The sequence below is a fragment of the Dromaius novaehollandiae genome, chromosome 6 (genome assembly GCF_036370855.1).
Source record: "Dromaius novaehollandiae isolate bDroNov1 chromosome 6, bDroNov1.hap1, whole genome shotgun sequence".
NCBI lineage: Eukaryota > Metazoa > Chordata > Aves > Casuariiformes > Dromaiidae > Dromaius > Dromaius novaehollandiae.
Genome location: NC_088103.1, coordinates 16,357,642 through 16,934,357, shown reverse-complemented (window position 1 = coordinate 16,934,357; position 576,716 = coordinate 16,357,642). Strand labels below are relative to the sequence as shown.

At 40.7% G+C, this 576,716-nt stretch overlaps 16 protein-coding genes, 2 long non-coding RNA genes and 1 other non-coding gene across 61 annotated transcripts; 11 read left to right on the top strand and 8 right to left on the bottom strand.

Moving 5' to 3' along the window:
- The first annotated feature begins 9,768 nt into the window (after positions 1–9,768).
- Positions 9,769–63,751, top strand: CDHR1 (cadherin related family member 1). 4 transcript variants are annotated; one of them, XM_026116866.2, is made up of 18 exons: positions 9,769–9,906; positions 14,812–14,971; positions 17,057–17,152; positions 25,370–25,515; positions 26,361–26,411; positions 27,727–27,816; positions 28,342–28,428; positions 30,159–30,275; positions 31,958–32,101; positions 35,835–35,913; positions 38,770–38,870; positions 39,815–40,018; positions 42,928–43,080; positions 46,790–46,954; positions 49,009–49,076; positions 52,097–52,325; positions 53,272–53,526; positions 60,048–63,751. In XM_026116866.2, exons 3-18 carry the CDS (start codon positions 17,116–17,118, stop codon positions 60,588–60,590), a joined length of 2,469 nt encoding a protein of 822 aa, XP_025972651.2. In that variant the 5' UTR covers positions 9,769–9,906; positions 14,812–14,971; positions 17,057–17,115; the 3' UTR covers positions 60,591–63,751. The 4 variants fall into 4 exon arrangements, with proteins under 4 accessions (XP_025972651.2, XP_064369842.1, XP_025972648.2 ...); XM_064513772.1 differs by lacking the exons at positions 9,769–9,906; positions 14,812–14,971 and having other exon boundaries at positions 16,363–17,152; positions 59,118–60,149; XM_026116863.2 differs by lacking the exons at positions 9,769–9,906; positions 14,812–14,971 and having other exon boundaries at positions 16,364–17,152.
- Positions 63,752–65,689: 1,938 nt separating this feature from the next.
- On the bottom strand, positions 65,690–69,369 carry LRIT2 (leucine rich repeat, Ig-like and transmembrane domains 2). Its single transcript, XM_064514475.1, has 3 exons — positions 69,031–69,369; positions 67,897–68,678; positions 65,690–66,771 (listed from the first exon to the last, which is right to left on the bottom strand). The coding sequence occupies exons 1-3, from the start codon at positions 69,273–69,275 to the stop codon at positions 65,942–65,944; spliced, it is 1,857 nt and encodes a 618-aa protein (XP_064370545.1). The 5' UTR covers positions 69,276–69,369; the 3' UTR covers positions 65,690–65,941.
- Positions 69,370–76,583: 7,214 nt separating this feature from the next.
- On the bottom strand, positions 76,584–88,347 carry LRIT1 (leucine rich repeat, Ig-like and transmembrane domains 1). The gene is made up of 4 exons (XM_026116721.2): positions 88,134–88,347; positions 85,108–85,574; positions 80,731–81,036; positions 76,584–78,245 (listed from the first exon to the last, which is right to left on the bottom strand). Exons 1-4 carry the CDS (start codon positions 88,253–88,255, stop codon positions 77,260–77,262), a joined length of 1,881 nt encoding a protein of 626 aa, XP_025972506.2. The 5' UTR covers positions 88,256–88,347; the 3' UTR covers positions 76,584–77,259.
- A 15,159-nt stretch (positions 88,348–103,506) lies between these two features.
- RGR (retinal G protein coupled receptor) lies at positions 103,507–124,655 on the top strand. Of its 2 annotated transcripts, XM_026116722.2 has the most exons (7): positions 103,508–103,743; positions 107,578–107,734; positions 109,804–109,925; positions 120,230–120,383; positions 121,138–121,255; positions 122,822–122,935; positions 123,857–124,372. In XM_026116722.2, the coding sequence occupies exons 1-7, from the start codon at positions 103,665–103,667 to the stop codon at positions 123,998–124,000; spliced, it is 888 nt and encodes a 295-aa protein (XP_025972507.1). In that variant the 5' UTR covers positions 103,508–103,664; the 3' UTR covers positions 124,001–124,372. The 2 variants fall into 2 exon arrangements, with proteins under 2 accessions (XP_025972508.1, XP_025972507.1); XM_026116723.2 differs by lacking the exon at positions 122,822–122,935 and having other exon boundaries at positions 103,507–103,743; positions 123,857–124,655.
- Positions 124,656–161,785: 37,130 nt separating this feature from the next.
- Positions 161,786–163,978, top strand: SLC18A3 (solute carrier family 18 member A3). The gene has a single exon (XM_026116737.2). The coding sequence runs from the start codon at positions 161,786–161,788 to the stop codon at positions 163,337–163,339; it is 1,554 nt and encodes a 517-aa protein (XP_025972522.2). The 3' UTR covers positions 163,340–163,978.
- A 1,656-nt stretch (positions 163,979–165,634) lies between these two features.
- On the top strand, positions 165,635–199,072 carry CHAT (choline O-acetyltransferase). The gene is made up of 15 exons (XM_064513770.1): positions 165,635–165,725; positions 168,782–168,926; positions 170,092–170,283; positions 172,517–172,635; positions 174,083–174,136; positions 176,762–176,942; positions 177,940–178,117; positions 183,959–184,128; positions 186,234–186,334; positions 186,543–186,671; positions 187,804–187,926; positions 189,416–189,557; positions 192,671–192,733; positions 196,828–196,965; positions 198,685–199,072. Exons 2-15 carry the CDS (start codon positions 168,864–168,866, stop codon positions 198,952–198,954), a joined length of 1,923 nt encoding a protein of 640 aa, XP_064369840.1. The 5' UTR covers positions 165,635–165,725; positions 168,782–168,863; the 3' UTR covers positions 198,955–199,072.
- Positions 199,073–202,890: 3,818 nt separating this feature from the next.
- C6H10orf53 (chromosome 6 C10orf53 homolog) lies at positions 202,891–206,578 on the top strand. The gene is made up of 3 exons (XM_026116738.2): positions 202,891–203,024; positions 205,120–205,239; positions 206,230–206,578. Exons 1-3 carry the CDS (start codon positions 202,928–202,930, stop codon positions 206,292–206,294), a joined length of 282 nt encoding a protein of 93 aa, XP_025972523.1. The 5' UTR covers positions 202,891–202,927; the 3' UTR covers positions 206,295–206,578.
- An 11,448-nt stretch (positions 206,579–218,026) lies between these two features.
- OGDHL (oxoglutarate dehydrogenase L) lies at positions 218,027–280,154 on the bottom strand. Of its 8 annotated transcripts, none has more exons than XM_026116796.2 (24): positions 279,717–279,943; positions 277,887–277,912; positions 275,267–275,501; positions 267,866–268,045; positions 260,181–260,283; positions 255,615–255,730; positions 253,996–254,150; positions 250,981–251,127; positions 250,282–250,372; positions 249,557–249,736; positions 249,081–249,209; positions 248,485–248,664; positions 248,093–248,245; positions 247,294–247,396; positions 246,561–246,689; positions 243,865–244,015; positions 240,289–240,416; positions 230,431–230,609; positions 227,225–227,296; positions 225,606–225,731; positions 224,855–224,927; positions 222,399–222,562; positions 221,590–221,744; positions 218,027–220,862 (listed from the first exon to the last, which is right to left on the bottom strand). In XM_026116796.2, the coding sequence occupies exons 3-24, from the start codon at positions 275,471–275,473 to the stop codon at positions 220,739–220,741; spliced, it is 3,045 nt and encodes a 1,014-aa protein (XP_025972581.1). In that variant the 5' UTR covers positions 275,474–275,501; positions 277,887–277,912; positions 279,717–279,943; the 3' UTR covers positions 218,027–220,738. The 8 variants fall into 8 exon arrangements, with proteins under 8 accessions (XP_025972581.1, XP_025972575.1, XP_025972579.1 ...); XM_026116790.2 differs by having other exon boundaries at positions 277,887–278,040; positions 279,717–279,942; XM_026116794.2 differs by having other exon boundaries at positions 277,887–278,036; positions 279,717–279,942.
- A 13,837-nt stretch (positions 280,155–293,991) lies between these two features.
- PARG (poly(ADP-ribose) glycohydrolase) lies at positions 293,992–377,437 on the bottom strand. Of its 5 annotated transcripts, XM_064513761.1 has the most exons (19): positions 376,873–377,181; positions 373,794–373,860; positions 370,216–371,214; positions 366,586–366,772; positions 365,174–365,296; positions 363,873–363,956; positions 361,451–361,525; positions 338,454–338,546; positions 336,104–336,261; positions 322,687–322,766; positions 320,077–320,137; positions 319,340–319,415; positions 316,592–316,739; positions 310,491–310,569; positions 309,589–309,697; positions 305,717–305,822; positions 300,559–300,687; positions 299,589–299,754; positions 293,992–294,290 (listed from the first exon to the last, which is right to left on the bottom strand). In XM_064513761.1, exons 1-18 carry the CDS (start codon positions 377,045–377,047, stop codon positions 299,594–299,596), a joined length of 2,910 nt encoding a protein of 969 aa, XP_064369831.1. In that variant the 5' UTR covers positions 377,048–377,181; the 3' UTR covers positions 293,992–294,290; positions 299,589–299,593. The 5 variants fall into 5 exon arrangements, with proteins under 5 accessions (XP_064369831.1, XP_064369833.1, XP_025972513.2 ...); XM_064513763.1 differs by lacking the exons at positions 293,992–294,290; positions 376,873–377,181 and adding an exon at positions 377,316–377,437 and having other exon boundaries at positions 296,406–299,754; XM_026116728.2 differs by lacking the exon at positions 293,992–294,290 and having other exon boundaries at positions 296,406–299,754.
- LOC112993312 (mitochondrial import inner membrane translocase subunit Tim23) lies at positions 377,272–400,713 on the top strand. Of its 2 annotated transcripts, XR_010389670.1 has the most exons (8): positions 377,272–377,584; positions 378,106–378,164; positions 381,518–381,611; positions 381,842–381,926; positions 384,367–384,425; positions 386,586–386,696; positions 396,017–396,626; positions 397,518–400,713. XR_010389670.1 is itself a non-coding variant. In XM_064513768.1 (7 exons), exons 1-7 carry the CDS (start codon positions 377,287–377,289, stop codon positions 396,130–396,132), a joined length of 822 nt encoding a protein of 273 aa, XP_064369838.1. In that variant the 5' UTR covers positions 377,272–377,286; the 3' UTR covers positions 396,133–400,713. The 2 variants fall into 2 exon arrangements, 1 of the variants encoding a protein (XP_064369838.1); XM_064513768.1 differs by having other exon boundaries at positions 396,017–400,713.
- On the top strand, positions 383,505–383,707 carry LOC112993338 (small nucleolar RNA SNORA74). Its single transcript, XR_003261705.1, has one exon. It is a non-coding gene; the product is annotated as a small nucleolar RNA SNORA74 (small nucleolar RNA).
- A 267-nt stretch (positions 400,714–400,980) lies between the features above and the next one.
- NCOA4 (nuclear receptor coactivator 4) lies at positions 400,981–414,075 on the bottom strand. 6 transcript variants are annotated; one of them, XM_064513765.1, is made up of 10 exons: positions 413,915–414,075; positions 407,977–408,130; positions 407,434–407,574; positions 407,238–407,326; positions 406,617–406,725; positions 405,929–406,000; positions 405,102–405,248; positions 403,865–404,872; positions 403,394–403,483; positions 400,981–402,814 (listed from the first exon to the last, which is right to left on the bottom strand). In XM_064513765.1, exons 1-10 carry the CDS (start codon positions 414,058–414,060, stop codon positions 402,809–402,811), a joined length of 1,962 nt encoding a protein of 653 aa, XP_064369835.1. In that variant the 5' UTR covers positions 414,061–414,075; the 3' UTR covers positions 400,981–402,808. The 6 variants fall into 6 exon arrangements, with proteins under 6 accessions (XP_064369835.1, XP_064369837.1, XP_064369834.1 ...); XM_064513767.1 differs by lacking the exon at positions 413,915–414,075 and adding an exon at positions 413,410–413,511; XM_064513764.1 differs by lacking the exon at positions 413,915–414,075 and adding an exon at positions 412,938–412,984.
- LOC135328695 (uncharacterized) lies at positions 410,502–412,127 on the top strand. Its single transcript, XR_010389671.1, has 2 exons — positions 410,502–410,670; positions 410,876–412,127. It is a non-coding gene; the product is annotated as an uncharacterized LOC135328695 (long non-coding RNA).
- A 7,764-nt stretch (positions 414,076–421,839) lies between the features above and the next one.
- Positions 421,840–461,200, bottom strand: GPRIN2 (G protein regulated inducer of neurite outgrowth 2). Of its 8 annotated transcripts, XM_064513759.1 has the most exons (7): positions 460,177–461,066; positions 459,854–460,037; positions 447,276–447,463; positions 441,711–441,837; positions 434,710–434,801; positions 424,749–424,970; positions 421,840–424,531 (listed from the first exon to the last, which is right to left on the bottom strand). In XM_064513759.1, the coding sequence occupies exon 7, from the start codon at positions 424,513–424,515 to the stop codon at positions 422,695–422,697; it is 1,821 nt and encodes a 606-aa protein (XP_064369829.1). In that variant the 5' UTR covers positions 424,516–424,531; positions 424,749–424,970; positions 434,710–434,801; positions 441,711–441,837; positions 447,276–447,463; positions 459,854–460,037; positions 460,177–461,066; the 3' UTR covers positions 421,840–422,694. The 8 variants fall into 8 exon arrangements, with proteins under 8 accessions (XP_064369829.1, XP_025972494.2, XP_064369827.1 ...); XM_026116709.2 differs by lacking the exons at positions 424,749–424,970; positions 460,177–461,066 and adding an exon at positions 461,137–461,200; XM_064513757.1 differs by lacking the exon at positions 424,749–424,970.
- LOC112993265 (synaptotagmin-15) lies at positions 456,763–477,279 on the top strand. 3 transcript variants are annotated; one of them, XR_003261687.2, is made up of 10 exons: positions 456,763–456,943; positions 461,063–461,261; positions 461,967–462,109; positions 462,607–462,902; positions 463,717–463,887; positions 464,777–464,897; positions 467,566–467,745; positions 468,537–469,534; positions 470,816–470,930; positions 471,450–477,279. XR_003261687.2 is itself a non-coding variant. In XM_026116719.2 (8 exons), exons 1-8 carry the CDS (start codon positions 456,937–456,939, stop codon positions 468,671–468,673), a joined length of 1,254 nt encoding a protein of 417 aa, XP_025972504.1. In that variant the 5' UTR covers positions 456,763–456,936; the 3' UTR covers positions 468,674–470,527. The 3 variants fall into 3 exon arrangements, 1 of the variants encoding a protein (XP_025972504.1); XR_010389668.1 differs by having other exon boundaries at positions 471,447–477,279; XM_026116719.2 differs by lacking the exons at positions 470,816–470,930; positions 471,450–477,279 and having other exon boundaries at positions 468,537–470,527.
- On the bottom strand, positions 474,166–522,157 carry SHLD2 (shieldin complex subunit 2). 13 transcript variants are annotated; one of them, XM_064513756.1, is made up of 15 exons: positions 521,936–522,134; positions 519,398–519,467; positions 511,644–511,763; positions 509,604–509,946; positions 507,550–507,679; positions 496,967–497,127; positions 495,575–495,717; positions 493,135–493,488; positions 490,734–490,841; positions 489,686–489,880; positions 488,055–488,189; positions 482,790–482,996; positions 480,967–481,201; positions 475,259–475,374; positions 474,166–474,598 (listed from the first exon to the last, which is right to left on the bottom strand). In XM_064513756.1, exons 7-15 carry the CDS (start codon positions 495,588–495,590, stop codon positions 474,393–474,395), a joined length of 1,572 nt encoding a protein of 523 aa, XP_064369826.1. In that variant the 5' UTR covers positions 495,591–495,717; positions 496,967–497,127; positions 507,550–507,679; positions 509,604–509,946; positions 511,644–511,763; positions 519,398–519,467; positions 521,936–522,134; the 3' UTR covers positions 474,166–474,392. The 13 variants fall into 13 exon arrangements, with proteins under 13 accessions (XP_064369826.1, XP_064369820.1, XP_025972488.2 ...); XM_064513750.1 differs by having other exon boundaries at positions 493,135–495,717; positions 508,132–509,946; positions 521,936–522,146; XM_026116703.2 differs by having other exon boundaries at positions 493,135–495,717; positions 521,936–522,146.
- A 105-nt stretch (positions 522,158–522,262) lies between these two features.
- Positions 522,263–553,440, top strand: GLUD1 (glutamate dehydrogenase 1). The gene is made up of 13 exons (XM_026116718.2): positions 522,263–522,792; positions 534,591–534,671; positions 535,520–535,575; positions 536,476–536,539; positions 538,209–538,303; positions 542,824–543,003; positions 544,720–544,857; positions 545,896–546,033; positions 546,162–546,242; positions 547,122–547,245; positions 548,456–548,547; positions 551,007–551,069; positions 551,732–553,440. The coding sequence occupies exons 1-13, from the start codon at positions 522,366–522,368 to the stop codon at positions 551,849–551,851; spliced, it is 1,659 nt and encodes a 552-aa protein (XP_025972503.1). The 5' UTR covers positions 522,263–522,365; the 3' UTR covers positions 551,852–553,440.
- Positions 522,801–532,681, top strand: LOC135328694 (uncharacterized). The gene is made up of 2 exons (XR_010389669.1): positions 522,801–523,285; positions 526,097–532,681. It is a non-coding gene; the product is annotated as an uncharacterized LOC135328694 (long non-coding RNA).
- Positions 553,441–565,020: 11,580 nt separating the features above from the next.
- LOC112993313 (adipogenesis regulatory factor) lies at positions 565,021–569,041 on the bottom strand. The gene is made up of 3 exons (XM_026116821.2): positions 568,891–569,041; positions 567,049–567,111; positions 565,021–565,678 (listed from the first exon to the last, which is right to left on the bottom strand). Exons 1-3 carry the CDS (start codon positions 568,949–568,951, stop codon positions 565,572–565,574), a joined length of 231 nt encoding a protein of 76 aa, XP_025972606.2. The 5' UTR covers positions 568,952–569,041; the 3' UTR covers positions 565,021–565,571.
- Positions 569,042–576,716: the final 7,675 nt, after the last annotated feature.

The window sequence follows — 576,716 nt, the reverse complement described above, 5'->3', positions numbered from 1 at the left end:
TGACTCCTACTGAGACAGACCTAGTAACAAGCCTGATAGAGCAACTGCCAAAAGCAAAACACAGCAGTGTTCTGTTTCATATTTGGTTCTGGATTGGAACTGAACGATGTAGGCTTGCATTTTGTATTATTATTTGGATTCTGGGTGATGTTTATTTCCATGTTGCTTTCTTTTCTAGGAGAACGAGTGTTACTTGCTTCCTACACTCAGGCAAGCACAGTGACTCTTTTTAAGTGTTACTCTGCTCTGTTCTTCTTGCTGGACCTATGCAAAAGTGGTTGCAAAGCTGCGTAAAGGTTAACTCAGTGCAGCTTGAAGAGGGGGATAATCAAACCATACTGGCTACTACTTTGGAAGCAAAAACACTTGTTTCCTGAAACTTTATTCTTCCTTCAGAGCAAAAACAATTGCCGCCGCAGAAAGCAAATGTTTGGTACAAATGTCAGCAGCCTGTGGTGCCTTTCCAGGAAAGCTGATGAGTGTGCTGATATGAAGCAGATGATGTCATGTCGTGTAATACAATTAGCTGTGTAAAGTCTTGACTGTAAGACTTGAACTTTGGAGAGTGTAGTTCTGCCACTTTGTCTGCGAAGACCTTCCCCTGTCTGTGGACACTGCCAACAGCAGCAGCAAGTATCGTGGTACCTTCAGTGATTGTGCACACTCTGCACAGGAAGAAAAGCTGCTGGGAATGGGTCATCTCCAGCAATCTAATGGGGAAAAGATTGCCTCATATCCCTTTTGTTTTCAGCTCGCCAGTCACCTGAGCCTGCCCATCCAAACAATGGACAGCTCCATGTTTTGAAGTTTTGTGCCTTTCTAAGCGCTCCTGATTAAATGTCTTTGTTTTCTCTCCTTTCCCTCCTTGTTTTACAGGTATGAATCCCAAAATGACTCTGATGGAAATAAGAAAATATTGCAAGCCTTGTCCTCAGGCAGCCCCTCCAGTGATTCCTGGACCGCTTCCGCAGTTGAAATGAGCAGACTCAGAGCAGGGTGAAGGGCATCTGCTTGCCAATGTGTTTCACAGTGCTTTGCTTGGTTGAGGGTTCTCCTTTCACAGACTGGGCATGTGTATATTATTTTTGTTTGGGGGAAAAGCTTTGGTTGGTGTAATGCTTATTCTTTCCCTCAGGCTACTCCATCTCGTTGATGTTAGCCCTGGCAGCTAAAGGGTCAGGCAAAGCTGCCACTGTCTGGCTGCCACTGGACCTCGTGTTAGTTGCATATCATTCGTCTGCACCAGTCGGGTGTTTTGCTCCTCAGACAAGAGGGAGAGAAGAGGTAGCTGAAGAGCTTTCCTCAGAATCATTGTTCTGCATTTGTGGATTGCCTGAAGGATGGAAAGGGCTGATGTTACTGTTTCTGGTTATCAATATATACAGTATATATGTATATCTAACCTTTTTAATGTGTATTTAACCTTTTTAATGATTTTATATTGACAAAAGGATTTTGGTTGTAGCTAGGTGTGTGATGAACTCGTTCCTGAATCCTTTGCTCTCAGCGCTTGGAATCCACCTGGAAATGGATTTCTAGGAAGAGAGAAAGAGCTCATGCTTTAGAGAGATGGAAAATTGGATTAGCAAGTAGTTTTAACATAGTGGTGGAGGGCCAGATCCAAGTGTGGTGGTAAATTTTTTTCAGTATCTGCCCTGGGGTTTAAATCAAGCCCTAAAAGCAAAGGTCCTTAATTTCTGAGAAGAATGTTATCAGGTGGTTATTAAACAGCCTTCTGAGAAGGTGTTAAAGTTTATTAGATTAAATCTTTTCTCCTCCTGAAGCTAAAGGGCAGCTGTTCTTCTAAGGCACCTGAATTGTGATATCACCTCAGAATAAACAAAACTGAAGCTGGAGCATGAAATAAAACAAATACTAAGACTGATACCAAAGGTCTGAGTAAGAGCAACCAAAGCTCCTTCTGCTAACATCATAAGCAGTCGCTGGGATCTTCATTCATGTCTCCTATCCTTTCCCCTGTATGATCTTCTTCTTCTGTGCCTGTGGTGAGTTCCTGAACCAGAATTATTTGGATGCTAATAAACCTGGCTTTCCTTGTAGTTAATATGAGGCGTCAGTACTCAGAGTGCTGCCGTTTCCCTAAGATTTCCCTAAGATAATTTCCTGTGTGATAGCAATGGTCTCAATGCCCTTCAGTAATTTGAGGGAGTTAAATGGGGAAAGTCAGGTGCCTGTTATAACCCCCACAGGCAAACGCAATTCCCAAGACTAAAGTTAATGGGCATTTATGTGTGGCTATGCTTTCTTATTGACAGTGTTTCTATTTTAGTGAGCAATTGCACTGATTTCTGGCTGTGCTATTCCTTTGTTACTTCTGTTGCTTTTGAGATTAGATCTGACCATTGGTTTCCTAATTTTGAAGAGCTGTCCCTGCATAGCATTTTTATATCAAAGAAAAAGGAGCTGCAAGTCCTTGTAAGATTTCTTGGTGAAAGAGCTGTTTGAATATTCTGCTGCTGATCCTTGGGCAAGGCAAGCACATTTATTTCTGTTTCATCTTTAGTAGTTCACAGAAGGAATCTGTAGAATACAAATGACAAGTAAATGTAGAATATGTATTTTGTTTAGTAAATGGATTTGGAGCAGGGTTTTACTGTATAAGATATGGCCATGTGTGTTTACAGATCTGTATAAAGAATTGCTAACAGGTATGAGGATTCTCTTCTCTAAAGTGAACTTAAACACATTTGTTTTAGATCTGAAAAATGCTGTATGATTTTCTCCCTGCCCCACAAACATCAGTTTCTTCAGGCAAAATGTTCTCTGTGGCTTATGCTGTTGCTATCGGAGAACATCAGCAGTACTACAGAAATATTCAGGGCCTTTGGGGGGTTCAGGGACATCATCTGATGCACTTGTGAGTATTTTTACTCACCTAGTTACCCAGACTGGCCCCAGTATAAGGTAAAAGGGATATTTGAATGAAAAATATTACTTGTTTGAGGCCCTAGTCTTGACTGAACAAACTAAAGCAGGAATTATCAAGCTGTTTCAGCATGGATGTGACTGCTGCTGAAGCAGGCTGTTTGCCTGGCCTGGAGGAACCTGGGTTCATGTGTCAGCACCTGAAGGTGATTCCTCAGCAAAAGTTTGACTGTCATTTCCTCAGGCATTTTTTGCCATCTGGTAGAACAGAGCTACAGTTTAATCATGGTTTCACTTACAACATGCCTGTTCTTCCTTTTGCTTTCCTTTCACTTCTATGTATGTCTGGCACTACCCAAGGAGAAAATATATTTACTGAGTGGCTTTTCAAAGTATAAAGCTGTATGTTTATATAAAGAAGTAAATCAAGCTTATCCAAGCTGACAGATGTATTTGTCTGTATCTTGTGTTCTTGTGTGCATTCAGCTGTCAAGCATGAGAATTGCACAGCTTTCAACTTCCAATAAAGTTATTTTTGAAGCATCTCTGTGCCTACCAGCATAGATGATGGATCCTGATCTGCCCTTTTCAACTGAGTGAGCCATGTGACCCTCATTCCACCAGCTGGCACCAAATTAGTCTGTTTGATATGGCCCCATGACTGGGAATTGTCAGGAGCACAGGAAGAATGGTTGCTGCTGACAGGGAGTATGGGGCACAGGTAGTTTTGAGGTTTTTTAGCCCATCAAAGTGGGTATTAGAAGTAATTGCCCATTCTTTTGTACAAAATGAGCCCAATTATAATGGGGCTCTTATCTGTTCAACCCTCTAGACTGTATGACCCAGAAAAGATGTCAAGGTCTGTCTCTAGCTGAAGAATGCAAGATTTTCTCTGGAGAATTTCTGCCAAGCCCAAGTGTGGGCCACGATGGCAACTTCTTGTGATTACATTTGCTAAGGAAAAACAAAATCCAATCTCAAATAATAGACTTGTTCATATGAAACATAAAAGCAGAGGGCTAAAACCTTTCTGTTGTAGTTTTGTCTCATGAAAGTACTCTTTTAGGATAACTGTTGCTCTCCAAACTCCTCGAGACTTAAGTGGTCGTTCGATCAAGCTTGGAGATCTCTTGTCTGATACCATCCCATCTGTCATAGCTAACTGCCACTTCACAGCAAAGCATTGCCAGATGGTGAATGCAGATTGGATTTCCTATCCACTTTTGACTGAAGTTTATTCTAAAAAGAATTTGTCCAAAGCTTAGCAATGACTTTCTTTCCTCACTTGAAGGTGAGGGGAAGACCCTCTTATGGGTCACTCTTTTGCCTGTTCTTCCCATTAGATCTGAGCAGTTGTCTCCATCACAACCAGTTCATCTGCAGTTCTCAACTATTTTAAGTACTAGTGGGAAGCAAAGAGAGCTCCATGCTGCTGCAAGTTAAGTGACATAAGGAAGAGTGTTAATTCTAACCCGCTTGTGTCACTGGTTCTCGGTAGCCCTTCGGCATTATAGGAGGGCAGGCATTGCTTGGTTGACCAGCTACGCTGATTTTGAAAACACCAGAATTGTCTCATCATACTTTGGCCTATGATCCTGGAACCAGGCTACGGGCACAGAAGGAGTGACTTCTGTGTTTTCAGTGCATTAGTAGTGGGAGTGTCTCTGCTGAAAGAGCAGTTGTTTGGAAAGGGATTTGGCCAATTCATCGTTCATCCCTTATGCCAGTATGTATCTGTGTTTCAGAGACGTTGCCTGTGAGTATCTTCAGGTGTGGGGGATTAATTCCACATTTTCAGTCTGATGATTCTTCCATGAGGAAACAGATAAGGACAGGGATTTGCTGTAGGATAAGCACCTTACTGTCATAATGCCATCTGGCCTGTCTCTGAAAGCATAATCAGAGAAATCAGGTCACTATGTGTTTGAGAGATGCTAAACTGAACATGGTTTGGCCATCTTCTGCAGCCTAACACACTCAAAAATCTCTGTGATTACAAGGAATTGTCAAACCAAGCCCAGTTTCTGTCAGATACTCAAACCGTGTTCCTGGCATGTTAGTTCAAGAGCTGGTTAGCATCAGCTGGCAGTACAGCACAGGTGCTCACAGGAGAAGACTTCAAGCTTGCATGGAAGACATCCAAACCCAAACATTCAGAAGGTCAGTGCACATAAAAATGCCTGCTCAGGGGCCGGTTGTGATCAGCTGCGCACTAGGCACAGGTACAGTCTGCGAGCAACACCACTGTGCATATTCATTTGTGATAAGTGTAGTGCAGTCAAAGTAACTAAGATTTCCTGGGGTAATAGGACCTCCAAGTCCAGAAGTTAAACAGTGGCAGGACTTCCCTGACCTGACAGACAAGGTGACACTTGGAGGTCCTTCAGTGAAGTGCTGCTGGATTCAGTGATGTCATTTGATCATCAGTGGTGATCCCAAACTGTAGCAGGGGAAAGACATATTCTTGAGGTGCTATTTGGTTAGTCTTCAGCCAACACAGCTTGCCCTGATCTCTGAAAATCAAATCTCTATAACGTGTTTTCAGAATCAGCTCCCAAGACTGGAGCATACTGGAAAATACCGTGTTTGCTACACGTGATCCTGAGCCAAAAGTTCTCATTTGCATTGTTGCAGAGCCCTGTGTCACGATCAGTGGAGACTCTGTGGCGCAGGTGTGCCCTGTGCACTGAGAGGTGCTAAAACCTATTCGCATCTTGGAAGTTTCCACAGGAAATAAATATATATGCCTGGGAAGGAAGGTGCTTTCATACAAAAAAGCATGAAGAACTCCATCAGCTTACAAATGCTCTCAGAAAGCAGTGAGATGGTTTGAAACAAAACAAAGCTCTGAATGAGATGAAAGATAATGCGCTAGTGTCTGCAAGTCCCTCTATAAAATGCTTTTAACTTATTAACCCTTCAGTTAACTTTTCATTACTTGGAGACAGCAAATGATGGCAATGTCACTAGGCTCTTATCTTGAAATTCTTCGAATTTACCAAGGTTAACAATTAAGCCCTATCCTTTGACTTAGTTAAACATGTACCAATTCCTCTTATTTCTTCCATAAAAATCTCCAGATGACTGGAGAATGAAAAGAGATTAAAAAAATCTGAGATGAAGTTATGTCTAGCAAAGCAATATGTGTACGGTTGACCTTAACCTTGTAAACTCAGTCTTCGATGATCTTGGAAAGGAACTCCCGTAGACTTCCGCAGAGGTAAGTCAGGACTGACTAGTTTTGAGAACAGATCCTGAAGTCCGAGAAATGAAATCAACTGGTTCATTGTAAATTTATTTTAAAATGCATTTTGCATTTTTTTCTGTCTATTGCACAAAACAGCTTTCTCTCTGCTCCCTTCCCCAGCTTTCTTTCCATGCTTTTTTCTGTTTCTTGACATGTTTTTACAGTTTCTGGTTCAAGGTCTTCCTCATTGTTTTTTCTCACCAACTGGAAAAGTTGTGTTATGTTTCTTGGCTTCACTGTCCCCCACTTCTTGCTTATCTATGTAGGATCTCATCTCAGAGCATCTTTTTTGTGCTAAGGACAGTTTCAGTTGCAGGATGCGAGCATCTCCATTTAAAAGCACCATATAATCATCTCAAAGTCATAGTATGAACAGGGATTTTTATGTCATTTAGTTTGGATTTTAGCCATCACTGTGATAACTTCTGGATCTGCTAAATCATGTAATCACAATCGAAATCCTGTAATTACCACACGTGGAAGGCTGTTCCTTGATATTTTATCCATTCCTTAGATTGACGCATATTGTTGGGATTCTTCCTATATAACTCTATTGATTTATTTTATTAACGGGTTGTTGTTAAAAGTTATAACAGTACCTTGAGAGAAGTACTTGAATGGGCTGGGAGGAGGAGGTAATGGCACACTGCTCATAGGCAGAGCCATGAAGTTGGCTTTGGGCTCTAGCCAGGTTAAACTACTTGTTTTGACAGTTCTGAGAACTGGTATACTTACAAACTACTGATCGTATAAAAATCTGTCCAATCAAAGGCTAGAAAGTTGCTGGAAACTGTATGTGGTGATAGTCTTACGCGTTTTTGAGGATTACTTCAAAATTGAATATTTAGTCCTCTTGTTATAAATTACAATTTGTTGAAACGTACTTTGTTTCCTAGGTTAAGGATGAGCACTACTTTGGTATAAGAGGCTCTCCAGTTGCTCGGATTGCCTCTTGCTACCGAGTTCCCAAGCGAAGGTGGAGGGCTAGCTCAGCTGGACCTCCCAGTCCTCGCAAGGTACACGCCTTGGTGCGTTCCCCGGGGCCCGGCCCGAGAGCTGCTGAGCGGTGGGACTCCCCAGTGAGAGCGGTGGAGGCACGTGCCTTAGTTCCTAGCAAGAGGGGCCAGCAGGCAGGCTCCTCTGCAACCCTGATGCCATACATTTACCTGCATAAAATCCAGGGTCTGCGCACCCTTCCCTCCAGCACTGAGACTGAAGTGATGCTGCTGTCTAGAGCTGGTCCTCTGGCCAGGGCTGTAGTTTGCCTATTATCTTTGCATTTGTGCCGTTCCTGTCCTGAACTGCTGACTTTGGTTATGTGTGGCAATGAAAGGAGCATATTTAATTTCTCTCATTCAGCAAATGATACTACTGCCTTGTAAGCAGAGCGTCTGTACAGTGATGTCCATGGCAGGTGTACTAGCCAGAAGACTTAGAGAGACAACATAAGCATTTTTTTGCTCTGCCTTGACAAGTCCTGTTACTTTTCTCAGCTACACTGACTAAAATATAAAATCTTGATTCATTCATTATTCATACCCCAACTGCACAGACTATGATATATATGTGTTATTTCTACAGGCAAAACAATGAGTAAAAGTAGTTCTTGCATAAATAACTTGGACTGTCTGTCTGCTGTTAAATGGCCTCTTTCAAACAGGTCTGTATCGTGCTCCATGGCACCACATCTATCAGGGGTCATGCTGCTAAAGTGAATACGGGGTGTATAAATATACCAGGATAGTCTAGGTACTGTTTTCTGTTTATTATCCCTGAAAAAACGAAATAAGTAGAGTCTTTGTCAATGATATGTAGCTTCCAAAGGGCCAAGATTACTGAATTGTAAATGGATTTTTGCTGTGGCCTTCAATATTCTCTAAGCTAGTAACATGGCTTAGCAGGAGCTTTCATTACTGAGCTGCTGTGGCAAATGTTCTCCCTTGCCCCATTGCCCACAGGGCCTTTTCTGCAAACTCTTTGCAACTCTCTGGCAAGCTGCAACCAGGAGGCGGCAGATCTGAGATGAGGCACTGGGAGAGTTCCTTCTCCTTCCCAGGAATTCCCCCAAACCTTCTTTGTGGCGACCCACAGTGAAGGATTGTATAATTCACAATAAATCATGCAGGCAAGTGATCTGAGATCTTTGTTTTGCAGATTAGCATTTTTCCTATGGAAAGAATGCAGTATCTCTTTTTGCCCGAATTCACCTACTTGGAAAAAACCCCGGTCTGTTGGGAAACACTTTGACATCTGTATCTGTTTGAAAGTCGCTAGGGTAACACTAAGATTGCTAGGTGTTTGCTGTCTGCTCTCCCTTTGCTTTTTTCCTGTTGATGTTTCTTAGTTTCTTTGAAGACAGGGACATGACGTCTGTGCTTCCCTAATGACCTCCAGCAGCTCTGTCTAAAACTGTAGCATGGCATGTAGTGCAATTTGTGAAAGAGCAGAGCTATCTGACTGTGCAGAATAGCGATATTGTGTTTTCAAGGTGACTGACAGTTTGCCCTAAGGAGCCTTGGGTACCTCCTGTTCCTAGACTATTACCTTGGCATGTTTGCTCTGCTGCCTGGGTAACTTTTGTTAGTTCCTGATGCAGTACAATGAGTCATTTCTCTCAGTTTGCGCCAAGCAGAAATGCTATCAAAAGTCCAGTAAATTGGGGCCCACAGAGAAAGAAAATGGGTTTTGCGTTTAGGTGTGGAGTTTGGCCTTTGAAATATTCCCCCAGCAGGGGAAGATCCTGCTCTGACTCAGCTACATCAGGCGATTTGAGGAGCTAGGGACAGGAAAAACTAGCTTTATTTTGTGCCTTCTGAAACACTGACCTTACAAACCTCCACAACCTGGCCTTGGTCTGTGCGTGTTTAAACAACAAAGCGAGTATTTCCTCCATCAAGCTCTGGCTTGTAACCTCATGAGAGCAGTTCACTGGCTGCTGTTGGAATGAGACTTCTGGCTTCCTTTACCTTCGCACAGCAGGGCAGCCAACACAGGTGAATGTTTTCACTGCAGGTAGACTTCCAGTTTTGGTTCTTTTTTTGTTTGCTTTTTAAACCTGTTACCCCAGAATTCGTCATGAATATAAAGAACGTTTTCACTGGGAGTGAGAGGAGCTCTATAGCTGTGTACCTTGCTGTTCTCTTAGAAAGCCTCACTGTACATTTGGAAAATATTAGAAGTTTCATGGTATACTTTTTGCTATATCTCTCAAGTTTATATGGGATACGTAAAAATAACCCGAAAGAAATTTAAAACCTAACACAGGAACTTTACGTATCTCTAGAGCTGTGCATGAGTATCCCACGTTTAACAGTGGGACTACTCTGAAACAGCTGGGGGCAGAGGAATTGTGGTTATTCAGGGATGTGTTTTCTTTTATTATTTTATTCCAGCAGTCCTTCATAAATGCCTGCCAATGTGAAGCTTTCTTGGCGTATGGAGAGCTGGGCACAGCACTGCTGGGTCTGGGAAAGGCATGCGTGCCCTTGCACGTCCGTGGTGCGAGACCTCCCCGGGGCCTCGTGAGCTGCTCCCCTGCTGCGAGAGATTTCCGCGTAATTGTGCTTGACCAGGTGTGTCCAGGCTGTAACCGTGCATGATTGGAGGGGTAAGAGAGGAGGTGCTTGCTAGGGGAAAAAAAGGTGAATCCCAAAGGATGGGAGAGACTAACTTTGCTCTGGATCGAATATGAGATCAGCACCGTGAGGCTGGAGGGTGTGTGTAAAGCGAAACTTGTGCGCAGCGAACAGCAGACGGTGCAGAGCTGGGAGGAGGTTTGCAATTTTGATCTTTCTGGCTTTCCTGTTTGTTCCCACCGGAGATGTCCCTTTCTCTCTTCCCCCTCTGCTCGCATTGCATCAGGGCTGGAAGAGAGCCGCACGAAGAGCGTGCCTGCTCCTTACAAATGGCTGGAGCAGGGGCAGGGGTCTCATTTTTTAGAGCCAGTGGAGCAGGATGAAAAACAGAATTTTTCTCCCTAGGGAGGGTTGGAGGGGATCCATGTTTGCATTTCCTCTGAAATCTTCAGTTTCTCTATGCAATAATATTCAGCAAAGTATTTATGTAAAATACCAAAATATTTCAAATCACGGTACAGTTTCAATACAATATGAACATTTTCCAAAGAAAGAAGACAAAAGTGTTTAAGGTCAAAAAGTGATTTCCATATTAGAAAAAGAAGCAAATGATGACTGGAAATTTTTGACTGGTCATAATAGTTAAGATGCTTTGCCAAAGCCCAAGACAAAAGTGTTAATGGGCCAGTCTTTTTAATTTGTAAGCTCTCTGGATTATTAATAGACAGAATGGATCAAAAGTAGACCACCATCTAAAATGGTATGCAATTTTTAAAAACAAAGAAGAAGACAAAAAAAATGACTTCTGACACCAAGGATTAAGCAACTTCCAGAAAACCTGGCTTTTGAGAGGAAATTAAGCCTTCTCATGCTGCGGCTTTTGTTGCCATGATTTTCTGTATCAAGGAGGAAGGTAACAGGCTACATCCTTCAGAGAAATTGCAATTCATAAGGGAGTTTATTTATTTGTTTGCGCAAAGTTTGCCCAAGAATTTGTAAAGCAGGCAGCTGTGCTCCCATTTTTGCTATCTGATCTGGGACACTTCAAGGGGGTTCAAGTAGCAATAACACAGACACTTGTAGTCACCTTTCAAAATCTTGTGTTTTCTTCCCAAGAACGAGTAATGTTTTTCTTCTTCTGCACAGATGTTAATGTTTTTCTTCTTCTGCCCCCTTTCTCTGGGGGGGTGGGGGTAGGCAGAGGAGGGAATGTCTTCCTGAATAAGTTGTTACCATTTTGCTTCAGGATATGTGTTTTATCCAGGCTTTTTCCTTTCTCCTGTATGCTACTGAGGCTTAGCATAGTTGCCCAGTGGAACCGTAATACAAAAAAGGTGTTTAAACAGCTGAGTTATGACTCCTGTTGTTCTGCTCTTCAAACCAAACTGTACAGTATTGTTTTCTGTGGATTGCTCTGTTCTGAATTTTTCTTTCCTTTCAGTTTTTATGACTGAGCTGAGAGAGGTTTATAAATTTGGCCAAGATCATTAATGACAGATAGTCACTGTCTTCTGATGTCTTTAATGTGAATTTAATGATCTTGGGCTGATTATTTGTAGATTGTCGGTGGTAGAGATGAAAACTGAACTTAGATCCCATGAATCAAAACGAACTATGAGATCATTTTACCTTTCAGATGTAAAAGTGTTAAACTCATTCAGTTAGTACCAAGAGAATAACATAGTGAGAGAGAGAAAGAGGTCTTCATTGGCTTACATTTGAATCTTACAGGGCTATCAGCAATTTCAGGTCATTTTAACAATTCGGCATATTCATGTCAACCATACTCATCACAACCTCACAACAGCTCTCACAGAAAGTACCGCAGTGGACAACAGCATGCTTAACGATTACGTATTCTGCTGATCGTGTCAATGGATCAGGCCCTTTATCTGCTGTATACGCAAATCATAAAACTTGCTCTGTTCTTCCTGCTGTAAAGAGCAGGCATTGCTCATGTTATTTAGAGTGTAAACTAAATACAGGCAGTGCACACAGGTCCTCCACCAAGGGCCTCCCAAACAAAACAAAAAGAGCTGTAGCCTATTTCTAAATGGCTTGCATGCCAGCTAAAACCTAATTTAATTTAGGAGATAATAATCCTCTTAAAAGGTCTGTATAGATCAGTTTGTTCTCAGTGGAAGAGCTAACAGATACCACAAAAGGGACAGGGGCAGACTGTGGAGAGATACATATAATTTTGTATAGGAGGTGGCATTTTCGTTCTGGCAGCAGGAAGGATTCAGAGCTTGGTGATCATGGCCAAGGTCTCAAACTGCCAGGCATGTGTCCATGATTAGATTTAACCACTAGAAACATGGGACTATTTCTCTTTTGCTATTGCTACTGTGAAATGGTATTGTGAGTCTGCCTCCCTCCTAGAGGTGGTAATTCAAAACATAGAGATAGTGGCAGAAGGTGAAGAGTTGAAGCTGCTAAGTAAGTTCTTACTTATTATGTTCTAAGTTCTTACTATATTCTGTTACTTATTATGGTCTAAATTCTTACATAGGTAAGAACTCCCCTATCATATTTGAAGGAGAAGGGTCTTAAAAATGACTCCAACTCCACTTCTCTCCTTTGTGGCTATTGCATCTAGCAATTCTGAGTAAATTGCTCTGTGCCGAATGCCTCCAGGTATCACTGATCGCTCCTACTGCTCCTTTTGGTCAGAGTGTAATTTAGAGAGGGAAAACCACAGTGTGATTTGGACTCTTTCTGCACATGCTGATTCCTATGAAGTGTAGAGCACTTTTTATGTTGACTTTATTTACACACATATATGCACACAAAGAATGCTGAATATTCTTTTCCAGGATAAGTCTTTATGTCATATGTGCCCAGCAGAGGAGGAGGAGCATAGGAAGGAGAATGGCTTGAGTTGTTACTACATGAATATAAACTTAGTTACTTATCAAAACTGTCCAGAGTCTGAAACGGGTTTTTAACTCCAATGGAGACAGGCATAAGATCTGAAGAGCTCACCTAGTTAATACAAAGCAGAGCAGGAGAGTGGAAGATGATTTAATCTCTCTGTTGTTATTCCTTTAATTTTATTTTGCTCTCTATTTTTAAATTGTGTGTGTATGTAAGCTTAAGAAAACTGATTGAAATGCAACACAGTCAAAATCTTACATTTGTATGCCAGGCAGGCGCTCCCCGGGTAGGCAGCTCTAATATGATTGCTCTGAGGTGGAAGGGCCACCCACAATGTGGAGAGCATAATTTATCGCCATGCCTGCTCTGTCTACCCTGTCTGCTCAGACCGCCAGCCTGGGTGGAAGTTAGTGCCAGCTGGGATGCTGGTGACTGGATAAGGGCATTTGCAAATTGCCAGCTGTGAACAGGCCTCCTCCGACTCTCCCCGCAGAGGCACCACTGAGCTCAGTATGGATACTGCTGTCCTAGAGGTAGATGCTCTTGGGAGCGTGCCTGCCCCTTCCTCATACCCGTTGCATAGCATGAGGGGCTGTGGTCATACGGTATTTTTTGTTCCAGGCTAAGACGATCAGAAGCAGCTGTTCCCAGTGTCATGTGCCACCGTGTCCCCTTCCCAGGTCTTGCACCTCAGCACCCAACCCTGGGGTCTGGTGCCGTACCGATGACTGTTTTAATGTTGGCGTTTTATTCAAGCTTGGTTGCCTGAGCGAGGGCCGGTGTAGATAACAGCTCAAGGCCACGTGTTTAGTTCTGGTGTTGACATCTGTTGCCAGTTCTGGTTTGGCACTGATTTTAGGTTGGGCTTTAGGATTGAGCTTGAGAAGCCTTGGAGGAGCCTAGGATTCCCATATTCCTTCAGGGAGGCAGAGGCAGGCAAAGGGCAGCTGTCAGTACTGGTGGAAGCCCATTTTTTGCCATATCAAGTTATACTTGATTAGTGGGGACTAGTTCTAGGCTTAAGTCTGGGTTTTGCATTAGGAAAAGTAAACATGTTTGGGCCCAGGTTCCTCCAAGATTCTTGAAGGTGCAGGGAGGAGAGGAGGGAGAAGATCAGAAAAATCAGTTGGGTTTCATCAACCCTGTTAGCTTTGATGAAGGGGTATTTTCTGTGAGAAAAAAAAAATCTGTCAGAATATTGATGCCCGGCTGTACTAGGTGTATAACTAAGTGCATAAAGGGATGCTAGCTGGATTTTCATACTCTAGGGGGATTAAGAGCTCAAACTCATTGAAATTCAGGAGGAGTCAGATATTCTGCTTCCTTGGAGATACTGCCTCTAGAGATTTAGATCCCTTGAGACTGCAGGGAGGGGAACAGGCAGGTATTGACTTTTCACTATTGACTTTAGCTCCCCACCACTTCTAGAAAATACCCAGTAGAAAAGTGTATTACCAGTTCTGGCTTGGGGAGGCACGTGGGAGGAGGTTTGGGTACTGCTTATGGGTTTTTCGAAGGATAGGTGTTGCACAGCCTCATGCTTCCCACGTGACTGATGTTTGCACTGCCTCCCCTGGCTGATAGTAAAGCAGTGTGGCTTCTTGGGCACTGTGCAGGTGTATTTCTGTGCTTTTACCAGGTGTACAATGTTACTCTTAACGGTGGTGGCAGGGTTAAATCTGTATCACAGTTTATGTTTATATCCTTTTTCTGTTTGTGAATCCCTCCCCACCCAGTTTTCAGCTCTGGATCCTTGTATCGTGAATTTAAAGGCATTAACAATAGGTTTGGTTTTGCTAGTTGCCTGCTGCAGATTCCCCTGAGGTTCATAGGGCACCGTGCTGGTTTGACATGGAGTCTTCGCAAATGCTACAGTATAAAAATAGTCAGTCACACCAAAGGCCTGGTCTTGTAGGAGATGCTTGGAAAAAGAGAAAGAGGGTGAAGACAGAGTGATCCTTCCCCTGGTATAACTTCCCAGCTTTCGACAGGTAATAATTTAGTGCCTTACTGAGCCCAGGTTTGCATCAGTATCATCATGTTCCACAGTCACTCATGGACGTAGTCTTCATGAATTTGTCTAATCCCTTTTGAAGCCTTTTTAAGCTTTTGCTGTCTATGCCATCCTCTGGCAAGTTCCACTGTGGATGGTGAGTTTTTTAATATTTTGCACAAAACTTTTGCATTTTCCTCTCCTGGGGGCCTAACAGTGAACTTGTTCTGCAGGCAGACGTATCCACGCAGGAGCGCTGTAGGTCCTAGGGGCTTACGGAGATGCGGGAAATGCGCAGGAGCATCGCAGCAGAGTGTCTGCTGCAAAGACTTCTCTCCCCGTGGTCTCCTCCGTCATTCGTTCATGCTGCGGTTTCGGTGACCGGTGGATGAGGTATGCTACAAATACGTGCCGGGTTCTGACTGCTGAGGCCTTCTGTACTGTGTAGCCTGGGTGCGGGGACAGGGCTGCCAGGCAATTGCACCCATCTCGCCTGCACCCTCTGTGTGTGCATTCAGCACCACTGCAAATAGATTATATCTGCCAGGAAGAAAGTGTAACTTCTGCCACATTTAAAAGCATTGCAATAGAGAACTCTTGGATTGATTTCTTGAATGTTTCTTCCATGCACTGTTAATTAAAACCAGCAATGAAAACTCCATTAGCACAGCCTTAAAGGCTACTTTAAGTAGCCTGTGCTACTTGGCCTCAGATCAAGTTTAAACAGCTAAAACAGTATGTATACATCTCCCTTACAGAGTCTAGTTATTACCACTGATCAAGTTCCTTTTCAGCAGCCAAAGGCTTTGTATGTGAATGTTTTCCCGGAGTGGCTATTTTTTAGTCTTATAATTTACTGGTTTATATATATATGTGTGTGTGTGTGTGTGTGTGTGTATGCATGTATATTTTTTTATTAATGCAGACACCTTTTATGTGCAGAAAACTAAAACAAAGCAAAGAAAAAAAGCTACTTTCTTAATTTTTTCCATGAAAAACTTTGTATGTTGGTTAAAATCATGGGCTGATGTAAAAGATGCTTTGGAGGCCTATGAGAAATCCACTTATTTTAAAAATTAAATGATCAGGCCAGCTCATGAAAAGAATATTTTGATTTCTGCATTTTTATTATGCAATTTTGTGTATTTTCTGCTATCATCGATGCAATGGTTTCCTTTAAAACACTAATAGTGATGCTTACTGTTACTTGTGTTAGATTTTTCTTCCTTTGTAATTTCTCAAGATTACTAAATCTAAAATAAAAGACCTCTTTTAGCTCTAAAAAAAACAGAGGACTGAGTTAGAGAATTAAAGGTAGGGTTCAGAAAGAAAACAGCTTTCAGCTTTGCCTTCTCTCTGACTAGCGCATTTAGGCAACACAAATACAGTACTAACAACAGAACCTCTGAGAGTTACGCTGATTCCTCCAAATCTCGTCTCAGAAATGAGTCCCACAGCTCCCTGCAAAGTAATTGGTCTAATTAGGTGGTAGGAAGGAGCTTCTTTAAATTCCTCAGAAATTAAGACGTGTCATCCGCTTAACATCTTAACATCTGTTACTGCCTCTTGCACATTTCTCCACTACATCAGTCTGAAGGACACTTTCCTAGTCCCTTCAGAGAAAATAAAATAAAATAAAACCCTTGAAACAGAAGACTTTGGCCCCGTCTTCAGTGGGATGAAGCATATCAGGCATTTCGCCCCCTCCTTATTTCTCAGTTTGGTGCACGTTTGCCTGGGTGAGTACAATAATCACTTTGTTAATTAAAAATATAGGAGGATACAAGCATAACCTTAAATCCTGTAGTAATCCTTACTGGTGTGGTAATGTGGTCCTGAAATATTTTCCTCAGAGACTGATTCCTGTGCAAATGTTACCCGCTGTGCTTATGTATTTGCAGTTTTGTTTCAAATGGGCTATTTTGAATCTCTAACAGTCAGTCAGTAGAATGACAACTAATTTGTTGTTTTTTGTTTTTTTTTAACTTTGTTTGCTGTTGTCTGGCAGCAAGTAAGTAACGATTTAATTATGACTAATTGCTCATGCAGTAGGCATAATGTTAAGACAGAATATGCTTAGAACATCGGGTCAGGCTGGCACTGGGAAAGTTTCAGGCTCACATGCATAGAGCCGGGGAGAAGCGTGCAGTCATTACAAGCTGAAAAGGTTAATTTTGCAGTGAAGCTGTCTGGAGCTGAGTGGGATTTCTTAGAGACATCCTGCTGGATGATGACTCTTTGTGTTTTACTACACTCTCTATTTGCTGCTGTGTGTATACTGGTACAGTGGCACGTACAAGTAATTTAATACAAATATCTGTACATATATAATTTTGAAAGTCCCTTAGAGCAACTGATGTGTTACGCAGTTACACCCTTCCCAAACCAGCTTAAATTTACTGAGAGTTAGGGTAACAAAGCCAATAAGTGCCGTCTATGAAATGCTTTTCTTTGGCTTCTGTTTTGTTTTAATTGCAGTTCCGGCAAATTATGCCCCCTATTTCTTTGATAATGGAGACAGAAGCACAAACGGGAACATGGCACTTCTCAGCCTTTCGGAGGACACACCCGTTGGTCAGTATTAAAATTAGTGTGTTTAACGGAACAGAGAAACTGAAGCTGCTTGCTCTTTTGATTAGCAAAGTATATTTTGTTGCAGGTGTTATTACATGCTGTGCTCTTGCAGGTTTTTTTTCCTCAAGCTCTTAATTGTCCTCAATTTAAAATGACATGTTTAAATTGTAGCTGTAATTTAAAACGTGTATTTTAGCTTTCCTGTTCTTGGTCCCCTAATTTTTTCACAGTACCAGAGCACAGACCTTTGGGATCAAAAATAAATTCATGTTGGTAAGGGATTTTTTACCAATTCTGCAAATGTTTATGCAAAGAAAGCAGAGTTCTTAATAATTTTATCAGACTTTGTATCCCCCAAAGCAAGCTGTACATTGAAAAATAACAGAGGCACGTTTTTCTTCAGAAAGTTATTATATTTTTCATGTTTGCAGTACAAATGGTAGAAAATGTTTCTACCTGGAGTGAAAATAGCTTTCTCTAAATATCTGACTTTAAAAAAAAAAAAAAAAAAGTTTGGCTGTGTTACTGAAAATTCAAGAATGGATACATTTTTCAATTTTCAAACATCGAAAACATAGCTTTGGAGGGGGTTATTTATTTAATTTAGTTGCACAAAGAAATGCTTACGTGAAATCAAAAAGGTGGTTTGTAATCAATATTTTCCACAGGGCAGGTGGTGGAAACTATAACTATAGTTTGCAAATTTTCATGTAAAATATATTACAGTGATAAGCACCTCCTTCTCTGCACACAGATGCAGCCCTGAGGTTTTGTTTTAGGATTTGCTCCCGTTTGTTTGTGGCTATGAGAGGCTAAATCAGAAATCCCGGTTTGGGGCCTGGGGATGTATCCGCCGCCCAGGGTCCACGCTGAACTGGCGGGGGGCGCGGAGAGGACGCTTTGGAAGCGGGGACGCAACAGAAACAACTTCCCAAGCAGCGAGGCGGGGGGGAGGCAGCAGTGCCTCGGGGAGCAGCGCGTAGCCCAGAGGTGGGACGTCGACGGAGCAGCGTGAGGAGAGCTCGCCTACGATGCAGCAGGGCTTCGCCACCGGCTCGGTGGAGCTCAAGTGGCAGCTCAGCTGAAGGCCAACGGCAGCGCAGTGGCGCAAGCAAAAGCCAGGGGCAGATGGGGAAGCTGTGATTTGCACAGCTATGCTGATTGCTGGAATAAGATAAGCCGGTGGAGTCACTTGTCCGCTAGCGTGGATGAGGCTTGTAGTGCCGGGCAGCCCCTGACCCGGAGCGGGACCCTTGCGGCGGTTCGCCTGAGGGGATGCTCGCCAGCTCCAGCCCTGAGACCTCAGGCAGTGCAGCTCGCTTGCCGTCAGACTCCCGTTCCCCGGTGCGGCGCCGGCTCCCAGGCACTTGCAGAGCGTCGGCCTCTGCCCGCCTCAGCGGGCAGCCTGCGCGGCGAGCCTGCGGCCACCTGCGTGGCCACGGGGAGCTGAAGATGCTGCGGTCAGAAGTGGCCTTCCTAGCGGGAGCAGAGCTCCACCGGGTCTCTCCGGCGACAACGCTTAGAGCAGCAGCGAAGCGCAGCGGGCGATTTCGTAGTGCCAGGACCCAGCACGTCTGGTCTGGGGCTGCGGGCAGGCAAAAAATGAGAGCGTGCATCGCTGCAGAGCAAAGCGGTGGTGTGGTGGAGCATAGCCTGTATTAGCATGCCTGTAAGCAGTCTGAGTAAGGATAGCGATAAATATGGGATAGCATGGGCTTTTGTGACATTAGCAACCAGACTAAGCACATAGAGGTCCCTGAAGAGTTTATGCTTTGGTTGCTATCGTGATAGAGCTCAAGCTGCTCAGTCTTTAGTGCTGTTGTTTCTCAGGTGTGCTGGCTTCAACCAGAAGGTGTGTTTACATTGGCTGGTCTGTACTCCCAGTTTGCTGTATAAATGTGCTTCAAAAGACAAGAAGGAAGCAACTTCTGCCCTAGATCTCCGAAGGTGCTGCCAGAAAGGTTTCTCTGAGGTGAAACCTTAGGTGGTGAGTTTAGGCTGGAACTTCACAAAGGAGCTAGAGAAACCCTTGGAAAGGGAGATAAGAGCTTGCTTTTGAGAAATCTCAATGCGGTGGCCTTGCTGCACAACTGCCAATGCTGCTTTGCTCTGTAATTCCTGGGCCAACCGGACTAAAATCTGGGAGTACTGCAAAGTCCTCTCATCTGAAAGCACTTTGGGAAGTGCTTCCAGCTCCAGCTTCTGCTCATGGCAGAATGAGAAATAACTCAGTATCACAGACTGCAGCCTGAGTCAGCACAGCAAGCCCGGGATGCTTTGGAGGAAGGATCCAGAGGAAGGCACACAGGACACAGCAGCTTCAGTGTTACTGTGCCTGGCTGATGAAACAGGGAAACTAAAACTTCCATATGTTTGATTCTGGATGGCCTCGCTCAGCACTGCTGTACGCACTGCAAGAAATAAGGTTGTACCATTAGGTCTTCTCTGTGCTTAGATAAAAGTTGGAGTCATAGTCAGATACTTTTCTTGGCTGTGCTGCAGCAGCCAGTGTCTGATCTGAGCAATGCCATGAACAGCAGCTTTAATAAACCTCTAGGAATTTTACAGCCTTCGGCCCCGCTGAGATTATAAGCAGTTGGCAGTGTTGTGTGATGGGTTCCCAGTCATCTGTAGGCAGGGAACATTCAACATTTTGGAGCACTGGGAGAGGAGAAGACGGTCTATCTATGTGATTGTAGAAAGAGCAGTTGCAGTGCTGCAGCTGCGAGAATGCATCAGATTCAGGAAAAACCTCTTTTCACTTGTAGTACGCTGCCCATCTAAGGCAGTGGTGACCTGTCACGTTACATACCTAGTGACGTAAGTTATGAAGACAGCAAATGCCATTTCTATGTGGAAGTTTGAAATTGTCTGCACATTTCCAGATCCTGTTTAGAGTCCCAGAGCATGAGACCCCTTGAGATAAGAAGGGCCAGCAGAGCAGCAGCCCCTCCCAGTGCCAGATTTAAGAAGAAAGGGAAAAGTTGTGGACTGAAACACCAGTTGCAGTTTCTGTGGCTGTTGGGCAGGGCAGATTGAGATATTTGGTGATTAGCTCTTTGCTGAGAGTTGCCTGTGTAGATGCAAAACATACATGTGCTCCTAATCAAGGTCTTAGGGCATGTGCAGGATGCTATTTCAGGTTGTTTGTTTCATCCTACCTCATTAATCCCTGTAAGCCGTCGTAGCGGGGCACTGAGAACAACTGCAAAGCAACGGATTGAAGCACACTTGTAAGGCTGAAGTTCATTACTTTTTCAAAGTCCAAGCATCATCTGAGCTCTGGAGATCTTTGCATGCCTCTCATCCTTGCATTTTTCCTTTCCATTTTGTTCCATACCAGCAAGTATGCACTCCCTCCCCAATTCTTCTCTGCGGTCAAAGCAACAACTTCCAGCTACCTACCAGGTGGATTATTTACCACTTGAGATCCCTCCACCCTTCAAGCTTCCCTTATTGTTCATACATGCTCCTGGTCTGGTTCCTTCCCACTGTCTTCTCTGGCTGTGGAGACCTGCCTCGTGCTCTTTGGTATCCATCACTCCTCCTCTGTTCCTGTTACCCTGACCCAACTGGTGGTCCCCAAACTGGTAAGAGTCTCTGCTGTCATGTTTCCTGGTCCTTCCTTCAGTGCTCAGAAGTCCCACCCTGGCACTCTGCTGTCCCTCCACATGTATTTCTATATCTCTTCCATCATGGGCATAGCTGAACCTGCAAGGATTTTTTTCTGCATGCAATTTATTTCCAGCCCTCCTCATCACAAAAAATGTTTTTGAGTGAAAGAATTAACATGCTTCTCTTCTCAATTACAATTTCTTGCTGACTAGACACACCAAACATGGACATTTTAGCCCAAACTTTGCCTTGAAATCTGGAGACCCACCAAGACCTCACATTCAGATGACTCTAAAAAGGCTAAATTGTTTTAAGGCTAGTGGCGCAAAAATATTCGCCTTCTTGAAGAAGCAGAAATCTGTCCCCTAGAAAAGTTAGGAGCTACCAAAACTGAACTGCTAAACACAACCTGTCTTCTGCATCATTATAGCTGAGCTCACACTAGGCAAAATGGAGCCCCCCCAACAGAATAGTGTCTGACAGAGATACGCTGAAAACTCGCAGGTCATATGGCCTTTTGCTTTGTTTTTATGCTTTTAACAGAAACCGCAGCTACATCAGGAGATCACCCTCAGACGGCTTCTCCCTGGAGTTGGTAACCACAGGTCGCACAGGGCCACCGTCACGGGGCGGTGTTTTGGGCCCACTGCCGAGCACTTGCCGCTGTTTCCCCCTCTCCCAGCCGCGCAGGGTTCAGCCGCAGTGACGAGATTCAGCTCGTGCTGTCGCCACTCCTGGCTTTCGCTCTGCTGCGCTGCGGCCGTCTCTCTGCTCCATCAGTCAACGCAGTGCAGCGGCAGTGATGCAGGGAGGGAGCTGAAGCGGCCTGGGCATGCTGGGGAAGCAGGGTTAACTGGTAGTGAATAGGAAGGGAGTAGTTTTTGAGGTAGTCTTAGTGCATGATCCACGTTCTCCAGAAGCTTCAGGTCCCCTTTACTCAGGGTGAACTTGCAGCGTGAAGCAGCCATCTGTAGGCATTGCGTTAGCAGCTGTTCATTGCCTTTCATGTGGGAAAATGAGCAGGCGAATAACCCCCAGCTAGCTGGTATTTGCTGTGACATCAGGAACAGAGATGTTTGCACTGGAAGCATGCTGATGGAAGTCCCTCTCAGCATCTTGTTGACAGATGTCAGCTGTGGTGGCAGAGGAGGACCGGGAGAGCTGAACGCGAGTCCAAAACGCCTGTTTAACTTGGCAGCGAGGGGATGATTCCCAAGTGTCGAGCAGCAGCGAGGGAGAGCGTGTCTTCAGCAAGACGGCAGTACTGGCTTAGAGCACATGGAGAGAAGCTGGCCGTGAATAAATCTAGGCTGGAGATGAAGTAAGATGGGGCAGTGCTATCATGGGACAGCCATTCAACCTAAGTGGTTGGGCAAAGAACAAATGACTTTTAAGATGGAATGAAAAAATGCAGCGAAAGTCTAGCGTGGCTCCTGGGAACAAGCAGTAGCAGGGAGCAACATGCAGCTCCCCAGGAGTTTACCCAGTCCCATCCTGCTGTGCCGTCGCAGAGGTACTCAGGGAACCTACAGCTTCAGATCTGGGCCTGTGCACAACATTTCCCATATCCCTGGTAAAGACTGCTTTATTTCCTTGTCTTTCTGACAGGAGGAGGCTGTTTGCTTGGTACTCTCTGATAAGATTTTGGCTGGGTTTTCATTTACTTTCTTTTCAGCAAGTGGAGGCAGCATACTGAGAGGAGATTTTTAATTGGCATTAACACTGTGCTGAGAAGTGTTCCCATGGTGTTAACGATATGAGGAGTATTGTGCACTGAAATTACAATTCCGTCAAAATTGGGAACTCTGATAGAGCTCGAAGAGAAATTTTGATCAACAATCCAATTTAATAGGCACACAAATGTCGTGCATTACAAAAACTGGAGCAGTATCAGCTTTATCTGGAAAGCCAAGATTACAGTGTAAAGATCAATGATGCCCTCCATTACTTGCTCAGAAACCTCAGTAAACTCAGTATGTGCCAAAGATAAAATTGTAATAATAAGATTAGAATAAGCCCAGGTTCAAATGTATTCGCCTAAACTTTTGTAATGCATTCTGCTCTAGCACATGCCCTGTGATTTCTGAGGACTGTTTCATAGTTTTTGGAATACCAGAATTGGTTAGTTTTGGGATAGCCCCAGTCACAGGACTGGAACGTGTGACTGGTCGTCACTGGCATGCTGGGAGAACTTCAGATCCAGGACCATAGCACCCATCCCCTGTTACCCCACTGGACAGACAGCACTGCTCCAGCAGCTGCACATGCTAGAAACACACAGCCGGGCATCTCGGAGAGACCAGGAGATCAACGGGAAGAAAGGGTAGGGGTTCCACACTTGTAGAAGCAGACAGGACAGCCAGTGGTATAAAAAGTGGAAGGGATAGGAAAAGTGATGAAAAAAAGGGCAGAGAAGCATGAAGAAGTAAAAAGTCCTGGTGGCAGAAAAAGAATGAGAAGACGCGCTGTACTGACAGCAGCATCAATGAAGTTACGATAGCTGACACCTGAGTTCTCCATTTGGTCCTATCTAGGCTAGATATTAAGACCAAAGTTTTTGAGGAACAAGAATAAATGCAGTCAGTGCTGGTTCTGCAGAACCTTCAACAGCCTTGAAATTTCAGTCTCATATATATATGTGTGTGTATATATATATATGTGTATGACAGCTATATCTGGAAGTGTACATCTCCTTAGGACACTCCGTCTTGGAACAATCCCTGTTTATTCCTCTCCTTGCTTTTCTTTGTGTTTACACAGTTCCGTTGTTACGGTTGGAGAAATGTCTCATCGTTCTGCTCGTTGTCTTTCCTTAATATTTTTTGGAGTCTCGATTTTAGATTTATTGTTATTTTCTACTTTGCTTTGTGGGAAAAGTCTAAGAAAAATGTGAAAATTGTTTTGCAATTTTGTAAGACTGTTCTGCAAATTTTGAATGTTCTTTGGCTGGCTAAGCCAGCTCGTAATAGGGTCTGGTTTTTGTGCTCCTTTGGACCCATTGGTCCGTTTTGCAGTGTGAATTTTTTTTCTCTACAAGGTTGTGCTATTTCTGGCAATTATCACAAGGGAACTCGCTCATAAGTGAGCATAGATCCAGCATGGCTTGACAGAAGCTCTCACTATGCATGTTTTCTAAGTAGCCGTGTTTTCTTTGTATCCCCTCTGATGTCTGGATGTTGCATGTCCATTAAGCCTGCTGATCTGTTGCTTCACGTTTTGTATGTCAAGGAGTAAGCAAATGAGGTGCTGAAGATTGTATTACAAAACTGACAAAACATTAGAGAAGCTTACCTGATACCTTAGCATTACTGACAGGACCTCTAGCCAAAGCATTAAACAGAAACTTACGGTCTAGTAAGCGAAAAACTCCATTGTCACTGCAGAGATTATATGAGAAAAAGACTATGACTTCTGGTCATAGAGTTAAAATTGCTCAAACTCAGTGTGTCAGAATAGTTTAAAACTGGAGTCTTCTGGGTTCCCTTTGACAATGTTATGCCATAATCTTTGTTAACTTTCTTAGAAAGGGTTCTGCCATGATATCTTTGTGTCCTATGTAAAGCAAAACTCAGTACTAACTAGTCAGTAGCTTAGCTGCAGTGGTGTGCCTTGGGTAAGTTACCTGAGATACCTGGAACTTGGATATCTCAGGTGACTTCCTCAAGGCACACCAGATTACTATGATGTAAAAGAAAACAAGAGCACTGTTTTATTTTTCAGACCCAGTTAACTGATTCATGTAAAGTGCTTGAGGTTAGCTGGATGAAGATACTAATGCACAGTAAAATGACAGACATGTGAGTCAAAAAAAAAAAAAAAAAAAAAAACCCTCACCACGTTCTCCCCCAGGACATATCACTTCTGACAAACAGAGTTGTTTTACTGCAGAAACTGGCACCAACTTCTCAAATGTTTAAAAATAGAAATAACAATCTCTCTTTTCTGCCAGCTTGTGAAAGAAATACATTGATGAGTTTAGAGAATTTATTCATTGGTATGTGCATGAGTGGGTGTGTTAAGTAGGGAATTTAATGAGGGGGAGCTAACTATGAAGGAAGATTCTTGCATCTGTTTAGTTCTGCAAGTGGAAAAGTCTGCAAATGTCCTTGCGTCTTCTGGGCTCCAGAGCTGGGGCTCAGTCCTGTGGGAGTGCTCTCTTCAGCCTCCGCGATCCTCCACCTGCTCGTTTGCAACTTCGTTGTTCCCGTAGAACAAAGCTGTGTGAGGGTGTTTTGGTGCTGCTGCGATTAGCACCGTGTTGTTAAACAGCATAGCTTCGGACTCACCTGGGTCGAGAGCTAGTCAAGAACTCACCTGTGTAAACGCTATGATGGGAGCTGTATTGATCTTTGTGCAGTTCTACAGTAAAGAGCCCAAAGTGATAGAAACCAGCACAGATCAACTCGATTTAACCAATACACTAAAAAGTGACCATCAGAACTATTGAGCTGTCTACTTATCCGTATTCCCCAGAAAGCGGGTTTGATTCACAGAAGCTTGGCCTGCCGCACAGAGGCTAAATTCCTAAGGAACCGATCACTGACAAAATTCACCGATTGAAGCAAGCCCAAGGAAATGTTGTTGAATGGTCCAATTTTTCAGGTACCCACGTGTACACTCTGAACGGAACTGACCCAGAAGGAGATCCCGTGACATACGGCCTGACCTATGAAGCTGGATCAAGACGCTACTTTTCTGTTGACAAACGCTTTGGAAACGTTACGTTGATTGAGGAGCTTGACAGAGAGGTAGAGTGCAATGAAATGGAATATCCTTGAGTCTTTACTTTGATCAATGATTTTGAGGAACAGAGTCAACTTTTTTGCCCCTGAAACATATAATTTAATTTGCAGTTGGAGACATTGTATTTCACCCATCACATTCTTTTTGAGTTCAGTTGCACCACTGACATTACTACTGAATTTTGGGCAGCTGTCCATTCAGCATTTGCCAAAATAGAAATTTACTGTTTATTTCTATCTTTCCTCCCTCGTACCCTACCTCCCTCAATCAAGAGCTTGGGGGCAATCACAGTCCTTTAATCTTCAGAGAAAATCTCAATTTCTTTAGGATTCTCCTATCATTAGGAGGAAGTAGAGATTTCTGTAAGCAGTGTTCCAGTTCACTTTTCCAGTTACATCACAGCCCTTTATGTTGGTTAAGCAGTGGCCTAAAGGCAACCTTATTCCAGGAATGCAGGCATCGAACCGATCCTGTCTGCTTTTCAGGGAAGAGTATGCAATACTCAGTAAACCCTGCAAATTATGGTATACTAAGACAGAAGAATTTTGTACCAATAATACCTTTTCAGGAAGTGCTCCTTGAAAGAGACAACTGATTTTCACTAGCACTTTACAGGGAAACAGGGATTCCCAGAGGAACCATCTCTTGCCAATGGGCACAGGACACCCAAGAAGTCCTGTAAGAGCCAGGTGTGGAGCCTGTGAGGGGGCTTCCTCGCCACTGCTGTGATGGCTTTGTAGTATTAGCTGTTACTTTGCTGTATCCGCTGAGACCTTTTTAAATCTGCAGGCCTTGTTTGAATCAGCGCAAATAACCAACTCTCTAACAAAGGAATTTTCTTGGTTTGCAGAAAGAAGATGAGATTGAAGTTATAGTCAGTATTTCAGATGGCCTGAGTACAGTAAGTATTTACTTACGCCATAGCTTGTCAAGCTGTCACCCCCTGCACCCCCATTAAACTACCTTTCAGGGAATATCTCATTTTATCGGAAAGCATAATCTCATTAGCGTCTTATGCTCTGTTTCAAGAGCCAGTGAACTCCCAGTAACGCAGGTCTCATTCCAGCTCCTTGCTCAGCTATTTGAGGATAATTACAACTGTAGGGTGAGCTGAAAGCCTGACTCAAAGTGGCCTACAAAATAATAACAGCTGTCTGCTCAGTAGGGTTCACACCTAAGAAAGAGCTGGAGGCTTGCTGAAGGCATTATGGGAGCTAGTGTTGGACACCCAAGAGCTGACTTCCTCCCCTGACTCCCCCGCAATGTTTCTCTAGCACGGCATTAAGATTTGCTTATGCTAAGGTTGTGGGATTTTTCTTGTCTGCTGCTGAATAAAGCTTTGATCACTTCTAATCATTCAGGGCTTATCTGGGACACTGCACCAGTGTCTGATCCTAGTTCCACAATTTTCCTTGGTATTTTCCATTTACAAACAGATGCTTTCACAGTCAGGATGTTAGTCTGCCAAGAGGACCTGGGCTTCATCACTAGAGGTGCCACAAAAGTGGGACCCTTTTACTAGCCACAAGGCTGGATTAGCTACACAGCACTTCCTCACGTCAAACAAATGTAGTGAGATTACTGCATTAAATGTTTGGGAAGCAGCCAGGTCTTACAGTCCCAACTGCCCTAGCAATCTCTGTAAATAAAGGAAATAATGGGATTACATCCACATCTCCACACTTGCAAACAATGGTGAGGTTTTGTTGGTCAAAGATGTTTTCTTCTGTATTTTTAGAAGGAGAACAAAGGCTACATTATGTTATTGTTAAATATTAATAGCGTGCATTTGTACATCCAAATTATGCACACTATTAACATTGTGATGTCAAATGAGGCATTAATGAATGCTTTTGGCTGTCAGGTAACAACTTCTACACAGTCATTTATGTATTCCCATAAAATATATCATAGTATCTTGAATGCCATAAAGAAAAGGAGAGCTGCTTTTGAAAATCAGCCCCATAATCTGTAATTTATGAAGTACTCTGAGATTCCTTATTTCATTTAGAGATATCTGTGTTTTCTCCTTGAAACCAGTTCTTGTGGATGATGTGATTTTCTGCATTTTCTTTCTCATACTCAGTTTTGGTAGTGCAAGGACATTCTATTAGAACAATTTTTCTTTGCATTTGAATACACCTTAGTAGGCAAATGAACATTTATATGTTGTAAATCAGCTTGATTCATAATATGTTCTTCATTTTCCGCTCCAGGTTTCTGAAAAAGTCAGGATCCTTGTAACAGATGCTAATGATGAGAGCCCAGAGTTCATCAATACACCTTACATAGTCCAAGTCCCAGAGGTTGGTTAAATTTCTTTGCATGCTGCAAGTATATTTCAGTAGAGTGTAAAGAGGAACTAGTATGTTTTCAGTAAAACAGCAAGATTTGCAGGATTAACTTGCACTCTTTTGTTTCAGGGTTTCGGGTAGGTATTTAATATTCAGTGCACACTTAGGGACCAAGTCTGGTAGGGACCAGCTGTTTCCTTGAGGTGTGCTATTTTGTGGGTAAGCTCCAAGACGTGAGTCAGTGGAGTTTTTTGAACTGACTTTGGTGGGAATAGGATGCACTTTGTTTCAGAAGAGATTTCCTGTCATTTTCATTCCAAGAAATTTTTTTCTATCTTCTTGTTCTTCTCCAGTTTCCTCCATTTTTAATCTCTTTCTCTTCTCCATTTTCCCTCTGTTTTTTTGTTCCCTCATTCATTTATATTCTTTTTACCCTCACTCCCTTTTTCTTCCTCCTTACATGCTCATTTTTCATTTCTTTTATCTCACATTGCTTTGCCGGTTCTTTCTGACTCTGGTAATTCTTTCTGGTCGCAGAACACCCCCTCAGGCAGCAGTATATTTAAGATCGAGGCAGTAGACAGAGACACGGGTTCTGGAGGAAGTATCACCTACTTCTTGCAGGTAAGGTGTTATCTGTGCCTTCAGGAGTAATCTCAGTAAACGAGATCTCAGAAACCAGGATAGAAATAGGTTTTGAGGATTAAGCCTGCTAGTAGTGTCTGTGGGACCAATTTTGCCTGGTGCATGAGAGAACAGGCTCTGCCTTCGCTGACATTGCCTGCCTGCAAGCAGCTGAGCGCAGGCCAGAAGGTAGAGGGAGGGGCTGGAATTGCCACCCGCGCTTCTGCGGTCGCCAGCAGGACTTCTCGCAGCAGGGCTCCTATCGGCCCCTTTTCTGGCATGACAGCTCTTAGAGACAGGGAGAGCAAGTGCATCAAAGTCTAGCTTGTAATCTTATATGTGTATGGGATTTTTAAAGCATGGAATAGCTTTTCTTGGAAAACAAAGTGCTTTGGAAACCCAAATCTGCACTTGGTTGTAGCTGGCTGGTGTGTAATTGAGATCTGGATCACGGTGTACTGTATGGAGTACTAAGTCTTCTCACCTCAAGACAAAGCTGTGCCTGCTCGGAACCAGCCTTTCAGGTGTAGCCCACTGGTGAAGAACAGGAGAGGGCTTCATCTTTAAAGCTGAATTTCATCTTTATTACAGACCTTCTGTATGCCAAAAATGCAGTGTTTTGCATAATGCCTTTCAAATTCCTCCTCCTTACGACCAGCTTCTCCAGACTTGCTGCAGTGTCCCTTGTACAAGAGGGGACAGAAGAAAAATCCAAAACCAATTTGTTGCAATATTTACTTTGGTACAAATACAGAAACAAGATGGAAAATATTTATATAGCACTAAAGCTAATCCTGTTACGAGCTTAGGCATACTCTGAGGAACACCTTGAGTGCCTTGTTGAAATTTACTTTGGATTTGACCAATTATCCTTTCAAAATACAATATGTGCAGGATTCAGTTTTGCGCAGAGTTTTTTCCAGTAAGCTGACAGAATATGAAGCTAAGGAACAGTTATTTCCAACATCTGTGTCTAGCTAATAGTTTTTGTAGCCAGAAGGTTACTTAATATGTGCACTTGTTGAAGAAATGTTGCCACATCTTTTGGCACAATCTCTGAGAATTCTTAAGGTGCACAGAAAAGAAAGTCTTGTGTGGGCAGATAGTGATATCTACCAAAAAGACCAAGATTATCTGACAAACTATTGCATATGCTTACCCAAACTGAGATGAGTTTACAGATATCTCCAGTCAGGAAGAATGGAGAGAGATATTTTTAGGTCTCTTTTTGGAAATAAGATATCTTTTTGGTCCTTCATCTTGGACACACAAAAAAAATCACTAAAACATCACTGTAAAAATCTTTGACAATAATGTATGCGTGCAATGTTGCTGTTTTTCTGAAACCACTAGATCTTGGAAGAGCTAAGGGGTAATACCTTTTCTCTGCTTCCTTTTTTCTCCCCTTATCTTTTTTGTGTTAAGCCTTACTATTTAATTCCATGCAGTGACCTGTGCTAACCAAATTTTAAGATTTCACAATGAAATACTAAAAGATTAAAATAATCTGCATTGAAGTTACTGATTTATTTGAATAATGAGACACTCGTGATTGGTTCATGAATTGTTCATAAACACACGGGGGTGAAATTCATCGAACACATTATTCACCCAAACCATATCATTATTCTAGTCTTTCACCTTAGCAGATGAAATAAAAGATGAGTCCCAACAGCAATCTTATTTCCGTGCCTATAATCTTTCACTGTTTCTCCTCTCTTTTATTCTAGAACATCCATGCTAATAAGTTTACAATAGACCGTCACAGTGGTGTTCTGCGCATCAAAACAGGCGTCGCCCTGGACTACGAAAAGTCAAGAACCCATTTCGTCGTCGTAGTGGCCAAGGTATCAAGCTTCTCTTCTGAAAGGGGAGGAGAGGAAGGGTTGTATTTCAGTAGGACAGCACAGGTCAAATAGAAGAAGGGTGACCCAAAGGCTTACTGAAATGAAGCCTAGCACTGGAACAGGAGCAGCCTCTGTCACGTATGGAAATATGGCAGATAACATGGAAAAATGAGTGAGGAAAGGCAACCCGTGTCTAGCAGCAGGAAAAGTGCTGCTGCTGTGCGACATCTGGAGGCATTTGGGAGGGGGGTTTCTGCATTTAGCCCAGGCCCTGGTGCCGGGACGTTGAGGCCCTCTGCAGAAAATCAGCTGTGCACATGGCGAGTCGCTTAGAAGGGAAGGGTTGGTGTATGCAGCCTCACCTTTGGGAAGTGTCATCAAAATGCGAATATGGGCGCCCAGGGCTCCCCACGCTGTTGCGGGATGGCCTGGCCCAGTCGGGGCAAACCGCTAGCAGCAGCCTGTGTGGATGGCAGTGGTTAGCTGCAGTCGGACGGCCCGGGGTGGCACACATTTTCTGGATCTGTCCGTGGTTGTGTCTTTCTTTCACTTCTCCACTGCCCTGCGTCAGGAACTTACTCAAATCATTCAAATATTGCTGAACCTCGTTCCTTGCCTCTGTCACCCTCAGCAGTGCTGAGGATTCGTAACAGGCTTTAAAAGTTTATGGATTCTGAAAAAAAGTCTCTCAGGATCCTTTGGGGACCTGTCACACAGACAGACACACATGGGTGGAAAGAGAATGATTTTGCTGCTACTTATGCTGCCTTTCTGGGTTTCCTGTGTTTTAGGAAAAGTGTGTGGATCATTTTATTTATTTATTTAGCCAGGCTTCATCTGAGGAGAAGCAGCAAAATGTGGATTAGTGCTGTGTTTGCTGCAGTAAGGATGAAAAACCTGAGCATATCTCTTCAAAAAGATGGGATTTTTAGAATTGGTACAGTGGACATGGTAAACTGTTCATGTTCTCTTATACCAGCGTAACTGTTGACCTTCAGCTGGTGCTCTGAGACTGAAGGTGTTAAAAGCTTCTGAAATTGTGAATCATCGAATCATCTCTCTAATTGGCTCTGCTGTATCAGTAGCACGAACAGAGTTGATTGTAGTAAAGTCCCCAGAGACTGTTTATACACTGTGGCTGCCTAACAGCTTCTGGCCTTGTGGTCCTCCATGCTTTCACTTACATCACGTAAGAGGCCCTAGGAGACTTTGATCACGTGCATTGTGTAATTTTCCCCTAGAAATGCATTGCCTTGCTGCTGCGTATCACCTTGTTGTTTTTATGGCAAGACTGTATGGGGGATGGAAATCTGTAAGCCTTTGTGGCTAACTATTTGCATCTGCTTCTAGCATTCTTCTTTCCTGCAGAAAGCTTGAATCCCCTGTCCCGTGTGTCATTGATACAAAATTATATATGGCTGCATATATTGGCACAACCACTTTTAATGTAAGAAATGACTCTTGAGCTATTGAGGGCTGTCTGCTTCATCAGGGAGGGATGAATGGAAATGGAAGGGCGAATGGAAAAGAGAAGGAATAGGACAGCAGAGATGAATCTGTGTTGAGAGAGATAAGGAATTCCTGGGACTGCACCTGTGAAGGCTTATGAGATGCGTGCAAGGCCATTAACTTATTTGCAGACGTGTTTCAGCAAGGGTATCTGATGATGACTTCTCTTCTAGGATGGCGGTGGGAAGCTCAGGGGAGACAACAAAGTGTTTTCAGCCACAACAACAGTTACTGTCAATGTAGAGGATGTTCAGGACACTCCTCCCATGTTCATCGGGACTCCCTACTATGGATATGTTTATGAAGATACCCTCGCAGTAAGTACTGTTTTTCACCTGTGGGAGTACAAGTGCAGTCTTTCATATGTTGGTGAAGTCGGCACCATGGTTTATGGCACAGGCTTTATTAGTAACAGAAACTGGGACCTAAACTCTGGCTTGACTGCTAGGAGAAATGAGCTGAGCAAATCTCACACTCGTTCTTATTTACATCCTTTGCAAATTCACCATGGAAGTCTTGCTGCTGCTATCATTAAAGACAAAAAAGATTTTGCCCCTTCGTGTTTATCTAGACCCAGACAGTGACTAAGAGCTCTTCAGTTGCTGACACCTGTAGAGGCACTTGCCTGGGAGTTTAAACAGATTACCAGTTATCTCACCTGAATCTGAACAGATCTTGTTGTAAGGCTTTGTGTATGTCTGTAGCATGTGGTCTCATGGTGCTTTTATTTCCTAGCTGTTGAGTTGTGGACAGCATGGGTGAAAGAAGAGCTCAGGATTACTGTCCTGCTGCTCAAATGCTGTAGGCTCTGTGTCGTCCCCTTGGAATCACCTGGGGAGTTGTAATCCTGCCATGCCCGTAACGAAGGATGCTTTCTGCTCTGTGATGGCTAGATAGACAGAAGGGGCCAAGAAGTCCTCCCAGGCCTAAAACCCAACAGAGTGTCAAGCATTAGGAGAACCATTTATTAGTGCAGACAGTGAATCTGTCTGCATGTGTCTGCTGCTGAAGATAGATCACTTCATTTCTCTGTTGCAGACGAAGAATCCAAACAGGACACTGAGGTCCTGGCTGTGCCATCCCCCAGAAACTCCTAATGGCAGATTTGCCCCAAAGAGCACATACAGCTTAGCAAATTAATTTATCATATCTGTGTTGTGGCAGCAACACAGAATTTGTGATGCTGCAAAGGAAAGAATTTTCCCTATGTCTAACCAGCTTTCACCTGAATAAATAAGATTTAATTAAAATTTTCTTCATACGTAAGATAAGAAATGGTACCTACTCATAAAATTACCCAGCCTTGAACTATTGATCTCTCTGGCAGTGCAACTGCATGCTGGTCACCTGAACTTCTCTTGAGTTTCAGGAAAGGTTGTGGCTTTACTTTCTGTCCAGAACTCCAGTGTATCCTGCAGCCCTTGCATAACACTATATTGCGGTTCAGGGCATAGACCGTTATGTTTCAGCAGGGCGGAAAAGTAATGCTTGCGTACTTGGCAGATGTTTGGAGTGAACGTTATCATGCGTACTGATTTAGTCTGCATGGTTATGTATAGATCTTGAATTAACTATCAGGTGCACACAGGAGTTAGTGCTTACCAAGGAAATCAGAAGTCAGTAAATATTAATTGCATCCAGCCTGAGCTCGTAACTTGTATCATTACGATATTATAATGATGGAAGCACAAACCAGTCCTTCCCGGTGTGGGCTTAGCTGTTAGAATGAAGTCCACAGAGAGGTGCTGAGGGAGGCTGATTTTAGTGTTATTTACAGATTCAGCATTAATCTCATAAACTTGCTTCTTTTCTCCTTGACGGAGTTGTTCTCTAAATGAACATTTTTCACCAAGGTCAGTATTTACAAGTACTCTGTCACCTTTGGAGGGACAGTACTGGGTTTTGTCAGGTAGGCACATTTTAATGCAGTTTCCAGTATAAATGATAATAAATACAACTCTGTATTTCCACTTGCGCTGACAGAATGTTCCTGCTGTGTGGAAAATTCACTTGGGCATTTTCATGAAAGTGCTACTTGTTGCCGTTTGTGGTCAACTGACACTTACTTCCAAGGTCCCTGTTGTCTGTGGCCCAAACCAGTAAGGTGTTAGTTCAAAGAGGCCTTAACCGTGCAGCTCGTTGTCACTTTGGTGAGCTCTCTCACCCTGCCCGTCGTCCCTCTGAGTCGATGGGAATAGTCACGCGAGCAAGTGATCTCCAGCCTGCAAGGTCTGTGCATGTGGCCCACAGCCTTGTTGCTTGCACAGAAAAACACAGGGAAGATTTTAAGGACAGTTAAGTCATCGTAATTGTCATCATAATTTTTTGCCCGAAGTGTTGTGGGGGGTAAATTGCTGTGTGATCCCTGGCTTACTTTCGCTGTCTGTCTCAGCTTAATGGGGTAGGACAAAAGTGACCTGATGCTGCTCTCGGCAGCTCCCGGTTCCCTTGCGCGTTGCGTAGCTGCCGGGCGCGCTGCGAGTCCAGAGCCCGCCGAGCCCTTCCCAGCCTGCGTCTGCGCGGTGTCACAACAGACATTTCCAAGAGGAAATTCAGGGCCTGGTTCAGAGGCTTCGCTTCCAGTGGGAAGAGAGAGGAGGCCTTGCAAGATGAGCCTGAAGCAAAGGGGATTGTTTCTTTCTTTGCTAAGGAAAGGGGGACCCCACTGTTAAGTGAATGAAACACCTGTCTGAAGATAGGAGAAATAGTAGTGACATTTCTAGTTAAAACAGAGAGGTCCCTGACCCAGACTGCTGGGCTTTTGGGTGGAAATCTCTGTTCACCTCTGTGTTTTGTAAAGGCTTCTGTCTTGGCAGTGAACTGAGCTAAACCTCGGGTCACGGATTAGTTTCTCACAATCCTCTCCCCAAATCCGTGGCTTGCGCCAGGTTCCTGTGGCCGCTGCTGCCTCGCGCCCTGTGGCTGGCGGCCCCTGGGCGCAGAGGGTGCCCCGGCAGCAGGTCCGGGGGCTGCTTTTTGCGGCGGCAGCTGGGGAGTCTGTGGGGCAGCATTATCTGCTAGCGGCTTGCAGAAGCTGCCTGGGAAAAAAGGGCAAGAGCAGCTGGGAGCCGGGCAAACCGCAAACCAGCACAGCCTGCTAGCAGGCAGAGGTGGTGCCGCGAGCCCGTGGCTCATCTGGGGGCAGCTGAGCCCGGCACGTCGGAGCAGGTTGCTCCTGCCTGCTGCACGGACGGCAGCGTCGGGCTGACGGCGGCTCGTGAGCCTGGGCTGCACGGCGGCTCCTCGGGGAGCGCGCGGCAGCAGCGATGTTCTCACTTTGTAAGGAGTTGCAGCACGTGGGCTGCAGCGTCACTGAAAGCAACTAAAATTAGCAACGTAGGGACGACACAGCATTGACCCAAGGAGTAGCTGCAAGTGATTTCACAAGCACACCCCGCTACGTACCAGTTAATGGTTAGGACGCATTCTTGTGTTAGTCAGTTCAGGGGCTGACTTGGCTTTGGTGGGCTACTGTGCAAAGCCAGGAAAAATTCATTGAAGAATCTCAGAGAAAATGCCAGCAACCCCAAGAGAGCCCATCCCTGTCTCCCAAGCCGGACAACAGGGACTTGTCTGATTTAATTGCCAGGTAACCAGCCTGTTTCCCTGGCAGGAATTGTCTAATCATCAATTCTGCCTTCCAGCGAGGCATAACGGAGCATACAGGCACATGCAGCATCCTTATACAAAATATGGTGCCATTAACCTGGGCCTCCTGCCACAGCTGGAGAAGCTCGCTCAGCACCAGAACATAAGTCTGACGGGGAGAAAGAGAAAAGCGGAGGCCAGAAGGCACCAGACCCTCCTTGTTTGGAGCGTATCCAGCTCCAGCAGCCAAACCGCCTGCCTCACAAAGCCAAGTGCTGATTTTTCTGGCTCAGAGTCAAGGGCCCTTGCTGCGTTCCCCCTGCAGCCGGAGTAGAAGTACCCGTTCTTCCCCCCACACCTCACTGAGGAAAGACTTTCTGAAGTTAAATTTATTAATACGCGCTGGCAATTTCATTGCTCTTTGATCTTCCTCACAGACTGTAATTCCCCATTTCTCCCCAGGGCTCCGAGGTACTTACTGTTGTTGCTCTTGATGGAGACAGAGGAAAGCCTAACAGTATTCATTACTGCATCGTGAACGGTGAGTAGACTTGGCTTGCCTGAAATCTGAAGGGGAGTCAAAACTAGATGTGACGTTAAATTAGGATGGAATGTACTAGAGTTTAATAAAGCTGAGGCAAACTCTCATGAAATAGCGTCAGGTGCCTGAAACAACTCCAGGGCCCTGTCTACCGGAAAACAGCCAAGATACGATTCACTGCGTTTTAGTGTCTGCTTCATGGAGGTATGCTATTCATCTTGGAGTTGTTAATGTTGCTTATTTGTTAAGCACCAGTAGCTTGCTTGTCATTTTAGAAAATGTAAAGGGAGATGCATTCGTTGTCACTGAGCGTCTCTATTATTTAATTTTAAAACAAGAGACTGCATTGAGAGATCCAGACATGGTATTTAGAGGGACATTTTTATTAATATTGTGATTCAAGTGGCTAAATGGTCAAACCTCTAGTTTATTGGAAGTAGTGATATTTATCAGCGAAGAGAGACTGGCTGTCCACTGCACTGGGAGAAAATAGATGTTATCAGAAGATTAATGTTTTCCATCAGCCATTTTGAGGTTGTCTTTAGCACATCTTTTAATAGCATAAATGTGAGGCTTAGTTGAATTGATGACTCACTAACTGGTGAAGTCAACAACTTAGCTCAAGCTACAGCTTTGAGTTTGGTAGTTTTGTTTGGTTCTCTCTTTCTCCAAGGCTTCAGTGGCAACTGGGCACCCCAACTCCCAGGTACAGGAGAGCCTAAAATTCAGGAAGAGAAATTTGAGGTGTAGTTGCAGAGTTTTGCAGGAAGTTCTTCACTGTCACCTCATCTAAACAGCAAGGTCTAGAGAGGATGGAGAAGGTTGTCATTCAGATTTTACCTTTACTTGGGATGGGATGCCTGCCAAGGTTCCTTCTCCCCTGATGCAGGGGAAGAAGAGGGTAAAAGGAAGGCAGAAACATTGAGAAAAAAGGTTGCAGAAGAGTAGATGGAAAATGAGAAAAGGTGGAAAGAAAGATGGATAATGAGAAGTAGAAATAAAAAAGTGGGAGTAGAGGATGCTAGACAAGGAAGGAAATTGAGGAAGAGAATGAACGGAGGCAAATGAAACAGGGAAAATGTCAAAGGGAAATAGGACTAATGAGAAGAGATAGTAGATTTCCAAAGAAAATGGAGGTGGAACAGAAAGGGGCTGTGAGGAAAAATGGGCTAAAAGAGGGAAGGGGTTTGGAAAGAGTGAAAGATGGAAGGCAGTGATATGAATGGCATAAAATGTGACTTGTTTTCCTTGTGCCCATTAACACAGGATTTTGTTAGCAGGAAATGAAAGTGGAAAGGAGAGAAAGTGAATATGCTTTAGTACACAGAGTGTTGAAGAAATAGGTAGGGAAGAATCAGATATGGAAGAGACCATTGTAGCAGATTTCTGCCCCTGCTCTGCAGACCCTGGCCTTAGTCGTGACAAGCTGTTATTTCAATACCTGCAGGCTGGGCTGCAAAGGGCAAGAAAATACTAATAACAAATATGGAAGTATTTATTCTTTATAAGCATTTTTGATGCTGGGGAGTAAGGGATTGTTTTAGAAAATACTCTAATCCTCTGAATGTTCTGTCCTAGGCAAGGCACATAATGCTACATACTCTGAGTTACCAATTTCCATGTGATAATTAGACAATAACATGAAGTATTGTAGCTTGAAACCACTATTGACTTCAGCTTTTTCTCAGTCAGGATGTACTTTCCAGGCCAATGTATCTTAATAATTGACTACCACATGAGTCAATATCTATTCAACATTGTGTCTAGTGTACTTTAATGAAGTTGCAGTTATTGCAGGTATTAGCAAAGGGGGACAATACCGAATGATTCAATAATTAGTGCTGAAGTTGAGATAGAGAAAAAGAAAAATGGCTGGGCTTTCATGCCATCATCCTTTGTTTCTGAAGGACTGATCTCCTTCGTTTTAAGGGTTTCCCTTTCCTTTTTTTCGCTTTCGACGACGGGCTGTGCCGCGCACGCGGGCTGTGGGCAGCCTCTGAGCGGAGGCGGTGTGCCTGCGCAGAGCAGGGCAGCCCCCCGAGCCCCCAAGGCACCGTCTGCTGCTGGCAGCCGAGGGGAGGTGGGTGCCGGCATCATGCGGAGACGCTCTGGCCTCTCTGAAAGCTGCTGCAGCCCTGTAACCGATTTTCTGCACAAATTTTCGGAAGTTGGGCGGGGGGACCAGCGCCAGCAGACAGCCCTGCCCTGCCTGCCGAGCAGACTCGGCCTCGGTGCGTAAAGCTTGTGTTTCACCCCAGATCCTCCAAAAGCCCTTTTTGTTCAGGACAGCCTAGCAGGAGGCTGAGAGCTTATTGACAGGGGAACTTCTGAGGCCTCCAGAGACGCTGCCTGCAGAAAGAGTGACTGTGTTTCTTTCAAATAGGTTGTCAGACTTCTCACCTTAGCTGATATTAGTGAGAGAAATGTTCTTGTTTTCTCGGAGACTTAATTAGGCGCTTGCTAATTAAAATGAGGAGTGTCTATTTTTATCCGAACCAGTGCATAAAGAAGACAGCATAATGGAAGTGAATACAAAATTTGCACACCCAGCTTCGGAGGTATAAGGGAACATGGCTGGGCTGGGGGAGAGGAAAGCGAGGGCAGCTGCCTGTAAGGCCAGGGCTCCCCCAAACTATTACTTGTGGAGAAAATCCCAGTTTTTCTTCCTTTGCACTTTCAGCATACCTCGACCAAGCATAGAAATGCCTCATTTTTGAAAAACGGCTGCAGATCTACTAGTAGATGTAGACACATATATAGACATAGATATGCCTAATGAAGTGTATGTTTGATTGCTCATGCCTTTTCAGGACACAGGGGAAGGCATGTAATCAGAGCATCTCGGTTTTATTGCAGGAAGTGAAGGTTCATTTGAAATCAGCAACACAACTGGAGCCATTTCTGTTATAAAAAGCCCAAATCAGCTTAAGAAAGAAGTGTATGAACTAAAAGTCCAGGTATGTTTTGTGGCCACTTGAAAGCTGATGGTCTTAAATACCGTGAGTAGTCGTGATTATCTACAATGACTCAATTTATATCATGCTTTTTTTAAGAGCTACTTCCTATATTTGAGCAGACTGCCAACTAGTATAAGTCAGAACAAGCTGCTTTTGTTTTCTGGGATATTTAGGATGTCTCCAATTTCTTCTTTCACATGAAGTTGTCTTGTCATAATTTCATCCCTGAGTCTTAGAGAGTCATTATCCTGTACATCTGTAAATAAATGTGCTCTGTGTTTTAAAATTTTGTTGCTGGACTGGGAATCGATGACTTCTAGCGTCTAAGTGCTGAGATAGGTGACTGTTAAATCTATGAGTAGCAACAGGATTGGGGTGGATCATGGTATCATATTAATATCCACTCTGGAAGCATAGATGAACCACATAAAAAGACGTGCTTACACCTTGATCAGTTAATAATGCTACATTATTTTAAGCAGTTTCTAAAGGCCAAGAGTTTAAAAATGCAGAGTTAAATAGTGAAAATGGTATTAGTTTTCCTCAGGCAAATGCACATTACAACCATGCAAGTTTGCCCCGGTAAGGACTGAGTAGCCTGAAGACAGCTTTGTGGCCTGGTTCACTGCTAGAGCCAGTGTAGCATCCCCAGGGCACTTGCTCACTGGTGGGCTCAAGTAGGTTGCTGTACTGGGAGATCATAAGGTTCCTGTGGTCTGACTTAAACTCAGGTGCTGTTTCTTTCCCTGATCTCTCTGGTTTCCCAGCCTACTAGTGCTTCACAGACACAGGAGTAGTCAGGCTCTGCTGACCTCTGAGTACAGCTGTCGCAACTCGGAGCTCAGTGCAGGCTACCAAACCTCCCCGAGCAACCAAATGGAAGAGCAAGTAAGAAGGGAAAATTCTCTCATCGTTTTTCTCCCTCTCTCTTCTTCCTTCTGTAGGCATCAGAAGTCAGTCAAGAAGGTGACATCTCAGTGTATGCATTGGCCACAGTGACTATACGGGTGGTCGATCTCAACAACCATCCACCAACCTTCTATGGAGAAAATGGTCCCCAGAACCGATTTGAGCTGACCATGTATGAGCATCCCCCAGAGGGTGAAATCTTGAGGGGACTGAAGATTACAGTCAATGATTCAGATCAGGTAAGTGGGAACTACGGGGACTTTCAGTTTCCTGCCCTATTTTCTCCAAAGACAGGAAGCAGCTGTCAGATTGGCAAATGTCACTTTAGGAACCCAGCTGTTTCACCTGCACTCCCAAACAGCCGACAGAGTAGGTAGTTGTGAGGTCCATTACCACGGATAGTATGGCCTCAGAGGCATATTTAGTCTGGCATGTGCTGTTGTTTATGCTGTCATGATAGCCCGTGAGAAGAGTGGTCCTAAACCTGCAGTGCAGCTCTTGTGGCCAGCAAAGTTCAATAGTCCTTATCTACCTCCCCTTTCTTTTGACTATATTCAGTAATTGTCGGTGTAATGTCTGAGAACTTACTATCTTTGAGCATTTATTTAGGTCTTCCAAACACTTTAGTAACTTCAAGTGCAATTGCTGTCTGTATCTCCTTGGGCTCCTCTGGAAAAAATATAGTCTGTACCCTTACACTGTCTTTAAGATACTATCCTTCTGGCCCTTATTTTACAGCCAGAGTCTGCCGTCCATGCTTTGATAAATAATTCCCACTGGAGTGATATTTTTAAGTAATCTTAAAATTATGCCGGAGGAGAACTAACTCTAACCAGATAAAAGAATAGAGGACTCCATTCATCTCAGCCTGCTACCTAACTGACCTGTGATGCCCGTAGATGCTATGGTGATGGTTGCTATAGGGATCCCTAGGCTAAATACTGTATGAATGGCATCCATCTGAGTTAGCCTGAGGTTGGGGAGTGACAAGAGAAAGCTTAATGCATCTGAGAACTGTATTACTATTGGAAAGAGTGCTCTTATATAACTGTACTCAGTATTGTGCTGTTTTGAGTGTATTGTTGCATTCTATCAAACCCACCAGCTTCTTCCTCCTCCCTCCTGCTGCGCTGCAGCAAGCAGATAAATGACTGCTTTCAAAGCAGTGCTAAGTCTATCCCACTGTTGTCACAGAGGCTGTTGCTGCAGAAGGAAGGAAACAAAACCCATCTCTGCTGGCTTGTCTTCCATTTAGAGAGAAAATGTATATGTATTAGATACAGGTTGACAAAATATTCAGGCTGCAAGTTAGGCAGTAAAAAAGCAGAAAACACTGCTGAATATTCTGCGTAGATTTCTAAAGAACCTTCCTAATACAGTGACACACATCACTGTAGGGGAATCAGGTTGGTTTTATTTTAAGGTATAGAAAGCTATATGGTTGACTATATAGGGAAGGAAATTAATCATATATCTGTTTTCATCAGAGTCTTTAGTGCTTCTTCCTTTGGACAAACAGATGGTGCTGGTAGGGAGGAAGCTGTGGGAACAGCCTGTCTTAGGGCCTGCAGTCAGGTGGAAATACAATCTTTACTTGCAAGAGTATCACACAAAAACTTCTCCAACCCTCCTCATCTGACAGACCACTGCTTAGGGCTCAGTGCCACTGTCCCCTTCCATCGTCCCTGTGTCCTGTGATTGTCCACTTGCAGTCATGCAACATGGCTTCCTCTGAGCAGATCTGGGTTCGGTCGACATCCCTGTCCGCTTTGGGCTGGTGGGTCTCTCCACCCCAGTGCCACTGTCCCCGCAGTCATGTGCAGTGCAGAGGATTTACTGTGGTCGGAGGGTCAACCTTCCCCATCAGCACTGTTCACAGTCCAGCAGCACTGGCTTTACTTGTGTGTTTGGCTTTATTGCCTTGCAAAAGGGAGCCTCTTGTCTCCTGTTTAGCTGTGGGGGTTTGTATTCCCAAGTAACCCAAACTGCTGAACTTGAATCCAGGATCAGTCTGGTTCTCTTGGGGGACTGCAGCTGAATGCTTTTCCTCTTGACATAGGCTAGGGTAGAAGCAAGAACTGCTCATAACAAGGCCTCCAGGGATCCAGCTGAAAGTGAAATTTATCCTGTCTGAAATTTTAGAAATTCTTCATCTAAAGATTCCTCCTAGGGGAGAACATGGCATCGACCAGTCAGTGAATGGGCCTGGTTGTCATAGCGTAACTGCGACATGGGGAAATTGGTGAACTGAGAGAGCTGATCAAGTGGGGTCAGCTCATGTTCCCTCCTCCCCTGTAAGACAGGGGTAAGAGAATCCCCTTTTTGCCGTTTCCCTTCCATACTCCAGTATAGTTTTAAAAAATTGCCTGGCCTTCTGGCTCTAGCTCACTGTTCCCAGATCACATGCAGACAGTGTTAATTTTCTAGGTACAGCTGTTTTCCTGCTCCTCTCTGGCTAGAAGGTTTATCCGTCTGATGGGATTTGGTTTCTCACTTCACCTGGAGCTCTCTGATGTGTGCGCCTCATTATAGCTTGCATAGGTGGAGCTCTGCTCTCCTCCCGGGTTCATGAACTTCCATAGGTTTCAGTGGCTGTAACTCTGGGCCAATTAATCCAGTCAGTGCAAACTGTTGAGTATCGTCTGTGTTGAAACTGCACATCTTGGTGGCTCTGAGTCCTTCTAGGCTGTGGGCAGTTAGGCCACAGGCTGGGTTTTTGAGAAGTCCACTGTCTTGGCCTTGGCGTTCAGTTGCCTTTCCTTGGCGGAAATCAGGAGGAGGCAGGTATGACACGTCTGCCGATGTGCACGTGGTGGTTCTGTTTTTCAGCTGCTGCTAGCCTGCAGCGTGAGGCATGAAGCCCAAGACTCCTTGCCACAACAGTCAGTCGCTTGGTCAGTCCTGCTGCAGGGTTTTTCCAGTAGGATTGAAAGAATAACCAAGCTTGTCAATCTATTTTAAGAAAAGCCATGTCTCTCTTGTGACCAGAGCTGGGGAGATTATATAACTAAGCTTCTTAGCACTCTCTTACCTGGGGAGTGGAGAATGGAGGGCTTTAAGCAGTAAGACTCACATTTTATACAGCCTGAAGAAACAGAGCCTATGTAATGGTCACTTTAAACAATGCAATATCTGCTTTTCCTCACAGGGAGCCAATGCTAAATTCAACCTCCGTCTTGTTGGACCTGGTGGCATCTTCCGAGTTGTTCCCCAAACTGTCCTGAACGAAGCTCAGGTTACAATAATAGTGGAAAATTCTGCTGCTATAGACTATGAAAAATTCAAGGTGTTAACCTTCAAGGTACTTCTGCTTTCCATCTCCTTTCTGGCCGTATATATGATATGTGTATGATGGCTTATATATATGGTGGTATTTAGCTTTGCAATACACCTGAAGCTGTCTGTCTGGTGTATCGTTAGTGACATTATATTCCATGTAAGTGAAACTCATCTCTCCTCCTGCTTCATCAGCTTCCAAAAGGTTTAGCGGATGCATCTGTGGGCTAACTTAGTCCAGGCAGTGCAAACTGTTGAGTGTTATCTCTGTGTGGAAATTGCATATCTTGGTGGCTCTGAATCATTCTAGACTGAACCCTAAGGGTGTTATGATGATAAGGCTCTTATGATGATAAATTCACAGGATGAAATCCTAACTTGTCTGGAGCCAAGAATTTACCCGCTTAGTCCTAAGTAATTTGGTCCATGATCATGCTTTTGAATTTTAGTTGGCTGAAGACGCCAGCTGACAGGAAGATAATTTCCCAGAATTGCTTACTGTGTTTGTCAGGTGTATCTATGTGACCCTTTTCAGACTGATCAGACTGAGGCCACTTTACCCATGTTCCAAGCCAACTATACAAGAACCAGCTTTTGTCCAAAATCTGGGAACTTGCATTAGCTGCTTCCCTGATGGATTCATTGGCTCATCAATAAGATAACATAATTACATAGTTTCTGGTTTGTGTCAGCTGCCTGTGAATATGAGTATAGAAAGCTCAGTTCTGTCTGCAAAGAATGGTATAGACAATCCCTGTGGTCATAGAAAAGACTCTCGAGCTATATAGCTAAGCAGTAACATATGCTAATTTTGATTTTGTACAGAAAGTGGATTTTTCTGTATAATCCAGAACCCAGACTTCCTGGATTTTGTTGTCACCCTTGCCACATGGTTTGCTTTGTGTCCTTAGCAAGTCATTTCACCGCAATATGCCTGATGTCTCTTCTTGTAATGTTTATCAGTCACTTTGAGCTTCCTAGGTTATAGATGCTACAAAAATATGACGCATCATTATTGTATTAAAATGGAAGATTCAGAAAGGGCTATAAAGTGCTACCAAAACTAATTATAATAAGTAAGTGCACATTTATTCAGCTTAAACTATCAAAAGACCACTAAAGAAGTTACATGTGGCCTCCTCATGAATACTAATAGAAATCAAGGTCGTTAATGTGGTTGCCAGGAACACTGAAAGAATTAATTACCAGGAAAAAGAATATATATATATTTTTTAACTTAAGCAGTTACTCACTTTTTTTTTAAATGAAGTTATTTCTACAGAAGAAAGACTGTAAAGGCTTTGCTAAAAATGCAGAGCCTTCGTCTAGATTCCAAATGAAGGTGCAGTTGGGTGATCTGATAGTGATATATGGCAGCAAATGCTTTATAAAGACCTCATTGCCTTCTCCATTTCCCTGATAAGTTCACATCACTTACTGCCCCATTTTAGTTGCCAAAGTAGTCCTTCTAGTTGGAATTTTGGATGAAATACGTTCTTACTTCTATTTAACACATATCCCACAGCAGCTTTGAAGAGCTATTCTTTCTGTAAGCAGTGGTCCTTCCTTGCTGGTTTGTTATTGACCAGTAACAACGCCAGAGAGGAATTAAAGCTAATTTGACTGGAATGTGCACTGAAGAATGGGTCGAGGCAATGGCTACTTGAGAAAATCTGCCCTGCAGCCACGGCGTGCCCTTAAATGCAGCTGGTAGCCAGGCCCTCCTGCCTTCTCAGCTGGCCAGGAGCTAGAGCTGGTGTCTCTGGGTATGGCGGCTGTGACCATCTGCGCCTCTGGCCCCTCCGGTCCGGCCTCTTAGAGAGAAAGCAGGGTTCAGGCTCTGCCGTGGGGCCAGACGTTGCTGTGCTGGGGGCCAGACCTCGCGTCTCCTTGCATGGTCCCTCCTCAGCTGTAGCCAGGGCCTGGCCCTCGTCTTCTGCAGGCGCTGGCAGCTCCTACAGAGGAGGCTGGGGTTGTCCTCAGTAGCCAGGTCAGAACCTGTCTTAAAAATTCATCATCTGCCACTTTGAAGATGGTATCTCAGTGCGTTTGTTGTTCAGGCATTTGTTTTACCTGCTGCTGTGTAGTCTTGTGAAGCAACAGCTCTGTGCTGTTTTCCCCCTCCCGCTGTGTAATGAACAATATAGCGCTGCATAGCGCGTCGCAGGCAGGGGACTGACAAAGACCCTGCCCCGAAGGAAGGTGTCGTTAACCTGTCGACATAGCCGGACTATGGCTGCTAAAAGGAGAGGAAATAGATAAATAAATAAAAATGAATGTAGGCAACAAAGTCAAAATACTAACCCCTGCTAGGATAGTCTTAAGACAGAGGCTCATTCCATCAGCAAAGATTATTTCACTGCAGCCACTGTAATTTAGTTTTCAGACCACATACATGTTAAGCAATGAGGATTTTATCAGTGTGCTGCTTTAGGAGCTGAGATTGCTCGTGAGGAGGCTTTTTTGGTGATGGTTGTTTGACTGTGCCTTTAAAAATTTCTTTTGCTGAAACAAACACCCTTATAGAGTCCCAAGCACAGTAGTTATCAAAGAGGTGTAATAGCCAAATTCCCCTTTTAGAACAGATTTACCCTATATAATTCCAGGCAATCCTTACAACTGAATTTCTCCAAGATCCTTTCACTGTTTTTAAATGTTTACACCATGGGAACAGCTCCAGCAGATGATATTTGAGACCGATAGCTAGCTAGCCTTAGCCCTGCCTGCTTACACTGAGCCTGCCCTGCCCCCCAAAGCCGGTCGCCTCTAGGTGCTACGGATGTCTCTGGATCAGGCAGTGCAGGGACCCGAAGGCTGTGTGTGCCCCAGCACCCGGTAAGTGGCGTCACGCTGGTGTGCGTCACACCTTCCTGCCCGGGGCGGGGGCTTACCGTGGAGTGTCTGCGGCGGGAGAGAGACCACCCACCCAGCGAAGGGGAAGAGGGGCTTCACCAGCCCCTTAGCGCAGGCGGGTGCGGTGGGGGTGTAGCAGGACGTGCAGAGGGGAGCGGGGCACGTGCAAGAGCCCTGCTGTGCCGCCTGAAGCTCAGCGTTCACTCAGTCATTCGTCGTGTGTGGGGAAAGCTACTGTGACTTCTCTCTGCTGGGCATTAAAACTCATCCAGCTAGATTTTCAGTTGAGCCTCCTGTATCTCAGTTAAGTGCCCTGCCTCTTTCTTGCCCACTCGCACCACACGAGTGATAGGGTTGCTGCCCTACCACCTCAGCTTTCTGCTGATGTTCCCCTAATCTGCTGAGGAGTAAACAGAGGCACAGCAGACACTCGACTAGTATTTGCTGTTAGACGGAGAATAAGAGAGAAAACAGACGGTGCTAAGTGGCCCGAATCCAGTTGAAAAATGCTAATCCAAGAGTTTGGTTCTCAGTTGCCTGCTGAGACCCCTTCCTCGCCAGAGCTGCCCCGGATGGGTCTTTGCAGGTATTTGTTATGTCCTCTCTGAGCCACGTTGCTTAGTTGTGAGTGGTCACATCTGTCGTGTAAAGTCTAATATGTATACACAGGTTTGAAACCTTCTTTACACAGCTGGACTGCCCATTGCAAGCACGCACAAATGGTCGTATGTTGCTCACTCATGTAGCTCCTATTCTCCCTGTTTCTGGCTTGTCTGATCCAGCCAGGCTAAAACGCGCTTATGTGGGTAGTGGAAGGAAGCTTCTTTAAGAGGTAATAATAGCTACTTTGTAGTAATAAATTCTGTATGTCCTCTTCTTAGCTTCTTGCAATAGAGGTGAACACACCTGAGAAATTCAGCTCAACAGCTGATGTAGCAATACGTTTACTGGATACCAATGACAACGTCCCGAAGTTTTCCTCCGACTACTACATTGCCAGGATCCCCGAGAACTCCCCGGGGGGCTCAAACGTAGTTGCTGTAACAGTAAGTTTTATTCAACTCTGAAGAAATTCATCTGTCTTGACCAGCTATTTGTCTAGGCAGTCAAAATCAGTCTACTAGCAAGTACCTTAAAAATAGTTGGCAATGGCAACTGGCAAATCTTACTCACTGATCAACTTCTGGACTAAGCTCCAGCTTTCCAGAATGAACAACAAAAAAAAAAACGGTTTTATTCAAATATTTTTCAGAACAATTTTACTTCAGTTTTTAATTAAAGGCGACCTGCTTTTGAGACAAATCACATGGTCAGTGAGTACTAAGAAAGCCCCAGTCTAGCAGGAGGATCAGTTGTGACTAAGTGGAATTGGATTTACTGGATTTGCTTGCTTAAGTACGGGTAAAAAGAAAACAAAATGGCTGCTTAGTAGCGTATCAGCCTCCTCCTTCTGCGAGGAACTTGGCTGCTAAATGCATAATTAGACAGTTAGCGGAGGCAAGAATATAACACTAAAAATCCTTGTGTAAGGATCTTCTCACACTGGGGAGAATATATTTTCTAGTATCTCCCATTCTCCTAGGAAGAAAATCAGGGTATTACATGGTCTGTAGAAGTGCTGGAGAAGCATTTCCAGTCGTTATACCCAAACTGTGTCTATTTAATACAGCAGCTGGGACTGGAGGACTGGGGATTGCAGATCTCATGTCACAGAGCCAAGACGGCTCCTAGCCATGTGGGAATAAGGGGGTGACACAAGTCACCTCGCAGAGGCCTCGGAGGTGAGGGTGACGGAGGCATGTTGCCAGGGATCCCCAGCGTAGGCTGGCCACAATTCACCAAGAGAATGAAATGACCAGAACTAAGGGCAGATTTTTAAGGACAGAAGAATGAAAGAGGAAATGAAACAAAAACAATACAAAAAAAAAAAAAAGGAATATTGGAGGAAACTAAAAGGAAAGCTGTAGAAATTTTTTAAAAATTGCCAAAGCGGCATAACTAGCCCTTCTGAGCCAAGGCGAAGAGGGGAGCACAGCTGAAGAGTCCATGTGGAAGTTACTGGCGTGTGGTACCAACTCGCTGCTTGGCCCATATTCACCAAGGGGTTACTCCAAGTACTCAGGGTGACTATTCTGGCAGGAGTGCCAGCTGTGCAAGATGTTTTAGGCAAAGTTAGGCCTTTCTAGAAAAACAGGCTGCGGTCAAAATTAGGGGGTGAGGGAAGCTGCCCAGCTCACGTTGAAGAACTAGAAGCACATGTCGGCAAGGCTGCAGGTGTGTTACAGCAGCCGTGCAGGAGTCAAAGACGTTGCCCTGGGTTTCCGAAGAAGCACCAGATGCTTAAACAGGAAGGTGAATGGGCTCTCCACCGCCACTGTGAATTTTGGTGGCCGAGTGCCACGCAGTAACATAACGCTTCCTCAGACGTATCAAAGAAGGAGGGGCTTATAGAAATGGCTGTCACCACACCAGTGGCTTTCCTAATCCCGAGCTGAGAGAGGAAGCCAACGAGAGTTCAGAACAAAGATAGCAGCCGATATAGTACCTGCATTACTAAAAGTCCCACAGGCACAAGAGTGATTAAAACATAAGCACAGCTAAAATATTATGTATCAATTAATGCATAGCAATTATTTCAATTAAATCAATTAAACACGCAGAGACTTAGAAAAAAATCCTCTATTTAAAGGAAATAATAATGGCCAGGGAGTATACATTAATATTTAACTGATAATGAGGGAGACTTGAGAATGGCCAGTTTGTCTGAGACTGGCTTTGTTTCTGTCAAAGGAAGGATCTGTTAAATGTCAATGTATGGAGCCATCTCGTGGCTTTCTCCCAGCTACAGCCTGCTGGCAGCAGCCTGGCAGAGGGACAGGCATCTCAGCAGCTTTCCTGGGACACCCAGTGACATTTGCTTGTGTTAGATTTTGCAGTTGTATACGTGCACGTACGTTTGTGTGATTGCCCCCTAAAAATGCTCTGGCAAAAAGGAGGGAAAAGCATTTGGATTTTGAAGTAGCCAGTTGTTGAGAGAAACATGAATATCCTTCTTTTTGCAATTTAGTGAAGGGTGACCCTATTATTTTCTTTTCTTAAGGCTACAGATCCAGATTCAGGACTTTGGGGAGAAGTCAAGTACTCTATCTATGGAACAGGAGCAGATTTGTAAGTAGAAAAAAAAACCCACAAAAAAACAACTAACTATATTTGAATGGAGTTTTAAAAGAATTTAAAAAAGAACAGGCAGGCAAAAAACAACAGCTGATGTCTTGACCTGCTCATTTCCAAGGACATTTATGCCATGTTCTTTATGAGTTCTGTGAAAACAACAACAGAAAAACTAGTGCAATCATTAAGCATCTGCTTCATGAATCCACAGAGTTTTACTCACAGAATATTCACCCCCCCCCAAAGAGACATAAGACAGCTGAAGTACCACTGCACAGGATCTGTTCAAATCACCATTTGAAAAATGCTTGTAATAGGAAGAGGAGTTTTTGGTCTGGTTGTTGTGAAAAGGCAATTCTGGGAAAAAGAAAATCCTTTGCTCTTTCCCCCTCCCTTTCCATATAGCTGTACAAATAGTTCAATTTAGCTCTTGTCAAAATAAATCAAAGATGACAAGACTTTCAAGGATATAACCTTTAGCTTTGGAGGCCAGCTGCATTGGGTGTTTAAAGCATTTCTTGTATTTAAACCTAATAGCTCTAGGTCAGAAAAGAGGGGAATCTCAGGCTTATTTGATTTCACAATGATGCTTAGCTCCCCTCCCTGTCTTTGAACAAAGCGTGGGGGAAAAAAGTACATGATGCATCGGTTTCTCCCACGGTGCTTTCATCCCAGCAGTTGCCCTGGCCAGGTGGTTGGGGCTCCTCTAGCTTCGCCGGCCACCATAGATATTGCACCTGAAATCTGCAGCTCCTAGACGTGAGGCTGCAGGGAAGGACTTACAAGTGTACGAGCTGCTCAGGCACTCATCCCCAGAATCTGTTTTTCTCTGTACATTATCCATCTGGACTGAAAGCTGAACTCCTCTTGTTAAGGTGACACTATATAGGAGTCACAATCAAAGTCCAAAATCCAAGATGTTAAGGGCGAACGTCTTCTGTAGCCAGAAGGATATACATATGGGAGCATTTCCAGGGTGGATTATTTTGAGCTTCTCACTAAGTCCTTAAGCTAGCTGCTAACTGGGTAGAGGCAAGCAGGCAAAGGTCATGTCGTACAGTCAGACCTCTCAGGTTTAAAATGTAACAGCTGGTGCAAAGAAGCTTGTGAAGGTTGTTGACAAAGGATTTAGAAAAAAATGTGAATGCAAGTTTATTCTGATTGGTGCTGTAGGGATGTTCTGACTCACTGTTCTCATGCCGTTAGATGAGTAAATTAAGCTGTGTGGATATTTTTTCCCTTCTTAAGTATGATTCCCCCTCACACCTTTGCTCGTGCCAGGCTGGCATGGCTCTCCAAAGCTGGATTGATTTCCTGGCTCTCGGATCTCCAGATCTGCTAACAGACAATTCATATGCAGATTTAAGAGTTTCAGTTAGGAGCATGATTTTTGTGTCTCAGGGGCTACATCAGTGCACTGGCAAAAAGATGAGTTGTACTGGAATAAGAGGAATAGTGCTAGCTTTTGAAGATATAGCCATTACATCAGTAATCCTATATCCAAGCTGCCAGCAGGAATGGAGTACATTGCTGTAATCTCTTTACATCTCAGTACCTCTGTCCATCATCTCTAAAATGAGGCTGAAGAGAGTCCCCTCTGCATGGTTAGGCTGAACGGGGCTGTAAGGAGGCACTCGGCCTGGCACTGTCTTTACCCTGAGCTGGACAGCGCTTTCCACCTCAGCAGCTTGGCTTTCATCAGGACTCGTATTTGTATTTAACAGGGTAATGCAAACAACTGATGATTCTGGATTATTAGGGGCCTCTTTATAATCATTCTCAGTTGAGCTCTCAGTCAGAACACAGAAAATATTTTATCCTTTGTTTGTTAAAAAACCCACTGTTTGAAGCCTATGCTGACAGTCCATGTAAAAAAGACACTGTGTTACTATCTTTTCTATAAATGCAAGCTTTTGCCTGTCACTCCTGACAGTGTCTCATTAGTTACAAATGTGTAGAACTGAACTTGCTGCAGATAAATCTGAACATCCACTCCACCCCATCGCCAGTCTGTGGAAAAGTGATTATTCTGGGGGGAGATATTTTGCCCTGCACTTTCTGGGATTTGAGAGCAGCCATTTTTCTTATCCATTCTGAGAAGCTGAGAGCTTAAATATGACATGCAGCACACTTCCCTCAGCCATTGAGGGGATATCAGTCAATCTTAATTTATTAGGACATGATCTAATACATTGTCCTTATAAACTGAACAAATAGGCAGTTCTTTAATGCCTTAACACAAAGAAATCACTGTGGGAGAAGGCCATCACACTGAACATTTCATGAGGACAGAGGCTTCAACAAAAAGCTCAGTTAAAATGGCTAATGCACAATGAATAGAAAAGCTTCATTGATCATTCTCTAGTTTTCAAGCCTAAAGGAACGAGCCAAAAATAGATAGAATGATTTGTGAACTGGCAACTTTTTAGGTCTGTTTTCACCACGATGCATGAAGATCTCAGCTACTTCCCAGCCCAGATCTTCAGAACAGCTCATCTACATTGCACCATCTGGGCTCAGTTCAGCTCTCAGCACAGCCCAGGTGGTAGTGGAAGAAAGGCATCTCCACGTACTTTTCCTTTACCCCAGCTTTGCCTTGATGAGGCCATTTGTAACTGTAGGGGAGAGACCAAAGATCTAGTGAGCTGCATCCTTCCAGTCCTGGAGGTGCACCTGCTCCTCTGCGCCCTCCCCGTTTACATGCCACTTCGTTACGCTGGGAAAGCTGGGCACAGAAAGAGCAAAGCCAGCAAAAGCTGCCTCAGGCCTGAGGACTTCCAGCTTGCACAGGCTTTTTTTTTGGGGGGGGGGGGGGGGGGGGCAGCGTATGGCTATTTTGGCTTGCAGTGAAAGCCACAGAACACCACTAAGCGTACAGTCCATCAGCCAGCTGCGAGTTAGGTGCAGGGTACCAACTGGGGGGCAAATTCAAGATTTAGAACCCACTTACACTCCAGGTTATAAACGCAGATTAAGTGACCAACAATTCCAAAGGTCTTTGCATGCTTCTCTTCCAGGTTCTTAATCCACCCATCAACAGGTATAATTTACACCCAGCCCTGGGCTACATTAGATGCTGAAGTGAACTCCAAGTACAATTTCTACGTGAAGGCAGAGGACACAGATGGGAAGTACAGCTTGGCTGAAGTGTTTATCACTGTGCTGGATGTCAATGACCACTCTCCAGAGTTCAACGAGAACATCCAAGAAAAGACGATGATCATTGGGTCACCAGTGAAGATAGAGGTGAGGCACAACACCGTGTGTCACAAAGCAGAGTGCTTTGGAGAACCCCTGTCTCTGCCATTTATTGCCCTGGGATCATGATGAATGCCTGAAAGTTGGCCTTTTCTGGATCTTTATTTTGCACATATGTAACAAATGGGTTAAAACATGGAATGATAGTATTGACAAACTGCTGAGAGGAGAAATATAGTCCTATAGGCAAAAGAAAGTTCAGTTACAGTATCTGAACGATCTGCTGCAGGATGCTGGATTATAGTCTTTGATCAGAAGAAGCCCAAATAAGATGGCCAAATAAAAGTACGGAGTTTTGAATACTTGACATGCCTGCCATGCCACTGTGCTCAGCCTCACAAGTTCCTTTCCCTTCCCTTTGCAGAAGGGTTTGTAGTGATCCACTACAGTGATCTGTGGAACAGGACTTTAAAAAAAAAAAAAAAAAAAAAAAAGTGCAATTCACAGGCAAAGGCGCAAACCGCCCTACATTACGCATATTTGAATGCATATAATCAAACCTGATTACACAAACACCTAAAGCTGGATAAAATAACTACCACAGCATAAAGATTAAGGTAGCTATACTTTGAAGAGAGTGGAGCTGATCATTGTTCTCTGTTTACTTAATATTTGTCCCTATTCTGTATAGGAAACTCCCCAGTAAAGGGCCATTTGCATTCTACAAATAGGTTATGATTCAGTTTTTCCACTGCTTTAATCTCAAATAGAAATCATTTATACAAAAAGAGCTCTAGTCCTGCTGTTTTTTGCTAGAAAATGTAGCACAGCTGATACTGGGAAAGGCAAAATTGTTTCCAAGACCACACAATAACAGCCCAGTAATCTCAAAGCAGGGATATTATCTGAAGTGAATGCTCAGAAACCTTTCGAGTTTTGTCTTCAGGCAAGATACAAAAAATAACATCTTTGTTGTGCACCCTTCCTCTATCAGGCTATAGATCAAGATGCAGAAGAACCCAACAACATTGTGGATTATTCCATCATGCAAGCAGATCCAGCCAATGTGTTTGATATAGACCAAAGCACTGGGGAAATCAAGCTGAAATCCTACATCCGTTCTCTGGACATCGTCCACAACATCACAAAGAACAAGGACTGCATATGGTCCCTGGTGGTGCAGGCCAAAGACCGAGGCTCCCCTTCCTTCAGTACCACGGCAGTGCTGAAGATTGATATCACAGAGGAGGTAAGCAAGTCTCTCAGAAAAATCCTCGTGAGGGGTCATCCTTGAGCAGCACCAAAGAGAAGTCACTTTTTGCTCCATTTCTGAGAGCGCTTTAAAAATGCTTCAGGAATTGAAGCATAGTGTAGTTTGGAGGTGACTTCCTTGCATCTGTTTGTTAGAGCTAGATGCAAAGTGGGGCCTGCAGACTCCTGAGTGTAAAGGTAAATCCCAACTGCTGAATTTGATTCCCTCCCCTCCTCTGGGGAGTGGTGGGGGCAGTCAGTCTTTTCACCCTACAAGAAGGGAGTGGAAAGCAGCTGTGGACAGCATGAAGTACACCAGGCCAGTTTTGCAAGTCAGTCTAGGTGAAATGGGATAAGTGAGCCAACTTTATAGAAATGCCTTAAAGCGCATAGAAATTTGGATGCAAATTTAGTAACTGCAGTATTCTCAGTAGGCAACACAAGATGACTTTAAAAGATTGTGCACGTGGGTTGAGAGTTTCCTGTTATTTGGTTTTTACATCCACCAAAGAATAAGTAGCAATTTATGGTGAGCAGTACATGCTTGCATGATTTTTTATTTATTGTAGCTGCCTTGCCATGCCTGTAAGTGGGTACCAGCAGGAAGAAATGGCCTTTAATGTGAGGGAGAAACACATCACTAGCCTGACAGTCTCTGGACCATACACACAGTGGGCAAAGATACAAATCTCTTCCTACAGGCAGCAGCTGGCCTTCTCTTTGGTTGGCCAAAATGAGCCCAATGCTTCTTTATATATTACGATCTCTCCATTTTCTGTCTCCTCATATCCCACGGCCTTTCCTTATCAGGGGTGTTTACATAACACTCAACTTCAACACTTGATTAAAAAAAAAAGGTGTCTCCTGCAGAGTGCCCCCCCACCTCCTTCCTCCCTCTCCAGGGATGCAAGTTTGGCGCGAGCTGTGGGAGGCCCCCTCGCCCCTGCAGGGTGTCAAAGGGAAGCAGGCCGGGCCCCAGAGACATGGGTTCCTCTCGGGTGCAGCTATTCCCGGCTTCCCATTCTCTTCTCTGTGCCAAGTCCCACCACATAAGCTGAGGTAGCAACAGCATCTTCCTTCTCCACTTGAGTAGGTCCTTCAGCAGGACCTGCTGTGCTGAGCCAATACTACGTCCTCCGTTAGTTTCTGTACTGTTCTCCTCTACTTCTGTCATTGCTTGTAGGTATTTGCTTTTTTAATCCAAGAGCATCACAGCAAAAACACTCTCAAACTCCAGCTTCAGTGCAAGTGAGGTGCAGTGTTTGTGTACAAAATCTTGTTCACTTGCTATCTCCCAGAGACAGCACAAACATTGCTAACGCTTTATGAAGGAAACAGTCTTTTGGTTTGAGGACATGCGCACACAGGCACTCACAGGGTGTTACAAATACACCTCCCATCCCTCTGTGCTCTGGCTGTCTGCAGCTTCTTTAAGTTAGCAGCTTGGTGGGCATTTTTGTATTACTGATTTTGGATAAGGAGGATTATTTTGAAGGCATTCTCCAGAGGTTTCCTGCGGTGTTAATCACACTGAGTAATTAAACAGGCATATTTTCTGATTAACATTTACCATTGCAATTAGCACAAGGCTGCACCCTTCAAGATAGATGCCTTGCAGCTCAGTTCAGCAGTATTGCACATCAAAAGGACCTTTTGCTCTTGGAATAATACAGCAATAAAACGTTCCAGGGGCTGTTTAATTTAACTGAGTCTGTTTTTATGGAAATTGGTATTGAGTGGTGCTCAATGTGTCCGTTAATCTCCTATCCTTTCTCAACAGAATAAGAAGCTTGTGCTTGAAAAGACACTCTTTCATTGCCTCACTCAAAAAAAAAAAAAATCTATTCCTGCTACCCCAGATTTTTCAGTGATACCTGATCCCCGCCCTTGATCCTGAAGTTTGGTCTGACCGAGGGGGAGCCCTGTGTCTTCACGGCTCCACTGAGGTTCTGCAAGGATGTGGGGGCACTTATTTACAGCTCTCCACTGAGGTTTAAGTCCACGTTTAGACAGCATAATCTGTGATATCTTTGGTTCTTAATAGCTTTGGCCACTCCTTTGGACTTCTAAATATAACTGGTGAGTCTTAGTTTTAAATTCCTGCAACTGTAAAGTACAAACAGTATCTTCTGAGGGTTGATTTGGGTATTTCCTCCTCTCCCTTACCAGCTCCGCAGCCACGGGAATTGTGGCATGCTGGTGGCACTAGACATCCTTTGCCACGTTTTCAGGGCAGTTAGCCTGCTTTTCACGGTTACATGGACCTTAGAAAGAGCTGGGCAGGGCAGTTTATGTGATTGAAGAAGTCCTGCCCGTGCTCATTTTCATGTTGTGAAGAGATGTAAATGCAGCCTTTGCACACACTGCGCTTTGGGATGGGCGCCGGAGCGGGCGGCTCGCGTTTCACTGCAGATGGGGAGCACCTGTCTGCCGCGCGTCCTGTCACCCCGCGCTCGTGTCAATGCGGCCTGTGTCGTCTAACCAGCGCCAGCGCGGCGCCTCAGCCGCTTCGCCCACTCACCTGGACGTCCAAACATGGCTGGGGAGCCTTAGCCGAGGCGCTCGTGGTTGAGCGGCTCCACCACGCGCATCTGCCAGGTCCCAGCTGGGGATGTGCCACCCACTCCATCTGCCCAGGGAAACCCACGCGCCTGAGAGGCTCTTGGAGAGCTGCCAGGAGGGGCGGAGAGGGAAGAGCCCCAGCAACTGGTCAGCGTTTCAGGAGCAAGAGCGGCCCCGGGAAGCCTCTTTGGTAAACGCGGGGTCTGAGGGGGCAGCGGCTGTGGGGGAAGCAGGGCGAGGATAAGCCCCCTGTGTTGCAGAGGGGCGGTCTGCCTGGCCTGCCCTTCACGTACGCAGCCTGGAAGTGTCCTGACAGCCCCCAGACTGCAGCACCGAGACCAGCCTCGAGGACGCGTGTCGGTGTCGGGCGGCCCCTCGCAGGCTGCCGAGCCCCGGTGGCAGCCGGGCACCTCCGTGCCCATCGGCGTGCAGGTTTAGGAGCTTTGCCGTAAGGGACGGGGCAGCCGCGAGGGTGATCCCAGACCCAGCAGCATGTTAAGTAAAAAGCAACTAATGACATCTTTTAATCCAAAAAGTTGATTTAATTTTTTTAATTGTATTCTCATTCCCACCTTGGACTACTACTTTCTCAAAGTTGATACAAACAGCTTGGCTATATCCCAACTACTGGCAGTTTTTTAAGCCCTCTAATTGTTCCCAACTCTTCTCTGGGCCCATTTTCATTATAACTGAAATCACAGCAAAAAGCCATCAGAGTATTATCTTTTGTGAGCAGTGGTATTTTAACTCCTCTGACAGCTACTAAAACAGAATTTTTCTTCCAGTTTCTGTCCCTCAGAGAGATGATAGCACTTCACATACCAGCTTTCATTTCACTGTGTATCTGCCCTTGTTTAATGTTTACAAAAGAAAATCTGCACTCTTCAAAATGCAGTATGCCTCTTTGTAATTTATTTAGCTGTTATTTTTTTCTAAGTGGTGCTATTTGGTGACCCAGTTCTGATGTGCTGTCACTAATCAATACAAAGACTCACAGGTATACTGAGGGTGCAGGGCTCAGAGCCAAAATGCTTAAGTTTAGATGTCCAAATGCCCCAGACTTTCACTGTAGCAGGGTGCTCAGACCACTCTCAAACCCAGGCCACATGTTACTCAGCCAGGCCACAGCAATGACACAGACAAGCTTTTTGGTGACAAATGCACTTACCGTAAGCCTCCCTGCAGGCTGGCTAAGATGATGCCGCTCCAGGGTGGTTCTGCAAGTCTCCGCTCCTGGTTGTCCTGCAAATGTCACGCCTGGGGCAAATGGCAGGTTTTCCACAGTATGCTTGCCAAATGCCTAGTGTTTTTACACAAACACCACAAGAGACTTATCATCTAAGGATGAATCTATACCATCCTTTATATAGTGCAGACCCAGTAAGTAGAGTATAGGCTGAACCATCTATTAATGGTTTTTAGCTTTGATGTTAATCACCTGTTTGTAACTAGAAACTCCGAACAGGTGCTGAGCTCAGTGAGACCGGGGTGCCGAATGAAGCTGAGCTCTGAAACTCCCCATGTGATTCTCCATCAAAACATCCCTGGAACTGTTTTACTCTGACAACATAGACAAGTAGTTATATCTAATCCCATTTATTCATGATTTTCAAATAGCTAGTCAAATAATTGCTACTGATACATAGCATCTTCTTAAGTATATGTCATCTCTCTCCTTGTGTTGGTCCTATGCTATTTAGCCTTCAGTGCCATGCTGCAGACTAGATCTTGACAACAGTTATAATAAATGGACTCATCTCAGGTCATGTACTACTTAGCAGGGTTTATCTGACACTTAATTCATCAGGCTTTCACACAGAGTTAAGTGAGCGAGGGTAGAATTTCTGTCATCTGATGGGATTGAAGTGCACAAAATCCATCTAATGCAGAACAGCAAAGCTGATCTGAATCCAATCTCCCCCAAAGTTGTGGGCTGCTCAGCTTTGGGCTTCTAGCTCAGGTCCATTGCTAATTAAATAATGGAAAAACTCTTTGCACAGCAAAATAATGAAGATTGGTCTGTGTCAGTAAGGTAAGGTCATCCATGAATTTCAATAACATCTCTTTGCCCATTTTTCTTTGGTGATAGGAAACATTCAGAATATGGGAGCAGTGGTCTTGAAAAAGGTGTTATAGGTAGGTTGTGAAAATAAGTGAAGACAACGGGGGGGGGGGGGGGAATGTATTAATGAGTTTAGTTGCCTGACTTCAGGGATCTGACTTCAAATAAGTAGCTAGTCCTCCTGTGTGAAAAATGAGGAGAGGTGCTCTGAAGCATCCTGTGGGGTAGTCATCTCCCTCCAGAGATGAGGGAGGCTGAGGAGATGAGTCTCCTAGTTTAAAGTCATGCAGTGAAAGCCATCTCTTCTCACTTCAAACATCTAAAAGCCAGATGTTCAAGTACAAGCTAGTCTGAACGCCCCTGTTTAGTCACTGTCTTTGACACCTATTTAGTCAAAGACAGACCAGTGACAGCTTGTGTGCTGGAGGTGCCCATTTCTCCTCATTGACCGAATGCTGGGAGCCTAGACCACTAAACAAGATGTAGACAACCTGTTGTTAGACATGCAGAGTTTAGGCGATGATTCCCTCCTGGAGGGTGCCATTTTCTGAAGGATCTTCTGGCCTTTCCCAACTCTACTGTCCATCCAGATAACATTGCAGGAGTGTGTATTTGTTGTGATCTCTTCTGGAAACATATTCTATGCAAGTCTCTGTGCATTAGGGATGCTCTGTATGTCTCGCTGCTTTCCCTCAGTCTCTGATCAGCCAGGTGTTTGTAAGTTTTTCCTATCTTCTTTTTTTTTTCTTTCTTTCTTTTAGTATTTCTGGATTTAGTTCCACGTCATTACAACTGTCTCATCTCCCGTGGCTAATTTAAACACTTAGCCCCCCCCCTATTTTACATACCATCTATTCCATACATGTTCTACTTTAGTTCCCTGGTTGTACTTATAACAAATACCAACCTCTTTCAAATATAATCATGCCTGGGTTGACCATTTCTCTTATTTTTGACATTTCCAGATCAAGTCCAGGGTAAAATCCTATATTTTAGGCCTCAAGAAGCGTCCATGGACAATATTTGGAATTTGCATGAGTGGCGTCCTTTCCGCCATTTCTGTAACCATGGTGATCTCTACCATCATGTACTGGAAAAGTGTGAAAAGATCCAGGCTCCACCCGCAGGGCAAAATCCGCAAAATTATACGGGGACCTCCAAGACGCACAGTGTGCTCAGCTGCAAAGTGAACTGGTCATTCATTTGTCCTTAATATGCCATATGTAGCTTATGTTAGTGCTTACTTCTTTTATTATAAAAACAAAGCTCTTCAGCTCTACTCACGTCCCCCATCTCGAAGAGTTTTGTTACGTCTGTAAAAGAGTACTTGAAAACAGAATTCAGCGCAGACCTGCTAACTACTTGTTTGTACAGTGTAATTTAAAAAGCAAAGTTTCCTGAAAATCTTTTCAATGCTATATTCAGTAGCAGTCCTATAAACTGCATCTCTCTCTCCTGCAGCTCGTTTTGAAAGATCATTTTCTATTCATAAAATTCTATTTCAACACAATGGTTCAGTGCTATTGTTCTTTGGAAATTAATTCTGAAATGTATTATAACAATGCAGCTGGAGATCCTAGAGCCAATTATTTTCTTGCTCAGGCAAGTTAAACAAATACTATGGTGATATGCAGCAATCTGTCCTAATTTGGCAATAAGATGCCTGTAAGCTTTCCTGTTTGACAGTCATCTGACAATAGTGTAATGTTTGCCCAGGCTGCTGCTGTATTGGAATTATCCAAACCCAAATCAGTGATTTGACTCTCACTTTTTTTTTTTCAGAGACAACTCCTATTAGCCAACCCTGCTTGTTACATATTTTGGACAAATGAAATTTCTGGGTCACTGTCTGTCCCATAGCATAAGTCACGTGGTTTTTTTGTACTCTTTTACAGACTCCTCACAAAGGGCCTATGGCCGCCTTTTTGATGCAAACTAAAGATAACCCCATGAAAGCCTTAGGGGTGCTAGCTGGCGTCATGGGCATCATGGTGATGATAACGGTCATGATCTCCACCGCCATGTTCTGGCGCAATAAGCGGTCCAACAAAATCATGCCAGTGAGAAGGATCATAAAAAAGAGGCAGGCGCACCCGCCCAGGACGGTCCGGATGGAGTGGCTGAAGCTCAGGAGGCCCAGCAGCGCCGCCGAGAAGTTCATCGTCGAGGAGGACACCAGGAACGAGAACGGCAACAACAACGCCCAGGCCGGGGCCGCGCCGCCGCCCGCCCCCAGCCCGCCACCGCCACCCGCCCTCGCCTCCGTGGCAGCCACCCCGGCCTGGCACGTGCCCACTGTCTCCGGCTCCCTCACCCCCACGTTCATCAACAAGCAGCTGAAGAGGAGAGGCCCAGGCGGTGCGCACACCGCCCTGGTGTCCGAGCTCAAAATGAAGTTTGAGAAGAGGAACACGGCTCTCGGGGACCTGCACATCTAGGAGACGCAGCCGGTGGCGGCTGTGCCTGGGTGTATTTGTGTGCTCTGGTCTTCCCCGTGTCGTCCAACACCCAGCGAGCTGCAAGTGGCTCCTTGCCGTGATGATCGCCCTTCACCTTGTGCAAGTACTGCGCGCTGCAGACCTGTCCCACCATGGCCAACGCCGCTGCTGGCGCCCCGTTGCGACTGCAGTTCCTGCAGGTTGTGTGTCCTCCCCACGGCTGTCTCACCGGGGCGCTAACTACAGGGGTTTCACCCAGAGCGTCCCAAAGTGACCGGTGGTTTGGGTTGCCTCTGTTTTGGAGTCCTGGTTTCTGGACAGCGGTGCCCTGCAGCCAGGGCGCTTCCTGGTGCCACATCTCACCTGGTCCAGCAGATGGGCTTGAGGTGCCTAAAAACCGCTCACTTGCAGTGACCGACCTGCTGGCCTGACTGTGGCGAGCGCATTGCGTCCGTGCGGGGGTGCCCGTCGGAGCGGGTGCGCTGTTTTTTGTGCGTAGGTAGCTCGTCAGTGGGTTGCTCGTATCGGTTGTCCTAGGTGCACTGCGTCCTTCACAGCAGCCAGCAGTGCAGTGTGCACGTGGCTGAAGCCCCCTCGATCCTGGAGGTGAGCCAGCGCTGAGGTGTTTCTCATTCCCTGCAGCTTTTGCTGGATTTTTCCGGCGTGCGTTGACGTGCTGCTCTCTGCTTCAGCGCTAGACACGCCTGCTAATAAGGGAGCGGGAAGGCCGCCCCGGTCTTTTATAGCCCAGCTGGGGCAGGATGCAAGCATGGAAATTTGGTAACAGCGCTCGCGCGATGCTGCCTCCTTCCCACACCGCAGCCCCTAACGAGGGGGAGGCCAGCGGGAGAGAGGCATGATTAAAGCAGCAGGAAAGGCAAGGTAAAACTGTGAGGAAAAAGTGGTAAATGAAAAATACAGACAACTGCGGGAGACTCGCATATGTTGGTCGGAAAGTGTCTGGGAAGATTATTTGCTTTTGTACGCTTCTGGCAGGAGGTGTTGGGGAAGGTATTTCATCACCGCTCCTGGCTTGCCCCAGGGACTGGCAAGTACAAAATGAGATTCCCTTAAAATATTCTGGTTTGTCTTCTCAGCATTTTTGGCTGAATTATGCAACAGTTAAGCAGGGGGAGGGCACCTGGTTTTTACAGACCATCTTTTCCCTGTTACATGACAGTAAAAAGGCACCAGAGGCGGAGCATCTTTTTCGCTGGATCTGCTCCGCAGCTGTGCTCACGTTCATTTCTGGGGACATCTTTTCCTCAGACTGGGAGGGACATCTAGACATGCTGGCTCGCCAGGGAGGAGAGGGGGAGTAAAATGTCAGCCTGGTGTTTGGCTGAAAAGTGGAAGTAAGTGGGAGCTTGACTCAGCGGTTGGGTCCGGCTGTTGCCATCACCTGGCGGAGGTGGCGAGCGGCGGCTGGCTGGGGAGCGCCCACAGCCCGGCCCCGCGCACGGCGGTGGTGCTGGCCTGCCAGGGGGTTTTCTGGGAGCTGTGTTAATTCAAGGATGTCATCAAGACTCTTCTTAAACTGCTTTCTATTGTCATTTCAGCCAGACCAGCAGCTCCCTCCAGGGCTCCTCTCTCCTTAACCCATTACCTGGCCTTTTGGCCCAGCCACGGGGACCCTGTGCCCTCCCTCGGCCCTGGCTGGGCAGCAGCTTCTTCCCGGCTTCTCCTGCACCGCTCACCTGAAGCCATTGCGGTGGCGCCGGGAGCCGTCGCACCCTCCCGGGGCTTCACAGTTGCCTCCTGGCAGATACAGGAGCTAGGAACAAGCCGTGGCCCTCCAGCTGGCTTCATCCTTTCCCCTTAAGGCATATATATACATATATGTGTGTGTGTGTGTGTGTGTGTGTGTGTGTGTGTGTGTGTGTGTATATATATATATATTTTTATATATATATATATATATATATATACACACACACACACACATATATATGTATGTCAGGCCTGGCTTCCCTTCATTTTCACCATGACTTCATCAGCTTAGGCGACAGCTGGTTGAAAGAGAAATTAGCCAACTTAACAGGAAAAATTATATATTTTTTTACTTTAATTCAAAGTTACTGTTGGTTTCCTACAAGGCAGAGGGTGACCGTGGTTGGCACCTCACTGTAGGTTGAGATGCGCGGTGTTTCCGAGCGGTGCAGGCGGGTGCGGGCCGCGGCAGACTCGGGCCCCGACCGCACCTGCCAAAGACAGGGCTTCCGGCTCGCCGTTGCATGGCGCTTTCTCTCGGCACCGCGTGTCCGACCTGCGGGACCCGGCTCTTCCCAAACGCGCCGTTTCTGGGCACGTGGGGCGGCGGGACTGGGCTCGCTGCGTGTGGATCAGGAGCAGGGCTGCAGAGCGCTGAGGAGCAACGAGCCGGGTATTTTTTTGGGGGGGGGGGGGGGGGAAGCACTCCGTGCATGAGCTTCCTGCCATTTAGGACTGCGCAGGGGACGTCTTTGAGTGAGGAAACAGGCAGCTAAAAAATTCGTCTTTAAAGACAGTTTAAACAGAGTATGATGCCCTGAACGGGGCTGACAGGCAGCATTTCCCTGGCAGGGCGGTGGGCTGCGTGGCGCGAGCGGGGCTGCTCCTGGCAGCGCCGGGCACTGACAGCAAATTGGCAACTTCCTACTTGTGCCATTTTCCATCGCGCCCATGCTGGTGATTTGCTCCTGTGCCACCAACACTTTTCCTGCTGTTTCTTTCCTTTCCTCCGCTGGGTTTTGCCGCCTGCCCCCCCCCGGCAGCGTGGTGGGTATTGCCGCTTTTGGGGCCCACCAGCCTGCAGAGCGCTGGCACCCGCGTCGCCGCCGCTGCCGGCCCTTTGCCCGAGCACCCTCCCGGCGCTGGTCATGTCCAAGTCGGTTTCTACCAAGTTTCACGAGGAACCAAAAGCTTGTTAATCGCTGTGCTACTGTTTTCCTGATGCTGTATCAAAGCCAGTATTTAATGTTCATTCTCAAATGAGGAAAGCCTATAAGGACCATTCAAGTAAGTGAGATTTAACAGGAATTATGGGCTTATAGTCTTAGAGATGTATTTAAGAGGGAATAAAGATGTTTTATTACTATATCGTGAAACTTTTTTCCAGTTACTCTGTGTTTCAACTTCGGGGTTTTTTTAATAAATAAAAAAAAAAAAATCTGTAAAAGTTGCTTACGCTCGTGGTGTGTTTCTGCTGACAGCGATGTCTTTCTGCCTGCTTTAAGCGGACGGGACACCTGCATGTCCCCAGTGGCAGGAGAGGAGGGAGCAAAAAACTTCTCTTGAGAGGGCATGTTACATTTACAAATTACATTTACAATGGTAAGTGTGAGACAGATCTATGTTTTGCACTGCGAATACTCTCTGGGTCTGTTATCATCTACTGACTTTCTGTGCACGATCATCAGATGTTTTGCCTTTCACTGGTGTGTCGTTGCGGGGCTGCGGCAGCTGAGACGGGACGAGGTCAGGGGTTGCAGGCCCTGGGTTGGGGCTCGCTCTGCGCTGTGCGCAGCCCCCTCTGTGGGTCCCTGACCCGTCGCCCCAACAGACCCAGCTCAGCTCTGCCTTGCACAGCGAGAGATGCCTTGCAAAGCCTAACTGCTTGCCCGGCCTGTAAGGGGGCTTGATTTAACCTGCAGCCTCTGAAATCAGGGTGTGTAATGGCGGGAGATAATCAGCCCACTGACTTTTTGACATTTCGTCTCTAAGTTGTCCTTTTTCAGCTGGAGAGGCCAGTGGAGGGGCTTCAAGTGAGCTTGTTTTTCTAAGAAGGTTTCATTCAATTGACTTTTTTATTCTCATTTACACAGCAAATGCAAGCTTATAAAGTGTCAGGTTTCCAGTTTCTTTTTTGAAAACAAACTTGTATTTGTGCATGCAGAGGCAAGAAAATATTACATGACAGCTTTTTGACTGCGTAACGCAGGCGGCCGCACAGAGATGCCCAGTGCTGGCTCCTCAGCAGCCGCTGGGGGTCGGCATCGACGACGGTGCAGCTTGGGCGCCTCGGGGCCAGCCACGGTGTGCCCATCCGCGCTGTGCACTGAGCGCCGTGCGGCGCGACGCCACACCAGGGACGCCCACGCTGAGCCCTGCCAGGCCGGCACGGACATGAGCCCGCGGTGAGGCTCCCATGCAATTTTTAACTACAGAAGAATAGAAATAAAGGAACAACTGCATATTCTGAAAAATTGGCTTATTGCTTTAACACTAAGAATAACAAGACTGCAAACTCCCTTGAAGTGTAACGGTGAAAGTCAGCACTGACAAAACATGCAGCTGGTTAAAGAGCTGTGCACGGAGGTCGGGGCGCAGGGAGCACTGGAGGAGGAAACGTAGGCCCTAAGAGAGGTACACGAGAATAAATAGGGAAGCCTATCTTGTGTTGCCAAAATACACCTAGCAAGCCAAACTGCCACAAAGCAAAACCTCATGTTAGGCTTTACCTCTGCTTAAAGCTGAGCTTCTACTCTGGTTATTTGCTGCTGGCTACAGCAGCACATGGTGCCCAGGCTGCAGGGGCCCTTGGCCATGTGCTCTGGTTGTGCTGCAAAGCTCTGGGAGCAGGGGCCGGGTGCTTTTCTCCCCCCTTTTTTTAATTCCTTTTTTTAAATTTTTTTTTATTTTTTTTATTTTTTTGGCCTCTAGAGAGAGGCATCACTTCTACTCAGTGACTGTGACTTAAAAAAAAAAAAAAAAAAAAAAATACACGCATACATACACACATGCATGCACATGTGCATACACACACGCGCGTGTGGAGCAGTCACTGTGGGGGAAAAAAAAAAAACAAAACCTCACACACATGGTCAAATGTTCTTAACTAACTTACTTATATATTGAAAAACATTTTTAATTATCTGTTTGAGCTTGAGAAACATATTAGAGCCCTTAATGTTAACTGGCTGCTTAAATCTGACACAAAAAAAACTAACACCACCCCCCCCCCCAAGCTGTATTCCTTTACTTGGTGACTCTGAGGTGGGGGGGCATGCGGGGCGGGGGGTGGGGGGGGCGCGCGTGTGTGTGTGTATATATGTGAGTGTGTATGTGTGTGTGTGTGTGTGTGTGTGTATGTATGTATGTATGTATGTATATATACACACACACACACACACACACACACACACACACACACACACACACACACGCGCATATATACATGTATGTGTGCGCTCGTGCATGTGCTGGCCCCACAGTTGGGACCCTGCTGGCGGCTCCCCGGCCCCACGCCACGGCCCTGCATGGGGCAGCACCGTGACACCCCTCTGCACGCAGGTGCTGTCTGAGGGAGTCCGTCTAGAACCAGAACCCTCACATTGGCAAGAAAGCAAGGCGCGATCTCTTGGCCATGGGGGCTAGTAGAGGTCGGCGCTGTTCCTGTGGCCGGGCCGGGCCTTGCCGGGGCGCTCGGGCTCCTCGCACGCCCGGGGCAGCCGCTTGCCGTTGCTGGCGGCGGTGCCGGGGCGGCAGAGCCCGTCCTCGCTGCCGCCGGGCAGGCTGTCGAGGCTGCTGTCGTGGCCGCCCCGCGGCGCCCGGTCCCCGCGGCGGCCCCGGCGGCAGGGCGCCAGCCCGCGGACCAGGCAGCCGGGCCGGGCCTCGGCGGTGCAGGCGTACATGCCGGCGGGCACCGCCAGCACCATGGCGCACACGATGACCACGATGTGGATGAGCTTCTCCCGCTGCTCCAGCTGGCTGATGTCGCTGCCGGTGACGAAGACGACGCACTGGCCCTTGCGGGGGGCCTGGTCGCGCACGGCCACACACACCTCGTACTTGGTGGCGGGCAGCAGGTCGCCCACGGAGTAGGTGTGCACGCCGGGGCCCACGGAGACCGTGTCCTTGCGGGCGGCGTCGTAGCGGCCCAGGTGCAGCGTGTACCAGGTGTCGCCGGGCTCAGCGGCCGCCGCGCGCCACTCCAGCGTGATGCCGTACACCGTCTGCTTGGCGATGCGCACCTCCACGTGGGCGCCGCCCTCAGCACTGCCAGCCCCCAGGGGCCCTGCCGTGGCGGTGGTGGCGGCAGCGGGGGCGGCCAGTGGCGTCCCGACCCGCAGGGCGATGGCGACGGAGGCGTTGCCCAGGAAGTTGGCGGCGGCGCAGGTGTAGCTGCCGGCGTCAGCTGGCCGGGCGGCTGGGATGTGCAGCTCCGAGCGCACCGTCTCCTCGCCCACCGGCTGCATGGACACTGCGGGGGAGAGGGGGTCAGTGCCAGTGCCCCTGCACAGCCCCCACCTGAGCGTGGCATGCGCAAGGGCTGCTAAAATGCAAAAGTAAAGCCCATGTGCGTCCAAGCTGGCTGGCTAAAGCTGTCGTGTTTATGTAGCAGCTTGCTGGGCACACACAGAGCGTGGGCGCGCGCTGCACGCATTAGGCATGGTGCCTTTACGGAAACTGCAGCTTGCCCTCTCCCTAGCGGAGGCTCCTGGTGAAAACAAGCATGAGGAAGGGCAGGTGAGAGCCTGGAGGAGGGGAGGGAGGGAAAAGGACTGATATTATGAGGCCTTCAGCGAAATAAATAGATAAATTCATGGGTTTTATGGAGAACGGCAGTATCTATCGGTGGCTGTAGAACAGGTGAGCGGATGCAGTCAGGCCCCAGGACTTTTGGGCATCTGTGCTTTGGGTTTTTCTTGAGAAAACATAGGGGAATAGTACAGAGGCACACATGCGCTGGGGTGTGCATGCTTACACTCACACGGTACATTCATAAAGGTAGCGACAGATATGTACCTATATGGTACAGTTTTATTTTTATATATGTATATATATATAAAAATATATACATATATCTATATAAAAAAATACACACGCACACACGCACACACACACGCGCACACACACACACACACACACACACACACACACACACAGAGATATGCTGAGCCGCACATAAATAATTATTTGTATATAATACATAACTACACATACTACACGTTTACACACATACCCATGTACATATATATGTATAGATAACTACATATTTATTATAACACATATATATGATTGATGTATTATCAATAGTTCTTACATCATGTATCATGCTGAAAGAGCTACTAATAAAAACTCACACATAACCACAAAAATGAGACCCTGCTCCTTTCGTCTTTGCCCAAGCTCCTTGTTGAAGCAGCTCTTCCCAGGCCAGCTGGAGCTGCCCAGACAGGCAGGACGGTAAAGGTTGTTTGGGTTAATGCAACGCTCAAAACCATGATGCTGCACGCAGGCTGGGCGCGCAGGTGGTGACTAGCTGGCCTGAAGGCCTGCATACTTTGAGTAGCAAACCATAAATAAAAAAAATGACTGTGCTTACCATTAAACGCCCTTAAAAGTTTGAGTGCGTAGGTCCACCAGACGGCTGGGGAAGGGCTGGCTTGCACGTAGCAGGTCAGGGTGACGTTCAGCCCCACCGGGACCGTCAGGTTGGTGTCAAGGGCTGAGGTGAGCGGTTTCATGCAGCTGTTGAGCTCCACTTCATGGAAAAACTTCCCGGCCCTGAATTTTGGGCTTGAACAAGTTAAATAAGAATTCATCAGAATAATAGGTGGGCCAACGGATTTGATAAACTGGACAAATCCTCTCAGGCGACAGTCACAAAGCCACGGGTTGCCGTGAAGGGCCAGGACGGCGTTGGCAGCATGGTCCATTTTCCCTTCTGCCCGCTGGCTTCGTTGGTAGACGGGCCAGCTGGAGAAGACCTCCCTGGAAATGACAGTAAGCTGATTTGAGGAGAGATCTAAATAGGTCAGGTTGGGCAGATACCTGAGCGCGTGTTCAGGAAGGACATCCAGCCGGTTGTGCTTCAGATCCAGGATTTTCAGAGCTGGGGTGTCTTGAAATGCTGTCCATGGCACTGAGCTTAATTTGTTCCCCTGCAACCGCAGCTCCTTCAAGGCCTGCAGGTCTTCGAGGCTCTTCAGGTGCATAACCGTGATGTTGTTAAAATTGAGCCAAAGGTACTCCAAGGCACTGACATTTGAAAATGAACCACGAGGCAATTCTGTTAGGTGAGAGTTTTCTATCCTAATTTTTCTGATGTCTTGAGGGATGTTTTCAGGGATCTTTGTCAGCAGCGCAGACATGCAGAGCAAACTCCTGAAGAGGAAACCAGAAAATTCACCACGTCACACACTGTGTTCATGGCTAACAAACCAGTTCTCTGTACAGTTCAGTGGGCTTTTGAAGAATTAAAAGGTACTACATACAGGGCTTTCATAAGCAATAATACATCCTTCATTTTGGTTTTACACCCATTTTCCCACAAAGAATGCAGTTAATGCCTAAAAATTAGTACATATGCAACTACATAGCTGTGAAAAATCTTATTATATGCTCAAGCTAATAATATACAAGTATTAGAGGCAGCATACCATGCAGCCATCTGCTTGGTTTTAGTTCTCACAACACCGATGAATTGATGCTAGGACTAGGTATCTAGCTTTCTTACCTTCCAAAACCGTCTTTAGAACAAGAGCATCCCGTGACACAAGACGATAGAGATGGATTTATCTTGTGAAAGGCCAGAAGAAGAAGAAAAATGTGAAAAATAGGGTCCATATTCTTCTTTAAGAAAGCACTGTGCAGGGTTTGCACCAAACATGCCCACAGCCTCCAAGGAGCAAATCCTATTAGCTGTAATCTTCCTTGACGCAGAAATAAATCCTGCCAGGGACCAGACCCTAAAGAAGACATGTAATATGGTTCATAGCCTGTGCCAAAGTGCTAAAAATCACCTCTGGGACCACTCTTTGCATTTATTCTTTAGCCATGGAGGTTTTGACCAAAGTGTTCATTTGGATGATAATACAAAAAGGAAATCTCAACAGGTACCTGGAGCCAAAAGTGCGGCTGTTCCCAAGTGCACACAAGTAGTTCGCACATCTACATGCTTTTTTTTTTTTTTTAAAGAGGTCTCACTCAATCTCCAATATTTTAATGGCATTCATAAAAGTAGAAAAACCACAGTAAAGGCCAGACTTCACAGCTGTAATTTGGCTTTTCACAATGCCTTATTTCATCATCAGTCCCCAAAACATGACCACAGCCATTTGCAGGGTATACTATTACACATGGTGAGCAAGAAACCTACTCCTAAAACGTAGTCAATGCAGTTGAGAAGACCTTTTCCTAAAAAAAAAAAAAAAAAAAAAAAAAGAAAAAAAAAAAAAAAAGAAATCCTTTCTCACTATCCCCACTGTCACATGCTGGTACAAAAACATCAACAGAGTTGTTGTAGCCAGTTCTGTGTTTGGCCTTCTCTAGGAATAGGATATTTTTTTTGAAGTTCACATCTATGGTTTAAATATAAAATATTAGTGCTATTATTTCATTAAGTTCTCTGGCTTCCTCTGTAAGATGTGTGCCTAATGCCCTTTAGCCACTTCGAACAACCGAGTTTAAATCTCTAATTTCATGAGAAGGGATTTGGAGTACCCAGATTTATTGATTTATTTTTTTCCTTCCCAGAAATAGCAGTTTTCACTTACAATTCCGGGTGACAGGGTGTTCTCCTGAGGCCATCTAGTGTGCATGGGCTTTATTACAGCTTGCCGAAGGCATCATGCCATCGGAAAAAGGGCTTAACCTCACTGCCAATAGGTGTGAAGCTGGGTCACAAATCAAGATTAGCCTGAACCTACTTAACCTCTAACCTACAGGACCAGGATAGAAAAACATTTATAGCATCCCCCTGACGGCTTAGCGCTATATCTGGCTTCCAGGCACGGGGCAATAACGTGGCCAGTGTAATTACCAAAGACGTAGGATGGCGGCTGGGGCTTTTAAATCAGTTGGTGCTTTTATTTCAGCCACGGCAGGGTCATCAACAAAACCAGGGACATTTTTTGATTGCCTCCAGGACGCAAGCAATGGGCTGGGATTTGTGGGCCCGGTCACCTGCCATTCATGGCACTCCTACAAGGCCTGGAGTGAGGGTCCGAAAGTACTTTGTAGTTAATTGACGTGTTCAAAAAGTCTTTCTTGAAAAAGATCAGAATATCATTATGCATTAATGGATTTATAGACAGAGTATAAGCTATTGGCGTTTGGGTTTTTTTTTCCCCATGTGCATTTTTGGCCACAGTACGGGGTATCATAATGCCTGATGTCTTGAAATGCAGCAAGTAAACTTTTAATCACACTTTTCTGATAGAAAGAAATACATGAAACTGAGTAAGTGGGTTGATTAGCAGAAAAGAGGATTGCAGTTGTTTTGGTCTCATGTCTCCCACATGAGCTCTACTCCCAGTCCCACCCATCTTCCACAAGGCTGGAAAAGGACCTTAAACCAAGTGGTATCAGTTAGTATCATGGGCCGATGCCACTGCTGTTTTCAGGCTAATATTTATTTGCTCTTTGCAGGCCATTTCTCAAAATACTCCCAAACCCCATGCGTACTCCTAAGCTTCAGTGTTAACCTGAAAAGTTAATGGTGAATTACATATCAAAATCAGATGAATTAGTGGGTAGGGAGTCTGAAAAGAAAAAGAAAAAAGAAAAAAAAAAAACCCTGAAACAGCCTTAGCTATAGCCTTGCTGGTTACACTCCACACCTGCAGGCCTGGGGTTTTATTGTCCCTTAAATTCAGCCCAGTTTACACCTGCTTGTAAATTTAATGGTCACTTTTGTGACAGCAGATGTCCACTCAGTTCAGCTGTTCTTTAATGTCATGTGGCACCCTGGTTGAAGCCAAAATGCAGAACAAGCTGTCTAAAACCCAAGCTGTCAAAATAAATTTCCATAGAGATATTGTCCACTAATCTCTGGGAAGTGGAATTTAAAAGATCGCACTTATTGCCAAAGCAAGCGCCGAAAGGCAGCAGCACGCTGTGCTCTGAGCAATGGCGAGAGAGTCAAACTCCAGCTTGAACCGACGAGCACACACAGGCCTGTAGGAAACCGGGTCCAGGCTGCTGATTGAGACTTACAGCCCATACGCCAGCGCTATCACCATCCTAAATCCTTGCTACAGAGGCTACGTGAGGTGAAGGCTGGAGTGAAGCCTGATAGTTCAGATACGATGCATGTTACACCAAACAGTACAGGACTGAAAAAGCAGCTTTGATAAAGGACAGGGTGAAGTGACAAGGAAAGGAAAATTAGCTGCGGAGGCCGTGACTTAGCCAGGAAACGCTGCTCAGGATGACGGTGGGTGATGCACCAGGATGTCATGCATGACGTGCTTAAAAGTCGCCCACAAAGCCAACATCCTGAAAAGCACGAGGTGAAGGAAACATAACCTTTCCCAGCAAAGTGACACACCAGCTACACAAATGTCTTCAGCAGTCCTCAAATCTGCTGGTTGCTGGCACCGAATGGCCTTGGGTGTTCGCCCAGCTTCGAGCGACCCCTCGTCAGGAAGAGGCTGTTAGCGGCTCTCCATGTGGCATTTTTCTAAGTGCCACTGTCAAGGGAGGTGCCGACACATCAGACTTACTGACGCGCAGCCCCGGCTTGATCCGCAGGTTGTGCAAATATGCACAGCCTCAGGGCCAAAAACAGGCCCAGTCGCTGACGTTGCTGTGGAGGCTGCCGCTCCCGGCCTCTCCGACAGGTTAGAGCAAGGCCTGCAAGACTTTCCTTTCACAACAGCAGCTGTAAAGCCTGCAGCTCTCGTCCCCTCGCCGCAGCCGGGTGCCTCCAGGTCCTGCAGCTCCAGCCTGGCGTGTGTTCGGCCATGGCGAGGCCAGGAGGACATCAGCAAATAACGTATAAAACTCAGTACAGGCACAACACCTTCCTCCCCCGGCCACTGCTGAGGGGAAAAGTGTCGGTACTCACTCCAGGCGGTCTCCCGCACCCTGGGACGTGCACACTTATTTCTCAACAGTTTGACTTTTGCTGGCAATTTTAAAATTCTTTTTTCATTTTGACTCATAGGAAAGTAAATTGGGGACAATTCTTTTGCTCTGTCCTGGGCAACGATCTGTGTTTTCTTCTCCCGGACTTTGAAGCTGGTGCTGCTCCCACTGAGCCACATCATTGCTTTAGCACTGAATGATGCTTAAAGACATCCTGAAGCTTGCTAGATATTCCCAGAGCACTCCTGGTATTGAGGCATTTTGGTGTCAGGTTTCCAGGGGCTTTTTAACCTTTTGGTTTTATTTTACCATCTGAATACTTTCAAAATCATTCTTTAATGTCAATTCATTTTTGAAAATATATTGAAAAATGTTTTACTCTCCCTTCTTGACATTTTTGAGTTCCTGTTTTCTTTTCACAAGTTTTTATATACATGCATGTGAACACTTTTATGATGTCCTGCATTTTCCAGTCATTTAAAGGCCTTTTAGACCAGTCTCTCTGGGCAGACAGAAATAAATGTGAGAGTGACCACGTTTAACAACATTACAGCCCCTCCACCATGCTTAAATCACATTTTGGAATTAAATCATTTATCAGCCTGAACAATATTTTGCATCTATGGAATTTGTTTTATACATTCATATATACTCAGTTAAAGATATTTGGAAAAACTTTACAATTTAGAGTCGGTATTAGCCTATGTTTGAATCTATTCGCCAGATAATCTGGATACTTTTTTAGGATGTTTGGAAAAACAGTTTTCAAAGCCTTAATTTTTTTTTTTTTTTTTTTAACATTCCTTCTTGCACTTCAGCTACTTGCAATACATATTTTCAATCGCTTTGGGCACATTATTTCATTTTTATTCTGCCCTCTTTCCCCATTTTGATAGCTGCTTTTCTCCAGAGCCTTTTAAACACATAACTCTAAAAGAAAAACAAAATCAGCACAGTTCAGAGAGCTATTTGGATGCATTTTTAAAACACTACTACCTTCTTTTTTTGACAACTTATCCTTAATTTTTCAATTTTATACTAATCTGAGTTTCCCAGTATGAAAAGATACTGTAGAAGGAGGTGTTTGCCTTTGCCGTACCCCTTCACATCAGCAGCCCATCGAGGCGCCCCTGGTTCTGCTCGCTGATGCGCTCGGCCAGGCCCCGCTGGCCGTGGCAGGCAGCCAGCACAACCTCCTGCCTAATGCAGGCTGACAGCACCTATATTCCAGAGTATAATTAAAGTGGGTCAAACCTAACATGAGAAGAAATTGAAAAATGGTTTTAAAGCGAGAAAGCAGGGAATATTGTACCCCAAGAGCTTCCAAAATATTTTCCTGTTCTTAAGTAGTGCCAACACATTTGAAGTAAACCTGAAAAGGCAACAAATTGATCAAAACCTTACATAAAGGGCTTATTAACAGAAGAAATATTATATAAGCAGAAAGAAAACCAAAGAAAACCAAATGTCAAACGACAGAGAAAAAATAAAAACAAAAGGCTACTAATGTAGTAATTCCAAAAGATGTTCAAGATTTTAAAAATATGTTTAGGAGCGATTTCGGTTCTTACAGCACGTGTGTTGGAGGATTGACTTTAACTGAGTAAGAAACTTTTCCAGGAGTGAACGTTCTCCTTGCCTGAACTCTGAGCCTGCTCCATTCGAATGCCTTACGAGCAGAGAGCAAAGCTTGCCAGAGCTGACCTTGCTGAAGCAGGTGCCTAACTCCTCTTAGGTTAAAAAAAAAAAGAAAGAAGAAAGGAGAAAAAAGAAAAAAGAAATAAAGTAAAAGAAAAAAGAGTAAAGAAAAAGAAGAGAAAAGAAAAGAGAACACAGAAGAAGGAAGAAAAGAAAGAAGAAAGAAGAAAAGAAAGAAAAAGAAAAAAGGAAAAACAAAAGAAGAAAAAGGAAAAGAGAAAATGGAGAAAGGAAAGAAGACAGAAAAAAGGAAAGAAGAGAAGGAAGAAAGAAAGAAAAAGAAGAAGAAAAAAGAAAAAGAGAAGAAAAGATAAAAGAAAAAAGAAAAGAAAGAAAAAAAGAAGAAAAGAAGAAAATAAGTATCTATCTGCCTTTTTATATTCCTCATACCACTGAAAATCTGACCCAAAGCCTCAAATTTCACATTCCATCAATTCAGCAAAAAATCAGTTTACTTGATGGCTTAAAATTTCACTCACAGTTTAGCAAGGATGGGGTTTCTCTTCTGACTGATACCAGACACCACAGAGCTCATGCAAGTTTTTACCTATTGCCTGTTGTGTGAATCACCAGTCCAGCAGAGAGAGAGAGGTTGTTTTCAAGCAGCAATAGCAGTTCAGATGCTAAAACCTTATGGCCTTTCCTATGAGTGAGTGAGAATCACCATAGGAAACTGAAAAGAAAAATCACATTTGTTCTATTTCGGATCACTATTTATTCAAAGTGCAAGAGGTATTCAATAAAGTTCATAAAACTTAACACATTCACAAACATGACAGGAAGATGCGTTCCTCTCCCCTCCCGGCAAGTGCGGAGCAGCGTTGGCGTTGGCCCGGCTGGCGACTTTGTCCCTCGCCGAGTTATGGGCAGTCTGTTGGGGTGCCGCGGGCTCAGAGGGAAGGGACGCCTGACAAGGACACACTCAGTCGCCCAGCTCATGACTCCAGGCAGCTGAAAAGTAAATACCTCTCGCTCCCGGTCAGGTCCCGCAGACCTCATTTATGTGACAGCCCTTGGTTCTGTTCGCTAATTTAACTCCATTCACCCCTGGAGAGCTTATAGCATAGACTTGATTCTTCTGGGTTAAATTACACATCCAGTACCATGTCAGCCTGGACTCCTGCTGCTGATTTCAGTACAGCCCAGAGTGGCACTGCTGCAAATGAGCGCAGAATCAGGCCCAGTAAAACAGCAACCCTTGTAACCCATTCCAAAGCATGCTACAGGAAAGATATTTTTGTTCTACCTTGAAGACAGACTCTAAAAATCACCACAGGAAATGCAATTGTATAAATAAACAATAGATCTATTACATGCTATATATTTCATCAGATAATCTATTGTGTTAAAATACAGCATATCGCAAAATGTTATTTGTAAACCTAGCAATCTATGCAGTTCCATGAGGGAAGTAGCATTAATTATTATATACAGGAATTAACAAATTATTCCAGTACAGGAGAATTCCCTTATCATTACTGTAAGGAATACAGAGACTGCAGACAGAAACTATTTTAATGTAGCTAGTAGTTAGGCTGAGATCGAATGACTCATTCTTTCCATCAGGCCCAGTAACCTGACATAACTGAAATCCTTCTGGATGAACAGGACTTCCAAAATCTGTACAGGGATCCATTCCAGTCGGCGGATTTTGTTAACCCATATTGTACGTACACATCCCGAATATGCATGTAGATTCTTCCAAATACATTTACAAATACACATTTCAAAACAGTTCAAAAAGACTGAGGCTTCATCTGTTATCATTTCAACTTGGCTGGATTCCTCACCTTTAACATTTGGCAGAACATATATATTTCCTCATGAAGATATTTATTATAAAGAGAAAAACATTATATTCAGTATTCCTACATAGGCAACTGGAGTGGAAAATTATACAACTGGGAAGTGCTTCATGATAAGCACTCACATCCAAATTCCAGTAGATTCGCAGGACTTTAAACTGATCAGTTTATCCTCATTATGAAAGTACATTTGGATGAATATAGGATGTCTTTTTAGGGTTCTTGAACTTGCAAAATGCTTGAAACCTGTCCACCAGCACTGAGAGTATGCCACCACTGGTGCCCTGGTGGACGTACACTGAAGTCTAACCAGGTAGAGGCCTTACTGCTGCACCACATGTGCCAGCTCTGCCCAGAGCAGAGGTATTTTGATGCCCAGGCACAAGCAGCCGGCTAGGCTCCTTTGTCTTCACTACTAGTTTCATCAGGAGAGCTGGCAGCTCTGGGAATCTTTTGCAAAACAGTCTAATGCAACTTCGTCAAACATGGTTAGAAACCATTATAACACCCACACACAACTTGCAGAGTAGGCTACTGTACGGTTTTAACTAGCACAGCTGATACAAAACATATCCTAATTACAACACTGCAGCAAATGACAGCTAGGCCTGATACTGAAAGACCTGTGTGATACTGTTGTTCAACTAAACCAAAAAAAAAAAAAAAAAAAAAAAAAAAAAAACCAAAACAAAACAAAAAAAAACATGGTCAGGGCCAAAATGTCACCACAAAGCACTCCCTATTATGTATTCTTAGGAGTGGATTGTTTTTTGTCTCTTGATTTGTATCTTTGCACATTTCTCTGAACTCAGAGCATAAAGCTGTTATTATGTTGGACATAATATAAAGGTTGCTGTATGTCTGCATTTAGTGATCTCTTAGGCATCAAGCTGCATATGTCATGTAAAGGTGGTGGCTGTAACAGATAAGACTATCAATCTTCACATTTGTAGATACACTTACAAGAAAATTATTGAATGCTCTCCAGGCTGTCAACCTAAAGAACTTCAAAAAAATCTGAGAATAAAATACTCAGCATACTGCAGAGCAGGTACTAAACAACACTGAACACCATTTGCTCAAAAATGTTGCTTAATGTTCTCACACTCAGTGTGCACCCCTCATTTTGCAAAATTAAGAGTCATCCAGGAGAATATGACTGTTATCACAGAAGTTTTTGATTGGTCACAAAACAGCAAACCCCAAGTGGGGAGAGTAATATGTTCCTGTAAAGCTTGGGCACCATTAACCTCTTGCACCCTCCTCCAGAGCATGTCAGGAGACATTAGCATTGACACAGCAACCTGCGACGTTAAGTCTGTAGAACAGAGTTATATATACAGCCGTGTGTGCTTTCACAGCACAAGTTACAATCAGCAAAAGTATTCATTAGGTTGCCCCTCTATCTTTGGTATTGCTTCCGAGTCCACACTGGAGCGGGCAGACAGCAACCTGTTAGACTCATCTGGTGTATGTCTAGTCAAGTATTCTCCTTCGACCCCTTTCGCCTTGGCCCCGGGAGACAGGCTTTCAAAGGTGACATAGGAGTCCTGAATTTCCTTGGGTTTCCGCACTAAGCACTTTTTGCAGCGCCTTTTCAGTGCTCCGCAGCAGACCACCAGAGTCAGAGGAACAGCAATGACACAGGCCACGCTGATCACAACCACATTGATGAGCTTCTGGGTTCCCCCTGCGCTGGCAACTTCATCTGTGGAAAATATGATGCACTGCTCCTTCCTGGGAATCAGCCCTTTCACGCAGACACACATGATGTATTTGGTCTTCGGCAGCAGCCCATAAATGGTGACCTTGGTCTTCCCTGGCTCCACGTTGATCCGCCGCATATCTCTCTCTCCAAAAATGGCATAGAGGACACTGAATACTGTCGTGTTCTTTGCCAGAGGCGCCTTCCAGGCCAGGGTGACGCTTTGGTCGGTGTCCCCTATCACCCTGACTGACCTCACGATTCGCTCTGGCTCCTGCTGACTGGTAGGTGGACTCGCCAGGAGGTTTCGTGAGTTGCCGTTCTGTGCCGCATTTTGGAGGACGAGGTTCTCTTCGGAGCCTGTTTTGGCTCCCAGGGTAGGTACAGTCGAGGTGGTGATAACGTACCTCGCCACTAGCTTGTCATTGTAGGCAGCCGCCTCCATCCCGCTTGCCTTTCCACTCCAAACACCTTTAGCGTTAGAGCTGGGGTCATCTGTGCTTTCTGAATCAGTGATGATGAGGGATATGAACGCCTCTGTTGCTCCCAGGAAATTCTTTGCTTTACAGATGTACTCTCCAGAATCAAGATAAGAGACCACAGGCAAGCCCAGAATAGACCAGCTCATCCCATCACTAGAAATTTCTTGGTGCACTGCAAGTAAGGAGAAGTGCAAAATAAATAGATGATCAACAATAAAATTAATAGCATTTTTTGTAAAATATTAAGATTCAATCAGCCAAATGTCTGCTTGATACAGCAGAATCACTATTTCTTTTTGCCAGCAGGCAGGTTACAAAATCAAAGTAAACCCAAGGAAAGGACATTAACACTGAAATTAGGGTACGTTGCAATTTACACTGCTTCAAAGCAAATGGTTGTGAAGTACTTCATGCTTTTTTCCTCCAAACAGATATACAGCTTGAAAACAACACAGAAAAGGTTGTTCCATTTTCAAGAAAAAGAAGTTCAACAGTTCTTATGTAGGTACACTACTTAAAACAGTGGAGAGAGTGGGATGTAACACAATCTATCTGAACAGTAAATGCACTTTTCTCTATCACAGAAGAAACACAGTGGAGATTTTTCTTTAAGAATCACATGTGAAACATGAGGAGAAAAGTGGCTGAAAAATAATATCCTTTCTACTCTGAAATTAGGCTTTATATCAAGCCAAACACATGAAAGTGTGATCTCTTACCAAATTAGACAGCTCCATTGAGCAATATACACACAGTTCAAAGTTGATTTTCTCTCCTGGTTTACCAGAAGGCTAAGACAAGGTTTTCTTGCCTTTTTCTATTTGGGGGGGGGGAGGAGGGGGAAGGGGAGGGAGGGCCTGGGATTATGCAGAAGGGAATACCTTCTCCTTCATTTAACCAGTCTCCTTTGGATGAGCACATACCACCACCTCTGCCCTTTCCAATTGAAAGGTAAACCAGGGAGAAGTCTGAAAGGCAAAGGTAAGACAGGATGCAAATTTCCCCAGGGCCTGAGTGAGCTCAAGTTTAAGCCTTATGAATCAGGACTCTTTCTGATAGAAGTGAAATACAAGAGCAGCAGATGTTATCTTTTGAGTACGATTATTATCTGAACAGGAATATTAAAAAAAATATAAAGCTTCAAATCTTCCCAGGGCACTTCCCCTTTACATGTAGACTGTGGGCTGCTTTGCACTTCCTTCTATTCAGAATACCACCATTCCAAACAGCTGCATTACAGCACTGGCACAGATGCTGCTGTTGCTGAGAAATTGTGTATATTTTCAGGCAACTTTTTATTGAAAAGTACTGAAGTCAGATTTAATGAGGCACAAAATACATCAGTCTCAATTGTAGCTTAAAGTACACTCAACCTATGCTTTCAGGAAAGCATTCTCTATCTTATTTTTTGTGGCTCTCTTTCAAGTCTAGAAGGTATCTTTGCAGCAAAATGGGGGACATTATCACCACAAGGAGCTGCTCCGCTACATCCTGCACATTGTGCACAAAAGACCAACAACTTACGAAGATCCCCCCAAAAGATGTTTATTACTAGTGGTTATCACAAGTGGTTTCACTGCTGTGAAAGAAAAATGCTCTCTCCCCTGGTTTTGCTGCAGCGAGGAACTCAGTAGCCCTTTGAAGACCCAACATTTGGTGATCTGTCAGCTGGGTTTAGACCCTCTGTGAAAGTCATGGCTGGACCCATGAGCCTGTAGCATTTGGGGGGGTGAGACTTCAGGTCTTGATCTAAGACCTCTAGGGCAAAAAATCAATGATGACTGACTTGAATGCAGCAAAGATTTCTTCCCTAAACTCTTCATGCACTGAAGGACTAACTCACCCTGCAATTTTGTGCCCAGCCATTCCTGTGAATGGAAATGAAAATATGGTTGGTCACAAAGACAGCAGTATTCAAAGGCTTCTCCCACAAGAGGGGAAAGCACAAAAGGGGGAGCTGCTCAGCACTTTTTCCTCCAGAGAGGAAAGAATTTCCCAAGAGGGCTTGTCAATCCATCAAAAATGAACCATTTCATGGACTCATGGCATTTTTTACTGAAGTGTTGTATCCTTTGGAAGTTCAGTGGCTTTATTCTCTTTTAATTTGTCTGTGCCTTAACGCTGCATGTTTGCAACACTTCCTTTTTTGCTACTGCAGATTTGAATCCCAATTGAATTCACATCAGACAACTCTCTGCCAAAGATATTCACTAACTGATTAATAGCAGCTCTCACAAACCCATAAAATGGTTAAGTGGGAGCCTTTTCAGGGACTAAACAACTAACTTTAGACTTTCTACAGCTGGACATATTTCCTTTTTCCAGCTCAAACAGATTTGCTGAAAACCACCTGAGTTATCTCACCACCATGTAATTGTTGTGAAACAAAACTAAAAAAACCTCTTCCACATGATAGTTCAACTATATTTATTTGGTGACATTTACATCAACATGTGAGTAATTTTATAGTCTGGAAAAAATCACAATACTATAGTGAATTATAATCTTAATTTTGCATCACTTTTTTGGTCTTTTTTCAGTGGGAAGGATCTGCTGTCATTTTATCTCTTTGGAAGCTCCCATGTGCTGCACAGTCAACAGGAATTACAGGTGCAGGCCTCACTCAATCGACATGAAAAAAATTAAACAAAACCCACCTGTGCCATTCAGTTGAGCACCGTCAGCCCTTCTCCAGCTGAGCTCGGGAATGGGCACCCCTGTTGTTCCACATCGCAGTAAGACGGTGCTGCCCAGGATGGTCTTTACTTTAGCTACAGATGTATGTACAACTGGGCTTTGACACTTCCTTAGCTCAACCTGGCTGAAGAAGACTCCTGCAAGACTCCGGGGGGTGAAGCATTTCAGCCTGGGCTCTATAAATGCTATGTTAGGCGACTGGAAATTTAGGAAATGGACCATTTCATATAGACTGCAGTCACACACCCAAGGATTGTCTTGCAAACCTGTCAAAAGAAACCAGAGCATTAAGTCACTCCAACAGCACAGGATGGCAAAATCAACTAGCTGTGAGGGAGGGTTGGGTTGGGTTGTCGTTTTTTTTCTTTTGTTTTGTTTTGTTTTTGTTTTTTTTTTTTTGCTATACCATCCAGTATGGCAAAGAACTAGAATCTCTTCCTTAGATAGGCTAGGAAATTCCTGTCACTGGAGATTTTTAAAATATTAGCCAGATTGTCAGGCCAATTGTCGGGCCTGCGATAGGTGTAGGTGATCCTACTTGACTGTATGAAGCCTCTTCCAGTCCTGTTACTCTGTTTCTTTCATTATTTTAGGATTCAGCTGTTTTTCCTGAAATGTTAGTTTACATTATATAAGATAAAAGAACTGTTTTAGGTAATAAATTAAAGAATATACATGCTATGCTATATTAAAACCCATAAACAGACAAAAATTATGTTAGGAATATACACATATAAGATAGTATATTGAAGAACACACTTCTTTTCAGAGTTCCACAGTGTTTCTCGTTTTTCCTGCTGTCTCAGTGCATACCTACAGAACTCACATTCCACAAAAAATAGGATATTATTAAAAACAGACCTATGAAGATGGTAGTGAAAAAGCAAAATCAGAACTAGAGCATTGCACATCCATGAACAGAGGTTGCTGCATTCTGATAAAATTTGTATGCTATCATACTTAAAAATATTCACATTCACCTACGATATGGACAATTGAAGGTTTCTAATGATTTGGCAGCATTAGCACAGGGGATATTTGCATCATCCAAATCCAGACACCTGTTTGAAGCCTAAGCATGGAGCACAGCTATTCTCAGCATCCATCCTGCCAAGGGAGCGAGCTGTGCTCCTTCACAGCGGGCTTAAGCAGTATAAATACTCCCCCTTAATTACCATTAGGAAAACAGAAAGGTTGCCCACACTCATGTGCCCACTTTTGTTTCCACCTGATGCGCTGCAGCAGTAGTTATGCCAGCAGTGGGTTTCCACACAAGAAGCAAGTTTTGACACAAGTATGGGGATACACCACAAGGCTCCCTGAACATCAAGGGGCTGCTGGAATTTGCTAGAGTCAACAGAAATGCAGAGTAGATCAAAAGCCACTGATGCCTCTAATAAACTTGCCTAAAGACTCTGCTAGAAAAACCCTCTTGCTTATATCCTTCCATACTATCCTCCCTGGGCTTGCAAGGGGGGTTGAAAGTGGCAGGCCTTGGTGGGAGGGCCCTTCTTATAAATGAATATATTAACAATAATGAGACTAAATAAAGACTGAATGTTCAGAGCTTGGCTTTGTTGTTTTATGGCATTTTTGCTTGCTGCATATTTCTGACTTCACACACCAGATAACACTGTAATTTATTCTAGATGTGCTGGTGAAATAATTGCTTTAACTTTCTTTGCTGATGCTTTAGCCACTGTGCTGAAATCACCATGGATTAAATAACCAGTAGGGCCATTCTTCGTGACACTTTACATCATTACCTCCGAGAGCCACTCGGCTTTTTCTCTCCCCTTTGCAGTTTGAACGAGGATCTCAGGCGGGGTGGGGGAAACCCTCTGACTGTCCTGCCAGTGCCCTGACACATCTTCTTTTGCTACCCTTGTCTGAAAAAAGAAAAGCTAATTTCTGCCTCTCCTGTACCCCTCGTCCTGCCATTCCCCCCTTTCCCATGCTGGTAAGCTTTGTCCTCTCTGGCTGCCTCTTTGTTTAAGAGAATAAAATGTGCTTTTAGCCAGCCGCGACTGGAAGCACCGGGGTGGAGGGGGGCTGGGGCTGTGCTGGGCACACGCTTGCTCTCACCCTGTCCCCATTCCCTCTGCCCTGGCAGCCCGGAGGCTGCAGCTTCATTGCTGGGGAGCCCCTGCTCTGCCCCGCGTGCCCAGGGGGGAACCCCGATGCACACCTGTGCACAGCGGCCTGCTGGTGCACGAGGGGCAGAAATCGCTCCTCTGCTCACCCCCGCGCTGGGCACACCTCTTAGAGCTGAGAAACCTCTTACAGAGCAAACTCTGCAGGGCACTGAGAAGCCTTTCACGCAGCTGGAAACAGCAACCTAAATCAGCAGCGAACAGAAATCTGAGCACCTGCCTCTTCCCGAACTCTAATTCAGCCCTTTCTCTGGTCTCCCAGCGCAATCTCCTGAGGGTTAACCCAAACTACCCCAAACGACAGCCCATTCTCTCTGGCAGCTCACGTGGGCAATCCTCCCGCACACACAGCCTTGCAGCCTTGGCACACTAGCAGCTGCCAAGCTATTGCTGAAACTTTTTCTTGTAGTAAACTATAAACGAGGGCTCTGAAGAGGATTCATAATGATGCGCTTTAGACAACTGAAGGCACTGGGCTGACTCTTTATTATTCATGAATTTTTTTATGGCTCCATGAGAAACAGCCATGAGCCAAAAGATACCAAAATGCGCAGCTGTGTTCTCCAGTTCCGCTCCTCCAAGGGATGTGCGTTTCATACACTTGGGTGCCTGGGGGTGTCAGCAGGACAGGACTTAGGAGCAGGAGTGTCTATACCTTGTAATGTGAATCTTAGCATTATACTTATTTCCCTGCATGATTTTTTTTAAGATCCTGGCGCAAGCAACCTATGTGCTGCCGGTTATGCAAACAGTCAGGTTGGCCAGAGCATGAAGACATGATCTGTTCTTCCTGACAAAATACTCTCATAATCCATATTGAATGTAATAAATTTTTTACGTGTAACTTGGCTCTGCAAAATAAATAAAAAGTATGACCTAGGCAGTGTCTTGTCATGCCACAACTGAAATGGGCAATCTTTAATCTTTGGCTTAAAGAACCTGATATTGCACCTGGCACCTGCTCCTCTTCTAATGTTAATCAAACCTTAAAAACATCTGCTAAGGACACTAAAAGCTTTGTAGACAGCAGTTTGTTTCTTTTTAAAGTACTGGATCTTTCTCCTCCGCAACCTGGTTTTAAAAACTTCGCCTGTCCTAAGTTTATCCAGAGAACAAGAGCAGCAGCAGCAGCAGCAGCAGCAGGTATTTCTCTGAGCTACCAACAGTGCTTCTGGAGTAAGAAAAAACTTGTGACATCTTTGCTGAGATAACCAGCAAGTGCATGAATTCACATCCAACCTGCGGTGGCTGAGGATGTGATACACACAGACACACACACCCCATGGGTAAAACGGAATTAACAGAGCTGGGTCACTTTACATCAAATGAAGACAGCAGATGGCAAGTACTCTGGGCCATCAGCGACCTGACATGGATTTGATCCAGTGTACTGTGGCTAAAAGGCTCAGTAGTAATCCCCTGAACTACTAAATGTGCTCAAAACTTCATTTGGGGATCCTGCAACTCAGAGGATTCAAGACAGCCATCTGTACCATACTCTTTGACACAAAAATTGACAATTCCTCCACAGTCATACTTCTGAAGAGCCCAGAATTGCCACCATGAAGTGGATTTGTATAACTTTATACCTCCCCTTGGAGGCACTACTATCTTGGTGGCTTTGGGGAGACTACTGTTTAATTCTTTGTGAATAGATAAATAAGATGGTGGAAAGATGCATACTTTAGGGCAAACTGGTTCTCCTGGCCCAGGTTTTATGCTCAGCGGCAGTTTTCGTCTGCCTGAATTTGGACATAATAAGTGTCCATCTTTTTATTTAATGCCGCTTAAAAGTGATCAACTCTATAGTAGTTATTGTTAGAAAACAACATATTAATGATTTGTGTTTCTGTCAAAAATGGCAGTGTCATTAAATAAACAAGGGCTTGAGGAAGTGTCACTAGTTTTTTGTTACAAAGATTTAAGCAAGTGACCAAGTTTTTGGTATAATAAGCTGGGTGTGGGGTGCCTGAGGTGAGATTGTTAAGATGTAAATGAATTTCCACTAAAAAGACCCTTTATTCTGAGTGAGAAGGAGTTCTGAGGCACTGCTAATGCACACTTTATATGGGATATTAAATTAGCCCTGCACATAGTACAGTAACCACTGTAGATAAAAATGCTACGGTAAGATTTGGATCTCTTGCCATTTCTGCCCCAGGCAAAATCAATTATTTCTCTTACCTAAGATGATTTTGGAATTATCATTGGGAAAGTAAGGAACTGCCTGGAGGTTGGCCCAGGTGGAAATAAGAGCTTGAGGAAGAGTCATCAGTTTATTGCTAGACAGGTCCAGGTAGGTGATATTCTTGATGTAACGAGCAGCATCTGGGGGGACTGAGGTGAGTTCGTTATTGTGTAAATCCAGAAGCCTTAGCTGGGGCATGTCAGCAAGGGCTTCCCAGGGGAATGATATTAAGTCATTTCCATCCAGCCTCAGCTCCTGTAAGCGACGGAGGCCCTTGAAGGTGATCACGCTGAGGCTGGCCAAGGAATTATAGGGCATCCAGAGGTACTCCAGGTTGTGGAGTGAATGCAAGGCTTCCCCCGGCACCCTCCTGATGGCTGTCTTTTCTATCCGAAGCTTAGATGTATCTACAGGAATATTCACAGGCGTGAGAGTCATCTCAGGGTCATTACACAGCACAGTCCTGGTGGGGAAATGCAAACACAGACATGACTTCCTTATATTTTGAAACACTTTTACTTTAATACAAGATTTTGATCTGCCTGTCTTTTTTCATGAGCCTTATTCTGTTCATATCTTACTTGCTGCCAATTTATATATCACCACTACAATTACATTAACTTGCAGTAATTTGCACATACATGGACCTTTGGGAAGTGACTGCAGTGTTCTGCCTCTGTTGGAGTGGCATGAGTCTGAGTCCGGTACAGTGCTCTTTCTTTCTTTCTTTCTTTCTTTCAAATTTTTTTAGGGTATTTATGACAGACAGCAATGACAATATTCATACACAACAGAGGATGCTAGTTCATGTTAAAACAAAATGATCCATAAACTGGGCAATAAAAGACATATTAAAAGAAGCCTCACTGAAGTGTGGGATGGGAGGAAATAACGCAGATTAAATACAGCACAAGATCTCTGGTTCATGAAACAAGGACAAGAAAGTCAACTAACGACTCACTGGAAATACACTACGGCAAGCACTGCTTCACTATGAAATAGTCTGGAAGTTGTGCAGAGACGGGGCAGTTCATTTCACTGCAGGCATGTACAACTAAAAAGAGTGAAAGCACAGAAAATTAACTCGTTGGAAAATGCTATGCTAAAAGCAGGGGAGATTTGTGTGACTGAATTGTTCCTTCCAATTTCTGATCTCTAGATGTCAAATCCTGAAAATCCCATGCTGTATTTTTTTGCAGCCTTCATATGCAAAAATATGACTTTGACTTTGTCAAGATGTGGAATTGCAGATAACCATGGGGAATGAAGGGAGACAAAATAGGCCTCTCAGACTGCACTTTAATTTGACTATCAGCAAAGAGAGAAAGGCAAATTTTTAACAAAATACAAAGCTATTTTGCAAAAGGTAACAGGGTCAGATAGGCATGTTCCACTCCACATGCTAAGCAAGGTACCGCAAGGTATGTAAAGTGATCAGTCAAGTACCATTTTCTTATCATCCTGCTTCGCTGATAAATAAGAATATTGCAAAGCTGCCAAAACTAGATTGGTTTTGGCTGAAAGCAATTATTCCTCTACTATCAGCAAAAATAAATAACATCACTGAACTGCTCATGCAAGTTTCCTGGAGTTAAATGCTTTTTGAGCCTTCAGTTAAAATTGTTAATTTATAATCAAAACACAGTACATCACTTTCATCCAGCACTTTTATGGTGGCTTTAAATCCTGCCCAACCTCAGCTGAAGGCTGAGATATTGAGGAAGAACAAAAGGTATAAAATAAGAAAAACCCGGAAATCTTCTTTCAATATAACATTTTCTATGTAGGCATGACAGAAATTTCAATAGAGACACTATTACAGTGAAGCAATGTGCTCTAATGCTTCTCATTATGTCCCTAAACTATGTCAGTGAGCACTAAACAATTAATCTATGAGATAACCTCCCTCTGCTAGTGAGAAATATGAATCATAATGCAGAAAAAATAGTGACATTATGTTCCTTAGGGGACCTATGGGCATTAGCTTTTTTACCTATCTTCTAAAACACACTACAGCTATTTCCAGTCACTGAAAGGAAATTTCACCGGGAACTATGACATTTATGGAGTAATAATAGGCTGTCTTGCTATTGCACTCCTTTTTAACAATTATAAACTACCTGTGTCTCTACCATGCTTCTGCCTGGGAAAGCTTTTGGTATTAAATCTATAGCACCACAGAAGAGATAAGAAAGCAGATCCATTTCATGAGGATCGAAAACAGAGAGGACAGCCTTTCATTCCTGTACTGTGATCTTCTCTGGAAAAAATATTTCTTCCAAAGGAGTTTGCAAATACTCTCTGTCACAAAACCTGTTCTACTGTGAATTGCACATTATAAAAATGTAGCCTATATTTCATTAAATTCACAGCATTACTTTGCAATTATGCTTCAAAAAGACTTTTTGATTAAAGTCTCCCACAGCACTGTCTGTCTGTCTGTCTAATGGCGCTGCATTCCAAAACTGCTGCCCTTCTGGTCTTGTCTTTTTCACCTGAAAGTTTGCAGTCTGTGAATTGTGTTATCTTCTTCTTCTTATCATCTGTCTTTTTGCTTCATTCTCATCTAGGATCTATTTCTAACTGTAAAAACTCCAACTGAAGAATTTTTTAAATAAACAGAATGGATTGCAGTTTTTGATACCGTAATACAAGTCAAACCTAGTTACACTTAGAAACAAACCAGCAGAGCAGAATAAAGTCTTAACCAGCATTTTCAGTATGAACATAGAAAAAGAAAATTTTGTTTAAATTGTATTCCTTTTTGCCATTGCACCACTGGTAATTATGGTGGCTCTGTTCTTGCAGAGGAGATGCCCAAATGCTTTCTCTGAAATCAGCTTACTGTGTTTTCAGAAGCTAATCCTCTGCAAATAAAGCTAGAGTACAAAGTGACTGGAAAAATAACAGACATGATGTCTGGCCACAACATTTTCTCCTCCAAGCATCCTCACAGAGGAGAACAAATAAAAACCCAGCAAGAAAAGAAAAAACAACCCCCCTCTGGAGAATATCAGCATACCTGGCTTTTGTTCCTTCGCTGAGACTATGGAAGGTGCAGCTACACTGAGACGGACAAGAGCTGCCAGCCCAACGCAGCCCTCCAAAGATTAAGCAGCAGACCAAACCCACCGTGATCCACATCGTTGTTGCCTGTGCATGAGAAGGACACCTAGATACTAGACAAAGTAAACGGTTTTGCCTTTTGTTTTATCCATTGACCGGTCACATCTTGTTAACTCCCTTTCGTTTTCAGCCGCGCAGTGATCCTCCAGCCCTCGCTGAGTCCATCAGATAAAAAAGGATAGGCAGGGATTAAGGATGGGGACTTGAGTTATTTTCATGAAGGTGCTTATTGCTTCCTGGAATCATACTGACAGCATTTCTTCCCTTAGGAGCCATATCAAACCAGGCTCCTCAGGAAATCTGTGGCTCTTGCATGGGAAAAAAACATTTTTGGGGAACCTGCATCAGAGGCAAGATACATGTTATCTGACCAGGACCTAGAAATAATTTACTTTCTTACAGTGACATTGGGAATACTTAAAAAGGGTTTCTTGCGTTACAGGAATATTGAAAATATATAGCAATATTACCCAAAGATTTTCTTTTCTTTTCTTTCAAAACTCCTGGTTTAGTCAAGTAATTATTTAACTGCTGGCAACATGCCTATATTAATACATGATGAATAATCCAGAAAATACACATATATTCCAGTTTATATCAGAGCTTGCACATGCCTGAAGGACTGACCACTGTGCTCTCATTTGCTGATATAGCAAAGCCTGGATGAGGGACCACTTTCCAGGACCACCACCTCATCTAAGATACAGGAAAGCTTCAGAAATGCTGAGCAAAACTCAGTTCTGCCTTTATGACAATTCAATTCTGGGTGTCAAACTATTTTTATCCACACCTCTTTGAGATAATACTTTCCTATTTATTGGCAAAGACAGCCGTAACATAAAAACTGACTCAGAAGACATGTTTTCAACAGTCTTCAGCTAACTCCAGAGAACACAATACATGTCAGAGAAGTAGAGCCCAAATATGCACAAATATAAAACATGAGAGGTTGCTATTTTAGATGGGAGCAGAATCAAATTCATACTAGCAAGGCTATCTCATGCTTATAAAAGCCATTATTTTCTGTTGAGGGGGAAAGTATATAAACCACTCTCACAGCAGTTGTGCAACACTCCTCTAAAAGTCAAAACCTTTGGAGAAGCTAATAGCTGATTACTTTCAACCTGATCAGACTGCTTCTCCCCCACTTTGCAGCTATACTGCATTATAGCTTTGGCAGAAAAAATGACCCCTATATTGGACATGAAACAGAAAAGGCAAAAGGTAATGGAAATGAGGAGTGATTCAACGGACTTGAACAGCAGGCAATAAAAAACTAACCAGAAACTACTCCTTCAGAGATATTTTAGGAAAATGTTTCTCTTCTAGTTCTGTAACACTAGAAAACCTCAGTGCCCAGCAGTTAGAGGGGTGAGCCCAAGATGCCTTACTGTGTTTTAAAACAGGAGCAATTGTAGTAAACTCCTGGACCTTGTTTACTCAATAGGAACTTTGCCATCAACTTCACCCAGAGGTGTGGGGTAAAAAGTAGCTGATTGCAGAAATCACCTGGCATTCCTGTGCTGAGCTCCCATTTGCCTTTCAGCACCAGTCACTTCCATCTCACTTTCCACCTTCTCTCTTCTTTGTCTAAGGTCAGAGGAGAAGGGGGAAAAACACAAAGTAGAACCACAACCACAAAGATTTTCTCTAAAAATCAGGTTTTCTTGGATCTTAATTATAGTCACATTGGTCAGAAAAAGTACCCTCACAGTTTCTTCCAACAAAGTTTTGAAGAAGCCAGTGCTCTTCTTATCACCTCTTGTGGGTAATCATCCAAATTCATATTTTCCTGGGAAATCTTCCACTGGGAGAGAACTACAACTCCGTACCTTTTTGGATGCCTGGTTGTACCTACAGCTACCCCATCTGCACAGATGCTAATCATAAGAACCACTATAAAGTCAAGGAAGAAACAGGAACAATTTAGGCCAGAAAGCCTTTGGAGTTTAGGAAAAAAAATACAGACATTTCAACATGCAAAGCTTCCACCTGAGAACGGTATGAAAGACAGATGTGTTTTGAAGAGCTCCTATGGATATTACTCCTTAAAACTCAAATCTTCTCCATGCTTCCCTGCACATGGAGAAAGCATGAAAGGCCAGTGCCAGCCATGCAGATGCCTGGATCTCTGTATAGCTTTAAGGTTTCTTCTAGTCCTCAAATCTTTGCAGGTCCTATGGAGACAAAGTAGGGCATTCATGCCATCCCACCGTACACAGCCAACTCAAACCCCTAACAAAAGACTAGTCTCTCTAGGCTTCCTAGGTAGTTGTAGAGACAGAGATCTTCCAGAATAAGTGTAACATGGACAATCTGAGTTGCCTTTTGCTAAAGTCTGTCTCTCTTCCCATTCAGGATAGAATTTAGGGAGCCCAGTTTCCCAGCTAAGTTGGATGCAGAAGGTAAAGTGGTGTGAATACCCTCACAATTCCAGGTTTTGTCACTCTCACCTGCTCTTCTGCCAGGGCTGAGGATCAGCATGTGTGAGGAGGCTTCCCTGTGGGCTAAACTGCTAGCTGAAGTAGCTTCAACTGTGGAGTACATCTGCCACCTCTCCTTTCCTACAATGCTTCCTGTTGCAGATCTGTTGCTTTTGTTTTTCCTTTCAAACAAAAAATCAAAAGTTACAAATCAGAAGTGCATGAACAGCATAACAGTCCCATGTACAAATTACCTAAAGGTTAATTAGTATGTTACAGGAACAGTATAGGAGTTGTTTCTAATAAAGAATGCTTACCAGGATTTCTGATGTATAATCGTTTTCATACAGAATTCATCCTGTGTTCTCCAGCAGAATGAAATTTCACTCGCTGGCAATTTTTTTATAATTCTGAGTAACAAACTCTTAGAATTTCAAGGTAATTTAGATAAGGCTTGGGGCTAAGTATTAAACAGATATTTTATGGTGCCATAGTTTTGCATAAGCTTGTTTCACTAGTAACTCTGGTAATTAATTAAGGCTTGTAGAAATCACTTACTGAGCAGATGGCCCAAAGGACTATTTTTCTCCATACTATTTTCACATCCTACATTTATTGTTGTTCAAAGAGAAATTCAAGTATCTCATTATTTATTTCTGAAGAGATGAGAACATGATAAAATGCTGCTCATTAAATGCCCAGAGTCGTTTTCTCTTTGACTTCCATTAGGTCCCATTTCTAGTTTTAATGATTTCTCAGTTCCCTTAATGATCTCCAAGCTAAGACCAAGATCATTGTTTTGTTTAGTGCACTCATTGCTCAATGTGCCTTGCTGCCCAGATGCTCTGCCTCAGCTCAGTATCTGCAACATTGACTGAAACACCTCACTGCCCACTGAAGTTAAATTCTACTCAAAAAAGTGATTCAATGAAATTAACCTCCTTTCTCTATTTTCTTCAATGCATCTGACAAAGTGGTTTCCCTCAGTTAGAGCTCTGGAATAACAAACTTGTAGAAATTAGGCAGTTACTATATAGTAGGACTTGCTTTCATGAACCTCAATTTTGCCTCACTAATGAAACATCTAAGCTACAGCTAAATGCCAGAAGCAGTGGAACTAAACTTAATTTATAAAAAACAAGAGCAAGCAAAAAAGCATTCCTTAGCAGCTGTTAATCCTATGCACTCCGTCACGAAAGCTGTTGTTAGTTTGCATGACAGATTCACCCTGAACAAGAGAGAGAAAGACTTCATGGCAGGCTGATGAATTAGTAAAGCAACATAAATATAAGTGGTAACTTTTAAATGCTTTTCACTTTGGAGTATATGCTTAAGCATGTCAGGCCAAAGATCAATAGAGAGCGCGATACATGGCCATGAGAGAGGGAGTGGCCTCACCCTGCAAAAACTCCCCAAAGACCCATCAGGGGGTGAAGAGATCAGCTCCGGAGGGCTGCGGACGGGTGGAGAGGGAGCAACGCCCTTGGTGCCGGGGGTGGGCAGCCGTCACCAGCACCACAGAAAAGCAGGAAGAGAAGAAAGAGAGAACAAAAGGGAATGAAAAGAAATGCCTAAAAATGTAAGAGCAGATGCTAATACTCGTGCACCTCAGGGACTGTGCAATAGTTGCTCAGGCCACGCGCGAGGCGGCTGTGGGTGAGCAAGCTACGAGGAGTTTCTCCTCCCGGTTATATCCACGCTTCTGCCCTAATTCATTGAGATGGCAGAGGCAAAACTGAACTAAAAGTCTGGCTACTGTTTTCAGTAAGCCCTGCTGCCATGTATTCACTTTTTCCACACAGTTCTGCTTGCTCGCACAGCATTTCTTTGCAGTGCAAGAACGTTCTAGATCATCATGATATTTATAGTGGTGAAGTGTATTATTCCTTCCCAGTACTTTACCGTTATTCACATATTATGCTACATAATTTAAAATGAACACTCATTGGCTAATTCCCTTCAGGTTGCAGGTGATATTTATATGAGACTTTTTAAAATCAATGATACATTGATTAATTTAAATTTATATTCAATTTAAATGAATGTGACATTTTCCAAGTGCCAAAGGTAGCAGTGTAGAATAAAAACATTTATTTCCAGGACACCAAATTCTGCTCCAAAATGAAACTAGTGGGAGTTAGGACCTTAACTTCCATAGGCACAATTCGGGGCTCCAAATCACAAAAATTGTGCTCCTTGTTGCTGCTTAGGAAGTAGAGTGTTTCTTCTCTGTATTAAACTAAAAATAGGAGGTAGAGAAAAAAGCATAATAAGAAACAGGGAGTGTCACTCGGTAGAAGTGTGGGAATTTGTCTTGCATTCTCTGCGAATAGCCAGGTGCCCCGCTTGTATTTTTGCTGTAAGTGCATGCACAGCAAATGGGGACAAATTCTACTGTCAGTAACAAAGTCAACTGCATTCAGCACGTGGCAATCTTTCCTACAGCTTAACAGTTTTAGGCGGGTATAATTTAGAGAAAAGTTAATAAGATTAAGTTAATTCGTTGACACTACAGTTCCCACTTTTTTTTCCAGATAGACTTTTTGAACCCAGAAATGTTCTTTTATCAGGAGACTGCTCACTCACTGACTCAAAAGCAAGACCCATGATAAATTCATAGCATGTTCTACTGAGTCATTTTTTTAATATGGCAATTGGACAGGATTTATTTTTACTTCTTTTTCTCATATACTTAGAGAAAGATGGCATAGAGCAAATAAAGCACCATATTTTATCATAAATGAAAGCCATAAAATGCCTTATTATCACGATTTTGTCTGAAAGGTTTTATTAGAGGGCAACACAAGCCAGACACTAAATCAATTTCATTAGGTAAATGCATCTTCAAGAAGCTTCTGGCAGGGCACATCTCATAAAGTGGAAAATCCTTCGCACTGATGCAAGTTGAGAGCATGTCAATGCATTACGTCGCTCTAAATTAGATCTTGCACTTAATACCGATGAATAAAGCTCCTCCAGACATATAGGACTTAAGTCATTAAGTAGACCTCTAGGTGTGTTGAAGAAATAAAAGAAACTTAAATGTTTTTTGCTATGGGACATTAAAAGTCTATCAGTAGTGTTTCTGTTGGATATGTTTACTGCGGTTGTTATAGCCAGTATTGAATAGTAGAAGTCAGTGCAGACCTCTGTCCCAAGTGGGAAAGATATGCATGCAGCTCCCTTACGAAAGCAGCATCTGACCCATTTCTGTTTGGCCAGCAGCAGCAGCTTCACAACCTCACACCCCAACCTGCAGCCCTCAGCGAGGTGAAGCCGAGCAAAGCGCATGGAGGAGCACCTGGCTGCCTGCACCCACCCTCCCCAGCCTGCAGTCACTGCCCAAGGCAGGACTCTTCCTGACTGACACAGACTAAAACACTGGAGAGACATTGCTCCACGTGTCCCTGGCACCATCGGACCCCAGGAGCACCAGGCTCCTGGAGCAGGAATTTATTCTCCTTTAGCCCTTGGGTCACCAGTGAGGTGACCTTTGGCTCCAGGATTGAGGAGGTGACATGAATTCCTGTCCTACAAATCTAAGGGAGGAGAGGGGTAGCCACCACGACCATGACCGTACTACTTTTATTCCTCTTTCAAGTCCCCCTGCAGCAGCAGGTAAGCAGCTGCTGGAGGTCAGAAGTACAAGACTACAGAGCAAAGTTCTCCAGGACAAACTCTCTGTTAACTCCCCTGCATGGGGACAGCACCAGATGAACTAACCATTTCTTTCTTAGAGGTCTTCTGCAGCCTTTCTTCAGGGCTATTACTCTCGAGCAGTAATACAAAAGTGAACATGTTGTCCACTAGAGGACAGCTGGAAGATGTTTCCACCCACAGCCTATAAACACTCATAAAATGTTTATAACTCCATGTCAATAAATGCCTTAACCATCATAATATTATCCACCAAGGTAATATGAAAAAAAAATCACAAAAATGTGAAAACACTGAGTTGCACAAGGTAGAATTTTTTGAAGATATTGGTATTTCTGATTATTTTTGTTACCCACATGGAAAGATCTATAAAACTCAAAACAAGTATCACCAATACATGTGACAATCACCTATTACCTTTCTGCTACACCAACTCTCTTTACCATTACAGCTGAGAGTAAGGGGGAAAGAAAAGGAGGAAAGGAAAAGGATTGCAGTGAATTTTTACCATCATTATATCTGAATTTTAATAGGAGTTTGCATTCTGGAATGTATCATTTTTAAAGTGCTTACTATTTCATGTTTATACTGATAAAATGCTGAGAAGCTCTGGTATGGTGCAGGCACTCAAAGTTTTATGGAAGACCAACACCTATACCTCTCACAGAGTACAATCAAGAAGACATTACACACAGAAATTAGGGAAATACGGCTATAAACAAATCAAGCATGTCATTGTCTTGTTGTATGTGTGTGTATATATATACATATTAGATATAATGTATATATATATACACACAATCTAGACTTAAATCTTCTTCTAAGTTATAATAAGTAGAAAAATCAATATATATGCTCTGCCAGTCATCAGTTGTTGACTGATTTCTGATCAGAATAGTATCTAAGGTACATTTTTACAAGTCTCTGAAAGAGCGAAACCAAATAAAGTGGATAAGAGTGGAGAATTATTTAGGTGTCTGTACACATGCACACACCTATAGCATTACCAAAACATACTGCTAGAACAGTATAAATGTGATGTTTAGTGGCATCACTGTCTCTCACAGAAAGAACTGGAATTCTTCTTTGAAGTGCCACAACCACTTACCACTCCGCATTAGCCCGTTTTGACTACTGGACATACCACAATCATATCAGATATGTGTAAAAAAAAAATTAAAATAGGTAAAAAAAAAAAAAAATTAGATTTATATGCCTGGCCTCTCATCTCTTACTTGTGCCTTCATTCCCTAAAATCCACAAAGGGTCCTGCAGTTTAACAAAAACAGCTAACTTTGGGCTTACATCCTTAGCTGCTTGACAGAGGGGGTCATGCAATAATATTGCTGACTGCAACAACCTTTTCTGATTTGGACTTTAATACTATTACTCTAAGCCCTGCAGAGTCACCTCTGCTTAGGGAACAGTGCTTGTTTTATTTTGCTTCCTCAGACATGCAAGAAGAATTACACTTCCTGCACAGTTTATCTGTTTTCTGGATGCAGATGGAGCATAGTATGTTTTACCCAGCAACCCTCTACCCTCTTCCCAGCCTGATAATCATCTGCTTTCCTTTTCTGGCTTACTTGCCTACAACGTTCAGATTTCACAGGCCAAATACATGGGCTTGTGACAGTTCTAATAAATCTCTTGGAACCTGCAAACCAAGTCTTACACACAGGGACCAAGAAAAATAGAAAAAATAAAGAAGAAAACAGAAGAAGGGAAAAAGGTAGGAGAAAAAGGAAAAGGAACATTTTTGCTCTGGTGTATTTTATTTTTGAATGTTATTTTTCTCAGAACAATAAGTTCTTCTCAGTCTATTATCTTCAGTGATGCAATGTATGTATATATATATGCATGTGGTGGGGTCATAATAGAAGAATTATACTGCCTGTGTAATTACACTACTGTGATTATTCTTTGACTAATCCTTGATTATATATTTTTTTTTCAAATCTGATCATTGGACTGCTTACCACAGTTATGAGATACAAGAGAGGGGAGTCCTCCAGGGTAATACCAGAACACAGGGCATGCCTCGGGTAGCCCCTCAGCACTAGAACTGTCCTACTGAACCAGGTGAAATCCACACAGTGAGGTACAACCCCAGACTTTGGCTCTTCTGTTTCTTTTTATGGCCCATTTTTCCACCCTTACCACTCATTTGTTAAGCCCTTTAAAATATATAGCTGGCCTAATTTTGATGACTTTTCCTTAACAAAATAAGAGAGAGAAAGAAACCTGAGACGATGAGGCAAGCATATGATGGTTAAGACCTTCCTCTCAGTACTGACTTTCCTAGCCCGACACTGGCTGCAGAACGGGAAATGCAGTAAGATTATACCAGTGCAGAGCCATCTTGAGAGAAACTCCATTTACTCCGCAGGATCTTTGCTAGGGCAAAGTGGTTCTTACAGTTGCATTCAAAGCAAAAGAAGCATCAGGAAAGCTGATGTTCAAAGGACAATATTTGAAAGTAGTTCTAGTTCTGCAGCCTGCATGAAATGCATCACGAGATGAAGTTTTGGTGAGGGCTTTCTGTAAGGAATTCAGACAGGAACAAAGAGTTACATGAGGTCTTGTGCAGGTTCTGTCCACTGTGGAGGACTCAATCATCTATAATAATAGACATTACGCTGTTTTATCAATATATTGGAAATAAATATAAAGCTTCTCTTGTCTTCTTGCTGGTTTATTCCTCAGTGCCTGTATTTAAACTCAGCAACTATAGGCATTTCTACACTATTAAATAAATGCATCCATTAAAGTATTAAAATTACCATTTATATTTGCTTTAATGTCTTACGTAAAGTATTTGACAGGTTACTTAATTTTGCTAGAGGAACATAAACAAAACAATTTCATTCCTGGGCATTCTCTCTTGCTCCAACTTGTTAGATTAACTGTAAGACACCTATGTAACATATGATTCATTTTTTTTTTCAGTCTGAAAAGCAGTTTTCTAATCATGATTTGCACTTTATGGTGCGAGTCTGCCTACCTAAGACTCTGTTCAAGAGCTGATTTTTTTTCTGTAAAAGGAAAAAAAAAGTCGTCATGAATGAAGTAACTGAAAGAATAAGAGGGCCTGGAACTCCCATTCTGAGATGATACATTATGAAAGCTCCTCTCCTCCTTTATTAGCCAGCCACAAAATGAGCAATAATTCAGCAATATTCCCAGATTAGAGATGTCAGCAAAAGCTTTGCCTTCATCATAATTAATTCAGTTTTGTGAGATAACAAAACCTAGTTTTTACAAGTCTTACTTGACTCTGTTATAAAAGGCAACTCAGCTTGAAAAAAATGCTTATTACACTGACCTCAAAGAATTGGCTAACAGAAGTTAAAACAATTAGGCAATCTTTTTTTAAAAAAGTAACTTTTTAAATGGAAATGTGAGGGAAAGCCCTGGTTAATTCACAGATGGGGTTTATAAATAATTCTATTGATTCTTCCTATTGTGCATTAAAATTTGCACTTGGATAACACCAAAGGCCTTGATACATCTATTGTAAACAAATATTTGGTCAGGTTTCTATAGCTCCTGAGCCTTCAGGAGAAGAAAGAAGCCTAAAGGAGAGAGGAGCTGGCAATGACTGAAGTTAACCTCAAACTTCAAGAAGTGGAAAGCCCCAAATCTTTCATATTGTGACACAAATGATGGGATTGCTCCTTAAGTGTAGCTATTTAAAAGGCAGACATCTAATCTGAACTAGCCTCTAGGCTCTTTGAACAGCCAGCAAAGAGGAAGGGGTGTCTCCAGAGCATGATCTGTCTTGCTGTAAGACAGGTGATGCTTGGGAGCCACCCGACTCCCTCCAGTAACTGTAGAGAAAGCCTAGCTTAGACTAGATAATTTACACCTTTGGTTTTTATGGAAAAATTTAGATATGATGAATCCCTCTAATGTAAACATGAAGTCAAGAAAAGCTACACAAAATTCAGACTAAAGTAATGTTTGCAAGGGAAGTATCAGCAGAAAGTTTCGGGAAATCCTTACAGAGAGACACTGGCAGTAAGACTACTAAGACAAGTATACTGAAAAATATCATAGCGACAGGAAAAATGAGATGATATTGTCATACATGGCCTAGAAGTTCATTTACATACACTGTAAGTAGCAAAGTTTCATTAAGGAATTGTATGAATAGATCCCTCTTGCTTTTTTACAAGAGCAATAGTTAACAAAAGGAGAGCTGGTGTGCAAATCCTGTCTTAATATAACTAAAGCCTCTCTTGAAAGCAGACTTTCTTTTGAGAACTGGACACTGGTCTTTGAACTGCAGTTCCTGAAAGAATTATTATTCTTCATGCTGCTCCAAGGCCTGAACTCTGTAGGGTAAACTAAACAAACAGTATTAAGTATATCCTATATTCTATAGGACTGGTTTCTCCTCCAAAATCCTGAAATATGCCATTACTCAGCAGAGTGACAGCATATTTCATTATACTGTAAATATGTATATGACCCTAACGGTAGTATACTAAATAACAATAAAACACATTATTTACAGTCATCTAAAATGCATCTAAAGGCAACAATTATACAGATTTGATAATGATCATAGATGATGCATCCAAAGAGTAATAATTTTAGGATGTAATTATTATTTGTTAACTTCATTAATTTTCTACTCTAAGTGGATATATAGATATTTATCAAATACATAATAAATTTAATATGAATCAAGCCACCTATCTCTAGAGCGATAACTCAAATTGTAAGAATGAATGGTGACACTTCTTAACTCTACACTAAGTTGCTTCTCACTAATGCCTAAAGCATGTGTGTGTCCAGAAGCGCTGACTCCAGCAGCAGTCCCATTCTCTAGGCAGCTATAAAGTGTGCAGACCAGGCCATGGAAGACTGGCTGTGAATAAATGCCTGTATCCCTAGCAGGGTCATATTCCTCCAAAATTCTTGCAGAGCCAAGTGCAGGGTTAACACATGCCAATTTTGTGGAGAGATGAGGGAGCTGCATGCTTTTTTGAATGGATTTTCTAACAGCATCATTCTAGTCAGTGGTTTTCCCCAACCTTGAAGATGCCCCTCCTTCTTTCTTATTCCCCACCAGAATTTACAGCTTACCTACTTCAGCTCAACAAGGCTGAGCAGCTTTCCCTTGCTATCATCCCCCAAGTTATGCTCTCCATGCTTGTAGAGCAAGCCCTTTCCTTTCTGACGCAGGCAGGGTTGGATGAAGGCAGGCCAAGAGCCTCAGCAGGGGGACGGGGGGGAGATGGTGTGTTGGTGGCCGGCATGACAGGCTGTGAGGTGGCAGGGGAGCCACCACCTCTCTGCTACAGACAGACTATACTTCCCTCTCCCAGACCCTCACTCCCTGTCTGCAGGGCCTGGTGTGAAAGCACAAAACCCCAGCTCTCAAACTTCTTGTGCCTTGCCAGTAAGGCCTTTGCAGGGGCCAGCCAAGCCGAACCCCTTCAGGACCACCAGGAAGACATGGTGAGGCTGCTTGTAAGGCTGCACTCACCCAACAGGGCACCTACAGCTGTTTCTGCCAAGCATCCTTTGCCATCCTGAAACCTTCACCGCTACTTCATTCTCCAAACAGTGTTGGAGACAACCTCAGAGGAAATTAGACTAGACAGGTGTATTATACTGTCTGCTTATTTTGAGCAGAATGATTACCAAGTGGCTGCAAATATGTCCAGAAGGTTGACACAGTTAACCTTCCTGCACTCTGCACTGCAGGACCATCTCCTACATCTTTCCTCACACAGCCAAAACCACAAACCTATTCATTGTCTGAAACATATTCCCAATCACTGCTACCAAATCAAAACAAATTTAAGCACTTAAACTAGCAGGTCTCCAGACAATGTGCTTTCTTGTTTCTTTCCCTTCATGAGAAGGATTTCCAGTGAGATCCAAGGCTACCACTCACCTACGTGACATTGAAGTGAAGTCCCGTGTGTCTGTATTCCCAGACTGCTTCTGCTGAAATGCTGCCGTTTGTCATTTAAAAGCATTTTTCAATATAAAAAGTCAAAAACAATTTGGCTAAACCTGCATCAGAAGAAAGGATTAGGAAGACAGAGGAATAATAAAACCTCAATTTAGTAAAGTTCTTGCTCTGAATATAAAAATGTATGTCAGCAATCTGCATTGATTGCTTGAAGAAAATTCAGAAATGCATGAGTGTTCTGTTATCTCTGCACTGCACCTTTTTTGCTGTGCTTGTACCAATGCATACTTTACAAAGATTAATCTGCTTCCACCAAATCCATTCTCTTATGAAATCCATGGGGGGATCTAGCAACAACATATCAGATCTGTTTCCTGCATGTTCCTTGCAAACAGATTAGTAACCAGGGAAGCATCCTTAAGTGAGAGGGTAAATTGAAATGGATGTTTTATTGATGCAGTGAGGAGATCACTGGGAGTGCAAAATACAAGGTTGTAAGGTAACATTAGATTAAGTGAAGTATCTTTTCCCCTGAATTTTGAAACAACAAATAGCTGTTGAAAAGATTGCATAAAGTAAAAACCATCACTAAAAGACTTCATAAATTAAAGAGTTAATAAATACCTTTGGTAAACCTGTTATCCTTTGCATGGTTTCACTGACTTCACATGAATACATAACGTGAGGTTGTCTTGCATAAGCAGGGAAAGCATAGTAATACAGCTTTGTTTTACCAAGTGGAAAAAGAAATGAATATCATTATTAGATTCTGTCAAACTCATTAATTTATTCCGCATTTACACATCCTCTTTGCTGGAGAAAACCCTTCATAACTAACTGGATATAGCAGCTGTGTTGGAACATACATCAACACATACTACACCAATGAACTATAACAAAGTCAACTTAACACATCACCAGAAGTGGATATTGGGAGCCTGATGCTTAACTATTCTATTGATATCAATCGCACTTGGATCAGAGACTGAATAAGCAAAGGAAAGGTTGCCTGTGACTGACTTGCATTATTTTACTCAGCACTGATAATGTAAATAAGGTTTAGACATGGAAATTATCTAAGACTCTTAAAGAAAAACAGCCAAAAAGTTCACAATATTCTTTCTAAATCAGGCCTACTAAATCCAAAGGGGTTGGATTTGCAGCCTTCTTTCTGGAAGAAATCATTTTGGAATGAGCCAAGTGTGCAGTGAGCTTTAACATGCCCTACAGAAAGTACCAGCAGTGTAACGCACTGGGGATGTTTGCTTGGGAGGGATGGTGAGTAAGAGTGGCAGGCGACCGAAAGCGCCTGACAGCCCTCATGAAGGCAGTTCACGCAATATCTGTGTCCTTTATCTCTGATCTAGAAGAACTTTCTATTATATAGAAGAACTCTAGCTTTATATTGACAAGCATTACAATGAGCAATATAGTCTCAAAAGCAGTACACTAAAAAGATTTACAGCACATTCACAAGATCTAGTACTAATTTCTTGCAAGAACACACAGTGGATCACTATTAAAAACACAGGCTTAGATGAGTCATTTGGCTGGCTAGAAGTCAGGGCTATCACTTTCTTCTTGATCAAGACATGTAGGTGAGTGAGACACAAAGATAAGGACAGATTTATATGGTGCAATGTAATTTTGCTTTGCTTAAACCAAACACCTGCCTAACAAATACCATGCCCTCCTGAAGTCCAAGAGCATATCCATCACAGCAATTACCTACACTGAAACAGCTGTAAGTTGAATACAAGCGATCACACAGTGATTTTACTGACACAAAGACAGTAAGATGGCTTCACAAGAGCTTGAAGCCCCTATCAGTCCTCCTGGGCATCACAGCCTAAAAACATGAATTTCAGGAAAACTAAAAAAAATCCCTATACACCTGGCTTCAACTAGGGACCCTGACTGAGAATGCACCTCTGCTGCACAGTCAGGAAAGCGACGAGCTGGCACTGGCCACATCTGGAGCAATTTCACTCTGCCTGACCTCTGAATCAACCAAGAGCCACGGTAGCATGGCGCAGAGCTGGAGTGAGTACACTTTGGCTGAGAGAAGCCAACGTGCCTTATGCTTCAACTCCCTTTTTGTTCCCATTGCACAGGATTATGAGGACAAAGAAAGTTGTGTGTCAAAATAGCAACTATCCTGCTAGCAGTATCTTCTTATCAGTTAGGACAACGGGAAGGTCCACAGAACAGTAGCAGTTAATCTACGATAAAGAATGAGAAGGGAAGAAAATGAATGCACTAAAAATAGTGAAACACCATTAAAAAAAAAAGCCATATCCAGTTGGTATTCTAGTTATTGCTACTCTAAATGTAGGCTAAAAATTGAGAAGTATGGCTGAGTTGCTCTCTTTTCATGGAAAAGCATTAGAAATGACATGAAAAATAGTTTCATCGCTAAAAAGTACCATTTGTTTCACCTGGACTCTGGAAGCTGCTGGCTTCTACTCTGCAGGATTCAAGTGTTCAAATTCCCAAAGCTTTAACCAGTCAATAGTACCAGAAAGGAAGAGAAAGTCAGTGACGTTGCCAGGGCACGACAAAGGTGTGCGGTGACCACGTGCCACGTATTGGATGGACCACATGGGTTTGCTCGTGGAGGCGGAAGCGGGCTGGCATGTGTGGATCTGCAGGCTGAGAAGCCTGCACGTCACACACACTCCAGAGACGCACTGCACCAGGACCCCAGTCCTGAAAAGGACAGTAAGGTATTCCTTTGAGCACTCACCACCAGGCAACTCACACACGTCCCTGTATGTCTGGGGTCCAAAATCAGTAACTAGCATGGGCTTGTCTGTGCAAATGTGCATCTTAAATTAAGCCCGAGTTATCAAAGTGATGCTATTATACAGAATAGTTATTGCCACAAAAATACACTGCCCAGTTTCTAAAAAATGAGTGAGGGGAAAACCTATATGCTGCAGAAATTCTTAGTTCATACTTTTCCCCTAATTACCAATTCAATGAGGGCCCCTTTGTTTTTTGGGTCACTCCCCAATTACATATTACATGTGTTTCCTTCATTCCAAAAGCTTTAATTCTTTTTCAGTGTTGCAGAATTAACTGGACAGAGTTCTTAATCTTGTCTCTACAAAGAACTTGTTGTAATTGCAATGAATGCTTTCATTTTGCTGGTGTCTGAAATACGATTTGCAGGGGAAGGGGGGGTGCGGGTTGATGCTAGTCCCATCATTAATGACATTCTTGCAAGGATTGTAGTGGTGGGAGTAAAAACCCCAAAGCTTTTATATAATAGTGAGCATGTGTCTGCACGTGAGCTGGTCCTTTAAGAAGGAAGCTGCCTTGGGCTGGTGGAAGAAGGGGGATCCAGGGAAAAGGCAGCCCCACGGCTATACAGGGTGCAGAGGTTAAATTTATTGGCATTTTGATCGCAAGTATGGTCATTTCACACCCTCTCCCTGAAGGCTTCACTGAATTAGAGGTGTTTGCCATCGGCACTGCCTTGCTGGTAGAAGGTAAGCTTGGTGTGGGACTTCAGCAGAAATAGGATTCTTTTCCCCTTATTATTCAGGGGGTGGAGTTGGGGGGCAGAGAAGGAAAATCGGAGAAAATAGCAGTGTCTGTGATACACTGACCCAGACCTGCTGTGGTTACTATGGCTACATCAGCAGTACTTCTGGTGAGTAAATTTGGGTGGGCTGCAAGTTGCTTGCAGTGAAGATCTGCTCTGTATACGGAGCTGCGCTGTGCAGGGGAAATACTTGCTACTTAGGTTTCTTAGCAAGAATTTGGGATGTAAGATTTTGTTGTTGACTTCTAAATGTAATTTTATTTTCTTCAGAGGAAGGATGCTGAACTGACTGATGATCCCTTAATAATATTTGACTGCTTATTTTGTTGGCTGTGATGGCCATTTTATAATCAAAGATGATAGGTCCAAAATAGCCTGTTAGCTGTTACATACATCCAGATTGCTTTGATAGAGTTGCAATTAATGGCTGCTTGGTAACAGTAAGGAACACAAATGTACTTACATGAGATTTGAAAGCTTTCACAGTGTTAAGAAGTGAAATTAGAAGTAGGAGATAGAATTCATTTAATTTAACCAGTATGGACTTTTCAATCCATGTGCCACTTTATCGAGACACTGTAACAAAATTGTGCATTTGTATCTACCTGGCAGCTAGCAAAGGATATGCTCGTAGCCATGAATACGTCGGTGTCAGTCACTGGCCTCTGTTCTGGTCCCTTTCTTGGACTGGGACCCCATCTCTGCGCAACACCACTCAGTTGGGGATGTTGGTATTGTAGGGCTTGACAGCAGAAGAGGAGAAGCTGTTACGTGCTGTCTGAATGGAAACAGTGCTCATTAGCTCACCCCATCAGCGCTGAGCAAGGGGAGAAAGGAGCCCTCTCCTTGCAGCTGAGCATCTCTACTCACTGAAACAGTCCAGCACAAATGAGGGACAGGAGAGCTCTGCTGGGAAGCCACACCACATCTGCCTGCAGAGCACAGCTGGAGATCTGTGTCAGAAACCCTTCCTTGGAAGAAGGAAAGAAGAAAAAGCTTTTACGGATGGAAAAAAGCAGAAGAAAAAGCTTTTATGGCTGGAAGAAAGTGGCCTAGGAGCCAGTTGCTACATTGTGGCCTAAAGAGATTGAAAGAGTTCAGGGCTAAAACTGGCCAAAAGCCATCCAGCCATCTGTAAGGCTTGCTGGGTCACTTTGTGACTTTGCCCCTCGTAACGGGAAAGGTAAGAAGTGGCAGGCAGACAGACACTGGCAGGGATGGTGTCAGCGGAGGGTGACAGCCGAATTTCTGCATGGGGAGCAGCTTGTCTCCAGGCAGCTCACACTGTACCTGACCCCCGCCCGGCCCAGCCCCGAGTGCTGTGCGCCCACCAGGGGACTGGTGTCTGCCGGTGACTTGTCAGCTGGAAATGAGCACAAAGCCCAGCTGCTTTTTTCTGTCTGGGAAATAATAACCCTTACTTTTTAATCACACTTCAGTGGCTAGTCACAGGGTATATCTACCTTCTAGCTACTGCTTAACAAAACACACGTTCCTTACTTTAATCTTTTCAGCGTGTTTTTTCAGCCTAGCCTAGCTTAATACCTGCTTAGAGATGACAAGGATGCATAAAATACACTTAATAAACTTTTCAGCTGAACTTTCCAAATCTCAAAGCTGTTTTTGGCATCAATTTTTTATGGAGACTCAAGTTGGCTTGGATTATTTCAACTTGGTTTTCCCTCTTTACTGCATAGATACCTAATATCCTTACACTACTGCTAAATTTGCCAGGTGGACAGGCGTCCAGTGTATGTTTAGAGATACCTTAATCCTGAAGTTAAATCTATACTTTTTTTGATGACTTAGACGCAGATTTGTCACTCTTGGCCCTGCTTAAAATGGTGGCTTTACCACAGTAGATCCCGAAGCAACATCAGAGTTCTTTACTGCAAAAGTGTTAAGGCAAATTCTCATAAGCCAGCCTACAGGGCACATTTACAGAAATACATAAGAAGCATGTGCACACAGATACACATAGTACGTTGTGCCACGAGCTGTCAGAAGACCAAAGGATTCTGTTATTGACGTCCAAGAAAATTACCTGTTGTTAACAGACCTGCACCTAAAACTATGTAAGGTCTAACCTATTTATGTTCTATCAAACAAAGCTAACAGTACGATTGTCCAGTATTGTCTGTAGGGTTTTAGACAGAATGTGCTTGGCAGTTTGGCAGTAATACATTATCTTTGTCATCTGATTAGAAAGAAGATCAAACCAAATAATTAAAGATTAATTCACCTTCTCAGAGACTCCGAGACAAAGGCAATGAACACTTTCTTTTTGCTGCAGTTTGTAAGTGAAGCTTGCAAAAAAGCACAGGGAAGGAAGAAAACCTTACAGCATTCACTTCACTAAGTGGACACATTTGCTGTGTTAGAAATGGAAATGCGAAGCTTTTTTTTAAATATAATAATTTGTCTGTATGCACACTCATGCTGGCCTTGAAGACAGAAGTATGCAGGGAAGCCTGGAACCTTCCAAAAATAGGGAAAAGCCAGAAAAAAAGTTGATGTAGTAATAACACTTCAGCTCTGCTCTAAATATGGTCACTCTCCCAAAAGGCTTGACTGGGTTTGGGAGAGTTGGCAGCAGCTTTATCCTGCAGGTGGGAAGTAAGCTGGCATGGAAGAAATAAGAACAGCATGTCTCAAATGGCTCAAATATTTCTCCTGAAAACATTTTGTTATCTGTTGTGTAATGAAAGAAGCACATCAGCTATTACCATGGTTATGCCATCAGCCATTAATGCAATTAAAGTGGGCACAGGATTTCTTACTATATGAAATCATCCATCTTATGTAACTGCAGAATTAAAACAATACGCATAAGTAACTATGCTATTTTACAGAATCAGGGAACATGGATTTTCTTCTCTGCTACATAATTTCTATTTCCATGAAGAACACAAAGAAAAAGATGCACTGCCTCTCATCTAAGTTAGATTTGGAGATGTGATGTTGAGTCAGAGCCCCATCACAGCTAAAACAATTCAGATCATCTTGAAAAGGACATTAAAGGACAAAGCTCAAGTTTAAACCTGTGAAGGATAGGGTTCAGGGTAGCACAGCTCCATGCTGGATAAATAAGTGCAGTTATTTGAATGCTCCTCTCTGAGGACTAAGATTAACTTACTTTATAAAATCTATCAGTGACTGCTTTTTATAATTAGATTATTCCTTTCCATGTATAGTCTATTGACGAAGGGCAGTAATAAGATTGAGCTGCTGTGATTCAAGCGCTGTCTAGGTTAACCTTAGGCAGAAGCTGTAAGGGAGGTGGGCAGACTGAAACACGGATGAAGAATTTCTCTGCTTAAACACAAAAAGCATGTTACAATTGATATTAAACATGACCCATTTCTTTACCAAAGACAAACCACAAGAGGTGTGTGCTGGCAGTGCGTGCTGGTTGCTGGCCCCTCTGAAACTGCCTCCTATGCATCCACCTTGCTCCAGCTCACGAGTCCTTCGACAGAACCGGGCAAATAGGTTTCTCTGTTAAGTAAAATACAAAATTACAAATAAAATTAAGCCATTTCTCCTCCACATGAGTGGCCACGTGCCTGATGCCTTGGTTCAGTTTGAAGCTTTGGCTTCAGCTGCCACCTATGACTTTTCCCCTGAAAGTCTATTTACTTGGGTGCAGACAGTAATCACTACAAGGTAACTATAAGTTTCCATAGTAATTATTGCTATTTCATTAAAGAAAATAGCAGAACCATTGTAGATATTTCCCATTTCCAGTTGAATCATGCCAAACAATTCTGTTTTTCAGCCCTGCTTGGGTTCTGTCTGAATGGCTTGACAATTATTTCTTTCCGAAAAATCAAAGAACTCCGAACACCCAGTAATCTGCTGGTTCTCAGCATTGCACTGGCTGACTGTGGGATCTGCATCAATGCGTTCATTGCTGCCTTTTCCAGCTTCCTAAGGTATATATTTTTTTTCTTAAAGGATGCTTAAAAGAACCACATAAAATGAACAACTAAAGCCTTCAAAGGTCAAAATTAATTAAATGACTCTCTAGCATACCTGCTAACCAACCTTCTCATTGTTTCAATCTTAAAGTGCAAAATAAAACTCTAAATATACATTTTTACCAGGAAAATAAAAAAGTAGACTTTATTATCACTGCCTAGAAGATTAATTATAGGAAATATTTAACCACCGTTTTACCAGCAATTACAGTAAAGCTAGTTGAGTAATATAATATGCATACATTTTCATTCAGCTAAACTGCCAGATTGACCCCAAAGTTATTTGCAAGCCTTTCTGCTCTTTGTGAACTTTTCCATTAAAGCATTTATTTCAGAAATTTGTGGAGAACGAAAATGCAGACCTGTTTTCAGGAGGCTCACATCAGTTACGACACATTTGATTTTCCACATTTTCACAGATGTCAGTCATTTAATTAGAGAACAGAAACAATATGAAGCATTTAAGTGAATAATTACAACAAACAACTCAAAAGCAAACCGTATTCAAAAAAAAACACACTCTGTAAGACAGCTGATGAATAATTCCACCTAAGTAGCATATTTTTAAACCTTGAAAATACCTTTACCAAACGAGAAAAACATTTCAAGTTGGAAAGCGACAATTTGCCTCTCTCTTAATGGATACGAAAGTATTTTTGCAAATTAACAAGTCAATAGTCAGCTACAATGAGGCCCTATTCAAGAACCGCTTTACCACAGGTATAGGTCATTCCTGTTTTAGATACTCATTTCTCACTGAAGTCAATAAAGATGCCTTTTCTGAACTGGAGCTAAGCAGCTAAGGTCAATACATCAAAAATGAGCTTAGTTCTAATCCTTCAAAAATTACAGTTTAGCTTCACAGTATATCAGTACCATAATTGCAAAGGGAATAGGAAGTGCAGTAATAATTGGTGGGAACCTAGAACTACCTTTTCCTGTTTTGTATCCTCTTATGCTGCAGTAAGACCCCAGTTCATGGCTGGGAGCCCCAGGGACAGTAGCAATACAGAAGGTCAATGAAACCATGACAAGACTTCATGTTATCTATCCAAAATCTGGTGGCCCTCTTTCCAGCCACCAGCTGCTAACATAAATAGCTGCAGATTGTTTGGTATCTGTAATATTGTGGCCATTCACGGGATTGATTTGGTTTGGGCTCCAAAGGTACTGCAATAGAAATGGACTCTGTAAGACGAGGAGTCCTTGCAGGCCCTTTTCTTTTAACTGGGAGGAGAAGTTACACAGCCTCCCAGGCTGTCAGCTATCTCCTGTTCAAAGAGACTTCCAGAGACAGTCTCGTAATGAATTACACTGGTGTAGTACAAACACATAAAAAAAGGAGATTGCTGAAGATTTCTACTTCACAGGCAGTCAGCAGCAGTTTACAAGCAGAAGAGTCATGTTAGATAAAGGCAAAGAGAAAAAAAAGGCCAAGGCTCTTTGCCATGGGCGACCATGATATTGAAGATGCACGTCAGCAGATACCTGCTGTGTAAGATCTTCTCATGTTTCTTTTCATTCTAAATCTGCAAATACATTTGGAGGCACCAGTCTTGCCATTTAGAGTAATTTTCATTTGTTGTGAGCTTTTGTACTGTGCTACATGGTGTGCAAAGAACTGTGTTCCACTGACTTTGCAAAAGTTTATTCACATTTGCTACTTTCACATGTTGACAAATTGGCTACTCCCAGTGGGTGAAAATTTTGAAGGTACAGGTACCTGGAAGAAATGTAGATTTCAATTTAAAAAGCCAGCCTTCCCCCAACAGATAAATAGAGGGTTGTTTTCTTCTCTCAGCTAAAATATAGCTGTTATACTCTATCAGATAGACACCTTAGCAAGTTAAGTACTGGCAAATACCTGAAGGTGAACACAGTAACATCTTTCACAGTGGAAACGTTTCTCAGACTGGCAAAGCGCATGCACGGGCTATCATTTTTTCCCCCTGCGTTAACACAATTTCCAAACAGATCTTCACCTACTTTAACCCTTTCTTAATCCATTCCTTGTTCATTGACAGGTACTGGCCTTATGGCTCTGACGGCTGTCAAATTCACGGATTCCAGGGCTTCCTGACAGCACTAGCCAGCATCAGCTCCAGCGCTGCAGTTGCCTGGGACCGCTATCATCACTACTGTACAAGTAAGTGCTATCGTTTACCTAGCAGCCTTACCCAGATCCTGCTAAAAGGCAGCATGCTTAGATTTCAAAGAATCCCAGCAGACACATACCTATTATCTGTACATTTTATACGTATGTCTACATTTGTTCTCTCTCTAGTTTGAGAGATTGATATGCTATCTCTTCAAGGGACCCCTTCCCGTACAGAAAACACTAACCAACCCCCCTCAGGACATGTTTCCTCTTCCAGAGCACCTCCACATCCTGATCCTCTTGCCATGCTTCTGCCTTCTCCATAAGTAATCACCAGGGTCCCAGACAACATCCGACACCTCATATTAAAGAAAAATCTATGCTCCCTGGGCTTCCATCCAACACCCTGCTTTGTACCAAACAGATCTTCATTCCCATGCAGAGTTTATTGGCTCCAGATAAGTTCTACATGGGTGCAGAGTCTGCCTCTACAGACTGTGCAGCTGGATCAAGGCCGAGAGCGCAGCACACCTGCAGCGGTGCTAGAGGGCAGGGAGAAGGCAACAGCCCTGTTAGGCAGTACGCAGGCACGCTGCAGCACAACCGCCATTTCTGGGGGCTGAGTTACATCCCAGGCCCCCTTTGGAGGCTGGAGTTTGGAAAAAACTGTACTAAAGCAAGGAACAACTTATCTGGAAGCCTCAATAAAAGTGACAGAGCTTTCTTCAAGCACTGATAGAGGAAGAATATGTTAGTTTTCTTCTCTTAGTGAAGGCTGGGTTTTGTTTTTCTTGCAATTTATTTTTTAACTAGTTCTGACACCTTAGCTGAACTTAGTGAAAATGTAATGTTTGAAAGGGAGATACCTGGGAAAATAAATTCCCCTTTTTTACGGCCTTGCGAAAACAGATTTTTGAATTAGGTGAAAAATAAGGATTCATATGAATGCTAAACTATATGGATTTGTAGAGACAGATATGTACTATCTTTTGTCACAGAGCTATGTCCCAAACGTGGTGGTACTGGATTTGTACATGTACGTAATGTGAGTAGAGATTTCTACCAACCTAGACTTCCAAGTCAGATTTGGTGTTTGTAGAGACACAGTTTTCCTGAGGCTGTTAGAATTTGTGCTGGGACCCAAACTGCACACCATCCAGTGCTGTGGCTGGAGAGAACAGGAGAATAACCGTAGCCCACTAAAGTGCAAGTCAGGAAGTGTAAAAAGATATTATTTGTTGTAAAACAAACTAGCAATCTTGTGAGCACTGGAACTGGAAAAACTTGCCTTCCTATGAATTTGGTGCACAGGGATGATGTTTTCTTGTGTCTAATTAGAGAGGCTCATGCTGACTGCTATAAGAGTGCATTCATGGTGTCTCACCTCTCCCCAAACACCTTTTTTACAGTAAATGCAGCTATTTCATATCTATAAGCCCCCACTTCCCTTTCAAGTTTAGTTTAAAATGGCCAATATTTTCAGAAGTTATTAGGAAAGCACCGAGTGACAAATACATCATCTGTAATCTCATGGCCCTCATTAGGAATAGGGGAGGAGACAAAACATGAAACACAAACTTATTTTGCTGGACTTCCTAGCAGGAAATCTCAGGCAGTAAACGGACATACCATAATCTGAACTATTTCACCATTTTCGGCAGTCACGTTGGAGCTGTCCCAGCTGGAAGCTGGCAGAGTCCAGGTTCCCACAAAGATCTGCATCTTTGATGTTTCCTGCTAAAGCCAAGCCCTTTCCAGGGAACCTTGTCTGACAGCACCACTCCCAAAAAACATTTTTGCTCCTTGCTAGATGTTAACAGGTGAATGCAGCCCTCCTTTTCTTGTGCTAAAGCACAAAATGCTCAAACTTCTTCACAGAATATTTTCTAAGAAAAAGCATAAAAATGGGCTGGGGAAGAAATTGTTGAGCTGCAATGTTTCGATCCCATCCTCCCTTAGCATTCAGACACACAGCCATTTAGACTTGGCTTCCATATGATTAAAGTAGCAAGTGGTAGAACAGATGCAGAGCCCACAGAGTACATGCTCAGTCTGATGATCCCGTCGAGCACAGAAAGTTTACCAACATTTTGTTCTGAAACTTTGGTCGAGAATTCAGCTCAGGCAAGGAAACGCTTTTTTTGTGCCCAAAGGCCCCAAATAATGCAGTCTGTAAGCTACATCCACACCAACACCCTTTGGACACCAAGGTACATTTATAGCTAGAAAAGCAGCATCCATATTCTACAAGACAGCCTGAAAATAAGCATGTCTTTGGAAAGACATTTTGCTCTCTGCAACATTGACTTTAATATTTTTGTATCATGCACTCCTCCAGTCAGGAATGTATTACAGTAAAAGCATGGGCAGATGGGCCCTAAGGGCACAAACTTCTTTATTTTGCTCAAATTACTACTTAGTGATAACCAAACAGTACTGCTATTACCAAGCATTTCAAACAAAAAGCAAAGCAAGAACAGAAGGTTTTAAAAGCTCAAGCTCTGTGGCTATTCCAGTAAGACCAGGGAGTTCCTCATTTCATCCTTCACATACTGATTGCAAGGAAGATTAAGTCATATTTCACAGATCTGATATACCAAGCCTGCAGGCTATAGTGTGTTCTCAATCCATACATCAAACTCTTGTTGCCACAAGTGTGAGCTGCATGCCTATACAAGAAGGTATGAAACTCCCTCCCCTACAAACAGTGGTATCTACCTTTTTTCTTCATCCTGGGAACCTGTACTCTTCCCAGACTCGATTGCATCATCCTCTATAATATTTTCATTATGTTCTAATAGCTTCTGGGAAAGCTTTTGTTGTGGTATTCCTTAACTCACATTTGACTATCAAGTATTTATATTTTTGAAGAAGAAAGAGTTGATGAGAATGTGAGGAATTATTATGATTAGGAAAAAAATGGGACTTCTCAACCATTCCAGATGCTAATAACACAAATACATTCAGCAACATCCTGAAAATTGACCAAATTCTTGAATTTGGAAGTCAACTCAACCCTCAGTGAAGAAGCACTAGCCTAAGGTATATTGATAACAAGATAAGCCACTCATCAGAAAACAGGCTGCTATTGACTGACACATTGGAAAAAAGCCAATATGACTGTCACACATGACAGAAGCTACAGTTTTAAGACATTTTACTCTCTTCCCTCTACCTTTCTTCCTCCCAGTCAACAATGCAGGGCAACTCTTTTCATCCCCTAAGTGTGGCTTTGGTTTAAAATATATATTATGCTAAAATATTACATAGACAGACAGACAGGCATAACATTATGAACCCTTACTTCAATATGCCACCAATAAAGAGAGAATGGCTAAAAATCTGAAGTAATCCCATGTTGGTAATCTCACACTGAAATATGTTCAGAATCAGAACAGCTGCATCGACATTGAATGAGAAATCCTGAACATAAGACTGTCCTACTGGTCAGGCTAATTATTTTCTTCCAAAAGCCTACAAGATCCTGATTTTATAGCAAGGAGGAGAGGACTACAAAAACCTGAGGAGATTTACTAGAAGCATGCAGTAGGAGGAGAAAAGGCAGGGGAATCTGAGGGGGTTGAATAACTATTTCAATCATCAACAACACACAAAAACAGATGTTTTTATTTCAAAATTTGATCATCGGGGAAAAAAAAGAAAACAGAAGCAGTTTTACATTAGTGTCTGACAGCCAAGGAAATAAAGGCAAACTCTGAGGGAGCTGCCTATCAATAGCCAAGCATTTAAGGCAAAAGATGACATTTTACATCAAGGTACAGACACTGCTGGCTCTCCCTCCCTGGTTATTCACATGGGGAGCAGGGGAAGCCCTGAATTATGCTCTTAACCTAACAGGAAAGGAAGGAACCAGCAGTTATAGGAGACCTGGCTGGAGCTTGGGCTTAGGCAGCAAGCAGTCAGCAGGAAGAGTGGTGCGGCTGGCTGCCTAGAAGCAGGTACGAAGGAGATGTCTTTGCTGAAGTCGCTTGGATCTAACGAGTGGCCCGTTTTGGCTGAGAGGGGCACACCGGAGTGAGCAGGCTGGGGGCAGGGGAAGGAGCCAGGTCAGCTGTTTCCTTTCATAACCAAAGCATATGGTTGCAGTTTTAAAAGGAAAGAAAAATTTAGGAGATTTTATGCCTGCATTTAAGGATTAGGGGGAAATGGCAAATCTGAAGTGATTTATGTCAGTACCTTCCTCAATATTAGGAAAGGAAAGATGAACAAAATCAGCAGGGATTTCATATGAGCATTCAATTACAAGAAGTAGAACTGCAGTGAGTTTTATGTAATCCTTACTATTCAGAGAAATCTAGGTTGTTTTATCAATATTCACCAACAGAAAACTACCATTTGCTCCAGTTGTAGCTGTCAGCTCTGTCAAATTAGGAATAAGTCCATACGTCCTGTCACACTGAGTGCAGCCGCCTTGTCACGCCTTGCACCCGCATCTGTGCCTCCCTGCAGAAATGCCAATGTTTATTCAGACCTTTTTGCATTTTCACTGAAGCAGGAGGTAATTGCAAAGACAGCTTTATGATTGTGGAGAACCACAGCAAAGTTAATGGAGTAAAAAAATCCCTTTCTATGGGCATTGTAAAGAGCTGTTTCTAATCACATGCATAAAAGAAGCCGTTATGCAGGGCAGCTTTCTTACTCCTACAAAAAAGGAACATTTCTGAGCACCAGTGACCAGTGCCTTTAGCACTGCAGATGAAGTAGGTACCAACATCTATTTTACTTATGACTGATTTCCCCTTATAAGACTGTTTCAGATATTTCTGTCTTTGCCAAAAATTGCCAATTTTAGGTGATATTTGCCATGCATCATGTTTGGCACAAGCCAGAATGTTCTGGAAAATTTCAGCTCTTACAATTTATCTACTTGCAAGAATAAAGAAAAGGGACTTCTCCATCCTAGGAAATCCTGGTGACCTTTTGTTTGAGAAATGCCTTTGGAACATCAGTCTGAAACCTAGCTGAAAGGCAGCTACTGTGTCAGAGATGCATTTTTTGCTCTTTCTGTGAAAATCAGTTTAATGGTGGGCCAATTTGTAAATCTTTAAAAAAATCCAAATTCATAGAAGTCTTCAAAGACTACAGATAGAAAAATAGCATATAACTATGTCACTAAAAACTAGCTAGCATAATCACAAGGATTAAGGTTTTTGTTTATACAAGTGACCTCTTTCTGTTACAAAGCAGTCTTACAGAAGGTGTTTAGAATCCCCTGTATTTGACTGTACAAGAAAAAGAGAAGCTTTCCTTTTGATTTTCAAGGAGAGAAAGCCAGAGCCCAAGAGTGATTAGACTTAATAGGGCCAGACTGCCAGCAGAGGGCCCTAATTAAGAATTATATCCTTAAGCATATGCTGAACTTCATACGTACACATTTAACTGAATTAGGACCTGCATGACTACTATATTAAATTTTATCAGGCCAAAAAAGGCATTTAGAGTAAAGCAATGACCTATTGCGCACAAGAAAAACTGTTCCCAGCTTGTTCTGGCGCTGTCATGCCCTCTCAGAGCAGGACGTGCTTTGCCACATGAACTGAGCCTGAGTCTTTCACCATTCTTGTACCTAAAGTATTTTACCTGTTCTCAGTGAAACGTATTCCAGAAAACTGAAATGATATTGAGTTTGTTCCATTTAACATCCATACATTTTTAGCTCTTTTTACTATTTCTGATTTGCCAAGAAATGCTTTCTGAAGGGCCAACAGGCAGCTGATTTCACCAGCATCAAAAAAAAGTCTCAAGTCCAGCCCAGGTAACGCAGAAGGCCTGGGGCAGCAAGCACAAGCAGGGGAGTGTAAGCACTGCTGCTATGGCATGACTTGTCCCAAGAACAGGGAGAGGGTTTGTGTCAGTTCAGTGATTAACCTGTCTGCCGAGACTCTGCGCAGTGCTTTTTCTTCCAGTAAAAAACCCCCCAAACAATTTTTAGCACTAATTACTACCAAAGTATCTCAAAGTGCTTTACCAGCACTAAGCATACCACTGTGCCTTGTGGCCATCTTATTATCCCTGTCTTGCAAAAGGTGGTGTGCCCTCCCACTCCCAGGAAAATCAGTTTTGTAAGCTCTGATTCTCTGTTTTATCAGTTTCTAGTGCCCAAAATGGGATTTCTTAAATGTGAGGACGCAGAATATAGGAACCCAGCCTCAAAGGAAAGCTTTCCAAACCTTGGCTGCCAAGACTTGCCTGATGCCGCTGCAGGAGATATGGTTATTACAGTTTCTGGTCCTCAGTTTCTGGATCTTCTCGAGGCTGCGCCACATTCCTGATATGCTGTCCTTCATTCTATATGTAATAAAAAATAGAATTCCCTAACATCCATGAAAAGTAACTAAGAAACTTTTTCTTACAATTTTTATAGAAGAGGTACAAATCTTGAAGCAAAAAGCCTCCCAGAATTAGGGAAAAAAACAGAAGAAATACAACTGTTTTAGTTCAGTATTGTAGACCCACTGTCCTTCACAGACTGGCCAGGCACAGCTCTGCCACGCATAAGGACCGCCTCACCTGCATCAGAGAGGCAGTTAGGTCTGGCACATGTGGTTAGGCTGGGGAGCTAAAAGCCCCAGGATTTTTTTCGCTAGAGTTTCTTATAGACTGTACTTCCCAATTAAAAAAAAATTAAACACAGAAAACCTCATTAAAATCGCTCCTGAGAGAAAATATTTCAAAGCTGCCCTTCAAAGGCAGGCCTTGTGATTTTCTTTCTCCTTCGCTGGGCAGCGTGCTTACCCATATCCCCCTGGCCACGGGAGGTCGCAGCGGGGCAGGGCAGTCCCTGCAACCCCCACCTTCCCAGCCGGGTGACACCGCTGCTCTCCCCCTTGGTGGCCCCGATGACAGGGCAGGCTAACTAGCTGTGCCCAGCATGTGGGGACATGGACTAGGAGGAAAGACATGCCATCAAGAGAGCAAAAGCAGGATCCAATTAAATAAGTTTTCCACAGTGATGAGCCATTGGAGCTCTGCTAGTGCCGACACACATCTGCTTGGGGATTTCCAGGCCGGGTACGGCCAACTCAGGAGCCCTCCATGGCTAGAGAGTTATGCTGCTTAATAACGCACAACAATCAGGTCAGGACTTAAAACCCCAACAAGGATTTGCCCAGTTTGTTAGTCATCAGCCAGGCACGTGCATTGCAAGATTAGTTGTTGTGAAAGACTCAGGAGAGGTGGAGAGTGCTGGCAACAAGGGTCGCCCTGGCTTTTCTATAGAAGCTTGATCTCAGATAAGGCAAGATTTGAGAGGCAGCATGTTCTCAAAGTAAGCTCCCCAGCAGGAGGGAAAATCAGCCAGCGTTTAAAGGCTGTCCAAGCACCCGAACACCAACAGGTTGCCTTTTATTTCCTGCAGAGATAGCAGGGGTCACACCACAACCAGTGGGAGAAGCAAGACTGTCTGCGAGAGGGTCCCTGGCACTTGGACCCTGGTTCCCATGCTGCCACTTTCCCCAGCCACTGCCACTCGCAGGCAAACCGCATCCCCTGCCCCACACGCAGGGACATCAATCCCCTCCGCGGGTCTGAGCGTCGCCAGGAGATACCCCACACCAGCCGCTGCTCCCCCCACGCCCAGGGGGACCAGCCTCCCCCCGACTGCAGCAGAGCCCTCGGATGGCAGTGCCACCCATGTGCCAGCCAAAGGGCCCCGGGCACGCTCCCCGCCGCCCCGCGGGGCAGCCCCAGCCCCCCGCGCAGCCCGCTCTCCTCCTGACTTCTGCACACGAAGCTGGTGGCACCGGCCACTTGCCGGCTTCCTTAAACATTTCAGCAACACCACTCCAGCAGCTGAGGGCAAGTTTTGTCATGACACCGATTCTTCCCTTACATACAAAGATCCCCAAGACGACTGTGTGTGGTTCGGACCCAGTAACAACATACTCTGTAGGTCAGGGCTGATTGTGTTTTGAGACATTCATGATATTGCAAAATTCCATGAAATAAAAGGATGGAAAGAAAGTAAAGTTTTTGCCACAAGATACCACAACAGATAATTGTTATCTATTTTATGGAACCCGGCAAGCTCTCTGGCTCAAAAACAAAAAAGTAAGGCTTAGTTCATTTTTTTCAGAATATCAGGAGGGCTTACTACTTACAAAATCATATTCCCAAAGCAATAAAGCTGCTTTTGCAATGAGCTTAGTTTAAAAGAAACAATTCAGATCCAGGTTTCATTGCAGCTGCTTTTGATAATACCTTTAAAAAGTTGCTAGAATATGTAAAACACAAAACAAACCTGACAGCTTGTATAATAACCTTTTCCTGGTTGAATTTCAAGTTCCAGTCCTGTAAAGCCAAGCTACAAGAACCATTATTTAGAACACAAATGAAAAGGGAAACTTTGGATGAATAACATGAACTTTCTTGTTTGAACATATACTTAAATAGGATTCAGTTCTGAAAGCATATATACATATGCTGGGTTTCTCACTAAATAGCTTCTTTGGACTAGGAGGTGAAGAATAAACACAAGTTTCTAAAAAGTTTGATACAGAGTTCTCATCCCCTAAATCAGTTATTGCCAGTGATGTCATTCTACAGTCATATTATGTCAGTATTACAAAACATAATTTGAGCCTTTCCAACCTAAGTATATCTTCTATATAGGATTCATAAAAAGACAGATTATTAATCATTCTTCATAAATAGTAATTATGCTTTAAATCACTAAAAATCATCAGCTATTCAGTAACTACCATAATAAAACATACATTATTTAATAAAATGCATTTTGTTTACTTTTTCCTTGGTATTTAAATTGCATTAAAATACATTTTACAGTATTCTTTCCTAAAACTAATTTTTGAACACTTGCACCAAACATTTTTTCAAGATCCCCTTTGCCTTTTTTTTTTTTAATGCCATGCAAATTTTAATTTTTTTCCCTGAAGAACCTCTGGAGAATAAGGAAAAGGACAGAGGCAGATTCACCATTCCTGTAAAAGGGGCAATTTCATTAAGACACCTATTTTATTATCTCTCTTTAAAAATAAGTATAGTACCGCCAGAACAGAGCAACCACAGAGCTGTGGTCTTTCCTGGTGCTGCTATCTTACAGTGACTGCCAGCCTCCACCACATGCAGCCCCAGCACGCTATTGACCCCAAATGTAGGATTAACCAGATCAGATCAGAGGACAGGACTCATCTTCTGTCACGCACCCAGCCAACTCCAGTCCCTCACCTTTCAAGGAAAGGTCAGAATTGGCCCTAATATTCCTGGCCTCCCATTATGATACTACTGTCAAGGGCAGAGAAGAAGATTGCTTCCCAGCCTCAGAGAAAATTACATCATTATTTCTCTCTAACAGGAGATTTGATTAGAAAGAAGCAGTGGGCAAAGTCACCGTGCTCCTCGCTGGTGCAGCTGGCGTCACAGGCTATTCAGCACAAGCATAATAATGAACGTTAGCCTTGGTAACAAAATTATCCAGGCCTTTTTACACACGGTCTGCATAGCTAACACAATGTCCTGCTGCAGCCGTGAAGGCTGCCTGCCTTCTCTGTGAAGAAATACTTCCTCTGTCTTCTAAAGTTTTCAGTCTTTCATTTCACTCATTGACCTATTCCAATGGTATTTTATGGAACTGGATGAGAAGGGCACAAGTGATCATTTTTATTATAAAATTATAAAAAGTTACTGATGCTGAGATTCTCATCTCCTAAAGCAGCCTTCCGGACTAAACAGTGATCCTAAGGGCAAAATAATTTGACCAGCAGCATTTTTAGAACAGGATCTATTGCCAGGATATATATATGTGTGTGTATATATGTACAAATATATTGATGAGCAGCATTTTTAGAACAGGATACATAAAATGAGCACATACCCCACACTCCTGGAGCAAGTAGGCAGTGGCTGGGAAATGTATGCAAAGTCACACTTCAGATCAGACTCACTGTGCAGCAAGGCTCTAGCTCTTAAAATACTGTTGTTGTCCATCTCCTTCTCTGTTCTTTCCATTTTGTCTCATCTGAGTCTTTAAATGTGTTCCCAAAACACAAGAATATGTTTGTAACACCAGCTGCATCTCCAGTACAGTACAAAGCTGAGCAGTAGTATAGCATTCGTGCAACTAAAGCACATGAAAATGAAGTATAATTTGCTGCTTCCCCAGAGTCTAAAATCTTCCCTCAAATTTTATGTGAGATTGATTCATCTGAACTCAGGACAGTGTCAAGCTATAAGACACAAACTGTTTACTTCTCACCTAGGCTCAGAGGCTGGGTCACTTCGCTTTGGCAATATACAGCAGGACAACTTTGCCCCCACGCTGAACTGCAATTGTTTTCTTTCAGACATTAAGACCCCATTTTCTCTTTTTGCAGGAAGTAAGCTGCAGTGGAGCACAGCGATCTCAACAGTGGCATTTGTGTGGCTGTTTGCTGCATTTTGGTCTGTGATGCCCTTGCTGGGGTGGGGTGAATATGATTACGAGCCTCTCCGCACCTGCTGCACATTGGACTACAGCAAAGGAGACAGGTGAAGTGCACAGGGATCAGGCAGCAGCTTTCCACCAAGCAAGTGTGGAGGTGCCTGCCAGCAGCAAGTAAATCCCACAGCCCCCCTCCGCCCAAGCATGCCCAGCCAGCAGCCATCCCACCAGCTCTCGAGGGTGGGCTGCGGGGAGGACACCGTACTGACAGGACAGCCCCACTCCAGCCATGTGCACCATTGAGTATGGTAACACACTAAAACCTCTATGGAGAGCATCTGGGCTAGCCACTGTGCCACCAGCTATTGCCTGCTGCTGTGACAGATCTCCCTCCGTAGCAGTCTGGTGAAAGCACACCTTGAGATGCCCTCAACTCAGGGCAACACTATGCTCAGGGACAGCAGGGACAGCTCCAGATCAGCACCAAGGCAGCTTTCACAAGTCCATGGGAGAAGGCCGGCTTTTGGCTTTCTGCTTCTCCCTTGCTCCCTGGGTTTACTTGTCTGGTTATCTGTAAGCTGCATCTTTTATGGGTTTAGTACTCAAAGCTCTTTCCAAATATTTTTGTTTTGATGCATGTATAAGGTCTAGCATTGTTGCTGTTAACTACAATACTATGTGTTTGTCCCATACACAACAGCATGGCACAACTTAGCTGACCTTAAGAACATGCTGCATCTAAAGCATATCAACAAGACTGGTTTTAGCAAATACAAAAATATCAGTTAATATTTACATCAGATTTGTGTAGATGCACGGGACAGGAATTAACAGTCTGTTCCTTTTCCTCACCCTCTCCAGAAACTATGTGACATTCCTTTTTGCTCTGTCCATTTTCAATTTCATGATCCCGGGCTTCATCATGCTGACAGCCTATCAATCCATACATCAGAAGTTCAAGAAGAGTGGGCAGTATAAGGTAAGAAAGCTTCCCCAGTCCCTGCAACTGCCTTGCCAAAAATAGGCTTGCATCCAAGAGAAAGTCCTCAAAAATCCCCATTCCTTATCCCAGTTTCTTTTGCAGAAGCTTTCTTTCACAGACTTCTGTGCTGTCTAACTCCCAGTGTTATTTTTGGCTCAGGAGAGTAATGCAGCACTGGAAGAGCTCCCTCAGAGAGGCTGGGGAAAATCCATCCTCGGAGATTTCAAGATTCAGCTAAGACAAATCCAAAGCTGCCCTCATCAAGCAAAAGTCCCCTTCAAAAAGTAGGCTGGACTAGCCACCTCCAGGGATCCCCTCAGCCAACACTGCTATGATTCTAGTCACAAGAAAAAACAGAGTATACTAAGTATTTGTTAATAGCATATCAATATTTATCCAGAGTAACTTTGCTCGGAAAGGATCATTATTACCTGCTTTCATATGAGCTCTTAGCTTATCACTGAAAAAATCTTCCAGAAGTACAACACTGCAAAGAAACATCATAGGCACTCAGTGGGGGTCAAAGTGCAATGTGGCACGTTTACACTCTGCTGAGGAAATTCAGAGATCTTTATGATCCGGAAACAAAGGAATTGTTCTGGCGTGGCAGATTCATAGGAATGTAATTTGGTGATTATATAACTTGTTTCCTTATGTGCAGTCTATACAGGCTGTGGGTGCTGCACGTGGCTGGCTGGTACGGCCTGACCCCTTAACATTCTCCTCAAGAATTAACTGGCTTTACAAAGTTATAACAGCAAACAGATAGCCAGGCAGACTAATTTGTACCTGTCTGGAACATACACAAGTCCTCTACATACTACTTCAACAAATTTTTGTTATAAATCTACTGCTTCTTTCATTGAGTTTATGTAATAGCTTGTGGGTTTTTTTTTCTTTGCCTATTATAGGATATTCTGTAGTTATGCAGGCTAGCTATGATGCAGAAAATGTGTAAGCATAAAATATCATTTCCCTATTGATTAATATTTATAAGGGATTCAAACTACTGGCCATGAACACCATGAATAAGGCCCTAGCATGCAAGGGCACAGGAACCCAGACATGACACAACATCCCTACAATTCATTTGTTGCATTGCTGCAATACTGGCTTCACACGCTTTGTCTGGAAGACCCTAAAAAGTCAGCAACATATCATTCCTTTTCAATCTGTTTTTACACTAGCATATTGCCCTCCCCCCTCAGTGGCTATTAATGATCACAGCTGCTTTGTTTAGCAGATACACTGATTTAACCACTATAGCATAACTTGCTTTGTCACCTCGCCCCAGGAGCAACTGATACCAGCTCCCTAGGAACAGTTTCCTGCCTTACTGCATAGGCAGCCTTTGGCAAAAAGGAAAGAGGACAAACCACTGGGAAATATATTCCTACAGCTCTATTAATATCAATAGCAAGGCATGCACAATACAGCATATTCTACTGGCCAACCCCTTCCTACTAAACTAACAAGGAATACAATCTCACAGCATCTGTCCTATCTACTTACTGCAGTGCACGGTTGTGAAATAGAAAGGAATTTGTTGCTCTTGTTTTTCAGTTTAATACTGGTTTACCATTGAAGACATTGGTCATTTGCTGGGGTCCCTATTGCCTTTTATGCTTCTACGCAGCAGTTGAAAATGTGACATTCATTTCACCAAAATACCGAATGGTACGTCAACACCATCTGAGGGAATTCCAAAAATGGCATTGTTCTTCCTTTCCTCTCTTCATTCCAATACAGCACCACCAAGTTACTCACCAGGAGTTTGAAAGGAGATGCATGTAGGACAAGTAAATTGTTTCCTCAAAGCATATTATTTATCTACCATTTTAAAGGCAAAATAGCTAAGCACAGTAATACAATAGGCATTACTTAGTGCTTTTATCAAACAAGAAATTAGGAAGTTTGATTTTTCTTCAGCAGTCGATTAGGGATCTGTAGCCTGATCTGCTTCACAGTTTGCAGGAGCTTTTTGTGCCCTTCCCAAAGTCAAGTGCTGACTCAAAATTTTCTATTTTGAACAGTTTGTTTCATTCCTTTTTCTAATATTTTCCTCTCCTGAGGGAGGTTGCAATTGATAAAGTTACTCTAAGGGTTACACTGTTTCTTTTTTTCCCTGGAAGTCTTGGCTATGAGACTGCCTCTGGCACTCAGTAATATCATACTGAACCTTTCAATTTCTATTCAGTCCTCAAAAATCAGCCCCGCTTCAGGTCACTGAATGCATTACCATATTCAGTATCGCACATAAAACGTGTTAGCAGTATTAGCCCATTCACCCATCAAAAGGTGGCTATGGCACAGCATTCACACCTCCAAAGCATGCATTCAATTCGGTCTCCGCTAAAACATCTCCGTTTCAGCAGATGCTGATTGCACTTCTCTCTCTCCTGGAGACCACCCTTTCCTGGGTAAGTGCACTGACTGACCAAATAGCTTTTATGTCTCCCACCTCTTTAGGGGTAGCAAGCTACTGCCAAGAGAGAAGCATTTTGTTGAGTAAAGGGAAATTGAACCTATGCTGAACTATGCCCCAGACCATTGACTCCTCAGTAGTTTTCTGTTAACAAATATTGTGTCTCGCAACAGATTCCTGCCGTTATTGCCAAGAGCGTGCCAACAGTGGATGCCTTTGTGTATGCCCTGGGCAACGAGAACTACAGAGGAGGAATATGGCAATTCCTCACAGGACAGAAGATTGAGAAAGCAGAGGTTGATAACAAAACTAAATAACCCATTACAACATTAAGCCAAATTAATGCAGGTACATCACTGAAAGCAAAACAGTAGAGGAAACCATGTGCATTCTCTGATATGTGCATACGAAGGCGGTTCCACATTGGAAAGGCTGTGCATTGGCTACAAGCAACGAAGCATTGAAAGAAAGCCCCACAGACAACTGTTCAAACTATCATGAGCTGCTTGTCAAACAAGCTGCCTTAAGCCTGTATTGGTTGTTGTCAGTCTCATTTTATATGTTACCGCAAATAAACCATGTGCTACAAAGCGTTTTTTTTTCCTCTCTAGACTAGCCAGAAAATTAACCGAAGTAGGGTATTTGTTTATCCAGTGAGGCCTACCCATATTAATCTGTGTGTGGTTTGTCCATATGGTAATGTCTGGATTACTAAAGGATTAAAGGAGAATCCAGAGTTATACCACATGTCTGCATAAATAGCTTGTTCATCTGAGCAATGCATTTTCAATGCACCCAAAATGGTAGTTCCCAAGTTTTCCCGGATGAATCTGCCTTCTTAATTCTATCAAAACATTTCAGTAGACATAAATAAGGAATATTAGCTTGGCTTCTATTCAAATGAATTAGTGTGCAACATTCAGCTTAGTCGCACACTAAACTGTATCAGATTTTGCAGCTGCTACTCACCAGGACAATCAAAAAGCTCGTAGCGCATTATTAAAGCATTCATATTTTTAATCAAACAACAGGCAGAAACTAAAGGGAGATACGGATCAAGTTTTGTTCTAAAAAATGTTGTAAGAATAAAAGTTACCTTCACACCTGCCATTAAATTCCCTTATGCTCTATATGGGTAAAAGCAATCACTGAAGCAGCTGCAAATAAAGGGTCTGAGCAATAAAAAAGCCATTTATTTTAGTGATAGGAATTTAAACTTTCAGAAGTGTCTATTTTAAACTTTTGTATTTGATCACGTTGCTCACATTGCCTGCAGAATGCAAAATTGTCAGTTGGTCTTGCCTGTTACTACAAGAAGTGTCTCAGAATGACCCATATGCAAAAAATGCGTGCATAACACAATAACTGAGGAACCCTGAGTACAGAGAGCCAAACCTAATTGATTGTTACAGATATCATACAGTTCATTTCTAAGCATGGACAATGAAAAAGCTTTTGAAGCTAACTGAGGAAAAAGCTGATCACTATGATGCTTTTCAACCTATTAGAAGGAAAAACAGTTGTGTCTGGGTTACAAAAGGGTAAATGGTGCTAGCCTGGAAGCTAAACTATCAGTGGATAGAAGAGACATTCCTCTGGTGGTTACAGACATGAAACAAATGTCACTTTGTTGCAAGTTACCAGCAGGATCCCATACAGATGAGTTTTAGAAGCTGTGGTGTTCAGCATAGTCATAAACAATCTGACAAAATAGTGAATAATGAAGTGACAAAATTATTCAGAATAGTCATATCTGAAGCTATCAGCTAAGACCTGCATCTTAGGTTCTCACAATATTAAGTGAGAAGATGATAAACTGCACTGATAACTGCAAAGTAACATGTATGGGCACAAAATTACCTCTGAGTACCTATCTACAGTGACAGACTAAATCTGCAATTATCTCTTTCCCAGGAAATGACCTGGATAGGTCTTGAAATCATCAGTTCATTTGTCAGCAGGGTCCTACTCAGGAATCCTAGCAGAATACTAAAAGCTACTAGGAAAGGAATAGGAAACAAAAGAGAAGACAGCCTCAGACCACTGTTTAAAGCCACTTCAGACTTGTTGAATACTGTACATAGTCTGGGTGATTCCAACTCAGAGCATTTAGAAAAGCTAGAAAAGGGCCTTAGGAACGATCAACAAGGAAGAACTTCAACATGACAAGGATTAAATGAATGAGAAGTCTGGCTCAGAAGAGGCAGTTGATGAAGAGACCACTCTATCAAGCCAGGAGTGGTTCAGCAGATGCAAATAGGGAATGAGTGCTTACTACTTCCCACAGCACAAGAATGATGGAAAATGAAATGAAGAAAATATGCAGGTCTATCTATTTTAAGTACACTGTGTGAAAAAATATTCTTCACGTTTGCCTACTGAAACACATGGCTTATCTGTCAGCAGAGTAATAAATAATGGCTTATATTATTTGGTTAGAAGCCAAGTCCCCTTTGGCTTGAAGGGAACACAACTCAGGCAGGAACCCATCTTAGGCTTTGGCTCTTAGTTCATTTTCAGAGTATTTTTGAGTTCCTCTTACTGTAAATTTTTATTGTGGGAGTAGAAAGGAGAGTTAACCTAGCATTTCTTCATTCTCTTGCATGACTACAAATTTTAATAGTGCCTCTGTTTAGTTTCATACATTCCTTTTTATATTGATGACCGAAAGCTACTGATAGGTAAAGCTGAGTATTATTGCTTACTGAACATAAGACTGCTTGGTGCTACTCAAGTCATGAGAGGAATATGGCCTCTGCCCTCATCTGCTACCAAATTTATCCTCTACAGCTACACCAAAGAAATGTGAGGTAACAAAATTACTCAAATCTTGCAGATCTAGGGTGATGCAGAACTCACAGACGAAGGAAAGGGGTCCTTGAAGAACATGGCATATGTTTATGCAGCCCAGTGTAATGCTTTATATCACGATCTGTCCTCTCCCTCTCTCTTTCACAGTAGAAGCAGTGCATTAAAATGACACGAGAACAGGGCTGTTCAGTCTGAGTGGGACCTCAGACAGCTCTCCTGAATGAGACCCCTCTTCAGCAGGGTCCCCACGTCACAGTGCTGTGCTGAGTAGCCATTAGTACTTACCAGCTCTGACCTACTCCTAATTCTCATGTCTTTTCGCTTTGCACTTACATTCCCCCAAAAACATAGAGGTGTGGGTAAAACCCGAGTTATTTCTCTTATCATTCATTCCCACCCTAAATGCCTCAAATCAATACTCTTCAACCTCTCAGACATACAGCTGTCCCAGCTGAAGACCTGCTTAATACAATAAATTGCAAAGGGTTCTTGACTGAAGTGAGGCAAACAAAGCATTTGAACAAACTGACTGCACTTTGAAGTGTCCTTAGCTCTAGTTCATAACGTCTTGGCTGCCGACTTCCTACGAAAGAGTAGAATAAATGAAGTTGCTTGCAGCTCCTGGACAGGTTTGTTTATGAGGCCACAGATAATATTTTTAAGAGAAATTCAGATTACAGGAGAAAGAGACAGAGAAATGGATGTAAAAGTTTCCACGAATTGGGCACTAAGGCAAAAAGATCCTTTTCTAGCTATAAGTAGTTCTCACCATTCATTTATCTGCATTAAACAGAACCAGCGGACAAACGCTAACAAGCGCATTGTGTTTCTTTCAGAAAAGTGTCTGAAAGCAAGCTGCACTGTATTAAGAAGCCCAACAGACGCTTCAAGTTAATTAGTTACCCTTAGCATAGTCAGTCTTCCCTACCACAGTGCTGGCACAGTGCCCTCCAGCACTGCTGATTGTCCAGGTCTTGCCAATGAGGCTCTGCTGCCGTTCTAATAAAGCACGTCACACCAAGGCCCCATATTTCAAGCAGAGTGTGCTGAAGCATGCAAAATCCCATCATGCTTTCACACCCTGGAAAAATCCAGCTGGCTAGAAACAGGCTTTATAATACCCCAAAGTACAGCCTAGGGGTTATACAGGGGCTGCAAAACACTTCCACAGATTGTATCCAGCCTATCATCCAAAAAAATAAAACAAAACAAAATGCTAAAGCTGGAACAACCAACTTGAACCTTAGTGATCAATGCCAACTCTGTTGCTAAAGATAAGAGTGACTTCAAACCACCCATAAAATTCAGCGACAACTTCAGGCTACTTCAAACTAGCTATAGCAGCCCTTTGTTGGGGAGGGATCAGACAATTGGTCACAATCAAAATAAAAGAAGAAAGTGTACCTCTCCTTCAGGTTCAATTACTTCCTTCAGTATCCATCACTCTCAACACCGTGATCTACAGTATTATATCCAATATTGCCAAATCATCCTAGTATCTCTATTACAAGCAGCCTAATTCTGCTCATTATGCTCATTTGTGTCAGAGGAGTTTTGTTAATATTTTGATGTTCCGATAAAAAAATAAGCTTCTAAAGAAAAAAGAGAAAGCAATTTCTTTCTTATCACTAGATGCAAACAGCATAATCTCAGGTTTTATTTCAGCAGAAAGGCAGGCCTCACACTTTAAATAGCATCTCTTGGAGTCCTATTTTCAAGGCTATTAAACACCCACAACTCCAAATAAAATTAGTGTGTCCTCAATAACACTGAAATCAAGCTCTGGCTGACTAAGCTTTTCTGCACTGCCTATACTTACAAACACCCTGCAGTTGGATAAGAGAGACTGGAGTTTTTCTGCAGTGCATGTTCTTCATGTGCTTCATACTTTCTGATGTATTTTTCCTAACAACTCCTGTACTTCTGACCAGGACACTACTACTACTGATTTAGGAATTGGATCAGGGAAAGAATTCGCACTGTTCCCTGTCTGTCAGCGTACTGCTTTGAACTGCATTACCACAGAACAGTGAAGTGAGCTGCTTTGGCCACCACAGAGGAAAAGGATGGCCGAGGTTCCTAAATATGGGCCCGAGTGCTAGCAACTCATTTGGTTCAGCCGCTTGGGATGTAAAGGCTAATAATGTAAGATAATTATAGTATGATGAAAGAAAGTGTTGGTCACAGTTACCTACCCTATCTTCTATTAGGTCTCACTTAAATTTCTTGTGGTGTTTCACCTGTGTGGGATGTCTGGGTGGAGACTCACACCTCAGGCTCTGGTACTGAGAATTTGCACTTTGGAGTTAAATGCAAAAATATTTGCTACCATCTACACTACACATATGCACAGTTAGAGATTATTCAGAGAATTATGATGGATGTTCTATCTGATCAATCATCTATATAAGAATGAGTGGTATAATGAAGTCATAACCAGAAGGTGCCTTATTAAAAAGCAGGCATTCTTCTTTCTGCTCAGAAAGAGGGATGAACCCCCTGCATGAAGGAGGTTAAAACAACATTTTTTAAGATGGTGAACACACATATCCATATAACTGTTTTAGATGCTGTTTGGAAACTTGCTAACATAAGGTAACCTCTTTTACAATCTTCAGAAGGCAAAGAGATCCAGGGATGTCATTAACAACAACAACAAAAATTCTAAAAAAGATTTCAACAAGATGCAAGTTTGAATGATTATACACATAATTAAGACCCTTTGATTTCCCCAGACAGGATTGCTTTCCTGTGTGAGCCATGTAGTAAGCTATTAGCAGATTTTGTTCAGAATGCAACATCAGATTGTACGTAGCAATCTCATGTGTGCATTGACTGGGGCTGAGAGAGCACTCAGGCTGACCAAAGGCACTGTGCTGGGATATGGATTTTCCTCACATAGGGAAAACAAGAGACAAGCCCAGGGCTCAGCGCCCTGCACATTGATTAGAGGCAATGCACTGCTACTGCCTCATTTGATGTCAAATGGAACAAGCAAGTTGCTACCTTGAGACATTGGCCAATAAGAAATTGTCAATACAATTAAGAATTTTCACCTAAATGTTGATTTCATGTTAAGAAATATTTCAGATGCAGGTTCAATTATCTGTTCAAAAAAATCTAAGTTTAGATTAATCTAGAGCTTTAGTTAATCTAAATTTTTTAAACTCTCTTTAGAAATATGCCTCAGAGGACAATACTTAAATCTGGAGATCCTTAAGTTTAGAAAGCATGCTTGCTTGGTTTTACTAACAATTTGTTCTCAGAAATCTGAAAAATAATTGTGCAAAGCCTACTATCTCAATACAATTCTATAATAAGTCATAATTTTTAAAGTAATTTCTAACTGGTAGTACAAGAATGGAACTGCAAGACAACAAATATCTGACCTACATACAAAAAACCCCTGAAATTGTCAGAGCAATGTTTCCCTTACATATGAAAACTAGTGAAGCAATATGTTTGGAAGTGGACAGAAAACTTTCAAGCCCTTACAATAACAGTGCTAAATTTCCAATATGCTTCAGATCTTGAAAATAAAAACAAAAAGTAAAAGCAAACTATATTTTGGCAGACCAAAGTTGGAGGCACTAATTGTCAGAAACGTCACTATTTGCATTCTCATAGATAGAGTAGCAAACACTAGATGTATTTCCCCCCACCCCCATGGTGTTCAATGATCTATGTCCACTGTCACAAGGTTTGTTTTCCTGAACTATGTTGGAAAGTGCTAAGGCATTCTTGATTCCTTGCTCTAAAATTTGACCCTTTATTCAAATACAGGCTGTTTGGCAAGCAAATTATGTCATGTTAGATGAAAGATCGTTAGCTGAAAAGCAGAAGTACAAGCAGAAGCTTAAAGATGCTATAACTACAGATGAGAAAGGAGAAGTGTTGTTAAACAGAGGGGAGACAAAACCAGAAAGCAACAGCAAAATTTGTCAACAGAGGCCTTCGTTATGTCTCACTACTGAACTGGAGCCAGGCTGAACCTCAAAGCTAATTGGCGCTCTGCTGTTATGCTTCTGGCCCAGCAACATGTAACAGCATGTCCTAGATATCGCACTGAAGAGCGCCCCGATGTATGGATCAAATGCTGCATTTCCCAGAGGGCCCCAGAGCATTCCCTCCACACAGAAGGCTTCATCTCTCTTAAGTAGCTAACTAAAAAAATCTTAGTGGACACAAGACAGTTAGTAGATTTACTGAGTTATCCCCCTATGTACAAAGAAAATATGTACAAAGAAAGCACTTGGCACAAACTCAATATATCCAGCTCCTGCAGTATAGTCCCCAAGCCTGGGCATTGCACCAGAAAGTGGGATTCATGCATTACATAAGGAAGAAACCACCTAAAACAGACAATAAAACCAAAGAGTTTTCTGTCTCACATCCTGCCTGCTTGGCCTTTGGCATTGCACTTACCTACTTTCCCTGTTTAGCCTGTTTTCAAGAAAGATTCAAAACTCAGAATTGGTCAACTTGAAGTCTTTCAAGAAAGTGAGCAGGAAATCACTGTCACAGCCAGAAGAGATGCTCTTATGGGATAGTACTTACCCAGTAGTGGAGAGATTCAAATCCATTTGTCCCTAGCCTGATAGGAGTCAAACATACATTGTCCTTCCCCTCAGCGATGCCCTAACACTGTTGCAAGACTTCCATTTCTCCACTGAAACTACACCCTTGACAGAAAAGGAGTCAAGTTTTAGCAAACTAGAGGGGCAGAAAGTGAGCACAAGCACTTTGGGTTTGATTTGACTAGAAGGGAAGAAATCTGGATCATGATCCCTGCTTCCAGGACAAAATGGCAAAGATACATGTGTTGCTAATGAACACTTGGATTTCTCTAAGATACTTGTGAGGATTAGTAAAACACAACAAACTTCATCTCCTGTAGAATTGTCACAGAACATATTCTATGGATTAAAAATGAGACCACTGACAGATCTCAAGATATAGCTGGTGAGAATCCTGGGACACCAGGATGCATCCCCCCCGTGAACAGGGACATTTTTGAGCCAGAAAGACCTGTTCTTGATCCAACATTTTTTGATTCTCTATACTTGGATATAATACCATATTCAGCTGACACAAAAATTTGTGGCGTAGTTAAATAAGAGATAGATGGATTATCATTACAGGATGACCTGAACCACCTGGATAAACGGTTATAATCTGACAAAACATATTTTGGTGAGGCCAAGTGTTTGAGATTCAAGAAAGGCATTCAGTTATATTTACATGATTGAAGACTGCTTTGAAAAACAGGGACTCAGATAAGGATTTAGGGGTCATTATAGATAATCGCCTCAGTGTAAGCTCTCTGGGCAATGCTGTAGCAAAAAGGACTAATGACATTCTTGCATATGGGGGAAGGGGGGAGGAAGAGTACAAAGCAGAAATAATAAAGGATTCCAGTATCTTTGAGCAACACTGCCAAGACCTCTACTAGGTTACTGAATCATGTCCCAGTGTCTGCGTTTTAAAGAGGATTTGGAAACACTGGATAGAGTTCAAGTAAGTGTCGCAGATGAATTCCCTGCCTTTAACAAAAAAGCCCAAGCCTTCTGATGTGAGGGGTAAGGAGCTCAACATATTCAGACCATTGAAGAGAAAGCATAGACACACCTTCATCACACTATGTGGATAATTGCGCTTGGGGGAAGATGCATGCAAGGAGCTTTCCAACCAGGCTGACAAAGATCCAATGAGTAAGAGTCAAAGCTAGATAAATTCAACCTTGAAATGACAGAAATTTTCCCAGCAGTAAAAAAAGACAGGAACAGTTTATCAGGGGAACTAGTGAAACCACCATCACTTGCAGTGTTTTAGACAAAGATAGATCTGAAGAAACGCCTTTAAGTCTAGGTCCAAACTAAATTATAATGGTTGTCCTTTCTCGCTCTGGAATCTGAGAGTCTCAGTTTTCACACATACCTTTATTTCCTCAGCCCTCTGTAGAAGAGGATAGCCTGCACTGTACTCAACACGCCTGCAATGTTTCCACATGTGTAGTAAAACAACAGCTTGATAATGCTTCATGGATATCAATCAGGAAGGATGCAAATTACTGTTTTGAGGCCACATTAGTCTCACGTTCAGGGAGAAGGGGTGATGAAGGGAAAGAGTTCATTACTCTTTCCTGAAGCATGTGAGACAGTCACAGACAGGTGCCAGGGATGGGACCACACTCCTGAAAGGGCAAAAATCTTTTTCTCTACACCTTTCTCTCTTTTTAAGAGATGGGTCTATGCTGCAGTCATAGGAGCAGCTACAGGTAGTGAAAGACATTCCATAGGAATTTTAAACAAATTACTCTGGGGTTTGGGAGCCCCTGCTCATGGAGATTAGCCCAGGTTAACTACTACTGCTGCTTCTTGGCTCTTCTGAGACCTCACTGCTTCACCAAGCCAAAGTGGTCACCATATGTCCATTCCCTTCCATCTCCTCTCTCCCTGTCTTCCTTCTATCCAAGGCCATTGCATGAGACACTTGCTTTTCTTTACTGTATAAGATGTGTGCCCACACTCCTCTGGGCATTTCTCACTTAACTAAACCCAGTGCAGAGACTGCCAGCAATAGTCATAAGTTAGTGCCTTCCTGGGGCTCACAGCAGTCTAGTACCCTGAGGGACAAAATGCTTCGGTTTAGCTGGAGTCATACATTTAATAAACTGCCATACACAGGAGATCAGCCTAAATGATCTTACAGTCCCTGAAGTTCTCTCTTTTGTTATCCCAAGTACGTTTTCTCTTTCTGCTCCAGTGACTCGTGAAAAGAAGTATATGAAGGAGGAATAAAAGTTGCCCACTAGGAATGTGGGTTTAACCTGGTGTCACCTGGAAGGACATCCATCTCAGCGAATGCTTACCCCAGTGTAGCCTGGAAGGCACTGCAAGTCAAGATTGAGCCCTGTCAGCTAAGCAAAACTGCTTGTCTGTGAATACAGACATGTGAGAACTTCCCATTCTCACGCTTAGGCCTATCACTGGCAGTTGACCCTGAAAGTCAGCTAGGATTTTCATAGCAGTTGTCTGCTAGAGCATGATCCATTCCAAAGGTAGGGACCAGCAGTTGCAGCAGCAGGGCAGCCTTTAGCAGCTCTAGTTTGGCAGATGAGCAAAAAAGATTTCACAATATGGTATCTGGGACATGATTAAGAAAATACCCACAACCTCACACAGCATCAAACGTAAAGTTTGTTCCAGTATAGCAGTGGCTACCGTGCAACCTTTATGAAGGTGAGAAAGCTTCCCATTCACATGCAAGCCCAGAACTATTTGTTCTATTATTACTTTCAAACTTGCACGAAGAGGCAAAAGGTCACCTACTCTCCATGTGTATTCCTTCAGGGATGTGTCCCTTTACAGGATTGTTCAAACTAGTTGCAACTAAACATCTAAGGCAGTGCACTGGTGTACCCTCCGAGAGCAGTACTGTCAGCCCTGTTTCTAGCTAGCCACAGTGGCCTGCATTTGAATGCCACGCAGCTACACTACAGACTGTGACAGACAACCTAGCTACACAGGGTGGCACAGTATAAATACAAAGAGTGCCCTCCGTGTCTGTCAATCTGTCCTTCCTCTTCTGTCTGCTGCACAGCAGGCAGCAGCACCTTTGCCTTCCATGGTGCAGTAAAGAATATCACCTAAAGACAGCATTTTGAAATTAAATTATATAGCAGCTATACATACAAGTAACATATGAAGCAGCAACGAGTTAGAACAGAAGCGGGGGAAAAACCCAGGGTTTTTGACTCCACTGAAAACCCAGTCAGCAGCTGAAATTAGAAACATTAGTTCAGTAGCACTGCCTATAAGTAAAGGCTCCATTTACCAGCAAACAGTTACATAACTAGAGCTGGCTGAACCTCAGCAGCTCTGGAACAGGGATGAGGATGAAACTAATGAAAAAGGGAGCATCACAAGCATCAGTGGAACAAGCAGTACTATAGTCTGTTTTAGATTACACCGACCAAATAATGAAACTAGTTTTAGTGTCTTTTTGCAGTTGTTTTAAGAATTCATTACCAGCAAGGACAAGAGTATCACAAACAAAACAAAGGAATACAGGACTAGAAGCATGTCAGCATCCGATTACCTAATAACATATGCTTAAACGCTGCTTCAAGCAAGCAGCAACTTTTTCTCATAACATTTCAGAAGCCCTGAATTTGCTACAAAAGTCTGTTCATTGACTTTCCAACACAAGATAACATTATGCCCCAGAGAGGATATATAACTAATGTATTATCCAAAGAGATGGTGATCTGTCTTTGGGCATCTTTAAATGATGCATAGGGTATCTTTAAATGATGCATATAGTTTTTTCTGACTGAAAACTACTTGTAGATATGGGCAAATGACAGACTAGGAACAGGAAAGAGTCATCCCTGTGGGAAAGTACCATATGGTATACAAATCCCATTAAGAGGGTTTAATTGTTATTTTAAAGCCTACAGACAAGCAGAAATAAAAGGGAGTCCAGTTCAGATACTCTTCTGATGCCCATTTTGCTTATAATTTGGTCGCACTGAGAATACAAAACCCATCTCTCCTCCTGTAGGCAGCTGTTAAATATGACTGGAAGAAAGTGGAGTGTTACACAAGGCTACATGCTAGGGGCCCTTTTCAGTGGCATTGTCAACTTTACTCAAAGAAGCTAGTTAATCTCTAATGCAGTGATGGGATTTTCCCTGTTTAAAATTTGATTTCGTCTCTTTTTGTAAGTAACCTACCCTCCTGACAGAGCTGTCAGGCCAGGTCTGCCAATAGTATTACTACTCCCAAATCTATTCTTTTTTTTTTTTTTTCCCTCTCTCCAGCTGGTGGAAGAGAAATGAATCAGGAGGTCCTTCCAGGTGAGACAACTGCATGATGACCAAGGGGCAGTGCCTGAGCTGCAGGGCTGCAATTTGTATTTGTTCCTGGGTCCCAGGCTGGGCTCTCTTGTTGCAGTGTGTTGGAATTAAAACAAGAGGAGCAGGTTAAGTATTGCCTCCAGCAATCAAAAACTAATGGCACAGAGGTGGCTTGTCAAACTTCAAGCAGGGCTGACCTCTCAAAATGCATTCTGGTTATTCTATCAAGGACATAACAGAAGTGCCTAGTTTGGTTTTATTAAACTGGTGTATGAAAGCAGTGTCATTTAGAATCCCAGGCTTTGGTCAAAGCTCTGATTATAAGGTTTTAAAGGAGGTCTGAGGCCCAATTAAAAAAAAAAACCAAAAAAAATCAGTCTGAAAAATCTAATCAATCTTTACCTTTTTGTTTTGATGTGACTCTCTTGTTAGCTCCCTAAAATTAGATTTTTAATCTCCAGTTGGCACCCCATTCTCTGCCACTCAAGTATCACAAGCAGTGAGAAGATTATGGCCACTTATGTAGTATCTATTTTCCTATAAGCCTTTTAGCACCATAAATGTTAAATATAGCACCCAGTTTAAATTAGCTTTAACCTCAGGTTGACTTCAGTTAACTATGCAGAAACAGTCATTAAAAACAAAACAAAGCTAGCACTTAAATTATTATACTATTTGATATAATAGATAAATCAACAATGGTGAATTCTCTGCCTTTTTTGGCAAACTAGGATTTGTGAGCTGTTAGTCTGCAACACATGGGCAGATCAGTTACAGTATTCACTCTACCAAAAATAGCCTTCCAAAAGTATCACAACAAATTGAGAAAGCTCATGCAGCTATATTTGCAAGTAGTTAAAAATTGGACACCACAGTCTTTTGGTGACTTGAAGTCCCACTAGTTTTCCCAGGACAGCCCTTTTCAGGCTCCTTAAGACCTTCACAAGGGAAAATAATATATGCCTTGACTAGCACTGGACCATCACTAGATCATCAGAAGTCACTTGTGAAGAGAACCAAAATAGGCTAAAAACCTAGAACAGGGTGGACTTCAGCAAAACTGCAAGGGAACCCTGAACTGTATTTGGCAACTGCTTCAGGAAGAAATACCTTCCCAGCATCAAAACAGTAGTTTCAGGAAGTGCTGTCAAAGAACAGAGGCATTCATGCTCAGCCTGGGCTATGCTTACCTACCCCCAGGGAACCAGCACCTGCTCTCTCCAATTCCAGACAGCTTTACAGCAGGGCTACATCCCTCACTGCCAGGTGCCAGCACTCGCTCCATGGTTTTTAAATGAAAACACATTTACAAGTTACACCTTTACACAATAACTTCTACATTAACCTATGCATTCTATTTCTGCTCCTGCATCAGCACTTATCCAGATGTTCCTAGGCCAACTATGGGTTTGGATTTTTTTTTTTTTTTTTTTTTAAATCAGACACTTGGTCTGCTTGAAGAGCGTAACACCAAATGAGTCCCAATAACCAGGTCATCATTAGGTAAACAAACATCAGGAGCAACACCCTTAGATTTGTAGGTTCATCTCAAAGGCGTAGTACTGGACTTAATGATGCTGCAAGTTTCCTTGTGTTTTACTATGCTCTTCTTCATCACCATGTGGCAACAAAGAAAGTCTACCCTCAGCAAGCTTGGCATTTTCTCATCCTCCAGGGAGAGAAAGACCGCCAAACCCTATGCTGGCATAGGAAATTGCATAGAAATGCAAACGAAAATATATCTGATTGTGTCTGCCTCTCCATTTTGCTTCAGCTTTTTGGAAGCAATTAAACAGATGCTTAAAGCTGAGCAGTAAAATCAGTGCCCAGGACTCTTCCCACAGAGTTTTCCTCCTTCACTGGGAAGACTGCCACACACACAGATTGCGATATTCTCAAATATTCATTACTCGGATATACTCATCTGTTAAATACAGATTGGGAAGGGAAGGATAGATAGGGCTGGTCAAAAGCAAAATATTAAATCAGAAAGTGTTCTTGTGAACTGCCATGACCGCTACTGGGATGCTTTGAGAGCTTCTGTTTAAAAAGCTATGAAATCCCAGCAAAATAAACACACACATGAAAAAAATGGTATTAGGGTTTAATGTCTGAAGCAGAATCAAACTGGCTGTGAACAAAGAGCTCATCTTAATAAGCACAACCCCCCACGCTGCTTCCAGAATTTTTTCCGTATAGAATTATCAATAGCTTTCAGGCTATAACAGGATAATAAACAAGACATTTTCAACTACTCCTGGATACAAAAACAAGGAGCAACGAGATGGTAATCAAGACAGGAAAGATCAGGAGGAAAGAAAAGCTCCAGTTATCTGAGTGTTCTGAAGCTAAACTGAGCACTTCATAACCCTGGCAAGAAAGTCATTGCCCCAAAGAGCGCTCAGTCTCACCAGGACATGACAAAGAAAGCAAGTGCCATAGGGAGGAGAGATGAAGATTAAGGATAAGGACAGTGGTAGAATCATATGTTTAGAAGAGAAATTTATTCAGTTTTCCCTATATTTGCAAATATATTTACCTCTTGACTAAAGGAGCCTCTGGGCTCAGATCCAGTCTCCTGCAGTAGGTAGTACACAAGTAGGTTAGATACTTTAGAAGAGGAAGTCATCTGGATTTCATACACTTTATTCCAAAGGTCCTGTTTTTTCCTGTTTACTTTCATTCTACAGAATTTTTAAGTTATTTTTAAAATTTGCTAATACGTTTAAAGAGATTAGCAAGGTAAACAATTATTTATGCCCTCATTTCCTCATGAAACACAAGTTAGTTTAACCTTCTTAGACTTTACAGTGATGCTATAGGGCATAGCTATAGTTTGAGAGACCACCTCATTCTAGACAAGAGGTGCCAAAGGTTTTACTCTCCCCCCCCGCCTTTTTCTTTTTTTGAAGACAGACTTCTTCATAGTTACAGTTTTACAGTTTCTGTAATTTGCTTCAGAAACATCTAGCAGTAATTCCACTAACAGAAAAGGAAAGAAAACCCAGCCTTTGAAAATGGAGGAAAGGGATTTATGTTCTAATGTAAAAGGGGAAACCCTCTAGTACTGAAGACATCACTTAGCAGCTGCATTATTCTCCTAACCCAGAAAAATGCTGTGTGACAGCTGTAGGAATCACTTGCTGTATCTGCTCTATGAGAAATAAAGGTCAGAAGCATAAGGAGTTCCAGAAGGCAGCTGTGATGACTGAGATGCAGTAGTGATCTCCCATAAGCTACATCCATTTCTATCCAAGAGAAACCTAACCTGTGAAGGTGTAATAATGCACGCTGCTTCATATTGGCTCCATCCTGCACTCTTTAGATTGCAGACTCATGGTCATTAAGAAAAATAACTTGTTACTAGTTTATCACAGTTCAGTATCTGCTTAAACATTCCCTGGGCAATGGACATAATCAACACTAACCAGAATTTGCATGCAAGTGAAAACTTTTTTCCTTCCAACTCAAATTCTCTTTATTACATCCTGTGCTACTGTTACCAGAGAACACAGAAATGGCTCCCAGACAAGTTTTCATTTTAGGGACAAAATAGGTGCTCCTATGTCAAGTCACCAGACCCTATGCCTGCAGCCAAGAAAGCTGCACATCTGATGCATGCTTGAGATCGCTCAGTGACGCTTCCCATTCTGGGGAAGCCTTAGTGGACCCCAACGAAATCTCAGCCAACCACCTTTTCTTGGATAGTTTTTGCCCTAAAAATTCTTCCAAAGGGGGACACAATGAGAAAAATACTTCCTCTAACACTGTTCTAAAAATTTAGGCTCTCCTGTCCTTCACAGCCAATGCCCAGGCACTCCCCTATAAGATCAGTGTTCCCATTGCCCTGAACAGAGCACTGAAGGGCAATTTCCCAAGTTCAAAGGATGCCTAGAGAGAAGCTGCTCAGTGCCAACCTTTTACTATCAAAACAGTGATTATGAACCAGTTTCACAGGTTTCTCCTCACCCTTACCTCAAAAATACCTCTCAAATAAAACTGGTAGTAAATTGCTTTTATTTGTAACAAAACTACTCAACTACACCTTGAGGAGCAATGCAAGTCAGTTAATTTCTGCAGCTGGCGCCAAAGTCCCACTGGTAGCTTACAACCTCATGCCTTTTCAGACTATAGTTCCCAGAGGGCCAGGCCAGCACACAGCGATGGGCATTCCCCTCTCACCTCTCTTGGAAGAGTGCAAAGTGTTCTGGATGAATAATTTGTGGAGAATTTACAAGGACTAATCATGTTGAACCAGATCTACCACCTAAGTGTTGCTAAATGATAAATCAGTGGCAGTGGTATGTGCAGCAGAGCTCTAAGGATTAGTGGGTATTTGATCTGGTTAGTTTGATGCATACTGTGCAAGTGTTGCAGTTGGAAAAAAAAAATAATTTCCCATCTCTTGGCTTTGTTTTTCTGAAAAGTCAACACTTCTACAGTATTATTCTCTCTCTCTCACTACCCTAAGGAGATGCACAGCCCACAACTTCCTTTCATGCAGCAGATAGATGTGTTAGGAGTGCATATTCACATGTAACCTGCAGAGATGTCGGAAAGGCCTCTTTCACATCCTACAAGGAAAGGTTTGCCATACATAGCAGAAGGATTTAAGACTAGTATTCACAAAACACAGCAGAGACAGAGACACTATCTCCACAAGGACTACAGGGCATGTGATTGCCCATGCTGCTTTTTTGACCGTCATTATTTAGCACAGCCAGCTGAGCAGCATTGACCAAGTACACCAAGACGAAGGAGCCCTTCTCTCTTACCAATGTCTTTCTCAAGGGGAGAGGTATCTGCTACTCCTCTCACTGCTAGTTTTACAGACTACTCACTTCAAGAACTACATTCATGTAGGGATTTAAGCCAAAGACAGGGAGTGACACCTGTCCAGCAGTGCACGGCCCCTCACAGAGCCACCTCCAGGAGTGCTGGCTGTCTTGCCAATCCTTGCATAGAGTTGCTACAGGAAACTCCGCTCCTGGCTGGAGTTTCACCCTCTACCACCCAGTCCTGTGGAAATCTACTCCTGCAGAAGCCTCATTTCTCTCTAACCAGGGGATCTACTTCTATGTAACAGTAAGATAAAGTCAATTCCCTGTTTCTAGAGCTCCCACATTGGCAGATTTTTTTCTAGTAAGAGTAAAGTGTGGCTGAGAGGGCAGCCCCTGTAGTGCTTGCTGACAGGAAGGATCTGTTGTTCTGAGCATTCATAAGCCCATTTAAGAGAAACAGTGACCTGTCTCCATTTACCGAATTGATTTGGGATATGAATGTTTCCTCTACTGAGTGTACTTAAATTAATGGCTGCTAAAGCAGCTTATGTGACTTTTTAATCTAGCTTTTCCATATAATCATCTGTGGAATGACAGCTTGAAAGTGAAACAAACAAGAACTTGGGGCAAAACCTTCACCAGCACTAAAAATGGTATGATGTAGCCATAGCACATGAAGTTATCTGCAGTTACGCACATGGATTTGTTGCTCATTCATTACAGCTTGACTACCTTCCTCAAAATTGAGCATTTCTAATGGCCCTCTGAACAGAGACACATCCATACGCTCTGTAAGCGGATCTCAGACAAGCTCTGAACAGGCTGCACTTTACAAAATTAGTTTCATCCACTAAACCAGAAAACACAAATAGCCTTCCACGAATTCCCCTATCCAACCCTTTCCTTAGGAGGGAAAGGGGACATGCCCAATTGACAGGAGAGGCCTGGTCCTGGGCCCATTCCCTGATGTTCTAAAGTTTTGATTATGTCCAGCTACCATTAAGTGAGGCAAGAGAAGTATGGACATTGAAAGACATTTTTAAAGGCCTGCTGCAATATGCAAAGGCTGGCTCTGATCAGACATGATCTGAGTTAATGTGCAGCAGTAATATTCTCTTTCATTGTACAGTGGAAATCTCTGTGCCATTTTCCCCATACACAGATACAGGAGAAAGTGATGCTGATCTCTTATAAGGCACTGAGATGTCAAATATATTTACACCCTATTTTCCTTCTCAAGGTCTTCCATATCTTTCCATGGTAAGAAGGCAGATTGCACCAAAAATCAGAACAGTGCAAAACTATCACCCCCAACATGTCAGACAACTCTTACTGTTTCAGTGCAGAAAAAGCTAATCAAAGAACAAGCAAACAGTATTTGCAATAGAAATCATTAGTTATACTGCTTCTAATGCCTAGCACATGACCTTCTGATGATTTCTCCAGCTTGCGTGCTATAAGCTTGCTTACTCACTACGCTGTAAAACTGAAGAGAACACAGGCCCTCATCCGGGTACCATATGTAACCTGTAATTCCTCTTCTGGACATTGCTGCTGCTGTGTTTTAATATGGATAAGTTTACATAAAGTTTATTTTAAAAATAAGTATTGTTTAAGCCTTTTGTTCAGACACTACTGCATCCTTACCACCGGTTGTACAAGACAGTGCTTCAAGACACAAAAATCCAGTCTAAAAAATCTCTCCTCTGAGGAGACAGGGATGCTGCCTATGCAGCTAAACATTTCCTCCTGCTGCATGCGCTCCAGCTCAGAGCCAGGATTTGTGGCTGCTGCCACTGTCACAGCTCCACAATGCAATTTTCACTCTGTGCTGGCATTAGCCAAGCAAACAGAATTTAAGAACCCCTACTCAGAGCAGAGAGTTTGTGATCCAAAATATAATCAAAATCAGGAAGGAATACATACTACAAACAATCACGTTTCCTAGTTAATAAACTCTGTCCTCACTTTCCTGAAGAAAGACCTATTCCAGGGTGTGACTCCAAAGGTGAAGAGTCACTTCCCATTGCCTGTCACAGCAGGCAGGGGGAAATCACCTTGGGGTAATCTCACCCCAAGGATAATCGAGTTAGCTCAGCCCAGCAGCCAGCGCTGATCTGAGAAGCAGGAAGGAACAGATTCGCTATGACGTGGGCAGCCTGGCTCTTTACGAAAGCCACCTTTGCTCCTCAGGGGCTGGAGCCACCCCCAGGGCTGGGGTGGGGCAGGGGGAAATGTCTCTGCTTTTCCGGGCATCTCACCTTCTCCGCATGCTAATGCCTGTGGTTATGGGGGCACCTGACTATACACAATTTCCAAAGCTGCAAAAGAAAATGGCATGATCTACTTAAACAATTAGACCCAACGGGCAGTGGATTTTCACATGATTATTGTATACCTCAGATTGCCTCTGGACTTTAATCACCTGAGAAGCGTGATAATCTCTCTGAAATATATGCCCTGTGACAGCTTATTACAGGTAGAAAACAACATTGATACATAAACAAAGAATTGTGCCTTCCATGTGCATTTAGACAGAGATCTGGTACAGATCCTGACAGCAGCCCCCTGCCCTCTGTTGTGCCCAATACAGAAAGCAGCCCCCCTCCTTTGCTGCTGCCAGCTCACAGGTAAACCACAAGGTCATGTCAAAATATACTGCAAAGATTTGCTGACTGGCCAGTTGTATGTGCACTTGGGAAATGGAAAGGTCACTCTCCTGTGCAGTCTTTCTAAAAAACATTATCATGTGGAGAATGCAGCTGAATATAGACCATCAGTCCAAGACCAACAGCACAAACTGGCAGAAAGCCTAGCAATAGGAAGGGAAAACTGTAGGTCTGTCTGTGATAACTACTAGTTCACTTTTAGAAATTGCTCTGATGACCTTTCAAGGGAGTAGCAGCCATTTCCTTCAGACCTTGCTGAAGCTTTACAGAGGTGTGAGCCATTTTCTTCTGGATTTTGAATCAGAGAATAAGTGGACTAGACTGCCTGGAGAAATCAGTGTGTCCTCTCCCAGCACCCATCCAGGCTTTATGAAAAAGGAGATCTGATAAGTAAGAACAGTGTCAAAGGGGTGTTTAAGTTCAAAGATGACACCAGAGGGATGCCCAAACACAGGAAATATTCTCTAAAAGGGGGGCAAGATACAGAGATTTATCTCAGACTCCAATCAGAAAACAGTTGAAATCTCTAGAGCCCTAGCTGGCCCCTTCCATTCAGCTATCTAAGGAGGCCAGCCAGGGCTCAGCTTCTGATTCTAGAGTTACAGGACATAGGTGCTTATAATCAAGCTGGAGGTTCAAAGCCCTGTCTCTTCAGGCTGATGTCCATAGAGAGCACCAGAGCAGGACACCTCACTGTAACTCCTACTCTAAGCAGCCCAGGCAGAGCAGCTGCTGTTTGTTTTGTGCTCTCACATGAATATTGAGGATTTCACTGTGAAGTCTTTGGCACTGGCTTTGACAAACAGGGAGCAAATAAAGATAACTGGTGATGATATCCATGCACCTGAGTGGATTGCCCTTAACGGAAACAAACCCTGCCAGACAAAAATTTACATTTTTAAGATTCAAGTACTTGTTTGCTGTTCACCAAATCCATCATTTCAAAGTTTGTCTAATACGTGGCACATCTTCACTGACATCATGTTATTGAATTTCTGACATGACAATAGAAAAAGAGATTATATCGTCACAACCAAATGAATAGCTCTATTGCTAAGCTCGATATCTGTCATAAACATAGTATATCTGTCCTAGAAGAGAGGAACCTTTGATGATGATCTTTGAGAGTGTTTGGAGAACACACAACTAAGACTTTCTGAAGCAAAATTCCCATCGAAACCAATAGTATTTAACTTCAAGGGAATCCCTACATGAGAAAAAGTTGCTAAATAGTCTATCAAGTACTACTCAGATACCAACTTTTTTCAGAAAATGTGTTACTTTGACAAAATTGCTGTCTAACTTTTTAAACAACTTTACCACTAAATACATATCATTACTCTAGATAAGATTCAACAGAAATATTTAACATTTTGTAAACAAAGTATTTGAAAAATATATATACACACACGCAACTGCCATCATAGTCTGAGGCATGAAATCCAAATGTTGATGTTTCTGTGCAGAATTCTGTGTCAGCATAGATCAGCCTAGAACAATACTTAAAGTAGCAAATCGGTACTTACACTGATAAGTAATAGAGAAGGAATCACAATATATGGATTTATATATCATACAGCCAGTACGTAAGAGAATTAAGTATGTGAGCTCCATCAATCCATACGCAGAACTAATTTCTTCATATGCCCCAATAATTAAATTTCTTCTCACCTCAGAAAAGCAAATCTTATATGCAAAAGGTGGCATCAAATCTTTGTGCTAAGGAACGAAAAAACAGCAGCTGTTCCATAGCCCAAATGCAAAAATAAAAATATGCTTTCACACCAAAAAGATATGCAGAAATGCTTTGCTGTCAGTAACAATAAAATACTAACAAGTAAACAGAAGTAAGTTACAGTAAATAGAAGGAACCCCATTCCCTGCCAGCCTGCATCTTCTATAGCAACTGGCATTATGTGTGAAGCAAAATTAAATTCTGTCAAATAATGTTTCTCCATCCTCCTACACTTTGCATCTTCTACATTCTAATTTTCCTTTGCTGTCAAAGACTTCCCTAAACACCAGGCAGAGGATAACCAGACCGGGGCTGAGATAAAAAAGAAAGGGGCTTTTTTTCCCCTCCCAAAATACATGATCCCTTTGCACCACCTACTGGGGAAAGAGGCACGAGCAAACCGCCTGAGGAGTCTAGCCATAAAGGTCTCTTCCTATCACATACATTTAACGAGCAACAACTGACTTTCATCTTAAACAGTTTAATTTTTTTAAGATATCATGGTATTAGTTCTGTTCTAGTCAAGATCACTATTGACTTCAAACAGCTGGTGAAAAGTTTATTATTCATTAATCCCATGAGTAAAGGGAAGTACATTTAAATTTCTTACTTTATGATCATATTCTTGTAAGGTCACTCATTTCTTTGCTTCTCTTAAGGAAGGACACCTCTTACACTGAGTGGACAGGCTACTTTAATACCAAAAAACATTTAGTAGTAATGTATCATTAAATAAAATACCTGGAGGACACACATTTGCTAGTTACTGAAATGGGGTCTTTGCTACTGACATAGAGTCACCCTGGCAGATTTTCCGCAGCAAGGATGCCAAGCCCTCTTCCGTAACCTTGGCCTTTCTCCTTTAAGGTCAGCAGCAGCAGATTATGATTTTATCTCTACGATATCTGATTTTATTTTCTAGGGTTTTTTATATTCTTATCAGTATTATTTATTCATTTAAATAGTAACACATGGGGAAGTGTTCATGTTACTCAATAGAAAGTGTTAAAAGTATTCAAGAAAGTTACTAAAGAAGTTAGATAGCTGATTATTCCAGTTTATCAAGCAAAGGTAGCAATAAACTCATTTTTAAAGAGCAGCTCTGTTATATTTATAACCAGAAGGTGGCATTAAATTGCCACAAATCTGCTCCAAGTGTCCTTTACTGCACTGCCTGCCACAGCCTAGCACTGAAGAGTCCTAGGCACTTCCCACAGCTACAAATCTATCATTTAAGCTACTACTTGGGTAATCTCCTTGTGGTTAAAGCAATAAATACAGCTAATAACTCTTGCTAAATGGTAAACAAAAGTGCTCTACTTCTTCCCTCTTGTTTGTTCCCCCTGCAGGACTGGCCTCTGTCACATCCACACCGGCTTTTCCAGTAGACGGCTGAAGCTACAGGACTCTGAGGGGCCCCACACCACAATGCAGAGCTCTGCTTTCTAAGCTGCCACGTCTACTTCAAGGAGTCTCTGAAAGTTTGTATTCGGTGGACTAACTGTGAAGCTCTGTACCTCCACTGGAAGGAGGAAAATTATTGGGTCAACAAAATAAATCAAAGTGGAGTACCACTGCTGTTGACACTACCAGAGGCACAGACAGGGCTGCATGCATTTTCTGTACGCTCCAAGCTCACCAAGTATGTGAAGAGTTGCTGTGTCCCTGTTAATCTGAAACCACTAAAAAACACAGCAAAATCAGGGGATGTTGCTTCATTGGATGGCATCTCCAAAACAGACTGGCTGGAAATGCTGACCCCAAGTATAGACAGCAGCTAGCGCACTTGCAATGTCAAATAATGTATATTAAATGGTGCATATATATTAAATAGTCTAGACAACATCAAAAAAATCAGGCATCTATTTTTGAAGAATCTTTGCAGATTCTAATCTCTCCTTTCCTTAAAAATAGAATTAAATGCAGCTGACATGAGTTTGTGGCAAAACTCCCCCTGACTCCCATTGGGCATGTGTTAGTCTGTGTAACATGTGCCACGCTGTCTTCTTCAGCAGTGCAGTGGCACCTCAGAACCTCAGGGTATTTTCAGTGGAATAAGTTCCTGGGATACTCTCCACTTCCATCATATGTCCAATGAAAAAGGCAGCACTAACGGAATCAGTGGTTTGGCTAGAACACAAAGCCACCTTACCTCTCAAGCAATGCTTTTGTATAGCTTCAGGGAGGTATTTACATTGGTTGTTCAGCCAGAGTTTTCCCACATTTTACCAGGAGAGAACTTACCTCTACAAATGCTTCACAGAACTGGAGCTTTACACAAATATCATGGAAGGAGTTGCAGGTATACAGGCTGATTTATGCTAAAAACATCTCTTAGATGCTTGAAGTTTCAAGTGAAAACACGTGCACACCTGTGGACTGACACAAAAGAGTATTAGAGCCCTGAAAGCTTCCTCCATACAGTTTACACCAAAAGGCTTGATTCCCTACTGCAGTGCTCCAGATTTGCACCACTCCCCTCAGGTCCCTGGAGCTGTTATGCATTTTTGAGCAGGTAGGCTGCCCTGGGGCAACCAGGGTTTCAACTGTAGCTTCAACTGTCTGTCATGGATGTAAAGGCCCCCAGGCACAGCAGAAGAGCAGTCCCATGACATGGAAAGAAGAGAATAAAGGGATGTCGGAAATATCCTCTGGCAACCCCTTTTTATAGGGCAACACCTCTGCACCATATACAAAGGAAATGTCAGGATATAAAAGTGCAGCACTAGAGATGAAGTACAACTCACTTGGCTCCACCAACCAGCCCCTCCACAAAGCAGAAGGATTTCCAAGAGACTAAAGACTAACAGACAGCAGAGCAGGCCAAGAAGGAGAGCAAGAGCTCCTGGTGCCCACAGCCTCCTGCAGCCCCTACCCCAAGTCACAGCCACACTATCTCCTTCAAAGGAGCAAGATTTCCTGCTAAGTGATTAGCCAACACTCAAACAACTGATTAAAGGCAAATACAGGGCAGTACCTACTGTGCTGTATGGCTAAGAGCACCTGTAGAACTACTAATGTAGTTGTTTCTTTTTTTAATGCCACAAGTGGAAAGGAAATGCATGTACAGTATGTTATGCTTGAATCAGTATCTTTTGGTGTTAGTAAAGACAGCAGTCCAAAGCAAAACAGCACACTCCAGGCTCCGCGCTTGTTAGTGCACCTCACGTAAAGGAAGCAAAGCAGATTTAATTTTAGCCCACAGCCGTTGTTATACCTGTTTACAACTGCAGCTTGAGTATGACTAGTTGAAAACAGCAACACGCACAGAAAGGCAAGAGGATCAGAGCAGGATAGGCTCCTGCTCTCTAACCCAAGATCAAGAATGATATAGGCTGGAACCACAAAATGTTAGCACCAGACAGCACTGGTTACAAAATCCTGTGCTCCCACTGACTGATATGAAGCAGTCCACCCCCAGAGTAGAGTCCAGAAGCTTTCAGGTAAAAGTGTATGTAGGCACATGCATCTTGTACAGACTCCCTGACCAGCGCTCTGGCCATGAACTGTTACAATCTCAACACAGAATCTAGAGTACTGCCAAACAAAAATTTTAAACCAAAAGAGCTCTGTGTTGTGCTTTGTTTTTTAAACTAAGAAAAATAGCTTAACATGGTTACTGTTTTCCATTTTAATAAGTTGTTCATTATTCTTTTATTGTGAAGTCTTATTTTATTATTTTAACATTACCCCATCCTAGCAAGAAGTGCACATCTGGGACAAGAAATTACCATTTACCAAAAAGCACAAGAGAAAAAAGAAAATAAGGAGTCCACAACTGCAAAACAGAAGCATCAACACTCAGAATATTTCAACTCTAATGCAGAATAAGACTGGGCAATGTGAAACTTCATTTTTGCTATGATCATTCTCACACAAACACACAAGGAGACTCAAAGATAGGAAAAACCCAGAGGCTGGAATTACTCCATATTTACAAAGAATAAGCAAAAATTTAAGTTCTCAATAGGAGAAAGATAAATAAGACAAAGCTCATCAGTAACTTTGTTTGAGAAAGAGATAAAGAGAAAAATATAGTAATATTCCCATTTTTCAAATAAATAATTCAGAGAGGTTTAACTGCTTGGGGAGGGGTTTTGTTGTTGTTGGTCTTAAAAGAGGAACAAGGGGCTCCAGCAATGGACATTTAAAGAAATGATCAGCTTTGCCAACACTCACATGGTAGCCTAGACAAACTGAGCATGGGCATTCAGAGGGAAAAGAAAAATGCAATTCAGGTTAGGAATCTTGCTATTCAGGTCACCAGTCATCCACATTAGCATAGCTTCCTGAATATCCACAGATTGCATTTCCTTTCCCTGGGACTTGGTGGTGGAACAAAGAGAGGACAGACTGAGATCAGCTCTCATCGTGAAACAGGCTGGATGAGGTCAAGAGCTGTATCTGCACCCACAATATAAACACAGGGTATGTGCCCTATTACTGCTCCATGAGGCAATTTAAGAAAGGGAGAGGTTTCGAGTTAAAGGGTGATGGCAGGCTAGTGCTCATCAGAAGCATGCTGATACTCAGTTTGAAGCATGTGAAACTACTGAAAGCTCCTGAGTCCTCAGAGACTGAAGGAAATGCAAGCAGAGCCCCCTGAGGGGAACCATATTTCAGCAGGTCATGAGCAAGCCAATAATGATTTCCACTTCATTTGTATGTGTGCTAAACATGTTTGGCATTACTTCAGAGAGATTGGGGTCAAAAGTTCAATGAATATAGATCTTTCCTAAAGGCATCACACTAGCATAAGCATCTGCATCACTCTTAAGGGAAAAATCGGAAATCCTGGTTTGCCCTAACCCTTATGATTTCCCTGTCTTGCTAGGGTTTCCCAGCTGAGATCCATTACACAACAGCATGCAATAGTACTTAGTTAAGCAGTTCTCTTCTGCCAGCAAAATACACCCACATTCCATTCCTCATTAACAGAATAATTTAGTTGTTTCCTTACATGAAATTAGCACACTGAAAAGACAGCCACAAAGCTTACCTTGCATTTTACTTGACTATCAGGAAGTTTCAGTACAGTGGACAACAGGGAGCAGAGCAAATAGGAATATCATCCATATGGCCTTCTAACATGTTACTGTTACCCTGGACCAGCAAGAGCCTTCTTTTCCTCCAGAATCTCTTCAGGACTTCTTCTAAAAACGTACCTAGAATACAGGAGATTAAAAAGAAAAAAAGATGTTGCATATATGAGGGAGGGAGAAGTAAGCCATCTTCCCTACACTATCAACAGGTGAAGGTAAACAACTACAAAGGGGCCAACTTGGGCACTTAAAATAACCAGTGCCTAAAGCAGACAGTGCAAATATACCCTCTTGCAATAAACTGGAGAACATGCTCTTGTTCCCTCTATGGTGATGCTTGCACTGCAGCTGACACTCCTGCATGAGTCTTAACACAGACTGTTTTCTCACCATGCAGTTTCTCAGGCTGTAGGACACCCATTTTCCTGGTAGAGACACAACACTTGCTTTTGATGGTACCCACACTGGGCTTAAAAATAGGGTCTAACATTCTGCTCCTAAACAGATAATCAGTCCTAGAGCAAGAGAAGTGTTTTTGTTTTGTTTTGTTTTTTTTACCAGTCAGTAAGGGACAGAGTCTTGCCTAGTAGCTGTAGCAGACCTCAGAGCTCAATTTGTTCTTAGCAAATTATGAGAACTCAAGTGTGTAAGAGCATTTGCAAGTATTTGCTAGGTGAGAAAGGCATAACTTTCCCATATAGAGTAGGAATCCAGCTGTCTTCCACGTGCTTCCCCTTCTGCTTCCTTCCCCCCACCCCCTGCCATGATCTATCGCCATAAGATGGAGAACATCACCTTTCAGCTTCCGAGGCACTACATTTGCAAGCATGCTGACAAGAAGCACATTTAGAAGAAACTATGTTCTTAATTGTGCATCAAGCACAGGTACCATCTTGCATATCTTAAAGGTAGCTCTGAACCGTCCCTCTTACGCCAGAGGGATAATAGCAGATGCCTGTTCTGCAGCTGCCCATCACCTCTTCCCCCCGAGCCCTGGGGCAGCTCCTCTGCAAACCAGCATCCCTCTGGGCAGCCCCTGGCCGTCTGGAGCAGCTGCAGCAAGCAGCTCCCTCGTGACCATTGCTGCAGCATCTCTGGAAATGGACGGCAAAGCACCATTAGCTGCTTCAGTGCTTGTCTCCCCGTTACACAGCAGGAGCAGCAGTGAATGCCAGCACTGAGCTGACTTGGCTCGAACTGAGAGAGGCACTTAAAGGAAGGGTCTGCCAGCTGATCATTTAGTTTCTTGGCAATGATGATGGCCTTTAACTTCACCCTTCAGGCTTTGGTGGCCTGTCAGACTTGCAATATCTACCTCACACATTTCTTGACACATGGCAGAGTTGCCTCCTCCTGCAAAACTCCAGAGGTTTTCCTTACATTACTACCGGGGGAGTAAGACACTTTGTTGTCACTTTTTGCAGATGAGATGAAAGGTGACCCTGCAAGCAAAGGTTTCCTCTGTTTGTGGAAGATAATAGAGCTTCAGAGAAGGAAAAAGCCACAAGCATACCACACTTTCCCCTTTCCTCTCCAGGATGAGGAGCAGGAACCTCAGCTGGACAGAGACAGGACCAGAAGCCAGATTTCTTGATTGTTGCCAAGAGGGGGACACATTCAGGGGTTTGGGAAATACAACATACAAATCAGGGAACTAGGAAAGCAGAAAGGCATGGTGTCCTGAGGTGGAATCATCCTCCAAAACCTTAGACTTTCTTTTACAGAAGGGGCAGGGGGGGACATACACAACCACAACATAGGGAGCACCCATTTGCATCAGTCACTGATCTCCCGGCTTCCATGTCTTTCTTAAAAAAAAATACGCATGTGACAGACCGATAACGCACCAAGTTTCAGTGCAGATTGCCTTTCTTTACATTGAATTGGCAGGAAAGGAGACAATTCCTGCTGTACCCAGCTGTGCTACACTGCTTTCACTTGCAGACAGACGGTGCTTTCCATCTCTGTCTGGCCTCCACAGAGAGGGGAGGGGAAAAAAAAAAAATCTCCCAGGGAACAGAACACCACATCTTTCAAGAAAGCCTCAAGCAAACTCAAGGGAAATAAGGGAGGAACAGAGGCTATTATTTACTTGCATAGGACTTGATTGAACTGGATTAAGGTAATGAATACTAGCTGTAAAAGATGAAGATTCATTTTTCAAGAATGCACGTGCAATTCTCTTGAACTTAAATAGAAGCTCACAATGCATGCTCTAGGGTATAAGCCTACCAGATACACATTGTCATTTTGACTTTTTGCTAGCAAAAATATAAAAATAAAGAGGCCCCTGGTCACCATCTTTTCAGAAACTTTTCCCTTTCCATAGCTTTTTTTTTTTTCTTTTGGTAACTAAATTCAGCATAATTACCACTGCAATCTAAATCTAATATAAAGTCCGAGTTTGTTTCCACTGGTGCTCACTTGTACTGCTAGATTGGGGCAACTCACTAAAGCATATGAAGAACATCGTGCGACAGCCTTCTTGAGTCAGTGGGTAAGGAGAAAAGCTTAGCTAAACCGTGATTCCAGCTAAAAGTGATTCCACCCTATTGCTTCTGCTCCAATTCCATTGGCAGGGGAGGTACAAGCTGCCTTATTTACACACACACATGCACTAGTGAACTCATTCACACACAGCTGCTTTCCACCTTGGAGCAATAAAAATTAATAATAAAAATAATTAAACCTCATCAGCCTTCAAGCATTTGGAAGCCCTAGAGCCCCACTGTCAGATCCTCTGACAACACATCAGCCTCCTCATGAGAGAGATTTGGGTTTGGTTCCTACAGCACCTGACTGCCAGAACCAAAGTGCCTGATCGTAACACTCGAACAATGGATTATCCCACTGTAGCGACCTTCACTGCTCTGGGTTAATTCTTTTAATTGTCTCAGCACATCTTTTCCCATTAGGCTGATGTAACTTGTTTAAGCATACACAGATTGATTTATGACAGCACTAGGGATGTTAATCAGACGCCTGCTCTCCAGTTAATGCATGCTCTGTAAGAAGCGCAGGACAAGAGCCTCCTGCATGGGCGCTCTAGCCTTTTGCACTGAAATTAAAGAGAGCCTCACAGCCAGAGCAGAATTACGCTGTGCTGAGAAGGCTTCCACCAGCATTGCTGGTAAGGCAGGGTCACTGCCTCCTGCCCTCCATTCTCAAGTGCCATTTTCTTTAAATACAGCTGCAATCAAGGAAATGGAAAGTCTCATTAAAAGTTCACTGATAGGAACTTACTGGAGCCCACTGAAATCCTAAAACCTCACTGGGGGCAAAGGGATCTATGAGAACATAACCCTGTTTGTCTCTGTTTAAAGGGACACTCCTTCACAGAGTACATTCAACATCCTTTAACTCACTGCTGTGCCTTCCCTGAAGTTCGCCTTTCACTTAAATAAAGTATGCAGTATAGAAGCCTGCATAGAACAGGCTTCTTTCCCAATCATGCAATTTAGGTCATGCAATGCACAGAAGACAGTGTTCCTGTGCTGTAGATGTAGATGAAAAACAAACATTATATTACAATTCTTAGTAGTACAAATAAAAAAATTGGTAGCTATTAGGAAGAGACAGGACACTGCAGATCTAAGCTACTTCTCATTCTACCACCGAGTGTGCTCAGAATTAAATCTATTAGATATATTCAATAAGGAAAAAAAGTTCATCTGCATGTACCACCATCCCACTGAAAGTCAAAGAGAACTTGACCCCCAACTTCATGCTTCTACCAAAACAAACAAGCAGACACCCCACCACCACACAGCCCACTTTGCCAGACTGCTAAAGAAAAATAAGTTCTGATCCTGACTCTAACCTACATAATCAGACACTTTGGAATTCCAACAGACACATCACCAGTACCACCACATTTTGACAGCAAGTCCCACATATTTTCCCACCAGCATCAGGGCTTAGTGCAAGAATTCTCTCAGCTGCTTCTCCTGGGTATTTTTCCAGCTATCCAGAGCTGGTCAGTCCTGCCTTTATTTCCAAATTCTTCAGCCAGCTTTCTATATGATTTTTAAACAAGGAGTTATTGGATGTGCTGACAAATCTCAGGACTTGTTACAAACTCGTAGCACTTACAGCCTAGTCCTCACAGATTCAAGGGGTGGGAAGAACAACTGTGTAATTAAAAAAGAAGGTCACAGAAATTCTCTCAAACTATGTTCCAGCCCCATCTTTGCCCCTCTAGCTCAACAGAGGGAAAGCCAATTTGGACATAAGCAAGAAAACAGAACAGAGGATGCTGCAAGTCATGAAAGCAATGAAATCGACAGCACCAACAGAGGCAAATCCCACAGCTGAAAGCCTTCAGAAAGGAGGAACATTCAAACAGGTAAAGCAGAGGGCTGTTGGCAAGAAAACACCTCAGGCTCTCTATCTTTCAGTGGGAAGAGCCACTCTGTTACACAAACTGCTGAGAGGACCAGAAAAAAAACACAGATGAAGGCACATACACTGCCGTGTTTCATAAAGCAGGAGGCAAAGCATTAGCTCCCCCGGTAGACAGACACTGCAGAGAAGGGGGGGAAGGCATTCGATGTCTGCTGTGCACCAGAGCTTCACAAACAGCTGCAAGAGCTGCGCTGTGCCTGGCCAACAGTTCAAAGGTAGGAAGAAGAGAAGGGGGAGCAACCACCCAGGGAAGAGCCTGCACATGCATCACCACAGACAGAGAGAAAATAGTTCCTCAGGTTCCCAGTGCTACGCAAGAAGCTACAAATAGCCACTCATTTGCTAATAATGCAGGAACACACTTCCAGAATAAAATAACATCAACACACTTTCCCCTTTAATGATTTTCCTATCTTGCCTGACTTCTCCACAACCAGACCACCATCAGCAATGCCTCTGCGTCAGCTCAGCTCTGCCTGGGGCCTGCCAGCAGCAGCCTCGCCAGCAGGCCATGGGCAGCTGGCTGCCAGCTCCTCCAGCCCCGGCTCACTGGGCTAGAGGGTGGCCAAGCAGCGCACCAAGGGGATGTGTGGTCCCACCCCCTCCCTCCCCAGGACACCCAGGTGCTCACTGGGACCTGCCCTGGGCAAGGCAGCAGCACTTGTGCCCCAGCACCAGGAGGCCGGCATGCAGGTGAGCACCACCACAAAGCCCAGGCCTCACCACAGGAAGGAGCTCTGGGAGAACTGACTCAAAGAAAGCTTTCCCAAAAGCATGCATCAGAATAGAAACGCTAGTGTACAGTCACCAAAAATGGGAGTTGGGAAACCAGCACTAGAACAACACGCTTTCAACCCAGACAAACAGGCAACAGGAGGTGCATAGTCTCTGAGAGCAAATCAGCACAGTTCAGGTTTTTAACATATATATTTACAGCAAATTCTTTGAGAACAACCTCCAGAGTAACTGACAACATTTTCAAGCCAAAAAAGGTAAGATAATTGTAAAAGTGCTCTCAGATAATTCATACACAAAAACAAAAACTCCCATTTAATGTATTATTAATTATGAATTATTCATTCAGCTCTATTCAAATATATCAAAGGCTGCTTTGATAGATCTAAAAGAACCAGCATGAACTGCTGCCCTTTGTACCTCACTAGGAAGAGCTCCCCAGCCGACACGGACTGCACAGACTCACGGCCATATGCTGCTCCAAAGCAGCACTGACAGAAGAGATCTCAACAAATGCTCTGAACAACACAGGACACAGTGAAATCACTGCCTTGACTGTTCTGCCTCTGCCCTTGGTATGTCCCAGCCCTTTACTTCAACAACAGCCCCAAAGCAGCACTATTTCATCCTCCCCCAACATTTACCTAACTTGCAGCCTGATCACCATCCTCCCTCCAAGGCTCAGCCTTATGCTTTCCCAAGGAAATAGGCCCTGACACACACCTGATGCCAGTTCCTAAATTTGCATGGCTACTAATCTACACACCTGCAATTATCTACAACCTGGCTTCAATCTCCACTGATCTTATCTGCAACCTTAAAAGAAAATGTTTGTCCCCCTATCCTCAAGTGTTTTCAATACTTTGAAATATTGCAGCTGTTCAAAATGTTAACTCAGAGGGTGAAAGTTTCAGAAATGTAACTTCTTATGAATAAAAGAATGCAACAAGATTAGATGAGCAAAACCAGTGACAAATCGTGCCACAAGCTCATCTAATGGGCCTGTAACATATGCACATGAGTAAATGTCTAAGGCCTAGAATAATTATTCCAGGTTTACCTTTTCTAACTTTCATAATTCTTACGGAAAAGCAGAATCCAAAACTAAATTACTTTGTCTCTAGGACACTATTGCCTACTACTTCATTCTTTACTCAGAATTGTCTCCTTTCTGATAATTTTGTAGTAAGGCATTACAGAATTTCCAGATGCCTGAGGTTTTCTTAACAGACAGTGAAATTTCACTTAAATAGTATGAAGAGAAGCTGACTCATATTCTGTCACTAAGACACATTGCATACAACATATTCTGCAAACATTCCCCCCCCCCCCCCCCCCCGCCAAGAGATTCGCTTCCCAGTTTAAGAAGTAAAACATTCATATTAGATTCATTCTGCTTGGGACAATGTTGACCCCTTCACATATAACCAAACCAGAACATCCGACAGTTTATTCCAAACATCATTCTTCTGTAGATAGCATGATGAGAATGGCCAGCATAACAAAAACCTACATTTAAACTGTCAGCAAATCAGACTGCCAATCTGACACTTTTACAGCAACAGAAAATATCCCTGGCATTTGTGAGTGTGTGAAGATACATACCCTGCTGTCTTAGCTTTGAGAGTCTATTAAATAACGGAGAGCTAACAAGGAATTTGATTTAGGCTACAACAAAGCACAGAAGGGTGAACACAACTGACTAGTGGCGAAACAAGTTAAGAATCAAAGCCATTGAAACATTTCTCTAGCTCCTGTTCACTGCAAAACTGGATGACAAATGAGTGCGTGGATGAACTTTTCTTGAGGTTTTATTGAACAAGGATAGATTCTGTATTTTTACAACTGAAAAGCTAGGAAAATATATTTATGGTTGGCTCGAGAACTTTTTGACAGGCTTCCGTAAAGGGGTGAAGGAAGACATGATAGGACAAGAATGACGCTAAAGCTCTAAGATGAGAAGCAGTTGTTGGGAGGGGCAGGATCTTTATAGATCTTAGAGCTGCTTCTTACATCTCAAAGAAAACTGATACCAGTGCAGCACTTGTAGTTCTCATCTAGTCTATGACTGACAGAGGAAACATTTGAAGGATGCAAACACACAAGAAGAGAAAAGGATGGTTTAAGGTGACACACAAAGGAGACCTATGCATACAGGGCAAAAACAGGAGAAGAAATGTCAAGCTGAACGAATTAGGAGACTATTCAAGCAGTGAATTTTATTGCACAGAGAAGTATTCTCCAAAGACAGAAGTGGAAATGCCATTGGCTCCACCATTTAAAAGCAGAGACATCAAGAGCTTATTGTAGAGAATACACTGTACTTTCAGGGTTGGAAGATACACACTATAATTTAATAGCTCTCTTTTAACTCTAACTGCACAACTGTCTATCACAACTAACAAGAACATCAACTATTGCTAGAGCTAACATAAGCTTAGACACAAGCCCTCAAATTACTTTTTGTCTTTCTCTTCTTTCTCATCTATTTTTCTGTCTTACACTAAACATTATTTGCCAAAGACTGAAGCAGTGTGACAGCAGTTTTCAAACCATGTGAAATATGTGTACAATGTAAAAAAAAGAGATCATTTACCATTCCTAAAAAAAAGATGCTATGACAACCATTTTTAAAGAGAAGTCTTGCTTATTAAACACAGCTTTTACAGAAATGGATGGGCATGCTTTAATGTATAGTCCCCATCCCTAGTCACATCTCTATCAACTCTGAAGTTTTGACGAAGAATTACAACAGACAAGCTCTCTCCACAAAGCTGTGGCAAGTAGCCTATTACTGCTAATGGCAGAAGCGCTGTTGATTTGGTGGGGTAAAGCTCACCGCCCAGGTACTGTCGATCAGAACTGCCCAAACTGCCTTAAGGCCTGGTGGGCCAGCGGGTCCCTCGGGCCAGGCACGCCTCGCGGCCAGCAGGATCTTGAACACAGTCCCCGACTGGTGATGGAGCTGGGCTGTGCAGGGCAGCCGGAGAGGGCAACCCCGGTCGGGAGAACCTGTACCGGCACCAGTGGCCCGCCGAGCCCCCCGCACCTGCCCCCAGTGCCACCCCGGGGAGTCACGGCCACTGGGCTTTGCCAGCCACTGCCGCCACTCTCTCTTTCCTTAAGTCTCCAAAGCACGTGCATGTGCATGTCTGCGTGTGCGTCTGCATGTGTCTGTCTGTCTTGGTCTCTCAGTCATATGAAGATGTTACTGTTTGGTAGGAAAATCAGCAAGATCAGCTACCACTGACACACTAAGGCAAAATACCAGCATTTTCTCAATAATTCCACTATCAGAAATAATACATCGGTTTCTGTTCTATAGAACCCCATTTCACACACAAAAATGTGTTTAAAATGAAGTTGTTCAAAACGGACTTTATATTCTAGCCCCCTTCTTCTCCCACCGCACCTCTAAAGATTATAACAAGACATTTGTTAAACAAGGTGAGTCTCCTGTTTGACAGGATCAGATATGCAAGTCTTTTAATCAGAAATGATGTAGAAATGAAACACAGAAATAGCTCAGCACTAAGTGCTAAAACATATTGCCATATCTTTAAGAGGACAAGGTCTGTATTACAGACATTAAGTACTAGGGCTATTAAGAAAATTAATATTTTGCAGATGCGAAGAACTCTAACTCTCTGAGTCATTGCATTTGGACTCCCTGTATCAAAAAGTTCTTCTCATATGCAAGAAAGATTCCTGGGGACACTCAGTTAACTTAAGTCCATTCTTGACAGCAGTGTGCATCACAGCCGCAGTTACTTCTCTCTATCTGTAAGATCACCCTCAGACAACATTTAAAACAACCATCATTCCAAAGTACGAAGACTATCAATTCAGTACGCAGCAGGACAAGCAAGTGCAGACTGTACACGGTCATTTTTTCTGTTTAGCTACAAGCATATTTATTTTCATATTTGGATAGAAACATATCTCATTTTCAAAAATTCCTGAGCTAGTTAGGTCTTTCTTTTAATGCTAAAATGAGTGTCAGAAGAAGAACAGGTAGTACTAAACTCCACTCTCCACTCGTGTTCCACTTGAATTGATATCATAAATAGGATAGGTTTACATGGTTACACGTGTGTTATACATTATCTGTTGTTTCTGAAATCCTGATCTTAAATGTGATCTCCATCCCTGAGCCTTTTTTCTGGATGCAAGACTAAATTCCTGAATAGGACAGAACCATGAGCTGTACTTTCCTTCATTTACAGCCGTCAGAACAAAGAAAGTAGTAAGTAAGGCTCAACTAGTCAATTCCGCTCTTTACACAGACCTCAAATCTCCTCTGTCTCCTTGACACTAAAAGTGGATTTCCAAAACTGAATGCTCTGCATTGAAGGACAAATGAAGTACATTACCTCCTCCGCATTCTTCCTCTCAAACCAAAATCAGTGTCCTATATTCTGGGCTTTGGGATAACAGAACAAAATTTAAAAAGTCATTTCACCTCATCTCACCCTAAAAGTCCCATCCCAAAGACAATTTTGAGTTTCTAAGCCAAACACCAGGAAGTCTTATTTTAATTTACTGTGGGTCCATCAACTCTGACCACATTTGAAGGTACATCTTCTCCCCATTAGTTCTGTCCAGTCAAAGAAGCTCACATGGTGATGACGCATCTGTTGTAGATAAGGGTATCAGCTGATTAAATTTACTAAGAAAGCTAAATTTATTATGCAACATTTTACAAGTATAATTCTGCTTTCCCTTGATGGCAATAAATTCAATATTATCTCCCCTGAGACAAGAGAACCAGTCCCTTTATTATCCAGACATGACCCCCAGAGCCAGATTCCATTTTAGAGACGGGAAATGGCCATATCTCTGATTAAAAGGGAAACTTTAATCAAATAAAGTGCCTCATCAAGCAAGAGCCAAGATTCCAATAGTCCTGACTGCAGCAGAGCAATAATCCAAAGTCATATCTCCCCCCAATCCATTACCATCTCCTCTAAACGTGATCTCCATCCCAAACAGGAAGAACATCAATCAGCAGTTTTCTTTTATCCTAAGAGCTGTTCCTCCTCCACTCACGTTTTCTCTCAGGAACACTTCTTTAACGTGCTCCCTGTGGGTCTACTCTGGGAACTCTAGGACTCTTGGGTTTGGGTTTTTTAGCCCACTAGCAACAAGATCATGCTCACAGACAACAAGTGACCTGGACCATGCAGCCAAGCACAGGAGCCATGGCCTTATCTCAGTACCTTCAAGGTTCTTCTCTTCTCTTGGATATTTTCTGTCCGCACTCTGAAACAGTCTTTCTGAGACTCTTTAGAGTTCCAGCTTGAGAGCTTTATCCCTACTGTCAGTGGTGTATTTCTTAAGTTTTACATCATGGGTAATAAATAACAACAAATAATGCTAATAATGACAATATGGATGTCCAGGGGTATTATTACTGTAAGTGTGCTTTAAGCCTCCACTTCTGTGAAAGTGCAATCAGATCTGTATGCCACTCCATGCAGAGAGCTGTCTTAAAGTCTTCCTGGTCATCCGGACAGTTTTCTTTCAACAGAGCAAGATACAGCAACTGACAGAATAAATCACCTTCCTTTTGGCCACAGAAGCCCAGCAGAGTGCTATGCAAGCAAATGAAGGAGCCCGAACTCCACATCCACTCAGCGATGGTTCAGCTCCGAGATCTAATTATTTCATACATCATTCTGCAAAGATATTCCTTGGATCAGTCCACACGTCATTTCTACTACAGGCGTAATGGTTTTTACCCTTTGTTTTATGCCATGAGTATCTTCCTAACACCAAAGCATCTGAACTGTGTGACATCTCTGCTCCATAAGGCTTACAGCTGGAGCAGCCGGCCACACAAAATGTGGCAAGATACCCGTACACTTGATTTTTTTCCTGGATATTTGTCTGAGTGTTATACACACACACACCGACGCTAACTGTATCAGTCTCTGCTTTCTACTCTATCCTAAGCCACCTCTGAAGGCCAGGCCGCTTTCCCGGGGCCGGACACGGTCACCTTCACGCCGCCTGTGCACGTGCGGGGCTCACACGCGGGTTTGTGAAGGTCCCGTTCCCGGGAAGCCCCGACCCCCGGCACGTCTCCTGCGCCCGGCTCGGACGCGGCCAGGGGTCGGAGCGCGGCCCCACGGCCAGGAGCGCCCGGGCCGCCCCGGGAGGCCGGGCTGGGCCCAGGGACGGCGGGCAGCCCCGGGGGGGGGGGGGGGGGGCTCGTCTCCCCGCGGCCCCCGGGCGGGAGTCCCGGCGAGCCGCTCTCCGCTCAGACGGCCGCAGCCCCTCGGTGCAGGCACAGTGAGCGCGGCGGCCCGGGCAGGAAGCAGCGGCTCCCCGCGGCCCGGGCGGGGGGAAGGAAGGCGGCGGGGGGGGGGGGGGGCATTTGGGGCTCGCACGACGAAGAGGCCGCCGCGCTCATCGCCTGCTACCGACCCGCGGGTAAGAAAGCCCCGCACCGCTGCCGCTGCCGGCGGCGAGCGCGGCCCCGCACCGCCCGTCCCGGGCAAGGGAGCGCTGCCCGCAGGCTGCGGCGGGCGCCCGGCGGGGCCGGCGTCGTGCCGCGCCGCTGCCCTCGCGCTCCCCGGGACCGGCGCGGAACGACGGGGCGAGGGCGACGGGGCGCTCCCCGGGCCGCCCCGGGGGCTGCGGGCGGGCGCGCCGTCGGGGGACGCGGGCTGCCGGCGGGCCCCATTGCCGCCGCCCCCCGAGGCAGGGCCCGGCAGCCCCCCGGCGGCCCGGTTCGGGCGGGCGCCGCCGCGGTACCTCGGCGCGGGGCGGGGCGGGGCGCCGGGGGGGCGCGGAGGGAGGGAGGGAGCGAGGGAGGGAGGGAGCGGGGCCGGCGCGGCGCGTGGGGGGCGGGTGGGGTTTCTCTCCGCGGCGCTTATTAGTGTCATGATGGAGGGCCGGCCCCTCGGATCCGCCTCAGAGCGGCGGCGAGGGCTGGTGGCGGCCGCCGGGAGGTGAGCGGCGGGCGCGGGCGGCTCTCGCTGCGGCGGCGGCGGGGGAGGCGCGGCGGGCCGCCCCCGCCGTGCCCCATGCGGGCGGCGGGGCGGCGGCGCTGAGGCGGCGATGGCGGGCGCGGGGGACGCGGGGCGGGCGCGGGCCGCCGTGGCGCGGCTCTCGGACGCCGTGGGCGAGCGGCGGCGGCGGCTGGGCACGGCGATGCAGGACGCGCGGCGGCAGCGGCGGCTGCTGCTGGTCATCGTGTGCGTGGCGCTGCTGCTGGACAACATGCTCTACATGGTCATCGTGCCCATCATCCCCGAGTACCTGGCGGCGATGCGCGGCGGGAGGGGCAACGAGAGCGGCGGCGGCAACCGGAGCCGGCTGGTGGCGCGGTACCCGGCGGCGGCGGGCAACGAGGACGTGCAGATCGGGGTGCTCTTCGCCTCCAAGGCCATCCTGCAGCTGCTGGTGAACCCCCTCAGCGGCACCTTCATCGACCGCGTGGGCTACGACGTGCCGCTGCTCATCGGCCTGGCCGTCATGTTCGTCTCCACGGCCACCTTCGCCTTCGCGGAGAACTACGCGACGCTGTTCGCGGCGCGCAGCCTGCAGGGGCTGGGCTCGGCCTTCGCCGACACGGCCGGCATCGCCATGATCGCCGACCGCTACGCCGAGGAGCCGGCGCGCAGCCGCGCGCTGGGCACGGCGCTGGCCTTCATCTCCTTCGGCAGCCTGGCGGCGCCGCCCTTCAGCGGCTTCCTCTACGAGTTCGCCGGCAAGCAGGTGCCCTTCCTGGTGCTGGCCTGCGTCTGCCTCCTCGACGGGCTGCTGCTGCTCGCCCTGGTGCCGCCCTGCGCCGGCGGGGCGCGGGCCAACATGCCCGTCGGCACCCCCATCCACCGCCTCATGGCCGACCCCTACATCGCCGTGGTGGCCGGCGCCCTCACCACCTGCAACATCCCCCTCGCCTTCCTGGAGCCCACCATCGCCAACTGGATGAAGGAGTCCATGGGGGCCTCGGAGTGGGAGATGGGCCTCGCCTGGCTGCCCGCCTTCTTCCCCCACGTGCTGGGCGTCTACGTCACCGTCAGGCTGGCTGCCAAGTACCCCCACCTCCAGTGGTTTTACGGGGCCCTCGGCATGGCCATCATCGGCGCCAGCTCCTGCGTGGTGCCGGCCTGCAGGAATTTCGGGCAGGTCACGGTCCCCCTCTGCGGCATCTGCTTTGGGATCGCCCTGGTGGACACGGCCCTGCTGCCCACCCTGGCCTTCCTGGTGGATGTGCGCCACGTGTCCGTCTACGGCAGCATCTACGCCATCGCGGACATCTCCTACTCCGTGGCGTACGCCCTGGGGCCCATCGTGGCCGGCCAGATCGTGCACACCATGGGTTTTGTGCAGCTTAACCTGGGAATGGGTCTTGCCAATGTGCTTTATGCCCCTGTTCTCCTCTCCCTCAAAAACGTCTGCCAAATGAAACCCTCTCACTCGGAGAGGAACATCCTCTTGGAAGAAGCACCCAAAGGACTCTATGACACCATTAAAATGGAGGAGCGCAAAGGCAAGGGCAAAAGCCTCCGTCCGGCGGGTGAAACGGAAGAGAACAACATGGACTTTTACCACAGAGACCTGACAGGGGCGTCTGAGGAGGACTGCTCAGACTATGAATACAGTTAGGTTATTCCTAGCTGCCCAGCCCCCAGTAAAAAGAAGCGGCATGTGGAAGGGAGGGAAAGGGGGATGAAAGCATTATTGCCATATGTTTATGTACCAACGTGCAATATATACATTTTAACCTTTGTCATGATGTAACGGCTTTCTTCTCCTAGACTTATTTTTAATCTGTATTTCCTTCAGCATTCGGGCAAGGCGGGTGGGGGGCGGGGATGCAGTCCCGAAGAAGATTTCTGAGTGATCATTGGCATAAATCTGTGGTGGTCTTTCCAAAAAAAAAACAAAACCCAACCTCATAGCTGGGGTCTAATTGTGCAAAGTTTTCTTGAGCTCAAACTATGTGTGACATACTGTATATCTCTGTAAAAATATAAGAAAAGCAAAAAAGTCTGTGTAATAAATTTCAAATGGCATATTCAGGGACTTAATAAATCTTGTGTACAAATACTTAGATTTTCAGTTGGTTTCATATATTTAAGAAGAGCAACAACTATCACAACGTCTTATTCTTTGGGAATAAACTGAAGCATTGTACTCTTTTTTTTTCTCTTGTGCTGCTCTCCGGTAAGTGCAATATGTTGTATTATGTTGAAGTCCAAACTACAAGAATTATATGATCTGAATAAATGGAACTGAAGGGGATCGATTGTCTTTGTTTCATTGATGTGAGTTGCTTGAGGGAGGGAGACTGTTGTGTTCAGTGTAACCCATAGGGTAAGAATTCCTCGTAACCCCGACCTCATCGTTTACCAAAATCACTCAAGAGAAAACCCAAATACGAAATGTTGTTTTTTTCATTCTTCGAAACCTATGTTAACAAATCCGAGAAAACAACATGGCACGGCAAACACACTATCAATCACCTAAAAACGGCGTCTTGATGCTAACTCGTATTTTCATACTTTTCAATCGCGCATTTAAATTTTCACATATGCCAGAAATTACATTTCTGGCAAGTAGATACGAAATACTGCAAAACGCCTTTCTGATCCTTAATGCTGCCCCAATCACAGTGTCCACCACAATATAGCTGATAGGGATTAAACAAAACAAAGAAAAGATGGGTGAGGTGCTTCATTCAAACCTTTACAAAAAGCGGAAACCTTGATCAAACCACAGATTGGAACCACAGCGCATGTTTTGCCCTGGAAATTTCCCTCGATATAAAATAAAATCGTTTATTTAAATTCCCACCTCATTAGGAAAATAATTAAATGACTTATTTTCTCAAGTGGAAAAAAGATACAAACGGCAACAGCAACTATTAAACAGTTTCCGCCAGTTCTCTAGGGAAATGAGCGCCGCGAAGGAGGAACAGGGAAATCGTTCATCAATCCCCTTTAACTGCGACGGACTGACTGACCTCGCGTCGTTACAGTCGCTTTCGAGGACACTCGAAGCGCGGCTCAGAGGGTACAAAACTAATGAAAAGGCCACTGAGAAATGGCACGGCGGGTTTAGCAAAAGAAAAGCAGTAACGAATGCGGCTAAGAGCTGAATCCCGTTTTCCTAAAACACAGCCGCTCCTTGCGACGACCCGGAGCGCGGCAGCAGCGGCTGTCCGCCGTGTCCGGGGGGCCGCCGGCACGTCCCCCGGCCGCGTTATCCGAGCGGCGGGTCTGTGCGGGGCGCCGCGCCGCCGCCACCCGCTCCGCCGCCACCCGCCCCGCTCCCAGGGCCGCCCGGCGCCGCTGCCGCCGCTGCCGCCGCTCCCCGGCCGCTGCCGCCGCGGCCGGCGGGACGGCAGGCAGCCCGCGCTCAGGGCTGTCCGCCCTTTTCGGGCGCGGCGCAGGAGCAGCTTCCCGGAGCCGCGGCTGTCCCGCTGTGACACAAATTGGCGCGGGAGGTAAATCCCTCCTGGTATTTGCCCGAACGTGGGCTCAGACGGTCACGGATAGCTCAGCACCTCGCCTTCCCGGGGGCCCCCACCCGCGGGAGACAGCGGCTATCCCCGACCTGCGGCGAAAGGGGCGCGGGGCGTGCCCGGGCTCTGCCCCGGCTCCTCCCGCCCTCCCTGGGACGCAGCCCGCACGGAGCGAGTTGGTAGCAGCGTTACTGTCAGCCACGCAGGGAACGAGGAGCGCTGCGAGCCGAGCGGCTCGGCCGGCGCCCTGCCGCCCGCGGGCGCGGGCGCGGGCGCGGAGGGAGGGCGGCAGCGCCTGTTGCACGCGCTCCCGGGGCGGGCCGGGCCGGGCCGGGCCGGGCGGCGCCGGGCGGCGGGGCGGGGAGGAGCCAGGCGGCGGCGGCGGGGGACGAGCCGCGCTCCGCACGCCCCCCGCCCCAGAGGGGACTTGGCCGGGCAGGAGGCGGCGGCCGCGGTACCTTGGACAGAGCCGCCGGGAGGCCGCCGGCGCCGCGGAGCCCCGCGCAGGAGCGCCTCGCCCAGCAGGTAAGGGCGGGCGGGCGGGCGGCTGCGCGCCCCTGCCTCCCCGCGCCCGCCAGCGCCCCGCCGCCGCTGCTCGCCCTCGGCCCCGCCGCCCGAACCCCCGGGCGCGGCAGAAAGCGCCGGCGCGGCGAGCCGCGGGCCGGGAGCCGGTCGCGCGGGGAGCGGGAGCGGCGCGGGGCGGCGGCGCTTCCCGCGGGCTCAGCCCGGCCGATCCGCGGCGCCGGCCCCTGTCCCTCCGGGCCGGCGGCAGCCCCGGGCTGCCCCGTTGCTGCCGCCCGCGAGTCCCGCTGCGGGGCTCGCCCCGGGGAGAAGGCGCTGTCCCGGCGCTGCCGGGTGGGAACGCGTCGGGGCGAGAAAGCCGGTGTCCGGCGCAGAGCGGAGCGCTCGCCGCCGAGCCGGGCCGGGCCGGGCCGCGCCTGCAGCTGGCGGGGAGTTTCCGAGAGGCGCTAAGGCGGCTCCGGCTTCCCGAGTAACGTGAAAGGCCGGAGCAGCGCGCTGTAAGCACGTCTGCCTGATAACTTTAAGCATATCTTCCTGATAACATCGAGAATGAGAATGAATAGGTGGGGCCTAAGCGTAATGCTGCAATGACACTCACTATATATCGCAAGTTGCCTCCCGAGCTCCGACCGCGCGAAGAACTCGGATAGCAGCACGGGGGCTGGCTGTCAGCCCTCCTCTGCTGCCGGCTGCCGGGGAGATCAGCCTCTTTTGTTGTGGATTTCTGCGCCGCTTTGAGCTGCGGGAGGGCACCCCGCTCCCTCGCCTGCAGCGACGCACAGCCACCCCACTAAGCTGCTCACCAGGGCCCTCCAGCTAAGCCAGCTGTAAATAAAAGCAGCTAGGATTAATTTTTTTTTGGCCTAATAACTTTGACAATGCACCTCGCAGCTATCTGAGCGAGCAACTTTGAAGTCATCTTGAATTTCTCCAGGATTTTCTCTTGTGTCAGTTTTTTCCCTGTCCAATATTAAGCAAATTTAGGATTGGGCATGGTGCTAAGCTGGCAGTGCTCAAACCAGAGAAAAAGCTTCAGTTCATCCACATGACAGAGACAAGTACAGTTTAGGCTGGCACCACCACCAAACTCTCTTAGTACTGATTTTACAGATATGCCGTGCTGTTATTAATAACGTTTCCCAGAGAAACAGAGCCAATACAGACTTCCAGTTAATGTGCTAATTATTGCAGTGTAACAAAAAATGTAAGGAAAGAAAGAAAGAAGGAAATAAGGAAATAAGAATAAGGAAATAAGGAAAAAACAAAAGCTCCAGTGAAAAGAATGCCAAGCAAGATTATTCCTTTAGGGGAAAAACGCTTTAGGGACCCTGAAGACAAAATGGCTTCTCTGTATTTGAACACAGGTCAGGAGCTGAGGCTAGCACCTGAACAACCTGGCAAGCCACGGTCTTCTAGGAGTTACAGGACATGTCCATTATTTGAAGTGTTTTGAATCTGTGTTGTTAGGAATTCACTGATATGTGATGAGATCTGTGCAGTACATGAGAGGGAGCTGAGCAATGCAGCGGGTTAATGTGGCCTTTCGGCAAGGGAAATAGTCTCTCACCTGCGCTGAAATCCTGAGCAGATGACAGATCAGCACGAGTTTGGTGTGTGGCTCATTGCAGTGCCCTGGGGACATCTCTCAACCTTATACAATCTACTTCACAACACATGGCACCACTGGCAGCCAGTTCAGGACAGGAGCAGGACAGGAACGATGCAGGATGTTCAGTGACCATGTACCTATTCACAAAGCTGTGCCAAACCCAGAAGAGTGAAATAGCCAAGGTGGTTCCTTGGGAAAGGAAAAAGACACAACCCTCCATGCCCAGCTCTAACCAGAACTGCTCAGCTCACTTTCACACACTGTACATTTTCATACAAATCGTTTTTAAAAGCATTGTGGAAATAATTCACGTGCCCTGCATTCATAGTCCCAGGGGTTTCATAAAGGAAATACAACATTCTTTTCTACTTAGTCAGCCGATGTTTACTTTTATATTTTGCATACCCACAGTGCAAAATAATTAAAAAGAAAGACCAACTGATCTGTCTGCACACAAAGTTTTGCTGCTCTAACTGTACCACCGTAATTGAAGGACAATTTCTTGGTGTGGGCACTATCATACCAGAAGAAATACGTGTGCCACTACAGCTTATTCCTGTACAAAAAAGGAATAAGGGGCATCTGCAGAGGTGAAAACAAGGATAAGCACAATACCTAGGAGACACAAGTGGAATTATTTGCTCTGTCACAGGCGACTTCTGTGACTTTTGGCAGGCTAAGTAGTCTCCCTGCGTAGGTCTCTGCCATTTGGAAAGACTGCTCTGCGGAGCAGCTGGAGCACAGTGCTACCACCTCTCCCAGTCGCCCTGCTGTCCAGTCAGCCGCAGCCAGGCAACCTGCCCGCCTGGGCCAGCTCACGGAGCCGCCGGGGCCCGGGCCCCCCGCACACCAGCACCCTCCAAGCTGCCAGCGTACATGGGGGTAGGGCATGTCTCCATTAAGCCTTTGTTCCATAGCTCCCACATCTTTAAAGGGGAGATGATAGCATTTCACTGTATCCGTGGAACTGCGCAATGATAAATACATTTAAGGACTGGTGCTCTCAGATAAAATGGAAAAGGGAGGGCATATAAGAACCTTAGGCAGATAACTGCAGCCTTACTACGACCTGTGCTGACATAAGTACATCCAAAGAAAAGTCACCTCCTTCCTCCAGCTAATGAACAGTCATAACACAAACCCATGCGCAGATCACAGCAAGATGCATTGCAAAGTAAATTAGAGTGACAAAATAAACCATGTTGAGAAGGGATCATTTATGTGCATCAGATAGTTCTGGATAAAGAAATTTATAGCGAAATAAGACACACAGAATGTCAGAGTAATCTCCACAGGGCTTAGTTCAGTAGTTTTGAAAGCAATACTTCTATTTCTCTTCAGTTTTGCATTCTGAAGCTTCTGTGTATGGTTGCATAGGGAATATTCCCCATGTACAATTTGATTATAAATAATGGGTACTGACTGGACTTTAAATCTTTTCTTTTTCCAGAACTGAGGCGTGAGGCTCCCTAAGTGCCCCCGAGTGGCTTCAATTTCTGTCCTCAACAAAAGATATCAAAAGAAATGCAGGAATGCCTGTCCTAGAAAAGCCCATGCAGAAGAAGGAGAAAGACACATGCAGTAAAAATGAGACAGTAAGTGCCTGTTTCTGGGAAAAGAAAAAAAAACAAAAATGATTGAAGATAAATGACTTTTGACAGCTGACAGTAAGACTAATGCTGTAAATTTAATGTAAATTAATTTAAAAGTTACTTGTAAAACAAGCTCTGTTCCAGAGCTAATTTCTTTATTTCAGGGAACATTAGTTATTTTGCAGCAGTTAAAATCAGGGACTTTGACCTAATGTTAGTACTTCTCATATCTGAAAACATTCACTCATCCTCCTAACATCCTGTGAAGAATTCCAGTAAGTGAAATACTATTATACAACAACAGATGCATTACTACATAGTCAGAGGTAGCATATAATTATTTCTTAATAGTGCAGAACTATCAGACTATCACACAGGATTCATTTGCAAGATCATTTAAAAGGTACTAGGTGTGTATACCTAAAGTTAGTCATCTAAATCCCTTGGGTTTAACACTTTTGTCCTTAGCAGAGCCACGAAATTAACAGTAAGCCTATCCAGAAAGATAGGGTCAAAACAAGGTATCAACAAGAAATACTTTTTGACACATCTATTTCCACTGACCAAGAAATCAATGACAGAAGAGCTAGGTACTGACTAAACATAGCCTTAAATTGCGAAGTAACCATTTTTTAATTTCTGAGATCTAAGATGCATTACAAGCTAAACTGGATTTGCATCTTCATTAATAAACAGGCACTTAATCCTACAACACTTTTTATGAGTATCTGTGATCTTCGGTGTCCAAATAGGAAAATGTAATGCAGCACTGACTTTTCCGTGGGTGTCATAAGGCAGAGCTGGAACTTGAGCTCAGGGGACCCCCATTCCTCAATTTTTGTTCAAAGCACCTCCCCCTTGCCCTTGCCCTGGGGAGTGGAAACCCGCTCTGAACCTGCCTTGATTCCTCTGATGTTTCCCTAAGTATCTATTACTGACTGCTGTCAAAGACTGCTGGGCTAGATAGACTTTGGTTTCCCCTAGGACATCCATTCTTATACACATTGGCTGTGACATGCAGCTCTCAAAATCAGTACCCCATCTGAACCAATTTATTACTGAAAAATACTGTATTCATAACTTCCCCTCTGCCTATCTAAGGAAAAAAACATAGGACATTTTGGGAATAGGTAGAAATATTTACTAATCTGTTCTTTTTTATGATTAGACAGTGCCAAAACTTCCAGTCCCACCACTGCAACAGACCTTACACATGTACCTACATTGCATGAAACATTTGGTGCCAGAGGAGCAATTCAGAAAGACCAAGGTCATTGTGGAGCAATTTGGAATTGCAGAAGGCCTAGGGGAATCCTTGCAACAAATCCTCGAGGAAAGAAGGGAAAAGACAGCAAACTGGGTAAGCAAAGGCAGATTAGAAAAATAATCACTTGTGTTGGAGGATGCTCATTTACAAGTTATTTGTGATGTTCTATATGTGATCACTGCTTTCTGCAGTGATTTTTCAATGGGTCATTGTACAGGGGTCACATCAGATTCCACCCACGGGAATGAATATTTCATACTTATTAGGCCAGACTTTGCAAACAATATCAAAATCCACATCATTATTAAGTCAGGCCAACAATTTGTTGACATAAATGAGGGAATTCATGCATCTCAGACTCAGGTATCAGCTTATCTGTAAGAAGCAACATATTACATCCTTTGGATGTAATTCCAGATTTTCCCTTAAATCATAAGATTCAGATTTTTTTTTGAAACAAAAAATACATTCTGATAGGGCTATAAAAAGTGCTCTGCATACACATCTAGACAAACCTCTGGTCCAGTAAAATTATTCTGGAATAGAATATTTTAAGGTAGGAACTATTTCTTTAAAATAAGACTATCATTTGCCATTCAGTGTCACAGTATACAATACAGTTTCCCCAAAGTAGTCTCTTTGCAGTGTGCATGTGTGTGTGTATATATATATGTACCATATGCTATGTATAAAATATGCTATATATAAAACATACATATACTATATATAAAATATATAGCATAGTCCATGCTAAGACCTCAGTCTTCAAAAAAGGCCAGATTTCTGCTTCCCAAGACAGGAAAATTAATTAACTGTAGATAAAATAGATCTGATGACTCCAGTCACAGTCCATTCTGCCTGTATTGACTATGTTAGAATATGGCAGCTGCAAGTTAGAAACACTGATTCTATTGAAGTCCTCCCAGCAAGGAAGAGACACACCGAGTGGTTTCATGGATTCACTGAAATCTTGCAGGCTTGCTACTGGCATCAGTGAAGCACAGCTCTCCCTTAACTCTCCAGTGGTGTGAAGAAACCTCAAACAATCAAATTTTTGCTATAGTCTGAAAAAAAGTCAACAGAGCTTGCGGGATAGCTTTTATTTTAAAAGCAGTGCTTATTTTATGAACTACTTACTGCTGCAGTTTGAGGGCCTACTAAATACCACCCAATCTGTTTTTTTATTCAGGTCAGGGAACTTCATGGTTTTGGTGGCTAAATTAAACATTTCTTAAATAAAATAGAGCTCCTGATTACCACTACCAAGAGAGAAATCTACATTTAACTGCTTACAGTATAAAAATCATAGAGGAAGTATGTGTAAGGGTATTCTGAAACATCTTAACTTCAAATTCTGGTCATTAAAATTAAATACCTGCTTCCTAAGATAAACTATAAATGTTATAATTTGGAATTTAACTTGTCAAGAATACAGCTCTAGCCTGTTCTCTCGAAGACTCCAGAGAATGTGGGGGAAGCATCTGTTCTAACAGCAATGAAATATCTCAGAGGAAAACTTTTTCAACAGATGCATGCATTCATAATTATTTTTGCATAATTTGGTTGTCGTTTATATTTACGATATGCAAAGCTTGCCTGCTAAACTCAGACAGACCACTTTATCTTTTTAAGAAATCCTCCATTTTCCACACAATGATTCTTCAAACTCTGCTCAGACATAAAGAAATACTTTTACCATACTTCTACGTTTTCAATAAAAATGGTTCGAAATTTAATGTGTGTCTGTCTGGGTCAAGCATCAGCAATTTACATTTGGACACAAAAGTGGATTCTCCAGAGACCCTATCCACATACCCGTATCTGCGGGACCAAGTCATTAGGCTTACAAAATTCTTTTCTCACTCTGTGTTCAGCTACACTGTGGTGGCATTTGAGGGCTAACAACAGAGCATCTCAGAGTTATCAATAAATATTTGTAGCCCCATGAGGAAAGCCACCACTAGTAAAATTCTATCCCCCTCTTGAATATATCCCAAATGCTATTCAGGAGTCAGTAGTTAGCATGTTGTACTCAAAGACTTCTTTGTTGTAGAGAGAAACAAATAAAAAAATATCAAAACCACCACATTATGGAAGTTGTTTCCTTTTTAATGGAACACAATGTAAATTGCCATTGATTGAAAAACAGGATTATGGAATTGCAGCTGATTTCAGCTCACGTCAGAAAGCCCGGACTGAAAAAGCTCAGTGGCTCCATTAATCAGAGCCCATGCCTGACACAGGATGCACCAAGCACTTCCCCCCACACAGACTGCCTTTCCGCTTGTTGTTTGTGGCTGTAAGACTTTCTCTCCCCTTCCCTTAGGTGTTTAACTACTGGCTGGATGACATGTACCTCAATAACCGGCTAGCTCTTCCAGTCAATTCTAGCCCAGCAATTATTTTCGCTCGTCAGTATTTCAAGGATGTAAATGACCAGCTGAGGTAATGTACTAAGACTTTGCAGCTTTTGCTAAATGAAAGGATATTTTAAATACATTGCTTTGGCAAAAAGACAATCAAATTTCATTAAAAAATAAGGGCTGTTACCATTAAATGATTCCCTAGTAGGCCTACTGGCTGAGGGCAGTCTTTCTGGAGTTACTCATACTGAGATTCAGAAATAAAAGTGTCATTACTGTTACATTTACTGCATTAGAAAAAATAAATGCCAACACATTTATCATTTTTTAAAGGAATATTTGCAAAGCAATTCATTGTATAATTCAAGTAAACCATTTCTTGCTGGGAAAAAGAAACACAAATTCCTGGCACATTGTTTAATGAAAAACAATCTTTAACGTGCCATCGCTATGACTCCTACCCACCCTGCAAACCATAAAGATCACGCTCGCTTTGAATTGTCCCTTTTGGGTGCCGAAAAGGGCACTAGAAACAACAGGGGGGTTAAGAATGAGAATTCAGAAATCATTCCTCCCCAATAACATGGCTTTCTTCAGGCCCCTTCTTCCCAGCCCCTGAGTTGAGTTTTTTACTTTGAACTGCTATAGGTGGTTATGATCATTTAAAAAGTGAAAAGGTAAACAAGTAGCCAAGTATATAATATACCTCTCCAGACACCTTTAAAAAAGGATTCCATTTTTCAGCCTTTGCCAAAACATTTTCTCCTTTTAAGCAGTAAACCAGATCAAATCTACCTGCACATAGTGCAATTTTCTCTTTGCGTTTAGCACTATCCAGCTGCTCATTACTGAAAGAATTAACTGCATATGAATTTATGCTATTATAAAACATCCAGAACCTTGAAGCCGATATGTGTTATTTTAACATTTTGCATAGACAGCCAATGGATCTTTTTACTTTACTTTAAACATAACTATAAATGCTTCTATTCATTACTGACTAAATTTATTGTGCACACAGCTTTCTAAAAACCTCTGCTTTGCATTTTCTAATGCACATACTATAACAAGGAAACATTTTTCTCAGAGCCTCCCATTCAGACACAGCGCAAATGGGCAGTGTCAGGAAATAATACACCTGTCCACAGCCCTGCAGAAAGAATATCTGCTTAGGACAGGAAGTACTCTAATAAACTGGACAGCTTATGAGTGTTGATACTGAAACCCATGTTAAGGATCCTATTAAATATTCAGACTCTGCTCCCATTCTCTAAATAACTGCTTTCAGGCTTCCTCCTGTGGTAGTTTTGTTTAACCATTTGCTAAGATCATTTCTAGGAGCTTGTATTTCCCTTGACATAAATTAATTTTGGTTTGGGGGGGGTGATGGGGGCTCTTCTTGCCAAATCTGAAGACTTTCTCTCCTTATGCTGTATAATCAATCATTCAGGCTCTCCTCTGTCTCTCAGAAACAGCCCAATGTTGCTGAATGACAAAAAAATGATATCACTTCTATCTTCTGCTTGCAGGTTTGCTGCCAATCTCATTTCAGGAGTGCAAGACTATAAAGCTTTACTAGACACGTAAGTAGCTTGGAAGGAGAGCTGCTGTTTGAGTTTCAGCATGGCTTCTCATTCAGAGGTGCTCTGACGTGCCCAAAGTCAGGCTGCATTGGACTGCTCCAACATTTGGAAGGGATGGGGCTCCAGCATAGCTGCTTCAGCAGTTTTTCATGTGCTTTCTGCTTTATTACTGCAATCTAGCGGATCAGAAAAGGATCGTTTTTTGATGTGTGGCAGTCATCGTTTTCAAATGGACAGTTCAGTCCTAAACACAAACACAATTTGCCTAACAAACCTATTGAGAATACACCAAGAAGCCTGTGCTCCTTGGCCCCAAACAATGTGCCATAACACAGCCTGCCAATGCCCCCAGGTAGCTGAGAACTGCCAGGATGGGGCACTCCCTCACAGGTATTGCACCCTACATTTTGAATATTAGCTTCCCACTCCTCCAGAAAAAAAGAATAATACATCCCACTAGAAGGAAGAAACCTTATCACAGGCACTCTGGTTCAGTGGCTAATAAAAAAAAAAGTTGATTATTCTCTTTCTGGGTATAAACAGGGTGGGAGGGGGCACTCCATTATTCTTTGGGGCCTGCATAACATAGTGGATAGCTAGGCACAACAGATACTGCACCATAGTGGAGGAGGGGTTGTTTTCCTATCTGGAACTACCAGAGACCTACATCATATGCTATAGCCAACACTTATTTGGATGAGGAAGGCAAAATCCATATTAAATAACATAACTCTTACCATCTATGAATTAGATAACAGAAATAGGAAGGGGCTGTTCAAATTTTCAGTTCAAAGTCTGACAGCTACTCAGAAAGTATAGAAGAGGTACTTTTCCAAGAACATGTACTTTTGTCCAAGAAATGCCACGGAACTGCATAGACCATCACTGACATGCTGTGATGTGCTATTGCGTACCGAATGTAGTTCACTGCATCTTTATATGACAGCATCCGAGATAAGAAACCACATTGCTTAACCAAAGGATAATTTAAATTCTTATTATTTTGACCTCACTTGTCTAGATCCAAAGACTCCTCTGATCAGATCTCTCTGCCGTAAATCAGTAGCCATTTAACTCCTCACTACAGTGTGCTCATATTGTTTTAACGTTTGCTCATGACCCCCTCTGTTTCCTCACCATAATTACATTTTCGATTCTTACGTCGCTGTTAAGTGTACTAACAGTTACTGCACTCACAGCTTCTCTTGGATCACTCAACATGCAGCACGCACAAAATTCCAACCCAAAACTTTAACTGTGCAGATACTCCATATAGTTGCCAGGACTAAGTACTCTAAACAAAGCCTAATTCACTCGCATAAGAGTTGTAAGAATTTAGACACACATCTACTAAATCACTGCCAATTTTTGGGGTCCCACTAGAGTTAATAACCCATTCCTTGACTGCTGTAATCACAGATTGCCTTACCTAAATCCATCCTGCTAATTCACTATTTCCGATCATCGTAGATGATCTTTACCACTCCTGTAGCAACGTCTCCCAACCATGATCAGAGACCTATGTGCTAAACAATGTGTTAAATATAAGAGAATGTCTGCATTACATAAAATGTGGGAGAAAGGAAACACTAATAGCCCTATTTTGTTGAGGAACAAAAAATTGAGTGACTGTACAATGAAGTAAGTAATACACAGTTTCACAGGGCCAACAACGGAGTAAATATCCCTGTTTTAGAACTTTTGACCGTTTAACAAGATGACCTAGCATAAAACATTCCCCTGTATCAGCTGTTTCACAGAAACCCTCCTGGCGTGCCTCTTTGCCCCTTCCCCTCTCTGGTAGGCTGGAAGCTTAGTCCTCTTTTGCTGAAGGAAAACTTCACCACAAGATCTTCTTCCATCTGTGGTCCCTGCAGCCTCTCCCAAGTGACAGCTGTATTATTTCCTGCTGCAATGTCAGCAGGATATTTTATAATCCATAATCATAACTGTGATAACACTTTCCTTTTTCCTGACTACTGAAGAGGCCTTTTGGGGGGCATTGTTTCCACCTGGCTTCCAATAAAAGGGATGAGGTTTTCAGCGCTCACTTTCCCATAGATCTAAGGAAGGATAAGCACCTAAGTGAAGCTGCTTGGAAAAAAGGAAAAAACCTTTGTATTGTCCAGGCTGTTCCCATCCATCAGGCATGATCCTCAGGTCCCAGAGAGGAGACCCTCTCACACACCACTCTAACCATCCTGGGCAGTGCAAGTCTTCTGTGATTTGTACTGATTTTCATCAGCACTTTTTCCTAAGTGCTACATCTCTTCCAGCTGTTCTGCTGATTTCCATCCTGCCAAGTTTCTGGGGTCCCTTCTAGGCAGGCTTCCCACTCACATCGCAGAGCAGTTCATGACCTGCTATTCTTTCCATTTCCACTAGATGATAATGCAATTGCTTAATGAATATGCATGAGGCTGCCAGGAATGATGTATTTAACTTTGGTATGGGAATTCATCTATTTCCCTTATAACTGTAATCTTGTTTTATTATTCAATTTGTGTTATACCTGATCTAATTGTAACAGAACAAAGGACAGATTAGATTTCTTTTCCTTTCTGTCTCTCTCCCCTCTCTCCCCTCTTTTCCTCTGGCTTTGTTTTTCTCCTTCTCTCTCTCCAGACATGCTTTACCTGTTGATTTTGCTCGTGGACAGCTATCTGGTCATCCTCTCTGTATGAAGCAATACTATGGACTCTTTTCTTCCTATCGTCTTCCAGGACATACCAAAGACACTCTTGTGGCCCAGAAAAGCAGTGTAATGCCAGAACCTGAGCATATCATTGTTGCTTGTAACAATCAGGTAAATGGGTGCTCTTTTTTTATACTTTCCTATGTTTCTTAGTTGGCTTAAATTCACTCAAGAACAGCCTAATCCAATCACTGCTCAGGAACACAATTAGTGTGCTACATATGAGCTGACTGGAGCCTTATTTGGTTCTTAGGAACGATTCACTGTCAATATTTCCAAAAGATGCTTCTGCAGCATTTTTGTCCTTAGCCCACGTTATGTTCTGAGTACACTGATGCAGAAAGGAGGAATGTGGCAGAATTCATCTGCTTTCTCACTCAAACAAAAATGTTTATTAAACAGAGAAGAAACCACAGAGGAAAAAAATTGTATTAGAGTGCATTTGCTGGAAACGCCCATCTCTTGACAGTTAAGTATTGGCATACAATGTATGGCATGTATAGCACCATCCCTGCAGGGGTGCCTAAGCTATGTCTGGACAAGTTCACATAGGTAGAGGCAGAAATGCTGAAGCATTAGAGAGGGAGTCTGCCCAGACCAATTAATGCTGCCAAGCAGCAGAGCATATTGGCTGGGCAGAGTATATGTACATGTCTCTACTACTGGCAGTACCTGAGCAGTGTCTACAGACCCCCTTTGAAGAAGAAGGGGATTCTGGTGAGTCCCTTTTCCATGAAGTCCTCTTCACCTCAATGGGAAGTTCTCTAGCTTATTTTTAAACAAATACTACTATGGAAACTATTTACATGCTTCCTGATTTTATCTCCTCAGGTGTTTTTTATCTTACTCAAATAACATATGCTTTATTTGACTCTGATACCTAATGTAAGTCCTCTGCAGCCACTGGAGTTCCATTGGTGTGGAAAAGCAGTGGGGGTGAGCCCTGAGCCAGTCCCTGTGTTTCTGCTCTCCGCTGCCCTCCGGCCTGGCTCTCCAGGCAGGACTTCAGCACCTCAGAACGTCCAGGTTAAGGCACGATGTTGCACTAGCGAGGGCTCCATTCTACCCGTTTGTGACTGTCCTTCTGACTTCTGTTGTTTCTTTGCAGTTTTTTGTTTTGGATGTTGTCATTAATTTCCGTCGTCTCAGTGAGGGAGACCTTTTTACTCAGTTACGAAAGATAGCCAAAATGGCAGAGAATGAAGAGGAAATGTTGCCTCCAATTGGCCTACTGACAACAGATGGAAGAACAGAATGGGCACAGGCCAGGATGATCCTTATGAAAGGTTAGCAGCAGTAATCCCAGCTTTCTCTTCTTCATCTTCTTCCTCCTCTTCCTTCTCACCATCATTGCCCTTTTCTGCTGGCAGTGAGCCTTACAGCAAATATATGACTGAAAGTGCAGCCTCACTGCTTAATTTTTCTAGCAGGGGGAAACTCAATACCTGTAAGTGTTCAGATGTAGCTTACCACAGAAGCAACAGATATGGTTTGACCCTTTGGCTGTATATGTTTAAGTGTTATGCCATGTAAATGCCTCTTGCTCCATTCTCTGTTTTTCATCACATAAATTACATTACATCAGATTTTGTGATTTGTCTCTTTCTTCATATCCATTATGTACCAATGGGAACGACGCATACTCTTAGCTTTTAGCAACTATCAGATATTTTTCATCTCATCTAAGGTATCTAAAAGTTAAGCATCTATTGAAGCTAGTTGTGTACTCTCTGTAGTAAATGGAGAAAGACAGAAACTGACTAATCCAATAAGCAAGTATCCAGGAAAGGTGAAACCCATCGTTATCTGGGGATAGCTACCTCTCTCTTTTGACAACAGGCAGCATTTAGCTGCCGTGGATGCTTGACTTTAAGACAGGTGACAATAATGAGTGGGATTTTTCTCCTCTATCACTTCACATCTTACATATTTCACCTTGAAGCTAAGTGATGTAAACTCCCTCTTTTATGCCATTTTAGGTGACCTAAGTATTAATTTTTCCTCTCTGAAAAATGTTTACTCACGTCTTTATCCCAAACTCAGCTATAGAAAATACTGCTGTTGTACCAATGCCCTGGAATATACGTGAGCTGTCAATAGTCTCAAAATATTTTTAGCATCCCAAGGAAGTTCTTCCCTTTTCTTATTCAAATTTATCTGTGCTTATAATGACTTTATACATACTTCATACATATCCAGTTCTGGCCATTATTACGGTTTAACAGTAGACACTGAATATAATATTACCTCTTCTACAAGGCTGCATAGTCTATAAATAGTGAGTGTGTATTTAACCTTCCACTGATTAAAGATACTGCAAGGCATAAACTGGAAGATTCTCTGGCTTTCCTAAAATCTGCATGTTTGAAGAACTGCGCAGCACACATCTGACAGCACTTTCCTCATGCTGAATCAGTTTATGCAGCAGTAACTTCAAAGGAAGTTAACTGAGGAAATATGGTTATTCCAGTAAAATGACAAGCTCCCAACTCAATGCAGTTTGCAGCAGATGACACTCCTAAACAAATTAATGTTTGCACTGACGAATTCTGGTACGTTGTGCTTTCACACAGTTAAAAGTGCTCAGAAACATTGCCTTTGTAAGAGAGTTGACTCGGAGGAACCTTGTAGCTAAGCTCTCTTAAAGCAATGTCCACTCTGTGAACAGGGAAATCAGATATTCAGGAACTGTCAGGTTTGACGTAATTCATCAGTGCTAAAATCTACTTGGGTTCAAGAATCTCATCTCCCACAGATTCTCCTGGATTGGCACTGGACGCTATTTCTCCAAAAGGCTTGGCAATGAAAGGGCTTGTCTCAGTAGAAATGTCATATTCTAATCAATAAGTATTTAACACTGAATATCTAAAGAGTTTATTTTGGGGGTGGAAAAGTAATTATCATTAAAGATCTGATCACTGTATTCTATGGAATTCACTGAATTCCATGGAAGTATCACCAGCTTCAAGGAACCTCTATTCAAGGACTTAGAAAATATCATTAAAGAGAGAATGTTTGTTCAAAATCATATTCCCCTTAGAAAAAGCATGTTTGGTTTAAATCATGAACACTTTTGCTTCATTTTCTGTTTGTTCTTTTTTGTTCTCATATCCGTTTCTCATTTGACTTTTAATTTCCACTCACAGTACATACTGCACCTGGATTAAAAGAAAATAGCACTTTCCTTTTGCATGTTTGTGGAGGATATTCTTTCACGCACCTATCATTTTATCCATTCTTATTGCTCCCCACCCACAACAAATAACTCACCCTTTGATCACAGTGTGCTTCCAATAGGACAATAAAATTACTAGCTGTTATAAACAATACCAGATTTGCAGTCGGTGAACTCAATTTTACGAATCAGTGAATTCAACAGAGCAGGTCCAATGCCAAAAAGAGTAGTGATATTTTCAGACCATCATTCTGTTAAACCATGCCACTTTCTTAGCAGTTACGTTGAGTTGGAAAGTTCTCTAACTTGATACTAATTCTATGAGTCATTCTCAATCTCGGTATGCAGAAAGCAAAACAAAATATGAGATTTAAACAATACCGTTATTTGCTTTTCATTCTCTAAGCTTGTACATGATGACACCATCTCATTTTTAGGCTTTTTTCCCCCCTTTCTTTTATTTTGTACAACAGGAGAGAAACAGATTCATACATTTTAATGAAAACTGAGATATGTACCTAATCATTTATTTTCAGGCCATGCCTTTAAGTAAAGCAGTGAATGCCTTGAGACTTGCAGCAAAATCATATTAGTAATCCTAGATCATCTTAAAGGAAAAAAAGAAAAATAGACAAAACTAGCAGAAAGAGCTCTATGATGGATGTTATCTAGATTACTTGGCATTTGTCAAAATATTCATTTCAGTGAAGAAGGAAACCAACTCTGTTGTACAGCTGAAAAAAACCAAATCCTGCACTAGCAAGTATCACAGCACAGTGATGCGAGTCTTCCATAATCTAAGTAGGGATCCCATCCTGGACCACTCAGATTAGCAAAGGTCGTCTGTATAGTATGATGCTGTTCCACATGGATACATGAATATTAACACGCCCTTTTGTTTAAAGTCTGTAGTGAAATGTTCCTGTGCCAATAACAGGGGTAAAGAAAAGGGTCTAGTGGAGCAATGTGAGGTGGAAGGAGTCAATCTACAATTGTTCCGTACTGGAGGGGAAAAGAGAAGACAATCTGGGAAGGAGGAGACCCATACAGTGCTCTGCAAATGTCATGAAGGGGATATATACATGGGCTTGCATAGATCCATAGGTAGAAGATAGGTCCTTTAAGTGAAAGGATTTCAAATGAATTGCAACAATCCCAGACGTAACTGATTTATAAGTATTTTAACTGCAGACGTAATCCATTCTTCTAAATAGAGGAACTGTGTAAGAAACTGAGAAACTGATTTTCTACTGATATAAAGGGTACCACGCCAGGCACACTATATCTGAATTTGTCCTAAGGCTTTCTTCTCATTTTTTGGTATTAAAAAAGCCAGCAACTAACCAAAAGCAGACTTGCCAACTCAATGCAGCTGTGTGCATTGGAAAGAAAGAAGAAGAAAAAAACGATCTTGCAGGACTTCAGGCTTTTTCTGGTGCTTCTCCCTCTGTTTCAACTCCTTCTAGAAATACTTGTTTCTCATCCCAAGCCATGGTTCATGAGTCCTTGCGTAGTTCATTGTCTGCTTTACATGATACTCTTGTCAGTGTTTGATCAGCTCTCTGGACACATCTTTCTTTCTTTTTTTTTTTTTCTCCTATAAGGGCATCTTTCTGCTACTTTTCTCTTTCTAGCAGAGCTTAATTTTATTCACTCTAATATGTAGACTCAAGCTACCCTGAAGCCATATGTCAGAATAAGGGCTTCATATCTGTCAAAGATGTGTGGGCAGCAGCCACAATGAAATATATATAAATCTATCCGATAACATAAAGCAGAATGCTGAGCAAACCGTAGCAGTTTGTAAATCACTATTCAACCAGTTTTTCCTTGAAGATGTCCACTCACAAGTACCAGCAGTCAATGAATATGTGGCCATTTCCATCCTTGAGGATCTCTTCAGCCTTTGTGTTGATGTACCCATAGCATCAACGAAATAAATACCACAATTACCGTCAGCCCTGCAAGTGGCCTACACTAAAAGAGTTTTATGGTCAAAGAGACAGGGACATTTCTTCTCCCTTATAAAGCTCCTGAAAGCCTTTGAATACAATTCCCAGAGACAGTGTTTCACGTGTTGTAGGGAGATACAGTTCACTTTCTAAAGCTCATCCTATCTACATGTGCCATCAATTACACACTTCAGGCTCAAGTCTTTGTGGGAACTGGCAGGAACGCCAGGTGCTTTCCTGGGGACTGGTAAGTCGCAGCCTCTGTTTCTGTGGTCAAGGGAAGATAATGCACTGCTTGCTCCAGCGGGTCCCCACTCGGCCCTACAAGCAGCCAGTCTGGCACTTCTGTCGCTTTGGCTTCCTAGCTGCCAATGCTTCCTTGGAGGAGCCACTGGACAAAAGACAGACAGTACCTTACCATAACCCTGAGAGTCCGCAGCTCCCTCCTTCTTTCTCAGCCAGCTCTAACACTTCTCTTTCCTTCTCTTGCCTTCTTTTTTGCTTCTTGTGTACTTGCACTCTTTTTTTACTGCACAGCATCTGGAGAATTAGTCTGGATGATAACAAGTATCTCGTTTTTCTAGCTTGTCATCAACCTAATTTACTGATTTCTAGGGGGTACATTTTTTTTAGCTTAAAAATACAGACAAAAATGAAAAACATCGCTTTTTCAGAGGATGGAACTGCTCTTCATAATTGCTGAAACTAAACACATGCACATTTTGAAAAGACTCCATACTTCAAATGCAAATTTGAATTAAGTATTTTTTCTGTTCCTTCAGCTAAAATTGTCTCCCAAATTCCATGCAGATTTACTGAACTTAGCAGAGACTTGAAATCAGTTTTGATCAATCTGAATACACATCTTTAGTTAATTACATTTTTCAAACACAAACATTTTCACCAAATTCTAGCAAAACCAACAGTTGAAAGCTGATCTGTGAAGAATGGAAGGAATTTTAAGATGATGTTTGAAAGCTCTTTTTTCTTTGATCTTTTTAACCACCATTTAACAGCAGTTAATGATGTTTTATGCCTTTGAATAGAAGTCTTTGTTACAGGTTCTACACTTTTCTCCTTTCAATTAAGAGCTGTATTAAATGCTCACAATGAAATATTTCTCATGCCTCAAACAGGCCCTCAAAAGCACAACAAACCTTTACCTTCTTAACATTTCTGAGTTAAAGAAACTGAGACAAAATAGCTCATAAATACCTCACAACTAAGGGGAAAAGTGCTGAGGTCAATGTAAAAATAGCCTTTGGAGTCCACCTGTAAAAGCAGGAGAGATAGAATAGGAAAAACAAGCATGGACAGAGAGCCAGAAAAAGCACCATTTATTCACAAGTGCATTAGTGTCAGAAGGGAAGTGGAACATGGCAACCCACAGTTTTGGCAAGACCATGTTCAAAAATGAAATCTCACAACCTTATCCACCGATGTTTCCTTCCTCATAAGAAACAGACAATATGCCCAGTCCAGGGGTTATTTCTCTAAAATGCAAGAAAAGATCAGTGATGGGGCAGAGTTCCTTGTCCACAAAAGGGTTTTACTGGAAGAACAGCACAAAACCAAGATGGGCTCTACTGTTTCACAGAGGAATACTGCAGCAGTGCAGCAATAGCACAAGCTCTGAAACTCTATTTTCCCCATGTCCTTTTTCTAACTGTTACATATAAATTAAGTATTTCTTGTTTTAAGAGTAACATGGATCTACTTTTTAATATAATTACTTTGGGAAATTAAAGGCAGAACAAGAAAGTGGATATTATTGAATCACATAAAAGAGACACAGATACATGGCAAAAGTTAACACACGAATTCCTTGGTGTAACATTTCCTTCCACCCAGGCTTTCTGCTCTTGACAGAGCTCTGCAAAGACAGCAGCTCATTGCAGAGTCAGGGTCTGACTTTAAAGGCTATGCAAAACATCTGGGTTCCCTGGGCAGGGCTGCAGCACAGATAACAGCATGTGACCATCTCACTGTTTTATCCCCAGACTCTACTAACCGCGACTCTCTTGACATGATTGAACGGTGCATATGCCTGGTGTGCCTGGACAGCCCAAGCGGGGTGGAACTCAACGATACAAACATGGCATTGCAACTGCTACATGGGGGAGGCTACCACAAAAATGGGGCCAATCGTTGGTATGATAAACCTATGCAGGTAAAAACCTTACACTGCTATATTACTTGCATGTGACAAAGGAATTCTGTTGCCCTTGGGGCAGGGGCCACTGAGAACCAAGTGAGACAAAGAGAGGAAGGTGGTAGCAGCATTAGTCAAGCAAGAGTTGGTGTAGAGAGCAGAGTTGTTTATTCCCTGCCAGCCAGAAGTAGTTAGGGGAAGCAGACCTACCACCTCGCTAGCAGTGGGGGGCCTTTGCCAACACAGGCACACCTCCACCTTCAATGCAGTTGACCTTTGAGCATGAGGAGGTAGCTATATAGACAGACAGACAGGTAGACAACTGATAAGTAACATCAGGCATTTAATTCTGCTCAATTAAAAGAAAAAAAAAAAGCTGGACTAGGAACCTAAAACAAAGAAGAAAAGCAGAATAGCTTTCTCTGTTTTCTCTCCTCACATAATTTCCTGGGGTCCTAGAAATACTACTGTTTACAGTTTAGCATGTGCTTAAGCTAGTATTAGGTTCTCACTTAACAGATTGTTTATTCATTTAATAACATTCTTGTCAAAGCTTTCCCAGAAGGGTTGATTTCTCAAGCTCTCTCCCAATCAGATTTTGATTGTCATATTTGAAAGTGTCACACTGTTATTTTCACATTTTGCAATACACCCAGGGTGAAACAATATATTAATCTCCAACTGTCAACACTGGTGACACCTCATAAAAAATTGAAAAAACCCTGACTGATACATTGCTTGTGCAATGCTTTTTGCTCTTGCCATATCTAAAAGCATCAACATGAGAAGAGAGACTGCTAAACTAATTTCACTTGCACCAGCTACCCCAGCGCAAATCTATTTCAGTAGTCATTCCTGACTTATGCCACTGTAAATGACATTATTAGCAGACTCAAATGTTATGTTTTTAAAGAATGAACCACTTGTCTTTAATTAGAACCCTCTGTTATTTGTAGAGCCACTAGTAGAGAGGTTTCAAACAGATGGCAATAAACAACATTTTCTTCTTATTCACTATCAAAAGGGAGCAGAAAGCAAATAAATTTGCATAGTGTATGTGAGAGCTTCACCTGGCCAGATGCATTCCGTCTAGAAGTAGACCAAAGGTAAAGAGAAATTCTTAGGGGAAAAAAAATCCTATTTTCCTCCATGCAAATGCAGGTTATATAGGAATTTCCCACAGTAAAACTTGTATTCCCACAGTAAGACTTGTTTTTTCTCTCCACATTCTTCTCCAATTTTGCAGTGAGGCATCAGAATGAAATACGTCCAGGTAAAACGTTTTGCATCACATACAACTCATCCTCTCTGAAAACCTCATGAAAACTACTGGAAACCAGGGAGGCAGGATGCGTCAGGGTGATACAAGTACACAGTGAGCTGAGTGGGAAAAGTACAGCCAAAGACATTTTAAAAGAAGTGAAAAAAATACCAGAGAAAGTACAAGAAAAATGTGAGATAAGTTGAAGTTTGGTCTGAGGTATCTACTGGTGTTTGAGATGCAAAAATAACCAACTGCATGGGGGGTATCACTGAACTAGAGTGGGTTAAGTGCAACCAGTTACACCAGTGTGTATGCAATGAAATCAGGAAGGCAGCAAGTGAGAGGGAAATGAAGAAATCACCACAACAAGGAAAAGAAGAAGCAGGATAGTGAAACAAGCCATGAGAAAGCTATTAAATAAGGATCAGCTTGATCATTTGATAGGACACTTGCAATAAAATGTGATCCTAAGGATATAAAAGCCAGATATAAAAGTCTTCCATTCCCTCCCAAATGTTGAAGGAGAAGCCCTTCCTGTCTTCCTAGTGAGGAGAATCTTCCCTACTGTAAGGGCAGATGCTAAATCCAATTTCCATATTGGGAAATGGAAATTGGTAAAGTTCGCGTCCTCCCAGGAGTGGGCCAAAATAGCAGCATAAAAAGGATGCAACACTGTGCGTCTCCCAGTGTCATTTGTATCTACACATCTGGATCTCTAAGTCAAGGAATTTCCTGATGTGAGCAATAAGAAAACCACAGGAGAATGACATCTCGTCAGGTTGGGTTGCTGCCATAGATAACTTATCCAGAACATGATCATTCACTACAATATCTTCTGCTTGTTCTTTTCCTCACTTAGTTTATAGTGGGAAGAGATGGAGTCTGTGGTACAGTGTGTGAGCATTCCCCTTTCGATGGCATCGTCCTGGTGCAGTGCACTGAACACTTGCTCAAGCACATGTAAGTCCCCTTTCGTTACAGCTACCACGCCCACTCTGAGCCCTGGGAATCCTCTACCAGCGTCAAATTCCCCCAGTGGCACAGGGCCACACTAAGCCATGTTCAACCATTAAAAATCAGTCATTGACCAATAAACTGCTAAGAAAGCACAATTTAACAAACAGATTATTACTGTGACCGTAATGCATTTTCTCTCACATACTAATAGGAAAGAAAGCTCCAAGAAATTAGTCCGCGTTGATTCAGTGAGCGAGCTTCCTGCTCCACGGAGACTAAGATGGAAATGTTGCCCTGAAATTCAGGCACACTTGGCATCATCAGCAGAAAAACTCCAAAGGTAGCACAGATTCCTCATTTTTCTGAAGGATGAATGTAAACTGGGAACCACTCAGCACAGTGTGTTCAGGAAGCGGTTTCCTCCTACAGCACTCTCCTTGCCCTCCCACTCCTCCTCCTCTTCCCAAAGCTGGAGTTACTTAGCATCTCTTTGCAGGATGGGGCCCTTAAGGAATTAATACAGAGTATTCAGGAATTGCACTAGCACTGTGTTCCTTCCTTGTAAATATTAGGAAAGCTAAAGATCACTGGAAAAACAGTTGAAAAGACCTTCCCTATTTGCACAGGATGCAAACGCTGCCTGTCTGTTTTTATGGGTACACAGTTTGACCTGATTAAAGTAGAGGCCAGGCCAACGGAAATACATATGTAGGACAAGTAGAATACAGCTGGTTTGAATAAACAATTTGAATTCAGTTATTTAATTTGTTTACATCCATGTTGCTGCTACAAAGGTTAGTTCTGACTGCCTTTCCACACTATAACAGATTTGCATGATTTTGGGGATGGGGGTCATGGCAATGAGAGATTTTCTTCCAAATGATTTCATCTCAATATTCAGGCGTTTGTTAGAACTCTGTGAAGAATTAACAGTATACACATGATCAACTCTAAATCTGTCCACTGTGATCACACTAAATGAGGCCTCAAAGTGACTAAAAGCATATATGAGTATAACAACGTTCAGGATACAGAGTAATTCTTTGCTGTTTTTAAATGAAGGTAGCATTCCTTTAAAGAGAAACACTGAATGGAGCTTATGGCCTTCACCTATTTCTTACACTTGTAAATCTCTCAGAAATTTGTCCAGAACAAAGGAGGCCCTGTCTTAGGCCTCAGAAGAGGAAGCACCAGAGGGAAAAAGGGTGTTTTACTGAAAGGAATTGAATGATCTGAGTGCCACAGCTCATATCAGGGCTGCAGATTACAAGCCCAGTCTAGAACCTGTATGAATAAAAGTCGTGGGAATAAATTATCAAATATTGGGACCATCGGCAGAATAGGAGCCCACTCACCTCAGAGTGGGTATAGCCATGAAGTGTTCTCTGGGTTTTATTTGCAAACCAAAATGCAACAGGAGAATTTTGCATTGCCCCCCACGGTAACCGCCTCCGCCTCTGCTTGTTTTCCAGGTTAGTAAAAAATCTGGACTTTATCGCCTACAAATTTGAGAACTATGGAAAAGAATTTATCAAGAAACAAAAGACTAGCCCAGATGCCTACATCCAAGTAGCACTTCAGCTAGCATTCTACAGGTAAGGTTAATTCAAATCACAGGAACAAGGTAGCACAAGAGGAGATTCTCACTTAGTTGTTTTACAAATGGTTGAGATTTTCCTCAGCACCAGACAAATACCTTCTTCATGGAAATGAATTATCTTACCTAAAGACTGCAAGTCGGCCAAGATGGAAAGTGTCCCTGGGTCTAAGGCAGAGTAGTCCTTTCACTCACCCCCTTTCTCACGCTTTGTTGTACTGACCCACTCCCTGCTCCCACACGCACCATTCCCTGCCAGCTCCCTCCCCACTGCTGTCCCTGAGCCTGGCATAGAGAAGAGGTGAGGGGACATGGCAGAGACTGTCAGACAATCCTGCCGTCAACAGCAACTGAAGCAGTGAGGGGGTCTGTGTACGTGGGGCAGAAAAGCTCCTTTGCCACAGAGGGTGTACTGTGGGGGGCACTGTGGCAATAAGCTAGAGCTCCCCACACATGCGCGCCCTGTGCTGCAGGGAACATGGATGCTACAGCAGCATATCAGATCAGAGTTCCTATACAGGATAATAACTACTGCTGCTTCTTTCTTCACAGGCACCTCAAGATTCGATAATACCCTCTGATTTCCATGGTATTATCAAAGTTAAAAGCTCCTTTTTACATTGTCAGAACAGCTAATGCTCCAGGATAGAGATCAGCTGCATGGTTTCCTGCAGAACAGCCTATTACACCAATAATTCTTAATCTTTATCATGTCAAATTAAATCCTGAAGTGGTCTTTATCTAGCCAAAACCAACAGATGCCTAACACATTTTGCATACTCCATTAACCAAGACCAACAATGACCTGTTCCAAGATTTTCATCTGGATCTCAGCCACCACACAAATCCCATTTATACAACAAAAAGCTTAGGGGACAGTTATGTTATAACTGAGATCCCTGACTGAACTGCAAGTAGCTAAGGCAAAGTAGGTTTCCTGAAACAGAGGTGGTAGCTATATATACCTGGATGCAAATTAAAACAATAGTCTACATGCTCTGTTCTATTTGCGATGTGGGTTTTCTGTCCACCTCGTAGTCTCAAATGGCACCCTTTTCCCCTTTTAATTTTCTGTTTTTCATTCACACACACACAGAGTGCCTTTTTTCTTGTTTTAAATAAAACATATTTCACTCCTGTAAGCATATGATTAATTACACAATTATTTTATGAGGCAGTACAAATAAAATATTCCTTGAGATCTTTCAGTAAATTCTAGTTTTACTAGTCTTGTTTTTACACAGCAAGTCATTTTTTACTGGTGCTGCATAACTGAAATGTATACAACCGTATGCAGCTCCTCATATTAGAAAGGAGTGAGCATCCATCTTTTTTAAGTTTCTTATAGAATTCTATTAACATTAAGATGAATACTATGCAAAAAATAAAATCAGGGCTGTAACAATGAAACATACTGAGCCTATATTTCTTTTTGTCTTTATGATTCCTTGAAAACAACCATTCTTTTTGTTATTTCATTTTCTCAGATGCCACAGGAGACTTGTCCCTACCTATGAAAGTGCTTCCATACGCCGATTTGATGAGGGCAGAGTCGACAATATTAGGTCTGCTACCTCAGAAGCATTTGCTTTTGTAAAAGCAATGATTGATGATAAGTCAGCTCTATCGGTACGTTGGTCTGGCTCCCTCTACCTTCTCTGGTAAAACCCTAAGCAAATAAATACATTCACAATGCCCAATCTCTCAGTTGTTAACTATTAACCAAGAGCATAAAGGCATAGGGCAGGATAACAGGCTTTACAGGATTTTGCTCTTTATGCAAGCCAGCCATTAAGCTAAATATTTATATATTTTTATTTTTACTTAAGCATCCAAAAGATTCACAGGTGCTTAAACATGGCATTATAAGAAAAAAAAACCCTGGGTTTAGACCTACTATCATCTTTTGTATGATCCATCATCAGAGACAAATTCCGCTCCCTGGAGAGATCTAGGCTGAACATGGAAAGTTCAGGATCATTATACTGCCACACCAGGGGAACTGCTACAACAGATAGCTGTGCTGCAGATTGCAATGTGCAAAGTGATCTAATTCACATGCTTTGATTTTGGTGGAAATGTTCTGAGTGATCTTTTTGGTTTTAAAGGTATGCTTCTGCCAAATGTAAATATTTTTCTGGGATCCCCAAGGGAGCTGAACCTTAATGATAAAAAGATATTACCTAGCTAATAAAACAGCTCTCCAAACTGTCCTGACGGCTATCTTGCAAAAATGAAAAATGTTGTTGCCTTTTTCTGAGACACCACCATCTGTTTGCCAGCAGCGTGAGTGCTCTGCGTAGTAGATGGTGATGGGAAGAGGTACAGCTGACAGACCTGAGACAGTATCTGCACAAACAGATCTGTGCCATCATCCCTCTTGCCGTCTCCGGAGCACTTCCCTTAACATGTCTCTGTGCGCCACTTCCACCCACTGCTCTTCCCTGCTGTACGGGCAATGTCCTGGTGGATGTTTAGCTGCAACACACTGCCACCATATAGATTATTTCACAAAAAAAGCCCACTATAGTGTCAACAGCCCACACAGATGTTGCTTAGCATCTAGCATAGGATTGTCAGAAGTACTGCTGGGCTGTAAATTGAGTGTAAACTAATGAAACTTGTAAAATGGGCTCTAAAATCAGAGGATGAGGAAATATTTGTCCAGAGAAGAAGTAGTCTCTGTTTGTCCACTGCTTATTCAATCCCCTTAAGGTTACCAAGTCCAGGACTTACCTCATGATGAACAAGATTTGAAGAAGTTCCGTATTAAAAACAATAGCTCAAAGGAAAGTGGAGATTGTGACCATACTACTGTATACACTAGTGACTACCATACATTAGACAAGAAGATGCCTTTGTTTTGTGCTATCGCAATGCCCTGTCCAACTGCCCATGGCACAGCTCTTAACAGTATTTCATTAGAAGCTGTAGTCATCCGCGCAAACCCTCCTCTCCTGACTCAGGCGCTTGGCATACCCCCAGTCCCAACACACGTTCCCACAGGCTTGGGGCAGTCCTAGGAAGAGCCAGCCTGCTCCTGGCACGTTGTCTGGCCATGTTGCTCTTGCTCCCTCCAACAGTCTCTTTCCACCTTCCTTGGTCCAGCACCTTCTGACCTCTCCAGCTCTCCCAAAGCTTCAATATTTCTCATTTCTTTACGACTTAGATCTGAGATGGTGCCCATCTTAACAGCATCCTGAACTGTATTGCTTCACACAAACAAGCAGAATGCCATGCCCCCACCCCAAAAATCTTAATATCACATGCCTTAGCAATACCAAATAGGGAGAATAATTTTATTCCCTCTGAAAAGGCTGCAAGCAGACTGCAAACCCCTTCACTGCTAATTTTCCTGGCTTCTTGTCCACCGAGAGATGCAAAAAGCATCTAAACAGATCGATGACTCTCTTTGAGACAAACTTTTAAAGTAGCAAAAGGTTTGTTTAGATTTGAACAGCTTTCCATCCAAAACTATATATATATATCGTGATCAGCGAATCAGTTAGAAACAGAATTCACTTAACAGAATGCTCTTCCAAGGTGATTTCTTTAGACCTACCCATTGCCTGTGGATGTGAAGGAGTTAATTTTTTTTTTCTTTTTTTTTTTTTTTTGGACAAAGAGATGCATCATTTGATTTAAGTAGCTTTGAGGTCCCAAAAATATTGTTTATTAATAGCCATTAATCCACATCAAATTAAAAAAAAATCTATCTGATGCCAATAAAAGTGATTTTCAAGACAGAGCTTGAACAGTCAGCAAAGATTGATCAAGTCAGATTGATTCTCTACCAGGAGAAATATCTCATGCATTTGACACTTGCTGTAAAAGAAGCAGCATCTGACACTGCAGAGATTGCTTGAACAGCTGTAAATTAATCAGATTTAAAGACTGCATTTGATAATTTAATCTGTATAAGGGAACTAAGGCCTGGCTCTAGCCTTGTGAAAAAGTACCAGACTCTGTACTTTGAGGGTCCCTGATGGTGGCCTTGAATTGCTTCTAAAAGGAATTCTCTGTTAAAAAGATAATTCATCGTCCACTGGGGCTGAAGGTTCCCTGCTCATCTGGAGACCTAGTCATTCTTGGCTGCTTCAGGGTCTCCCAAAGCTGAAGTGTCTGAGTTGATGCACACAAGGCAGCACTTCCTAGCATCGCTCCTTTGATGTAAAAAGCTGACATTTGACAGGACTCAAAATTTGCTAGTTTGTTGTCCGAAATGTGAAGCATCTGTGAAGGGTAGAGTAGCTGTGGAAAATTCTAGTTGCCCTTTCACACAGGGGAGTAATTTCTTGACCAGCTACTAGAACATCAGTAATGGTTTTCATTAATACCACTGTCATTGTCCAGATAAACCATTCTGGAGAAGATATACTGCCTGTTTTGAAAGGCTGAATTACACTTGGCAATTATTTTCCCTACTTCAAATGAAGTGATTCATCAATTAGTAATAATCTACACCCTTGAAGACCCATGGAAAAGAACTGCAAATCTTTCCTTGACTTCAGATAGAACATGACCAATGAGCTGTTCAACCCTCACACAACCAAGTGCTGCAGCTGATCACGACACTGAATCCCTATGGCTTTTCACTGATACACTTATTCAGAGTACTTACATCGGAGCAAAGAGAAAAGGGCATTTGAGAGTCCTTCTTATTTGGTTGCTGGTTAATTAATGGAAGATGCTATTTCTTTGAAAGATATTTCAATAATAGATATATTTCTATTCCCTAACAGGATTCTGAGAAAATGCAGAGATTTAAGGATGCAATTGCAGCTCAGACTAATTACACTATTTTGGTAAGTAAAACATTGTTTTGTCTGGCTAAGGACTAGTTAGTTTTTCCAAGGAAAGTATGAAGATACAGTCTCTGAGCATTATAAAATGTAGTCATCTCTAAACAGGAAAGTATCCACCGTGACACATTTAAGAAAATTTCTAATGACCCAAACACCCCTTAAATGGAGTTATTCAACTAATCCCAATTAAAAAAAATACTTTCCTGAAGGCAAAATGACAAAATTCTGCATAAGACATCAGTGGCAAGGCCATCGCTCTTGGGCATTACCTCTCTCACCTAGAACTGTCACGGAACATGACACTGTATGCAACGTATTCACAGGGAATGTGCATCTGTGAAACATGTATGACTTGTATCGCTGTCATTAATTAGGAGTCCCAGCCACGAATTAAGATTCCACTAAGCTTGGTGCTGTACAAATTAACAACTAAAAAATGGCTTCTGCTTTAAAGTGTTCGCAGTCAAAATATAACGAAGTTTAAAAAAAAAATATTGAAAGGTTTGCAAAGCAGAACACTAGCAAAACGCAATAACCCTTCATTCTGTGCTCTTTGTGATCATCATTAAACGTTAGCCATGCAGAGAGCCAAGAAAAGGGGAAATGGGGCATTCTAAGATAAAGTGGCAAGTTGACAACTGAGTGCCTTAACACGAAAAGAAGAAAGCAAAGCTTAAAAAGCAATTGACTTAGCTGCCTTGTAACATGCATGAGGGATATAACTCAAACTGGAAAATCTAGATTCCCAAAGTTTACAGGTATTTAGATCCATAAGCTATAATGTTACAGATAAGCTCATGAAATCTGTAACACATAGGAAACTTTTTTTTTCTCTAAAACTGATCACTGGCATATTTTCTTGTGTTCCTCTTCTCTAGAGAAGAGATGTCCTTACCTGGGAGCTGACAAGAGCAGTCATAGTTTCATTAAGTCTGTGGCAAGCAGCTGAGAATATAGCTCCTCAGACAGACAGGTATTCCATAAAGCTGATCCAGGCAGCCATAAAATAGAGGTCATTAACAATGAGGGAAGGATTGTAGAAACTCCCTTTTAAAGGCCTGAACACAGGATCTGAAATTATTTTTTCACTGAGAGGAATCCCTTCCTCTTTTTAGTGTTAAATACAACTCATTTGCTGTTGAATAAAACTGAGACAATTCAGACTGGATAACACTCTGCATCCCACTGTGTCAAGACAAAGAACAGACTTAATCTACTAACAACTTTCTCAAACCACTCATGAAATTAATAAATGTTAATAAACAGCTATGTTAAGAGAATTTGCTGCCCATGGTTCTGCCTCAGACTATTGCCTAACAAACCCACCAAAAACCGTTACATATAATCATTGCTGATTACTGTTTAAATACTCATCATACTCTAGAAATTATTCACTTCTAGCAGCTACTTCCAAGGTATGCTCAGAGCATAGGAGAGGTGAAGTGTTGTGTTTAGGCAGGATTTGTTCCTAAGTCTGTGAAACAAAAGAAGCAGGGAAGAAAGTTTTGCGTTTCAAGCACCATACTGGGATATGCATCTTAGAAGCTGAGACTGAATTTCATCCTTAAAGCGGAGGCAAGTCTTACCTCAGAGAAACTGTCTCACCTAAGCTATCTCAGGGCAATCTCCCAGTGAAGACAATGTACTGCTGGTTTACTGGGTCACAACCAGTGGAGTTTCTATATAATAGTAATATCCTTTTTTTTTTTTTTTAATTAAAACCCCCTTCCAAGTCATTTCAGTCCAAGAAAATGTTACAAAATTTAGCCTCTGCTGTAGCTCATGGGAAAAAAATAAAATCACTACGGGAAGAATGAATTTAATTGATGTGCCTTTAAACTATGGGTAAGACTTGCATGGTCTGACTAAATCATAAGTGTAACAGACTGCAATGTAATAGCCCCTAAGAAAACCAAAAAATCTACTTCATAAAACAAAAAGCAATCTAATGATTTTATTTCCCCTTGTTAGGGCTTACTAGTAGCATTGCTATCTTAAATGCGGAGCCCTAAAATTTAATTTAGCACAGTTTTTTCTTATGTGTTGACTCACGGTTTATTTCGTTAGCCCGTCTTGGCCTCTCTTCAGACATGACATTGATCTATGTTGCAAAAATGTCATTGCTAACAGCCTTATAAATCTTGTGTGATAGCAAAATATTTCCTTTGATTATCAAGTCAGTTTCCCTGTATGGGAAAAACAAGTAAATGCTGCCCTGATGCATGCTCCTTTTTGCAGCTTCCCTGCTCCATCTGGCATGATGAACAAATAGCCCCTTTACCAATGGGTGTCTATTCCTTAATATGCCAAACAAGATTATGCACTCCTCGCCCCTTGCGTCAGGCATTTATTAGTGGTTAGGACGATTCTGCTTCTAAGAAGAAAAACAAGCTTGTGCTCTTCTTTAAATCCTACCTTCTCCCTTAGATTGCTTTGTTCTCCTCGTTATGAGGGGCCTCTGCCATGCCATGGGGATATTTTCAATGTAGTCAAAAATTCCTTGTTCAGCATTCCCTTCCTCAACTCTGTCCTCCCGTAATCAATGCACTCACCACCTAGAATGAGGCTAATAAGCTTTTGTGCCATTTCTGGAGAATAAACAGAAGGCAAAAAGAAAGACTTTAAATGCATCTTTTCATCTGAGGCAATTTCTGCCCATTCAGAACAGCTCAGCCCTGTTCTTCAGCTGCTGCAATTTTGATGGGTTTCCTAAAGAAACAAAACACCTGCAATTATGCTGTCTGTCCATCTGTCTGCCTACTCCCTCTACTGACTTCTGATCCTGTCAGCCATCTTCAATCACATATGCTAGCAGGTCAAAGATCTTAAACCTAATGAAATTCCTTAAGTCAATGGAGTTAGGTAGCTGGTTAGAGCAGAGGAACCAAGCATAGCGAGCCCAGGGCAAAAAAACTTATCACGGGCTCAGCAGCAATTAGTTCTTGTGAGCTGGCTAGCTGGTCATCACCATGCCCATACCGTGAACCAGTCAGCCATGGCACAAGCTGCTGATTGCCCTCCCTGCAACCATGGGACACAGGAGGAAAACAGGGACATTCACGAGCAGGGCCTAGGGGCAAGCACGACTGGTTGTGAACTGTGATTGTTGTGAGCAGAGAAACAGAATGGAAAGTGGATTGCTCTAGGTCTCTTGCTTTCCAAACACCTTATTTTCCCTTGTAAAGCCCTGTTTAATTTGATTCTAGATTCATGGTGGTCAGCCTGGGGAATGCATCTAGCTATGTTGTCCTACACTCATTGTTTTCAGATACCTTCTTAGAAACAAGGGCTGCCTCTGAGAGAATCCAGCTCTTCAGTGAAGCCAGCACATGGGCAGGAGAGGAGGGAAATTGGGGTGTTTAGGCAGTGAATTAAATAGAGAAGGCATCTGCATCCCTAATCCCAATCTTCTCAAGTGGTGAGGGATGCTAGTAGATAGTGATAGATCGCTAGTAGATCTGTTCTGTACTTGAAATTTGTTCTAACTTTGAAGGTGGCCCTGCTCTGAGAGGTAGTTGGACCAGAAAGATGACTTCCAGAGGTCCCTTCTGACTTAAGTTATTCTGTGATCACTAGTAGATCTGTGGTAGACCTGTAATAGATCTTTGGATCTAAATTCTATGAAATCAAATGCATTTTACCTGCCAGGACTGAGACCAAGGCAGCAATGCAATAAAAGATTAATTCCAACCCAGAGGTGTTTTGGAGCCTCCTTATAATATACTCCCAGTGATGCACAAGCAATTCCAAATGTACTTAGAGAAATCTAGTGCCTCATATGCACCTTTCAGCAGCTTTGAAAGACCAACCCATGATACTGAGCTCTGAGAAATGATGAGCATCCAGAACTGCCGATAACATCAGCACATGACATATCTCCAGACCAAGCTCTTTCCTAATACAGCTTCAAAGCACCAGATGGACTTCTAGTTATTGATCAGCAGAGTACATACCTGGAGTAATATCTGAATTGAGGTAAGGCATTACACCACTCAAACCAAGTTCATCAACTCTGACCAGAAAACTAGGCAGCAACAGCCAGGAATGCACCTCCATACTCAGTTCAATGCTGACGTATATCATATTGTACACAGGCTATTACTGGAATGGCAATAGACAATCATCTGCTAGGGTTGAGAGAGGTGGCACGGGAACACTGCAAGGAACTGCCAGAGATATTTACTGATGAGACATACTTGACAAGCAATCGATTCATCCTCTCAACCAGCCAGGTGAGTTTTTTGTATTCACTGTCTTGCTATACAAAGGCTAATTCATTCTTGTTCTTTAGACCTTGCAGTTCACAGTGAGAATGACAGATTAAAAAAAAAAAAAATACTGATACATCAAGAGGTCTGCAAAATTCTCCGGATTTTTTTTTTCCAGTTTTGGTTCATTTTCCCCAAATTAGCACAGTAAATACTGACTGAAGTTATTACTTCCCTTGCAACATCTCAAAGCCTTTCCCAGAAATTCTGGAAATGCACACAAACAAATTCAGCAGAATTTTTATGAGGGTCTGGTCCTTCCTCACTTTCCGTACTACATATCCCCCTTTTTCCTGTCTTTTCCTCCTTCCCCCAGGGCAAAAGCTGTAATGGGAATTCTTTTCTCTAGTGACAGTACAGCCACAAGCCAGACAGGCTGCCATTCTGAGAGAGAAAAGCCAAGAGCTGTGAGCAAATTTTCTTCTTAAAAGTAGCTATGTCTAAAATCTTCTAGAGCTTTCAGTTATTCACTGTCAGACTGCAACCTGTGCAGGCATGCATCTGGATTTACAGACATATTAGACACTTACAGACATTCAAATTTACAGACATTTATAGATTTATAGTTATGTACAACTATACTAAGATACTCTAAGAGTCAACACTTTCTATATTCAATGTCCTCAAAAAGGAAACGTCCTTTGTAGCATAGAATTTAAAAATTAAATGTTTAATTGGATATAGTAGCAGTCCTAACGAAAGAAGGAATCTATGTAGGAATTCATTTATGGAAACGCTAACTCAACTGCATAGATCAGAACTATGCAACAAAAAAGACTTATAATATCGTGCTGAAGCATAAAACCTTAATAAGTAATTTGATCTTGTCATAATGTTTGTAGGCTTTCAGACATGAGTGAATATAACCAACATACTACTACATAAATTCTCCAAGAAACTATCCATGAGCAAAGAGTGCTCCAGAGTAGCTCTGTGGCCTTCGGCTGTTGCACAGCAAATTTATCTGACAATTCTATGGCTCTATTAGCAGGACTAATGGCTTGTTCTACACCATTAAAAAACCAAATGTCATTTCTGAAGGCCCATGTACACAAAGTCTGAAACATATAGATTTCAGCACATCTTTTATTTTCTCTAGTAGAAAGTGTTTCACTCCAGTATTATACCATAATTAAACTGAAGTGTAATAGAAATGTAATTTTGGCTGGTACCTAGATGCATTAAAATATATTTTTAGACAGCATCACAATTATAAATTATTATTAAAAAGGGACAAACTACATTCTGTAATTTATTACAGCCTTCACATTGCAAGTTTAACATAACAAGTTTAAGATAAATTAAGGAAAACATTACAGAAGTTTTATGTAACATAATTACATACAGCCTCACAAATTCCATAGCAATCAGTAAACAAAGCTCATAGCCATTAAAGATCTATATAGAGTGAGCAAAGAAATGCATTACACCTACTTCAAATGATTCCAGTTTTCCAATGCTGACAAAGAACCAAATTCTATACTGAGATCAGCTTTTACCTTCCAAATGTCAGCTCCAGGTCTGGACTTCTGAAGGAAGCCATACTCTGTAAGGGGGATTCACCACATTTCAAACACTAGTAGCATCTAGGGGGGTTGTTTGGTTGTTTGGCCTCGTTCCTAACCAGCATTTCAGATGCCTTGATTAATCAGAAATCATTCCTTACCTTCTCCCTGCAACCAGGTTCCAACTACCATGGAAATGTTCTGCTGCTATGGGCCTGTGGTGCCCAACGGATACGGAGCATGTTATAACCCTCAGCCAGAGCATATATTATTTTGCATCTCAAGCTTTAAAGACTGTAAAGAAACCTCCTCTGACATGTTTGCAAAAGCTGTGGAAGAAAGTCTCCTAGAAATCAGAGATCTGTGTAGCAAATGCAACTCCACTGTGGCAAAGCCACTCGCTAAACAGGAAGCAACCTCACAGTCACAGAGTGACCCCAAACCCTAAGAGGCTGTCAGAATTATTTTCCTGAATCCACCTTGCGAGGAAGCAATGATACAGTTGTTCAAAGGCAAGATAATACAAGTAATATATTAGTTTACAACAAAAATATCATTTGTTTGGGGTTGTTGCCAACATTTAAAACCTTATAAAACACTAAAGCTTCCATTTCTTGCTTAAGAGTCAGTAAAAAGGTTTGTTTCACTGGCTGAAATGAAGAAGGCAGTAATATGAGTATGTGTGGTATAACCATTTCTAACCATAATTGACTTAGGCCATTTTACCATCTAAAAGAAATTGAATAAGTTTGTATACAACATGAATAAAATACTAAGGCACACTGACTTAACATCTCCTGCAAGTAGTTCTAAACATTCACATCTATTCTTGCAAGGTTTGCATGTAAAGAAAAAAAAATTTCCCCCAATCAGGAATGTTGAGCATAATATTATAAGTAAAAGGCTGATGCCATTAAATCTTAAAATTTTGCATGAAGAGTATTTAATACTATATGCTATTTCCCACATCCAAGAGACATATCCTGGTATTACCCTGGTAATACCTAAAAAGCAGATCATTTTTAATAGTGGCTGCTGTATATTTCCACAAACAGCAACATATTTTAGGAAAATTACAGGAGTGTCTGCATGTTTCCCTAGCTCAAAAATGATGCAGAAACAGTTTAGCCTTTACTCTGGTTTACACTGGCCCCAAACCAAGCACCTTTGCATATATGTTCTACTTGCACTAGAGGAGGTCCATGCAGAAAGCAGCATACTGGAGATAAGACCCAAGAAAAAGAGCCGTGAACTTTATGACCATAATGAATTGACTTAATTATTTTTTTCAATAAGTGGGCAAAATTCAGCCTGACAGGCAAAGCACAAAGCGGAAGTGCAATTCAATCCCACTTAAGAGCTTTTCGTCTGCGCAGGAATGAATTTAGTCACTGTGACTAACAGGAGAACTGTATGCAACCACACGAAATCAAAGAGCAATAAGTAACTAGAATCAAGAGGCAAGCAGCAAGAGATGCTTGCAAGATAGGGAAGTCTCTAAGCTAGAACTATAGATAACAGTTTAAGAGTACTGGTACTTACTTCAACTTTGCATCATCCCACTTAGGAGGGATTTATATTTTATGGTTTTTAATGTTAGATATAGAGTATCATATTCTGCAATATAGAATAAATTAAACAGGGAAAATGATATAGCACCTGGATAATTTCCATATTCTGTTATCTTGAGGCTTCTCTCATTATCTCTTTAATTCCCAACAATCCCTTCAAGAACTGGTATGTTCAGTTACCTTCTCTCAAGCTGAAATATGTTAGCTTGCTTAGAGATTTCCAGTCCTAACTGTTAGAATTTAGTCACTGACTAAAGACACTTACTAATGAAGTGTGGTGCAGATCCTTTATAAGGCAAGCTGGAGCACACTCAGAAGTCTAGCCAGGGACTGTTTAATTCCTCCTGTAGACTGAATAATCATATGCTTAAGCACTCACAGGCCTAAAGGAAGGGGAGTATACTTATTACAATAAACTAGTCAGAGAGATGCAAGGATACTTTTCTGTCTAAGAAGGCTAGATAGTGATTCAGTACAGAATATATGTCCTTGCTTATTTTAATGCCTCTTTGGAGTCACATACATGCAGTTGTCTGCTGGATAAAGGCTAGCCACAACCCCTTATATTAAAGCACAGTGAGCCTGATAAACAGTTGGAACAAGTCAGCTATGTTGGACCAAATCAACTATGTTGATTTATAGCAACCAAAGGCTGGGCTTACACTTTTAAAGTTAATGTGTTCATTTGAAAATATGGATATTTCATTACTCTCTTAAATATCATTCAAACGATAGTAAATACAGAATCTATTTTTACATTATAGAAAAAAATATGGCATAAAAGCTGTCCTGAAGATGAAATACAAAAAAAAAAAAAATCTGTGTTAGTCAAACCAAGTGCTCACTTAACAAATATACTGTTCAAAATATGACTTTAAATTCTGTTTCTATAATGTAATTCTGAAAATGATTTTGAAATGTTCCCAGGAATTTTGCTTTGGTTTGTCCTATATCACTACAAAGGCAGTCTCACTTTTAACACAAATGTAGCACTACCATCTCAAGATTTTTTCATAGAATTATATGTTTGAAATGATGATCAAACTTTATGTGTACAAAAATACTGTGAGTAGTTATTTGATTATTAATTTACTTTTACTGAAATAGATCTCATTTTATTTTATATTCTACTTTGACAAGTATTAATATTTATTTACAAATATTACCTGTATATTTTTATTTTACCTTTTTGGTTTGAATTTTAAAAATAGCTCACACACTGTACTCAATACACAATCACTAAAAATTCAGGCTGAAACTCAGACTACGCATGAAATATTATACCAGTTGATCATTAAGTAGAAGAGCCCATTACTTGTCTACAGCTGCAATAACAGGTGTTTTAGATGTTGTGATTGGTGGTGGAAAATACTGATAACTTATTTTTTACTTGAGGAAAAAAACAGTGACCACCCATACGTCCGATTTATTTAGCTAACCATTCCATACTTAGAGACTTCTTGTTTTTAGCATTCACTCTATTTTTCAAATCGTTCTGTTGAAATGAGCAGTTTCATCGAGCTCGGTCACTCCAGAGAAAAACATTCAAGTACATGCTTAACCTTAGTCATTACTCATGGTAAAAGTAATATATACAAAGTACCTTACTTTGTTCAAGAAACTTCAGAAACAGTTCAGGTACATTGAAATGACAGAGTCTTGAATAAATTCCAGAGGGACAAAATTCACAGTGCAGAGCATTACAAACTTACCCCCAGTTTTTTGGCAGGAGCTTCATAAGGGACTATGCTTCTTCTCAGTTACCACAGTCACCTGTACCTATGTGGTATGATCCCATGCTGCAGCTGCATGTGTTAAGGATATCAAGAGATAGTTTTCTTATGTACCTATTTAAAATTAATTGTATTAGACAAATGAAGTTATCTTCTGAGGTTTTAAAATATACAATCTGTACGCACACACTTACGGATATCAAACATGAAGTTTTAAAAATGTTTCCAACCAGAAAACTGGATCCATGGATTATTCATGTTAAAAAGGCAGAAAATCTTAATTGACAGATTAAGTAAAATTATGTTAATGTAACAAGTGGCAATGATTTAAAGAGATCTCTTGGTTGGACTTGAGACAAACTCATTGCAAGAGTTTTAAGATGGTAATTATTCATGCTATACACAGGTATACATGCACATACACACAATACGGGATGCAGAATTGAAGAACATTTTTGTGAACCTCAGTATTCCCAGTGGACAAAAGCAAAAGAAACTTGACTTCAAAACAGTGCTGTGTATTAAGGGTGTAAGTACCTGACAGTACTCTTTTGAGTGTTGTCATGGACCTTATGCTATCTGTAAGTAAAATAGGACATATTATGACAATATAGCTGAACTTCTTCGGGTATATGAGTTACAGAGGACATAAAAATATTTTAGTGATACTTTTATTTTTGTAAAATAGTATAGATTTATGACAAATGTAAATGTGTACTTACAGCACACTTGGTTTTGTTTCGTGCTTTACTGAAATGTGGTATTTATCTGCCTCTATATTCATATATATATAACTTCGAGTGAAGGATACACTGGCACTATGAATTCAGCTTAAAGATGCAGGTTCAGAGCAAATAAAAACTGTCGCAAGAAAGGTCTCGTTGCCGTTTCCTGTCACGCAGGTCGCCGCCACCTCCGCGCCGCCCAGCCGGCCCCGCTCCGGGCGCAGCCGGCGCCGGCACGGGGGAGCCCCGCGGGGACCCGCTCCGCACCCACCCACGCAGCCCAGGGCTCGCCGCGAGGAAGGCGCGGCCGCGGGGGGGCGGGGCAGTGCCGCTCGCGCCGCGCCTAACGGTCACTAACGGTCGCTAACGGTCGCCGCGCGCCCCCGCGCCCCATGCCGCGGCGCGCGCAGGTGACGGTGTGGCACGGGCCGGCCCGGGGCCGCGGCGGGGCGCCGCGGCAGGGCAGCTGCCGCCTGCAGGGCCTGCGAGGTGCGGGGAGCCGCGGGCGGGCGGGCGGCGCGGCCCCTCGGCTTGCAGCGGGGCGGCCGCGCTGGGCCGGGAGGCGGGAGGTCGCCGTCCCCCCGCTCGGCGCGGGGCGCGCAGCCCGGGTGAGCGCCGGTGCCCAACGCCCCCGCGGCGTCAGCGGGCGCCGCTGCGGTGCTGCCCCGGAGCCGGGCGCAGCGGCGAGGCGCGAGCCGGGAGGAGAGCGGCGGGCGCTGCTCCGTGTGCTCTTGCAGAGGCTGGAAACGGCCTCGCTAAAGGTCAGCGGTGCTGGGGGGCGCCGCGCCGCTAATGAACGTTGTGGAAGCGCAGCGGTCAGGCTCCAAGTTACGCTGACGTCGTCCCTTCAGGGTTAAAAAACAGAGGAAAACTAAACAAGATGTACTTTAATACCCTATTTTTTCTGATTCATCACGAATCAAGACTTTCTGTAGCCTGTTTTCTGTTTATTAGGGAATGGGTATTAGTTCTCCTCTGTCTTTCCAGCTGTAAGAGGATACACAGTAAAAATTCACCAAAAGTAGCCAGATCAATTGAAATGTACGTATGGGATCTAAAGCCTTCAGATAAGTCAAATTCTGTGATTACAAATGCTTTAGATCACATGCATACAAAAAAAGGTAAGCAAACTTGGTATCAGACAAATCAGTGTTTGCTTGATAATGGAAACTAACAAATAATACAATAATGCAATAGTAACCTTAATACTATATATATATGCTACTGGCAATTCATTCAAATTATCTTACTGAGATTATTAGGTTATTCAAATATACATGTGATGTGGATTAGGAAAGACCAGGCCTGAAACTAGTGAGTGTCTTGGTGAGCCATCCCTCTTAGGGATGAGTTTACAACTAGCAGTACAGAGATTTCATCTCTTTCATCCATTTTAAAGCTGTGAATTAGCTATCAGAGGTTGGCATTAAAATTTCCTAGAAAGCAGTCAGAATTGTCTGATGAGGATTCTGCTCAACTGTCAAAAAACCACTGGAAATTCAAAGAATGCTACTGGGCTTCTTACTGAGTCATTTTCTGTAGTTTTTCAGTAAGTTAAATTAAAATACTGCAATCAGTTGTCACAGGTGGATGCAGTTAGGTTACATGTTTGACCATGCATGTTTCAGTGGGGAAAGGCCAACCCTTACATGTCATACAACTACAATGGAACCGGGATAAAGAAAGTGGTACTTCTGCCTGCTTTTCTTTTAAAGGATGGGCCAAAATAACTGATTTTGTATTGTCAGCACACTGACTCAGCCTTGACAAATAATTAATTAAAAACCTGAAAAGGTGAAAGGAATATACAGAGATCTGCTTCTGCCTTGTAAAACAAGTCTATGGAATAAGATGAACCAAAAAGAAATTTAAACCTATGGGGGCCCAAGCAGAAGCATATGGTATTTATGCGCTGCTGGAGCTGCATTATCAGCCAGTTGTTCTACTTCCCCAGTTCTGATTAATTTACAGCAACACTATACAATGTACTGTAAGAAACCCAAAACATGTCTAATGTATCTAAACAGATACGTAGATTCAGAGAGGATTCTATCCCTTTTGGTTTAATTCTTAGAAAGCTTCATAAAACCTCAAGCCTTTAACTGTACTGAGGAATTATTCTTTAAGGAGAAGTAAAATGAATTATGCATCAATGAACAATTGGGTTATCAAGGTTATTTTCTTAGTGTTCCAGCTGTTTTATAGCACCATCTTAACATTTATGGGAGATTTCTTTTGAATTTAGTTTTATTCCTTGGTACTTATAATAAATACATTGTGTGTCTTACAGCTGCTGTGCCAGTTAATAGCAAATACAAGTGCATAATGAATTTCTTGCCTTTTATGAAACTGCTAGAACTAGAAATGACAGAGGGTGGAGGCTTCATTCAAAGGAGATCCATTAATGTAATAATAGTGAAGTCAGAAATTAGAGCTGATAGAATTTGTAGGGAGTTTTGTACAGCACTTAACTATGCTAACACTGTTATTTGCTGCGTGGTCTCATAAGCTCTAAAACTGTGATGAGTTCACAGCAAACCAAGCAAGTGACAGTACTGCTCACTGCTTCTCTGCTCTTCTGCAGCTGTCTTGGAAGCAGATGGACATGAACTTACTCTAGAAGAGATACCAGACTGGAATACTGTGGAACTCATAGTAAATGGGGAGACCGTATTTCATTGCAACATCAATGACCTGGACTTTGGTAAGTACAAAGGTTTAATCAGAGCAGTCTCTCACTGAAAACACTTAGATTTTGAAATGAATGCTTCCTAAGGCATAAACAGTCTGACTTCTGTCAACATTGTCGCTTTACAGTTCTGTGATACTTTATATCTGAGGCATTTTGAAGTGCACGAGGCAGTGCTTGGAACTTGGGACACCACTACTCGGCGCCTTCCCCCATGCACCAGCATACAATCACAAGCAAGCCACTTTGTTTCAGCCCACAGAAGTATTAGGGCATTCTTCTCCATTCAACATAACAAATATCTTTCTATGCCTGGGCCTTAGCTTCTTTGTTTTATCAGCCCTCTCATTTTGGTGCTTCACTGACAGCAATTTTTTAATTGAAATTTTTGCTGCAGGAGGGACAAGGAGCTTGAGGGCTCGAGTTTTCTCATCTCCTGTGCTACTGGCAGCCAAAGGGCTGACAGCCACTGCTTCTCCCCTCCGCACTGTTCAAGAGCCTCTTTAGGCCTGGGGAAGGAGGACTTGTGGAGGGAAAGCAGAAAACTGACCGACTATAAAGGCATTTCCAGCAGCACAGCTTGATTGGTTTCACCTTCTTGCAAAGAAGCCAGGCAGGACAGCAACCGGGAGGTTCCATTTGTTCTCGCTTTGGAAATTTCTGCCAACAAAATACAAAGCTGTATTTTGTCACAGCTCAAGATGTATGCTAGACAGTGTATGCTAGCGTGCGTGTGCATGTGTGTTCTCTTTCTCTGTCTATTGAATCACCTGCAGTGCTGCATCCACTTCTTGCTCTGCTTCCAATCCAAGTGAAAGCTGAATCAATCTCAGATTATGCAGCTAAAAAGGCTAAATTGGCTAAATTGGAAAATTGGCTAAAAAGCCAGTCGGGGTCAAAGTACCATGAGGGAGAATGCAAAGGAATATGGATGCTACAATAATGAGTACTAATGCAAAATAAGATTAAATATACTTGCGTATAAGTTGTCTTTTTCTCCTTTAGGAGGTGATGGCAAGTTGGATCCACTTTGTGAAGAAGCCAGAAGAGCAGTGCTGAATGCTTACTGATTTACAGGGACACGTTCTCTTTTACCCTGGTGTTTTGTCAGGCAATTTACTTACATTACAAACATACTAGAAATGTCAGGATACAGTGGTTCTTCACATGTCTATGTCTCTTAGTAAGCCTCTGGATAATCTTATCTGTTGTATCCATGTGTCAGCTAAGTACCAATATACTACCTTTTCCAGAACCGGTCATATGTTACCAACCTGAATATTACAGATTCGTGTAGAACTGAGTCGCATGTGGTTCTAATAATTTGATTTTAATAAAAAGAATCAAACTCTTGAATATCTTGCATTCTTTCAACTTTTAGAAAGTTTCCTGCGTTAAAGACACCATTTCAAAAGTCATTCACAACTGAAAATCAACCCAAACATTTGACTATATGGAAGTGTAATAAAGAGATGCTGGATTATCTCTGACTTTTAATGCTTTCCTGAGAAAAAATTATTTTCAGAGAGATTTTATCTATCTCCAATCTAAGACTAGAAATCCCTACTCTTAGTCATACAAAAGATCGGCCAGTTCTGCTCTTCTGTTGGCCAGAAATGTCCCACAGAGTATTCTTGGGACATTAGACACAGCACAAGGGTACACAGAGAGGGAATTTGGCATACTTACAAGGACAGGGCTAAAGCTGATGGGATGTCACCATCACTGGTTCTCCACCAGGTATCTGAAAATAACACTGCTTTTTTCAGTCTGTTTTTGTTTTTGATAACTAGTGTATGAGAGTTCTTTTTTTAACTCCTGATTTATCAACATATAATCTCAACCTCTGCTTCATTTTAAAGATACTTTTGGCCCACATAAATTCAGCAGATTGCAGAAAAACATGCCAGAATGCTGGTACTCTGAACAGTTCTCAGTTTGGGCCATAGCTAAAGAGGGAGGTAGTCTTTGCATCCTAATGTAGTGCTGCGAACAAAGAAACTCAGCATTAACTGACTGGTTAAGGGAGTGTTGGGCTGCACAGCTATAGTTTCTAACGTGGCAGCAGGAGAGACAAGCTGACTCTTATAAAGCCAAAGATGAACAAATCCTGCCACTCACAATATCGCCTATCAGCTGTAACCTGCAGAGACATAGCTTCAGTTACAAACGAACCACATTTACTGCAGTATCGATATAAAACAGTGTTGTCAGTTGTTCAGTCAGAAGACTGAAACATTTTTGCTTTCTGCAACTCTGATAAAACAAGAACAGAAATTGAAAACATTCAGACTAAACCATGCTGAGAAGATGAATAAAATTAACTGCGACACAGATAAAGGACCGTTCTGCAGCAGGCACTCGCAGAGACAAAAGGTTGGGTTTAGCCGTTCGCCCCGCTCTCGCTCTGCGCTGCACGGGCAGCACCAAGTGCGCACCTCACCAGGATTCTGCCCCGAAACAGCCACTGAGCAAACCCCCATCCACCATAACCTAACTCCAGCCTCCAGCTGTAACCTGCAGCTCAGAGAGGTTCTTAAACAAACAAACAACCGCCCCAAGTACTGCATGTGCCAGCAGGGCACCTCCAGAGGGACCTCCCTCTCCAGCAGAGGCGCGTGCGGTGCCGCAGCAGCAACCACTTCACCGCTGCCGCAGGAGCTGTGCGCAGAGCCCCTCATGGCAGCAGCTTCCAGAGCTAGGGTCTGTTCCCGCCCCTAATGCCCCCAACCGGAACTGCGCAATGGATTGCTGCTCCCTCTCCCTCTGGCAGTAAATTGTTTATTGGCCTCTTAGGTAGATGCAAATTAATTAGACTGAGTTAGTTTAAATAATGTTAATTCTAGAGCAGGATTTACTCCAAAAGATAAGAGACTAAGCTCCCCAGACATCTTGAGCATTGAATGACATGAACATCAATGCAAATGCTCCAAGCAAAACAACTCACCAGTGTGATCGATTTATTAAAAAAAAAAAGTTTTAAAGTTTTATTGTGTTCAGGGTCCATGTAAGATCAACCTGAGAATATTTAAGTCAGAATGAGAGAAGCTTTTTAGGGAGGTGTTAAGTCTGGAATAAATATAAGCTTTGAGGAACAAAAGGCTTCAGTTCTGAAAGAGAAGCAGGAGACTTCAAGGCAAGTATGGGTTGAGAACAACTTCTCTGATTTTGTTCTGGAGTAATATTATGACCAAATCATCAAACATCAGAGACAAATAAAACCTTTTTAATATGACAGGCTACTTCCATCCAGTAAAGTAAAATATTAGCTCCGTCAGACATTTTGAAAAAGGCTGGCTAAAAGGCATAAGAGCTGTGAGATCCTGTTGCTGTGTTTTTGTTACAAAAAGGAAAAATAAATACAAATTTGAAGTAGCCCATTCAGTTCTGTACCCATCCCCTAAATGTTACCTGCAATTAGTTGCCATGGCACTAGCAGGCAGCCAGATATTTGAAGGCGCTGTAGTAGCCACTTGGACAAAGACATTTAATATTTTTTTATATATTAAGTAACTACACTTCTCTCGAAGTCTCCCTTATTTTTAGGGGGATTATCTGCCCCCCAGATAATCATGGCCATTGGAGAATGACTGAACTAGCCTGCAGATCCTCTCTACAGTGACTTTCATCCAGGCTATTGTGAAGAAGTCAAATCAGGAGGAAGAAAGCAGCAGCAGCAAATTATTCCAGTAGTAACTCCAGCTAAATTGCTGTGCAGCCTTTATGGTTTGACTAATTGTCTCATTAAGACACATTTCTTATCACTGAAATGGATCTCAAGTATTTTTAATCACTGAAAAAATTGTACCACTAAGAGCCTCTCTCCCTCCTATCCTCAGTGCTATTTGCAATGGAAAACATACAAAGGCCCCTGTTGATTGGAGCCCCACTGTTGCACAGTTGGCAGTCAAATGGTACTAATGGCACAATAACACAATATAACTAAAATAGTTTGCCTTTTAGGGTAACAACCTCTTATAACATGATTAAACTCTGTCATGCCCGTTTCCTCGTGTTTCGCAAATTGCTTCAAAAAATCTGACGATTTTTCAGTAATTTCTTCAAAAGGAGAGGGGACAATAAAAAACATGGAATCAGCTACCAAGAAACAAATTAACAACATTTGATACATTTAAAAAAAATAAAAAAAGATGAAAACAACTGCATCAAGCATGTGCAGCGCAGCAGCCTGATTGCACAGCACCCAGTCAGTTCCCCTTAGACAATGCAACCCCAGAGCATGAGTCTGTCCCCTCTAATTGCAGACACTTTATTGAGGTACTTACTTTAGGAGCTGGCTTGCCCTAGGCTACCTCCGTAACTGTTGAAGAGAGGCACCTCCGCAGAGCAATTTACATTTCTACTTGCTACAGTGATAGTATGACTGCTAGTCTCCTAACTTAGGCACTTAACATTGTCTGGAACCAAACAACAAAAAACAGAAATGAAGCTGCTGCTTCATCTGAGGAGCAGGTTTGAAAAGGAAGAAGCTGGCATTATTTGCCATAGTACTGACATGATGCTTACACTATTCACAAACAGGAAGATTTCACTCTTAGCCATCACTCACAGTGGCTGCACAAACTGTACATTGCAACAAAGCATTTCCCCTTACAAGAGTTACAGACATTTATCCCATATATTATCATGTTAAAGACAGCAGCCACTTAGTTTTCAAACAGCTTATTCTCAGAAGCCTAAGGCAAAAGTGGCACAGCTATTGCTAGGAGAGATGTATAATTTCAGGATGTTCAGTCTGATCAAAAACCCTGCAAACACCTAGAAACTGTTTCATGGAGATGGAAGTGACGCATAGGAAGGAATTCACTCCATACATATACTAAAGAAGAGTAGAAAAGATCCTATTTATTCTTAAGCATTTACTGCTTGTTTAAAAGTTAGAATATGATGATAATCATCAACATCCCATGGGTTCACTTGTGATCATGCACTTGGAAAAATAAAACAATATATAGCTGATGTCAGTATGGTTTTTAAAAAGAGTTTAAAGTTTATTAGCAGGACAATGTTGAATTATTTTAATAGTACTTTTTAAAATTATCAGTGAGACTTCACATAATTACATTTCCATCATCTTCTTTTTGCATGTTGGCCATTCAGCAAGGTAGTATTAAACATGGCCGAATGGCAGCACTAAGAATTCCTGTGCATCATTTTTACATATTAAGAGAGAGTCTGTTAGAGATTTGCTTTGTGGTCTGGATGAAATTGCTTCTCTCTCTTCTTCATCTGAAATGGAGATAACCGCTGTGAGTCACTCACATCTTGTGTTCCCAAAAGTATTTTCCAATTCTTCAATAAAAAGTGCTCAACAACTACTTGTATTGCGCTCCACAGATAGCGCAGGGGAATGTTTTATTCCAATACATGCATTCTTTAAACAAAAGCAAAAAACTGTCTTTTTTTAAGCTGAAAAATTATAACGAACTCAGACATCTCTGCTTTTGACAGTCCTTTTAACTGTCCAGATTGCTTTTGGTTATTTTAAGATATTTTTGTTTAAAATACTTATAATGTTCCCTATCAAAGCCCAAACATGTTGCAAGTAGAAAATAGCCTAAGATACATGCAAAATTCGCTCTTTGTTGTTGAGGCACATATTTATAAGAATCATTACTCAGTAGAGGCTCATTCAAGGGAGAGGCAAGATGCAATGCTAATTTAAGGTGAATTTGAATTTACTTGCTACAGATTTCAGTTCTGATCAATTTTGTAAGGCAGCCTTAAGAAAAGACAAGATTGTTCTGCACCCACACACTGGCACTATTCAGATACTTAAGTATTTACTCACATATACATGCAATGTAAACATACTTAAGGCAGTGTCCAGCAAGGTCATATGAAGTATAGTCAGAAACATCACAAATTAGTGGTTTTTGCATGGACTTTCAGATTAATTCTGAGGCATAGCCTATGCTAGAGAAATCTGTTTACTCTCCTTTGAGCTTTGTTAGAGAGACAGGTACTATAAAGTTAGAACATTCTGCATAAATCTATTGAGCTGCACAGTATTGTGCTCACTACAAAAAATGCAGTTTTACTGGTAAGTCTAATGAGAGGCTTGAGGGCTTTGATATAGGCCTAAGAATAATCATACTTAGTGCAGCATGACCTATTTTTTTTAAATGCATGTGAATATCAGAACGGTGATGCTGAGGAGGAAAAAAATCAGTTTTTGTTGACTGCCCATGTGAAAGCTATTTATGTGCAGTCATATACTGATGTGCAAACTCAGATACATCTTCTTGAAGCCTGTGGAGTTTTGTCTCAGCAAGAGCTCCAGAATGTAGGCGTATGCGTGTAAATATATTAAAGAATGTCTGTTTCATAATGAGCAGTGTATATCGTGGTATAAATATTGCAGAGTACATTAAATAAGCATAGTCACATCTGACCAGATAGTTTTTAAATGAACACATCACAAGAGAAGTTAATTATGTAACTGTGTAACTAGACACCATTTGGAATCACTGAAGATTACGTTGCTTTATTTCTCTTTATCTCTTCATTGGTAACTGCCTATTCAGAAGAAGAGAGAGTCCCAAAGCAACACAGAGTTCCAGCTCTTAATCAACTCTAAAATGACAGCATTTTGTCAACAATAGTTTGAAATTCGGATAATCCAATAACTCTCCTCAATGTAATTTTGTGTCTGCTGGCATGAAATAATATTTAAGATGCAAAGTTGCAAAGTATTTGCATTGTTTTTTTCTTTTAATTTCTTTAGCTGCACAGGGGACAGAAGAAGTCTTACACTGTATTTTATATATATGCATTTGTCAGCTACATTGCCACAAAAAAGAATAACCCAAAAAACCACACACACAGACTTCTTCAAAACTGATTGTTTGTGTCAGATACTAATATCCCAGGGGTAACATATAACTTTACTGTATTAATAAAACTTTTCCAGACGTGAAAAGATATTGTTTCAGCCCAGACACCTAAATATCAAGTCTGATGCAATCTGATTTTGCTTGGACCATGAAATTCGCAGAGAAAACTGTCCAGTATTCATCCTATACAACAGAATCAACATTGCAAACACTGTTTAATTAAAAATGTCTGAGCAAACTGCACTAGCACAAAGAAAACTAATGAAGAAAGATTTAATCACATAAAATTCTTAAAGAGATTGGCTAGGTTTTGCTTTCAGATTACTTAAGTACTGCTTAAAACATGTAATTAACATATAGTAATAAATATTTCATTTTTAACAAGCCTAGTGGGAGCAGTTTGTTAAACATTTATTTCTAGTCAGGGGGAATTACGTACTATCATTTTATCATGTTATGTATTAGACAGTTTTATTTCAGCCCTTTGATAGCCACAGTAGTGAAGACATTCATTTGAGGAAATAGTATACTCTGGAAACAAATGTGTTTTGGTTTTTACTAATTAAGTTTACCCTTGCAAAGTCCTGGCTACCATACAGTAGGAGCTCATATCTACTTTACTGCCTATCCTGTGGAGCTGACTTGCTACAGATTGGGGAACTTTACCGGAAAGCCCGGCCAGGTTACCCAGGGGGTCACTGCACAAGTAACCTCGCAGCCCTGGAGCACGTCTTTGGCCAGCGCCGAGACTCCACAAGTTTCGTATTTCTACATTGTGAATCAAAAGAAACATTGTCCATCTGCCCATCACCTGCCCATGTGTCCACACATGCAACTCTTCTACGGGGGAGGAAGCATCTCATGAAATATTTCATTGAAGGATAGCTCAGGGACCTTCAGGTATTTCTCAGCTGAGGATCTTCAAAACCCACCAGCTTCTCTTCAGACGTAGTCAGGAGAAAGAAGCCTTAAAATGCAGCACTACAAAACAGAGGGCAGAGACTGATGCAGCAGCAGTAACTTGGCTGCACTGCACAGACACAGCTGCTCCTCCTGGTGCAGGAAACAGGCAGAGAGCACGGGCTAGCAGCAAGGCTGGCATGGGCTGCGCCGCGCACCGCGAGCAACCCTCCGGAGAGACGGCTCTTGGCCTGCCACCAGTTTGTGTGCTGATATCCAACAGGAGATATTTACAAATGCATAGATATTGTAGAAGTTTAAAGTCTGGATTCATGTAGTCTTATCAAGTTGCCAAAAGACATGCAAATCTACACCATACGTGGCAGTGTAGTTTTTTACACTGTCTTAATTATTTGAACTGTAAAATGCAATTTTATTGGATAGAGCTTTTCCAGTCAATGTATGTTAGCATTCCCAGGCAGAAGCCACCTAAACTGAAATTGATAAAACAGTAACAAGGATAGCAGTCATATTTGTTTCCAAATTTATGTTTAATAAACAATAATGTTTTTAATAAACAATTATGCATATTGCCATACCATAAGACCTTTTTATTAACACTTTTCCAGCTCTATTTCCTCCTTCCTAATTTGAAACTACTGCTTCCTGAAGGTGAAGTCAAAGTTACCTTTTAGGAAATCTGACAGACCTACTGATTTTTTTTGATGTAGACACCCATTAAGGTAAACCAGCATCATCCTGTGACTATCCAGAACGTCCATTGTCAGGCCAAACAAAATTTGTAAGTGTTACATAAACGGTTAAGATCTTTATGAACATTTTATTCTGCCTTATGTTTGTCAGCTGAGGAAACAAAAATGTAGACAGCAGAGATCACATACGCTGATCTGTAGATCACCCAACAGCACACTGAACATAAAGGCAATCACTCCGTAAGTCAGTCTAGCTATTTCCACTTCATGAGCATGTGGATGAGGCCAGCAGCCCAGCACCAGAGGGACCTGTTCTCCCACACGTTTTCTCTACTCGGGGACTCTGCACAAGGTAGCGTCAAACTGCACAGAGGCATTTGTGAGAGCACTAAAACATTACTGTCCTTTGGCTGACAGCTTTTATTACATTGCAAGGCCAACCAAACTGTGGTCACTCGAACCACTACTCAAACAAACCCATTATACTGATAACGCTTAATGTCCATCCAAGGAAAATAACCAAGGACCAGGCTAAGCACTTCCTGGTCTTCCCTTGTGATAGTCTGGGCAGAGGCTCCGTTCCAAAAGAGGGGAGAGCATAAAGCTGGCTGGGCACGACACTGGCAGAAAGTTTATCCATACTCTTTTATGAGGATGTCAGTGCATTTATGGGCAACTGAATGGGAGGTAAAGATTTCTGCAACAGAAATTTTATTTCAATATTTCACACAGCATCTTTAGCAACGAGTACAATTGTTTTCCTCTCTAAATAAATTAGATCTCCATTTGCCATTAATGACTGCATCACTTAAACATCACGAAGGAACCGCCTGGTGCGCTTATTAATTATTGAAAACTTTGGAGAAATCTGTGAAACATTTTCCATCAAAGCTAATAAATCTCAAACATTTTTGTTTCCTGCATCATTTTTTCTCCTGTTCTTTTATTATTTTTTAGACAACAGGCCAAATTTTAAATAATGGCATTAAGAAAAATTAATGCACAATCTGAAATAACAGTTAAGAAGTATTTAAAAACAGAAATAGTTTGAACAGTAAGAAAAAGCAAGAATTACAGAAGGGGCAATGTTCCCCTGTCTCCTCCTTGCAAATATGTTGAATTTCTATTTCAGTCTATATGCGGTTTGCTAATATCTCACACTGATGATTAAGAAACTGTAACCACATAATCTCTGCCCTTGGTCTGTGTAAGCCTGAAGAAAAACTTCCAATAATCATTGCTTCATCAGTAGAGTCCGTCAAGTCAGGACTCCTGTTGCTATACAATTGGACTTTACAGAACTACTAAATGACCAGAGGAAACAAAAACCACCCAAGACTTTTTGTTTAAAGTGAATAGAAATCTTGAATGCTTTTGGCTTTGTCATTTAAAGTTCTACATTGTAAGTATTCTACTCAGCAACCTTTACTACACAAGGACAGTGACAAAAAGATATACACAAAGTTAGCCTTATCTGCAGAGATCTTTTGATGTGGTATGGTCTATTTTTTCATGAACACAGAAAGGCTCTAGGAAAGGTAGTGATCATAGCTCCAAGTGCTGCAATCCTGCCTGCAGAACATGCAGAGCAGTGTCTAGTGCCCGTGCCTCCCAGCACGCCTTGCCTGACGGGGATCATCACTAGAGCCCAGCAGAGGCAGGTTATTCTTCACCTCCACCCATGGAAGGAGAATGGGCTTTTTTTCTTTTTAAAGAAAACACGCATTTCTCTACCGTCTTTTATCTGAAGTTTTCCTCACCTTTCCCAAACAAGCCTCAGTGCACTCACACTGCAAACAGCAGTGTTTTATATACTGAGAAGCTAGTGCACTGAAGCAAGCTTCTCCAGCCTGTGCCTGCAGCAATCAGAAACCAAGAGATTAGAGCAAGATTGACTAGCTACACACCAGTGAATAGACCCCCACTGAAACAGCTTTCTTTGCAGGATTGTTACGGTCACAAGATGCTCTTACCTTTTACTTGAAGTGTCTGGTGTATTTTGGCCTCAGAAATACCAGAGGCTAAATTCAGCCATCATATTAATGCATGTTGCCTTGATAGCTTTTCCAGTGGTTTGCATCAGAAATCTGTCATTTAGTGTGGTTTTCTCTAGACCTTCAAGTCCTCGGAAGCTCTGATAATAATCCAGAGGATGACAGTTCCTCCACCCCGAGGGTGAGGGGAGAAACTCCTAACCAGTTCCCACCAGTTGGTCTCTTGCCTGCCTGCAGAAAGCACCAGTGCAGAGAGCCAGCAGGCTCCTCTGCCTCCTGCTCTGGCCGGAGAGCCTTTCCCAGCAGCCATCCTCAGTCTCTTTTGCTGCAGTTTAACTCCTTAACTCTCATCCTTTCCACAGCGGAAGTGGTGGGCAATGCCCCATGGGGTGGTGAGGGCCCATGCAGGGACCCTCTGGCCCACCATGGACATTCAGGAGCCCAGCCATGGCCCTCCGTTCTGGGGCAAAAGTAAAGAACTTAGAGACAGCCCAGCCAGGGTTAGACTGCAGCCTCTCTGGGCTTTGACCAGCTAGCAACGGCCAGGGTTTGCCTGGCCACCCCCATCAGCAGTAATTAACAGGTCACCTGTTCTGGGAACTCGTTAGCCTGGCAAGGCCCTGACAGGCCCAACACTGACCTGCAAAATTAAAACATACTGAATTTGCTGAACCAACATACTATAGCAGATTTTTCATCTTTGACCAGACCTGCTAACTTTACACCAAATTTGCACCTGCTTTTAGAGATTTTCAGGTTTTTCATGATTTTTGAGTGCCCATGTATTTCGCATTTTGTTTTAAACAACATTCCAGTCCTACGTGCCATTGGCAAAAAGCTAGATCAAGGAACAAGTCTGACACCTCTGTAAAGTTAACGGCAATCAAATGGATTAACGTGAAGAAAGGGAATGTGTGTGCATGTGTGTGTATGTGTGTGTGTACACACGCATGTGTGTGGCTAGAGCAGAGGTTCCCAAACTTTTGTTATTTTTAGCAGCAGTGGTGGTTATTCCCAGCTCCGTACCCCAGGCAACTGGTCTGCTGTTTGTGTATCATGTTATGAGCTACCAGAGCTCTTAAAAGAGCAGCCAGAGAGAGAATGAGTCTAGGCAAAGGGTTTTCTCACACACACATATGCATGCACACACAACAAAAATAAAAAAGGCACCACTTTCATTTACTCAGTTCAAATGAGCTCACATTCCTGTTCTTGTCTAGTCTCAGATGCTTTGTGGTGTTTTTTTTGTTTGTTTGTTTGTTTGTTTTTTTAAACTCCTAGAACAAGCAGAGCGGTTCCACCTCCAGAGACTTTCTCCTCTGCTATAGCAGATGCGTGATTCCAACTGTAGCAAAAACAGAGCAGAGGTTTTCATCAAACACATCCCTGCTGCTAAGGCATCTCATCGGGTAACTACTGGGAAACAAAAATAATCATGTGACAGAAGTTGTTCGAGCAATTTCTCTGCCACTGCGGTCATGCATCATGTGGTACCTTACCTGCAAATACGATGAAGCCGATTGACTCTATTCTTCCTTCCAAGTTTCAAAGCTATGGTTTGAATTTCAGTGTAGACTATTTGCAAAGGAGGCCTATATAGCATTTTAGTCCTTTTCAAATATTGCACAAAAATTAAAAGATTGCTATTTAGTATGTAAAACGTATTTATGTCAGTTCTAAGACAATATTTGTCTTCTGTGAGATCAAAGGGATATTCTTAATCTAGTTTAAAGATGCTGTTATAGAAACTTGCATTCATTGTTGATAATGCACCTATTAAATATGCACCTAATTAAAAATTATCTTTAAACTTTTTTTTTTATTCAAAAGGCCTTATTAAAAGAAAGCAGAAGAATTCTGTAAATAAGTATAATTTGTGCATTTAGCAACTTACGTTTTAATGGCTTCTGAACATTTACTGTCCATAGTGCGGGCAACAGGAAAAATAATTCAATAGAAACTTAAGTTGAGCCAACATACTTAGAGAAATAAATCTCTTAGATACCTAACTCCAATATTTTGAAAAAATCTGTTTGAAATAGAGATGTGTTCGCTTAATTACTTCAAAAAGTTTCAGGATAAAATGAAATATTCTAATATAACCCCAATTCCTTTATTATTCCTTTTAACTCAATGGCTTTGAATAATCAACTTTTTCTAGTTCAAATGCTTTGTTTTCCTTTTTGCTACTAAATTTAAATAAGCCACTACTGAGGAGACAAACAGCAAGCAGAAAAATGAGCTGCCCTAGTATTCTTACGAATGGGATATTAATGCCAACACTCAAAGGAGAAACTGTCAAAAAAACAGCCATAACAGAGAGTTTAGTTCTTATGTATTTTTAATTTTTTTTTTTTTTTTTACATTCTTCGATGGAATTTTTACACAACTGTTATGCCACATTCTATTATACACAATGAAAATGGAAACCTGCCATTTACCACTTATATTTCTATTTCTTTCGTTGTCATTTTCTACCTCCACACATGCTGTGGGATAAGTGCATTTATCATATTTCATGCAGCACTGACCTACCTTATGCAAGCGGAGAATACAATAAATGGTGCCAGCAATATCTAGCAGCACACATTCTTGCTGCAGAAACAAGCGTTCATAAAAGCATTAAAATACTTCGGGTGACAGTTACTGCCTATCAGCTTAATGTTTTGAGCTATAGAAATGGACAGGAAACAATCTTTGCTGCTGTCAACTGAAGTAATAAGTTCATTAAGTTTCAAAAGACTAAATTAATTGCAATGTTTCAATGAGAGAAAAAGCCCAAGGCAACCAGCCTAATTTAAAAGGATGCTACAGATGTTCACAAACATCAGGCTAAGTTTGGTTCTTCAGCCCATGATAAGTACCTTGCCACATCAATTTTCTGCTATGACAAAAGGATTTTTTACCATCATGCTGTCTCCAGGCCAAATGAAGGGACGGCATGAGACAGGCACCCCTTTTTGGTATCCTGCTTGTACTACTAGTGGATGATCATAGTTGAAAGGTTTTAATAAAGCTTTTTATTTTGATAAGACAAGCAGCTTTCCAGCATCACCAGACTCTCTGAATCAGGCATAAGCCATTAAACCTTCTTATAGCACAGCCAAAATAGCAATAGCAACAGGAGGGCAAAACTTATTGCCAAGAACTTAAGAACGTCCCAAGAGCACACTCAGAACAGGGAACTGGGAATGGGGGTGAAATCTCATCCTTGTGTTTTCCAGCCACTAACTATGGTGTACGAAAGCAGCAGCTCACCTGATCTATCATAGCCCTCCAGGCACCACAGCAGAACAAGGCCCTTGTGCAGGGCATTACCTTTTCCTACCTGGATAAAAGCACGGCCATTCCTCTGCTTCCTACTACACCGCTTGTCCTGTTAAATGTGCAGTTCCTTCTGACAGCCAGCAGAAAGGAAGGAAAACATCTCTTCCTACTAAATAGTCCAGAGCGTTGCAGAAACCTACAGTCACAAGGTCAACCCAGACCCAAGTGCTCCTGGGGCAGAGGGAACCGGACTTCTGACAACACTAAATCTTAGATTGAGAGGGGAAAGGAAAGCTGTGCCTACCCACCTTCTAGAACTGCAGACAGAGTGCTGTCAAAGCACTCTCAGGCCACCTCACTACACTACATCTCCAACGAAGCCAAGCAACCACTATCTCCCTAGAAGTAAAGCAACCCCCTGCTGTTCCCAGTCACAGACCCTCAGCTCATGGACCTGCCATGCATCGCCTGTTTTACACAGAGCCAGTTCTTAGAAGCAGTTCACTTTTATCTCCATACTGAAAAGTACATGGCAATTGGTATTCTAATAGACAGGTAAAAACAAAGAAAAAAAATCAATTACTACTCATACAAAAACACAGCATGTGCCTTTGGTCAATCAGCAACTGCTGCCTGCCCACTTTCCTCTTAAAATAAAAAAGGGCATTTAAACCAGGAATTGCCACTTCAGAGTTAAATTAGTATCAGCAGGGAGATCTGAGGCAGAGATTAGCAGCGGACAAAGCAGAGAGCCCACCACCTGCTGAGCAAACACAGATTTTCCATCAAGATACAATCTTTGTCCAGGTGCTACCAGGTCAAAGAGAAGCAGCTTTCTGTAGTCTGGGGAAGAAGAGTCCATCCAAAGAGGTGTCCACAGGAGGACCCCACAGTTCTCTACACACCACAGTACATCAAATCAGGCAGCCCAGAGAATGGCAACAGCTGGCACTGTCACCTTCTTCCTTTTGAAGTCATTTGTCCAGCACTTTGCTGCTGCACTCTCCTGTTGATCACGCACTGCTGCAAGCTCTGGTCTTGTGCAGACTTCTTCCTTCCTCAGCTATCTATCCCCTACAGTTCTTGGTCCCCTTCTGTTTCTTTCTCCTGCACCCTCCTCCACCTTATACCTAAGTGGTGCACACTGCTTTTATTATCACCTATGGACTACTGACTTTGTAATGTAACTCTATTTCCGATCTCTTTTCTCACATCACCAGGCTACCTTGCCACCTTTTTTCAATCCCGACAGCCAGTACATTTCTCTACTAAAGTCATCTATCAGCTTGATGATAGCACCCTTTACTTTTTGGCTTCATTACTCCTCTCCGACACATCTAGAAATAACTGTCAACCATTTTTACCTAGAACAAAAAACACATCTTGTTTCTTTAGTGGCTCCGAAACTCACCCTCTTCTTTTTCAGTGATCTGCATAACTGCATCATGCTTACTTACAGTAATTAGACAGTGCCCGCAGACATTGGATCCACGGATAGGAGACACTCTTTGTCCCAAAGAGTACTGAATCTAAATAGACAAGTGACAAAAAACAGTGGAAGATAAGTAGGATTGTTTCCTCTCCCCTTCCCCCCTTTTTTTTCTTTTTTTTAAAAACAAACTGGGGAACAAGATGCAGAGTATTGAAGGCAGCTGGTGGATCCTTTAAACTAATAAAGCAAAAACACAAACTTTTCCAGTATTTTTCCCATTCGATCTCATTTCCTCTTTCAGATGCAGCAATTTATAACACTACTAGATGGAGATGAGCTGGTGTCCTGTAGTTAGAATGTCTTTCCCTCAAAGGCCTCCAGGTTGAAAGCTGTATCCAAGAATCTTCTGAGCGACACCAGATGAGTGTTCTTGTTGCCTGTGGCGGCAGCAGCAGCAGGCTCTCGGCCAACATACCTTTGTGACAAATTGGGCAGAGAGGTGAGAAGAGAGGCAATTTTGACACTAACAAGCAGGGGAACATGCTGCTAAATGCATTCAAGTCAGCTTGGTAGAGTCAGACATTTAATCATCAACCTTTTTGAAATAAAAATAAATCAAATTGAAGTTGTGCCATCAGTTACACCTTCTGGTCAGTCTCCACCTCCTTCTCCCTCCCTTCAGTGCTGAGCTGCCTCTTCTCCCCCATCCTTCCCAGGGCTGCCAGCTACAGCGTCTCATCCCTAGATAAGCTGCTCTGGTAATGGAGACTCATTCCTCCAACATCTGCATATGCTGACTCAAGAGCCAGTTATCTAAAATAAGAGCAGAGCTATCTGACTGGACCGAGCTTTTACAACCACCATTTTCTCCAGAAACCTAAAATTTGGACTGAAATTTTTAGAAAAAGACAGAATCTTAGACAAGAAGAGATAAAAATCCAGGTGGCCAAGCACTGTATTAAGTGGCAATAAATACAGAGCTAGTTGCTACTGATTTTCTTTCAGAACTACAAGGAGGAGCAAGATATGCATTGTGTATTCAAGAAAAAGCTGCACAGACTTTTCTCTCCTTCCCCTAAGGAACCAAACTCAGAGTTCTTGATTTGTGAAGAACCTGACTTCCCCATGAATAACATTCTCAAATCAAAAACCTGGCAAAAAAATTATCCCAGGAGATAAAGCAATTGTTTGAAGTCTTATACCATATAGGTCGAGTGTGGTTCACAATAGTGCGGAAACGAGGTTTGACATAATCATAATATCCACTGTTCTTGTGTTCCTCCTGACACCAAACTAGATCAGCCCCTGGATACTTCTCAAGCTCTTCTTTCAGCAGGTCAAAGGGGAATGGTGAGATCTGGAAAGAGGTAAAAATTGGCAAAGCTTTCTCTTACATGGCGTTAATCCCTAGTAGGAAAGGTTTTTACCTGTCAGGTGTTATACACAGCCATTGTAATTAACCATTTAGTATCAAAATAATATAATTGCTATTTGTTTTTTAAGTGCCTTATATTTCTTTAATCATTTTCACGGTGTCAGAAATGACCATCAAGTTACGAAACACACATTTTATATTAACACAAGTATGAATGGAAGTGGTCATAGTCCACATCTCTGCATTTCTACAGTTTTCTGGTTAAATAGCTGGCATAATTCAAGTCCATTTGCTTGGGTAGAATTACTGAATGACAACATAATTCCAAAGGCTACTATTCATAACATTTAAACCTAGCAAACTAGAGGTACAAATTTAAGACACCATCAAATTGTAACCTTCAGTTTTTTATATTGTTCTGGGCAAGTCATCAAGCTTTCTGAGTCTCACTGTCCAGTATATCATTCATGCGTTCCTACTCCACAAGACTATGAGGTTTAGACTGTCTCCTTTAAGATCAAAGTGTTATAAAAATGCTAAGTATTATCACCATTTCCTCACCTATTTAAAAGCATAACAACCCCTTGCTGAAAGTCTCCCCAAAGATCCTGGTTTTTTGAGGATCTGGGAGCTCACCTGTTCCAATCTAGTTATAGCCACTTGTTTCTCCAAGTCTTGATTCTTTCTCTCTTTCACAAGATCGTAGTACACTTTCCCCGTGCAGAAAATCACTCGCCTGACCTCATTTGGCGCATGAGTTGCCAGCCCATTCTCAGGAATCACACGTTGGAAAGTGGTACCTAGTCAGAGCAAAAATTAGAAGAGTGCTCTCAATTGAGCTGACTCTGTATCAAAGCAGCCCCAAGAAACAGTCATGTGCTGAGCAATCAGCTGGGTGCAATGGTCACAGGGCTTTGCTGCCTCTCTACTCCTACCTTTCAGACCAGCAATTCTGCTGAAGCAAACTTCAGCAGTTTAGTTTCAAGAAGTGAAAAGATTTTCAGTAAACTACTCTTCTACGCTTAATAGGAGAAACATATTGAGAGTGAATTCTTTTTTAGTTTTACATTGTGCTTTATACCTCTAATTTTTAATTGATATGATAGCTCACCCTTGCTGACAGCTTTATTCAGAGACCCATCAGAAGTAGTTTCTTCTTTCCAAGATGATCTTGACCATGTAACATTATATATTTTTAGAAAATTTTAGAATATTTTCTATATAGAATGTATAAAACCATATAAACCATAAAAAACACATAAAACCATAGTATATGTTCTTGATAAAGGTATTACAGAGCAGTTAGCAGCAAGAACCTTAATTAACTACATCTGGTAACCGCAGAAGTATTTACACAAGCACACGCATGACTACCATACACTTATGGGCTCCAAACCTCTGCTTGAGAGCTAAAATGGAATTAGCCAAAGGAAGAATTAGCATAGTACTAAGCCACATGTACGAGTGATGGATACAGTTTCAGTTGCATATCCTGACTGCTGGATATCTTTTCCCCTATGATATCATCTCCCAGGAGAGTAACTTGCTTGGGATACACAAAACTGGAATGTATGAAAGGCAGCAATCTTGCACTGGCAGGAGCAGGGGCTTGATGGTCTAAAAAATTCTTTCTGTTGCTCCTGTCTGTGATTGATTAGAACTATTCCCACACCAACCAACTGCAAGGTAGCAGACAGCGGCATGACCTCCCAGTCTGAATCAGCACACCCACTTACCAGCAGAATAAGCTCCTGTTTGAACCATTTTTCTTGGGGGAAGAAAAGCAGTAGCACAAATGTATGAAAGAGGGACTGATTTATGTCAGAATTATCCTGTCTCACTCAACAGCAGAATTTATCATTAAAGAAGACTGAATCTGTGCGTTATTGGGTCAGCTGGAGTCAGTCTCCCCCTCCTTCTCAGCTTTCAGTTAAGAACAGAGCAAACAGAGTTAGCTGAGAGTCAGCAATACTTCACTTGCTGTCATCTTCAGCAGAAACATGAAAGTAAATCAAAATTAGATGTTAATCAAGAGTTTTGGCCACTACTGTGAGTTAGCCTAAAGTAGAGGGGCACCCAAGACTTAACCAAAAGGACATCTCGTAATCCTTACAGAATTTCTAATCTGTAATCATTCTTTTAATGCAAAGAAATTAACTGTAATCATGTAATCACACACACACATTGTAATCATGTTTTCTAACCTAATCATTCTATAAGCTTTTAAACCAGAAATCAAAACCAGCAGTATTCTTTGCCTGAGAAGAAAACTGGACTCACCTACAGAAAGGAGATACTGCAACATTTAAGGATATTTAGAAATGTTAATATACTTTAAAGAAAAAGAAAAAATCTAAGCAGATTCTTTCCTGACAGCAGTCTGGTATCAGCTAGAACTTGAATCACCACACACATATATGCACTCTTGCTCTCTCTCCCCACTTAGTGGTGAACAACTGCTATATTCACTTACTACATTTCATTGCACTTCTCCTGTGCCACTCTATACATTCCAGCCAGTGCATAGCAAGGTCAATCCATCAGGTTTTTTGGTATTACACTGGCAGTTGCTACATTATCTCTTGGTGCTGAACAGCACACCAACAGCAGCCATGGGAGGCAGCGCAAAGCAGGTTCACTGATCTTGCTTTAGACTACTAGTGCGATGTGGCAGCTCCAGAAACAAACACAATAAGAAGAAACAGGCCCATCGTTCTTCAGAATGGGCATATTGCAGTTGCAATCTGTCCCTCCTGTCTATGGGGGGACAGTGCAAAAAACAATTAAATTTTTTAGTGGAGGGAAAAAGAGAGGAGGAACCTAACAGTCTACTGAGGGGAACACCCCTGCAGAGAGGGAAATGTGGTATGGTTGTTTATGTGGTAAGTCAGTTAAAATTAAGAATTCTCACTTGAACGCAGACTCACTCTTCAGCCAAAGTCCATGTCAGATCTCTTCACAACAGCTTCACAAAAAATTAAGCCAAAGGAGGACACACGCTCTCCAGGATAGATTCTCTTTTCACATTTCCAATCCGACATGTGACCTTGCATAGCTGATTTATCTGTCCATAATACTTTAAGTCAACTTACCAGATATCATTTCATCAAAACTGGATTTAGCTTCTGGATGCCTCAGCAGTGACTTGGGTGTCAAGACAATCAGCTGTAAGATACAAATTTTTCCAACACTCAGGAGCTGCTTCATCTATATTATTACATGCAATATTTACAACACTGTTCATACAAAAAACAGACACTAAATATGCCATAGATCAATTTAACATGAATAACTTAGACACAGTAAATTAATTTTGCATGTTTCGAAAGTCTAAGAAGTTTCAAAATTATTCAAAAGATTTAGATAATCAAAACTCTAAACGTTCTCAACTACAATTGCTTATAAGAGAAGAATATCTCTGTAGAGGAGAGGGGAAGGGTCTGGCACTGGAGTGGAGCCAGCATCGGAGTCCAGACCCAAAGAGCCTGATTCAAATGCAACAGTCCCTTCCTATGCAAATACGCACACATTTATGAAGTTCTAGCAATTAGGCATATAGGTTATATATATGCAACCTATTAGCTACCCAGTATCTTGACAAGCTCACCTGGTGGTCTGCACAGCTAGAAGGAAGGAAAGCTGAAAACCAAGCTGTAGAATTCTGTTAAGTGAGAACTCAGTTTCATTTCATCGAATCAGTCACCTTTAACCTATGCTCATTTAAGGTTTTTCACCAAGGATTCATTTTTTTATTCAGTAGTATGTCATATACACACAAAGATCTCCTTTTAATGAAAGGGAAGAGTTAACCTATAATATTCAAGTCTATCACAGTAACTTTACCGGTTTTCTGAACGGCAGCAAGATCTGTCTTCTGAGGACATGAAAGTAATTGGCTGGAGTTGAACAATTCACCACAATCCAGTTGCATTCATACAGCTGGGAAACTTCAAACTGTTCAGTGAACTCCTAAGAGAAACATTAAAGGCATTAGAAAAATATCTGGGGGAGGGGGATGGATGGACACAGAAAAAAAGGCTTGAAAGCCATCCTTCTATTTCTGACTCTAAGCAACCCCCTCCCTCAAAAATTTAATTAGCAGATTTCTGCTGGGATTATATTATTAGCTAGGGAAGCATCCCTACAAATAGTTCTCCTCTGTTTCTATCTCTTCCTAAAAGTGTATGCAAATAAAGGGAAAAAAAAAGCTCCAATTAATTTCAGCAGGCTTTGATAGGTGGAAGACACAAAATGGAACTCCTCTGAAAGAATCTTAAAATTACAATTCATTTTTTGTGTGTACAGTTAACTCTACCTCCCCCTTTTTTTGTAGGTGTCCTGTTCTCTTCTACTATCTTTTATATTTTATATATGTGTGTGCATATATATATATATATATATATAAATGTGTTTTATATTTATGTATTTTATAAATTTCTTATATAAATACCTAGGTGGACATAGGCATGCATAGATACAATAATCTCAGAGACTGGTACAGCATCTAAATGATGTCCTGGTCCACTATTTGAGCTGTTAGCTACTATGATAAAACTTACATGTGCTTGTTATGTGCAACTGACAGTGTTCAAGCGCAGTCAGTCAAACAGAGCTTTATGCTGCCAGTGCACAGAAAAACCACTTTTAGATGAGAAGGAATATGGCTTTGAAACCATCCTTACCCCACTGGTAACAGACCCAAAACTGAAATATACTTTTTTTTTTCTTTTTTAATTGATGGGCTTTTCAATTTATAGATAATAGTGTTTATTAGAGCTAAATTAACACAAATGCTGCAGTGGGAAAGGGCATGTCCTGTTGCCCCACATCCTCTGGAGCTTTGTACTTTTTCTGTAGATACGATTGATCAATCTTTGAAGTTCTTAGCTGAATCAAATTTAGAAATTAGACTAAGTTTATTAGGGAATTTGGGGATGATTCTCTCATACCTTTTGTGGAAGTAGAATTTTTATACATTGTCCTCACTTTCGTGCTCTCACCAGTACAACTTAGTTCCACTGCAAAAGCCAGGTGTAGTTTCACTTGGCTTCCTTTAGAGATACCAATCTGTAATATGCATAGCAATATAACCAGGCAGAATCACTGGCCCTGAGGAACAGCCATAAAGAGATCATGCTCCCAGAGACTAATTGCATATGACCTCCACTTTGAAATGAAGCAGCACAGCTGCATACTTTGATTATTTTTACTAGAACCAAGTTAATGTCGTACCAGCTCTTGAAGCTAAATCTAAACCCACTACACTTAGCTAAAAGGCTTAAAAAAAACACCATCACACACACACCAAACTTGAATTTTTTCTTTCATGGCAAATAATTAAATGCCACTTGTGGCAATAAACTGATTTCTCAGATGATAAAGCCAACAAAACCCACGTTAAAATAAATCTCCAACAAGCAAAGAGCAGGAGAAAGGACATGGCCCTTGACAAATCTACTTACTGGATAAGCATCAGAATCATCATTGCTCATCTGTAGAAACCTCTCAGGCCTCGCCGAGGAATGCTCTGGACCCTGGTAATCATACCATTTAAAACAACATTAAAAAGCCGGAACAGCAGTTAGACACCAGTCTAGGACACTGCATAAGTACTCCCTGTCACCACCCTTGCAGCACACTCAGTCCCCCAGCCAAAACCATAAAATGTTGCAGCATGGAGAGAAGAAGATCTGCTACAAGACTGACACCGTCTTCCTTCCACAGGCTGTTTTCACAGGAGAAGATTAGTTTTCACATGGAGCTCCAAAGCATTTATCAGTTGCAAATAATTTCTGGCCTGTCTCAGTATATCTGCACAGTGAAGACCAGTGAAAGGCCAGTAGGTTCATGTGGACACAAGAATGACCTTGCTAATACAGGGCAAAAAGGAGGAGGAGGGATGTCAGGAGGGCAAATACTACGTGCTTCTCGGTGTACTGCAGTGCCCCACACTTCTCAGCAGCAGACTACATGTGCACGCTGAACAGGAGCAACCACTATTCAGTTGTTGGTTCCCTGATTAGCAACACACGCAGACTTGGGATCCCTCTCCTACCATAGCTCACTGTTCAACACAGGACAAAATGCCCTAAATGAATACTTCTGCTAAAATGGATCAAAATGCCTGTAAACATTATCTGCCAAACTAGCCCATGATTAATTACTGGCTCCTCAAGAGGGATTTTACATTCTGTCAAAGTACTGAACACTCAAGTCCTCTTTCTCACTAGCAGCTCCCAAAGAAATTTCTTCTAGCACACACAGTTAGCCCCATTTTGTACTAACAAAACACATATGCTAGGCAGAGGCAACATCAGGAATAAGGAATGTAACAGAATCTGTTATCTTCCCCCCTCTCAAATCTCTCCACAGCTCTTAAGTTAAAGATGTCTACAAAGAAGTTTTGCTTCTCTCATTATAACTTTCTGCATTGAAACCTTATGTAAGATCTCCAAATTTCTCATTACTTTGACAGATAGTAGTCTAACTTGATGCAGCAAAAGGTACTCTCTGCTTTTGACTTTCTACTCTGTGGACTAAGGGGACTCAAAGGAAAAAAAACCAGTCAGTTTCTTCACTAACAAGAAAAGAAAAACACAAACAGCCAAAAATTTTTGCCTCGTGCAAATATTCTTTTGGAGCCTATTGCCACTTTTAAGGTGGCGAATACTCTGGTCATAAGTGGGTAGGGGCTTGGAAGAAAGAGGCAAAGCTGAGCGAAACTGCGGTGCACAGTAGGAGACTCATATTGCAATAGCGCTGTTGTATGCATCTATTTGCTGTAAATCAAACCCTACACCAAGCACAATATTTACACAGAGATAAAACAAATACAGCACTCCACAAGCATACTGAATGCAATAGGCTGGAAACGGAGGTGTCACTAGCAAACAGTTACAAGGTAGAGATGCAAGGCTTCCCTAACATACCCCAGCAACAACCTCAGTCCAAGGCCTCACTGTCCACATCCATCTTTGATTTCTCTGCTGACACTGCCAGTCTGACTGCCCGGGACTGCTATGTGGGATGGCATAGGGTTTATTTCTATCGCGACCACCTATCCAGTGAGACCTATACTGAATCATCCATTAGCTACTTTCAAATGAGTCACCAAGGAGCCATAAGGCAGCAGAGTCTTTCAATCACAGCCAACCTGCCTGTGAATGCATGACCCAGAGGTGAAAAGATCCATATCCCATTACAAATCCTTCCCCAAATCATTTTGTCCCCAATGCTGCAGCTAGAGAAAAATAACTCTCCTGTAATGGAAAGCTCCTCCGGGAAGATAATGGATTTCGATAGCCATGTGGGATTCTTAAATATTCAGAAAACACCTGACACCAGTAGCAAAACAAGCGTGTTTCAAAACATCTGGGCAAATCCTAGCTGCCAAATGGCTAAGAGAAAAGATTGATTAACAGTATTACAAACAGCAGAGATCTAGCTCCCTTCATTTGAGCACTTTTCTACAGAGGGCCATGCTTCCTCCTGAGAGCACATTCAGGCTATCACTCAGGATTCATTTTGAGTCCAGCCCTGCAGTCCTTACCTAAAAAAAAAAAATTAATTTATCAAAACTTTTGTGAACAGCATCAGACCCTTTATTCTTTACACAGAAAAACGTATAGAAAGCCATTCATAAGATACAAATGCATATCAGTATATCAGAACAGGATTATAACTGAATGGAAATAAATTAAATTGTTTGGAAGAATGGTAATGACTACCGGTTTGCAGTAAAAGGGTCTTTAGCATTTATAGAGATGGAGATTGCCACTATGGCATATATTATGCTTTTCTTAAGAGAAAACTAGCGACATACATGCATCACTTCATGACCGTCAGTGAATCCGAAATAGAGAAAACGAACTTAGCATGATACAATGTTCATTTAACCTTTGAAAATAATTTAAAAGATTTGCAGAATAATTCTATTGCCAATGTGAACTTCATGAACATTGCATACGCAGCCCCTCCATGCCCTTTCTCCCTAAGACATCGTCTAGTTCCTCCTATTAGCCACCAAAGAAAAGAGGGCAACAGCTAGTGGAAAGGTGTTTCTTCCTAGAAAATGAGGAATTTCTTATTATATCAAAGTTACCTAATGTCAATTATTTTTGAAGAACTTTTCTTTTAAAGTTTCATATCAATTCATTGTAACTAAATTCAGTGGAGAGTTTACACAGACATGCTTCATGCAAAATGAAACCAAACAAGTACTGCTAGACACTGACAATTTTTTTTTTTTATTGCACACCAAGAATCCAGCTTCTTAGGGAAAGAAGGCAGTGTCTTACGTAAAGGAAAAAATAAAGAGAGGGAAAAAAAGGCCTTAAAAAAATCAGGAAAAAGATAGTGGGTTTCTTTTCATTCTCGTGCAGTTACTCAGCAACACATTAAATCTTCCATCTAATAAGGAAAAGTGGTACAGGCCACTAAGAACATAAAGCCAAGTGCTCAGAAACATTTCTCAGTTTTCTTCTGTTCTCACTGACTAATCTACACACACTCCCTTCTGTAGCACTGAAGCAGTCCAACACACTAAATTATATCCCCCCCCCCTCCTAATATCACTGTGAGATTCCCAAGATATCTTTGGATTTTAGGGATGGGGAGCAAGGTGCTACAGTTTTACACATTCGTGTTGGTGCCAGTCAGCAATGCTTACCATTCCTTCCATCCCATGTGGCAAGAGCAGAACAATCCCGTTGTGACGAACCCACTTAGCCTGGCCTGAGCTGATGAACTGGTCTATGATACACTGGGCTGTGTTGTGAAAGTCGCCAAACTGGGCCTCCCAGCACACCAGGGCGTTGGGACTTGCCATAGCAAAGCCAAGTTCAAAACCTAAACAAACAGGTAGAAGAAAAAGAAACAGACTTGCTGAGAATTCTGTTCATTTCTCATAAAAAAATAAATTAAAAAGAAAAATAACATGATTAAGAGCATGACTCAAACTTGTTTTTTAGCCCTGTTGTAAATCATGCAGTTTTCAGTAGTACCATTTTCATTAGAAAGATTAGCAAATAACCTTTTCACAATACTGACTCTAGTCCTTCAAACTCTTGCTCAAACATCTGAAAATCATAAGAGTTTCAAATGAACAGTTAAACCCCCCTTTTCAGCTCAGACTTTTGTGTGAGATTTTTGAGAGCTCACTGAGTACTGTTTCTTGTAAAAACACACTTAAAATCCAGGACCAGTTCAAAAAGCTATTTGCTCATTTTCTGACTTGCACAGCCCTGCACAACACCGTTGATCCCCCCCCGCAGACACTGAATAGCATTATTGGTGACATCAGTCTTCAGTCCATAGGCAGGACCATAGTCTTCAGACCTTTAAATAAGCTTGAACATTACAGGTGCATGAGACACACCTCTCCTTTAAATAAGCTTGAACATTACAGGTGCATGAGACATACCTCTGGAACATCTGTCTTTGGCAAACTGTCATTTCTTTGTCAGGGTTAAGGATCTCTGCCTTAGTGACAGAGAGCAGACCAGAAATGCTCTTCATGGCAAGAACATCACTACTTCAGCTAATGAAGATAAAAAGGCGTAAGCTTATCTCTCTCCAGTCCGTGTCTAACATCTCAAACCCAGTTCCAGGGAGTATATAGTAGCAAGAGATTCCCCTAAACTCATGCTGTTTGAACTGTAAGTTCAAATGATTCCTTACAAAACAGAAGGACCACGCATTTCCACTGACTCCAACACATCAGGTTAACACAGCAGGACAAATTTACAGACAGCAGGCTGGTTGACAGCAGTGCAGGTATTCTGCACAGAGCAGGCCAGGCAGCTTGTTGTCTGCTCTTAAAACTTGTCAAAGCTCCAAGCATAACTGAAGTCTCTCAACAGGCTCCCTGGATATCACTTAAGGGCAGAAAAATATTATTTCTTTCACTGAGAGATCTTTAGCAGTACAATAAAGCCCCAGCTTCACAGCAGGATTTGGAGAGACGAGTAGCAAAAAGAGAGAAACGAAAAGCAAACTGCTATATCACAACATAAGCTAGCACTGTAATTGATGCCTAGCAGCTCTACTAAGGCAAAAGAACAGAAAACTACAAGGGTGCTTGCATGTGCTGCATGGCTTTTGTTATGCACCTTTAAACAAAGCAGAATTTCATGGTAAGTTAGACCATGAAAACCTAGCTACATCTAATGCACTTGTACCAATTTAATGACTATGCTTAAATTTTAGGTATTTTTCCATACCATGTTCCACAGTGACCAGCTAAACGTGTTTGCTAAAAACATGTATGTAACCTCTGCTCATGTTCTCCCTTGTTACTTCCACACAGCTGAGTCTGGAGTGCTGATCTAGTATCTGTACTCATGTTATACAGCTATAGTTTTTAATAACCAAAAAAGTTTAAGCTCACACAGGCCACCTGCGTAGCGCTACTCTACATATAAAAGTTCTGACTGAGGGAAGACTGATTCAATACACACAGAGAATAAATATTTGATGGCTAAATATGCTTTATGTTGAGGTTTGTAAGCTCTGCACAAAATCGAAAGATCTGTTTTCAAATACAGAATTGTAACAGGGGAATACTCTCACTGAACGTTACGCCAGCAAAGTAACTGGCTTTGCTGTTCTAAAATTTTTATTTAAAAACCTAAGATAATGAGTTGTAACTCTTTCCTGAGTAACTGCAACATTCTCAGAAATGTGATAATGAGCTAACAGACCAATGAGGATTTCCTATCTTTGTAAAACAACTTTAAGATGATATTACATAATTAGGTCACAGAGAGAGAGTCCCATCCCACTAAGGCTGATCTATACTGAACTCCTCTGCTTTGCATTTATGCTATTTACAAGCCACTGTCATTTCCATTTTTGCCTGATTCCACCTTCTTTCTTTTCCTCCGTTTCCTTACTGTCACACTGTAAATGACACAAATGCTATTCTACGATACAGGCTTGATAGCAAAACCAGCTAAGGCAAAAACAAATGCACTTTCAGGTAACAATGTTTCTGTATTGCTGAATTTGCCCCACTGGCCTCTAAACCCCAAAACAGTCACAAGAGTAGTGTACACTTCATTAAGACAGAAATGGGCCAAGACAGAAATTTTGGATGCAGAGTGAAACTCCTTCATATCTGAGAGCATGGCACACTTGTCCTGATACTAGGTATTAGCTTGGGTTTTCCTCCCCCCCCCCCCCCCCCCCCCCGCTTTTTTTTTTTTTTTAAACTTGCAGACAATCTCAGGAGTACTGGACAAGAGTATCACAACGCGCTCTGTAAAACCTTATACTATGCATAATATTTCCTATACTCAAATGTGGCTATGAGTCCAAATCCAATCACAAGTCAGGTACCTAATAAGCCTTCTACATACTCTGTACTAGTAAAATCCATCAGAAACTGCTTTGTGACCAGCAGTATTTAGTAAACTAGAGTAACGTATTGGGAATCCATGAAAAAACAGTCATTGGAACTATACTTTCTGATTCTGATCAGCCCCATTACACAACTCTTCTAATCAGAAAAGTTTCAGGAACTCTGAAAAACCTCAAAACTCCTGGCAGAGAAGAGCTTAGCATCTCAATATTCTCCACACACAGTAGGCTGCTGCTTCAAACTCACCAGAGAGTGATAGCTGACATGTCTCATATACTTGTCATTTGTGATTTATACCCTGGTGACCAGAGGCTGCAGTCCCTCTAATAGAGCTTCTCTTCAGGGAATTCAGTGCATAAGGGAATTACTTCAAAGAGAACTATAAAACCAAGAAAGTCCGCAAGCAATAAGAGATTTTATTGCTACTAAACTACCTTTAAGATCACCTGACATACCAAGAATAAGACAAAATATAACAATATATTAAGAGGCTGAAGAGAGCAACGTGTACCACATACAGCACATGAGTTATTTTAAGGTTATCAGTGCCAGCTTATGGACTTACTTACAGAGGAGGATTTTAGGATCAACTCCTGTTCATACTTTTTTTGCCCTTTTCAGCTTTTGCTCAATTTTTACTTTATGTCTGCTTTCAGAGAGATGCTCAGAGCTCTGAGCTAATACTCAGGTCTTCATGTGCTGAGTGCTGCAAACACACACAAGTAGTTCCTTCCCTGAAAGTTTTACTGTCAAATTAAAAAAAAAAAAAAAAAAAAAAAAAGAGGTGAAGGGCAAGCATTTCCACCTCATAAATTTGAGAACTAACGGTCATATAATTAAGGAAAGTTTGAAGTAGCAATGTCTTAAGGAAAACCCACAGGGAAAATAGTGAGGTCTAGGCATGCGTCAGACAAGTCCCTGTGTAACACTAACTACAACAACATCCTTCCAACACATTATATGAAGTTTCTACATGGGTTGTCTACACATGACACAAATTGCTTTAGTTTGACTCACTGACCACAGCTAAATTGGGATTACAGAATCTCTTTCTTCTACCCTAGAGAAAAGTCTCTTCAGACAGCGTCAGTATACAGACTTTCCCGGAAGGTTAGTAGGTAGACAACTTCAGGACAGCTTAACTGCTTGAGAGAAACTGCAGAATGAACTCCAAGCAAAACTGTTTATTTATGGAGACAGCTGCTTTACATCCTGTTTTTCTAGTGTGTCTCCATAGTCTACTCCTTGGTAATTCCAACCTAGTTTTGTTTTGTTTTTTTACTATCTCCATTGCAAGAAATCTTTGAATCGCTTGACTTCTAGAGTGCTGAACTCTAAACAGTCCATCCATGACTCCAGCAGATGCTTATGCTCTCATCAAAAGGAGACCAATAAGTTAAGAGGCCAAGAGGAGACTGGTAAGTTAGAGAGACTGTCTTTCCCCTTTGAGTCACTATGACAGTCCATTTTTCAAAGAGGATGGCTCTTGCTGATCACTCATTTGGTCTGACTCCCTGTACGTGCTTTCTTTTAGAACACAGTTTAAATCTCTACTCTCCTTACTTTCGCGATTCTATTGCTTTTAAACACCATGCAAGCAGTGGAAAAAAAAAATCTATACAACTCCTTCAATGTATGTTCCCAAAGGTATTTGAAAAATAGATTTCCCTAGATAGGCTTGAATCCCATTCTAATTTTACACAAGCATTAAGAGACCATTTCTACTGATTAGGTGACATGGTTGAGAAAATATGCAATATGTTCAAGGCTTATTTGCACATATGCTGCTCTCTATAAGGATGGTATAATCTAGCTTTTGGAGAAGAAAGAACTGAGGTCCTGACCACTTTGAATTACCAATAATCACATAGTCCTTTTCAAAGAGTATGGAGCTTTATGTGGATTTAAAACTTGTTCAAAGCACACATGTAATTCTGTTTTGCATACCAAAAATACCCTTGAAGTTTCACACGGGAAAAAGGGCATAATTTCTCACTTCCTATCTTGTTGCTCACTTTGTGCTATTAACCACCCCAAGGTGATTCTATCCCAGGCTAAGCTGCATTAAAAAGGGTGATCTCAAGACAGGTACCTTCTGCAAGCTTTCTGACAGATATATAACTATTTGGGGAAATATATTCAAGTGCAATCTATACATTTTGATTAATATTTTTAAATTAGCACTACAAAGATTACTGTATCATGGAACACGTCTGTGGAATATCCATCTTTGTTCAATCAGTCTCCAGAACTCATTTTCTACCAGGCAAAGGACTAAGAGAGTACATAACTTTTATTTTATTTTATTTTTTAAACCACCAGCAATTACAGCAATTGCTAGGGAGTCTGCCTAGAATTACTACCCCTACCTGCATGTGGAAAAAAGTGTTTGAGAAGCTGGACCTGAAATACCAAATAAAAAATCTCATGTTATTAATGTAAAGATGTCTAAATAGATGCAAGAGGAGGCAGAGGCAGAGCTTTTCCTGAAAGGGATCTGTTCAGGCACCAGGTCAGTCAAGGTCAGGGAAGGTGATCCAAGCTGGAAAGACTCCGCAGTTCTAGAGATGACACACAAACTGCAGGGGAGCAGGATCCTTCCCAGACCCCTCATGAGGGCTTAACCTCAGACCAGGGTAAAGGGTTAAAAATCTTCAGCAGAGATCTTGCAAACTTTTATTCCTTCTGTCTCCAGAGACCAGAATTGAGCAATGTTGTTTCAGAATGCTGTGCAAAGCTTGTGAGCTTAAATGATTAACTCTTACATCGCTAGAGACTTGGAGAAAATGTTTAAGCCATGGAAAAATCTAGTGCTGAGACAACCTGGCTGCAAGATGTAGCTCTCAAAGAATGAAAGGTGAAGAATTTGCACACCAAATGGGTGGCGGAGAGCCTCCAACCAGTTCCTAAACTCCTTGCAGCCTCTAGGGGCTCAGAACATACCAGGGCCTGGGGGACCATGACCCAACACAGCAGTGCAGTAAACTTCCAAACTGAGGGAAGATAAGAAAGAAAAATAACAAGCACTTGACTAAGGTTGCAAAACTAATGTTTTAATTGTAGGAGTTCATTAAGGTCCCTAGATGACAGGCATAGTAGAAATGTTCATTTCTATTAGTCCAGTTCCTGCTGTGCTCCCTTACTGTTCTTTTGCCACTCTGGCAGAGAAGGAGGTGTTGTCAAGCAAAGTGACAGCTTACACAGCACATCATGCTGTATTTTTATCCACAGCGCTTTGCATGACTGTTGTAAGAACTATAGCTTTCACTCAACATAAGTAAGGTTACAGCTCAATTGAATATGATTTCTAAGTGACTTAAGGCACGAATGTTAAATAATGGCCATAAATGGCTCATCAGGACAGGGAGATAACGTCAGAATGAGGAAAATTAAGACAGATTTGTGCCATGTTCAATCGAAAAAAATCAAACTGCAGAGATTAACAGAGGGACATGCATCCTTTCACAAACCCAAGTACAGCCCGGGAGAGAGGGAAGTTAACATCTATTTGATGGCTGATTCTATAGAAACAGAAAGACTGATGGCTTCTAGAGCTACATGCATGTGCCATTAAGAACTTGGCCCTTACTACAGTCTGTCCCATTTCCTAATGCAATTTCAGTCAGGTAGTTTCAGCATTTCCTAACTGTAACCTACAAGAAATATATTGTTCTGAATGAGTAGTAACTTTACATATTCCATCCTAAGAGTATGTTGTGAAAAAGCTGAAATCAATACCTGTCTTTTTTCCCTTTGCCTTTCCATTTAAACATCATCTTCACCACCAAAAAGCTGTACTCTAGCTCTCTTGAGGTTCAGGACTTTGCTGAAGTATGTACTAACTCCAAGTCTGTCATGCTTGGAAGTTCCCTGGAAGTTCCCAGTATGGGATGTACAGTCCAAGACCTCTGAAAGCCAGCACTGAATCTGACAGAAAAAAAATTACTCTTCCTGGATGGAGAATCAACACTACATGGTCCTTCTGAGAGCGATACAGAAAGACAGCAGATTCTTTAAAGTATAAAAAAAAAATGCTGAAGAGGCATCACAGAGTGCCTTTAAGATAGTTCTGCTTTTCTTCTCTGTCTTGATCAGCAGGTAAACTAGGGGAAACTTTTCTGCTTACATGACTTCACACAGCAATCATTTACACTCCCAGAGACTCATTTTCAGTAAAAGGGAAGAGTTGTGCATCCACTCCTCTAGCTACAAATAAATCGCAATAGTCTGGATATAGCTAGAAATACTAGACATCGGATATCACAACTGAGACAAGAAAATTAGGGATTGTTAAGTACTCTGATCTGATGCCCCAATACACAAACCTTACTACTTCCTGTATCCAAACATAAGCAATTGCTTGAACTATAAGATAACAGGACTGCCTTTGTTCTGTCTCTAAGGGAAATCGATCTTGTCAGAGTATCATTTTAATGGAGCAGTTACAAGCCAGGTGCTCCTAACCAGCTCAACGATAAACTTGGTGCAAAGCTTACAGCTCTGAATAGGTGCCAGCTCTTGGCTTCTGCACTTTCCAAGCAAATAATCTGTGGTTTTATCATGCAGAGCTGTTCAATCCATTTTTACTTAGCTCTAATTCACAGAAACTAAAGGAATTTCCAAAATGATTCTGAGGTGTTGCATGTTTACACAGCTACAAATTAATTTAATTTTTTCCTTTATCTCCTCTCACCACCCCCCACTCCCAAGTACTTTAGAACACTAATCCAAAATGGTTTCTCTGCAACAGGCTTGTACAATAGAATTAGCATGTAGAGAAAATAAAACTTTGGGTCTTTTCCCCGTTTTCCTACGCTTGAAACATCAGCTCCTTGAACTTCAACAACCACTTTCTCGTCCACATATTAGAAAGGAGACCAGATGATGTTACCAGCCAAACAGATTAAAATTATCATAGGTTCTCTTTGACTAACATTCTTAACTAGAAGAGACATGTTCACACATTGGCTCCTTACCTCATCACTGTTTCTCTCTATGGATACAATATACAAAAAGCAAACATACCAGAGAAAGATGACAAGTAAAAAGCTAGTAAAAGACTTAATTATAAAAATAATTTCCACATAACAACGTGGCATTTTAATTAAAAACAAAAGAAAAAGAAAAAATACTCATCAACTATTTCCATCAATTTAATCTCCTTTACTGTTAGAAAATGTCTCAGACATGAGAGATCTAGAGCTCTTTCTGTATAATTAAAAATATCAATATTGTTAGTTTTGAAGAATCAAATTTGAATTCACTCGAAGGATCAGGTATTACATCGACTTTCACATTTCTACTGCTTGAGCATGTTTACACTGTAAACTTGCTCAGTATAAGAAAAGCCAAGCCAAAACTGTGAGAAATCGTACAAAAATCAGAAACAAAAAATAAGATCATTCTCTCAAATTAAATTCTTGCTCTTTATCTACAGTAAATAATTTTTCTTATGTTTATACACATCTTCTCTTTCACTCTCTCTCCTATTTAGAGATCATATATAAACATTATTTAATAGTTTAAAGAGATACAAAGGAAGTGTCTTAGTTTTGCTTATACCAATTCTTCCACAGAACTAACAAAAATATCCCAAAATCTCAGCTCTTCAGCCCATGCTCCAACTATACAGTTCTGTACCATTTAAATTTTATTATTAGCAATAGGCAATATGGATCATATATACAACTGATGACACGTTCAAATATTTCTGGAATCTTCAGGCAAGCAGTTCACAATTACCACCTTTATCTATCATGTTTCATTTTTTTCCTCCTCATACTAGCTATGAAATGGATATAACTCTTCATTATTTACCTAAAGGATCAATAACATTCTTGATAAATTCTTAGATGCATTTGTTTTGTGTTCCACATTCCGTTTGCCACCCTCAGCACGTCAGAGTGAGGTTATCCATTCACTGCTGCTGAACATAAAATGTCTGTCCAGTTCCAAAAACATAATTCACAATGATAAATGCTACAAATAACACGGATTTGTGTTCTTGAAATAGTACATTCAGACTAGCACTCAGTTCATATAAGGCTAGGATATCTTTTTATATCTCTATTCCAGAGCGTCACTGATTTTGCTGACAGTTCCTCCCCTTTTGCCAAAGCATTAGCTGTGTGTTCTGGCATTGCCAGTATCAGCTACAACAAATTCTTTCAACTGAATCTCACAGTCATAAAATGTGGAGATGCCTGTTTAAGAGATGCCAGCATCTGAACAGGACAGCTTTGATGTCAGTTTCACATATAACTGTTCCACAGCTTTCTTCTATGTTCTCTTTCTTGCTGAGCTCTGTCTCTGCTATGCCTAACTTGACCTCCAAAATTCAAGTATTATGTCATTACTATGTAATTTGCTGCTGAACACTAATAAGATCAATGCCGGCATATTCTGTAACTTTTCTACTGAAAGCTACTTAACTCTCCCAGATCACAGTTTTCAGTATAGGCAGGTTCTAAGCAGCCTAAACAAAGAGGGATGCCATTGGGAGAGTGCAAAAAAGTAAGTTTTGCCCTACAAGCACAATAAAACCTGTGCAGATTCATATGCTGGATACTATAGGCAACACATTCAAAAATTTAAGAACAATTGAAGTTTTCCACTCTCATTTTTAATTTATGCTAAAATGTTAAAAACAACATATAGGTTAAAAACAAGACCAATCATAGCACACTATAGAAAAATAGAAATTGGTTTAAAGTTTATATTACAACAATTTTTAAAAATCCTTCAAGATAAGAAAACAAAGCACAAATCTTATAATGACCGTGGTAAATCTACTGAATGTCTTGATTAGACTACTTTTTTCAGGGGTGGATCAGTTTAAGCATTTTGATTGTATTTTAAGCCACCGTTCTGCACTTCCTGGCTTCCAACTGATACAAAACTGTTATGAAAGCAATAATATCAAAATACAATACAGGCAGAGTTTGTTTATTTTTAAATGCAACTAGAAGAAAGATGCATATATTCTGGTTTGAGGCTTGGCAAACTCAAGTAACAAACCAGAACTCTGTAGGCCAGGAAGCTCAACCACATTAAAGCAAAATCTGAAAAACTTCCTCCTATCAATTCTTCTCGCCACCAATTCCTACATCTTGTTTGAGGCCTATTAAACCATAATCAAATCTCTTAGATAGTTATCCCCAGACATACCTAAGACGCCATATTCCGAAAGGGAGCTGTTGCACACAGTATAGGGGGCCTGCTGCTCCCAGAGGTGATTCATGGGAACGCATGTCCTCTTGTCAACTTCTTGATCGTGAAGCACGTGATGACGATGGCTGCAAATAGTTGTTGAAAGAAATCTATCAGCTAAGAATAACCTTGGGCTTCAACAGAGCCATTTTAAAAGATAAACCATCAAAGCTACAGTCTAGAAAGAATGAAAGCAACAAAGTTACCTCTGGTATACAAAACACTGTGGTTGGCTGAAACATACAGATACTATCATACCCTTAATACAATTGCTACACTCTAAGGACATTCACATACTATCCTGCCTTGTTCTCACACACTCACAAAACTTGAAAATACATCATTACTTGAATTCAGGTAGGGGGGATGGGGGGAGTAATGGCTATAAAATATTTTAGAACTTATAAAGTCAAATTTCAGAAGCTTAAATTGTTATTAAAACCATTTCACTGTGCCTCCCTGGCAAATTCTATTATTCTTAAGACAATGTTTGTCTTTTATGCAAAAAGATCTGTCTAAGGAGCTTCTCTCAGCACCAATACTGAAGCAGTTGCATCCCCCTTCCTGCCATTTCCATTCATACCATTTACAGCTCTCTAGCCCACCATTAATCAGCATTAGAATGGTGCACCAAGGAACACTATCAAAACAGAGATGGCTGAAGTAATTACTGTAATCCATTAACTCTCTGAGCAGACTAACTGAGTGAATCACACCAATATGTCCAGCTTTACAACTGCTAACATAAGGACAGCTATTATGCTGGTAACAACTACTGTGTGTTGTATAGCTGCCAACACTGAACTGAAGACCGAATCTTTCTGTATTTCCATTTGGTGTAATGAATGCTAGCAAAAGAGCTCTGAAATCTATTTAGAAGTCAACAATATAAGACCAGGAAAAGACAGAACCCTTGAAAAACAGCCCAGGGAGGTAGGCAGAAAGGGGAAAACATGTACATGAAGACCAGCTGTAAGGCAGAAATTATTTTTCATACTATCATTTTATTTTTGGCATTCAACCAAAGATAAAAGGCCTAAACAGATGGTAAGCTTCTCGAGCTTCAGTTATGAACCACCAACAAAAGGTGGTTATGGTGAGCATGGATGGACAGCCAGAATTATACCACCATGCAAGTCAGATTTTGCTGCTGCACAGTTGTCAGGTTTACTGACGTGAAACTAGTACAGAATCAAGTCTGTCTCCCCCTTTCCCTCCCTTCTCCAAAGTGTGGCTCCAAGATGAGAAAGGGGCAAGACCTTTTACCTGCAGCATTATCTGGCTTCCTTGTATTAATAATGTTAAGTGGGGTAATGAAATGGGAAGAAAGCAAGCCATTACATTTAATACTCTTCAGATGGGAGAAGTAGCTTATACTACAATATTCTGGATTCCACAGGATAAAGGCTCTGGAGTGAGAAGACAGAGGTTGTGTGATCTAGACAGCATCCTAGGGCTTGCTGGAGGAGACTCTTCAGGCTAGCACTATTATATCCTCACTCAACTTGCAATGAGTTAATCTCACTACATACTGAGATTATTTGAATCTTGACAGAAGGTATTGTGTTATAGCTGGCACTTCAGAAACTCCAAAATAGTGAGAGCACTCCCATAATGTTGTTTTCATTACAGCAGCACAGTATCTCCATTTCTCCCCAAATAATAGCTGATGCTGCTTCTTCAATTAGACCTAGGTATTTGAGATTTTATGTACTTCAAAGATTTCTGGGGGCTGAGAAAGCATCTTTTCAATACACAGTTTGAGAGAGGATACGATGACATATACCTCCCACGTGCTTGCAAGTGTTTTCTCCCCAGAAACAATGCACAGGCATTTGCAAGTGTCTTCAACCGTTAGGGGAGTCGCTCACATTTATTATAAATGGCAGAGAAATCCAACCACAACTAAAAAAAGAGCAGCTCTATTTAAAATTGCAGCATATCTTAGAGGTGGTTGTACCATGAGTTAACAGTTCCATCTATCCTCTGATAAAATGAGTCTGAATACGGTATTACAGTTTAAGCCTTCTTCATTTCTACAGTGTTCTCTTCTGTTTAACAGGATAGTGTAATATTCTCTGACTTACCCAGGTCTGAGACTTTTTTTTTTTTTAACCTCATCCTTTACTGCTCTACTGCCCTACCACAACCATAATTAAAATTCATATTCATATTGTAATCTAGCATTTGGTATATTCCCCTAAGTGGCAAGCAAATTCAAAACCCAACAGTAAAGCAGAAACAGGTTACTATAAATGAAACATCTACAGGACTGGCTTCAGTTCCCAATTTCACAAGCATTTTTACTCCTTTCCTAAAAGACTGAATGATAGAATCCAGATGGCGCAGGAATCCTTAGCTAATCTTTGCCAGTCTAAATAGTTTTATTTTTTTGTAGCAAAAAACCTAGTAGTAAAGGTTTTTTGTTTTCCCTCTGTTGCTGTGTACACAACAATTATTTTCCTCTTGGACATACATCAAGAAAATCTGGCCGATAGTTCTGGAAAACTCTCTTCCATGTGTTACAGAATCAGTATTCTCACAGCAAGTCTATATGAGAGTGTTGGACATGACTAAGCACTCACTTGAAATAGGTAGTTAGGTTGCTGAACAACAAACATGTGTGTTCCTCTCCCAGGAGGTGCCCACCACTTTACAAGACCCATATTCTTGAAATCAAGGAGGATGAGAAATCTGGGAGAGATCTCCTGATTCTCACTTTTGTGTTAAGCTCTTGCCTGAATCATTTTGTTAAACTGCCATTAGAATGGGAGCGAAAAGAAGAAAGCCTGAAAGATCGGATACCAAATGAAGTTCAGCACAGAAACAGAGAGCTGCACCACAGAAGGCAGGCACCAGTGCTCATCATTCTCTCTTCCGCAAGCATTCCCAATGAAGCATAGGGCAGCTGCTACTCCATCCACCCCCAGCAATGGGTTTTGCATCAAAGAGTTCAGTTAAATACATCATTAAGATTTTACTCCATTGAGAATCAGGTAGGGAAAAGCAGCAGCACCATTTATATTTTACCAAGTGATCAGATTCTGTGTTCATTCATGCTCCATGGTCATTAAGAGTCTCGGTACGAAAGATCTTGTTTCACTTAAAGAGCCTTGCCAATTGGCAATACATTTGTTTCAAAGGATACTACAGTTTGAAGCAGCTGCCACTTGAATATTATTTAAAGACTTCAGAATCTGCAGCAGTAAAACCCCTCATCTTCCTCCTCAGTAATTAGATGGCTTGCAGCTTATTTTTTACTCAAAAAGCAGAAAAAAAAATCATTTCTGCTTTTCCATAAGAGAAGGAAGAAAATATCTAAGAATATTTATTCTTCCTTAAATGTGATTCTTTGAAATGTTCTCTCTACAGATAAGCAAGAGATTGGATTCTTCTTGACCACCAGTGCCTATTACATTCATATTGATGCCAAATAGCCTCAAATTCCCGTTCCCCTCAAAAGACCATACTGTTTAAAAACATGCTAAAATGTTTAAGTATAGGCCAGCATTTAACAGTTATTTTAGTACTCACCTAAAAGTACCCCTTTCCACATCCTGTCCACTTAGTCGAACGTGGATCCCTTCTTTCAGAAAAGAGCCAAAAGCCATGTATTCTGCTAAGGCCCAATCAACAACCCTGTTCTTGGTCATTTCCAGGCGGGCTCTCAAAATCCGAGAGAGTCCTATATTGGAATAAAGATCAGAAATCAGTGAAGGACACTCCACATTCACAGCACGTTCACCTTTGTCCCCACTGGATACAACATACTAGAACAGGAAAACCCACCAAGTTTGAATTGCTACTTTTAGTTGCTGATCCACTGTCTTTATCAAAGGCAGAACAGCTGCAGCAAAGTTAAGCAAATCCTAATACATTCTACAAATTGTTTTTCTAGACCTGAACTGCAAGTAAAGTAAAATAACTTCTTTCCCAGGCAAAGGGATATTGCATATTGTTCATACCTTGTTTTAGCAAAAGAAAGTAAGATTGGCTGTGTCAGAAACTACTGAGGACAATTAAGACTCATGGTCCAATATTTCTCTCTACATATTAATTTCAAATTTCTACTCCCAAATAATATTTTGTAAAAGACTGAAAACAAGTCAGGTACTGTGTTAGGCGTTTTTTTCTTCTCTTCTTCTCTTCCCCTCTCCTTCTCACCCTCCCTCCTTCTACCTCTCTCATTTTTTCTTGACACTTGTCATATTGGACTTCTGGAGAAATCACAAAGAGAGGAACGGACAGAATTAATCAATCAATAGCATTAGGATCAAGCAATCCACAAACAGGAAGTTACAGCAACTGCCAGTGGATTTTTGGTTGACAAGCAACAGCTGTTTTTTGGTTTGCTTGTTTGTTTGTTTTACAGAGAAGATTTTGTAGCTTGATGAACCAAAACAACTTGCAACAATGTGGCTTTTAAAGGGAATAAAAAAAAATTTTCGAAGCTGCACACATTTCAAGGTGCATCCAGCTTTTGAGGCTATAAGCCCAGTGAATTCAGTGTCATTTGACATCACCTTTCCACATCTGCATGGATGCTTTTGGTAAGCTGTTCTATTTGTTATTTTCCCCTTTTCCCCTGTGTTATCTTCCCCATCTTTGCAAAAATCACCATGCTTCCATTTCACAAAAAATTATTATCTCATCAAAGTTGTTTCATTTTAAATAAGAAAATCTTGACAATTGACTTGTTTAGAATATACTACACACTTTATTTAAAAAATCAGCTTCTAATTATTTGTTGAAAGGGAGATATTAAGCTGTTTTGTTCTAGTGGAAGGACACAAAGTACTTCAGAGGTGCTCTTCCCATACTAATTCCTGCCAGTTTTTCTCATGTGGCCTTTTAAATGACATAACAGTCTAGCACACCACAGTGAGAACTACTGCCCAGGAGGAATGCTTTCCACTCAAGAAACAAAAATCTATCTTATATACTGGCAAGTGTTACTTAGTGTCAAGGGTTAATCAAATTACTAATGAGAGACTGTCTTACCTTTCTAATCAGAATGTGTAATATTAAATTTTATTGGCTGACTGTAATTTCAAACTTAATGTCACAACAAATTGCACAAATGCGTAGAAGAGTTTTAAAGTTAATCTATTCATCGTATCTGTTCAATAAGATTGCAAATGGTAATTAGGAATGCCCTTTCATCATTACTTGTAACACTGTTTAATTGACCCAAAGGAACACAGACATATATATACCAGACACATTTTATTCCTTGATTGATGACTGCAGAGAAAAAAGATTATCTAGAGATATTACCCAGGGAAAAAAACAAAACAAAACAAAAAAACCCCACACCACTCTTTCCACAGATCCTAAGTAAATTTCCTACAAGTCAGTAAAAGCACAGATATGTCTAAATAAAGTGGCTCCATCTTTCCCCATGGAACAAGTATATTATTGCTCCCTGTAAGGCTGCTAGACTCCAACCAGTAAAAGAATTAAATCAGAACTTTGACCCAATGCTAGACACTCCCTACTGAGACATGCACATTTAATTTTTTACTGCAACAGAAGCTAGATTCAGAATTGAATCTCTTTAGACCAAAAGCTAAGAATTTTTGAGAAAATGCTAGATTTGTGTTACCACCAACAGTAAATGTCTACACTGAAAGAAAAACTAGGCTCAAATTTACTCACGCAGAGCCTACTCTACTGTACTAAAATTAGGCTCACTGCATATTAGCAGGGTTGCCTGGTTTGAAAAGACTAAGCTAGATCCCCGAGTAGAAAGTTACAAGAGAAGAACAAGAAAAGTGTCTTAAATGGACCCCAAATTACCACCAGTTTCAACATTAAAAAACACCATTAGTAATAGTGCTTCATGAGATGGGTGCCTTACCTCCCAGCAAGTCCCATGAATGTGCTGCATAGGGGCAGCATATTACACAAAGACTGGAAGAATGAAAGGATGTATTAACCTAATGTTACAAAGAGACTATAACCTCCCTCAGAGAGAAAAAAAAAAAACCACCCTATTTTAACAAGGTATAGAACAGAAGTGGTATGATATTCAAAGAATATTCAACTGAGAACAAGCAGGAGGACCCTATCTGCCACATTCTCTTTGCCCATAGGATGGAAGAGGTAAAATTAAAAGAAATCACTACCACTTTCCCCTTTGGGAAATGGCCCATCAGCAACTCATGTGCAGAAATACAAAACCTGAGTAAGAAATGTAGCCACTGAAAGAAACAAGGACTCCAGCTGACCTGCATGTATTTTGAAGTCCTTGACCGGCACTGAACTAGCTACATTGCCAATGTGAGTCAGAAGATCTTCTGAAATGCCAGTTGGGGGACAAGACATGCTCTTGGGTTCTCCATCCACATTAAAGAATCCTGAAAGTAAAAGGTTTGGTGAGATGTTCTAGGACTGATTAAGAGATTTCTACACTATCTGCAATTTATTTTAAAACCCACAGCTCTTTAAGACATTCTAAGCAGCACCCTAACCTAATTCTTCACCTTTCAGAAGAGAGGCACAATTATTTCCATTGTCTGCATGACAACAGTACTTGATCTCACAGGCACACAATGATCTGTTTTGTTTCTACTTTCACTCCCTGTGAATGAAGTCAAAGTGTGTGGGCAGAGGCAGCCAGTAAAAGGCAAATGGCACCTCACTCCCTCCAAAAAATGAGTACGAGACATTTTCCTTCTTCCTGAAGGAATAAAGATAAATAACATTATAGGTAAAACACTTCTCTGCTAGACTGAAAAGTCGGCTTTTAAAAAGTCACATCTTTCTTTCAAGATTTTCTAAAAAACGCACCTCTTTCAAGATGAATTGGAAAATATTTACTGCTAACATAGGCAAACCATAGGTCACATGCTTTATTTCAAAGGAATGCTGCCTGATAAAAATAGTAGAGTCCTAGAATATGGACTCAAAATGAAAACACGGTAACTTTAACACTAGAATATATGAAAGGACACTTCTTACCAGGCCAAGGTGAATCAAGCCAGTGCTTAATATGTAGAATCTTATTATCCTTGGATCTAGTATATGCTTCTTCACATATTCTGTCATACTTTGCAATTTCTTCCTGTAGGAAAAAAACTTTCCTTTTAAAACAGATCTAACCAGTTTAATACAGGCACCAGACTCTGCACATTTCATCTTTCTGGAATATTTCAAGTGACCTCTGAACTCAGTTGAATTATTTCAAGAAAATAACATGGTTAAATGATTTTTCTTGCTTTAAATGTACACAGCAAGCTGTTGGATACAACTGCCACTTCTGGTTGATCAATAAGAAACCACAACTATATGAGCATTCACATACTCTCTTACTGCTGAATCAAGATTCTAGGGATGAAGAACAGCTACCATATTCTTCCAATATTCAGATCTCAACACTTTTTAAAAATCTCAAAACTGAAGTAAACTTTTTTCTGTGTATATTACATCTATATTCTTAATCTCAGTACTTCGCAGCACTTTCGGTCCTTTTCTTTCAACAATATGCATGTACATTCATGTGGAATTCATTCCTCATTAGGTTATAAAGCAAGGAGTAAAGTTACAAAAATTATTGAAGTAGTACCTCCAAGGAGGTGAGCTTTAAAACTTTCTATTTTACACAAAAATCAAACCTGAATTTAATCAGAAAGTGTCAAAGAGGAAAGACACAATAACAGTAATGAAAAAAGGTTGTTAAGCAGACAGCATGTAATGACACAGTTATTTCTTCCTGCAAACAGTTTCATAAGTAGCCTTTAACTCTGTTGATATATTGTACCTCAAACTCCTGTAGCGTTACGGTCCCATCTGCAATCAGTTTGTCAGCATACTTCTTCAGCACTGGCACCTGCTTATGAATCTGCTTGTACATTAGAGGCTGGGTGAACATTGGTTCATCCATTTCATTGTGCCCTCTCCTACGGTAACAAACCTACAAAGAAAAAGATTGTTTCTGTTGGTAAGGAAAGATGCCAAATGAAATCTTTCAATTTCATGATTTTACAGAGATTTAAAAGGTTTACGGTACAGAAACGTTTATGAATTCTTGTAAGGTTTTTGTTTTTTTAAATGAAGAACATATACTTCTTGACTGGGTCTTCTAAGCCACAAAAAATGAGAGAGAGAGTAGTATACAATACAGAGTGAAGAATTAGGAAACGCAAGACTTACCAAGTCAACAACGACATCTTTATTGAATGTGTTTCGCCATTCTGCAGCTACGCTGCACACATACATCACTGCTTCAGGGTCATCAGCATTCACATGAAAAATAGGAGCATTTACCACACGAGCAACATCAGTAGGGTATGGAGACGAACGAGCCATTCGGGGGTCTGTGGTGAAGCCAATCTAAAAACCCCAGAAATTACATTAAAATGATGTGGGCATCTCCCTCTACTTTGCTTTGAATGCTTGAGGTTTCCATTTAATAGTCATTTACATGGCAGTAGTCTGAGCTTTTCATTTTGGCAGCTATATGAGCTTCCTTTGTTTTGTTTTGGTTTTTTTTTAAAGCTTCCTTAAAAACAAACAAAGCAAATCAAATCCAATTAAGTGTTACCAACCGAACAAAATAAATAAATGTAAGTGATACAATATTATCCACTCAGAGTTGCTATATACTGTGACGATTTTCAGGAAAATCCTAACCATTCTAATAAACAGAGGAGACAGCATATCCAGCTAATAAAAAACACGAACAAAAAAAGAAATATACTAGCAACTATTAAGCAGGCAAACTGATTGGGAAATGCTCTACTTCTTACCTGGTTATTGACCACAACATGAATAGTGCCATTTGTGGTGTAAGATGGGAGGTCACTAAGATGAAACGTCTCATAAACCACTCCCTGCCCTGCAAAGGCAGCATCACCATGTAATAATATGGACATAACCTAAGAGGAAGGGTTATATACACATATTAGAAAGCAAAAACTGCAATTCAGGCTCCTCAGGAGGATCTCTTTGCTCTATGTTTCTGTAGTGCTTACAGAATAGAATCATACTTTTATCATAAACCATAGATTTGTCTGCATTCTGCCTGCTTTGTTCAATACTCAAATGAAAGTTATAAACCTACTTCCTGACGTTACACTAGAGGTCAAACACTTTATCTAGTTCAACAGGTGGTATATTCCTTTTGTGGAGGAGGAAAAGACAAAGATTTCTCCACAATACAAAACTCTTGGTAAACCACTTCTATTAAAAATACTATAAAACCACGTCATTAAACCATTTTTACCTTTTTTCCTGCCGTATCTCCTCGATAAAACTGTTCTGCTTTAGTCTTCCCCTGCACAACAGGATCCACTGCTTCCAAATGAGAAGGGTTAGCCATCAGGGACAGAGTGATTTTCTTATTTGTTGCTCGGTTGATCCTCTCGTGGTACATTCCCAGATGATATTTTACATCCCCAGATCCCTAACATGCAAGAAGTGGTCAAGGTTCAGGCACGTCATTCATACAAACTGCTTCCAATTCAGTATGTCTAAAATTTATCCTTCATTCTGAAAAAATCCATCTATAGCTAGTTATGCATCAGTGTGCACTGTAGGTTTGGCAGTGTAACCTCACATTTGAGCCCTGTTCCTATTTTATTATCTCAGTGTCACTATCCAATATCTGATTAATATTTACAGAATATTGACAACTCATTGCATTTATATGAAACAAAGACAGACAGCTGGGAGTATGTACTCAGTCAAATGACCTGGAACTTACAGGCCTACCATCATTTTTCAGACTTTACAAATGAGACACTTCCTGCAAGTTAGAGGTCAGGCATAGTCTTTAAACCCTCTATCAAATTTCATCAAATCATATCCCTCAAACTAGAAAACAAGATGATGCTTTTCAGCAGATGATAATGCTATTGTGATAATGACCATGACCAAAAATGACTAAAGACTAAATAACTACTTTGAACATTGACTTCTCTGTATAGATAAAATGACGAAGCATCTCACCTCATCAGCTGCTTCAAGTTTGGGATCAAACTGACAGAAGATCTGCTCCAGCTCTTTTCGGATGACATTAGCCAATACGTTCAGTCTACCTCTAAGAAAAATTCAAACACAGTTATGGCTCAAACATGGCAATCAACAGCGTTGCTAGCGTAAAACTTATAAAACTGGCAAGCCATCTATTCGAGAAATTTGCAGTTAAGAAGTTCACTTTAAACTTTTAAAATTTAAACCCTTTATTCTCCCCCGTTCTCCCTCCCACTGCAAAGTTCCTCTAATGCATTCCCACTAACACCCTATAACACCTAATTATCCAAATGTGAGCAATAAATTTTATAGCTAACTAGCAGTTGTAACATGACAACATTAATAATTAATACAGACTGCGTAAGTAAGTGTGATACTATCTCATCCTCCTTCCTCAGTTCTAGACTCCATGCAATGGGGTAAATAACATAGCTGTTGCCACATCTGCTTGCTACTTCAAAGCACATTGAAGTGAATTTCACTAGTGTTCACCTGTGAAGCCTTTAACCTCTCATTGACAAATATCTTTGTTACTGTTCTATGTTCCTGTTACTCACTATAACTGACTTTTCCCTCCCTAGCTTCTCCAATACTGACTTTGTTAATAACATTCTACAATCCAAAACCTGTCTTAAGACACTGAGTCCATTTGTTGGGGGTTTCCGCTGACATTACCTATGAGGCATCCCCATTATAACATATTCAATTCCCATTTCACTGGATTTATCAATGATGGTCTTGAGTGCAGGAATCATTACTTCACATCCCTCCAAACCAAATCGTTTTTCTGAAGACCACTTGCGAGCAAGAAAGTCTTCAAATCTTTGCAAAAAAAAAGAAAAGAAAAGAAAAGAAAAACAAAGAGAGCATTTGTATTAAGAATATATAGCAAATATTTATTACCAAACATCATCTAGCAAATCAAACGGCTTTAGTCTGTTTTCAAGCATCTGCCAACACATATTTCTAGCCTTCTGGAAATAAACCATATGCGGGCGCAGACATGAGAGGGAATTAAGGCTTCCTCCTCCACCTAAGAACTGTTCGCCAGAACTGCCCAGGTTAAACTCTGCTCCTTCTCATGTACACAAAATTTACGTTGATCACTGGGAAGGCAGAGTGACAGCAGAGAAGTCTTCTCTATGGATTGAAGACAACATAGCAGAGAACCTGTATTTTCTGGAAGTAACAATGATCAAATACTGGAAGAAAACAATAAGAGAAAGCACACCTATTTCATAGGCCCTTTTTAATGGGACAGTTCCTCAGACTATGTGATGTAACCGTTGGTACCTTGCCAAGAACAAGGACACTGGAATTTCTGCCTTAGCTACAGCAGGAGAAAGATGTCAATCCTTGACAATTCTATGTTGTTTCATTCTTTAACGCATTTGTGCCAGAGGCAATGTGAGCGGTTAAAAAGTGCCTTTAATGAACACTGAAAGGGTCATTTGTTGTTAAGCCTGGAGATATGGAATGCAAAGGAAAATAAATCTCCATGAACATAACTACTGGTTACATCATCTGTGCAACGTCTAGGCTGATAACATGGCCATAATCTATTAATACTCAGCTTACTCCTCACTTAGGATGCTGACATTTACCTTTTTAGATTGAAGTCCTAAAAGCAATGAATTGAAATGTTGCCAAAAGACAACAATGTCACCCTAGCTCACCCAACAATACCTTTACAAGTCAGGCATTTTAGCAACAAGCCAGATCCTCAACTAAAATAAGCTGCCATAATTCCTCTGAAGTCAGTGGGGCTATACCAGCCTATATAAATTGAAAGGGGGGTTCCCGTTTCAAGCAAGCCCCACAGGGCAAATCAAAGTGGCGACGGCATACACAGTTTTCTCTTTGTAGATGCAAGTTGAGCCAGTGCTGCACAAGCAGAAAGTTCAATAGTTGCGGTGAACTGCCACTAAGCACATAGAATTACAGTATTTCACCATCACATCTCGCAAGTCCATATACCACCGAGTTCACAAGGGCTGCAGGTACTCGGTGCCCAATGAGAAGCAAGTCTTATGCGAGACAGTTGCTTATGGAAGGGAGAAGCCAGAAAGGCTTGACCCTGCACGGGCATAAGAAGATGCCCACATGGATCAGACTACACAAACAGGGTCTAACATTGACATGTTTAGTAATACATACACATAGAAACGTATGGACGTACAATGAGTACTTTATGTGGGGAAGACTTAAAAATGACCTGTTCAATAACCTGTCAGTAAACACCACAAAGGAGGAGAAATTCTACTTTAAAGCTCAGTCTCAGGTACATGAAGTATGTAGTAGTTGGAATTAACATTTTCTGAAAACACAGTTCTCCTGCAAAATGATGTCTATCTGCCTTACAAAGCCACAAATCTCAACAGCACAGACAGTTTTTCCACAAAAAATAGATTTTTCTTTTGATACTTTTCAGAGGGAAAAAACACGTCAAAGGTAGCTGGATAGAAATTTCTGTAAATCCATTTTTGATAGACAGTTAATTTGGCAGAAGATGAGTGCATGGCTCCTTCATGGTACTAGAAACTCCACAACTTTCCACAGCTTAGAGAAGCAGGAGTAATAGCATAAATTTGTGTCTCAAGATAGATGGAGATGCTTCATAGTGAGGGCTTCTTAAACAGACTTACTGAAGTGCCATATTCACTCGACCATTAAGTGCCTTTTTTATTTCTCTCTAAATTAAACTTTTAACTAGACAAATGATCTTGCTATAATATTGGCAAACAAAACACCTAGCAACAATATCTTTGGTATCTCCTATGGGAACTTAATTTTCAACAGTTTTGAACAGAGAAGTTTAACCAAAAGACAGTTTCTTTAAAAATCTCTAACTCGTGTTTACTGACATGCAAAGTGTTTCAGACTGTAGGAATTGGAACAAAAGCTGTGCCTGAGTAAGGAGCCTTGTTCTAAGGGGGAGAGGGTAATTCAGACTCCGGGATCACAGTATCTCTATACAGATAGCCACCACAACTGGAGCAGTCAATAAACTGTTTCCGGACATGCTTCCGCACATGGCAGAGAAGAAAACTCTTGCTGCCAGGTCATGCAACAGTACAGCACATTTTGGCATTCCTCAAAAGGGAAAGGCAAAAACATGACTTGAAATCACATTATGCCACCCAAATCCAGTCCTGTTCTGGCACAGTGTGCCAAAAAGGCGGTTTACCTCCCAGTGGGCCGGACAAAGATCACGTCAACACTGCATCCATATAAAAGTTTTCCTCGAATTGACAATTAAGATGGCTTCTTTTGATCATGTGCTACCAGAAAGATGCAAAGTAGATAGGATATAGCAGGAGATTGGTATGCAAAGTTGTTCCGACACTTATTTTCTGACACAGGTATAAAACTTTAACACAGATTAGCATCACTAGTCTGCTGAAACAAATTTCTTCCCAATTTTCCCTCCACAAGCCAATGAAAACATTGCCAGATATGCCACTAAAGCTGTGGAAGTAATAAAGAACACAAATGTCACTAGACAAACCCTGACATACCCCACAGCACACAACTTCCTTTGATATTGCAACCAGATTAATTACACCCACCTGTAGTCCAGATTTCACTTCCACCCAGCAGAGCTTACGAGCACTCCAGCTTCCCACGCCAGCTTACACTCAGCTATCGCTGAGCAGAGCAGAGCGGTTTCCCAACACCACCCCGGCATACCTCATTGAGCGCACCAGCCTTGCCAACAAAGTCCTTTTCTCTTCATTAGTAAACTTCATAACACCCGGTGTCTCAAATTTTTGTCGGATCCACTGGCACTGCTCCACATCATTGATGAACATAAACTCCAGGCCAATGTGCTGGCAGTAGGTATTCTAGCAGGTAAAAACACCAATATAGAAGCTTTAGGAGTTAATGGACCATGAAGAAACAAAATGTATTTTTAAAATTAAACTTTCCATTACTCTTCCAAAAACTATGTTGTCTTCTTCCTCTTGCCCTACACTTTCCTCACATGAATCCTACAAGAAATTAAATTATTTTACTGAATCTTTACTTCTTCTGCCAGTAAATAGATAGTTTTCTTTATAAAAGTAAGATTTCAGAATTTTGAATCTGGAAGATTCTCATTTAGTAGTACATTTAAAGTAGGCCAAAACACCTGCCTTAAACTGACTGGCATATTTCACCTAACTCACAACTGTTCTTATGGGCATAATATAGTCTTCAATTTGGATGCATAAGCATAAGATTTCAAGTCATTTACCAAAATTTACTTAGTCTTTTTTTAAATGTCACCTGAAGTCAAGCAACAAAGACAATCAGAAGATTGTTATGAAGTCTCATGCAAATTATCTGATAGGTGGCAAGTCTCAGAAGGCTGGAAATCTGAAAAAGAACCTAAGCACCTGAGAGCAGAGAAAGGAAGGGGGAAAAAAATGCAAAGATTCTTCAGATACGTTAGCCTCGGTAAAAGTGGGTCAAATGTGCAAGTCAACACATTTCTCCTACCTGCAACAGGTCAAAGCCAAGAACTCCTATATTCTCGGTAAATTATTATTTTTTTAATTCTGGCAACTCATTTCTGTAACTCATCCTCCTCATTCCTACTCCTTTTTACTGGAATGGATTCTATTACTATGCCACCGAAATCTTTACAAGTTTTGTACTACAAAATCCTGAACAAACCACATTTGGGAATACTCAACACTTCAGCACTTTACAAATTCACTATTAGCACTACTTGCTTTTTAGAGTTCCCCTCCAATGATAGTTATTAATTGTCTACTAGCTTTGATGACTTCACATGGCATAACCATATCACCTGTCAGAGAACCAGACTCCTGGAAAGGGACTGGGGATGAAACCAAGGACCATCAGTATCTAAAAGCTACAAATGGGTTTTCACGAATTTGGTACTCAATCCTCACATTCAGGTAAAAGTCCCACTAAAGTTAGGGGGACAAGAGCAAATCCTGCGCACCTCAAGTACAGTAGGCAAAGGAAATTTATGTTTGACAGGAAAAAAACACAACAACAGTTCTAAGTTCTCTACTCCTTTTAAGCAGCACAAACTTTTTGCAAAACTACAGCCTGAATTAGTTCTACCATATTCACCCCTTTTACGTTCATCCAAATCTCCATATCTGGGACATCCAGTAGATGAAACCAGTGGTGCTGCCATCTCTGGTAACAGTGCAACAGCTATTTTTAATGCCATCTGAAGTCTTTATATGCTCTATTAATAATTAACAAACAGTAAGTTCTATGGCTAACAGCTTCTGGGAAAAGTTCACTTCTCTTTGGATGAAGTCACAAATCAAAAAGGTGACACTGACCTCCAGCCGTCTGATGATCTCTCGTAAAGAAAGACTGGTCTCACTTCCTCCTATGAAGGTGGTTGTGGGCAGTTGAAAGACTTTGTCCAAATCTGATTCATGCAAACCATAAAACCCTGCAACAGGTGCACAGTTAGTTTGAGAAGCAGGGCAGGAGACAAAAAAACAAATCAGCATTATGTTTTTTCAAAGCCCCACCAACTGAAGTTTAATAAAGCAATGTTAAGAAAGAAGGAAGAAGATTAAGGATTTAAAGTGCGAATATTTTGGAAGCATCCATTCATATAATGTACTTCAATATGGATTTAAAAAAGAAAAAAGTTTTCATTAAATAGTTATTATTTGACTAGAGGAACCAAATAATTCTTTGTAAAACACACAGATAGAAAAACTGAAATTAAGTTAATCCAACATTTTTACATTTTATGATTTTAGCATACATGCCATCAATTCAATATATATCTTATCTTACACTTCACTCTTAAGTGAAATGACTAACTGAACTGATGCAGATTTCTTCCTTGCTCTATCACAAGAAACAAACACAAAAAGAACAACTTTCCATAGACAGATACAGTTGGCTGGATATATACTAGATTAATTTATGAAAATTTAATAGCTAGACTAAGAGAAAACACAGAACAGCTCAATGTAACCCTGAGCTAACACGCTGGTAGAATTTTCAAGGCATCTCTCCTTGTCCATTTTCTCTTCTTCATGTATGTGAGAGTTGGCTACGTGGGAATTCATAGGAAAGTTGGTATGAAACAGCCACGTAACTAGCAGTACAGTAGTATTTCCCCTATTAGCTACACCTTATAAAACACACAGATTTTTTCCCTCCCCATAAAGCAAGGACTTGTTTAAGCATACCATCCCATCTTGATTTATTTAGAGATCTCTAAACTCACTCTGGCTGCAAATTTGGTGTAAGAAAATAAATTTAACTTAACTACTATGCAGTTTTGAAAGCAAAAATACATGACATAAATCAGATCGATATCAATGCACATTAAAGACTTTGCAGGACAAAGTTTAAGCTTGACCTGTTAATGGACAAAGGAAAAATAGCTTCTTTCAATGAAAAAAATCATGTGTATGTTTATTATACACAAAGTACATAAATATAATATACAGTATCTAGGATTATAGAAATTAGGAAAAAACCACGTGTGTGCGCACACGTGTGTGTGCATGTTAAAATATTTTAAAAGCTAAAAATAGCTTCTGTATTTTTAATTTTGACCTCTATCTTGATATTCTGGATATATTGCACACACGTATTTAACACTGATCTGACAGCCTGCACATAACTTAATGTGGAGGACTGCTCTGTATTCCCATTTAAATCAATTTCCTGAAAATAAAATAGAAAAAAAAACAATTCAAAGATTAAATAACTACAGAACTTAGCATATAGATACATAGAAGCTTAAAGATAGAGAGAGAGAGAGAAGCCAGGCCATAGGACTGTGTTGCAACCACTTTTACTACACAGCGCTGTCAGTAAAAATATGTTTTGTGTTTTAAATATAGTACATTTAAATAAATATAAAAAGTATATTTAAATATACTATATTTAAAATGACAAATCTGGAGTGACCAAAACAAATGTCTGTGTACCACTATTGTGTCAGTGTACACACACACACCACTGTGTACCACTATTTTCTCCTACTTTTTTCCAGGTTTTTCCAGGATCAAATTATTTCTGTTTTCTATATGCCAAAGACAGGTTTTTTGAAATGTCAGCTGAAACAAAGCAGTGCTACCACCCTATATATTTTTTCTCCTTGCTTTCTTTCAGACTTCACAGGCTCGTCATGTGCTGTCATGCAAAAAATAGGACATGTACAAGAGTGATTTGGGCACAAACAGAACATCTGTGCTTTGTACTCTAGCACTGCATATTTACTGAAGCATCATTTCATGTTTAAAGAGGAAAAGTCTTCTTGAACTCCAAGAGTTCCTGAAAGCAATTCTGGAACTCCTATTGTGCAGTAGGTACACTTACAACTAGCTGCATTTTAGAAACAACTGCCAAAAGAAACTTCCTACCAGGTTTCTAGAAGAAAACAAAAGGCCAGACAAAGAAAACGCATAGGAAAGTCAAATACCAAAATACTTTCTGTACCATCAGATGCCTTTCACACATTTCCTGCCTGGAAGACTCAAGCTATCATGGTCTGGATTTTTGAGAGCAGGCAACATTTAAGATCCTTCTCTCTTTTTGCTGTGCCAACACTGTGTTAGAAATTCTGTTTCCATCACAAATGCAAATTTTACCCCAGGTACATTTTCAGACCCATCTCCTGATTCAGTATTACAGCATCTTTTTTCTATTCTCCTGAGGGTTTCAGTATCATCTCTTCTGGCCAGTCACACCACTCTGGACTAAACTATTTTTAAAGTTTAAGGAAATGTGTACCGACATGCCAACAATAACCCATGCTCTGAACATCTAATAGAGTCTCCTTGCCTTCTCTTCTCCCAGCAGGCCCCTCCACTTTTAACACCCTAGTATGACACCATTTACTGGAGCAACAAAAAGCCTTCTTGCCTGATTCTTGCAAGTAAAGTGATGACAATACACTTGGGTTTCCAAGTAAAATTTCTGCGTAGAAGTCACCTTATGAAGAAAGCCATAGGCGAGAGAAAGCATTCTGCCTATTGGATTCAACTTAACCACATTTAACGCAAATTGATTTCAGGGCCAATAACTACACGAGCATCAGAAATAGCATTAATCACTACCTTTAAATTGAGGAATTTTTGTTTCTACATATAGAAGGGAACAGCAAGTCCCTATCTGGGGAGGGGCATTCCTGAAGCATTGTACAGTCCCCGTGAATCAAAGGCTTTTAGTTAAGGACAGTTTAACTGCAAGACTTTCTTACAAGCTTTATTAAAATTACAAACAGTGTTCATAATATTATAGACCACAAAGATACCAAAGGTACGGGGGTGTTACAAAATGCAGTTCTAAATTTCATCTGTCTCAGAATAATATATACTATTTCTACTTTGCTTAGCTCAAGGATTTATTTCATCAGCCTTACTTGCAAGGACGTCAGTATCTGAGAACAAATTACATTTACTCAGTAAATGTCCACTGTATTTTCTATTAGATATTTTCCTCTAATTAAAGCTGACAACTTCAACAGTGAACCTCTGATTTGTGTAAGCACCTCTCTATTCACAGACTTAAGTGCTCAACTGCCTTTCTATGAGGGCCAGAATTGCTTCTTTCCCTATCACCAGAAATAGAACACAAAGAAGCAAAGAGGCAGTAGATGTAATTATAGTAAAACTAAGCAGAATGTGTTTTATCTACTACTTGTACTATGTTTTATGCTTGGTCCAAAAAACTTCCCTACATATCAAAGAAAAACTGATGCAGCATCTTTATCAATTAGTATACTACCTTTCAAACAAACAAGGTAGATTGAATAGTAAGGAAAATCAATCAGACATTTCTTTATTGTAGCAGAGCAAGAGAAAAAAAAATTGATCAGTGCAACGAGAATAACCCCTGCAAAAGCAGACTACAGTGTATTATACCCTTCCAGCAATAAACTAAAGTAATCATAATTGGATTATACACAGTTCAAGAATTCTACACTTTCCATGTTTTCTTTTGATACCTCCAAACAGACTTCTTCAAGCACTACAGAAGGGATTAGTATCAGAGGCTAGTCTCCAAATTTGGTATGAAACTTATACCAAGTTCCTCTATCCAGATCTTATCTGTTGCTTGTGTTTCCTATTGATTAGCCTTCAGACATCCCCAGTCAAAAACAATTATGAAGCAAAAAGGTATAAAGTAATTTAGACCACCAGGTCTTGGCCTAATGTACTCATTAGTATTAATTCCAGTGTGGTTCAAAAAAAAATGTAAGATTCTGTATTTTTAAAAAAGTGTTTACAATCATCATTCATCAGAAGGTCGATCCACAGGAACCTTACCTGGGATTTCAGAGTAGAAATTTCATTGTCCTGAAATCTGAGCCTCCTTACAGGAGCTTAAAGAAAAAGTTACATGATACCATCAAGCTGAAAAGGAAAAAGCTTCCCTGAAAGCTTCCCTTATTCAATCACCTCAGACCAATGAAATAAAAAATAAATAAATAAATAAAAAGAGAAATGACCATTGCAAATAACCATCTTTCTAGCCAAACAGCACCTAGTTTACCAGAGCTCCCCAAGCTCAGGACATGAGTACAAGCAAGTCTCAGCTGCTTTTATCAAAAACGAACAAACAAACAATAAAATCCAAAGTATACCACTCAAACGTGGTAAGAACAAGAGAATGTTCTACTCCTATGTTATGTGGTTTTCAGCAGTTCTGTGGTCATCAGTGCTTACTCAAATCAAAACATATGAGTAAAAGGAAAGCCACCAGTTTGTCATAAAAACATTTAAGGTTAAGAATCATTTCATTAAAAACAGCAATTTTTCTCCTATAGGAATAGTATAGTGAACTGCTTTTATAATTATCTTTCTATTAACTCTGAAGACGACAGTCTTTTTTTTCCTCTGTCTTCAGACACAGTATCGTGTACTCACCAAGTTTATCAATTGTAGTGATTAAGTCAGATGGAACAAATGAATCCAAGTCTGCATCCAGAATTCCAAGGGGGTCTAACTGAGCCACATGATGGCCACGAATCTGAAAAAAGAGGAAAATGGGTGAAAAACACAATCAGGCTAATGAAAGTCAGACAAAAATTAAAAAACAAACAAACAAAAAAAAAACACACTGAAATCTCCCCACAGCACATAGATCAGCCACGAAGTCAAAAATAAGTAAACACAGTTAATGCCAAGAGGGGCAGGTTTCCCAAGTTTTTCTGTAAGAACAGAAAATAAGCATTACACCACTGGATACGTACACTCTCTCTATTAAAAACTGTTGCCTACACATGAGAACATAACTTCTATTTTGTCTAGCATGCAATTTAAAGTAGAATTACATTAAAGCCTAAATAAAGAAAAACAATAAATTTTAAGATTGTACTCTTAACTTTCCGGGTAAAATTAGGTAAGTGTGACTAATCTATAGATTCTATCATTTGCTATTTCAGTCGTCTTGTATTTTGGCCTGAATCCTCCTTTCAGCAGGTGGAGAATACCAACACACAGCACTGCTGACCTAAAACACAGGTTGGTGACAAAGAGATTTATATTGCAAGTGAAGGGATGAGTCTGCACGAGCTCTATTCCACATCAGATAGTAACCTCCATAATACAGTCAACCTAGTTTTCATTCAAGAAGGTTTGGGAATTTCATACGTATGATATGAATGAAGCTGAAGACATCAAATACATCAACGGGGAATTTAGTCAGTTGTCATTTATTAATAATACTGGTGTCAATACAAGCCGTAAACTGGTATGGACTAGTGCTTTATATTAACATGTAACATTGCTACAGAAGGAATAACTAATTGGTCCAACAGAGCCACAAATAAAAGATTTTTCTTATATATATAATGCCCCTTGTGCATGCTTCTCATATAGCAAATTAGGTCATTAAAAGTTCTTTATATAGGTGAATATATGACTGTTTTCTCCATTTTATTTTTCTTCTAAAGACTGAATTCAGATCACTTTGGTAGAATTTAATTCACACTGCTAGTATACTAACTGTCTCTGAAAAAAAAAAATTAAACTGCAGCTTCATTGCTCATAATCACTCTCAGTGTGTAAAAATGTGGCTCATCTATAAGAGGTGACTTGTTAAAAGACTATTCAGATGTTCTGTATTTGCAGGAGAGTACATACCAAAATGCATTCCACTTAGAAACTAGAAGAAATAAGGCTTCCCCCCCGGCAGAACCACCAGCACTGTAAATTCAGCCTGGCCTCTGAGATTCTTTGCATCTTATGAATCACCAGGAACAAAGCTTCGACAGGCCAAATGACGCCCAAGGCAACGTCTGTGTGACCTCCTTGTTTACAGCAGCACAAAGTGTATCTGACTGGAACTAAGCAAACAATTCTGTCTCAAGCATCATCAACAGGAAAGAACTCACCTCCCTAAGCTACGTCTGTTCTGCAGTGTTAGCAGGAAGAAGAAGAGTATTAGCAAGAACTCCAAAACCCAAAAGAGCAAGCCTGTAAAAAACTGTGCCATATTACACTCCAGGATTGGCTGTGTTTTAATTAAAATAGAGTATATCCGACACTCTCAAGTTATTAGAAAAATAACTTCACACTCTGAAAAGGGAAACTTAGCAAACAATTTCTGCAACAGATATGAGTAAACTAACACTGAGCACTGTAGCGTCATAAAAATTTACACAATAATCTAGTTTTCTGCTGTTTACTTATTCGATCTGTTTACACAATGCAAAAGCAGGTAAAGGTTCAATAGTACAGGCTGGGGAGAATCAAATCTTCTTTTCTACCCATGTATCCTTACCAGCAAGCCAGATAATAAAAAGCATGTTCTGATTTCAGAACAGTCATTATTGCCCATGATGAACAAAGCCAAAAGTGTGTGTGTGGGGGGGACTGATCTTTACAAGACAGGTTACACTCACCAGGCTGGGGTGGGGAGGGGACAACTTTAAGATTTAACAAAGAAGAAAAGGCCTAGAGTAAGAGTCTCAAAGCTCTGCAATTTTTTTATCACTAGTCCCACCGAGACTACTACCATGGAGATGTCAAAACCGATACCAAGTAACAATACTTTGAGACTGTTACCACAATGATATAGTTCTGGAAGCATTTCCCATGCCTTCCGAGGCATCTCTGCCAGGACTAGTCCATAGAAAAGAATTCCTGGGTAAAATATATTTAACACAAACTTAAAACACACCTATGAACCTACATACCCTCTGAACTGTCAGTTCCAAGAAAGCAAGAGGACGCCAGATAAGACAGCTTCTACATGCTCCATTTCCGAGGTTGGGAAACCTCCCTTCTGCTGTATCATACCATTCTTCCGCCAGGAAACACATCTCCATGCAGGACTCGCAAGACAAAAGGATTCAAACAAGTGACTCCCAGATTTTTAAAGGTAACACTAAGTGCTAAATCCTGATCCTGTTGAGATCTATCACAAGATATATTCCAATCAGGAGTTAGTCTGAACGACTCATTTTTACACCCCTTCTGACTATCCTAGTGCTTACTGTCAAGGATAGCATATCCTGCAAGTACAGTTTGTGAGACTGCGCCCTGATATACATACCCCACAGTACTACCAATTTTATGCAGTTTGCAGATTTCATCTAATTGGACTGAACAAAAACAGGCAAAACAGGCAAATGGAAATGACTGTTTGTTCACTGTCAATCTTTCTAATATATAATTAATTAAATACTATATGAGTATTATACCTAATATGCAACTAGCAAAGCATCATAAAGCTGTCTGGCTAAAAAAACACATTAATTGCTATATACAGTAAGTGTGGCCATCGAAAGTTTACCGTGTTTTGTATCACAGTTCAATTTATCATTTGGAAAGCATTTTGCAGCTCTTGGGAAAACAGTTGCATTATTTTTCTTTCTTGTTTCAGAGCAGAATATTTTAGGAATGCATGTGAATCATGTTTTATGCTGCTCCTGGTTTGCCAGATCATTTAATGTGAAGAGAAATATCACAGAATCACAGAACGGCTGAGGTTGGAAGGGACCTCTGGAGATCATCTAGTCCAACTCCTCCTGCTCAAAGCAGGGTCACCTAGAGCAGGTTGTCCAGTGCCCTGCCCAGATGGTTTTCAAGCATCTCCAAGGATGGAGACTCCACAACCTCTCTGGGCAACCTGATTTATTATACAAATATATTACTAATCTGAATAAAAATCAGTTACTAGAGATTCATGTGTAGTGAAGAACAAAAAATTAATAATGTCTTGCAAAGAAAGTTGATATTTTGCAGGCCATTGCAACAGTTTGTGCATTAACAACATTTTCTGTAAGCACTTTAATATTCTCAAGTTGAAGTCTCTTCTATTTTCCGACTAATGAAAGTCACAAAACCAATTTAGTTTTTTTTCAGTTTTACCCTTTCAGAATTGAAGGGGTTTGTCCCTTATTATTTTGATATCGACATCACTTCATAAAACACTATACCATCCTTGACACCTCAAGAGGGTTTTGCATAACATTTCACCAATCATAGTGTGAGAAGAGATGTTTAGAAGCTCAAATAAAAGGAAACAGAGTAACATAGCTATGGCTGTTTCTGTTATTTTGTTGTATCTTAAAAAGCAAACCAGAGCACTTTAGATACAAAGACAAAAATCTTGAATGACGATTTATGGTCCCTGTTTAGAGAGGCTAAAGCCCTGTCCTTCATCCTTAGGAGTGGGTCCGTGAAAGACATCCTAGCCTGCAGTTTCCAATGACAGTCTATGGGGCAAGTCATGCCAGGTCTTAAGTGAAAGTACAAATCACACCTAAGCAGGAAGCGCACAGCACTTTCACTCATGTCAAGCTGAATGTCAGTACAAAATGAATGTAGCTTATAAACCAAATAGGAGGAAATATAGAATGGAAAAGTGATGGGAGTGTGAAAAAAGGACGCTAGTTCATGTCTAATACTTTCATCAATTTTTACAAGCATGCATCATATAAAATGGCAATTACTGGTGTTATAGCAAAAATGGGTATGGCATATGTATTCACATTCCATCTCAGACAGCCTCACAACCATCCTGCAACTTTTTAATGCTAATAGTGTCCCAACACATTAAAAAAGGGGAGGAGGGGAACCACGTTTTCCCCATGCAAACTCAAATCCTTGAAACTTCAAGAGGCTGTAAACAAAACTTCTACCTAGCACCTACATACTAAAACCACAAATGCTGTACAACTCTCACTGCTGTTTCTCTTATGAAGGTTTTGTTTAAGTAACTTACTGACAGAAAGAATTTAACAGCAACCAAGAAGATGATGTTCTTGAGATCAACATTCAAAGACTAAAGCACTTTATTCAGTTTTGGAGAAGTTCTTAAAAAAATTAAGAATAGTTGAACCCCTTTCAATAATCCTCTGTTATAATGGGTTTTTTAAAATTAGTAAGTTCTACTACATATTTGAGAAAACAGTGTTTTGTTCTCCACATAAGGAAAATTACCCTGATCTACCATGTACTCAAAGTGGTGCAGAACTAATTAGTCTTATTCTATACTATTTTCTGAAAGCACATTTTAGGAATATAGCTTCTTTCAACATGATATCTTTTATTACAGATGGGGAAAAAAGAAAGATAAAGCCTTTCTAACATAACACGAAGGATATGTAACATCCAAATTGATAAAATATTTAGCAGAGGTGCTAAAATGAATTGCAACTTAATTGAGCTATTTTATTTTTTAAAAGCTAAATACTCAATGTGGAATACAAAGGAGCCAAACGCATGGTCAGAGGATGCACCAACTCTGATGGACCAAGCCCAAACCCTCGGCAATGATGACTCTACCCTCAAAAAAAAACCCAAAATAACACCCCAAATTTTTATTTTTTTATTTTTTAAGGTAGAGACAGAGTGCAAACAGGTATGCTTTTGAGCTGGCCTCTAGTTCAAGTTTTTGACAAATTTTCAAAGACTTCTCCAAAAACTGATGGGACAGAGACTTCTCCATATTGCTCCAAATATCAGGCAGAACCCATGAGAGTTTTGCATTGAATGAGAACCTAAAATTCTAATTCTGATTCTGCTGCAAGTGAAAAAATATAACCATCATCAATATATCAAAACAGCCACTCATTTCAGGGATCTCACTTGAGCATAACACATCAGAGCACAGGCAGTAGTCAGCAATACTATTCTTGATAAAGACATCATCTCTAACCCATCTTCAGTAATTTATTAACATTTTACACTACAAGTTACCATCCTAGCAACATATGCTAGTACAAATGTATATAAAATCATTTCCTAACCTTATTCTGTCAGTATGAAACAAATGGGGAGGAGGGGAAAGAAGCACCTTTACCTAGCTTAAATACTAAACCTGCTTAATCTGACCAACATTATTTGACAGAACCTGGCTAGCAGCAACTCCACTTACAGCTGTGCTTGCAGATCTGAGATGGGGTCAGTAATCTCTGAACCTTGCTTGATTACAGCCAGAACAGTATATCCAACCACCTGGAGATACACTGGTTGCATTATATTTCCTTGTCTTCTGACAACCCCCCTTCCTTTTCTTTCAATGGATACAGAAAATGGTAACAAACGCAAGAACCAGAAATCATTCTTGTGAAAACACAGGTACGGAAAAATTTCATCAATTGCCACAAATTCAGCTAACTGCAAGCACAGACTACCTAAAACTAGACTTTAAAATCATGCCTTCTGGACACAGATACAAAAAACAAAACAAAACAAAACAAAAAAAACCAACACACATGTTATAAAAGAAGAGTCAAGAAACTAACTTGGAAACAACTCAGTGTTTAAGCTTATTTTTGTTAAGCACACAAATTTTACTGGAAACCCCTCTTTCAGTGTATCCAGCTCCCTACATTAGAAACAGCAATAAATTAACTGCCTTTCCAGAAGACCAGTTCAACAGACCACAAAGCAGTTTACCACAGAAAACATAAAACACTGACAGGTTTGAGAAATGAAAATTCTGCATCCTTTTCCATTCCATTTCATTATCAGAGAAAGGAAGGTCACGAATCAATGGTATCCTTTCAATGCTGAATTTAAAGGGTACTAAATACCTTTAAAAACAGACAGTTGCCTTAGGTAAACCTCTTTCATTGTTTGTCTCTGACTCATAGGTGCCTGCCCTTTATAGAGATGTTTCTATTCCATCACTTCAGTCAGATAGTGCACACTTTCAAATACAGGAAATAAAACAGCAATCCCTGAACAATTTTCAAGTAAATAGTGTCAAAGTAGCCTAACATTCTGTGATTTTCTTTAGTTCTTCAACAAAGTTTTAGGACAAGCAAAAGCGAATGGGCTGAAGTGCTTGTTTCTTGCATAGACATTTCTAAGCAAAGTTCATGTTTTCTCTATATTCACAAACCTTTCCACTCATTAATATCTCCCCAACAGTTAAATTATAAGGGTAGATATGTGGCTCAGTAGTGACAACATAGTGTGTGCAGAAAAATAAAATAAAATAAAAAAACTTCTTCCATTCCTCTGATCATAGCAAATAGGAGCTACCATTCTTACAGCTGAGCAGAGCAGATCTGTAGAGTCAAACTGTAGCAAACTTCTTGGGAAAGTACACTTATTTAGGAAAAAGTTTAAATCATTCATTTTAAAAAATCAAACCGAAATATTTTGCTCAACCTAGATCTAAATGATTGGTTTCGTTTCACACACAGGGTTTTTTTTTTTTTTTTTTTTACCATTTTATTGAAATTAAGATATTAAACACACATTTAAATAAAAATGTTCAAATTTGTTTTACACTTAGAAAGCATCAAGACAAAAACTGTGACACTTTAAAATCTTTTTTCTCTCGGAGGAAAAAAAAGGAAATTAAAGTTTAATTTCTTAATTCAATAGAAGCGTAAAAGAGTGTAAAACAAAGTCAACTTTGATAAAAAATTTCTCTAGAAGAAATTCAAAGTTGACACAAACTCGGTACTTTTAGCCTCCCAAAATTCACCTTCCTCTCAATTCATCATTTCTTCTCTCTTCTTCTACCTATAACCCTGCCAAAACCAGGATTCTCAAGAATTCACACTAAGCATGAGAAGGCAAGCACATTTCCTCCTTTCTTCAAAAACGTAGTACATTTAGAACCATAACACAAGCTTTCCCAGATTTGGATCAGGGAAAAGTTGACTGTTGAAGACAAGGAAGAGTTCATAATTCACTCCATACATCAGAACATTCATTAGATTTCACTGCTTCAGATGATATCACTGCATATCCAGGACAACTCTCTTCATATGAAGCAAAATTATTTCCAATAACTATTATTTAAGTCTTCCATTTTGGTGACATAATTTACTGAATTAGAGACCAAAAAAAAAAAAAAATCTTAATACAGTCAAGCGAGCAGCAATGGCTAAGATGTGACATGTTAGGCTCCTGCACTCAGTCAACGGGCAAAAACCTGTAGACTCACATCCCTTTTGCATGCCACTCTAGTCTGTAAAGTGCTTCAGTGCAAGAATGTGGAGAACTTAACCCAAGGTGGTGGGCACCCCAGCGCTCCAATTGTTCAGCAGAAAAGAAGATAAACAAGGACATAAAAAGGAAAAAAATCCAGGTTGTTGGCAAAGGACATGCCCTCCCACAACTACCAAAAGTATACTTACTTGGTATGCTCGTATCAAAGACTGCACAGCAAGGTGATCTTCAACAAGTTTCTCAGCTTTACCCGGTGTCTGGGCCAGGCCATGGCTCTGAAGGAATGATGCCTTTCTTTCTAACTGATCTGGTAAGTGTGGGTCATACACTTGGGCAGCATTAGCATTTCGGAAAAACAAATCCCAGGACTAGATATGCGTATGGAGAAGGAAGGAAAAAGGAAGTTAATTATCTCAAAGAAAAGCTACAACCAAAAGCAGCAGCTACATGCAAAAGCCACAGATGGTACCTCATTACATTATGGCATTAAATTTGATGGTAGCCAGCAAGAGAAGAGCGTGGATACATCCACACCTCTGTAGCAACTCCATGTTTTCATTTACACAGAACTATTTTCTTCTGATTTCTAGTGCTGAGTTTGTTCAGGGAAAAGCTCTCCAGCATAGGTGAGCACAAAGCATCTTAGTATGTTACTCACCCAGCCCTTTTTAACTGTGATGTTTATTCAGGCAACCAGCAATGGCTATAACATTATGCTGTTGATAAAGAGCTATCTAGCCTATACAATTGAAAACCTTAATAAATAAAATGAACCCATTCCTTTAATTGTATTTAAAGAATTCATGATACTTCAAGATATGCAATGAATATGGTAACTCAGAATGAATCCTGAACAGCCTTTCTTGAAGAAATGGTTTAAAAAACAATTACAGTTTTGCTGAGTGAGGTGTTTGGTCTAAGATCCTTTCTTCACTAGCTCAGGTTATCTTACTATGAAAGAAATTGTGTTCCTGGTTTCAGTTGCAGGTTTTAACTTTAGACAAATAAGTATTTTGGAAATCGAATCACAACAAATGAAAGATCCTTTTATTTCCACCTGCACTTTTACATAAGCCACTTCCTTCACACATGCCCAAATCCATTTTTTCCTGAACAGTTTCTATTTTAATAAGGTAGCCACTGTCCCAAGCTGGAATAGCACTAAATACATTGATGCCAGTAGACAGCAGCAGCAGAATGGAACAAAACACATGAGACAATTATACTCAATGAAGAAGAAAGCCTGCATTAGCAGGGGACTAGTGCTTAGTTTACAGTTTCCATAAGAAGTCATGAAAGGTCATTAAACACTTCCCCGAGTCTATTTCATGACAAAATAATAATAATAATTAAGTAGCATTCCATATGACTGGTATGAGATTTAGAGCTGTGCAGATAACAAGCCACAATACCCTCTGAGAGAAGTTTTACAGAAAAGCAGGGTATCACCCATCACATTCAAACCAATTGCTGGAGTCAGAACCACTCCACAAGTCGTTGTCCGATTGAAAACTAAAAGAAAGTATTACTACAAAAGACAGCCAAGACTGTTTACACAGAGGAACTTTCAGACTTCTCAGAATGTATGTTAAGTGCCTTGGCATGACATTCCTTTACATTTAAACATTTCCTTCTGAAGTATATGTGGGAGTTCAAATGAGAAGTAGAAAGTCTTTTTATTAGATGTAAAGAGACATAAATGTGTGTGCAACACACTACATATATACCTGGAGAACTACTGCAACCACCGTTAAATTAGCACAGACCGATTTGACAGGGTCCTGTCCCTTCAAACAGCAGTATCTATTAAAGACCACAGTCCTCTATGGAGGTGTTACAATCAGTCTTCCCCAATTCTTTCATCTGATGTTTTGTCATACTGGTAATTGTGGAAGACACTTTCCCTCTGAGACAGGCCCACATGCAACACCTGTAGCAAACTGGTTCATCTCATTTTAAGAATATTGCAAGGAGAAGAAAAAACCTGCAATAAGAACTTGGCTTCCAGTCCCTCTATACAAATGTTTTGTTCCTGCCAAGTTCAAGCTCTCCCCTTGTCATCTACTCCAGTCAGCCACTCACAGATGTTCGCCTCTAGATGCTGACTTAGATAGAGATAGTGCTAAGTCTTCTCTGCCTATCCCTAGGAAAGTATCAGAAAGACCAAAGCTTTGTAACTATTCCTATCTAGTTCCTCTGATTCTGGAACAGAAGAACTGAGTAAGCTAAATCTCACTTTGTACAGTGTATGTTATTTACCCTTGCCATGCGCTGGAAACTAATGAATTTCAAGGAACCAGTACCAAGAAAGACAAAAAGTATTCCAAAGAATTGATTTTAAAAGAACTTTACTTAACATATTCATTATGAAATACAGCAAAGGAATCAAAATAATGTAATACCAACATGATAGAAATAAGTTTATAAAATTGTATTTTCATTAACAAAAAGAGTCTTTCTGTTGAAGCTTCTGCAAGTTTTCACTAAGAGAGGGCCAACCTATGAGGGCTAAACCTTGCCCAGATTTCCCTTAAGTTGTGGAAGTTGGAGGGGTAGGAGTCATCTTATGGCACTTGCAAGCAGGAACCTCACCATGAACATCAGGCCAATGCCAAGGAAACATTCCTCTAAGGCACCTCTCAACCTATGAATCTACAAAACCTGTTCTTAGGCAGACTTGACCTAAACTTAACCTAATTTTTATATGCTGTGGTAAATTCAGGCAGTCGGATCATGCTTGGTGGTCATTTCCTGCCATGCTGATGAAGAGTTTATTCTTTCTCCCACTTACGTCTATTTCCTATATTCTTCTTCCCTTGATAACTTACCAGCCTAGCTTAGATTAGAAGCCTGCATTTATACAATATTCTGTAAGTGGTCTACAAGAACCACAACTGCATTTTCTTTGATACTCTCTGTACACATCTTCCTACTCTTAATTTAAAGAGCAGTGTTTTTATTTTATGCCTGTACAGTACCTAATCTGGCAGTTAGCAGTGCTAACTAGCAACAGCCTCTACGTGGTACAACTAAGGCTACTTAGACTGAAGGTATTACTTCTGCAGTATACAGTTACTAGTTTTCACTAAATTAAGAAGTTCTCAATATACATTTGGCCAATCTCCATGACAAAGCTGGCACTCACTTTTCATACATAAAGAATATCTTTGTTTACATTAAAGTTCCTTCCTCAATTTTTTTCCACAGATAATTATGATCAATACAACTATTCCTTTGTTGGGCCAAAAGTTTTGGATTTAGACATAAAAAAAAAAAAAAGTTATCAGAGTACCTGCCTACAAACAGTTGAATGTGTTTTTGGACAAGTAATCTGCTGGGACAGCTGCTAAAACAATCCAAACCGATTTACCAAGCAAGCTCCATGTTTAAGAAGAATAAGCATAGCACCCTTTCTTGAGGCAAACTCACAAATACAAAGAAATACCTTCAGAATGTTTACATCTGAAGATGCAGCCAGCTGGGACAGAAGGCACCCACACTATTTTTTCCTATCGTATTTTTGAACGTATTGATTTGTTGAGCAGGCTTGACATTTAATCAGAAGGGAGGGAAAATACATCATTTGGCTACAGAAAATTAGTTTTTTCTAGACACACATCCATCAAAGCCTTTAAAAATTTCTATAGTGTCTTTCAAGATTGATACCAGATTATAGTCTTGAAGTCTTGTGTATCAGTGTCAGTCTTTGGCAATAGCACTTGCCATGTGACTGAACAGACAAGAGACCAGCAAATCTGGAGATTTCTCAACTAAATGAGTAAAGTTCTTTAAGAAAAGCTTAGCACCACAGGTTTGCAGTTTAGAATGCAGTTATGTGAAGAAGAGACTTAGAAGAGCTTTTTAAAAATACCTCTGTTGGAAAAAAAAAACCCAAAAGATTAAACTGACATAGAGACACATGATACATTCCTCTATTTTCTTCTTCTAGTCAGCAAATTTATTTTGTAGCTAATACTGCTTTTAATTTATGAATTAATATAATTCAAGTGATTCAGTGACAATATTTTACTCTCATACAATAAATAGTGCTATACATAGAAAAACAAGTAATGTATTAGTTATCTTGAGGGTTTGTTTTTTCTAGTGACATTATAATATATATCAACTATAGTGAGGACAGTAAAGCCTTAGAATACACAAAGTGAGAGTCACTACATCATTAGTTGTGAAAAAAGAAACAAAAAGCCAAAACAAAAAAAACCCTTTTTCTAAGTACATAGAATGAGGAAGTGATTACACACTCATGGTAGAGTGGTTGCATACAGTATAACATGGTAGGCATCATGTACTCAATATCCAGCCATGCAGTTTTGTAATTAATCTTGTGATAGTAATAACTGAGCCTTGTCAAGCTTCTCTGTTATGATCTATGGCCCTGACACCACACTCCGAGCAAAAATAACGATGCCTTTTTCAGAGCCCATGTCATTTTATTCTGATTGCTGTTCTAGCTAGTTTAAGGAAAGGAAATACAAAAGACAAGGAAAAGCAGAAAATCATCAGGAATGGGTTTACACAAGGAGTAGAAGGTCCTCTGGATACAGATATGTATTCACAGATATACAACTATGGTACATTAAAAAAAAAAAAGAGAAATAAGACAAGCACTAGTAACACTGAATGGGTTCACTTGAACATGACAGCCACATTTCAAAAGGCAGCTTTAAACATGAATATACAGAAAGACATGTCAAATAAAATCTTCTGAGAGAGAAACAATTTGAGGAGTTGATTGATTAATTGGAGTTTCTAAGTAAAAGTGAATAAAGTAGGATTTTAAAAGCCCAAGAACAATAAACACCTCCTCTCATCAACTAGAAGGGGGCACATCCCCTCCAATAAGCAGGAGATATCCAAGAAGAGGAAATAGCAGGAAGACAACAAAGAAAAATATCTGGCTTATTCTAATATCTAAAAGCCTAACACAGATTAGATTTCTAAACTGTGATGGACATATTGGATAATACAATAAAATATGAGTGGCCTGCAAAAAATTGAAAACGTTAACAACAACCATAACTAACAGTTTAGTTGTTGTCTTGTCAGGATTTTCCTACATTCCCACAATTTTCTGTAGCAGAATGATGAATTCACAACTTCCTCTGGAGCCATGAAACTATGGTATGCATTTTTCTATATATTTAAGAATACACAGGATGACTTGAATTCTCAACACTTTTTGCTTGTTTTTTTAGTATTATTTTAAGTCAAAGTTGAACAATTTCTGTCAATCAAAGATCTTTCAAGAGTACTTACAGTTTTTAGCTGAAGAAAGGAGGTGGCTTTCAAGAAACTAAAAATGAAATTTGTTGATGAAACGAAGCCAAATTAATCACAACTGCCTCCATCCCACCCTGTTTTTAGACTGGAACGAATCCAAAATTTTAGGCAAGGATATTTGTGAAGCCATTCATAATTTTCATCAATCATATCCTTTTAAGCCTCACAAACCAGACACATAATGAATTTAATTCTTTATGTTGGGATATGCTTAACCTGGAAAAGAATCCACACATTTCCAAAATACATCTTGAATTACTTGGGACACATTCTCTGGGCCACACGCTAGTCAGCCAGCACGTCTACATTCCTCTCAATTCACTTCTGTTAATTTACCAGTTGCTATTCAAACTACAAATTGTATTCCCTCTTCAGAATCTGTCCCCTAACTGTGCTAGACCTGCCAGATGAATTGCACAGTCTGTTGGCAGGATTGTTACCATGTCCATTCACGCCCAAGTATCAGCAAAATAATGAGCAGGACCAGAACATCCTGAATAACTGACTACCTTTAACAGAAGTCTGTCTTCTGTCCTAGGGCGATTGTGCCAGGAAAATTTCCTGCCTTTGTGGAGGACACTGCTTGCCCTGAGGCCCAGCTCGCCGTGGGCGCAGCAGCATCGCCTTCAGCACCGCGGTCAGCTCAGGGCAGCTGCTCTCCCTTCCCTTTCCCCTTCCCCTTCCCTTCCTCTTCCTCTTTCCCCTCTCCCCTTCCTGCTGTCCTTAAAGGAAGTCTTTGAGCTTCCTGCCTGCAGAGATCCTGACTCTGGCAGTCCCAACCTACTGCCTTTTGACTCATTTAATGGCATAACGTTTATGTAATTTATTAAGGTTTATGTCCTATTAAAACAAAAATAAGACTCCACAGCAGCAAAACTCATTCAGCTGTAAAGAGACTGAACAAGAAATTCCCTTCTTCCTAAAGGAAAGGTTGTCACAAGTCCATGTAACTTAAATTCAAAAAAAAAGCAAAAACAAGATGTTGCCCCACACACTGCTAATACCTTATCAGCTCATTCCTTCAGTGCCCTTACAATAAAGGGTTAATATTGACTCACAGAATAAACACGTGCTGAAGGCTTCTCAGATAATTCAATGCATTCACACAACATGCTGCCTTGCTCTACACTATTTGGAAACTTAGTTGGCAGGTACATGAAGATCAAAAACAGACAAAGTGAAAAAAGTAGCCAACCCTGGAAAAGGTCTCTTCAGTTTCAAGCTAAGGCATAACACAAAAGGCTGGGATGTACCTCTTGTGTGAATAACATGCACACTTCAATGTTGCCTTCCAACAGAATTAAATTTGTACAGAAAAAACAAGACTCTTATTTTGGTATCCTTTTTTTCCCCTCAATATGCATCACTTCCTCACTCTTTAGACAGGTTATCAGACTCAAAGCACCAGCTTCTTTGTGACATTTTGATATACTTGAATATACTTGATATACTATGAATAAAGGAACACACAACAAATCTGCTAAAACAGTTGGGGCACAATTCATATTACTTCTATAGAAAATGACTGTCTTGTCTGTCTTAGACTTTATTGGACTTCATCATGAACTTCTTAATATGTAAGTACCACCATATGAGAGAGCCTTTATTGTCAGCAGAAAACTTGTCAGAGATGAAAAAAACGAGTCCACCTATTTTCCCCACAAGAAAGGATTTAGGAAATACAATTTAAAGTTTCTTTTTTAAAAAAAAAAGGGGGGGGGGAAGTGTACATAGCCTAGAGAAAGGCATTGAACAAAATACTTTTCAAAATACTCCAGGCTTTCCTGAAAACTTCAGATTCAGTTCTAAGATTACGACTTCCTAAGGGAAGGGAACTGAATATTCATCATCTTTAAGCAGTTTAGAAGTACCAACAAAAATATATACTACTTAATTATAACATGTCCCCTGATATAACCATATTACAATAAGTAAACCAAAATATTAAAAGCATTTTATTTCTTGGGTCTTCTTCAAGGTCTAATTAATTACTTAACAGACTTTTTCAACATCCATTCCATAGAAGAATTCTGAAAGTCACTCAGCAGCTTACTACTTCTAGTCTGGACTTCTCACTCTTTTAGCCAAGTTCACCATGCCTGTGGCTCCTCTGTGCTTTTGCTTTGCTGTAACATCACATCTTATAACAATCAATATGTGGGAAATTAGTTTCATATTTTTCATTTCATTCAAAACCTTTTTCTGGACTTTTTATAAAAAGTTAAAAGTGGAAAAAATCAATTCGACTCAACCTAATAATATAATTTTCAGTTAACTTTTAGACTTACCTTATGCACACTTTTAGGGTTTTCAAGCCATGCATAATACATTTCCTCCACATAATTGGAATTACTCCCACTCAGGAATGGTTCTGAGATTCCTGATGAAACATATCGTTGGCCATGGAAAAATACCTTTCTGGCTGTATCATGTTTTTCCAGAAGTTTAATGCCATGCCACTTCAGCGTAGCTGCAAACAACTTCAGATGACTCATATTTGTTTATTAGACAGAAGATCCAAGTCTATTAATAAGACAAAAGCAAACCTAATCAGAAAAATGGCCATTAGATTACAGACACATTTCAGTCCCACAGTCAAAACTAAGGCTTATGGCTAGAGAGCTCTTTAACAAAGCTCAGGCCTAGGCATGAAGTTATCTTCAGGACAGAGGACACTCCACGATTGCCTGTAGAGCTGCACTTACTGCAGTAGAAATGTTGCTGATGGCCACCGCCACATCCACAGGTTTCCACAGCAATCATGACACCCCTTGTACCACACAACCCAAGTCCTGCTTCCATGGGAGCACATGAGGCTGCTAACCAGCTGCTTTTCTGGAGCTCTTGGCAACACTAACTGCTGTCTCACAGTTGAAGAAAACAGTGGCTTTTTACAAAGCCAAAGTGGGGTAGGTTCAATGAACAGCTTCAACCTACACATGCAACAGATGAAAAAAAGCCCACTGCCTCAAATTTATAGTGCCATGTATAACGGAGCTGACAAAATAATTATTAAGAGTGTTAGTCAAGCCTTCATGTTGACATTAGCCTCAAATCAAATAGGGTTACATTAAGAGGAGGCTTGGTTTAATTTGTACTCTTAACTGGAAACATTTATCTTGTCCTTCCAATGACCTCTTACTTGCTTTTTAACAAGGTGAGCAGATTCCCCATAATTTTGAACACTAAAAAAAAAAAAAAAAAAAAAAAAAGAGCTGAATATTGGGAACACTGAATAACATCAGTTCTGGTGTTTGCAATGCGAATCAAAGCTCACCCTCAGAATAAAATTCACAAATGTAGCTTGCAATTAGACCGCAAAACAGTCTAACCTCAATGCTGTAAATGCTACAATAGCAAAAGAATAACAATAGCGTGAAAAGAAATTATTAATTTTGTTTACACTTTAGAACTATTTGGGAAAAAATATAAAGGATAGGATACAAAGTAAGAACAAGAAAAATTCAGATTTGACTCTGCCATACATGCATTCCTCATTTGTTCTGTTGTCCATCTTGAGAAATAATTTCCTTGGTCAGATGGTAAAATCCAAATTTTTTGCTGTTTAGTGTGACTAGTTAAAGAATTTCTAAAAACAAAAGTACTGAACCGCCATACTAACTTTAAAGTGTTTTAGAAACAGCATTATTAATTTAAGTCATAGACCTGACTCTATTTTACCTACTGTATGCAAAGATTCTTTTATCTCTAATAAAAGAAGTAATAGATAAATACTTCCCTCTTTTTCTCTTTCACCCAAAAACATAGGTATTTAAAAAATTACGAAACGTTATAACATAGGAAACTTATCATTACCAAAACTGGCAAGGAATAGGAAAAACTTTTTTCATCCTCTGAGTTTGGAATAAATATTAGTCTTAAAAAAAAAAAAAAGCCCTAAAGTCAGATATCTGTGATTTAACTGTTAAAAATCAGTATTACTGCATGCTTCTCTGCGGCCATCACAAAGCCATTTTTTACCCACTGGCACCTATTTGAAAGCTGCTGACAGGATCACTTTCTGAGTCGCTGACTTTAAACATACCATCCCAGCAGCGAACTCTCCTCCTTTATCACACCAAATCTGCTTGTCTCCTCTTTCAAGACTTCTGCAGCCTTTCTGCTCTCGTCCACTATCGTAACGGAGCGCTCCCTCATAATATCAGCTGCCATCATCCATTTGTTGAATTTTCTAAACGAGCACTTGTACACATTCTTCACAGTGCCCAGGTACATGGGAAGTATTCTCCAAAGGGAATATCACCAAAATTAGTACATAATCCTCCTTTAAATCAACAAAATAAAACCCCAATGCTCCAACCCCCTCATACACTCTTCCTGTTTGGTGTTTCCAGGAAATTGGCAATGGTGAGGCTATGTTGAACCCTCTATATATCTTGCTGATCAACATTATTTCCTTATCTATCTATATTCACTTGTCATTTTTCATTTTATAGATTCAAAGCTTATTACAACACTGACTTCGTCCTGTGTTTACACCTCATCTGTGATTAGGGGTCCTAGGCAGCGAGAGGAATATAAATGCTACCAGCACTATTTTGAAAGCAGATTAAGTCCTCTACAAACTCAGAGCAACTGGGGCAACACTGGCAGAGTTAAAAATATATTGTCTATGTACATTAGACTCTTTAAGGTATAATGGCACCAAAACCACTATACATATGCATCATGGCACTTCTCACAACTTTATAAAATTTTAATACATTATAACAGTAAGAATTGAGATGTCACAATGGCACCTAGGAGACTATACCTGACCCTGTTTCTGCTAAAAATGATTATCTAGTATCTTATTCCATATGAATCCACCCTCTACTTCCAAACTTCTGCAAGCACACTTCAGCAGGTGGCTATGAGCTGCCAGCTCTTTCCTAAAGAGTTACCCACCTTTGTTTAAAGTGCTTTGCAAAGAGCTGAAGAGAAGAGAATGAGAGGAACATTTATCTCAGTTTATCACACTACAGTGGTAAGCTTCTTAAGTACAGATAATTTCACATTCTCTCTTGCATAAGTTTCTTCCCTGGAGGATGTGTGACTCTTCCTTCCAGCAGTAAAAGAACAACCAGTAGGAAAAAAACAACAGCTTGTCAGGAAGATTTGAAAACAGACGCAAAACCTGCATAATACTTATATTCATATAATAGAAACAAAGAGCTCATAAGTGGTACCCGTCACTTCCCTCCAATTCTATTTAAATTCCAAAACGGGGTCAGGGTCCCATTTCAAGTGATAACTACTAAATACATGATCTATAAAACCAGATATGGATTACTTCACTCCTGTGAAGATCTAAAGATCCCTGGTGAAGAAAACTTGTACCACAGGTGTTATTTCTACCTCATGAAAAAGCAATGCCTCAACTTGTGCACATATGAAACAGAAATGGACAAAGCCACCAATGGTGTAGTTCCACTTAAATTTCAACTACAGATTAGTTTCAGTCAATAAGACCAGCTTCTTCCTGGTTCTTCCTTTTGTGCTTGCAGCTCTTCAGCACAGATGTCAGCTGTCAGCATCAACACTAATCAAATCAAAGACCACCAGCATGATCATAGGCCATTCCAGCCTACTCAGTCTTGAGACTGTCAGTCAAAAGTCTGCACAAAGGACAGCAGACAGAAGTAAGAAATAGGACTGTTCCAATCTGCTATGTTTCCTTAATCAACCTTGAAATGAAAACAGTGATTGGCAAGGAATCAAGCTGAGCTAAGAGCAACCAAAAGAACATATTAATTAAATCTCTACCAGAGGTCAAAAATAAGAAAGAAGCAGTGAACCAGAAGGAGACCCTGACAGTTAATGTACCAAAGCACCATTAAAACGGTGAAAGTAAATGAAGCAGTTGAAAACCTCTACAGCTGTTGTGCAGTATTGTATGCGTGTTCTGAGCCACGAGCTACCTTTTACCTTAGTACTTTCAACTCAAGAAAAGAGCTAATGCGATGGACAGTCTTGTCAATTCTTCTACCCTGGTTTCCAGAGGGTATGGAAGCATAAGAAAAAGATAACAGCAAGACAATTCTGATGTCAGAAATGTTTATCCAGCTTTTCTCAAGATCACATTAAACATGAATATGTTGCAAAGTCTCACATGAATCAATATTCTCCTGGTATTGCCAGTATCCTTACTGACTTTCTTAGACACATACGAAGTCCTGCTACCAATGCTAATAAATGTTTCTCATGCTGTGCATAAGAAGGCACCAGTAAGCCTGGTCCATGCTTCACAAAAACCTCACTTAGCCACTACCATGGCCATTTTCTCCTATATACCTCATACAACTCCCTCCTAAAGCTCTTACAGTAGAATAATTCTAATCTCAAGATAGGGTAATTTGAGTCATGAAAAATGGGCAAAGGTAATAGATTAACTTCAGAAGCCTGTCATGGATAACTGAAATTAGAGCAGCATGAAGTAGCCTTAGCAAATAAGACTGCTTCAGGAATATACACCTACACACTAAATGTTTCTTTTCCTTCCAGCAGAGGAGCCATACTGCATGAAGATGCATAATTTTCCACCCAAAAAGGTGAACTGGAAGTTTACAAGCTGTGCTTTCACCACAGTTCATCTTAGCAGTGGAGTCAGCTCCATGCAATAAAACTACCTGATATATGACTCGCCCTTTCCTCAAAAAAAAGAGAGGGGAAAAAAAGAGGGGGGAGAGGGAGGGAGGGAGGCGGGCGGCAGGGGGGGACGCGTTCAGGAGGGCTAACCTCACCACAGCCTCGGCGATCAGAAAGTTCCCGAAGCGCAGGGGAAACCCCGGCAGACAGAAGGGGTCATTCGTACTCTGCCGCCTCCCGCCTCAGACGCGAGGACGCCCGGCAAACCTCGACACTCGGGCGCCCCGCTCGCCTCGGCCGACAGGCGACGCCGCCGCTGCCGGGCCCCTCGCCGCCGCCGGGCCCCGCCGCCCGCCCCTCAGCGCCGGCCGCTCTCCCGCCCGCCGCCGGCGTGACAGACCTGCGGGGCGCGGAGGCTCCGGCCCGCCTGGCACAGCGCCGCCGGGCACCGGAGACCGGCCGCGCCGGGAGGAGGACGGGGGGGGGGGGGGGGGGGCAGGGGAGCCGGGCGGGGGACCGTTACCTGCGTCACGTGAGGCGCGCGCCGCAACGGCCGCAGCGCCCGGTGCGCGCGCTGAGATCACGGGCGGGGCGGGGCCGCGGGGCGCTGTCCGCCCGGCCGTGCTGGATCAGGCGCGCCCGCCCCGCCCCCAACGCCCCGCCCCCAACGGCCGTCAGCGCCGCGGCGCCATTTTCCGGGCGACGCTCGCCGCCGCGGAGCGCCGTGTTTGCGGTGCGCGCAGTGCCGCGCTGCCCAGCCTGCCGCGCTGAGCGCCGAGAGGCAGCGCGTTACAACGCGTTACAACGTGCGAGGGCCCGGGGCCTCCGCCGGGAGCCGCCCCCGCGCGGCGCGGGCGCAGGGCGTTAGGGCCGGCGGAGGTGGCGGCAGTGGCACGTCGCGTGTGTGTGGGCGGGCGAGGGGCAGCGTGCGTCTCCGCGGGCTGTGCCTCACCTGCCACCACCAGCTCCGCGCCAACGGCCACGCGCAAACTTGGAGGATCCGGGAGAGCGTTTTGGGCCCGGGTTAACGCTCTCAACGTCCAGCCCTTACAGGGCCTGTGACCAGCCGGCGTATGCTGGTTCGCTCCAACTGCAGATCAGGCGTTTCTGAAAAAGCCATACGTTGGCACCAGTTACCGCTTTTTTGGTGTAAAGTGAAAGGGTGTGGTGTTGGGTGACATCACGGTCTGATGGCAGGAAGGGAACAGGGCAGAGCGGAGTGCAGCCCTTGCATGGGACATCCGGCTGCCCATCTGGAATAGACAGTGGTGTCAGTAAAGGCAGTCCGTGTCTCAATGTCTCACACCAGAAGAACCACCCATCAGGAAGGAAAATAGGGACAAGCAGACACTCACCTTTGAGATTCCCTGAAGGTTATCAAGAAAAATGGTGATAAAGTGGATCTCTGCAGCTGCACAGTATTAGGCATCCTGGGGGCATAAAGATCATCTCATCCTTTAAGATGGTATGCTACCTTACTAGCATTAATTATCTGCAGACTATAAGATAACAGTGCAAAAAAAATAATTGCACTTGTCGTTAATGGCAGAGGACACCATTAGACTAACAGGTACACAAAAGAGGTCTTTGATCCCCGCCCAATAGTTTTTTCGTCAAAAATAGAATGTAAGTTTAAAAGAGGACTGATGAGATGAATAACTGTGATTTGACCATGGAAGGAATCCAGAAAGATCTAAAATATGAGTTGTTTATACAAGTTGCACAGCTTACACAACTGTTGTACGGGAATCACTGGGAGTTTCATAAAGGAGATATAAAATGTTCCAAGGATATTTATGCTTTCTATCCAAATGAGTATGTAAAGTAGACTGAAAGCAGCAGGCCTTGACAAAATGATTGGAGCAGCGTTTAAGCCATTTTTTATTTGAGAGAATTATTATCCCATGTTATGTTCTAACATACAAGACAATACAATTGACAATTGTCCTCTTGCTGCCAGTATCTTTATTTATATGTTCTAAGGCACCTTCTCCCTTGATTATCTTCAAATTAGAAATATCTATGAATTTTCTATGACAATTCAGAACATGACATATTTGTTATTTACCTGCTGTTGATCAAGATACACTGTACATATAACCAAGGTGAATCGTCTGTATGGCCACTGAAATTTATATTTCAGGTAAATATTGACACTATCACATATATATCAACATACTTGATAATTTTCTGGGTGAAGATGTGCATAATGGGAAAACTGGACTTGCCTTAAAAGGAAGGGGGAGAGAAAGAGAGCTATTATTCATGTTGTGCAAAGGATATGCTAAAAAATGATTTTGTCAGGGTTGACTGGGCAGAAATGGGAACTAAAAACTTTACGAAGGAACACAACAGGCTTTAACGAGGGTTTGTAGCATGATCACCTAGATTTTCATGAGGCCTGTTGATTTAACGATTGTTCCTTCTAATTTAGCTAATTAGAATAACATTTCTTTCTTCTGGAAAAGAAATCTTAGTGCTCACATAAATCAAAGTCTTTATTATCATCTTAGCAGTTTTCTTAGCAGTTTGTATCTTCAAGAAATTGATAAATACTGTAAAGTAAAAGTGTGAATGATTTTCGTGCTAATGTTTCCTGTGATACAACATTTAGATCGGGGACTAGATTGCCCAGGAAGCTGCACAGGAGGCATCGTGGGACAGCCCACGACACGGCGCTACGAGGGAAGGCAGCCGCCATGCTGGTGAGGGGAGCCCGTCATCACTGCAAAATGAAACGCGTGCTGAACCAGTTACATGCAGCTAGCCATATGCTAATTGAGCCCCTGGCAAGAGGTGAAATATTGTTAGATGCTGCAGCTACTAATTGAGTTTTAACCTTGTTATGAACAGACAGAAGCCATCTTTAGAGCAATCATGTTATGCTAACTGAACATAAACTCAATTAAAAATTATAGTGAGGACAAGCAGACCTCCCATCTACTTCAGAGGGAAACACACATGTTAAATCTGGCTTTGAATACCATTGCACTGAACAGGGTAAATATGCTTGAAGAAGCATTAAGGTTTTACAGTATGTTTTGAGTGCTTATTTTGTTCCCTGAAGCTTTTACAGTTTCACAACATTTTTGTTCATCTTTCACCAGTTTTTTTAATCTTCACACATAAGGTATTGGTGTGCTTGAACAGCAAACTTCTAATTTTTTTATTGTGCTTTGGATCATCTTACAAATTCTGCAGTATTTATTTTAGCTATTGATTTCCCTCCCATCTGCCCCACATATCACTCTTGTAAGCATCAGATTTCAGCATCTATCCACATCTGCTCTTATTTTCTAAGGAACTGCATTACTGCCACTTCTTTTCCTCTGTTTGTTTTATGTCATTTTTCCACCATTCTGGGCCTTCTGAGCTTTGGCCACTGATCTATTTGCTCTCCAGTGAGCCCCTGTGACAGCTGATGAGCTATTTTCTTGCAATTTGAGTTTTAATTCTTACATTTTCCAGTTACAATTCTCGGTTTACCTGCCTGTTTGTGTGTCCACTTAAACACTTAACTCCTTCCCCTTACCCAAAAGAAGATATATATCCTGTATTTGCTTCCTATTAAACTATCACACTTTGAAATTGGCTGGAAGGGAGGTCCATCAGTGGAATGAAAACTTGCAGAACCTGCAGCTCACAGCAGACACAGACCCCAGTGTGCAAGCTTGCTTAGCATTGCTGTCATGCCAGCTCCATACTGAAAGAAACGCGAGAGACATTTTGCACTGAATAAAATATGTAACCTAGGGTAGCCATGACAGTACCCCTGAAATGGAAGTCAAATGTGAAATTGTCTGTCATGCAGAAAGACACAATTTCTCATTGTGATTTATTTTGAAATTTATCCTTATTTTCTGTAGCATGTCAGTTTTAAGCTGACAGTTTTATATGAATTAATTTATAAATGAATATGTTCTTATCCATTTCTATCTCTTTTATGTCTTAACTCAGGCATGTAATTTAACAAAACTAAAACCAAACCGTTTTTGGAAATATACCCATCTGTTCACTTGTGAAGGGCACAACTTGACCCATTGTTTGTCCTACCATATAATACTGTGTGACTCCTGTAATGCCTTGCCTCTGTCCTTGCTTGTTTTTTGGTACATCAGTTTTCCTTGCCAGATCAGCAGCTACTTGCAATCAGCATCATGGTTCCTGTGGTTAATTGCTTCACACAACTCCCTCTATAACACAGCATGACTTCTCAGTAGGCTTGTTTCTTCAAAGGGTAGTCTCATAGGAGGTGGTCTGGGTACAGGATTACTTATAGAAGGACAGTCTCATTAATAACTTCCCCTCCTGTGATAGATATATTTATATATTTTTGGCAACTCTTCATTGTTATTTACAATGTAATTCTATTAGAGACAATGCTTACCAGAAGTTCTCTTAGGCCAAGCACAGAGACTCTATTTTACTTTTTTATTTACCAATGTGTTTATTACACATTAAGAATATAATCTAACATAGATTAAAATTTAAAGCTGCATCTCTTCTTAAAGTAAGGCAATTTGGAAATGGTAAAGCATACTCTCACATTGAACCTAGCAATAAAAAACAGAGAATATCTTTCAGGGATGTGGACATTAGGCTGGTCTAATATTTAAATGTGAGCCTTAAAATACTTGAACATCCTAGACCGAACAGCTCTAAAGAATGATTGACTCCCCTGTTTTCAAAGCTGACATTTTTGTTTTATGCTATTTATCCTATGTAGACGTTTCAAATAAGAGCTAAAAAATTTCTTCAGTGCCTGTAAGCATAAGCAGAGAAACAGTACTCATTCTGCCAGCTGGGATTTGCACCAATTTATTTGGACAATGTTTCTCCCCCTTTTCTGCAGCCCTCCCAGTTGGAATATTTGAAATTAAATTGTGACAGGAGCTTTCTCTGGACAAGGTACCTCAGTCAGGGTATTCACAACTACTTCGGCCCTTTCCCCTCCCAGAACTGCTGTATGTCTCGAGCAGCTCGCACACGACGCTAACCACAAAGTCTCATTTAAAACCAAACACGTTTTAACATAAGCCTTTCGACTTCCATCCCCGATCCAGTTCTCTGCACTGTCATCACATGCTACGTTTGCCCTGTGCAGTGCCCAGTGCTGCGCTTGCTGCTAAGCACCCTGTGCCATCAGTGCTCCATTTATGTCCGTTAGCGTGAAAAGATGTTAATTGTAAACATACTTCTCAGCCTGGAGTTCATACCATGTTGCCAAATTACATTTAGCAGCAACTGACAACTGCCTCTTGCTGCCAGGCACTTTCTCTGACAGATTCCTAGTCTGAACTTCTCTGGTTTTGCTCTACAGCTTTTATTTTTATTCTGGCAGACATATCTGCATTTAGTGAAAGAAGTTTCTCAATAGCACTAGTACAGACCTGTTTTGTACCAACATGCAGCTGCAGTAACAGTACTACATTTCTTTGTGATTTTATCATACTCCCTAAAATGGCACATGCTTAGATACTGTCAGAATGCTTGTTCAAATAGCACAAGGTGGTGTTTCATACTAATCCTTTAGATAGCCCCTTCAAGTGGGTCCCTGTGTGTGGGAACACCCCTCCCTGTTTCTTGCCTGTAGCCCGTACGCAGCCAAGTTCAGCAGACTTTGCTCGCTACGACAAAGTCAGCAGGTAAAACTGTGACCCTGATGAATAAGTGACAAATTTCCATTTGCTTCAGTGATTTCCCCCAGTTGCTTTTATCTTCCTTTTTTGTCAAGTGGTATTGTTTATCAGGCTTTTCTCTCTCCCCCATTCAACATGGGAGAAGCATCTTAATTGCCTCTGACTCTTCCAGTAGATAAGTTTATGTGGTGAATTTCACATGCTGGTTATTTTCATTCCATTTGCTTGCAGAAAGCCTGGCTTTGTTTGCCACAAATGTAATAACATGCCTGAGTTCCCACAATAAACTTCCTGTAGTAAAGGAGACGCGGCCTGCTGAATGTCTGAGGGACACAGAAATCGGTCCTAGTTCTGCTCTGCTTCACATATTTGGTAGTTTAAATGCGAGTCAGCCATGCAGCGTGGGGAAGGGACCGCTTTGCGGGAGCTGAGAGCCAACTTCCTGTACCAGTTAGAACTTCTTCAAGATGCCAGGCTCTTCGCTGAGCTGAAGGCGAAGGATGAAAGACAATGAAACAGGGGCAGCTGTTTTGCTGAAAAGGCAAAACATTTTTCGCTCTGAGGATAAATAAACACTGGAACAGGGACCTGGAGAGGCTGTGCAGTTTCCGTCCTCAGAGGTTTCAAGACCTGACTGGTCAAAGCCAAGCACAGCCTGGCCTGACCTCGGTGCTGACCCTGCTTGGAGCAGGAGGTTGCACTGGGCGACTGCCAAGGTTCCTCCAAACCTGAGTGAAAATGCTATGGTTCATACAAATTTCACACCAGAAGTCGTGGGAGATCCAAGGTTGAGCATGCAATCATTAGATGATGAAGAGTTAAACTCATGTCAGTAGCTTTATAGAGATATTGCTTGCATTTGTTTTTAATTATTCTAAAATTTCAGGCTGTATTACTCCAGGGGAAACAGTGTCTTAAAAGTACAGGATGTTTTATGGGAAGACCAAATGCACAGATCTGGCAGACTGCTCCCCAACTGATTCTGACCAACAGGTTATTTTTAAGTAACTTTATTCTCCAAATGTATTTCTAGGTAGAATCATACTGTAGGAATCCTAGTCAGTCTGGTCATGGATCCATTAGAGAGAGACGAGCTAGACAGTGGAGCTGAGTGATAATCAGCAAAATGTAGCTTCCCACTGCCTGTTTCACAGGTTTTTGCTAGTAAACTAGCCTGCTACATCTACAAGAACAAAAACAGCCATTGCTGTAATTATTTCTCTGGTATCTCACTGTATTATCATTAAGATATGAGAATAAACATGTAACATTGTATACAAAGCAGCAAGTCAATAAAGAGGTGTAGGTTAGGGAAGAACACTGGCGTACAACATTGATTTTAGCTGCCAAATATGAATTCATGCTCAAATTGGCAAGAGCACTAAACTTAACTTGTCCTAGTATTTTATAGGGAAGTATTTAAGTTAGCAGGGGAAATGGCAAGAAGTCTTCCCACTTACCATGGAAATAGATCAACACTGGTGTTGCAAAAAAGCCTACCAGCATTTGACGTGTTGATAATGCAGTAAGCAGTGTCAACTGCCTTTTCCTTAGCCAGGAAAGGATTAAAAATATTTTTTCTATTTTACCAATGGAAAAGGAGAAAATTGCTAGAAAAATGTTTTCAATATTTGCAGGTATTTCATAAGAAAATCCTAACAAAAAGAGAAACATTATTTATTTTTGATAGCTTTATTTCAGCTACAAGTAAAGCTTTATTTCAGCTTCATCTAAATTGTACGGCATTTTTCTTAGATTGTCCCTTTGGATGCAAATAAAATGTCAAGGTACCTTGACATCAGGGAAAAAATATCCTCATCTCTTATTCTATACCACTGCCTGCATTTTTTTCCAGAGGGTCTATTTTGATTTTTAATGCTATTTATCCTAATGAGGGGATGTGTAATTATCTTACTATTTCTTTCATTTGGAAGAAAATAAATAAGGCGAGACAATTCTCCATCAGTTAGAACTTCTGAGGTACCTGAGATTTTTAGCTCTTATTGGGAGGAGAGTTTGCTAATGAAGCTTTTGAAGCCCCAGTGGCAGTGTCTGATTGTAATTGCTGAAAGGTGACTCTTGAAGAGGTTTATTTGCACTAATCAACACCATGTTGTGCCTCAAAGCTAGAGTTCTCTTAGATGCACTGTCCCTACTGAGTTATTTTGCAATAACTAAACAGCCTTTTCTGTTTACTTTTGTTCTGGTACCATATCTGTTTTTTTTTTAATGGAATCCTTTGAAGCTGCTCTCCAAACCTGTTGTACAGTTAAAACTTCATAATTTCTTTCTAGTGCTTTCCTCTTGCAACCCCCAGCCCTTTCTCCTCAGTTGCTTGAGCAAAGGGACCTCTAGTAAGCATTAATGTAAAATATCCAGGGGCTCAAGGGTAAGGTGTAAATCTATTACATGCAGAGTAACAGTCATTTCTTATTTCCTGGTGGTAGCCATCTGAAAACATTATGTTCACAGAGCTGGAAGTAGCTATACAATATTAAAGAGTGATTCTTTTTCACAGCTGAAACAGCTCTATGCTTTCTTTAATGTTTGTTGCCTATATTTGTAAATGTAAAATTGTTCTCCCATAGAACAGGAAATAGTTTGTGTGTTTTAGTTATCAGGATGAGCTTACTGTTCATATGGACTACAGATCCATTGGCAGCCACAATATCATTGGATAGTTTTTAAGAAAAATAACATTGATGCTTTAGAAAAAATGCAACAACTCACCCAAAACTTGCCCAAACATGTTCTTTTGTGTTTGCTTTATCAACTCAGACTAAATTGCTCTAAATTTGCTCTAAGTTGCTTCCAGAATAAATTGCTCCACAGTTCAAGCTGCCTCATTACAGTTCTCCTGTTTTGCAAAATCTTCATCCATCAGTGCTGAGCTCTTTGTATCATGTTAGTGCTTATTAACATGAGGCAGTTGTGGTGCTGGGGATACAGCACTGCAGTGGTTTTCAGTTCTCTGGTCTTCTCTTCAGGCCAGATAGCAATGGCTGCCTTTCTGGCATTTGTTTCAGTAACGTGAAAATATTACTGCTGCAGCTCTGTTTTAAAGCATTTTGAGCTGCTTGTGTGTGAAAATCTAGACTTATTAATCATAATACCATTTTCAATGCGCAGCACACTACATGAGGAAGAAGAACATTAAGCAAAGGCCAGGAACCACAATGGGATGAGTTCTGGATCGCAATGATGTTAGGTTTGGATTTTTAGCCCTGTTCCTATGGCAGGGCATTTACAGACTTTGCCTTAAAGAACAGAAGACCTTTCCTGCATAGTACCAGTTCCCATGGATTTGCATGGTGCCTGTGGAAGGCTGTCACTGAAGCCAATTAAGAAAAAAAATGTGAAAACTCTGTAAAGGTTTGGAAAGTCAGAAATAAATCCCACTTGTCATTTCTTCCTCAATCTGCCTAGCAAATCATGATGTTCGCTCATTACCACCCTTGCACACCGTAGCCAGAGAAAGGTCTAGCACTGAAAAACAAGGATTGTACGTCACTTCGGGGACTGCGATTAGCTTAAGTCTTAAGTAAATAAGTTTGAAGCTAACAGTCCGCTCACTACTGTAAAGCCACTAAGCATAGCTGGCACATGCTGTCACCACTGGCGGCAGAGGCTTAGTGGGAGAGAGCGGGGAGACTGAATTACGACTCCTCCTGCAGACAGGGTGAACTGCTGAGGCCACAGCTGAGATCACTGGCTAGACACCGCAGAGGAGCAGGCGCATGAGGCCATTGTACAGAGCACAGAGACAAAGAACGCACTTCTGTGAACAAGGCATTAACACTTTCTCAAGCACGGCCAAAAGACATGTGGATTTTATTCATGAAGTCTCATTTTGTGGCTCTCACATGTTTTACCGCTGTAAGAAAAAGGCACTGCCCATGTCTCGTTAACACTGACTCACCTGGTGACCAGCATAAGTCCCTTGCCTTCTTCTGTCTCATTCTCCCGCCCAGCCTGCTTTAGATAATTTCCCCTACATGGGGATGTTTTGGATATTCATTTTTGTAAATGCTTTAAGATATAACCTATTAAATATCATTATGACACTTTTGGCTAGTTACTGCTTGCATTGTGTCTCTGAGCCCTAAAAAAATACCAAGAAAACAGAAAATATCTAGCAGTTTTCATTGTTTCAAGATGCTGGTCCCTGTGATCCAGCCATTTCTATGCACACCATTCAATAAAGCATTGGGTTAACTTTATTAGAGATAAGAATTTAAAGTTGGCTTTAACTTCCTTAAGTCATAGTTCTATCATGTCATTGCTACACGAATTTTCAGAACAGCAAAGCCTTACACTGTTCATCTAAGTATATAAATGCATTACTTTGGTTATAGACTATACATCTTTCACGGGTACAGTTTTACACAGATCTGTCAGGAGCTTTTACTGGACTGTAACAGAAACCAATCTAAAAGTAATTTATTAACATTTTGAGGCTATCCGAAGGCCACATGTAATCAAGATTTGAAGGAAAAAAAGGTGGATGCTTGTTTAAAGGAAACCAAATTTGATCAGCCTTGAAACTACTGGGGCCAAGAGCCTTCCTAGCAGGCACAGGAGGCTCCTGCTGCCAGTTATTAAAAATAACAGCTCTGAAAACCGCGCCATGCAGAAGGTGCAGGTTCATCTCATTGTTTTCAAATCTCACATGCCAGTGACTGACAAATGATTTAGAGTCTTCAAAAACTTAGGAAGTGATAAGTCAAAAGATTTAAAGTCTCAGATGCTGAAGTCAGATGACTTTATGAGGCACTTGGTTTTCATTTAAAAAATCTAGTCCTCATGATTGCCTGCAATCAAAATGTTTGAATTTCAGATAGCAAAAAAACCCCTCCTGATCTGTTGCATTTTAAATCTCCTGGTTTGGGCTGTTATTTTTGTATATGTGGGGTTGCTGGAATGAGGCACGCACAGACCCAATCAATCAGTAGGTCTTTCTTTCACCACGAATGCTGAAGGAATTGTCATCACCAACGTTAAAGTCTAAATGCCACTTAGCTGAGATTTACAAGCTGGAAGAATTGGAAGTCTCCTTTGCTCAAAGTTCTATGTTCAATCCTTTCTCAGAAGACACTGAATTTTGGTCTTTTTCCTCAAAATATAAAGGTTTGCATTTTTCATAGAACATGAAATCAACATCCTTTCATTCCTGACCCATATTTATAGTAGGTCAAGTAATTATGAATGAAAATGCCAATTTGCTCATAAGAATTCCATTTATGACAGAGATTAACTTACAAAATTGGTACTCCTGGCATCTTATTAATACTGTTCTGCCGTAAAATTCCTCAGGCAACAGGCAAAATAATGACTTCAAACTTGAACAGGATAATTACCTTACAATGGAGGCATTCTGAAGATAGAGTTAGCTCTGAATTTGAAAATACAATTTGTTAGGACCTTATCCTTTATAGAAAAGGGTGCAAAACATTTACAATTACCTTAATTTATATCTGTGACATTTTGGTTTAGATCCAATCAATTTCTAGTACATTAAGGAAAATCGTGTCATTATTCAAAAACAGAATTTAGCTATTCAAAGCAGTTTTCTTAACATTTAATTTTGGAAATGTAAGTCTTCAAATCTTAGCACAGTGAATTTCTTGCCATGGTCAAACACTTTGATTTATACAATATCTTTATTGTATCTGGTATGCCAAGATGCTCTGATGAATGAAAGAAATGGACACGTTTAGCACTGCCCATCAACTCCTAGCTTAAAGCACAGCGTTCCTCTGAAAAAGAGCAATGTCCTTGCCTATATAAGGACATACAGAAAGGTTTTCTAAATGCATCTGTAAAGCAGATTAGATAAACTACATCTAAATCCTAAGTGGACACACTTCCAAATTCATTGATTTGATTTAGCTTCCTTCACTTCCAAATGGAAGTAAACAAAGTTTCATTCTGTTTAGGTATAATCCGCATAAATGTCAGAGTTAAAGAGAATTAACTTTCTTGAAAGTTCCTTTGTAAGTACACCTGATGTGAAAACAGTGTAACAGATGAATTCAACAGATGAATCTCCTTTCTGAGTGGAGCAGCTCAACAGACTCCTGCAATAGGAGAAGATGTTTATATTGCATTTCATCTTTCTTCAATCCTGCAAAGCCAATGCATGCAAGAGGGAACATTCTGGGTTCTCTGTACATAGATACAATTTCTTACCGGCCAAGCTGCAGGAAATTATAAAGCTACTCAGGACTAATTTAACATGGGAATATTTGTTATACACAAAGATGCACAAGGAGATTAAAATATTTCACTAGAAACCTGGGTTTTTTTCTGTTCTAGCTACACAAAACTGAAAAACTTGCCCTAACAAGGCAGCCTGGAGAAAATTTGCCATGAATCTCGCATTGCTAATTTTAAGGCTGTAGCATCATTTACACGTAAGGTGCCTACCCTTGTCATTTCCTCACTGAACTCCAAAATGAGCATGACTTACCTGGACCTGGTCAGAGCTCAGATTTCTGCTTGCAGAAAAATGTTGCCCCCACCCCCACCCCTTTTTTTTGGTCTGTAAACTAAGCCAGACTAAAGCAAGCAATCAGGACAGTCTTTCAGGAACAGAAACATTCATCAGACAGGCCCTTAAGGAAACAGATACAGGTACTCGTTCTTGGACACCAACATGTTGGTGATAGCAATCCAGAAAATAGGAACACAGAAACAAAAATCAATTGCCTCCCTGCAGTATACTCTGCCCTCTCTGTAAAGGGCTGCAATCTCGGCAAAGTAAAGATTGATCTGAGGAAAAAAACAAAAAACAAAAAAACCCCCACACCCTAAAATCAGTCTTGATAATGGTTGCTGAGAGAAATCTAAGCATTATATTTGGAAACTATAACTATAGCAAATTAATGTAATAAATTCTGGAAATGTTGAAATTTAACCCTGATTCCCCCCACTTTGTTTCCATAGCATTGAACAATTTCTTTCTCTTTTTCAACAGATACTGTTAACTATTTCTGAGAATAAATTTAACCCTTCTCCAGCAACATAAATAATTTTCTATCTCCATAAAAGGAGACTAAAAGGTGAAAATGCTAGGTGAAACTAGGTTTAATGCCTAGCAAGAGGATTAAAGCTTTCCCTTTTTGCCTCTCTTAACATACGACACTGAAAAGGAGTTTTCAAGTGCTCTATAGCTATTAAAGAGCACATCCAGCCCAGACTGAGAGAGGCTGTACTTCCCATGCAGTCAAGACATTATTTCTAGTTTACGCTAAAATCAAAAGTTAGCAAACGTTATACTTCCAGGCAAAAATACTACTAGTAACATTAACCCTTAGCTAAGGTCAGACAGATTTAAAAAAGTGACTAAATAAGGAGCCATTAAAAGAAACAGTATGTAGTTGGTTAGTTATGACAGCTTTCCTACAAAAATAGACTTCAGAATTCAAGCTTAATATTTAATGTCTAGGTACAATGATTAAGTACTAATTCATGGACATATATGTTTTATCAAAAATTGTTGCATCTCATATGGCACTACATTCTGATTCTTGGTAAACTTTAAAGATGGACTTTCAAGCAACAGCTGCTCCACTGTTTTTTTGCTCTCCTCACATATCGTGAATGTAGTTTTAATCTGTGCAGAATCCTATTTTGATAATATTAATTGCAAAAGGAATAATTGCTATAATACCAATAAAAATTCAAGCATATCTGTAATGAACAAAAAAATCTGCCATTGATCTGGACTTCCCATGGGAATATACCTGAAAACGGGGTAGAAGTATCTGCAGAAAGTTCTATACAAGGCAGTTGCCAGCATTTTACAGGAGTTCTCCAAGATGAACTTTACACAATCCAACATTTACCACTTGTGGCAAAAAGATGATTTAAGAATTTTCAGTAATATTTACATAATCTGGCATGATTTTACCATTTTATCCCAAATGAAAGCAGGCCTTCATTGTACTCCATTGCTCTGAAAACTTGAATAACAAAAGCAGTGCACTTACATATTCGAAAAGGAAAAAAATTATGAGTAACAAATTTCTAATTTTAGTATCACCTGTTTGTTTCACATTAGAAAATTAGTGGCCCATGTTTTTTTGTTAGGCAAATTAGCCATGGAAAACATTTTCAGTGCAACCCATTTGGTCTGAGGAAGAACCGGCCTATAAAATGCTGAAATATATGAACTCTGGTTGCAAGCAAGCCAGCAAGCAAAATGAGACTCATTGTAAAGATACTGTGGTATTTTTTTAATTGTGCACAGGTTCCCCTAGTCTCTGCTTGGTGGATATAGAGCTGATTAACTATGTATTAACAACCTCTGCTTCAGTAGTTTGTGATGGTTCCTTTAAGCTCCTATAATATATCTATCAACTAGCCAGTATACGCAACATAGTGTGTTTGTTACTCTTATGTATCCATGAACATCACAATACTGCACCAAAGTATTGTCAAGAGGACTGGGAACATACTAGAGCTTCCTTTAACTGCGTACTGAATGTCACCTATCACAACCATCTAATATAACCCCAGCTGCCACCTCAGTTAACCAGAAATTGATGGTATTGCTGTAATGGAATTATCAGTGACAGATACCTCCTATATAGCTTCCAGGTCACATTCACTTAAGCAATGATAAACAAGCATGAAACACTGTTAGCACAAAACAAGACCATAAATACTCAATTTTTGGTTAAAGAAACTTCAGACAGATGCAGCATCCTGTAATTTCCAGCATTTTATGCATGCTTTCACTCTTGTCAAAAACGTGTTGCATAACAGTGAAAGGAGACTTTTGGTAGACTTTAATTTATTCATTTATTTATTTGCTTAAAACAGCCATCCATCCAGAGCAAATATTGCATCACCCTTCTCTGGATTACACAGAAATACATTGGTGAACCTTAAGAATTTATAGCAGCCTGGTGGCATCCCCAAGGTCCTACATCCACTCATCCATTGCTCCTTTGCACAAAGTTGTTCAGGCTTCGGGATGGAGGGGAGCTGGAAACTGCTTGGAACGTAAACATCACAAGTTGTGAACCTTGTTTGTCCAGGACTCTTGCGTCTGAGGACTGACAGCTGGGACACCCGAGGTCTGCAATTCAGATAGAAGAAAAATAAAGGCCATGGGAAAGCAGACCTTGCAGCTGTACTTTATCAATAAGGAAATAATTTCCTCAGGGCCCAGTTGCCATTAAGTAGTAATAAAGCATATTCCTGAGGGTCATTGCTGCATTAAAACAGTACCTGACTATCTTGGTGACAACTTGGGACAGCAGGGACTGGCAGTGGCTTCCCCACTGCAGAAGAGGAGAGTTTGAATTCCTTCTCCTATTGCCCCCTCAGCTGAGATTTACGGGGTATTACCTGCACAACAACGGCCTTTCCCTGCCCAGTCACGGAGCTGCCTACAGTTTGCCATCTCCAGGTTACCCAGTGGATTCACAGCAGCTTTTAGCCAGATGCCTATAACAGATGGTGATACTATTTTGACCATTTAAATGAGAAAATTAAATCTAAAACCAGGAATGATAAACAGCTGTATGTGTGCTTGAGGATAAACTGAGACCTCATGTGCAGTACCAAGCACACTGGGCAACTGGAAAAACAGCATAAAGGGCTGTCACTTACCGCACAGGGAACCCTTACTCAGCCTCAACAAACCTTATTTATGCTTCTTTCAACACGCCTGTTGGTTACAATCTGTTGTCAGACCCTCTCTGTTGCGCCTGCCACTGCAGACTGAACTTTTGTGAACACCACAAGGACAATGCTGCCTGTCCCAGAACTTCCTTCAGTAAATATATTGGATGTGTTTGCATATTCTTCAACTTACCTAATGCACTTCAATTCTGGGTATGGCATTTACTCTTGAAGATTAAAAAAAAAAAAGGTCATAAATACAGCAGGAAAAAGGGAGCAATTGTAGAAAGGAGCAACCACTGAGAGCACCTCTTACTAATTTAGGAGCTGCCCTGAGGAATTTTCACTGGAACTACCTTGAGGCTGGTTTTTATGATACTGATTTGTATGATATTTGCATATGCAAAACAATCTCAATTCATGTTCAAACTGGCTGAGGACAAGTTAGAAAAAAAAATACTAGCATCCAATTGAAGACTTGCGATTTAAGCTGCTGCTTTGGTTCATCAACCCCCACATAAGCAAACACTATTCTTTTTGGTATTATAATTAGTTGGGATGCTGTGCTTTGAGATAGCACATAACTGACTCATATCTCTGATCCTCTGGGATAGTAAAACTAGTGGCTGCTTACAGACTGCAAGTGCATTTTCTTTCCTAGTTCTGCAACAGCACTTTTTAAAAAATATGCCTTTCTTCCATTTTTTTTTCCAAAGCAGAGAAGAAAACCGCACATTTGGCAATGCTGAGACTATAAACAGTAATTTCCTTAGTCAAATGTGATTTTCATTTCTTACTCAAAATATCTGAAGATCTAGATGAAAACTTTTAGTACATTTTGCTGGAACGACACAAAATGCTAAAACCTCCAGAAGGAAATCTAAGTTGTTACAGTCACTGTTGTACTGTAAATCTTATATAATTAATATTAATACTACAAACTTGAATAAGTTCAGATATATCTAGAAACACAGGAGCAACCAGAAATTATGTTTTATCCTTTCTGTAATGCTAAAACATGAATTCCTTATTAAAACAAGCTTTTTGAAAAATCGTCCTTACATCCTTCCATTTAGAAGGACATTACTCCTACTATTACAAACCCTGCAAACATTTACACATGTTCATTATTTATACTTCTTTAGTCTTTTATTCACTTTTATATTTTATTTAGTTAAGTTTCCTTCATGAAGTTCAAAGGATAGTTAAACGATCGCTTTCCAAAGGCAAATTAGGAATTTAACATCAAAATGCCTGCATATTGCCATATATGTTTATGCTTATGAACTCTCACATTCATGTTTACATCTTCTCAGTTAGTTTGCCCTTGATATTTGCAGTAGTTACTTCCCATTTAAATTGCTATGCAGTATTGATCAACTCCTAAAATATTACATAGTAAGAACAGATTACTTAGCTATAATATTTTATGTGGCAAACAACATTTTAATTATTAAAGCTACTGCTAGAACTATCTTTAGTATTGTGCAGTGTACAGTCAAGTGTACTGGAATTTGTCTATCCTGTAAAGTATATTAAGAGAGTAAATAAAAGCAGACAATATTGCTTCAATCAGAATTTTTTAATTGTATTCCTACAAAATCATGTAAACATTAGCGTACTGATCCAGAAAAAAATCAATATAATATAACGATGCATAAACTGTAGGTTTAAAAGAATGTCAACACTTCAACAGTTTATAAATTAATATATACAGTAATGGGTAATCATCATTAGATAAGAACACCTCATAACTATCACCTCATAACTGAGGAATTTAGGTGCAAGAGCCATAAAACAAACAGACATGCTCTGACACCAACCTTGATTATGAGGCAACATTGCAATCTAAATGACTGCCCATTGTTATTTCATATTAAGCATTCAATTTAGCTGCTAAAACAAGTATAAAACAATAGTTTTGGTAGAAGTTTATTTGAAATCATATAGCAAAGATCCCTAATGTAATAAAAAAGCCCAAAAAAAGAGTACTCCATAAACAGGTTTCTAGAAGAGTGAAACTGAAGTTTACTAGGGTGCACAAAGAGACCATCAGCATCTCCATTTCACACTTTTTCATGTAGAGCACCAAAATAACATCTCCAGCTAAAGAAAACATTTCAGGTAGTTTAGAAATGGAGAGTAGTAGTTGGATGGAAAAGTAAATAAGATGCAGGGCACAGATTAGACTGATCCAAAATTCCTGCTTCCACACTGATGCAGCATTATGGGCAGTTTAGTTGTTTTTCAAATTAGAAAGTGACAGGAAACTAACACTGTTGTCAGCTTCTTAACTCTTATTTTCCTTTTAGCCTGTCCCTACAATCACATTTCGCAGGAAAAAAAGTATAGGAAGCATATCCTAAAGAATGATCTCAAATAAGAGGCATTCTTCCCCATGTTAGAAAATCCTCAGGTATCAGTGAAATTATAGACTATGTATGATCATTAGGATTATCCTGGAAATACTTGACACTACAAAAATTCTCTTAACTGAAAACACTTTAATATGATCTTGAGAGAATCTTTCCAAAGTTAAATGTATTTTTCCATTTCTAGAGCTGATGTAGAATTTTCTACCATCTTATTTGGTACATTTTTCATACATAAAAATCACTTCTCCCCCATGATGAAAATAAATATTTCACTAATAAAGATGTTCTTATTTACAAGAAAGGGGAAGTCATATCTAGCCACCTAAAGCTTCTTGCTATATTTTCTTCCAGTTGTTCAGGAACAGATTTTGTTTATTTTTTCTATAGGAAATCCTGAGCAGTAAGGTGAATAAGGTTTGGCAAATAGCACCAATTTTCCATCACTTGTTTTAATTAACAGGGTACATTTATCATCAGCACCGCATCTAGAAACACTATCATAGTTGAACTAAATGCCCAAATAAGAGCTTACGATAAACAGTGTTATTCCTACTGCCAGAATCTGAGCTAACGCTGGAACAATAAGAGCAGGAGGAAACAATTTTTGCTAACTCTAAGGACACAAGTTGTGAACAAAGTAACATTTTCTTTCTTTTTTGGTTATAATGGATGTAGGTGGAGAAAACTACAGTTCATAGGAATGATGGGAAGAAATTGCTTAAGCTGCTGTGTCAGCTTCCAAGCAACATGCTTCCAAGCTGCCCACTGTAGCATTAATACAATGGTGCAGCACTCTGAAGTATTTATAAATGACCCAAACTCTTCACTGTCGTTTCTACCAGAGCAGCTCCAACAGTGAACATGTTATTGTAAGCCAGACTCCCAACAGCTCTGAGCATTTAATTATGTTATATTCCAGGCTTGGAGAGATTCTGTCAGACATGAACCCAAAGGATTTGTTGACACTAGAGCCTTAGCTCACTACGTTTCCTGCGGCTGGTTTTTGCTTGTATTGCTAAACTGGTTATAACAACAATGACAGACCAGACAAAAGAAATCTAACACAGATGAGGCTAAATTTAGCAATTTGGGCTTCAACTGTGGATCAACTACTAGGAGACAAACCTTTCACTGGACTGGCCCTGTACAGAGGCCTGGAAAAGTTTTATCACTGATGTACCTGAAGTTTTGTGTAAACTATTAATTTTTCTCTAATGTACTACAGCAACACTCATTTGGTATTCACGTAGATGGTAATAGCACAGTTGTTTTTTTCAAACATCTTTTGACACCTCTCTTCATTCTTCTTTCCCATGTCTAAAAAGACACAGGCACAACCTCCTAACAAGACTTCATGTTCTAACTTTTTTTATTTGTAGCCTGAAGACATTCCTCCCACTGATATGCAAATGATTTCCATTTCCTCACCCAAGCCGTCCCATCTGTGTCTTATGCTTCTATATGTGAATATTTCAATAACAGAGGACTGATATGAGAATATAAACACAATTAGCAGACCTGAATTCAAGTGATACTGCCAACAACAGTGAACCTTGAGAAACTTCAGATATACTAGTATATGTTTAAGACCTTGTTCAATGTTGTCACAGACAGGTCCAGTAACATTTAGAAGGTTTTAGAAGTCTCACGTGAAAGTGTTTACTTCTACTAACTCTGACCGTATTCCTCCTTTTCCCAGCCTTCTATACTTCAGGTTTGCTCTACTCCTTCATGCCAACTTCTTACCTTATTCTGTCTGATGAAGATAACAGTTATGGACTCCATTACAGCTCCCCCTGAATTTTTCCATTTTTAACCACTTTTTAATAATTATATTAAAAGCTGGACATTTAAATTAAATGAATGAAAAAGTTGAAAAGAAAACCAAAATACTGTGGCAGTCTTAAGGAGGTAATGAAAATAATACAATTGTCAGTAAGAACAATCATTACAATTCTTCTCTCTACAATCATCCCAGGAGTTATGTGGCTCCTTGTACTCCAGCATAAAGATTACATAAGAAATCTAGGTAAGGTTGCTCAAAAATAAATGCAAAGGAATACAGGGAAGTATTTTGAAGTTTTCAGTAATTTCTTGACTGAAATGCAAGTGTATTAAAATTTCCTGTTGAACAAGGTATAATGCAGCCAGGATTTACCAAGAAATCCTTTCTGTATGTACATGAACAAGGTTTTCATGTACGAAACTATCAAACAAAAAATCTTCTCTCAAAGGTTGATTTTTGTTTGGATGATATATGTAACACTACCAATGCAGTCAATATATATTAAGTTAAGCCAATTCATATGTTACATCCAGCAATTCAAACAATATACCAGTGGGAGGAGAGGAACAATGTTTTAATCAAAACATACTTCTTTTAATCCTCATATCCTTTTTCTTCATCATCATCATCAGTAGAATCTGCATAGGACTCAATGGTGCTATATATGAAAGAGTACAGCTTGACATCTGGTCCTGAAGTAGAACAGCTTCTGCATTCTTCATTGTAGTATCTCAGTAATAGCCTATAAATATCTCCTTAAAAATGAAAAGAAAAATACATTTTTTAAAATGTGAGATCATACCATATGATGAAGGCATGACTGCAACTGTAGACTAGAAACGCACATTTGCGCCGAGACAGTAGCTAGGAACATCTTTTTAAAGGAGTAGTGACAGAGGAGCTAGACAGCTGTACAAGGGGGACCCTGCTATTTGCAGGCTAGTTACAGGGTGGGGGTCCCTCGGCTTTCTGCTCAGCTCTCTGCACGACCTGAACATTAGCTTGCACACATATCCTTTACAAATGTCTTACCAATGACCCTTAGCTACTTTTGTGCTTCTATCCCAGAAGTTAAGGACACTATTAACATTTACAATGGGGCAATGGATATACAGCTTTTCTTGTATTGCTACTGGATAACAGTTCTGGCTACTAATTCATCTTGCAGCATCAAGCCAAAACCATTATGAGACAAATCTGTATCAAGAACGTGTAAGCAGATCTTCCTTTAAAAGTATTTCAAATAATACTAACTTATACTGACTTTGAAAGCCGTCTTTTTACTGCATATATCCAGATTTTCCAAGCTCTGGGGCATGAATTCCAAGGGTCAACTGAGAAGGGTTAATCTGTTCCAAGGATTCAGAAAGTCTTGTAAAAAATTAACACTTCTCAGTTGACCCTGAATCAGAACAGCTCCGCAGTTTAAAAACAAGTGCAAATAAACTAAGACCAATTTGCTTGAGTTCAGGACTTGATGATAATAGTTCTTACTGGACAATTTCCACTTAAAGAAGGATAAATCTCTCTGCTGCACGAAAAAATTTCTTTATGCTCACCAACAGTTTGGCCCTTCTCACAGAGAAAAGTGTGCATACTGTAAATATCCCTCATCAGCTCCACATCTCCAAAGGTAAAATAAACAACATCGCGTCCAGCCTCAGCAGCTGCCAGTATCTGTATTAAGGCTGAAAGAACAGAAAGAGATTACACAGGTGAACATGGGATAAAACAATTTGTTGAAGGGAAAAGTACAGCCTGACCCTACAGCAAATAATCACACCACCAACCGCCAGGTGAATACTGCACAGCAATGGAAACAATGGGTGGGTAAGCATTACTTCCACTTTTAAAACCAAGTAAAGAAAACCCGACGCTGCAGGTAAGAAGGCTGAAGTATTCTGCTGGAGTCACAAGAGACAACCACCTCGCACACCTTTCTGCATAAACAATGCCTTTAAAAAAAATTTTTTTTTCCCCTCAAGCAGCCATTAGCTCTCCAATGAGCATGTACTACAGCACGAGAAAACACAGAGCACCATCTTATATCCTGTTTTAAGGTACTTACGCTGAGCCACAGCAAGAAAGCGGTAAAGAGCCACCACTGGCATGTGACTATTTCCATTCTCTGCCACCCTTAAGGAGAAATGGAGCAAACCCTTTTACTAAGTAAGCAACACAGAGCGGGAAACAGTCTGTGCCTGGAAAGGGCTGACCCAACTTACATCTCCCAAGAGGAAATCTATGATGCTGCAGCCTCTAATAGCACAATGCAAAGTCTCCATCTAATCTATAATAAAAGTATGCAGCATGTAATACAATAGCTCATTCTGACCTATAAATACTCTTTAATTTCCAGCTTTATTTCAAAGCCACTGGATCAAGCTGCATCCCATGTTCTGTTGATGGGTAACATTACAAAATTGACTTGGACTGTTTTTCTACAGGGAAGAGAAAGAATGCTCCCTATTTCAGAAATAGATCTTTTAAGATTTATGTTGAGAAACCATCCAGGGTACTGATCAATGAGGTAGCTGAGCCAATCTAGTGACTCACTGCAATTGGAGAGGGTGGCTACTACTTTAGCAGTTGAATTGGCAGACTGAGGGGTTTGCCAGAGCCAGAGCTGGTGCAAAGGAGGGCACCAAGCTATTTTAAGAGCTCAGCCAGTACTTTCATCAGCCAGTACTGTAAGCTGGGAGTGCAACCAGCAAATACAATCACATTCATTTCAGATAGTGTTACAACAGTCCAAATAATGGGTCCCTATCAACTATTTTATCTACTAGACCTTGTCTTGTTTTAGATCACATGGACACAGTTTCAATATTAATCATCCAATGACAATATTAATCACATTTTAATTTACTTACTGGGTAGAGAAAGAAAAAATTAATTTTAAGTAAAACAGGGAATGTACTGCACTACTACCTGCTAGTGGAAATTAAACAGAAAACTGTTCATAGCTTAGCTACCATTTTTAAACAGAGACTTAATAAAATACTGCAGTCTTTAATCAAAAAACTCTTGTAAACCCATAGCTAAAATTATAAATTACATGATTCACATGTGAAATTAATCTCAATCTGGGAATGATATTTTAATTAAACTACTAAACCAGCTGTGGATTTGGTAAAGCTTCAGTAGTTCAGTTTTTAAAGCGCCTAATTAACTAGCTTGCATAGGGGAACAGAATCAAATGAATCTTCATATTCATTCCAAACAAAAAACACAGTTTTGCCTTATACAAAAAGCATTAAGAAAACCCTACTGTTTATTTTGACTTGCTCTAAATCTCATGAAACGAGGATCAAACAGTTCTGGCAAGAGTGAGGCTTCACCACCTCGCAGGCATTAGCGGTACACAGCACCCACTCAAGCGCCCCCGCTACCGATACCAAAAGCAGCGTCACAGGAGCAGGGACCGAGCCCCTGCACGGGGCCGGGGGGGCTCTTGCCCCTCACCCCCAGCTGCCCTGCTCTCACCTAACTGCGCCTGAAGGGAGGGTTGTGCTCACACACCCCCTTCCACCACCCAGCAAGGTCCCAACTCCAGCACAACCCAGACCCCCCTGGGGACCCAGGTCTCCACACGTGGGACAACTTCACTGTGCTCCAGTCCCTTTTTCCGGAGGAAGGAGGTTATTGCCAGCGACCAGGCCCCCTCAGCGCTCCCCACTGCTGCGGCACAGCAGCGGCACACGGGGCAGCAGGAGCCCAGAGAGATCGGCACGGGGAAAGTGGCACCAGAGGCAGCAGGGCCAAGGAGAACGCAGCGCTGCACTGGAATTAACGTCTGTTATTTTTGTATCATTGTCTATTCTGTAAATTCAGAATTACAATGCTATCATCATAGCACCACAATATCACACACATTTACATTAGGCAAGATGCAAGCTTTTTTTTTCTTCCACCAATTCTACAAGGGTCTTTTTAAAGCTGATGATAGCCTTGCCAAGGAACTCATGTTTTCTCAGATAGGCAAGAGCTCTGATTCAGGTAAACAGTACTTTCTCACAATCGTTAAAAGTTAAGTTTATGCGTTTACAAGATGCCTCACTTCAGATTGTCTCCTTTGTGTTTTAAACAATAAAACAACAATCTTCTGATCTTTAGACAACTAAACATACCCTCTGCATCGACAAGCTGCTAATTTATCCTCTGGTCTGAAAGACTAGCCAAGATCGTCCAACTTCTCCCAGCTATATAAACATACTTTTTCAATATTTCAAGTCCTATGACCATACTGAAAACTTGTGGAAATATCTACGATTTAGCTGGGATCTGTCTGTTCTGTTAAAATATCAGGTCTTTCATTTATAAAGCCAGGCTTGCTTGGTTGTCCTGAAGTCTCTGCTACAGATCCAGGTACCACATTTGAAATGACAATGGTGTATATTTAACAATGTTATATGAAAAAGCACAATTTTAAATTACAAAAACTATTTTGTCATTACAATACACTGTCTAGACTCTGTAGCCAGCAACAGTTTTTTCCTTGGGTTCAGTGAAACTGCGGTATTGATAACCTCATAGTTTGCTAAAGTATCTTCTGAAATGAAGGATTCATGACACTCTATAAACTGCAAAATATTTGGCCACTGTAAAAGATTTGGCCACAGCAAAGTGAAACCATTGAGAGAATTTGCAGTTCAAAATAACCCTATACAACATTTTAAGAGAAAAGGGATAAACACCTTTGGCACTTAGGACTGTGTAGGGAGTATCTGTGAACTAAGAGGAGCCTTCGTTTGGTTATCACACATCAAATACCACTCTGACAAAAAAAAAAAAAAAAAAAAAAAAAAAGGCACAAGCACACATGTTTTTTAAATTACTGTGCCCTTTTCATAGTTCAGCTAACTAAAAAAAATTAAGTCATCTTGTTCCCAGTCAGCACTGGCTCAGAAAAAAGTGCCACATATTAAATGACCAGTTCCATATTCCACTGCACATCACTGTCCTTAAATTCTCTTTATTAAGCATTGATTTTGCAGAGACAGCTAAGAAATTAAGTTCAGTTTACAAGAAGAGTAGCTTTAATGAAAGTTGGGCCAGCCTCCTCCTTTCTAAGGCCTGACAAAAGAACAAGAGAAGGCTTGAGAGTATACGCATAAATACGGACAAATATTTTCAGAACAATAGCAGTGGTGTAACTTGCTTTTAAATGTTATTTCTGTCGAACTTTGGAAAAAATGAAATTATCCAAAACCCGAGGAAAACAATGAATGAAAGATCAAAATATGATATAAGCTAAAATAAAACAGATATCTAACAGGCACTTTATCAAGCCTCTACATGTTCTTGTTCTGGATAGAGTTTGCATCTAATCTGTGAAGCACTACACGATTATGGCCCCTTTCTTTGTCTACATCTAAGACTTCTTCTCTTATGAGCTACTTCAACACACAGAATCAGCACTGGGGGTCTTTGTTAGTATACCTCAGTTTTGAGCTCTGATGGATGGGGGAGAGGAAGTAAGGCATTCCAGTGAGCAATCCCTACTCTACAATTCACATCCAGATGTTGAACAAATAATGTTTTAGATCAGATGAGCAATATTTTTAGCAGAAATCCATACACTGAAAAGAATATACATGGGATACTACAATTCAGACCAAGAACAGGTCTTATGCAAATTAAAACATTTATTAAGCCTTCCTAATGTGAATCATTAATCAAATATGATCAGATTCTGCAATAAATATTGCTCCTGATATTCATGATCTGAACTTGGCAATCCATTTTATTTAATGGAAACCAAAAGACAGCTGTCATGAAATCAATGAGCATTGAAAGAAAAATAGATTCCCAATGAATAAAACACGTTCGGAAAGAAAAATAATGAAGCCGGTAGCCTGAAAATTATTCATCTGAGAACATAACCACCTAAAGCTGTTCAGAAAAACAAATTTTAAATACTCCAAGGGTTTGACAATAACCAAAATGTAAATTTCCACTTAGAGTTATAGAAATCAGCATATGGATTTAAGTGTCAAGATCTATCAGTCCTTAACTTGATGCGAAAAGTGTCTTATATGAATGTAGGCATGCGATCCCTGCTGCACTATAAGTATTCTAATTAAAGAAAGGAAGGACATGGGAAAGTCAGGGCTAGCAGGTGAATCAGGAGAGAGCGCACCATCTCTGAGTGACTGCGGGTAACCTGGAAACCTCTCTGGCACACAGCAACATACCAAGGAGCAAGACTGAACATTAAGCATTGCCAGGGAGTTTTCGAAACTTTTTAAGTTACCAGGTACTTAGTTAAAGCAGCTTTGCAGAGATGAAAATATTTTAGGTTTAGTCGAAAAGATTGGCCCAGAAATGTCAACCCATTTATACGACTGAGAATTACAATATGTTATTTTCTGAATTAATATTGCAGATACATGGTTTTGAAGTTTTCAGGGTTACAGGTCCTTGTAAACACAGCATTTCACATGATGCACCTACCTCAAACTTTTGACTACAAATGGCGTACAAAAGCAGTACACATTTTATTGTTTAAGGCCACAAGTTACTCAAAGGCTAAAGATCAGAGTTAATGAACCAGTTCTGCAGACAGTTTAACAGTTATTCCAATTGTTGGCTAAACATTTATAAATCATGAACAAAAAGGAAAAATGTACTTCCTTTAACAAAAAAGAATATGCCCAAGAATCAAAATCTAAGTTCTTTGATTCATTTGGGCGTTAATGTATTGCTACAATTTACCTTTTAATCGGGAGTCCCCTCCAAAGGCACCGCATCCCCAGTTCCCTGTGGCTATTGCAGAGAGATGTTGAGGTGGAACATTGGGTCGAGAGAAGCCACAGTAGGCCTGCAAGCACACAAGAGTCCGCAGATGAAGTTGACAGGCAATCTGGTGCTATATTTTCCATACAGTTAGATGATAACAACAATCAGTACTATCTTCTAGTAAACTAAAATTCAAATAAATTCAATACAGCATTAGACTTCCTTTAAATTTAATGTCAATCACAGTAGCACTAAAGAATATAAGGCAAGAAGAACTTTTCCGTATTTAGATCCAAGCTAAAAAGAGGAATCCTAGGGATTTTATCAAAATTACAGAAAAGCTTTAGATTAGCCAGAACAGAGAATCTAACTTTAACAGCAGATTATATCATGTTTGTTGCTTTCTAGCCCACTTAATATACATGATGCTGGACTGCTCGATCCAGTATTATTAGAATTACTGAATACTGAAAACGAAATGCAAAATGGCATCTTAAAATACAGGTCCAATACAATAAATGAGGGAGGGGGAAAGTCGGATATGCACTAAGAAGTCTTGAGTAATGGCAGACGTTTCTATGCATACACAGAAAAAAAGATACATCTCTGAAGTTTCTGAGATGGCACAAGAATTTATTGAACACATTATCTGATATGGATTGAAAAATCCATGTCTTTCACCCCTGATTTAAGCAGTAAATTCTGGCTTCTGTTAGTTATAATTTGGCAGTGTGCCATGACTCAGTGTTTGCAAAAGGAGCATTTACACAAGTGTTTACAAATTACCTGTTCCATCAGGTGCAGCTTCTTAAGCTCTCTCTAAAGACAAAACTATTAGTGTGCTTAATGTCCAAAGCACATTTGTATAAACTGAGTGGGCCAAGCAAGCTATTACACCAGCTGTGTAGAAAAATAATTCTTCAAACTCCATCCTCCCAGTGACGGATATGGATTGGTGGTGCAATAGGATGGCATTTTCTTTTCAGTTTTTATTTAACAAGCATGTATTTCTCAACTAACCAGAAAAAAATATGGCGAATAAAAACTGTCTTGCCAGAAACGGTAAGAAAGTCTGCAAATGCTTGGAAGGGCTCCAGCAATAATGAAGAAAATATCTGAAGGAAGTACTCTCGTATGATTTTTCACAGTAAATAAAGGGTAAAGCTGTCTTTAAATAAAGAATTTAGAACAACTAACCACTTTCTAAAAAAGAAACAATGCATGAACATTTTAAGTAGTTTTCACCTAAGAATACAGCAACATGCCAGCTTTTTTGTGCATAGTTTTAAAGCACTTGCTTCCATATAGAAAATGGAAAAGTTGGTGCTTTTGAACAACATGAATTAATCTGTTCAAGTTGTGCATATTTCTAAACATATGGTATGTCATTTTATGTAAAAGTGTGTGATGTTCACAGTTGTTTTCTTTTCTTTTTTTTTCCCCCCACGCAGCTGCTCAATATAGTTTTCACAGTTAACGCTGTTTAAAACAACCATACCATAATTTTTAGGGAAGCCAAAGATGAAGCTATAGGATCTTAAATCTGTGGCTATCAAAACAGGTTTCATGACATTTATGAGTGGGATTGCAAGCCCAACTGTAAGTCAGTTGTTCCTTAGCATTTGGAAGGTGGAACTTCCAACTAGAAATAAAAATTACTGCTAGGGAGAGCCTTTATTAGGCAATAGTCTCAGGGATAGCAAGGATAAAACTATGACATCTTTTACACGTGTATCTGCAGATCTTAATGTTGAAATCAGACACAATTTCTTCTCATTCTGAGCAGCTGATTTAAGACAATCGTTTTCCAGGCATGGGATAAACCAGAAATAGGGGTCACACAGGTGCCATTTGAGAAACTTGACTGACAGTGAACGTCTGGTTCTCTAAGACAAATGGAGCGTGTAAAGGAGAAATCATATACGCTTATGGGAAAATACAAGTCTATAAGAAGAATAATTTTATTCAAGTTGTTTCAATCATTTCCTAATGTCTAACAATGTAACAGAGGGTCAAAAGAACCTCTGGAGACAGATAGGGGCTAAGCTATGTCTAGTAACACCTGATACACTTGTATTTCACAGCTCATGTGCATACATTCTGTTTACTGAGCCCTATTTTATTAAATCATAATGGAAATATAGAATTACAACTTATTCCCTCAACTTGCTTTCACCACCACAGAAAATTCTTAAGGCTAATATTAATTTAGACTCAAACAATTGGAAAAAAAACCCTCCTAATACAGTACATTCAAACACATTTGATTTGTTAAAGTAACACAGAACTTCCATTAAACTTAATTCTTTGTTTACCACAGTAAATATTTCTTTAACTGAGACTTAAAGTTTTCTTTAAATACCAACCACTTCTCAAACAATGTCAGCTAAACCAACACACTGTACGGAAGATTCATGAATCTACTGTAATCTATTCCCAATTTTAAATCCAACCAATAATATTGAAAACTGTATGCAGATCATAAATTCAGTAGAGTTGGCAACTTGAATTTTGTAGTAACATGTCACTGAAGATTACATTTATTTACAATCATTTTCAGGACTAATTTCATCATCAACCATAAAGAAACAAGCTGATGAATGTTATTTTAGTCATGAAGCTCAAGTTTTAAAGCTACCTTAGTCTTTCATCATCATTTCAGGGAGGAAAAAAATTGATGGCCTTTAAGGTGCGTTCCCTTTCTAGCTGGTTGGCTAGGAAAATACTCACCTAGGGCAGAATTTATTTAGATACATCCTATTACACTCTACTGCCTCCTATCAACATACTCCTGAAAGCAGGAAACTTCAGCAACTGCAGTATCATCCCCTTATTTTTAATCCTCCAGCTAAAGCCGAGCCTGTTGCATCTATAAAAGAGAAGCACTAAACAGACTTTACTATTAGTTTGTTTCTGACCCAAACATAAGCACAATAACAACTGTGTAAGCCCAACTCAATGGCCCACTAAAATAGTATTGTCATTGCTGTAACAGGCCACAGACCTTACACTAACTGCCTCATGCTAAGCATGCAAAGCCCCAGTTCTGGCCTCTTAGCTGTTATCAACTTGTTATGAGAACCTGCACTGTGAAATAGAGCTTGGTACTGGATGTCTCTTGCTACGACACACAATTTAAGCATGGGACAACAGCAAAGGCCTTGAGAACATGAACACAAGTTGCAAGCTAAGGCCCCAGAACTATAAACAGCTCACTGATGGCAATTACTGGTCATTGAAAAAGCACAACCTTGAGAGCTGGGAAAAGACTGCTTTTGCTTCAAGAAAATAAACAGCAGCTAAGCAAGAAATAAAAACAAAAACAAGGCAGCCAAGCAACAGGATAAAGCATCTGGCACAATTGGGAAAGTAACCCCACCTTCATATGACAGTATCCCAAGGATTAGCATGGAAGGTGGAAAAAAGCAAGGGGCACCATATTTGCCATCTTAAAACATGAGGTACCCCCTCTCCACCTTAACTGGAAGCATGAGCATGATTCAGCAGAGCCAGTCATAACTCAATCCTGTAAAAACACTGGGAGAGGACTTGAATCGTATTTTAGAAGCAGGACAATGGAGAGTTAGAAACACGTATATCCAAACTTTGTGTGTATTTTTGAACATTAAAGAAAACACATTTTTGAATAAGAGTATCAAAGAATAAGTGCTTCTATTTGAAAAGCTTCTACTTTAATGTTAGAGGGCAAAACCCCAAAGTACATCATCTATAAAACACAATTAAGCAAGAACATCCTTAGCTGAAGATAGCAACAATACAAAACTACTGAAGAGGTACTATAAGCATCAGTGAAACAGGCTTAGACTGACTAATAAAAAGTTACTGGCCTTGTTGAGCTCTCTTCTAATTTTCTCCGGACCAAACTGATCAAGGAAACGTCTGAAATGAAATGCATCTATAGCAACAATTTCGGTGTAGCGTCGCTGCCATTCATCCCTAAAATTGGAGGGAAGACAAAAATGGATGACAATAAAATTAGTTGTTTAGCATTGACCATATAAGCATCATCCAAAATAAGCAACTCCTTGCAGAGTTTCTCTGCTAGTAGAAGCCAGAAAGGTGAAGCTCAGAACACTCAGTGGAGCAGGTTTAGTTTTTGGGTTTTTTTTTTGTTTTTTTTTTTGGGGGGGGGGGGGGAAGGGAAGGAAAGGAAGCAGTAGCAGCAGGAAAGAGACAAAAGGTTTCGCAATAAAAAGTAAAAAAAAACCTCTGGCTAGACTTTGAACATCAGAGTAGAAAGGTGAAACAAAATCTAACTAAACTGCACTGTTTATTAACTACAGAGGAACACTGCAAGGTCAGGAAAAAGGAAAAAAAGGGCACTTTGGCTCCGTCATCCTCCAATATTTATAAGAGCACACTGCATGTGCTTCAAAAGAACTCATTTCTCCTCAGCTTGCCTTGTTCCCATAGCAAATGCATAATTTTGTGTATAGACTATGATAACATTGTCAAGCAAAAAAAAAAAAAATCTTGGATTAAAAATACATAGAAGTTGTTGGTTTAAGAACTGAAATATTGGCAGGTACCACCATTAGCATAAAGACAGCAAGGAAGATCATTGATAAGCATAAGGTAAGTTACTTCGCTTGTTGGCTCTACCAAAGAGAGCAAGAGCAAACAGCAGAGTTCTCTATGAGGAAGAAGGCTAGGAAATACCTAAGCCACAATTTTTTCAAAATTTTAGACAGTTTATTCCTTCAACTGGAATATTTATGTGAAACTTTACCTTGGGGTCTTATCTTCATGGCTTCTTGCCCACCGGTAGGTTTCTGCATAGCCTGTATATTCACTGTACTGCTCAGTACCTGAAACACAAGTAATGTTCCATATTACATACAAAATTTGTAAATATTTTTCCTCTTGCCAAATATTCTTTCACAGGAATTATTGTTTCTCTGAATGAGCATGCAACACTCTCAGGAGCATCGGTGGAAGCTAGAGATTCATATCTGTATCTGAATACAAGTCTTGTAACCAGTACAAACTTCTTTTCCAGAGGTGATAGCTAGCATCCATCACAGAACATTACAAGCACAAATCTCTTATCCAGTATAAAACTAGAAGATAATTCTCAACTCTGGCACTCTAAAGATGGATAGTTCCTGAACAAATGGCCTTTCTTCATCAAAGTTCTACTGATTAATATCCGTTTAACAAAGACTGGGTGCCTCGCTTTCACCAGGATTTTGTTTTTCTGAGATCCCAAGTTGAGAAAGAGAGATTCCTAAAACATATCGAGAAGCAAACTTGAGAAAAGCGTTGGGTTGGCTTTCCTGGAACGCACTGACAGAGGCGCTGTAACAAAGGAAAGCTGAGTACAGCAGCCAGCATATTTCTCAGTTTTAATGATATAGTAGTAATTGGTAACTCTAAGTTTTCAAAACTCCAGACAATTCCAGAGTTTTTGATAGAATGGCATGTTATTAACCTTCAGAATTCACTCTGAAATACTAGCGGTAGCAAAGCAAGGATAAGGATAGAAATTCTTAATGCATTGGGGATAAACAAATCATTTATATACAGTCCAGGCTCGCTACATGACACGTTATTAATTAGCATAACTCAAATCTAGAAGCATCTTTGAGGCTACTACTTGTAAACACAATGATAAAACAGTCACTTTATTATTCAGAACATGGCAACGCTACTACATCACAGTTTAGCTAAGGGCTGAGATGACAGCACTAGGAAACACAAGGAGAAAATATAAAGATGATAAAAAGTGTATTTGGTGAGCTGTACGTTTCCACAGAACAATTTTATCTTTCTAAAGTTTAACCTAAAATCCATAAAGCCGAAGAATAGCCCTATGGTCAGGAGCATTACAACCATGCCAATGTTACTCAGTTTGACGCCCCACAACCTCCCAAGGGCAGCCTTACACAAGGGGAGGTAGCACTGTTATGCTTCCAAGTCTCACTGTCCCATACCACTTTCCCTCTTGTCATCATTTTGTTTTGCATTTGTGCAGCATGATAAAACTATGGTTCCCAACATGACTTCTCAGATATTACAGCAATTAATGGCACTGAGCATACTGAAGAGCCGCTGCTCTCCGCTGTGGCGGACACTTCTACAAAAGCCTTCAGACCCAACAAATCCAGTGTCTGCAATATACTGTGCCGCTCTATGAAAAAGACCGGCAGAATATCTTGGCAAGCATTAAGCGGTGTAAGAAAGTAAATCATTAAGATCTCTAGTAATTTTAGCTATTATGCTCTAGTATGCAAGCAACCGACGCAAAGAATCACATGCCTTCTACAAAAGTCACCTTTCACCTTGTCTTGCCAAACTTCAGGTCTCTGCTTTGAAACTTGGCAATGCACAAATGTTTCCAAGAAATACTTGTAAAGAAACATCACAGCAAAACCACAAGTTTTCCACTAGTTTTGGGCTCACAACAGCAGAATTATTTTTGGTTGAATTTCAAAAGCAGAGGACTACAGAAAATACCTTGTTTAGAAAATTTCAGCTCATACAGGCACACTTTGGCACAGTATTAACCAGCTCAGAACTGTTAAGCAACCCCTTAAATCACAGACAGTGGTACCAACTATGCCTACAAATAACAGAAAACTAGGTTGTAGAAAGACCTGTAAGCATTCAAAATAATTGACAGCACAGCAAAGTGTCTGATTACTAAGACAAGAGTCATGCATAACTATTGCATAGATAGATGAAACTAAGAATACAAATGCTTAAATTTAATCTCAGTCTTCCAATGTGTAAATAGAAGAAAAAAAGTTGAACAGTCAGAAACATACAACTATTGACTTTTAATTTCAACTGACAAGGAAATCTCAATGCTTGTTTTCAGTGGTCTTCAGCATATAGAACATAAGCTGTTAAAAACCATTTAAAAACGAATATACTTCAAGACATTTTCCCCCGTTTACTTAAGTTCATTTTAACTGAAAAAAAACTTCTTACCAGTGCTCACTCCTTCAACTCATGTGCCCTATTATCAACTCATACTTTATTTATCTAGATGATAAACCACACCAGGGACACACAAACTGCCCTCGATGCTAATTTGAGAAGTTGCTATTCAAAATGAATGAGATGGTAAAAAGAAACTGATCACACCAGAAATTCCTCTCCAAGACCTGCCTTCCTGTTTAAAAGAAAAGTCCCCAAAATTGTGATGGCAGAACATGCCCATATATTCATATATATCCATGCCCTCACACTATAAGCAGGACTATAAGCAGCTTAAATATTCAGAAATCAGTCTCTTGATCAAATTTTAGGCTATCAGCCTTCAGTAATATTTTCCTTGACTTAGGTAAAATTTAGATTTATTGATATGCTTGGGAAAAGCGTCTGAGCAAATAGTAAGAAAAGACAAACGGGAAACGCTTGACCTTTCCGACAGCCCTCTCTAGGAGACTGCCTAGGAAAACTTCAGCTTTGAAAAGCTGATTTCCTTTGGGGTCTAGCATGTGGAAAAAAAAAAGACTGAGTTATCAAGATATTGCATCAGGATAGATTAAATGACAGTCAAAGTATTAAGCTTCCTTTTTAAAAGGGTCATTGTTTTCACTCATTTTTATCAAAGTGCAGCTTCTGGTGAGGAAAGCATCAAGAAAAACAAACAAGCACATATAAATACATATATATATATATATAAAACAATAACAAATGCAAAGAAATCATACAAACTCTAAACTCATGTCCCAAAACTCAGAGTTAATGAAAATCAATGGGCTTTCATAAGTGAAGCTCTGGAAAGAGGTCAGACAAAAATGGTTAATCAACTGGCTGTACTTTTGCCTGTGAATCACAGGGACACAAACTGCTATTGCTGAGAGAACGGAAGTAATACAGAATGAATCAGATGTGCAGACACTTCGGGTGACTCTCCTTTTTCTTCCCATAAAAATATGGAGAGGGAAAAAAACAAGCCACAAATACAGCACATGATCGCAGTTCCATCAGAGCTTTAAAAAGAAGCTACAAAGAAACCTACCCAACGACAAAGAAAAAATATATACTAAAAATGTATTTTTGAAAGATTTTTGTAAAACTTGCAGTAGTTACAGAAGCAGAGGAACAGTGAAATTGCCAAATGCTAGCACATCCATCTAAAAAGAGTTGCAATTATTACTAAAAGTAAACACGCCATTCTCAGACTCCAGAATCTTACTCTTCATTTGCATATAATCTCTATGACATTATGAGGTACCCAGGGATAGGGGGGAAAAAAACCCACACTGTCCTGCCAGTATTTCTGATGAATTAGAAATCAAAACTCTGAAGGCAGGAGGTAAGTGCTACCACTAGCACCCAATAAAAGGAAGTACATATGAAGAACACAGCATAGTTTTGTGGTGTTCATATTGAACACGCGTTTACTACCAAGAGGTGAGGGGAAGGCCCTGCTCTCCGTCTCAGTCAGTTCTTCCAACCCTTCTCTTGTGCCAGCACTAGTCTTCTGGCTGTCCACACAGTGGCACGATCAACAAACTAATCCATCTGAAAAACAATTTTCCCCCAGTGTTGATTTTCACCTGGACCAATTGCCTGACCTAGCTTACCACACTGATAATGTGCTTCGGAGGCTCTGAAAAAGCATTGCCCAGAGCAGCGATTCAAAGCAATCATGGAACACAGCTTTATCTGCTCTTAACCTTGCTTGAGTATATATGAACTCAAAAAACAAAACAAAAACAAAAAACCCCCAACAATAACCAACCTCCCCCTGCCCCAAACAACTGAATTAAAAATATGGATACTTATGAACAGCTGTACCAGAGCAAACCTAGCAGAAATGCAGCCGCTGGAATCTCTGACATCGCGGCTGACATTTCTGCAGGTAGATGCCCGTGCTGAAGAACTTGCCTGTTTGCATGACCAGTTGCATACTCATTACAGCAGTGATCTTAACCAGATACCATGCAATCACAACAAATTGAATTTCTTTCCAATTTCTCAGACTCCTCTGCAAATTTAAGCTACACAGTTATACCCATTAGGCCACTGAGTCAAGCACATCATGGAAAGAATGTAATTTATCAAGAGGGTGGTGACATGCAGTGGAGTCTTGGCTAAGAACCGAGATGGAAGAATGCCAGGGATGAAATGAAGATGATGGAATAGCCATTTCCATTAGAGGAGGAGAACATCATATCACAGATATTAATTGCTAAACACTGTAATAAAGTAAAACTGAAAGAATACTACTGCAGTGAAAAAGTCACTTTATCTTTCCATTGCAAATCTTTTTTTTTTTTCCAGGAGAAAGGAAGAAGCCCTTTCAAAACATTAATTTACCATTTCCCCCAATCAGTTATTACACAGATAGCTGCACTCTACTTTTACCCTCCCCAGCAGAGCCTCATTCAAAGGACAATACTTCAATACGTTAATCCTGTTACAGTACCATACCCAAAATACATGGAAGAAGTTAGGCCTGGCCAAGAATTTTCCCACTCAGTTTTTTAAAAATAACCACGAGAGCCCATTTGTCAAAAAGTTTTCACAGAAAGGCACTAATTTAGGCAGGGTAAGAAAAAAAAGTAGTCTTTCTTTTAGAAAGATTACCAAGGTTAAGACTGAAAACAAGAGATGCTCTGCCCAAAACAATCAATTGCTCCGTGACCACGGGTAAGATCTGGAAGATCTAAACTCAAATTTCTACTGCGCATGCATGTGAGAAAGAACGAGCACTCTGGAAGGACTCTTCCAGGGAATCTGTTCCAACACTGCCACAAATTCTTGCCTGTGGAGGCAGCTCAAGTAACTAAATATAAGACTATTTTTACTATAACAAGCTGAGTAATATAAAATATACATAATCTCTTATAACATTTGCCTAGAGGATCTCTCTGGTCAAATATTTCTTTGTAGCTATTGTTTACAGTAAATAAATTATATCCACTTTATTTTTCCATCAAGAAGCATGTAGCTGCTCACTGCGTTACCGGGTGTAGAACAGACACACACAGCATTATCTGGGCCTCTCCAATCTTTTAATAGTGAAATTAGCTGTTTTGATCCACTTAGATGGATAATAAAACATTCCAAGTGTTAAGACAGAGGTGGAAATGAAAGGAAAAATACCTTCAGGGAAGCACTGGACAGACAGCACATCTCCATACACAGCCTCACAACATAAACTGGAAAAGCATTTAGTTTTTAAATTTTGTTTAATTAACAGTCAAAAGAAACACATAACTTACAAGATCAATATTCTCAGAGACATTTACTGACTTAAAATCCTTTTTAACGAATCCTTTTTAATGATTTTTTTCCTTTTCCACTTCCTCCTCTGTTTGGTAACTAGAAGCCAGTTCCTCTCCTCACACGAAGTTTTCAATCACACCGACCTCATCAAATGTTACCAATTCCAGAAAGGAACAGAATCCCCTCCTGCTTTCAGTACAACAGAAGCATAAGCTAATACCTGGTAATTGCAGCTTTTACTTATATCACACTATAGTATTCTTTAGTTAGGACTAAAAATGCTGAGACTTCAAACACACACGTGTATGTATATTTTATATATATATGATAAAGAAGTTTTATAACATTTATTGGCTGCTTGCTGTCACCTTTTTTTTTTTCTTTTTAAACAATTCCTTCACAAAACTTCTATTGAAACAGATGCCCTACAGTCTTAAGAGGTGGGTACTTATGAGGAGTACCCTTAGAAGAAGGGTACTCATCACTAAATAGTACTGATTTTTTCTTTTATTTTTTTAAAAACACTTAAACATTTTAAACTTTAATTTGAAATAGATACATATATATATATATATATACACACACACACACGCAACATATAAAACCAGAATGATATATGAAACACCTTCCACAAAGACTAACCTGTGATGATAAGACACTCATTGTGATCCAAGACTTCAGTGATGAGCCTAGATACAATCAGTTCTGGGTTAATTAAAAAGCGAATTTCTTCTTGCACTAGTCCTGCCCCAGTGACACCACCTCCAACAAAACGGTTTGCAAAATCAACCTAACAAAAAATATATTCAGGAAGATTATAAGATAAGCAAACACTATAACATCCTTTCATTTAGTGAGGTAAATAGCATCCCATACAAATTTCAGTGCTGTTCTGCTATAGTTTTGTTTAGCTGCTATCATTTGAAAATAAAAGTAGGACAGTGCTTGATTAAAAACATACCTTTTTCATTTTTCCTTTTCTTCTTCTGAGACAACTTAGAAGAAGAAAATGGAGACATAAAGCAAAATACAGTTCTGTATATCAAATGCTCTAGATTTAAGTTTTTTTTAAATGAAGAGCATTTATTTAGGACACATTTCAATAAATGTAAAAAAATGGAAACAGCAAATTACAATATTCTCTTCTTCAATTTTACAGACTCTGATCAACTATCCTTTATTAAGCATTCTGCCCCAGCTGTCCACCCTGAAGCATTTTTAGCTCAACTTCACCCCTGTATCAGCTGTTCTGTACCTAGAAGAATTTCTTATGAATTCTCCTTGAAATGCACTTGTACAAGGCAAGTCATTTTCATCATTAAAGTTTCTGCCCAAAAAGAGAAGCTCTGGACTCTAACTTCTGCAGCAATAGCACGTTTTACAAATTACACTGTAATGTACATAACCATTTTAAAAGCAATTGGTTTATTCTACAAAGTGATTACTGTTTATGCAAATTCACCACCCTGCTGCTGGAGTGGCATGAGCATCAGTGGAGGTTACAAGCTGGTTCAGCTGCCAGGTTCAAGTTAAAGCACTCTGAGAGGCAGCCACTGATCAGCAAGAGTCCCTGAAGCCTATCCTGGAAACACTGACAGACTTCAGCAGGTGAAGATTTGCTGAATTTGACTATGATAAAAGAACAATAATAATAATCATAAAAAGCTACTCAACAGTCAGGGCCCCAAATGCATTGATAGGACTTAATTACTCTTACTTAGTTATGCATCTGGGCCTCCCCGCCCCTGGGCACAGGAGCTCCCCTATCAACATCGGATGTAGGGCCATGCCCAGCCCTGTCCTGTCCTCTGCCAACCCCAACTTGCTGACCAGACTCCCAGGCCTGACCCCGAGGAGCCGACTCGTCACCTTGCATCTATCCACCCACCACCCGCTGCGGCAGAAACAGTGCTGTCACCGAGCCCGGCTGCCGGTCCTGCGCCGCAGCCGCTGACCCGGCCCTGCCTGCCCTGCGGCCACCCTCCGAGCCCGGCTCGTCTCCCCGGGGGAGCAACCCTGCTCATCCTGCTCCCTGCTGCCGGGAGAGTCCTTCACCGCACACAGACACTTGTTTCATTTGATAAGACTTGAAATAGCCAGGAGGGAGAATATCAGTCCCTAGGCGATATTTATTTCTATTGCGTGCAACAGAAATGTAAACATTACACGAAAAAGAATAATTTAAACTTCTCTTTCCTCTGAAGTTAGAGTTGGTTAGATTAGGAGACAGTAGAAAAATGAATACTGCTGGGCAGTTGCTGAGTTTATAATAATTCCAGTATATGTTTTGGCTGCTTAAGTTTCATAAGGCCATGGGATATTTTAGGGTTTAGGGAAAAGATCCAAAAAACACCAGTGAGTGATGGTCGCACTTGAAAGATGCACCGTACTGGATCAAACAACTGAGCACTTCAAGTTCAGGATTTCCTCCCTGCTCATGAGCAATTTTTGAGCTATGCTACTTGGATATCAACCGTGATATTTAAGCAACTAATTATTCTATTATTTGTCCTGCAGCAATACCTACAGAGAAACCCCCATTACCCCAACTGCTCTGCAAGCACAAAAGCACAACTGACGGTCCCCTCCTTGAGGGGACTATTATAAGCCTATTTTCAGCCCAAACAAATAATGCAACTAATTACTATCAGAAAGAGGAAAGATAAAAGATTACAAAAACAAGTTCACGTTCTATTTTTTTGTAAGTTATGAAGAGGATTTCTTCCATTATTTACACATTAACTGTCTTAGTAGCAAATTTTAACTTTCTACTATTCTCTAGCATCTATATTTTTCAGAAAAGGCTCTCTAATTTTCTCACCTCCTCTTAATATTGCATCACTCATTCCCAGCTAAGAAATTTTAAACTTTTTTTGTGATTTAACTCTAGAAGACAAACTAACTAACTGCAAAATTCAGACATGTCCCTTGCTATAGATATGGACAGGACATCCTCCTTATCAATCTGTTTTATAGCTGACTGGCTCCCAGATTGAAACAGTGGTGCTGGCAGCAGCAAAAAAGTCTCCTGAACTACTGAACTGGTCACTAGCTGGGGCACAAGAATCATTTTTTAAAAAAAACCTAAAAACCTTGACAGCTCATCAAGATCATAACAGGAAACTTTTAGCTTGTCAATCTTTGATCCTGGTTGAACCAAAAGACCTGAAGCTGTCTATGGCTTGTGCTTTTCTGTCAGCTAGTTCTGTAACAGGTACATTTGCAAAACTGGATGAACTAGGGAACTTTTTAATAAGACTGTTGTTTTTTTACACTGCATAGTATCTTATCATTTAAATCAACTGAGGATAAACAAATAACTTTAAGCTGTCAAATCACAGAAGTATGACGAAGCATGGCATAAAGCCACATTGACCGTTACATGCTTACCTGTAGCATACCATGTCCATTGCTTTCAATAGTGCCTTCATAGGTGACATGCAATCTAGACAGTTTTTTCTGAGACCTTATCATTGGAGACAAGATATTGTACAGAAAAGATGATTACAGAATCTACACACACAGACATCCATATTAAAAGAAGACTCCATTCAAAACATTAGCATCTTATACACCCTAGCATAAGATGGTTAAAAACTGATTAAAGAAACACATTTGCCATTCAGAAAGAATTTGTTAAGGTTTAACATAGTCAGTCCCTCAGTTTCTCCACATCTTTCGCCATAAAACCCCAAATCTGAAATTGAAGTTCCACATTTTTCACAGAAGTTTGTACCACCTTAACTTGCTAACCAGTGGGAAAGCTGTAACAATCTTTCTGCAGTGGCTATCGCCAATACTTCATTGTATTCCCTGTCATTTCTGAAATCAAGTGACCATTAGTCCCAGCTCCTTTTCCCCATTCAACCAACAGCACCAAAGGTCTGTTACTGTTTTAAAAAAATTCATGAGAGCTGTTGACTTCACAGACAACAAACATGCTCAAAAACTCAGAGCACCAAACTGCTTCTGTCAGTTCACCCACTTCCTTCTGGACTTCTCTCAGTAACAACCCATACCAAACAGTTGTCTGCAACACTTCCAAGCCTCGATCAATTCCTTAAGTATAGGATCTGGCTATCACGAATTTAAGCAATTTCTTTTATTTAATGGTATGTTTGACTTACCTTTCCCAGTCTGGAAACTCCTGGAGACTCTGCCTTGTAAACGTCACCAATCCAGTAGGTTCTACGGGCAAACCAACCCCAGAGGAAAATACATTAACTGCTAGAGCTTTAGTCCTTAGATTACTTTAACTGGTCAGCTTTTAAAGCTACAACAGACATAGTTACTGGCAGAAATACAAGAATTTAACTTTCTTCAAAAGCAGCTTTATATCTTCTCCTGACAGCCCATGCTTACACTGAAAACAATTAACATGAAGACCAAAATATTCACCTCTCTGCTTCTACTTGCTTTTATTTATGCACTTTGCATCAGCCAAAAGCACTGAAGTGGCTGTAAGTCATTACCAATAACCAATACATCTCCCTTTGCAGTTTGAGTATTTTTCTTTTTCCAGATCAAGGAAAAATTGTTTTCTAAGTGATTTTCACTTAAACTGTAAACTTTACTAAAAGGACTTGATAGTTGAGGTGAGAGTAAGATGTGCTGCCACTTAAGAAAAAAAGTCATATATCAGAGATTTGGTCTATCTATTGTTTTTGGTCTACAGGCAATGCACAGAGTACTCAACCTATGGATAGATGGAAAAACCACCTCGTATTTCCCAGCAAGCCCTACTGTCTCAATAAAGATGCAGTGTTGGTAGATTCCAAATACTGCTGTTTCTAACCCTGCCCGGATGCTGGTGAAATTCACTGTACTGCAAATGAGGAAGAACTCCTGCACTCAAGACAGGAAAAGAAGTCATTACTCATTACAGGGAAGATGCACAATCATCTTCTCTCCTTGCTTTACTAGAGAAAAAAATAAAGTTCAGTTGTGCTACAGAAACAAAACATCAACCTTTTATTAGGTGATGCCATCCTAATAAAAACTTCATTTGAGACTTATTTCTTTGCTACACTAAGCCTGCTGTATTAGTTTGTAAAAAAAACACTGAAAAAACTTAACCTGTAAGGCACAAACATATCCTTCCAAAAGCATTAAATAACCCTACGACTTTCTTAGAAATCATAGGAGTTTAAGGAAAATGAAGGGTTGCTTGCCCTTAAAAAATGTACAACTTTCAGTAATCAAGTGCTTTCCCTCAAGGGCACTGTGTGTATCAGTGGTGATATTTTACAAATTAAGCATAGCACAAAGACTTCAGCTTATACAGGCTCCACTGCATTCCGTTACAAGGAATTCAATTACCATTTATAATAAAAAGAGTTATGAAAGTAATTTAGAGGGCTAAGTTACTTCAGTCTTATTAATTCATTATACAGAAAAGAACAAGAAATGGGGTCTTTTAAAGGTACAATGCAAATTTTTAATTCAAGACAACAGCATGCAAGAATCTCATTACATACTATTTGAAATTATAATGTTAAGAAAACTAATACAGAAGTTTCATAAAGCATATTCCCAACAGATTTCATATGCATGGGCAGGGACAGCTGCATAACTTTAGGATTTGGTTGGCATTAAAACATTACTACTCAAGTGTTAAAAAACAAAACAAAACAAAAACAAAACAGTAAACTATACTTCTCAGTCACATACACAGATCATAATTTACTTTTGACCTCAGAGATTTAGTTCTATAGACATTGCTTAAAGTTTGATAGCTGAAACAGCATATAGCTGCATTTAATTTGTAGTGGAAATATAAATACTGAAGACAGACTGAATCAAGTAAAGGGATTTCTACTTAATAGCTTAAAATTGTTTTTCTTTTAAAACAAACCCTTCTGAAAAAAACATGAAGCTAATAGTGAGAAACTATCATGTAAAGAAAATGTTCTATAATTTAAAAATTATTATAAGATATTGCTGTAGATGTGATGTATGCTACTACAGTATAATCCCTTTCTCCCCAATACCATATGTAAGCTCCGATACAGTTCTTTCACAAAAATAAGTAAATTTTTGAGAGCTTAGCAGACTTTCAAATTCCTGGTAACAACAGAAAACCTGATTAAATACACCAAGGAAAATATCATGCTAATTTCCAAAAGAGTTGAGGATATCTCACATCTTGCTCTATTACTTATTTTATTTTAACCTGGGAAAACGTCACAACAGTTCTCCTTTAGGAGAATATAAGGGGAAAAAATGAAATATCAACATAAATAGGGAAAACTCCTCAGATTTACAGATGTTGTAGTCAACGTACTAGAAATGCATACAGCAGGAAACCGACACTTCATTCTGATTCTTTAAGCGTGCAATAGAACCTAGGTATATATCTGTGTGATTTTAATGACAACATATGTTAAGGTCCCTTTGTATCCTCATTCTGATACACTGTAGCAAGTGGGTGCATATATTAGACACACACACACGTGTGTGTGTATGTGTATGTATATATGCGTGTATACATATATACACAGACATTCCTATGTATATCACAAAGAGAGAAGACAAAATAATGTCCATGCAAAAAAATTAAGTTACATGCATCGTCTACATGGGAGGAAGCTACACTAGTAGGCATACCAGTGTACTCAGCATGCTGGCTCCCGTTAGAAACTTCCATTATAATGCTGTGCAGCCATTTCTAAATTTAATGAGAATTAACTCATCCTGTACCTGTTTTTCAGCTCAAAAAAAAAGACTAAAGGACATACTTTTTTCTGTGACTCTCCTAAAATAGCAGAAGAGAGTCTTAAGCTTCTCGGGCTTCCTTGGTGATCGTCCTTCAAACAATCTGGAAAACAAAAGTGATTAGGAGGATTTGAGTGACACAGCAGATAGTAATTAGGCTACAGACAAATTGTGATTTGATTTTTAACCTTTTTTTTCTTTTGACATATTTCAATCAGTACAACTTAGGCCTACAAGTTGAAAAATAGTCCACCCCCATTAAAGTCAAGCAGCTCAGCATCACGGGACAAAGACACAGAGGGGCTGTCCAGAGAGGTCTTCCCACAGCACAGTATTAGTGGCAAGCCGCTACCTGGTGCCTCCGTTGCCATGATCCCAAACTCTAAGGCTTCGCAGTAACCATACCCTTCACATCAGTTGTGGGGAGATCCTGGGCCTTTAGATCTACACAGATACCGAGATGGTACATTCCCCACAGCTACCCGGCAAGCATATTTACACACTTCTCTATGCAGTACGCTGCAGAAGCCCTAAACTGATACCTTCAGGAAAGTATTATTCTAGTTGGTTGTTCAGATGCAGCGATATTCTTAATCTTAAAAAAAAAAAAAAAAAAAGTTTTGTATCTGCTCATGCTCTGACATTCAAAACATTACAAGTTTTGTAGATCATTATTCTCCTCCCTAAAAATACCTATAAAAATACAGATTTCTCTGAATTTCTACAGCCCCAGTAGCGTACTTCCATTATGTTTTCAGATCACTAGTAACCTAGTAAAGTAATACCCCCTGTACGCTTGATGCAATACAGCCTGGAAGAGATTGTCTCTGTCTCAATGAAATGCAAAAAGTAAAGGGCTGATCTGGGAGACACTGGCTTATTTTTCTTTTCACCCAAGTAGTTCCATGGAGGTCAAAGAGACAATTCACAGAAAGTAACATATTTGTTTGCAAAATTAGACTTTAAAGTAACAAAAAGAAAATGAAGTGGGAAGAACAGTCAAAGTCAGGAAGGGCATGTCCCAGTTGTGTTATTAAGGTGGAACAAAAAAAGACCAGAAGCCACTGACGAGTTACTCCATGCGAGTCAGAATACAATCTTCTCTACATCAACATCACACACATTCTTTAAAGTACAGCTACAGCCTTTAGGAGTGGCAAGTTCATTCACTTGCTAAATTTCTGATGAGAATGCTAAGTGAATGCCCCTCTCACACCGATCCCATAATGTTAAAAATATAATTTCAATATGAACTTCCAGGAAAGCTAATAGGATTTAACTGGTTTTATTTGCAACTGACTGGCTTGGATTGAAAAAAGTTACCCAGAGCTGAAAACATGTTATGTTGAGCCTTCTAGTATCCAAATATCTTTCTTACTTACAGAAGAAGAATATACGCAACCATTCTGTTGTTCAGGAGTTGCACTGTACCAGCACTGTTTCTAAAGAACAAAACCCCTCTCCCTAACCCCCCAAAGGCTCTATCCACAGGGCTACTACTGGTATTCTAAAAATCATTTGTAAAAATCTAAGCACTGAAGAGAAGCATCCTATTTTTAGCCATTAAGTGAATGTATTTTTTAAGGTTAGCTGAAATACTTCTACTGCATCATCCATCTTCCAGCAACTTGAACATGCATTACTGAATTTAATTCCTAACAGAGTGACATGGCATTGTTATTGGCAACACATAATGGAATTTGTCTGGAAGGAAGAACAGTGGGGACTTCAGAAATATTACCCTTAGAGTAGGAAGTTCACTAAAAGATGTCTGATACAGTGAAAGCCCCGAGGACATAAGATTTTTTTTTTTTTTTTTTTCCAAAAAACAGCCTGCAAGTAAAGCAAAAGACACAACATAATTCGCTTCCATGCATTGCAATGACAAACTGCCTTTAAAAGCAGAATGCTGTCAGGTAAATTTAGCTTTCTAATACTGAAATGAACTAGATTTTTTCTATATTTAAAAATTCTTACGAAGTGTTCTTGCTGTAGAACTTAGTTTGTCCAAAATCTATATTAGGTCACAAAAGTTAATTTAAAAGAGCTAAAACAGTCTTATGCTGACTTCATTCTTGGAACAAATATTAAAATGGAGTTTGCCTTCTGAAAGTCCATATTTATATGGTCCATTTTAAATCGGACCAATATGCAACTTCCAGCAAGGTATTACACTTGCAGAACTAATAGTTGGTTCATAAAAGAAAAAGTTGATTATGTGTGTGTACAAGCTTTGTCTAAATGCAGAAATTAGCTATGACCTTTTATCTGGAAGTCTCATTTGGTATGAATCCTTTATACACATTAATTCAGATATTAGGCCAATCATGCCTTCACTAGCTTTTTTGCCACTTCACCTCAGATTGAAATCCTGCATATGTTGCAAACTCTCAATAGGGAGCTCTTCATGTCACACAGGCAATATCTGATTCAGCATAACTGGCAGACTCTGTTCAGCAATCCAGGACTGCAAAAACTGTGTCTGCAATGAGTCTGATCAAGTTGAAAGGCAATAGCAAGGCGGATGAACTTCATTTCATCTGTTACAATTATTTACCAAAGTGTCGTCACTCTGTCAGTAGGGAATTTAACCAGATACTTTAAAAAAACAAAAAAAACCCCAACCAAACAAAAAAAAAAACCACTGAAGTGTTTAGCATTGGCCCATCTTTTCTTTTGTTAAAAGCCATGATAAATCTCTTCCTCCCTAGGATCACAGCTGATTGCTTCAGAAAAACTCATTTTCAAAATATATATTCCCAGAACACATTATATAATTAAAATAATCAGAAGAATTGTGTTTCTGTTCTAACCCTAAAATGCTAGGTAAAAACCACAGGACAGCACAGAAGAATTTGGAAAGCCCTGAATTCTGACACAAGAATCCCTGTTGTAGAGGGACAACCCACATAGGAGAGAGAGAACAATACAGCAGCATTCAGAAATTACTTGTATTTTGACCTGGTAACTATATGCATCCAGTGTAACTCCACACATCAGATCTTCTACTGCAGTTTGCACAAGAGCTCCATCATCCTTCTCCTCACAGTATTTACTTTTCCTCCTTATGACACAACATACGATGCATTTTCATTCTGAAAATCCACCACCACTCTCACTGTTAAACACACAACTTTCTTCACTTCTCAGTTTTTTTCAGGACAGGCAAGAGGAATCCCTAACACGTTATTCTAAGAATAGCTCTAAATCCACCACAAATAGTGTTTGTCTAAAACTGAACTCACTCATAACAGGAAGGCCATGTATGACAGGTTGAATACATGCCTTGCAAAGAGCACCATGCCTTAGATGAATGTTTGGATGCATTTCATATTTTCTGTTTCTAGAATTCATCTTTATTAGTGAGCTAGTGGCAAATTAAAGATAGCTACCTGCAAGCGTGTTTATTATATATCAGTTTACACTATATAAAAACCTAGACTGTTACTTACATATTTTCATACAGCTAGACAGGGAACTCCTTTGTCTTCAATCAGATATTCCAAGCAAAATTGCTTTAAAACATTAAGAATCTGTTTTAAAGAGCAGCAAGATCACTGGAAAAATCCTCATGGATTTTAATGGGTTACAGACTAACCTTAAACCCTCACAGTATATAACTATTCATAATAATTACTGATACAAATTCAATTGAATGTGATTCCTTCATATGTTCTTTTAAATCTCCAGAGAAATTGAATCACAATGTCATTAACAATTCAGGAGGCTTCCAAGCTATACTGAAGTTGGAAGTAACTTAAGTGAGGAAGTAACACAGAAAAATTAAAAACCTTCCACCCCAGAACCTTCCTTCTGAAACGATCAAGCAGGCAATACTATCAGAAGTTTTATTTCTGACGCAAATACCTCTACTCTGAAGTGCAGAGTTACACAGGAACATGAATAATACACTATACAGAATTTTTCTTAAAGCTCCAAAATACAGATCACACTGAAAAATACCCCAAAACCATGGGTAGAATCCATATAATCAACTTACTGACAAGAACCACCCAAGGCCAAAACCCATTAATTCAAATTAAAGAATTCATCCAAATGAAGTGCACTTTAAATTAAGTGCAAAGCAATGCAAAGCCCACTTTCCGCTGAAGTACTTGACGTACGACTTGCAGCTGCATATGTAAGCTGGTTCTGCTCTGCACAAGTTGTTCCAACTGGCACGCAGCTAACTGCAAGTCAGCAGATGCAGGCGCTAGGAAAGCTTGCAGAACTGATCAAACACAGGTGCAAATTTCTCCCTGGGTTTCCAGCTTCCAAGAAAGGGTGTGGCAGCAACCTTAATCAAAGAAAAGACCCTTATAGAGGGCTATAGAATACTTAGGTATTCTGAAGAGTAAAGGTCAGTGATTTAAAAAACATAGAAAGCAGATGTGTAAACAATGTAATAAACACAAAGTAGATTGTCAAAGTAACTGGCTAAGCAAAAACTTTCCTAGCTAATATTCAGCCACTTAATTCAACTGTTCTGAAGATAAATCCTATATTTGAGAAAGAAAATATTAAAATAAGAACAGATATTGTGAAAGTGTAAAAAATAAAAATTAACTGAGTAGTGTAACATGCAGAAATGTTACGAAGCAAAAGTTTATATTGTTTCATTATTAATTATTATGAAAACACTAATAATTAGTTTATATTAGTGTTTTCTTGAAATTTCAAAGTGGAAAAACATATTTTAAAACTAATCAATATTCTGCTTCTTTGCAGTCTGATTGGTTGCAAACTCAGAGTTTTCTTATTTTCACCTAACATTTCTACCTTAGATAGCAGAGTATAACCAAAGCTCTAGAAAGCCCGCAGGTAAGTGCTTTCACGAGTGCCTCAGCCTGTTGTGCTGCACATTCTGTTTGCAAAGAGTTCTGCAACCAAAAACTAACTTGGGAATTTCAGCATTACTCTACAAGCGTGTTATTTTTTCCAAGAACAACAGAAGCAAAGAATATGCATCAGAGAAAGACGCATAGGAGTAATGCATGCTCACATTATAGATTTTTAAAAGCATCTCACAGCAAATCCGCAAATTATTTCAAAGGATGCATTTGATATTGCATAATGATGCAATATCAACCTGATGATTTAATAGCATTAAGTGCTACACAAAAATGACCTTGGCATAGATACAGTTTACTGGGGAAAAGCTGAAACATCTTAAGTAAACAGTTCCAAAATATATTGCTTCTGATTAAGGTATAATGAAATACAGTAGCTTACTGGTAAAATTTATTTCCAAGGAGCTAAATGATCACTTGATGTTACTCCAAAAACTGGCTTCAGTAATTTTACAAGCAGAAAGAACCATTACAATCATGCAGTTTAACCTCCCAGATAACACTAGGTAATATCATAATGGTATTCCCATCCCCAGGCTGAACATCCTCCGAATGTTTCTTATCAAAGAGTACAATAATGTCTTTAAACTGAAATTGACTATCACATGCCTCCAAAAATTGTCCCATGGCAACAATATGCAAAAATTTGCAGATACATATCATACTGCAATGCACTGTATAAGCTTCCCATTCACAAATGATTGGCGTTCATATATGCTGTTTGCAAATGTGTGGATATATAAATCATAGTTATGGGCCCCCAACCACAGACACTTGTAAAATCAGCCTGTAGTGCAAATCTGAAGTGCCTTTAGCTTTTCTACTATAGCTGAAGAAAAATTGTCTTGTTTCTTGCATTTCGGTACGTTCTCGCTAAAGATAACATTGCATCTAAGCAAATGCAAGACATTATCAAAACCTCATTTTTCCCTGAAAAAAAAAAAAAAAAAAAAGTGCAAGAAGGATTTGTAAGGAACAGGTATAGACAGATGAATTTCAGCCAGTAATGAGACAGAGCAGAGAAATGGGGGAAAGCTGAGGTAGAAGTGAAAATACAGAATAGACATTATTTTCAACCTCAAGAAAGTACTAATCACTACGCTGAGTTTTTGTCTAAGTGTTTTGTCAGTCTGTACGTTAAAGAAAGAATAAGAGAAATATCTTAATTTTTGTAGCCTGTTACTTTTCAAGCTTAAGCTTATTTGATGCATACATGTAGGAGTGGAGATATTATGCTTGCATATGTTACTTTCAAACTTGTATCACTCTCTAGATGATTAAGGGCTATCTTCATTAAAATGCTAGGCATTCTCAATTGCTAGCAATCGCAATGAGAACTGCTTATATTTCACACTGCTACATGGAACCCTAAAAGAAAACTAACATAGTGTTGCATGGCACAAGAAACAGATCATTTTGGATGACTTCAGTTGCACCAGCAAGCAAACAGAAGCACCTCTACTTTCTCTTGCAGCTTTTTTCTTCCCCATGGAGTTCCAAGAACAGAAGAGTGGGGAAAAACTCTCTCCCTTTTCAAAAACTATATCATACTTGTAATGAAATATCTGTAGGCTTCGATTTGCAATGCTAGGCACAGCTGACTAAAACATTTTGCTTCAATTTGCTTCTATCACATTATTTGACATTTTTATTCAATTGTGCTCAAAGTAGCTTTAGTCACGTGCATATTTAAGACTATGTATAGATGTTAGATTAGCGTATACACTGTCTAGGAAATCCAGAGAATCTGTATGAAATGTGTTGGGTGTGTGCATACATAAATGCACACATTTATACATATTTGCATATATACACATGCACTTACTTGCATATCACGATTGCTCAGGATAGAGCAATCTCTTTTTCTCTAAAAATGATGGCAATTCAGCCTACTACATAGGAATAACCACAATTACATCAGTTACCTATATCCTTTGACTGAAGTATTTTCAGAGAAAGCTGTTTCAAGTGATTATCTGTTAGGTGGGGTCCCCTATACATAAATATTTATTTGCATTTTAAACCAACAGTGCTACAACACTAAAGCTACTGGACTTTAGTGAAAAGATGGAACATTGCTCCAGTCAGTTACTGGTCAAGGACTTTTCATTAAAACAAAGCTGCAATAAATACTTCATTATTACTGTTTATACTCCCATTATCAAGAGAAATGGGCTACACAATGTTTCATAACTGTTTACATACTGTATTTTGTGAATACAGTAAGGAAGGAAATCTAAACAATTTTAAAATGGAAAATTCCTATATCCAATAAAAAATATAAACACTAAGTCCTACTGCCATTGAAAATATTTTGAATGAGAACCAGAATATAGCACCAAATAAGGCATTAGTGAAAATGCCAGTAACATCTGCTTAAAAACATGGATCCAAAACCCCCAAACAAATAAATTAATAAAATGCCATTGATCTTTTGCAACTTACCAGATTCTATCCTGGCTCAGAAGAGATTTGTGCTAAAAGATTATTTAATTAGAGTTTTCAGAACATCAACATTTCAATTTATGAATTTTGGACTTTTTATGAATCAAAACCAAAATAATCCAGGTGACAAAATCTGCCCAGAAAGATGAAAGGTAGACAAAATAACCCACTGATGGCACACAACAAAATGCCATTATCTGGCTAGATCTTGTATTTATTGACAGGAAAACTCAGCACAGCCTCACACGAGTTAGGTACAGTGACATCAGTTCTGTTTTTCTGGTGCCTAGGGTGCCAGTTAATTGCGTGAACTCCATCTTTCTAAACTACCTTCTATTTCTTTGTTTATACAGAAAGTAATTTAGAAGTTTGGAATTCCCTTGGCATCAAGTATGAGAAAAACAATACCTTCAATAATTCAACCTCATAAGAAATTTCTTATTTACTGTCAAATGTCATAGTTTTCAACTGTCATTTTGATGTTATTTAAGAACACTGAACGACTCAACATCCTTATGTTTAATTAGCACTTCATTTTTAGATTAAATAATGACTTTTCTTTGAGATTTGTATAAACACACAGAAATTGAGCTATGCAATTTTTTGGTAATCTTCCCTTCCCCCACACACATACTGACTCCTATTCTCTGCGTTTTTTATTTTGGATTTTTGTTTATGTTGACAAGTAATTTGGAGAAATTAGATTATAAACCTGTTTATAGAAAGAGTCATTGGTGATTTAGGAGTCTTAAATATATCAGATTTATACTTAAAATCACATCTTGACTTTGACAAAATCCAAAGATGCTGACTCCAGGTATTCAAAGAACAGCAAGCTAAAACATTTTATATTGAGCATCTAAAACAAGAAACATCCACAGTACACTTACATTGTGGACTATATTATCATATTTAGTAATTTACCAAAGGAGTAAAGTATCCGGACATCAACACACTGTTTTAATCACTAAAGCAAATTAATTACAATGGACATGTTAAGACTAGTTCCCTTTTAAAACTGGCTATTTAAAGAGCATTTCATCATCTGCCGTATAAAAATGTCCACTTTAAATTTTTCAGAAAATAACACTCTACTTAAAAATTAGTACAACATCCAAGGCTAATTAGAACACAAACCTAAGGCAGGGAGAATGGGCTCAGGTTTTTTTAGGATCAGTGTCTGTAAACACAGAAAGCCTAGAATCACTTTTCATAGGAACAATGCATCTCTCAGTCCAACCCAAGTTCTCACAAAAGCACTGGAAAACATATACCCTAGCGAATACTCATTAGCATTGCAGAATTGATGTTGTTTATGAAGAGACAATTGCATTACTGCTAAATTAGATTTCAATTCTCCTGTATAAATGTACTATACAGTTTGCCCATTTCCTTTCATATATTACACATTCCATAAAATACATATATATCTTAACTAGTGTATTTTTTTCCCTCATTTCCAATCACTTAAAATTACTTTAAAAGCTTGTTTGACAAGACCGAAGAAATTCAGTCCTAGTGGAGCATTGGCAGTTCCATGTTGTGACCAGAGCACCTCATTCTGTGCCAAAAATCTACCAGGTATACATTATTAGACATACTGTCTTCAATTATGAATATGACCTGAATTCCTTCGATTGGAGCTACTACAGATGCATAATATCTTCAGCTTAACTAGCTGAGTTTTTGAAAGCAAAACAGGGAAGGAGTTATTGTAACTTCTGTAACGTTCTTCTACAGTGAAGAATGGATCAACAGCAGATCAAAGGCACAGCAAAAGCAACATGGGGAGTCTTTGACAAACCAGTCACTGTCTCAGTCATCCAGAAGACTGATTCAAAATTGAAGAATTATATCTTGCCTTTACAGATATCAAACTCGGAAGTTATAACTCAGTCAATAGAGTGGAGAAAAAATCCCTCAGAACGAAGTCTTGTGTGACAGTGAATTGTATCCCTTTCAATATCTACTCAAAAATAAATGCAAGAAAACAGTTCAATGTTAACATTAACATATTTCAGAGGAAGAGGAACAACAACGATTTCTTCCTTTTTAAGAAAAGTGTTACATTAAACAAACTATTCCACAAAGAAGATTCATTAGAAGTAACACCAAAATAAACTACTTCAAACAACAGCCAACATCACAGCTCAACTGTGTGAACTGTACTGACTCTTCCGAGATCATCTTGCAGAGATCATCTCTACAAGGTGATCTTGGAAAAGTCAGTGCAAGTCATGCTTTACATTCAATCAGCATGCAACCTCTGTGGAAAGTTTATCAGCAATAGTGACCAAACTGCAAATTTAACGATGTCTTTCTTTTGTGATGGGATATTTTTGCATAAGGCTGTCCTATCAATTTCCATGTTAAATATTATAAAAATACTTTAGAAAGAAAAATTGAGCACAGTATTGTTTAGTTTGATGTTTTGAACGGAAACAATGCTTATTTTGTATGATTTAATGTTTGACCACTGAACAGATGATGTTCTATCAACTGGAATTCACAACCATTCAAGCTTTCAAAGTTAAGCTACAAATTCCATTATATCAACTACATTTTTAATGAATTATGTTATGAATGACTTTTAAGAACCATAAGAGGCCCATCCTTGCCAAGTTCAAAAGAGAGGAATTTAACTAAATTAGCAAGTATTTTATTATAGAAGCTACTTTCACTCTGCAGCATGATGAACAATGGAAACAGCCACTCAGTGTCACAACACACTATTAAACTAGAGTGCTTCAGTGTCAGAAGAGAAATGCTCACCCTCCCCCCCCCCCCCGCCCAGCTAGCAAGACCATCAGACAGAAGAGAGGCGAAGCACCAATGATTTATGTGACACTAACACACGAAATGGCCTTCCTTCTGATCAGTCGCAGTTATTAGCGCACGCACCAGCATTCAAGCAACACACCATCTTCACTGCACTAACAGGGCCAAGCACTGGTGCACCAGAAAATGCTTAATAGAAAAAAAAAAAGAAAAGAAAAGAAAAGGTAAATTCTTGTACTAAGCGTTTGCTGTTTTGTCAAAAAGATTTGTATTGGTTGGGGGGGTGGGGAATCACAATATGCTATTTAATACTGCATAAAAACCTACAGCAGGGAGAAGAATGACAGGGAAGAGGCAACATGACAGCCTTTTTAATAACATATTCAGAAATGTTAACTATTTAATAACATGTAAATATTTAAGTTTGTATAATGTGACTTGATCAACAGCTGCCGCATAAAACTGAAAAGACCCAAGAGAGAAACTGCTTAAACAGTTGTGCTTTTAACTTTAAAAAGGGGACAAAAATTTTATTTTTTCTGGTCTCAAAGAACTGGGGGGAAGCGTGGAAGCCTTTGATATGAGCTCAAAGGGCATGCATGCATAGTGGAATGCTACATTTGGTAAAAAACAACCACCAAAAATGCCCCCCAAATGCTAGCATGTGCTCAGTAATTCTGCTTCGTTATGGAACCATGGCACACGATTTTGTCGTACCCAAAGGAACAAAATAATTCATCCACAGTCATACAGCAGACAAATTACACTGAGGAAAGAACAAAGCCTGGAAGAAAAATGAAGACTATAACATTGTGGGGAGAAAGGGTTGCTGTGTGGCACAACATCTTAAGCCCATCTCTAAACAGAGCAGAACAACAGCCTCCAAAGCCTTTAAATGAAAACATTGTTATAAATGAAAGAAAGTCCCCAAAAGAATAATTTCAGTCATTGCCTACTGTCTTTTGAATATATCCGGCTTTGTGAAAGGCTTCTTGTAAAAGCTGAAAATACTCCCTGCAACGGGCCAAACTTTGTCCTCTTTACAGGTCCGAGACAATAGTTGAAAACAAGGTGCTTTATGGCCCTTCCTTGCTACCAAAGAGCTAAATTTTCCAGGTGAAAAAAGACAGGATTGACAGAAGAGAAAGAAATGGGATACTGTCCACCCACCTGCCTTTTCCCTCTCATTTTACATTTAAACTAAGTCAGGTTACATGAAGTAGCATGACAGAAAACGGTGTAAAATCTTGTAATAGTTTCTCCATCATTCACTCACTCCAGTCTCCTTCTGCTTTTCTTCTAACAATCCCTTTTGATACATTCACTTCATTTTATTCACTGAGAGTCACACCTCTATTTTTTATTGTTCACTAATTTGCTCATTAGACTGACATAAAGAACAAATACAATATTTGGTCCAACAAGTGATTAAACAAAAAAGTATTAAAAAAGGAGACTACACTTGTACACAAAACACATAAATTAGCAAACACTGAGGAAAAGCGGTTTTTAATCCTCAGGAACCAGAGGACATCAGCCTCCCATCTTTTCTCCGGTTTGGCAACAATATTCTTGTGCTTAAACAAGTAAGGGTGGCATTCCACCTTACGTGTCAAGAGTTACCTCATATATAATGCAAGAGGGCCTGAATGTTGTCTGCTGTATTATCCCTTTTAAAGACTACTGTTGGAATTTACTTTGGTTTACAGCAACTGTGCTACATGGGCTAAGAGGCCAAGTCAGAAAAAAGAGGAAGACTGACCAGAATTAGGCAGAAAATCCTGAATACTTATTACTTTACACTGGCTGTTGTCTGAGGCTATGGCAGTAAACTATTTACCTTATAACTTGTCAAGAATTTTGAGAAGTAGTTCAAAACATTATGCTGAGTTAACCGTTAATATTACACCGTATTGCTTTGACTTTACATTACTGTGTAATGTTCAGGAGATACAAAAATTACTCCAGGGATTAAAATTCTCTTTCAACATTTTATTCTGTACTTAATAACAATTTAACAGCTTGATTTACAGTAAGCTTAAGTTGCAGGAAAATATGGTACCTTGTAAGTTCTTTAAGAAAATATTCAGCTGTAAGTGCATAGTTGCAGTCAAATAGGACTCTCAGGCCTTAGTGTCTTCTTACACTGCTCTGAACATAAATCTTTTTTAATGAATGGCCCTCTACTTTTCATTTGATTTGTTTTTATGAACTTATGGTGGAAAAATATGCTGAATTATATGGAGCATGGATGTCTACCCCGCACCTCTGAAATAACCATCAAGTCAGAAAGCCTTTTCCCAGAATAATTTTCTGGTCTCTTTTCTCTTTCCTGAAATAGGCAGCGTAGAGAAACCTGTGCTAGCCCTTAATGACAGCAAGTGTGAAACCATTACAAGTGCATCAGCATACCCGACTAATTTATTCTGGAAAGTTCCTGGCTAGTATAGCTCTTATGATGCAAATATCAAGTGTGTTGGTTCACAGGTAATCCAGTGTTTTTATAATTCATTCCATTGTTCAGAGCATATATGCTACATGTTAACAACAGGAAAAAGAAGAAAAACCTGACTTGAATGGAAAAGCCCAGAAGAAAAAGAACTCTTATTTTAAATCTACAAGTGTGCATGAGAACAGTTTTAATCAACAGCAGAGCTCCCCCCCATTTATAACTGAAATGAGCAAATTCAAATAATATCCAAATCAAATCTGTGTCTAAATTAGCACTGAGGAGAAAAGAATATGGGTTTGTTCAGAAATCAAAATATCCTTAATGAAATTCTTGTTGTGGTCTTAAAACCTTTTTAGGCTAACTTGTGGCAAAAAGGACAGGTTTACTTTAACATGTAGTTCCACAAATGCCTTGAACAGGTAGGAGAGTGTATAGTTACTAAATAGGCAAGTCCTATTCATCTGACCTAAGGTGCAGATCACCACTGCTGACGCAAAGGAAACAAACATGGTTGGGGCAACACTGGCCTTTTATGTAGGTACATATAGAACACGCAAGGCACAACTGAAATATGCCATTCTGAGATGAATGGCTATGAGGAGGTAGGGAACTGTATCAGCATAATTATGCCAGTGCAAGAGTATGGAGCGGGGCAGAGAGGGGTGGGATGAAATGTAAAAAAAAATTGGAATATTAAGCATATCTTTTGTCCATAAAATCCTTTCTTATTTCTGAGCGATAACATACAATATAGTTGTCTTGTCTCTTAAAGATATAAAGAAAAGACACAAAACAATCTATTGAAATTAGTAACAACGAACCTCTAAAAAGGTGAAAGAAGAAACAGGCTTCTCCCCTAAAGGACAATATTTCCTTTCAAAGGTTCCTAGCTCCATTTACTCCAGAGTGCCATACCTGTTGAAGTTAATATCTGGATAACTAGAATACTCGGACTTCATCTTTGCATTGCGACGTGGAAAAGTGCAGAAAAAGGCATTGGCCAGAAAACTAGCAATTTGTTCCTGTGACATTGTGATGGAGTGATTCATCTTCTGTTTCAGTAGAGGTATTGGCTACCAAGAGGGAACAAAAGGCGGGGGGGGGGGGGGGGGGGAGGAGAAGAGAAGGGAAGGACAGGAGGGAAAGAGAAAGAAAAATAATTAGCTTACCAATTTTAAAAGAAAAAAACAGGAGCACAAAATTACATTTGTTAAATTAGAGCATGAGTAATTTAGGCTATTGGTGGACCCTTAAATCAGCAGCACCATTAAAGTCAAGAATAGTTTATTCAAGATGATTGGAAAAAGCTTGCTTGACAAACTGCAGATTTCTAATCAATAATAATAAGACTGACCAAGAAAACACAACTTATCAAAAAAACCAGGGGAAATGGGGAGGAAAAAAATAGATGGGATGTTGCAATCCTGGGGAATCTTAAAAATTGAACTAAAAAAACCACAACAAAAAAACCTTTCAGCAGCCATATAGTTAAGAACAGTTAAGGAATACTTTCAGGTACAATGGCCATACTTTCCAGTTTAGAAAGAAAAGTGGAAGTCACTCCAATAATCATCACCCTGTAACTTGCTTTGAATTTTCTCCTATCCTCCCTGAAAAAATAGACCAATAATCTCTGCAGAAAGGGTACAGTTAACAGTTCTTTTATAATCAGAATGAATAAGAAACACAGCTTCATATGGGTTTTAATTTTGGGAGTTAATTTTACTCTAGACAAAGGTTCTTTAATTAAAAAAACAAAGAGGAAAAAACTCCAAAAACCTAAAGTGGCATTCATCTTCCATTTTATCAGGCTTTAGTCTCCTGATTTGGAATTTTCCCTCACCACATTCAAGGCTTCCCCCCACCCCGACTCATGATAATACAAGAAAAGAAAAAAGAAAAGAAAAAGAACCCTTAGTAAACAGCCCAGTAATGATTATAACAAATCCACTTGACAGTAGGAAAAAAATACATTCTTCTATCATTCTCCATCGCCATTAGCCTAGCTCCAGGGCAGCTGAGAAGCTACATTTTAGTTTTGAGGACAGAAACTGCTGCTAATTTAGGTTTTTGAATACATGGCCCTATAACTGACACTAAAGTCTTCAAAAAACGAGCAAGAAAGTTCTCCTTCATTCTCATTACTATATTCACATTCACTGAATCTCATTCAACCTTCTGGCTATTTAATTAATAAGCTGTTTTATAATGTCTGAGCTCACACAGGTAGAGGGGAGAAGACCCTGAAAAGTTCTAATAAATTCTACAAGCCTACAAAAATAGGGTATTTTGGAGAGTATGTTGCACTAAAACATCAAATTTAGCTTTGCATTTATTTAGGTTATGAAAGAAATTCCTAACCATTTACACTGCTTGGCAGTATATCATCTTCATAATAGGCATTACTTAATGAATTTGGAGTTTTGTGCTTGAGTTTATTATATTCAGAAACTTCATAACACTCTAAAAAGCTTCCCCCATCAAGTAACAAGAAAAAAAAAAACTTAAATATTCACACTGTTTGAAATTGTACATCTCCTGTACATACCCCTTCAGCATAACAAAGCAGGGCGAGATTTTCCTGCTCCAGTCCAAGAAAACTGATTTTGAAAACTGACTGAGCTTATAAACTAGTCTCAACCTTGTTTGTGTTTCATAACACACTACACCTTCATTTATTTGAGCAGTCCTATTCACTTCAATGGAATTATTCACAACAGTAAACCTTTTATCGGCTTTAGAATCTACAGGACTGATTCCTATAATGACAATAAAGAACTAGTTAAGGGCTGTATGTACAAAAGTACTGTGAGGCTCTGACAAGAATAAAGTATGCTCCAGAATAAAGGAAGGCTTTATGCAAATAGTACTTCTATGATTAAAAAAGATCTAAAAACATGAGTCACATGTTTTAAGATGAGTGAAATATTTCAATTGCTAAAATTGATTTCAAACCTGAGAAGTTCTATGGTAGTTTCACTAAAGAAAAACAAAAAGCAACTCTAGCACATAGAAAGTAAGGTGTAACTGAAGTTCAGACTAAAAATATGGCAGTAAGGGCTTTTGGGTTCTGCCCCAACACTGTTATATCACTGGAGATGTGTACTCTCCATTCTACTCCCTAACCCTCAACTACATTCAACAAAAGAACTATAACCTTTATTAAGAAACATAACGTGGCCATGGTATTTTGACCTTAGCCATTAGTTACAATTTGCAGAAAACTAGCCTGCCACAGAGCACTCAGCTAGCTGTATTTACTTACCTGTGTGCAGATACTAGGGAGACAAAGTGCCAGTTTCACCATATCAGGAAGAATGGACTGAAACAAATGCTGAGCCTCTGCATCTTCAAGAATCTGTTTAAAATATAAAAAAAAATAGAAAAATAAAAAAGCTTTTACTCCAGAAATAACGATCATACAGGTTTGCAAAAACAGGACATGTCCAAAAGAAGCAAGAGCAAAAAAACTCAGGTCCTATTAGCTTAATACACATCTGTAGCATTTTTCACCACAGTACCTCATTGGATTTTGCCTCACAATAAACAAAATTCAAATACAGCAACAACTCTCACAAAAGTTGTTGTTGAGGCTATCAAACACACTGTATAAAGGAACCTTGGAGTCATAAGCAATGACTTATTCGAAATAACGAACCAGATTCTCAAACAAAATGAATCACTACATAACCACAAAAGTACTGGAACTATTTACTTCAGTTTCACATTCAGGTTATAGTCTGAGAAAAGTACTTGTGGCATGCTCCTGTTAAGGATTTATGAAATGCACTGCTGGGTGAGATCAAGGGACCTCAGCAACAGGAAACACTATCTAAGAAGAGCATGCGAGCCTGGACCCCTTCTGCAGGGCCACTCCTTGCGTGGTCCCCTGGCCCCACAGCTGTTGGGTTACAGATGTCCAAGGGCCCATCCTGCCTGCGCCCTCAAGCACCCACATGCTGAAGTTGCAGCCTTTTCAGTCTCTTCTCCTAAGAGAGCTGACCCATCCCCATGACTATTTTAGCTGCCCCTCTCTCTACCTGCCCTAACGTTCTTCCTGAGGTTTAGAGACCAGGACCGACACAACACTCAAAACATGGGTGCAGCGAGGTCTCACATGGTTTTTCAAAATTTTCACACTCGAGACCAAGTCATATCAAGCCTCTCTGCCCTACTCACTCCCTGGCACGCTGTTGGCCGATTGGGCTGCCAAAGCACACAGAGCCCACGCTCTTCAGAGAGCTGCCAGTAGCGAGTCCAGAATCTCTTTTCTAAGTTACAACTGCCAGTTCTAAGCTCAACACCATGTAACCAGGTCAACCTTCCTCGGAAGATTCAAATACCATGCACTGCCCTTCATTTGGGGCTCACCTATCACATATTTTGCCCTCCTGTTCAGGTTTGGCAAAGAACTCCAGAAGGCCCTTCCATCAATGTGGGATTTGAGTACCCCAAGGCCCTCCGTATTAGCTGCAAACTTGGAGATTTCTCTTCTCACTACCTTCTCTAGATCGTTAACAAAGATACTGAGTAAGTCTCATCCCAGCAGTCATTCCTGAAGGTCACCACTGGTGGCTCTTCTCCACCCTGAACAATGACCATTAAAACACAAACCCTTGCTTTCCCATGCCTTAACCAGCTTTCAATCCATAAAAAAAAGAATTGTATAGATTTCTTCCAACCCCATGGTAACTAACTTCCTTTACTAGCCATTGCGGTAGAACCTGGACGAAGCTTTTTTTTGGCAGGGGGAAGGGGGAGCTTTCACATAGACTTCAGAGCGTAACAGAAGATTCTGGCAGTTTTCTTGAGAAGAGGAAAATAAGATGCTTCCTTTCCACAGCATACTGTTCCCCATAAATGACAAGTTGAAAATACTGTTTGAAAGCTAACAACTTCAATTCTCTACAAGACCATTAAAGTGACTATAGAAAAGTCTCTGTTCCATTCCATCCTGTTCCAAGGAATAAGAAGGGATAAGGATGCTTCAGGAAACTAAAAAACAAAAACAACGAAACAAAAAACCCTCAACACAACCAAAAGCTCAAAGGACAAACAACTTGGGTGGCGGAAACAATCCCAGTATCTACAGCAGTGACCCTAGTTACATGCTGCTCACAGAGAAATATGAACAAGGTTTTAATTTAAAAGTTTAAATTGAAGCAAAAACTTACAGAAAACAGGAAGCCTAGGTAATGTGAAAGTCATTTCATTCAACAGAGGAGGAATCCAAGCAATATATACCTTATTACTAAGAACAGTTTTTGTTTGTTTTTAATGTTAAAGAATGAACAAGACACTTATCTCTCTTCTATACTTGTTAGCTGCAAGTACACTTACATTCTTATAGAATATAAATCAGATATTGAAAACTATCACATAACCGTTTACATCATCGGCTCTAGCAGGAAACTGCCTTGTTTTTCTTAGACACAATGTTTTCAGTGCTATTAAATAACAAAATGAGCATTTAAAGACTGGAATTTCAGATCTCAATACACAAAATAAAATGAATGTGTAAGTTAAAACTATTCAAAAGATGACATTTAACCCCAGATGTCTACCAGGCTGTCAACTTCTGATATTCTCTCCCCTTCGGGTAACACTTCCTATCTTTTAAAGCTGACACATAAATAGCGGCTGCCATGCTTTGCTGACTGCCACAGACCATACAGTATCACTTATCTGATGACACATTATGGCACTGGACTTTGTCACAGCTGTCAAAACTTCAACCTTTTCTTTATGCTCCTTTGAAAACAATGTAATAATAGTAGGAGACAATTTCCTCCCAAAACAAAAGCAGGGCCAGCAACTGCACAGCTCAGGTCCGATGCAGAATGCATAACTAAACAAAATGCACATCTTAAATTCTCAAATTTTAGTTTTCCCTCTCCTTCTCTTCCTAATGTCATACAAGAGCATTTTCTCTTGTCTACATTACTACTGCCCACAATTTTTATTGCAGGTCCTCCTCTAATGAAAGCCTCAAAATTTGGAGCTGTTAATGTCCAGAAATTCTCAATGGACTTCAGATGGATTATTCTTGCACGCAAATGAAAAACAAGTTTACAGGTGAACAGGGTTGAGTCCCACAAAAACCTTACTGCATTTTCATAAGATAATCCTGCTGCTTCATTCCTACTGCTTCAACCTAAAGGACCCCCCTTAACTTGGAGTTAATCACTGTAACTGCTAAACTCACAGATCTTGCCAAGTAACTCCAAACTCTGCATCCTTCTCCAATCAAATCACCAGACAGCCTAAGCATCCCAGTTTTGAAAGCGCTTCTATTTAGGAAAAAGTCTCTGAAGTACTGCAGTGAAGCATATTGATAAGTTTTCAAGCGTAAACATAAATCATTTCTTGGAAGAAATAATCTAACTTCACAGAGTAGCTGCTGTAGTGTGTAATTTAAGAACATTGTTTTTCAGCTGCAGAGAGTCTTTTTTGACTTTTTCCCCCAGCACATATTTTGCCCTTTTGCAGTTTTCTCATCCCCAGGATTTCTTTCTTTAATCAAGTCAGAAAGTATCCATCCCTTCCAGACATTTATTAAAACAGGCCCAAAATATCCAAGTCTTTTGCCTATCTTCTTGTTAAGTACTTCTTCTATATTCTTTTCCACTTTACCCCTCATTACCAGGCCCAACAGAGGCTCAGCTCCTTGGGGAACTACTCATTCTTGTGCTTTCCACTTATATCTTGAGGCTATACCCCATTATTGAAGAGTGGCAGTAAGCCAGAAATACATCATCTTCCTTTCTTGTAAGCTTCTGGAAAATCAAATAACCTGAGTCACTGGCATGTGTAGGTAATCGCAACTTGCCTTTTTCCCCACAGACTCTTTCTATACAGGTAACACTCCTATGAGGTTTCTGTGAAGAGCAGCACCTGCAAAACTGACTGCTTGGCCCTCATCCTCTCTGAACCACCAAAACAGCCCACCAGCAAAGTTGCAGTTTTGCAGGCCAGCTACTATCACTGCATATTCTCAGCTATGCTCGGTGCAACACCAGGCCTGGTTTTATCTGCAACAGTCTTCAAGGACTTTGAAAACAGCTAAAAAGAACAGTCAGTGGCAGAAGGATAAAAGGATGCCAGGACAGGGAGCACTGACACCACGGCTGCATCTGACAGACATCCCACCATGCAAATGTCAACCTGGGAGAACCCTGCAACGATGCAAGGAATTTCTTCTAAATCTTCTTCAGTTTGGTGACCAGGTAATCCTCCTCAGGAAGCGATGACTTGTACTGATGTAAAGTCCAGTATATTTAGAGTCACCTTACATACTAGGCCTGAGCCAATCTACCTATGTTACTGCTGAAAGAGCTATTGTCTGTCTTCACCCTCAAACACACCCATCCACCCCATTTCACCAGTTCCTATGTTCATCTCATGCTCTCGTGAAATCTTTCAGCTTGCTAATTCCACAGGATACTAACCTTGGAGAGGGGAAAAAAGTTTCCCACTGCATTAATTAATTGAACCTGCCTACCAGAAGGTCAGGCATTACTAGACATGGTGCAGGGTGGGTGGCAGGTGAAACAGAACCAGACACTCCCCTTACCATGGGTCAAGACGCAACTCTTCTCACAGAAAAGCAATAATGTTCTAGGTAGTAGGAAGCTATTACAACAAGCATCTTTGAAGTAGATCTCCTAGTACAGGAACGTCTTTGTTGATTCAGTAATGTGCTTTTAACTGTGTACAAAACTATGCAAATCTTAAAACATTAAGAGAAAGGATTGGATTTCAATTTTTAAAGTGTAACATGTCTTGTTTTATAACTTAAGGAACCCTTAAAATAAGAAAAGGTTGTCAACAATTTTTGATAAAGGAAAATACGTTGTTTAAGTACCATAGCAGAGTTTGTTTATTTATAATTGATCAGTTTGTCCTTGCCTTATTATACACACATGTTCTCTGCAGCTTCTTTCAGGATTTGAAATAAAACCGTAAAAATTTATTGCTAATTTTATTCATAAACCTCCATTCATGCAAAAGAATTATTTAGGAATGAGATAAAAGCAGAGGTTATTCCTCAGGGAAAAGTGTACAGAATCAAAGTTACAAAACATGAACTGCCTTTTGCCAAAGAAATCACTTGGTGGTTTCATCAATGTTTACACTGGAGTAGTTGATTAAATAAACACGACTTAGGGCTCCAATTCATAAGATGCAAATTGTTCAGCAATCTGTAGCAGAGGTAAGAGCTCCTGGCCAAACCTTCCTTGCAGTTTAGCAAAATGAACATTTATACTGCAGCGAGGAGGCCTGACTAAACACTGACATAAATAACAGCTGCTTGTCACTATAAACCAGTCCTCCAAACTGTAATGGACGAGCATGCCTGACAGGCCTAATGAGAAGGAGCTGAGGTAGCACAGGGCGATAGCGATGGTAGAGAGCTTAAATCTAAATCTGACAGCTCATCAAACCAAACAAACTAAACATACAGAACAGAATTCTGGACAGCTCTATCATGTGAGAAGGCAGAATAATCAAGCCAACAGGCAAACGGCATGCTTAGACAGTAAAGGCTTAAAGTTTTCTACCTGTTTGCTTTTACTTCCCCATATTTATTATGGTAAGACAAGGACTGACTGAACCTCATTCTGAAAGATGAAGGGAAAACTGGGGTGTGCCCCCCCCCCCCCCCGAATCTGATGCATTTTGCATTTCTTAACTGTAACGCATTTTAGCCATCTGACTTTTTCCTTCCAAGCGGACATAATGCTAAGTACAAGAGCTCTTTAGAGCTCTTTTTTCTCAGAATGGCCTTGATTCAGTTCCTGTTTGAAAGTGCTCTTTATATCACCAGTTACTATATTGAATTACCTTTCCAGTAACAGTTTTCCTAATTTTAATAGAAGGTATCATATGGTAGGAGGTGGTAATGACCTTCTAACTAATAAATTAGATGAACCATGTAATTTATATCTAGTCTGTTCAGAGTAATTTTACCCCTCTAATTTCTGGAATAAAAAGATGTTTTCTTTCTTCAGTACCTTCAATTTGTCTCAAAGTAAAGTAATCTGTGTAATCTTACAAGATAATATGATCTACACGATGCATACTTCTGAGTTAAAAGAACTCAAGCGAAAACAGAAGTGTAACAAAAAAGGGCACACAGCCTACTTAGACATAACATCATTATTAAACCTCATTCAGGTCAGCAATTCAAACAAAAGAAAAAAAAGATATATGTGAGCAATGGGATACTATCAATGCTTTCACAAAGAGAAAGGTTCACTTAGAAAGATTCTCATGCACGCCAGCTAAGAACCTCACAGACAGCCTGAAGCGTCTCCCTCACTATTCCCCTTCAGCTAAGGCTTTCCTTTGAGATAATGCTTATAATACAAAAATTTCCACATAATTAAGCAATCATAACCTGTGACTACTCCCTACTGCACTAATCAATGCTGTTTTCATATTCTTTTATTTCCACATCAGACCATACTTATCTACTTGCTCTCCTCTGCCTCATATAGAAATTCTGTGCGTTTTGTGCAAGGACTGTGTAACACTTAAACATGCTGCAGTCTTGATCCATGACTAAAATTTCTCAGTGCCAATATAACAATGACTTTATTTAAATCTTTTACCAGAAAGTAAAACAACTTCAGATTGCCAGCCTGTACTCCCTTTCTTCCCCAGAGTCTTACTCTAAACCCTTGTCTCTAAGTACCTTTAAACACTACAGAATCCCCAAAGCAGACTTTCTGAAGAGCTCATTTGGAACAGCTGGAAAAGACAAAAAACCTACCTAAAAAAATTCTTATCAGGTGACTTTAAAAACTAATATATTAACCTAATATCCCTGACAGAAAAAATAACTTTGCTTTAAGTCATACTTCCCACAAAGTTATCAGACAATCATCACTGCATATCCTTTTTTTCTGGACAGGGAGTAGATGAAGTCTATTTAAATGCACTGTGCCACAACTACTGGTGTTTCAGGTACCTAAGCAGACACATCAGGGTACAGTCCACTAACTTATATATGCGTATGTCATTTTATCTGTAAAACAGACTAATAGTCAATTGTCATTATGCAAAAGATTATACAAAAAACAAACCTAAAGTGTAGAAGCAAAGCACAAAGAAGAAAGGGGGGATAGGGGACATTTAGTTCCTATTTTAAGTTAATGAATTTCTGAAACTGCAGGAGAGAATAAATTTTCTCATCTCCCTCCTTTAGTTCCCTCAAAAAACTAATTCAATAAGAAACACACTTAGCTGTCAAATCCATCCCATTTCTCAAGCACTTGTCTGATTAGAAACCTGAGGAAGGACAAAGTAATCTTGGGGCAGGGGGGAATCACAACATTGGATTATATGGAGAAGAATCTTATTTGAGAAGAAGAATGCTTCTGACATTTATCAAAACCATAAACTGACACTTCAAAAGGAAAAAGGAAGACAGCTTACAAGACAGAGGTTAACTCATTTTTGTTTAATTTTTTTCTTGAAGGCTCATTCACGTCTTCTGCCAATCCAACCCTGGAATGATCTCTCAGGTGTATCATCCTTAACAACTGCAGCTTTGTTCTTAAAGCTTTTCAACGTTCTAAATAAAAAACCCAGTCATCTATGAGATATAAAAGCGTGTATTTATTTTTGCCTCTTCTTTTAATGTTTTTAAAAGCATAGTTCAGACTTCCACAGCACTGGAAAGCTAACCTCAATCATTTTTGTTAGCAACAGAGGAAACCTTTGTCTTGATTTTCAGCAGGCTCTCAATAAACTCTATCTGTACATCCACTGAAAAGAAATTCTAACATGAACAGAAGCATCACAGCCATTTTCCAAGGAATGGCAGAGTCATGCAAAGAAATGCCAAACACTGTTCTCTAAATACTTATGACTTGTTATAGGAAAGTACAGTCTTCTGGAAAGGACAACAGCCTTGTTTCTACAGTGGGCTTGTAACACAAAAAACACGAAAGTACTCATATCTTCATCCGACTGACCCAAGGTAAGGGTGGAAAAAAAAGTCAGTTTATAGGTTCATTCAAAGCTTCTACCTCTCTAAACAGAGTTCTTGAAAATAATAGTATTTATTACTCCTATGATTTTCAAAACATCTATTAAGAACAGCAGTGTGGAAGCATTCAAAAGTCATCAGATATTTAACCACAATATTTGGACCATTTTTGAAACTGATAACCTAGGCTAAAGGCTTCATGAGACAACTTGGCTATACTGCACTTATAAAAGCTATATTTTCTAAGCATTACAAAAAAAAGTCTGACAGAGGGGGAAAGAGAAGAATCAACTAAAGATAACAGTACAAATTGTGGACTTCAACAAATCTCTAGACTGTTTTATGGCTGACCGTCAGTATTAAAGACTGAACTTAAGTAATAACTTGAGAAAAATATCCAGTAAATAAGATTACATTGGCCAAATAAGACCTACTGTTAGAGATACAGGCACCTGTTTCCAGGGTACGTGCTCAGCACCACCTTTGCATACTCACTTGAAGGAATGCCCAGCTACTAATAGCAAAGTACAAGGAAGTAATATGAACAAATTCAGCTGCTCAAATGAAAGAGCAGGAGCAAAACAAAGAATAAAGTTATTATACACTTCATTTACGCCTTCACAGTCCTCATAATAATGGCAGTGCCTCTTTACCTCCTCCCCGCTTTCACATACATTTTTTCATGGAGTATTTCTCTCAACAGGTTTTATCATCTCCTGATTTTTATTACAACTTCTCCAGACATTCAAAAATCTAACGACACAAAACAGCTAATGAAAGTTGCCACATCCAAAAGTTTCTTTTACTTATTTGAGATAGAAGGGTTAGCACACAGAAATGATTTACTCAAAATCTAATGTTAGCAAAGAAATCTGTTCATCAGCCCCCTCCGCAACTGACTATCAACAGGTAACTTTCAATGGAAAGTTTTTTTAAAAAGTATTTTTTTTTAAGCAAAAACACTCTCAATGCAGTGAAAAAACTCTGGAAGAGATTCTAAGGATGTATCTTTACATTGTCTCAAAATATTACATATCCACGAACACCTTAGACATTATAATTACAACTCTACATCTGGTAGATGCAGATAGCCTATCCTCCCCTGGTAATTCTGAGTCTATTCAGTAGTCATTGTGAAGGTGCTTACAAAACAGCATTTTCAACTGTTTTGCTAAGAAAGTATAGAAAACTAATAATAAGCCTGTAATTCAGTACTCATTGCTATTTCACCTTTGCAATGCTTAGCTTCTAATATTTTGAATGTGTATGAGGTGTGTAAGTACTTCCCCCCTCTACCTTCCATACCAGAGAAGCTTACATTTTGTTCAATATGAGGACAAATTCTTTTCTGCTACCGTGAAAAGGAAACCCTCTACTACAGGTTCAAAAGAGCTTTTCAGTTTAGATTTTAAATGGTAATCTGATGTAATGAAAATTGTTTGGAAACATCTGGACTAAAATGAAATCCAGCAAAGAGCAAAGGATAGGCTATTTTCAAGCCTCAGGGCATTTTTTCTTGCTTAAAAGCCTACCTTTGTAGCACTGACATCTCACTACAATGCTCATTTCTGTTAGTACTGTCCAGACAATTATAAAAGTGATTATCAAAAAACCAGTCATCAGAAAAATTTGGTATTTTAAGTTTTTTTCCGTTCCAGCTTCTTTGATTAGAGCAATCTTTTTTTTTTTCCAAGCAGTTCATTCAAACAACAAAACATACACAAAAGACTTAAGTAATTCAAGACCTACTAGAAGACAAGAGTGGTATAAAGCCTTATTAGAACACAGAAATTTTCTTCCAAGATATGCATGCACTTGATGCCAAAGGCTTCTTAAACAGCCTAGTCTTTCTCAAGAAATGAGTGAAAATCCAGAGCTCAACCCTAATCCAACTAGATTATACTGCAGTCAAATTATCTTCAGATATGTTGCACTTATAATCTTTTTTAGATGAGAAAAAGGGAAGTAATAGTAAAAAAAAATGGAAGTAAAATTTTTGCTTTTACCAGATGATTTCCAAAATTTCTTATTAAAGTTCATAGTACTCTTAAAGCTTTGTGTGGCTTATGGCTATTTGAAATTTTGCAATAGAGGTAGAATATTTCCCTTCACCTTAATTTCATTCACTTCTTATTTAAAAAGATTTCTTAACTTTATTCAAATCAGCTCAGTGATCTCAAACGACAACCGATTCATATTAGAGAGGAACCAGACAACATACTACCAATGTCTGCACATCTGATTTCCCTGTCCCTCACTTCTCAAATATCTATCTTAACACAATAATTTTTATCTAATACATTTTTTAAAAGCACCAAGTTCATGTCAAATGCACCAGTATATTACCTACCAACATACATTCAAATAAGAAACTCTACTTTAACAACAATAACAACAAAAATGCACTAAGCACATTTTGTAGATATTATCCCAGGTTTTACTAGTTTTATGCCACAATTCAGCAACTCAGTAACATATTTACGCTAGTTTTTACTGTGAAATCTACCAAAGATTTTAATTTTTACTTATTCTTGAGGGCAAGACACTGACTAATAGAACCAGAGGCTCGTTGTAGTATTCTGTACCACTCTTCACTTTAAGAATATTCTCCTATATGCTAAAGTCTGCACTGAACACTTTACAGTAGAAAAAAACATGATACCTTTAAAAAGAATATGCACATTCTTAAAAAGAATATCCACATGGACATTGCTAATCCAAAATTTAGTTAAAGATCTGTGCAAATATAAGATATTTTGTAGTATAATGAGCAACTTTAATTTTTCAAAAAACACGACCCACATTTTTGAAAGAGCAAAAAGAGCTGTAATATGGATTTGTGAGAGACATTTATAGAAATTGAAAAGGAATTATAAAGTGAAGCTCTTGTAGAAATTTACAGATAGACTTCTGCACATAAAGGGAGACAACAATGAAGACTCACATCCTGACTGTTCCAGACTTCGAAAGGATCCAGCAACTAGCAATAAGATCATCATGAGAGTTTTAACGGAAAGCGGCAGGGAGAAGTAGAAGCCTTTCTCTAATCTTGTTTCAAGAAGTAATTATAGCTGTAATTATAAGACAAACATTTTAATAGCCTATTTTCTATAAACTTGTAAAAGCATAACTAAAGGATAAAGCAAAAATAGAATATATTGCTTCAGCTTGACAACTGACCCTGTTTTCTTGCTACAAAGCTTCTATCAGATTTGTGCCATGATAAAAATCCAAACTGGTAAGACTGCCAGTTTTAAGGCTAAAACCAGTGAAACTGTGTTTGACTGGAACAGGAGAAAAAGGAGCATAGATGGGGTTGTTTGGCATATTCTTCCTTTTTCCTTCATGCAGGAGGCTTTTCCCTGCAATTGAGGATAGATTACTGGAGAGGCTAGCCTCTCTAAAGAGTATTATCATGCTTCTTTTAACCTCACAGAAAAAAATCCAAATGGAAAAAATATGAAGCTTCTTTCATAATAGAAAAGAAACAGTCCTGAAAACAAATAACCACCTTTGTACAGGACACTGAGTTTACATGGGGAAATCAACAGCAAGTATGCAAATCCTGGTTATTATATGGATTGATTGACTACAAACAGGTTTGCAAAAAGACTGGTGACAAAAAGATCACTCTACGCCCATAAGCAGAAAACATTGCAGACACATACCCAAGGACTGGAAACTGAGTACATACAGTGGAGAATGACAGAGCATCTTTCAAAAGGATATACCCTTTAAGTCTCTGTTGCAAAAACGTGAATCAAGTAGGAACCAAAGGTTTAAAAATCCGCAGGGATAAAAAATAAATTCTAGAAGATATGAACTGCTTCAAGCAATGTTCATTCAAAATGTCATCTTAATTATTTTGTTTTGTTGTCATATCAATCATCTTAATTATTTTGTTCTCATAAAAGGAGAGAGTACATAGATTCTTCCCGTCATCATTAGTTGCTAGAAACATTCATGTGGAGTCCCTTAACTCTTACCCTTGAAGAATGAACAGTCATTCTCTGTTCGTCTTGTTACGTTCATTTTGTACACCGTCAGATTCATTCCTTGTTTGCCTCTAAGACAAAAAGGATGAAACAGTCCTACGCTATTTAGATGCTCCTCACATGGATGCTATTATACACGTTTAATCATTCCTGGCTCCTCTTATTGTATCTTCCCCATTTCACAGGCACAATCTCCACCAAGAGGATCAAACTCAGAGTCCAGACAAACACGAAAATAGTCATAGATACAATGTCAACATCTGTAAGATGTACTGTGATCCATTTTCCCGATGACTCACAGGACCTACTCTCAAAGGTTATCACCATCTTTGCCACATAAATTTACCTAAATTCTACTAATCAATGCTTTATAAGAGACCTAATTTCATATCTAAACTTTTTATTTGTAATTTCCAATACAAGAGTGATCAACAGACTTTACAGGCATGTCATTAAAAGACAAAATAAGTAGTGGATTTAACCCTTTTCAGTCCTGGACAGCATACAGACATCCAGTCCAAAGCAGCTTTTTTTTTTAAACACAAACATTTGGCATATCCTAAACACTCACCGCCCTGCATACATCAAATGAGTCCCTCTCTCTGCTCTATGTATACATCCAGCAGTAAGAGTGGCTAAAACCAATGCAAAAACAAACAAACAAAAGTCAAGTAACTAAATCTGATGCTTCCCTTTCATTGAAGCACATCAGAAGAGCCTATAACTTAGATAACCTGCAAGTAAAAGCTGAAAAGTATTATTAGTGTATTCCTTTGTTTCTGACACTAAAAAATAAGATGTAAATGCTACAGGAGCCAGGAGAACAAAAACTAGGGGCTATAAAGGAGCCCGAAATTAAGCCACGTGAACAAGAGAAGCTCCCATTGTTGCTTTGTTACCTAGTGAGTTCCTTTTTGTCCCTTTAAGGATCTTTCTTCCCAGTGGCCGTGCTATTAATTTGAGTATTGTTGATAAAATTCCCAAGTTTTAGATGAGGCCAAATAACTTCGGCTCATACAGCTTTACTGCAAAGGACAACGACAAGCTGTGAGACAGCTCACAGACTGGTTCTACTTCAGAAGAACTCCGATTTTAATAACGACAGAGGTTCCATAAAGTCACCGAAGATCCACAATGCAAGTCCTGCTCATTTAAGCTTTTATTCTATACTGTGCAACTAAAATTGAATTTAAAAGCAGGATCACCTCTGAAGAAAGTTTGCATTGCTTATACAATGCCCTTTTCAGATTTAAGCACTGTTTCTCAAAGAGCAGATACAAGCAGTAAGAGGAAGAGTTCATGAAACAGCAACAGCAAGAGAGAATTATGCTTAAGCTCTAAAGAGACTTAAAAGCAATGCAATAAAAACAAAGTATGTCCAAAACTGTCAGTTCTAACCTAAGGCAGCAGACAGTGTTAAATGATATAGTCCTCCCCTTCCCTTTAAGTAAAGTTGCTATTGTTGGAGATGAGTTTAAGACATAAGCCTTGCACGATCACATCAGAGTTTTTATTTTGTGCACTAAGGAAGCAGCGAAAGAATCTGCCCTTCCCTGGAAGTAGAAGGGCAAATCTACAGCAAAGAAAAACTGCTAAAACACAGCACTGTTGATTGAAAGCATGTAATAAATTCCCAAACCATTATCATTCACCTAAACAAAGTTCATATACATCGCTTTGCTGTGGGGCCAAGATAGCTCCATCCACAGTACTGCCCTCACTTTTCCTTTTTTCATTGTTGTTTCCTCTTTCTTATTTGGCTTCTAATTAAGTTCAGAGAAAACAGATCCAAGGATGACTTTCAAGTGACAAGAATTTTGCAAGTTAGATGAAAAATATATTAGCACTAATAATTTGCATCCAGTAAGTACTAACTTGAACAAATCCTAAGTCTGTTTGCCAATATTAACAAATGGATGGAAAAACAAATCAACAGATTTGTGGAAATTGTGTGGAGGACAACAAAACTGTCAGATGTCTGCAGCAAATGAACTATCCTGACTCACTGAGCCCTTTATATACATTAAAAAGTTCATAGCACAGATCAGTAAAAAACAAAAAATTTAAAACGAGCTGCCACATTTACTTTACAGTACAAACAGGAATTTTATTTTCATGCATTAACTGGCATTCCAGAGAACTTTTTGCAAGTAGAGTGAGGGCTCCCTCTTGTGACAACACTTTGGAAAAAATGTACAACTAGTAAGTATGCATTTGTCAGAATATGCTGTTTTGAAAAAAACAAAACAAAACACTTTTCAGGGAAACAGAGCAGTTTTTAGGAAGTTATTTGCAAAAACAGATCCTTTTGCACAGCAGTCCATTAAAGGATGATAGAGACCTATACATGTGCTTTGACAAAGCACTTCAGAACAGAGATTTGGATATGGCTTTCAAGCATTTTCATTCAGTGTCCCACACTTCAGCACTGAATTTTCTTCCTTATCAAAAAGGCACTAAAAAAAAGTCTAAGATTCCATTTGCTTCTAAAGTTTTTAGACTGAAAAAGAGTTCCATCCCCAGCATTTGTGTTACATAAAGTAACACACAGATAATAAAAAAGTTAACCTCTCAATTAAGGTAGGGAGAAATCTGAAATTTAAGCTACTAGATATCTATGGTCAAAGGCTCCAGCCATCTATAATTTCCAGATTTTGGTTCAGGACCTTAATTTTAGTGTCTCACCTGGAAGAATGCTGGGAAGCTAGCTACGTGCTAATTAAACTTTTCTAGTGACATGTACAAAATATGTTTGTTTTGTCTCTGCCATACCTCAATACTGCAAGAAGTTACAAAACAGCTGGGGGCGGGGGGAAGAGGGAGGGAGAGAGAGAAAGAGAGAGAGAAAAGACATATTTACAACATATTTACACAAGCTAACTTATGAGTCTGTGCAGTTAACGTCGTCTCCACAGAAAGGTTTGGAACAGTTAACTCCAAGTCCCTCCTTGCTGTTGTTACGTAACGTACAATTCCAAATGAGGAAATCATATTACACACAACATAAGCATTTGAATATCTTTTCTCCCCATTGCATGAACAATGTGATAAAGCAAAATAAAGAAGGAAATACTATAAGCACACTAAAGCATAGCAACTTACCATTAAAGGAAGGTGGAGATTTCCCCCCCACACCCCCCAAACAACGAACAAGCAGCCAACGCTGCTTTGGAATAACCATCACCAGCATGAATGAAGACTAGCCTGCACACTGTCCATCCAGGTAGTCACGGGAAAATGAAACTGATCCTGCCACGATGCAAGAAAAAGCACTAGTAAGCTTGGAAGAACAGCTATCAGCCTATTCACGTGAACATAAAACTGTCACATTTAATAGCAAAGCTGCAAAAAGTTAGTTCCTCTCTAGCCAGCATTTACTCCAGTTCAATATTATGTGTTCGATGACAGAATATCCTGCACTGAGACAGAAATAAGTACTATATCTGAAAAGCAGAAGTTAGACACATCTCTGATCTAGAAGTTCACCATCTTCTTCAGTATCTATACTGAGCAGCTAAACATTGTACGCGTGCTCACAGACTGGCACAGGACAGAGCAACGAAGAACAGATCATGGAATAGGATTTGAAGATTATACTTTGAAGAACTGGGGTTCAAAGTCCCATACTATTAACACAGGAACGCAGTAGCAATTTGACACCACTTCTAGCTTTCACAGAAAGAGTTCTACAGACCTAGGATACTGTATAACCCCCCGCTTATGCTTGCTTTGAGGGGAATTATCACGTGGGTACGTGCAGGCTAAAAGCCAATGGCATCACAAGGAGAGACACTGCCTTCACACTCCTCCCTGAAATCGCCTGCCTTACAAGCTCACAGTCCAGGGCAAGAAAGTCCAAGAATTCTAAAGTGCCAAAGTGCAGCTCACATGATGTTGTCTCCCAGAGCCCATCATATATTATATTTACTGGTATAAGATAAACTGTGCAGTCTCAAATAAAATAACTGATCTGATTTAACCCAACACAGACTGACTGTAATTCTGTGCTTCATCACGTCTAGACCATACCTTCTAATGGTCCCAATTAGCACTCAGTTCAAAACAGTTGTCTTTAGTTAGATTCAGGCATAACATAAGTACAAGCTTTAGCAAATAAAACCCCCAAAAATCTCACAGGTTTTTTTGTGTGCTGGAAAGAATTCAGAAAGAGTGAGAAAAAAAACCCCAAGACTCTAAGCAAGAGGAGACAAAAGATGTCAGATAAAATCTGACAAACATATTCGCACCACTGACTAATGTCTACCAATTAAGTCAAGATGTCTGGTTTTCCATTTATGCCCTAAGTCTGTGTCGGTAGACACACAAAAAGCTTTGGAGGAAAGGTAACTCCATAAATATCCATCCAACCAAAGGCACATCAAAAGATAAAAATTAACCATTACCATATATAAAAATACAAGACTGATACTGATAAAAGATTTCTCCCATCTCGCTCTTCTGGTTATTGGGGTTAGGACAGATACAATCACCCTTTTAGTGTCAGGTATTAACGACATACAAATGTGTTGGCACACCTGTTTGGGCAACTGCGTGATGAGCAAGATCAAGGAATTTGTCTGTCTACAAATAACACTTACAGGCTACTTCCCTGACCTGAATGCATAGCTGTATAAAAATTTATTCTGGCACAGCATGAAGGGCAAGTCAGGGTGGGAACAAGTTATATGCACAGAGGATAACAGGCTAGTAGGTATTTAAGCTAGAATAAGTAGTACTGCTGCCAGATGTTAAACTGCAGCTTAAGTATTAATGGATAAGCATTTCAGTGTAATTAATGGAGTGATTAAAGTTATGGAGTATCTCCAGATGTGTTAGGCCATGAACTAGAGCAGACTTGCCAGTAGTTTTTTTTTGTTGTTGTTTTGTTTTAAAACCCAGAGATAGTTTTGTGGAGCAAGAGGCAATTGTTGAAAGCAGCACTGCTGACAAAAAGGTGTTGTTTTGATGAACTCCAAACTACAACCCAAGACATATTTCTTTTGATCCTGAGATCTACCTCAGAAATTTTTAAGCATCTCCGGCATTCTATAGCCTTGCTCCCCAACAAAAGACTGATACGGTATCTCAGGTCTGGACTGCACCTTCTTCCTCAGGTCTTGAATTATTATTATTCAGACAGCAAACACATCAACCACCTTAGCTAGCTGTAATAATAGCATAGTGAGGAAAACCATTAAGTATGACCATACATATAAAGTGTTGTTTAAGTAGCCACTAGAGGACACTAATTTCTAAATGAATGGTGAAACAAAGTAGTATGCACTTTAAAATACCACCCTGGGTTTTTTTGTAATTCTTTTAAATAAAACTGTCCAACACTGTATTTGTGTAACAGTAAGGTAATGTGTACTTAAGTTTCTCATACCTCTCAAAAGTTCTACATAAAATAATTAAAGTGTGATTAAAAGAAGTGAGATTTTCTTTTAACCTGAATCTGATTCAAAACATACTATTTATGAGAAGCAACAACATTTATCAGATCTCAAAGCCACCAACGAGAACAAATCAAGGGAACAAATGCTCCTCTTGGTTCACCCGGAAAAAATAAACACTAGATCCCACCAAGATGACACGCAAGAAGCAGCGCCTACTATCTTTCCTGTGCAACAGAACACTTTCTTCCCTTACATGCTTTGTCACTTCTTAACATTTTTTTCTTTCCACCCTGGAATCTCCCACAAGATGTACCAAGACTAAAAGCTTTACCTGCATTGGCTTAATAATCCTTTTTCTTTTGACAAATACATATCAAGAAATAACGTCTCAAAATTCTCTTCACATGCCACATAAAATTAACAATTTTTAAATAAAAAGCTGAAAATAGTGGAAAGCATGCATTTTTGACAGCACCTGCAACATGTCAGATGTTTCATGAATCAGTGCCTTGTAACTACGGAGACAAATCTATACAACTTTGAATGTTAAGATTCCGGCCTTCTAAGCTTACACACACAATTAGAACTCCGCTTCTTATAAGCATTTTGACTAATTTTTAACGTTACCTCTAATACTGTCATATTTATTGCTTCATTTTTACTTTGCATTCCATTTATATATAAACATATACACACACACACTTTTCTTACAAAATATGAGAACAAATTACATTAGACAAATGCTATCATTCCTTGTAGAGAAGCCAGGCTGTGGAAGCAATGGCAGAGTAGACATTACACTTTTTTCCTTCTCTTCACACACCAGATACACCATCCATGCATGAGTTTTGTTTCTTTTCATCAAACATCCATTTATTTCAAAATATAGCCTCCCAAAAACTCCAAATGTTCTAAAAAGGTATCGTACTGAAAATTGTTTCAAGTTTCAAAACTGTACATAAAGCAACTGTTTCCTAGAAATTCAAACCTCCTTATCAATTCAGAAATCTTCAAAGCAACAAAAAGCCCCATGAATCTGACGTCCTTCTTTCAAATTTTTATAAATATGTATATCTATAAAAAAAACACTGCCAGGTTAAAAATCTTCCAGCAAAACAAGTTTTATTTTGAAATATAATAGGAATATGATAAAAATCAAAATCAAAACCTTTCTTAGAGGTAAGCTTCTCAAAACACCTTGGATGTATAAGCAGATGATCCTCTTTCTGTAACATACTGTGGATTTGTCACATTCTTGTGAAAAATCGCTGAAGTATACTGACTCACTGAGAATATGAATTATTTGGCAAATATTTTGGATTTAATTTACTGGAATGTTACGAAAGAGCCCTAAAGATGATATACTAGTTTCTGGTACTTTCAGCAGCTGGCAGAGAGGGAGAACAGTATTAGTACTTAAGATGCAAAAATACTAGATACCTGGCACTTGAGGTCAGCACTGTTTTCAACTTCCTATCAGAAATAAAAGGATATTGCATACTTAAATACATCCACCTTCTTTTTTTAATGCCAGTAATATAACTAAATCCATTGCCATATATTGCCCTATGTGGATTAGTATTTCCTTTTCCAAACCTTTTCCTTGTTAATGACAGAAAAATATCAGTCACTTCATAACACACAGGTTTCCCCCCCCCCCCCCGAACTGAATGGGTTCAGGCAAGAGGTGGAAATTTATTTTAAATTACCACATCTTCTACAAAGGACATAAGCATGACACACTGGCTTGACACTTCTTACACTCTTGCTATGCAAATCTAAGATAAATCTGCGTTTAAAGCACAAACAGATGTACTACTCAGCTGTACTTCATGTCCTGAGTGCCAACTAAGAAAGCAGACTGCTATGAGGTAAGAGGCGGCTTTTACATGGCTGAAGCATCCACTAAGCAGTAATTTTAAAAGCTAACCAATTTGCATCCGCTACTTTAAGTATGGGAGACTTACAGCTTCTTTTAAGACAGTTCTGATTTTAACTCTGTGGTTCACATTCTAAAGAAATGTAGCTACTTACAAGTTTTATTATACCATCTCAAAGACCCCGTAAGAATCAGGGCCCACGCAACAACTGTACAATTAAATACACAACTGTAAAGAGTTTGTAATCTAAATTAAGCTGAATTACACATTCACAATTAACAGGGAAAACATGAATGAAATATGTTAGATATGGTTGAAATGCATTATTATATCTAGATGCTTCAAAAGTAGTCAAGCCAAATAGTTTACTTCTGTGCCAGGATGTCTTCTCAGCAAGAACTAATATAAAAGGTGACCATTACTTCCTTGGTCACTGCAACACTGTAGCTAACTCTGTAAGTTTTTCAAGTAACAGTTCTTCCTCAAAACTTCACTATTAAATGACTACAAACGAAGCTTTAGTCTAGCATTGCTCAGGTAATTCAGGGCATCAACTTATTATCAACTTTACATGACAGAATTGAACTGGCCTGCAAAACCTGTCTCCCCTAAAGCAATTAATTATATTACATTTTGTTCTACACAATCCTCCTCCTATCTGGTGCACAGAAGACTAGGTACAGAACAGGATTTTAAGTGGAGAGACAAACATCCTCTTCTGTTTGAGGTAGAGGTCTACAACAGAGCTACCTTTGGAACTTTTCCATGAGTATACTGCCCAGTCAGAAAACATACCTGGGAGGGCATAGGAAAATTAGGGTTAGAAAAAGACAACAATTTTCAATTTTATGCCAAGCATTGGGGATAATGCTGGAACCTAGAAACTGCTCTGTGTATGTAGGGGGTTGTTTTTGTTTTCTTAAACATACATTTGTCCACCTGCTTCAGTGCACTGTTAGTTTAGCTCTTGCTGTTATCCAAGAACCATAGCTGTTATGTTACCCTTATAAATCAGGTGATGCCACAGTCACCAAGTGATACAGCCTATACAAAATCACCAGGCCTTTTTGATAATTACATCAACAAGCTCCCCCAAAAAAACTTACCATTTAAAGAATTTCATCAAGACAGAAAAGTCCATTCAAATAGATTAAACCACCATTTTACTAATTACTTTACTTCAGCAAACTTAATACAATAGCTTCACAATTAAGTGTCTGTATACAGCACAGGATTACAAAAAATGCAAATGACTCATTTGCATACCAGTAGTCTAACAAGGAAGAGTCTTTTTAGATCTTGCCCTCCTCATGTCACCTAGTTGTTGGCACTAAACATGTATGTGACAGTATCAGAACCATGAAATAAGTGATCTATACCCATACAGCAGAAGTCCTGGGTCACATAGTACATGACATTTGCTTTCCTTTAGTTAGGAAAATAAACTTAAGAAAAGTCCCAGAAACTAGTAATTACTGTTATTACAAGAAAAAATATTTGAATTTTACAAGTAGGATTGTAAAGAATGACTTATCTTGAGTGCATACCTTGAAAGGAAACTACCTAAAATGGGAAACACAATGCAAGAGAAACCCACTGATATGAAAGCATTTAGCAACAGATGAGGTGAGCTGTGTCCAGAATCATAAGATATAACACCAAATTATGCTTTATAATCTAACAAACACAGACCTATCAAAGTAATACCCAAATACAATGACCTCCAATGAATCACTAAAACAGACACCATTAGATGTGCAGACCCAGTTCCTTCCTAAAACAGACCATCAAATTCTTGGTTAAGAGCGTATAGGAAGTCAAGAGTACCCAAGAATAGAAACAGAGATTTGAGGCTCAAAGAATCTGTTAAACCATTAAAAAAAAAAATATTTGTCACTATTTCTGAAATAAACCCCCCTACTGAGCTGCTCCTCCCTCTGGCCTGATTACTCAAGCCAGCTTTCCTATCATGCAATCCCCTCAACTTTCGCTGAGCAAAAGTCACCCAAAATGCTTCCCCTGCTCCTCTAAAAAACAGAAGACAAACAAGGAAAAACATAAGCCAGTGGTAAAATCCATAGTGATTAGCTCCCAAACACAGTAACTTCAAAAGCCACACTTCACTGTAGCTAGTGTATTTAGGTCATTTCCACAGAGGATCCAGAGGATCTGAACTTTTCACTCAATAGACGCTCGTTTAAGCAGACCGCAAATACATCGTGCAAAGCCTCTGAAAGCAGACGCCTTGCTAATTTACAAAACTTAAAGTTCACACATCCCTTAATGACAGAATAGATTTAAACTTCTCTAAGATGTTCCCTCTCCCCATGTTGTTTTCACTGAGCTCAACATATTCAATAAATTAAGTCAGAACAGGGTTCTGTTCTGGTAGTCTGCAAGTTTCCATAGCCTTCACTATTTGTTTTTTAAATATAGTTCTGCACATTTCACTTTGGTCTAAGAAAATATTTTGGAACAGCTTTCCTTCTTTCATCAGGGAATCTCACAAATCAATCATCATTTCTAGGTGACAGAAATTGCCTTTTGACCCTCAGTGAAAGACTGATGCCTAATACATAGTTTATTTTCCTATTGTTCCTCTCCTCTTGAGAGGGCTGATATTACTTATTCCCCACAGCTGATGATCTCTGAATCTAATCACCCCTAGCTTCTGAACTCCCAAAGGCGTGATATGAATGCATCATGGCAAGCTCAGATGTGTTTGCAGCAATAGGGTGCCACCCAGGTGCACTCCCCGAGTAAGGTTTTTAAACAAATGGTTTGCTTATACTTCAAAACATTTTTATAATTTAAATACTTTTTTTTGATAACATAAGAGGGACCAGTTTAAGGCCAGTTAAACAGACCAAATTAGCTTCAGGTACTACAACAGTCAACAGTAGAAAAGTAGCCAGATGTCCACAACCTCTATCATTATGGTCTCAAGAAGAGAGAGATTGCAGATGAGAGGAGGAAGCACTAAATCAACAAGACAGACCAATGCAGTAGCTCTCATAGCCGGCGAACACGAAGCCACAAGAATTTTTACAGCTGCCTTCCTCCAATAATACCAGTATTCTGTTGCATCTAAAACAAAACCCCTTCTGTAAAATACTAGTCCTTAAAAGCAAGGGAGAAAGGCAACAGAAAGAACAACTCTCTGATCACATGAATCAAGCTGACATCTATTTTAAACAAACATAACAAAAATTCACTTCAAATCAAATTTAGTTTCCACTGTACCTTAATACAACTTAGCAAACCTCCCAACATAACAAGCATTCTTGTTTTTAAAAAGATTTCCGAGTTGCGGGGTGGTGGGGGAATCATCATTCTCTACAACACTTTGTGTTGCATCTCATTTAATCTCCCATACTGTATTAATTGGTATACTTTGTGATCATCAGCGAGGAAAACCTTAAAAATAGTTCAACTTCCATTTGTCATCTGCTATTCTTCCCCACTCCAAACCTCTTCTGGGAAGGAAATACAAAAACATAACCACCCCAATCTTTCAAGGGCTCCAAGATTTAAATTTATCTTAGCATATAGCAAAATTTTACTGCTAGACCAGCAAAGCACAGTCTATACAAACACCACTACAATATAGCATTAAAGCTTTTGTTTTTAAAAAGAGCAGCAACATTTTCTAAAGCAAGAAACAACTACACTGGAAGTGTTAACACAATTTATTAAAAACCTGGTTTATGTAAAACAAAAAGGGGTTTCTCAACTTACCTTATCTTCAGTAACCTTAGCTGTTACTGAAACACCCCAATTAGCTGCATAAGACTTAAAATGAATCTAGTTTCTAAAGCATAATCATTTCAATTGAAGTTATCAGCCAAGTAATCATTCATATAGGTTTTTATTGCAATAGGCAGACCTTCACCCCTGAAAGAGGAAGTGAAGCCAAAAGCAATTCAAGATACATAAACAAAGTACAATTCTTTAGATTTTACCTCTTTTCCCTATTTTAAAGCAACTTGGTTTACCTTATCACAAAAGTCAGTAAGAGCTGTGAAGTCCCATTTCTTGGCATAAGAAACATTGTATCTCAGTATAGCCTCCTAAGGAAGGAACACAGCAAAATAAAGCTTTGAGACACAGAAGAAAAATAATTTTATTTATGAAATTTCTTTGTTGAAGGAACAGTACCATCTAGTGGCTAAAACCTGTCACAGAGCCTACCAAAATACATGCAACTGTACTAACATGGCACAACCCCGTGTTAGTAAATCCCGTATTTTAAGCTCAGTGGTGAAAAGCTATGGTCTACAGTTTTTTCCTCCTAGCACAAAATAAGACAAGGCTTCCTTGGCTCTGCCTAAAACACACAGCATAAACAATCCCAGCACACACCCCTGCTGTCTTTAAAAATAGAGAAAGGAGAGAGAAAGGGGAAGAGAAAAAAAAGGGGGGGGAAGTATCCCTCTGCAATATGGCAGAAGTTTTACCAATTTAAGAATCTAAAGAATTGGAACCACAATGAAATTAACTTGGCCCTTCCCCAAAGAGAATCAGCTTAAAGAATTCTCAAGAAAATATGATACCAAATAAAATAATATCAAAGGAAGTTTGACTAGTTGCTTGGGAGGGAGGGAGAAGAGGGAGGGAAGAAGCACTAACAGTTCCTTTAGAGTGTCTGCAGCTTCCCCATCCTCCTCCTTCCTTGCCTTTCAGGTATAATCTGAATTGCATTATTCTTTGTAAAACAGTACGCTCGACTTTAAGCTGCTCCAGATCACAAATCATTAATTCCTGATGGAAAAGTCAAGAGTTGGGGAGAATTATCAGAGTTATCGACAGATCATTAGCCTCAAAATTTAAAGATTTTTTTCCAGCAGCTTGAATTTTTTCAAATTTAGTGATGTACACTGGTATGAACCATTCTTTTGCCAGATTCACTCAGGAGAGACAACCTTATTTTCACCTGTCTATCTCCCTACAACTCCTTTTATAGGGAAAGTCTAGATGCTACATGTTTCACAACCCAGCTGTTCCTGCTGGACAAACACAGATTTGTATGGACTTATAAAGTGTAATTTATGTTAATAATACCAAGGAAATTCAGTGGCAACACTTAAGACAGTCTGAACTGTGGCTTTTTTGCCTAGACGTCACTGTGTGCAAACATTGCATATACTGTACTTCTAACTAGTCTAAGCAGCTTGGTAACGAGAAAATGCATCAAGCAAGCAACGGAAACTAAAATACAGTTCTCTCACATAATGCACGTCTCTTTCCACTTAATAAACGTGACACAATCTCTCTCTGACAAGCTACCAAGAAGTAAGAATCAAGTATTAGATACTAATACTGACATCAGATATCAGTGTCAACACTTCAGCAGGGAACATGTTAATAGCTCACCTGGCTGAGAAAGATTTAGAATTCCTTTAATATGAGTTTGCAAGTACTCATCCGATAACCACCTTCCTTTCAGGTTTTCAACAGAAGCCTGCAAGATTTTCTAGAAGCCCCACCACTTCCCAGTATGAAGCAGGTTAGCTTCCTAACACGTTTCCATCTGCACAGCCAGCAGAAATATTTAAATTGTTTCCCTCTTGATGTAAAAGTGACAAGCACAAGGAAATCTAACATGCAAAACTGGAACTGAGGGCAGCTTCAGAACAGTCCCATTTTTGTGACCTTTTGGCCACTTACAAAAAATAGCTAGTTGATGGTTTTGTGAAACTTCTGTACACTCTACAACACAAGAAAGTAGTTTCTCTATGCAACTGACTACTGAATGATTTCCAATTAAAATTATGATTGTATTATTTATTTTACTACTATTGTGTGTTATATAGAACTAGAACACTGAGCAGTTATTTTTCAAACATAAGAAATAAACCGCTCTGTCTGCCTATGGAGCTACTCCTATGGAGTCCAAATGAGACAAATCAGAAGATGGGAAATAAGGACAATAGATTCCAAAAAAACCACAAGAAGTACTATCCTTCTGTCTAATTCTTTTAATTAACTACAGTATCCTAAGTTAGAAGAAAACAGTGATTCCATATTCAAGTTCTACAAAAGGGTGACAGTATTTCTTTTTAAATTTAGTTTTAAAAATATAGCTTAAAAATATAAAGCACAAGACCTAACAGCTATTGTATTTATAGCTGCACTACAGCAGAGTTCTTAACAAACGTAAGCCACTTTCAATTGTAATATCATTCAGAGATAACCACCATAACCAGAAGTGATTACTGAGAGAAAAACAAAATGTTCCCCATCTCCCTTGCCCAGTGAATTTGTAGGATTCATTAGAGGATCTCTTGAATAGCACAGATTTTAAGTGATTAAACAAATAGGACTGAGCTAAACTCATTGATAACACCACACGAAAAGCCTGAAAGCATTTCTAATCCATATATTTATATAGACTTGGTTTCAAACTGACAAACTTACCTTCAGATCATGTGAGCAGCTAAATTTGTTAAGTAAGGCAGTTTGGATTAGTTCCCATCGACTTCCAGTAGTTCTTTCCCCATTCTTTAAAACAAAAGCCCAAAAAGTGTCAGATGAAAATATTCAAAAATGGAAAGATATTTAGTGCTGATTGTCTTCCTTGCTACAAAATTTTAGAAGGGTAATTTTATTTGTGAGGTTATTTAAAAATAAGCAATGTATTTTGAGTAACTATAAAGCATTTTTTGCAACTTTTGGGCCACCGCATTTTACTTTCTTAAAGAATTCCTTTTTAATTGAAGCCTTCTTTTTCATGTATGCAGCACTATTCCACTTTCCTCATTCAGCCTGAGGATTTAGCACATAAAACACTACCACAGTATACAAAATCCACAACTCAGAATATAAACTGAACTAACTTTATCAAAATGTAATATTAAGAAAATAAGGGCACAGATTATAAAAGCAGACTGCTGTGGCTCACTCTTCCACTAACCCAATTTAAAACACCCTGTAATAATTTTTCTCAACAGGAAGTCTTAGTGCCTATTCCAAGCAGTTACATGATATTTATGAGACTACTGCAGGACAGGTACAATTCATCTTGCTCAACTGGCAACAAAGATCTTATCAACCCTTTATCATTGAAGCATCAATTAAATTCATTTTATACTGCATCTGTAGAGTTAATAAATGAAAAAGATAGAGGGTAGTTCCTAGAGGTTATAAAAATCTCCATTCCAGCTTCAAGTATCAACAACACCAGAGTTTTCACCACAGGACATGCATTCACTTTAATCCCCACCCTTTAAGGGGTTTCAGCAGGTATGCTTAAGAAGTCTCAAGCCGTGACAAGAAACACCTGATCAACAGACCATGCAAGGCCAACTCTTTAATCTTTCTGCCATCAGTTCTAGCAGAACAGTAAAGTCAGATACATTTCAGTCAGTGAGCAACACCTGACAGAGTATTATAATCAAAATTTGGTTAAAATTTCATTTATATTTGTGGTCATCCCAAATTGCTTTACCAATAAAATCCTCCCTCTGTACTCTACAACCACATAAATGGCTAGACAAAAAACAATTACTAGAAGAAAAAAAACTTCCCCTCTGTCTGAAGCATCATGTCCTAGAATCCAACTTTTCAGACCAGATATGTCCATCTACTAGATCTTCCAATTCCAAACATACGATTTGCCAACTGAGCATGAATGAAAACACAGAAAAACTGAAAACATTTTATATTATATATATATTTTTTTATTTTTTATTGCACAACTGTAAGTACTTTTATCTTACCTCATCTTCTACAGGGTATAAATTTTGTTCCGAGCAGGGCATTTTAACATGTTTGTTGTCCCACAAATCTTTGTAGTGAGTTGGAAAAGGTTTAGGTACCTCTCCTTCCCTCAAGAGGTCTACCTACAACCCAGGGGTAGGAAGAAAGAAGAGTCTGAGCTTCACTTCAGAAATTTTATATGGAACAAAGAAACAGAAAGCACAAGCATAATTAAATGAAAAGCTCTCATCTACAGTCACCACTTTTGAAAAGTGGAAAAGCTAGAACAGCAAAAAACCTATGTGATGGATTTTTCCATCTCTTTAAATCCAGAGACTCTCTTTAAATCCACAACTTAAAACCAAAAATAAATGCTGATTGAGGTTACTGAGAGGAATCCTATGGCTTCAGACAGGAGGTAAAAACTACAGAATTGTAAAGATCCCCTCAAGTCTTAATCTTGGTGAAAAGAACACCACCTTAACATTTGATCTCTTAATGTGCATCAAAATAAAGGCAATATGGCAATTATTTTAACTTCTAATTATCAGCTAAAGATATCCTCATTTATGAAGTAGCTACTTAATCAAAATATTTTCACAAAAGTATTCAAATATAGTTTGAAAAGTAACCATAGCCAAGCACATAAATAACACCTTTTAAGCTAATAATGAACAGAATGATAAGTTGTTATAGATATAGCAATAGTTTAAACTTACTCCACATAATGTGAGGAAAGGTAAAAATAAATAATGCAATGTTCTTGAAGACCTAACCCCTTACATGGCTTTCTGGCGGCACTGATTTCCTTAAGATTTGCATTTATTTAAACTTAATGCACTTTATTTTCTTTGAGATTTGTCCAGGACCCTGCAGGTTTCTGGTCACACATTTTCGTTCTACAATAATTCAACTCATAGTACTCCAAAGGAATAAAGACATATATGTCAGATTTGATCTAAAATTCAGCGCTAAAATTGCTACCAACTCCTCTTCATTCATAGTCTTTTTTTATATATTGAACCTATTTTATATCTTGAATCCAAAATAGAGACATATTGAAAACAGCACATGTTTAAGTACAAATTTTACTTGCAGACATACTTAAAATCCCACAGGTTACAAATCAGACCAGGAAGCACGCATATACCTGTGCTAAGGAAAAATACTTCTCTCTAACAGACCAGAGGCAGTAAAACCATAATTACATTTCTTCTGGATTTTAATATCCTGATTCTGTGTACCAGAAGACAAGTCAACTTTCAGGAAAATCAGTTGCCACAGTCTGATAGCAAGGAGTGGCAAAGAAAGATTTCCACAACCTACTAATGCAGTAAAACTAATGCACGGCAGGACTGTATTAATTTCTTACTAGTGAACATCAACTTAATAAGAAATTTTTGTTTTCAGGTAATACACTGAATATTCATACTCTGATGGTTACTGTGTGATTAGCTGAGGGTCGCAGATGGGGAAGACGAGCCCCGCACAAAGGCATTCTTCTCATCTCTTCAATCGGTGTACCAAACCATTTCTTATTAGTTGGAAGAGGAGGTGGCATATATTTAGGAATCTTCCTTCCTGGCCTCTGAGGTCTGAATTCACACTTTTCTCTCCTGCTGTTAAATACAAATATAATTAAACATTTCATTTCCACTGAAAAACTCAATAGGCAAATGTCTGGGGTTTCCACTTCAGGGTTAAGTTTATAATCCTGCCAGTTTCTGTGCTAGCCTTGCTGCAGCCTCAGGCCAAAGGTTTATCTGGGGGAAAACCCCCACCACTCACAACAGCCTCCCCCCCCTCGCCCCAACTGCATTATGTTCGCTGAAATTCCTTTTTCTACACGCTCACAAACACCTTCACAGAACCGCAGTAGGTTAACAAGGCAGGGTTTTTCTCTGCAGAGCCATGCTGACTCTTTCCCAGGCTCTGTTTATCCATGATCCTAATTCCTTATTAGAGACCTTACCAGGGACAGAAGTTAGACTCACTGGTCTCCATTTTTTGGGATCCTCTCTGGAGCCCTTTCTCCATAGTTAGTTAGGAAAAAAACAAAAACACCCAAAAACAAAACCCCCCCACATAAACACATGTGCGTGCGCACACATTCCTTTAAACTACATACTAAAATTAAGTGCGCACACATTCCTTTAAACTACATACTAAAATTAAATTCTTGATCACCTTTTCTCAGTTTAATTTTTCATGTCAGATAAAATACTTGCAAAGAAAGTTAAAAATTAAAAGCAATTCAAAAAATGCCTGCAAATTTCAAGTGTGTGCAAGAGCAGATGAACTTACCCTCTTCAAAACAAATGTTTGATCCTTAATCTGAAATATTTGGGGGAAGAAAAATCTGAACCTGATGAAAATCCACAAATGCATACAAACTGCCTAACAAACAAGTCTGTTCGGTACAGAGAAGAGAGACTCTTGTCATACACAGGCACAGAAAAAAGTAGACTTCCTCCTCCCTCCCTTTTTTTAATCCTACAACGAAAAGGAGGCCTACAATGGAAATAAAACTTGGATCCAAGTAGAAGGTTTAGAAATAGGGTTATGCAGTAATGGCATCAAGAATCTGTGAAAGCTATTGAAAATTTTACACTGTCAGAGAGAATGTGTCAAAACTTCTGTTTTTAATTTGCATTTAGAAAAAAATGAAACTTTTATCATCTCCATTTCAAACTGTATGAAACACTTGCAATGGGTGCAACAATTTTTCTCCTTTAAAGATTCAAACAAGAGAAAACATTTTCAGAGCTAAGTATACAATCCACACTTTTTTTTTTTTAATACCCTTTTTTCGTTCCTCATGCTTTGCTTTGATATCAGAAAATAAAAATACCAGGAAGGCCTCTTAACCTTCACCATGTTTCTAGATAAGACTGCATTTATGTTACAGAGTGATACTTGGATGCAACTTTTTCAAATGTGTGCTAAGCTTGGCATCTTCATAAGCTGACACTGGAGACACAAATGTTGCTTGGAAATTAATACGAAGGGACACGACAGTCCATTCCAAACTTCACTGCTCCCTCCCCCACCCAGAAAAAGCAAAAGTAGGCCCATATTTCAAACAAGCACATATTCTGGCATTCAGCATGTCACACTGACTATGCTAGTCGCACTGATGTCCGTTCTCAGCATTTCATGTAGCGTCACCCTTATTCCTTTTTGAGGGGAACTTACTAACTTCTTTGTTGAACCATGACTACACAATTTGACTGGACCAGCTAAGAGCCCCTACATAGCAGTTGTGACTGTTTCTATGGATTTGACTGGGGCTTAGCTATGTGTTTGATGCGACATACCAAATGTTCTTCATACAAGAGAGAAAATTCTCAGAGAAAAATGCAAAACAAGATAAAAGCCTACACTTTGAGGTACGGTTTAGATCTCTAAGCTCCCCTTAGCAAACCTACTCCACCCCTGGATAAAGACATTGTCCAACCTGTTTGCTGTATCTGTGTATATTCCATTACCTTCAGGTGCAGATAATGCCCAAAATCTGGCTGACCATATGCAAACCGTGTAGTCACATTAGCATGACACTTCACTGATGACTGAAACCAGTTTAATACAGCACTGCTTCTTTCTCCCCAAGTCAAGATCTCAGCCACTCTTATCTGCTGCAGACCTGGTCTAACTAAAACTCAGAGGAGAGCTTTAAGATTTTCTAATTGCTCTCTTAAGCACTATAGTCAATTCCACCATTTCACCTGACACTGAAGTTTAAAACCTTCACGTCATCTCAGTTAATGCCAAAACATTTCTCTGCAGCATCATACTTTATCTTACTAATTATTCTGTAAAGCACCATGAATATTCTCATTTATCCACACAGCAAAACTTTGCATCAGTTTCCCTTCTCAAACATGCAACCATTTTAACACACTTTTCTCTAGCATTGACAATTGCAAGCCTGCCTCAACCTCTGCCGTTCTTTTACAACGGCAATTAATCTAAATTCATGGAAAGAATATTCACTTAATTCATCATTTTAAACTTTATGATCCTCTTTTCCACACTACTTTTAGCAAATGCTCCATTACTGCTATTTTTTTTTCCTTTTTAAGAACTACTGGTTTTTTGCTTTCCAAGTCCATTCTCAGCCTACTCATCTCAAGATTTTTCAAATGCAGGCTTCCCATCCTTTGTCTCCCTCTTGTTATTTCCTTCTCCAGTATGGTTTGTGCTGCTCCTAACATCTGGAAGGAGCTCCCAGTAAACGTGTGAAAAACTACCTTCTTGTCCTATTTTTAAGGCTTGAGAGGAGACACTAGTCTGAGATAATTGCTTATTACACCAACCAGCATAGTTCTCTCCCTCCCCCAGCTGCTTACTCTTTTGCAGTTTATGCACTCTCAGTCTCTCACTGAAATCTAAGCTCTTCAGAGCAGAAATTATCCTTTTGTCCTTATACAACATCTAGCATATGGAGTCCTGGGTCATGCTTAGGGCTTCTGTTTCTGTGATGTAGTGTCTAATCACTACTCCCTCTTCCTCCAAAATTATGAATAAAGACCAAAAAAACCTCACCCACATCTCTGCAACTTCTTTCAAAAGGGAAAATGTTCACACTGATCTCAAAGTGTCAATATCACTGTTGTATCAACAAAATTGACTCAGCACTTTCGACAACATGGAGAAAACAAAATAAAAAACAAGAAAAACATTCATTTCCTCAAAGATTCTGAAGAAAGTAATGAATGCTAAATCTACACTTTGCAAAGCACTTCTGTACCACTGTTTGTTTTCAAGCATTAGAAGTTCCATGGTCTGTCTTTCATAAACAAAAATCAACTTTTTACACTGAGCATAATTCCTAATGTTGACTAAGTCTCCAATGATTTAAAAAATTGCAGTAGAAAAACACATGCTTTAAAAATGTAGTCCCAGTAAAAAACAGTTATTTTGAGCTTGCATCAAAGTTGTCTTCATTTCTTAGCACACATTTTGCAAAACTCCTTGTATAATCCAGCACTCAAAGTACTATCACTGGGAAGTAAAATATTCAAGTGAGAAAATACAGATGAAGAGACAAACAGAACATTACCTTTTCTCCTCAATTTTAGGTATCCTCATGAAATGAGAGGTGATTTTGGAGTCTTTCTTCCCACCCTGTTTTGCACCTTTGCATTCTGACAATGGAGCAGGACAGACCCCAGGTGACTTTGTATGCAGACCATCCTCTTTGACAGAATTAGCTGTTCCCTCAAAGCCTTCACAACCCTTGGTAGAAAACCGTGACTTTCTTGACTCCAGTTCAGGATCCTCACATTGAATTCTGGAAGATTGGTTTATGGATTTTGACATATTAATCTCTTCTCGCTCATCAAAAAATGGACTTGTTTCTTCATCAGCCTCTGATCCATGACAACTATTTTTAGAATTATCTACATCCATTGGTGACTCTGGTTCACTTTCTTTCTCAAAAGCAGGAGAATCCCCTGAACTACTTCGACATTTGCTCAGTTTCCCAGGACCTCCAAGATCAGACACACAAGCATCACAACCAGCATCTGAAAGCGGGCTTTCTGGAACTACATCCCCTTCCTCTTGTTCACTCGTCAAACAGACTACATCAACAGAATGGCAACTCTTCAGCTTATGTGAATTGTATGAAGCCACTTGTCCATCTGTCTCGATGTCTTTTGAAGAAAGTTTTGTATTTCCCATTTTCAAAGACCGGCCTGACAATAATTTCCTTTGAGTCCAATTGTCGCTGTTTTCTTCACAGCCTCTTTGAGCCTGTTTGCCAGTTTTGTGCATCTGATCAATGTTGGCATTTCTAAACAGGTCTCCAGATTGGGTCCCCCTCACAGGCTCTGTGTCCAAGACTGGATCTTTACACACACCTTCAGCCTCCCAATTATACATGCTGCCTGTCTGAGGCAAATTTGGGTGCTTTGCACCACCTTCCACAGATATATTTGGATAATTTTGCTGACAAATATTCTCTAGCTTTTTCACATCATGCTCACAAAAGTTGTCTTTTTTAATGGAAGTCATCTTGGGATTTGCTTCAGTGTTGTTATTAATTTTGCTTTGTAAGCTGCGGAAGAGAAGTAAGAGAGCTTAATGCCTTATCCCCAAACGAAATCTCTGTATGTATTTTTTAAAACAGAGAATGATTATAAGCATACAATAGAAATCGCATTATATCTGGCGAGTGAGGACTACCAGGACCAACAAGTTTTACTGAAATGGGGAATATACTTCAGTAATAATATATTTCCATCTAAAGCCTTCAAAGGATGATGAATCAGTTGCTTACCTTAGTAATCTAATTCAGTGATTCATTATCCTTCTGTTCAAATCTAAAATTTTTCTGTCTAAACTTTCCAAAACTGTATTAAGCTATGTGTCTGTTAGCTTAAAGGTCATTATTTAGGTATTTTCCCCCAATGAAAAAAAGTTAGAAATCATGAAAAGTCCTCCTTAGCTTTCTTTTTAATCAGTTAAGGACAGTAAGAGTAAGGAACTCTATTGCTTTGTAGCTGTTCCCTCAGATTTACCTTTTAGAAGAGCAGGACATAGAATAATCCAATAATCTCAAAAATGTCATGCTATTTCCTTACTCTTTTAAGCAGCATATGACTCTTCAAAAATCACCATACACAGGTATAACACTAGAGTATTTTCAGAACTGAAAACAAAATTTTAAATTATTAAATTCTAATTATTATTATTAAATTACAAAATATTTAAAAATAACTTAATTTGTTCTGTACTAAGTATTACACAAAGAATGGGAAAAAATGTGTCCTAACAATTAAACAGGAAAATTAATTGAGTTTTATACAACCAGCTTAAATTTTTCAAGAGACGTTGGAAAGTCCTATCACATTTTTGTACTAATTTTCATACAAGTTTATTGATGAGGAAAAACACTTGGATGCTATACGAATCTTAAAAAAAGAAATCTGCCTACTCTTGGTGAACATACCACTGAACAAAATCTTCTACTGAATGTATTATTACAGTATTGTATATAATTAATGCAAACCAAGCATGTTAAACTCTGTTTGTCTGGTCATTACCCAGTCTGTCATCTGCAACAAATAGGAAAATTACTGATCATCATGCAACCCTAAATTCAGCAACTGAGCATCTTAATAGATTCCTGAAGGCATTCATTCTCTCCATGAACGACAACAGCTTCCCTCCTAAAAGAGCACTCTGGATAAAAGCAAGCAGTAGTCACACCCCTTAGTACTACAGAACAAAGACAGGAAAGAAATGAAGGAGCTTGGATCATCAGATGATAACTTGGAACTTAAACCACAGAAAAATTTCTTGAAAACAGAAGGATTTTAGAGGCTTTTATGTTAGAACTTACATCCCTCATCTATGCATCTGTTCCTGCACTGAAAACTTCACTGAACAAAATGGAAAAGTCATGCTACTGTCATGCCATCTCAGCGAGTGACTGCTTAAAGGTATCAAACTGAGGTCAAATATAAATGAGAAATCAAATTAAAAAAAAAAATACTGTGTTAAAATTCAAATAGAATAAACTAGAATCATGAAAGTTACCAGCAATAAAGAGGCACACAAAGTGTTTATGTGACTCAAGAATACTGTTTAAAACTGGCCAGGCTTCAATCTGGCAGTGAGGTTGGAAGAGGGCATATAAAAGCAATATTCAAAATGGAATTTGAAATAAAGATTCATTTACTTCTTAAGTATCATTTTAACATCTTTGCTTTACCACAATCTATGGGCCCATAATCAAGCTCTCCGGACATCTGTATTAATCATTTTCATAAGGTTTCCTGTCTTTTGTTGATCATTTTAGCACTGCTATGAATTATAATCTCTAATTATTAACAAACATTAATGAAAAATAAACCAGCCTATTTATAATTGGGATTACAGAAAAGTACCATCTGATATTCCTTTGCAGCAGACAGCATTAAAATGAAACTCGTAAGAGTTGAATTGTCTTGCTAACACTGCTCCTGACAGACTACATCAGCAGAAAGTATCATCGAAATTTACTTGGCACTATTCAATAGCAAAACTTTTTTAACATCTTTCACAAAATAATTTGAATGCATATTTGAGCATCTTGTAAATTCTAGCCTAAATTAAATTGAGTTACATGTGCTTATACTATTACAGTCCAGTGAGATGAAGCAAAACTGGATTTTGTCTGTAAATTAACAACAAATTAACAACAGAACTGTGAGCGGAATACAAGACCATCAGCCAAAATCTGAAAATTATTATTCCCTATGTTAAACCAAAGTAAAAGCAGAACTGTTTACTAAGGACATTATCGCTAACCTGATCTAATGGCTGTCTAACACTGAAAGTGGCAGACCTGTTTTGCCTTCTATTGCTGCATATTCCCATCTTTTTCCTTGCATGAGAACCAGTACTTTCTCATCTAAATGGTGTGCTGATTCAGTAAGCCAAGCCAACAAAAAAAATTATTTTTTGGCTTGTTAGCTTTCAGTAGTCAAACTCTGTCAACTAGTTATCCATGGGAGATGTGTAAGCAAGGAAAGCAGCAGAAACAGAGGTGCCTTTTTTCAGTGGCTAGCTCTGCTTGCAAACCACACTTTTACTTCTCCACAGGCCCACTCAAAGAATACAGCTTTTGAATAGGTATACTGTACATTTTACCTTTTGGACTCAGTTGTCTGGGGTCCTTTATTCTCCAACCAAGTGGTAATTGTCCGTTGTTTACAAACTGAAAAACCACAATCCATTACGTTAGTACATGAAACAAAATAAAATTGCAACCTGATTACATATGAGTAAGATAACTTATACCGGATGAAGGTAAAAGTGCCTCAATTAAGTCTTTATTATCACTTCTGCTATAGGAAGCATGCAAACTTAACATTATTAACACTACATGTGATGCAATGTTTAATTTGTAAAACAGTCAGCATCTGTAGCTTCTGTAATAACCTCTACAAACTCCAAGCTTGGTTTATCTTCCTCCAACAATTTTTTAATATAGTTAAAAATAAAAACTTTAACTCTTCACCTGCCATTATCACCTTTTATTATCACCAACACAGTGAGTCCTGAAAGACTTCTGTTGACTTTTGGAATGAAGAGGAGACATAACATAATTAAATTAAAAACAAACAAAAAAACAAACAACTTCCCGTTCTCTATTGAGTTGGCATCTTAGAAGACGCAGGTGACAATGTTATTTGTATGTAGTGTACTGTGAAACACAAGTCTTCCTATAAAGACTGTGTGTCTTAAGAGACCAACACTGGGAAAAGGACTCTTTTCCCCCCTCCAAACATAAACAATTTGTAAAGGCTATCAATGCCGATTCCTCTAAACAGCAACACAATGTGTTATATCTTTTTCAAATTCACTACCAACCATAAAGGCCCAGTGAATTTATCAGTCTTTTCATCTCTGCCATGTTGCTGCAGTTCAGAAAAAGCTTTCAACAGAACAGCCCAGGAATTAATTATCTAGAGACTCAGGAAACAAAAAAAATCAAAGCAGTCATTTCACACCTGGAAAGTAAGTTTACAGTATAGTAGCATTAGTGCAAGAAGAGTTTTTGTGTTTTGTTTTGTTGCCATTTTTAAAGCTAATGCTAAAAATTTGGCAACTGGCTTCAGTTCCCTTTCTTTCCATTTGCCAAGAGAAGTTATCTACCTGCCACTGATGACTGTACGAGGTGTCTACTCACTGTTGTCAACTGGCTAGGTAAAATATGCAATTTTCCTATTGCCACAGCAGTTTTGCACAACATATGTACTAGCACAACAGGTCTAGCTATCTTGATTCATAGTCACTACTGAAAGAATCAGCATTTTACTGCAAAAGGGGTTCTGTAACTTTTTCATGCCATAGGTAACTTAGAATGTTAGGGAAGTGCCTGTGAAACGGTCAAGATCATGAACACTCCTTTTTCCACAGCTGTTTATCAACATCCTTATCAGAAGTACAGAATTTCTTGAACGTAAAGGTAACGTCCAGATTATATTTAAAGCATTTCAGTTTTTTCTGAAACCCTGCACAAACAAGGGTGCGAAGTTGCTACCATCTGACCACATACAAGCCATATACAGATGAGACAGGCATGCCTGTGCCATAGTCAGTCATTCAGTTTTTCAAAAACAACTCGTCACCCGCCCCGGGCAAAAATAAGAGCCTTTGGCAGATTTTATAAAGTGAAAAATGAAAATATTTTTATTTCTAAAGATTCATTAAAACTGAAGAATATTATTCTGTTGTTTATCAAATTTTCGTCTTCTTATACCTGAGGTGTTAAACCAAGATCGTCAACAGGAAAGAGGAACAAAGTAACCAGACATGTTGAAACATGGGATAAATACATCTCTACAAAGCCAGCTGACTACCTCTTCAGGAACAAACTTGTGTTGAGAAAGGAAGTTATTAATTAGCACAATAAGGAGAAGTAACAGCAGCAGCTTCAGAACAGAACAAAATCACTTTGGTTTGGGAATTTTCACACATGACTAGCCCTTTAAGCCCTCAAACCAACATAACATGTATTATTTCTCTTTAGCACTACTACCATCTGTTTTTACGACCGCTAAGGTGGTAAAAGCATAAAAAGTGAAGACAAGACAACATATGCTTATGTTCAGAGTAAACAATAAATTTAGACTTTTTGTTATTTTTTAAATTGACGAATAGGTTTCTCGTCAAGATTCCCCTACTCATTTCCAAAAAACAAACAAGCCATTCCTCAGATTCTACCACAGAGGAAAACAACTGAGTTTTTAAGATGATGATTCTTATTTATCACTTTATAAATGTGCATATGTATAACATCAAACTATTATCTACCTAAAGTAGCCTCTCAGTTACTTGCTACTCAGGTCTAAGTCATCAACTCAGATCCACAGCAAAAGAAAAAAGAAAAAAAAAAGGGGGGAATTTTTTTTTCCTTCACCATGTTCATTTCTATTCCTGAAATATGCACTTTATTGGGCATTACAATTTTAACAGCACTAGTTCCAAATAAAACAACCTTGGGAAGCCTTGGAGGCTTTTTCCATGCAGCTTTGTAGTATGCTACAGCGCTAGCAACACCCTTGGCCTGAAGCGATGGACACAAGGGGCCACAGGGTTCCCCTCTGGGGACTCTGTCACCACCCTGAGCTCACCGCACCGCCACAGCATGGCAAAACACTACACAACAACATAGGCTCAACAGGCTCAACGACATAAGTTTCTGTTGCAGCAAGTTTTGGTCCTCGCACATCCACTGACTGCCAAAAATACCCCTTTTTGTAGTTCACACATCACTCGGATGGTTACACTGTTACTGAAAGTCTGCAAACAACCCGGCAGGTACGCCTTATTCTGTCCTCAAAGCTTTCTTCAAAGGGAAGCAATACGGACTGCTAGATACAGCAGGGCTCCGATACGCAGGGCACACTGGCTCCCGGGAGCTAAATTAGGGACCCCCTCAGCCCCGACATCGAAGCCGGGCTCTGGGGAGGCCAGGCACACCGGCGCGGGCAGCCGCTTGCCATGGACCATTGCCCTCCCCCAAATGCACCACAGAAATAGAAGCACTGCGAAGTTGTAACGGCGCGACGGGGCGGTCGAGAAGCACCGCGGCGCGGCGGGCACGACGTGCGGGGCCGCCGCTCCTCCGGGCACCCCCCCCCCCAATCGCTGAAAAGGAGGGCAAAATAAGCAAACTAAGCGACGGGGCTTCGTCGCCCGGCTCCCGCAGCCCGGCACAAACCTTTGTTCCCCACGGCGCTGGCGGGGCTGCTGCCGCCGCCGCCGCCGGGCCCGGCCTGCCGCAGGGGCGCGGGCGGCGGGGACGGCGGCTGCTCCGGCTGCCGCGGCTCGGGGCCGCCGCCGGGGCTGGGCCGGGCTCTCTTGCGGGGGGGGTCCGGCCCGCAGCCCGCGCTCATCCTCGGCGGGCGCGGACCCGCCTCCGCCCGCCTCAGCCGCGCGGCGCCGCCAACGGCCGCCGGGGCCAGGAGGCGGCCGCCCCCCGGAGACGGCGCGACGATGCAGCAGCGGCGCCTCTGCCCCTCCGCATCCTCCGGCCCGCGGCGCGGGGCCCGCCCCGTCACGGGAGGCGGCGAGGGCGCGGCAGGGCCGGCGAGGGGCGCAGGGGGCCGCCAACACCGCCGCCGCTCGCTGCAAAATGGCTCCCGCCCGCCTCTCCCCGCTCACCATGGCAACCGCGCTCCGCCCGCCGCCGCTGCCGCCGCGCGCGCCGGAAAGCAGCGCGGCGCGGGCGGCGCTTTACGGCGGCGCGCGGCGGCGCCGAGGTCGTTGCTGCGGGCTGTTGGCGGCGGCCGTTGGCGGCGGGGCCGTGCGGTGCGGCGCGGCGCGGCGCGGCGCCATGGAGGGCGGCGGCAACTCCAAGGGCACGGGCCTCGGCGGCCTCTTCGGCGCCGGCGGCGTGGGCTACTCCCACGCGGACCTGGCCGGAGTGCCGCGTGAGTACCGGCGCGGGCAGGCGGCGCGGGCCGGCCGCGGGGCCCGGGGGGCTCGCCGCGGCCCGGCGCCGCTCTGGGAAGCCAACATGGCGCGGGGGGCGAGGGGAGGGCGGGGGGGCGGGCCGCCGGCTGCGCCGCGGAGCTCCGGGCCTGGCGGAAGTTACCGGGCCGCGAGCCGGCTCCGTCTCGCCCCGCGCGTACGGGAAGTGAGGGCGTAGCGCTCGCCTCGGCTTCCCGGGCCCGGCCGGCGTGTGCGCGCTGCGGCGGTGAGCGCACGTTTCCTTATCGCCAGGCCTTTGAGCGATGGCTCCGTGCCGCCTGGCGCGATGACGGAAATGTGTGTGCCCTATCCGTGCCGGTCGGCAGTGTTTCCTATAAATAGATGTTTCTCAGTAGATGCCTTGTTATTTTAATCAATTATACGACGTAATGACAGTATTCTCATTGATGCCATTAACTTACTGAACTTGAAATTATTGGAGAAACTGGTGTCAGTCAAATTGTTCTTTTTTTTCTTCCAGTAACTGGAATGAGTCCTTTGTCTCCGTATTTAAATTTGGACCCCAGGTATCTAGTACAGGTGAGAGGAATGGTTGTTTTTATCGTACTGAACTTAATTCCGCTGTTGATATGGTATGTACAAAGACTCCAAAATTCGTGCAGTGCTGTATAGTGTGTGATTAACTCTTGAACTGTTGAACAGTTGAAAATTGAGGAATGATTTCCAGTACTGCTAATAAAATCTTGCAGTGCCATAGTGTCTAGGACAATAGAATTGGTTTCAATATAGAGGATAAATGAGGCTCCTGTGTCAGTATAGTAGTCTGTTGCTATTGAAAAGCAAAAGCGTTGCTCACCTGTGTGAACACTTCTGCCTCCCTGCTCTCAGGCATGTGTCTGCGTCACTGCCCCTGCCCCAGTTCTGGCATTTTTCAGACCCTCCACTGAGCCCATTCAATCAGTAAAAGCAGCCAGAAAGTATCCACTGTTTCAATGAATTGCTTTTCTGTGCTGTGATGAGTTGGATGGTTCGCAAAGGGGGTAATATAAGCTATATAACAGGCACGTGCTGTCTCCACAGTAGCTGCAAACTCTGTCAGTTTCCCCCATCTCATTTCACCGCTGAAGCGAGACTGTTAGGAGGTAAAGCTTTCAGTTCTAATCTACAGAATAATGTAGCTTTTGTACTTACACAGCTTAGTATTTAGTTAGCATAATGTGATGGCCCATAGAGCACTGGAACAGGTTGCCCAGAGAATTTGTGGAGTCTTCTTCCTTGGAGATACTCAGAAACCTTCTGGACAGAATCCTGGGCAGGGCGTTCTGGGTGACCTTGCTTGAGCAGGGGGGTTGGACTAGATGATCTCCAGAGGTGCCTTCCAACCTCAACCCTTCTGTGATTGGCAGTCATAAGGAAAATGAGATTATTAAAGACCCTATGTTTTCCTTTTTTTCAGTTATATTAAGCATAGCCAGAAAGGTTTAAGTTAATTCAGTAAGGAAATATGTCTTAATGATTTCATTTAATTAACTTATTTTATATATATATATATATATGGCTTGTATTATCTGTGAACATTGAATTTTGCTGGAGTAGCACTGAAGGTAATCAGTTTTATAGTATCTGCTAATCTGTGCCTTTTGTTTCATGATGCACTGCATCACCACTTCTTTTGAGAGTAGAAAGCTCTGAATGCAGCTGAGGGGACTGTTTTTTCTGTTTCTTTTTCACTATAAGCTGTTGTGGTCAAAATTACAATATAAAATTCCTCTAAAGGCAGTAAACAAGGGATATGCTTCTGTCTGAGGTGGGTTCACTAGGGCAGTTTTCTCACCTGCTGTTTTGAGTAGTGGGGAAAAAAGGGCTAGCAATTATATAAATCTCTTCCTAAAATGCCATTTAACGTTATCTCATTTAGCTAGTACAGTATATCTGGAAACATAGTATGAGACCAGAGTTTTTGGAGCAAAGTTTGTGTATACTAATAGATTTAAAATTAAAAAGCTTGCTTTAAAAGAAAGGAAGTTATTGGCATTAATGTCCTAAATAACTTACAAAACAGATCTAAAAATACCTCTTGCTGTAACACTAGAGGTTAACGGAAGAGTATGTGTTGTAACACTTCACTGCTCTTGCCATTTATCACTAGGAAGCACATTCAAATAAAAGGAAATTCCATTTAAAGATAAGAAAAAAAATTTTTTTTCTTTACTGCAAAGGTGGTCAAACACTGGACCAGGTTGCCCAGATTCTCCGTCTGTGGAGATACTCAAAACCCAACTGGACGTGTTGCTAAGCAACCTCTGCAGGAGACCGTGCTTTGAGCAGGGAGGTTGGACTAGATGATCCCCAGGGGTCCCTTCCAACCTCAGCAATTCTGTTATTCTGAAAATTAATGGAGAAATATTTATCTAAGATTTTAAAATACAAGAGCCTAAATTATTAGCCTTTGAATTTGCTTTGTGTCTTAAAGTGTGTGTGGAGGGGTGGAAGTCCCTTGTTTTTAGCGCAGAACATCCGTTTGCTTTCAGAATGCTGAGTGCACACGCCTGCCTAGGAAAGTCAGCCCTACCGTTTACAATCTTATATTTTGATCCTGGCCTTTCCATTATAATGAGTGCTACAATGGTGCTCATAACTTGAGAACCCTCCTTCTTTTTTCTTCCCTTAATGCAGGCACAAACCAATGTGTTTTCTGCAGTGCTTTTGTTACCTTCACCAGGTATCCATTATAAAATAGCATACCAGGCTTTGCCATAAAGCTGGAGGGTGACCTTCCTAGATGGCTGTCCCTACAGAAATGTGGAGATTACACATAGACAGTGATGGCATGAACTTGACTTTTTTTTGCAGAGTAGTGGCAACTAGTAATAAACTGCCAATTAATAATCACACACACAGTTTCTCCAAATATCTGGCTACAGGGAACCATATTACAAGTTCAATTTATTGATATGATATTCAAAAATTTAGAAGACATATATATTATCTATATTGCCAACCACCTTAAATAGTTGCTACTATGGATAATATAAGTGCTAAGTATGGACTAAGAAAAAGGCTTAGAATGCAGTTACTTGAGACTGTGCTTGTCATAGTGATGTAGTGATTAAATAGTGGATAAACTATTAGCATGATTGTGGAAAGCACAGAAGCATAAAAAGAGATCTTACTTCTTTGGCACTTTATCAGCATATGTGCATCTCAGCAATGTCTAGTATTGAAAAAGTGCTTTGGTTGACCTTATCTCTACACACATGCTAATTATCACCTAGTTGTTCTTGGTATTCATCTCTTTAGACTAATCTGTTGTACAAGAACACGAGTCTATTCCTGTAGAAGAATGCACAAATAAAACCAAACTATCAAGTTCATATTTTTTATTCCTGACCACCACTAGTTTTGAATGTATTTCTTGGTTTCTTGTGTCTTCGGAGTAGGTCATTTATTTCAGTGCAGTGAATTACTTAGACCATTCTGCTTTAGTTTCAAAGTAGTGGGAAAATCTTAATGCATTACTGTGTTAGTATAGGTTGCTCAATGAAAAACAGTGCTGTATAATCAGACAACAGGAGGGTCCTTAAAGAGCAGTTGGTCTTGTATTGCCTGCTTCAAATTATAATGAGTAATTAAGCAAATGTTTATTAAATAAATCACACGATATGAGTTCCTCGGCTGCCTCATTTCATTTATAGAAAGTTAGGACAGCTAGAGAACTTGTTTCTAGTTTTAAAATCTTTCTTTGTTCTCATTAAAATATGTAGGTGGGCTATTCCATTTGAATGTAGGTAGCAGTTATCTAGAAACACTGTTTGTTTCAGTTTTTCCTTTAGTCCATTGTATGAATTAAAAAATAATAATTTTATATGTGGCTTACATTTTAAAGGGGGTATACTTGAAGAATACAAAGTTATAATATTTATTTTTTCCAGGATACAGATGAGTTTATCTTGCCCACAGGAGCCAACAAAACACGGGGCAGATTTGAACTGGCCTTTTTTACGATTGGAGGATGTTGTATGACAGGTAGGTGGTAGTATTTTGTTTTTTTTCCCCAATTATCTGGGTAACATTAATGTGCCAAACTAATTAACAAGATCTTAAGTGTCTTGTTCTTCAGTCTGTCTATAGATTTAGATAAACAGCTACTTCAGTTTATACACTTTCAATATCCTCAGTGTTTGCTTCTAATAACTATTTTTGTTCCTTAAATTTTTTTTTCCTTAAAAAGTAATAACTGGTATTATGCTAACTAGGGGCAGCATTTGGTGCGCTGAATGGTTTGCGGCTTGGTTTGAAGGAGACGCAGAACATGGCATGGTCAAAACCTAGAAATGTACAGTAAGTGCTTAATCTCAAAAATGTACACATCAGTGACAGAGTTATTTCTTCCAGCTGGCACACAGTTAGACCTGAATATACTACAAAAATAAATGTATTTTTGTATCTTCAGTGGGGACAAATGAAAGTCAGTATTTCTCATCATCAATTTATGAAATGCATGTGATCATAAAAGTTTTCAGATCAAGTTTCTTGCTTTTAAGTTAGTGACAATTGGTATGTCCTCTGACTTACCTTAAATATTTGAGAAAGAATAAATGAAGCACCAAGTGTTGCTTTGATATTTGTTAGAAATCTACTTCAAAGTAAGGAGAGTATTTTTTATATATTGAAGTATTCCCAGAAGAAGCCCCATTTTGAGGTATTTTTTGCTTTCACTTATCTGAGAGCAAGTTCTCTCTGAATTCCTGACCTTTCCAAAACCAGAAGAGATTAAAATGTAGAAGCCGGGCCTGCCTGATTTTGCATTAAGGACAACGTAGGTGTGTGCTACTGAGCGAGTGTTGCATGGCGCAAGTTGTTCTTGATTATGGCTTCCATAAACACTCATAGCATTCCCATGTTGTCACCTCACCTGAATGTTTGAAGGAATACAGTAAAGATAGGGATACCTTTTTCCCACAGAATGCTTCTCCTTCTAAAATCATATAGTATCAGTTAATTAGACATAACTATAGGAAAATTTAATTACCTGTGAAGGGGGCATAGAAACCTAGAGGAGTGAAATAACTGGGGGGGAAACATTTTCACTCTCCCACAGTGCTTTGAAAGAAGGGAATATTAGGGGAAGTTAATATTCATTAGTACGGTTTGGATTGGCTCTGCTCCTTTTTAAATACTGGTTTTGTATTCTTCCTCCATTTCTTTACCCATCTCTACAATTAAAAATGTGAACAAAACATTTCTCACTATGACTCTTCCGTAATCTTCTAAATGAAGAAAGGTGTATTTTATGTATATGAAGTGAGCAAAGTCAGACAAAAGCATGTTGTGAAATGCCAGCTTTGACAGGTCAAGCCCAGCAGGTGGCAGTCAGTGCACAGGCTGCTGTTAGTTCTTGCCCTTCAAGGGAAAAAGCATGTTGAAGGTCATCACCTTGAAACCACATATTAAGTTCCATGTTTTCCTGATCAGACACAGGGAAAAGACATGCCCGTCTAGATTTTCTTTGACTTTACCCTTTATGTACGCTGAGATTTTTTTTTCTGAACTGGAATTTTGCTGTTAATATTTCTATTGCCAGATATCTCACAGCACTAACAATAGTTAACACTGTAGTTCTTTGCTCTGTATAGTAACACTAACAATAGTTAACTTATTAAAATTATAACGTTTCTCATCAGTTCAGAATTGATGTTAACAAAACTGGGGGGGAGGAGGTAGAAGGTAGCCAGTACGCTGGCCTCTTGGTTTTTTTCTCTCATTTCAAAATGAAGTTTTCCATAATGGTTTAGTTCATTACCTAATGATACTAAGTAATGGCCTGTCTCCTAGCGAAGATCGTAAAAAAGGAAGAGTAATAGGAAATGAACTCAAATCAGAAGAAACATAATATGCAACACTTTGCATTAACTAATTTCCAGTGGTAGTCAGCTGTCCAGAGCAGTACCGTGCCTGTGATAGTGTTACACTGCTGGGAGATAAAGGTCAGTCATTTCTTCTGGCTGTTGTTGTCACCGTTCTGGAGACAGCTGATGCCAGAAAGAAGTGGTATTGTGCTTCCCTGAGAGCGTGCTAAGGATATGCTTTCCCTCTTTAGTGCTAGTCTGGAAGCATACATACAGAAATATTCAGTGCACTTTGCTTTTATTGTGTATGCTGCCCTTGAGAAATGGAGGTATGGAAGACTGCCTCTTTTCTCCCTGACTTGCTTTTGTTCAAGCTTGCCTTTGGTTCCTGTCCCATTCTTTCAGGCATCCCATGCTCCCTCAAGCATGGTCACTGCATCACTCACACCTGCTAGAGGAGCACTCTGGCTTTCCTGGAGCTCTCACATCAAGTCAGCCTAAGCGTATCAGTTGATCTGAATAACTACATACAGTCACTGTATGAAGAAGTTGTATTGATTAAGACTGGAAAGTCATGTTAAGGGAGAGACTGGATTCTTAAGAAGTAAAAGTTAGACTGGAAAAGAGAGGAAGATTTTCATAAGTCTTGACAGGGCTAAATATTTGCTTTCAGTATTGCACACATTGTTATTTGTAATATGCATGGTAGAGGAGATTTTGTATTACCAAGCTCTGTGCATTTCCTTCCAGTTGTATGTTTTTTGAATTTCTTTTTTGCTTAGTTATTCCATTTTTATTAATAAAGCAAATGTGCAGAGTAAACACTTTATGCCTATCATAAAGCTCATAACATTAATTTTGTAGCTTAGGACACTACCTCAACGTAAATACAGAGAACTAAACCTTTTAATACCTTTTTAATTCTCTTATAGAATTCTAAATATGGTGACAAGGCAAGGAGCATTATGGGCTAACACACTGGGATCTCTGGGTAAGTAAAACTTATTTTATAGGGTAAACTTAATTGACAAAGATATGCCTATTTGAAGGGGAAAAATATCCTTCAAAATTTTCATTTTCAAATCTGTCAGGAAAAACTGCAACTTTTTTCTTTGGATCGTAAGGGAATTTCAGTAAGTATTGGAAAGGAAATTAAAGACACTAAAGAGTGTAAGTACAAGTAGCTAGAGGCCTGTAATTAGAAAACAAAAGTTTTAATGTAATAGAAGATGGAACTCTAACCAGTTGGAATAAAAGGAGTAACTGAAAATTATTGATAGTGCTTACTTATTAATAAATATCAATTAATTCACAATTTAAGACAGAAATGTAATTTAAGTATTTCTGAAATAACGTTAGGCCAGCTAGAAGAATTGTATATGATACTGGCCACTTCAAATCCAAATGTTGACAGGTTAGAAAAAGAGCAAAGAAAATGATCAAAAGCCTGATGTGCAAGAAAGAAGAACTTTTCTGTGATCCGAGCTTTGGAGAAAAAAAAAAATCTCACCAGTTGCTTCAAAAAGACGACTGTAGAAGATTTCATAAGAGTCAGTGAAATAACTAGTGCACTAGAGAATACAAGGTCTTTTTTTTTCTTCAGTCTTACAAGCACAGGATGCTCAGTTACTGTGAAAGAAGAAATCCAAAACTGATGAAAAGATTATTTTGAAATAGATAAAGCATGGAATTTACTGCCTCACAATGTGGTAACAGAAGAGAAACTAGCAGTATTTAAAACAGATTATATCATGTTGTAACCCCATTTAGACACAACTGAGTTTTGAAAAATGTAAAGTGTAGGCTAAGTTGCATTTATTATATTTTCTTCCAGTCTTATTTCTAATAGATTAGACAGAATAGATAAAAACAGTTTGCTGCTTAGTCCCTTGATCAACTTTTGAGGTATCGTATAGAGGCAGTGATCATAGGTGGGATTCTGGACTACACTGAGCATGGCAGTTTACAAGTTGAGGTGCATATTGCCCACATTTTTTGTATTTTCAATTCTGACTAATCAAAACATGTCTGAGAACAAGTGTTGGCACACTGCAGTTCAAGGTTCCAGGGTAAGTGAAACATTAATAGTTTTTTCCAGCTGTATTTGAAGAAAGATTACTCAAGAAAATGTTTGTAAGTGTATTCCAGTAACAAATAATTAATTTCCTTATAAAACGTGGCCTCCCAAGCATAGCATTAAACAGTACCTGGTATTTTAGGAGCTGATATTAGTTCCCCCTTGTGCTAGTTACCAGAGAAGTTCCTTGCAAGGAGGTGAAGTATTTTGCATTTCAGTTCACTTGTGCAGTATTTTTGTAACTCAAAGATTTCTTTGTCACTACTGTCAATATTTTGTCATTCTGTTCCTAAAGAAGGGTAGCAATAGCTATGTTAAAGTATTTTAAAATATTTTGTTGAATAAAGCTCATCCTTCTCCCATTGTAGTACTACAGGTACTAGGACCAGGTAAAAATACTCTTGCTTATGTTGAGTGGGGAAGGATGTTATTGTTCCTCTCATTGACTGTAATATGGCTGCCTATAAAGGGCTTAGCATGATTTTTAGCAGAAGTAAATGTTTCTTATACTTGGAGGAGGAATGAATTAAAGTCATACAGTGTCTTTTCTGCTGTGGTAAAAGGACATACTTTCCTGTTCTTTGTCAGCATGAATCATTTAATACTTGATTATATCACAGGTGCTTTCTGGCCAGGGTGAGGTGGGCAGGAGAGAGTCTCCTTCAAAAGACATGGGTTATATGTGCATCCATATTAAAAGCCCACCCACTTCGCTCTCTAATCTGTTCCAGATCAGTCCCCAAAGCTCTCTAGGGCTGGGGACAAAGTTTTCATATGCAAACAGAGGTGGAGTTGCTCTAAGTGTCAAATCTGTCATCTTCATGATACCAGGTGTCATGAAAAATGTTACTTTATCACCAAACCCTGACTAGAGAATTAAATGTTATCTGTAAAATAGAAATAGGGCTGAAAAAACACCAGAGAGGATTTGGTAGAGGTTTTCACCCCTTTAAGAAAAGGTCTGTGCTTCAGAAGCGTAGCCTAAATAGTTACACCGAGCCTGGAGTTTAAGCCTTATTTCTCAGAGAATGGGAGTTTGGTTCAGTTTTTCAATGTGTTTATTTTCTTTCCCAGCTCTGCTTTACAGTGCATTTGGAGTCATCATTGAGAAAACACGAGGTGCAGAAGATGACCTGAATACCATAGCTGCTGGAACTATGACAGGAATGCTGTACAAAAGCACCGGTATAGTGGCAAAATGTTTCTAGTGTTCATCTTGTGCTTTATCCAAGCTATTAGGAACTCATTCCTTTTTCTAAATACAGTGCTGCTCTGAAAGCTAACAGTGGAAAAAATTGCTTGTTAGGAATACAGAACCAGAATATAGCTTTTCGTTTATGTAAAGTGGAGTCTTCTGGTGTTGTAGATACACTATCGTATGAATCACTTGTAACAGGGAGTTTCATCTTGTAGCAATCAGCCTATGTTCTGTGTATTCCTTTTCCTCCCTCTTTCCTTTCAGAAGTTAATTTCCATTTTCCTGCATGCACTAGTGGACTTGAGAGACATTTTTTATTCCTGCATACCTGAAAAAATATCACTAAAACTGAGCTCAGTTTTATATATTAACTGAACACTTAAATGTTTACTCAGATTTAGAGCAAGTGAGTAATGGACAGTTTGGCTCTCATGATTATTATTAGTCCTGTGCAAGCTTGAAAGAACCCAATTTAATTTGTCTAGAAATAGATAAATACATTTTTTTTTTTAAGGTACAAGTTTCCCTCATGTAGTCTTAGCTGTGTGGAAAACAATGTGCTGTTGGGGGCTATCAAACTATTAGGTTTCAGTTATCTGCTAGATTTATTTGTACCCAAAAAGGAAAAAATTAAAATGATGCCGTCTACTTCTGAGGTTAAGCAACAGTAACCAGAAAGGTTAGAAGAAGGTGAGATTGTGACCTTCTCTAAGCATACATAAAACCATGCAGAATCCTAAATAATGGTTTAGAAAAAAATGGCTTCCCAGAAAGTGAAAAATCAGAAATTCAAATTTAACATGAATCCTTGTTTTTTCCCCTTAGGGAAGAGATTTTAGTAAACCTGAGGTTTTATAAATCCATATCATTACAGTATGTGGTAGGAAATGGATTTCTTTTTAAAGATATGTACATAGGTGTTTGTGAAACTGTCATCTAATCTTTGCATAGTGATCAAAACCAACAAAATGTTATTTGAGAACAGCATGGATTTAAGGTTAGTTTGTTGCTGAGTATTGAATTGTTTACAGAAGAAAGTTTGACCTTGATCAGCAGAACTTCTGTTAGTACATTTTACAGGCTGAATATTTGGAGGTAGTAGCTAGAGAACTATTGGGTACCACAGATTGGCGAGGGTCCGGGGGAAGTATTTTATAAGTTTTAAGTACCTTGATAAAGGTTTGGCTATATGATTCACCTGTATTTTACAGAGCAAATACTAGAATTAACCAATGCGCTTTTTACCTGTCTAACTGAGCCTCGGTGTCTTTGGCCTGAAGGTCAGCTTTATATATGGGGGCAAAACAAGTCGAGAAACCTTATTTTCTTGTTGGTCTTGAGTAACTAAGACCAGAAGTAATTGGTTTTTGCAGCCTCATAAATACTAGATTGTCCACTTAGCCTTGCAAGACTATATAGCTCTCACGTGATCAGTTACTTACTTGGGATTTTGTAAGTGGTATGCCAGATTGCAAGCAAACAGCTGGTTAGGATAGGAGGATAAGAGTTTAACATTTTCTATAGGAAGTTACCATTAAGGAGAATTGCTGTCTTATACTCTAACAGAAGTTTCTTCCTTGCCTTTCAGAAGTATGGAAACTGTATGCATAATGTTACTTTTTTGGAGCAGTGTAGCCATGGATAACTGCTCCAGTCATGTGCACTGTCATATGACACTACAAAATTAAAGGTTTTTCTTACCAGAGCACAGTGAGACTTTTGTTCTGTAACATGGGATCTATTGAGCTAATAGTAGCATCGATTAACGTAGATGAAGTAAGTCTGTATTCATTAAAGTATCCTCTTTTAAGTACGTCTTGCGTATGAAATGCAGTGCACAGAAACTAAAAAGGAACAGTTTCAGAGTAGACAGAGAATTTAAGTGGTATAGTAGACTTTAAAGGTCAAGGATTGATTCTTAAAGTAAAAAGAGATATTCACATCTGTTCAAAGAAGTTAATTCCAATCTTACTTTCAGGTTTCTAGAGATTTTTTTCCCCCCTAGTGCTCTGTCCTTCTCACTTTGTCTGCAATGTTTGTGTGCTTCTTTTCCTGTCACCTGATGCCAGAATGCCCTTCTTGATTCTCTATGGTAAAACCTTCCCTGTAAAAAACTGTACCTTTTGCCAGCATAAATATATATTAGGGGAAAAAAAGTGTTTTTAACTTAATGCAAATGATTGATTCGTATCTGATATATATTAAATTTGTAATTATTTTCCTTGTTACAGGGAATGGTAAGGTATGTTTGCATTAAAAAAAAGGAGTATTTGTAGGCTGCCAGAGACATTTCTGTTCTGAACCCCCACGTTTTAGTGACAGTTGGCAACTCCCATGAACATCCCATTTCAAATCAGGTCTGTTCCATAATGCGCAAAGGGTGGATACAGATTTTGTACAGACAGTGCTGTTCAAGACCTCAGATTTCCTGCTTCCATCATTCTTGTTTCCTAAAAAGATTAGGAACATGTTTAAAAAGAAGCTGTATAAGTAAGGCAGTTTCCTTGTTGCAAGCTTTCTGATTCATTTTTAAACTTGGATGGAATAATCACATCAGCAGTCCTGTGGGAGCGAAAAAATACCTCTGTGTATACTACAAAGTCTTCCTGTAGATTGAATTTCTGAAACTATAATGACTAAGTCTTTGCTGAGGGGGACAAGCAGACAAAAAAGCTAATGAGAACACTCTGAAGGTTGATGGGATTTGTTGCCTAAACTAATCCCAATTTTTATATTTTGTCCTTGTAGAGGTGTTAATCATTACCAAAATGCTAGCAGTCAAACACAGACTTCCTGAAGCACCCCCACTCCAATGAACTGGACTGCAAGCAGTTCTGTGCAAGGCTACTTAACACAGCTTGTGCATGAGAGGATGGAAGAGCTTTTAAAAAAAATCTGCATGTGAGAGCTGGAATTTCTGCCCTCCCATGTTCATTGGAAGTGGCATTAGTCAGTGAAAATTCCCTGTTGCATGTGACTAAAGCAGTTAAGTCCCCAAAACTTCTGACGGTCCTCCTTGCAGAAGGTAGGAGACTGTTAATTTGCCCTTATAAACAGTGTTGGAATAGATTCCTTTTCAGAATACTGTAAGGCTTGGATTAATAGATGATGTGAATTGATTTTGCAAGTGAAACACTTACTGGAACAACTTCAAAACAGCACACTGGCTGATCCCTTTTATCCAAAGTGATCTATAGCTTTCATATTTGAGATGGAATTTACTATTGTGATTACTTACTAGCTTCTAGCTCAAATGTAGCAATTAAAGTACAGTATTAACTAGATAAACTAGACTTACAACTTCATGCAAGCTGCATTTTGAATTCACTACTTAAGCTGGATGTTCTGGATAGCAGTTAAGTGAATGATGAAAAATCCCTTCTTGTTCCTTTGTCAGTGGCTTATGAAGTAGAAACATTGCAATAATGCTCTGAGCTATCCAGCAAAACTTAGGTTTGTTTACTTTTGCCAGGTTAAAAACCATCCTGTAACTGTCCTTATAACTATCCTTATTACTGCCCTAGAGAAAGACTAGTTGTTCTCCTTTGGATCCCTGTGAGTTTCCAAAAATATAGTCAGTTTCTGGGGAAAGTGTGTTTGTTTTCAGGACCTATACATTCAAGCATAATTTCTTGTATTTAAAATAAGACTTTGACTGTCAAATCTGTTTTGTTTTTACTAAAACTGAGTCTGACTTCCTAATTCCACTAGGATGGATTTTTCATTTAGTATGGGATCATGTATTCTTTGACTTCAAAAAAGGCAGAAATTAAAATCTGCTTTGCTAAGTTTTATTATGATAAATGATAGGAAGCACAAATACTAACACCGATCTTAAAGCAAACAAATATTTAGCCCTATCCTATCTCACATACTTTTTCAACATCCTTTATTTCAAATCCAACATCTTTGTTTTGGCATGATTGTATTAGTCTCAAAGTAGCAGTGCTTAAGGAGGCAAACAATGTTAGAAAAGAAAGAGCGAAATCAAGATGATGATTGTCACTACACACTATTTCACTGTTGCACCCTTTCATCATGAAAATGCACACAGTTCCAGTCATCATGTCACAAAGAAAGGTATAGCTGGGTAAGACCTTTACACCCATCCTCAAGAATACACTATTGATCAGTCAGGAAAAAGATACTGAGCTAGGTGGGACTTTGGACTGACCCAGTGTGACAGGCATTAATACCTTGTTTATTGAAACTCTGGAAAAGGAGTTCACTAGGCAGAAATTTAAACAACCTTTAACTCATATCTGAGGATTACTCACATTATAGATGTTCTCTCTTAGATAATTTTTTTTTCCCTTTGGAGGTTAAGGGAATAGGAACAAGAGTGAAATGTTTAGGACAAACTGGATCCATTTGTTTTACTCCTCTGCAGTAGGAACCTGATGCTGGGTAGAATCTCTCATGCCTTTTGCACAATAAATGTTACAGGATGTGGTATGCAAAGGTGTACGTCTGAAGAGAAGGGAGACATGCTAATGATAACTAAAGGGAATAGTTATCATTTTAAGACCTCAGAACCCAACCCTAAAGCCAACACATTACAAATTAATTAAGAAAGGCTAAATGTTTTATTGCTAGCAATAAAACCAGGCTGGAGTCAGAGATAAGTTTGGTGACCTTCGGTGGGTAGGAGTTCAGGGCAATGGAGTTAGCTAAATGCATCTGGAAGTGCAAAAGTCTCTTCCCTTTGGGCTCACGTGTGTTTTCTCTTGGGAGAAAGATTTTTTTGTTGTTTTCCTTGGAGGACAGGAAGATGTTTATAGACTGCCACAGATCCAGCCTTGCAGAAGATTAACGAAAGGATTTGCTTCTGAACTGCAAGCATAAGGTCCATTAGGCCTTTTAGAAAATTAGAACCTCTGTTAAAACCTGCTTTTAAAATGAAAACAAGTCTATAGGCCCTATTACTCAAACGGTGTTAGTGAAAGGGGTTTTTTTAAGGTCTGAAATGAGAGGAGTAGAAGACGATGAGGGCAAAGTGTAAGGAGATCTTACATGTAACAGCTTGTTGAGCTTTCTTTGCTATTCGAGAGCTAACCTCTAAGAGTACATAGGGCATCTGAGCACAGTGCCGCCTTCTGCCCGGCTCTCCTGAACAGAAGCAGAGAGCTCTGCCCTCGCTGGTACAGCGAGCTGCGGGGTTCGCGCTGCCGTTTACGGTAATGGCAGCGGCCTCCTGTAGTTCAGGTGCTGCTGTTTGCACTCAGTGAGAAAACAGTAATTTAATATATGCAGAGTAACTTCACCAGTTTTAATACCTATGAACTTGTAAATGAAAATGTAGATTCTTCCACTTTTTCTAATTTAGCCTTCTCACCACTTATTGCAGGAAAATTTCCCTATTTCAAGCTTTGTTTCTGTGTTTTAACCACACTGCTGTCTTAGTTGCAGTGGTTTGAAAAGGGAACATGTTTGTGTAGAATGTTTCTTGTTTCCAAAAAGAAGTTAATCACATTTTCCTTAGTAATTACTGTACCCAGAGACTTTGTCCGCACTTACGAGATTTCATACAACTCCCATGGGGCGGCAGGAAGAAACTTCTAGAATTTTCTCCTGCTGTAGGGCCACACACAGATGTCCACCAGACATCTGTGCCCGGTAGCTCAGGGGGTCTGATCAGCTGCTGCTCTGCTTGAAGTCAGAGCAAGCTGAGGTTGCCTTATATGTCTGTAAAGTCAAGCCCTTTAAACCATTTTAAAATGGTTTTGTTCCTGAAAGCCCTGAAGGGAAAAAAGTTGTTTGAATTCTGAACATCTGAGAGACAGAGAGTGGAAGCCAGAAAACTGACTGCAGTTTGACTGTTAGGCTGCCTTTGTCTGGGCTTCCAGTTAAGATATTTCTAATGTTTGCCATTGGATGGTTCTTGCTTTAAACAAGATTTCCTGGATGTCTAAAGTAGCACATTCTGAAAATCTTAGCTATTTAATAGAGGCATTAAAGTCTTAAACTGAAGATGTTCCCTCATGTTATGCGATGCAGGTTGTGCTTTTCCCTGCCATACAGGTCAAATTCAGCATTAGGGCATGGGCCATGCAGCGAAGCAGTACGCAGCCGTGCGTCATTGCAGTGTGCTCTGAAGCAGATTTCAAATGTACAGCGATGGACAGTACTTTATGGTGAAAGGGTGTATCCCCTAAAACCTAACAAAACTAAGTTCTCATTTAGAGAGTATCAGATGCATCTTTAGAAACCCATGGCAGCTTCTCAGCTATGTTGCAAGTAGTCTGATCTTGAAATACTTGCTTCCAGAAATGTCTGTCAGCTGGAACTTTAAGTTATCTTATTCTGACATGCAAGACGAGGGGCTTACAGCCACGTTTCTAGCGGGGCTTGCCGAGGCAGACTTGGTATCTGAGGCTTGCAGAGAGTGGTTGCAGAGGAGGGGTGAGAACTTGGTCTATCATGCAAACACAGCTGGCATGGGGGTGGAGAATTTTTAAACAAGGTCATCTCCACAGAGGGCTTAACAACTCCTGCCCAGCAACTGGGCTGTATTCTGCTGTATAGTACTGTAGGATGTCTGCCACAGACCTGGAAGTATTTGTTCAAATACAAGTCTAGCCAGTTAGGGAAAGGAGAGGCTTAAAAAAATTACTGTGGATATTTCAGACAGCAGACAACTAACAAAATAAATTACTGGTAAAGTTTTGTAGCAGAAGCATAGTAAACCTGGTAAGAAACTTTTTTATGCATTTTCTTCCTGGAATTTTTGCCAGCTGGCTCAGTAGTGCACCTGAACCAGCTGCACAAGTTTACTCCCCATTCATGAAACAGACTTCCACGGAAGTGAAGTACAAGGGACCCTAAGTTGTCTGCAGACCTACAGACTGCTCTGGGCTGGTGTGGTTGATGCTTTGCAAGTGGATTCAGAGCTGCCTCCTCACCTGACTGGCCTCACCAGCTGGGAGCATTAGCACTGTGCCTGATGTTAGGAGCAGTACCTGCAAGCAGCCCTGTGTCCAAGTCTGTATGGAAGCCGGAAAGTGACTTAGCTATCCACATTAGAGAAGATGCTTCTCTTGTACCACCATAGCTTCCCAGAATCCCAAACCAGACTTGATCAGCTTCCAGCCTATAGGTGGAGTTTTAAGGGGCAGAAGATTTGAACTTGGGAGGGAGGGAAGAGACTACAGGATAGTCATAGCTCTGTCCTGCCTTGTGTTTGTGAGGGAGTTCCAAGTTTCTTGCAATTCCCTGCATACCAGCCTGGGTAAGAGCCCTCTTTTGGAGTTTCTCCTATTAGCAGTTGCTTTCTAATGTAAAGGGCAGGGGTGGGGGAAAAAAAAAAAAAAAAAAAAAAAAAAAGGAAAAAAACCCCTAAGGTTTTATTCATTTTCCCAGAAGTAATGAAGAGATGGAGGTTTTATTGATTACCTCACATATTTGTTTTGCACAGTGTCCTTTAAATTTCACTTGCAGCTTTTTGCCAGAAGCTAGTTGCTGCTGAACAGTTCTGTGTACACAGCTGCAACCTCTTCATGTGGAAAAAAAAATTGTGCCACAAATTCAGGATGAATCATCAAAAACAGAAGTCTACACTCAGGTTCCTAAACCCTGGTGTAGGCACCTAGATGAGAGGTATTGCTTTCATTACTGTTCAGAGCTTTACTGAGAGCTGTTGGGTTCTCAAGAGTTGCAGCAGTGGAAACTCACTCAGTAAAGCTTTCTGAAGATGTGGCTGTAGCCTTTTCTCCCAAAAAGGACCCTCAGATCATCACTAGTTTGGCTGCAAAATTTCTAGAAAGAGTGGTTAGGCAGCCTCTAGTACTAAGTCTGCCTTTGACAAGAAATGACCTGTAGTACTGAGTCCAACTTCTGCTATCCCTTCTACAGCTTCCTGGTTTCAGTATGTGCCCAGGCAATGTAAATAAGTTTAAGACTTAACAGCTCTGATGAGATTCTGCTTAGTCTGGCAGCAAGCATAAGGCCATCTCAGGCTAGCTGACGCCAACAGCTCCTTGCCCCACTACAAGCCTAAACACAATTCAGAGAGACAACTTTATGACCTACAGTGAAGAAAAAAAACAACAAAACAAACAAACCACGCACACCCATCCACCCACCCAGATTACTGGGATGTGTTTCTTTTCAAGTCTGAGGAACTTGAATTCCACTGTCAGTTTTACCAATAAAGCAGGCAGGCTTTATCTGGCTGCAAGCTGAAAATGGCCTTGTTCTATATCCTGTACACATTATCAAGCTTGCTTCATTTGGTATTGATAAACATTGCAGTATCAAACTTCGTGAAGTTTTCCTGTGTGTTGAGGGTTACGGCCTCAGGTGTTCCTGCATGTATACTGTATTCCGGGAATTTTTCCAAGGCACTTTCAACTACTGAGAAGAAAGAAAAAGTGTTCTGCTGTTTAGTAAAAGCGGTGTGGCAAAAACCTCCACTTCTGCTGTATATCACAGCCTTGACAGAGGGAGTGGAACAGAGTTGGGGTGCCATCTGACTCCTTGCCCCAGTCAGTTGTACTAGCAGCTGGTCATAGCCAACCTTGAAGTGTTTTTACCTACACAGCTACTTGTTGAAGTCTGTCTTTTGTGAGCAGTTTCAAAAAAAAAGTTTTATTTTATTGTCTGTCACTAGGTGTTTGCCACTGCAAGATGATTCTGAGGATTACTACTAGTAAAAATTCAGTGGATGCTCTGTTAATTTCTTTTTAACTGATCCCTTTCATCTACTTTTGCATTTTTTTCAGAAATCCCAAAAACCTAAAAGCACTGATCAGTTCCGTGTGCTGGCCCTCATGAAGCTCTGGTGCCCCAGATCTTGTCCATATCAGCTGCTTTTGTGGTCACTTATTTCCATCCTGCCCTTTCACCTTCCTCCCAAGCATAATGACTGTAACTGACAATCATTATTCCACAGCTGAAATTCTAGATATGAGACTCTTAAAACAGAAAAAGATCATATCTGCCTGTAAGCATCTGTTACAGGGACAGAAAAAAAACCAGGCAAATTAGGAGTTAGGAAAAGCCATGTTTGCTTCATGTGTTCTGTAGTGATTTGTTTAAGGCAGTAGTGTTCAAATAGTTTAACAGAAAGTCACACCAGCCAAGCTAGAGTCAGAATCAGGAATGACCCATGTTTTCTTGAATCTGGCAGTAGGTTTGAGGGGCATGCAGAACTACCACAGGTACCCTTTCTGGAAAGTTACTCAAAAAAGCAAAACTGCATTGTACTCGAGATGCTTCTGGATTTGTACAGCTCCTTGGAAGTTGCTGCAGCTGGCTATTTCCTTGGATATAACTTAATAGGCTTTTTTTTTTTCTCCCCTCTCTGCAGGTGGAGTGCGTGGGATAGCACGAGGCGGCATTGCAGGTCTGACTCTTACTGGCCTCTACGCTCTCTATAACAACTGGGAGCACATGAAGGGCTCCCTAGCCCGGCAGTCCCTCTGAGCAGGGCGGCCAGCGCTGGACAGAGGACACGCTTGCCTAGTCACCAATCAAATCGGTTGTGAGATCTGTCTGGTGCCCCTTACTATTTTATTTACAATTAGTGTGAAACTGAAGGAAGTTACCATGCTGGGAGGAACCTCTTGACACCATTTACCTGGACTGGCCCTTTCCTTCCTGCCAGCTGGTTGCTGGAGGCAGCAACACTTGTTGGACCTGCAAGCAAGCAGAGTGGCCACCAGGATCCAGTCTCCCTGACACGCTCACCAGCTAGCCCCGGGCCAGAGCTGCAAGGTGTGCTCAGGCCCCATAGTTGTACATGCTGCGCCACCAGGTTTGTTCAGTTGCATGTACTACACCGATAGCGCTGCGTAATAAAGTTTGTGCCCATAGAGCTATTCACTGCAGTCCTTCAACGTACATCGCCCCATCAGCCAGCATCCAGCAGCTGGAGCAAGCCAGACACAGGGCAAGGCTGGTTATTCTTACAGCACAGGGTAAGCGGTGAAAAGGGATATCGTAATAAATAAAAAGGGTGGTACTTATGCAACACTCTTCCTATGCTTTCCTGTTCTTACTGCTGCTAAGAAAAGAGTCTGCCAAATCCAGTGGCTCTCCTGTTTACTGTTTAGTTTTGAAGGACTGATGTGATAAAATCATGAGGGAATTAGTGGCTGGGAGGAAGTGAACTAAGGGGCTGATTGTCTCCTGGTGCGAGATGATGGTGAGACATAGCAGGCAGGGGTTGACTCTGCTCCCTCATTTGTTCTAACACATCCATAGCGTTAAAATTAAACCATGTACTGAGCATTGTTTGCAGCTAAACTAAACAGCAAGTGGTTATTTGGTTCAGTAATTAGCATTATTGCATAATAGCTTATCCCCCAAATTTTTTTAATAGAATCTGTAAACAATTAAACAGGTCTGAGACAATGTGAAGGCAGAGAAAGTGAAGAGTAAGAAACTTACAGCTTGGTAGGCAACTTAATGCAAAACAAAGGGTTGCTTTACTTGGGTGCTTCCTCCTGAAGCAGCTCCTGATAACTGTGTTGTACCCAACAAAATACAAATAACAGAAAGGCAGGAAAAGGAAGAAGCCAGCTCTTACCTTCCTTTGAGAAGTAACATAGCTTTGCCTAGAAGCTTCTTTTTTAGGAGGAGGGAGCCTCTGAGACTAGCTTTTTATAGAGAGTGAGCAAGCAAGAGGGCTCTCAGTAATGAGCCTTCACAGTTGAATTCAATTAGCCTTGTTTGGATTGTGGTTCAAAGTAGGTGTTTTGTGCCAGCACCTAATTAGATCTAGCGTGAGGGAAAGAAAACAGTTTTTTCTGACCTGCTTTGTAAGTGCTGTTTTTTGTTAATCCTTACTTGGGTTCTGCTTTTTTTAGCAGGTTGTATACTGCTGTTGTGGTATAAGCGCTAGACCTCCCAGCATGTATTTTTCAAGGGCCGTACCACCAAAGAATCTGCGTCCTACTCGCAGGCTGCAGTAAGGTGACTTGGGCATCAGCTGCACGCTGCTGTCGGGTGGGACATCTGGAAACGCGTGCGCTGCCTTCTTCATGAGCTGCCTTTTCTCTCCCTCTGGCATCAGTGAGTTCCTGCCCTCCCTTTTTGTTGGTCGCCTTTACTGTGCTCCTGCCCTTTACCATGATGGAAAAAGGCTTGTTGACTAGGGGGAGGGAGGTTGCTCTTGAGTGTCAGGAGCTGAGCAGTGTATCTTTTGGGTTTGGCTTTGCTAGAGACTTTCTCAGGACCGAAGTGTGACCCAGGAGCTCTCTGCCCCTAACTAAAGTGGGAAAGCTGCAAATCATCAAATGTCTTTATTCCTTTAGATGCATTGGGGATAATGTAGAAATAAGCTTCTAAGATCAAAGTTGCCACAACCTCAAGGCTAGGCTGACTGTTGGGACAAACTAGTGTGTTATCTGTTGTGCATAACCTCGAATTTCCTGGAACTGCCTCAGGGGCAGAACAGAGTGCATTTTTCTGAAATAGCTTTGCTTCTAAGGCTATTAAAAATCTTCAGAAAGACAAGAGCAGTGGCTATCCACATGTACTGATGTATGATCATACTTTATGGCTCCAAGCTCTCCAAAGCAAGAACTCTGTGCGTGAATCCTAAGTCTGGAATATAGGAACCATCTTGACATTCCCTGTCAAGACTTAACTGTGCTCACGCTTTGTGAACAATTGGTATAAGGTTGTTATCAAAAACTGTGACCTGTGCTCCTTGCGTCAGCTCTCTTAGCTAGGAAAAGAATCATGGGAAACTAAAAAATACTGAAAGAGCATCCAGACTTGCTGAACCAGCAAGACACTGATCCTTGTTTTGTAGACATCAAGGAACTATTGTTACTGCATTAGATCTGGCTGTACAAGTCCTGAGTCTTAGCAAGGAAAGGTGCTAAAGGCATAGAATGGTTTCAGAGGAGAGCAAGGCAAACCAATGAGAGGTGGCAGCCTGTAATAACTTAAAGCAAAGGTGGAGATGGCTCACTTGTGTACAAAGACAGGAAAGGAGGAGACAGTAACTCAAGCGGTAGCTGCAAGGACCAGAAGTGTATCTGTGGGAATAAAAGGAAGTAAAATGAAGTCACAGCCATGGGATTTGGCAAGCACGTTCTGGTCTGTCTGTGGAGAATTACATAAATGTAAGCATGTGAAATCTTGACCATCTTGTAGCGCAATGCTTTATCCACCTGCAGTGCTACTTATGCCATCCAGTTTTGCGGACAGACTGGAGACAACTTTCTATTCTGTAGTAGCCAGTGATGGAGTCTGAGATACTGGCTATAATGACAGCTTTTTGCATTTTGTAAAGCTGTTTTCGTGTAATCTAAGGGCTCGAGAAAGGCAAACCACTTTCACATTTCCCATCAGCTTCTCAAACTTCTCTTATAGTTGGGGGAATTTGCTGAAAAATCTCTAGTCATGTGGTGGGAATCTCCAGCTTCCTCACTGAAGCAAAAGCTGGTTCTCAAATATGTATATTAGAGCAGTAAAAAGGATCCCGTGCTCATATCCTATGCCTCCTCTGACCTAATCTGGGACTGGAAAAGGAGGGGAGTTGGGGGGGGCGGCCTTTTTTTTGGATTTTTAACAGACAATTACAGCTGTGTATAATAGGCTAGATTAAGTTAGGAAATTGGTATGTTTTAAATGGGCTTTATGGATACTCTACTAGCCTTGACCTGTACAGACTCAGACACCAAGATAACAGTGCAATTACAAACATGTACCACACCAAAGGATACTGAACCTTTCTTGGTACTTTCACGCTATCCTTAATTTTGGTCTTGCGTTCCCCTGGGGTGTCCCTGCTCTGCTGTGATCCCTCTCCTGTGACCAGGGCTGCCAGACTCGCAGCCACAGCAGGTATGAGCCGGAGCTGCTGGGCAGTCTCACACCCAAGAGCCCTTCACCAGGTAGGTGCTTGCTCAGGAAGGGCCCCCTTCTGCCACTTGCACCCTCCCGCCCCATTGTTTAAAAGACTTGGAAGTAGCATTAACTTATGTCTTTATAAAGGCTTTCCCCAGACTCCATGTACCTGTAATAGAGGAAATTGTCACTTGCACTAGCACAACTCACCTGGCCAGTGAGCTTTCATTACTGACCTGTCTGCGGTGCAGCCTGCCCAGCTGCCATGGGTAAAGCCCGGGCAAGCTCTGGCCTTTCTCCCCTGCTCCTCCACGCTGCCCTAAGGCTTTGGCACCTTACGTTGGACGTAGCGAGCCTTTGCCATGCATGGGTTTGTGATGAAAGTCTCCCACCTAAGGTTAGCCATAAAGCGCCATGCTTTCACCTAGTAGGTGACTATAAAGCAATTTGGTTATTTTGCACCGAAACAACTTAGGCGCATTCCTTTGTTACAGCAGCTCCGCTGAGGGAAAAGTTGGAGGTAACTGCTCCAGCTCAACAGGGAGGGAGAGAAGTGGAATTAGGAGTTTTAGAAGGGAGCCCCCCCCACCCAGTACAAAGCATCAGTCTGATATCTCATTGTTCAAAGGAAGCTCACCAAGTGTTTGTGAAGCCATAGTATTTTCTGCTCCTGCTACTCTGTCATTCTTTTGTATTTGGAAGGCTTGAAACTATACTTGTTTTCTTTGTCTTTGATCTATGGAGCTCTGCACATGATATCTCCTAACACAACCCCGAGTCTTTTTTTTTTTTTAATCTGTGTTTACACAAATACATGAAATCTAAGGTATCATGGTTGAAAGGCTGCCAGACCCAGCTGCATACTATCTCATGGGAATGTTCTCTTCTTAGTATAATGCAGTTTGGTTTAAAGTCACTACTACCCATTTAAAGGACTGGAAAATCCTCAAAGGAGAAACAGCACCAGAGTCTGACATTCAAAAACCAAGAAAGCAGAAGAGCCACAGTGAGAGAGGAACTAACCTTTAATTGCACAGCCAGAAAAGAGAGATTCTACAGCCACAGGTGAAGAGGGCTGGAGCCTATTAAAATCTCTAAATCCTCCTCAAATATTCAAGAATGATAAGAAACAAACATGTCATTTTGTCTAAATTTGTATTTCTTACAGCACCTGAATAAAGACCAGGTGGTTTAGACATACCAGCTTTGTGTCCACTGGTTTATGTTTCAGTGCAGCAATTGACAGGGAATTACCCATTAGCTGTGCACCTCTTGCCAGGGTGTCCTGGACAGACAGACTCCAGGTTCCCACAGACTGTGCGGAAGTGCAGGAAGCAGCCAAATAAAGAACATGTGAATCCAGTACTGGGGTCTAAGCACAGCGAGAGCAGTGTTTAAACAAAAGTTAACTAGGCAAGTTTCCTCAGCATTTTTCTTTAAACATCTTTCAAAGAAGACATACCACAGACATTGCTTGCAATTATTTTTTTTTAATGGAAAAGACTAATCAATGTTTTTACATAAATATTAGTGATAACAGGTCAGTTGAACAAGTAAATGAATACATATGTAACCCCCAAGTTTTAAAGGCTCATAATGAACTAACAGAGTAGCACACATTGACAACTACAGGGAATTATAAGAGGTGGGCTGCACTTCAATCACCTTCATCAAGTTCACCTGCTAATCAAAACAGGCTCTTACTGGAATTAGTCACAGTGCAGTCTTCCCATGCAGAAACAAGGACACGTTGAAAGGGGAAAAATTAAAACTTCAAAAACATCTTTCTGCTTTCAGTGGAAAGCCCAAACTATTAAAATTACAGAAGTGTCAAGTGGTCCACTGATTGTAAGCCCTTTTGGGATCTAGTTCCAGATGTGCAGTGTATCCTTCTCATGCTAAAAACTTATTTTTACACAAATGCACAAGTTACAGCAGACAGGAATGCACTCACACTGCAAAGTGGTATCAAGGTTAGATCTGACTAATAATTTCTTTTCTGCACCATTGTGAAGAACTGAAACCACTTGTTCCAGGTAGGCTACAGGGATGGGGTGAAGTGGAAGCTGTTTTGTACAGTCCTTAAGAGTAATTTGTGTAAGTGACCAGAAGCTGCACCAGAGACTGTATAACTACAGTTTTCCATGCAAGCTGGCAAGCATGATCCACATTTCCATTAAGCATCTCTGCACTGTTTCCTACAGGCGCAAAAATCTTAAATACCTAAGGAGGTGTCGCTCATCACGTGCACTGCTGGAGTGATCACAGTTACTCCAACCCTGCTTTCATATGCATAACACTAAGGAAATCCACAGCTTAAGTATCTTTAAAACGGATCAGACAGTGGAATCCACACAGGTTGCCAAGGTGGTGGTTTCCGATTAAATAGCATGAGAAGGCATTCAGTTCCCCAAATCTTAACTAAGATGCCTGCTTTGCAGTGGCTTAGTCAATGCAAGTTAATTATAAATTATCTAAAACTAGTAGAAACATACACGTTTCATCATACAGCTTTTTTTTCAGTGGAATTCAAATTGTTACTAAAAGCTGGGGACACAGGTTCTTGGTCTACTGATGCATGAAAACTAACACCACAGAAAAGCCTGGCAATCCAGCTTTGCTCTTTTTCTCTAACAGACCCAAGTCTGCCCTGTTCTCGGAATAGCTCAGAAATCTGCAAGGAAAGTTTTCACACAAAACTTAAGTTACCAGTTCTCCTGTCATGGGTCAGGTCCCATAAATTCATGTCTCTTTCAAAATCTCGACTCCCCGGCTCAGCTGGGAGACACACCAACAGAAGATGCAAACGAAATCTTCAGCAACCACCCAATAAAAAATTGCTTCCAAATACAGCCTAAGCCATCTTACGATCCCAGTAAGCTGGAACCCAACTCACAACAAGGTTGCAGCAGCTGAAAGGAACAACAGCACTTGTAAAGTCAACACCAAAGGTGGAGGTTTCACAGCACCAGAGATTTTGCTTTATACCTGCACTGGCTTTCAAGTGACAACCCATTAAAGAGGATTCACATAGTCCCATAACAGATATGAATTTACTAACACCTCTATAGTGTCAGTTTGCTTATGCTCAGTGGGTCTACGTTTCAGAATTAATCATAACAAAAAGGCATGTTCTGCACCATAACTCTGTTATATGAATATTTTTTCTTTTTGTTATAATTTTGGAAGAAAAAGCAGACGGCCAAACACAAACACAAGAATTCATCTGGCTGCAGTCACTCAGCGTGGATGTGCGATTAATCAGCAGGAAGGGGACAATTTCAATGCTTCCAGTTCTTCACATCTAAACAAATTCAAAATAGGGTTATTTTCTTTGATCTCTGGTAAACAGAAAGTAACACTTTTGGACAAAAGCATGCATAAGGCACACTGGGGGAAAAAAAGAAAAATCATACTAAGATGTTTTTTAGAACCAAGACTCCTGTATTTCAGGGTTTGATGTATGCTTGCCAAAAAGGATGCTTTTCATGAATTTCATAAACAGTGATAAAGAGTTATCTTGGCAGACAGCAAAAACATGACCCCACCTGTAAATGCACTATCAAGATAAGAAAGTAGCTGCCTAGAAATTCAGACATTAAGGGCACGTTTTAGTTATAGTAGAAGTTACCAAGATTGTACCAAGAGTTAATGAGTTTAATAGTGACTTACTTAAGAATGTAACTCCCTCCCTAGCTTGGGATCGAAAGAGAAGGAAGGAGTAATGAAAAACCAGAGTGGTGCAAGCTCATACAAAGGTATGTAAGAAGGAAATCACAATGCTGTTAGCCACTATGTTTAGAGAACTCAGAAGATGGTAATTAGCTACCACCATCCATATTCTGAGAGTTACGTTTAGGTCTGAGTGTTCTATGCATCCTACCTGTAAAGGAGTCCGATACAGCCATTTTTCTTTATCTCCACTCAGTTTCATACAGGCAAAAAGGTCACAAACTGCAGGAAGGCCAAACTCCTGAAAGAGAAAAATCGCTTTAATTACCAGTACCTAAATGTAACTTAAATATATTCTGATGCATCTTCAAATTCTGTCAAGTGTTCAAAGAAAATAAAACTGAATAACGAGATTCTTTGAGATGAGTATTTTGTTCATTTAGTAAGACCAGTTAGACTTCAAAATTAACTGTTGCTTTATGTTCAGTGCTGGCCTCATTTACTGAAATAATTAAGAAATCACTGAAAACATTAGAAGAGGAAAGAAACCTAAAAATCATTTTTAGTATTCTCTAGAAGAGTTATGAATTTGCAAGAGAAGAAAACATTAGATTCAATAAAATAATAAAACCCAGCACATTGGCTTAAGACACTGCAGTAACAAAATTTGAAACATGCTCACTTGTGCTTTCTTGCGTAGGAGCCACTTATCCTCTGCTGGAGGTGGGTTAGTATTTTCGAGGTTGTTTGAAGTCAACACCCAACTGTTTACATTCAGGGGGAGGTGGAATGGAGCCAAGAGGTCTAGAAAAGGACTCTTGAAACTAGTATCTGCTTTTTCCCTACTTGCCTTTTCTTCTGCGCTTTCTGCTTTGTGCTCAGACTTGGCTAGCCAGCTTGTCAAAGGCCTTTCGAGTAACACTTTCAGGGGTTCTGCTATCTCTGCTGAATAATCTGATTTCTCAGCAGTCACAGGTTCCTCTGCAACCTGCTGGGAGGGGTAAAGCCAGGTGTTGCCAACAGACGCAGGCTTCTCGTTCTCTGGGTTCGGAACAGCTTTCTGGCTTACTGGAACACCATTTTTATCCTTCCCTTCTCTCTTCAGAAGCCACTTACAGAGAGCCTCCTTTCCACAGTTTTCGTCACACACGCATTCTGAAAAGCTGGCACACAGCTCATTAGCTTTGCACACATCTTCCACTTTAAATGGGGCCTGGGGATGTTGTAGAAGCCAAGCACTTACAGTTGATGTGGTGGGCGATTTCTTCCCATCAAGATGCTCATTCAGGCACTTCAGATTTCCCAGGTTCTCAATTTCCACACCTTTGGCCTGACTGCCACGACAACTGGTACACGTTTCAGCTTTAGGGAGCCAATCATTGGGATTAAATACTTCCCTAAAAGGTTTAAATTCATGCTTCCATTTCTCGTCTGAAGCACTACTTCCATTTTCTGTGTCAGGCGTAAGCAGCCAGTCAGAAAGATCCATCTCTTCTTGACCAAGGGATTCCAATTCCTCAATCTTTTCAATGGAAAAGGACGAGGTGGAAGTAGAGGTGGAGTCCTTGCGGCCATGGGAATCTGTCTTCCCAGCAGCATCATGCTGTTGATTCTTCAGCAGCCAGTGTTCCAAATCTTTCAGATTTCCCCAAGCTTGCTCGAAATAACAAACTTTGGAAGAATGTAAATCCTAGTAAAAGACACATTGAAATGCATTTGGTAACACTGGAATACAATGTTCAATTACTATTTGCACAGCTGTAGTTCAGAGTATACTGAGAATGCATGCAAAACTATTAGCTGAACATGACACAAAGAGAACAGAATTACAGAAGATGCAATTCCCACCATATTCCACCTGCAATAGGATCCTGCATTTTCCTTTTATTAAAAGTCGGGTTAGTGCGTAAAGAGCATACCTGCTTGGGGTCTGACACACATTTCTGCATAACCCAGTCTTCAAGATTGGTGCTGGGTACATACGGAGCCTGGCAAACACCCGCAGGTCTGCTTCCAAGTAACCAGTCAGCCAGGGAAGCGCCCACTGCCCCATACAATGTTTTCTGCTGACAAAGAGTGTTCTTGGTTACAAAAATACCTAATTGCTAAAGCAATCTATGGTGAACATCAAAATGGGCATTCAATACGGATTAATATTTCTGAAGCAAAAGACAAATCATTGCGTCCCTTCTCATAAAAAAAAAAAAAAAAATTGAACCGCCAGTATGACTGTAAGTCACTGTACCAAAATATTGGTTTGTGTTCCCAGTCCCTTCAGAGAGCAAGTGACAAAAGAGGGAAGTAACAACTTTTACAACACGCAGTTCTCATATGCATAATCCCACTGTAACCTTCCTTTTGACCATAATTCCTCCACTAATTTTCTACCCTCCAAATCTGCACTGAAGCTGGTTTTGTGCAGAGCCCAGTATAATATTTGCTGTGAATTCCTGCATTAAAAGGAGTCAGTCCCAAACCCCAACTTGACAATGCCTAGGAATATTTATTTCAATCATTCTGAATGAAAGTAGGAATTCCAAGTTCACTTTGATACTATCTTCTCACACATCTATTCTTGGAGAAACTAAAACACCGGAGCAGTAATATTCACCACAGTGACTGTTACTGGCTACTCAACAACATCTTAACAAACAGAAGTCATTATTCAAGCAAGCTAACATACTGTTTGAGTTCTCCTTTCACCTTAATACAACTGAAAATTCAAAGGTGCAAGTCTTAATCTTACCTGCTCACAGTTCATTAGGGTACAATTCTGCCCTGGAAACCAGGGAGAAGTATTTTCTCTCTCAGAGGTTTGCTATAAGAAAAGTAAAGTTGAAGTCAATTTAAATCTCAATTTTGTCCAATTTGTAAAATAAATTCTACAATAAAGCAGAGGTAAAGCACCATTGAACTGATCAGTTCTTTGTAGCTAAGAAGTTTCTCAACATTTGAAAACAGAATGGAAAGAGATGTAGTATAAAAATACTACTTTCAGTCCACTGCCATTAAAAGAATTATCTCCATTAATACAGAAAATATGCTGTTTAATAAGAATCCCCAAACATTTATACTGTAGAAAGCCATCTACCTACAATATACAACTACTAACATCAAGAAAATCTTAACATGAATTTCCAGTTGCTGGTGAAGTGTAAGAATACTGCCATCATTTGCTCAGTCTCTGCCAAAATACATCATAGTAACGTGTACATTACCAGATCTAAACTTGGTCAAAACCAAAACTAAATGCAAAAATTAATAAACCACAGCATATATATTATAAAGCTAGAACAATATGATTTATACACTGTTATATACTCAACTTGTAACTAAAAAAAATAAAATCACTTAGAATATGTTATACTACTGCTTTGAAAAAAATCTGGGTTTTTTTGGAAGCATTGCAATCCCAGAAAAGTCTTGGCACTTACCATTGTTTTAATGGAGCCAAATGAGGTAATAGCCTGGCGAAGGTAAGATGTATCAGCCTCAAAGTTCAGGACAGAAGACTCTTCTGGTTTAAGAGTAAGACTTTCCAGTCTGAAAGAACAAGATGATAGTTATAGAAATCAAAAAATTATCTTCCACACCTGCCATGTTTTGGGAATTAGACCTGCATTTCATAAAAAGGCTTCCAAACTAAAGTCTTTACAATAATTAACTAAAGAAAGGCTTTTCATGCTTGTACAAAAACAAAGAGGTGCCTATCCACAAGCAAAAAAAAAAAAAAAAAAGCCAGCAAAAAAGAAAGTTTCCTTCTCACTTTATTTCAAATATTATTTTTTAATGGTAACTGATCTGCACAAATGAGTGCTTCCACTACTATTTATAGTCCTGTTCTTTCCATTTAAGATTAAAAACTGATGAGAGGAATCATATATATCAATATCAAAGAATGCTTTAAAGATCTTATTTTTAGAAACCATTAAGGATGCATGAAAGAAAATGTATGAAAGGCAAGTTAGATCTATCATTAGTTTTATTATAATAAGAAAAATCAGATTAAATTCTTAAGTCAAAATCAGTATCAGTATACTATACAATACATTTACCTCTCCAGGCAAACTGAAATCTGGTTTGCTAGTTCGTTACTACAGGAGTGTTCCAGCTGATGAATAAGGCAATTGAACTGTCCCAAATACTGCATGGAAGACAAAAAATGCAAATGTAAGATAAGAAAATACTTGCCAGACTGAAGTTTATTTCAAAATGCCAGTGCAACTAAACCAGTTTACAACCAAATCTTACCCAATAGAGCTGCTGAGCTTGCTGCTGCAAGGCCTCCTCTTTGAGCTGCTGAATGAGATCGACCTGCTCAAACAGCCAAACCTCACGACTGCGCAGGCACTCCAGATGGCGGCTTATGTGGCTGTGGATCTTTGCTTTCACCTGCAAGGTAACACACAGCATTTCTAGAACACCTGTCAAACAGCAGGAACAACAATATTCTGTGCCCATTAGGAAACAGTACTTCTCCCAGAGAAGTGGTATTTTTGTACCAGTCTATTTCTCAAGTCCTCCGAACACTAACCACAGGCACCCACTAAGCCACATGACCCACAAGTTAGTACAAGTTCCAGGCGATCTCTAAAGAAGTATCAAGTATTTCAGTACTAAGCTAGCAGTACTAAAATACCTTTTGCAAGAGCAGGACCAAGTTGCATAGCAAGATGCTTGCTTTCTCTAGGAAAATTTCCATCCAGCGTCATATTATACAGAGTGCTTTGGAATAACTAGAACTGTCATTGAATCCACACTATTTTTTATATAAATTCTTTTAAATGAAATTACCTCTCTCCAGTTGTCTTTAATCTGTTGTTCAGCTTTGACAATTCCAGAAATGGCTGTTTCCAAGTCCTTCTTGGCTTGAAGGCACTTTGCCAGAGGCTCACTGCTGCAGGAATTTCTACTTCTATCTGGCGGTGGACTCATTCTTGAAGTGTTCCTAAAACATGATGAAAAGTATTCTAGTTTCTCTTCCTTTTTAATGGAAGAGGAAGGTTATCATATGAAAATCACCATTTATATATGCATATACTATACAGGTGAACAAGAAAACCTAAAACTCTACACCAATACAAGTTTTCTAAATATAGATAAAAGTTAAGAAAATCTCCAGCAGCGACAACCGTCTCTCAGAAGCCTTGGCACGTGGAATTAATGCAGTCACAGGAAACCCAACAGCTATTTGTCAACAGACTCAACCACAGGAGCTTAAGCAATCCTCCCCTGCCGTTCACATTCCTCTGGCATTTATGTCTAACCAGCAAACTCCAGCAGCCACAAGCTGATCCAGGCACGGTTCAGCAGACCCGCTGCAGCCAGGGGGAATCGCCTGGCCAGTACCCGAGGGCAGGAACTGTTTCAGTCACCCTGGTTTAACCTGCAGGCAAATGAACTGGCTCCCTTAAAATCTCTTACAAATGAAAAAAATCTAATTCAGTTTAATCAGCTGATAAACTCCCTGTTGATACACAGCTCAGACTCTTTACTAAGCACTCAGGGCTCAAACTTAAAAAAGTTGCCTGTTATTTTTGTTGTGGACAGAGCCTGCAGTAACTTAGCATCAAGATATCCTCAAGTAAAAGGAGCTCAAATATGAAATTTCTATAGAAGTTACACAAATAAGAATTTTGCAAGTCAGGCAAAAAAAATAAAAACAGGTTTTTTAAAATAAAAACAGGAAGCAGTAGCACTTCTTCTAAACTGTGGGCATTTTGTTACTTAAGAGTTTCAATCCTCCTCTTAAGCTTCGTAGAATTCCTGAAGCACTAACTTAAGATTCATAGTAAGCATTTTATTTAAAAAGTTAAAATAAATCTTCAGCAATGACGTCTATGAAAATTCACAGCAGAATAAATTAGTTAAAAAGCACACCCATGCCCACATAAATATTTTCTGGATTCTCCCATAGGAGACTATCAGGAAAGTCAAAAGAGTATTTTGAACACGACAACAAAACCCCAGAGCTGGTCTTACTGAGCAGTTACTTGGTCCGCAATTTCCAAGCTCCGTGACCATGTGAACTGCAATCCCCAAAACCTCCTGCAGCCAGGACCCACCAGACTGGAGCTGCGCATTTCAGAGCGCCGAGGGCCAGCAGCGGCTCCCAAACGGATGCAGGCAGAAAACGCAAGGCGCGCTGCAAGAGGAGCTGCTGCGCGCCAGGGCAGCCTGCAAGGGGGCAGCTGCGGGGCCGCAGCTCCCTGGCGCTGCCACACCGGGGTCCCGTCTCGCCCAGGCCATGCGCCACGGCACGGGAGCTGCTCCAAGTGCCTGCATGCACCTTGTCCCGACCCTCCCTGTCACAGCTCACCTTCTAGGAAATGCAGAGCACATTCAAACTACAAGAGAAGGGAACTTGAATTTATTTCTTAAACTTGCATCAATTCTGCACCAAATTATTCAGGGTATAAAGTCCAAAACACATCATTCTCCATTCTGTGCTATCTGTGCTATCGAGGCCAGCTTTATTTTCTTATTTGCATGGTGTAGTTTGGTTAGAGGTTCAATTATATAAGGTTTCACATCCTGCATCTTGCTACAGATCTTCAAGAAGAGACGCTTATCCTTCACACCATCCCTTAAATTTTATCTTAATTTCATACTTATGCAGTAGAACTTAAGAAACTGCCACAAGTTGCTCTTACGTTCTCTGAAAACACTTTGGTTTGTTGCAAGTTTGTTTTTTTTTTTCTTTAAGTGGCACGAATCTCTCTCCAAGATGATGGCAGAGAGAATTCAGTGCTGTCTCCCTCCACCCTGACAGGCAACTCTTGCAACTCTTGGCTGTTCTTACAGGCTGATTTTTAACAAAACATAAAATTAAGACTACATTTGAGCATGTCTTGAGAGCCTGTTCATTGCTAATTTCCATTTCTGCAACCTTCTAACAGAAAATAGCAAAGACAAGCTATTTCATTGCTTCCCCCCCCCCGCCCGTTTCCCACAAACTCCATAGCACTGGGAGGTTAAGGCACACGCAGGTCCCGTCCTTTGAAGTATCCCAAATCATACACTTATGCTCGATACTAGCAAAATACAGTTTCTTCTGCGGTGAGATACATGGTTGCAACACGCCACCTTAATTCCCCGTGTCTGGCAAATACCGTGTCACGCAGCTCCGTCCCACGCCGCTGCGGTCGGTCCCGCACGAGGGGACGCGCCCCCACCCCACCCCCGCGATCAGCTGAAGTTGCGCTTCTCGTCCGAGCGCAGGCGCGTCCGGCAGCGCCCGCGTCAGCCGGCTGCTGCCATTTGCAGCCTTCCCCGCGCAGGAGCTCTCGCTCCCTGCGCTTCTGAACAGCCACGGGCAACCCCCCCCCCCCCCCAAAAAAAAAAAAAAAAAACAGGGTCTTTCCCCTCGCACTGCAAATCCCGCTCCAATGCTCGCTCAGCGCTGCAGACGGTGACTCAGCCCGGACAAGAGCACGGGTGAACTCCGTAAGGGTCACTGCATCGGGTGGACACCCCGCTTAAAAATAAGTAAGTAAATACAAAGCAGGAATGCAAGCGCGCTGCGCTTGCCCCTGCCCCAGTCCGCGCCCTACCTGCCCCGCCGGAGCCTCCGTACCGCTCCGCGCCGCCCCCCGCCTTTATAGGGGCCCCGAGGCGGCGCCGCGGCGGGGCCCGCCCATCCCCGCGGCGGCTCCCCCGCCCCCCCCTTTCCTTTTTTCTTTTTTCCCTTTAGTACCAAGTGCCTCCTGTCATCCCGCTGTCAGCTGAAACCGCACACCCGCTTCTGCTTTCGCCACCAGCCCCGCGCCGCTCAGCGCGGCAGCAGCGGGGGGCCCTGGGGCTCCGGCGGTCAGCCCACCAGCTCTTCTAGGGACGAAACGTCAACCCCGTCTGCTTCCGCCCCTTCACGTGTACATACAGAAAGCCCACGTATACAGGAACGCATGCATGTGCATCAGTTTAAAAAAAAAAAAGTACAGTCATAAAAGCAACAGAAAGGCCTAAATGAGCTGGGAAGGCACAGTCTTGTTCCTAATCGCCAAATAATTGCCTGTCTTCATAGAAAAGTTTTTGGCCGTTTCCATTCGTACTGCAAAACTTCACCGGAGGGCTGGTATCGCTACACCCTTCAGCGAAAAGCTTTCGGTGGCAGTACTACTGCTCTTAACAGTTTGCGCAATGTTCACTGTACAGAGAGGCTGCCTGTCTTCATCTCCACACTCTTCTTCTCTTGCTTTTATTTTGTAGCTCGGAAGCTCAATAGCAAAAATCGCATTTTAGGTTTTAATTAAACATCATGTGGCTGGGGAGCAGAGGGAGGAGGGGACGACAAGCTTTCCTTGGCTACACAATCTGCTAACAGCCCGGCAGAAAACTGGTTTTACCAGCTTTTCACCCTCAGCACAATCACCTCAATTACGGCCTATAAAGATCGTTGCTTTCATACTTCAAATGGATGTTGAATAACCTTAAGATGACCTTCCCACGGCTCTACTGGGGAAAACTTCTGGAACTGCACAAAACTCTCTATTTATAAACGCTGAATGATTTCTTTCAGTTGCCAGTACCTGGCTGCAGCAAAGGTCTCCCTGACCTGGTTTTAAGCCAGCTGCCTTGTTTGAACTGAAACCCCTCTTCAAGTCTGTTTTTCCCCAGCAGACAACAGCTGCTCCTCTGAAGTAGCTATCCCAACTTAGGTATGTGGGAGTTGTGGTCAACAGAGTTAGTACTTTAAGTACAAAAAGTCAGTCTCGGAAATTTCCATTTATATCCAAAAATGACATGCATTTTATACAGTACAGCATCGACGTGACCAGCAAGCATCTACGTGAATCTTCCACAGGGGTTTGTTTTACTTCACACAGCAGCTGTGTACTATCGTATTTTTAAGTCAGAAACCACATGCAGAAAAATGAACTCCAACAGCTGTAAGTAAGACAGAATTTGAGATAATATCTTAGGGAATAAAAACAAGTTTCACATAACATATTTTCCAAAGCTCAGGGAGTCTCTCCCTGGCCGCACTCTTTGGGAAGCGTGCCGCAAACCTGAGCCCACGCGACTGCGATTTCAGTCCACACGGCCCCCGGCACGGCCAGGCCAGCGCACAGAGGCCTCCGGGGATGGGACGAGGCTTCACAGAAGCAGCTGCTGCCAGAGTCATAGTGCAGTGCGGGCCAGAAGTCTGGTTATAACTTTATTCTGTGGACTTTAAACCCAAGAATGTATTTTACAAGCAACGGCACTCAAGTAACATCAGACAATATCTGAAAACGAAAGTCTGAAATCACCATGCCATGGTTATATATAACACTGAAGCAGATATCTGAGCAGAAGAGGCACGCTGTAATCTAAGCAGAAATGTTACAGTGAAACACGACTATCTCGCAGCCTTTTACACTTAAGACCCCTTAGAAAACAACTAACAAATCCCTTGCTCTGCTCAGAGCATGTGGCCCCAAAGATAGCAGTACCGTGCTCTTCATACATCCATAAACACAACGCCGTGCTCTCACAGCGCTATGGATGGCATTTTCAAATGACTACCAGCTTTTTCCCCTCCCATGACGGCACACTTTTATTTAAAGCTCCGGCGAAAGACAGCTCTGTTTCTGTCACCTTCTCCCCCACCACAGGCGCACGCCAAGCTGACGGGAGGACCAAGGCGGCCCCCCGAGCTCGCACTCCCGCCCCCCGCCCCTTACATAACAGCGGCTGCCCTCCACACTTGCACAGCGCACCCTGAGCCCCGGCTGGCTTTAACCCAGATGACGGTTATCACCGTTATCGCTTACGCAGCTTTTGCAAACCGCAGCCGCCGAAACATCCACGCGCGTTTTCCCGGCGGGGCGGCCCGGGGGGAGGGGGCGGCAGCCGGGCCCCGCGCAGGACGGCGCCGCGGGCAGCAGGGAGGCGCTCGCACGCCCGACCGGACCGCACAGACCAGCAGGCCCTCCCTCCCGCTCCCGCACACGTGCATATATATACATATATATAACACGCGCACGTACGCGCCCGGGCAGGTGCCGCCACCCCCGCGGGCGCAGCGCACGCCGCGGCGCTCCCGTGAGGGGGGGGGAGGGGGCGGCGGTTGCGCTACTAACGGACAACGGCGGAGACGGGGAGCAAAGCCACCCGCGGCCGCGGCCCCCCCCGCCCCCGCTGCGCGCGCACGGCCGGCCGCCCGCCCGTGGGGGTGGCGGTGGCGGTGGCGGTAGGATGCACCGTCGGTGCCGGCCCGGCCGGGGCGGCGGAGGCCGCGCTTACCGGTGGCCGCGGCACGGCTCCCCTCAGCGGCGCGGCGCCCCGGCTGCCAGGCGGTGAAGGGCCGCTCTCGCGAGAGCGCCGCACCGCGCCCGCGCCCCCGCCCCCGCCCCCTGGCGGCGCCGCGGCGGCCCCGCCCCCGCCGCCATGTCGCGGCGCTGGCGCCATGTCGTGGTGGGCGCCGCGCCTGCGGGTGCCATGGCGCTGAGCGCGCCGGACGTGCCTTTGTACCCAGACCCGCACCTGCGCTTGAAATGGCGTTACCTGAAGCAGCGAAGCAGGCGGCCTGCTACCGCGGGGCAGGGGGCGGGGCCGAGGTGCAGGTCTGCGCAGAAGAGCAGCAGCAGCAGCAGCAGCAGCAGCGCGGTGCCGCTCCCGCCCGGGCCGCGGCGCAGGGGCGTGAGGCGCTGCCCCCGCCGCGGGTGTCACGGGCGTCAGCGCCGGGCGCGGGCCTGCCGCCAGGGCCGGCGGAGACACACGGGGATGCGGGCAGGGAGCCTGCAGGTACCTTAAGAGATAGAGCGCGAGGACCAGCACGTGTGACCTCCACCTTGGGGAGGTGTCGGCGCTGTGTAACGGGGTCCTGCACCCAGGCTGCGCCGCCATTTCTTCCTGAAGGGACGGATGTACGCAGCCCCTCCGCGTACAGCGCATCTTGCCGAGCGAGGTGCTGCTGCCTTCGCGAGGGCCCCACACGCCCCCTCCAGTGCAGGGGTCCGGGGTGGATTTCACCACTTCGTCTGCCGCAGGACTGGGAAGAGAAGCTGGGCCGTCTCCTGCCGCCTTAGCGTCGCTGCTGCTGGGCACCCCCAGAGACAGGAGGAGCCCGAGCAAATGAGGTGGTGTTCATGCACACACTTTTAAATAATGTTTCTGGTTCCTACGTAAACCATTCCTCCTTCACTGAGGGCAGTCATGTAGTTGGAGGGAAGCAGCTGTGTTAACTTCCATGTTTAGCAGCCCACAGTATGTTTTACCTGTCCTGTAGCTCCACCACACAACTAAGCAGTACACCACCACGTTTCAGGAGGGAAATTACAAAGCACGCAGCACACTGACAGTGGAGCAGCAGACGCAGCAGGGATACGGGTTAAGCTCACTGCCAGATGCAGACAGTGACAGTTTCTCAGAGACATTTTTTGCAAAAGCAGCAGCATTTCTGGATGACAGTCCCCAAGTAGAGCATGAAATTAGAGAAGAGGCATCACTGTAGGCATCTGGGAATGGCATCAGGCGTCAGGCATGTAGCTCCCAGGGGAATCGCCCATTGCTCCAAGCTCTGCTCCGGAAGGAAGCAGGCTGTTTTCCCTTTGTGTCTCCGGGTCTGGCTGTCCGACCTCCCTCAGGCACATCCTCTTTGACGTCTGCCCTTGGTCTCTGTCTAAACAGGCTGCGACCTGGCGTTCAGTCCCACAGCTGCACACTAGACCTGTCCCCAAGCTCCTCCTTCCCTGGGGCCCAGCCTCTTGCCCCGCAGCCACCAGCCTGCCTCTTTGCTTTCCGCCCGCTCAAGGCATGGAGCTCCGCAACAGTTGGCTGTGCTTGAAGTCCAGTACCACAGCTGTGGCTTTTCAAACCTCACTGCACTGTATTTAGTTGCAAATCTTCCTTTCTGCGATGATCTAACTCAATGCCAGAGACACCATCTTTGTCCTGAGGTGCCCATGTCCCTCTTGTAGGGCTTCTTTAGAAACCGCAGCACGTCACGTTTTTCAAGGCTCTCCCTAGATTACTTCAGGACCACCAAACCCCACATTTGCCACAGGCACACGTATCGGATCGCACATGCTCTCAGTAGTGTCCAGGATGTTTAAGAGTAATCACTGACTCCACGAGAACTTGGGCAGCACCCTGAAATGTAATGCTGCTTTTTTGGCTGCTGCTAACACCATCTGATGAGTTTTGCAAAATTTCTCTGATCTCAAGGTTTATAATGATACTCATAGGCAGAGAAGGATGCAAGAGTCTGAGACTGAAACTGTCAGGGCTTTGGGGACAAGTAGGCTTTCCTAAGAGCCCCACACATGTTCTGTAAATCAAAATCACAGGTACAGACATTTTAATCCCCACCCCACTTTTTCTGCTCATTTTTCTCTCTCATTTTCCTTTCCTCAGAGCCTCCGAAGCTTCAGCTAGTAGGTGCATCTCAAACAGTGACCACTTCTCATACACATAAGACTTTTGCAGAAATGGGATTCTTTGATGTTAATGCCTTTTCAAATACCAAGTGGGAAGCACACTTCCATACAGATAGTGATGTGTACTGCAGCTCCCACACACTTTACGAATCAGAGGAATATCCATGTACACCTATAATCTGTATTTTGTGGGTTACAATAGGCTTGACCACATCTTCAAAGGAAGCAGGAATGACCCAATAGCTAGATAAAATTTGCTAACACAAAAGTGTTATTTATCAGTAATCACGTAATTGACTTAAATAGTAACCTCTTCCAAGACGGTGACATTTGTGTCACTGAAAAACCATCATAAAGGCTGTGCATACCTGTCATGAGACTGGCCAATGCCAAGAGTGGGACTTTGCTTTGGTACCTGATATAATTTTCCCTGTGGTGTTTGCCTGAAAATACCCTCTGCCACAGTCTGCTGGGCAGTCTACAATACACAGAGAAATACATATACATTCAGTAGGCAAAGTCACTTGCCACCACTGGTTCATTGATCTTGGACTCAGTGGCTCCTACAACTTTAACTAGTGGGAAAGGAGACAGATTAATATTAAACTTAAATCCTTAGTAATGTTCTGTGTACACTACACAGTCATAGTTTTTGAATAATTTTAAGGACATACTTGACATATGAGAAAGATTGTAAATTTAAAAAGTCAGAGCATTAATGGAAGAGTTTATCAGCAAGCGTAGAGCCCTGTGCTAAAATTTTAGAGGCCTATAGTTCCCTGAAGAGCTGGGTTTGTGATTTAAAGCCCTCATGCATCTCAGCCTGGAGGTGAGTGGCTTTTGAGATGGGGCAGTAGCTTTCAGTTTGCCTGCTTTGAGGATAGTTCATATGCAGGTTCATGGAGAGTGGTTAGTTTTGTGTCCTGTTATTGGACACTGAATTTGCAGTGGCTTCAAGACATCATCTTTGAAAAACTATTTATTCTCTGGGACTCACTTTGCAGAAGACCTCTATTCTGTCCTACACTGTTGATATTTCTAGATTGTAATTTTACGCGGATAAAGATGTCGGATAACCAGACTGCAGCTGAAACTTTTCACAGGACTGCATTCACAGAGATGCATTAGGAGGTACAGCCTGCTGATACAAGAAGTCTCTGGAAGGAGCGTTACCTTTGCTCAGAATTCCCAGAAGTGCATGTTATCAGTTCAAACCCTAAACTTTAAACTTCTGCTAGTTTTTTATATACTATGGGACCGTAAATTAAGCATAATCCTCTAACTTTTGCCTGGGCTTTCATGTGGTCTTGTAGGTATTTCCCTTTTAAAATAACATCTTCAAAATACCATTATGCTATGTTATGGCTCTAGGGATTACTCTAATCTGAGGTGGAAAGTGGCTTGTTGAACAGCAGACATCCCCACACAATCAAAACAGGTCTCTTCTGCTGTCTCAGAAATGCGTGTCTCATTTTTCTCCAAGATCATTTTTAAGAAAGCAGTTATAGCAGCATGGCACTGAATTAACCTATAATTATAATAGAGTGAGCTCTATGCTGAAAAAAGTGTAACATTTAGCAAACAGATCGCTATGAAAACAAGAAATAAAAACCATAACCAAGTTCAAATTTATGCACAGACTTTGCTAAAATTGGATTCTCTGACACAATGACATTTGTAAGGTTTTCCAGACAATGTGAACGCTAGGCAGCTTTAAACCTACCTACAGGCAGGAATTTTGGCCCAGTCCCAGCCTGGGGTGAAGCAGCTTGCACTACAGCCTACGCCAAAGGCAGGGTAAGTAAAGGGCTTCTCGTCAGCAGTTTTGCCCTGGAAGGCACAAACGAAAGCAGGTTTCTGCAAGATTCACGGCGCAGGGAGTTGCGAGCTCGTCTCTGCTCTACAGTTAACGATGTGCAAGGCAGGTGGAGGCCAGAGTGGGTGGGTTTGTGCTGCCAGGCAGCGTGCCAGCCACTGAGCGCCAGGTGGAGCAAGGAGATGGACTCCCGGCCAGCAGCATCCCTGCCCTGTAATTCGCGGAAAGCTCTTGACCCAGATTAATTAAACTACATTACCTTTAACCACATGGAGGACAAAATCTCTCCTCCATTATACGTCTGAAAGCCTGCACCGCCGGGTGGCTGACTGTTTTTGGAGTTGTTTTGTTTTGCTGGTAGGTGAACAGGAGATGCTTGGAGTGGGATGGAGGGTTGCAGTGTCATTTCCTCACCAGTGTCTTTCCCCCTTGGTTTTCAAAATTTCCTTCGCATGTTGTCTGAGTAGCATAGCCTGTAGCATATTGAACGGCTGGTAATAAGATAGATGACATCTGTTTAGGTCATACACTAGATAGGATTAATGCTTCTAAAGACTTACAAGCTACAGCTTAGTACTCTGCTATCTGAACGCATTGGCCCTTGTACATGTGATGGCTATCAGCTCAAGACCCAGCATTTCTAGAGCTTGAGAAGGGTGGAAACTGGACATCCAAGTGACCGTGGCAAAGGATATCTGTTCCCTTCATGGACACAGAGCAGCAGTAAACGCCACAGGAGGCTGGATACTTAGTCCTTCACTGGGACTTCACTGAGTTTAGCCCCATTGCCAAGGACCTTTCCTTTTCTGCAGAGGAGCTACGGGAAGAAGAGACAGCAGAACAACTCCCCGCAGTGCAGAAGCGCAGGCAGAAAAGGGATACACTTATTTTAGCTTTCAGGGGTGAAGAAGGAGCACACCTGTTTTTGTACTGGGCAGAAGTTTTGGCTGCAAGTTTCCTTTTGAGTGAGAACGCAAGCCTCACTCAAAGGAAAGCAAGTCTCGCTAACCAAGTCGCCCACAAAACACACTTGTGCCTTCCCCTTCATAAATCACGTAGCTCACTAGAGCTGGCCCCTTCGGAAGGGCAGGGCAGCGGGAGCCCCTGAACAGTAACAGCGCCAGGAAACCGTGCACCTCCGTCCCTTTGCGGCAGGCAGGCAGCATTTGCAGACCCGAGAGGCCCACGGTCAGATTCTCCTTAGGGCCAGCTAGATCGTGTGACCCATTTAAATAACAAGGCTTTGGAAATCAGCTCATTGTGCATTTTGTGCTCTTCATTTCAAAGCTATAGTTCTGAACACAAGGAAAGAAAAAAACTCAGAAACCGAAACTCGCACTTCATTATTCGAGTCCTGAAGTTCCCTAAAAGGGAAAGACAAACAGCTGATGCAGCAAGTTATTTGATTTGTACTGTGGAAGTTGATTAGAATTATTTATTTCCATCTAGTAAACCCTTATGCTCCCTCCTCTCTTGCCAATTAACAGTATTACTTTGCACTAATAGACTGCTTTCATTTTCAAAGAGCTTAAGAACACAAATTAATCACCTCAACATGTCTGAAAGGAACAGATGGTAATGAAGTATTAACATTGCAATTTCACAGTTGGAAACCCTTGCGAGGGAAGGGGCGAGCAGTCTGTGGGGGCACCTGATCCCTCTCTGTGCAGGGAACTGGGGCTCTTGGGTCTAGTTCCCTGCGTAAAGATAAGATGCTGGTTTATTCCAACCTCACTGTAAGTTGCTTTCCAAAAAAAAAAAAAAAAACCCAGTTTTTCTTATTCCATCTTTAACAGGGAATAACATCCTTCCAGAAGGCCTCTTACCTCAGCATGTCTCCAGACAGGTCATTACTGCTTTGGATTTAAAAGACTAAATGTCTATCCAATAATGCAATTAGTCCAACTTGCCATTATTTCTCACTATTTTTAAGCGGAGAAGTGATCAAGAAGAAATATATTCCCCAGTACATACACTGGAGATGCTTTTCTTTCTCAGAAACATCCTTGACTGGTTATATTCCCCAGTACATACACTGGAGATGCTTTTCTTTCTCAGAAACATCCTTGACTGGTTACAGTTGGACACCAAGCAGCTGACTGCATTTTCCTCCCTGCCTCACTGCTGTCTCAGGGGACCAGGAGCAATATTGCAATAGGCCCTTTCGGCTCTGTTACATAACACACACAATTTCTTAAGCCCTGTCTAGAAGGAAAGAAGCTTATTCTAGCGCAGGGGGTCCTAAAGCAAAACCTATGCATAAAGAATGAGATTTGGGGCCATCCTGAACAGAACCAGCTCAGGATCCAGGCTGTAGCAAGTAAAAGAGTCTCCTCCAGCAGCGGGAGGCCAGAGGAGATTCCAGTTAAGTTCTCCTATTTAAAAGTAGAATGTAATCAATTTGGATTTTCCTAAATTAGAAAACATTCAAAAGACCCCCAAGATACAGTTCTTGCTGCAAAACTAATCCCAGTTCTTACAAACACTTAAAAGAATAACACTTGAACAGAGGTCTAATATGAAAGATAGTCAGTGTACAACTGTACAATTTAAAATAATTTTTAGAATCCAAATGCAAAATGAATCCATATTCCCTTTTTTAAGAGGCATCCATCATATGAATGCAACAGCTTACATGTTTTATCCATATAGTTAATACTAAGATTTTTTTCCCTAAATCTCCATTAATATCCCTTATATTTTACTCCTTTCCAAAAGCATAGGAAATCTTCAGACACAAATGCTATTTTTGTTACCAACACTGATTCAAATTAGTATCCTAAAGAGCTACAATACTTGAAACAAGGGAGGATCCGTTTTTCTTCATTAGCAAAACATGGGCATCTTTTCACCTTGCTTGACATATATTTTTCTCATCCAGGAATGATAATCAGTGTTTGGTACTATAATAGCAAATCTCTACTGAAGCATAAGCCATAGGTAATTCACACCAGAACTTTTTGCTATAAAAGCAGGGGAAGCTCTTGGATTTCATATAGGAGCCAAAGGACTCAAAAAACCCTGTTGTGTTGTTCTGGCCACTTCTGCAAACTTCCATTGGGTTTCCCAATTTCCTTCTAATCAGTTTGACAGTCAGTTCTATTTTAGGATCTTATCAGAGTGGGGTTTTCTTTTTGTAGGGGGGCTTGGGGTGGGGAGAAGAAGGGGAATTAAGATGATGATGATGCACATCAAATAAATTAAAAAGAAAGTATGGATTATGATGGTCACAGGAGTGAGATCTAGTTACTATGTTAAACTTTTACTTTGTTTCGCACTTTTAATCCTCCTGCCAAAAGCACACCTGAGGACAAGCTAAGACAACAAGAAGTTTTAGATCATATAGTGCTTAGTATTTACAGAAAGGAAGAACTACTTATGATACTCTGACCACAGAATAAGCCTATATAGAATCTGTTCAGCTAAACGTTGATTAAATATCAGTGGAAGTGATTTTTTTTTTGTAGCTACTAATTACTTTCATACAAATGAAGCTATAACAAAAGTAACTTTAGAATCTAGGGTTATGATCAAAACTTGGGTGCTCCCAGCTATAAAGGCATACTAATTATCGGGTCATATTCCGCTGGCCTTTGACTTGATTTGTACAAAATTCATTTTGAGTTCAACAGACTTGATTCGGGCCAACATTGCAAAGCCTGAATGAAGCCTACTGAACTCAAAGGGAGTTTCACTGGAGCCAGGTCTGTTTAATTCCACCTTGCTCAGGACTGAAAATTTGATCTTGAAATACTGAATATTATTAAATTAACTGAATATTATTAAATTAATAATGTACATTACAGCACATTCCAGGTAGTAGATCCTATATTTAAGGATTTTATGGATGAAATTTTTATAACTGTCCTGAGGATCAGGGGCTTCTATTCATACATAAATGTTAGGTTAATATTATGTAGACAGCCTATTAAATGATTGCTATAGGGAGCCAGGACAAAGGAGAAAAACCTCACACATTTAAAGAAAGAATGGGTAATTCCACAGTAGTAAGTTCTCTGACACCGAAACATTTCCTTTGAGACAAACAAATGTTCCTCCTCTCTTTTCACCAAAAAATATTGTGCATACCTGGTTTCCCAGCGAATCTTAGACACTCCCCTAGTGCCATGCATATGATACTGGAAATAATGCTCTCAGCTTTCATAACAAATCTTCCAGTTCAAACAGGCATTGCACTGCTGCTACAGTACTGTAGAAAAATGGCTCCTCACTGGGAATATTTTTGCTATTGTATTTGGGAGAAAAGAAGGTTTTAAGCTTCCCATATGATCAAGTCACTCAGAACAAATAATGATAGAGTTGCAGTTGGGGAAGACAGGAAGGCTCACTTTCCGCAGATGCCTGACATCAGAACTGGCAGGGAACACATGATGAGTAAAGGTTGCATGCCAACTGTTGCCTGTGGCTTATATAACAACAAAATAACCACTGTTCAGGACAGATGCACATAAAAAGAACTCACTGGAAATTATTTTTAATATATGCAAAACAAAACTGCTTATAATTTATGGGGTGTGACAGACTAATCTGATCAGCTTTTGTTTCATGTATTTAAGAAACAAGAATTCAATAAGAAATTCACATTACATGAGTCATCTTTGGTAGTACTGTACATTTGTGTCAATCACTAGGTAAATATCAGTTCTGGATATTTAGAATGTATCATCATAACTACAAACTAATCTGAGAGTTGCAGTAGCATCCTCCAACCATACATCAGTTTGCAAAAGGATGAGTTCAAGCTAACAATACTGAAAGTACTGTGCAGAATTAAATACCAAAAGTTACAATTATTTGTAATATAGCATTACACTAGTTTGCCCTGTTATCTATTGCTAAAGTGTGTTTATAGTCAGCATTATTATAAATTAACAGCAAAAGAGCTCCCAAAACAACTTAAGGGAGTAGGATTTAATGATAAGAACTTTGACTAAAGCATTATTTTCTAACCTTGCTACCTAATCTTAAATTATTAAAACACAGAGAAATTCAACATGATTTTAAAAAGATGCATCATTTAGAAAAGTAATCTTATTTCTTATACCATTATTTAAAACTAACATACAAGAATAAAACAGTGCTACATTAAATACAGTCAAGAGCATTCGGACAGCATTATGTGGGTACAACTCTAAGTCCTCTGTTACATGGCCCATGCATGGATTTTTCCTTGCTGCGCTGTGCATTTGATGGTCACTCACACTGTTCCAGCTCACACTGAAGTGAGTGGATTGTGCACATGCACTACGTTAACACCTAGGGATCAGCGTTTGTTAACAATTCAAAGGAAGCACAGCTGTCATGGAGCTGTGCTCACTCCACTGCAGTACTGGACCGGGCGCAACAGCTCGGATATCTTAGAGAATGCATCATGGTTCGGAATGGTCTCTTCTTTCCCACTTTAGCGGAAGATGGCTCCTTATCAAAAGTATCCTCATTACTTTTCCCAGCCAGCTGGGCAGGCTCTGTCTGGAATTGTTCTATTTGAATCTCAAGATGTTTCTGAATGGCTAAACCAAGAACTTCTGGATCCACAGATGCCCCGTACACCTCCCATGTCATTCCTTCATCATCCCATCTCACTTCACGCACTGGAGATTTGGGGGCCTCTGAATCTGGTTCCAGGTTCACCTCTGGGAACACGTGCAGCTGGCTTTCTGCTGCGGCCGCTGGACTTGTGGCCACAGGTTTGTATTCCATGGTTGGAAGAGTCTGTACCTCGGCGTCTCTACGCTCCAGAGATGGTTTCAGTCCTCTGGTCAAATCATTCATAGAGGTCATAGTCCACATGTCCTTCGTTTTCATTATCATGTCTGCCCCTTGCTGGCTATTGAAGGCAACACAGATGGCCTCTGTTTCTGGAGGAGCTCTGCCCTGCTGGGCACAGTGTTGAGCGTGTTGCAGTTGTTCTCCAGGAACACTACAGCACTTCAGGACTCTCTTGGCATCCAGGCCCGATTCGCTTACTGATGACACTAGCTTGGGATACGTGAGAATGTCTGAAGTAGAAAAGGAATGACAATAACCAGGTACTGCCTGCTCCTTTCCTGACTCGCTAACCGAGCATACCAACCGTGGAACAAGCTGTATAGATGGTATGGGCAAAGAATGGCAATAGGCAGGGACAGTGGCATCTACTTTCATACAAGAGTCCTGCCTTGTATTGCAGGGCACTGCAGAATTGTTATGAACTGTCATCACCATGGGTGAGTATGCACAGTTTGGAATATTACTGTAAGTCAGACCACCTTGCATAATCCCAGTGGCTTGACAGAACATTGTCCTGTTTGAGAAACCGTTTCCAGGCATGCGGGGTCCTAGAACAGCAGTGTGAAATGTTCCAGGATCTGTGTAAACAGTAGTATTACGCGGAATACCACCGCTGTCATAGCTATTTGTGGGTATTTTTTGGTCTCTAGCTAGAGTTGGCAGATGAGTTACAAAGTTTTGATAATGAAGAGTATTTTCATTTGTTTCCGATTCACATCTCTGCGTTTGGAAAGACATCCTAGCCACTGATGGACCATGCCTGCTGCTAGAAGAGCTTAGGCTGGAGTGAGTGGCACTAGTTTCTACGTGAGCAACACAGCTCTCCTGTTTGCAGCTGCAAGTTAGGTCTGAGTGGCTTCTCTGAACGGCAGCTCCTGGTTCTTCCATTTTACACACGCTTTGCTGGCGTACTATGGAGGCAGAAGAAACATTCTCAACAGTGCTGCTCTTCATGCACATCTTAGTCTCCCCCGCTTCCCAGGATGCGAGGGACTGGTCAGCAATAAGAAAATGGTTTGCAGTCTTAGCTCTGTTTAGTGCAGTGTCATCAGCTGACTGATCGTTCACGGTTCGGACTACTGATCCAAGTCCCATCACCCCAGACTGCGTGAAGGACCATCCAGGACTCAGCACGCTCCTGGCATCACTCTCGTACCCCAGAGTTTGGCAGACAGTGCTACTGTGGCTCTTCTTGAGCTCCTGTTTGTTGCTTTGACTCTCCTCTGAACTTGATTGCCTGGTACATACCAGACTTGAGGAGCTCTTCGACAGGGGGTGACTGCTGACATTCAAGGGACCATAACAAGCAGAATTTAGTGTCTCCTGGTGGGAATGAGTGTGGAGCCGGTGGCTGTCAGCTGACATGGCGGAACAGAAAGATCTGCAAGAAATAGGGAGAAAAAGCAGCAATTTAAGAAGGAAACACATGCACTTGGAACTACTTATAATCTCTATTGATCTGTTGCCTGGGCTTCTTGCTTTTCACAGTTCACAAATACTTTTAGGAAAGCACCGCATTACAGTCTCTACATGCTCAAACTGATCAGTTTCCATTTTCTGTTTCCACAAAGGGTTTTTCCCCAAATTGGGTTGCTTACCACTGGCACGATAGGAGGTGGCAGTAAAGAGGAATCCAGTGAAACGCTGGAGGGGAAACTCCCCTAGGCACCAGCAAGGTGGATGGAAAGTCTGCATCTCAGTACAGAGTCTGTTAAGGGTACACGCTTCTGGGCAAGGTTTGGTGCGTTTTGTACCAATCACCCTTGGCAATCCACAAGTTTATACTGTCTGTAGAAGGTAAATACTCATTGCACCAGAAGCTAGGTAAAAAGAAAACAAATCTTTAACCAAAATATTACAGCTTTTCTATCCTTTTGTAGTGCACTCACTCACTTCTGTTGTTAGAAAACACTTGCTTCTACTGGTTGGTATAGTATCTTTTTGTCCCCATTATTCTTACAGGTTATTAACATTTATGTCAGCATGTTCACATTTAAGAGAAGTTGCAATGGAAGTTTTAAAACCTAACCAGATTTTGTGGTCCATTTGTATTGGCTTAACCAAATCTTATGCTGACTGGTTACCCATCTTCCCCTCAGTGTCAGAGATCTTTCAGCTTTTGTGTAACAAATCGTTTTAATAGTATGCGTGTGTGTGTGCACGTGTGTACACATATATATGTATGTCTGTATCTAAAAAATCTTTCCTCAGGAGAACCCATTCTACTGAAAAGTAAAATCTAGTCATAGCATTTATTCATTGCTTCCGATAAAGCTTCCAGGTCAAGTAATACTGGGTAATTTGTTGTGCAGAAGTATAGGGCAAGCTGAAAGTCCCAGTTTTAGAGAACTTTCCATCAGATATACTCTATATGCTCCGCCTTCCTAGAAGGACTCCCACAGAAACATTTACAATTTCTCGTGAACTGTATCACTGAGGAAAAAATGAATGCATGGAACAAGAATGCTAGGTACAAGTGGTGGACAAACACTGTAAATGTAACAGAACGGTTCACTTGTAACACCGAGAGACCAGCGAGTTACAGAGGGCAAGGGATCCCATTCAAACTTCTCTGGAAGAAGCTGGTGGCAATCCTTCTATTATGATATGAGCAGGCTCAGAGAGTCAGCTCCCATCGTAACTGATGAAGAGCATGTCTTTTGCTCCATCCACAGAGTGAGCGCTCTACTTCTCAGCTAGACAGCCATCAGTGTTTACACTTGTAATTCCAATTTTCTTGGTTAACTTTGGCAAGATAAGAGTGCAGGCTGCAATTCTGCCATCACTTGAAACCTGCCTGGTTTGGCTATTTTCCATAATATGGAATTATGGAATTTGAAATTAAACCGAGCAAGACAACATTAAAAATAACAATATTTGCAGTCACATCTTTGAGAAGCTTCTTGCTCCCATACTTTGCAGCAGGGATTTGCAGTTGGCAGCAATACCCCCTAGCATTAAGATTCACTCAACTTTGAAAAAAGATTGTATGCAACAAAAGGCAATTTCCTTTCCTCATACATGTTTGGTCAGTTAGAAGTTAGTCTCCTCATGGACTTTGCCTGCACTGAGTCTGCTTTGTACTCCACGCGGCCTCTAGACCAGTGGGACTCCACAGACTGGTGGTATCCAAGGATGGCAAGGAAAGCATCTGCGAATGGAAGTCAAGATTCCTGCGTGAGAGGCTGAGTGCAGCCAGAATAATCAAAAGCGACCACTTATTGCCAGGCTGGCCACAGCTGTATTTCTACATGTTATTTAAAAGCACTTAGAAGTGAAGCAAGCCCTGGGAAAGCGACAGTTTTAAAACACTTCACTCATTTCCTTCTCCAGCATGATGCCTATCCTGCTGTCACTTACACATATGGGTATAGTCTGCCACAGAGTTTGAAGGAGTCAATAGGATTAAACACCAGAGCATAGCTGTCTGCAAGGTAGAGAACTTACATTTAATCTCTTTAAAAGATAATACCTGCAAAGGCTTTCTCACACACTGAGATGAAACATTTAATAATGGAAATCCCCAGCCACAAATGTTGAGTCTTAGGTGAAAAGCAGCTTCGAAGATATCATGCTGCAGATGATACAGGGCAGTGGAAGTTTTAAAGGGCTCTCTCACAAAGTTTACGAGATTCAAATATGTAAATATACACAGACACCAAGAGCTCTGATCTTTTCATGCAGCATTTCTGCAGCAACCTATTTAAATGGAAGAAGTGATGCACATTTCAGATTCCTGATTCACCATCTGAATGTGAAAAAGAAACACATTCACACGGATTAATGAAAACAGCCCAAACATATTGACATAACTGAAAACAACATCCAGTGCAATACCCATATGGACTCTAATTGTAGCTGAAATTGTAACCAAACATGGGACAATATTACATATATTACACATGTACAAACACATTTATAACATTATGACCAGCGAGTATAGATGCCATTTTAATATCACCTTTGCTCAGCTATACAAGTGTTCAATACTAGCACAGTTACGAGTATTATCCTATGAACTTTGGACCTTAAACACAACAGGAACAAACAATTACCAGTAAAACAAAACAGCATCTCATTAGATACTTTAGGACATAGTTAAGGATAGAAAAAAATGATTGAAAAATGAAAAACCCAAACAAGATGAATCAGCTTCCTTTAGAATAATGCACTTTCCTCTTATGTTGAAATACCAAGCTCAGTTTTGACTGACAGCCTGAACACTTCCCCATATATAGGCCACCTATTGCTTTTCCCTTCCCCGCTCCTCTTCCCCACGCTGGAACAGCCCGTGAGTCCTGACACGGCCGTCGCGCCTTGCCCACATGGCACAGGTAGGGCCCGAAGCCAGTTTGCACACAGGAAGTTCTGCGAGGAGGGCGACGGGTACCGAACAAACGTCTGGCACTCCTGGCCTTTGCTCGCCTCTGCTGCAGCCCAGCGTTGCCCCTGCATTTCACATTAGCACTAGTGAGCACGCAGGTGTGCCATAAACATCATCAGCTTGCTGATCCAAATGATTTTTTTTGTTTTGTTTTTTTTAACTGGCTTAGCCCTCTCTACACCAGATCATCAGTCCAGCTGAACACCCACCCACACCAATTACTAACATCAGCACAGGGAGGAGACAGGAGAAGACCAACCCCCTCTGCAGTAGTACAGGCTTATCAGTGGCATAAGCCCAGAGTGAATCTGCACATGCGGTGCCTTTCTTCATAACGCTTTGGAAAAACCATGCAACTCCATATGCACATTCCCAAACTCCCCATTTTACATCAAAATTCGGGAGCTGACTCTCCAAAGTCACACATACGTTTACATCCCCAGAGAAGAGAGACAGTGCAGCGTCTACACACAGGGGGGATGCTATCCTTCCTACACGATTTCAGGCAGACTGCATCCAGATGACTTCTGAAAGTGGAAAGAAGCAGACGTATCTCAACAGGTGTACCAGTACTTTTACTCTTGGAGATGGGGAGAGGAACTGAGAATGGTGTGAAAAAATGTTTAAAAACCCAACAAAACAAAAAACAACACATGGAACATCTCTACTCTAATTTCACAGACGATGCGAGGCCATCATATTTTGTGAGTCACCTAAGTGAGTCTGAAAGATTTTAGTTTGGAAATTCAAAGGAAATCTGCACCTGAACACACAAACCAGAAAGCATGAACTTTGAGGTAGATATGCTGCTATGAATATATATAAAATTGTTAGACAAACAGAGAAAGGATTAGGATAGAAATGGAATTAACATCCACTATTTTTGGCTTAGCTTCAGATAGCTTATGAGGGGATCTAGGCTGCTTTCACTAATTCCACTGAACTACTTTAAAAGCAACAAATGTGTATTTTGCTATGACTTATGATTAAAGTTGTGACCTATATAATGCAGTAGTAAATTTCATCTCAGAAGAGTAAATATCATGTATATTATCAATTGGAAGAGGTTCACTGACAAATTAACTATGATTCCAAAATTATTCAGTATTATTGTATTTCATGCATATACTTAATTACAGTTTTGACAACAGAACACAAGTTGAAATAAAATAGAAGAATTCATGACAATCATGTCAATATATAGTACAAGCTTTCATGTAACACAGAATTATCATGTGTTATTATATGTGAAATTTAGCTCCTGCATATTTGCTCGTGATTCTCAGAGACAAAACTTTGTCTCTCTTCCCCACATTGCCTGGCTTCACAAGAGTGATATGATAAAAAAAGCATCCGCAAAAACAAAAAAAATCAGAGTTTTCATAATTAAGATAATAACACAGGATACTGGCATACATAAAAGTGTATGTTAGTAACAAAAGAAATTCAGTTATGCTTGCACTTCCTCCAAGAAGCAAAGAAAGAAACTACAGAAATGCCATAAGAGTAATACAGCTGCTGGATTCTTTGTCCCAGGAAAGGATTTCTCATTTTAAGTAGTCTCAAGCAAAAATCTGCACCTTAACTTAGCAAATTATACCATACTGACTCTGCTCTTTTGTAAACACTCTGCTCTTTTGTAAACACTCTGCTACTACGCTAACTAAACATACTGTGATGCAGTTTGAATTTCATAACAAATTAAACAGTATGAGTTAGCTGCAGAATATGGGGAGAGACAAAGAGGATTTCATTTAAGATTTAACAATATTTACTAGAAAAATGTATACAATGCCAGAGACTCCTGGAATTATTTCTCTGTCATTTTTCTACAGTTTATTTTTCCTTTGCACAACTCTGTTCTCAGTCCACAGACAAGGCCTGTAATAGTGACTGCAGACTGTCCCTCCCTTCCTCTTCACTTCACTGGTCTTACAATCAGGAAAAACGTAGCTATTATTTAGAAACATCAGAGAAAAGAAAAATTCTCAACTTTATTTTTGTGCCTTCAAAACCAGCATCAGACTACAAAATAAGTGATGATAATAAGAGCCAGCTGCAAAGGTGAGAGCATTAATATGCAAGTGTGGACCTTGGAAGAACTGGGTGATTTAATCCATACCGTGATTTTGAGATGATGATGATTAATTTCTGGTGCTGACCTGGACCACCTCCATGGCGAGTGCCAGCACCTTCTGAGAAGACACACACTGTTAGGGGTCTACAAGGCTGCGGCCTAGAGTTTGCTGCTTCATTTGTATCGTTCTGGCCTTGCTGTGCGTCAGCATGTGCTAACCTGTACAATAGCAGCTTCGTAAGACAAACACAGAATTTCTGACAGAGCACCAAGACAAATACACATACGTTTTATACCAAGAGAACAGTGTGATTTTAATTAACTTATGAGATTTACTCCAGTAGAAGGCTGCTATATCTAGGTTCTTAACTCTATTTAATCTTATTACAGACACCTTGGTTAAAAATTTGAAAAGGCAAGAGCAGTTGATGGTTAAAACGAAAAAACCTTCATTGCAACTAAAGTGGCAGCTGTCAAGTAGCCATAACACTGCCTTGTGACACAACACAGCCTACACAGAAATACCAAAACTTCTGCCTAAACAAACAAGCTACACTGGGTACCAGCAGCAATGCAGCACAAACACTGTGCTCTGTTCAGGCATTTTATTTAAAGTAGCACATCTTCATTATAGGTATCTACAACTGAACTTCTGTGATAGATGCTTACCATGGTAAAATCACAGAAAAAGAGGGATTTTTTTTTAATATGACATTCATTTATTTTAGAGCTATACTCATTTATTTTAAGTGAATTATGCCAACAATATTTTAAAAAGCCCACAGAATGCGTATGGTCATACCTAAAAATTTGCCCCTGTCTGCCCACATTGAGAATTACTGGTAACTTGCACAAGATCAGAAAGTTCTCTTCTGCACTTTGGCACGCTAGCATTAGGAGACCTGACAGCCTCTCCCTCCCTACGGTCCCCTTAAAGAAATAGCCCATTAACAGTGATCATTAACATCTACTGTTGTTGGGGGGGAGGGTGCCAAACCACCTGAAAGGCATTGGCAAAACAGGATTAGCCATAGTAAAAGGCTTTAGAGATTCAAGTGTCTCGGATTAGGTTTTGTGCGTTTTTTTAAATTATTATTTTATTTTGGAGAGGTGTAAGAGAAAGGAAAGAAAGGAGGAGTTAAAATAAGGGAAGAGAAGTTCACTCAGGAGGGAACTTCAAGGAGTTTCTCTAAATTCTGTAAATACAACTATACTAATACAACTAGATTAATGCAGAATCAGGTTGAGGCCCCAATTACTTAATCTTTAACACATCATCATCATTTAGGCTTTCCATTTTGGGACAGCACTGTGTATTAACTATGTCTCATTCAGTTCAATCTGCTAATGCCTCTCTCCTACATGTTTTGGGTCACCTTATAATATTTCTGGCATCAGACAGATCTACAGGACAAACTGATCTGGGCATCTACAAATGCCATCGGAAGCACACAAAAGACAAATGTATATTGTGTATGTGAATGAACGAGAGTGTTTTTCAGTTACAACAAATTGTTGTTGCTTCCCCTGCACCACTAACAACAGTGCACATTTGATCACCATAATCCAACTTGTAGAAAGGGTTGACAGGTTAGACAACATGAAAGCAAAAAGTTATGACACTCCGTGCTCAGCACAGTAAAAGCACGGATCATATGCATTTTACATATAAGCTGACTAGCTACATCTTTTCTATCATCTCTGTCAATTTTCACTTACCCTATCAAGTGTGGTTTAAAATTTCCAGGCCTGACTTTCCCCCAGCTGGGGCTGAGCACACAAGACAGACATCTCTCTGCATTAACTGGCAACAAGATGAAGAGGAAAGAGTGCTCTTTTTATGGAGTATTAATGAACTCCAGCTATTTCCTTACTTAGGACCCAAGCAGAGACATCTTCCCCTGAAAACTGAAGTTATCACGGCTACCTTGGTTGCCAGCTACCTCACCCAAATAGTTACCAGGTCAGAAAGTGAGCAGATTCAGACTTTCACTGATATATGCACCTCCCGGCAGAACGACAGGTCCACTGTGCCCAGTTATCCCAACAGCGCAGACAGGGCATGCAGGCGGATGAGCGTTCTCTTTTAAGGAACAGCAGGGGCAGCCCACAGCCCTTTCAGGGTCCTGCCACAAGCAGGCATGCAAGAGAACTGTGTGTTATTTCAGGAATAAGCCTTAGCTATTATTCAGATACTTGTTCAGATACTCAGCTTCCGAACTTGGTAAAACTCAGCTTTTAGATGAGACTGTAGCCCCAAGGCTGAATCCTGGATACAAGCAAGCTAAAAAGCCAGCTTAAACCTCTGCATGCTTTAGTAAAGAGTTTAAGCCCTTAGTCATGGGCAATAAATTGACATTCAGAACCAAGAAAAATAAAAGGCTGAAATGGCACTGGCACACCTCTCAGTGAAGAAAGGGGAACTGGGAACTTGAAATTCTTGAAATGTGGCTAAAATTAGAGTGCCAGAAGAAGCGTCTGAGAAGTATGACCCCAGAGGGGCTATTTTAATGACAATTTTAACTGGAATCCCAAGAAGGAGAATTCATACTGGGCTGCAAATAAGTTATTGGGAAACCAGAGTGGGGTGCACTGCATCACAAGGCAGGCATGTGTTGGGATGTTGTCTTGACACCACCACACAATCATTATGCAAGCGTGAATCCTCTTCACCACCACTCTTGACTTCTTATCAAATCATCTGTCCCAGAAACAAATTCAAAGACCTGCTTAGGATTTTGATCTTTTTTAGAAGAAATATGCAAACATTGGTCCCACTATGTCTCCATGTACACATAGAAGGACCTCAGTGTTTAAGCTGCCCTACAATAAATCATACCATATACAATATATCCAACTCTAAGAACTCAAAAGTCATGAGATATTGTACGGTCATTTGTTTGATGCTTGTTACTATATTGACAGTTTACTTCTTTAAAGCTCGCCTCTTCAATCAGAATGGTTAGAAACTCTTTCATTAAAAAGGACAGCTGATATGTAATCAGCTGGTTTCAGAAGCTAGAGCTTTAAAAAAAGCCATCAAATATCATAAACGTAGGCAACACCGGCCTAGAATCAAGCACAGTGTACGCCTACAGAAGTTGTATGTTGATACAATTCCCTTGCTGCTTTAAGCAGAAGAGCTCTGCAAAATGAGACTGTTAATTCAACTGCCACATTTATGCTGGTAGGAATAGCTAGCTACTGTTATCCACTAGCAGCACAGAAGTCCTATGAGAATAACATCTCAATTTCTTTAGAAATTAATCCTTAATGCACAAAATTTGCAATGACCTATCTACATATGGATGTATTTCAAAAAGACAGACATTAGTGAACCTTTTCCTCTTCAAAGCAGAGGATCAATTCCCATTCCATTACATGTACGAATCAAGAGGGGACAGGGTCAGCCCGGTATCAAACAACTGACCCTCCTCAGAGCTCCCTTTCTGCAGCCTCACTAACACTCTTCAGCCCCGATCAGAGCATCCCCAAGGCAAGCCCACTGACCTGCAATTGCACACAAACACGTGGTCACAACTTGCTCAGCAAGCCTCTCCCCCCCAGAGGCCCAGGGCTGCAGGCTGTGTGCATCAAGGGCCTGTGTTTGCAAGCTGACTGTGAAGGACCAAGAACATTAATACTGTACAGAAAACCAAAAGTCAGGTTATGGCCTGCTTCCAGTCCCATAGGGAGGGAAGGCAGGCACATACTAATGCAATCTGCTTACAAGTCACCAGCAGTTTGCACGCCTAACAAACTCCACTCAAACTGGCTAGGTGATTACAATGTCCACTTGTCAATTAATGTCTTACTAGAAAATACCCAACCCCTCCTCTTTGTTGTTTGCTTGAAAGCTTAATAGCAACAGTTGGAAGGAAAAACGTGAACTTGGTCTGGCTTAGTCTCCCTGCCCTATTGATGTCCCAGCTTTAACTTCAGGATTCAGCACTGTAGTTAGTTACTTTTGAATGAGGGCAATAAGATACTTTACCCTCACAGATGAATGTGCATCTGACACTTACCTAAAGCTCTTTGTCGCACAGTCTGTGTGAGCTGCAGACAGTTACTGGGTGCATGCTCTGAGCTGTCTGGAAGCAAGTGGTCAAAGTACAGAGCTGAGCCTTCACCTAATAAACTCAGGCTCCCAGAAAGGCTTATTCACTTGGGCTTAGTGCTATGCTAGCAGTGATCACAGATTTATAACTAGTTAGGGTGGCAGACAAGACAAGCTCAAATCTGCCTCAAAAATAGAAACTAGACATAGCTGCAAGAACAGGCGTTTTCAGACGTGTTCACGTATCATCCTTAACAGAAGGACAGCAGTTCCTATAGTGGCAAACAGGAAAGACAGTGACACTGAAAATATAAATAAAGGCAACAGAGTAATCTGCAGTTCTCCAAACATCTCTGTCAGGACAAGGGAAGATAATATTTACACATTTGAAAGACATCCCATCAAAACAAAGATTGTTTTCAATGTTCTTCTCCACATAACAATTACATCTCTCTCCTGCCTACAAAACTGGCAAGCTATCCAGTTTATCTAGCAAGACCTAACAGTTTTTCCTCATTTCTGGTTCCCTCATTTTTCCCTGTGACATACTAAAGGCTAAAATAATCACTTTAATTCTTTATTTAAATGCCAGTGCTTATATGAGCTGTATGTGAAAGACTGGAGAAGAGAAGGATTCAGAAAGACTACATCCAGAAGCTGCTCTGACCAGTGGCAGGCAACAAAGGCAGACTGACTTCTAGATTATGGAAAAGAATTGCTCAGTGATTAGAAAGAGGAAACAATTGCTTTCTATTTCTATCTCTCTTCACTGACATAATGCATGACCTTGAGCAAGTCACTCACTCTCTGACTCAGTTTACTCATCTGTGACTCAGATTAGATGCAGAAGCCTCTGATACAGGTATTTAAGACTTAATTCACAATTATAGATCACTCTGAAATCCCAGGATGAAAAATATTAAATATAAGATATTGAGAAGAATATATTCTGGTCCCTTTTGTAATATTTGGTTTGAAACCAATGAACAGAACCTCTCTTTAAATGACATTCTTATTGCACTCGCAGAAAACTCATCTTACCAGTAAAGTTCAGATATTATGCATGCCTCAGTAGCATCAGTTTAAAGCACTCCTTCCTCCAGCTTCCCAGTGGCAGGTGAAGGTGGGTAATCCTAAGGATTTCAAATACATAAAACCAGGGTTAACAGTAGTACTACTTCACCAGTGCCAACAGAGTTTCTCAAATAGGTATCATATGTATATAACATATATATACACACAATGCAGATAAACAGCAATGATTTAAGTTGAGTCATTATGCCTTTGTAAGCAGAGCTGTCACAACTTGAGACCATGTTGTTCTGCAGAGATTCATTCACTTAGTGTCTTATTTACTACAATGAACTTCTCATGAAAATCTCTATAGCAGGAACTACACGAGTTTCAGTGAAAGGTTTAAGAAGTCTTAAGTGCACACATTGCACACTGTCTTTTCCATCTTCTTAAACTGGAAAAGACTTGGCAACCTCTGTCTAGAGGGATAAGAGGAGCTGCACACATATGTTCATGTAAGTATGGAAAAGGACTAAAAAGTAAGTCCATCTAAACGTATCTTATAGCAGTTAAGATACTACTGTCCTACTGTACTACAAGCTACCTTTAAACTGTATAAGCAAGGAATATGAGAGGCACTGGAAAGGGTCAAGTTTTCTCTCCAAAACTGGTATTTCACCATAAATAATAGTTGTTATGTTGGAAAGAGCAGTGCCAGTTACTCTGTGGTCTAGTCAGACTTATGTGAGCAACTATTATCTGTAATTTTCAGAAACAGGAAACATATCTCTACTCTCTCAGGACAGAGAAGAAAAACATTTGAGCTTGGCTAGAGGGCCCACGCTCACAAGATGCTATCCAAGGCTTGTTTGACATCAAAGACCATAGGGAGAAAAAAACAGGACATAGCTAAACAGCAGACTAAAGCTTGCAAATATATTAATCAAAGCTGAGTATGTGAGGAACTGACTCAAGAACTTGTGGTTACACCCTGCTCTGTGGAAACAAGTAAGTGTTCACTCCTTTTGGCTAAACTCAGTAGCAAAATCAGCTGCAGAAGTCTGTTTCCTTATTAATATTCAGTAATGTCGTAAAAGCAAGATGCTGAGGTGTAAAGACAGAATGAATCAGGATCTGCAAGACTCACGTAGGCTCCTGTCATCACTGAGGTAAAGGAAGATCTCAGGTGTATGATGTTGACAGCTAGAGGGTAACTCTCTAAGCATCTGCTGTTAACTGCTAGCAACAAGATACCGATTCTAAAGAATTGTTAAGTGTCTGTTAAACAAATTCTTTGGTTTTCAAACATTTGTTCAAGCACATTCAAGACCCAAACGGACAAAACCCTAAGAAACCTGGCTGTGATCTCAAAGCTGTCCCTGCTTTGAGCAGGAGCTTGGGCTAGATGACCTCCCAAGGTCTCTTCCAACCTGAATGATCTGATGATTTTGTTTTCATCATTTTTGCTTTCATCTATCATTGGCAATGAGAACTCTTCACATAGCTTCTCATCCTGAGCCTCAAAAAGAGGCTACACTGTGCAACCATTACTATGATTTTGTGGTATTAAACCACTTTTTATTGGTTTAATGGGACCTGCACTGTTCATTGAAACAAGGTAAAACAGGAATCACTTTTGAAATCAACCACAAAAGTGATCCCTCTATTCTACAAGCGAGGTGATATACATATATAAAGGAGGCAACAAACTCCAAAACATTTCTTTCCAATCTGTTAGCACCTTTTCTGTTACTAAAGGGACAAAAGCACTTCCATAGTTTAGAGGCCACTTCAGAACCAGATAAAGTGGCTAAAACAAGAAGATGCATCTCCTTCCCTGATGTTTCAGGATGTACCTAACCACCCTGTGCATTCATTTACCCTGTCCACTCACAAACACTGAACTTCCCAGCAGATCTTTTGCAGAAAGCAATAGCATAGTTTTAAAGTGCAAGTCTAAAAACAATCCAACTCAGAAGAGTTAGGGTGGGTTTGTGCATTTATCATCTCACCAGTTTCCACATCAAGTTTGCTTAGTTTATGAGTTAAAAAGTCAGTCCTTCCAGTTCAGCTCAGATAAGCGAGGTTCTGTCAGTCTCATGCATCACTGACAGGAATAAAGCTGAAGACCTTACATCTGCCCAATCCCATTAACCTTCATTTGCACACACGTGTGCCCTTGCTAAAGCTTAATTGGTAAATATCCTGCAGATGGAGAAAGACTCCTGCTCCTTTCTCTATTTTGTATTAAAACCACAAGGCAGTGCTCAAGCGTTAAGCCATAATTTCTGAAGAGACAGGACTTCAGATGCACAGAGTGCAGTCTCAAAGTGATCTTTTGATTAACTGAGACTTCTATTGCTACAGGTAATTTCTCTGAAATGATCTTTACCATAAGGATCTTTAACAGCTTTTCTAAAGGGAAGAGAGCACTTTCCACACCATCCACTAAAGAAATGATAAAGATATTCCTACAGGACAGTTCTGAACATCTGAACATACATATGAACTATCAACTATTGTGGCTTCAGACTCATTCAATAGTTTTAACTCATCCGTAAGAAATACTGCATCAAAGGTCTTAACTAGAGACTGGCTCATTTAGTATTTCTCAGCTTACTGCCTTCTCATTGTATCCATCCTGCAGAAATTCCAAAACACTGTACTGCAGCATTTATTTTCATTCCCCTTACCTTTGCTTACAAAAAAGATGAGCTCTCTTGCCACTGAAACATCTCCAAAAAGAAAAAAGAGAGAGAGTTTGGGTGATTCAGACCTCCTGGAATTTTAAATAGCTCAAAGAGAAAATAAGTGTTTTCACATGATTCTGTACCCGCATACACCCTTACAGTTTACACCAGGCACCAAAAAACAAAAAAAACAAAAACAAAAAAAACCCCACACACCAGCATTCCCTGGGAAATTACATGCTATCTCTTAACGTATGTTCAAGTAAATATGGAGGATATTACCTTAGCAAAGAGTATCAACACGAGCCTGTCATATTGGGGGGGCGGGGGGGGGGGGCAGTTTCAGGACTATCATAAGACTACTTTCTACATACCTATTTGCAGATGAGGTCAGTGTACAGATCCCCTTTTGCAAAGGCCAAAATTAGTCATCCTTTTTTGTTTGCAATTTTTCCCCCTGTACTTGTGTCACTTATTACTGTACAATGAAACTGCAAAAAATCAACCAAAAGGCTAGTGCCTACAAACCTTGTGGTGCTGCTCATGGTTGCAGAAAATTAAAGAAAAAAAAAGTGAGGCTGACAAGGAAGAACAAAGTAAAACATCATTTGCAGCCTATGATTTGCTCCATACTGTTGTTCTAGGGCAAGAATGGTTTCAGACTACACACAGCAAAATATTGCATATCTACCAAAGACAAACTTTTGTTTCCTCTAGGAAATAAGAGAATTTTCCCATGACTTGAAGGCCACTTGCAACAATAACAGTATAGCATAAGAACAAAAGTAGGATTTTTATTTCATCTGAGTTCTAGCAGTATTTTTTAACAAATCAGAAAATGAATAAATACCATTAACAACTTTCTCGCTCTGTTTCCTGGGCCTTTGAATGCATCTTTCCTAGACTACATTCTCTTGCAAATTGCGTAACAGCTTTCAATGTCCAAATGTAAGGGGCTAGTCAAATACACTTTTCCTCTTTACAGCATTAGCTATAGGGGAAAGGAATGGAGAATTCAGTCCATTTAAGATCCCGAAGAACTGCTAAAGGAGGAAGAGGATTTTGCTGCTGTTCTGCACAGACCTAACCAGCTTGCAGAGAGGTGTAACATTGTCTCACTAGGGCAGCAAATACCTCTGCTTATCTAGAGTGTTTAAAAGCTCTCATTTATACCATTTTTTGATTGCTCTTAACAGAGGGGAAAAATAAGCTTCCTAACTATAATGATCACAAATAACGCTTTTTGTCTGTTAACCTCTCCCTCATACATTCTTATTTTTCAAGTGTATTTTGAAAATATGCAGCTTACTGTGGAAAGAAAATGTGGATTCAGTGTTTTAATTTGGTGTGGTTATTTAATGAGGGAATTATGACGTTCAGTACTGTACCCCAGCTCAAACACCACAATGCTGCAAACAATTGACTGCTCTTGATCATTATGCAGCCCTAGATAATTGCCAGAAACTAAACTGTAACTGCAGTTCTCTCTAAAGTTCAGCTATAATAAAAATTGTCTGGATGTCAAAATCAGCAAAACCCTATAATCAAGGAAGAGTGTTTTTAAAGAGTAACCGAGCTATTACATGAAAACATGAAACTCTCCTCTCCTCCTCCTTCATAAATGAAATCTTCCGGGTCTTTGAACCCAGGTTGTACTGCAATCTTGGTCCAGCAAACACTCAGACACATGCTTAACTTTAAATATGCAGACAACTATTTGCAGGCCTTAATCAGCATCTCTGAATCTTGGTGCGAGGAAATCACCGATATTTTTCTATTGGACGACTATTTTGAAACATGAGTTACTCGAAAAGAAATAGATTTCAATCTTTATATGGTCTGCCTTACTTATGCACAAACTCATTATCTTACAAAATGTATTTATCTAATGGTTATCTTTCCCATTACATTTCATGGTTAGAGTTCTGTAAGCAGAAATACTGCCTGTTCTCTCTCCCTTTTAAATCTTTTCCCCAAAGTGCATTGCCACAAATTCTTACTTTTAATCATAGAAAGCTAAAAGCTACAACATACACACAAAAGAGTCTTCTACTATAGTTTCTGATTTAACTCTAACGAAAATAAAAAGCCAAAACAAAACAGGTCTTCAAATTTGAAAAAGACAAGTTTCAGTTTGAGAGAAAATTTTTGAGTTATTCTAAATAGTGATTAAAGAAGAGAGAAGAGCATGAAACAAAGCTGATAGTCAAAAGGGGCTGAAATATTTTTCATTTTTTCTTTGGTGTCAGATATGAACTTCTTAGCATTAAAAAAAAAACAAACCACACGTGGTACCCATAGTAGAACACAAGGGAAACCATTCTTCGACAGATTAGCAGAAAAAACTAACAACAAAGCTATACAATTCACTCCTTTTCTTTTCTTAGTATAAAAAACACAACATACACAAAATATAATGATCATCTTCATAAGCTTTCAGGTGTACAGAGAAACAAGATGAACAGCATTAGTGTTTCCCCCGCCCAAACAGTGACAAGTATATTATAGAAACACATGCTAAAAGACAAATAGGTACACATCTAAGTGAAAGATACCAGCATAGGAAAAAAAAAATCACCATTTGCAGAAATACATTAAATTTGATTAAAGCTCAGAGCCTTAGACCCTGTCTTTTTAGTAAAAAAGAAAACTCCACAGTTTCCTTCCCCTTTCAGTCCAGCTATCAACCCCCTGCTGCCAGCACAGCACTTACAGAAGCCTGGGTCTGTCTCTGTGCAGCTCCTCTCCCTTCCCCTCATCTGCTCTGTGACTCTCAAAGACCTGCTCGCAAACGGGGAGGACTCGGTGTCCTTACAGGAGACAGGAGAAGGGGCAAGGCGTGACTCCCGTGGTCCTTACCTTCCCCCTACTCAGGGATGCACATCCAGCTTTCCCGTCCAAGTTACTTGGAGGGGATTTCAAATAGATGCTCAGAAATTTAAGGAGAACAAAAGCCAAAAGAGTTCAGGTTTCCTTTAGAAACCGGGCTCCTTGATCCGCCTGATGCTGCTGACACTAAGGTGGGTATGTGATACGGAAAGGGGCGGGGGGTTAAAGAGCATCAAAGGAAAGAGACTGAGAGATGGGGGCTCCTCTGCCTGGAGGTGACGCCCCTTCCTGTCCCCCCCCTTGGCTGGAGAGGAAACAAAATGGAGCCTTGCAGGGAGGCAGAGAGATAATCCTGCTGCTTCATCTGATTAGAGAAACGGGGCCTGTGCAGAGCCAGCAACTCCGCCAGGGAAGCACAGGGAGGGGAGGCAAAGAGGGGCAGGAAGAGGAGGAGCAGATGAGGGAGGAAAAGAAATGAGAAGGGAAAAAGGATAATGATAAAAGGTATATGAAGGAGCTGGTATCTGGGCCAAGCTGCCCTGCATGCATTCACTTTCTACCCTCATACACGTGGGAAAATGCCAGTAGAATACACACGCTTCTTCTAGTACCCCAGAATAAAAAAGAAAAAAACCCACCAACATCACCAACAAAAAAGCTACACATCCCCAAGCACCCAAAAATCAGAATGCATCAGTTGTACAGGTGCACAGGCTGGGAGCAAGGGTGTCCCAATGGATGCAAAAGAGCAAGGATCATTTGAGCTAGGGAGAAGGCAAGACAAAAGCAATGGGCTACAAACGGTTGCTTACTTCGTGGTGGACAGGACACAACCCGGAAGAAATTTGCTATTGCAAAAGTGGCTCCGTGGGGTGCCATGTCCCCGTGTCTGGACAGGGGGTGGGGGGAATACAGCTGTTTGGTGTGAGGGACAGAAAACATTGTCCTGGATGGGGAATGGGGGGCAGGTCCAACCCCTCGAGGCCTGGGGTGCAGAAAGACACGTGAAGCGCTGGTGCCCGCTGCCCTGCGCTACCGCAGCAAGAGCGGGCAGCAGGCGCTGCTGCCGCCCCGGTGCTGCAGGCAGGGCCTCTGTGCTGAGGCGTGCGAGCCCAGAGAAAGCCATGCAACCACTGTTGTGGTTGTGTTGTTGAAAATCCAGAAATCAGGAAAATTCAGGGTTATCAGTAGGAATACACAATGTTAGGGGAGGGTTATGTTGCTAGTAGACTGAAGGAGGGCAGTAAAGGAAACAACAGGTGGATGAGTCTCTTACAAAGGCAGAGCGGAGCAGCAATGAGGTGTGAGAGGGAATTATCTGACAGGGAATAAAGAGGAGCTTGGACTACGCCCTGGCAAGGGCAGCGCAGCCATGCAAGGAGCAAAGACGTCACAAAGTGCGTGTGGCCCACAGCAGAGCTGGGAGCAGATTTGAGAGATGTGGCAATGCAAGGAACAGAGAAGGGGCATGCGTCTCTTTTGTGAAGATGGATCTCTTCTTTCACTTACATTTATTGACTGCTCAACTCAGGGCTTTCCCAACGGTCTTCCATTTTCTCCACACAAGCCAGCTTCTACTTCTTTCAGGGTTATTCCCCTCCATCTAAGGCTTCACATAGACAGGCTGGTTGGATCTCTAATGCAGAAAGGAGGATGCTGTAACTTCAGGAAATAACCCTTTCAAGTCCTCTTTCTTTCTGTTCAGGAAGGAGTTAATACCTTTTCTGCAAAACACCTACCCCCTATTCTCACTTTGCTCTAAGCCTTCATTCCAGTACCCTCCCATCGCCCAGCTCAGCTAGGAGAAAGGGGCCGAGAGCCCCCTCCTGACGCTTTCGGGAACACGAGGTTGCTCCCTGAGTCTTTTCACAGTAGGCTGCAAAAACCAGGTGATTTCCTATGTGCTTCCAGGCTTTGTTCCTGAGAAACTCTGGGACACACTGACAAACTACTCCCTTGGGCTGCAGATCAGGAAGCACTTCAGGGGTTAACAGCCTTACATTGCTCAGCAGCTGCTCTTCCAAAGCTTTATTTTACTTGCTGTGTTTGTTACAGCAATAAAGCAGAGCAGCCACTTAAAGTGAGCTGTGTGTGCTGACCTTAGGCATCCTGTAATGCCAGAAACAGAAGTTCCTCAAACCAGTCTCTTCCAGAGCACCCTTACCAGTGCTCCTGGTGGCCCAGGAAGATGCCCGGCTAGCTATATAGGACTGCGTAGGAGAGGCCAACTCTACAGCATTTCGCCCCTTGGCTGAGGCAATGAGAGACATCCCTGACACCCACAGATATCCAGTTTCGTTCCATGGGTGACCATGGCCAGCCGTGAAACAACTCAATGCGCTAGCCTTCAAGTCAAATGCATCTTCCAAACTTGGTAATGTTCCAGAGACATGCACAGAAAACAATGCAAGGAGAATATCACATTTCTCTTTTTCTAAACCCTCTGCGGGAAGAAGTAACACAACTTTTTCATTCTGGATTTGCTATGTGCAACAAAGTTGACAATTTTCATTAAAAGCAGCAAAGTGTGCTTTGACTACTGAGAGATATTGGCGACTGACTTTCAGAAAAGGCAAACATTTCTAGAACTCTGCCTTCTCCCATCACACTCTAGGAGGTGGTTTTCACACAACCAGAAAAGGTGTAAAAAGAAAAAAAAAAAGAAAAAAGGACAATAATTAAAGAAAACAGGGGAGGGAGGGAGATCCTGAGACCAAAAAAATCCTGAGGGTAAGCTAGTGCCCAAAGGAAGACAAAGTCTGCTTTAAAAGCACAGGTGGGATTTAAGGAGGGAAAAACTTTAAGAAGAATTCCCTGGAGTATAAACTTTATCTCAAAAGGTTACATTTATGGGTATCTGTAACAATGCTATAGGCATACACTATTTCAATTTTACATTTAAGGAGAAAAGGCATAAGGTTTCTAAAATCCAAATTTGGAGAGTTTATTCTGCCTGTCTTTAACAAAGTTCACAATTAAAGCAATCCAAAAACTCAGTATCTTCAGATACATTAGGCTAAATCCAGACAATGTTGGTGAATTTGTTTTGGGAGGAAGAGGGGAAAAAGTGTTTTTCAACAGTATTTTTGCTGAACAGTCCTGCTGCTATTGCTCATCCTGACTAGCATTCATGTTTCTCTGAAAACTCCACCCAGGGTTTTAATATGTGAGAATTTGCTTAATTTCATGAAATTAGGGGCCTAGCCCCCAGCCATGGAAAAGCACTTTCAAAAGTAACTTTTAATGATTCAGATGCCTGAAAATCCCAAGAAAGCAAGCCACCAGCCCCATGACTTTGGGTCGCTCTGTGATGTGAGGAAAGGCTGTTAGTTCTGCTTGCCCACTAAGAGGGGCACCACTGGGCAGAGTTGCCAGACCTGCAGGTTGGTCCATCAGAGCAGGCTTTTGTCACCCCAGCCTCCAGCCAGGCAAGCTGGACTTCTGCATTCAAGACAGCAGAAGCCCACTCCTAGTCCCAAAGGGCTTTGCCTCACCCAGGATTCACTAAATACACTTTGTGTGGGGAAAACCATCCTGATTTTTGGATTCCCATTCATGAGTCCTGAGACCTTGTACTGGAATCCCCTTCCCCTTTCCATTTTTAAGCCTACAGCTTTTCCTTGGCGCCTGGACTGCTGCCTTTTATAGCACCTTTTTCTTATCAGATGAGGTGATCTGGACCTGCCCTGACTGCAGGTGTTAAACGCCTCAATGAGACTTGAACTTCCTGCGCTCTGCTGCTGGCAGAGCTGTTGCCAGGCTTCTCCCCGAGAAGAAGGCAGAGCCAGCTGCCCCCAGCTGTGGAGGGCCCTGCTGGAAGAGCATCTCTGAGCTGACTCACAAAAACACTGCTTGCAAAGTGGTCATCCAGCTCTGCCTCTGCTGTGTGAGGGGGGCACCTCTCCTTGGTGGGGTGGGCACGCGCACATACTCCGCCATGGCTGAAGGCTCTGTACATAAACCCTGGAAGGCTGCTCTTTGCTGTCTGATGATTCAAAGCCACTTAAGCCAGTGAAGCTGCAACCTGCAGCCAGGCCAATTTTAGCTTAATGCACTTCTAGAATACATTCATGCAAAAATAATGTAGCCCTCCAGGAACAATACTCTGTCTTATGAACAACACTGCTCATTTGCCTGAATGTCACTGCCACAGTCAATTTGGATCAAGTCTTGGGTATCTCCATTGTAAACTATTTCTGAGCATTTCTGAAGAGTAACAGCACTTTAATGCAGTTTGAGCCTTCAAGATAATAGCTAATGCACCAAACTTAACTGGTACTCGCATATAATCAGTCCGAAGCTCTCCACTTTGGATACTGCTAATCCCCCTTACGAAAATTGGCATTCTATTTAAAGTGCCAGACTTGAATTTTTTTCTTGTACCTGAATATCTAAGCGAGTGCCTGTCAGGTATAGCTAGCGCACAGCAAGAGTTTTTGTGCACGCTCTAGGCAAATGAAATGTCTCTGAAAGTACATGACTGACAGTCACCTTCAAATTGATGCTAAAAGCACAATTATTTTTAACATACAATTTTACAAAGAAAGCAATCCTGTGAGACAGACATTACAAAAACCTTCAAATTAAAATTTTATATAAACATGCAACAATTGTAATGGAAGGATGATCTGCAGATAGAATCCATCTGATTACATATTAATGCTCTACTTAAGAAAGCAGTATCATTTATATATAAATACTTAACTTATGAAAGGTGTCTGAAACTGTAGACCATATTCTCATGTACAGGAGTTCCCTGAGAAAATATGCTCTTACTTTTTGTACTTTAAATTTTCAGACTTCCCAGTACTAAGAACTAGACCCGCACAGGGACCTAATAAAATAGTGCTTAACTATCTACATCCAAACAATCCTCGAAATCACTGCCTACCTCTATAGATTGCTAAAAAAATGACTTCCCCAAAGTGTAAAGTAAGAGAGGTTACTATTTCTTCATTTGCCTCCTACCCCCAATCAGTCCCAGCACTTGGACTCCCCAGAGAACACCTTTTGCTGCAGGGTTAGATGGGCACCAGCGCTGAGGCAAAGGAGGAGTGTGAATACGTGGTGTGTGGAAATGCAAAACCACACAAACTTGGATTAGCCTCGACTCCAGTACAACAGTCACCTTGGGCTGGTGTACTATGAGCACTTTTAGCTTGCATAAGGTAACACCGATCCACGGAGAAGTAGTGAAAAAGTGAGAATGGACATAATAATCTTTTCTAGTTATTGGAACAGTCATCGGGGTGACAGGAGATTGGGGTCCGGTCTCTACTCTAAGGATGGATTCATTCAATCCAATGAGCATTCTGTGTTACAAAAACCCGAGACCAAACCCTTCACCCTAGAGATTCTTACTGCCCGAGTTGCATTATAAAGCATATGATAGCCTAATAAAAAGTTATGGTTAAAAAGTAGTAATGGCCTTATTCTTTAAGGACTCACTATATGTATAACAAGATTGATCAGTGGAAAACAGCTATTCTTGAACACCTAATTAATGATATGCCAAGTTTTGGGGGAAGGTCTGTATATTTATTTTTATAAAAGAATAGCTATCAGACACGTTTAGAGCATTTATAGCCAGCGAGCCACATGAGTTTCTACTCTTGTCTGAGAGAAGGTAACAGCTAATTAGACAGCCCAGTTGTAGCAAGTATGGTCTATGAATAAGCCTCTATTCTGTCATTTTATTTTTCTGTGAAAAGAAAGATTTGTGTGGGCTTATCTCAACTACTGGTTTCATACAGTTACTAATGAAATCTGTCAGGTCATCTAGATTCATCTTTCTTGGGAATAATGCTGTAATACTATTGGCATGACTTCTTTCAAGCAGCAGCATGGATGTGGTATTCTTTTCTTTGAGGGATTAATCTTTTTGAAAGCCTTCAGGCTTTTTAGTATCATGAAGACTGGTATTTTTAAGCCATGTCATCTCTTTTCTTTTTCCATCTTGGATTTAAGAGCAGCTTTTTCAACAAAGCAGACTAACTCTGCTTCTATTTTGCCTTGGCAGTCTGCAAGGCAGCCTGCTGATATAAGCAGTTTCAAATATTTCAAAGACTTCAGAAATGACTACGCAGAGCTACCTTTTTTGTTGTTCTATCAAATGAATGGGACAATAGCTGATTCTGGAGAATGCAGAAAGATCCCTCTTTTAAGCAGTTTTGCTACAAAACAAAGATTGCATGACATGAAATCTTAAATCTCATCTTAAATCAAGGGACTGTCACATGGGTACTCTGCTCTCACTTCCCTTTCACACAGATCTCATTTCCTCCCGTCCACCAATGCCAGAGTCTCTCCCTTGTTTTCTATGGTTGGTTAATATCCAGTAGCAAAAAGCAATAATTAACTGCAGAAAAAATAGACAAAGCCAGTTTCTGGGTAACTTTAAGCTGCCTTTCATGTGATAAGGGTTTTGTCCTTTTTGAGAATTTAATTACATGTTTAGCTTTGCTTTAGCATTTCATTGCTAGCCTTCCATCTGTTCTGTTATTCTCAACTGGAAACGAGGAGGCAAACCAGCACCATACGAGCCAGCGGGACTCCCAGGGCCCAATCCCAGACTCCCAGAGAAACAGTACAAAACACTGTGTTTCCTGAAGTCACCAATAATTCTGCCCTATGTGATTTCTCTTCCAGCAAGATATTCTTGCAAATTTGTGTTTGAAGTCTTTCAAAAACATTCATGTATATACCAATCCTCCTCAGTTCCCACTGCCAAATGGGTGATTCAAAGAGTTATTTAGTCTTTGGACAACAAATAGAAACAAAAGTATTGGTGTCTTTTCTGGGTCCCAGCTGGTGCTTATGGCTGAGTGCTCTGTACTGTGGAATAACTCAGCCTGCTCTTGTGACAATTAGCTCTATTTAATGGGAGACAAGCATATAAATAAAGTAGACTTGAACTTTGGTGCCTCAGTTCCCACATGTAAAATGAGGAAAACAAGATCAGCAAGAAGCTGGAGAAAGCACTGGGGAAAACACTGTACCAGTAGGAAGCACTGCAGCCTGGAAGCATGATTTCCAACCCTTATGCAGTTTGAAAAAACAGAATAATGTGGTTACCTGGTGGCCTGTGGACTATGGATTGACTCCAGCCTGCTCAACACTCCTCTCCAGTCTCCGTTTCCCTGGACAATGTGCTTGGGCATATCCACTCCCATCTCTGCCCCTCAGGACTATACAGTAAGAGCTTTCCTGTACTGGTCTCCCTGAATTCTCTTGGATGAGGTGAGTGGCCAGTCCAAGATGTGCTGGGGAGAGAATATGATGGAGGAGAAGCATGAGGAAGGACAGAGGTTGATCATAGCTTCAGAAAAGTTGGGGTAATTTGAAGAGGACTTAGATCTGGTCTCTGCGGCTGCCTATAAGTGACCACCCTCACAAGACGCATAATGCTTGTTTCAATGAAACAGATGAAATTATTATGCAACCAATATGCCAGGGTGACATTCCAAATTAGACACAAGCAGAGAGTAACAGTACTGCACATTAAATATGGCATGCAGATATTTCAGAGGAGCCCCAGTGCAAGCAAGAGTTCAGCAGGATGGAACATAAGCTCTGGGCTAGCTCTGCCTGCAATAATCTGCAGAGTTGACTCTGTGACAGATTGAAGTGCAGTAACAGTGTTTATGCAACTCAATCTTGTTCTGATCTGTTAGTTTATGTAACCTTTGCTCATGGACATACTGACTCATAGATCTCAGGAACGTAAAGAAAAATCTCCTTTAACTCCCTCCCATCCCTCAGCCTCTGTCTGCCAAATAAACAAATAGTCATCAAGCTCTATTTCATTCTTTTTGAAGAAAAATCAGGTTGGAAGGGAAAAAAAGGTAGTGATTCAAGTCCTAAAAAGCAGCGTCTTTCCTTATACATAAAACCAAAGTCACATAATAAAATGGTAGGCAGGTGCCCTTCAAATTATCATTTCCAACTACAGAATGTACCATTTGAGTCCAGTCTGCGATAGGCTGAGAAAGGACCTGAAATGATGTACTTGCTCCTACAGAAAAAATTGCTTTCTAGCACTCAAACACTACCTTTCTCAGTAAAGCAATGCAACAATAGCTAGCAAAGTGACTCTGATTCTTCTTAGCTTTTAAGGATTTAATTTAAGCCTTTCCACTGTTCTTGCATTTCTTAGAACATCTGCACATGTACCTCAAGTGAGGAGTTGGCAACAGAACCAGAAAATATTTAGCATTCTAGCTCTAGCAGTCAGTTTCAATAATTAATGCCTCAAGCCTGCCTGCATCACCTCATTTTGGCTCTTCCTCTGAGAGCCTACCCCTCAGTACAAGCCCCTCAGACTTGCTTGTCTGGCTAGGCTCTAACCTAGATTTGTGAATGGATGTGAATTAAAAAGAACCCATTTTGTTTTGGGGTGGGCTTTTTTTTTTTTTCTTTTTTTGCTAGTGATGGAATACTTCACATTATCATGCCCTAAGTGCAAGTATTTTGTCAGTATCAATTGCTGGAGCTCCTAAATTTGCTCATTTATGGTATTCCTGCTAGGCTACAACTAGGGAAATACTCCCTTTCCATCAGCACTGGGGCAGCTCCACAGAATTCAACACAATTACCCCGCATGAGTGAAGCCCAGAGGGGACTTCAAGCCGCCTGTTACAGAGCTGATGAACCAAGGTCAGATTCTTTTCTCAGTTCCATTCACAGCCCCCCACAGAGGTTCCCAAATGTTTCTAGAAGTTGGCCAGATGTGGTTTACTCTTCTAAACTGGCTGAACTGAATACATCACCTACTGCTTCCAAAAAACTACTCCTATGCGGATGGCTGCAGTACTGATAAAAACAGTGGAAGAGAAGGTGAAAGAGGGAAAGCTTTAGCTAAGTTTTTCCATCAAGTAGCTATACTTGTTTAATTAATCAAAATATGTGGATTAAAGTATTAAAATCTTATCTGTAATTCTTGTGCAACCCAATTAGACTCTACACAACATTTTTTCTAAAATTAATCAATTGCACTTTTTTTTTTTAAACTGTTTTAGTACTAATGGAAAATTAACAGATGCAAAACAATCTCCACGTTATTCATTGAGCAGGTTGTGTAGAGGCTAGTGAGTGTCCATGAAGCTCTCTCCAGTTCTGCTTACAGTATTCACTATATTCACTAGTGGACAGTCAACATTTGTCAGAAAGATTGTTCACCCAATCCATAATTTCAATTTCAGATTTCTGAAAGGTCTGCAATAAAGATTAAGTTTTCTTTAAAACAGAGCATACTCTATTACATTGTGGCAGAAACATAGTATTTATCTATCACGATTTTTTTTTCTTTAGAATTACCACAATTTAAGATTCTCAACCAGCCAGTTTAGTAGCCCTACTCAAATTTGTTTTACCAGAGGAAAAAGTCTTATATAGTCCTTAGAAGTCCTTAGAAAAGTCCTTAGAAAAAAATTTTCTATATTAAAAACTTGCACTTAACAACCCTCTATAACAATAATTTAGAAGAATCACAGATTTAAAAGATTTATACTAAATGAAGATCTCAAAAGACCTTCTTAATCAGAAGTATGTTTATAGGAGTAATGTTACAGCATATTACAGTCTATTAACATATTATCTACAATTTCCCAGTTTCCCATTATCTGTAGATTTAAAATTACAACATGCTAGGGAGAAGATGGCTTTACATGACTACTGAGAAGGAAATTATGAAGTTACCTACTAGATATAGGAATGCCAGAAATATGCACAGAACAGCTAGTTAATAGGAAAATTATTTACTACATTACTTCACTACAACGCATTTCACTTTTGGTAGAAAAAATATTTCAGCCTCTTTTGTTTCAGATGTGAAACACTCCAGCTGTGATGTTGTCCATGTGACATTCCTGGTTATCTACGATTTCATTTCATTTCTGATTTCATTTCTGTGCCCTTATATTGAGGATTCATGTACAGGCCAAACACCACTGAAGGCGCCTGGAATCGGATGGATTTGTGGCCAAAGCTCAATGCGTAACGTGTATTTGGGAGCAGCCACTACACATTTGTGATACACACTAGACAGTGTCAGCTACTAGACAGTGTCATCTAATGGTACAACACAAATATTCTGTAAATGCAGCAGGTCATCCTTATGGCTTGTTGCAGCAGCACTATGAGAACAAGCATAGTACCTGTCTCTGCAAAATCCCTTTACATGTTCATACAGCCTCCTGATGGATTCTGTGATTGCACCAAATCATTTATTCTGGCAGAGCCAAAAGGTAGGTCCAGATAATAAGTCACTTAACTCTGACAGTGTGCAGCAGTTTGCGAAGTCAAACCCAGCAGAGGGAGCCAGAGAATTGAGACTGGCCTGCCATCTCCCCGTGGCTTTGCAACGAGAAAGGGATCATTTGTGCAGATGATATAAGAACTTATTTATACAAAAAGTTTATTCTTTTTTCCTGTAAACTCAGGATTTGATCTTGACACCCTTGAGCCTCAAGATCTTGCTGCAGTCTTGTCCAGGCTTTCAGACACTAACTTTTTAACACAAAAACAGATGGAATGGCATCTACACACTTGCAGTTGCCATACCCAGAAAGGTTTTAGGTGTGTGTGTGCTGCAGAAACAACTAAGCAAAAGCACACAGATCTTCAGCTTTCAGTATCTCATTCCAATCACATACGCTCTCAAAAACAAAGATCAAATATTGCTCTCAGTTGTAAGTGTGTAATCCTATAAAGCTGTACCAGTTAGGGCTATATTAAATATGCTATAATTGCTACACTTTATAAGTATTTATGATTTTGTGCTTTCCTGCACTTCATCTAAATCTCATGATACATTCCTGCCCAGAGACATGTTTGCCTGCTCAGCAATCCCTCTCCATTTGTTTTTACAGTTCTCACTGGTTGTTTACACTGCATTATGTTTGGCCTAAATCCATTCTCTATTCCAGAGGGAGAGTCAGAGAATATTACGTAAAATAAAAACCAGCCTTGCCTTAGAGCAACATTTGTTGTTCATCACTACAGCTGCATGAACAGTTCAGATTGCACGTGTACACCAGTAATTTCCCAAAGCCTTCCTCAAAGTTAAGATTAGCATTACCAAGACTAGGTGGTGTACAAAACCAGAACAAAAAGCCAGGCATTAGCCCAAAAAGCTTTAAAGCCAGGCAAACCAGAGTTTCACAAGTTATCATCTTCGCAAAAAACTTCACAGGCCTTATGCATAACTTTTGAGAACTTGGAGCTTTTTAAAAAGTCTTTTAAAAGGAACATTTTGCATTCCTTTGTTCTTAAAACAGCAACAGCTAACTTACTTTTTTTTTTTTTTTTTTTTTTTTTAACTTTTTATGGAAATTTACACTGACAGAAAAATACCAGAACATGTTCCAGCAAAAGCAGACTTGATATTGCTGAAATTCCTATTGTAAAACACAAAGGAAAAGTCATTTAAAGTAATAAAAGTTCACTTCTGTGTTCTGTTTCATAAAGAAAAAAAAATCTCATCTTTAAGAGAACTTTGTTATTACACTGATTCACACTGAAGTACAGCTTTGGACAGGAGGTGGTGCCATAGCTTGTATAAATATTATGAATAGGAAACATCTATAATTAAAGTGTACTAAGACCAAAAAGAAAAGATAAGGTAAAAATAAACATCCTGAGTTCTACAGAAGTGCCGATATGTGGACTTTACCTATGTATACTTTCATATCTGTAGGTATACTACAGTAGTGCCGAAAGGATTTGTAAGAAAGCCTTAAAGAAAAAGAAGTGTTGTGCTCATGTCTGTGAGGGACTTCAATACTTAGCAAAAGAGGAGGAACAAAGCATGGAAAAACCCACCCGTGCTCTGTGCAAGCAGCAGCAGTTTTTGGGTGCCTACAGGTTGCAGTGATCAGTTCTGCTTCAGCAGGGAACAGATGGGAAAGATGCAGCCAGGCAGAGGATCTGCACCAGACCAGAAAGCTCTCTGCCTGCCTCTCAGAGAAGAATAGAAGTTAGTGTCAGGGGTTTTACCAGGCTGAAGATGAAATACCAAAGTAGGACCCCAAGCCCTTTACTAGGTTAATGTCATCTTTTATTTTTCTATCTTTCTCTCTAGGTTCTTATATGAGCACCAAATATGGTAGCTTTTGAATACATTTTCCTGTCCTCCACATTGGCCCTGCCTCTATCCCTGACTGTACCCATCAGAATTTCACACACACTGTTTTACTGGCAGAGCTGTTCTGGATTCAGATCTGAGACACTGAGCAAAAGGCAACAGCATTCAACAGTAAAACAGAGAAAACAATTCTGGCAGACTCATTCCCTTCTAGATTTCTTTACTCTTGCATTCCCAGCTTTTCTTTTGAAAGCAATTAACAAGTGACTCCACAAACACATCCACTAAGGGATGTTTTATGACAGACTAGATTTTTCTTTTGCATTTTCTTTTCTGAAATAATCAAATGTCTGTAGCCTGCTAAAGCTAAAAACTAGATGTCAATTTAAGGCCAGAAGTTGATTGTGGGAGAAATTCTTATCTCAGTTACATAAGTGTGAATCTGGAGCAACTCCAATTATTAAACAATCTATAAAATAAGGATAACAATAACTACTATTTCAAAAAGCTTTTGTCATGGTTAACTACCAATAATTAATGCTGGTGCAGAATTCAGGAGCCTGGGAATGAAAGGCTCTATAGAAATTTTAAGTACTCTTATTATTTCAGCCCTTGATAATTATACCTCGATCTAATCTATTTATTGTACTTCGGATGCCCATCAATGCTCCCTGCAGATCCTAATCTATTACGTCCCTGGCCCATTCACCAGGCTCAGTAAAATTCGTCCCATTTTAATTGGAAAAAATCTACCTTTTTCTAGAAGCCATTCTAGCCATAGATGCCAGCCATGTGAAAGTCAAAATTCATGAATACAAAAATGGGGGAAGAAGGCAATAGAATTTCAATATATTTTATTTAAAATGCCTGGATTTTAAAAATAAAAAAAACTAAAATTGACTAAAAATTAGTCAAGTTGGACTAAAATTAACCTTTCATATAATGGAATCTGTTGTAATTTTAAGAATATTCATAAACTGCAGTAGAGATTAGATTTGAGGGAAACTGTCAACTAAATTACACTAATTAGTAATTAGAAGGATCTACTGGCACTTGTGATTTTACAGCACTTCCTTCCTTAAATATTTCTCTATCTTCTGTTGTGAGGTGCTCCCACAAACATTAAGTAATTATATTTAATGAACCTGACTTTAAACACAATCATATAAAATGCACTGAATAAATATCTTTCAGAAACATACAATTTAAGAAACACATATATTTCAATTTCACCCTTTCTAGTATAAATAATATCATAAGTTAAAGATGCAAACAGATGTGTAACTTAAGTTAGTCTCAGGAGCACAGTGGCAACTGTTTTTAAACTAACACATTTCAAAAAACTGTTTCATGACAGAATATTCTTTAGACTGAGTGTTCCAACATTTAAGATCAATTCCTTAAGAAATGATAATACATTTCTGGCTCCACTTCTTATTTTTCAGAAGGTTTAAGAGCAACATTACTGCAGCTGTTCAGGCTTACCTTGGTATCTCCCCAAGATCATGAGATATGTTACTTCATGAGAATGTATTTTTGAAAACATGATAGGAATGTGCCAGAGTTAAACAGAATGTAAAGGAAAAGAAATATTTAAGAAATATATATTATTATTTTGGGGCTAGACTCAACTTCTGAATGGTTGCCAACACTACAAAAATCATTAAAATGTGGGGAGAATGTAGGGCCCTTTACCACATATTCCAAAACTAGAAAGTCTTAATGATTATTCTGAAGCATACTAAATCCAGCTTGGTAGTTACAAATGGAATATTTACATGACCATTTAAAGGCCTAGGTTTTACTGTAAGAAGTGAGACCTAGATCTGCACACAGTAAAATGTATGTATTACAGTACAAAAAATGCACCAGGGACTTCACAGAATGTTTATAGGACAATATCTAGGTCCACAAAACATTAAACTTCTCAGCTGTTCCACAGAGAAACTTTTTCTTAGAAAACATAACAATTTTTCATATACAGCAGTTGAGCAACCTAACTAAGTAAATACAGCATCAGCTGAGAAGCAGAGTGAGAGATTCAAGCCTGGCCAGCTAAGGCTGGCATTTGCAGAATACATTTTTAGTCAAAACAAGACCATATATTTGAAATGAACAGACTTGTTAAAATGTAGGAGAAGCAGAATTTAGGCAGCAAACCTCTTAAAGCATGTCCAGAATTTCCGCTGATACAACAGTGAAGTTACAGTATGTGAATATGGGTAAATCGGCTTTTTTTTTTTTTTTTTTTTTTTAATACTTGAACTTAAAGCTGACTATTTAAAATAATGAAGAAAAGCATATCCCGCATCTAGGTGGAAGTGATCAGAAGCATAACGAGACACACAGTGGGCACAGAGAAACATCCTTAATCTACCAGCCATCCTTCCTGAGGGAGTTTGAGTACCTGCTGCAAGCAGACACATTTGGACATGTGGCAGTCAGTATTTTTGTTTGTTTTAAATTAGTTTATTTTAGTTCCTTCACGTATAATACTGAATGCTTTACTGTGAGGCTGCCTAGGATGAAAAAGCAAACCTTTAAAGAAGTAGGGTAGGAAGGAGGTTTCTGATCAGAGATAGGGAGAATATAATTGTGTCCCTTACCTCCTTTTTATTGATCTTCATTTCTATCTGGTGTTAAAACTCAGCACAGAAAAATTAGAGGCCAAGAAGTGTGTGGAGGAGCACAGGATGGAAACTGCAGCTCCCTGCTCAGCAACTGAGCCATTAGCTCCTTCCACAGGATTTTGCAGAGGGTGAGAACTACTCCTGCAAGCCCATCCCACTCTATGCATTGGCCCAGAGAAACAAGAGCTGAATCAACAGCTGGTTATTGCTTCCCAGACATACACTTCACATCCTCCTACAGAAGTGGCACAGTTTGCACAGTGGACAGTGCATCTGGCTAGAATCATTAACTGTTCAATAGTTTTCTATAAAGCAGTCAGATGTTTTGAGCAATGTTACCACTCCTCACACAGAGAAAAATGAGTTGAAAAGAATACTGTAATGGAGAGCAGCCAGTCATTGCCTTACCACATACCTCAAAACTCTCAGTAGTCCTAAACTTGCTTGTAAAGGCGTATCCCTCAAGAGCATAAAACCCCTGTGGCATACTTCATTCCCTTAACGTAATATTAAAGTATAGATCTTTTGCTCTTTCCTCTAACTCATTGTAGAAATAGGAATAGCAAAGGACATTGACTATGCAATAGTAACTTAATAGTTAACAATATATTAAAGAGGCGAAATTGAAATATAAGGAGTTTTATCTTTTTAATGTGAAAGTTATCTAAACGCTTTCTTCCTTATAGAAGAGTCTCAAAGAATTAAGTAGAAAAAGGTAAACCACACATTTACAGCACGACATTTTAAGTGTCATTAAAATAATTCTAAAATTCCATAGAAATTGATTATATTTCATTAGAATCCCACTGATTTAGTTTCTACATATTTCTCCAGGTTTTAGACTAAAAGGCACTATGCAAATGTATACAATACCAAATCATGACCAGAAGCAGCATATAGAATACAAACAGTCATAAATTAAATTCAAGGTATCAATTCTTCCATACTTTATGAAAAAGAAACAAACATTGGCAAGCAAGTAGAAAAAATGATATTGAATAAATTCCTTTCAGAACTATGCACAGGTAATTTTGTTAGAGAACATCCATTTAGCTATGTTTATTACAAAGGCAAAACATTAAAAATCATTACATTTGTAAGCATAATTAGGAAAAACTGTAACTGTGATTGCCTAAATAGCCTTTCTGTGGTCCTTTGCGCATAGGTATTTCATTAAAGGCTTTAAATCCTGCATGCTATTCCCCCCACCCCCCGGAAATTTTAAGAGTTAAGCTATTAATATCAAAGTCTTTTCTGAGCATAACTATAGTTTTCAAAAGCATCTCCCATAGCCAAAGTTGCACAGCTTCCCCCCCCCCCCCCCCCCCCGGGGTGACAATGTTTATCTGGTACAACAGCTACTCCTCTGCAAATCTCCAATCCTCTCCCTAGCCGGTAGTTGAAGAGCTATTAAAAGACCAGATTGCAGGATTCTTGGTTTTGTTGTTGTTGTTGTTGTTGTTGTTTGCTTTTTTAAAAAAAGGAAAACCAATATCTAGTTTTCTGAAAACAGCCTAAGGAGTCTGATTCAAATTTTACAGGAAGAAATTAAGCTGAGAAATACTCATTATGAAAACATTTTAGCTCCAACACTTCACTGTGAATTTAAAAGCGACTGAGAAATGTCAGATTTTCGTAAGGAGCAACTGCTAGAGTAGCGCGCTCCCAGAGAGCCGCGACGGCCGCTCCTCCGGCCTCGCTCGCGGTACCGGACTCTCAGATGGCAGCTGGCACTGCAGGAGGTCCCTAGCTAAGGCTGGAACTTCTTCCTAACACGCCCCTCGCTTTTCTTCTCATCTGAAGCAGAGAACTATTCTTATTACTCATGCACCCAGGCTCTGCCCTGCGTGTTAATTTGTCAGGCAGCTGCAGGGGCGGGCTGAGGAGGGGCTGCCCCAGGGCACCGCCGGCCCTTAAAGAGCAGGGAGCTGTGGCGGCCGCAGCCCCGGCGCGGGGATCGCGGGCAGCCGGCGAGGCAGCGGAGATGGGCCCGCGGCTGTGAGCCCCCGGAGCCCCAGCACCCATGCCCGGTAAGTGCTCTGCGGCCCCACGGCTGCTTGTGCAGGGCTCCCCCCGCGCCGCCCCAGCACGGCCTGCATGCACCCCTTCCCCAAATCCCCACGTACCCATGCTTCAGGGAAACTTGGACAAGAAATCAGCTCAGCGCTCTCTTCTCCGAGCTTAAACGGCTGTCCATCTGTCCGACCTGCTTTTGGAGCCCGCTAAGGAAACACCACTGTGCAACCTGCAGGTCTGTTACTTGCCTCTGATTTTGATTCTATGCCTTGAATGCTTTCCCATCGTCTAACTGGCTGGGTGTATGAGTCAGAGAGAGCAAACAGCCAGTGTAAAGAGTTTGCTTTCCCCCCTCCCCCCAAATCATTTGGTTTATACTGTACACTTGTTACAAATCTGGGCATTTATATAGGGATTAAAACTTCTGAGGAAGAACTACCTGGTCATAACTCCAGAAGGCTTACTGTAAAGGTTAAAACAAGTTTATAAAAATATCAAAACCTAAGCAAAAAGGGATCTAATCCCAAAGCAGACCGAGAAGGTATCCATCCACATTTCTGTGTGCTAAAATAAGCGTAGTAGCTACTAATGGTGGACAGACCACCAGCACAGGGCATTTAGAGTTGAAGCATTCCAGCAGGCCTTTATCATCTCCACATGCCATGATCCTGTATCACAGCTGAATACAATCATCAGTTTTGCATGATGACAGGTAGTTATTTAATACATATATATTTTCTCCTTAGACACAATGGATTCAGCTTATTTCAATGGCTCACTTTCTGATTAGTGCTACACTATGCCCTAAGCTATTAGCTCTGTTGCTGATCTATCAGATAAGATGAACTAAAAGAAAATGAGCCAAATTCTCCTTACTCATTAAATCACAGGGAGCTTCACTGAAATGGATAAAACTTCACCTCTTATCGACCACTGTGTAAAAACAAAAAAGCAGAATTTGACCCAATGACAGTAGCTGGGTCAGAAATACTTTAGATCATTCGGCAATGAACAAATTCAGTACTGCAAACGCATTATAAAGGCTGGAAACTCATTCTCTTACTCCAAAGTCTGTACACAGCTGTGTACCACACACTGCATTACAGCACACCTCAGCTTACTGTCATCAGCGCTAAAAGGTGACAGACTGGCTTCAGGAAGAGAAACTAGGACAACTGCTGAGAGCAGTAAAGACTTGGGAATGGAGAAGACACAAGTGAAAGGGAGAAAAAGTCCTGTTGAGCTTGCTTCAACTTTTATGGCCCTTGCAATGTTATTTTTTTTTTTTAACATACATACGTCCGAACAGAGACTAAAATCACCAACCACAAATGTTTGTGCTGCTGATACTACACCTGCATGAAGTGCACCATTAATTTCTATTACATTCATTAGCACTAAACTAAAGCATTTTTCTAAGTCAGGCCTTCTAAAGCTATAAGACACCAACAGTGTGTAAAGACATACTTGAGTACAGCCTACAAAACTAGAAGGGAAGGCAGACTTGCAGAATTTCCATGCTCAGGACTGAATTTGAGTTCACATTTCCTCATACTGTACATTCTTACAAAAGGAAACTAAATTACCAGTTCAGCACAACCGGATTTGTCTCTATATTAGCATTAATCCACAACAAACAGACATTTGTTTCCTGTTCCTCAGAACAATTATTGTCCTAGTAGCCTGGCTAATTATGAAAAGGTATTCAGCCCACCTACAGGTTGCAAGGACTGCAAAGTGCCCACTGCTCTGGAACAGCCAGGAGCAGAGTGGCCTGCAGTGGTGGGAGACATGACTGAGTAGATGACTCCTGGGGAAGCTGCCAGGCAACTCCTGCAGAGAGCTAAGGCAACACACCTGGAGGGGAGCTGCAAAGAAACCTGGCTCCTATGACTGGACCAGAAACTGGAAAGTGAGATATGATGGGATAAAGGCCTGTGGGGCACTATGGTCCGGTTAATGTTGGAGCACGTGGTATTTACTCAAGTGTTCTGAAGCTGAAGGACATTCCATATCACTGATTGCAACATGGCAACAGCAAAAAGATCAGTAATACATACATTTGCAACTGACTTCCTATGCTCTTTACAGTCTTAATCAATAAATTAAGTGGCAAATTACCTTTCTGAGCTTTTATTCAAACCTACTAATAGTGCTGATTGAATATGTTGTGCTTATATTGTCTTTATTTGCTTGTACTGTCATATAGACAGGTGACTTAACTGCAAGGCACCTAAGCACAGGCAGAAAAAAAGGAGAAAGGAATAAAACAATCACAGTTATGCTTTACGAGATGAGTCTCATATGCTGCATGTTATTTTCCACACAGACAAGCTATTCAGAGTTTTAAGCACTCTAAGTCGAGTTATCTTGTACATGGGGTACAGACTGCTTTCATAATTTTTCATGTATTGCTAGAACACTTCAAACACTAGAAAAACACCCATTTTTGAACTCCATCAAACTCTGACTAAACTTATTTCCAGACGTAAATACTATTGATATATGCATAATATAAGCTTGCTTGAGGCAAGATAGATATTTTGTTACTGTAAACACTGAAAATCCTTGCATAGAGGAGTTCTTTCAGCAGGGATTTAAAGCAGGAAACAAAGGGTTCCCCCAGCCCTCAGTGTCTTCACAGAGTTCAGAGCCTGAAGAAAGCAGCAAAGAAAAACAGAAATACAAGAGGAATAGTTAGAAAGAAGATGAAAAGGCAAGAACATTTTAGAAAGTCACTGAAAGCAGCTGGTGTTCACTGCCTTAGTGATAAGGGAGAAATTTAACAGCCACGGTAACAATCTTTTTCTTACACTGGGAGCCCTGCCACCCCCCCTCAAAAAAAAAGCAGCCCATGTGTCCCTGGAAAGCAGTTTTGTAGTCTGCTTGCATCATCTGTTACACCGACTCAGGTCAGAACTCACCTTCCATCCCAAATGTTAAGCCCTGAGCCAGAGGGCATTCCAGGCTAAGCCTCAAAACCCTGGGGTCAGAGGTGGACAAGCCTACCCTGTTAGGCTCTCTTCTAGTGTTGGAAGGGGAAGTGAATCACTGGTGAGAGCCAAGGTTGGAAGCAGATCCAAAGCTGCCTCTCATCCAGTCTGTCCCCTACAAACAGGGGGGAGAAAAAAAAGTCAGTACCAGTTGCAAGAGAACTCCAGTGCTCCTCGCCCCCACCATTTTAGAGGAGACCCAGATAACTGAGATGGGGCAGTACACAATCATCACCTGTTCCTGAGCTGCCTACCTGACCACAGAGTGGAAGAGAGTTCTGCAGTTAGGGCTCTTTTTCAGACAGAGGACATGCTGGTAGGATCAATTCTCAGCTGAGATCCAGTCACGTCTGGGTGCACCAGTAATAGGTAAGTGGTAGGCCAAGACAGGCTGGGTGTCAGCTACAGCACAGAAGAGTCTCTCCAGCCTTTTACTCTAGCATACTCAGTGTAAACAAGCCACAGGACAACAATGAACGGAGCTTATTATCAACTGTCTGCCCATGGTCTAATGAGAAATTATCTTGGCAGAATTCCCCATATTCATAAAGACATCTAAGTCTTCAGTTTTACTGCTGTGAAACTACAAAAACAAAAACCAAAATGCAAATTATACAGAATCTGGTTTTATCTGAAATAATCAGGATTCAGGAAATAGTGTTTAGGAGATACTTTTTGTCTTTCCAGATCAGAAAATGTATGCATCCCTAGAGAGAAAAAATCCCCAGAGCTTTGCTTTGTCCTTTGTGCCAGGTTCTAGTGTAGTTCAACATAGATGAATGGGGTAGAAATACGAAACACTTCAGAGTGCAAACACTTCAATGCTAAGGTAAAATATTTGCATGACTGCTTCCATTCCCCCCTGCCCAGAGTCTCTTGCATTGCAATCATTGTCAGAGTATTTGAACACTTTCTAATCACTCACTACTGATGTCATACATCTTCAGCTGTTGCGCCATGCTATATCCAAAGACAAAAGTGTGCATGTCAGTAGAATGCTTCATTTAAAAAATTCATTTTCATGTCCATTTTAGAACGTAGGTCGAATAAGTTTGTTGATTTTAATGTCCTTTCCTCCTGCGAAAACTTATATAACTTTGATCCTACTATGCTGATTTATGTGCTTCTATGTTTGAACAGAACAAGTAGTTGCTGTTGCTGGAGGTGTAATAGGAGGTATCCTTTTATTTGTTCTCATTGGAATTACTGCATACCTGCTCTGGAAGAAATTTTGCCTCCTTTCTTCTTATGAAGAGCTCACTAGTCCTGTCACAACACCACCTGCAAAGGCCATTTTGCAGAATCAGTCATCTTCTGAAATTCAGCCAAAAAGCACAAGGTGCATAATCTTGTTTTGTTTTGAGAGCATAGGCTATTGGCCACTCATTTCAACTTGTCAAAGCTCAAATGAGGGATGATCTAAATATATGCATGTACAGACATAAATGAGACCCCAAACTATATAAAAACATCAGTCATGTTTTCTTTCATTCTCTAGAAAAATAATACTTTGTTACTATGAATGCAATGATTATTTCTGATTTATGTAATTCAATAGTAAGAGAGATATTGCCATCAAGTGTAATCAGTGCATAGACAGCTTTATGTTATGTAGAAAAATATGGCCCATGGGCCAGAGTCATTCCCAGTAGTCTCAGAATGAAACATCTGAGAACCTAACAATATGACTTCAGCTCTGAAAGGAGGCTCTCTAAGAAGTTAGTTACTGGAGGAGTTTGGGGCTCTAAAACAAAAAGTTGCAGTTGATTCTTCCTTTCCTTTGAAAGATTATTTCCAAAGGAGAAGAAAGGGAAAAGCGAGGGATCTGTCTGAAGACATAAGATCTGATATCCCTAGCTGGACCTTTAGGCATTGTGCGCACAACATCAATTGTAAAACAAAGGGTATTATCTTTTCTACTTAGGCATGTCTATACAGCTTTTACAAAATCAAGAGATAAGAACTTTAAGCACACTACCCTGTTACCAAGTTTGATTTTCGTATTTAAATTAGAAGAGTCAGTACCTGTTGTTGTTCTGAGCAGATCTAGAAGCGTTCCGTTTGTCATTCCACCAACACTGCACGGGCGAGACTGGATTAACTTGATGAATGAAGAACAGGTTCAGGAAGACAGTGATCCCTACGTGATTCCTCAGTCTGGGCCACGCTCATCATTTCATTCTTTGGGTATGACATTGCAAAACTGGGACTTTTGGAAGGGGAAATAGAATATTGTGAAGCAGGCTTGTTGGGGGCATACCATACATAGCAGTATACAGTAAGAGCCCCAAACACTACATGGTACTTTGGAAACCTGCACATAAGGCACACAAAGCAGCCTCTCATTCTATCTTTTTATAAAGGGACAACATGGTGGTAGTCATGAAGTGTCACACTGTTGCCTGCAGATACAGAGAGGCCACTTGCAGATAAGGTTGTTCATTGCAACAGCAAATATCCAGAACCATCAAGGTACAGTCACAAGAATAAGAGGAAAAAAAAGGAGGAGGACAGCATACAATTACTCTCTCACACTACAGGGAAAAGGAGTTCAAATCCTGAGCTTATACAAAGATGGATTGTTAATAAAGAGATTAACATGGTTTTCCTAATACAGCAGTGGTTATAAAAATGCCTGCTACACTCTTGAGACTAACCTGCTGGTGCTTTTCTGTTTCCTGAAGCTGGAGCTTATGTTGTAGGGACCATTAACCCAGAGCTGTACAAGTTTCCTGAAGACAAAAGTGAGACAGATTTTCCTGAGGGCAGCATTGGCCGTCTCTGGTTCTCCATAGAGTACGAACAAGAGTCAGAAAGGCTCCTTGTCTCCTTGATTAAAGTCAGAAAGCTGCAGCCTCCTGCTGATTCCTGCAGTCCCTTTGTGAAAATCTACTTGCTGCCTGATGAAAGACGGTACTTGCAGTCCAAAACAAAACTCAAAACCCTTAACCCACAGTTTGATGAAAACTTTGTTTTTCAGGTACTTACCTTTTGATGAAGCAGATTTTTGTTTGCAAATGTTGACTTGCCAAACCAAAGTACATGTTTTGTAAGAATGAGTAATTTTCTACAAAATTCTACCGAAATACAAGTCATTTTCACTGGAGATAAGATTTATTACTGGACCTTCTGGAGATCCTGGGCTACGTAAGTCTGTGGCTACAGGACTGATCTTACATGTGGACTGCACCAAAGATTCCAGGCTTTGCTGTCCTGGGAAGAATGAAAATATGAGTTTGAACTAGAGCTGAGCAGCTGGCCCAGAAGCTCTAGAAGTCCAGGAGCAACCTAGTTTAACTAAGGCTTTCATAGCTCTTTGCTGTGGGAGCAGGCTAGAAACTACAATGTATTGTGTAATATTTGTGTAGTGTTGCAAAGCTAGGAGCCTGGCTCCCAAGGTCAAGGACTTCAGGAAGGCTTGTGGTCTCACAAGACGCAAGCTTTAAAACTAAAAAAGTTTGAGGTTCAAACAACTGAAAAATGAATGTTCATAGAATTCTAAGTTTTTGTGTCTTTAAATGAATGTATCATATAATACTAGATCTATATAGGCTGAAAAGCTGCCAGCTAACTTCACATTTTCCAGACGAGCTAATTCTATTTTAGCTTGGATCTTCCGATTCCTGCATAGCTAAAACTTTAGGCACATTAAGAAACTGGACTTTAAATAATCAAAGGAAATCTCCACCTACCTCTAACACACTTTGAGAAATTCTTCATTCGAAGTCACGCCAGAGTAGAAAAGACTCAGATGCAATTACATTTATTAACATACTCTTCCTCTTCCTGTACAGGTTTCCAGTAAAATGTTGTTCCAAAGTACTCTGAAATTCTTGGTTTATCACGTTGATAAGCAGAAAAAGCACCATTTCCTAGGACAAGTTATCTTTCCATTGAAAAATGAAACATTAACTGATGACAGCAAACTAGTCATATGGAGAGATTTGGAGAAAGAAAACTTGGAGGTAGGCACACCCCAGTATGCTCAGCGTTGAACTTCTCTCTCTCATCTAACAAGTATTGGAGGGATACAGATGAGGTAGAAGAATATTATATCAAATACTGTATCAAATGCAAAAGTATTTGATAAACATTTGGTATCAACATTCCCATGGAGTCACAAGTTAATAATGTAACTCTTGGTACAATCATTATCAATCCTATTGCTAGGAAACAGTTACATGAATTAAAAGGAGACAGATATATGAGAAAGCACCTATTGTTGTTTTGAATTAGTAAGACTAGAAAAAAAAAAGCACAAGATGAGAGGAAACAGGCTTCATTTGGAAGAGAGAAATTCAAAAGTTCAGGAAGGCTGAAAGAGGCTTCTTATGCATATTAGCCTGAAGCAAGAAAATACTACCATCACAAGACAGCAGGGTTTGACTACCACTATACATAAATCCAGAAAAAGAGAGAAATCTGACCATTAGCAAATAAAGAAGTAACTCAGATGGCCAGTGGAAGGAGGAAGGGGTTTTTTTTTGATGCTGTTTGCATCACTGTTTTAGGTCATCTAAATAGCATGTTGTGGAGAGGTATCAGATAAAACCAGAACCTTGACTGGGAAGACTTTATCTTGTTTGCTTAACTAAATATATCTATCCCTGTAAATAAAAACCAGGAGGGACCAAGTCAGAATATCCTGCTAATAAATATATAGCAACAGTATTTTCAATTGTTTCTACCAAATATAACAATATTGTAGATAATGCCATTGCAATTCACTAAGGCACCTTGTGACAGAAACCACTGGTGTGAAGAGGCATCTCCCCCTTCCTCCTGCCCCCCATTTGTCTGTCTGAGGAGAGAGGTTTTCAGATATATTTGACTAGCGCTCTTCTGCTTCCAAAGTCTCCTTCAGAGTATGGTGATATCCAGTTCTCCCTCAGCTACAACGACTACCTGGGCCGTCTCACCATAGTGGTTCTGAGAGCCAAGGGATTAAAGCTCCAGGATGAGAGCTATGCTGCCAGTAAGTACATAACCTTCCTCTCTGCTATCAGCTCCAGAATTCCTGTTCTAATTTGCTCCTTCCTCATCTGTCTGCCCAAGCTTGCACTGAGTGATTCTCCATAGAAAAAATAAACATCAGGGTGATTTAATTTGTGTGGAAACAAATCATAACTTTGTTACTAGGATAACAAAATTTTGATAGCTCAGTTCTGCTATGCTTTGGTTTCATGTCACAATAAATGGTTTGTCCCACATCTTCAGAAACAATTTTTTTTCTTGATCTCTCAGTGCTTTTATGCAATAAGCAACACTATTCTACTGCACTCCGGTCCAAAGAAGGTGGCATTTAATGCAGTAGCTACATTTAAAAATTTGCCCCAAGACAAAGAATTTTGAGGCAAAAGCCTAGACGTAACTATGGCAGGACAACTGTTCACACTGAACAGCTGTTCTGGGAGGGAGCTGAAGTGGGAGAAAATTCCCAGCTTAGGACAGCCTGACCTCAGTTCAGGGGACCACAGGATGGAGTCACAGTTTTCCTTCCCTTACTGCAGCTGGGGTTTTCCTGGGACAACCTGCTTATGTGTCCTCGGCCTCAGAGATGAGGAGTGTAGAGAATACCTCAAAATGTCATTTATCTACACACTCAAACATTAGTGGTAGCAAAAATAGATGGAAGAACCAAGCTTCAATGTGTCTGCATCTTTGATAATTTTTTGAAGGGCTCTGAAAATAAAGAATATAAATGTAAAATATACCCAGCAGTATCTAAATACATGGAGATGAGTTTACTCTTTTTAGGGCAGGAGTGTTAAGAGATGACTTGCATGGCAAAGATGATGAGAATATACAGCTTTCCAGTTAGCATAATCGTACCTTATTCACCATGCGCTTGCTGTAGGAGAAACGATGAATAACAAAAAAATATCATGCATTAGTTCTAGAACACAAATAGCCAAGATAAGGATGGCCAGAAAAAAATATGACTAGTTCCTGAAAGATGAATGGCAAAATAACATTACGAACTAAAAGCCAAAGTTCCTAATTTTGCATCATGTCAGCAACTTTACAAGAGAGGGAGAATACCTCTTAATACAACTTGTCTCTGCCTGATGGTTCAGTTTTGAAGTTCTGCAGCACTGACAGCCAGAATTCTATTTGTTTCTTTCCACAGATCCAACATTAATCTTCCACATTATTTAATGCCAGTATATTGCAGATTATTCATTCTAATAAGCAAGAGTCATGGGCACTCTCTGGAAGGAGGAGCCGTCAGAAGATGATTCTGCAGGATACATTACTAAAGATAAAAACAAAGGAAAATTAAATGCATTGGGTGTTATTTCATCTGATAAAGCCCTTCAAGTATGACTTAGGGACCACAGATGCTCTGGTAAATCCTAAAGAAAAACTGGAATAAAAAGTTTCCTAGAGACAGGGCTCCTTTCTAATGTGACACTAATCTTTGATGGAAGATACGTAGTATAGGACAGTAAGGAAATATTTTTAGATTAAAACTAGTGAGTTAAATATATTAAGAAGTAATAAGGAAGCAAGTAGCAAACAGCTAAAAATCGGACTTTATACAAGTAGTTTACATAGTAATCCAGAAATAATGTCCAGGTAATATAGCCCTGACAGAAAAAGCACCTATTCTAGTAAGCTTGCAACCTCTCAAACAGTAATGAGAGCCTACTGCATCTGTGGAAATAACAAAGTGACATTAAAATCTTGCCAGTGCTGGATCTGTCCTGGCACTTCTAATTGTTTTTGCTATACAGATTAACTTTAATGAACTGAATAGCAGGGAGTAATAAACACAGTAGCAGCAGGGAATCTCTTACTGCTTCACTGGAAAAGAACAAATCCTTAGCTAATAATTAGGATGAAATTTCTTTATGCTTGTCACTAAGTTTTGTAGATGAGGAAGGAAGAATGGAAAATTTCAGGCTACTCTGGATCTCATTTGCAAAGATCTACTGAATAACACCACAATGTGATACCACTCATCTTACCTTCGGGAAGCAAAGCAAAACTTTTTTATTGTTTTTCTTCCTCCACTTCTTCCCCCCACCATTTTCATAGTATTTTCTAGATGGAAAAAGAGCAGACAGACCATTTGAAATCATTCTTTCACATCTTTTCCTATAATTTTCCACAAAATTCCTTAACAGCTATTGGAAAAATCATTTTGTTTAAGGATTGTTTGAATAGGAGAATGCTGTTCCTCTGAAGAGATTCAGTTTTATCAGAAACTTATCTGATCCAAGTGCAGGCTGTAGCTGTGAGGGTCCGCCCCACAAAGCCTCCCTTGTTTTGGATCGAATGACCATGTGATCGAATATATGAAATTAGTACTGATCCAACAAACTAAGCCTTCAAAAATAAACAACCCACCTCCATCAGATGGAAGGGAAGACAGAAATATGTGATCAAGGATGCAGGGTAAGAGTTAAGACTGCCCCTTTCAACAACAGCTCCTAAATTTGCAAAGTGCACTGCAACCTAAGTACTTTGTGTACTCCCTGCTTCGGGTTATGCATTGCCTTACTGCCTTATGTTTCTTTAATCCTTCATGATCTAATGGTATAACTACTATTGACTCATAAAAGTCTGAAATTGCCTTCACCCTTTCCTCCCAAGTGCCTGTGATGTATTTTCTTTTTGATTTTTTTTTTTTATCCAAGGTGTATATGTCAAAGTCTCACTAATGAACCATAACAAATTCATCAAAAGTAAAAAGACAGCAGCTGTTCTGGGATCCCTCAATCCAGTGTACAATGAAACCTTCAGCTTCAAGGCAGATCAGACAGAGCTGGATACAGCAAGCCTGAGTCTATCTGTGTTCCAGAATATCGAGGGAGACAGTAAGATATATAAATTATTATATTTAAGATGTCATAAATCTCTTACATATTGCAGAGATATTTTAAACATGAGAGAAATTCATTCCTTTTTGGCAATAATCATAAAAAATGAAAGAGGTGTAGGGTATTTTAGAGTCTGTTTCTTTAAAAAGCAGAACAACGTATTTGCAGCAAGCATGTCTGTCTTTCAAAGGCTAAAAATTAAACATAAGACATGACTAGAACTATGTAGACCAGTCACTGTCCATATATACAAGCAGCTATACTTTTGTTTCAAATTATTTTCCTTATCTGCAGCTGAAAAGTTCAGGCATAAAGAAATGACCTACTCATTGGCAGAGGGTGGTCAGTGTTAGAGCATGAAACAGACCCAACATATTGTGACTCCCAGCTGATGCTCCAGTAACTAAATGTATTCTTTCCCAAGCAAGAGCACCATCTGCATCCTACCAAGGTTGCTGACGCCCAAACTAGGGCACAGTTCCGCAATAAACTTGAGGTACAGGGTCTGGGCAGATAAGGATCTGTGTGCCTTAGATTCTCATTTAGAGCACAGGCAACGGAGTAGGCTCAGACTGACTAAACCTGCAGTACCTTTTAGGGCTGAATCTTAGCATGTAGATACTAGGGGAACCTGAGATCTAGAGTGAATCCCTTGATGAAAACTTTGGTTTGAAAGTAACTTCATAACATGCATCTCACAAGTACAGGTTAATATTCTAACTTCAGGTAAGGGTTCAACAGAAGCATTGACAGATGCTGATCACTAACTGCTTTCTTTTTTTCCCCAGAAACACACCTGCTGGGACGTGTAGTAGTTGGGCCTTTCATGTACACTCGAGGCAAAGAACTAGAACACTGGAATGAGATGATCAGCAAGCCCAAGGAGCTGGTTAAACGATGGCATGCTCTCTGCCACAGCACTTAATTAAGCAGCATCACTCTGAGGACAAAAAAAAAAAAAAAACAAAAAAAAAAAACAAAAAAAACAACCTTAAAATAGAGAAGCTCTCACTGTCTTTCACAACCTAATGATAAACGGTGCAAAATCTTCAACCATTTAATGCTCCCAACTGGACAAGAATAACAGGAAGGTAACATTTTTCCTTTCCCAAACACAAACAGAAGACTTGGTCCCTGGTAGGCTGGAACTCTTACCTTCCCTCTCTCCAAAATATTTTTCTATTTTAATTAGTACATAGCAGAGCAAGCAAAGCAGGAAAACAAATATGATCTCCCAGTGTTAGTTATTTTGACTAGCAGACACGAATAATGCTCCATCATCTGGATGGAACCCGAAATAACCTAAGAATTGTCAATTATAAGGCCTCACTGCTTAGTGCATGGCATCACCATGGACAGACTGGCTTCGCCAAAATGGATGGAGGTCCACTAAGCATGGAACTGCCAAAACACTGTCCAAGTCCAAGATATGTTGGCTGATTGCTAAATACTTGCAATGTATTTAAGATAATAGCATTATATTTAACACCTCTTTTGAATATGAATGGTGAAAAACACTGAGTGGATATTGTTCAAACACCTATAAGCACCTGTTCATGCCGCTCAGCATAGCTTACTACTTGCAGTAATTCAGTTATTCTCAGCTGACTGCAACATACAACACTTTGGTGACACTGAAGGAGAAACAGAAAAGAAGTCCTCAAGTCAGAAGCGACTCCAGGCTTGCAAGAGTATTGGAGTACTCGTGGAAAGTGCCACTAGGTGCCTGCCCTGCCCTTATACTTTTCCACAAATACATGCTTTTGACCTCTGCAGGAGACAGAGCGTAAGTGAAAAGGACCTTGGGTTTCACCTAGTATGGCCACTCTTACACTGAAAATCTGATCAATTATCTTAAGAACCTATGGCATAAATCTGTTTCAGTGGTAGAGTTTTCTTCATTAAGTAACTTTTCTGTAAAATAATTCAGAGCAATTATCTTTCATCAAAGTAAGAGAAATAGGACATTTTCTTCTTGATTGTTCACTGGGGACCTGAACTCTGTACCTTTCACACCCTGCAGTCATAAACCAGATAAACTAACTCTTACAGGGGAACATTTTGTACAATTATGTTCCAAGAGGACCATAATCTCCACAGTTAAACTAAAGCCAACTTCCTTTCAAACAGGATATAATATTAATTCAGTATATTAAAAATGGGTCTTCTCTGAGGAGATGAGAACACTTTCCATTTTGACAACGTTGTTGTCTAAAGGAAATACTGTGTATGAGAATTTATCTGAGAGGGACTATAAGATAACAAACGCCACCTGATTCCCCACATGAGATGTTATATAGTACCCTCATTTTGTATTGCTTACTGCACCACTGGTATATGAAAGTCCAGGCTTGTTACAAAAACACTCAAATCTCACTGTACTTTCTCCAAATGAGTAATGGCAGTGCCCCCAAACCCAGAGTTGTTTTTTCATATTTTACTCCTACAGGACTACTGCAAAACAGACTAATAGGCAACATATCTGATTTGGGAACGAAAACTATGTATGAAATGTATACTAGCTATATTACTATGATAAAGCAATTTTAGCAAATACACCATCTCCATCTTTATGATTTAAACCATACCAATAAACATTAAACATCTCAAAAGTGAGTTGTTAAGGATGCTTCAGGCAGTTGTTTACTAGTTTGTGCAGGCAGGCACATGTAATGCAGAGTGTCTGTTAACATAAATACCTCCAAATTGGGAAGTGAGAGGCTTTTGTTCACTTGCCTGACTTGGTATACAATATAATAATATAATATAATGCATTGTAGTGGTGTGGTCTCTTCTTTATGCTTCTTATAATGTACCAAATACTTATATTTGTGTGTTCAATAATTACAGCTAAACTCGTGGAGAAACGTATTTAAATGCAGTTACCAATGTACTTGATGTTGCTCAAGGTTATCAAAGTAACATAAGTGAGAAAGGTCCTTTATGATTCTTCCTGAACAACACAGCTATTACAGTAAAGACAGACATGATTAAATAGGGAACATTAACAGTGATACCAATTGTCGTATATACAATGCAGCAATTTTTTACCTACTGCTTTTTACAGATAATCCATCTATTCTTCCTGCTTGAGACTTGCGGTGAGATGAAGGAGGAGGAATGATTACAAGACCTATCAGTGCTTAACTACTGGTGTTTCTTTTCTTCTGAAAAATTTTAAGGTACTAGTATTTACCATTCAAGTTAAATGCTTAGCATAGAAAACACCCAATCCAAAAAGTACACAAGAAACAGCTATTTATAAAATCATTAAAAAATGTGACATCTTCCTCAAAACTCCCCGTAACTACGATAAACATGAGAATTTTTGAAGTTCTGCAATAAATTTAGCATTTGCTCAATAAAAGTACAACCCCTTCAAGTGGCAGTGAGCAGCAATTGATCAGTGTTTTACAACAGACATGAATGGTTACATTCCTGTTTTAGAGAACAGGAACTTAGAGAACAAATCCCGCCACTACTGAAGCAAAGAATTTATCTGCATCTATTCCCCTGTGCATCATTCTCTACTGTACCTTCTCTCCCAATTAGAATTATACCTACACTAGGTCCTTTAAGAAGCCTAATGATGACTGTCACCTGCACTAGTCTACCCTTCCTCTAAGTGAGGAAATGAGGAACTAGATGATTATTTGGAGATTATCTGCTCTTAAAATAACAGTACATTCTAAATGCAGCAGCTTGTTGAAACAGAAAGGGAGCAAGAAGCCTTACACGTGATGGGTCAGAAAGCTCCTGAGGAGAAAATTTCCATACCAGATGGAAGCACAGAAAGATAATGCAACAGCTTTTTCTGTTTGGAAGGCAAGGGGAAGATTCTAAAGCGGCAAACACAAAGCAGCAGGACCTAGAAATTTTATGGAGAATCACCAAAGCACAGACACAAACCAAGAAGGCTGTATAATTACTGTAAATTGATTGAAGTTAATATTGAACTATAACATTATGTTTGTAATTTGGATTTCGAAACGGAATACTGTCAAACATGAGTCAGAGTAACTATCTGAAAGATCAAGAGAGGACGAAGCAGTCAGGTTCAAATCAGCTGAAGACACCTAACCAGAGTATGCAGAACTTGGCATTTAGCCACGCAGCACTGCAGCAATCTACTTAGGGTGACTTCCTCCTAAAGTTGTCGAATCATCCCAGAAAACCACAAATTGACAGGATGTCAAACAATCTAGGATTTCTCTAATATAACTGATGTCTGTTTTTTCAAGAGTCTTAAACCCAAAGAGGTCCTGGAATGGTTTAACTCATGCAGGATCAGCATCCGATACCATATGATTTAAACAGATCTGAACATCGATATTGCTCTTCTTCTCAAGATGGTTTTCCCTAGCATTAAGGAAAACACATTCTAGAATGAGACATTCCTGAGTAAAGTGTAGATAGAATGAGGTACAAAAGGCATGGGTCCTTGCACTCTTACCAAGGTGATTGATCAGGACATCATCCTGATTTTGCCAAGTCATATGAAAGTAAACAAGATGAAAAACTGCTTCAATATTGAACTGTGAGATAAAATCCAACCATTGTAACTCTTGAATTCTGCTTATATAGAGCTGTGATTTGCTATATTATTGTTACCACAATTGGTCAACAGTAGCAAAAACAATTGTTAATTATTGATTACTAGATAAGGACATTACAATTGAGCCTCTTCTGTGATGCATGTTCTTCCTTCACCTTAGGCTTGGCACTGTGGAGATTATGATTCCTTTACAGAGACTGCAGTGTTTTGCTTTAGAAGAGGTCACTGAGTTTTTTCTGGAGCTTTTGTCTTGGCATTTGCAATAGCCTTTGTCAGCACCTGACTTGCACACCAGTGGTGCCAGTGCTGAGTTTAGTTTTTGTTGTCACTGTGCTGTCTTTCTTGTGCTACTCTTATGCATCTTGGCACAGCAGGAAATGGATCTTGCTGGCATAAGCTCAGCATTCCTATGTTCACTTCCACAGGAAGTGACAAAACAGCCAGAGATGATTCCAAAAGATAGTAGTTCTGGTCTTGCTTTCATGAGAAATGAGTAACATTCTAGCAGAGGTAGACAAAAATACTGGGGAATTATCTTGCCACAAACAGGCAGGGCTTAAACCAGAACACCAAGTTTGCCATGAGAGGCAGACCTCCACAAAATGGTCTGATCAGCAGAATCTGACCAAATACATTGATCAGTACACAAGTAGTTAAATAAAGCAATAACAAGATAAGTGATGTTGTGAGACTCCAGACAGTTTTGAAGAAATTCATTCTCGGCATCTCCTGACAATTCTCCTTCTGCCAGACTGACAAGAAACATCATTATCATCTTCCCCTTTATTGGTACAGAAGCAAAAACATGACTTGCACATGGCTGTACTCAACCCCATTAAAAAAGCCCAACAGTCCCAAAATGGTTTCACACACATCAGATACCATAGCACATACAACAGAATCCAAACTAACACCAGAAAACACTTTCTCAATCGTAAGTAGCAACTTCCAGGAGACCGCACTTAAGGGCTCTCTAACCTTAGTTGTATCGCTGTATTACTGGCATGCAATTACATTTCACAATTTGATTTATCATCAACTTCAATTTTGAGAACAGTTCTGTTTTCAAAGCCTGGGGATAGCAAAAACATCCTGTATGTGGAAACAGATTCCTAACTGAGAACAAGGCAGGTCAAGGATCTGCAGGGATCTAGTCAAGGAACACATTAAGTACTATTTATACTCTGCAGCATCTACCAGCCTCAGTATCAGAGAAAAATATTAATCATTATCAAAATATAACCATTACTCTGCAAAAACAGTTGGATAAGTCTGTTGCTTTACTAAGTCAGATGCGGTCATCATTTACTCAGTCTTTTACTGATAAAAATCACTATCTGAATAAACCAAGACTTCAAGGATTCAATTCATTTCTAAATCAGATTAAGGCAGGACAAAGTTTTGTAGACCAGTGTTAAACCGATATTAAATTGGCTTAAGGTGATTAAGTTTTTGCCAGCTTATCCTAGAACAATACATACAAAAATTTAATGATTTAAGGGGTCCACAAAAGAATGCATCAGTTTAATTAAAGGGGTTTTAAGCAGTTTAGCTAAATTGGTGCAACAACTTCTAGCTAAACAAAATTAGTTTCTCAATGAGATAGAGCTGTTTTACAAGAAACGACAGCAACAGCAAAATTGCTGAGGAAAAATGGCAAAAATTCTGCTGCTAAAAGAAGGAAAGCAACCATAACAGGAGAAAAAGTACAAAGAAATAACCAAGTTAAAAATAAGACACAGGATAAGACGAACAGAAGAAATGACACTACAGAATTGTAATCATCTTCCTCTAATTTGCCATATTCATGAGAGTTCACAGATTCAACACTAGAGAACTTCCACTAGAGAGAAGAGCCAAAGTGAGATACCACCAAGAGATTTTTATTAAGATAAAAACATACGTATAAAAATACACTGTGTGACAATTAAATAGTACAGTAGAAGTGCATACAATTAGCAGATATTCCATACCAGTCCTTTTGATTTTTGTATGAATTAAATATGAAATCCTTTCTTGTATTCTGATTTGTTCCTTGAGCTAATTCATTTTTCTTCTATTTGCAATCTGCTTGTTCATATGGTCTTTGTTAACCAGTTATTGCAGAGGTCAATGGTTCAGAGATCAGATCAGGATGAAAATTTAGCAGATGGAAGTCCTTTTGCAAAGGATAGCTGTTTTCATCCAGCACAAAATGGCTCCTAATTTCCAACAAATAGGATGCTTCCGTATCTGCTAGCAGCAAATGACACAGTTCTGCTACTATTATGCGGTAAGTCATATCTGAGGAGGGCACTGCAAAAGATAGAACAATCCAATTCACTTTATGTTCATAATGGCACCTGACATACAGGTTCTACCATCAGAAAGGCTACACTCACTCACCAGAAATGTAGCTCAGTGTCTGAATAGAAAATTAGCTTTTGTTTGTAATCACATTTTTTTCAAATAATTTGTTAAAACTGCTTCTCATTATACCATAACACCTGTGAATCACGTACACCTCCTCTCAACAAGTCAAACTTAGGATACAGAGAAGTCCGCCTGAAACACTGCTCAGTTATTTACTTAAATAAAGCATGGCAGCTATTTCTAAAAACTGGTAAGACATTCTATTTTGCATACAGGGAATCCCACTTAGTAACTGAATATTTAGTTATATAGCGTGTAATAAATGTTCGTACTATTTTACCTTTTATTCTTATTACCTCAACTCTGAATTTCCAGCTTCTCCTACATTTGTTTCACAGCAACTGAAATGTTTTATTAAAGGTTTAAGTCCAGAAGTTACTTTAAAGGTGAATATATATTATATAAAATATAAGCAGTCATCATACGTATCCAGAATGACAATTTCATCATGATTCTAACATAGTCAATAGTTAAAAATTCAGTTTTCATTGTGAACTTTGCGGCCCTTGATGGTTCTACAACAAAAAATTCATGGAACAGTACCTACTAATCTGTTCAGCCAGTCTGCAGGAATATTGAGGAAGATTTTTTCCATCAGCTCTGACACCACATGAACAGAGATTTCATATCCTCCATCTTCGACTGTCATCAAAGCAGGTCTAGATCAGAAAGCAGAAGGCTCTTGAAAGATCATTTGTTGTATTTTTCTGACTGACAGAAAGTTTCTGACAAAAGTAATTCAGTGCAATAATTACCTTCCAACATAAAACCAGTAACTAGAAAATATCTATGCACTCTTCTCAACTTGTAGTCAGAATATGAGCTTGCTACTCCTTGAATTCCTAATTCAGTATACAACATTAAAATAACTTCTCAAGTTACCAGTAAAAGACTTAATTTCAGACAACTGCAGAAAACAGTGCTTTTGTGGTATGTGCTGTTTTTCCAAGAGAAAATGAAAACTGCACCAAACAGTATTTTTAAATCCTCAGAGCATGAATGTAAGTTAAGATGACATAAAGCTGAACATGTGATGCTTTTCCTGAAGCCCAGAGTCCATGTCTTGAGATTAAAGTTATCTAAAATAGACTGAAGGTAGTATAGTTTCTTTTTTGCTAAAATGAGAAAAATAATCCTTCCTCATTTAAGAAAATTTTCTCAGGTCAGGTATTATACATACCAAGAAGCTGCATTAACAGCGAGAAAGCCTTTTCTCATCAATCAACTTGGGAAATACTTTACAATCTTTTGTATTTCAATCCTTTGTTTTGATAATGTATTCACATCAGGCAAAAAACTACAACATGCAAAACCCTTACTAAATCAGCGGGAAATTTACCTAACACTTGGCCTGATGTCCATAAAAAGAAAGGACAGTTGTCATAAAATGACAAATACAAATTTCTGAAGACTTTCTTAAAAGAGGGAGCAGCTTCAATGGAGTGTGAAATCCTAAGTTATCCAAAGTCAGGTATAAGCAAAATAAGTATGCGTGTATCTGCACAGAGGAGTTTCCACTATGCATGCCATGTGATTTATAATTAAGTTACAGCAAAGGCAAATACATCCAAGTAGTTAAAGTTGCAGCATTTTAGGAGTCAAGGACATTCCACTTCCATGTCTGCATGGTAATCCTTAATAACAGATCCAACAAAACATTAAATGACAATCTTGTACACTAGTTTGTATGAACATTTAAGAACCAGCTTCTCCAGTATTTATTTGTAGTGTACATTTAATTGTGTCACACTGTGTCCTGCATCATAGTTGCTAAATGTTATATAAACATTTATATATGTTTATAGAGAGTTATATCAATCTCACTGCCATTAGCAACATTGATTTTTGGGAAAACCAAGAAAGTTAATCTTGGGAGACAATTTGTTCACAAATACTGAGACCCCTTCATCATTCTAATAAAAGCCTATCTGAAAATTGAAGCTTTAAGATTACCTATGAAGAGGCAATTACTAACTGTAGTGTGTTCCCAGTGAATATCAAACAGTAAACAGAACTGAAGGCATTACTGCAGAATCCATTAAAAAAGATGAGAAACAACCAAATAATTAATCTGTAGTTATACCTGTTGCCATCAGCAAGTACCAATACATACAGTGCTAACCAAGAATGATACTAGTTTACATTTATATGCAAATATTACCCTGAAATAGTACAGTTAATTGAGTCAAAGATAATTTGATCTTAATCTTTGAGTTTCTTGAAAAATTCTTGTTGGTATAGTTATTTGAAAAGGCACCTGGAATTTTTTTGCTACAAAGCTAGTGTTATGTCATTTACACCTTTGAACTTAAATACATAAAGTATGAATGTAAATATGTAAGCAAGTATATGTATAAATTTAAATCTACAAATATTCAGGGGTATGTAAATAATAAAAACAGGAAAGATATTTGAAATGCAAAGCAGTGAGATAAAAGCTTAAGGGTATCACCTGGAATGATGTCATCTGTATCAACATCACCTAGAACTGTTTGTAGTAATACAGCATTTTATAGCCACTACATAATATCAAGATAACATCTTTTATACTACAACAACAAAAAGGTGTCACATACTGCTAAACAAGTAAAAAAAATAAATCTCTTATTTTGTTGGAAAGCATTTTATATTGTAGGATATGCTCAAAAGTGTTCCTATTAGGTCTAAAATTAATCTGATCAGAGACTGCTGTCAGACAAGCATTGCCCTTTCTAGTTTGCTGTTTCACATGATTAAAAAGTGATACTGAATGATAAACAACTGGAAGTGATTCTTCTTTTTAATGTAGGTATTACCTAAATTTCAAGTTCGTATGTCTTCTTTGGAACCTTTTATTATTGGTGCCCTTCCTTTATTGTTCTACCAAATCAGTCACAGGCATTGGCTTTTGCTATGCTCCTGTGATACGTTAAGTCCTTTATAGTGATGTTCAACAGGTGGTTCTTGCTTTCAGCTTCTTACAGCGATTATACTAAGCCTAATTGTTTCCACAGCTGATGTGGCTTCTACCCAACATGCCCTGTGACTGTCCTGAGGCTCTTTACAATATGCCATGCAACATGGACATCAGAATCTTCACACATTTATTTAAAAGAAATTTCACAACACACTGATCAAAGCAGGATGCAATGCTGGTATCCTGGCCACCCCTAACAAAGGAAACTAAAGCAATAAACCTCAGAAAATACCAGAATAATGTAAATCCTGGTTACAGCAATATTGGAGCAGTATCTAAACAGAGTATGTTATATAAAGTAATAAAATACAGCACAATCATCCTCGGTAATGAGCTTTTCAATGGGAGATGTTCCCATTCCAGGATACAACTGCTAAATTGCAGAAGTGGCAGGAATGGAAGAAAGGCAGTCACTTCCAAAAAAGATCTACTAAAGATGCACTGTCAAATAGGACTCGCAGTCAGGCAGTACTTCAGTATATTGTCATTTGGAAAGTGTTATTAACATTAATAAATTAATTCTACAGTTAGCGTGATTAATATCACTATGCTAGTGATACTACTAATGCTGCTAGCAGCATTAATTCAAATGCTTACGCAGCACAAAGGCAAATGACTGCAAATGTGGCACTTCCCCAGTAGGCACATTATTCACTTGCTGTCAGTTAATCTAAAAGCTACAGCGAGATTTCATAATCTAAAGAAAATTATCATAGAATATAAAAAGAGGAGAACTCCATGTCTGATTACATGTCAGATTACTTCAAATCTGCTGTATTAGACAAAAACCAAGGCCCTGACTACATATGGTCATTAAAGACTTCTATTCCCCTTCATGAGGGGGAAACTTAACAGTACAGAAGATGTATAATCTATTCTGTCTTTCCTGTCTCTGTTCTCAAGGTCACCTAAGTCTCAATTGCTTCAGCAAAAGTGAACAGTCATGTCGAGAAAGAAAAAACTCAACATTTGTCATACTCAACCTTCAAAACAGAGCCTAGAACTGTCAATTGTCTTTCAGCTATGTAAGTGCAATTTCGTGATTAACCTTATTGCCTACATACCATAGTTTTTAATACGGTGAAATCAATTAGAAGCATATTTAAAGATACAACTAAAATTCACTAATGGCATACATAGTTCTGCTGTAAAAAACAGTGTGAATGTTCGTTGAAAACTATTAGAATATTCCTTATATGCTACCAGAATAAATAGTCCTGCTAATAAAGAGGAATCTGATGTAATACCTGTTGAGTAAAAGTACATATCATTCTCTGTGCACTAGGAATCTTCTCTCTCATAACTGCTCCTATTAAAATGCTTATCTTTTTAAGGGCAGCCAAAGACTCCTTGGTATAGATAGGAGAAAACTGTCATTTGAAGAAAACACTACCAAGTTCAAGGAAGAAGGTGCTAGGAAAACTGGAAGGTAGGCAAGTCTGGGCAAAAACACAGGAGGAGGCAAGGGCAGATCTGTGATCTCTGAAATCTAGGAGGCAAGTTCTTAAATACTGAAAAATTTTCTTGTCTCAATTTTCATCTTTTTTCCGATTTTTCTGATTATCATATTATCATAGCGCAGCAACAATATGGAAATCTTTCATTATATTACAGTGTATATAAAAATATATATTTACGCTTTCAGTCTTCTAGGCACCCAACTTAGAGAAGAAAAAAATATTTTTAGTTAATTATTTTTTCATTGAAACAAGATATTTGTCTACCAAAGCAAGATAAAGATTTTCCTCCTATTAAATGTACTAAGTCATCTTACAACACAGTATCTGGAAATATGACCAAAGAGTTCCACTGTTACTGAACTGATCACAGAGCAAAATTTCAGTGCGAAAATGTGACAGACTCTTTTATTCGAAAAGGCTGTGCATTCAAGTTCCACTTACCTGTAAACACATGTTGATAGTACAAACAAAAATCTTTATTATCACTGTTTAATCACCTTTTGTGTGAGAGGGTAAACTGAGGTCCTTCAAGTTACTATTATAATAGAGACAGAAAATCTTTCTGGTCATTGGAAAAACTTCAGCATATAAGCTACTCGACATGTCTTAAAGGATACAGTGTTTGCTCACTGTTGGGAAAGTGTCCAGCATTCTGGACCTCACACCAAATGTCAGCCAAAATAAGTCCTCCATATTTACATGGATAAATGCTAAAGAACGGTAAAAGGGCAACATGAATAATTTTATCATTATGCATAAAACACCTTATCCCATGAGTTTCAGATCTATTTCTGGTTACATACATATGTTTTCTTTTGGACATATGGTTCTCAGGCAAAACTGGTTTCATCATGAAGGCAGAATGATATAGATACTTTTAAAAACTGGATATTGGAAATTTTCAATACATTAATTTATACATCTATTAAGTCTTTTTTTGAAGAATCAGGTTGCCTTAGTGTTGTTGTTTTATTTCTTATTAAAGATACAAGATAAAATATTTTGCATAAGGAGAGAAAGCCTAAGTCACTATTACCTTGCTAGACAAAGAGGATTCTTGTATTTAACGCCAAGTGAGTAACTACTGAGTATGCAATGATTTATTAATCTAACTCACTATGAAGTAGTTTAGAAATAATTCTAGAGAGCATCTCAGTAGAAAATTATGTACTATTCTAGAATTGTATTCTATCATTGCCTTAGAATTGACCCTCTCTAGCCAGGTCTTGAAAGTTCCTATAATACTTACACTTCCAAAGCTTGAAATAAATTAAAATTGAACAATTTTAAGTAGTTAATAATGATGTTTTTACATCAGCTGCAGCTGTTCATTTTCTCCTGTTTGCAATAAATGTGCATATGTTTCTTGTCTCACAGTGCCATCTGCTGATCACTTAATATTTCTGCTCTCTACAAGAATGTTTATTGAAAACTTTGTTGGTATTATTTCTGCAAGGCTAAACTAGATCATTCAGCTTGAAAAGGTAGTTGTGCATTCACACAATTTCAAAGCTAGGCTAAAACAAAAGGCTCAAGGAGTTTTTCTCTGGTCAAGATCCTCTTTCATCTTCGCTCACTCACACTGAGTAAACCTCATTATTGTACCACACAGTATTCAAGGACACTAAAAATAGCTAGGATTTAAACAAAGCATACCATCTATTAATAATGGCAATGCAATTGATAATATAGTAATTTAAAGATTTCCTTGAAAATTCCTTAGAAAAATGGAGGTTACTAACCATACCTGAAATACACATTTATATTATGATTATTGAACATATTGTAGTGTACTTTCCTAATACTATACATTATTCTAGTTTTGCTTGGCTTACCTGTAGAATGTTTTTACTTTGTTGTATGGCAAACATCTAACACATTGCTCGTAGATCTTGTTCTCATCTGCCTGTAGTTCTGAACCACATTTAGCACAACCTGAATAGGTAATCATAGGCAGAGAAGCCAAAACACTGTCCAGGGAAGTATTAGCACCAAAGATGAGTTGCCCGTACTGGCCTGTTGAAATGGTAAACTTCAACTCTAAGATACGGGCTTTCAGTTGAATCACTCCTACAGAAACAACAATTTCAATCAAATCTGCATTCAGTTTTACAGATGGTAACAATAGAAAGCAAAAGTAAGAGTATAGCACAGCTGATTCAAAAAACATAATTAAAGTTTTCTGAATAACAGTTTTTCTTCTGAAGCACACGCTCATGTTTTCAGAGACTTCTGCAGTGAAAAATAATTGTAGTAAAATATTAATTCTGAAAATACATATTGCTTTTTTAGATACTATTGAGAGGGATACTAATATAGAAAGACCTAAATAAAAGATAAAAAGATTAGATAGTTGTGCAAATAGTTTCCATGTCCAGCAGTACCAGAAAGCTATCAAAATAATTATTTCATACTAGAAAGTTGATCTTGACACACCAGATTCCTTATGAGAGAGGCCATAATTAAGGAACAGAATTCTATTACACTGCCAAAATAGGTATTCTGCTTAAAAGAATCAGTAGCAAGACAAGCGTCATTTGCCTTTATGTCACATGAACACAACAGAGATGACTCAGTGTAAATACATAGAAGGAAACTGGAACATTCAAAAAAGAATGGAAAAATCATTTCATAAAATTCTATAGATATTACTGTATACAAGCAAAGTGGTAATTTTCACAATATATAAGTCAATCAAATCTATGCAGGTTTTCATGGATAAAGCAAAATGCTACTTTGAAATCTCATTTGCATCTCCTGCAGATCAAGTCTCTAATCTGATACATTAGGTGTTCACACACTATGTTAGCAAAATTACCTATCCTTTCCAGACTTAGTGCTTAAAAAGAGAGTATACCAACCAGAACATAATATAATAACCCATGATTAGATCAGATAAATAGAAATTGCTTTTCCTCCATCCTGATTCAGAGAGAGATAACGAAAAGCATCACTAACAACTTAGCTTTCTACTATCTATTTATACATAGATGATTCAAGTTAAATGCTGCAAAAGCAACTTTATTTCCTCAGCTTCTTAATGTTTACCACTGTAACCTTAACAATTTTTTAGGCTTTTTTTTTTTGGGGGGGGGGGGGAGGGGGAGTAGAGGAAAGAGGTGATTATTCTTGCGCAAAGATTTTTTTTTTGTTCTTTTGTAAGAAGTGTTCATGGTTTCATTAATTTTTGAAGACAGAGTTAATGCTTATCTAGTTTTATATACCTATAACAAAGGCAATAGTGTTAGCTCCGTAATTCCTGCATTTACTCGTGCAGTGTCTTCAAGAAGGGTATTTTACTTTTGAGATCATGTTTTAGAGAAATAGCATTCCATAAACTCTTTCAGTGGTTAATCACATCATCATTAAAATAGTTGGTAGGCAGAACAAAAGGCAGTATTTCTCCATATGTTCCAAAGCTATCTTTGCATTGTACCATACGCTATACCCAAATCTCACTTATCTGCCCACCGAACAAAGGCTGCATTCGTGGTTTGGCTGGGCAGTGAATAGCAGCCTCCAGAATAAATTTAGGCTCCCAAAACAATCCTGTCTAACAAAACAAAAAAGCATTTTTCTGGCATAAGCATAGCATATATTCTGCTTAGCTATGCATTGCACTATATGAACACTACAGAGCTGCTGATAACAAATTTACCTGAGCATTTTTCCTCCAGATGTGCTGAGAGATTTGTCATTTTCATGAGGGATGTTTTGCTCTTCTGAAACCTTTCTTTAAATTCAATTGCCCTTTTGTCATCATCAAACAAGCACTCACAGGATGACCATGGAGTTGTGTGCAGTTCAAAGTCACCTGAGACAGAACTATGTTGGACAAGAAGGTATTTAAAGTCCCATATGTGATCTACGAAATAAACAATAAGCAAAAAACAGATAGAAAGGTTTAATTTCCAAACAACTGTTAATTTACAGAAAACTGAAATCACCTATAACACTAATAAATCAGTAAGACATTTTCACATCATCAGCTCTGGCAACTTTATTTCAAACATCATGACATGCAGATCATTTTTTCCTCCTATAAAGGTTGCATAAGAATCTTATGGTTCCTTAAAAACACCAGAGATAATTATGCTTTCACAGTTGTAGAGAAGGCCTAAAAACCATAATCAGATAGGCTTCAGATAGGCAATACTAATAATGTGGTATTTGAAATAGAAGGGTCACCAATTTGATCAAATAGGCACATTTTATACCATAATTTCTTGTGCTTTTTAAAATCTCCTCTATTATGATTATTACTGTTTTTATCCTACAAAAAAGTTTTTTAAAAAAAAATCTTTCCTTGAACCTTTGCTCTGTTGAAACAATAATGTGCAGGAATATAAGTGTTATGACAACAAGGAATATTCATAAAGGAGAGAGAAAAATACAGATCTTTGGAATGAGACAGAAATATCCTGGAAGAATTAATAAGCTTGTAAAGTATGTTACAGACCAGTCCCAGTTTCTGCTTTGGCTGATCTGGTGCTAAGATATGTCATATTTCAGCTGAGCATGTTTTCTCTTAGCCAATCAAACTCCTCTGGGGATGGAACTGAAATATTAAAGAAATCTACCCATCACTTTCAAAATATTATTCCCCCCCCCAAATGGAATATTTTGTTGTGGTCAGTCCTACTGATTATGTTTTCCTTAGTTTTACACAGCTTCTATAGATGTCACAAAAGTGGTAAGATTTAGCAATATTTAGAAGGGAAATGGCTAAAAAAAAGACAAGTTTATGCTCTCAAATTTATGATTTACTCCTAACTTATTCTGCTTTCCTCTTGTTCATACCGAAACTGTTCGGAGGAGCTAAGAAGGTCAGCAAAGAACTAATTTGGGAGAATTTTGGCTAACCATGCTCCAACAAACCTTAGAAATATATGTAAGAGAAAAACTTCCCTTAAGTAACTTTGTTTTCTCTGTTTTTGTTTTTAGAAGGCAATCAATTTAAAGAACGTATTTGTTAATGGATGCTGCTAATCCCAATTACTGGCCAGATTACGACTGCTAGCATGATTACCATGTTCTGGAGTTATAACAGATAGCAAAAATGAACGTCATTCCATTGCCTAACAAAACACTGACTCAAACTTTCCAATTCCAACCTTGTTCAAGTACTTAATTTTACTGATTTACATGCAAAAGAACAGGCACAGCAAATACTGGAGGACATTAAAAAATAAACATGGAAATACCCCACTACCAGTTTCAGTGGTCATTAAGCCACATGCCCACAAGCATCCTTGAAACAACACTTCTTGAATAATGAAGTGGTTATTTGACAGTACTATCTCATTTGTTGGGCTGTTTGCAAACCAAAATTAAGTGACTGCCTTTTCACGCAGTTCTTCTGATGTTAAATACTGTATTTTATTCCCTAGGAGTAATATAGAAACACACTAAGAACATACTCTACAATACTGACATTTTCATGATGCTCTTGGGGACCTCCCATAACAGAATGATGCCTTCATTTCACTTGCACCAAATTTGCTTTTCAACATTCAACTCAAGCTTTTGAGAAAAAGCAAGTTCTGTATTTCTCGCCAGCTCTCAAAGGAAAAAGTGGACAACATCCAGAGGGAAAAAAGATCAAGTTATTATATTTATCAACAATTTCCTGTTCACTGATATGTCCTTTTTTTAAAAATTAGTCCCTTCTCCAAAAAAGCTATATTTATATAATATTAATTTATTCATTTTCCATCTTTCAACTGACTCTGTAGGAAAGAGAAAAATACTTTAGTAATAGAGATTACAGAAGTGCATTGTATTTTGGGTTGTCCTCCACTTTGTTAAAGATCTATTATTCACTTGCTTATACATTTTTGGTAAAATAAAAATTTTAGGCTGTTTTTTCCTACCTATTTGTTTACTCTAATTGAAAGTTTCAGCTACAATAATCACTTTTGGAAAAGATGTTCGGGAAACATTGTTTTCTTGTATTCACACGTCTGTATAAGCATTTTATTAGGAAGTTCTAGCACTTTCATATTTTGGGTAACAGCCTCAGGGATGCTTTTTGGGGGTGGGGAGGGATGATAACTTCCAAAAGTTGCAAGATCCTGGAAGGTCTCTGATGGCAGATCCTCAGGCTCTCTTTCACAGTAAAGGACTCTTAAAACTCCATCTCTGTTGAGCATCAGTCTGGTTTTATGCATCTCTTATCCCTGACTACAGTCCCCCAGAATCAAGTATGCTCCAGCCCAAAGCAAGATTTAGGCAGGGACATCACAGCACAGCTGAGCTGAAGGAAAATGAAAACAGGAGGAAACAGAAACAGGTACTTGGCAAGAGTGGTATAAGAGAAAAGAATATATGGAAGTAGAGGACAGGCAGCATCAGGATTGGTCTAACTACCAGAGCACAAGATCTCACTGAAACCTGAATTTAGCACATTATTCAGATCCTCAACGTTCCCCTGATTAGAAAATGGGTCACAAAACCCATTAGTAAACTAAGTAATCAAATATAATCTCTTTATAATCTCCCCTGGTGTGGAAAGTTGTTCAGATCCTTCCTCTGTTCCTGTTGTATCAGGTCACAGAGGGCTGTACTGTGGTTCTAAAGATTTCAAATACCAGAGGAAGGTCTATGGAATATGCTTTTATTGCAATAACCCCCTTGAAGTGTAGTGTTTGTCCAACTGAATAGAAAGACACTTTGCCTCTAATTTCAAAGTTTGAATATTTTTTAAACGGAAGAAATTTACTTTCAGAGAAGTTTACATTAAAAGAAAATAAAGCTTGTAAAGGCGATGATTAGAAAATGTCAGATTTAAGGTTGCCTATGAATGACCATAGGTTATTTAGTATAAAAATTTTGTAGTACCATTGCAATATAGTATCATGAAAAAGCAGTCTGACAAAGATAAGGCTATGGGAATAAACAGGCCCAGGATTTTACAAATGAGGAGGAGAACCAATAGAACCGGGAGACAAATCAATCTGTCTCAACACAGAATGAGTGAGTTAGAGACATTTTAAATTACAGGTTATGTTTCACTTGCGATCCTTCTATTTTCTGGATTTTTCTATCTTGAGCCACAGCAGAAAATTCTGCGCTTATATCCCATAAGTGTACAGAAATGGGCTGGAGATGTCTAAAAAATAAAGTGGATTCTCACCTTAGTATGAGAAATTAAAACACTGTCAAACACAAAGAACTGGTGAAGGAGGAAGCTGCAAACCTAGGCCTAAAGACTATTTTGGCAAACAGACTTAAAAAAAAGTTAATGAAAAATTTGCCATAGATTTCAGTGGCTTTAGATCAGGCTTTTTGAGACACTTCAGCATTTTTTCTGTGCTTGGGTCCCCCCAGTCAGCTCTTACTATGTCTTCTAATTCATTTGCTGTTATTACCCCTCCTTTGGCAATCTATAGTCTTCGGTTTTTCTAATCTTTGGGAAAATGGGTCTGACAGAATTTGTAATTTTCCTCAATTTTTAAATCATGTTTCTTTTTTCTTAAATATGTATCTTAATAATGTGTCCTTTTTTCCACTGTTCCAAACGCTCACAAAATGAATTCACACATGCTGGCTTTTCTCTGACAACTGCTTTGGTTTCCCCGAATGGTGAGATTATCTCAGTACCCCTGCATAAATATTTCTAGGCCAGTATAGGAAAGCCAATTGCCACAATACTTTTGCTGTGAGATACTACTTTATATGTCCCTCTTTAAATCATGAAGACATTCCTTCAGTATGACAAAGGGAACACACCTCTTAGATTTGCTTTGTGTGCCTAACAAAAACCCAACCATCTTCAGCGGGTTCAGAATTTTACCCCACATTCATAATAGCCACTCTAGTCTTTCAAGAATGTTGGTTTCAAAAAAAAAAAAAAAAAAAAAAAAGCAAGCAAGATTGTAAGGTATCTAATCTGCTAGTACAAACAGTAAACATGCCCCAGCTGGTTTTCTATGACTCCTAGCAAGAATGGACATCACATGCTGTCCTCCTGTAACCCACTCACACTATTTAGCTGTGTGTCATGTGTGCTTATTTAGTATGATATGACTATCTTTTTTGGCTATCTTACTGGGATCAAACATTCATGGTTTATCTATCTGTGATAAGTATTTGGACAGTTGAGAAATCACTCTTATCTTGAATTTCAGATAGTCTTTTAATGATTAAAATGTGAGCTGCTAGATGCATAGAACACTAGCTAGAGAAGACGACGCAAGCTTTCCATCAGATGTTAACAGTTGTCAACACTACAAAGATCTACGTCTTCTTACATTTCTTCTTTAAACATTAGGGAATAATATACCACAGTATCTTAACTTTGGTATCATATACCATAGTATCTTAACTTTGGTATCTATTTAATATTTTGCAGCTACAATACAGTACTGAAACATTTCAGAAATTTCGTATTTTGAGTTCTGCAAGATTTATAAGCATTTGCTTATCTAATGACCTGTATACATCTATCCACAGTGATATACACAAAAGTAAGGGCCATCTAGGTTTTATATACTGAAGTTAGTAAGATGAAAAGCAGACACTGAAAATCAGGAGTGGAGAGAAAACTAGGAATTTATGCAAAAACCGACAACAGTAGAAAGATTCAGAAAACATGCTAATTTAGTTAACACTCAAGTTCTTTTTCACAGTTATATGACAATCAGGCACCAGAGAGTCTTAGGTCTAAATAGAATTTTCTAAATATTTATGATTTAATATCATAAAAATTCCTCAGGACTCTAAAATGAGTGCATTCCAATTCTGTTGCTGATGGCACTATTTTCAAAAAAAGCAAACTTTTTAAAATATCCAACATATTGTCCTAGCAAGGGGCAGGAATATTTAAAGGTTGAAAGGAAAATGTTACCAGCTGAACATTTTAAAGCAATTAATGGCATCACAGAATTCCTATTACAGTAGCCTAAAATTCCAAAGACTTTACCTTTTTTCTTTTGAAGTTGAGGGCACCAGGCTGCCCCTGCTCCCCACAGCACCATCCTATATTGTTGATCTCTGTTCTGTTCTACCATTAGAATAATTTTTCTTTGGCTGCCCCCTTTGTAGCTGTACACAGATTCTGAAAAAGTTTGAAATAACATGACTTATTTTATAGAGAAAAAAAGCATATAAACAAGAACTCATCTGGATATGAAGATGAAACCATACCGCTATCATATTCTGTGATATGTCTATAAGCAAACACAAGAAAATGCTCACAAATTTGTTCAGGAGAGGATAAAAACAATTTATCATTTCTTCACGAACATGAAGCTAGTTTGAAGAAAAGCATAGAGAATATTAATTTACTTTTATCCAGCAATAATTTCCCAAGCACCTAACCATTCAGCAACTGGACACCTCCCTGGGAAATAGCAGGTATCTACGAGCATCTTTGAGCACCTCCAACTCATCTTGACTGGTATCAGTGGGAAAAGATTGTACTCAAAATGCCTTAGTAACAGACTAACTCTAAATCTGAAACTAATGTTTCTGTAATTGCTGTGGAATGTAAAGATAAGAGAGTTTGAACAGTTAAGGGAAAAAAAGGAAGGGGGAACTCCTTTTCCAGGTGGTAGCAGTGGTCTAACTGCCCAATGCCTGTCAAAAAGACCACATGTAAAGACACAGTGTATAATACACTGACAAGGCATCAAGATGTTGTTCATTTCAGAAAGTTAAGATGCTAGAAAGGGGCTATCTAAACTCTATGATGAACAAACAGACATAAACTATGAATTTTAACATGAAAAATTTTAAAGATAGAAATGGCTTCGGAAAAAGGAATCCTGAAATATGGCTTCAGAAAAAGGAATCCTGAAATGACTCCATTCATTGTTCTAAAAGGAATAAACAATTTCAAAACAGAAAAGAGAAAGAGTACATTAAGCACATGGATTCACAACCAGGATTTCTCAGGAAAGTATTCTTAGTAATAAATAAAACAGAAAAACAACCTCCCCTGACCAAAAAGTTTTCACCATAACCGCAATATCCCCTTCTCAGCACTCCTGCTGCACACAATCTTCAGGATTTCAGGCCCACATTCCTCATAACTAACACATTCCTTTTGCCCATTCCACCTCCCAACACCATACTTCATACCAACATGCCTCTCCAATGCTTCACCTGGCTGAAAATCAGATCACACTATTTTGCAGCTCTGGAGATGCTCAAGTCATCTGACTGACCAGTCAATACATCAGTAACTGTACCAGAAATGACGACTGCTCATTCCTTAGTGAAATCTCATCAACTTCTCGGCAAGTAGGAACACTGATTATCGGTGCCTTCTGCCTGCAGGCTTATCCCCAAGATGTGTACACTACTGATCGGCTGGTAGGCAATAACCTCCTTTTAGCAGCTGACTTCAGTCACTACTTCCTTCCTGCCTCTAACTCTAAAGTTCTCCAACTGTTACACTCCCTATGAGTGGCTCATCACAAAGCTCTTAGATGTGATTCACATCTCAAACACGGGAGTATTGAGCAGGAAACAGCCAACAACAGGTAGTATTTAAACAGTGACTGTTGCAAGGCAATTTTGAAGTTGTGGAAGTCCAGTGCATTAACTTACCTGTTAATATGGTGATGCTGATGATTTTTAAGATTGAATGAACCAGCGTATTTGACTGAAGCTGGTCTAGCTGAACATGCTGAACACTGTCCAATCTCTGAACTTGTCTACATGGAAGGTCTCCAAAGTGGGGAAATTCCAATGATACGTATGCCAATAAACCATGGAGAACACCAACATCCACTATATGATGAACTTATTAAAAAAGAAAAAAGTCATCACAAACATCTCTTTTTTTGTTAAGCTTAGAGCTACAAAAAAATTTATCAGCTGATGCATGCTTACACCAACAAAACCGAAACCATGTCCCATGATAATCCTAAGCAGCCAAGAAACTACTGAGATGTACAGTACTTGATCCAAAATTAGATTGTATTTTATTTGCCTCCTCTTGATAGCATCCCAACATAAAGTGTAAGAACACTACTTTAAAATATATCAGAAATAGAAAAGCCTTGTATTGTAACTTTGTAAGAACATAGGAATAGCCATTCTTGACCACTTACTCCCATGCTCTCTTAAACAGATAACAGATATCAGGAAGACAATAAAAATAATGCAAGTTCACGGTATACTTCCACTGTATTTTCCACAAGCCTCCAAACACTTCAAATCACTTTAAAGTCTGTGCTTAATAGGCCTTGCTGATTTTTTCTTCTTTGAACTTACCTACTCATTAAGCCTCCAAAGCTTCTGTAACTACACTAATTCTTGCTGTAAAGTCACCTTGTTATGAAGTTTCAAACCTCTTAAGGTTGAGTCCTAGAATAACAGCTCTTTCTTAAATTAATCTCAAAGAATTCAGTTTTCAGTATTTTGAAAGGTAACCATCCACCTTTGCCATAAACTCCACATGCCTATCCATGACGACATCACGTCCACATCTTGTCCACAGGTGTTCTTGTCATATTCTTCTAGTGTTCTGTACACCTCAGTTGATCACATATACATTTTATCCTGTATATAAACCATTGAAGTACCAAATGGAGTACTTTAAATAGCCATTTTATTGTGATTTTGAGAAATCTCTCATGTATTCCAGACTTACATTCTTTTGGATTAAAAGCTGAGCAGTTCCCCAGGTTCAATAACTGACTGGTACATGTAGATTGCAGCATGATTTCTCCAAACCAAAGATTCTCATACATAATGATATCTGCAACAAAAAAGCAGATTTATCAAGCCATATATATTGAACATATTGAAATGTGCATACTTTTCTGGCTGCAGAAACAGGAATCTTGAAACTGGTTTCAGATCAGAAACTTTATTTTGAAGCTTCTTTCTATTCAAGTTGCTATTCACTTCCAGAGCCTTATGCTCTACTGGTTCCTTGATTCCTGTATGGCCTTTTTCAATGTTTTTCTTCATTACTGTGGGTTTGTTGCTCTCATTTTTGTGCCATCTAGGACTAACACTTGTATATACAATGGTCTTGCAGGAAAAAAATGCGCTGAATCCATACTAAAAACATCACCTTGTTCAAAAAGTTAGGATATTTTCTTTAGAACTGGCATAAATTGAAGGAACTTCCACATAATTCAAAGACTTAATGTGGGCATCAACATCTATTACCATTTCCCAAGGAATGCAGATAGGAAAGCAACGTGAAAGAGGAACAGTGACTCTACTAAAACAGCACAGTACTCTACATGTGATCAATAATGGGAGCTGTCTGTCTACTTGAACTCTTCAACTACTGTTAATCAAGAATTTGCAAGATAGGAAAAATAAATCTACGTAGAAAATCTGAGACAAATACCTCAGTAAAAAGGAATATTGAAGAATTCTCTTCCTTCTAAAATGCAAAAGATTAAATGGCTTTAAAGAACACCTTTATTAAGTGAAGGGAAAAAAAAATACCTAAGTCAAAAGCTGTAGTTACATAGATACTCTCAAAGTCTCTGCAGAAAGAAGCTTCATGTTCTGGCTACAAAATGATCTATATGCATATACCAAACACGTTGCTAGGCGAGCTGCTAGCATACTTGTCTCACAGCATCTCATAGCTGCTGTTGCTAAATGCTGGCTAAGCAGCATGAGCAGGAGACTGACAGGAAGTTGATCATAGCATCAAGGGGAGCAATACCAGGTGAAAGAGACATGTTACTGACAGAATGCAGCAAGCTGCTAAATTTAGCCAACTACAGGAGACCAGGAAAACGTCAAAATTACAGGAACTCCTAGACAATTTCAGGAATCATCAATGCAGACTTTGAAAAAAAGAGTTTAAGAGAGAACACTTTGTTTCAAAGTTACTTAGAATCTAACATCATTTACGAAGTGTTAATTTTTTTAAGTAGTTTGGTAGTAGTTAATAGCAGGTATGGTATAAGCAAAGTAGGTGAGGGCATTGGGTAGTTACAAAATAGAACTTCTGGGGACATTAAAGGCAAATTATTTGTGTGTGACATTTCACAGTGAGTAATAAAATACTAGGCTTACCTAAAAGCACATCTGATAGATTTTGGAATAAGAAAGTCTAAAAAGAGAAGCAGGAAAAAGCCCAGCTTATCTTCAATCTCTAAAATACCCAGCATGGCAAAATAAACACTTTTTTTTCTTTTTTTTCTTTTCCTTTTTTTTTTTTTTTTTTTTAAGAACTCTAACAAAGATAAATAGGCATCTTAAAATATAACTGCAGTAGTATTTAAACAAGAATAATTTTATATTGTGTAGTTTTCTGCATATCCCAAAAAGAATTGGCCAAATCACAGCCATTTTGGTGGTATAAGTTTTGGTCAAATTCAACCTTAAGTTAGGTGCATTGTAGCCTTCATAGCACTGCATTCTCTTACACGAGATGCATTCTTTTAAGGAGGGAGGATTTTGCTCCTGTTAGCAATTAAAGATGACAAAGAATTTGCCAGGAGCAGTCTTCATTATTAACTGACATGTTATGAAAAAGGTAAGCTGAAGACAATTTTTTCCTCATGCAGTCTATGCCAGTTACCAGTTCCCTACATGATCTATCTAGCACTGGAATCTTGAAAGTCCTTCATGGAAGATGAGTATTTCCCCTCCAGAGACGCAACACAAACATCACCATTTTCTGCTCAATCTGCTAGTCCAATAGCAGAGAAGTACAAAAGCAAAAAAGAAAAGTACATAAATCAAGTAACTAGCATATCTTTCCATTTGTGGTCGCACTTGCACCTTAGCAACTGTTTTAAAACACTAACAGGTTACAGAACACATCTCCTTAAGGCACTGCTGTAAGGGTCTACACACTGCTACGCCTCAGACCAAAGACTCTACATAAGAGATGACCAACTTCTACAGAATTTTTTATGCTCCAACGGTAGGACGATTATGGGACTTCAAAGTGATAATGAGCCATGTTTTTAGACACTTAGCAGTAGTTACGAATTACTGCTCACACACTGTCCTACTAGCAGACATTTTAAAGGCCCAGATTTTAAAAAGGCAAACAAAAAAGGAGATCTCACCTGTAAGTAGTACAATATCCCCAGGAAACACAGTGAGTGACCAAAATGCAGCAGCATGCCATAGCACAACCTTTCTCTCAATTTTGGACTGGTCAGTAACTACAATTGTTGCCACTGGAACTTTCGATGAAGATTTGGGTCTTGTCTTTATCTGTATTTCTTTAATATGACAGGGATGTACTATCACGACCAAAACATTGTACTTCTGATTTTTGCAGCAGCAATTCTTAAGTAGTGATAGAAGATGCTTTTGAAGTTGCTTGAACTCTGTCATCCTCTCTTGATCCATCCTCATTTTAGGACCAGCTAGAGAAGAATTCAATTTAGCTCTCTTTGATTTCAGCTGCCTTTTAACTGCAGAGTGAAAAATATAAAGAGACTCTTCAGACTTGCGAGCTCTTTTAGAAGAGCTGTTATGAGAACTGCTTACTTGGGAGCACAGTATTCCTGAGCTCAATGGTTCAATATGGATTTCATTTACAAATTGTTCAGCAGGAACATTAAGAAGTTCTTCAGATGTCTCTGTATTTTCATGAGCACTTCCTTCTCGTTTTGTAGCTTCAAAAAAGGTTTTGCCATCACTCTCAGAACTGAAAAGTTCAAGAGAACCTGTATACTCTTGTTCGCAAGCACTTTCAGCCACACTATGACATGTTCTGACATCAGAATTAAGACTGAAGTGTTCATATTGCCTTTCCTCACGTTTATTCCCTGTTTCTGTTTCCAGTAGTTCCATAGTTCTTTTCTGCATCTCATTTTGTTTCTTAAAGTGATCTTGTGCAAGAACAGCCATCTGACTGGAAGTCATTATACTACGAAATTCAGTATCAGTTGACACTGCAAGGTTTGAACAATCGTTTAGTTCTCCTTTTGGTTTTGACTCTTGATTTGGGGGGAAAAACATAACCAGATACTGACTTAGATGTTCATGGGAGTCTCTTACATGACCTGTTGGAACATCTTTTTCCACAGACCTTAGATGTATGCTAATCTGCTTAGTACAGGCAACCAAATCAGAAATGTCAGAGCAGTTAACTTCCAAATGACTGGCTTTTCCTTCAGTGAGCTTTGAACAACAGCCATGTGACTGTTTTTCATCCTGTTCATCTGATTTTCCAAACTTTTGAGGAAGGTGTTGATCTGCAGCCTGATTTACATTTGTGTGTGTGCCTCTATCTTTAGATAATTGACAATCAGAGTAAATTAAACTGCCAGTTGTCTTAGGAGTACTGGCATTGGTTTCCAAAGTTACAGAAGATGTCAAACACTCTTTCGCTAAAATTAGTCTCCCCTGTTCAGATTGCTGGGAGCAGTAATCATTTGTAGGAACTGCTGTGACTATAGGGCTTTCACCCTGAAACATGAAGTGGTCAGTACGTCTGCATTTTTCAGAAAAAAGACCACGTCTATCACATGAACAGTAGAGTTCTCTCCATTTTTCAGCAGCAGGCACTGAACTATTATGTTCTGACACCTCCAGCTGGCTTGGAATACTGGGTGCTCCAACAAAAATATGGATTTGAGGTCCTTTAGACATTTCTGACTGCTGTGTAAGTGACTTTAAACAATGTGGTTTGTAATGCTAAATATTAGCAAATGCCAGAAACTATATTAGGCCTTTTCTTAGGAATTTAAAAATAACTAAAGATCAAAATAGTTTCTCTAACTAGTAAAACACCACTTTATGCTTCAAAGCCTGTAAAATTAAATGCACAAAGTATAAACATGGAAATTACCTATTGCCCAGCTTTCTTATATAAAACTAAATTGTTTCACTTCTGATACTGATACTTCCAAACATGTAGCAGATGCAGACTTGCAGACAAGTTGTTTGCACTGAAAAGTTTCAAACAAAACTTCCAAGAAGCTAAACTTCCTTTATTACCAGTTTAATTACTATCTGAGTAGAGTTATGATATTTATTTATTGACATCAGTAATTAAACACTCAAATGCAAAATCACTATCTAGGACTTGATTTAAGTCATATGAAGTAAATGCCTATAAAATCAATTTTTACAGCAGGGCTAGGACATAATTTCATCCTCTGGAAAATTATTTTTTAAAATAATTACTAAGTGATTAGAAATACTAGACTTATTTTAAATTAAAAGTTTGCTAAAAACATTATTTTACATGGCCACTCATGATTGCTGTTTTAGCATGAAAATATTGTATTAGGTACATGATTATTTTATCAAAGGCAGGTTTCAAGATGCTATCAATAAATTTATAATTATTTAATAAGCACTGAGCGGTCACAGTGGAACTTGAACAGATTCAGAAGTAGCTTTAATTCATATATAGTATTGTCATACTGCCCAGGAAGGTACTAGCTTTTTTGCCATATTAAAAACATATCTAACCTACATAGTGCAAAATAAAAAACCCTTAATACTTTTAGAACTCTGCTATATTGTGATTTTAAAGTATTTACATACAGCTACAAGCGTTCATCAAAATGCAGACACCTAATTATAATGTCTATGTTTTGGGAGTGATGTTAGAAAAAGGTGCTGCAATAGGAATTCTGTAGTGGAGGCATACGCAGAACACCAGAATTGAAATCGAAAAGCTAATCCAGCTGCAAAAAGAAGAAAGAAAATGTTAAAATAAATACAGCAATGAAAAATATTTGCATATTTCATTTAGCACTAAAGTCAATTTCTTAACAGCCCACTAAGGGTCGCTAAACCCTCACATTCATAAAGCTCACAGTAACATGTAAAAACTGCATCAACATCCTGAAAGCCTGAACTCAGGTCTATTATAACTGGAAAAACAACATACAACCACAGAAGTTAGCTATATCCTGTCATATAATACAAAGAAGCTACAAAACACAGTAACATTGGTATTAGCCTTCTCTTCTCTAGGTTGAAGAGGCCCAGCTCTCTCAGCCTCTCCACACATGACAGATGCTCTAGTACCTTCATCACCTTATTGGCCCTTCACTGGATTCACTCCAATAGCTCCATGCCAGCTCATACCGGGGAGCTCAGCACTGGACCCAGCACTCCAGATGTCTCACCAGTGCTGAGCAGAGAGGAAAGATCACCTCCCTCAACCTGCTGGCAGTGTTCCTCCTAATGCAGGTCTGGACACTGCTGGCCTTCTTTGCTGCAAGGGCACACTGCTGGCCTGTGTGCATCTCAATGTCCACCAGGACCACTGGGTCCTTTCCCGCAATGCTGCCTTCCAGCTGGTGGGCCTCAGCCGGTACAGCAGCATGGGGCTATTCCTCCTAAGGTGCAGGACCTTGCACTTCCCTTTGTTGAACTTCATGAGGTTCCTTGCTGCCCATCTCTCCAGCCTGTCGAGGTCCCTCTGAACAGCAGCACAGCCCTCTCCCTCGCAGTTCTGTATTGTCTGCAAACTGCTGAAGCTGCACTCTGGACCCAGTCTTGTCCCCTGGGGTACACTGCTAGTTACTGGCCTCCAACTAGACTTTGCACCAAGATCACAACCCTCTGAGCCTGGCCATTCAGCCAGCTTGCCATTCACCTCACTGTCTGCTCATCTAGCCCATACTTCATCAACTTGCCTATGATGGTATTATGGGAGAGTGTCAAAAGCCTTACTTAAGTCAAGGTAGACAACATCCACTGCTCCCCCCTCACCTACCAAGCCAGTCATTTCACTGTAGGAGGCTATCAGGTTGGTTAAGAATGATTTCTCCCTTCGTGAATTTAATTCCACAAACAAATCCATGCAAAACATACCTGATGGCAGTATATTTGCAAACTAAAGCTTTGTGCATCAGAAGTTTCAAGGAGAAAGAAATCTTAAATGAAAGTGAACCAAAACAAGTCCAGCACAAAATATTTGCTTACCTGCTTTCTATGCCCTCAGAGGAAGCTTATAAGAAACAGTGCTCTTTCTAAGCTTTCTTATAAGAAAAACTGAGGTTCAGCACCACTGTCCAAAGAATAATTATGAGTCCATTGAACACTTCTTGATGAGTTCTGAGGACACTGGAAGGGCAAACTGGTTGCTGAAAAGATAATCAGAACAGTGTGTTTAGAGCCCAGTTTATAACATGGAGTTGCAAGACATTTCAACAGAGATTTTGTATCTATAGAAAAGTCAGTGCTTAAGACATTGCAGTGTAAAGTCTTTAAAACGAAAAGACTGGTTGCTGCTTTCTTTATGCAAGTGTCCTAGACTGTTTCCTGTAAATATAATGCAGGGCTTCACATGATGTACTAAAGCAAAAGCCTGCACTGTTTAGCTTAAAAACAGAAAACAATGGCTTAAAGGAAGGCTTTTAGGTAAGTATACATCTCATGAGCTAAACATACCATTTTCATACTAAAGTATAAGATCCTAGAAATGTAGTTCTATTTCACACTACTTCTAGCAGAGATACCCTGTATCATAGTTCAAATGCATCCCTTCTATAATCAGAGTTGAACAATGATTTAATCAGTCAACACTTAAAGGAAAGTATTACTGAAGATTCACATTCAAACTTTTTTTTTTTGCTTATAATTCTGTCTACTCCCCATATGATTAAAACCACGGGAACCAGCTTTGTTTTTAATTCCCAAGCACCACTATCTTATTATTAACAAAAAATTTTGCCAATGTATGAAAACAACAACACGTAAACCTAAATGCTTCCCAATAGTGCTAAACTTTCTTCTCAGTATATATAAACACAAGCTCTTATAAAAGAGTCTAAATTAGACATGAAGCTGACATCTTGGCAGACTCACGTTCTTTATAAATTCTATCCACTATTTTTCTTCTTGAAATTCAACTAGATGAATTCTTATTTTAAGTTCTGTATATTTTTAAGCCATTTAACAAAAATAGATAAAGTAAACAAAGATCCCTGAAGCAAAACAAAATTTCATTTAGATTTAGATTTAATATAAGGAAAAAAGAGAGAATTGAAGGATAAATATTACAAGAGTATCACCTCTAGTGATTTTCATTTGTTACATTAACTAGTTTTGCTTGCAATACAAGATCACATATTATGTAGTATGTGTGCAAAGATTAGAATATAGTGGAAAAATTAATTATATGTATGACTGATGAAGGAAGTAGGAGTACATCACAGCACGAGAAGATGAAAGGACAACTGAACAGATGAGTGAAAATAAAGGAATAAATAATGGGAAAGTTTATAAAGAGAGGGTTAGGAGCAGCAAAGGTTGCATTCCTGAGTCTCAGTGTAGGCCCCTCTTGGATCAGAAATGCGTAAGCTACATGCCACTTCCCCTCATCTTCTATCAAGAGATAAACTGGCTATGTGGACATGTATGGAGATATTAAACAGCAAAGAGAAAGGAAAGTGTGTCCCTTCTACTTTCTTTTCTTGAGGACTTCACTTCACTGAAAAAGCTAATCCCTCTTGCATCTGCAATATTCTGGACTCAGGTTAGAGCAGGCATGACACTACCAAATATTGTTTAAGAACTGCTGCGTTTTCTTTCAGAATAACTTTATCTTTTTACAACTACCTTTAGATATCTATATACACACACATATTAAGATCCACGACTAATACTAAGCAGTACTTTGGAAATGCATTTCATAGACAACTACCTGCATATTTGTTTTGTGTGTACACTTTTTACTTGGGTAAGATGGATATGACTTACCTAAAAATGAAAAAATAATAAATAGTGACTTATTTACTACATTAGTAAAACTCTGACAACAGCAGAAAAATCTGCAGGCTACTGAACAGGAAGAACTGAACATTGGCAAGATCTACTATGGTATCCATTTAGGGACAATTGATGTCATTAAGCAGTGTTTTCCCTGAAGTAGATCAAATTGAGTTTACAATAGGATGATGACTTTGCCATGTTCTAGTACAAAAATGAGCATCATCTAGTAAAGATGTGATCCTCCTTGCACTGGTTCTGAATAAATATGAGGTATATTAAAACATTCCTGAAATAAAGTGTTATACAAACAACATGTGAAATAAGATTGATAGCACTGATTAAGAGGCCAAAGATGTTTTTAATAAGAAAATACTTTTGAAAACAAAAATAGCTGCTATGACCTGATAAATTTCCAGTTACACAGTATTTTATCAGCCCCTCATTTTGACTATCATTTCTTTTGGTCTTCCCCCCCCTTCCCCCTTGCGTTTACAAAGTAATAAAAAATTGTATGTAAATTCAGGCATTTTTCTTTGATTTCGACTAAAATTTACCTCTAAACTTTGGATTCTTTCCTACTTCTTCTTGATTCATATTTTTTGCACTTAGTATATTACATCAAAGCAATTGAATCTTGATATTATCTAATGAAGTTTTGCAACTAAAAATATTATTTCTATTCTCAAAGCCTTAAATCTTGATTTTTCTTAAGATCTTTAGAACTTAGGAATGGCTAGTGACCTTTGTCTACTTCCTGATTCACCTTATGAGTCCAGAGTGACCTGTTTTGGCAATTTCCAAGTGAGTTATTAGGTCAAAGATATCAAACTGCAATATCGGTAATCATCGGCATTTATAATCATTAAAATTTGTAAATCAAAGAAAATGTTTTATTTTAGGAAGTTTGGGTAAATTTTCTCTACGTAAAATTGTTTCAAGAATCACTGCAAAGAATCATTGCATCTTGAGAACAGTATTACTAGTTATTAAATAAGTTACTTAAGTTCTCTCTGCCTTGACTTAAAAGAATAAAGTCTGAAAGATTAACATCAACTCTACTACAGAAGAATCTCCAAAAAATGAGCAAAAGCCTATCAGAGTGACATATCAACATGCCATTGCCACAAAACTAATTCATTTTTTACAATGTATTTAAATTATCTGTGGGTTGACAGGGGGTTAACTACACCAAAGATAACAGGAGCTAAAGCTCAAAGATATACCCAAAACTTCAATGCACATATCCATTATATCTGTTAATTATTATACCATTTCTTAATTTGTGGAAAGGAGCTCTATTCATAAGAGCCAATGAAAGCCTACCTTTTTATCTCTGAAATGGTCAGAGTCTGATTGACGGGTCAATGATCTATTAAAAAATTGGTAACTACATCAGCAAGTTTTGCATTTGCAAGACACCGCAACTAAATATTAATATACCTACTACAACAAATTTATTACAGCATATAACAGTTCCTCCAACCTATATAGTAAGACAGGAATTCTCACTCTAACAGTCCTTTTTATGATCAGCTATGTCACTAACATAGTTTATCAGTATCTATAGTAATTTGCTATATGTAGGACAAAATACTTGAAATAGCTTTAAATATCTTTTTCCAATACTTAAATACTCTAGAAGCATTGCTTGATGCTAAATAAATGCCATTAAATGACCTTAGAAGTTTCTATTCATAAATTAAAATATGGAATAAAAGTAATATGTCCATGATTCCATAATGGTATTCACTAACCATGCTAATCACTAAAGCATTAGGCCAGGTCAATTAAAGGAGGATTCACAGCTTCAGCTGCCTATCACTCCTAAATGTTAATGGCAGCCAGATGTAAATCCCTGCTCTTATTAAAAATTACAACCAAATATAGTTCCCTTAAGGTTAGTGATCTATAAGGGAAAGTAAACAGCAGTAATTCCACGTCTGGTAACACTTTCACGTCTGTTACATAGGATGGCTTTGAAACCTAAATAAAATTACAGAAATAGACTGCAATATATCAGAAGATCTCAAAAGGATTAGAACAATATAAAAAATTTATTTTCTCCTCTTGAAGTCTGTTCCTCCCCCTTCCCCAAATTTTTGGGGGTAAACAGTATGTTCTTGAACTTGCAGCTTTGATTTGGTGTAGATCAATGCTGAACATCTTATTGAACCTGGTAAATAGTTACTTATCTGAGTACACCCACAATATGCAAGAGGAGGTATATTGGCCATAACCTGCTGAAAAGCTGGCCCTTTAGATTATATATAAATACAGACATACAAAGCAGGAGTTTCTCTCAAATTCTAAATCTTAACTTCTACTTCATGCTTTCTTCTCACTCACACACTTGATTCCACACCTCCATCTATAGTACAAAGAGTCAAAAAAAGACACACACACACACCCAACAAACAACCCCACCACCCACTATCTCTCACTGACCTTGCAACAGAAAAAAACTGAATTCTTAATGGTCATCTTCAGACTATTTACTTTCAGTTCAATTCAAGATACTGTTTCTCTTTTTAGGAAGGTCCATTTTCCACTCTTTGGAATATGAAGACATTTGCCAACCAAAGGAAAAGCAGAACAGAAACAAACCACTGGATGCAGAATTCACATCACATGACAGGAGACTCTCCTGGCACCTTTACCATACTGTTCAATTCTTCCTCGAGAATTTGCCTTTTTAAAAACTAAGTCCTGTAGCTGTACATTTTGACTGTAACTTTGAAAAACTGAATCAACTACAAGTAATGTAGTGACAGCTTCATACACTTTTAGAATCTGAAACAACAATTCTGAGATGAAATGACCAACACATGAGTTTGCTCTTAATCTGTACAAGAAAAGAGAAGAATGACCTTATCAGTGCTAACAACTCCTGCTGGCATTGCAAGTGAATGAATGTATACATCCAGCAATAGCACCTATCCACCAAATCAACAAGGAGCCTGGTCCCCCCCTCAAAAAAATTAAAATAAAATAAAAAAAAAATCAAGAAAAGCCCAACAAAAAGAAGGACTGACAGAAGAAATCAAACCAAGAAGCTTGCAACAGAAATAATCTTATATGCTACATCTCTGATGGACATACCAGATGGGCTTGAAAGATTATTACATTTCTGCCACTGAATGGCAACCCAAGGAGATACAAATGGACAGTTTTGGACTGCAAACTGGTTTGACCTAACAAGCAATCAAGACATGCATATGTGAGAAAGGGAGTGCATGTACATATGAGCAACTGGTGGATGAGACGGGCAATTGTGGGCTCTTACTTTTGTCATCCTTACTTCGACATTTACAATTCCTTTATATCCATTTTGTGGTTGTTACCAAATGATTTCATATAAATTTTAATCCAAGCCCTCAGACAACGACTGTAGTCTTATCTATTACAACAGTTGATCTGTTTAACTAAAATTAATTTTACTCCAATATAATTATTTTGCTCACATAAGTAATACTTCTGGAATACTGGGCACAGAGCAGATCTGTCCTTGAACAGACACTGTAGTATATAGCAAGAACTCTGTTAGTCAGTATCTAAGTTTATGAAAAATCACAAACCTCCTTCATCTGCCTCCATGGTACAGTAATTAAGGTAGTATTACCTCTAAATGATATCTGAATATAGATTACTATTGGGCATAAGGCCATTTCTTTTAATATTTAATATTATTTATATTAAGTAGCCCAAGTACTGATCTATTTAACATCTCATTTTTGACATGATAGTAACAGAGCACCATGATAGCCTTTGGCCTCAAGACAGGTACTCCTGGTTTATAAAGACATAAAAGGTATATTTGGCATTATACTGTCATAAAACAATATACATTGAAACTTTATCTACAGTGCTTTCAGCAACAAAATGCTTTTTTGAACATGAAACATCACTGAGGCATTGCAAGAGAAACGTTCCTGAGCACTGCAGCAGTATCAGCAGAGAGATCAGCTACTTAAACCACCAGAGAGTGCATGGGAAGTTCCATACAGTTTGACACTCCTCAAAACAGAAGTCAAATAAAAATACAAAACAATCTAAAACTGTCCTGAAAGCTAGAGACACTACACTGTTCTTCACAAGCCTACTATTTAACTATTATCATAATTAACTATATGGTAAGCAATCCAATGGAATTACTAATAGCTTAACACATAAACCTACATGTGTGGAGGATCAAGGCCTGTGGTTTCTAAAGTTTTGCTCTGAAAAGAAGTATTTCCCTTGAGCTAAAATAAATACATTTCTCCTGTAGATATGAGTTTGGGTATTATGGAGATATTTACTCAACAGGTGCAATCATTTTACTTTAAAAGGATTATTATATGGGAACTACATGAGGCAAGATCTGAACACTCGTATATACTTTCAATACACCCACTCAGATGCTCTGATCTTTAAAAATCAGAGTAAAGGTAGCATGCTTTTACAATTTCCTTGAAACTACCACTACCTTTGTCTCTTGTGAGATCCTTCTTTTAAAAAAAATAAACACAATTTATTGATTTTTGTTTTGCAATATATAAAACACATAATTAAAGAGATACGAATATACTGTGTCTGTTACAAATAAAAGAAGTTAAAAGTTCTTCAGAACGGTGACCTCCTGAGGAGGAAAGAAAGATAAAGGTAAAAGGTCAAAGATATACAAAAAAGATAACATGCATTCCTCAAACCCTGAAGTTTGAGAACTGTTTTAGACAAATAAATGCTATACCTTCTATCAAGAAAAATATTCCAATATATTCCAAGAACTCACAATACTAGAGTAACATCATCATGTTTTTGTCAGAAAAAATGTCAAGTCCACAGGAAATTATCAATAGGTGACAGACCAATAAAAACCCATTTTAGGGCTTAAAACTTCTGATAAACTGAGATTAATAAAGCAATACAGGAACCAAGATTAAAATGAGGCAACTGGTCACAGTCATGATGAAACATGGTCACAATAACTCTATTTACACCACATTAACAGCTGCAAATTTGATTTATTAGGATGAGAAGATAAAAACCAATGTCAAACTAGCATCAGCTTTTTTTCTGCTTCGTGGAAAGGTCTTTGCTGTTTTCTTAAATTGAAATTTTTGAAGCAAGCAGGAGAATAGAAATAGTTTCCAAACTGAGCAACAATTGATTGGGCTTTATTTTAATGGATTTCTGTAAAATCTATTTCTAGAACAGTAAATACATTTCAGCTTAATTTAGTAATACAAACACCAGAACATTCCTATAATATTGTGCAACAGGCTTTATAACATTAACTAAATAGATCTTCCTACACCAATTCAGCATATTTTTCCAAAAATCAGATTCTTGTTCAGGGTCATAACAACATGCAAGCTGATATCTGACATTTTATGAAAGTTATTAGAAGCCATCTTCCACAAGAAGTATCTATCACCTTGGATTAACTGGCTACAGCATACAGATAGCTGTAATGAAAGCCTCCTCTCACAATTGCAGGTGCTTTGGAAGTTGGAGAAATAAAGTTTACTCAGCCATATTCTATGCAACTTTCATGCTGCAGCAAACAATACAACGCTACCACTACTATCTTCACACTTTTACAGTAACTTGACTCAAAAAAAGTAAGTTTCACAATAAAAAAAAGGATGCTGACTGCACATCCACAGGTCAAGAGAAAAGGGAGATCACCCATGTTTTGGGCAACAACAGTAGGCAAGGCTGTGCTGTGCTTATGCCTCTATACTACAGGATAGAGTCCTGAACAGATATTTACAAAATGACAGTTTTTCTAATGCGGGATAAATTAGTAATCTGACAGTGTTAGTAAAACGCTGTTCACTTTCTACCACAAGTGGATACATTAGCTAACAAAAATTACCCTCTCTTGCATTTTTGAAGTGGGGTAATTTTTAATTTCTCAGCATTATTAAGCTATTCAAGTTAAATATCCGTTAGCCGAAAAAAGCCACCCACCCACTCACACAAGGAGCCGCACTGGGAGCACACAAGTCACGCCTAGATCATGCCGTGCTCCACGGCTGCAAAACTAGAAGCTGCACAAACAGTTCCAGGAGAAACCAGTTGGCACACCAGGCTCGCACCTTTCTTGGACCAACGGCTCAATCAAGAGTTCATTCTCTCACTGTTCAGTTTGCTGCTCCAGAGCAGCAAATATTTAACCTTCCTGTGACCAGAAATGACAGGACTGGTACCTTGTATTTCAGGTTATCAGACAACTTCTAAAGAAACCTGGCATCTTCAGACCCCTTCTATTCTTCCCCCACCTTGAGCCACATTTGGCACATAATTCTTCAGTATGCAACTACACCTTTCCTGTGGTATTGTAAGTGTATTTTTGTGGGGTTCCACATAGCTGACAATCTGATACATTAAACTGCTGATCTGTACTGATACTTTCATATCTACCTAAGAAAGCTAGCACCATACAAAATTTTAATAAATCCAAACTCTCAAAAAAGTGCATACATACATGCTTCTGACGTTAGCATTATTTTAAACAAAAGCAAGAGCTTTTAACTGCACACTAGTGCCGATTTCATATGCAAACCTCTAGTTCATTTCTGAAAATACAAGATTTCCAAGTTACCTATTTTAAGTTGGTTTTCTCCCCTGCAGTAAAGAATACACTTCAGCTTTAACACCAACTGAAAAAGATATGCTCTTCTGTCTAAAAAATATATTTTTTAATATTATTATTATTTTTTTCTTTAAGAGATAAAGCTCCCTCAAGGAATTACAACATTCAGACTTGGACCAAGCTGGCTTTAAGAACAATGAATGGCACTACAAAGATCATATAGATAGTTTACTGCACACACTTGCTCCTTATTGTGGCTACACAAGTGGCGTGCCTATTTCTTTACAGGGCTGTATGAATGTCAGCCAAGCAAATGCTCTTTCACATGCATTATGGATAAGGAGTAAGGTTGTTAATTTACTAGAGCACTGGAGGAAAAAAAATTTGAGATAAAAATATTTCAGAATATCTTAAACTAATGAAACTGCAGCAAAACTCCTGGAGACAGAAAGCAGGTTTAAAAGCCATAGCAAGAAACTTAAGATATATGATACATGAAGGAAATTACCATTAACTTTTTAATATATAAGCCTTTACCTTTCAATGGTCTAGATAGATGTTAGTTTAGCAAACTAGTTAAGCTTTAACAGAGAACAGGTGACACTAAGTAACTATCAACACAGCTGACTGAACCAAAGGTGCCTTTTAAATGTAGATTTCCCCATTTCAAACATCAAGGTAAATTTTTTCCTATCTCTGATCTAAAACATATGTTTTAGGGCAGTAATGCACATTACAGGCTAGTTATTCAGAATGATTTGATTTTATTTCAAAAATTGTAGATCAGTTTCTCTCCTACCCATTCAACAGGTATGTCCCACAAAAGTTTCCAGAAATCATTATCAATGAAAAAAGTCTTTCCATCTACCACTGTGAACAAAACGCTTGAAACATATGTTGATCTATATAGCTGCCACATACATCCATCTTTTTCTATAGCAAACCAGCCTACTAAAAAGATCTCAAGCAAACTGAAAAACTAAAAAACTCAAGGTATCGGTCATCTTTGGTCTCCTCCTACAATTTTAAGTCTTTAGCAGCAAAACTACTGATAAAAACCTTTTTGCACCTATGTCGTTTCTGGTAAATATGTATCATTTTCTTCATTATTTTAATGTTAGAAGCAACACCTACATTATTTCCTGTACCATGCTAGTGTGACTCTGTTGCTGTGTACCTTCAAACAGCTTTAATTCAATAACATCCTTATATAATTTTTTTCTTACTTACAATATTACCTAATCCTCATTTTTTTGGACTGTATTACACTAAGGGGATGAGAACAGCTCTATCTGCTTGACCCATTACAAGTAGTTAATCTGAAAATTCTTCAGCATCATTTATTTCACTCTCACCATTTTAATCCCTGGGAATGGTCCACTCAGCCTATTTCTCCCCACTCCCCCCCCTGCCCCCCCATATACTCATATACTTTGGGAGAAAATTCAGTTGAATATATGCAGACTGAACATGTTCACTCATACTAGCAGCCCACTTCGAAAGGAAGTCACCTTTCTTCAAAGAGAGGTGGCACTCTACACAATAAAAGATGATCAACCTTGCTGCCAAACAGTCCTGACAAAACCAACAAGACACAAACATTAAGGTATCTGGAAAATTAAAATTTTGCATAGCTTTTAAAGCTCTTGAAGTATGAAAAGTTAAGGATGGAAACTAAATAGGGAAACCCTACTTATCCATTTGTCTTTGGTCAGAAGCCACTCCAAGATGAAGTAAAACTATACGTTACTTCTAACAGTATAACTCAATATAATGAGGAAAGACTAGAGGTGGAAAAAATGCTCACCTCCCAGTTTACTTGATTTTTAGTGTACTGGAACTGTAATCCTCTCATAGGCCTTGTGTATACAATTTTTTTTATCTACCAAATGCTACAAGTTCTAAACTTGTTTCAACTTCACTAAGAGAGCAACAATAAGGCTGACAGTGTACACAAGGCCGATGCGGCCACCAGTGTATTAGCGCTAACTTTTATCCGCATAACCATGTGAATTGCTATATAATGCTAAAATCACTGTAGTCTTTAGAAAAATATTTGAAAAATACTCGTGGGAAGTTTCAATATAGAACAGAAAAAGCAGCATCAGTGTTAGAAACGTATCTTTTTAAAAAGAGTTCTTACATTTATTGCCCAATATACAAGTGAGTCTGATATCCAGAAGTAGCTTTGAACAGTCTTTTGTAAACTGACCTTATTCCATGCCAGCTGAGGTAATTTTACAGGACAGCTAAAACCACATACAACTTAGGCAGCACTTCAGGTTCCATGTCATGTGCACAAAGGTGAATTTTACCTTCCGCAAAAGCCTAAAAGAAGAAAACTAGAGGAAAACATAATGAGGATTAATGCAAGGGAGGGGAAGCAGCATGAAGTAACTTGCCAGTCTTTCCAGATAAAACTACCTTATTTAATTGATGATTTGGACAACTCCAGTTTTTACTTGCTTATATTAGGAAGCATATGGAATTGAAATAATCAGCTATTGTAGCCTTGAGCGTAACAGGTAATGAGCAAATTAGACATTGCTTTTGTCCTCTCCATATATTCCACAATAATAAATACCTGCTTATACGGGCTTAACTTAAAAGAGAAGATTTTAAAATTAGCAGATAAAGCAGAAAAACAAAAAGTTATTACACTGGATGTATGACCTATTATCTTTCTCCACAGAGACTTGTAACCTTTACAACTGTCACCCCTCTGTAATAAAAGAAAGAACAAACTCTGCTACTTCTTGTATTCTTATCTCAGCTAATGTTCTCACTGAATTACCTGACGTCATTGCAAGAACTATACTGATGTTCACAGCTCCATATATAAAGCTTCATTGTGCAGCCAAAACTAGTATATCGTCCAAACTAATGGCAGTTTAAGAGCCCTGGGCTCAAAAAAATTAATGTTAAGTGAAATGTGACAACACTTTGTGCTAACATTAACATATAAAACAGTTTTGAATTACTGGAGCAAAAGGAAAATCAAGAGATAAAAATAAAAAAACCAAAACAAATGGCTAAACTATTACATTAGTCAGCACATACCCGAAAAGCAACACATGAAGATCAAGTTTATAGTAAGAAAATTAGATAAAAATAAGTTTTGTTCCCAAAATAAAGATAACTCATTGATTAAGTACAAGGTATCCTGTGACAAACGAGAGCTAAAATACTCAATGCATCAACTAAAGCCTTTTCTCAAAACGAACTTGTATGACATTACAATACAGTATGAACTGACATTACAATATAGTATGAACTGCAGCTGATTAACGCCAACACAAACTACACAGAAACCTGAACAGTCAGATCACACAGTAGGAAAAAAACAGTAAGTGATGGGGCATGGAGGCAAGGCTTTAATGTTCATAACTAAGCAAAAGTAAATACTTGATTTGATGGAGGTGGGGAGAAAGATGTACAAAGCAGTGTCAATCTAAAACTTTATTCCTGGTTAAAAAAAGGTCAGCACAGACTAGAGAGAAGGTAACGTCATAAGGCATACAGGAATCAAGAACTGCACAATCATATCACTCTTAATACTGATGCCATTTTCTTATTTTGCCAAATAAGTTACACTCTACCAGCACCAAAGGAGATTAAAATTCTAAACCCAAACTGTAACTCAGCTGTCCAGTCCTTGTAGCTATGCCTATCCGTTTAACTTGGATAACCCACTGCTTAAGAAATATGAGTACCTACATTTTAAATCCAGGTATTTTTTGAATCTGAAGCTCTGATCCTGAAAGCTATTCTATGAAGATACTATTTTCCAAATATCCCTGATATGACATAGTTTAGCGGGCATCTTTTTTAACAAAGTTTTCACTGGGCATGTAGAAATGGAGAAAGAGACTCTCCATCAATAATATCCTGCACTTCAGAGCAGTGCAAAACCTCTTGTATTGTACTGCTGTATAGAACACTGCTGTAATGCAAAGTTTACCTTCCTAATAAACCTCACTCTTGAAGATAACATCAGCATTTTGGAAAGGAGTGGGGAGTCCTTGATATCTCAAAAGACCAAATTACCAAAAAAATTGGTAATGACCTACTCATCTGCTAATCTTTTATGGATCAAAATACAGTTCAGTGGGGACTGAAGCTCTTCATATGTAAAGGTTATCTAGGGTTTGCCACATCACATTAATAGTACCAGTCTAGTTCCAGGCTCCACATCAGAAATTTATCACCATGCTTTGTACCTACAACAGCACACATGATAATTCAAGACTGGTTAAATCCCATTACCTTAGAAGCCAATACTGACATCTGAGTTCAAGAATTAAATGTTAAGAGCAGCACTAGAGGTGGAAAGCTCGTGATTGATCTTTAGGATTAGGATTTTACAAGCAAAGATGTGATAAAAGGTTTCATCTTGACTGTAGGAATGAACTAGCCTCATGCCTGGGAAGTCAATGTACTGTCCGCTGGGGTCACGTGCTGTACATGGGAAGACCAGGGAATAGCTGAACTGCAACATGTTCGTACTCCCAACAGGTCAGTTTAGAACTAGCAGTGCATGCAGTTCAAGATCTGATCCGGAACATCATTTGGGTCCATCTCATCTCCAGAGTTTATATTCTTTTACGCTCTAGTATGGGAAAACAAAACGGAAAAGGAATGTAGGCACAGCCCAAGAAATTATGCTGTTCTAAAAAAGTTGATCTGACATGTATACTTATAGCACACTCATAAACGCAACAATATCTACATTGGCACATTCCCAAAGAACTCATGCCAGTTCCAATATCTATTTCCTTTGTTTATCAAGTAATTTCTCCTTACTCACTGTTTTAGAAAGTAAATTTTATAACCAAATATAGTCACAGATTAAGTTATATTACATTCTCTTCAGGTCATCTAAATTGCTAAAAACTTGCTGAAAGAGACATCTTGTTAAGCACATGGTGTGGAAATAACTGTGAAATAAATAATGTCTGCTGGAAAAAAAACACATATGTAATTGATATTTATTTCACAATCACTCCTTTTATCCAAACTGATGCTTAAATAGCTTATGGAGGCAGTTACAAACAGTATTTGTTATTCTCTCAAGGAGAACATCTGATACCACCATTAGCCTAACTTCCATGGATTCTTTCCAACCAAGAGAACCTGGAAAATCCTGCATAACTGAAATTTTTCATTAATATTCTATATAAAATGGGTAAACTGCAGTTCCATTGAAGTTCATCGTTTTTGTTCCCAATAGACAAAAGAGATGAGTAAGTTTAATACGATCTGATATACAGGACAAAACATTCAAGGCAAGATATTTTACTCATCACTTCAAAGAGAACCTGAGACTTTTTTCATTTCTTGAGAAAAAAGGAATTTGATAGGAAATAAAAATTGTATTAGTTGATTAGAAAAGCAAATTCCAAACAAATTTCTCCTTTGTCCTTGTGAGTAAACATTGAACATGCTCTGTAAGTGCTGACCTATATTCACTATGTATTTGAGAACCACGCAAGTTCCCCAAAACAGCTCAGTTACAAATGATATTTGATATGTTTGTCCTCCCTGTACCTTTAAGAAATGGGGAAGAAGTGACCATTCCTGTTTTTCTTACTGGAACTGAGGCTAGGAAAGACTAGTAATTTGCTTCAGCTCACACAGTAAGCTAAAGCAGGCAGAGAACTCGAGTTTCATATTCATACTTCAAGCACTGCACTGTCCTTCAATAAACACTCCTTTGCCTTTTAGCCAAGTCACAAAACTATCCTTTTCAACTTAACTGCTCAGCTTATCTATTGACATTTCAACTGTCATCATTGGTTATACTATTTCTGTATTTGAAATTCTCTACATGCCGTATAAAACATGCTCTCTTCCTCAGTCATTCCTCAGTTCATTGCTTATTCAAGTTCTCAGGTGCCAACTCACACCAGTATATAACCAAATGACTGAAAGTTGATATTAACACAGAGTCCCCAGTGTTACACTTTTTTATTCCATTCTGGAACATTATACACTCTTTGAAACTGGTACTTTTTCTTACCTTATGTGTTGTGCAAAACCACACAACTAATCCTTAATTTTTTTTAAAGTTAAGAATTACTTAAAATGGTAAGCCCTGAGGCAGTGTGCTATATTCTGATTATGAGACTAAGACTCATACTGCCTGGGAGAAAAAAAAAGTGATGAGAGCACAATGCTTTGCCAAATAGGATAACATTTTTCATTCAGTTAATAGGCCCATTAATTTCCTTGACTTAAAATAACCTTCATTGAATTAAGCATGTAGTAAGGAAGAATAAATTGAATCTAAAACTAAATAACACTCACGGATTTGCACAAGAAGTCTGGATTCACTGGTAGGTGAGGCATAAAGAGCACAGAAGGAACAGAAATAGTGAAGGAGACTGACTTCTTCCTTCCTTTCCCTCTATTACCTTCAGGATGTGCCTAACACAAGATCAGAAAGAAGCTTTATTTCTGCTCAAGTCCCATATTACATTTTACAACTGCCACAATACTAATATACACTATAAACTTGGGATGAATGTAAAGCACATGCTCTATTCAAGCAAGTTGATTTCTCTAACAGTAACTGTTAATGATCTAAAAGAATACATTATTTAGACCATCAGTTAATTTTTTCTTACTGATTAAAGACAAACACCTGTCTACCCAAAAAACCAATAAGGCAAAGCAAAAGAAGTCAAGATAAGCACTTTTACTAATTCCATTACTGTTTTGACAAACTCAGGGAGTCAGATGACAGCAATATAATACTCCTTTTGAAAGAAGATAAAATCAGTTATTAACAATGATGCATAGAGGCTCTACCTTGCAAGTATTTCAAAATAAGCTTAACTTCAGCCTATTGACTTTCAAAAAAAGGCAGAGGAGACAAATTACAATAGATAAGTTTGAAATTATCTTGCCAACATTGGCAACATTAGACTATAAAGAATAATCAAGAAATAAATACAGCATAAAATCTTCAATTTGAATATAAGAAATATGTAGCTAAGTATTCAGATTCTATGGCAGTGATAGCAAACCCTTCTCATGTCAACTGCCAATATCCCCTGGGTGCACCTCAAACCTCTGCACACCACTAGGCCCATCCCACCCTTGCTCCTTAAGGTGCCCACTGCTCCCACGTTGGCACCAAGTGCAGCAGCAATGACTCCAGCAAATATTCTAGGATAAAGAGGACAGAAAACAAGCTATGGATTTTGTTTGTGCATGTTTTGCCACAGGCCCATAAGCTAATGTCATAAATGTATAGCACACCACGCCAGACATAAAACATCATTGCCTCATAAGCATCTAAACACAATACTTAGCCTGCAATTTTAATGACATCGGGTGTTTCCACAGAACAAGGATGTGGTTCACAAATCAAGTCATTTCACTACAAGACAGACTAAGAGGACTGAAAAACATCTAACTTAATTTTTAAAAATACAAATATTTTCAAAATTGTTTTCAAATGTTCTTGCAGTGGGATATTTTTAATTAAAATAACAGAATTATTTCTCATTCTGACCCAGTTCCCCCACTCAGAACCCTCTGGGATGAGCTACATAACACACTGACTTTTAGCCCTGGATCTGTAGATCCAGGTGGCCCCATGAACAATTCCTGAGGTCTTTGAAAGATGACTATGATATTTCATATATATTTTTAGCCTCCAGAACAATCTCTGAAAATTTTTAGGAAATCCATAATGTGTGGAAAAACATCAGCCAATTTACTCCTGGACTTCTCTGATGAACATCAATTTCTGTTGTACCAACAAACTTGAGAGGTAAGTCTTACTCTTTTGTATTTGGGCTTCAACCACCACCATCTTCCACAAAGGACACTAACTATAATCTTCTTTGTAATATTAAAATGTTTGGATGCTTAATTCAGAATTCCATAACCAATGTCTTCAAAAGTAAAAGAGGAAAGAAAAGTTCATCTTGTTAACAGAAATACAAAAAAAGCACTACAGGAGACTGGTATCCTCTATTGTATACGAGCATTAATGTTTATTATTTAAACAAAATGCACTTTGTTTATGTAAATAACATTTTCTGATTGTCAGTTCAGTACTAAAGCAAGAGAACTGGTTTGCAGTCTCTGATGCTGGGCTTTCAGGCTGTTAGGATCTCAGGTATAATTTAACCAATCAGACAGCCAAGGCCACCAGGAGTTGCAAAAAAACCAATTTCAATTTTAAATGCTATTTTCAAACACATTTCAGTTTGCCCTTGGTGAACCATATTTTCTATCTGTTGTTTGCCATGTTGACTAAAATACATAGCACTTCTCTAACAGTGTGATTTCCAGGAAAGAAAGCAAGCTGATTGAAATTCCTTCTCTCCTAACCCTGTTTAAGGAAACAAAGCTTGCAAGATCACAGTGCACCTGTGAAGGTGTGTATCCCTGTCTACCTGCCAGCTTTCCCTTTACAAATCCTTTAATCAGCAAATTTCAAGCACATTTAACAGTGAGGTGGAAGTCTCAAATATAATGTTTTTCATAACTGCGTCATCCCCTCTTGTTTTTCAAACTGAAAGTGAGGAAAAAGTAAACAAAATCTAAAGATAAATTTGTTATTCTGTGAAGATCAAGAACAGCTGCCTTCATAGATCCTCACAGATACAGGAACTCAGAAAGGAAAAGTCTTCACATTGACCAGCAAAAAACTCCATGGCTCGATAAAGGGCCATGTTGACTGAAATGGTCAATGAAACCAACAGATTAACTTGTTACCGACTTCAGTGGGCTTCAGATCAGAACTGAAGCCTCCAAAGTTCCCTCTTGTCCTACTCATCTGAAAACCAGAAATGGAATTACAGGAAAAATGCTGCAAAGAAAAGCATATTCTATATTTCTCAAATATATTATCTTACAATGCCTGTTAGTAATATATCGACAGCAACACAGTACCAAAACATGTCACAGAAAATTTTAGCATATGTATAGACTGTCTAAATAAGAGATGAGGACATTATCTCCTGTGTACATGAAGAGCTTTTTATATCTGTTTTATCACAGAGCTGAAATAAGCAGTTGGCAACCTCAGTCATCCTGCACAGCAACAATATAAACAGATGGAGACAGAAGGCCTTTCAAAGCAGACAAACATAAGCACCACTGCTTTTCACAGCAATCAAAATTATATTTACTCATGAGGTAGTTATCGGAATCTATTCAATATTTTCTGACTTCTGCAGCAGAATCATTAACATTTAAAAGGCTCAGGAAAATATCTGACAGTCTGAAATGCTGGTGGATTTGTTCCATTTACTGAGAAGTTTTTCAAGAACCTTTTAGTGAGAATATTAACAACTCCTGTTAAATTGACACTCTAGAAAAATGGCCTAATAATCCTACTGACAGAATTGTAAAATAAGAACGGTACCTTCTTTCAGAAGTTCTGGACAAATACAAAAAAGTCAGTCTTATGATAAAACAATAAATTTCAATCTTATTTTGACTAACTGCAGGGTTTTTTTTTTTGTAGCAATACTTTAAGTTTAGAAAAATGCTAGTCTGAAGTGAGTCTTGTTTTCTAAAGAGTGTTCCTACTTGGCTGCACCTACTACGTTCCTACTTTACTTGCACAATTGTGAGTTGCCATGTCTACATTTACAGTGCTACACAGGCAAAAAAAGTTACTACTTATACAGGAACAAAATCTTAACAATTTATATTTGAGTTTAACAATCATGAAAACATTTAGTTAAAAAATAAATAATGCAAAATAATATATAAAAATAAAACTCAGACCAAAAGTGCCTAAGCATCTCAGTAATAACTCAGTGAAGTATTGGAAGCTTTGAAATCTTTATTTGAACAAGCAGTCATTCAAATACCTCCTCTCCAACTCTGCAGAATTACAGAAAGCACATCTCAACCTTACAGCATGCGCAAATCCATAACTTCTGCAGCCTGCCTGGACAATCACCAAATTCAGGTTCTTTTGTATTGAGGCAAGGGGAGTCTATAAAGAAAACCTGTCAGTCTGTTCTCCAGCTTTGATATGGCTGCTAAAGCCACAGTTGAAGTGATTTAGAAAGGGAAGAAAAATTAGACAATTAAGGGATTCATAGGTCTGTACCAGAATTTTAAATTTGGTCGGCTACCTCTTAGTCTCCAAGTAGATATGTCTAAGTATTGATGCCATATGCTGCCAATGAAATGCCCTTTCACCAGCTTCATCTGGTAGCAGAGATGACTGAAAGGAAGATTTCCAGTCAAGTGTTCATTTTGTAATAGTGTCTCACCTAATTCATGTGCTACCTTCAACAGCATCTTGTAAAGCTAGCTCTCTAGCAAGCCTGTAGAGCCAGACAACTGTGCCACACACTTCTTCCTTTACATCCCTGTTATGCCCTAGACTGGTTTGGCATAAAAAGGAAAGAATATAACAAAGAAATGTGGCACTTAGGTATAGATCTAAATGACAGAGTATCATAACTTATTCACAAATTTGGAATGAAAATGATGAGATTGCTTTCATCCTTCCTTACATGTTCTTGAAACCAGTAAATCTCTTACAAAAATATGTATATCTAAAAGAAAACATGCTTTATCAATATTTTCCCCTGCCATCTTGAAGAACGCATACTGGTAACAACATACTTGCAGACAAACATCCATCTCCTCTCCACTTTCACATCCCCTGCCAAAAAATAATTATGTATGAAATTCTATTTCAAAGCATTGTGAAGGTGGAAAATACAGTTCATAAAACCTCAGAATACCTTAAGCTAAAGATCTGTGAAAGAATTACTGGGTTGCAGCTTGACAGTATTTTATATTTTGTCATGATACGCAGGCAGTTCCAGTACACCAGGATTACTGTGAAGCACTACTGACTTGATGCCTACAGGTATACCCTCTATGTAAAAGAGCATGCATTCTGAAGGCAAATAAGTGTGGTAGATGAAAAAAAGAAAAGCACTTTAGGGGGAACTGCTATCAAAGAATTAACAGAGACATGCATAGCATTTCAAGCCCATGGAATATCCATGTGACTACAGTTAGTATTCCTGACCAACTCATACCCTCCCATCTTCCCAGTAATTGCCATTCAACCATTCACAGATAAGGCAACTCAGGGGCTGAAGTTTTTCATAGTCACAGATGGGAATAAAATAATAGCTCCAGGTCTCAGCTGTTTAGCTATACTGCCTTACAGAATGAACGTGCCAAGTTCTGTGCATAGCTAGTCTAACCACTATGCGACACCCTGCTTCCAGTTGGGAAACAAACTGGGACATCCTTATTGCTCACATTCCAAACCTATCTCATATTTAGTTGTTCAATCTACTAAGAGAATATATGCAGTAATGCCTCTGTGAGCTTTCGCTGTTCAAGGATAAGAAACTGTTTCCATTGATTATTTCTACAGCTCAAGAAGAGGTTAGTGGTGTGCCTCCAAAGAAACTAGGTTCAAGGTCTTTCATCAGTACACAATTGACAGAAAAATAAGTAAGTTTTAACGAACAGCTGATCACAGACTAAATCAAGACCTGAAATCATCTGAAATGAAAATTAATGAATATATGAAAGTTTTTTCAAATAAGAAATTTTCAAGGAATATCATATATGCACTTATAGACAGGTTAGAAGCATCCTCATGCTTAAATAAATTTTAGAGCATATACTACAGCAGTATCAGAAAGAATGGAACAATGCAACTTTTATTTCAAATGTTCACTTATCTGGAATCATTATTATATGGAACATTAGTATTTAGATATGAATTTAGATTTCAGTTACAATGCAACTGATATTCAATGAACTAGAAAAATAAAAAAGGCAGTAGATTAAGACTGGAGGAAAGAAATTGCAGAGGACCCCCTCATTATCAGAATATGAAATAAGAACATTCAGCAGAGTGATCTTCTTGCACACTGATAGCATTAGAGATGAGAAAATGAATTCTTGGAGCTCACAGGGCTTAACAGTTTATGTGGGAACTGCCGTGCCACTGTGACAAACACAGTAAACAACTTTTTTTCTCCTACTTAATAGAGAAACTCCATGCTTGCTCTAGACAGATCAGTTAAATCTGTGCCTGGTCCTATCCTGTTGTATAATGTAATTACTTATAGGTAGTAAGTAGTAAACAAAAAAGTTAGTTAGAAGATTGTGGTGGACTTATTTGATTAAATGCTCAATATATTTAGTACAAACAGATACTGCACGATTATTTTCTGTGCCTATTCCATGTCTAAGATGGTACTTGATTCAGATGCACAAAGGCACAAACTGCATTTTAATCTTGTGGCTTTTGCAGTATCTTAAAAATAAAACTGCAATTCTGCTTCCAAAGGATACCTAAGTGTTTTATAAGTGATATGCAAAATTGTCTCCAATACATTATCCTGCCCACAATACAGCTGTCCATAGCATAATTTCCATTCATTTCATGTGCTGCTGCTTTGTACTGAACTTGCTACTCTCCTGTAGCAATAAATACAAAGGTCTGTGTATGATACACATCACTAGGTATACATGTTCATGTAGAAAGCAATGCTGTATAACACTCAAGTCCAAAGAGAAAGTAAGTACTTTATGCAAATTCTGGTGAAATTTAGCATGGGAAAATGTAATTACTCACATAGGGAATTCAATGGGGAACAAGAAATTAGCTTCAACTCATTCAACAGATACTGGATTATCCCCCTGGGCTAGCGGACACATCTCTCCACACTATTTCTGGACTCACTAGAAAAATAATGTTTTCATATGTAAATGCAGTCAATATTTGGATTTTATCTGATGACCAGTATTTATACCCAAAGGCTAGGAACTGCCAAATGCTTCATGCGATATGGCTGACAGTGTACATGAAGCTTGGTGATAACTGTAATTCCATTTGCAGAATATTTCAAAATACACTTCTGTTCCCAGAAGCAAGTGTTGACGTTTACCACAAAAAGAACTTAGGGTTCTCTGCCCACTGTACTGATTGGCTTTCCGCTTGAACATTTTGTCTAATGGATGTCCAGACTCTGAAAACTTTGAATTGGAGGCAATCCAGGGGTCACCCTGTATTCAAAGGGGCTTGGCTAGACAAGGAGCAGAGTTCTTTTGAGCCTTGCTTGGATCCCTGGTTTGCAGCTTCTTGGTTCTCTCAACTACTCTGGTGAGCTAGTAAGGAGACTGGGATGCAAATGGGAAACAGCTAGCCTAGCTTCCGAGAAAATTCAGGATGAGTACACCCTAGGAACGTTTCAGAAAAACTGACAAACTTTGACAGAGAACACCACGCTGAATCTAACTGACCTTAACTTTAACACATAAAATATTTTTCTCCAACTTATGTCACTGCTATTAATAACCACATTAGGCACAGAAAAGAGATTATTGTGATCACTTATGTATATTCAAAACAGATAATACTTCACTTTAGTATAAGAATATTTGCCCAGAGAGGTTGTGGAGTCTCTATCCTTGGAGTTATTCAAAAGCCATCTGGATATGGTCCTGGGCAATGTGCTTTAGGTGACCCTGCTTGAGCAGAAGGGTTGGACTAGATAATCTCCAGAGGTCCCTTCCAACCTCAATTGTTCTGTGATTCTGTCTTAGATTGGATTTTTTTTTCCAATAAAATTTGAGATAAAATTTGACATATACTAAACTCAACTGCACTTCTTATGAAATTGACAATATACATCTTAAAACTACAGATTTCTTCAGGTAGGCCCAATACACAACAGTATACATAACTGTTTCTATATCTAATAAAAAATAATCAGCAAAAGTTTACATATAATGTTTTAAGGGAAGCTTGAAGAGGAAATTAAATCAGCTTGCTAATTCCCCTCCACATAGTTCATAGATTTTCTTAATAAACACCTATACCATTCTGTCACATACACAGAGTTAAGTATGACCTTGTCACAAAATCCATGCATCATACAGATAGTTCCTACCACACATGTACTAATCTACTCTATACACCTAAGTACTATCTGTCTTCATCAGATGGATGAAGAGATGATGGTTTAAAAGATCAACTTTTAACATGAAACTAAGTGAAAGTTAGGGAAACTTGATTGTGAAGACAAAATAAAAGTTACCTTTGAAACCATCCAAGAGAATTTTCACTGATGCTACTTGAAGGTGAATCATCTGATGGCACCCCACGTACTATACAAGAACAAAGAAAACACAGTTACTCTTTCATTATTGCAATTACTGCTTTCATATCTGCTAGAATTCATTCTGAAACATGCACATTTTTTAAATTCCTCAGTCTAAGAAATAGATTTTGCTTTCACTACTCATCACTTACCACATGAAAAGATTGGAGCAGGGTATATAAGAAAAGGTGGTATTAAGATTTCTGAAAGTTAACTGACTCTTGTTCTTATTCTTTTTGAATACCTGCAGGCAACTTGGTTACTCTTGCCTCCACAAGAGATCTGAATCAAACAAAAATGTGGTAGGGAGCTGAAGTCAGCAAAGTGCCTGTAAACTGTACACATTATTCTATTCATGAAAATACGTAAATACAGAAAAAAAATCCTAGATATCTATCATTTGCAATATTTAAAGAGTAAGAAATTTAACATGCTTATTTAGTTGTTCTTATTGTCCAGCATACAGCTTGCTGAGTATTTTGCTGGAATCTGGTCTTATTTAGAAAACAGGACTCCAGTGATGTCATTACTCCAAAAAAAATGGTATGACTGAAGCTGTGGACAGTTCCACATTTGTTCTCACACTGTAGTCTCCCATTCTGAGGCTCAAATACACTCACAGGTATGTATTGTAAGTGTAACCTGATCACTGCAAGCAGCTGATAACTAAGTAAAGTTCACATAAATTAGAGATGCCACAGCTGAATACAGGATAGGAGCTGAGGATGTTAGCCTTCTCACTTTGATCTAAGCCTATATGCACTTGAGCAAACAGCCTGTATGCACTTGAGCAGACTGGTTAACTGTCATTTTTTCATCGAACCTTTGCATCTGTGAAATTGCATTCTAAATAACCTAGAGCAGCAGGTGAAAATACTAATTGGAAAGGACTAATTACATTATCTTTTACCACCTCCTTTCCTGTGCTTTTACAGAAGTTAAGAACTTTCAAAGAAGTTGTGCTTTAGCTCCTGAGAACATACAGGAGACAGAAAAACCATAGCTCACAAAACTGACCCAACCACTGAGAACACCTCAACTCCATAAACGGAAAATTAATACTTTAGTAGAAGTTATCTTAGAGCAATAGCAGAAATGCAAGACAGTAAGTTGATTTGTCTGTCAAGCCATCTTGGGAATGTCCAAATAACAACCTGGCCTAAGAATAAGCTCCTCTCTTGCTTTTTTTTCTTTCCCCCTGCCATCTCTTACTATCAAGCACCTTTGCTCTCCAGACCACAGTTATAATCCACCCTCATTAAGGTAAGAATCAACCTCCTCATTAGTGGTCATTAAGACAGATTATTAGGGATCTTAAGGATACAGAAAAATCAGAAAACCACAATAAAATTTACAAGTCAGCTACCTAAAAAAATTTTATATTAAAAGAGCCTACATTTAAGCTTTCTGTTGACAAACATGTGCAAAAGGTATACTTCTTTCCTATAAACCCTGCAGCACAGCCCTTGGATGTCCATAGTGGTTAGAAAAATTCCCCACAGAGATAAAGCAAGTTCCTGGCAAGTTCCCTAACACAAGGGCTCTGGTTTCTCATATGACTAATCAGAAAAAAAAATACATGCATTTCTCAGGGAGCAGCCCATCCCTAAGGGAAATGAACTTGGTGAAAAAAATACCATAATATACTATATTTTTTATAGCCTGAAAGTGGACCTTCCTCCTCAAAGCTTGCATAGTTTACAAAAATCTTGTTCTATTAATAGATAACATTAATAACAATATTAAGAGTTAATACTGCTCAAGAACCTGAGCTGCATTTAAATCGACCCCTCATAATGGGCCAACGCTGAGTAAAAGGTGATACACTAGGAAACTAACACCTGAGTCAGCAAAAAAGCAGCTGCATCAGCAGGTGACAAAGGTGCTAACTTGAAGCCTCGGGCCCCTTGCCAGCTTATCACACTTGGATAAGCTGGGTTTTCCTAACAGACTCCCTTCAAAAGGAGATTTTCAAACCAACTATCCTTTTTATTTTCTTGGAAAATTTAACACACTCTTCTACATGGAAGTAGCATTAGTTGCACCCACACTCACATTATAAGAGGCTAAGCTTTTACGTAGCAAAGGGGTAGCATGCTACAGCCAAGCCGGGCTTCACAGCCGGCTGCGAGCACACCTGCTCGGGGCAGAGGACAGGAGACAGTACTTGAGGCAGGCTGGAAGCTCTCACCTGTACTCTAAGGGAGGCTACTTCCCCCTAGCACCAGCAAAGGCGCTTTTCTGGCGCAGGAGCGCAGAGCGGAGGCACAAGCCGAAAGGACCCCGCCAGAGCCCGGAGAAGTCCAGGGCCGCAGGCCCGCGCCGCGCGGCACCAACCGTTAACGGCCGCTAACGGCCGAGCGCGCGGGCGCAGAGCCAGCCCCGCGGCTAGCGGAAGTGGAAGCGAGGGCGGGGAGCGGCGCCGCGCGGGGAGCGGCAGCGAGGCGGGGCCCCCTCCCGCCGCCACCGACCTACCGAGGGCTGCGGGAAGCGGCCGTTAGCGCCCGCGACCTCCTCGCGCAAAGCCACAACCGCCCGCGCGCGCGCACACACCGCAGCCGCGGCAGGGAGGGGCGGGAGCGCGTTTGTAGAGGAGCGGGGGGGGGGGCCGCCCTCAGCGCGCATGCTCGGCACACCCCCCTCTGCCCCCTCCGCCCAGCCGCAGCGAGGCCTCCCCGCGCCGCGCCCCCTTCCCCTCCGCGAATCCGGCCGGGGGCGGGGCGGCGGCGCGGTGGCGCAGGCGCAGTGCGGAGGCGCGGCGTGCCGCGGGAGGGGGCCCCGCCCCCGCCGCGCCCCTCCCCCACCCCGGGGCCGTTTAAAGGCGGCGGCGGCGGCGGCCCGCGCCCATTGTGCCCGCAGCGTCGCCTCGCGCCCCGCCCGCGCTGGGGTAGCGGCGGCCGCCGCCATGTACCGCTACCTGGGGGAGCTGCTGGTGTCCCGCCTCGGCGCCGGCTCCGTGCTGGCCGCCGCCGAGCCGGGCGGGCCGGCGGCCGCCGGGGGGGCGGCGGCGGCAGCGTGGGGCGGGGGCCGGTGCCCGCGGCGGCACTACTGCGAGGCGGAGAAGAAGGAGGACGACCCCAACTTCTTCAAGATGGTGGAGGGCTTCTTCGACCGCGGCGCCAGCATCGTGGAGGACAAGCTAGTGGAGGGGCTGCGCACCCGCGAGAGCTTGGAGGACCGGCGCCACCGCGTCCGCGGCATCCTGCGCATCATCAAGCCCTGCAACCATGTGCTCAGCGTCTCCTTCCCCATCAAGCGCGACAACGGCGAGTGGGAGGTCATCGAGGGCTACCGGGCGCAGCACAGCCAGCACCGCACCCCCTGCAAGGGAGGTGAGAGCCGCCCCGACCCCCGCGGGCCTGGCGCGGGCAGCTCCGCGGCGGCCGGGCGGGGAAGCCCGTCTTGCTTCGCCCCCGCAAGGCCGGGGGGAGCAGCCCCCCCTCCCCGGGCGGGGTGGGCGCGGGAAAGGGGCGCTCGCGCGCGGCCGTTGGTGCGCGGCCCCGCGCGGCAGGCGCGCTCCCGGCGGAGGCGAGGCGAGGCCGGGCGGTGCGAGGGGAGCCCAGATGTGACTCAAACCTCAGTAATGTCTGCTGGAAAACAAACTTCAGGAAACTTCGCGCTTGAAGTCTCCGCTGCTGAACCTTACGCGTGAAGTCAGAGCGTTCGCCGAGAAAACGCCTCGTAACCGGCAGAGAAAACTGACAAGTCTTCCCAGCAACCAGCTTGATACGTAGGAAAAAAAAAACTTGTTTTTTTTTCCCCCGAGAAAAAGCTGACTGGGAATACCTATAGCCAGGTGCATACCTAGTCAAAGCAAGTGAGGAGGTGGGTCTCGCTTGGTAACTCAGCAGAGCTAGTCGTGTAGGAAAACAGGATATAGTCTTGAGGAAATCAAACTCCCACTCCTGTTATTTAGTCCAGCATAGATGGTATTTCCTTGAAAAACAAATAAAGATAGTCTTTAGGATACTTTATTCAGTAGGGCTGAGCTTTGTGGGCAGTTAAGTGTTGGAGACCATTTCAGGAGCATACAACATCTCAACCTAGAGCTCTTAAAGTAATATATATAAATCAAGGAGTTTTTCTTCAGCATAGACCAACTCTGTGGTAAACAAGAATGGTGCTTGCAGAAAACAGTTTTCCCTGTTATTTGTTTTGAATTGAGACCCCTGACTTCTAGAACAGAGTGGGAAAGGTGTTCTTGGATAAATATGTTTTTGATAGTGAGCTTAGCTGTTGAATATATGACGTGGGTTATATTACATGGGAATTTTCTCTTTCCAGCACAAATAGTTGGTCCTGCTGATGTGGTTTCTAACTTTACAAAATTGAATGCGCAGGGAGTGTTGTGTAGCATACTTAATTCTTATCCAGAAGAGAGGATGAAAAACAGTTTGAAATGATGTGGAGGTTAACTCTTAAAATAACTTCTGGTGATAGCTTGGAACAGGAGTTCCTAACTTCAAACTTAGTCATAGCTGAAGCCTGGTTTGGGTGAAGCTTGCTCTGTATGGAGTTCTGCTGCTGCTATAATATCTTTTAAAATACTGATAACTATTACACTGCTTTTTGTGGTTGCTCAGGTCAAGTTGCTTTTTGCTGCTGCTTACAAAGAGTCCTTTTCTGTACTGCCTCTGTTACTGTTCAGAGCCACAGTTGCATATTAAAATACAGTTCAGCAGCAAATGAACTAATAAAATTCTATCAAACATTGAGAAACTGCTAATATTTCATGTTAATATTGTTCAGAAATGGAAGACTTTATGATGAAGAATTACTCTACATGTGAACAACAGCAACAAAAAAAAAAAGATTGGGTGATTGGATGCCTTTTGTTCTGACAGTTGTTTCTAAATCCTCAAGAGAATTTCTTGATTTTAGTAGCAATTCATAGGCCTGTCTGTCTGTGCTAAGACTCAAGAAAACAGTGTAGAATTTCTGGAAAGTTATTACCGGTCCTGGTAGACTCAATAGTCCAAGACTGTTTCCTCAGTCTAATGGGCTCAAGGGTATTTTGCTTGATATGATAGGTATCCACACAACTAGGAGTCTAAAATACGAATTTAAGAAAGTAAAAAGTGAATAATGTGACTCTTGAGATGTAATCTGCTCTGCATAGCCTGAGTGAGGATAGACTGGTCATGTTTGTGCTGAAAGTTTCCAGGTAGTTGGACATGGCAGCTGAAGAAAATAAACTTTGTCCTTTTTTTCCCATGCTGTTTCCCTCCTGCCATGGAGTTGGGGAAGGAACTGCAAATGTTGTTTCCTTTCCACTCTGTTCAGTGTAGTGAACATTAATGGAATTTACCTTCTAACGCTCTCTAGGAATTGGCTCACTATCAGATGACAGATCTGGCTTTGTCATAAATTTAAATAGGACATGTGATATGGTATGTGTTCAGTTAGCAGTTGGAATGCTTGAAACCTGTTATGAAAAAAGGTAGGAAATGGCAGTAGAAAGTTGCTACTTAAACTGCAAAGAAAAAGGATGGTAAAGGTATTTCTGCATTTGTGGTACATTTGATTCTTCCCGAGTGAACCAACTACATGAGCTTTTGTCTAAAACTGATTTTTAAACTAGACTCTGATTAGATTCTGCAGGAAGAAATGCAAAGCATAGTAAAATATAGTTCAAAACTCTGTAATATTGTGAAATGAGAAAACTTGCTGAAATGACTGTCACAAATATTGTGTAGTCCAGAATCTGATGTAAGGAATTTGTAGCAGCAAGAAACAGCAAGGAGCAAATGCCTACCTGTTAAAAGAAGGCGGTAAGTTGGCATTATGAGGAAGATTTTCAGAGCAATAGGAGGAACATGGGTCCTAGAGCTTTTCAGTTGCAGGAATATGAACTTTAACTTTGCACTTACTGAAAAGTAAAATGTTTGATTAAAATAAGGTTCTTAGGATCCCGCTTATGATGAGGAATCATAAGGTTCTTATGATTTGCCCATACCAATCTTTTTAAAGATATGTATTATGTACTAAGAAAGAGATGGCCTTTAGCTACTGCTAGGCAATAATGTACAATAATGTATGCTTGGTACAAGGTATGCTTGGTCATCTCTGTCGCTGTTGTAAGGAACATGGTACTTCAAACTCTTATCTCATGGGTATTTCACGAGTTTTAATCAAATTTGGTTTTACATCTTTAAGTGCAATTAAAGAAAAAGTGCTTGGTATGTCAAAGTATTATTAAGCTGAATGATGAGAGATGACGTTTAAAGAGTATTAAGTACTGTCCTGTGTATAGATTAAACAAAAGGCTGAAGTAGGCTTTAAGTATATGATTCAGGAAAACATATGTTCTTCAGGCTTCTCAAGGTTTCCCTTTATTTTTTTTTTCCTAGTTTATTGATATACATCTATACTGAAATACTTCATTAGTAGTTCTGTGTATGTTTTGGTTTGTAAGGTCATTTATAGATTTAGCCATTAACTAATCAAGAATTTATACTGTAAATCAAATTAATTCTTGATTTAAATGCTGTGAACCTAGACAGCTCAATTACTCTAGGAAACAGACCAAATATTTTAATATTTCTGAATACTAAGCAGTACCTCACTGTTTCTACTAGATGTCTGTGCTTGTAGCTTAACATCATAACAGTAAGAATATGTTTCCTTTTGTTACAGGTGACTGTTAACATCATCTTCACTTTTCTTAGCCTGCTGATTCTCCCCTACGGTAAAACCTTGACTCCTGCGTAGTAGTCCAGCGCAAATCTGGAAAGTGCCAAACTGAGTGTGAGGTTGATCTTTATGCAGCAACTTTAACACTCGGTTGGGCATGTGAATGATACCTGCCAGTGGGAATTCAACAGTTTGTTGACTTAAGTCTTTCTGTACCAAATCTTCTGTTGCCTGCAAGTAGACAGAACTCAGCAGAGTGAATGCCAGAGGAGGTCTGGCCTGATACAGAAGTGGAAGGGCAGACCACGTAGGTTGATCTGACTGAGAACAAATTCAAGATTAGTCTTAAATTTTTGCATAGGCCAACTTCTATACCTTGATGGGAAACTTGACTGTCATATTTTACAAGTACCCAAGTTTAAAAAGTAAATGCTCTTTAATACCCTATTTTTAATACTCTATAGTTAATATAAATAGGAAATTCTATAGTGACTTCTCCCACCTTCCCCTCTGCCTCCAAAATGGATTTAGAAACATAGGTTGACTTGATTGTGTTGGACACAGTTGTCGCTACACAATAGTGCATGTGATTCACTTCATTGGATAAAGAGAAGTGCTTTTCAGGAAAACTGGCACTAAGTACTTGAAACATGCTTTGTTTTCAGCTTATAACTTCAGTTTTTTTCATGTCATTGGAAGAATCCAGAAATAACAGTTCTGTCTGCATCTTGAATCACTTCACTATTTCATTGTTCTAGAAAAGAATCTTCAACTATTTTAAGGGTTGCAAACCAATGCAACTCAAGGAGGTGGTGATTCTTTTTTCTTCTGTGCTTTAGGAATCTTTACAAAATGGTTGTGAATACATCCATTTAAGTGGTAAGTCTTGCTCTGTACTGGCTCCAGCATACAAGTCCAGGTTTTAAAGATTCCATTTTCTGCAATTTAACTCTTTGGAAAGGAAAATTTAATTAGAAGAGAGAGGGGGAAAAAAGAATCTTATCCCACTCAGAGCATGGAGATAAGCAGTTTTCTTGTGTTTTGGAACTCCTGAAGCAAGTTGGTTATGAGCCAACCTGAGTATTTATAATATTGGACTGATGCTCAGGGGTAGCTGAAGTAGTGTTGTTGGTCAGATCAGTCTTTCCCTTGCTTATGTGGTGACTTGCATGCTAGTGGCCAGAACTAACAGGAAACCACAGCTGCTCTTGTTCATGGCAGTGACAGCTGCCTAAAGAAGTAAAACCAAATACAGTACAGGAAATGAGATGGCTGAATACAGATGACTTGCTGAAAAGTACCCTGGAAGTCTCTATGTAAAACAATCTTTGAATAATTTTATCAAGTTTTATGGAACATGTAAAACTGGTTAAGCTGCTTTTCTCATAAGGTCATTGCTGACAACTGTTTTAATTAATAGGTCAGTTTCAGAGAATAGATTAGTGAAAATAACCAGTGTGCAAATACAAATAAGTTTTTTGAGTTCATAGCTGCTTGGTAGTATGGAAATGATTCCATGTTTGTTTTGGCAGCATTTACTGCAGGGATAAAACTTTTAGAGTCTGTTCATGTTAACTGACTGCCCAACAGGTCTGGTATCAATGAAACCAAGTTAATCAGAGTTGTGAAACAGCATAACCTTTTGTTTATGCTCACTCAAATTGCCTTAACATCTCAACTACTTCCTCAGTTCAGAAACACTTTAAAACTATCTTTAGTTCCACAGTAGATTCAGTCTGACTTTCATGTATATAGAAGTTTGGGGATTTTGAAAAACTTTGTCCTATGTTACTTGGAAAGTCATGTTCAGTATCTGTATTTGAAGACAGATGACTCTTACTTTATTTGCTTATTTGACTTGGAGGTGAATGAATCTGATTTCCTGTGTGGTGCTGCTTTGGCTTGCTACCAGAAGGAGCTATTCAGCATGAGGAGACTTTCCCATCTTCTGTTTTTGGCTGCTTCTCTTCTGCCTACCAGGATTTCTTCTTCTCTTCTGACTTAACTACGTGTTAATGAGCTTCTTACTAAACAAGGTGATATTCATTCTACCCTTGCTGCACTTCTCCTGTTGCAGAGGTCTAAGGCTCATACCAGTATCAGTGCCCAGTCACCAGTAGCCTCTGTCATGCATATTACCTTGTCTAAAACTGTGTACATACATCATGATGGTAACTTGTTTGCAAAAGAAAAGACTTTACTGGCGAAAGTTGGAGCAGTACAACCCCATGGGTTGTCTTTACCTTAGTGGCATAGGTTATTCCCCCTTGAAAATGGAGAAGTAAGTAATAGTGCTATAAGGTACTGTCAGTTCAATAGAGCTGCATTTATCCTGGGGTTGTGTTGGTGTATTTGCTTTCTAAGTGAGGTGTGTATGAAAGTCTGTAGCCCAGGGGCCTTAGGGAATAAGATAAGGAAGTGTATCTTAGGAGCCATACAACATATGGGACTATAACATAGACCATCTGTAACCTGAAATAAACCATGGAAACTGGTCTAACTTCAAAGGAATCAGAGTTTTACAGATAAAGACTGGTAATTAGCCTGTGATAACACTTGTAGTATTATAGCTAAAGCTTGTATGAGTGCCTGATTTTCACAGGTTTATATTTTCCTATTGTAGCATGCCTAACTCTGCAACAAGTGCAGTGGTGGATATATGTTTAAACTGCAAATTGGGGAAGAAAAAAAAGGACAAGGAGTGGCATCCTACACTTGTGTATGCTTCTCCGGCTATGAATCTTTTCAGTCTCAGCTTTTTCATAATCAGCTCATGCCGTTTGTTCAGTAGCCAGCTTTGTCCTTGAGCTTAAATAGTTGTTTTCCCTTGCTACTGTTGGCTCCTTGTCTATTTATAGAGAGATCATAACTCTCTCAGCGTTGGGCTTTCTGGATAAACACGTTTAGGGGGCTGAAGAGGGAAACCTCTTGCATATTAGACCCCTCATTCTCTGGTCATCCTAGCAGGTATTCTTTGCACCTGATCCACATGAATTACAAAAGCTCCATCTTGCTAGGAAATAAGCTATTAGGCACAGCTTGAAATTTGCCTGCTTCATGTCAGCACTATGGTGGCTCGTTTTTGTCTCCTATGGCATTTAGACCACAGAATTAGAGGCCAACTTACGTGTTACTCCCTCCTCTACACACCCACACATGGCATTAATATCTTTATCTCACTGTATCAGTCCTTATTACTACAGTGTTCTGAGTGCCTCTTAATGAACAACCTAATCTTTTATGCAGGATTGAGGCAGTTTTAGAGATGAGACATGCACTCTATCTTTACTTCCTAGTGATATTCACTAAGTGCATAAATTGCAGGTAGTAAGTGCTGGGCTGGTGTTATACAAAATCTGTCATACTAGCATTTAAAACACAAGACCTTACTAATGCACCAGATACTTTAATAGAGAATATTCTTGGCCTTCCTCTGCATGGAATGAAATAAGCTTATATGTATGTATATTTGAAATAATAAAATAGCTTATGGAAAGTATAAAAGAAGTGATATTCTGAAGTATTCTGTCTAGTTCAGTACCTAAATGGTCACTGTACAGATACTAAGGCTACATGGGAGTTGTTTTTTAATTAGAATGGTGGGATATGTCCATAGGGGAGGCTGTTCCCTGTTCCAGGTTATATCTAACTAATGCTGTATGTAAAGAAAGGCGTATTTTTTTATCCCCTCCCCCCCACTAGTTAGTGAATTGAATTTAGGAATGAGTAATTGTTATTGCTGATTAGTGTACAGTGTTCTTGTTTTCCAGTGCTGAATTACTCACTCATCCTGCTTTATTAGCTTTCTCTGGAATTTCTTAGTCTTCAGAAATTACAAATTTGTCATCATGCTGTTTACTGCACTCTTCAAATAATTAGCTAAGGTTAAGCAGTTTCCTTGCAGGGAAGCTTGGAAGGACTTTTAGGCTTTTAGGGATTTAAAAAATATAGTTGTTGTGAGAGAGCCTAAGGATTGCTTTGAAGTTCTGTTCCTACTGAAATTCATCTAGGTGAAAATGTTATACATGGATACAAAGCTGACATTAAGGAACTAAGGTATTGCAATAAATGCTGGAGCTGATTTATGGATTTTGTTTTGGGGATTTTGCAGATAGAGGTGAGGAGAACAAATGTACTATGTTAGCAAGAATCTTGACCTGTAAAATGCCCAAATTAGTCTCAAAGCTCAAAAGATAATCATGACTAGAAGAAAATACTGAAGTCAAAGCAGGACAAAAGCCTTGGTTAGATATGAATAATCCAGACTGAGATGCAAAGCTGTTCTGGGTTGTGGTGCACTTGAAAGACTTGCTAAGATTCACAAGATACTCAGGAGGAGTAGCTTGCCAAGTGTGTTGCTCTGAGCCATTACCTTGGTAACAACTTAGTTTTGAGACTTGTCTTTGAATACTTCACCCTCACTAGTGATGAGGGCTTGTGTACTTAACTAGTCTTTATGATAACTGAACTAGAAGGTCAGGAAGTAATTATACTAACTTTCCTAAGTGCGTTTCTGCAGATTTTTAGGCAACTAGAAAGACAGCAATCATGTTCTCTAAAAACTAGTGGTTCTGTATATCTTTTTTTAAAGTAAGCATACTGAAAACACAATGTAATGGAACACAACAAAATTTGTACAAAGTAAAGTCTAGGATGTACAGCTGGTTACTCTTTCTTTGAAATGAAGATCTTCATTACCTACCTGTTAGTACAAATCTCAGTTTACATCTCTACAAATTCTGTTTAAAATGGTAACTGACAGTTACTGTAAAACTCATGTGCGGGATCCCTACAGACACCAGTTATATCACAGAATCCAAAATACAGTCTTATTGATAAGCACTATTTTGACATTTATTTCAAAAATGCTGTTTCAAGTGCTTTGCTACCTCTACTTGGAAAAGTTAAAATTAATCCATAGCATCTCTCTAAGAGGCTAAGGTTAAATCATGAGCAAATTTTACCATGGCCAAGACAACTACTGGGCTCAGCACAGAGATAACTGGGTAAGGTATAGCATCTCCAAAATACGGAAGATCATAAAACAGAAGTTTCAAAAGCTAAGACACTAATGTGGTGATAAAGCCTTCTCTCTATACTACCCAGTAGTGAAACAATTAAAATAAAAACTTTTCCTCATGTAGAATATCTTGTGCATAGCAAAAACAAGCTATCACTCAGGATACTGTTTAGCTTCTTGGGGTGTGGCAAGGAAAGAGAATACTCAACTAGAAAAAGAATTTGTATGTTTTCCAGTGAAAAGTATTTTCCATGGCAGTGAGTCACAGTAACTTGAGGCTTTCTTCAAACTATTTGTCTAACCAGTTTGCTATAACAGTCGCAAGTTTCCAGAGACCTACTATGTGGGACTTGCCAGGGTTATAAAATGCTAGTCTTGCTGTGTAGCAGTGACTTTCATTGCTTATGTATTAAAAATCTTTTTGGGGAAAAAAAAAAGAAAAAAACCAAGAAAAACAGTATCGCATCTGTTTATGTGGTCCATTTTAGAATTGGGCTATTGAATGCGTCTCCAAAAGAGCTGTACAAATGCATGGCAATACTCTCTCCCTGCCAAAGTAGGAAGCTGTCAAACTAAATTCCACTGATGTCCAAATACAATAGAAATTAAGTCTTTTATCTTTGTGCATGCTCTTGCAGATGGGATGTACAGCATTCTCAAATGCCTGGCTCTCATCAGCCCTCACAGCACAAATAACTCCCCGGTTGAGAGGTGGGCCTCCTATAGATTAATCACAGTTCCTGGAAAATGATAATTGGCCTAATTGTGAAAAGGAATAAAATGTTAGCATATTTTCAATGTTGTCCCCCTTTTGCTACAGGAGAGAAAAAAATCATACCTGTCACTAAACAGGGAAGCTATACCCTGAACTATGCCTGACCTGGTAATAGAAATGTTTAGCATAGAAACAGTAATTAAGTAGCTAGTGAAGTCAGCACAACTCTCAGAATTGACTAGTCTCCCACTTATGAAGATAAGCCATTAGACAAGTTGATTTAATTAAAACTGTTTAGTGAACTACACAGGAAGCTAAATCCTGCTCAAAAATATAAAAGAAAAGGACAATTTCAGCCTCAAGTCTAAAAGTTGTCCCTATTCTGGTATATGTACATGGTGACTAATAGGTGTCTCAGCTGAAAGCCTTTCAATGCTTTGTTAATCTTGGAGCATTTTCCTTAGTTCACCTAGTATAAAAGTGTAATATTTATTGCAATAAAATATATAGCAGCCCTTAATAAAAGTGGAAATGTAACTGAATTGCATGTGTGTGAAGCCTCTAGCTACACTGCTGCTTGTTCAGTTTTTCAGATTGCATCTGCCATATGATAAACATGCAGAAGAGGCCACACTCTCCTTTTTTGTGTTCTGTTTCCCTGTTAAAACTGTAAAAAATAAATAACCCTAACTCTTAATCTACCTGCTGCTTTCTGTATACCAATAAACAGCATTTTGCGTGCCTGCAAAGGTATGACTGACATAGTTCTAGCAAAACTGTTTTGCGTACGTGGCTTGGTGAAGTTAGAACAAATATGTGGGTTGAATAAATACACAGTGATGTAGTTCAGATGGGGATGGGGGCAGAGTTCACTCCTGCCAAGCATAGATTGGGGCTTCGGGCCTGACCGGCTTGAGCAACGCCCTCGGACAAGGTCCTGAGTGTACCTGTGCAGCCAAGAGGGAACACCGTCCCCAGGCAGGCCTGGCCGGACTGTAGGTGGTGGCTTTTGCTCAAGGACTGCAACTCAGAGCGTAGTCAGCAGGTTACCTACCTGAGGAGGGTAACCCTCCTCCGAATTACATGTATGAAACACCATGTACACTGTGTCTCAGACTGTTCGGCTGGGCCTTAATAGATTCCACTTAAATTTCAAATGTTTTTTCCTATGAGAAGGTTCTTGGAAGCCCAGGCAGGCTTCCTCTATACCTTTTCGCTGCCTAAGTCAGAAACTAGTTAATTTGCTTTTGGAGCCCACCCTCCTTCCCATGTACACTCTAAATTTAAATTCTGTTCTGTGGAGTCCTGGTGCTTTCTTTTGCTATTTGAACTTGCATAAGAAAGCAGAACTTGGCCGTCAGCTTTATTTGAGCAGCATTCAGTTCCTTTGAAACTAGGACTGTTTCCAGAGCATTCAGGAATGGCTTTCACAGGGGCAAAGTGCTTTAGTTTGGGTAATGTATGCTAGCCTTTTTTTTCCACTTCTGAGGACCTGAATATGTGCTTCTCTAGATAATAGGAAATTTGTGGCACCTTGTCCTAGCATCTAAAGGACACTCTGTGCCTGCTACAAACCACCATGCAACTTGGCACAACCTACAGCCTGTCTTTGGAGGATTTAGGGAATAGAGGAGAGCATAAATTCTGCATGGCTTTGTTATGGTTAATGATACAGACTAAGCTTGGATAGACGCTAATGCATAGCTGTAGGGCTTTTCGCTGTTGCCCCATGCGTTTGTGGGAACTGTATGGATCCTAAACTTCGTGTTCAGGCCTCTGCAGGCCTGTATATGCGCCCTCTCAGTTTGTCTAAAGTTTTCTACTTTGCAACTACCTCTAGAATATGAGAATTTTAAGCTTTATTCGGTGAATTTATTGGATAGTTATAACCCATTTCTTAAAAGACTTTTGGGAGTCAGACATGTGAACAGATTTCCCTACCTTTGCATAATCATTTTCCAGTTGGTTTTGAACTGCCTTGAAGGCCACAGTCACCAATTTTGAATCTGAGCCTCTATCAAACCACAACAATACAAATTTTAATCTGGATCATTTGTCAACACATGCTTGCAATTCTTCTGAATAAATCGGAGCAGATAATGCGGATTGTGCTGGGTTTTATGCAGGGTGTAGGATGGGTAGCTTGATCACATACAGCCTTGCTGGTAGAGTTAGTCTATCAAAATGGTTTGAACAAATTTGAATTAGTAGAGTAGCTTGCTGCTTTTTGTCATGCGTCTACCTAGCAGTCAGAGCCATGAAGCTGCACGTGGTTTCATTGGACCACAGCCAAACGTATTACAAAGCTGGTAGCTTAACAGAAGCTTGCACTACTCTAACAAAGGGATGTTGATTATGACTTGTACTGATAAGTCACATTCAGGAACACAGTTCATCTTGTATAAACAATGAATGAAGTTCAAAGTTAAAGATCTTACAGTATGCTGATGAGCTTTATCAGTCTTCTAAAAAACAGGGACCTATCAGCTTGACTCTCAGGGAACATTCACTTTTGTTCCAAGGTTGAGTGCTGCTATTAAACGACTTAGTAGAGAACTGTTGAAGTTTTTAGTTCCTGCTAAAGAAAAGATAGATATTTAAGTAGGAGAACGGGGGATCGTTCTTAAAACTCTCACGGGAAATGGGTTGATAAGTTAAATACTTGCATGTTATAGATGGGTGGTCTAGAATTAGCCTTCCCAGTTTATAAATACCTGAGAAGTTATTCAATGAATTCCTTTTTTCTCCTGTGTGTCTTACAGGTATTCGCTATAGTTTGGATGTTAGTGTGGATGAAGTGAAAGCCTTGGCATCTCTAATGACATACAAATGCGCTGTGGTTGGTAAGTGTGATTTGTCAAGCAAGAATGCAATCTTGAATTTCAGTCAGTACTGATGTAATTTACAGAATAGCACCTGAGGGATTAAATTAAATTTTAGACACTAATCTTTGACTACAATTTGCATCAAGTGGGTAAAAAACGTATAGTGACTAATACAATCATATATATTCCCTCTGCTGTTACTATAGCTCCTTGGGCTCAAATAAAGTTACATTTTCATTTGGAGAGTCCAAACTCTGCTAGTTACCCACCTATAAAAGTACTGTTTCTGGAAGACAAATCTGTGTATGGCAGATTTGGATTTGGAGGAGGTAATCTTAAGGGGAGAAGATGGAGACTATGAAGGATTTGGGCAGGGTAGCTGTGGAGGGAGAATACGGATAAATTTCCTCTATGGGTTACAAAGAAGTGTAATTCATACATGACTGCATAATTGCAGTGGAATTTGGAGAGCAACTAAACATTATGTTCATGAAAACAAAATACTTTGTTCTTGTGTATAGAGAAGCTTCACTTAAGACTTGCAAAGTAACATTTTTGAGCTGAAACAGTAAAAAATAAACTGTAAAACTTCTTGTTTTTACAAATGTTAAGTAGAAGAGCTTGAAGGATACAAGATGTAAATCATGAACTTAAAGTGTCAAAGACAATTTTCAAGCTGCCCTTGAAAGATTTCCCCTTTTAAAAGGAGTATCCAGGTCAGATTATAGCTTACATTTGTGAAGCCCTGAGCATGGCAAAACCAAATTCACTGCAAAAATCAAAGATACAATAATTCACACAAATTATTGATGTGTTCTGCCTTTGTTGTTGAAAAAGTAAAATAATTTTCCTTTGCATTCTTGTAGATGTGCCATTTGGTGGGGCAAAGGCTGGTGTCAAGATCAATCCCAAGAACTACACAGTAAGCTTAATCATAGATAAAAATTAACTGCAGTACTGAAGCCAGCCAGTTAAAAAGCTCTTCTAAGGGCATTCTTGATAATTCAAAATTTCCTGCCACTTCTGCCTCTGTAGAGGCTGAATTAAGCTTGTGCGTGCAATAGGTAGGAAAAGAATTTTTAGAAGGTGTATATATTAAGAGGTCAAATACTTCAATCATTTAGTTCATTACTTTTTTATCTCGAGGTCAGAAGATTGCAGACCATTTGAAACCTAAATATTTTTCAAGTTGATATTGTTAATAAGGGCTTAAATTACTCTCACAAAAAAGTTAATGTTTTTGTTTATTATGACAAATAGTTTTATGGTCCACTAAACCTTTATACGCAGTGTTCTAGTGTAAATAATAGCTAACTTGGGTTATAAAAAGTTTACTGCAGGCGTGCCTTCTTGCCCAAATTAAAATAACTTGTATAGAAAGGAATGCTCGAATATGTATCAGATATTCTAAGCTCAAAACTCACGTGAGGATTTGTGTGAAGTACTTCAGGACTGTGTTGACTATGTAAGCTGCAGGCCAGCTATTGCTATTGCTCGGTATAAATCTCTCGCACAGGCTATCGGACTTGTTTTGCTGGAAATCTCTGCTACAAGCACAGGTGGTTCTTTCTGTGCTTGCATTCCTGATTTGTTATAGATCAGGATGTACAGAAAGTAAGTTGAATGTTTCCTTGTGCTGTCTGAATACCAAGGGACTGTTAGGGAGTGTCATATAAACTACATAAATATATGAATCATCCTTTCTTCTAAAAACAAAAAAAAAAAGAAAAGAAAAGGCATCTTTTTACACTTGGTTATTAGTTTTAGCAAATGTTCATGAGCACTAATGATTTTGGTGATATTTATTGCATTTTCTTTATAGGACAATGAATTGGAAAAAATCACAAGAAGATTTACCATGGAGCTAGCAAAAAAGGGTTTCATTGGTACGTTATGTACAATTTTAATAGTAAAATTTAGGAATCTGATTTATTGTACGTTGACAATGTCCGCTAGAAAGTATCCTTAAAATAATTGCATTTTTGAGAACTATAAATAATTTGGATATGAGCCTTTCAGCAAAGAGCCACAAAGAATTCAGTCATTGCAGCTTACTACATATTGAAAGGAACTGTATCTTAAGTTAAAGACTTTTTTCTGAAGGCTGCTGTGCTATCAAAAGCCACAAAAGCTGAGGTGGTAGGGTTTCTTACGGATAGGGTAGAAAATCATGACCAACTTTGTTGCAATTTTAATCTCTAATATAGAGCCATTCACTGTTACTGTTTCCTGTAGTCTCAGTTGAGGTTTTTGGCAGATACCGGAGGAAACAGAGGAAGGAAGTAGAAGATCCACCCCAGAGAAAGTTTTGATGGCTTCACCCATGGCAACTACAGGCTACAGAGGAAGCTAGGCAAGAAGTACTGTATAGGTGTCTGTTGTAACAGAGCCTCAGCCCCAGCTTTTGTACTGGTAATAGGTGTTTCATTCAGACTCTCAAACCAGAGTCGTACTGATAGCTTGCTGCCTGAAGGTCTGGAAGTTTCCTCTCGAGTAAAACTGGACATTATTAGCTCAACTCCTAATTAAATGGAGAATCTTTACCTGTAGAAGGCTCTTACTCAAATGAAGGCATGTGGTAAGGCATATAGCTAGTCAAGTGTCTGCCATGTATTCCTGATGTCTAACTGCCTCTAAGAACATATGTTAATTTATCTGCATTTTCTTGCTCTCTGACCAGAATGTTTCTCATCTAAATTAAGCTGCTTTGAAAAGCACTTTTTGATGTTATATGTGACTAGTGTAATAATATACACTATACTAATGATAACAATTGTTAGTTCAGTGACAGTTAAAATAGTTTGATGAAATTCACCTTCCTGTTTGACTTTATGGTAGGGGCTGTATAGATTTCAAAACCTTTTAAAAGTATTTAGAAGACAATTTTGTAGAGGCAGACTTAGGTTTAAAGTCTTGCTGAGCAGGACCCTTTGACCTTAAATAGGTTGGCTAAATACTTCTTTTAATTATCTAGAAAAAATAGACTAAATTTGTTGTTATTATGACAGATGTGCAAAGGTTCTTTCAAAGATTTAGTTCATCAAGAAAGCTGTAATAAACCTTTCTTGAAATGAGAGGTAAATTCAAATGTGTATGCTGTAGCGCAGTAACTAGAACAGGTTACTTTAAATTTTTAAACAAAAATTTTAAACTCAGCTAGGAAGGAAAAAGAGATTCATAGAAATACGTAAATGTTCTAATACGAAAACAATTAACGGTATGGTAGATAGGAATCATACCTAAGTAGTGTCCTTCCTGTTGTTATAGCAGTGATCATCAAAAAAGTAAAAATATTATTCTGATGCATTATCTTACTCTAACTTTTCATTGACAAACTGACCTTCATTTTACTGAGTGGCTTGTGTATTGTACAAATGCATGATACAAAGTTTAAAACCGAACTGAATCCAAACAGACCCATGACTTGAATAATCAACTGAGGATTAAATAAGAAAACAATTCTTTGCCAAGTCCAGCTCAATTCCCAAGGGAATAGTAATTGAAGATAACTATTCATGTTTGATCCTTAAGAACTGTTTTCACTGTTGCCTACAGGGCCTGGTGTTGATGTGCCTGCTCCTGATATGAGCACAGGGGAGAGGGAGATGTCCTGGATTGCTGACACCTATGCCAATACCATAGGACACTATGTAAGTTTTGGGCAGAGGCTTTGAAGTAGACAGGCTTTTTTGGTCTTTGCAGAAATCCTGTCATCACTGTTCTAGGTATTTATTACCATGCTGCTTCATCATATGATTTTATTTAATTATGTGGATCTAAATATTTTCTTGCAACTATAACAACTTAACTGATACAAGGTTTTTAGGCTGCAGTTAAGAAAAAAATAGTTAAAAAAAATTAAAAAACTACTCTTTGTTAGGCTTAAATTATGTTTGTCGGATACCATACCAATTAGGACTGTTCAGCAAAAAGACAACATACTGTTTATAAAGGTCTTGTAGTCTAAAGACAACCTAAAAATGCTTTTTAATTCTACCATTTCCCTCAGCTTTTTCATTAGTAGTGTAATTACTGTAAAGTTGTTAAGCAAATATGTAGTTCATAATGGTTGGTGTAGTCTTAATGTACTGAAAGTTTTCAGCTTTAGACTACCAAGTTTACAAGTGTAATTAAATAAATGGTTAGTTTTTAAGTCATTCAAGAAACAATGTAAATCAGTTCTCACTATTGGTATAACACCACAACAGTATTAAAAATTTCTCTATGTGGTCTCTTGAAAATAACAAGAAATCAGCGTAGACTTTAGCAAGTTCTCGAGAAGGTAAAGCAAAAGGTGCTGATACAATTTGTTGCTCAGAAAGCAATTTTTTTTTTCTTTTTGTAATTATAGCCCTTAATTTAACCTTTGTCCTTATGTTGCTTATTGGGTTATTTGGATGAGTTTTGACTGTTCCAGAAACATGACTGTTGGCCAGGGAAATATTCCTATTGTATAATTTTGACAGATTAGACAAAAATAATATATATAACAGACAACTTATTTCCTAAGTCTCTACAATCTGAACTTTCTAGCATCTCTTTCAGACATCATTTCTGCTACTCCAGCAGGTCATAGTTTCCTAAGTAATCTTGCCATAGCTTCATGGCAGTGGGTTAATATGCTAAGCTATTGCATATTTGGCTAACCAAACTCCTTTTGAAATTAAAAGATGCTTTATTCTCACTTTCTGCAGTTGCTTCCAGCAGCTTCTCAGAAATACAGCAGGGTGTATTTCCCCCCCAACACTCCCTAGTAACTAGGCATTATAACTGCCTGACACGTATTTCTCTGGCATGTCTGGTCAAGACCTGCTTGGCTTTCTCAAGACAGCGTGCTTCCTGGCAAAATACTTGTCATGTCCTATTTGTTGCCCATACCAATAGCGGAGAGGTGGCTTGGTTTGTCCTAGATCTGAAATACAGTCTAAAGTTTCTTGGGGGGCAGGGAGGGGGAGAATGCCTGAAGAGGCTATGTAGCTAACTGATTAATTGAGTTGAATAGCTTTTCCACAGAGCAGTCTGTTAGCTAGGGAAATCTAAAGCATTACTTGCTTTTGCGTATTCACACATTTAGATGTAAATCTTTCATTAAAAACTTCAAACCTTGTCAAAGGTCAGAAATATGGCTTCAGAAACACTTCAGGGTGCAAAGTGACAACTTACTCCTGCAATCGTAACTTAACATTCCATCACTTAAGAAAACTACTGCCTCAAGGTACAGTAAGCACACTCATTGCACTCTGATGCATACTTCACTGGGATACAGCAGATTTGCTATTGTAAGAATGCTGAAGGCTAACAACGTACAGATGGCTTTAAGTTTTGCTGTATTTGTTAACAGTCTGTTCACATACAGGAGTTCTGTAAAGAAGCTTCATTTTTGTTAGGTGGAAAACTAAACATTGATAGAGGAAAAGATTTTTAAATGCCCGAATTTCTGATTCTTCCACTTCATGATCTCAGCTTGTTGTGTCGTCCTACAGATACACACATTTCACACACACACACACACCCCAAAAAAGCTACTGAATATTAAAAAAAATTAATTAGGCTACAATGGCTTCTTTTATTCCTAGGCTATCTCTGCAAGGCAATGTCTTGGTCTTGAAGAACAAAAACAGCTGAGAGGATTTAGATATATTTTTCTGAAAAGTGAATTAAAGAATTGGAATAATAAGGACAAATTAAATGAAGATGCTTCTTTTTGTAGGGTTTCTTGGTTGTAGATGGAAGAGATAATGGTAACCATAGTTGGACTTATGAGCTATTGTGGAAAATGATCAGATGTAGAGAAGGAAGGTGAGAACTTTATCAAGGATGGATAGAGTGGAATAATCTATCAAAAGCAGTTTGTAGAGGAAGATGTTTCAGATAACCAGCTGGCTGAGACACCAAGAACAAAAAGATGATTAAGGAACTGCCAAATATATAAAAGTGACAATGAGGGGGAAGGGAACTAGAGAAAAACAACCATTGCATGGAAGTTGAAACTAATCATAACTCAGGAAAAAGATAGAAACTGTGTGAAGGACCACATTCAGTTGAGTGGAAAGATATCTCTTTGAGAGGGATCTGTCTGGGAAAGGTGCAGACCTGATGAGTCGATGTGACTGTATGTGGATGTGTTCTGGGAGCTTGAAGTAGAGAGAAAAAGTTAAATAACAGGTATAAACAGATAAAGGAAGTCTGCTTGAAACCTAACAGAACATTGCCAGGAAGCTGGAGAGGCAAGGAGAATAATGCAGAGTAGAAAAGGGTTCAGGAATGAGCAAAATAAGGGTGTCTACAAGCTCCACCAGCAAAGTTCAGAGATTGTCAGTATTAATACAGAAGTCTTTAACGCTAACCATGAGCCATTTTACAAACCTCATGTTAAAAGCTGTGGTCTTTACTTTTGTTTGAGGTATACAAAAATTTTTCAATTGACTTAAAAACATAAGTATAATGCCAGTTTAGGGCTCTGACATTTACTGTGGTGTGACTATGTGACTTTGGGACCTGCCCTCAACTCATGCTCTGTTTCTTGCCAAATGATGCAAGTCTTTTATAACTACTATGTTAACTGTTCTGGAAAATCCACCTTAAGTTGCTGGATCACTGAATTGCACATTGCTAAAGTTTTTGATTAAATTCATCCTTTTCTACTCTTCTATACTTTCCAACACGTTAGACTGACTTGTAGGAGACGTGAGGAGACTTTAATAAATACATTCTTGTAGATGGTAGGAGGCTGTACTTGTTCAAATGCTTATAAAGCATACTCCCTCCTTTGTGAATGCATGAAGGCTGAAACAGAGTTTCAGTCCAAAAAAACAGAATGAAAACCTAATAATACTTCAGAGAACTGAGCCAAGTTGTTCCTAGCAAAATGACAGCACAGATCTTGTGCGTATGCCACCAGAGGGAGCATGCAGCTTAATGAATGGAATGCAGCCACATTTTGGGAAACTGAATTAGGAACATTGTGTTGAAGTCCAGCATCACTTTTATTGTTTTTAAAGAGGGGCTGTTAAAGGTTATAGTTAACTCACTATCATTTTCAAACAATCAATAGTTTTGCTTTCCACTATGGGTCTAATCATCCCCTGCCATTCTGCCTCCACTCACTCTTCTCTGATCCTTTCCTCCCTCTCACCAAGCATCTCGTGCTCAGACCACTGGCATGGAAATGTATTTGGCACAAGCAACGGAGAGAAGGGAGCCTCCCAGTGAATGTGCTGCTGGTGGAATAGAAACCCGTCCAGCTGCTGGCAGACTCATTTCAGTGAATTCTCTTTCATCCCTACTCTTTCACTTCTGGGTGCCAAATCACTGTGTGGCCAAGCTCTGAGGGTGTGGGAGCATGGGAACCAGTGGTGACAGAAGGTTTTTTCAAATTATTAATTTAAACTGAAAAATTAACTCCAGCTTCAAATAGTCTAATTTATCTTGGCTAGCTATCTAGCATGTAGAAAACTTAATTTTATTTGGCACCAGATTTAAGATAGAAGCTTGCTGGTATATATTGCTGAATAAAAGTAGTAAATACTTATCTAGCTTTTCCTATATGACCTTTGTACTGTAGATTTTCCCAAGATCAAACATCATCCCTGTGTTTTGACAACAGGAAGGTGTTAAGCTTGTATTGTGTTTCTAAATAACTGGATTTGGTGTAAAGGAACACTAAACACTGTTTAAAGATGATTAAATGGCTTTAGCTGTGAACAATCCCAAGATGCATCAGAACCCTTTAAAAGATTAAAATGTCAAGAATGATGATGGAAATTGACTGCTATAGGTGGTAGTGCTGAGAAACATATCCCTCAAACTTTTTGATTTGTGAAAGGTCTGCTCTTTGCTAGCAGTGCAACAGAAGTGTCACCATTATTAATCGCAGACTCAAGTCAACATGTACACTTGGATGCAACAAAAGAATTCCAGACCATATCTAATACTGCATTATATAATTTTCCCGACATCTGCTAGAGTATCTTTTTTTCCTTCTGAGAAGCTGTTCAATGCGACCTCAGGAAGGAAACTGGCTTTGTAAAATAAATGCATATAAACTATAGTGTGTTCTGACTTTAATAATACATGGATCCTCGTGTCTCTAAAGTGTACAAAACTTCTTGTTCCAGCTGTCTTTTCATTGATTGTTTCCATATCTCACAAATCTTTCATTGTTTTCCAGGATATTAATGCACATGCATGTGTTACTGGTAAACCCATCAGCCAAGGTGGGATCCATGGACGTATATCTGCAACTGGTCGTGGTGTCTTCCATGGAATTGAAAACTTCATCAATGAAGCATCATATATGAGTATATTGGGAATGACTCCTGGATTTGGGGATAAAACCTTTGCTGTTCAGGTAACTTTTTTTCCTTCAACTGCAAGGAAAAAGTGTTAAAGAAAACTCCGGTAGAGCTGCTTTTAAAATGGGCTGTAGCAATAAATCTTTGTTAGAGTTTTATGACTTTCAAGATTAACCTTTACTCTGAAACTTTAGAAGCACTTCTTAAACAACATAGGTACGCTTTATTTTGGACTGTTTTATGAAAACTGAACTTTTGATTGCACTCTACAGGCACAAAGCCAGATCTCCAGTCTTTATAAACATAGGTTGCAAAGATCAAAATGAGATACTACTACAGGAGTTCTTTAAACTAAGGCATCGCACACATTTCAGTGAACTGTGGCACTGTTTTTGCCCAAACAAAATTCGTTGTACCATTTTGTAATAAAAAAAAAAAAAGAGAGAGAGAGTAGGAATTGGGTAGTATGTTCCTGTTCCGCTATAGAATAAACAGTTGGGAAAGCAGAAACTGATATGCTGTCCTAAATTTGTAGGATTGAATGTACGTATTTTGTGTTCTTAGGACTTCAAGAAGCTCTTATTTATGTAGTTGAATTTTGAAAGGGTTCAGTGCTCAGTAATACACATTATCATTCTTAAAATTTCAAAGAAATAACTTGTCCTTTTCACCAGCTTTGATAAACAGCTAGTAAGCTGAATGGAGGATCTGAGCGATTGCTTTGTTTTGAGTTGTCTTTCATATCAACACACTAGTTGTTAGAGATAGCAGAATCTACAATGCCCCCTAATTGTGACCTCTGCCTACATCTCTGCCCTGCACGCATGTAGCAGCACCCCCCTCTCCCTACCCTTTGGCATCAGGCTAACCAGCAGGCACTAAAGCAGAACATTAAACTGAAAACATGGCCAATAAAATAGCTAAAGATTGCTCTAGGAAAATGAGGATGTAATATTGCAAACAGACCTAGTTCATGCCAAAGTTTGCTTCTGCTAGAGGAAAAAAAGGAACCTTAAAGATAATTGAAGCTATGTTACAGAGGGATTTCATATTCAGCTTTTTTTCCTGGATAGAATCTTACTACAAACTGATATGAATCCTGTGACCTTTTGGTCTGCTGTTTGTGTTCTTCTGCTTCCAGAATGTGGAATAATGGCCTGGAATGAGGTTTTCTATTCCTATAGAGATGTAGAAAGTACTAATGAAATGCAGGATTATCTAAATTTAAATTTAGGTAATCTATTTTGTGCAAGATTGCTTCAGAAATGCATTAGAAATAACATAGCTTCCTGCTAGTCTGTTTGTTTTAATGTGAAGAATTAATTACATCCTTGTTTATTGCTTTCTATTCTGGGAGGGTTTTAGGCATGTAAGCCTTCCTTACCCAAACTAAATGAGAATATATTTTGGCCTACAAACATTAACCACACCTTGGAATGGTTGTACAAAAATTTATGAATCAAAGACAGTGCCAGTCATAAAATAAACATAATGTTACTATGAAAGTGTCAAAACAATGAACGCTTCCCTTGCGGTTTTTCAGTATGAAAAACTTTGCACAAATATATATTGCTAGCTATAATGCACACTTTCTATAATGTTATTATTCAGAGCAGAATGTGTATAGATTTGTGCCATCTTTCCCATGCACATCATCTGATGTTCAGACATGCTAATAGATTAAAAAACTATTCAAAGGTATATAAGCCTCAGCAATATTGCCAAGCTAGCTGAAGGGTTAACTACTTTTCCCTGTCTCTTTCCACCTTCAGGGATTTGGTAACGTGGGCTTGCATTCTATGAGATACTTGCATCGTTTTGGAGCAAAATGTGTTGCTGTTGGAGAGTTCAATGGTTCTATCTGGAATCCTGATGGGATTGACCCAAAGGAACTAGAAGATTTCAAATTGGTATGAAACTTAGCAGAGAAGAAATGGTTTAACCTTTGTTGGCTTTGCAAGCACTGAGGATGACTGTAGACTGGTGTTAATTTGTAATGTTTAGATCGTGCTGCAATTAGTTCTTACAAAATGGCTCAGGAATGTTGATTCTTCTTGCTTTCTCCTTATCCCCAGTATGAATGTAGTGGTTAACACTAACTGATCCTGTGGTTTTAGCAGTCAGCTTGCTTTATAACATTGTGCATTTTCTACCTTTTGACCTGACTCTCCATAAAAGGGCAAGGATTTTCATGTGCACAGGCTAATTATTTTGGTTTCAGAACTGGAGTTCATGCTTATTTTGCCTTCCTTATGACTAAACTAGGAGGGATGTCTCAAGCAAGCAAGGCAAGGAGGTTCCTGAAGGATTCCTGACTGAGAATCATAAGCATATATTAAGACTTAAAACCGCACTCTTCCTGCTGTTTACTTACCCATTGAATGTTGCTGAAGAAATGAAAGCCTGTCTGACAGATGCTCAAATACAATCTCTTACATAGAGTTCTTAAGGAGCTTATGTCATTTGTCGTCTTTTAAGCAGGGTGCCTTTGTTCTTTTTTACCCTCTTTCTTGAAAAGATTCTGTCACTACACAAAGGCCATCGATGTAGTGCTAAGGTTTAAAATGGTACTTTTCAATCTTATGCAATGCAGCATGTCCTGTGCTTAGCAGACTGCTGGGTCATTTCAGTTTTTTGAAAACTATTGCATTTGCCATGTATTTTAAAGAGCTGAGGGACTACAACTTTTTACATATTCCAGAGAGCAAACAACATTGCTATCTTTATCCAGAAAGCAGTTACACCTCAATCATGGGAACTTAGACTACTATCCAAGCTTTGTGGGCTGCTTTTTAATGCCTTTTCTGAGTAAGGATAGGAATTACGTTATGTGCTGTCTTACTAGTATCATTTCTTCTCCCTTCTCTCTCTTTTAATAAGGTTAGAAGACGGGAAGGAAGTAAAACCAGTACACACACTAAAAACACTGATTTGTTTCCTTCAAACAGCAACATGGGACAATCATGGGCTTCCCTAAAGCACAGGCACTGGAGGGCAGCATCTTGGAAACAGACTGTGACATTCTCATCCCTGCTGCCAGTGAGAAGCAGTTGACTAAGGCCAATGCTCGCAAGGTCAAAGCAAAAGTAAGTTGGAGAGTTCAAATGCGAATGAAAAGTGGAGAAAGGCAGTTTAAATACTAGTATTCAATAATTAGTGTGGCTGGAAACATATACCTCTGAATTAGCAGTTACTCTGTTGTGATTCCTTTCAGATTATTGCTGAAGGTGCCAATGGGCCTACAACCCCTGAAGCTGACAAAATCTTCCTGGAGCGAAATATCATGGTTATTCCTGTAAGATTCTGTTTCGATCATTGACTTTTGTTACGGGAGTAATGTTTCCGTAAATCATAGCAAAACAAATTATTTATTGAAGATCTTTATTAATGGCCATTCATTCTCTTAAAGAGGTAGGGTATTTTTTGTTTGTTTGGTTTTTTTTTTTTAAGAGTACCTCTGATGCCTGGGAAATGGGTGTTAGTGTTGCTTAAGATTGGTAGTAATTACCTAAAGATCTCACTGCAAACATAAATGCCCCCTCAAAGATAACTGTTACATGAAGGCTGCATCTTCAGAAGGGAGAACAATCCACAAGTATTTCTTAAATCTGTAGTTTTCCCTTTTGGAGTATTAGCTGACATTTGCTCGACTAAATAATCCACTAAAGAAAGGAGGAAGGCAGAGTAAATACACTGGCTGTTTGTTTGTAAACGTCATGTCTGCGAGTGATGATCTGACAGAACTGTGTATCATAGATCGATAGACTAAATGTTGCCTACAGTGATAATTTGAAAGAATACGACCTATTCAGGAATAACGATATCCTTTTCCCCAGGGAAAGGGTGTCCCAGTCAAGTAAAGTATCTGTGAAGAGCAGATGATCTTCTGGCCTTTACTAACTGAGATGGCCTAAGGATGCCCTGGTTTTCTTGCTTGAAAACTTGTGCTAAAATAAAAGAAAGTGGTCAAACAAGCACAACTGTACTGTGTTCTAAAGTCAAGTCCACTTCTAAGTCAAATAGAAGTAATCTCTGGACTCCAGAAAAGCATAAATATTGTCATGAAAGAATAACTGGATTGTCTTCTCTACTGCAACTTAAACTAATATTTTGTACATAGTATTTTTGCTTACTTTTCCTAAATACAATTCAAGACATTGCTGTTTCTGTGCAGGATCTTTACCTGAATGCTGGTGGTGTAACAGTATCCTATTTTGAGTGGCTGAAAAATTTGAACCATGTCAGTTATGGCCGCTTGACCTTTAAATATGAAAGGGATTCAAACTACCACTTGCTCAGTAAGTGCTCAGTTCTGTTTTCACTTGCCATTTAATTGAATTGGTTAAATGAATTGCAACTCAGTTGGCTTAAGTTAAATGCATACTTTTTCACTTATTACCATGTAATTCATAGTGATGCTTTTTTCAGTTATGTGAAAATATCAAATACAAATCCATATGTGAAATATTTAGTACTTCTTAATAAACTTCTTACATCTATGTACTTGGTATTTGAAGAATATTCAGAGTTTTGAGTGGGTAACGTTGTTCTGCACGCACAAGAATGGAGAATTTGAGTGAATCAATAACATAGTTGGTACAGGCACTGTAAAAATTGGCTAATGGCCTACAGCTCCACTGGGGGCCACTGTGTGTGCTTCCCAGTTTCTGGGCCAGAATACTGATTACATGGAGAGAATAAGCTTCATGAAAAAGAACAACAGGATTTCTCTCCATTTTTGAATGAGACTTGTGCAGAAAAGGGTGGCAGGGGGATATGTGAGAATCTCAGGACATAGGACTTGACAAAATGTGTGTGTTTTTTTAGTATGTCCTTTTCTCATAAATTATGACTTCTAAGGTTATTCTAAAGTGGTAGAGGATTTCGGCAATTCTAATTTAAATCCTTTTCTTAGCTTCAAGATCATGCCTTATCTGAAATACTCTGTGGTGTTGTTTAGTAAAGTTTACTAATTAAATTGCAAGAATTAAGATGAAATAAGTATCAAATTAAAATACAAAACACTTCTAACGTCCTAAGGAAAAAAAAGCTAGTATTCCATATGAGCTTTTTTCTTAGTAAGTAGCATGTATGTGAAATGCAATAGGAGATAATTCATGGCTTTAATTTCAAGAAGTATTTTGTCTGATGCTATCAAATTAGGAATGTTGGTCCAGATTTCCGTCAGCTTTCTGAAGTTGGTAAGGTAGGATCAGTAAAATCCATAGTCTGCTTACCAGCTGACTTTGTCCCATAGCAGTAGTACTGGAATACTGACATGCATATTGAAGGCATTCACATATAAAACTATAGGATTAACATCTTACCTTTTTCTTAGAAAGCAAAAAAGTAAGATGACCTACTCCCCTTCACCCCACCCACCCAACCCCTGAATTCTGCATTTCATGCCTTTGAATGCTGCAAGTCTTCCAGGGCAGGGGAGGACACCTATTTGAAACACATTGCTTTCCTTGTTGGTTACCTTGCCTCTGCTTTTCCCCCTTCTAGTGTCTGTCCAGGAAAGCTTGGAAAGAAAATTTGGGAAACATGGTGGAACTATTCCAGTTGTGCCTACAGCAGAATTTCAAGATAGGATATCAGTGAGTAGTTGCTGTGTTTGAGTTTGGGCTGTTACTGTAGTTGTATCCTGGTTTCAAGACTGCAGTCTAAATCTTACCTTTGTAGCTATTAGGGAGGTTTTTGCACCAAGGCACTAGTGCAGTTAGCTATACGGCCAAACAATTAAAGGAAAGGATTGATCTAAACTGCTCAGGAGAACTGGAAGTGGGCTGTTTTTTCTTTCTTTTGAGTCCAAAGCAAAGTATCTCCACTACTGTTAAAAAGCTACAGTTTTAATATAGACCTCGCTTTGTATTGATGACTGCTTCATAGTGTTAGATCCCTTTTTAAATTGCAAAAACTCATCTACTTTTATAAGAGTACCTAATACAGCCTTTTTTTTTAATAACACTATAGAATGTTGGATATTTATCTTCTATTACTACCTCAGATTTCAGAAGCTGTTAATCAACCGAGAATGCTTGTTGCCATTTTTTGGAGTGACAGACTGGTATTTCACTTGCTTAGACAAATGGTATCAGGTGTTTTTTTCTCCCCCTCCCCCCTCCTGTTTTTTTTAAACAGGGAGAATTCTCTTCTCTTTGCAGACCAATAAGGAAAACACTAAAAAAAAAAAAAAAAAACCCAAACCCATTTCCCCCGATTCTTTTATTTGCTATGGCATATTTGATATTTCTACTGGCTAGGCTAATAAACATGTAGGTGTCATTAATAATTTATTTGATGCCCCATGGCTATTAAAGTTCACGGAGCTTTTGCAGAGGGAAATCGTGCCTCAAATATTAGTTCTGGAGATGTTGTTAATATAGTTTGCCTGGATTTCCTAAAGGCTTTCAACAGGATCACACACCACAGTGGTATGCTATTTCTATAACTCCAAGGTAATATAGACAAGACCTGACTGAAAAAAATGTAGAATGTTCCCCTAAGATTTGAACTACTGGGCAAAAAATGTCAGATGAAATTCAATATTATCTAATGTATAGCAATACATGGTGGAGAAATTTTCATATAAAACGATGGGTTGTGAGCTCATCCATTTGCATTCCAGACGAAGTTCTAGAGGTAACAATAGAATGTAAGTTTAGAATTCCATAGTAATCAAAAAGCAAATCCAGTGTTAGGAATTCTTGTGAAAGGAAGAGACTAAAACTGACTATAATTATGCTGCTGTATAAATCCAGAGCATGTCTGCCTTCTGAATGCTGCATGCAGGTTTGGTGTCTATCTCAGATGTTATGGGTCTGGAAAAAGTCCAGAGAAAGGCGATAAGAATAATCAAAGATATGGAAGCTCTTTATAAATGGAACAATCAACTAAGCTAGGTCTTATTAGCCTGAAATGGTCCTGGGATAGAGACAGTAATCTATAAAATGAGTGACATGAAACAGAATAGAAAAGGATAGATTGTTCACTGGAAGGAAGAATGAGGTAGTGTCAAATAAAACTAGTGGAATGAGGCTCAAAATGAACAAAAGGAGGCAATTCTTAGTACAACAGAGTTAATCTGCAGAACACCTTCCCATGGAATATATGGAAGCTAAAAGGTTGGTGGGTTTGGGTAGGGGGGGATGTTCACAATTTCAGGAGGAGATGAGACAAGTTATTGGCGGGAAGGAGGGAATCCAGTACCTCACCTAAAACTAGTAAGCCGTGCCTCCTCGAGAAGAAGTTGAGAGAAATGCATATAAACTTGGCCACTGTCAGATGATAGTAATAGTCCTTTAGCCTGATCCCGTATGATGCTAGCTTGTTCAGAAATGTTACACTGAATGAGTAGCATAGTAAATGGGTTCTGTGGCCTAAAGTAATTACTGTGGTCCCTAACACAAGCCCTAGAAACTAGCCTGCTAAGTTCTGCATACAGCCCAAACTTGTATTTGAGGGACAGTATGTCTTTTGGGAAGCCAGGTCTTAAATTATTAGTAAATTACAGCTGTCAGAATGACAGACCACTGAAGCTGATACTCAGGCATCCCAATTCAAGCTATTTATTGTGTATTTAAATTTTAATGGGAACAAAGTTATTCTGGAGTTGTTCGGTGCTTATACAGTGTTAAGTATATGCATTGTGGATCCATGCCCTTCCTAAAACTTGTCCTGAAAATAATTGCAGGTAGCTTCTGTAGGATATTAGGTCTCGAGCTCTTTTATTTAACATTTACTGTGCTCTGGAGTCTAAAAACGGTAGCTACAACATCAATAAAGAATTCCAATATCATGTATATCTTTAATGTAGCTAGACATCTAAAAAACTTCAGTGCGTCTGAGGCTTTAGGATTGATTTTGCCACAGTTAGCACTTTGAGTAACACAGTAAAGCTGATTTATTTTTAAGTTAAGTTTTGCATCAGTCATTAAAAAAAAATGAGAGCAAGCTGCAATAATTGTGAGAATCCAACATGTCATTGTCCCTAATATATGACTAGTCCTTTTTTGTATTTTGGATTAAACCCTCATTTTATTGCCTGTTCTTGCAGGGTGCATCTGAGAAAGATATTGTCCACTCTGGATTGGCTTACACAATGGAGCGTTCTGCCCGGGTAAGTATTAGATTGATATGTGTCCTTTTAGGAAAAAGAGAATTTAAGTGGCTTTGTGACAGTAGTTGAATATGTTGCGCAGAACTTCCTTGCAATAAAAGGAGTAGATAAACAGTTCATGATAATGGAAGTCACTGCGAGTATGAGGTATTCCTGATGCCTGTGGGGATTTAACTTGCCCAGCTTTAACTCGGCATAGCAGACGTTCATTACAGACTAATATATGAAATCAACAAGTATTTTCTAGTAGAAGCTGTAGTGATTAGAAACACATTCATTGTCCTCTTGTGCCTAACTAATGTGGGACAAACAGTTAAGAGTGCTTTACTTTGCCATCACTGGTTTTAGGTTAATCCCCTGGTACAGTATTTTTAACTGGTGGGACTAAGACTAATGAAACTTCTTGTTTCCCCCTCTACTTAAGGTACAGATGGATCCAAGACTTAAAAAGGAGCAATGGGGAAATCTGGGAAAAGATTTTCTCCCTTTTAGGTCTCAGATGTAAGGGGAAACAAGAAATCTTAGACTTGGTCCTCAAAGGATCCAAAGTCCGATACCAGTCTAGGGGCTGTTATATTCCTGCTTAGATCCTTTAAGTAAAATCTAATGTAGTTTGAATGGAGAAACTTGCAGAAATCATATATAAACCTTTTCTGTTTCAGCAAATCATGCGTACTGCCATGAAGTACAACCTGGGTCTGGACCTGAGAACAGCTGCCTATGTCAATGCAATTGAGAAAGTCTTCAAAGTATACAATGAGGCTGGTCTGACCTTTACATAAATAGGCCTTACGGTTCCTTATTGTATACCATCTTCCTTGCCGTTAATGTACCTTCTTCTTGAAAAAGCTTATCATAAGTTTACATGTAACCACAAAAGTTTCTTTTCTTCTGACATTATAGTGGATTCTATTCTCAATTAGTTTCAGTCCAAACTAGTTTTTTTATATATAATAAAAATCCATGGATTAGGATATTGTATACAAGTATGTATCTGAAGATAACTGTTCATCTGCACTTGTGGGGGCCATTCTGGGTATTTCACCTACAAAACAAAATGGTACATTTTATGTATGGAAGAGTGGTCTCACCACCTGGGCCACTTTTGAAACTTCAGATCAGATACTGTACTAGATGAGCGTTTAGCTCACTATTACTTCATGCACTTTTGTTTGATTATGTAATTTTGGCTTTGGCACTTTCAGTAAGGCCTTGTATGATCAATGCTGTGGCATTGTCAAAGGAAGAACGGGCCTCCAGCAGGGATTAACTTTGATAGGAGTCTAATTTTTATTTGTAGTAAAGCTTCAGGCCTGATTCTCTTTAGGCAATGTTTTTTCTTCAACTGTGCTGCTGTTATAGGACTGCCTTTAATTGCTTGTTCAAGCTAGCTTGACTTTCACAATGAAGTATGTAGAGAGGTGACAGAAACTAGTATTTTTGTAAGCTGAAACTATCAGGCAACTCTAATTTGGTTATGTTCTTAATCAAGTATCTATGTAACTACTCTGACTATAGGTTGTTTCCTTTTTTTCTTTCTTTTTTTTTTTTTTTTTAAAAGGGATGGTCTGAATTCAATAAGTAATCCTACTCTAAATTTTTAACATTATTTTTCAGTCTTTTCCTTTCTAAGGCTTTCTGAAAATTAGATGTTGTCTCAGTGAACAACTGAAGTGAAATTGAACCCAGAAATAGTTGGCCAAACTACAGAGGAGCTAAAATGCTGCTATGAACTTAATCCACTGTCTTAACACAGAGCCTTCTTATTTTTGCCGCCTTATTTTTTTGTCATCTGGAGGTCTTGAACATTTTGAATATGTTCAAATGCAACAAAATGAACCTTGACACAATATTGGATCAAGCACAGTTTTTAAAGTTTAAGGCTTTTGTCCAGTGGAGTCCCATTGAAGTGCCAGGTGTTATTTATGTAATGAGTATAAATGTTTTTTTTAAGATGACAACTCGTCCCTCCCAGAAACTCATACTTTTTTTCTAACTACTTTGTAACTGCATGACATAACCTGATGAGAAGAGCAGTTATTAAAAAAAATGTTGACCTTTCCAAACCTACTATGCTGGTGTATTACTGTTTTCTATTTCATATACTAATAGCTTTCAGTAATGCCAAACAACTTGTGAATCTTCACAGCACCTATATTTATTCATTACATGACTACTGATAATATACTCTGAGTTATCACAAGGCGCTCGCTAAAACACATCTTTATCTCATGAACTTGCCTGTTAACAAGACTTCAGAAGCTGGATTTGTTTGGTAAATCATTTCAGGTCTTTGCTGCGTCTCTGGAATTTGTGTGAAGAACTATTTTAGTAGTTAGCATAGAGCAATAAACCTGTGTGATGCATTTAACTAGTGGCTTACTCCATCATATATGCTGAAACCCAGAGTTATAGCAGTACTTTCAATTACCTAAGTGCAGTATATTTTTTGCTGCCAATTATTAAAAAAAAAAAAAGAATTCTGTGAGCACAAAAAAAACAACTGTGATCAAGGTGTGGTTCTCTAAATGAAAGATCTGTATCTTGGATCATATCTTTCAGTAGAGTTTTTACATAAACATTTGCTGGATAGTAAAATGAAATTCAAGGTAGGATTGTATACTTCTGACAAATTGCAACCTACTTCCACCAAAATTTGAAGGCTGAAACACTACAGCAAGTAGCTGCGTTACACAGAACAGAAGGACTTTTAAAAGCTCGGTTGGGTTAGGTCAGAGGATTCCTGTAGCTGGTGGGATGGTTGAAAGCAAGGTAGCAATAACTGAAGAGACTTGGCTAATTGACTGTATTGCTAATATCATACCCCCACGTCATGCTGCCATTGCCTCTGCTTTCCACTGTTTAGTAAAGTGCCCCCAGTTTGGCTATACATACTTCAACACTGAAAGGGTCCTATTTTTCAAGCACTCTTAAGAGGATATGGAAAACTGGCATAGCCAGCCAGCTGGGATCTCTTCTACCCCCTACTCCAGAAGGGGAAATCCAAAAGCTGCAAGGTGCGTAGCTTTAAGTTTCCCATTCCATGAGCATCATGTAGTGTGGTAACTCCATAGTAACACTTGTTTCCCCAGAACATGCTGAGAGCAAGCAGACCTGCCACCAGGCATGGTTTGGCCAAACCCAGAGATGAGCCCTTAGGGTGACTGCATTTCTGCTTGTACAACTTGATGGTAATGTTTACTGACCTCTTATTAACAGCATCTGTGTTGGAGCCCTGCAAGGCACCAACCTGAGCATGACTGAAAACTAGGGAGAACCTGCAGTGCTTCCTATCAAAGACCTGAGACTCTTGAGGAGATTGACTTCAGAATACAGCACACCAGCTGCTTTGCCTTTTGCTTGTAGTTAAACACAAACCAAACCGCACCAGTGAAGCTACACTTCCAATAGCTACACCATTTTGGGACAGGGTATGTTAAGGGCTTTGCTGTTGCTGCATATGACAATATTGCTGAGCTCAGTCCTAATGCAATCAGACAATTCAAAATGAAATCATATGTTCCTTACTGCATTTTGTAACATACCTGCCACACACCTGGGCAAAAGCAGCAGGAGTGCACACACACAGGAAAAAAGAGGAAAACAAAAACAAATACAAGCTACACACAGTAAAGCTCCACATGGTTTTGCTAATAGTTAATCTAGTTTCAGGATGTGTGGAGTGCAAAGCAGCTCCAGATTTTTCCTGACCGCTGCAGAAAAAAGCGATGTAGAAGGAAGGGAGGTAGACTGACATCTACCCATGCTGTTCTTCAGCTACTATTGCAACGCAAATGAGGTTTTTGGATCACACTTGAGGAATGCCCTCTCTCCCCACATACATACGCACGCACTAGTTTTGTTCTCTGGCTAACTTCTCACTGTCACCGCTCATACTCACTTACACGCCACTAAACATTCACCAGCAAATGCCGCAGGATGTTTTATAGGGAGTCAGTCAATACTTGAAGTTGCATTTGAGCACAAATCTGAAACTGCTCTGAGCCGTGCCCGTTACCTAGAGCACAGCATGCACGTGTAAGTGTTCGCAGTGTCATGCGGCTGCTTAGCTCATTTGCGTTGGACAGTGTGGCAGTGTATAGGCTTTCCGCATGTCAAGTTCATAGTGTCACAAATTCATTGTGAGAACCACAGTGTTCAGGGTTACCTGCCTCCTACAAACTACTATGTGCAAAAGTATTTATCATGCAGAAGTACAAGAACAAGAATTTTTTTTTTTCTTTTCTTTTCCCACCCAGGAGTGAACTCAATGCTACATCAGTGATAGCAGCTGTCATTATTAGAAATAAGCTTTGGAGCAATGATAATTTCTGCTGCAATTTTGAGATGCCAAGTAAGTAATTGTGAAACAATTTTGGTACCAACTCATGGACTGCAGTATCTGACTCTTTACAGATTGCAGTAGCAGGTCATTTGTTTCTCCTTGTTCTCTTTAAGTTTATTTGAATGCAGACTGGTACAGCCCAGTCTCTTATTTTCAGCTCGTACCTGATCACTCACCCTCTCTTTTTGCCTGTGTTCGAGAGGAGCCAGGCAAATATGGTAAGTTACTCCGTTGCTGTACTGTGTGCTGCATTGCCCAGCAACGCTTTGCTGTGCGGAGCTGTCGCAGTTAAACCCAGTGATCTAGCTCAGGCAGCAGTGGCAGCACAGCGGTGTTTAGTGCTCTGCCGGCAGCGATGTGGTCTGCTTTGTAGCGAGCGTTAGCTTGAGCATGAACACAGTGCTGTGTTGCAGTGGTTACACATACCTTAAACACACCCGAGTCTTCCTCTGCACAATATCTAACTCCAGTATTACAGGTAAGGCCAGAGCTATGAGTACAGTCACAGAAATACATAGGTGCTTGTCTTGAAGTGGGCGTTGCAAGCACTTAGCTTTTGAGACTTACACACATGGCAGCATGATTTAAGCTCAGTGACAAAACAAGACGACGGTCAGCTCGCAAGGCCTCCGTTTACGTTGTGCCCCCTCCAAGCTACCCCTCAGCTCATGAACAGCGGTAGTGTGTGTGGCTGCATTAGTCGGGTAGCGCAGCTTCTGCAGTCTGCTCTGTGAAACACACCAGTCTTTCTAGCCCATGACACCAAATGTTTTTAACGCACGTATAAGCAAAGGATCCCTAAAGAATACTTGCAAGCCATATAGATTTTGAAGTTTTTTATTATTTGAGAGTACATGTAATAGAAACTTGCTTACAAAAATTTCAGTGGTGTTACATTATTTTCACTGTCCAAAGTTTTTTCCCCAGGCAGTTGCTTGATTTGCTACATTTTTCACAGCTTTTTCACCAGTTTCAGCCACTTTGCAGACTTCATCAAGAGCTTTAAAATAGGGGGAAAAAAGGTGACTGTAGCATCACTGTAGCATGTTACCCTTTCCCAGTAGCAGTGAGTGGAAGGGGACACTAGATGGGGAAAGGGATGGGAGGTAGGAGAGACTGGTAAGTGTTGTAACACAGTCTCTGCCCAGGCAGAGAAAGAGGCTAAGTGGCCTCAGTTGCTTTTCGCAGGTCAGCGCTAGCCCTGGCCCTGCCACACAGCCACGGGAGCCGAGGGCCGCGCGCCACGCAGGTGCTGCTCGCTCCCCAGCCTCTGCGGCCATCAAGGGCACCGTGAGGTCTTGGGCCCAGAAGCATCGCAACAAAGTGCTGGCAGCCTCTTGCAAGATGATGGGTGCTGGGGGGCAGCAGAGGTGGGGGGGACCTGTGTGGGATTTCACTGAAGTGACAGGATTGAAATAAGCAGAAACGTGACTGTACCTTTCTGACCAGCATCCTTAGCCTGTTCCACTACTTGCTGCACAGTCTGGCCCGCTGTGTTAACTGGAATTAGAAGAAAAAGTGTAAATTAAACAGGCTTTAGCCTTCCCCAAACTCAGTAATCACATTTCAGGAGGGATCCCTAAATGGTTCAGAACAAGAAGAAAAATTATTCCTGAAGTATGGGCACTTTGATGCAGCAGAAGAGAGATGCTATTAGGAATTTGGTTGTAGTTCCCCACTTTACCATGTAGTTTGGTACAGACTAAGATTATGGAAGTTATTTGCATCATTAAGGTATTAGGAAACGAGCCCTAATGGAGAATTGGGTGCAATGGCCTTTCCTTTTACTGAAACTGGACAGGGTCTGCAGAGACCTGTCTTGGGCAGCTTTCTTGGGAAAGAGTCTCCCACCAGCTGCATTAAGCCTGCAGCCTGCTGCCTAGAAGTGCCATGCTGGGACCAGCACATGGGAACTTAATGTTCAGTCTAATATTTTCTCTTTTAGCAAAAACAAAAAAAAACCCACACCCACCAAAAAACACCACATATTCCTTAAGAGACCAAAGTAGTCTTAAAGGCATGGAGAGCGTTCAGTCAAGGAGACAGTGATGGCATGAAGAGCAAAATATAAACCTGTTTTAAAGTAGAGGAGCTGCAGCCCTAGAAAATACTAGTAAGGATTTGGGTGGTCAGCCTCCAATAGCTATGATGAGGGAAGCCTTGCTTACCCAAACTTTTCTTTGACCTGCTCTGGCAAAGGGCTTTCAGCTGAACCTGTATTTGTTTTATTCACCCTGCCTCCAGTTAGGACCTTTTTGAAGCCATCCGTTCTGCGTGACAGCCATCAAAGGGTGACCAGCTACTCATGAAACAGGACGTGAGCATTGCTTAAGTGGCAACTGCTGAAGCAGGACAGCATTTAAGTGGACGGGGAGTGTCTAAAACTTCAAAGCCCCGCAGGCTTGCGTTGAATGGCTCTTCAACACGAGCCGTTTCGTAAGGGCTGTTTCGTAAACCAGTGGCCTGCTTCACCGTGGGTTTGTACGACACTTTTTACAGCTTAGAAGATGCACTAATTATCATCATGCATCATCTTTTGATGCAATTTACTAATTGGTGAATGGCCTATGCTGATCATAAGGCATGGGTAAGGAAAACGCCGTTCCTATTGCTGTAAGTTCATGGCTCTCTGGCCTTTTTGGAGCTCTGGGAGAGGTGCTAATTTTAGACACTTGCAAAGACCGGTTGCGCCACTCCCAACAGAGCAGCGGCTCATGGGACTAAGGCTCAGGGCATACGCAGGCACCACAGAAGTAGTTCAGCAACTATATAATTAACAACTGCAGGTCACCAGTTGAAGAGTCTCGCTCTAGTTTAAAAATGGGCATAAGCCCCTCCTTTGTTTTAATGTAAACGGGGATTTGGAGGGTACCTCCATTTCTAACACTTCCAGGGTCACGTGCAACACTGGAAGCACAGCTGCCAGCGTCCAGCATCACGGGCTGTTTCTTTACCAACATGCAGATCCTACAGGCAGCGCTTGGTGGAGTAAGTGGGAAGCCTCCTGCTTGTTTGCTCCTAGCCTTGGAAAGAGAAGAGACCCCGAAGCTCACACCCAGTGTCATCGCCCAGGGATGGCAGAAGCGAGGTGGGTGCCCGTGAGCTCGTCTGGCGTTTCAGGTCCCAGCACCAGCCGGGGAGGTGAAAGCTGTGCGGGCAGTGGCGCACGCCGGCCACCCGGCTGCAGAATGGGGTCAGCTTCGAGAGCTTGGGGGAAAAAGGGGACGGACTGCTGCTGCTGCCAACAAACTTCAACATCCAAGTTGCTCTTAAACACTTGGTTCAGTCAGCTGTACGTTGAGAAAGCTACTCAGCTTCCTCGAGATGACAAACGCCACTTCTAAACCCCACACATTGGTCTTCTAGCATAGGAAGCTATATACATATATATATTTACGTGAGGGAACACTATCTATGTACATACGAAAAACCTCCACAAAACATGCCTTTCTAGGGCTGCTGCATGGTAATGAAGAAAGAAGAAATACTAAAAAAGAAAAAAATTGCCTCCAACTGCTGAGGCCTATTGTTTGGTCTCCCTCCATGCTTCAGCATAAGAGTGGTTAATCTAAGAATCCACCCAAAATCTTTGGAAAGGGGGGCAGTGGGGGTGTGGTTTGGGGTCTTTCATCTTTCTAGCCAAGGATAATAGTAAGAGGCTTTCACTTAATATAATAAGCACTGCCTCTAGGATTTGCACATCAGGAAAGATTAGAAGATACACAAACAGGCAAGCAGGTGCCCAGCAGAAGTCCCATAAGTGACATTTCTACCGCATTTGAAGTCACTGATAAAACCTGAAAGTTGTGTAAAGAAATAGGAAACACAGCCTCAACTACACATATATTACACTAAGTGCATGCAGATGTTCCAGGAATCGCATCAGTTTAAAAAAAAATTAAAAAAAAAATCTGTTTGTGTTAAAGCTTCCTTAGCGATGGCTCATCTAAAGGGCATGTTATTTAAATTCAGGACAGCTTCTCAAAGTGCCTCAGCAGGACTGAGCCTGAAGCGCACAGAGCCCCACGACTACGCCCAGGCTGTCGGGGGAGAAGCGGCTCCGAATATTGGCTGGGCCGGAGCACCAGCAGCAGATCGGAGCTACCGGCACAGGACGCGCTGGTGCGGGTCCGAGTCGGAGGAGGACCTCAGGGAACCGATTACACTGGTACAAATGCTCACAGTTACCACAACTGCTTGTGTTTATAGTTTTGAATTTTGTATAGATGTATTTTTATTTATACGTATCGCTGAGAGTGGAGGCGAGGGGAAGCCGAGTATACCTTTGGGCTCACCTCCCCCCTCAGCTTTGTGCTGACCTCTTGTCTCTTCTGCGCATCATCTAGACACCCGCACAGTACAAGCCAGAGTGAGAGAGCTGCAGGAAACTAGTAGTTAATGGCGGTCCCTCCTTTACTATAGCATTGGAGGGTTTTAAGCTTACGAGACACGCTGACCACCCTCCGGAGGAGGACAGCTGTCAAGTGGCATTTATGCACAAGAGCAACTTGCTCCAAGCTGCCGGACAGAAGCCTGCTGGGGCTGGGAGCAGAGCATATGGTTTTTAAACACCTAAAAGGATGCATTATGAGAAAAAGCAGTGATTTGTATTTACCTGCCTCCTGTGCAGCATGTTCAGCTTGTTGCGTCGCTTCCTCGGCGAGTTTCTTCCCAAACCCAAACATGGTTGCCTTCTGCCTTCTCTCCCAGCAGACGACGGGCAAGTGAATCCTAAATTTGGTTCTGTTATGATGTTCTCCAAAGTGCGGCTCTTTATAGACAAAGCCAAACTCCTCCCAGGAGTTACAGGGCAAACGCAAAGGCGAACAGGGAAAAGCCAGGAGCCCTTGCTGGGTGATTAATATACGGTGCATAAAAGGGCTATGAGACATTAGCGTTTATTATGTTTTCCTCCCCAGAGGGAGGGCGTGGATTTAATCTGCAGAAGTTTTCCATAGCTTTCGGAAAAAAGGCTTTGTTTTTCCCATGCTGAGAAGCTGGTAAACAGCACGTGTCCGCGGGCTGCCCTCGTGCAACCTCCCCAGGCGGGAGCTGGGGGGTCCGGGCAGCACGGCCCGGCCCAGCCCGGCCAGACAACGCATCACCAAACGCTCAGCTGAAGACTTGCTTAAATCAACTTCGGCATTTCAAAACCTTACATAGAAAAGTATCCAGTTTCAGAGGATTCTTGCCCAAATTTTTTTTTTCCCCAGTCAGACTTAAAGTTTGTAGTTAAAAAAAGAAATGGGAGGAGGAGTTCATCCTCCCCCTTTTAACCAGTAAGTGACCCGCTGACAACTTCGTGGCACGGATGAAGCCAGCTCCATGCTGTGCCTGGTTGATATTTTAACCCCCGGCTTCCAGCAGCCGGCACAGGAGCGGGTGGCACCCTTCCCCTCCGTGGCCCACTTGCCCAGCCGGTGCGGCCACAGCTGTGCCTGCGGCCCGCTCACAGCGGCTGCGGGCCCGGGAGCCTCTCGCTCTCTGCCAGAGCTACTGTTTTGCGGGTAGGAATCGCTCGCTCCGTCGGTCAAACAGTCATCACTGAAGACAAGAGCACACGGCCTGCCTCGAAGCAAAGGGCTTCTTACGCACGCACGCCTGCTGCCTACGGCCAGCATCGCAGCTGGCTCTGCAGACACCTCTCCTTACCCCAGTGCCTTCACAGCAGGGGCGGTAGCTCCTTTCGCTTCCCCTCCCAGCACAGCAGCCAAAAGCCTCTTTTCTCCCAACCTCTGCAGGTTCTGGCTGGGTACGAAGCTCTGCTCCACATCAGTCACAAGCAGTGCAGCGTGGGGGGCAGGGAGGGCTTTTTGTTTTTTTTTTAAACACCATTTTATCTTTGGACGAGAAAAGAAGCAATCGCTCACCATTTTTTTTTAAAGCAAACTATTCAATATACAGTTAAGAAAAAAAAAAAGTAAAAAATAAAGACTTCAGTTTTCAATTAAAGCCTTACTTAACATCAAGCCTAGAGCAGTTAGCAAAGTTTGGAAGCAACCAGAGATGTCACAGAGAAGAGCTGAGCTACTCCACGTAACGCCGAGCGGCACTGGACCCCCGGGGCCGCAGCGCGCGGGAGCCGGGCAGCTTGCCCGCGGAGCCAAGGCGCAGGCAGTGCCCGGCAGCCCCCCCCGTTCCAGGGAGCAGCCTGTTTAAAAGGCAGCCGGGTCGCGAGGGGCTGCCCCACAGCACTGCGGTGACAGAGCCGCGGGCTTGCGAGCAAAACCGAGCAGTACAAATCAAACCACAGAGCGAGCCCCTCGTTACACTTGGCCGACGTGCTCCAAGCACGAGCCAAGGTGTGAAGCGAGAGACGGCACCGGTACGACGCTACCCACACACGGAGGGGAAGCAGCATTTGCCTCACAAGATCCACAACACTAAAATACACCACAACCCTCAGATACAACAAGCACCAATTTTCAGATATTATGCAGACTACAAACATGGAAAACAGCAGGAGATACATAGAGGTTTGCAGATGCCAGGGTTTCAGTCACACGCACGTCTAATCCGGCACCTGAGCATGCCCTCCACAGCAGCCTTCGCCCTGGGGGACCCGCACCCCCACCCGGAGAAAAGCCACAGCCGCCCCAAAACACAGCTCATCCCTCCACCCCACAGCCACCTCATGCCCCTGCTCCTACCTGCTGCTGCATCTGCTGGTGGTGGTGGTGGTGGTGGTGGAGGCCTCACAGCCCCGCTCCCAGGCTGCTTTGAGGCCCCGGCCCAGGTGCAGGCGGCTCCGGTGATGGCCGTCAGCGCCCAGGCGGCACAGCTGCGGCGGCGGCGGCAGGGAAGGGAAGGGAAGGGAAGGGCCTCGCTGCGCTCTGCGGCCGTGGTGGTGGCCTCAGCGAGCCATCGGGGGTGCCTAGGGCCGACGAGGGTCGGGCCGGCGGGGCCGGGCTCGCCAAGCGTGCCTGAAACCGCGTCTCCTGCGGCCGCCCTCGCTTGCACGGATGGAGCCGGAGCGACAGCTTTACCCGCCGTTTCTGCAGGTGGCGGCAGGGCAGCACAGGCCAGCCAGGCGCGTGCGGGACCTGGCGCCCGGCGCGGCCGCAGTGAGGCCCTGGCATCGCACTTGGTCGCCGAGCCAGTGGCGCCCATCCCTGCCGGGCCACAGGCGACGCCCCCGCGGGTCCCACGCCACAGCGGGACGGCCGCCGGCCGCCGGGGTTTGGGCAGGGAGCGCCGGCGAGCTGGTGGGCTGCAGCAGCGAGGCGGGGGGCCGCGGGGAAACTGAGGCAGGGCGCGTCTGTGTCGGCAGGCCGGAGGGGCTGCTCGTGCCAGCTCCGACGGGAGAGACCTGAAAATGGCTTTTTTTTTTAATTTTTATTCACTGAGGGCTTGGTGAATATGTAACATAGCACTCCTCTCTGCACGCGGAGTAAGTCGGGCTGCAGAAGGAAACATTTCTTTTCACACTATCCAGCTTTCGCAGTGAGCTCGACCCTCCCGATTTTTTAAAATCAAACGTGAGGGCCAGGAAATTGCAAAGGAGAAGCTGCAGCTGGCTGGAGCCGGGAGCAGAGCTGCAACGGCCAGGCACACGCCGCACCTGCCTCGGCTGGAGGGGCTCTTCAAACGCAAAACGCAGGAGAACCATCCCCCACCATACGGCCTGTGAGCAAACTGAAATCATCCACATCGGGTCATCTCCGAGGGCCTCAGTCTACCCGGATTTTCCCTGCACCAGCCTGAGGTGCCGGCGCCGCCGGAGACGGGCCCCGTGCCGGTCCCACGCGAGGAGGATGCCGACCCGCTGCCCTCGCGGCCACGTCGCACCGAAGCCGGGGCACGGCCGCCCACCGCGCAGGCCGGCTGCGGTGGCGCTTATGGACTTCTGCTCCACGCTGTGGCTGAACGGGGAAGCTGCAAGCAAACGCTGTGAAACGCTGTGAACTGGGACTGGACTGAGGAAATGCAAAGGTGGTTTAAAAAGAAAAACCTGCTGAAAAGAGAAGTTTATTTCTGTGGCAGAGAAGGCTCCACAAATTGCATCATTCTGTGTCTAATAATAACGAATTTGGGAAAAGTTATTAAGAATAGTATTAGCTATAGACATTGGACTCGGTTCCGGAGTTTCGTCATTTAAAACCGTAGGTGTGCGGGAAGCCTCTGCGCGGGCAGCCTGCGCTGTGAGCCGTCCGGCAAAACCCACGTGCTGCCCAGCCCGCTGAGGAGCTGAGCCGCCCGGCCGGCCCCCCCGGACGTTAGCAGATATTAGGGAGTCTGAGGCCGCGACCAGAAGACGCTTGGGTGCCTTCGCCAGCCACGCGCTTGGAGGACGAGCAGTGCCGTGCCCGCGCTGCTGCCGTGGCCCGTGGCTGCAGGGAGGTAGCGCAGGATTACTGGTTTCGCCAGTGGAAAAACACAGCTGTTCAATTCTTTTGCAATATGAACAGAGAAATGCTTTGCAAAAAAAAGAAAAAAAGAACAGGTTGTAAAGACTGGCGTACAGACCCCCACCATCCACAGTACGGGAGCTACAAGTGCAACACCGGAGTCTGAAATTCCCAGCCTCAGGGATTCAGCCGCTGAAAGTTTAACCACCTGGGAAGTAACCATGGAAAGTACTAAATAATTAAGTACTGTTGAGTGCTGCCCAGTAACTGAGAGTGCAATAGTGTAGTGCTTTTTCTGTGAGCTTGTACTTGGGTAAATATTTAGGCTTTTAAAGCTTTAAATGAGAGTGGGCATTGCATCGGGACACACTGTGCGAGGCCCTGTACTATGTTTACTCACAGATGATGCATTACAGATAGGTTCCTCTAAAGGTTTTTAGTCCTCGCAGCCCCTGTGGAGATTGCAGACGGCAGCGTCCTTCGGGTTCGGCAGCGAGTCAGTCTGTCCTAGGACTGCATTAACAAGGATTAGTGCACACAGCTTCCAAAAAACCCGAGTCAATCACATCTTTTGGTCAATAGGTGCGAAACAGCAACACCTAGTATTGGCCTGGATTGCCCTGCTTCGTTACATCCAGACACTTTGGGTTATTTTTTGCTTTTCCTTTTGCAAGACCCAGACTAGCTTTTATTGAGAGCTGCCTGGAAAGGCTTTGAACCAGAAAAAAAATGGCAATATTGCCTAGCAATGAGAACCCTCCAAAGGCAAAGCTAAGAGCACTTACTGCGAATAAGTGGGTATTAGTGCCTTTTGTTGACAAGGGAAACACTGCCTGGGTGTCCTGTTTGACTGCAGCCAGGCTCTGATTGCCTAGCAAGCAGCAATCTAAAATAAATACTTCCATCTCCTAGGCAAGAAGATTGCCCACTTTCCTCTCTAGCAGACTGTCCCCACGTGCCTTTGCGAGTGCATAACTGCTGTATAGTCTCATTTTATTCCCATGGGATTTAACGGAAGATTTCTGGCAGCCTGTAGTAACAGGAAATCTCGACTGGGGACAGACGTGACAGAAAGGACGGGGCGGTGGCCACCAGAAGCCTCGTGCACTTCCCAATGCCACGGCGTTCCTCCGGAGCGCTGGGCCGCTCGTCTCCGTACGTCTGTCGAGCTCTTAGATGGACTCAGCGTTCACCTGCCTTACCTGGCGGTTACTGACCTCGCTGGACTTTGAAGCAAAAAGCACAAGAGACTCACGAGACGTTATGAGATCCTTTACTGAAAGCCCAATATAATAACAAGTGTACATAACAAGGTGATATACAGCCAACGGGGGAAAGGGGAGAAATATTACTGTATTTTTTATTTAACATAGAAATACAACATAACAGAATAAATGAACAATTGACGTGAAATATAACGCTAACAAGTTTTGATTACTGGAAGGCAGCTTAGCTTCGTAATATGAATGCTCTGGTGTGCTGGGAGACTGCTGGTTTCAGTATTTATGGAAGTAACTCAACGAGTGTGGCAATAATTACTGGGCTGTTGAAAGAGCAGGGCAATAACATTGCTGAAAACTTATGACCCATTTTGCACAGAACATTATGAACAGATGATACAAGATGTGCTAAAATATGTGTTTTTCCTACGTGAAGGGTAAGGAGGGCAGTCTGTCTTAAAATGATGTATTTGGAGAAAGAGAGAGAGTTATCCATATCTCAAACAGCTTTCATTTTTCTACACAAAGGCGTAGGGAATTGCAGAACAAAGATGCATTTTACATGCAATACTGTTTGCTTAAGTTAGTATCATTTCTTAAATCCACACTTTTTCCCCAAGCCAGACATTGCTTCTGCAGCTTGTCCAGTTGCTTTTTCTACACCATCTTGAGCTGTCTTGCAAGCCTGATCAATAGCTGAAAGAGAGGGAAAAATGTAACAGCTAAGCAAAAAACTTGAAAAATGCAATGTGGTTTAATATTTATGAGGGAAAGGGGAGGTGTGAAAATGATTAGACTATAGTTTTATAGGATATTGCTTAAAAGGAGGTTCTCTACAACTGGTTATCGTTGGGGTTCGGCAGCACATATTTAGCACGAGCTGTAGCGTACTGTTAAACAGGAGTGGTTCTTCGGAAATACTGGGTCTCGAAGTGAGGCGTGATCAGACAACTAACAGGACAAAGCCGATGAAGCCACTGGCAGAGGTTAGTATGGGGGTAGGCGCAGGCCGGCTGACGGAGGAAGGTGCTCCGCGCTGCGAGGTCTGGGACGGCTGGGAAGGACAACTGTATCAGCATGATAAAGCAGCCAAAGAGACACCGTCTCCCCTGTCTCCTTCTCTCAAGTTTGCACGTCTGAGGCACTGCCAGGCCGAGCGAGCAGCGAGGCGCCGAGGCCGGAGCAGCTGGGCTTCCCTGCCTGGTGCCGGAGGGGGACACCCGGGCAGCGGCACCTGGGGAGAGGCGGCGGGCACAAACCCGCAGACCCTCTCCCTTTCTTCCTGGATTTTCTCTTCCCTGGGATCTCTGCTGCATTTTGGCAGTTTTGTTGCAACATGCTTCCTCGTCTAGTGTTACTGAACGCGAAAGCCTTCCCTGCTCGTCACATCCACGAAGCTGGAGAGGCAGCTCCTTTCAGGAGATACTGCCGTTACATTCCGGCTTTCATTCAACATTTTAGACCCCAAAGTTGTTAATTCTCCCCTTATTCTTAGAAAACAATTAAAATTGAGTGAGAACTGAGCTGAGTTTTTAATTTAACTTGCCAGTTCCCGATCATCAGAAATGAAACGCCAAGACTTTCTTCTCAACCCCTTTATGGCTTCCGGCGTCGTTAATGATTGACCTCAGCCGCTGCCTCAGCAGGCGCGTGGGCCAGGCGCGGGGTTAGAGCTGGTGGACTCCTGCCCTCAGAGCTGGAGAAGTCAAGATGTAGTACATGTTTACTTAATCTTCAAGCAAGAAGAGCAAGGTTGTGCCTGCACCGCTCCAAGAGCTCCTCCGCAAAGGAAGCCAAAGCGCAGGCATGACGCGGAGCGTAACGCACGAGGCGCGGCGGGGGGGCCGGCTGCTGCACGACGTCTGCCAGTAAAGGCATGCAGCAACGAGAGAGCGCATCCTGACAGCCTTTCCCGTGAGTTTTGTGAAGGGCCAAAGTTTGTCACTAAAACCAGTGGACATTCGGCCTGAGAACACGCAAGGGAGAAAGGGGGAATGAGAAGTGACTGTCACTTGTTTGCATCAAGTTGCTCGATCTCTCGTTGATGTGAACATAATTTCTCATACCTTTCTGGCTTGCATCTGCAACCTGGTTGACTGCATCCTGAGTAGCCTGTCCCAATGCATTTGCTGTAATTAAAGACAAAATATCCATTTTCATCTGTTCACATTTATCCTCTCCTTCCCTCTGATTCTGTGCTGTAAACTCATATGAATTCCTTCTGCCGACAGCCTTTTCTGCATGCCTGTGGGAGGCCCTGGCCCTGGCAAGGCAGGGGCTCTTACAGACTAGGCCGAGGCTGTGCATTTTGCTCCTGGGCACCCTATGAAGCATGCGTATTGCCGGAGCAGCTTGCTGTGAGATTATCGTTCACATAGCGCCTACAGGAAGGAGGTAAAGAAGCAAAGATTAGCAGCCAGTTTTAATAATGACGTATAGCTGCAGATTGCTTGTTTTATACTACATTGTTTTTTATTGATTTATATAGCTTATTCTGTTTGGAGATGTTTAGCCATCTAGCATGCGTCTTCTTTGCGGGCCATTTGGAAGTAGTGCCTGCTACAAAATGGAAGAAAGTGCATTAAACAGAGTAGGAGATCTGACAAAGAAGATCTAAATAGATGTTCAGAGAAAGAGAGGCTAAAACCATAATGGATCAACTCCAGAATATCAAGTACTAAAAGGAGTGAGATGCCATTTAAAACGTGAGCTGTTTCATGGTTTATGAAAGAGTGACAGCCATCCTATTGCTTTCGCTAGAGCAGTAGCTCTGACGTGGCCCCTCAATGGCAGGAGCACATTCAGGATGTAGCAAGAGCCATTTTGTTTTTCAGAAAGGATTACCGTCATCGTTCTGGGTCCACTACATATTTCGTCCTAAATGTATAGAAACTTGCAGCAACTCCAAAGAAATCAGTGAGGTTACTCACATCCTTCAGCTATGCAACAGAGTGTTTGGACAGGATCAGAAATCTAGGACTGCATCCAAGACAAGTTATAGCCTGCTAGGAATGATCTGCACACAAGCATTGTAAGAAATATGTTATAAAATGCTAAAATAAACTACACGTATCTTGAAATTTTTCATTTAAAGGAAAAGCTATTATACCTTGCATTGAAAAAAAAGTTTCCTGTATGCTCAGGCTTTTTTAAGCCCTGCAAAATCTGGTGATCAGTGATAGGGAAGAACACAATAGAATTATACTTGCATTACTTACTATAAACAGTCCGTTTTAATCAATAGTTATTACAGGAAGGCATTGCTATTCAGGTCAAGCAGTAAACATGTTAATCAAAGGTTCGATCCAACTTACTAAAAGGAGAACAGTCTAAAAAAATATTGCAGAGCATGAAAAAAAACCCACAACAATCTTTTAAAACAAAAAGTCAAATATATGAATTGCCAAATATAGAACGCCCCAATACTTCGAAAATATGAAGTTTAAAGAGCTGTTGGTTTGGGAGCTATCAAGGTTGAGCCACGTTCAGTGAGCGCTGAACGAGCTCTGCGTGGGCGAAGGCGGCTGCCGGCGCTGAGCCAAGGTCCGTGGTGAGACGGGGGCCTCGGTCCTAGTCGGGGTCTTCTCCAGGCAGGGGCCCATCTGCGGCCCCCGGGACAGGTGGAAAAGGGGCAGCTGTGCCCTGCCAGCGCTGAGGGGACCGGCACGGTGGCACGGCGGGCACTGGCTGCTGCATGGGAGACCACGGCCTGCCCTGCCCTCGGGGCCGGTTTGCCCACAAACATCCTTTACCAAGATTTGTATTTTCCAGCCTCAAATTGTGGCCATTGCTAACTGAAGATGAAGTAGCCCCACTGAAGTTAGTGCAGCTTCAAATTTTGGTCTTTGCAAGCAAAAGCAGGGAATAACCCCCCATAAATATACACAATGATATTTAATCTTTCTTACCAGCATCTTTTGCTGCACTTTCTGCCTGTTGCTTCAGTCCCTGGAAGCTCTTACCCGACATCGTTGCTTTTGACACCTTCTAGCCGCCCTCTGCTTCAGTTAAAATAAAAGAGCTGGCAATGCAGAGCACGCTGTGTGAGGGGTGCCCTGACCTGTCCTGGTTTTATACGGATGCCGGGACACCTGCAGATGCTTTGGGGGGTGATTGGTACCATGGGTGGAGTTTGAATTTGAGGAATGAGGAGTTGAAGAAGTAAACAGAAAAGCGCTTTACTTACCCTTCCCAAGGAGAAGGTGTGTCCAGGTAGAGCTTTCTGCTCCATCGCATGTAAGATTTGCATTGTCTCTGCTTATAACTTTTTTTTAAATCAAAACCACAAAAAACCTGTTCCACCATAACAGAAATATATAAACAGATAAAACCACTGAACTAAGCTTTATAAAGAGTTCTGGAAAACTACTGAAGTAAATTCTAAAAACGTATCTGGACAGGCTGAATTGTCATTCCAGCCAGGCCGTTTTCTTTCTCTTTCTTTCATTCCCTAAACTTTACAGTGAAACTGAACCTTCTGAGAACGGGACACAGCCCAAATTTTATTCAGGCTTTAGCAGTTTTAATCACAATCCCCTTTTTTGTCAGAGGGAATATTTTTAGATTGAGAATTGTAATTTAAATGTATTTTTATAAGAAACTGCAAAACTGATCATCCTTCTAGTTGCCTGTTCAAGCCAGAGTGCAGAGGCCGCATTAATGGAGGCCTTCCCCCAGTCAGCTAGGTAGCCAGGATCACTTCCATCCGCTCTTGGGGGTGGAGCGGGGGGAGAAAAAAGAAGTCGAGCTAGCAAAAACAGTTTTTACTTGTATAACTGTCCATACTATAGATTTTGTTAGTATGGAAATATTGTTTAAAAACCATTTCCTAATTGAACATCACTGCATAAATAAAAGTTTCTGACCTTAACCTCTAGCGTTTCACAGGTTTCCGTTAGCCTTTAAAATTTATGTTTTTGGCTGGACTCGATCCTGAACTTGAAGAAACTTTGCACAAGCAGCTGCTGTGCCTCGGCAGAGCGGGGGCAGCGGCTCTGCCCGCTTGGGGCAACACACATTCCTCATTACCGCTTCCCAGTTCATGAAGCATCTCGTTTCAGATGTCCACACTGGTACCCACATTCATCACCCCAAGAAAAGCTTTTTATTGAGCAATGGGCACAAGAACAAGGTACCACAGATAAACTAGGGTGGGAAGTGGCAGCTCTCATAAGTCGAGTACTTCATTAGCACCCCACGCGAGTAGGGGTAGCAGAAAACAGGCTTTACATGCAGCCCGCTTCCCTCTCCGGCTCCTATTCTGCCTGTCTTTTCAGAGGGCTCTTTTGAGCTTTTGCGCTCCTGGCACCACTCATTTCTTATTTCAGCCAGCAGCCCTCATTTCTCCTAGCCAGGTCAATGAGCATTTTAATTCTATATTCACATCAGGTATCTTCTTCAGTTCCTCGCTTTTCTTTTTCTGAATCATTTTCTTATTTGGATTTTCAAGAACTCAGATAAAAGTTACCTGATGTTTTACAGCTCTTGGCAGTTTTTTGACAAAGACACTAATATAGCCCCTTTTTATCTTTTTTCGCTCAAATCAGATAACCTAGCAACAATATAAACATAAAAACCAGGCAGATTTCACCATAGTTCGCCAGAGATTGCTGCCTTCTTGATTAATCTGCTGGGGGTGGGGAGAGGGTCGTGTGTGCCAGGGAAAGCCAGAAAGAGGCTTTCCAACCTCCACCAAACAGGTTATTACAGCGTGAGAGGGGAAAAGCCGCACGCTGCGATGGAGAACACCCCTTCAGCTGCCCTCCCTCCCTCCCGGCTGGCTTTTCACGGCAAGGGCTACAGGGCAGGCCACGACGGTCGCTGGGGCAGCCTCCCCGAGAGGGAGGAAAGGAGATCTGGATAACATCTAAAACTGATGCACTCTCTTATACTGAACATCACACATTCACCACATTGCAACAACGTTTTATAGACGCCATAAATAAACAAAAATATTGTTCTCTAATTCGGGTGGCAAACTGCGGATCTTGCTGTTCAGAGGGCAACTTAACTCCTTCGAGCTCCAGCCGCTGGGGGAAATCTTTGTCAGCACTTTGGACTCGGCGGGGACGTCTGTTCTGTGCCGCTGCTCGTGTTACCTTCTGCTCAGAAAACTAAATAGCTTGGCTTTAGGAATCACACTGCTAAGCTGACAGTGCTGCAGGTTTTACTCCCAGTCTAAGGTAATCTTATCCCTATCCTTAATATAATTAATATAATAATCCTGATTCCAAGCAAAACAAACAAAAAAAACCCAAAGCAAGCAAACTGACACGCTATGATCCTTCTACTACAACCCGGAGTAGCAGGAGAGGCGACCTCAGGGTGTGGTGTGTGTTTCTAGGATGGGACAAAAGGCCCCTGAGTCAGGTGTCTGACAGAGTCACGGAGTCACAGCAGAAAAAAAGTGGAATGTATTATATCACCTTTATTCACTTTCTGAATCAACATTACTTTTTTAAAGCTAATATGAGGCATTTTGAACTGATGTTAGATGTATAAAGTGTTGGGAAATGAAAAGAATGATTGACCTGAGCAAAAACTGGGAGCTGAATTTCATAAGCTCTGGAATTTACAGCAGTTTATTCTTGTGTTTTCATTTTGCTCTGTTGCTATAAATATTGAGCTTACTAACGTAGACTGGATCTATTTTGGATTTGTAAAAACAGTATTTCTATAGAGAGTTTAACCTTGTCTTGACCTCCAAAAGGAATAAGAGAAGAAGCGAAACAAGAAACTGCCAAATGCTTTTTCTGAGACAGACTATTTAAGAAGTGAGTAGTAAATTTAAAATAGTGCCTTATTTCTAATTATAGATGAATAAACTAAGCGAACCAAACATATGGCTTTAAATTAATTCCTATACTGATTCAAAACAGGTTAGGTGACAGCCCTTTCGCTGAGTGCATCTCCTGGCAGCAGACGTAAGTGTGTGTGCAGGTGTTTGCGAGAGGCTTTCCCTGGATCTCTTACAAGCGCTACGGTAAATACTGGAGCCAGGGAAGTGCTGGATGCCTGGCACTGGCCAGCTGAGGATCTGCCTTTTCCTGTGACTTCAGCTGGAGCTGAATGCCGTTGTGGCTGTCCCGGGAAACCAGTGATGACGTTTTCAAGAAACTCAGTTTTTAAGCGTGCAGTGCTTTGAAATGCTCCGCCTTTGCTTTGGTGGGAATTAAGCTATCCTGAATGTCTGGGTGAGAAAACAAGCTTTTTCAAAACTTGCTCCTCATGAAGCCCAGCCTTTGCTCTGTCTCTTTTGTATGCTCTTCCATGATCTGTCACCTTTGCCAGAAAAGCTGTATACAGCAGTTGATGGACTTGACCTTCAGGTATTGTGGGATTACTGAGTTTGCTATTGTCAGTTCTCAACATAACCCTGTTGTCTCATGAGAAGAAAAAGTAGGGGTGGGGCAGGATGCTAATGAGTATTTTGAAATGCCCAAACCCTGTAGCCTGTGCGCTCCCAGCCCTTTGACTTCTCCACGGTATTGACCCAAAGCTCCAGACTACTTCAACTACATCTGCCGTTTTCACTCCCATTCCTCCTGTGAATTATCTCTTTCTGCACAGATTTCCCGTTCTTTGATTGCACCACCCAGTGTGCCCCAAGCTTGAATCTAACAGCCTAGAAGGGGAAAGTTAGCCTGGGCTTTTGCCCCCGTGAGCTCTCGGTATCTGCTGAGATGGCCGAGAGACGTTTCGGTTGGTGCCAGCTACGGCAGCACGTTGCGCGGGCAGACCTGCGCGCTGAGGTGCCCCTAACGTTTCGCTCAGGTCACAAAAAGCTCTTCTGCGCCGTCATGTTGGGGCACATTGCTCGGCCAGAGCTGAGATGTGAAAGTGTCACCACCGACAGCAGAGCTGTCTGCTTACCTCCCGTGTGTAACGTGTTCTGCTGAAACGCTTCTCACTTGGTTCCTCGGTCCTTTGCTCTGTATTCTGCTCCTTCCCAGCCTGTTGCCTCGACTTTGTTGCCTCTTACTACGAGTAGTATGTTACTTCTGTTCAGGGATGAAAAAAGACCTGATTCCTTAAGCTCTAAGAGGGCTCCCTGAGCCATGGCTCTACCTGGAGCTAGCTGGCAACTGTAAACATACAGCCTAAATGGCTTTTAGTTAAATCTAAGGCACCACAGGGACATTAGGACTCATTCTGTTCTGTTTCCTTTTTCACCTCTTCTGAGGCAGGCTATGTCTTTGCAGAGTGCCTCAGTAACATGAACCTTTCTGCTTATATTACCTGATGGAGCTGAGAGATAATCAATCAGAACGAGGGGTTGTGGCTTACACGTGGGGTTAATTGGGTTGGAAGTGTTGAAATATATTTGGTTTTGTTCAATTATAATATTACCAGAGCTGGGTTTTATAGGTGAATAAAGCTCAATCAGCAAGGTAAATGCTAGGATATGTCAGGACTGAAAACCTTTACCTAAATCACTTCCGAAATTAAAAAAGTGTAGAAAGTGTTGAAAATTTGCATTGGCTAAAAGAACCTGATACAAGCGCAGAAAGGATGCAAAGTTTACACTAGGAAACAGAACTGTTTGCTGATAAAAAGATATGATTATCATAAGTCATGGGTTAGTCATTTAAAAGATCAAACCAGAGCTGATCTAATTAGGCTAATTTTGCCCTTCTGTTCAAATTTAGAAATACAGTTTTGGGAAAAAAGTAGGTCTAACTGTTTCTTAGTTTACTTGGATGGTAACGTTCTCCAGAAATCATCAGCCAGCCCTGATCCAATGCATGAGATTAAAATAAGGCTAGTACATATGGATTTATTTTCCTTTACCTTCTGTTTTCTGACCCTTCAGGCAAGACCTAGGTCAAGCTTTCAGTTTCTGCCATTTTCTGAAACACTAAGGACTAGAGAAATAGTTAAATACTGAGATTTTTGTGGTGTCTCATGATATCCTGCAGCTGAAGTATCAAGAGAAAAACCTGCACCTGGTCTTTAAATTACAAGAGTTAGAAAGATGAGAAAGGCTTTACTACCAGCTTAAGATCTGTCACTAGGCTATGGCTATACCGCATGAAGAACAGTGTTTAAAAAAAGCAGCCTTTTAATTTTTAATCAGGTGCTCTCTGAGCCCGGTTCTAGGCTATACATTATCTAAAGAGGAAGGCTGGACTTTCAGATGAAGTGGGATTTTTAAGAAGTGTATTATTACCTCATTTGCATTTCGGTGCATGGAATGCATGTCTAGGTATTCTTGGGGACCCACTGCCTTCTCATCTGCACCCTCGCCAAACGTGTTTGGAAAAAATGAGGCTCTGTATACTCTTTAGCCCTTGGCTCAAATGTAATTTTGGGGGGAGCTCTCAAAGCCTACGAACTATATCAGAGCAAAATTACTTAATCAAGCTGAACTGCGGTTTTACACTGTAAGTAAGTTCTGCTGCTTCAAGGGGAAAAAATGATTTTCAGCGTCTTGTCGCTCACTTGTATGGTAAAGTTGAGACGGCGTTTGGCAACGACTCTTTCTGCCTTCTTGGAATGTGCAGCTCTGAGCAAAACCTCCCGGGGAGGAGCGTTTCGTCAGGGAAGGACTACGCCCTGCTTCGCCTGGCACGCAGGGCCGTCTTATCGCAGCGGGATTAAACTAACAGCTTGGACTACATAGATAAATATCACACATAGAGGGTCAATTTAAATAACTCAAAGGGTGAGATCTGTAAAAGAAACTCTTAGTCATCTAGATCATGACCTGTCAGCAAAAGATTTTTTTTTCCTAGTGTTTGTCTCAATCTATTTTTACCTTGGGCAGTAGGATATCCAGCATGTCTCTTGCAAAAAGCATTTTCTAATACCTTCTGCTGCAGGATGTTTTCTGATGCACCTTCTCCATGCTCTCATTTTTCAGTTTCACTCCATCATCTCTAGCTAGGCTTGTTTGAATAATCATTAAAAGTACAGACTTCTTTTCTATGCAGCGAACCAAACAGACACACACAACAAAGTTTAATTGAATAATTAACATATAATATTTTGGTTCTATTACGACAGACCCTCCTACCTTAGGGGAAACGGGTGCTCCCCACTCTCGACTCTGCGAAAGGCCGCTCAGGCTGCAACCTCTGCTCTGCTGCAGCCCTCCTGGGACGGGCACTGGCAGCGGGCAGCCGGAGGCAGCCGCGGGGCTCGAGGCTCGCTGAGCCGTGCCAGGGGGACGGTGGGAACACGGTTCTCCCACTCAGTGGCACAGGATACTCAAGAGGAGGAAATGGCAAGTTCTGATCTCTTTCTTTAAGGCTTGCGATTGCCTTGGGTAAGATGCATAAATGCTCCTCTGAGCTCTTCCTGGAACTAGAGTTTTTCATAGAGGAGGTGCTGAGACGCTGAATCTCCCTCTGGTCTTGCCATGAAATAGTGCTCAGTAACATGAGAACCAGGCAAGAGCAGAAGTAGATCTTTAGGAAACATTAAGGTATTTCTGGGGCCTCTCTGTTAAGCAATAGCTGAGCAGTGTTTTTAGGATCACAATTCTAGATACAGTTAAATCCTTTCCTTCCCACAGGAGAAGGGTACTGTAGCCTTGTCCCCATGGGGAGTGCTGCAAGCCCCTCTCATAAGCAATTGGGTAGCTCACTGCTAGAGAATACCTTATCCGCACTCCTCGTTTAGCAAGTATACTCTTTCCCATTTGAAGCTTTCTGATTCAGGGACGAAGCCTGCTTGGGAGAACAGGCATCCGGCAGTGGCTCACTCCTTGCTTTGTGTTACCCTGGTGCAGCTGATACCTGCCTCTGCTTTCCATACGTGCTCTAGTGAAGGATGCTGCTGCACTCCTCTTTCCCTCTGCTGGCAGAATATTATTTTTGTATCACTACAGAGCAAAGTTTCAGAATAGGATTTTCTTACTCTCTTTCTCTCTCTGCCGAGCACTAAGAATAGACTCTAGCCTGCTGCTGCTGGGCATGAGTGTCAGGACCCTTTATGCCCTCTTATCTTGTCCTCAGCTTTGGTTATTCTGCTCAGCTGGCAAGTGCTGCAGATGTATTGAAGGACATCAGAAGAGAATACGTACATATCAGATATAACTTCCTTTGAGAGATCTTGTTATCTCCGCTAGCGCTCTTTTGTTCCCTTCCCCTGTCGAGATCAAACATCTATTCTGGATGGAAACCCTGGGGCTCTGCAAGGCAAAGCTTTGTATGTCTTGCTAATGTGTAAGAGAGGCCGTTATCACACTTGCTAGGTCCTTCCATACAGTGAGTCTCTCCTCTAATACCTTCAGCAGTCATCATTATGCAGCCTAATAAAGATTAACAGTCTGATTTTGAAGTGGGCTGAATGTCTACAGCTTATACTGGCTTCTCTTGAATTCATGGGTGCTCTGCCTGTAGGTGAATAAAAAAATACCATTTTTAGATCCCTATATATTGGTGAGTTTTACCCTCATTCTTCATTATTGACAGTACTGGATTTGTAACATTTTTCAGTGCCCCGCAACTCGTGAATGTAAAAGGTCTCTACTTTTCTCACTCAGCAGCTTATCTGCTGACTGACTTGCTGTTGTAACTGATATCAGTCCATATATTCTCATTACACTAATAATTCTTCTGAGCTTGTTTATGACACTCCCTTGACATCTGTTATCGGAGTCACTCATTTCACAGTAATCCAGCCTGTGTGAGCCAGTTTTGATCCAGTATTTAGTGCTCAGAGCTCTTTAATTACATTTTGCCATTTGGTATATGCAAGACATCAGGACAGAGTTTGAGCTCTGGCGTAA

Bases quoted from the DNA above. Each gene is read 5' to 3' on its own strand.
- CDHR1 (XM_026116863.2), top strand. From the start codon at position 17,020: ATGCTTTTCTTTGGCTTCTGTTTTGTTTTAATTGCAGTTCCGGCAAAT. The intron at 40,019-42,927 runs GTAAGTGGGAAC...TTTTCCTCACAG, and splicing joins CAGTCAATGATTCAGATCAG to GGAGCCAATGCTAAATTCAA. The intron at 49,077-52,096 runs GTAAGTAGAAAA...CTTCTCTTCCAG, and splicing joins TATGGAACAGGAGCAGATTT to GTTCTTAATCCACCCATCAA.
- LRIT2 (XM_064514475.1), bottom strand. From the start codon at position 69,275: ATGTCTTCTTTAGGGTCTGGTCCCTGGCAGGATTTATTTCTGCGTCAA. The intron at 68,679-69,030 runs GTAAGAAAGCTA...TTTCCTCTTCAG, and splicing joins TCTAAAGACGGTTTTGGAAG to GAGTTTGCTCTGCATGTCTG. The intron at 66,772-67,896 runs GTAAGCACAGTC...TCTCCCCCGCAG, and splicing joins ACTTTTAAGGGCGTTTAATG to TGTCCATGCAGCCGGTGGGC.
- LRIT1 (XM_026116721.2), bottom strand. From the start codon at position 88,255: ATGTGGATCACGGTGGGTTTGGTCTGCTGCTTAATCTTTGGAGGGCTG. The intron at 85,575-88,133 runs GTATGCTGATAT...TTTCCCCACCAG, and splicing joins AGCGAAGGAACAAAAGCCAG to GACTGTGCTGTGTAATGACC. The intron at 78,246-80,730 runs GTGGGTTTTGTT...CCTTACTTGCAG, and splicing joins TGCTCAACTGAATGGCACAG to TGCACCAAGAAATTTCTAGT.
- RGR (XM_026116722.2), top strand. From the start codon at position 103,665: ATGGTCATTTCACACCCTCTCCCTGAAGGCTTCACTGAATTAGAGGTG. The intron at 120,384-121,137 runs GTGAAGTGCACA...CACCCTCTCCAG, and splicing joins GACTACAGCAAAGGAGACAG to AAACTATGTGACATTCCTTT. The intron at 122,936-123,856 runs GTACGTCAACAC...GTCTCGCAACAG, and splicing joins TTTCACCAAAATACCGAATG to ATTCCTGCCGTTATTGCCAA.
- SLC18A3 (XM_026116737.2), top strand. From the start codon at position 161,786: ATGGCGGGCGCGGGGGACGCGGGGCGGGCGCGGGCCGCCGTGGCGCGG.
- CHAT (XM_064513770.1), top strand. From the start codon at position 168,864: ATGCCTGTCCTAGAAAAGCCCATGCAGAAGAAGGAGAAAGACACATGC. The intron at 172,636-174,082 runs GTAATGTACTAA...TTCTGCTTGCAG, and splicing joins GATGTAAATGACCAGCTGAG to GTTTGCTGCCAATCTCATTT. The intron at 196,966-198,684 runs GTGAGTTTTTTG...CCCTGCAACCAG, and splicing joins TCATCCTCTCAACCAGCCAG to GTTCCAACTACCATGGAAAT.
- C6H10orf53 (XM_026116738.2), top strand. From the start codon at position 202,928: ATGCCGCGGCGCGCGCAGGTGACGGTGTGGCACGGGCCGGCCCGGGGC. The intron at 203,025-205,119 runs GTGCGGGGAGCC...GCTCTTCTGCAG, and splicing joins CCGCCTGCAGGGCCTGCGAG to CTGTCTTGGAAGCAGATGGA. The intron at 205,240-206,229 runs GTAAGTACAAAG...TTTCTCCTTTAG, and splicing joins CATCAATGACCTGGACTTTG to GAGGTGATGGCAAGTTGGAT.
- OGDHL (XM_064513769.1), bottom strand. From the start codon at position 275,473: ATGAGTCATCTGAAGTTGTTTGCAGCTACGCTGAAGTGGCATGGCATT. The intron at 246,690-247,293 runs GTAAGAAGTGTC...TTTTACTTTCAG, and splicing joins GCTTGATTCACCTTGGCCTG to GATTCTTTAATGTGGATGGA. The intron at 224,928-225,605 runs GTAAAGTTACTG...TGTATCTTACAG, and splicing joins TGCTGCCGTTCAGAAAACCG to CTGATTGTCTTGACACCCAA.
- PARG (XM_064513761.1), bottom strand. From the start codon at position 377,047: ATGAGCGCGGGCTGCGGGCCGGACCCCCCCCGCAAGAGAGCCCGGCCC. The intron at 371,215-373,793 runs GTAAAATGTACA...TCTCTTCCGCAG, and splicing joins CAGACAACTGAGTCCAAAAG to CTTACAAAGCAAAATTAATA. The intron at 305,823-309,588 runs GCCAGTAACTTT...GTGTGCTTGCAG, and splicing joins TTAGAAGAGAGCTCAACAAG to GCCTACTGTGGCTTCTCTCG.
- LOC112993312 (XM_064513768.1), top strand. From the start codon at position 377,287: ATGGCTCCCGCCCGCCTCTCCCCGCTCACCATGGCAACCGCGCTCCGC. The intron at 378,165-381,517 runs GTGAGAGGAATG...TATTTTTTCCAG, and splicing joins ACCCCAGGTATCTAGTACAG to GATACAGATGAGTTTATCTT. The intron at 381,612-381,841 runs GTAGGTGGTAGT...TATGCTAACTAG, and splicing joins TGGAGGATGTTGTATGACAG to GGGCAGCATTTGGTGCGCTG.
- NCOA4 (XM_064513765.1), bottom strand. From the start codon at position 414,060: ATGCGCTGTACGCGGAGGGGCTGCGTACATCCGTCCCTTCAGGAAGAA. The intron at 407,327-407,433 runs GTAAGATTTGGT...TCTTCCATGCAG, and splicing joins AAGCTCAGCAGCTCTATTGG to TATTTGGGACAGTTCAATTG. The intron at 403,484-403,864 runs GTGAGCATGTTT...TTTCTCTTTCAG, and splicing joins TCCTACGCAAGAAAGCACAA to GAGTTTGGCCTTCCTGCAGT.
- GPRIN2 (XM_026116709.2), bottom strand. From the start codon at position 424,515: ATGTCAGCTGACAGCCACCGGCTCCACACTCATTCCCACCAGGAGACA.
- LOC112993265 (XM_026116719.2), top strand. The intron at 462,110-462,606 runs GTATGACATTGC...TGTTTCCTGAAG, and splicing joins CTCATCATTTCATTCTTTGG to CTGGAGCTTATGTTGTAGGG. The intron at 464,898-467,565 runs GTAAGTACATAA...TTTTTATCCAAG, and splicing joins GGATGAGAGCTATGCTGCCA to GTGTATATGTCAAAGTCTCA.
- SHLD2 (XM_064513750.1), bottom strand. From the start codon at position 494,671: ATGTCTAAAGGACCTCAAATCCATATTTTTGTTGGAGCACCCAGTATT. The intron at 488,190-489,685 runs GTAAGTTAATGC...AAACTTTTTCAG, and splicing joins CAGCATCACCATATTAACAG to AATCTGTGTACAGCTACAAA. The intron at 474,599-475,258 runs GTACTGTTCCAT...TATCTTTTGCAG, and splicing joins CTGGCTGAACAGATTAGTAG to TGCCCTCCTCAGATATGACT.
- GLUD1 (XM_026116718.2), top strand. From the start codon at position 522,366: ATGTACCGCTACCTGGGGGAGCTGCTGGTGTCCCGCCTCGGCGCCGGC. The intron at 534,672-535,519 runs GTAAGTGTGATT...GCATTCTTGTAG, and splicing joins ATACAAATGCGCTGTGGTTG to ATGTGCCATTTGGTGGGGCA. The intron at 543,004-544,719 runs GTAACTTTTTTT...TTCCACCTTCAG, and splicing joins ATAAAACCTTTGCTGTTCAG to GGATTTGGTAACGTGGGCTT.
- LOC112993313 (XM_026116821.2), bottom strand. From the start codon at position 568,951: ATGTCGGGTAAGAGCTTCCAGGGACTGAAGCAACAGGCAGAAAGTGCA. The intron at 567,112-568,890 runs GTAAGAAAGATT...CTTTAATTACAG, and splicing joins AAGTGCAGCAAAAGATGCTG to CAAATGCATTGGGACAGGCT. The intron at 565,679-567,048 runs GTATGAGAAATT...CCTCTCTTTCAG, and splicing joins TGCAGATGCAAGCCAGAAAG to CTATTGATCAGGCTTGCAAG.